General features: G+C 32.6%; 1 protein-coding gene across 4 annotated transcripts; it reads right to left on the bottom strand.

Annotated features, from left to right (window-relative positions):
- Positions 1 to 67106: 67106 nt before the first annotated feature.
- Positions 67107 to 510176, bottom strand: LOC118196992 (uncharacterized). Of its 4 annotated transcripts, XM_085825207.1 has the most exons (11): positions 509321 to 510176; positions 438771 to 438998; positions 250254 to 250421; positions 204018 to 204215; positions 171296 to 171564; positions 116575 to 116669; positions 114167 to 114428; positions 94782 to 94934; positions 91820 to 92005; positions 73744 to 73887; positions 67107 to 71365 (listed from the first exon to the last, which is right to left on the bottom strand). In XM_085825207.1, exons 2-11 carry the CDS (start codon positions 438890 to 438892, stop codon positions 71253 to 71255), a joined length of 1710 nt encoding a protein of 569 aa, XP_085681333.1. In that variant the 5' UTR covers positions 438893 to 438998; positions 509321 to 510176; the 3' UTR covers positions 67107 to 71252. The 4 variants fall into 4 exon arrangements, with proteins under 4 accessions (XP_085681333.1, XP_085681342.1, XP_035224352.1 ...); XM_085825216.1 differs by lacking the exon at positions 91820 to 92005 and having other exon boundaries at positions 509321 to 510175; XM_035368461.2 differs by lacking the exons at positions 438771 to 438998; positions 509321 to 510176 and adding an exon at positions 323417 to 323873 and having other exon boundaries at positions 250254 to 250419.
- Positions 510177 to 537671: the final 27495 nt, after the last annotated feature.

Here is a 537671-nt window from a genome sequence, read left to right as displayed (position 1 = left end):
GTATTCAAATTGACCTTTACGGTAAATGATTTAAAATAGACAAACTGCAATTGCAAGAAACTTCTTGTATATTACAAATTAGACTTTGTGAGAGAATGAAAGGTCAGATTTGTTTTCTTTCTGAAGTCTGCTTATATAAAGTGGTTTCATTTTCAATCACAAAATTCCCTTTTCGCATGCAGAGGTAAACATATAATTTGGGGATGAAATGTGAAATTGTATAAAAAGCAAGTATTGTTTTATTATTTTTTTGGTCTCTAAAATTTTTAATTTGAACTCTTTTTAATAATTTTTAAAGCACAAGTTTGAAGAAGTTTATGATACCTTTCTGCATCATAATCTAAAAAACTTTCGTACAAAACATCAACGAACGTTTAAATTTATAAAATTAATCACATATATTTAATCAAATGCCGAAGAATTCAATATTTGAAAATTAATGGCTAAGTTTTAAACGCAAAATGTTTACCAGAGATATGAAATAAAATTCTGTGCACGTGCAGAAAAATTAAATATATTTACTCTTTTCCACATATCTGCTTTAATGCTGGTACTAAAAATTCCTATAATTAAGAACTGCCAGCAAAGTTTCTTACACATTTAGTAAAAAAGATTCAACTGATTCATAATATCTTAATATTGTATTTTAAATTGTTCTCTCTAAATTGTAGAAGAACACTAGTGCTTCTGTAACAAAAATAATGAGATTACCATGAAAGCAACCTACACATTTACTCTCATGTTGTGAAAATATTTCTATGCAGTTTAATATACTGATGTCCCATTCAGACCTATACTTGCAGAATTCAGACATGTTAAAGATTTGCTAAGATCTCATTGATTCCAACAAATGCAACAAGAAATATTCTTTTTCCAAACAGAATTAAAATTTGTTTGGCCAAAGGTTGTCTCTCACGAATCGAACATATAGTCTTCTAGTATTTTTTTAACAGTCTTCTAGTATTTTTTTAAATCATAAAACTGAATTTTAATATTAACTGCGCAACATAGTTTCCTGAATAACCATCATATTTTTACTCAATGTTTTGAATGTTCCTAGGGAAAAAATAAAATATGAAAAAGGCCTCTAGCACACATCACATCCATCCCATTTTTAAAATACTATCCTATTTCTTAACTAAACTAGCCAGATTTTTACAAGCGTATTTATGTTTATAATCCCAACATCCGAAATCTGACATTCTATTTTCTAAAGAGATTAATAATGATTTTTTATCAAATATTAAACATCACCAAAAAAATTATATCCGTTGTCTTTGTGTTTTAATGTAGTAAATTCCACATTTCCTTCAATATCATCTGGGTGACCATAGGCGAAAAGAAGAGGGTAAAAGAAAACCGATTAGCTAAGACATAATAAAAACAATAAACGGGATACCATATCGCTGAATTCATGCTTACCACCTCCCATCTTGCCGCCAAACCGGTATAGTGGTTAGTGACTCTGACTACCATAGCGTTGGGCCCGGCTTCTTGTCCCGGATAAAGCATGGATGTTTGCAAATGTATAGTGTCTGTGCGGCATGTTAGCACTCAAAATATGCGGTGAACTGAGAGTCCTCTAGGCATGTTCGTGGTACGGGAAGACGCTTTGGAGACCTTCGGACCCGTTCACCTGGGGTGCTCTCCTTTAAAATAAAGTGCAGATATAAGTGAAGTCCTACTGTCACTTGTATGATGCCCAAGGGTCTTCCCAACGACAGGCGCAATGGGTTAGCTTTGATTTCAGACAAGCGAAATTAGTCACAACAGCAACAAAAAAGTGTTGATGTTCACAAGCTCTATTTGTAAAAGTGATGTCTAGAAGCATAAATACAAAAAAATGTGCTAAATTGATGAAGACTAAATTTACTTCGTAATAGTTGCAGAACATAACACAAAATGGTATCTGAAACCTTCCAATTATTTTAAGTCAACATGCTATGAAAGCCACCGGTACTTTGTATTTCTTTTCCTTCTTTTCAAAGATCTATTTCTCATACATGTTTGGAGGATTTATTTCTTCTATTTTAATTCGATTATTATTAATTTTCCCTTTCACCCCATGTTTTATGAAGTATTCCATTTTTTAATCCATTCTCAGTTCCAGTTTCGCCTGTTGGTATTTTTATAATTGCACTAAAGCGTCTGAGATCAAGAGATGCTTACGTATTATCCTGTCATCCGTGAAACTGCAACCAAGCAGCTTACTTTACAGCCAGATATAGTTAAGAGGGACATCACAACACACTCATAATATCTGTGTTTCCGATTAATGTAAAACTTATTGATTCTCGTTAAGCCACGTAGAACCACATTCATATCTGCACTCGGTTCATTTACGATGTTTTGAGAGAATTAACATCCACTGAATGGAAAAACGAAAATCTTAGAGACAACAGTAACAGACTGGAACAATTACCTGCCACATTTTTGAACACATAACGTTCTAAACAAAGCTTCCAGAAAATAGGAGGATGTAACAATATATTTGAAGTCATCGGAAACAAAAGGAGAAGAACAAAACAAACAAAAAGAGCAAGAGCGAAGCAGGGTCGAATACTTCGGCAGCAGTGGCTGTTTGGTGGATTGAGAGACTGTCGAATGTTTTATTGTAAGAAATACAGATAGATGTGCGGCTCAGAATTCCACATAAACAACTGGCGCAACTCTGGCAGGGTCGAAATCAAGTTTTATTGCTGGATGGTAGCCAGCATTCATGGTCGATAGGATACGTAAATACCCAATAAGCTTCTTAACGAACAATTGAATCACGCTGATAAATTTAAATAAATTATACAAACATTTTTCGAATCTTATCATATTTATATACCTTGATTACAGAAAAAATTTCAGTGAAAACCCGATTATATTTTTCTGTCAATGTATTCATTCTCATTCAATAACACTAATAGTCAAATAGCTAGAACGTTGAAAAACGCTAGTTACTTTCTTCGCGTTTTATTGTCGGCGGATGAATGCGTGAGGTTTTTGCGGTTTTCTTCAGTTTTTTGTCCATAGGTCCTCCATGAAGGCATGTTTCCTCATAAGCATATAATCCTAGTGTGTTTAGGTTTAATTTCATAATCAAAGTATATTCAAATTTATTCTCTGCTTTTCAAATATATTTCCCTCAAACAATCTTCTTCATTTACTATCTGTAGATTAAAACAATAATATTTAAGTAAAATTGATATATTTTCATAACGAAAATACTTCTCATTGTATATACATACCTATATAATCAAATGAAGAAAAAAGAAACCGACGAAAGGTGTTTTGATAAGAAATACTTAGCTTTCATGCTAGTCGCCAAAGAAACAGCTCAGGAACTCCCTCGGAATGGCAGTGTTCCAGTCAACGATGACTACCCCGTCATTTTGAACTCGCCGTGACAGGTCCGCGAATTTCGGAGGTAACACAGTAGTCCTAAAGTTCAACTACGCATATGATGGAGTAGAAGCTTATGTTCTTTGATGAGACTCTGTGAGGATGTTGCAAAGTAATTAGCCAGAGGTAGCAGGAAATCAAAGGTTTCCTTTGTGTTAATCTCGGAGAGTGCTTTGCCAAGAAATTCCTAGGACTTTGCGAAGAATTTGGCTGTCTGATAGGTAAAGACAGGTGATGAAGTTGCACATCATTTCTGAGACTTCTTCCTTAGCATTTCTTTGAAGATAAAAAACTCGAATGAGAAAAAATTCGCAACATTACAGAAAATTTTTACCACATTTATTAAATTTATGCAAGATGAAAAGAAAAGCGACTGGTTTACATTTAATTCATTCGCGTTATGCATTGATTATACTATTTTCGGTATTTATTTGTTTTAGCGGCCCCTAAACATGTTTCATTATTTTAGATTTCTGCCAAGAATTCAGCTATAATTTCGCCAAGCTATTGAAGCGCGAATGTAAAAATAAACAACACAATATACATCGAAGAGCCATTACATTATCACCACCTTCCATCTATTAAAAATGGGCTCGCCCAGGGACAAAACCACTGCACGTGCGTGGCTGATGTTGGGGTATATAATGCGGCTATGCATTTCAAATTTTCTTGTAGAATATGATGTGGATATTTCTTTTATTACCGAAACCTTTGCATCACCTGGCAGGGGTTTAAAATTGCAAATTATCGACAATATAAACGTGACCGACTCACTCATAGAGAAGAAGGTGCCGCCATCTATATTCGAAATTCTCTTCCGAATAGCCTTATCGAAAAAGATCGACATTACAACTGTGAACTAGTTACTGTTGCTGCTGTACTTCCCTACTATGGAAATATTTATTTCAATTCTTTATATAATCTGCTGAACAACTATCTGAAATCCTGTCGGAACTTCTTCCACAAGATAAACCTGTTATTTTAGTGGGAGATTTAAATTCCAAGCACAAAGACTGAGGCTGCAGAAGAACCAATAATAGCGGAAAAATTCTACATAACTTTATAATTAATTATCCAATTTCAATACAATGTACTTGTTGAATATGCTTATCGACCAAGCTGTCAACAAAAAGGAGGTATCTTGGATTTAATTCTCTCAACTACTAACATTCCTATGATCCTCGATGTAAAACACGAGCTTTCTTCGGATCATATTCCTATACTTGTTAATTTAGGAACTGCTAAACGTGCTCCAGAGTAATATAAAATCTCCACTGATTGGAGACTTGACTTTCCAATCACCTTCTTATCCTTTTGATATTGATGGTGTTCATATTAAAATGATTTTGACACTGCAGTCGAAAACCTTATAGTAACATCAAACCTGGAATCCTAAACTTGAAGAAAGAAATTAATAAATTTAATAGACAAATCAAAAAACACATCAAAGAATTACAATTTGAACATTGGGAAAATAACATTCTTAATCTTTTTGTCAATGATGATAACTTTTGAACTTATAGTAACAGAACGAAGAAAACGTACTCTTGTAATCGACCTCTCTATACAAATAACGAAGTAGCCTTTTTAATGATGTCAAAGTTTGTCTTTGCTAATCACTTAGAGAGTCAGTTTACTTCTAATGCTGAACCCAGAGATATTAACTTCACTTATGAAGTTTTTTATACAATCAGAGACTGGCTCAATGACCCCCCAGTTAAACATTTACCAAAATTCGCTACTCCAAATGAAGTAAAAGATATTTTTAAGAAATGTAAAGTCAGAAAAGCACCAGGACAGTATAATTAATGCATGTCTGACTCATTCTTATTTTCCGGATTTGGAGGAAATGTGCATAAATTAAATTAATACATAAATCTGGTAAAAATACAACTAAGCCGGATGGGTATCGCCCCATAAGCTTACTTATCGGACTTAAAATTTTTGAAAGAATTATTTATCGCAGTTTGCAACCTTATTTGTCTGTTTTACATAACGAACAGTTTTCTTTTCGAAGATCTTTGTCTACCACGAAACAATTAGTTAAGACGACCTGAATTTGCGGGTGCAGTCCTTCATAATAGAAAATATGTTGCCTTACTTATGCTGGACGTGGCCAAAGCCTTCGACCGCGTCTGGCATGAGAGGCTCATACAGTGTCTCAAAAAAGTGATGGGACACTTGTGCTTTACAAAAGTAAACTGTAATAAAATAAATTTAAAAAAACATGTAAAATTTTTTGTGGGTGTGTTTCATACTTAAATTTAGTAACAATTATTACATAACATACATTTTCTCAAAATATTAAAATATTAATTTAATAAAAATACAATTGTTTAGAACGGAGCAGAAAATGGCTCACTTAAGTGATGGGACACTACGTACTATGCAACAAAAATCGTCTGAAGTAAGCAATAAAAATATCTTTTGGGGTATTTATTTTTACTCAAAAGCAATTGCCAATAATTTATAAAATCGTCTGCAGTATTTCTCTCCAGTTTGTTTTTGAATTTTTGTGTTTTTTTAGCTCTGTGCAGCCATGAATGCTAAACGAAAAGAAACTTTACCTGGAATTCGAAATTTAGTTATTAATTTGCATATTGAACGTGGAAAATCTATTAGAGAAACTACTGAAACAGTTAACTTCAGTCATTCAACAGTTTTCAATATCATTAAATTATATAAAAAGAATCATATGATTCAGGATAAAAGAAGACCTGGCCGACCATCAAAGCTATCCAATGGAATAAAGCGAATTATCGTTCGAAATATTAAAAAAAAATACCAAGAATGAGTGCTCCTAAAGTTGCTGCTGATTTACAAGCATTATATGGAGTAATTGTTAATTCTGAGACTATTAGAAAAGTAATTCGATCTACTGGATATCACGGTAGAGCAGCCAGGAAAAATTCTTCGTAAGTGAAAAGAACAGAAAACTCAGACTGGCTTTCGTAAAATCCAACATAAATAAGAATTCTGATTACTGGAATGAAGTTATATTTGCTGATGAGAGTAAATTTAATATATTTGGTTCTGACGGTAGAATCTTGGTGTGGAGAAAACCCAGGGAAGAATTTCGCAAACAGAACTTGGTGCCAACAGTAAAACATGGTGGAGGAGGAGTTATGGTATGGGGGTGTATGTCGTCCGCTGGAGTTGGTAATCTTGTTTTTATTGACAATATAATGGATCAGTACAAGTATATTGACATTTTAAATCAAAATTTGAAATCTTCAGCACGAAAATTGAACCTTCATAACGATTTTAAATTCTACCAGGACAATGACCCCAAGCACAGTGATTTGAACGTTAGACTCTGGCTGCTGTATAACTGTCCTGAAATAATAAAATCACCCCCAAAATCTCCACAATTAAATCCCATAGAGAATATTTGGCAAGAATTGGAATCAAGAATTCGCAAACACACCATTTCTTCAAAACAACAATTAAAATCGGTGCTTCAAGAAGAATGGGGTAAAATCACTCCAGAAATCACAAAAAAATTAGTCGAATCCATCCCAAGACGATTAAATCATGTTTTAAAAGTAAAAGGAAATCCAACAAAATATTAAAACCTTTTAAAAAGTAAAATTTTTGGATAAATATTTGATGGAAAAGTAAGTGTCCCATCACTTAAATGAGCCATTTTCTGCTCCGTTCTAAACAATTGTATTTTTATTAAATTAATATTTTAATATTTTGAGAAAATGTATGTTATGTAATAATTGTTACTAAATTTAAGTATGAAAAACAGCCACAAAAACTTTTACATGTTTTTTTTAAATTTATTTTATTGCAGTTTCCTTTTGTAAAGCACAAGTGTCCCATCACATTTGTAAGACACTGTATATAAACATATTCGACTGAATATTGACCGAGAAATTATCATCCTATTCATGTGGTTCATCTCCAACAGGAAATTCATCCTAATCCAAGGAAAAGACTGTTCAGACATCAGACACATTAGAGCCGGGGTCTTCCAAGGATCTATCCTTGGTCCTATACTTTATTTGTTCTACTTCACCGATTTCCCCAAGAAAAATCTTGACCATCACCACTTCCTTGGGTGTTATACTGATGATGCGGTTCTCGCTTCTAGACCTACAAATATTAGCCATGCGATTAAAAACTTACAAGATCAAGCACCTCATATCGAGAGATTGTGCACCATATGAAGAATTGCTATTAATGCGACGAAATCTCAATTATTTATCATAGAAGGAAAAACTCCCGGACTAACCCTACTCATCAGCTCACCCTATTCAAAGAAACTGTACCTTTAGTCAAGACTGCCAAGTATTTGGGTATAACTTCTTATTCTAAATTAAAATGGAATGATCATATTAACAAGATTAGAAACAAAGCAAATAAGGTTATCAATAGTCTAATTTCCATTGTTGGAAAACATTCAAGTATGGATCTTAGTCTTGTTTACATCTCCATTATTAGACCAGTTCTAGTTTTATGCTTCACATGCATAGACCTCTGACACAAAAAATAATGTGAAATTACAGAAAATTCAAAATCGTTTCTTTCGCATTATCCCTAATACACATTACTATGTCAGAAATGTCACACTACATGAAGACCTCAGACTTGACACCATTGAAATTTATCTTAACAAGACAAACACAAAATTCTTCGATAAAGCACTTAAATGTCAATATTTAAATTCATTTAATCTCTTCAACTATAAAATACTTGAAGAGGACTATGATCTAAGACCATTTGCCGCATACCATAAAAAGACTGATCTTCCTATCACCTAGTCATTTTTCACATTTTCGTTCCATATTGTTTTTGCATTTGTTTTGTCTTTCATTGTACTTCTTTTGCATCATATTATTTTACACTATGAGGAGATTTTCTTACTTTAAACCACTGCCAGTTAATTTTACTACAGTTATTGATTTGCTTTTTCATACACTCCAACTCTTCCTTATTTGCGATGTCAGGTCATTTTATGATATTCTCGACCCCCTTTGCCTCTACTCACGGCTACTCCCTTCCAGGTCCTACTTATCATGTCTGAATTCATGTTATGTGCCTTTATGGCAATGTGTGTCATTGATCCGAATACGTCGCGCTGTGCGTGATATTGGCGGAATATTAAGGTTCAAATCTACTCCATTCTTTCCAAACATAACGCGATTAGCGACATCATGTCAAAAGCAGCTGATTTATCAGACTTCGATAAAGGTCAAATCCATATGGCTCGGCGACCGGGAACATCAATATCAGAAACGGCGCGTTTAGTAGGTTTTTCAGGTGCAGTTGATGTTGTGGAGCAATTCATAATGACAGCGATGAAGCTGTACACTCCGACGTTAATTCACCCCCCTCACCCCCGGTAACTGTGATTGGACTTGATCCAAAAAAACAAAGAGAAACATTCCTTTTTTGACTCACTTCTCGCGTTATGCAATGGGCAGTAAACAACGCTTGTAATCATCGCTATATTTTTTTTCATATACCTAATAAATATGTTATTTTATGTTTAACTAATACAATGATCGTGTCCCTTACCTCCACAGCTTGGATTACACTTTATTCAGGTAAGAACTTTAATTCTGTTTTATTCATCTGCTCGTCTCGATTTAGCGAAGTTGTAACAGTAAACAAAAATGAACCACGAATACCTTCAACAAAAGATTATGAGACCGAAAATATGTTTACTTCAACTAAATGCATAAAATATATCGAGATAAGACATTAAGAATAAAAAACAGAAAAGATACTTTACCATAAATTATCGCTGGATAATCCGAAAAGGAAAAGCCAAGCCTGTCTTCAAAAGCGAAACAAAACTGCATAGTCGCGTACTGCGCATTCGAAATACAGAAGTAGAAATGGTTACTAGCTGCGAAAATAAATATTTGATCATGAAACTAAACGATAACAACTATCAAGTATGGAAATACAAACTTGAAATGATCCTGAAAAAGGAAAATTTATGGGATTTAATAGCAGATGATACACCAAAAGAAGTAAACGTCGAATGGAGAAAACGAGATGAACAAGCACAAGCTACTATTCGTTTACTCGTAGAAGACAACCAAATCGTACACATAAGAAATAAGACGACAGCCAAAGAAATATGGAATGAATTAAAGAAAATACATGAAAGAAAGAATCTTTCCAGCAAACTTAACCTTCTGAGAAAGCTTTATACGTTAAAAGCAGAAAACGAATACAAACTCGAAGAACATGTCAACAAAATGCTCGAAATCGTAGACGAACTGCGAGGAATAGGTGAAGAAATAAAGGACAGTCACATTGCAGCGCTCTTACTAAGCGGCTTACCAAAAAGCTACGAAAATCTCATTACAGCTTTAGAAGCCCAGAGAAGAACGCCCAGAAGAAGAACTAACGCTGGAATACGTAAAAACGAAACTCATCGGCGAATGCCTGAGAAGAAAAGAAGGCACGCGAACAGAAGAAACGACTGCCTTCAAAACGAATTTTAGCACAAAATTCAAGCATTTAAATCAACGAAGATGCAATTATTGCAAAAAAATAGGACACTTAGAAAAAGAGTGCAGATTCTTAAATAACCACAAAGAAAAAGATAAAAACGAAAGTAACTCATTTTTCAAGAATGAAAAGCAAACAAATAAAGTAAATTATGGAAATAAACAGAAAACGAAAATTGCTGTAAACGAGGATACACATGAAGATGAAAACGAAAATAAGAATCATGAGAAGACTGGGAATTACACGTTCGAAGTTACCAGAGAAAGAAAATTTCAAAACTCAATCTGGTCAATCGACTCAGGTGCTACTTGTCATATGACCGATAACATAAACTTTTTCACCAAACTGGATAGAAGCAAAACTGAGCAGATAACAATTGCTAACGGCACGCAGATGAAGTCCGAAGGTATAGGAGAAGGATACTTATACTGTACAGACGACGTAGATAACGAAATAGAAGTGAGACTCGTAGATGTTCTGTACGTTCCTGACCTAGAAGGAGGATTGATATCCGTACGAAAAATTACAAAGAAAGGATTCACAGTTGAATTTGAAGAAGATATTTGCAGAATAAAGAAGAAAAACAAAACCATAGGAATTGCTAAAGCAGAAGGAAATTTATATACCGTAGTTGAATCGCAAAGAAGAAAAAGCCAAAATTGCAGCTGCAGAAAGAAGAGAAAATAGTATAGATCTTTGGCATAGAAGGCTAGGACATAGAAATTATGAAGCAATCAAGAGGCTAAAGAATGATGACCTGGTAACCGGAATAAGAATTGACGGAGAAGCCAAAAAGGAAAAAGAATGCGAATGCTGTATCAGAGGCAAAATGACTGAATTGCCGTATCCCAAGCTAAACAACTATAGAGAGAAATCAGTTCTATACTTGATACACTCAGATATCTGTGGGCCAATCGGTACAACATCACTAGGAGGAAAGAAATACTTCATAACATTCATCGACGTCATTCGAGATACACAACGATCTACCTGCTAGCTACAAAAGATGAAGCTATCTCCAAGTTAAAACAATTTGTAACCATGACGAAGAACAAATTTGGAAAGAAGCCAAAAGTCTTAAGAACAGACAATGGAGGAGAATATACAAGCAAAGAGATTGAAGACTATCTAAAGGAAGAGGGAATCGAACATCAAACCTCCGTAGCATACTCACCGCAACAGAACGGTAGAGCAGAAAGAAAAAATCGATACTTAATGGAAATGACAAGATGCCTGCTACTCGATTCAGGACTCAAAAGAGAATTTTGGGGTGAAGCCGTAATGACAGCCACCTATCTACAAAACAGGCTACCATCAAGATCAGTTAAAAAAACACCATATGAACTATGGAATAATAAGAAGCCGAACCTAAGCCATATCAGAGTTTTCGGCAGCACAGCTTATTGTCGAGTTCCAAAGCAGAAAAGAAGCAAACTAGACGAAAGAGCAGAAAAAGGAATTCTTGTTGGATATAGTGATCGTACTAAATATATATAGATATAGAATTTACATGCCACATGCAAACCACGTCGTGATCAGAAGAAGCGTAATATTCGATGAAAACAAAACAGAAGAAATGCCTTATCAATTAAATGATCAGCATGAGGAAATAGAATGGCCTTTTAAAGAAAATAAATTGACAGAACCACGTCCAAATGCTGTTACAGTGGAAGTAATTGAAACAGAAGAAAGTCCCCCGTTACCGAGAAGATCCCACAGAACGACTAAAGGAATCCCACCAAACAGATTCTCATACATGGCTAAGAATGAAGAAATCAAAGTTCCCAAAGACTGGGAAGAACTGCAAACTTTTCCTACCAAAGAAAAGGAACTGTGGTTAAAATCTACGAAAGAAGAAATGGAAGCACTGAAGAGGAACAAAACATGGGAACTAGTCGATCTTCCAAAAGGGAAGAAAGCAATTGGAAACAAATGGACATTTAAAACAAAATCCGACGTTTCAGGAAATGTTATCAGATATAAAGCTTAGTAGCTAAAGGATATTGCCAAAGCTTTGGGCACGACTACGACTAAACATTCGCACCAGTCGTAAAGTATACAACAATAAGGACTATTTTGGCAATAGCAGCTCAAAAGAAAATGCACGTAAATCACTTCGATGTAAAAACAGCTTTTTTATATGGAGATCTGAAAGAAGATATATATATGAAGCAACCAGAAGGCTACATCTCTGCTTCAGAAGCAAATAAAGTCTGTAAACTGAATAAAAGTATCTCCGGACTAAAACAGGCAGCCAGAAACTGGAATCACAAGATAGCTGAAATCCTGCGCGAGCAAGAATACGTTCAAGGAAAGGCTGATCCATGTTCCTTCACACTAATCGAGAAAAACGCAAGAACTTACATAATCGTTTACGTTGATGACATATTAGTCGCGAGCGACAAGTGTGAATCAATTCAAGAAGTTGAACGAATTCTCAAAGAATATTTCGACATTCGAAATCTTGGAGAAGTGTCTACATATCTAGGAATTGAAATCGAAAGAGAAAAAGACGGAAGCTTTAAACTTCATCAAGCTAACAAGATTAAGAGTATGATCGAAAAATTCGACGGAGAGTCACCAAAGAAACTAAGCTATACACCCATGACTACGAATTTTACGAAGAACTAAAACAACCAGGATGACGTTTTTCCCGATAATCGGAAGTATAGGAAAGCAGTGGGAGCACTTTTATATTTAGCAACAGTATCAAGACCTGACATAGCAAATTCTGTTGGAATACTTAGCAGAAAAGTAGAAAATCCATCAACATCGGACTGGAACGGTATCATTAAAATCATACGATATTTGAGAGCGACAATTAATTACAAATTACATCTAAAATCCAATGGTGCACCAGTCATCAAAGCTTACAGTGACGCTGATTGGGCAGGAGATACCTCTGACAGAAAATCCACATCCGGATATATATTTCAAATAGGAAACAGTACGGTATCATGGGGAAGCAAGAAACAAAATTGTGTCGCCCTATCTTCGACAGAAGCCGAATACATCGCTCTAGCCTTAATATTGCAGGAGCTACAATGGATTAGACAACTGATGGGATATTTAGGTTTCGCTCAACAGGAAGCTAACATCGTATTCGAGGACAATATATCATGCATAAATCTTTCCCGAAAAGAGAAAGGAAGCAGCTACACCAAACACATCGATGTGAAATATCACTACGTATGTAATCTACAAAATCAAGGGATTGTTAAATTAATACACTGTAACAGTAAAATGATGTATGCAGACATGTTCACGAAACCTTTGCCCAGACCACAGCTGGAATTTCTATTGAAAGGAATCGGGCTTACTTCGAACAGAACAGTTCATCGAGTGGGAGATTGTGGAGCAATTCATAATGACAGCGATGAAGCTGTACACTCCGACGTTAATTCACCCCCCTCACCCCCGCTAACTGTGATTGGACTTGATCCAAAAAAACAAGGAGAAACATTCTCTCCTTGTATGACTCACTTCTCGCGTTATGCAATGGACAGTAAACAACGCTTGTAATCATCGCTATATTTTTCTTCTTCATATACCTAATAAATATGTTATTTTGTGTTTCCTAATACAATGATCGTGTCCCTTACCTCCGCAGCTTGGATTACACTTTATTCAGGTAAGAACTTTAATTCTGTTTTATTCATCTGCTCGTCTCGATTTAGCGAAGTTGTAACAGTAAACAAAAATGAACCACGAATACCTTCAACAGATGTGAGCACATATAGAAAGTGACGTAGGCATGGTGAAACGACACGACAAGTCGCCGGCCTGCAGTGTGTCGTCGACGGCGCATTGATTCCAGAGGAGAAAGGAGATAACTACGCATTGATCGCCGTGACCGATGAGCTACAAAAGCCGAAGTCACCACCAGCTACAACAGTGGCGACCCAAACAGTGTTTCTCAATACATTGTGCAGAGTACACTACTGCGTATGGGCCTACGCACCCAGAGGCCGAAGCATGGCCCTGCAATGACAGCAAGTCATCGCCAGCTGCATCTGCAGTGAGCCAAGAAACATCTAATTGTACATTTGTACATTAGAAGAATGGAATCAATCGCTGTCGATGATACTCTGCTGGCCGGCGACTTGTTGTTTCACCATCCATAGACCACTTTCGATATGTGCTCACAACAACGGCATGGTCCAACAAATCAAGTTTCCTGGTCCATCACATCGAGGGGCGTGTGCTAATACGCCGATTTCCAAAAGAAACACTGGCTCCTGGATGCACAGTTGGATGTAGACATGCTAGTGGCGGGGGTATTATGGTGTGGGAAGAGCTTTCGTGGAATACATTAGGACCCATAATCCCCATACAACAATCCCTGATGTCTGTGCGCTATGTGAACATCATAGCAAACCAGGATCACCCATTCATGACAACGGTGTTTCCGGCGGGATATGATGTTTACCAACAGGTTAATGTACCATGTCATAAGAGTCGAATCGTCAGAGAGTGGTTCGAGGAACATTCCGGTGACTTAAAGTCATGTCTTGGCATCCGGATTCACCTGACATTAATCCAATAGAGCATTTGTGATCCCACCTGGAAAAATAAATTCGTGCTGCCACGCTACATTCTCGCAATGTGCGGGAATTGTAGGACCACTTGGTGAGCGCTTGGTACCAGATACCTCAGACTACCTATCAGCACCTTATGAAGTTAATGCCACGCAAGCCGGATTCTGGGAGTTTTGAGGGCTAAAGGTGGTCCTATGTTATTAACAGGGTGGTCATAATGTAATGGCTCTTCGGTGTATAATAATAAAAATAATACTCGCATGTCGTTTCCTAAGAATATTTTAAAGAAACCTTATCATTATCTTATTATTATTTTATCACATGTATTTGTTCCAGTCAGCAGAAGCAATTTCGCTCACGTTAAGCTGCTTGTTACACCATTTCATGGACGTCAGCTCCTCTCCCCAGGAATACACAAATCTAATAGCAATAACAAAGGATATTTTGGAATGGCTGAACCAATTACAAACACAGAGGCCTTCTTCTTTTTGCAATTTTTAACATTACACCTCCAAATGGGTTCGTCATTAAGTTTCATGTTGTGGGCATTTTCGCATACTCGTTTCTCAGGTAAAAGATCTTTTTCTTGAAAAAAATGACTTGGCTTCCTCCTCCTTACTTGGTAATTGAAGATTGTTAAGTCCCTATTCGCAAAAAAGCAATGAATATATTTTTAAATAAACAATGCGAAATCGAAAACCTTATCAAAAATGAATAATACACACGCGGCGAGAGCAATAATGCAACACGGTGATAATATACAATCACGTGACGAATATAAAAACATGCAGTCAGATTTTGGTGATTAAATCTCGGGGGCTGCTATAACAAAGAAGTACCATATTTTCTCAAGTAAAATAGCCCGTTCGTAAAAGATAACTTTAAGCTTTCCTTTTTAAATATTGTTCCTAGGTATGAAATACCAGTCGCAAATTTCTTAAAATTAGTTGGAGAATTTTATGTGAACTATTTCGATTCTGCTGATTAAAAAAGGTTCAATTAAAATATCCACTGAAATAAAAATTCTGTTTTTTCTGCTAAAATGTAAAGGACAACTAGCTCTAAGCTACTTTCGCTAGAAAGATATGCAAGGTGCGCCCATATATTAAACGGCCAAATTTAAAGACCATACGATCAAACAAGGAAGTGAAAAAATGAATGTATGTTTAGAAAGAATGACATCTTAACTCTTGTTAAAGCCAGTTTAAACTGTTTATTTTGTCGTTTGTATATCAAATCGCGGGAGTCATTTCCATTTACTGCGAAAACATTGCACAAAAAATGTTTTTCAAAATGGAACAACGTTATGACATTAAATTTTGTTTACAAATTTAGTAAATCTACTACCGAAATGTTAGAAATGATTCGAAGAGTAAAGAATCGTTATCCAAACTAAGTGTATGAAAGGTACAGCAGCTCTAAAAGGATCTGGTACTTTTTCATAAACCTTCTCGTTGTATACCCTGGAAACAGCCCTTTTATTAGGTAAACAGAGACATTTTTTTTTCTAAAATATTTCAGCATATTTTTTTTCCTACATGTATGTGTTGTCAACTAAATGTGCTGTAGGATAAAATATATCTTGTCGGCTAAATGTTCGTGTCCTTTAAATGACCTGTCGGTTATGGCGGGCACCAACCATTTCGGCTTTCGCCACTACTAAGGCCAGAAGTGCAGGCCATTTTATTGTGGAGGCACCCAATAGGCGGCCACCGTTACCTTCTGTGAGGGGATAGACAGGTGACGGAGGGCGGGGATGCCTGGCGTATAACATAGGTAAACAGGCATATGTCCCGCGTCCTCCACTATCTCGAAGAAACAACTCGCTGGAGCCCCGTGAGGCTGCACCGGAAGTTTACATGACCATACAGGGGCTAGATTTATTGTAGATTTTATATAGGATGTTGTTAATAACACAAAGTAACTTAAAAAGAATATATAGGATAGCATTAAAACACTAAAACACACATATAAGCTGAAACACATAGACATACAAAATTAAACGTAAAAGCATAAAAACACACTCGTAATTATGTAACATAAAGACATAAACACCCACACGAGAATACATAACAAGACACATAGAATACATACGGAAACACGTAGAGCACATAAATGAAAATATTGCACACAGAAGAAACATATGAGACATAGTAAGGTGTGCTTAAAGCAGAAGCGCTATGCGGAAATATGCTCAGTACCCATAATACATAATGTACATACTTTCATTATGGGCTTCTGTTGCATGATTTACATATTTCGTTGCATACACTACATTGGTGCATTGTACGGATATTATATATTTCGATTTGGGATAATTACAGTTATACAATTCTGGAAGGATTCATAGTTACATTATTAGAGACATACAATACATTGGATAAATACATTAGGAACATACATTACTTCATTAGAGACTTGCATTACATTATTTATATATATTACGATGCAGACACTACATTTGGTACATTGTACGAATTTATGCATTTCAATCTTGTGCAGTTACAGTTATACAATTCTGGAAGGATTCAGGGTTACATTAGAGACGTACGATACATTAGACGAATACTCTACATTAGGAGCATACATTACTTCATTAGAAATTTGCATTGAATTATTTACATACAGTGCATACTCTACATTTAGTACATTGTACGAATATCTTGGATAATTACAGTTATACAATTCTGGAAGTACTCAGGGTTACATTAGAGACATACGATACATTAGACGAATACTCTACATTAGGAACATACATTACTTAATTAGAGACTGCCATTACATTATTTACATATGCTACAGTGCATACACTAATTGTACGAATATTATGCATTTTGATCTTGAACAATTACAGTTATATAATTCTGGAAAGATTCATGGTTACATTAGAGACATACAGTACATTAAATAAATACACTACATTAGGAACATACATTACTTTATATGCACTTAGAGCCATTCACTATATATGGCATTTACATTTCGTTGGGAAGTTAGATATATACAATACGTTATGATACTAGATATTATACGCTATATGGACATACATATTATTTTACATAGGTCACTATTGCAGGCATTACTAGTTTATACTACGATAACACATCATTCCATTTGGTGCCCAGTGCTTTACACAGATAAACATGTCAGTAACATTATTTCTGCACGTTGCTGGCTATTGAAAACAGATGATTGCATGAGGCTCGAAATTGAATGTGGCGCTTACAGAATGTGTACATACTGCGAATACCTAATCGTTGAGTACATTGTCTGCAGTACCATGCTATTGTCTGGCAAATGTCTTGCCCTAGGGCGTTGACCCTAGGGCGTTGCTGTACAACTGCGCAGATACTCCTTATAGCTGGCGGGTGTTTGATTATGAAACGATAGTAAAGTGTTCTATCATTCGTTGGATGTGGTAAGTGGTGGTTTGTTGTTAGACCGCAGTCAAATAGGTAGTGCTCGGGAGAACCTAGCATGCCACAGACACAATTGTCAGATGTTGATATGCCATGACGCATAAAATAAGATGGAAATGGGCCATGATCCGTTATGTACTGTGTCAGTGAGGCTATTGTTATAAGACATTACGTGTCTACCTTTGGTAGGAAGTTATACGTCCTTCTCCCTGTGTCGCCACTATTCCATTCTTCTTGCCACTTTTCTTTACAGATATTACGCAGAGTTTTCTTGAGGTGTGAGACGCTGGTAGGGGCTCTTATAGTTTGAGCGTGGATGTTGTTGGCAGCCTCATTAACCAGTCGGTCTGCGACGTCATTCCCTTCGTTGTCGGAGTGTCCTTTCACCCATACCATGTTAAAGCGGGCTTGATGATTATTGCGTAAAAGTTGCTGTATATCTATGATGATGGGTGAAGTGTTGTGATGATCATTGAGTGCGTGTAGCACTGACATGCTGTCCGTGAAGAAAGTCGCATTGGTAAGGGAAAGGTTGAGGGCATGTCGTAGCGCATTCAATATTGCTAGTGCCTCTGCTTGGAAGATACTATTGCTGTTAGTGAGATGTCCTTTCCATTCCTTTACTAGTGTGCCATGTTCGTAGTGAGCAAACGCGCAGTCCACTCCCTGATCATGTTTTGATCCATCAGTGAACAGTTGTGTGATCGCAGAGGAAGTGTGTTGTCTGGAGTGCTATTGCTGATGTTGGATTTTGACATGGATCCCTCTACCTTTGATGGCAGGGTGGATGTGTTGCACACTGCCAGGGAGATCATAGTCTGTTGTTCTGAACGTAATTCCTGCATATGTGGCTTCTTGTCTGTGATGGATGATTCGTACATAAGTAGCCTCTGCCTCTGCCTTTATGTGTAATGGCAGCAGGCCTGCAAGTATCGTGGCGGCGCTGGACGCTGTTGTGCGATAACCTCCGCAGATGTTTAATGCAAACGGCCGTTGAATTGTGGTCAGTAGCTTGGTCTTTCGGCTGCTCATTGGTTGTGCCCATATGACTGCTGCGTAGAGAATTATTCTCTCTGCCACTGTCAGATATAATAGTTTCCTGATATGGGGGTTTTGTCCCCAATTTCTCCCTTGAAATTGCCTAGCTTTCCTTGCGATGGTCGATGTTTTTGCACGTATTTCTTGGAGGTGCGGTAACCAGGTCAGTCTTTGATCCCAAGTGACTCCTAGATATTTAATCGTCTTCGTTATTTTTAAGTTCTTGCCCAGTAGCTTTATACATGGACGTCTTGTGGGATTTGTGCCAGGACGTGGAATTACGATGGCTACGGACTTTTGCCGAGAGATGGTTAAGTTAAGTTTATTGCATAAGTCCTTGAATATCGAGCAGGTTTCTGTGGCATTCCGTTCCAGTTCATCTCTTGTGTGGCCAGACACCAGAAGGGCTACATCATCGGTGTATGCTATGATATGTGTGTGCAAGGGCCATTCATGTTGTAGTATGGAGTTAAAGGTGATTATCCAAAGCAACAGACCGGCGCAAGAGCCTTGTGGACACCCTCTTTCCTGCCGCTTGATAGTGAGGCCATTGTTGTTGGCTACTATGAGGCTACGTGCATGTAGATAGTCCGTGATGATGTTAAAGATGTTTTGAGGACATTGTGCCTCTCTAAGTGCTTGCTTAATAGCAGGCCACCAGATTGTGTCAAAGGCCCTTTGCAGGTCCAGGGATATGAATGCCGTGTGAAGATTTCTGCCTCTATTTTGTTCTATGCTATCTTTAAGATGACTCAGTTCGGAACCCGTATTGCCGTGGGCTGAGAAAGTTGGTCTGCTGGAGATGGAATTTAAGTCTGTTTACCAGTAATTTTTCATAAATTTTTCCCAGAGACGAAAGTAGGCAAATTGGCCGAAACGAACTTGGGTCATCTGAGGATCTCTGCTTCTTCAGGAACAGGACCACTTCTCCTTTTTTGAAAGCAGTTGGGAAGATCTGGTATTTTAAGAGCTTGCTGAAATATTTCTCGAAGAAGGTAGGGCGGGATGTGTAAGCCACCTTTATTATTGCATAGTCTCTAGACCGTCTGGTCCCGGAGCCTTTTTTATTGGGAGAAGGAAGATTTGCTGTATTTCAGCTGAGTCGAAGGGAATGTCCTCTGGTGTGTTAGGAATGGAATGGTTGTCCCGTATCTTCTGTTGTTCTGTTGAGTCATCATCCCGGTTATCTGCTGGGAAGACTGCATTAAGGATAGCAGATGCTATGGTTTCTGCAAGATTGGTGATGTCTGAGTTATTGGCTGATTGGGCATAAAGCTGGTCGGGCTTGTAAACTTTATTTGTAGCTAGTTTATGCAGGATTCCATAGACGTTGGTATTAGCTGTGCAAAATTTCCGCCAGCTATTGACTTGGAAAGAAGAGGGGCTCGTAGTATGCATTTTTTATAATGCTCTCTTTCTCTGCCGAATGTGGTCAGCAATGCCATTTTGGTGGCTTCGTCCATTACACCTCGGAGACGCCGTCGTAGGGCTCTGCACTTTTGCCGTAATTGGCGTAGTTCCTTAGTCCACCAGCATATGCCTTGTATGCGTTTAGCAGTGCGAGTCTTCAGGAGCTTGTCGCAAATACATCGCAATGTATTGAGGAGATGATCTGTATAAGTGTCTATTTCCTCTGGGCTATTTATTTGGTCTATTACTTCTTCTTCACTCTGTAGGGTATCCGAGAAAGCCTTTGTAAATGCACGCAGTTTATTGCCTGGGATCTTGTAGCGCTTAAGGATAGTGATGCTTGTGTCGGTATTAATTGCAAAGTGGATATATTTATGATCAGAGCAACTCTCGTCGTCTGTGACCATCCAATCTGTTATATTGTTGGCTATGTTACTTGTAGCTATTGTTAAATCAGGCCATCCTTTGTTGTATGAGTTGTCGAACGTCGGTGGGGCATTCTGAGTATTTATTAACTGTAGATTGGCTGTCATTATAAATTCTTCTAACGCTGTTCCTTTCGGTGAGGTATCTGAGTATCTCCTAATGACGTTGTGCGCATTTAGGTCTCCACTTATTACGTGAGGAATGGTAGTATGTTTTCTGTGTATTTCTGCTATACTATCTACTGCATTGCTGATGTCTTCTGGTGGAGGGCTGTGGACAGATGATAGGATAATCTGGGAGTTATCATAATTCAGAATAATTGCAACATGATCTCGTGCCTGCTTGATAATGAGTGGGGACCATTGTGGATTACAAGAAATGATCGCCGCTCTCGGGGGTAGTTCGTTAAGTTGCGCTTTCCGCTGGAAGATGTTCCATCAGAGTGGTAGGCAGGCTATTGCGCCGTTTCTACAGTAAGGCTCTTGGAGAAGGATGATATCTATCTCATGATCGGGGACATGCTGCACTAGTTGCGTATTAGCTGCTTCTGCCCGCTGGAGGTTAATTTGCGTGCACTTTATGGAGCCTGCTGAGGAATGAGTTAGAATCAGGTTGACTGGGTTGTCGATACTTGTCGGTAGGATCTCTTGTGAGATAGTGTTGCTATCTTCAGACGTATTAGGTAGTAACATAGCATTGGTAGGCTGCTGAGATGTTATAGCTTCAGTATTGTGTGTTGCAGCGTGTGTTGTAGGCGGCTCTCTGCGGGCATTCCGGGTGATATGCCGGATGTTCATAGTAGTAGGAGATGCCGTTGCGGTAGTTACAGTCCCCGCAATTGATACAGGTTGGTGACTCTGTTTGACAGACTTTGGTGTTGTGCGACCCAGCGCAGAACTGTTTCTTGCTGCGGCAGAGATCCTGGGAGTGCCGGAATTGCTGGCATCTATAACATCTACGGATTCCAAAGCACTCCGTGATAGTATGAGCCTGCCATGCTGTGAACAGACGTCTGATGTTGATGGCGATTCCAAAGCTCTCTGTGGTACACTCGAGGACCCATTTGACTCTGTTTGCTCGGCGCTCTTTAAGTCGGAACAGGGGTTTGTATACTCTTGCTGATAGACCTGCTGTTGCGCTGAGCTCTGCAATGAGCTGCTCTGGTTTAACATGTTCTGGAACATTATGGATGGCTATTCTCGGCTGCCTCTTTTGCCTAGGACGAACTTCGGCCTGGACCTCAGCTTTTTTGATGTGCTGCTGTAACTTGAGTACCTCCTCGTTTGTATTACAAAAGACTTCCAGTCCGCCTTTTGGAGCCGGTTTGATAGCGTTGACGACAACTGGGATCTCACTAAGTGGAAACTTTTCCTGTAACTGTGTTCTTAGATCACGTGGATGGATACTCCCTAAAGGGTTGATGATCAGACTGTATTTACTAAACTGTTTAAGCACTGCCGCAAAGGTTGGTGGCTGAGCACAATCGCTGATGGTGTTGTCGCTGACTTCAAGTGGCTATGCCTTTCCCCAGTGTTCCTGGGAGCCTGCGTAGTTGCTGTTACTGGCAGGCAGTCCGTGTTTGTGCTTGAAGTAACCACCTCAGGGTAAGGGGTGTTAGTGCCAGTGGTACAGCGCGGGATTACAGAAGTGTTCACGTCTTTGTTGACTACCTCTGTTCCACGTAATGCGATGTCCCGAAAGGTCTCTAGAGTGGCTATGAGGCGTGGTAATAGATTTTTATTACCTCGAACTGTTTTGGCTATTTGTACTCTCTCGTGGAAGACCGCTTTTATTTTTTCTCTATATGAGAAGTCGAAACTAAGTAATTTGGCAAATCTAGATCACTGCAGTGTGTGGAGGTACCCATTTCAGACATACTGCATTGAGTCTATTGTATGATATCACTAATGATAAAAAATATAAATTATTCCGCTATTCCGCAGAGTCACTAATTGCTATTGGAATCTTTAAAATTATGCACTAAGTCTCTAATTTCACTGTGTAGACTATCTCACTGAATGCTGTAGAAATCTCTGTATTATGGCAATTAGAGGCACTATATTGAGCACTAAATTGTGGCACTATAACAAGGAACTATCTTAAGGCACTGTAATCTCTATATTAAAGCACTGCTGTTGAAATCTTATATTAGGAAGCTGTTAAGATCTCTATATTAAGGCACTGAGTCTCTAATTCACTGAATACACTAAATCACAAAGACACTGCATAACTGTAGTTCACTTGAACAGTGCTTAAAATTGAGCCCGCAGGAAGAATTACAATGTAAAGTACACACAAATTATCACTTGCGCAGAACTTGAAACTGAGCACGTTTTGAGAGTTACAGTACACAACACAACAAATGTGCGATGGAAATAATTAATTATTAATACACAAAAGTTTCAGTAAGCACAATAAATAGCAGTACACATGATATTTTGTGAGTAAATACATATATTTAAGTGGTAAACACGCAAACCGAGAGGTAGTAGTTGTATGCCAGAGGCTCGAAGAATGTTAATAAGTCAAAAATAACAAAGAGAATAGATGAGTGATAAAAAAATGGGGGAGAATGTAAGGAATAGCTGAAATGTGAACAGAAGGAGAATTGCAGGTACAGAAAGAGTAGTAATAGGAGAGCCTGGACCTTAAAGAGGTTGCGGGGTTACAATAGGAAGAATGTGGAGGTGTTTCGACTAGAGGAAACTGTAAAAAACAAATTCTAAAAATACAAGTGTATAATTTCAAAAATTGTTCGCAAAAAAAAAAAAAAAAAGAAAAGAAAAAAGAAAAATGATTAAATAAAAAAAAAGGTGTGAGGAGGGGGTGGAGTAGAAAGAAAGAGGGGGCCAGGGAAAAAAAATGGTAAAGTGGCAAAAGGGGAAAATGAAAAGAGGGCGCTATCTAATGTAGTTAAGGAGAAAACTTAGAAATTAAAAGGGAATAACAGGATAACAAGGGGATGAAAAGAAGAGTTTGAGGCCGCTATGTTACATAGAAGCGAAGTTATCAGAGAAATAAAAAGAAGGGAAGTCAGTTAAAGGGGGAAAGAAGAGGGGAAAAGGCTTGAAGACAGCTTAACTAGAAAGTCATAGAGGAAACAAAATTAATGTTGGACTGAGACTTAGAAATTATACTACTCGTAACTTAAACCACAAAATACAGACATTTTAGTAGGAGAGAGAGAGAGGGGGGGGAAAGAAAAGTTAGAAAATGCAAACATAAAATTATTAAATTTATATCAATATTCAGTAATTTATACATATTTCAATCAGTAAATTTCATTAATCAATAAATTTACATCTATAGTGTCAGTAAAGTATAAAAAGATGGTAACATAAACATGAAATGGGCAAATAAATGACAAAGTTAAAGTTCGAAACATAAACAAAGCCGCGCGGTAAAAAGTTCCAACTAATGTCAACAGGTTCTGTGCCAAGCGCGCATGCGCTTTGTAGGTGGAGGGGAAAGGTCGTTGTTAATATGCTAACCCTGAGAGGCTTCTTGAGAAAACAACAACCTTGCAACCCCTGCGTCGAAAAATTCGACTTGGAAGAAGTTAGTAGGGGGGGGACGTGAGTTACGGATTATAAAAATAACGCAAAAGTTTGCATAGCAGATGAACTAATAAAGATAAATTCAAAGTAAGGGTACCGAAATAAAGAGTACAAGGAGACCTACCTTTTGCCGAGGATGAATGATGATGATATTCCAAATAGAAGCCAAGATATCCTAGAAGAAATCCGCAAAAATGACACTTTTTGGACTCTAATTGAAATAATTATAACTTTGCTTAAACACACACCACAAACACAATTCTTGCACCGTTAGAAAGCGGAATGCGCCAGCTTTCTCTAGATATCTATGTTGAGAACAGAAGGCAATTTGGTCGCGAGTAATCACTTAACAACGACGGAGCATAAAGCAGCACTTCATTTTCTTCTTCCGGGTCTTCATTCAAAAACAAAGGCTCATGCGTAGACAATGGATGAAAATTTAAAAATTTCAATAACTCCGGAATTATAAGACGTAGGAACACAAATCGAACATCAAAATTTGTAGCTCGTTGAGACCTTTACGATGTTACTAAACTTGTAGACACACGACAAATATTACCGCGGTTATAACTCGTTCAACGAGGAGCTCCTAAAACACTGCTGCAGCGTTGTCGTCAGCTCAGAACTTAAGCTTGAGGGGATAGACAATTTACATCCTTGCCTTCTCCGGGATTCGAACCCTGGCCGTTCGATATCACAGTCAGCTCTCCTAACCAGTATATCGTCTGAGCGGCCTGTTGATGAAATGTCTTGTCTGGTAAACGTTCTGTCGGCTAAATGCCTCTGTCTGTTTAATGTCTTGCCAGCTAAACGTCTCTTTGGATAAGTGTCCTGTCGGCTAAAAGTCTGTGTCGATTAAATGTCCTGTCGGCTAAATCTCCGTATTCACTCTGGCTAAATGGTTGTTGGTTAAGTGACACGACCCTTATGTAAGCCAAGTTATGCTTTATTTTGTTTATCTGATTATGACAACGCACATGAGGACTATCTGTTGTCTAAGGAAAGGAATGCTTTCGTGCAGGTTTTTTTTTTTTTTTTTTTTTTTTTTTGGGCGTTAGAAAAAGGTTTTAAGTTATTTGCTATTTCTCTGCTTTTCTGTTACATGTTGGGGAAAAAAAAAGATTAAAATTTAGGACTTACGTTCTACAAAGCTGTAAGCTGCGGAATATTAAAAAAATGTTGCGGAACTGGTGATGCTGAACTGGTACACTCAAACATTAAAACACTGTGGAGTTTGTGAAAATGAAGCAATGAAAGATATCGCGGAACAGCGCTACACATTTCGATTCGTATTCAAGTGAATTTATTTGTCGTCAAGCCTATAAAGGTGACAGTTTTACTGTTGTTCTGGTACCTAACCAACTTAGTAGAAGTCGTCAAATAATTAGAATGTGGCAAACTCTGGGAACCACGTTCACAAAAATCTTTCAAGCAGCATCCTTATTTTCGTATGTTTTGTTATATTCTAAGTTCGAACGGCAGACTTTTGAATCAACTTGAGATAGCATTCTGTGATTTTCACCAAAATATTAATTATAACTTTAACCAGTCAATGATATTTGATTTTATTATTAAGAGTTGAATTATGTGTTTAGATTGTAGAGGCATTAGGCATATTTTTGGAAGCAAGCAAAATAAAAAATTAGCATTCGTCTTCGCCGGGAATCGAACCACGGACCTCTGGAACACCGCCCCAGCGTGCGGAACCACTACACTACGAATGCCGCTAGAAAGACGGGAGAAATACCTTATAAGATTTCAGATTTGAGCGTTGGGTCTTAGCGCAATCACCTTGACGCAGTTTGGCGATCTTTTACAAAAGAAGAAGTCGATTCGGTGAATGTTCGAATTGCAATTTACAATAGATATGGATACCTAAAAACTGTGATCCGCAAGGCTGCCAGAGTTTCGCGACTTCTGAAACTGTCGATTTCTACTAAAGAGACCCCCTGTGGAGCGGTGCCAGGACACCTGGGTGCCCCAGATCAAATGTCTGAGTTGTTCTTAATTATGTAAACATAACAGGTCACAATAAAATCCGAAAAGGTGATAAAGAATTTTGAAGAATTTGAACTTATATAGGTTTGAAAATCATGTGCTTAATAGCTGTAAGTTGTGTATCTGGAAAACATTCGAGCTGGTGACTAATAAATAGTGTTTGACAAATAATTGCAATAAAAACAAGGCAAGAGTGCGGAACTTATGGTGACTTAATTAACTATGAGAGAATAATTTAAAATACTGGTAAATGAGAACAAAATGCAATGAAATAAATACATAAGAGAGAGCATTACTACCGAGAATATAATCATTACACAAATAGAGGTATATAATATTTATATAAATTTTTTTTAATAATTAAAATTTAATGAGTATTATGAAATAAACACTATTACTTAGTATTGTTCATGAAGATTTCTTCAAATAAGTTGAACAGAATAAACATTTTATCAATAGAGTTATCTGTAGCCTGAATTTCAGGCGTTATGGTAGAGATTTGTTGAAGAATGTTGGCAAAGAAGAACCCTCTAAACATATTATATATTTCTTTAACTAACTTGAATATATCTGAGAGAGCATTTTGTACCTAATTCTTTATATTTCCCCCGTTTTTTGCTTGGTTTCTTAATGTCAGTCTTAGGATTTTGTAGGCTATTCTTAACAGTATTTTCAACATGGGTGATGTTTGCATAAGAAATTCCAGGAATAACCTGGGTGGATTTCACATTATTAACTTCATTACTGTTATTGATATTATTCTTACCCAGTTTTGGAAACTTTGTACAACCCCTGCAGTTTGCTGTATGTCCTGTTTCCAGGCATTTACAGCACTTAAAAAAACAGCTAGTTTCTTAGCTGAACAAACAGAAGTTGTTGTGTGGGCCTGTGCATTTTACACAGCGCGCATTAAATTTACAGGAGTCTGAAAGTGTTAGAAGTTGTGCCACTGCACAACAACCCCCACTCACTTTATATTCAACTATCTTAACATAAAACAACATAAAGTATGTGATATCATAAATGTTTTCAACACCTTTAGCATTATCAAGCTGGATTTGAAAGAGAGGCATTGGAGCACGCGACCTGAGTTGGTGCATTTGTTCAACTTTTCTTACTTTGAATCCTAAATTGGCAAGCCTCGGATTACTACTTTGATAGGTTTGTCCATCTTTTTTTTTTTTTTTTAAAGATAATGTTTGACATTTTTTGCCTTTAGGTAATGGGTGATTCCTCTATGATCATCGCTGGATCTCTTTTAGGAAAAATTTTAAGAAAGTCGCTAGTGACTTTTCCTGCAAAATTCAATTTTGTAGCCTTACGTAGTTGTTTAAGGAAGTCAGAGTATTTACAAACTGGCTTGCCCGTGATAGGCTTAACCTTAGGTTCAATAACTTGGACAAAATCTGTCTGTGTGTCCATATGAGTTTCATTGCTATCACTAACATCATTAGGCAGATTATCAAACATATTCCTTACCGGAAATTCGATATTTGGTTTCACTAACTTGGAAGGGAGGGCCGAGCTTTTCGGCAACGTAAAGCCAATCGCATGAATCTGCTTAAGTGAAAGTTTGTGGGATATTTTGGAAGGCTGTCTAGGCTTTGCATTTTCAACTTAATCAACAGTCTCACTGTCATTAGGAGTATTAAAATTTGAGCTACTAGCAGTGGTGGGCAATGTATCATTTAAAACATTAGCATTAACAACAGTATTTTCAGTTACTCTTACACTAGAACTACTAGTTTCCATAACAGGCAATTTTTTACTACTAAACAGAGTAGGGTTATCAGCTAAAATATTTAAAGCATATAATTATGCATAGAGTTGGATTCAGTTTGAACAAGATCATCCTAGGATAAATTTTTGAAATCAGGATTTAAGTCCCCATAAGAAGCACACTTACCTTGAAATAACTATTACCTTGAAATACCTTGAAATAACTATAATAAGTTTTCTGCAACTCCACGTTTGAGTTGATATTCCACTAATTTGACTTGTTTGATTTTTTCCGAAGCTGCACTATTAATTTTTTCAGTCCACTCGTCAGACTGTTGAGTTTGCTCAACATATTTCGCAGCAGACATTGAACTCAAATGTATCCTTTAATAACACATTATTCCAATCTGTATCCAGAACACGATCTGGAATTTACACTATTTCGTCAGGCAGTTCCTCCACGAAGTGACGGGCTGCTGCTTTCATATCCAAATTTGATGGCGACGGAGAATTTTCACCCTGCATGGTAAATAACAAAAATAATACACAGACAGTAATTAGAAGCTCACTACATAAGAAGGTAACACCATCACAGTCGAAAGAAACATTCGAAGAAACACGATGTAGAAGGATATTCACATGAGCATGAGGCTCGCACGATGAGTCACACCAAAGCTAACAGGAGCGATGAAAAATAATATCGTACCAGCTCGAAGGCTCAGTAGCAAATCGAAATGAGATTTCTACCAAAATGATTGCGATAATACTGTAAGTACCGAATTTTGTTTATAAGTCTGACTTTGTTTCAAAAGTCTATTAGGTAATCAGTGTGCATAAATTCTTAGATAATCTAAGTGAAGGGCTAGTTTCTTGAACACAATTGTTATAATTCCGGTCTCTACTCTTATATGCGCCCTAATTTCATCAAATGTGGCGATATGTGTTCTGCGCTGGTTTTTGGCGCGATTGCATGTTGTATGGCAACCCTGTTGACGTTGAAAAATCTTTTGCTGGAGTGGCTTAATTGCTCGTTGGTTCATGTCATGCGTGTTTTGAAATGGCCTATGTTGCAATGATAGACGTGGTGGCAAGATTTCAGTCACGTATTTTAGATTGTGTGGAAAGTAAATTTAGTATTAAAAGGTACGATGCTGGAGTTGTTAACGAGTCTTTTGCTCACGGGTATGTTTATGAGAATTGAAGTGTATTTTTAGAATTTCTGTGAGACTTTTAAAACGGAGTCCGGAGCTGCTATGAGAACTCGGACGAAGAAGGGCGTTTCTGATAGTTCTTGTGTGGATTTGCATCAAATGGTTGCTGGTAAAGAATGTGGCTGTCAGCAGAGTTTAAGATTTGGATTGTGGTTTTGGTGTAGTAAGTTAACTTTGGAGGAAATTTTTATCATTAATTTCGAAATTTTGAATCTCAGAAAGACATGTGATATAGCGAAATTGAGGCCTTTTGTTCTGAGACGTTGTGTGACTGGCGAAATTTCATTCAGGAATGTATTATGGTAAGTGCATTTTATTTTACTGCTTTTATTTTGTAGAATGTTATGTTCATTGTTTTTTTACTATGAATTTTTGTTGTTATTGTTGTTTTTTGAATTGTTTGTAATTTAGTTTAGTTTATTTGGTTGATTTGTGCGCAATGCCTAGATTGTGCAATTCGTAGATGTTTTTTAAGTTTAAACAGAATGCTGTATACGTGGTATTCTTTGAAATTTATTGTTGTTATATTAATTTATTGAAGCGAGGTTTGCGTAGTTCGTAGATTCCTTCGCTGCCTAGAATGTGCAATTCGTAGATGTTTCTTGAAGTTAAAACATATCGCTGTGTACATGGATTCTTGTCAAATATTTTTGGTTAGAAACTTTACGTTTTTGCTATCTAAATTTTTTCTTTTTGTTTCGGGTTTTTAGCTTAAATTGATCTTTAAAACGTGGTTTTTGCATGTGCGAAAACCGCGTTTTTAGAAACATTTTAGGCTTAAAATTTGAAATGTAGACAAAAAATTTAGGTAGTAATATGGCGGCGTGGAGTTGTTTGGCGAGAAATTTGGCGACCTGAGGGCGCATATAAGAGTAGTTCCCTATTCCGTAATATACTTCATTCTTTTCCACACTAACGCACACCTTTTCAGATAATGGGACGATCTTTAAGATAACTGAATTTATTACTTAAAAAAGTGTAACAAATTTAGCTTCTTTCATTTATTGAAACTGTACGCAATTTTTCATCAATTTTTATTCTTTTCTATTTTAAACCATTATTACGCATTTTATTAATTATAAAAGTTGTGCCTTTAAATTCTTTGGTATTTACGGATTAATCCATCGACCGTGAAACTGTTGCCAAGCAAAGTGATTTGGTGGCAGTTATGGATGAGCGTGATGTCACAAGACACTCATAACGTCTGCGCTTTCGTTTCAATTAACTTCAAATGATTTTTGATAAGCCACTTTTTGTTTTTATGAAAAAGGCTATTATTCTGGCTATTACATTGACTATTATTCTGTAATTTGTTGAACAGTAAACAGTGGAATCCGTTTCAAAGTTTTGAGATCCTACCATCAAGACATAAGTGTGTATGAATGGCCATGATATGGTTAGCTGAATATGGCCCATAAAACAGTAACATATTGGAACAATTACTTACAGGAAGAGTGTACTCATAGCGCGTTCTAAACAGAGCTTTTGGTAAAATGGGATAGCCTTTCAAAATAGTAGAGACCGACAAAATCATTTTCACGAAGCAGAAACACAAATTGGGTTGAATACTGTTTGCTTATTAAATAAAGAGGCATCAATTCCATCAGAAGTTTTTTGAAACGACTGACGAAACTTTAGCCGGATAACCGTCAAATTTCGTAGTTTGATAGTAGCTTTCATAGTCGAAGATATAATAATAAGGTATCCAGTTTTTTTTTTCAGTTTCCATTATACATTTATTTATGAAATAAAGGCTAAAGAACGTTTATCTGATAAAAACAATAATTTTAATTTTACGAAGCTAAAATTTTTGTTTGCAGCAGTTTACTTTTTAATTTAGATTTCTTGGATTTTGCCGAAATTTACCTACATAGCTATCTCGTGAATGACTCAGCTTCCACTTGGTTTCTGTCAAAGGTCCGGAAAAACCTGTTCCTATTCTTTAACTCTCTTATTTCGACCAAACACTCCACCTTCTGCAGTATTCAACGTAATAGCAATGCTTTGATTGTTCAAAGCAATGCTGCTTGAGCTTCAAAGAAATTCTTGCCAACGATATTTTCTTGCTCATTTATGCTAGTTTTTATACTGAATTTCTCCATTTGTTTTCTACAAAGCTACTCAAAGTTATTTTTTCGGAAAGCTTAACGGTTAAAGTACCCTGTCAATCTCAGATTATTATGAGTGTCAAATAATGCTAATTTGCTTCTCAAATTCAACTACACATGGCTGTTAAATGGTGCAAACTGTGTATAAATGGTTAAAATTCTAATAGTATTGCAATTCTCATTCAAAATCATCCTATTTCTGAAGAAATATACCGGAACGTTTCCTTAACCATCTTTACTGATACACAGTATTAGTTGACAACAAATATAAATGGATATATTCTATCTTTTATATCCTTACTTAAATTTGGTTTAAAAGAAAGATTCCTTTAAATTTTAGAAAAATGAAAAACAGCCATCACAAGTCTTGTATTTCAGCTTATGCCTAAAATCAAAAAAGGATTTTTTCTATAAAGCTTCACATAAATTGTCACACTAGCTAATATTAATTTAAAATTTATTTTTTAAACCTGTGTTATTTTAAAAACCAAAAGAAACTATAAGTTTTTCAAGAAAAATCGTACTTCAAGAAGAGCTTTATAATATTTAGCGGTGAATCGTAAATTAAGTATGAATATATTTGTGGTTCTTCTGTTATTAGCCCGAAAGGGGCTCGCAACAGGATTTGGCGGGGTATCACTTAAATGTCTGAATCACTTTTCAAATTGTTGCCATCAAATATTCGCCTCGTATTATTTTTAAGGAAATTAAATAATTAAGTATACATGTATGCGTGTAAGTACTGTGTAAAAACAACGGAACCTAAGGCCATCAAATTTTGAATAACGTAGTTTTTCACCCGAATATGTGCAACAGGAAGCCCCAGTATTAAATTTCATATTTTGCAATACTTTAATTATTTTTTAACAAATTCAACAATTTGAAAGCCAGCAATGTCAAAACTGTACGGGTTAAAACTTTGTTAGGTTGATCTTTAGATTATGGTAACTTGGCGATTTTTTGGCGGAAATTTGGCGACCAACTCCTACAGCAACCCTCTATTTTTTTTTTTTTTTCGCCGCCATTTTGTCTTCACGAAGTAAAGACATATTTCTTTTCTTTTTATTTACCCAACACTTTTTTCAACAATCTGCTAGCCAAATTACACTTATGCTAGAAATTTTATGGAACAAAACTGCTTAATCATGACAAATATTAACTGCAAAATTGGGAAAAATTGCAGAATCGCAAACTTCTTGCCGCGTTTTTCAAAATCGCACATACACAGTAGCCATGTACACGTCGACTTATTTTTACTTAAAAGAAATCCCACAATTGCACAAAAATGGCATTGCGCACACTCTTGACTTTATCCATCTAAACTGCTATTTTCTCATAAATTACAAAAATTTGCACGAAAATGCAGAAAATTTTGTGAATCTTTAAACTCGGTAAAAAGCACATATATGAAATTACCTGATCGCGAAAAAGTATATACCCTATCCAAGGATGAACATTTCCACGTATAATACAAATAAAATATCCAAAAACTTTTACCTCTAAATTATCTATTATAAACGTCACCAACAAATTCATAACAAAACATTAAAAATGGTTACAAATACTTACTGTCAAATATTTAAATTATTTCCATGCACGTTTACATCACTCAAACGTATACCAAATTGATACAAACATATAATTCACAAAATAACTTTTATTTAAATTAAAATATAATTAAACCATGTACACGTCGACTTATTTTACTTAAAAAAACATCCCAGAATTGCACAAAAATGGCATTGCGCACACTCTTCACTATATCCATGTACACTGCTTTTTTCTCATAAATTAGAAAAATTTCACAAAAATGCATGAAAATTTTTTCAATATTTAAATTCGGTAAAAAGGACATATATGAAATTACCTGATCGCGAAAAAGTATATACCCTTTCCAAAGATGAACATTTGCACGTATAAAATAAATAAAATATCCAAAAACTTTTACCTCTAAATTATCTATTATAAACGTCACCAACGAATCTATAACAAAACATTAAAAATGCTTACAAATAATTAGTCTCAAATATTTAAATTATTTCCATGCACGTTTACTTCCACTGAAACGTATACCAAATTGCTACAAACATATAATTCACAAAATAACTATCATTTAATTAAAACATAATTAAAACATGTACACGTCGACTTATTTTTACTAAAAAAAAACCCAGAATTGCAAAAGAATTGCATTGCGCATACTCTTCACTATATCCATGTACACTGCTTTTTTTCTCATAAATTAGAAAAATTTCATGAAAATGCATGAAAATTTTGTGAATCTTTAAATTCGGTAAAAAGGACATATATGAAATTACCTGATCGCGAAAAAGTATATACCCTATCCAAGGATGAACATTTGCACGTTTAAAATAAATAAAATATCCAAAAACTTTTCCCTCTAAATTATCTATTATAAACCTCACCTGCCAATTTCTAACGCAAACATTAAAAATGGTTCCAAATACTTCAATTCTTTCCATGCACATTTACTTCTACTCAAATATATTCCAAAATACTACAAATACATAACTCTCAAAATCACGATCATTAAATTAAAATACAATTAAATTAAAAAACACTGCTTAAATATAAATAAGCACATACATTAAATTAATAAAAATTGTAAGGATCTTAAGTTTTACTAACGTTTATTTTATTTTAAATCTTTACTATCACTTCTTATTTTCTACTTCCGGCCAGAATTATAAGCGTTAAAGTATTTATGCAAAGTTTGTCTGGCGAACGCCAAGTATTTAAGTTGTGGCTTTTTGCCAAGCGAGAGAGAGGATGCAGTTAGTCGAAGCAGGCCGCTTACCTTAGAAGTTTACTCAGTTGCTGGTTGCCTTCCAGGCTACAGGTTTTAATCCTCTTGATAATTTTTTAACGTATTGTAGTGTTCACAGTTCTCTGTACTACATACGGCTTCCTGTTAATATAAGGCCAATCTTCCACGTTTATTATTTTAAAGTTAAATTAGAGTTTAGTTTTATTTTTATACTTTTACGTTTTGACCCCAAGTAGCGGGTCTGTGTATTTCCGAAGTACGGAAGTTATTGTAAATAGAGAAAAATAAAGGGTTTTGTATACCCTTCTTGTGTATCCTGTCTACTTCCCACAGTTTTGAACATAGCTTTAGTAAGCTCTCTGTTCCGAGTCAGGTCCTTGCATGTTCCCGAAGAAGGGAAGACGGAACATGGAACCTGATAGTGGCGCCCAACGAAGAAGAATAACCATGGCCGAGTTTCAAGAAGAACCTGTGCTGCCTGCAGAAGCGGCTCAGAATCCAGAAATGCCAGCTGCCGCCCTGGAAGGATTTGGTTACATCGTCCAGACCATGCGCGCTTCGATGAAACCAGAAGCAACATTTAATGGAAATTCACCGGTAACCAGTTTTTTGGAAAAATTGGATGACCACTTCATGCTCTACCCCGTGCACGAATTTCAAAAAGTTACCTTAGCTACCAGCGCTTTGAGGGGCCAAGCGCTTAACTGGTTCAAATGTATAGGCAGAAGTCTCTTGGGTCAAGCAGGAAGTCCCACCTATACTTACGAGAATTTCGAGACTGCCCTAGTAAAAGCCTTCCTGTTGTAAGGGATCGTACGAAATTAGAAACGGAACTTTTCAGTATATATCAACAAAGAATCGAAAACATCTCAAGCTTTATTTTAAGAAAAATTCACGTCTTCAAACTCTTGTATCGAAACCGTCCGGATCTTGAGATAATTCAAGTGATTTTGCCGAGGTTACTGCCCCAAGTGCAAGACTTTATTGAATTAAGAAATCCGACTACACTGGAAAAGTTATTTGAGCTAGCAATCCAGTTTGAAAGTAGAAGAACGGCGGACGTCGAAAGAAGACGCCAATATCAACAGCGAAACCAATTTGGTACGCCAAGACTACAGCAAACTCAAGCACACGGCTACGGAGAAAAAGCGAATCAGTGCGCAAGGAAACCCGAGCATTCAAAAACAGCCGGCGAACGTCGACAGTTCAATAGCAACCCAGGAAAAAAGTCTCAAGGCCAGTGGAAAAAGAAGGAAAGCACGGAAATGAAAAATAATTTAAACTAAAACGGATTTCTGCTGACGGGAGGGTGCGGAAATCCGAAGGCCAAGAAAACCCCTCTTCAAGTTAAATACAGTGATGGGGAAAAATTTGACTCTTTCAAAGATTGAAGTGTTGGTGAATAACATCCAAACCACCGCACTCCTGGATACAGGCGCGCAGTGTTCCTGTGTGGCAGAAGATTTTTTTAGGAAGTATTTTCGGAAATACCGCATATATAATTCAGATAATACGACAGTGTTAGCGGCGCAAGGAGAACTATGTAAGTGTATAGGTAAAGTACCGCTGTATGTCCGTGTCAAAGACGAACAAGTAAAGGTGATGTTTTTTATAGTAAAGAATCTGCAAGCACATATAATTTTAGGAATAGATTTTCCTTCACAGGCACAAGCAACGCTGGATTTTAATGAAGCGTCCCTTAAGCTGACAATGAAACCAGTTCGTGCAGAAAAGGCTGAACCGCCGATGTTAAATCTTGACCACCTGCCTAATGACGAGCAAGGAAGAATCCGACAAGTGGTAAGTGAATTTGCTTCGTTATTTAGTGATATTCCAGGATTTACTCAGGTTACTAACCATAGTATTGACACCGGAGATTCAATGCCAGTTCGCCACAAAGCATACCGGTATGATAAGAATAAGGAAAAAATTATAGAATGGCATATCACCGATATGCTACGTAAAAAGATCATAACGCCCATCTCAAGTAGTTATGCTAGCCCGGTGGTTTTATGTAAGAAAAATAATGACTATCCTTTGACACATCCAAAAAGGTGGAGATTCGCAATTGATTACCGTAAATTAAACTCCATAACTAAATATCCGGTATATCCGTTACCGATCATAGAAGAAATTTTAAGGAACATAAAATCAACCAAATTTTGACGACTTTAGACTTAACGACTGGTTATTTTCAAATAGGGGTTAGGCCTGAGGACGTGCCTAACACTGCTTTTATAACCAAGTCTGGCACTTATGCATTTTTGCGTATGCCGTTTGGCCTTTCAGGGGCGCCGGCAACATTTCAGCGATGTATGGACATTGTGTTAAGACCTGTTCTTGGAAAGTCCACATTTAACTATTTAGACGATATCATTATTAGTAGTGATAATCTCGACCAACATGTACAGGATTTAAGACAGGTGTTTTCTTTATTAAATGAGGCCGGTCTAAAAGTTAATGTCGAAAAGTGCAAATTTGCATCCCCTGAATTAAAATATTTAGGTTACAAAATATCTCAGAAAGGAATAGAGACAGACGAATCAAAATAATCGCTGTACAAAAGTATCCGACTCCAAACACGGCAAAGAAGCTCTCTTCTTTTCTAGGACTTTGTTCATATTATAGGTCCTTTATAAAAGATTTTGCAGTTATCGCTGAGCCATTGTTAAAATTAAAAAGGAAAAAGGCAAGATTCTCGTGGACGGCCGAAGCCAATAGTGCTTTCGAAAAATTAAAACAAGCATTAACGCAAGCCCCTGTGTTGAAATTTCCTGAAAAGGATGAGATTTTAGAAATTTCAGCGGATGCTTCGGATTATGCGGTAGGAGCGGTACTTTCGCAAAATCAGCAGCCCGTGGCATTTTTTAGCCGAACTTTAAATCAAACACAGAGAAACTATTCCGCGACCGAGAGAGAGGCACTTGCAGTTTTGTTAGCAGTGCAAAAGTTCCGAGTCTATTTTGGAAAGGCGCCAATAACAGTGTACTCTGATCATGCGGCAGTAACTAGATTGTACTCAGGGAAAAACTTATCCCCAAGGTTAATAAGATGGGCACTCAAGCTACAAGAATATAATCTGGTAATCAAGCATACCCCCCGGAAAGGAAAATATCGTAGCAGATGCCCTATCCAGAATTAAAATAGATGAAGAAGGTAATACCGTAAAGGTGGCAATGCTCACAGCATGTACAATAAATTCCCGAGAAACTGTAATAACCGAACTGGGTAAGGATCCTGAGTTTGGAAGCATTTATGAGTATTTAAAGGATCCTGAAAATTTTAGCCACCAAGATATTGTGGCGATAAGAAATAGGGCGGCCCATTACGAACTAATAGATGGTCTATTATTCTATACAAAAACTACGAATTCCAACAACGAATTTCGACCTGTTATCCCAGCTAGTCTTAGATTAAATATCCTGCAGGAGCTCCATGACAGCCCTTTAGCTTCTCATGCTGGTATTCGAAAAACTATCCAACGCGTACGCGAGGCAGTCTACTTTCCTGAACTGCAAAAGTTAACAAGGGCGTATGTCCAGTCCTTCCCAACATGTCAAGCAGTTAATTATATTAATTCCCGCCCGGCCGGGTTTCTAAATAGTATTAAATCCGAATTTCCAAATGAAATAATTGGCATCGATTTATTGGGCCCTTTCCCTAAAAGTCAGTTAAATAAAAGTCGCTATCTCCTTGTTATGGTTGATCATTTTAGTAAATGGACCGAAATTGTTCCCTTAAAACGAGCCTCCGCGAAATTAGTTACTGATTCTATTTTAAATAAATATATTTTAAAATACGGGGCGCCCCTAAAAGTTATATCGGATAATGTCCTCAATTTGTAAGTAATATATTTGAAGACATGTGCCAAAAACTGGGCATACGTCATTTAAAAATGGTCCCGTATCGGCCGCAATCAAATATAGCGGAACGGGTCAATAGAAATATAGTGAAAATTATCCGTAGTTATGTTAAAAATTTTCATAAAAGCTGAGATAACTATGTCAATGAATTTGCTTTTGCCCTTAGGACCGCAAAACATGATACAACGGGCAAAACTCCTGCTGAGTTATTTTTAGGCAGAAAGATTATAACCTCGTTAGATAAATTATTTTATGTGCAACAAAGAGCCCCAGAATTTAAAATGGGTGATATAGAAAAACTAATTAAGGAAGCAAAGAAGAATACTGAAGTAGCACAGAGAAAACAAAAATTACATTATGACTTGAAACGACGAGGAGTAACTTATAAAGTAGGGGAGGAAGTTTTAAAAATTAAGCATTCACTTTCTTCAGCACCAGAAGATAAAACTGCCAAATTTTTTCCACGATTTGAAGGACCATATGTTATAGAAAAAATAACTCACGCTGTAGTAGTGTTAAAAGCCAGGAATGGTGAAACCTGTTCCGCAAACATTGATCAAATCAAACCCTACTATGATCGTAATAAAATGAAAATTTTTAAAGATCTTTTGCAGGATCCGGCACGGCAGACACCGCAGGCACAAGCTCCAGAGGTGGAAAAACGACAAGTACAAGGGCAAGCCAATAAGAGGCAGGAGCAAGTGAAAAGAAAGTTTCCCCGCGGAAAAATTGAAGGTAGCAAGAAAAAGAAGCCGTTCCACCGTTCAGAAAAGAGAGCTCACGATCACCCCCAGAATGAAGAAGGGAGAAGGACGACGTATGCAAAGAGAACCAGGAGAAATAACGGCAATTATAACCCGGCTCTAAAACGGAAGATCTACTCATCCGACAGGACTCTCCGCAGCAAATGTCGTCGAACTGCGGAAGGGCCATCAGCGGCGGAGGAAAAGTTACAAGGAAAATTTGAACGGCCAGCAACGAGGTCCAAGCAGGAACACGAAAGAAGTTTCCCGGTTCCGCCAAGACCAGCTGCCATCAAACGACCAAGACCACAGGCAGAAGCGAAAAAGAAGGTATTCAAGGGTGACCGAACTGGAGAAAAAAGAAAGCATCTAGAGGAAGGCACTGAAGGGCGAGCCCGTACAAGAAGGAGGATAAATCAAACAGCAATCTGCACTACCTTTCAAGACTGGGCCCAGAAAAGAATGTCCGAATATCACAAAGATAAGTAAAATTTTATGTTACTTTGCAAACTTAAGTTAATCTTTCATTCTTACTGCAAGTGGCAGATTTCAAGAAGTTTTACCTCATGCGAGGTCTACCTTTATCGCCAAAACGGCGAGAAATGTGTTGTTACCGATTTTGGTATTATGTTTTTCAATTACTCGCGCGTAAAACTAAAGTTGATGTATAATAGCGTTGTGTAAAGACTTAAATATTGTAAAAAGTTATTGTATAAATATTATTTAAAACATTCTGGCAAGAAAGAAGTTTTAGTCTGAAAGAATTTTTGAAATGTATTATTTCAATGTAGAAAGAATTGGCACTTGCTTTGAAAAGAATAGAAGTTAACAATGTACTACTAATGTATGTTTTCAAATGTGTAAAATTAACGGCATGTTAATATGTTCTTATATACAATGTGAACTGTTATTTTAAATGTTAAGAAATACCGTGATATGGTAAAAGTGAAAGTAATGTTAAAATTTTTTTTTTTTATTCGTGTGACTGTAAAAAGACTAAATCATGGTGAATATGTGTTAAAGGTTGAATGATGTAGTTAGGCTCTCTGACGCTACACTTCACAGTTAGCCACTTTCAGAATAGTACCTCAGTGTTTAGAGTTGAAATAAGGGTGTGTTACGAGGTCTTGGTATGTTGAATTTTAACACGTTAGTGTTTTGATTTTAGGAGGAAGTGTTGAACACATAGACATAAACACATTCGTGTTTGGTGTTCTTTTACAACACATGTCAGAGAGCACGGGGAGAGATAACTAAAATAGTTATGAATGAAATAAGAATGTTAAGAGAAATATAATTATACATGTTACTTGCCATTTTATTGTGTAACATTTCATTAAACTAGTTTTCCTTCCAGATCTCTGGAAGGAACCAGATTTGAATAAAAGCTCCTCTTTAGATGCAGTACAGATGAAAAAAACTGTGTGTCCTGGGAGCTGCTATTGTAAAAACAAATTTCTTTCTTTTAAATTTCTAGTTTCTAGCGAAAAATGTTTGTAAAAGATTGGCCTCGCGTTAGATTCTAGAGCTAAAAGTTTTTAACAAGGTCGTTTTAGACCTCAGTTTCAAACTAATTAACTCTGGCGGGAAGTATGTAAGGATCTTAAGTTTTACTAACGTTTATTTTATTTTAAATCTTTACTATCACTTCTTATTTTCTACTTCCGGCCAGAATTATAAGCGTTAAAGTATTTATGCAAAGTTTGTCTGGCGAACGCCAAGTATTTAAGTTGTGGCTTTTTGCCAAGCGAGAGAGAGGAAGCAGTGAGTCGAAGCAGGCCGCTTACCTTAGAAGTTTACTCAGTTGCTGGTTGCCTTCCAGGCTAGAGGTTTTAATCCTCTTGATAATTTTTAAACGTATTGTAGTGTTCACAGTTCTCTGTACTACATACGGCTTCCTGTTAATATAAGGCCAATCTTCCACGTTTATTATTTTAAAGTTAAATTAGAGTTTAGTTTTATTTTTATACTTTTACGTTTTGACTCCAAGTAGCGGGTCTGTGTATTTCCGAAGTACGGAAGTTATTGTAAATAGAGGAAAATAAAGGGTTTTGTATACCCTTCTTGTGTATTCTGTCTACTTCCCACAGTTTTGAACATAGCTTTAGTAAGCTCTCTGTTCCGAGTCAGGTCCTTGCATGTTCCCGAAGAAGGTTAGACGGAACATTGAACCTGATAAAATTAGCTTACAATCCTAATTACTTTAAACTAAATCATTGCTAATAACAATTTTCCAATAATACCATATTAATTTATTTACTCCTTACATTTAGAACAATGCATAAAAATAATATCCTCAAATAATTAAAAAATACTAACTTACCTAATCTTCTACAGAATCTTGAGTGCATGGCGGATCACAAAATGTCCATTTTCACCAGATTTCTTGCACCGCCATTCAAACTTATCTGTAATATCCTTCCTTTCACACAATCTCATTTCATATCCACATGTTCGACATTCATACTTATCCTCAATTAAGCAATTCTTTTCAATTACACATAAACGCAATAAAAATTTCGGATTTACTTTAAATACGGCCATGGGATCCAAATATTAAACAACACTGTTTCACAGAACATAGAATGAAACGAATGCTGTACAGCAGATATTTTTACAAATTTAACCCCTTTTCCGATTAAAGAACAGTGATTCGTCCATTAATGTCACATGACATATCTCATGATCTCTCATTTCCCTCACACAAAATAATGCGTAATCGGAAGTGAGTACTTCTCACATTATTCCCAAAGTCCTAGGTAGTAACCTTTATCGCCTCCAAAATGTTGCCAAACTACCTGTTATCATATTCCAAAGATCAGCCCTTTGCTATCTCCTGTGCAAGAGTTCGTTTATCAGAAACTCTAAAGACATGCTATTTTAAAATATTTTAAGATTTTGTTGCTCAAAGGAATTTTATGTAGCCTAAGTGTGAAGACCGGGATATTTAATTAAAAAATTTAGAACGCAAAACGTTAATAGTAAAGAGATAAAAAAAATTCAAGCCATCTTACTAACAAAACTGTACATTTAATATGATAAACTGATAAAAATAGAAAAAATGTATGCGAAACACTTAGCGCTTCTTCGGGAATCCTAAATACATGCTGCTTTTACAATTGTGCTTCTAAATTGTATATTGCGTAAATACGAAGAAAATTATGCTTAATAATAAAGCTGGAACTACTCTTATACACGCCCTTCGTTGGCGACAAATTTCTCGCCAAACATTTTTCGCGAGAAACTCCACGGCGCCGTACTAGTATCTAAATTTTTTGTCTACATTTCGAACTTTAAGCCTAAAATGTCTGCAAAAAACCACGATTTACCACACAATTTACGCCAAAAATCCGAAAAAAAAAAAAAAAAAATAAATAAATTTAGATAGCAAAAACGTAAAGATTCTAACCAAAAATATTTGACAAGAATCCATGTAAACAGCGATCTGCTTTAACTTAAAAAAATCTGATGTGTGCACCACGCATGACTTCCTTGTACGGAATATTAAATTATACGCATTTTTTCTTGCGTTTCATTTAAACTTATTGGATGGAATTAAATCTACTTCGTCGATGGCGCATAAATGACAATAGAATAAATGCACTCTTTAAAATTCACTATATTTATTTACCATAGCGACACTGGCCCTAGGTTCACTTAACAGCGCTATATTTCAATCATTTTTTAACTATGTCTATGTCTTATCACTTAGTAAGAGGCAATCGACCATTAATGGCCTTTACCAATATATTATATTTGACTTTTAAATGCTTGAGGAATCGAGCAAGTTGGATCCAATAATATGGAAGTACTTGTGCATAGGCTGTGCTAGAACTCAGAGATTACTAGCGACGGAAGCTCCTGTGCAGCCGTCAGTAGAATAAGTAAACTTGAACAAATGAGGCGCTCGTGTGGCGCCGTCTATTAGTGGGTATGAAAAGCATTTTACTTGACTGGAGGTTTGGTTGCGCCATCCCTTGCAGGATGTATTGTAAGGCATTTTTAAAATTTCATAAAAATTATTCTTCTGATAAGCAATAATTGGAAAGTGGAATGCTGAAAAACACAATTTGCTGTACATTGAAACGTTTCACAAGCGTAAAAACAGTACATAAAAACTCTTTGGCAGGAATATAGTCCATAGCGCATTGTAATTTGATAAGTAAAGAAAATGAAGTAAAATCTTGGCTAAATAAGAAGAAAACGAAAATATATACATTACCAGCGACTATAAACCGACCGCACTATTCAGCGGGGCTACAAGAGGCCCCGCTGAATAGTGCGGGACCTCTTGTGCGTTGTTCAATTGGGAAATCCTAATTTCCTAGTTTTTTGATGATATTCTTAGGATGACTCACATTTCATAAAAAAGTTATGAGAAGCTTTTAGAAGTTCAGAATCCGTGAGTTTAATTTTTAAGTCATTGTGAAGAGTGCAGTTTCGTACGAACCAAGGCGCGTTTGTAATTATTCGGATGGCCTTGTTTTGAATTCTTTGTATTTTTTCGCGATAAGTTCTTGCAGTTGCAGCCCACGCTGGGAAAGCATACAGTAAAATCGGGCGGATAGCTTGTAGATAAATAACTCTTTTTGCAGCGAGACTAAGTTTAGAATTTCTCCTTATGAGTGCACAGATACTGCCTATTGCTTGGTTGGCTATTTTACAGATATGTTCGATATGGTTTTTGAAGGTTAGTTTTTGATTATTTTTTAACTCAGAATGCACAAAATTTATATCATCTTAAGAAATATCTAATCGTTCACACATGTTCTATTCAAATACTATAATAAATCTAAAACGATGTATAAAAGAAATTAAGCATAAAACAACAAAAAAGAAACAGTTTTTCACAAACGATTCAGTATTTCTCATTCAACTAATTCAGTTCTCACTTCGCGACAAGGCAAAACTACATAAAAACTCAAAATGTCTGCAGTGAAAATTATGAAGTAAATCTTAAACACTTATTTCCTCGAATAAATTCCAGAATGAATTAAGCATGATTTAATTCGCAATAATAAAACAAGGCGTTATCTTTGTTATTGCGAAGCTTACTTTCTCTAGATTGGCAACAAATCTACTATTATGTTGTTTCAAATGTAAACAAGCAATGGCCGACATGGCAAAAATTATTAGGCTTAGCGGCACTTAAACAAATTTTAAATTGTTGATAATTCTAAGCGTGCGTACTAAAATTTATCTTCTAATTTCCTTAATTTTGCAGCATAATGCGCAAAATTTTTGACCACATAGGTCTTTTTTCGTTTGTTCTTACTACTTAACTTTAAATTATACATTTATTTATATACTTTTGGTTCGGCCAATTGCAACTAAAATACGAGGTGCACATCTACATGTTATGGCAGTCCTATATACAAAATGTCAACGTTCTGAGGCTACTCGTTTTTGAGTTATGCGAGATACATACGTATGTACGCACAGACGCCACGAAAAATTCTCTTCAGAAATAATTTTAAATTAGTTTTACAATTTTTTGGGGGAAAGAGTCCTTTATTCTGTCCTTACGTACAGATGTCAAGCAAAAACATCGTTAAATTACATTTGATATTAGTGAAAATGGATATTTGCGTTGAAATATGATGCCTGAAACTTTTCGTGATTACAATACTTCCTTTTTACTTCGTACAAGGAAGTAAAAAGAGAAAACGCAGACTCTTCCCTACCCCCAAAACATTTCGAATGGGTTCAGGTTTTAGCGACCGCTCAAAAGAGCTCATTTAAAATTTAATATGGTTTTTGAGTAGAGAAATCGCTTGAGATAGCCCAGGTTGCTTAAAGAAACATTTTGCAGTATATTAGACGAAGATGCATGTAAACTCTCATCAGAATGTTATATATCTTCTGTATACTTAAAAAGTGTAAAAATTTATAAGAATGTTATGTGCCTTTTTGGGGTGACACATAACAATGACATAATTTTAAAAAATTAATGTTTTAAACTATTATTTAATTATTATGAATAAATACATTTATATTTATATCAATCATATTAAAAAAGTAAAAAAAATTCTTAAGAACTGCTTGTGTTGCTTTTAAATAGCTTAATTTTTTTCATCAGTTACAGGCAGATTAAATTGAAAGATAAATATCTTTCATTTTGTCGAATGGCTACAAACTCGAATAAAAAGTGAAACAACGCAACGAAAGGAGAGCAGCATTTAAAGCGAATCATCGCAAAATCCGGCTAACTGTTTAGCAATAAAATGTATGCAACCTTTTTTGTCATAATATTTTCCTGGAAGAAAGTGGGCGCAGCTAATATTCTAACAAAATTAACGTCAGTAGGACGACAACATGTGATTCTCCTGATAATTAAGAAATATAGCATGATAAACTCTAGTTACAAAGATCCAATTATATATACATATATATAATTATGTACATTTTATACTTATAAGATGATAATTTAGAAGATCTTGGTAATTCAGATATTTATCTATTTAATTTTTTCTTTTATGATTTACTTTCTAAAATAATACATACTATGTATATTAACTTTACAAAATATAACACACGTTTACTTTATAAAATATATATCATTAACTTTATAAAATAATATACATTAATTTTATAAAATAATATACATTAAATAACCTGTTCACATTTAAATTTCACTTTTAACTTATATTTCTCTAAAATTTTTATTTAATAAATTGCAGATGTCTAGCTTTATTACAAGGCACCGTACAAAACGATTCAAAAACTTTCAAGACACAAGCTAAAAAAAAAAAAATATGCTGCAACTTAAATGAATTTTCGCTTAACGCTGATTAACTGGCATAGACAACGCAAAGATTCAAAATGGTATTGACTGTCCCATTAAGAGTCTATACATGCTTTTTAGTTAATGACGTCGTGGGTCACCTGATGCGGAAATTAAGTCAACCTTTTTCGATCAATGTTATGCTTTTGGATGCGAATGTTGTTTACTATCCGCTTCTCCCCTACCGATTAACAGTTGTTGTCAACTTCCGTCATCAACTGTTATTACGCAGCGCATGTAATTTGTTTGACTTAGCAGACACGTGTTTTCCGTACAGTTAAATAAACATACTTCACTGAATTACGAAGCAAGTTTCTGTTTAGTATTAGAATAGGTAAACCAATTCGAGGTATTTTATTTTACATGAATAATGGAGCGCTCAGTGCTTAAGTGCAGTAAAATATTAATTACTTTAAATAGCTTTGACTCTTAATTAGCCTAATGTAGGAAAGGAAAACAACTTGTTTTTTTCGTCGAGGTTGTTCATAAAGACCCGTAACAGTGTACGTACTAGATGCTCAAAAGGCGTGCACCAAACTCCTAACCTTTTCCTTTCCTGTTAGGTTAGGTTGCCTGATTACATAAAAGCAATAAAGGACTGTCTGGCCTATGAGGATGGATGCCATCCTGAAGAACCTTTCTTAGGAAAACAGGCTCGTATTTGCGTTAAACGAATACGGAAATCCACAAAACTTCCATGAGCCAGCCCCTTCGTTGAGCTTTGAACTCCCGGCTAAGAAAGTGATCAAACTTAGCCACTCATTTTTTTCCTGTTCGAAAATATTTGTTACGGTTTACGGACTTTTGTGAAATACATGCTAAGTAAACTTTCGTTGGATATTTTTGCCTGCGTTTCAAAACTTAAAAAGTAAGGAGTTTGGCTAAATTTGAAGTAAAGAACTGCATAAATTTAGATGTTGAAACAATGTTACTAATTATCAAATGAAGAGTTATTTGCTCAAATATAATTAATCATTCATTAATGGTACGCACAGGATAAATAAAAAAAATATTGCAGAACTTGAATGTCTCTTGAATAGCTGGACGTAGATACATTATTTCAGTTTAAGAAAGGATATAAAGAGTGTAAGCTTTGTGACAGTAAAATTTTGCTCCCCCGACTTCTGTCAATAAAATAAATTAACTTTAAATTAAATTTTCGTACAGATACATTGTGAAGAGAGTTCCATTCAGTATTTTTCCATATTTTTTTAAAAAACGAAGGGGTAGTGCGTAAAATGTAAAACCAGCGTCAAATATAGTTGTTAAAATCAAATGACTCTCTATGTATTTCATACATACGAATATTACATTTGCACCAAAAGAACAGAAATTCAGTTTAGAAATCGCATAAAATTGAGTTGCATTTCTAATGCTTATTTTAATTTACCTTCTTTTTCTAAATCTTTCCTATATTTCTACTATTTCTCCTGCTCCACCAGAAAATGCAAGTTAAGGCAGTTTAAATAACGAAAACGAATAACAGTTTAGAAATAGGACGTTGGCACATTAGGCTTGGAGTGTGATGATTTTTCTGTCTTCATGCTGGAGTTCTAACTATCTATAACTCAGAAGACCCAAATTCTTAGTTTTTAATATTTTGATTTGTAAATACAAAACTACTGTTGTATTGTCAGGCCGAGGACTACGAAAGTTTAATTTTGGTGATTTAATTATCTTGATTTTTAGTTTCAATTTGAAGTACCATAAGAATTCTGTTGCTTTTACACATTTGTTAATAGCGATTTGTGTAATACTACGCCAAGTTAAAAAGGAAGGGGAAAAATATCTTCTGTACTTCGTACAAGGAAGTAAAAAATATCAGAGAATTGTGCAATCTATGCAGCATAGGAATCTGGGATGCACACCTCGCTAAAATAAACTAACATAATAACAATAAATTACAAACAATACCATGTGCACAGCGTTCTGTTTTTAACTTAAAAAAAAAAAAAAAATCAGCGAATTGCACAATCTGGGCATCGCGCACAAATCAACAAAATAAACTAAAATAAATTACAAACAATTAAAAAAACAGCAGAAATTCATAGCTATAAAACAATGAATATAACATTCTAAAAAATAAGAACAAAAATAAAATGCACCTACCATTATGAATGCTTCTTCAAATAGCAGAAATAACAATTTCAAACATCAGCAAAACTCAACAATTTCCACCACTTTATACCCACTTTAACCCTATCTTCTCAGAGACAGAGCATACAATGTCCAGCATACATTCCTCAGTAAAATCGGCATAAATACACTCTTGAACAAAAGACTCATTAACAACTCCAACATTGTACTTTTTAATACTAAATTTACCTTGCACACAATAAAAAATACGCAACTGAAATTTTGCCACCACGTCTTTCATTGCAACATAAGCCATTTCGAAACGCCCACCAAACCAACCACAAAATTCAACGTCAAAAGGGTTGCCATACAAACAACATCGCGCCCAAAACTATCGCAGAACACACAATCGCGCCCAAAACCAGCACAGAACACATATCGCCACATTTGGCGACGCCATACATCTGAGAGCGTATATAAGAGTAGTAACATAAAGCTAAAAAGTTAAAAAGAAATGGATGGAAAAACGAAATGAGTGCAACAACAGGCTGCTAGACTGCGAGCTCAACAAAAACATAGAAAAACCTTAACAAGCCCTTTTGAGCGACGGTTAAAATATGAGCCTTTTCAGAATTTTTTTCTTTTTCTTCCTCCCCCCTTTTTTTAAATGTATTATGAAGTAGATATGATGCCCTGTAATCTTTGCTGTTTTTAATAAAATGCAAAATTTAGTTTAAATAACAAAAGCAGCACTCTACAGAAAATTAGAAAAATAATGGAACTTTGGACACTGTGGTGTCTTATTAAGGATCTCATTTGAAAACAATAATTTTTTTGTTTACAAAATAGAATTTGTAGAACTCGAGCTGGATTTTGAATATTCGACCCGCATACTATGCTAAATTAATCACTAACTTTACCTTTGAAACTCGATTCATGTACAAAAGCGTTGTGTGTATTTTCTTTTGGGATGCACTTTATTTGCTGTCACTGCTGTCAAGGTTTTTAGTAAACTAATTCGACTTAGATTATCTAGTCTCGACCTGAGTAACTTAATCGTAGCTAGATTGGCACTTATCCTATTCTTTTCTCTCCTGATATATCTTTCGGCTCCTTTACAAATGTTGGCATCGCATTTGGAGGTATCCGTGCCTGTTTACTGGGGAAGGAAAACAGACAAATTTTAGACATCAACGTGTAGTTTGTTCAGCGTACTTACCTGGGAAACGAGTTCACAAACGGAATGTGTAGTCTATCTTTATGTCACTTTACGAAACTGTGAGGAGTCGTTGTAACATTTGAAAGCAATATTTTGTGAAAGCTTTACTTTTGTCAAAATATTTAACCAATCAACGTTGAATATCATAGGAGTTAAATAATGAAAGTGGAATATAAAAGTCAAAAAGATTCAGCCTGCTACAAATTATTGTAACAAAGAATCTGATTGACACATATTTACTCGTGATGCATCAAATTTAACTTTGAGTATACAAATCTAATCTGTATGAGATCTTTTTGTCACACCGGCGTATATTCCATCTGTAATTTCTTTCAGTTCACATGCATTGAAACGCATCTGACAGGATAATATGTGATATGAATAACGCAGATTTTGAGTTCTTTGATGTCGATTAGCAATAGCTGCACAAAAACAATATTTTAATATTTTCCATTGTAGGGTTTATATTTATTTTAACTAACATTTATTTTAAGTTTAAACTATCTTTCCTGTCAATCCTTACTTTCCCCTGGAACTGCCAATGCCAGAATATGTAAATTTGAGTAGAACGCGCAAGCATTCAAATTATCAGCGGAAGTAGTATGATTTAAATAGAAGGAAACAAGTTCGGTGAGAGAGTTATTCTTACTTCGCGAGCGCGGAGGTAGAAATCGAGAATTAAAGAACCCCGCGTTGCGGCCTATGTGCTTGGCGGGAAGTAGTTGCAATTGTTCCAGTGAGCTTCAAGTCTGCTGAATTAGCTGCGGTATTTGTAAAACGCGGTGAGTTAGTTATTTTAGAGAGCCTCGTAGTTAGAATATTGTCTTTACTTTCTTTTCAGGTTTTTATTTTTATTTGACTGCCTAGTTGGCACAGATGTAAGCGTCAAGAGGACGCAATTGTAATTTAGTACGTTGAATAAAAAGGGACTTAAACCCTTTATAAGACTCTGTGGTTTATACAAGCTTTCACAGTCACCTCTTGGTTGCGTGCTAGTTAGAGGCGCGCAACGTTATATTGGCGCCCGAACACTTATCGAACTGAAATGGCCGAAAACTGGATGGAAGCCGCTGGACAACACCAAGAAATGACAACGCAGTTAGAAGGATTTGGATACCTGGTCCAGACTTTGAGAGCATCAATCAAGCCAAACGTCTATTTCGACGGAAAAAATTCGGTGTCAGTATTTTTAGAAGGTATAGAAAACCACTTTCAGCTCTACCCTGTGCCTGAAAGACAAAAAGTTGCCATCGCCACATCAGCACTAAGAGGACAGGCCGCGCTATAGTGGAAAAATATAGGCAAATTTCTTCTAGGTGAATTTGGAAGCCCGACGTATACTTTTGAAAATTTCAAAAAATCGTTAGTAAAGGCCTTCCCCATAGTGAAAGATCGCGCACGGCTGGAAGCCGAACTATATAGTTTCTATCAACGGGATACAGCACAATTAACGGACTTTATTTTACGAAAAATCAAACTAACGGATATGTTGTATGGGAAAAAACCCCATGCGGAGATAATTGAAATAATATTACCAAGATTGTTACCCGCTGTTCAAGACTACTTTGAAATTAGAAACCCAACCACATTGCAGGAACTTTTCGAATTGGCGGTGAAGTTTCAAAATCGCAGAATCGCGGAAAGAGCGAGAGGGGAAACATATTCTCAAAGTACCAGAAGGAAGGAGGAAACAAGAAATGGAAATCGCTCATATGGGGGAAAGAACTATCAAGCTAACGCATCGAAACTCGAAGGTCAAGGCCCAAAAAGAAAATTTGAAAATAAGCATCCGCGTACCCAGAAGACACAGATTGAAAGGAAAGCTTTAAACGACTAGAGGGGCCTGTGAAAGGGAGGGTCCAGACCCCGGAAGTTTTAGAAAAACCCTCAAATAGACATCTAAATACAGTCATCGTAAAAAACTCACAGCTACCAATTATACAAGTCCTGGTTGGCGATGTACCAGTAGAAGCCCTCATCGATACAGGGGCAGAAGGAAATTTCATGAGTGAAAAGTTCTTCAAAAAGAATTTTTTTAGGATACGACTCTTTAAAACCAGAAATACGGAAATTATAGCGGCGCAAGGAAAAACATGTCACTGGATCGGGAAAGTATCATTAAACGTACAGAGGAAAATCGCAAGGTATTAATTTTTGTGGTGAAGGACCTCCAACACTCTCTTATTTTAGGTATGGACTTTTTAAGGGCCGCGAGGGCCAAATTGGATTTTCAGGATAGTTCCGTGGTGCTGGAGATGGACCAGAGGGTGGTGGAACCTGCGGAGACACCTGAATTGGACCTTAGCCATTTGAATGACCAGGAAAGTAAAGCAATACAGCAAGTGGTGAGTAATTTTTCTCATTTGTTTTCAGAAAAACCGGGAAACTGTCAGATCGTGACTCACAAGATTCAATTAAATGCCGAAAAACCTTGTAGGACTAAACCTTACCGCTATGACAAACAAAAAGACGTAATCATCGAAGAACATATTCAGGAGATGATAAAGAATAAAATAATAACGCCCATAAATAGTGAATACGCGAGTCCAGTCGTACTATGTAGGAAAAAGAACGAGTTTCCTCCTTCGGATAAAAGGGCTTGGAGGTTTGCTATCGATTATAGAAAACTAAATAGCATAACTAAATTCCCAGTTTACCCTTTGCCGGTTATAGACGAGATCATTAGACAGATCAAATCGACGAGATATATGTCTACTTTGGACTTAACGTCTGGCTACTATCAAATAGCTATGAGACCCGAAGATATACATAAAACCGCGTTTATAACAAAATCGGGCACTTATGCATTTTTACGCATGCCTTTTGGGTTGTGTGGGGCCCCATCAACATTCCAGAGAGCTATGGACATTGTTCTAAAGCCTGTCCTAGGAAAATCAACCTTAATTTATCTAGATGATATAATTATAACAAGTAATACGTTGGAACAACACATTAATGACCTCGAACATGTTTTTAAATTATTAAAAGAGGCCGGTCTTACAATTAACGCCTCAAAATGCAAGTTCGCAACTAAAGAACTTAAATATCTCGGTTATAAAATTTCGCAAAAGGGTATAGAAACGCAAGATTCAAAAATAAAAGCTATTAAGAATTTCCCACCGCCCAACACCGCCAAGAAACTTTCGTCTTTCCTTGGATTATGTTCTTACTATCGATCTTTCATAAAAGATTTCGCTAATATTGTTGAACCACTCTTAGTAATCAAAAGAAAAAAGAGTAAATTTACGTGGACAGCGGAAGCTAACACAGCTTTTGAAAGATTAAAAGAAGCGCTTATTAATGCCCCTGTTTTAAAATTCCCTGAGGGGGACGAAAACCTGGAAATTGCGGCAGATGCATCAGACTATGCGGTGGGTGCGGTTCTTATGCAAAATAACCATCCGCTGGCATTTTTTAGTAAAACATTGAATCAGACACAAAGGAATTATACAGCTACAGAAAGAGAAACATTAGCCGTATTAATGGCTGTACACAAATTTCGAGTTTATTTCGGCAAATCGCCAGTAACAGTCTTTTCGGATCATGCGGCTGTTGGTAGACTTTACTCGGGAAAAAACCTAACGCCCAGGTTAATAAGATGGGCTTTAAAACTCCAAGAATATAATATCACAATAAAATATAAACCGGTTAAGGAAAACAATGTAGCTGACGCACTTTCTCGTATAAAACTGGACGATGAAGGTAATGAACTTAAATGCGCTGTGTTGACTTCAAAAATTTTAGATTCTAGAGATACGGTTATTACTGAACTGAAAGCTGATCCTGAATTTGGAAATATCTATGCTTATTTGAAAGACCCTGAAAGCTTTGAGCACACAGATATCGATGCGATAAGAAATAGAGCAAAAAACTATGAAATAATAGATAATTTATTATTCTATACGAAAACAACGAACGAAAATCTTGAGTATAAGCCAGTCATCCCAGCCTCGCTTCGATTAAGCATTTTGAAGGAGTTGCACAAAAAAAAAAAAAAAAAAACAGCGGGCCACCTCGGGATCAGAAAGACTTTAAAAAGGGTACGCGAGGCGGTATATTTCCCGCAATTACACAAAATAGTAACGGCGTATGTCAGGTCCTGCAATCAATGTCAGTTAATAAATAATATTAATTACAGCCCGGCCGGGTACTTAAATAGCATTCGCGCTACATTTCCGAATGAAATTTTAGGCATAGATCTCCTTGGTCCCTTCCCCCAGAGCGAGTTAAATAAAAATCGTTTTCTTTTAGTAATAGTAGATTATTTTTCAAAATGGATAGAAATTGTTCCACTTAAACGCGCGTCAGCCAAAACAGTCGCAGATGCATTCTTACACAGATACATTTTAAAATACGGTGCACCGATAAAAGTCATTAGCAATAACGGAAAACAATTCATTAGTCAAATATTTGAAAACATATGCAATGGACTTGATATACGCCATATCAAAATGGTTCCGTATAGACCACAGTCTAACATAGCAGAAAGAGTTAATAAAAACATTGTAAAAATAATTCGCAGTTACGTTAGCACACATCACAAGCGCTGGGATGGCTACATAAATGAATTAGCTTATGCTTTAAGAACGGCACATCATGATACTACGGGAAAAACTCCAGCAGAATTATTTTTAGGCAGAAAGTTAATTACGCCTTTAGATAAATTATTCTTTGTGCAACAAAGAGAGCAGGAATTTAGACAAAAGGACGTGCAAAAACTAATTGATCAGGCGCTTAAAACTTCGGATACGACAAGAAATAGGCAGAAAATTTATTATGATAGAAAACGCCGTGAAGCAGATTTTAAAGTTGGGGATAAAGTATTGAAACGGAAATTTTCTTTATCAAGTGCCCCAGACAATTTTATGGCAAAGCTAGCTTTAAAGTTTGAAGGCCGCTATGTAATTCAGGAAATCAAAGGAGTAGTCTTATATCTTAAAAACGAGAGAGGGGAAATCATCTGTAAAGCAAGTCCCGACCAGGTGAAAAAATACTATAATCCCAATGATTTTGAAATCCTTAAAAGTTTCTTGCAGGACTCAAGTCTAAACGAAATAGAAGGGCCAGAGACTGCAACAACTATTCCACCACCCAAGAAACGGAGAACTGAAGAGAGACCTAGCACTTCTACAACCCGGACGTCGATATCAAAAAGAAAAAAGGATTTTCAAACTCCGGCGTTTAAGAAAAACAAAAATACAGATGAACCGGGTAAAGAAACCGTGGTAAAGACGAAAACACCACCTATAAAAGATGGCAGGAGAAATTACACATCAACTAGAACGCGCACACGGCCACAGAGTCAGGTGCCAGCAAGGCCGCCGTTCCGGAAACTGAAACGCCAACAGGAGGCAGAAAAATACGACGAACAGAAGAAATTCAAGAAGGACTCCAGACCGGAGGACGTCAAGACCAGCCGTCCCAGGCAGAAACGCAAAGGACAACAACCAGACGATTACTCCGTCAAGAGGCCAGCATGTAGAGGACGCAAAAGAAAGAACAACGGGGACGACAATCGGAGATCAATAAGGAGAAGATTGACATCCATGACACCTCTAACTTGGGATCAATTTTGTCAAAAACGGATGACGGAGTTTCAAGCATCGAAAACTCAAAGATAAGTTAAAACCTTCTATAAATTTTTCTTTCTGTTTTGTTCCGAAATGTTATGCATAAGTACGAAGTTCTATGTTTTGACGAAAGTCAATATGTCTCGGTTGAGACTTAGTTTTGTTTTACTTTATTTAGCTAAGGCAAAAGTATTATTTTCTTTAAGTGTAAAAGCTAAAAACAAGCATTTTCTGTTGGTCGAAAGACTAATTCTGTTATGTTAAAGCCAAAATTTGGCCGGAGATAAAAATAACTTCGTATTCTTGTACTAATAAGAATTTTAGTTCCAGTGCCGCCAGCTTGGCGAAGAATGAGTAAAGTAAAAATTTATTTTCTCTTATTCATTTTATGGTAAATTGTAAAAAGCATATGTATTAAACTTTTGTAAATGTATGTAAATACTTGCATGTTATGTAAAAGTAGAATTTAGTCTAGAAGCATAAAATTGTAGATGCTAAAAGTGAATGCTTAAAAGCAATGAAGTCAAAATTTAAGTATTAAACTGTAAAGTCATGCTTTAGAGCGAAAGCCTGCATGTTTAAAGATGAATGAGGGGGAAGCTAGAATGAATGTGTTTTGTAGGGTTCTCCACCTACATTTGAATTTTTAAGAATATTAAAGTAGCTCATTGAGTTGTAGAATGTCGAGTAAGGTGTGTCTATTTGGTTGTTGAATTCTAACAAATCATGGTGGTTAGGGGAAGTGTTGTAAGACTAAAACACGAATATTCCCGTTTGACACCACACATAGTGGAGAGCCAGGGTAAAGTTAAATTAATGCTTGAAAAATTGAATGAATGTGAAGTAAGCAATAACTAAGAAAAACGAAACGTTAAAAACAAAAATTTATTGTGTCAAGAAAGTGTAAATTATAATGTATGTAGAAAGATACTGATACTTATTCCTTCCAGATGCTGGAAGGAAAGACCAAGATTGATTGATGAAGTCCAGGAAAAGTTGCTGTAAGAAGAAAGCTTTGTAACGACTAACAGAATTTTAATTGTTACATAAGATTTTTTTGTGTAAACGAGGCTTTCGCCAGTTAGTTCAGAATTAGATAAACTTACAACAGGTCGTTTGTAGGACCTGCTTCCAAGTTTTCCAAATTCTGGCAGCGGCAAATGTAGGGTTTATATTTATTTTAACTAACATTTATTTTAAGTTTAAACTATCTTTCCTGTCAATCCTTACTTTCCCCTGGAACTGCCAATGCCAGAATATGTAAATTTGAGTAGAACGCGCAACATTCAAATTATCAGCGGAAGTAGTATGATTTAAATAGAAGGAAACAAGTTCGGTGAGAGAGTTATTCTTACTTCGCGAGCGCGGAGGTAGAAATCGAGAATTAAAGAACCCCGCGTTGCGGCCTATGTGCTTGGCGGGAAGTAGTTGCAATTGTTCCAGTGAGCTTCAAGTCTGCTGAATTAGCTGCGGTATTTGTAAAACGCGGTGAGTTAGTTATTTTAGAGAGCCTCGTAGTTAGAATATTGTCTTTACTTTCTTTTCAGGTTTTTATTTTTATTTGACTGCCTAGTTGGCACAGATGTAAGCGTCAAGAGGACGCAATTGTAATTTAGTACGTTGAATAAAAAGGGACTTAAAACCTTTATAAGACTCTGTTGTTTATACAAGCTTTCACAGTCACCTCTTGGTTGCGTGCTAGTTAGAGGCGCGCAACGTAATACCATTAAAAATAAAATTTGTATTTACGTGTTAACGGCACCATCTTGGCGCAATTTGTCTATTTTTTGCAAATGGAAATGTGAAAGTTACTTATCGCGTGGGGCTGGTGTTGGTTCCTTATCGGGTACAAGTTGGTGGTTTTTATGACTTTCTTAAAATATTCCCAAATTATCGATATTTGACGTAAGTCGGCAAGCATTATGAACAAATTTTGAAATAAGGATTGCGTGATATATCAAAAAAATAAAGCACTTACATTCATCTCCAATGCTTTCTGAAATTTTTTTTTGCGCTATTTTCTCCCCGAGTGCACAGCGATATGTTTTAACTTAAAAAAACAACATTAGAGAATTTTAGAGACTCGGTATCGTGCAAATCTCGGTATAATTGGCCCATCTACCAAAGGCATTTTTCGTTGTTCCCATTAGAGATTTTGCGGCAAAATTCTGTATTCCTGAAGTAATTCCATCTCAGGCTCATCCATTTCTGGCAAATTATACAAGTACATATTTTAAAATTAAATTTAAGGCATAAAATATCACGATTTGTGTTTAAAAGCTGTTGGAATACAACAGCAAGAAAGCATGCGAAAATTGTGATGTTGCTTGACTGAAGGATTGTTATGAGTATGGCTGCCCGAAGCATGGTTATGCAAATGGTTGCCAGAGTTTGTCACATCTTGAAAATTTGGCGACTTCTACTAAGGTGGGTGCGATGACACGTAAGTACTTAAAAATTTACAAGGTGTGAGGTTCGATGGATTTTGAGGCTGAGAGAGGAATGTATTGTCATTATATTATTTGCTCGTTTGGACTGGATGCAGGGTTAAAGAGAAGGGCTATGTCATTCCTTTGAGCGATCCCTCGCCGATGTAATCGTCTTAGGAGGAATTAACAGAAATAGTCTGAAGTTATTATGTTGCATCAGTTCTGACTTCGTTTGTTTAAAATTGTAGCTCCACTCAATTGCGAAGCGGTATTCTAGCAATGTGGACATCCCAAATTAATTTTTACATGAATTTGTTTTCTAGTGAAGCGGGTTGAACGTCAAACTGGCGGCTTTCGAAGTAATTTTATGTGTCCCGCGAATAGATTTCTCGTAGATTAATTAGCATTATTATAAGAGGAATTTTAAAGTAACGTTTAAGATTTTAATGCTTTGAAGTCCAGTTTTACGTTATATCCATTACCAAACAAGAACGTGAGTAACTCTTCGAGAAAAGTATTACATATTCTTATTCAAAGATTTGAAGATACAAATATGATTAACTTTTATTACTACTTGTGAAAAACTAAAAATCTTCAGTTACGAAATTTTGCAATAAGAATACTCGTTTTGTTGAGTACGTTTACATAAGAACCTTTTTTTTTCCGTAGTTGAAGATTAGTAAGGCTACGAAGAAAACCGGACTGGCTTAGTATCTACAATTTGTGATTATACTTTATAGTAATTTCTCTCCAAGCTTAGAAAAGATTATGCACTTCATCAAAATCGAAACGTACCCCGTACCTCCTTAAATTCTAACATGTTTTTCGCTTCTAAATTCTGCTATAGTGCCTCTCAAAAAGAAATCCCTTCTTAAATTCAAAACAAAACAAAACAAAATTATAATTAGTAAAAATAAAAATCTGAAAGTTTTCAGATTTTATACTACTCCCAAAGGGACGTTTTTTAACGTTTTGTGTGTTATCTTATTAAATATCATGTATATCATGTATATATTATAATCATTATTAAATATCATGAACGGGGGAAAATGTCTTCTTCCCCCGTTCAGTGTTGCCATTGCTCAGCTTGAAATCGTTGAGTTTGTTAATCAAAAATTTTTAATGTTTGACAAAATATAAAATAGGTAATAAAACAAATTTCAAATTAGGGTTTCCAGATGCCCATATTCGCAGGAGGATTACATTATATAAAATTTGAGATATCTAGGTACAGTTGTTTTTTCACAGTGCGAGAAACATACATACATTCATGTAAATTCTTCATTATTTAATTACTTTAAGTATAATGCAGGGCTCTAACATTTGGTGGCAACAATATGAAAAGTGAACCGACATTTATAGTGAACCTACACAAAGTGCCAAAATGAAATTTATAGCCCTTCTGGGAAAATTGCCCCTTCGGGCTAAAAAAAAAAGGCCATCCCTAAATTTTCTTTTCGATGCTTCTCTATTTTCTAAAATTTTTGTCGGGTCTAAGTTCCTTCGCCGACGAAGCCGCACCGATTACACCGGCTTCAGCGTCTACTCTGATGTCATATGCTAAGTATCTATTTCGAAAGGAAGCGATTAAATACAGTACTAACCTATTTTTTTCTCTCAGGAAAACTGAAAAGAAGAGCGGTGACTCAGCACCATCTCAATTGCAGATCAGTTTTAGACTTAAATGTAGAGCACAGACTTTATAGTTTTGGGAAAGGTTTAGCTTAATCCAAATTTCATAATTATAAATATTCTCTACCAAAATCAAAACTTTTGTTTTTGAATTATTGATGTGCTTTAAGTTATTTTTTAATTGAGGAAACTTCTTAAGCAAGGTTCCAATGTATTTGAATATTAGAAAAAATTATTTTTCTATTGGCCCTAATCTTTCCGTAGAACTAGCAAAGTTGAATTGATTGTTTACCACACTCAGTGTATTTGAAGCTTATCTGACATGCCATATTGATTCGTTATCTTCAGATGAAAATGTTTCTTATCTAATAAAAGCTGAGAATATACTCTGGTCGACAACTTCCCTTTCGTGGGAAGACTTAGATGAGGGTTTTCTTCTTGTCTTTCCAGCCGTTTATAGAACATCGCGAAGCTGTGCATGAGCTATTTGTCGCGCAATCACGCATGGAGCAGTGGAACGACAAAGAAATGTATATCTCGTTAGAAAGGAAGGTGTATGTCATCCACCTAGCTAAGGATAACATCAGAGATATCCTGATATTGAGTCCATCTGAAAATCTGTTCAAAAATGGTCATTAGAATATCTTTAGCAGCTGATATTTACATAAGGAAAAGACCAAATCATCCGTAGAGTTCATACTTACTTTTGCTAATTTTTATATTTTTAGAAATTATTCGAATTATTTCCTTTCTAGCTGGGTTTAAGTGTAATATTTTGTTCAGAATTGCTTGCTTGAATACTAATATTAGTTTTGTTAAATACCTGATAATTAGGCGTGTTATACTTTTTAAACTTTAACTCATCTTAACTCACTTAAGGTGCTGGACAAACACTCAAAATATATAATTATCATATATCATATGGTAGTGCAAATTAAATTTTAGGTTCGCGTTGTGAGGAAACCTAAGTAAAAGGAAAATCAACAACAACAAATTTAATCTATGTTTCTTAAAAGCCTCCCGGCTCAAAAAAAAATGGAGTGACAAGACAGACCAACCAAAAAATATACACAAGATAAATAAATGCAATAAAATTATAAGACAAACACATTTATTAATTTCTAGAATAATATTATATTACTAAGTATTGGATAACTGATCCGTCAATCCTACCACATATTTTACTATGAAAAGTAACATATAATGTCACACACAATTATAACATTACTCGCATAGATTTAATAATTTTTTTTATTTACATCTGAAAGATACAGCTGTCTTCCTTTTTCAACATAGTCACCATGCTTATTCAAGCACTTGCCATAGCTTTTTACCAACTTATCAATCCCTTCTGCATAAAACTCAGCCGCCTGCGACTTAAATTAACTTTTACAGTGGTTTGAAGTTTCTCATCGTCATCGAAGTGATGTGCCGCAAGCCACTTCTTCATTGTAGGGAATAGATGGTAAACAGAAGGAGTCAAGTCAGGGCTGCAGGGGGATGTTGAAACACGTCTCATTTGAACTGGCTCAAAAGATCTTGTATTCGCTCAGCACTTTGAGGGTGAGCATTATCGTGCAAGAACAGAACCCCAGATGTCAGCAGGCACGAAGTTTATTCTGGGTGGCTCTTTTAAGTTTTTTCAAAGTGTTACAGTACATTTCAAATTTGTTTATCGTACCACGTTCCATGAATTCGACAAGCAAGATTCCATTAGCATTTCAAAACACGGTAACCTTAAAATATATCGCTGACAAAGTTCGACGGGCTTTCCTCAGCCGGGTCCGAGAACCGGTATGATTCATGCCGTTAACTATTTTTTTTTTTTTTTGTTCTGATTTATACCCAAGTTTTGTCACCAGCCACTGTTCTATTGTTCTATTCAAAAACTCCTTCCTTTCCTATGGAACCGTAAAGAAAGGCTGCGCCCATTCAGTTGGTTTTGTGGATCTCCGTAAGAATTTTCGATACTCATCGAACACAGAACTTCTTCTAGCCTTATTTTCGAAGATTACCTACTACAAAACAGTCCGATAAATTTTCAGAAATTGTTATGACAGTTCCAAGATTGTGAATCGATTGATCTGACGGATTTTATCGATAATTTCTTTAATGGGATCACTACAGATGGCCTCCCACTTCTTGATTCCTCATGAATATTTGTTCTTTCCTCTTTCAAAAATCTCAGCCACTGACGCACTACACTTTCACTCATAAAGTATGACACACAATTCGCGAATGTCTGCTGCAATGGCTACCGCTGATACTTATTTTCCCAAAGAAATCGTATTACTCCTATTGCCTCGCATTTGGCAGGATTTTCAAGGACGGCGCACATTTTGTGACTTAGTAATCAGCACACGCGAGGCAGTATGACACTATCACTAGGATGGCAGGAAGCTTATTGAATCACAGATTGCTTGATGTAACAATGGTTGCGCTCCGTGTAATACTACTAGTGCTACGTCACAACGGAGTCTAGCTTCCGGATTGCCCTCGTAGTTTAATAGTAATGCAAATTTCTGAGTCCTTTTAGGCTGCCAATTGTTATATATTCAATCTTATGGATAAAAATCGTTTTATCCATAAGGTTTGGTTTACTTAAAATTTTTTATTGTCTGTTTGATGCCATGTTTTGAGTCTGAGTTTGTTTTATTACAGAAAAGGACTTGTGAGCTATCTATCTACCCCAAAGCAAAGATGCTTACTTGATGAATTTTCTAAGATCAACTGATTCGTATTACATTACACATTCGAAAAACCACTAAACATTTGATCCCAAGAAATTGATTTTGAGGTGCACAAAATTTGTAATATCATCTGAAGCTCTTTTAGAATTTTAATTGGAAAAATTTCGCCCTTTTTTAGAAATAAATTTTAATCCTAATTTAAAATTTTGCTTGCTTAAGTGCTATTTTTCTATCATCAAAGATAAAATAATACCATAAAAATTCAATAAAAGAACTCATTGGTTTATTTTTTATTGCAAAATACACTTTATACTTCACATGATATATTCTACTTCTTTAGCCTCCTGATAGTGACCGTCTGACAAATGAAAGTTATTTAAAACTAAAAGAAAGACACAAATATCTTCCGTCACTTTTGTTACGCTGACAGACCTGCTGTTGAAAACTCAATATCCTAGAAAAGAATAGGATTTTCTGACTGCATAGAGATATATGAGAAGAGTGTAGGGAATAATATCAGAAGAAATGTCTAAGAGTGGCGATATATGTGTACCTCTTTGTTTGGACGCTACTTATTTATTTCTGCTATCCCGCCGGACCGTTCTTGACGAATGAGTATCTTTGACTCTCCATTTTTCTTCCCACCACTGTCTTTGCCTTTCTTTCTTTGCTTTCCAGCTGAAGAAGACGGACTTTAATATTCTAAGGGGATTTTGACACATAAAATGGGATGAAGTCGAGACATTTCCACTTCAAATAATACAAGAGCTTATCATGTCATATAAAAAATACTATTACTTATTATTATAAAATCATACTATATTTCTAATCTTTGCAGATGCAAAGCATGTCCATAGATAAATTTTTTTGTTATTAATTTCCTCTTAGGAACGATTAAAATATTCTCTATGTTACTGTTTTTTTGTTTCATTTCTCTTTGAGGTTTTAAGGGACGTTTTGAAAGAAATGAGTTTTTCCTAAGTGCTTTCTTTAGAATATCATATGGATTCATTATAATTTCCTGCTGTTTAGAAAAGAAGGAAAGTAACTCGTTTCATATATTCTAGATGTTGAACATATTTTATTTTTACTGCAAAAAAGTATCGTTTCAGGTATTCTAGATGTTGAATACATTTTTTTACTAAAACGCGTAAATCGAACTCGAAAATATGTTAACCGTTTCACGCATCCTTGAAACCACATACGTTTTTCACTGAACCTATCGTGCTTAAAATATAAATTGGAATAAAATTCACAGATTACTGACAAATATTTACAGATTAAGATTTTGATGTGAAACCTGGTTAACAAGTGGCTAAATGTCGCCAGTTGCATTCGTATCTAATCAACATTTTAGCAAGCTGCAAAATTTTTTCCCATAAAATAAAGTAAATAATCAGAAGAAAGAATAAGCTGTGTATCTCCATTAATTAAAATAGAGCTAATACTTTATTTCAGAGGTAAACTGTTTGTATTTCGGAATCGAACGTCAATAGTGAATTAAGTGAAATCCTTAAAATACTTCTTCTGACACTGATAAGTAACTTCAGCTTTCCTATTCTTGCTTAGCTTCCAAAAATCAGTAAAATTGCCTTTTTTAATTTCTTACAATATTTTCTTCGATATCATTAGTATAAAAGGAAATTAGTCTAGAAACTTAATTTTGAATTTCCGCTGTAAAGCGGGTTTTTCACTTTACATTTGAGTCTCTTGCCATTCGGAAAAACGTAAGATATTATTCTTTCAAATTTAATTTGTCCGATATTGATTCAAAACTACTCTATTTAAAAGCAATAGATTAAAGTTATTTAAAGGAACATATTTTCTTTTACTTTTTAATCCGAGTGATTTAAGTAAAAGTGCATTTAATTCATGAAACATCTAACTAAAAGCATTAAATATTTTTAAGGAATTACATTTTATATTTTTTTCACTTTCATATTTTTTTCAAATATACAAAAGATATATAATGTCCCCATGTTAGTATAAATGCATATTAATCTAGTATTCTGCATAATATTTCGTTTTTCCACTTGAGCCACTTCTGTTAATAATCTCTACTGGTTAACTATATTAAACTTTAAAAGAACCTTTTTGGACTACCGTTAAAATCGGAACCCTTTCAGATTATTTTAGCTCTACTTTTATTAACAAAACAGTGTCGGCCAATTTTTGTGCATAAAGCGAGTCAGTTTAAAATGAGTGCTGCTCCAACGTCAGGCAACTATTTTGTTTATTTGGTATTTAGAAATACATACTAAAAATATTCATTATATTTGTTTTAATTATGTTCATATATATATATATATATATATATATGTTCTCCTTATGCAAAATATTTAATTGAAAATAGTCGAAAACACTTTTAGGCAACGGAAGAAAGAAACATTTAAATGATAACACAGAGTTTGATTCATTGTTAACTTAATGTAATCATTAACTCTTTCAAACTGGAAATATAACGTTTAAGCGACTGTGCAATAATAATTATTGTTAATGTTATTTTGATATTTTTCAATGCTAACAATGAAACGTACGTCGTTTGAACAGATATTTTAATTTCATTCAATAAATCTCAGCATGTAGTTTGATATTTTTCGGATAGGAGAAGTGGCATGAAAATCAAGGAAAACATTTGATGTGGACACCACATGACTTCCTAGTATTACCTGTTGAATTATAGACATTTTTTGCTGAAATTCATGTAAACTTATTTAACTCGAATTTCATTATGTGATATATTCCTCATTCAATGAAAATGAATTCAGTTCACACTTCATGACAAGGCAAAAATATAAACTCAAAACACCTTCAGTCAAAATTGTAACTCTACAACTGAATTAATGTCACTGAGGTACGTGATTAAATTATAAGTGTTTATAACAGAAATTTATGGAATTCAATGTGCTGCATGACAATACCAGGGAAACCACTGTTCTCAGTAAAGAAAAGCTGGACTACTTCGGATGGGAAGGTCAGAAGAATTCACTGTATAACTCCAGTTCGTTGCTGTGAACTTTTCCATCTTTGCAGCTGTAAAAATATTTCTCGGTGATCGTATATTCTAATCAAACAAAGAGGTCTGAGCAAATGTAGCTGAAATTTGTTTCCAGCAGCTTTGCCCTTTCATAATGGAAGTTGGAAATATCTACATGTCAGGATATGCATATTAAATAGAATGATTTGTAGTAACAAATGGTAGCGACTTCACTATATGCACTGCTACCCTTTATAACATGAAGAACAATATTCGGTTCAATATTCATTTGGAACGAATAACTTTTCTAATTGAATATAAACTTAAATTTTTTAAAGCTAAATTTTTAATGACAGCAAACGCACTGACAAGACTTAAGTTCTATTATAGTTTGAAATAGAAAGCAATATTGGTTTTTTTAATTCATTGCAAGTGGATTCGTTAAATTACTTTCAAGTACTTGACTTTTACAAATCTCTTAGAAAAATTAGATGGGATGAATATAAATGGGCCAAACAATTAAGCTCTAACAATAGTTGCCTGTAAAAAGTATTGTTCTATATTTTGTATAAACATGTTGTACAGTTTCTTTGGTTCAACAGATGATTTTAAGATTAAGAGTTCAGAATAATTTCATATGCATGTTATAACGATGTAGCTCATCGGATAATTATAGTTTCTTTATATGGCTTAGTAACGACCACAGAGAAATAACGCACAGTCATTATCACAAAATTAATGTCATTCTCAATACGTGGACTTCAAAATAACAGTCTTTAGTAATAATTGTATTGCATATAAATGCATTCATCTATTTATAAGCAACGGTATTCTTCACTATAATTCATATGTTATTGATTATTTTTAATAGTACAGTTTGTCACAAATAAGTTGTTTTTTCAGTAGTAATAATGAAATAGTTTGCAAAAATTATGAAAGTTTTAACTGAGAGTGACGTATTGTTTACTAGCTTGTCGAAGTGGGATATTTACTACACTAATGAAGTATGCAATCTAACACATTTGCAATCGGATTTTAGGGTTCATCGAACTGTAAAACACCAAAACAACTTTATCAGTCCTTAAAACTCAAAAACCTGAATAGTGCTGGAGGATTTTGAACTTAAAGGTTCTACGCACCATGCGGAGTAACACACACAAACCATGAGGAGTAACCATCACAGCACAAACACTTCGGCGTTATAACATAGAAGCATAGTGAAGATCTGCTAATAAAAGTGATGATTATTTTTTTGGCCGTGCTGCGGCACGTGCTTAGCGTATACAGCTGAATGACTCATTAAAACGGCCCTTTGGGGGCCATTCTTGCATTTATTTCATAAAATTGGAAAGAATTAAATTTAATGGAGTTAAAAATTGAATAAGTTTTTAAAATGGTAAATAATGGAATCATTTTCATTTGTGTATTCTCAATTATTTGTATTTAATTTCATATTTAAAAATAATGTTTTAGTGAACTCAGTGTGTGAATAGTGTTTTAGTCATCTAAGAACTAAGTAGTTAACTTTAAATAATGGTAAATCGCACCCCATACCAAAATCATACTTTATATCAAACTTCAGCTAGCAATTCCGAAGAGCAGCAGTTTTGCTTCACAGGAAATATAAAGAATTCTAATTTAATTTTGCTTGCAGCATTTGTTATAACAGTACAAAATAGTGAAGGACCTTTTTTTTGAATGCTAAAATTCAAGATTTTTCTGCTCAAGAATCTATTATATGGCATTTTATCTCACTTTAAGTCCACATTTTGGAGTACTGTGTGGAGGCTGGAATCAAGCCTGCGAGTCAAAATTTATTCCATTAAACTTGATAAGTTTGCAAGTCAGACAGCTTAACGTCTGAGGAACTTAACACTCTAATAATACAAAGCATGTCTAAATTCCAGGCTACCGACTCCTCTTTCTTCAGATCCACAAGACTTAAAATGTCTTACTCCAGGACATCTTTTTAGGTGTTCCTGTAACGTCGTTTCCTGAGAAAACTCCAACAAAATCGTTTTGCTTAAAAGTCAAGATGACATGCGATTCAGCAAGTTCGTAATCAGTTTTGGTTAAGATGGTAAAAAGAATATGTGAAACGAATGCAACTACGAGAAAGCGTACGTTGTGTGCAAAGAATATTCAAGTGAATGATTTGGTGTATTTCAAGGAAGATTCTCTTCCTCTTATGAAATGGAATCTTGGAAGTATCACAGAAGTTTTTACTGGAAAAGACGGAGTCGTGTGAGTTGTTGAAGTAAAAACATCAACTGGATTTTTTATGTCTAAATTCCATATGCTGCCCTCTTCCCAAGCAATCATCTTGAACTTGAGTATTTTATATATTCAAGTTCACTCAAGGGAGGGGGGATATATGTTAAGTTCCAAAATGTTTTTGTGCCTTATGGCGTTATGGCTCTTTACGCTAGATGTTTTTCTGCTAATGTGTTTTTAATTTTGTTTTTGTCACGACAAATATAAAAAACCAAACGACGAAGGATGTATTATTCCATAAAAATATCAACATGTAAAAAATTTTACTAGTGCATTAAAAAGTCTAAATTTTATTTATTTTATGCCTGTATTTATTTGTGTCAAAGTCAAGTGTTTTCATATAGCTATAATTAGTCTTTATTCAAAATAAGTCTCTTAATAATTCTACCATACATTTAGTTAACTTTCTAAAAACAATAATGACTTTTTCTGTGCGAAAGTTTATTTCTACTGAAGTATACAATTAATTTATATTTATCATTTATATATATTGCATAACATACGTCGAGGTTGATTTGTTATTTTAAAATAAAATTATCAAAAATCAAGCAAAGATGCACTATAGAAATGTTTGTTTCTGAATATTACTCAGTGCTTGTTTTAAATTAATTTGATGAAGAATTTTTATTATTTGGATTGCATTTGCAAATTTATGTAGATTTTAAAGTAAATGTATATTAATTTTGAACGAATGCATTTTAAATATAAAACCATGCAGTAACAACAAGAATTAGAAAAGAACAGACAACAATGAAAAGAGAACTAACATAAGCTCGTGATTTTCCGATTTATATAACTTATACAGCAGATAGAATACATATATACGGTATGATGACTATACCAGCAGAAGTACAAAATTGGTGACATGACATGCAAAAGACAAATTAAGATCTTCATCACGTTTATATACGAAAAAAGGGTTTTACAGAGAAACATACTCTGATCAAACAATACAAATTTTCAACATTTATAGTAAAACACATTCTCAAGCAAATAAAATGCAGTTTCTTCAGTTTTAAAGGCATTTAACTAAACATTCTTCTTTAAGTTGATGAAATTACACATTTTAAACAATATGTCATCATTACTACATAAATATAAACTAAAACATTAAATTTGTAGATTTTCAAAATTTAAGCATTCTTGGCTTATAATCAAAATATTAAAATACTCAATACAACATGGAAGAAAATTCAGTTTTTTTTTAGAACAAACATACGTTACAGTAGGAAGTTCGTGTTATCTCAAGTGTAATTAAATTTTCATATTTCGAACACATAACTCTTAGATTGATGAATTATCAATATTTGATAAGTAATAAAAATGTCTTCTGATAATTCAGTAAAATGTACTAAGTAATAAATGCATAAAAGCACCAAACAAATATATGTATTTGCAAACATATAAAAATACACATATAAATGTACAGCAAACAAATATTTTTTATCTTACATTTAATGAAACTTTCACAAATATTTGGATGTCTTTAAGCTTCTTTACTTATTTATGCTATAGCTTATCCCACAAAAATTCATTTTTGATTATTTAATCAAAACACTAAAGACTTTACATGTATAAAATGGGAAAACTGTAAAAAAATAACTCAATTTTATAACTAATTCTAAAAATTTTTATATAAATGTATTCATTGCATGTCATCCCACCAAACTCTAAGTACATTATTTTTTTCTTTTAAGAACATAAAAATTAACTAGTTCAATCGATTAATTGAGGAAAAACCCGTTATCGATTGGACCTGTTCATCACAACACATTTGTAAAAAGATCACTGACTACTTCTCCCTTCATTTGTAAATGGACACAAATAATGTTGAAGAAAAACAAAGACAATAATTGCTTAGTATCCACACTGCACAAATATACAAAGTTAACCCAAATTTGTACAATTCGACTCTACAAAATAAGGAACTATAATAGAAAATATCAAGTCTTAAACACTAATTCAAAGAGAATGATTATTGCTTTTAGAGAGAGAGAAAATAAGTTGAAAAAACTTCGTTTTTCATAATGCTTTTATCATAAAACGATGCGTTGGTCATAAAGAAATTAACATGTTATAATAGATAATTTTCTTTATGACTTGTTGGGAAAAAAACAATATAAAAATTATTTTAAATTTTATTAATATTTATAAGCTTTTTGATGCGAGGTATTTTTAAAGCAATTGTCGGGTGGAATAGTGAAATACATACCAAAGTTGGAATGAAAAGTTATCAAAAAAAAAGGAGCTTGAATTCCATTTTAAGTTTTACCAAGCAAAGAGACGATGAGATTAAATGCAGGTTGTAACAAAATTAGAGCTAATAGTACTTTTAAATGAAAAATAAGGCAAATTAACCTTAAAACTAAAATTTTCCTTTAAAACTTCTAAAATAAGACATTTTGTTTATGTACATAATAGTGCAGCACACTAAAAGGAAGCTTTAAAATCCTTAAATTTAAATTTTTTTATTTATTTAGATATACAAAAATGAAGTAAGTTTTTACAAAAAAATATTTTGCAGTTAATTTTCTTAAGTTTTACAATTTTTTTTATCCTGGAAAAGTGGAAGATTATATTCCTTTATTAAAATAACTATTTTATAAACAAAATCTCGTTACAAAAAGTGACGCCTATTTTTATAATTATAATATTTAAAGTTTAAAAGTTAAATTTTAAATTCTATTAGAGGAATAAATTTTGTGCTAGTAGACTTTTTAACCTATTTCCTTTCCTTTAAACGATAACTATCAATTTAAACATTTAAATAAGATTATATTTAAATAAGAAGATGAGGAGCAAACATAGAATGCCTTGAATCACATTTCTCATTTAATAATGTTTAATTGATCCTAAGAATGTATTTTATTCACATTATTTACATGATGATGATTCTTTATAATACAAATTGATTTTGATGAAACATTTTGCGGTTTTTTTTTACGTCTACCCAATTAATAATTTATAAAATAATTTTTAAACATGCATAGGTACACATTTAAGTATTGTAATTTTATCGCAAAGAAGATACTCAGTTTACATTTTAAGTATGTGCAATACACATACTTAAATTTGAAAAAAAAAAAAAGGAGTTTTTTCCATCCCCGATATTTTAGTGGATGAATTACTGTTTTTACGAATTCATAAATTCACATTTTTTTACGTTATTGACTTTATTTTTTAATGTTTAGTAAGACTTTACAAATATTAACTTTGAAAACATACCTAGTAGGTGTTGTAACTTGAAGTCCTTGACATAGGTATCAGATTTCAGAAATTTATTAGTTTCTTTAAATTAAGCGGTAAATATAAGTTAAGCGGTAAATATAAATATAAAGTTTAAAAAGTCATCCATCTTTATTTTTCTTACTGTCGTACTAAACACAAAGCATTAATTACACATTTATATTACAATGCTTCATTTCTTTAAGTACATAAGGCCTGAAGCAATATCTGCCTTATAATTTCTTAGTTTTAATTGGCAGTAATAAATTCTAAAATATTAAATTAATTCAGCCCATAACAATTATCTCAATACTCAAATTTTTACATAAAGTAAATATTTTATTTTACAAATTATGTGGATATTAAGCAACTACTTAAAATATATTTATGTATATTTATATATGTATATATACTGTGTTTACGTATATTGTACACACAAGCAAAGAGAAAAAGATGAAATGAAAACAAAATCTTTGGTCTCAAAATATTTAAAATCATGCACGAACAAAAAAGAATCAATCAGTTCATTTTCCTACTTTAGGCTTACCCTGTGTATCATAACATTTTACAATTTATGTTAAAAAAGTTATCGAAGTTTGAAGTTCCTTTGGTGTTACTTCAATAATCTTCTGATATCGGATTCATTTCCGAAAATGAAGTACTCTGTACATATTTAAGTAGGTTTCATTCAAAAGAAGTCCTTTTCTTTTGCTTCTTCTTCGTTCAAATTACTTTTCAGTAATATGTTCTTAACGGTGGATTATTCAAAATAGCATGCGCAGTACAATTCCAGTTACTGAATAAAAGTTATCGAAATAAAAATAGGAACAAAAAGTTTATTCACTTAAGAATAAGAAGATGTTTTTTTAGTTGTTCATAACAGTAGCTTCTATCTATATTAGAATATAGAAGACTTCACTGATTTTAATAGATATTCAGCTTGCGAAACTTGAACATTTTGATGACTACTGATAAATATAAATTATAATAGTTCAAAAAAAAAATACTTCAAACATTCAAACAAATATTTTATTTTTGATGAAAACATGTTAAAGGTCGTCTGTGTGGATGATGAATGATTTCCCTGTTCTTGTGAAGACTAAACAAGTCAACTTCTCAAATAAATTAAAAAGACTCCTTTCGGTGGGAAACGAGAAAATACAAGTAGAGTTTCTCTACTCAAAATCAATAGTTTTCATCCTTGAAGTTGCTAATCGAGAAATGAAAATAACACTTAATGCTTAAAGCCCATTTAAAATAAGTTACCATTTCGGAATGAAATCAATAAAAGTAAAGATTTCATTGAAATAAATACTAATGGAAAATACATCTACATGCAATTCTTCAATCATCTGAATCAGATCCATTGAATTTAAACAGCAAACTATTTCGACTCTGGATCGTCTGCATGGATCAACTTTTATCACACAAATTGTAATTCTACTGCGCATGCATGAACCATTTGTTGATACACCTGCGCATCGCACGGAAAGGCAAGCAATGGGAAAGACACATGTGTCTGTATGTTTCAAGCATCATGTATCGAGGTAGTATCCCAACCAGCAATGTATGCGTATTCTGAGAATAGTCGAGGAATTCTCATCTCGAAACTTCATGAAATGTCATAAAATCGGTACCCACGAACCGGTTCGCTGTCCGGCATGGCTGGCATCGAATGTTCTAAATAGTGATCACTAGCATCTCTCTGCCTTGAAGTTGTTGGGACTGATCGGAGAAGTTGCCGCTAGGCTAGGATTTGCTCCTGTCGTTGATCGAGCAGCACTTGGTGTATAGTAATAAGAAGGATCTAAAAATGAGAAAATAATGTTTGGACATATAATAAGCGCTCTACTTAAATTGCGTATACAAACAAAAAATGCTATAATACACGCACACACACACATATATAAATGTATATATATATATATATATACAGACACACACACGCCGCTTCATGAAAAATTCTAGGATTAGCTCTGAGGCGTGCCAACAACCGATGGCAAGAGTCAATAATGATGGAGCAATGTGATAAGAAACATTGCTATATTAACATTGAGAGTTCATATCGCAGTGTTTTTATTTATGGATTTTTGTTATTGCATCATAAAAATGATTCAAACATCTCACGTAAAATGTTACGTTAAACTGGATAAATCAGCCCCAGAAATGCTGAATACATTGAAGAAATGAGTCGTACATAATGTTTCAAGTGGAGCAAAGATGAAAAATGAAATTTAAAAGACGTTCCTTGAAGATAATAAGCGATCTGGAAGACTATCGACAACTATCGTTCCCCAAAATGTGCATTAACTTATGAAGGTGATAGTCGAAGGACGGTCAACAACTTAATATTATTGAAGTATCGAATGGGTCCGGAAAAAAAATTCTACCATCAAAATTCGACTTGCAGGTTGTCGCTAGAAAATTTGCCCCTATATTTCATGAACAAAGAGAACATCGGCTCTGTGCCACGATCTGCATCTGTAATCTATCCTTCATGTCTGGGATCATCATTATCAGTGACAATATCAAAAGGCTATGGAATGGCTTACGCAAAATAACTCCAAATCCACATTCCTACGGTGGCAGGATCACTAGTTCTTTGGTACGATAGGTGAATATTTGGAAGGAGATATTGATTAAATTTAGATAAATAATGTTCTTTTTTGTCAAACAGAGCTATTCTGAGAATCTTTCATACATTTTGTATGAGTGCACTACATAGTGACTAACCGAAGAAATGCTAAGATACAATTCAGTATGAGATACACAGATGTCATTGACGATACAAAAGCTATTATTAGGTTTGAAAATACCATATTTAAAAATTAAGGTTCATTAACACTTATATTCTGCGCCTCTACATGAAAATAAAAGGATACTTGTAAAATACTGATTTTCGAGAAAGCAAATTAGCCTATCACTGAAAACGTCAGAAATGGAAATGGAATTCTTATCGCTGTATTTGAGAACCTTAAATTTGATTAACGCGTATAGAGGGAAGAAGAAAGAGTGAAAAAATTATAGACCTAATTGATTAATTATTATAAGTGACTCTTGTGATAGCTCTCTGGTATTTACAACGAATCTGGCATTCATAATGAATCGTACCATTTAAGAGATACTAAGCAATTCTTGATCGCAGGAGGTAGGTAGTTAAAATAGAGGGATTGAAAAGAAGATGGGTATCTGAATATCTAAATCTTTAATATGATGCTTCTGGTAGCTGTCTAGCATTCACAACGAATCCTTACGTAGTTTAGGAGCTACTAAAAATCTTATTGAATAAAGATCTTCTATTGTTCCTCAAGCATCATTATGAGCTTCAGACAATTATAACAAGGCATTAACGATCACCAAAGTCCCTTCTTCAGACAAATGCATTTTCGATCAGATTAAGGTTCTAGGGAAAAAAAGCTTTTTAAACCTATACATTTTTTTTTTCAATTTAAAAAATCGTCAGTTATGAAATATGATCAGATTTGATGCTCTAATTCACAAAGTTGAAGGATAATGACAGCAAGATTTGGTCTTTGTTTAGTTTTGCGTTCTTTGAAAAATGTCAAAACTGTTCTTTTATTTGTAATCAAATTTCCCAAGTCTACAGATAATTGTTTTCTCTTAAACGTTTATCTTCTTGTCCAGAATAAAACGCAACGGGAATCAGCATTTAAGTTGATTTTAGACATTCTAGCAAAAATTTACATGACACTTAAATGAATTCCTATCCGCTCTTTTTAATTCACTAGTGAGGTTCCAGCTCCCTGTCAAATTCGTCACCTCAGTACAGATACAACGCAAGCACAAAGCGTAAGGTATCTAGTAGACAAAACTTTTCCATAAGATTCATTCTACAAACAATTTACTACTAAATCTTTTACAAAATACTAGAAAGGAAGCTGCCTTAGTGACACCATGTAATAAATTTAAGCTAGAAATCGTCCCTTCTATGAGTTTATAATCGATATCCTCTGCACAAAGGGAAACATTAAGCACTACTAGCATCTAAACAACAATCTTATTTGATTATTTGTGTATTCATCAATATATTTAGATTTTATTGTGATATTATCAGAGTACGGTAACTTTTATTTAGATATAGCGTCATAAAATTATTTATTTATCATACGCAGGAAGCAGATATTTTATTAAATATTTAGAGTTTTTAGGAAATTCTTTACTTACTTATGATTCCGCTTGATCCATAACCATATGCGCTATACGCAGCTGCTGGCGAGTACTGCGTATACGGAGACGTATAGGCTGCATACTCTGCGCCTGTTACGCCCCCTACTGAAGTTCCTGCTCCTACACCAGCCGCGCCCGTTACTGTAAATGAAAGTGAATGGAAAATTACTAAAAGCACAAAGCAGCATATAAATAATGAAATAACGTATTGCATTGAATGTTCATATTGAATGTTCAATAATGAATATGTGGGATTTACAAGAAGAATTTCTGCCTTTTGTTAACTGCTTTTAACTGGATGTAATGTAAAACTAAAACGTAATTTCAAATCAATCGGTAGAAAAATTCTTGTCGCCTATTTATTAAAAGATTATATAAAACATTTTAGGTGATTGAGCGGTTTGCAATTTAGTGAGATATGGGTGACGTAAGTATTTCAGTCACCAAAAAATTTGTTTCCTGTAATTTGTTTCCAAAACTTTGTTTCCTGTAAAAATTTGTTTATTAATAATGCAAGCTTAATTTTGATAATTGTGCTATATAATAATAATAATAAATGATTAAATTGTGTCATGCTTGAATAAATTATTAAGTTATACGTAAAAATGTATCTCAAGTGACACTCCGCAGATGGGTTTGAAATGAACAAGAAAGAATTGTTTCCAAAACTCTCTGTCTCTATGCTAGGATAGCAGCAACAACATTAACAACAACTTAAACGTGTTCAATTACTAACTTGGAAAAGATCACATAAAGTGCATAAGCTATTGTTCCAGGGGCAATAAGTCACACAAATGACGAAACAAACCTAGTCGCTGCAGATAAATTAGAAAATTCTGAAGAAGATAAAAACGGCTAAACCAAAGGACATGCTGAATTTGCGGGGTTGCAAGACATTGACGAGACGAAGACGCTATCAATGTGGGTATCAGCATCTCAAATTTTTAAAGCAGGAACTCTATAACCTTCATTTTGCTTCTAGTTTCTTCACCTCTTGAATGTAACAATCCCTCCTCTGAGTAGGTGGAACAGTAGCTGCTACTTGTTTCTTGCTTTTTTCTTCCTCCCTTGTTTTACTTTTGCAGTTTACTGCCAAATCTTGGCAAGTGTTTCACCTCTGAGTGACAAAGAAATCTTTAGAGATAAAGAAGAAAATTCCAAAGTGTACAGATTAGAAATTTAGAAGCTTTTACAAGTAAAACGCCCATCAGCAGAGTTTAAATGTTGAGATAATGTATTTTATTTTTGTTGGATAAGAAGCAATATTTTTTAAGATCTCTGCAATAAGAGTATTGCTCACGAAATTTAAGCCAACATTTTAATATTATACATTTTTGTCATAGCGGACTTCTACATATTTATCCAAAAGATGCGAATTTTATACAAAATTATATAAAAACGCACATTGTGAAAATTGCGGGTGTTGATTGTACTCAACATAATGAGAAAGATGTTCGTTAACCAAAATGAAAATAACAATGGAATAAGCAAATGGATTTATTGTTTAATAACTATCTTTCTTAAAACATTACATACATGTAAGAGTTTTATTTATCATTTTCTGTTGTCAATTTTAAAAGCTTGTATGATAAGTACAATTAATGAAAACGTATGTTATGTACCATAAAAATAAAAAATAGTTTGCAGCTTAGTATTTCAGACATAATTTTCAACTCCTTCTAACTCGTAAGATAACATAAATAATTCTTAGACAGCTGTTTCTTCAGCAGTTTATTAACATAATAAAAGGCTTTTAGAATTTTAAGATTATTATAAACATTAAACCATTATTTAATTTTATGAAACATTATTAAAGATGTTTTGTAATAATTATGCTTCCTGGGCTTGTTGTCTATAGAGGGTGAAGGGTGAAATATAATACATAGCAACTGATATGGTAAAATGTTTTCTATTTTTTAACATGAATTTTTGCTTTCAATACTATTTATAATATTAATAAAAGTCATCTGCATGTAAATTCAATTATATCGAATTGAAAAGATATCAACAAGAAAATTGTGTCAGACTATAATTCGTTCAGAAGATTAGATAATTTCAAACTATTTAAGAAAGATTATGAACAGTGGGAAATAACAGTTAATTGATTATCCAAAATATTTATCACTTCGTAAAGAACAGTTTTTAACACTGACGGCATCATAATAAAAAGAATACATTTTACTTTTCAGAAAATAATAGCGAATAATATTTAAAAGGAAAGAAATGATTGGTGGAGAAAGAACTTGGTAATTTTTTATCAATAGCGGTAATTTCAAGGCACGCTGGTACAATATCATTGTGGTTTTAAAGAAAATTAATGTTATTGTATAATGCATTTATGAGTTAATAATAGTAAACCTTGTTATCTATTTTCTGAAGCTAGCATCAGTTACTCAAAGAACTGAAAGACGAAAGTTTGCTTTCCACAATACTGAAACGGAATTGTTATTCATGTCAAAACAGATGAAGATGAAATAATTTTGTTTATGCAGTGAATTGACTATTTTTACATCATGATACTTTTCGCAACAAGACTGAGCACATACCTTTAACTTTCAAAACCAAAGCCACTTTTAGTCACATTATCTGAATATCAATCTGGAGTATCACGTGATCCAAATATACAGAATAAACGGAATATAGTTTACAATAGAAAATTAAAAACAGAAATAAAAATTTTCTCAGAATAAATATCTATTATATAACTATCCGAGATCAACGACAGAAAACAAAAAAGTAGAGCAAAGTTAAAAAAAGAATTCAACATTGCTTTCATTCGGTTGAATTATGTCATTAAAAAATTAAAGCTAAAACAGAAACAAAGCTTGTTCTATTCAGTATTAATTAAGAAAGAAATTTTTAGAATATTTCAAATAACTGAGAAAGTAATTCATCTTGAATGATGTTCTAACACTTTAAGCACATCAAAGAAAATCAAACTGAAAAAGATAAATATTGTCATATTAGCATTACACGGACAAGAAAGAATTTGGGCTTACAGTTTGATAGACTTGTTTTAAATGACATTTCTTAAAAGGCCTTTGAAGGTTTTGCTACCCGAAGGGTGTTTAAAGAAATATTGCAAATATTTATTTGTAAGCCTCTTATACTGATATTCAATAAACCGATGTTACGCAATCAAGGTACAATCGCTTTCCTGCAGAAAACACAAGTGTGTTGGAAAACTCGTTTCACAAGTGATATATTTCTTTTTAAAATTAGCCGTTTTTATTCTTTAAAATATTTCCATGAAATTTTAAATTAGTACAAATGTATAAACTCTAAACATTTTCTAATAACTTTTAGTGCTTGTATTATAATTTAAACATTCAACTAATTAAATTACTAATCATACCTAAATGGACACATGTTTTGCGGAAATGACTGAAAATTATTAAAAATAAAATATATTTTGTGAAATTACAATTTAAGTACATACAGTCAAAGAGAAGCATGTTAAAAATCAAAAAAATTTTCAAATATGCGAATATTTCATAGCAAATCAAAGTATGAAGCTACATTTTGGGTGCCTTATATACTAAATGGAAATAAACTAATTTAGACTCTTAGTAAATCTAATTACTCAATATTATAATACTACACACAGCATCGAAGAAAGCATCCTGTGTCAAGTTTTATAGAAGGTTTCATTTATGACGTAAAAAACGATGCTTTCTTGTTTTAATTATGATAAATTGCTTTACAACGTTATACATCAAGTTCTTTATCATTCATAGTACTATGTCACATAACGAAGAAATGACCACCAAGAAAATAATTTTCGCCTTAAGTGATATTATTAAAATATAATTGTGTATCTCAAGAATTATGGTAAAAAGTGATTATTATTTAAGAGCTGTATGTCACTAAAGATATATTCTAAGTTAAAATTGTTTTCCTAAAAAATTCAGAGCAAATTTCTGAATTATTTAGAGGTTGGTGTCAGCCGAATTAACTCCAAGGAATTGCGAATTTATGCTCTTGAATATTTAATTTTTACAGGTAAAGGAAAGAAAATAATATTTATATGAAATATTTTTAAAATGCTAAAAAACAGAAGGATTAAATTTCCATCACAGAAAAGCATAGTCTTGCAATTAAATTCACTTTTAAAGATTATAGTATACATATATTTAGAATTATATATGCTTGTAATATACTTTATATGTTTGTAATACTTCTGCTCTTCCAGTGCTTGAGACAAAAAAAGCAAGCTAATGAATTTAAATGTTAAATTTGTATCGAATTAACCATCAGAAGCAAGCACTTGACGACTACTAAGTAAAAAATTAACTCTTCAATTTGTTTTTCCTGTAGATGTTGAATGAAACCTTTTGAGATTTATTCATAACCATCGATTTTTTTCAAAATTAATTTATTCGTTTATAATTTTAAAGAACTCATACACCTACAAGAAGAGATTTAAAAAATACGATACAGTATTTTTCAAATTTCTTCTTGTGTCTTAAAATTCTATGGCAGTATTCAAGGATGCCCTCATTGCAGTCATACGAGTAAGAGGCAAGCATGCTTTCAACTACATTGTTTATATTATAAGGTATTTCTCCCGCTTTCTTAGCATGCCTTCGTACTGTAGTAATCAGCACGCTAGGCACGTATTCCAGAGGTCCGTGGTTCAATTTCCGGCGAGGGCGTTGCTCATTTTTCATCTCTCCTGTGTTAAAAAATAATCTAATGTCTCTACAACATTGTAAATTTGTTCAAAGGCCTTGTAAATTATCTTTAAAATTATCTTTATCTTTCCTGTATCTATGAATATAGTTTTATAATCTGTATAAGTTTTTTAAAAATATTTCGTCTTTATTTTCTTTAGTTATTTAAAATTTTTTGTAAATGTTATCTGCTTTACAGTAACGTTTAGTAACAGCTGCTAAAGTTTTCCAATATCATTCTACAGGTATAATATATGTTAATTGATTCGATTCACTGAGAATGTAAACTATTAAGCAATAGACTAAATTAACTCCTTTGACTGTTTGGAAACTTTTCATACTTGCGGTATAAGTTAACGAAAATAAAAACTGCGAGAAGGGTGAAAAAAAAATCGGGCACAAAAACTTCAAAGAATTATGTCTCGGAAACCAAAAGTGCTAACAATGCATAGATTTTTTCGGCTCAGAGGTTGTACGATATCACAGAAATGTAGGCGTTGGTGGGGTGGGAAGGGCGGTAGTGTTCTATCAGAAGGTATTTCATCTGTCAACCTGTTCACTGTCGTGTGTCCCGCGGGATAGAGAGGGTGGGACGCCGTGGGAAACAAATCGACATCATCCATGCTGGGACTTGGACGTGAGATCCCTCGTGGTAGTCTTTCCATCTTGGCGCCAACAGCGCCGTTGGCGGAGAAGAAATTGGTAGAGATTCGAAACGGATGAAGATTAGATTCATATTCACTTTGTCAGTTAATTTGAACTTTGAATGAAGTAAATGCGTATGTCATGAAGCCTCATGCCTTAAAATTACAAGGTAATAAATTAAGCAAAACGATAAAACCGCAAAAGGGGGATTGTTAGCACTAGCGGTGCTATTTGATCTCGAAACTCACTTTTCATCAACATTTGCGTCCGAATTACTTTTCAAACGTTATCCCGAACGTTAAAAAAATACGTTAAAAAAATACGTTTCAAACGTTAAAAAAATAAATAATGAGAAAGTTTCATGTACGTATATATGTATGGATATTTGCTTGTTTCCAGCATTGCGGGAGCCACGAATTTTTAATATACGTACACCTCTATCCGAAAATTGGAACATCGAAGCCCAAATTTAAAATTTCAATCTGCTTTTGATTTATTTCATATTTTGTATAAATTTAACATATTTTTATTTAATAAATACTACAGTTTGAATGCAAAATGTGGCAACATTGTTTAAAATAAAAAATTTCATCATGGATGTTAGAATAGATAGAGTAAGTCTTCACCGTACGTCCAGTGCAATGAAAATGAAGTCGTAAAACGTCACGGTATGACGTCACCATTTATCATGGCCGCTTTCATAAGCGGATTCTGTTTACATTCTAATCGCCGTTGTTTGCATGCTAGCTTTTCAATATTGAACGCTTACAAGAGCCCTGTTCTAATTTTAATATTTAACATAAATGATTTTCTACTTAGTATCTAGCTACATGAAAATGTATAAAGTGTAACTATAACACAAATGTATACGTGGTAAATCCTGGAAGATCACTGAAAGTTTCAATGGTATTTTGTGCAAGTTATATATGCCTAAAAATACTTTTCTGAGCCTTCGGGCTTTGATCTTTGCTTCACATTCAGTGTAATGTTATTTAACAATATGTTTCGCAGTCTTACCCGTACGCTATATAGCGGCCATGATAAGACTGATATCACGTGGTTAACATTTTATTAGCTTCAGTTTTGTGACGTTATGCTCAGTACATCTATTCTAACCTCTGATTGTTATCTCCAGCACACCAGACTGTTGCCATTCGGCAAAATGTAAGATATTTAGCTTTCAGTTTTAATCCACAAATTAGGCTAATTGAAAGCAATATTTTACCACTGCCTCAAAGAATACTTTTTATTTCTACGCACCAGCGTGTTGCGATTCAGTATAAAGTAAGATATTTAATCTTTCTGTTACTGAGTAGCAAACAAGTGAATAAAAAGCAAATAAATACAGTTCTTAAAACCATTTTTTCCACTTCTTAATTTGATTGATTTAAATAAAAATGCATTTAAATCATAACATGCCTAATTAGAAATCAGAAATACCTTTATGAAATGACACTAGCCTGACATAGCTAAAAAACTATAATACATCTAAAAAAAACAAAAAATATGTTTATAAAAACGTACCCAAAAGCAGAATGCTAACCTGCGATACTCAGCAATATCATAAAAAACTTTAACACATCGCCTGGTGTGACGTTAAAATCTGAATCCTTTTATAATTTTTTCCTATCTTTTTGCTTATTAATTTTCGTGATTATCATTAATTGCTATTATTTTTAAAACACATTTCAATTAAACTTCATATATATTGCAATTTAAGAAATAATAAGCAATATCATTCTATAAAGTAATTTTGCACACTATCTGCACCACAGATTGTTGCTATTTTTGGCAATATGCCAAGTTTTATAGAGCACAAGGTATAAAAATCGTTGATTTGAGAAAAATAACGTTTAAAAGTTTAACACTGGATCCCAATTATAATTTTCACTTATTCCTTTAACAAATCAAGAAATGCTTATATTTTTAGAAGAAAATTAAAATCTTGCTCTTTTGACATAATGCAGAAGTCACTAGAAAACTACACAGGAAATACGTTTAGATGAAAATAACAAAGAAAGTGCAGATTGGAGTTGAGTTATCTTACTAACGATATATAATATTTTAAAATCTGAAATAGATTTACTTCATCAAATGTAAAATCTTAAATTACATAATTAAGTGTGTGTGCATATCCTTCTGTAGATAAATAAACAGAAATATACCTGCAGATAAATAAGTAGAAACAGCAAGGAATATAAGAAAATAACATTTTAGTAAAGTCAGCAAGCACTTGAATGGATTGAAACTGCCTTTTTGATGAAAAGAAAAGATTTAAATTACTAGAGATACATAAAATTCCAAAGGAATAAGCACAAAAGTTAACTTTTTTCTTCCATCATTAAAATCAGTGATGTTGTACCGTTTTAAATAAATGAAAAAGATTTAAAGGTTTTTTTTTTTTTTTTTTTTAGATATATATATATGTGGTGTAATGAGTTTAAAATGCGTAGATGAACGCACTGAAACTTTAACAGCTTACGATGCTACGTAGATGACCGAGAATACCGTAGGGGGATGAAGGTGGGAAAGTGGAAAGCATGATGATGCAATTTAGCACAAAGTATCTTGAAAAATCACAGTCTTTATTTTTTTACGCCTATTAAATCATCCTTTTTCAGACAAGATGTTTCCTAATTATGTTTGAATACAGTAAGTTGTATTTTGAAGTACGAAATCGTTCTAAGCAAGTAAGTGGCAGCAGCATACATAAAAAGCATCTTACCGGCAGAGCCTTATGCGGAAAAAGGGATAGTTATAGTACTTTCAGAGGAGGAAGGTTAGGAGTGGGAAAGTTTCAGTTCAGAGTTTTGGTTTATAATTAATTTGATTGGACAAGATGTATCTGCATTAAAACGTTACGTAAGATTGAAAAATCTGGAACCTGTGAGAAGAGATGAATTTAGGGGCAGATTACCAAATTTAGAATGTTCATTTTGAGGTCGCCAATTATTTTTTTGAAACAGCTATCTTATTTTGTTATATCTTACACATATATACACACACACATATATATATATATATATATAAATTAAAAAAAAGTATATGCATATGTATACACATATATGTGCGTGTGAGGCAGAAAAAGAGAAAGAATGGGTAACATATCGCTTATTGACTAGACGTTAAAGCCTATCTCAGTTTATAATTTTTCATGATTATTGTATTTTTAAATTTATTTTTAACTCTACTTCTGTCTAATTAACTATCTAATCTATTTCTATCTTCTCGTGCTCCACATAGGAAAGTAATTTACGAATCAATTCTTTTTTAAAGGCAGAGGTAACTCTTAGAAGTGTGATTGAACATTACCTGGTCAAAGTTCGAATGTTTGAAGGCTTATGAATGATAACAAACGGGATTTGTTTCTTCTAAAAATGATATAGATCTTCAAATTCCAGTCCTATTTAAGTTTTAAAAAGCCTTCAGAAAATTTTTATTTCCCTAGTTAAGAAAAGAAACTGGGCATTTTAACTACAGTCATTTAGTGTCCCAAAAATCAAATGAATACGTTACATAATTTGTCTAAAATTTAATTAACTGCTTTGAAGATTAACAGGTAGAAGGAAATTCGAGTATTGCAAAAAATTAGTAGTGTTTATTCATCGGTCTCCGCATGGTGAATTTTAGTATCTTACAGACTTTAAATGTCTTTGCACAGAGCCAAACTGTTTCTCTTAATATACATTCCAGTACCGAGACGTTGTTTTCTGAAGCATAAAATATCTAATAGTGGCAAACTGGGTGAATGTTCTTTCCTGGTCGTTTTTCTCCAGTGATCCAGAAAAAGCCTTCAATGGAACTGTGTACTATTGTTACAGCTAAAAATCGTAACTTTTAATAATCATTCTAGATTTTAAATATATATCTAACGCCAATATGGCATTTAAAAAAACACATCTGATGTCAGAGAGATAAATCACTTTTGAGATGCTATATGTAATTGAATAAATTTTATTTTATTTATTTCAATAGTCCAAAGGGACGTTAGCTCAGAAGGGCTATTAGTCTGGGAACGGCATTTTGCGTCGAATCACTAAAGCGTTGAATCGCTTTTCAGATTGTTGCCATCAAATGCTATCGCTTTGTATTATATCTACGGTACTTAGATCCAACAAATTTTGAATATCATGGCCTTCGAACCGAATATGGTCAGTTGGAAGCCCGAATCTTGAATTTCGAATTTTCTTTATTATATATTTCATACTTTGTTGAATTTTAACGAATTTTTGATTAAAATACTCTACGATTCCAAAGAGTGGCAACATTCTATAGAAGAAAACATTTTTTATCTCAGGCAAGCTAGACTGTATATCGTAAATTCTAAAGATATGACGTTTTTAAATATTTTTAGGCCAAATGCTCTCGAAACGATTTTCGAAACGTGTATTTGTGTGTGTAAATGAAAGAAGCGCTCCTTTGGGCATAATATAAAATCTGAAAGCTTTCAGATTATTTATTTTTTTTTTATTTGCAACAGGAAAGACGTCATGTACCTTCGACTAACTGCCGTTCCTTCTAATAACATTATTGATTGCCTTAACTTAGTAGTTGGTAATGTGCATAGCCTTCTGAATAGAAAATAAGTTTATTTAAGTAATCTATATCATTCCTTTCATGTGATTTAGATAGTCCCTATTTTTAGGGAAGACGAATATTCTAATTTAAAACATTCATCGCTCTTGACTAATAAGGAATGAAGCTGAAAATTATACGAAAATTAAGAATTCTTAATTTCAGAACGAAGACAATGCGGATTACTTATTTTCCATTTTAATGGAAAATGAGTATATTGAGTATATGAGTATATGAGTCCTACAGTTCAAAACTGGAGACAGTTAATGTTGTATTTGTCTGATTTCATAAGGTATCAAGTGAGTGGCAGAAGATGAGAAACTCATCTTAGTTTCATATAAGTTATCATACTAACTTGAGCTGGTATAGCTGTCAAATCATCTAAATTACGGTTCCGGCCAACTGTTGGCGACATAATTGGCGATTTTGACGCCCTCATCAAATCGGAAGGCAACCCTATCCCCCCGTCTGCCCCGATGTCACATCGAAAGGAGAGACAATTCCTCTCCGACACTTAAAACCAAAAAGCAACTTTCTTGAGAAATGACTTCTGGAAAAGGATAGAAGAAAAAAAAAAGAAACTTCAGAAGGAAATGGGAGGGAAAGAAGAAAACGAAAAAGGAAGAGGAAAAAAGAAAGAAACGAAAGAAATGAACTTTTCCGCAGTGCATTCCTTTTCTTGATTTCTTTCCGGAAAAAGACGATTAAACAAAAAAAGGAAGAGGCCGAAAACAGTGTACAAGAGCGAGAACCAACAGTAAAAAAAAAGGTCTCATGCTTTCTTTTTGAAACAATGATTCTTTGTCGGAAGAACTTTCTTAAAAGAGATTTTTTTTACCCTTTTATTGCTGTTCAACTTATCTTATTGTTTGGATGTATGTTTGTTGAAGTTTGAAAACTAATTTCCAAGAATTTTTACTTTCGCTTGATGGACTTCTAGATCTTTTCTTCTTTTTTTTTTTTTTTTTTTTTCGTGCGCTCTCTGTCATGTATCCTACATTTGTCGCGAACTTTTTTTTATTATTTTGCTTCCTAATTTGCTTATTGCTGTTGTTCCAAGACCGGCTTTTTCTTCACGCTGTGGTAATTTTTGCATTTTTTAGTAGGGTATCCATTGTGTTCGCTTTTAGGAGCAAGCTGACATCGCGGAGACGAAACATTTGTTCGCTCGGTTATGAGAAAGATTTCCATTGGAAGACAAAGAAATCAAACGACGAATCACAGTTATATGTAAGCGCAAGCGCAGAAATGATATTCGTGTGTGGTCTGAATTGTTAAGAAAAGTTTTCGTCGAAGAGGAAAAAAATTAATGACTTAAAATATTTTTAAATTATTTTACATAATTTCAGTAGCATTGGATTTATAATTTAATGTCACAGTAATTTATGTTACAAAAATAAATAACTACCAGTGTAATGGCTATATGAGCAACTGAAATTTAAAATAATTTTTATACTGTAACAAAAGTAACGAATTAGGAATGAAGTCTAACATTTACTAATCCATATCGACCACACACACAACATTTTGTTTTCCTTCCCCAAAAAACTGTCGATTGAAAATTCATAAATTTGGGAATGATATGAAAGAGACAAACTTTCAAGGACCAATCAGCAGTCTGAAAAATTAAGTACTTTATGAGCCAGGAGGTTGGAAAACGTAGAAGTCTGTTACATCTTTTCGTAAACACACTGATTTACTTAACACTTTTAATGATTACCAAATATTTTTGCATTTTTAGATGAAAATTAGTAAAAGTATTTATATACTATTTAATTGAGGATATTCTTCCTGCAGTAAACTACCAAGAAAAATAGTGTTGTGGCATGATTCAAAATCTTAAACGTAGTTTGGTTTATTTGATTACGTCAAAGCACGCGAAGGCTATCAGTCTAAGAGGAGGAATGCCTTCGTGGAGTATTTCTAAGGGAAACTAGCTCAACACACGTTACACATGGGAAAAACCACGAAACCGCCCATGCAAGCCAGCCTGTTCATCGGGATTCGAGCCCCGGTCCGAACTATCAGTGCTTAGCAACTTAAACTCTCGGCCACTGGTTGGCGTTTAAAATCTGAAGAAATAGCCTTTCCTACCATTCACTTAATGTTTATCCCAGTTTTAAATTATTCTTATGTTGATTGATTTTGCAGCTGAAAGAAAAAGACATTTATTAGTACCATCGGCAAATACGTATGTGTATTTAAGTAGTATAAAATTACTTATTATTAGATGGCGTAGAAGGATATGTCACTGTTAAAAGTCTGTGTTGGAAAGGAAATTCAGAATTCAGATTCGGCAATTCTGAAAAGCTCGAGTAAAACTTGCTTTCCTTCTCTAAAGAGAGATTTGAAGTAATAGGAGAAATGAGGGACATGAGTGCTGTTATTAGTCTGCTACTTAAACTATAGAGTTACTTTTTAATTGGCAGTTTGCCACTTTGACTTATATCAAATTGAACAAGAACATATATTTGAAATTCAACAAATTTACTTGGATAACTTTAATTTATTAAACTTACAGAAAGAATTTACAACTGAATGGTTAGCGTTCTACAATAATTTGAAATATTTTGGCACCTTCCCTTAAAATTTACAATTGTCAAAAATCAAATCATCTCAAAAAATCTAATTTTAGCCTCAGCTAATCGCTATAAAGAAGGCATTTACAAATTTCCATTGGCAACGGAAATCGATAACGGCCTCCGGTAATTGCTAACGCTTTCGAAATAATATGGCATTTGTTTACATGTTCAGACAGCCGCGGCGGTTCTTCACTCCACAAGGCATGTGTAGCAGTTAACATGTGTTAATTTTCAAGCTCTCTCCTACTTATAATTTTAATATGCCTCCTTGTCTCCTCCTTGTCTGGGAGAATACACTTGACGTGAATCAAAAGGAAGACAGGACAATGTTTAAAATGATGCTTAACTCGTAGTTAAAAGATAATTACTATATTATTAACAGTGTTAGTATTCAAAACATGATAACTCAAAAATTCCTTAGTTTGAGACGCTTCTTTTGATTAGTTTCTATTTGAAATCTATAGCTAATTATTTTATATTTGGTCGGAGGGATGTATAAAAATGTAAATATATAAATTTTATTTTAATATAAAATAATAGTAAATTCAAACAAAGGTTTCAATGTTTTATTCCATAGCGATCAAAATGGGTCCCCTATGCAATAATACATCTCTCTGTAATAAAAAATCAGATTGACCTAGAAATTGAATGGCAGTCAAGGTGATATTTCCTTTTCCTTTTTCTAAAATGTAAGCTGAAAAAATGAAAAACCCCTTGTTTTACATTTTTAATTTATGTAAGTGTACATATCGGAATTCTGTATTTACACGTGATACTTTTTCTCTTATCCAAATGATACTGTCAGAAATTTCTGAATTTTGAGATTAAAAAAATGCTATTTTAAAATGACATGTAACAAAGAACTGTTGGTTTGGTTTAAAAGAAAATTCAACCCTTAAAAAGTATAATACGTAGTGTAGAACTTTTTCCTTTTTTATACATATATAAGTGAATGTGTATGCCTGGTGTTCCACTTGCATGATTATTTTCGACGATGAAAAGTTGTGAATTTATGTGTTTTTCTTTATAATAATTGTTAATCACTTCAACTCAAGTGTACTTGAAGGAAAGTTTTCATCTCGTAATATCGGTGTATAACAAATGTACTCACCGGTACAAAAATGTTAGGAAAAGCTTAAGTAAAAAAAGCCAACTTATAAAGAATTATCATATTCCTTCGTGCTTGTTCTCGATGTGTAAGTGGTTAGCATATCTAATTAAATTTAACGATCCTCCGGGGTTCGAGTTCTGAAGAGTGCAAAGCTGACTATTTACGTTTCCAGATTCTTAAAAAAAGTAATCATCTTTACATTTGCTGTCGAATTACAGTGTGAGGGATGGTAATTAGATTTAGACGATTGGGTCTCGTGCCTTTTCCAATCGCATTTTTAAGTACTTTTCTTAGTAGAAGGACTTTGCTTTCGGTAATGAATAATTTTAAACTTCATTTTCCTTCTTAAATATTGATAAACAATGTAAAAATAGCAAACAGGTACTTGTATATCATTGTTCTTTGGCTTATGCCTTTAATTAGGGTAACTGAATTCTCTTAAGAAAATCCACATAAAAGGAACGAACACCTCAAATCCCTAAAGGCGTAAATCCAAATCCACCTTTTCCTTCCCTTGTCGGTGGGATCATCTCTTCCCTGTAACTGCTTCCAGTATGGTCGGGAACTGATGGATGTTGACTGATCACCAAGAAGTCTCGCCAAGTTACGAATTCCGACTCAGCGGCCAAGAAATAAGACTACACTGAAGTCATGATGCACGCCTCATTACCTGGGCAATTACAGAGGCAAAGCCGATAAACAGTTACCAAATTTTACTACCTCACTTACGGCCTCAAAACTTTTATCAGCGTTCAATTTACGTCATGCATTTAAAGGAGGCAAGCTTTAAGATATTTCCCCTCCTTCACCCTGCAACAGCGAAGGAATCTTGATCAGGATCTTACTAGAATTGGTTTCTTAAATACCTCCTGGCTCGTTTTAATTTGTCAGCGTTTGAAAATGGCGACTCTTTCTGGATGGGTTACGAGCCATGAAACGATCTTGAATTCCGTTGGACAAGTGCTATGTTATAAGGAATCTTGCTTGTTGTTTCTATCTAAGTTTTAGTAATAACTTTTCACCTCGTGTTTAAATTTTAGTAATAACTTTTGATGATGGGAAGCAGCTTTTGGCCATAACTAAGACTTTAATATTCATTAACATTTCAAACTACTAAGTGTCTGAACGTGCTTTTACCCGTGAGAATTTAAGAATAGCCGTTAATAACTTCCGACTCTATCTTTTGGCAAGTAATTTCTTCGGGATATTCTCGTTATCCGTATATTACATTTTATTGCTAAACAAAGTGGCGTGATATTTTATGCAATATTGCCGCTCTTTAAAGGTGTTTCCTAAAGACAAAATATACACTCAAATTCTAATCATTAAATACTTCCAAAAGTGCATTTGTGTGGAATTATTGGAGAAAACGATTGACACACTTCTAGCATTCTAAGTGTCTTTATTCCCTGGAATACATTTCATGATTAAAAAAAATGTTTCGCATGGTCTCTGAAATAAATTCGAGAAGATCTGAGTAAAATATCCCTGTTTATTCAGAACTTTAAAAAACTTAGTAGTAGATTAAAACAATTTAAGAGTATTATACTTGGGAAATCATAATTTACTTCTCCATGAACAAGATTATGTAGAAAATATACAAAATACAATAATTCTACTTTTAAAGCAATAAAAAAAAGCTGCTTTAATTGGTGGATGAAGTCTGAATTTGATTTTTTTAAGTTTTATCCTGATCATAAATGCGTACATAACATTCATACATAATCATAAAAAGTTTGCCTTGAACCTTTTACGACCACTTAAGAAATAGCACAAAACTAGTTTTAATACTATATTCATAATGAATGCTTCTTTGAATTTTAATATTTTTGCTCGTTGGGAAGTACACAAATATAAAAAGACTCCGGAATTCTAAATTATTCCTTATTATTCAAGTTATAAGGTATTTCTCCCGCTTTCCTAGCGTGCCTTCGTAGTGTAGTGGTTCTGCACGCTGGGCTGGTATTCCAGAGGTTCGTGGTTCGATTCCCGGCGAAGGCGGTTGCTAAATTTTCATCTCTCCGGGTTTTCAATTAACCTAATGTCTCTACAGTGGCGACCGAACTATAAAGGGTGTTAGATGAGGATTCTCCACATGCAGGAATTGGCGATTGGGTCGCCTAAATATCCCAGTCGCTCTTTAAAAGGGGGAAATGTATAAGGTATTTTCCCCGCCTTCCTAGAGTGCTTTCGAAGTGTAGTGGTTCTGTACGCTGGGTTGGTATTCCTGAGGTCCGCGGTTCGATTCCCTGCGAAGACGTTGCTAATTTTTTATCTTTGTCTGCTTGCAAAAAATACCTAATGTCTACAAAGTATATGCATATGTTTACTCACATTCGTATATAAACTGTTGTATATAAACTGGATGAAATTTGTGCACAGTTGAAAGCAGCATGCATTTATTTTTGAAATGCTTTCAAATTTCACAGAAAAAAGAATGCATTTGTATTTTTTAAAAAATTCCTAGAGTGCTTTCGAAGTGTAGTGGTTCTGTACGCTGGGTTGGTATTCCTGAGGTCCGCGGTTCGATTCCCTGCGAAGACGTTGCTAATTTTTTATCTTTGTCTGCTTGCAAAAAATACCTAATGTCTACAAAGTATATGCATATGTTTACTCACATTCGTATATAAACTGTTGTATATAAACTGGATGAAATTTGTGCACAGTTGAAAGCAGCATGCATTTATTTTAGAAATGCTTTCAAATTTCACAGAAAAAAGAATGCATTTGTATTTTTAAAAAAATCCTTCAAACACGGAGGTATTTTTTTCTTTTCTGGAAGTACTCTTCTTTTTTTTTTTTTTTTTTCAAATATTAATCCTTAACAGGTGTATTTTCTTTTGTAAAACTTCATAAACAAATGCAGAGTATTAAAAGTACATACGCTTCTAACTTAAGTTTTATACTGCTAAATAAAAAAGAAAAACGTAAAATATTGGTAAGTTTTTTCAAAATTTAAAGCTATAAGGTATTTCTCCAGCCTTCTTAGCATGCCTTCGTGGTTTAGTGGTCAGCACGCCCGACGCGTATTCAAGAGGTCCGTGGTTCGAGTCCCGGCGAGGGCGTTGCTCATTTTTTATATCTCCTGCTTCGAAATAACCTAATGTCTCTACAAAGCTAATAACTAAGACCAACAGGAAATTAAAATTTTCAATTGTAATGGACAGAAAATATTGTATTCAGTCGCATATTAACACCCGCACCATATTTTCAGTAAACATGTTGCGGCCACGGACAAGTTTGCACATTCTTTGTGCCTATTTCAAGAGGTTTACATTTTTTGTAACTTTGCAGTAAGGACGAAGCAGCAGCCAGCATACCGGATAGGTCGAAAAGTAGCGGACAACTGTTATGTTCACAATGAAATTTTAATTCAGATGAGTTAGTTTTGATTCTCAATGCATTTTGATTGGATAATTAATATTGCTGCAAAATTATTATTGGCTGTTTGAATTTTAGTTGCATTTACATTATCAGAATTACATAAGAATCATATAACCTGAATTAGTCTCGAAATGACGCAGTGCAAATAGAGATTACTATTTTTAGAATACAGAGGGAAATTAATTTATGTTGCTAAGTTTAATTATAATTTATCTTTCACATATTTTTTAAATTTTCCTTACCCACTCTGTTACCCGGCTCAATGAGCTGAGTTTTTTTTATTCTTAGCTGTTGGTAAATTGTACCTTGTTGCGAAGTAAGAACTGAGGTGATTGAAGAGAAATAGATCTCTAATGAAGTTTAAGGAAATAATTTTAAGTGGAGCGTGGCAAAAATGTGTTTAATGTAATAGGCCGTATAAGGAAGACACGTGGTTTCCACATTGGATATTTTAATAGGTAATATGTAAAACGCGACTAATAGTGCTTGCGTTCAATTTTTGAAAAATTAAAAGCTTATCCCAATGGTTATGCCAGCGAATCTCTACCTGTTCTTAGTATTTTAAAAATCTTATAGGTTGGAAACAGTCCTTCGTTGGTAGTCTGTTGGTTACATAGAAAATATCTAAACAGTATCAACCACGTACAATGTAGAAAATTCAGAGATTACTCAGAGAAAAGAGCCATTAATGCATTCCTCTAGTTTCAGAGAAACTTCATCCTTTTGTCATCTTTAAGCAATATCTCGAAGCTACCACTTTTATTTTAAAAACGCTCTTTAAACAACGTTGATTGTTTTTGTATATAATTCAAAACTGCACATTTCTTTTGTGGACAACTTGTATATTGGTAATATTAAATCACACCCATAGTATTCTCACAAAGAAAAATCCCATTTAAATGTTTAACTAAGTTTTCCTTTGCTTTAAACTCAACAATTGCTTTAATAACTTATATTTCTATTTAAACAAGTGTGCTAAATGCGTATCCTTATCAAGTTTAGGTTCAATTTATGCCAGAAACAATTTTAGAGTGTTTCTGGAAGTCTGCAACCTTGGCTTTGTCCTTTCATTTAAATTGAATCATTTGAACCAGCTACATTACCTTGGAACTGTGAAGGTGAGAAGGTGGCTGCATATGGGTCCAAAGCAGAACTGGTGGCATGCAGGGGCTGAAGCAAGGTGAGGCATGACGACACAGGTGTGGAAGAGGGGGCTTCGGAGGTGGTCACCACGTGCTGGTGCTCATTCCTCGGTGTGGAGGAACGGCTGCACACCTCGCCACCCACTACTGTAAAGAACATGCGCGGAAAAGCTCACGTCACATACACATGCAACATGCGGCAATGGGTAGTGTTATGTTTTCAATATAAAAAAAAAAGTTCAGCAAGTACGGGGAATGCAAAGCAAGGCTGGATTATAGTACTCAAATGTGATAACATTAAAAATAAAATAAAATAAAATAAAATTTTATGCACTGAATTATTTGTAATATTGATATTAGTATACTTCGCTATTACTTTATCTGAATCAAAACTGTGGTTGTTTACTAAAAGTATTCGAGTAAAACTGAAATTTTTATTTGCTTCCACTTGTAATTATTCTTATTAATGAGAATACTATAATGTTAATTAAGATAATGCTATAGGGCCTGTATTATAAGGATTTTACCACTTTTGAGAGAAAGAAATCTAAATAGTGTAAGATTTATGCAGTTTAAAAGTAAGAAAGTGAATAGTTTTTGCTGCATGAATTTATTCAAAAGTAATTTAGGTAGGGGGCTTATGAGAAAGAAATGAAATTTTACTATTTACGCAATTGAAATTTATTTATTTAATTTTAAAACAAGTCAATTTTTAACAGCATAGCATATTTTTATAAGAGTTTCTATTTAGTATTATGTACTCAAATACTTCAGACGTACTACAGTACTACTTCAGACACTTTCTTATGATAAGTAAATTTTGGAGTAAGATTAAACAATTTGGGAGAAAGTTTGCACTCCCAAATTGTTTAATCTTACGATCTTATGGTTATGTTAAATCCTATGAAACTGAAAATTCAAATTCTTTTGCAACTCATGGCAGAATTAATTTTTGAAGCTATTTAGAAATGAAAATTATTTACAAAGAAATATTATCACTAATACAAATATATCGCAAATATTTATTTACTTTAAAGTAGATATTATTATTAACGTATGAATTTGGACTTCTCAACTTTCAGTAGTAAATAAAAGCTTACAAGATGAAACAAACTAAATCAACTTTAGAAATATATGTATTAGTTTTTTCCAGTTTTGTAACTTATTGAGTATTATAATTCAGCCTTTTAAAACATACAAAACATGCTACATGGTAAAGCCACTTTAAGATCAGTCCATCTTTTAAAGATACGGTTAACCTTTGTTGAGTTTCGTATGCGTATTTTCGTAATTTCTGAAATTTTAAAATCATGCGAATCATATTTTTTTATTCTCATATACTAAAAATATTTGACCATTAACTTGATATATTAACTTGAAAGCAATTTTTCTTCTAATGCTAAGATAAATACGTAATATATATACTGCCCAGACGGGAAAGTAGTTAGTAACTCCGACTGCCGTATCAAACGGCCCGGTTAGAATCCTGGAGAAACATGAATGTAATTTGTCCATCCTTTCATAGGAGGCACTGGTGGACCACCTATTAGATGCCTCTATAATAGAGATCACCGCTTCCGACTTTGGTAATGGCCAACGCCTATAAACTGCTAGAGCTTGCCATTGGAAAAAAAAATATATGTTGCATCAGTTTGCACTATTGCACGAGCATGGTAACTAAATTAGCATAAATATAACGGAAAAGAAATAAATTTTCTTTTATTCTAAAAATATTGAGACAGGTCTACGTTGAAAAGCAATATTAAATTTAAGGCTTTTTAATATTAATTAAAACTTTTACATTTATTGAAAATAAAGAAAAATGTAAAACTGTTAACCTCAAATATACTTTAGTTGAAAAAATATTTAAGTAAATGCTACACTAAAAATAAAAAATTAGAAAACTTGGACTAATACAGTTTTACTATTTAAATATCCCAAGTCTTCTGTTGGATGAGATATGAATCTTCTATTGGAAATAATGTAATTTTGTAACTTAAGTTCAGACCAGCAATAGATAACCAGCAATGCAACAAATTTAATTAACGAGATTTAATTTTTAGTTGTTTAATTTGTTTTTATGTCCCTGTTACTCTAAGCAAGTGTTAGCAAGATGGACTGAGATAATAACAAATAAAGCAAGGTAATACAACACAACAATATTAGCACTGTACTTATACAATCAGAGTAAGTTATACAATCAGAGTGTCTGAGAAATTTATATTAGTAATTACAAATCATGCACATGCAGTCATGCAAGTTACTCATGCACTGACACCAAGATAATAATTAATTATTAAAATAATGACAATATAGTTATTAGTTATTGGGAAGTGTCCTGTACTCAAAATGCATACTTAAAACCCTGATTTCAAGGACTTTTGTTACCTCTAAGAATGCATTGGTAAATCTGTTGGATTATTTATATCAGTACTGCAGTTTCGAGAATAAAGACAATTATTAACAGAAAGATACATTCAAGTATGTTTTTTCTGAAACGAATATAACTGATGACGCGTTGATGGGATAATTTATTTTTCTTTCGATCACAAGAATAACCCTTTTTTAATAATTCTTAATTTTTATTTCTAACCCTTTTTTAATAATTCTTAATTTTTATTTCATTAATTTACGAAATTTAAGAATTATTAAGATCTTTTACGTTTTGAGAGGAAAATATGGGCATGAATAGTACACGATAATTTATTTGATATTTAAAAAGTATTTCATGACTTATTAAGAGCATACAGATATCATCTGATAAACAACACATTAAAAATACCATCACCTCATTTCTCACATAATATATTTTACCACCACCATAAACAAAACCAGCACCAAACTAACACCGTAACCATGCCTTTATATCCCGAATATATTTTCGTCTTTATTTAAAACTTAAAGAAAAGTTTGGAAACTATACCTTGCTGATAATGATGAGATAATGCTGAAGGATCTAGTAAAGACCCTGTTACACCGAGCAATGATTTGTCTTGTAGGCTTAATCCGCCCAATCCTGAACTGCCTGATGACGTCACAAAATGGCCCACCAAAGATGGTGGCCTATTGCACTGATCTGCATAAAATGATGAAAACAGTGAGCCTCTTATAACGATTTAAATATCGGTTGGAGATACACACTATTCTATACAGAACTATTTACATCAATTACGATAATGTTAACTGAGAAGGGAGTTTTAATGATATACGTATAGAAAACTATTAATAATAAACGTTTTTCAAGTAAAAAAATATATATATATATTTGTCTCATAGTTTTATTTTTATGGGAATAGTGTAGAAAATAATTGTAGTAATGAGTTATGATTACTAAAAGCTGCCAAAAACTTCTTTTTCAAAGCAATTACTTACGAATAGATAAGATATGAAAGCAACTGCCAAGGCAATCATAAAAGGGCTCACTGAAAAGTGTAGGCAGTTAATTCAAAAATGGTAATTTTTGTTATAGATCGGTACTATGTGTAGATTAGACTTATAGTGTTTACTTTACAATAATTACAGTGACGAATAGCTAAACTAAAAGTGTCAACTTTACTCTAATAGAGTAGATTCTTATTGTAAAAAAAAATTGCATGTAAATTAAAACATTTATAAACAAATTTACAACACGTAAACAAAAAATGAAGCTATTTCAAGAATGTGTGTCAATATTTATGATATACGAGAAAAGAACTTCCAAGAAACAAATATAAATTTCATGAAAAATATTCAATAATTAATGAGTATGGAGAGTTGGCACTGCTATAAATCTGGTGAACATTCTTCACTCACTGCATTCAATTCAATAAAAGAATATAATGAAATCAATCGATAAATCATTAAAAGGTAACAGGAATCTGAAAATATGAATATTACATTGACAAAGAACGTAATATAGTAAAAACTGTCTTGGCTAAACCACATTATGCAAAATCAAATTTTTCAACCAGAACCTGAAATTCTGTTTTTTCCCCCCTGTTCGATGTTATGCAAATTGTATTTCTTTCTTTGTACCGAGGAGCGGCGCAGACGCAAATTTGTTAGGTTTTTAAAGCTCGCGGTTAGAGCTTCGAGGTTGCTGTGAATTACTGGAGTTTCAACTAAGCGGAGGTTCTTCTGAGTTTGTGTTGGTAAGCCGCCACTGAAGTCGGAGTTTGTGTGGTCTTCGCCGTTCCTCAACTAACTTACTACTATTTGAAAGTCAATAAAGAAGTTTCGGTCAAGTTAGGAGTCTGAGGGTTTTTGGGTTCTATACTGAAGTAACATCAAGTTAATTTACAGTCCACTATTTTTAACAACGGAACGTACATGTTTTGTGGTCCGTCGGCTACGGAGTCACAGTAAATTTGGTGAGTCAGTGTTTTTTTATCTTTCTTATTAGATAATGGAATTTACAACGCTTAAGACTAAAAAGCGTGTAGCTAAAGCTAAGTTAAGTAAACTGAAAGAGAAAATTACCGTGACTTACGATTCTGCTGATGTTGATCAGTTGGAACTTTTTAAATCTAGATTAAATGACTTAATGACTGAACTTTCGGATATTTTTAGTAACATATTTGTAGTGTGTGAAGAAAAAGATATTGATGTATTTATAGAAGAACAACAGGTCATACAAGATACTGTGGATGAGTTAATTTTAATGCTAACCAGAGTTAAGAATTAAGACACAATAACACGTCGAATAAATACTAATGTCTTTAACATTCTGAATCAGAGTCAAGAATGTTAAAGACATTAGTGTGGAAACTAAATCTTGTGAAATAGCGAGTATACGCTTACCTAAGCTAACTCTTCCTGTATTTAGTGGCAGTACTGAAGAATGGTTATTATTTTTTGATTTATTTAAAACGGCGATAGTGGATAATGACCGTTTATCAGGTGCACAAAAGCTACAATATTTAAAGGGTTCTTTAAAAGGAGATGCTTTGAGAATTGTTCAAGCTTTAACTATTTGTGACAGGAATTTCGAAATAGCGTGGCATTTATTGTGTCAAAGATTTTCACATAAGAGAGAATTACTTTCATCGTTATTAAAGAAAATCTTGTATTTATCAAATTTACAAGCTGAAATTCCTAGTCAGATATTAGCGTTAGTAGACACTGTAAGAGAGTGTGTATGTTCGTTTGAAAATCTAGGATTCAAAGTGGAGCAATTCGCGGATACTATTTTAATGTTAATAGTACAGTTTAAATTGGATTCTTCGACGAGAGGGTGGTGGGAAAGAACATTAAAGAGTGAGGAAATACCAACACTTAATAATCTGCTAGAGTTCTTGAAATCTCATGCCAGAACCTTGCAAGCAGGTAAAACGCAAGGTGTTAAAAAACAAGTTACAAAAGACAAATTAACTTCATTGGCTTCAGAGATTCGCGCGCAGTGTACGTATTGTAAAGCCGGTCATTCAGTTTTTAAATGTAATAAGTTTTTAAATCTGAATGTTCAGGAACGCGTTAATTTTGTCATGAGAAATAATGTTTGTTTTAATTGTTTGGTTTCAAACCATAAAGCTTTCGAGTGTAGAAGTACACATAAATGTAAAAAGTGCTTTAAAAATCATCACACACTACATTTCGAAAGAGTTCAAAATGAACCAAAGGCACGTAAAGGAATTATGAACAGTTCGAATGAATTATCAGTGACGGCTAAGCCATTTTTCCCTGAGCCAGAACCTCGCGCTCAATCGGCTGGGTCAGGGAAGAATATTGCAAGTTCTAGTCCAGTAATTAAATCTTGTGTTTCAGACTTTAATTTTCAGAGTGAAGTTTTATTATGTACGGCTGTTGTTAAAGTGTTAGATTCATCGGGTGAATACCAATTGTGTAGAGCCTTCCTGGACCCTGGCAGTCAAAAAAGCCTGATTTCAGAAGATTGTGTACAAAGGCTAGGGTTAGCAAGAAGAAATGCCAAAGTTTTTATTTCATGTTTAGGGTCTTTGGATACGAAAACTAATGGGATTACGGAAATAAACTTCGTTCCGCATTTTCCGGCGAAAGTGTCATTTAAAACACCAGTATTTATCATCAATAGAATTATTGGAACTTTGCCGCATTTTACATTGGATAAGAAGTACGTTGAGGAATATAATGATTTAATGTTAGCAGATCCAACATTTTACAAAAGTGTGCCTGTTGATATACTTTTAGGCGTAGATATTGCCTTACCTCTTTTAAAGGGAGAAATAATTAAATGCGAAGAAGGTAAACCGGTAGCTTCTCGTTCTGAACTGGGATGGATTATTTCAGGTAGTGTGAATAATTCAACAGAAATTAATCCTACTATATAATATACAAGTGGAAACTGATCAGATGCTGTCTGACTTTTGGAAATTGGATGCTGTACCTACGTTTGACATGCTTACTAAATCGGAGAGAGCATGTGAAGATTATTTCAAATCTACATATACGAGAGAGGAAAGTGGGGTATATACTGTGAAATTACCGTTTCACTCTCCGCCTTCTCAGGTTGGAGATTCCAGACAATTAGCTATGCGTAGATTCCAATCTTTAGAAAATTCACTTCTAAAAAGGCCTCAGATATATGAACAGTATAAGGATTTCATGAGGGAATACCTTGAGCTGAGACATATGGAGGGAGTGCTTGAGGGAGAGATTCTTATTGACTCTACGTATTACATGCCTCATCATGCCGTATTAAAGGAATCAAGTACTACGACTAAACTGAGAGTTGTTTTCGATGCTTCAGCTAAAACGACATTGAATGATATTTTGATGGTTGGGCCAAGAGTTCAGCAAGAGCTGTTTCCAATTCTTCTACGGTTTAGAACTCACAAAATTGCAGTATGTGCCGATATAGAGAAGATGTTCAGACAAATTCGTGTCCACCCAGAAGATATAAATTGGCAACGAATGCTTTGGAGGGATAGTCCTAGTGAGCACTTGAGTACATTTAGATTAGTCACAGTTACATATGGGACTGCCTGTGCGCCATATTTGTCTACTAGAGTAATGAAACAACTTGCATTAGATGAACAAGTGAGATTTCCTTTAGCATCAAAAATTGCCCTTCGTGATTTTTATGTTGATGATTTGATTTCAGGGGCACAAAGTGAAGAGGAAGCGAATGTTCTAGTTCAGCAGTTGAATGAAATGATGAAAAGGGGTGGATTTCGCTTAAGGAAGTGGATTTCAAACAGTTCAGCTATTTTAGAGAATATTCCCGAGTGCTTACGACAATCCAGTATTTCTCTTGAAATAAACAGTGATAAGAAAGTAAAAGTATTGGGAATTAATTGGAACAACTCTAGTGATACGTTTCATTTTTCGGTATGCATAAGTGATAGAGTTTACTAAGAGGACTATTTTATCAGAAGTAGCGAAAATTTTTGATCCAATGGGATGGTTAGCGCCAACAATAATATACGCGAAAATATTATCACAAGAATTATGGAACTTACAGCTGGGTTGGGATGAACTTGTTGATAAGAGAATAAGTAGGAAATGGAAGCGTTTCTATCTAGAATTGCCCTTACTTTCAAGCTTACAATTTCCGAGGTATGTCTTGAGTCCGAAGGCAGTAGTGATAGATATCCATGCTTTCTGCGACGCTTCAGAAAAGGCTTATTGTGCAGTCATCTATCTCCGTACAATCGACCTTGATTCGTCAGTCAAAGTCAGCCTTCTGACATCGAAAACCAGAGTAGCGCCCTTAAAAACCCAGTCTCTTCCGAGACTAGAGTTGTGTGCTGCGTTACTTTTAACCAACCTCTTACATGCAGTATTATCATGCATAGAACTGCCTATTAACAATATTTACGCATGGACCGACTCGCGGGTTACATTGGCATGGGTTTCGTCCGAACCTCGCCGTTGGCTACCTTTTGTGGCAAATCGAGTTGCAAAAATCCAGGAAACTGTTCCAAATATTCAATGGAATTATGTTGCTGGGAAAGAAAATCCTGCAGACTGTGGGACCAGAGGTTTTATTCCATCAGAATTCCTACAATGTGAGTTATGGATGAAGGGACCGCAGTGGTTAAACGAATCCGTAATTCATGTACAGCAAAATTCAAGTGTAGAATTAGAGGGTGAAGTTATGTTGAAGGAATTGAAAAAGTTTCAGTTCAAATGCTTCCAAATTTGAAGAGCCTAGTGTGTTTTCAAGATTTTCGTCATGGTTAAAGTTATGTCGGGTGTTAGCGTGGTGTTTGAGATTCAGAAATAATTGTAGTAAGTTACCTACAGAGCGTATAAAGGGTTATTTATCTACTGAAGAATTCTGTGAAGTTACTTCTATGATTGTTAGGATTGTGCAAAGAGCCGAATTTCCAGAAGAATTATTCTGTTTAGAGTCTGGTAAACCCTTGAAGACATCAAGTAAATTACTGTCTTTAAGTCCTTTCTTGGATTCCGCGGGAGTAATGCGTGTAGGCGGAAAGCTCAGAAACTCTGCAGTTTCAAATAATCAGAAACATCCTATGATTTTACCTAAGAATCACAATATTACGCGTTTAATTATTAAGCATTATCATGACACGTATCTTCACGCAGGTACGCAGCTACTCACTTCTGTCATACGACATAGATTTTGGATTGTGAATGCTAGAGATATTATAAGAAAGTGTATAAACCAATGTGTTATCTGCCGTAGAGTTAGAGCGCAAACTGCAACTCAGCTAATGGCAGATTTACCCGCTTCAAGAGTTACTCAAAGTAGAGCTTTTTCTCGTGTAGGGATTGATTTAGCAGGACCATTTAACGTTAAATATCGTCCTGGTAGAGGAGTCAAAATCTTTAAGTGTTACGTATGTCTATTTATTTGTTTTACTACAAGAGCAATACACTTAGAATTAGTTGGAGATCTTTCAACAAAATCATTCCTCGCGACACTTAAGCGGTTTACAGCTCATAGAGGCAAACCGTGTGAAATTCACAGTGATTGCGCAACGAATTTTATAGGAGCTAATAAAGAATTAAGGAAAGCCTTTTCTATTGTTCAACGTGATGAACAGCTACAGGGTTATATTTCTTCAGAAAATATTAAATGGTTGTTTAATCCTCCCTCTGCCCCTCATTTTGGAGGGCTTTGGGAAGCGGGTATCAAGTCTATGAAACATCACTTAAAAAGATGTTTAGGAACACTTATTTTAACATACGAGGAATTTTTGACATTAATAACCCAAATTGAATTCTGTCTTAATTCCAGGCCTTTGGTACCAGCTTCAAGTGATTGTAGCGACTTGGAGGCGAAAACACCAGGACACTTTTTAACCGGAGCGGCTTTAAGCGCTATTCCAGAATCTAACCAAATTCAAGAAACCATGAGCTGCAGTGACCGTTAGAGGAACGTGCAAAGGTTATTTCAACATTTCTGGAATCGTTGGAGCAGTGAGTATTTATCTAGATTGCAGCAGAGACCCAAGTGGTGCAAGGTACAACAAGACCTGAAGATTGGTGATATGGTTCTTATTAAGAACGAAAATCTACCTCCGCTACGTTGGAAATTAGGTAGAATTATTAAAGTGCATCCCGGTCTGGATGAGAAAGTTCGAGTGGTGAGTTTACGCACGGCTAATGGTGAAATAAAACGACCTATAGCAAAGCTATGCGCTTTGCCATTTAATTCTTGATTTAGAGACTTTAATTTTTTTTTCAGGTTTATGCAGTTCAGCAGTTTAAATTTATTGTTTGAACCCCATTGGGACTTCAAGGCTGGGGGTATGTTCGATGTTATGCAAATTGTATTTCTTTCTTTGTACCGAGGAGCGGCGCAGACGCAAATTTGTTAGGTTTTTAAAGCTCGCGGTTAGAGCTTCGAGGTTGCTGTGAATTACTGGAGTTTCAACTAAGCGGAGGTTCTTCTCAGTTTGTGTTGGTTAAGCCGCCACTGAAGTCGAAGTTTGTGTGCTCTTCGCCTAACTTACTATTTGAAAGTCAATAAAGAAGTTTCGGTCAACGTTAGGAGTCTGAGGTTTTTTGAGTTCTATACTGAAGTAACATCAAGTTAATTTACAGTCCACTATTTTTAAACAACGGAACGCACACCCCCATAAGATTTATAAACAGCATAATTCTTATTTCTTGAGTACATACTTTTTCAACTTAAAGTATTAAAATAAAAAATTCCCATGTCTTTTGCTTTCAGTTTTATTAGAGGATTCAAAATCCTTCATTAAACATTTTTCACTTTTCTATATTTAACTATTAAATAGAAATTCTTTACATCTTTTATCTTTTTAAATAAAATAGTTAATTACTTTCAGTAACTAGAAAATCTTTTTATCTTACATGCACTGAAACAAACTGCAAATGTAACATAAAAACATGAAATAACAATTACACACTTTTCTTATAAGGTTGATAATTCCTTAAAACTCGGTAACCTAAAAAACAGATTTAAAAATTAAAAGAATTTTATAAAGATGCTTGAAACTTTCCCTTAATATTTTCGGTAAATTCCGCTTTCGCAGTTAATTGCATTGAGAATGATGTATTCTATAAAATCTATTTAAGAATGCTTATCCTACTTTATAGGAGTGATTTTGAATCTTTTATTATATTTGCATTTTTAGAAGCGCTCACCCTAAAGAAAACGTTCTGAACTTAACAACTTATAATTTTTTGATAATTCTTAGAAATTAAACTGTACATTTTGGGATTGTACGTACCTGTATCTGAACTTTGAACTTACTATACGTTCCCTTTAACCGAAATCTCAGCCCAAAACTTCCTAGAGATCCCAAATACACAGAAAAGAGGGAGAAAATTTTGCTATTCACGCTTCAGAGGTTTTGAGTTATTGTAGTCAATGAAAAAGAAACAATAACTTCTAGAAGGAATAAAAATGGAAGGAAAACTTCGTTTGGTGGAGTTTTGTTGTTCAACTGCTTCTAGTTCCTGAATTTTTTCCCTTTCTTATTCTGAGTTTATGTTCGTTAAATGTGCTTGATGACAAATTGTGCTTCAGGTCTGAAAAGTAATTAGATTTTGTGTCTGAATTGTTTTCTTCTGAGTATTCTTTAAATGGGTTATCGATTGCTAATTAGGAAGAGAAAATGTCAAGGAAAAAAGTGGGGAGAAATGGAAGAACATGAAATGTTTTTATCCAATAAAAATAGAAACTAGTTGAAAACTCAAGGCACTTATTTAATAGCAAATATTTTTTAGTGAAGTACTTCTCTTTAATTTTTAATGTCTGAGTAATATATATAGCTGAAAAATTACTGTTAACTATGATTTTCAAATTTACATCAAAGTAAAATTTAGGCTACAGTCTTTAATCTAGCTTTGGCTGATAAGCTCTGACAATCTTCAGAAAACATTTGATGATTTGACAATTTCCATGATACCTGCGCTTTGAGTAATTAATGTATTGATTAATTACAATATTTTTATCTGCTTTTTCCTAGCATATAATATAGATTATTTTTTATTTGGAGGCTCATAGTTTTTCCTAAATAAAAACTATGCATTGTAAATTTAGTTGCTATTAATATGCTTTCTTATCCCTTTCATCTTTTGAGCTTGTTGTTGCCGGTTAATGCGATTTCTATTTTAGAGACAATAGACAAAGCATAAAAAATATCTTGAGATCAGCAAGGTAGTGGTTAAGAAGTGGTGATTCTTTTCATTTCACTTGAAATTAAACAAACAGCAAGTAAAGGGCACTGATTTTGGAATTTATATAAGATTATTAATTGATAAGCAAGATCTAACCCAAGTCATCACAAACGGTTTTCTTGCACCTCGTACCGAAGCCTCGCTCATTTTTTTAAAGTCACAAATTCATGAAAAACTATGAACTGGAAGGCGAAAGTAAGTGTATTATGATAAATAAATGAATAAATTAAAGAAAGCTGTTCTTTTTTTACTTGGAGCTCAATTACAATTCTTGTAAATCTAGCATTTATAAAGCTGCTTCAATCCTTCGTAGAATTCCTCATTTTAAACAGTGCTTAAAACTTTTGTTACCATTTTCTAAATTTTTCAATGTTGATGACTTTTGAGCCCCAAAGCCTTCACTTTGGGGAAGAGAAAATATCCTGAGGCGACAAATCTGGTGAATAAGGAGGATAGTTGAGAACTGTAAAATATTTTGCTAGAGACTGATTGTCGGGAATCGTATGACAGCGCATTTTCATGTACTAGAAACATATTACTCAGTTAAACTTTTTCGGATTAAATATGAAGAATTCACTTCAGTATGTCTGTTCAGCATGTCTTTATAAAGTATGGTATTAATAGTCTATTACACAGGAAAATGTTTCATGTGAATATCCCTTTTCCAGCAGGAAAAGATCACCAACATAATCATAAATATATATATCTGGTATCGAAATGTCTAATGAAACTAAGTGAACCTTCCACAACCCGAGCAGAAGATTTCTGTTTGTTCTCAGGATCATATCAAATTTTATCTCTACTCATATTTGTTTGGAAAATTTTTTTCAGTAAATGTCTGTTGCTATTCTTTGCTGAGCTTTCGAATTCAGGACGTCAGATGTTCACTGGATCAAAGCAAGTGATTAACCGTATAAGAAACTTCTGTCCTTAAGTAGACGACATTTTAGCAAAGTAAGATGAGATGTGATGGTAATAAAGGCTGTTAATTATATTTTGGCAAGTTTTTTGGAAATAAATTTTAAAAAAATGTTCTATATCTAGGTGTACTATCATTCGTAGATGTATGATTATTCATAGATTCGTGTATATTCTTACTATCATTCGTAGATGAAATAAAATTTCTTAAGGCATTTATACATTTTAAGTTGTTTTTCTCCTAAAGTTTGTTACTTTAAAAAATCTTTTTAATAGTTCTAAAATATTTTTTTGAAAACGAAAGAATTATTTGCTTCTGAGATTTCAAATTTCTCGGTTATTCTGCTCTTCTATAAAAAGAAGTGAATTCTTATCTATATAAAAGACTATTTTTTATAAGTAACAAATAGAATAAAATGGCCAACACATTACGATGTAGTAATCATACTGACATATACAGACGTGTCTAAAAATATTCGATTTCTTCTTCTTTCCGCCAGTTCGCATATTCGAACATTCGAAGAATATTTTGTTTGAACAAAACAAAAAAGAGAGAGAGAGGGGTAGGAAAAAGAAAGAAAAGAAACACTTTCTAAATAAAAAAAAATTAGAGCATTATATTTATTTAGAGTTTTAAGAAATGAAAATTTTGGCTAGTGTAAATATGCATAAATTTATATAATTTCAACCAAGTGTAAAATTTCCAAGAAAACCACTGTAGAATCTAAGAAATATTAGTATGGTCCTGATTGAAAGGGCATTTCTTGAACTCCTGGGAACATAAGCAATGTTTAAGGTATTTATATCTTTTCTTCGAAACAGGCCACAATGCAAAACTTAAGTTCAACAAATTGTTCCATTTCACACTGCATGCTCTGCTAGTCAAGTTGCACATTGATGGCGACAGTTTCTTTGAGACATGGAAGATGATAAAATTCCGTTTATGCATTGGCTTGATATATATATATTACATCTACTTCCATTTTCCCTCTAGATTTCAAAATGAGACAGAAACACATAAATTTATTTCGTAAATCCTATCACTTAAGTTTTCCTTATTCGTTGTAAGACATAAGTACTACATCTTCTACTCCTAATGAAAAGCGTTAGGTAAGTAATGTTATTTTCGCACAAGGCAACATTACTAAATGTATAGCTTAAAGTAAAGGTTCTGAAAAATGTTAAGCATAGAGAAGATTCGAATATTATTTTTTCCCCCGAATCCAAATCCTAAAAGACTTTCTGATCTAAAACCTTTTGAACTTTCTATAAGAGAATTTTAAGAAGGGAGGGGGAAAAAGTAAGAAAAAACTTTGACTTTTTATTTCAAGTTTTTTGAAAGAAAATTTTGAGTTCTGTGTTTATTAAAGAAACAGAAGTGTCCTTAGAAAATACTTATTAAACCGTAGGTGACATTTTTTTCTTGAATCGCTTGCGCAGGACACTGGCAATAAATATTTCCCTCAAATAATAAGCAAATCAAAGAGGTTTCCTTCGAAGTGTTTAGGAATAACGGAAAAAAGGCATATATTACATACCAAGACAAGAGCTTAAATATTTTATGTAATTTATAAAACATAAATAATATTTAATATTGAAATTCTTGATTTATTAATTAAATTTACGGAAACCTCCGTTTGAAAACAGTTTTCCCTAAATTTGATAATCTCTCACGTGATTAAAAACATATTTATTTTGCAAAAAATATTAGAAATTATTACAATAGTTCTTCTTAGCATTTTTTTTTTTTTCAAGAAATATACTTTATTCTCCTGTTTCTAAAAAATAATTTACTCCCTTTTAAATAAGAATGTCATGTTCTAAATACGAAACAAGCATAAAACTCTGGAAACATACACAAATCCAATTATTCCAAAAGTGGCTCTGGCCACCCTGCTATTCTAGATAACATAATCAGCAGCACACAAAAGCACACAAGTACAATAGCAACTACGGAACCAGTAACAATCACCAGAAAGCAACAGAGTATGAAGTCTTTATTCATTTATAACACCAGGTCCCGCGGAGTTAAGCGATCTGTAAGATTTGCTATCTTTATCGTAGAGTTTGCAACTCTCTCCCAACATCTGTCATCACGGAGGCCCCCCGTGGGCCTCCCCGAAGATGCTGAGGCAAGATTGAGTCGTCGGAGCGATTGATCCATTGACACGCTTCTTGTTCGAATTTGATGGTTGGTTACATCGCCTCCTGTTGGCTTTTGGGACCTTTCAGCAACTGAGCCCAGAGATGATTGCCAGATTTGGCGAAACCACGTGAATGAACGAGCACGTTATCTGAAAAAAGGGGTATATATTTCCGATGAACATTAGCTACAGTTCGAAGAAATCACATGTTGAAGAACTGCATGAGTTTTTCACCAGCTGAATCATCCTAAGTAATAATTTCGAATAATAATTTTGCACCCCCCCTGTGTCATTATGATAACTCTAAAGTACCGGTTATATGCTTGTAAGTATAAAAGGTACAGGTAAGTTACTTAACCTGGAATACAACACACACACACACACACACACACACAAAAAAAAAAAAAAAAAAAAATTTTTCGACTCTGCCGAATTCAACAGAAGCCTGAATCAAAGAATAATGCGCAATGATTTAATTTTTTTTAATTTCACCATAAAATGTTAAAAAATATAGGATTGCTTTTTTCAATATATTTATCTATTTATTTTCAGTGAGAAATAAAGGTACTATCGAATTGTTGCAGCAGTTTAGTCTTAAAACAATGTTTTCTACTAGTACTGTTTCTTTCCATTTCTGAAAATAAAGATCGACAAAGAAGCGACAAACTGCAATTATAAACAATACGTAATAAATTACAACCACATGCAATCAATTTTAGACAGAAAGATAATCTAAATCTTCCTGGAATCGAACACTATTTATTATAAAATAATCGCAGGAACATAGGGAACGTTACTAAAGAATTTAATAGAAAACTGAATAAAAGTTAAAGAAAAATCAAGCAATTTTACGTAACTTGAAAAAAAGTAGTTATATTACATTTTTTTACCCTAATTTTGGTCTGCCCTCCTCAAAAATATTACTTTTATTTTTAGAAGCAGACATATTATACTATATGTTATTTAAAGACTTAAAAAATGCATAGTAATTTTACTTAGTATATGACTTAGATCTTGTTGTTTTTGACAAGTGCTTCACATAATTACTATATTTATAAATTGTATTACTTTATATTATGTTAAGAAATGTTTAAATACATGTGTAAGCGTAGCAAGTGTTTTCTAAACTTAATAATGCCGTAATTAACTTAGGCATTTCTAATCGAAATCAAATGGGTTCATTCTTAAAAATTCTTAAGTAAAAGTAATTCAAACAACAAAACGTTTAAAGAAAATGAAGAATATTTTGAAATAAATGTTACAGTAAGACCAAAAACTATAAGTAGTGTAATAAAACTTAAGAATTAAAATATTTAATTCTTAGGTTCCTGACAGATACTGATATTTAATGCATAACAGAAACAACTGTAGATTTCTCAGATTTATGAAAGATATTTATGTAGCACAGTATTAAATTCTTTAAAAAATTATCTCACATTCATAAATCAATTGAGCTTTTGATTTTTAATTCAATATTCTAATTAGTTAGTACTATAACATCTTAATTAAAACTAAGAAAAATTTAAAATATTCCATTTTTTCTTACTTGAAATCTTATTTAGAAAAGATGAGAAAGAAATGTGTTTGGCATAAAAGCACTCAGCTGATCAGTATTTACATTTACACAGTGTTGAATGTTGCCATACTTTTTTATATTCTTTATACTATTTTATATTTAGGAAGGAAATTGATGAAGATATCCAGGCTTCCTTCGGATACCTTCACCTCAAAAAATTATTAATGTTTAGAGTTGTAAAAAAAGATTCAAAACTTTTAGTTAACTTTTTGCTCTTCTATCATGCCTATTTGAAAAGTACATGCGAACTATTAACACACCAAATACTAAATCGGCATTTGAAAACACTGGAAAATATCAAAATGTTTAACTTAATTATTCTTTGTTTTGAAGCTGAGGATGCAACGATTTGTTAAGCAATTTAAAACGGAAGTTTTAAGATATTTTTATTTTGGGAAACAGATAAGATGTTATTTTTACATATTTAAAACTATGAATTTTAAGATTCCAATAATACAATCAATAGGATATTAAAAGTCTAATTATTATGCCCTAATTTTATAATTTGAATTCTGCGAACTATTTAGATGTTAGTTTTAAGCTATTATAAGACAAATGAGCTTTAAGGCATAAGTTGCTTACTTTAGTTCTGATTTGTTATTAATACTAGTTAGCGGTAGTTTATTATTATTATTGTCTACTTTTTAATTTTTCCAGTATCATTCCCATGAAATTCATACTGTAGCGAATTTCGAACCTTATATAAGGAAAAAAGTGTATTTCCTTATTAAAGTTGCCCCCTAGATTGAACTGCTAATCAACAGACCTATGTCCCAAAAATTCTGTCTCGTGTTCTGATATTAGCATCATGTTAGTATTTTTGCTCTCGCCACATGTTCTTATATTACTATCATGTTACATTTTTGCTAAAGTTTTCGAATGCACATGAGTTTTTTTTTTCTTTTTTTTAACATTCCTTGCTTTTTTGTTAATATGGGATTAACAATCTTTATCAAATAAAGAGGTAATTGTTATATAATTTTTTTCAAGAAAGAGGTCGTTTATCTGACAAACGATTATGCAAAAATGGCCACAACATGAAACCATTTGGAAGAGCAGAGTTAAAAATTGTAAATGAAGGAGGGGCCACTGATATTTATATTCTTGGGAAGAGGAGTTGACGTCCATCGAATGGTTTGACAGCAGCGTAATGCTGCGGGGAAAATGCTGCGGTTGATTGGAACAATTACATGCGGGAAGTGCGCTTCCTACATTTGATGCAAAGATTCAGAAAGATTCCAATAAAATATCTGACATCTATGAAAGTGTGTTCGCCTGACGTAAGAACAACGTCAGCAGAGTACTTCTACAACAGCGGAATTTTGGAGGAATATGCCCCAGAAAGATGCTGACTGCTTTGTTGTTCAAATCGAACAGAGATGTAAGAACATATGAAGAAAATTATTCAACATGTACAATGCGAATCAACGATGTATTCAGACTGTTGAAAAGGATATTAAATGGAGCAGTCTGAAGAAGCTGATCAGTCACTTTACTGTGAACCATAAATACCGTTTTGTAGATCTAACAACAAGTATCCACAGTCAAAGTATGAAAACAAGCCGTCCAGTCGGTATAGTGGTCAGGGAAGCTGCTGACTGCGATGCCGAAGGGCCTGGGTTCGAATCCCGGAGAAGGCATGGTTGTAACTGTCCGTCCCTTCATAGGAAAGACGATAGTGGCCCACCTATTAGGTGCCTCCATAATAAAGAGACCACCACATCTGGCCTTGTATAGATTAATGGACTGGGTTACATTTGTAATTGCTCACAATCTGCCATTGGGAAAAAAGTATGAAAACAAAATGTTCTGTTTAACTAAAGAACAATAGAACACATAATAAAAAACAATAGGCACAACTCTGTATCACTTTGAATCATAATTTTCGGAATTTACGTGGAGAAAGTATACAGAGAAAGTGAAGTTTTTGATGAATTGTTGAAAGCAGTTAATGTGTTAAATTAAACGCATATACAGAAAGGGTGTTTAGTCCCCAGATGGTGCTATTATTTGATTCGTTTAATTTTACATTCCTGCTTTTCGGGCTTGGCAAAATCATAGCTATGATTTTAGTGTAATCTTTAGGTCGCAAAATAAAATTGGAACCGCTATAATAAGGAAGTACCGGAAAAAGTGGCGAAAACGTCCATTCAGCCATTTGTTCCTCGAAAGCCACGTCGAATTAATTATAATCAACGGATTTAACCATTTGGTCATGAACGTAAACTGACTACCTGAAAATATCGGGTATCTGAATGCCAGAGAAACAAATATATAGTCCCCTGTAATAAAAATAACAAAGGCCATCTCATTTATATTTTTTCAATTCTAATTTCTAATTCATAAGTTATTCTTATATCAATTTCATAAATAAGTAACATCTTGATCACAGCTAGTCTTGCAATACCTAAATAAGTATTACAAGACCAGCTGGGAAAAGTAATAGCATAATGTTAATTTAGATACATTTTATTAAAGCCTTAATTTCATAAAATTTACGAAATTTTAAAATAAACCGTTTTAGCGCTAACAATCGTTTCAGTACTTGAGAAATAAATTTGAAGAGAATTATACTGATATTTGCTCGATTAATTAACCGATTTATGCTCGATTCAAGCGAGTGTGAAACTCATGTATCTATTATTGCATATAACTTTCAGTTGGTACGGTTTATTTGATTACGGCAAAGCATGCGAGAGCTAGTATAACTTTCAGTTATTTTCAATTACTTTTTATCGGGTACACTCATAACATTTATTAGAGTACTATAACTACAGTATATAAATTATATCATTAACTTTGATTAACTTTCAAAGCTAAACTACGTGTAGAACAATATTTTCAAAAGCAGCATCGCCTTCGTAAAAGCATTTCTTATGAATTCATTACAAATATTTTTTATAAATGTTATAAAGCATAATAATTAAAATAATTTTTTTTTTCATAAAATTTCAGCCCACCAGCGGCAGAGCGGTAAGATCGCTGAACACTGGTAGTTCGGTCCGAGGTTCGAATCCCGCGAACGGGCTGGCTGCATGGGCGTTTTCGTGGTTTTCCCCATGTGTAACGTGTATACGAGCCAGTTTCCCTTAGAAAGTCCTCCACGAAGGCATCCCTCCTCTTAGGCAGATAGCCCTCGAGGCTTTGCCATACTCACACACACACATAAAATTTCAAGTTGCTATGTTGATCTTAAAATTTAAGTTATTTATAAAAAAATAAGCAAGTGTTTCTCTAGAGTAATATTGCTTATGAATTATTATTTTTTATTCTGAAAGACTGAGGTCTCACTTCGTTGTATGCAAGGAGATATGGTAAAACTGAAAGCAAAACTCGTATTAGAGCCAGATAGCGAATTCTTTCATCCGTTACTAATATTTTTCATGCATACTGCAAAAGAAGAGGGAGCCAAAAGTTCGCCAAACAAAGATATTCAGCCAACTAAGAAATTGAGGTTCCACACCATGACGAATGCGGAGCGAGAGCATGTTTTGGGATTTGCGTTCTAGACTGCGCGCAAATATCTGACTGTATCCACCCCCACACACTTTTCAAATTTATTTTTCAAATTTTTTTCTCAAAAAAAGTTTTAGAACTCAGATGTCTTTCTTTTACTCTCTTTTCAGGTACTACTCCCCGATACAGAGAAAAGAATTCCGTATTTCATTTTTGTAACTTTTTATCCCTAGTTGATGCTATAGTTTGCGCATTCTACCAACTCTGAAAACAAGTTGAAAATAAAACTCACTTCTTTGTTTTTGATTTTAAAAGTTCCTCTGCTTTATTACCTCTTTTTGTTAGAGGTATTCTATAAAAGACAAGGACTTCTAAAATTGTTTTAATGAAGTCAAATTTAACCATATATCTATCCATTTCAAAAATTATTTATGAACAAAGAAACGATTAAGTATACGTGGTGTTAGAAATATCTTAATTACAATAACTCTGCAGCACTTCATAAAATATCAATTATATATATATATTAAATTACTCCAGCTAGACGTAATAAAGCTAGATGTATTTAAATTGCATCGGCTAGACCAAAAGAACAGCTCATCCCTTGCCCCTTTCAGCTTAACATTAGTACCGTCAAAACAGACTCAAATAGCGGCATTGGTGACTTCATTCTTTACACTGTACTTTCGTTATTCTTTGCTATAAAGAGAACTCTCTTCATTCGGACTTGTGATCGAAATTAGAATTACTGGCAGGGTTTAAATAGGCTGATAAGCACCATCTGCAAGTGGACCAACTGCTCTGTTGGAGGAGTAAAGTAAAGCTAGACATATTATTAAAAAAAGTATTTGGATTGTTAATAAAAGACTTAAAACTAGCTGTCTTTTAGCCATATGATAATTTAAAACATAAATTAAAGATCTTACTTATATAGAACAGCAATTCTCTGTTTGTTTCTATGTTTATTGTATGTTTATTTGGCTTTTTGAAAGCTCATGCAAGGGTTATTTATCTAAAAGGACGGACGCCTTCGTAGAGGGTTTCCTAAGAGAAATGTACTAACATATGATAAAAATACTAAATAACTCTAAACGTTTAGCCTGTTCAAAATTCAGCCCATCAGGATCAAGATATTATTGTTCAATAGTATTCGTCAGGCACCTGGAGGACAGAAAGCTCTCGAAATTGGTTACTTGTAGGCCGCATAGAGGAAAAAAGTCTTAAGTCCTGAGCATTGATCGATCTTACATAATAAATGGTACTGTAGGATAACGTAACGTAAAGCTAAAACAAATATGAGAGACTCCGTGAACCTAATGTCAAAATATTTAAAGCCATTATTTGTCATATTTTGCATAATAATTCATTTGTTAAAATAATTATTTGAGTGAAACTTATTTTTAAAATAACTTGTTCCACAAGAGGAAAATATATTCATATATATTATATTATTTACTATTATAAATATTTGACAAGTTTAATTAGAATTTATACTTTCATGTAAAAACTCCATTTAGTATTAAAAATAATTAAATTGATAACTATTTAATGTCATGCTAGATACTGAATTTATAAACATTCAGTACAAATTAATTCAATATTAAAAGACTGCGAATGAGCCGTGAAGGCTCCCAAATAGGAACTTACCAAAGAGAATAATCTTGGCTAGGGAATTGTTGACTTCACACAATTCGTTTAAAAAGATTATACGGTTATTATGTTACATTTTTACTAAAAACGAGATACGTCAGTACTTCGTTCTTTAATTGCCAATTATTTTTGCTTACTTAATTTATTTGCGTTTATTTCATGTTCTGCACTTAAATTTTCTCTCGTATTTAAAACATTTTACACTAGCTGTGCACTCACTCTAGGGCATTCTCCACGCTTTCTTGTTACCTTTATCCTGCAATATCATTTATTATCTTTTTGAAACTGATCACATCATCGCAGACTTGCGAATACTTTCGAATTGATCGGACTAAGTTGGACTAAATTAAAAGGTATAAGTCAGTTGCCCATTCAAGAATGGGAAAGTGCTAAAGTTAACAGCAAAGCACTCGAAGTCTGTCAGTCAAAGAAGAAGAATCGTATGGGAAACTTTCTAAAATAAAAAAACATCCACATTAACTTGCATTACACGGTAAGAAAACCATGAAAGGTCTTTGCAGTAACCGCCGAAATTGAACCCAAGACTAACAATTCGCGAACACCCGGCCACTTATCCCCCCCCATAAAGATAAATGAGTCTTATCTGAAGTTACCATTTCTTAAGTGTTCTTTTAGTTAGGACCTTAATAAACAGTACATTGATATATTCATGTAAATTTGATCTATTATCATGCCACAGGTTCCCTTTCCGATGCGAATTAAAAAGCTTTCAATGCACTGTACCAAGTTTGAAAATAGCTGTAGTATTGAGTTAAATTTTACATATGAGTGTTGACTTAAATGCAACACATGAAAAGATTGGAACACTGGGAAGTAGAACACTGAGAAGGAATAAGAACACAGAAATCATTTTTCAATGTGAAGTAGTATTTCTTCTCATCTAATAAGCAAAATCTTCTTAAAAATTACCTGGAATTCAAAAACATTAAGTAACAAGATATACTACAGTGTTCCTTTGCAACTTACCTAAAGGTGGTGAGTAAACTGCCGAAGACTGCACTTGTGACGTCATTGCTGACATGGCGGCGTCATAATGCGAGATTTCGGGTTTTATGTGTTCGTTGGAAGATGTGGTTGTGGAGACCACCGGTGTGAAGGCCTGCTCCGGAGTCGTAGGAAATTGTTGTAGAGTATATGGTGCACCTCCTGCGACTGCTGCAGCCGTCAGTTCTGGTACCATAGCACCGGCTTTGAGTTCATCTTGTTTCGGCCACTTTGGCCACATTTGCTACAAAACGAACAATAAATAATATTATCTCGTATCATTAAAACTGAAACACAAAACTGCTTATAATGTACTAGCTGAAATTCGAAATGCATGTTATTTTGAATTTGAATGAAATACGAAATGCAAGAAACGAGTACCAACAAGGCAAAAATTTGGCAAAATAGGATTATATTTAGATACAAAGGAAAACATAAGAAACATAGGAGAAATTAGGAAACACAGGAGAATAATAATTGAACTAGACGACATAGGGGAAAAACAACTGTGTAGGATTTTTCTTTTCACAATGGTATTATTTAGAAAAATAGTGTCATGGAAAAGGAATGAAAATTGTCTTATAGGAATATGCAGTTTAGGAATTAAGATTTCTGAAAATAAAACTAGTTTAGGAATTAAAACTGGAAAAATTTTGTAACTACTTGAAAATAATCGAAAAAAAAACTGGCTTGTTATTTCACGATCTCATATTATTACTCTAATATACATATAATACATCTATGAAAATTTTCATTCCAGCTGCCAAAAGGCAATAAATATAATTACCAAAGTGAGTAAAAGGGAGATCGGACTTTTCGAATTTAACTGTTACTAATGTGTTTGATCAATGGAATTTTTTTTTAGAAGGATAGGCAGATGAAAACTGACTAGTAATGCTTAGTATGCTTACCGATTTAGTATAATGTAAATTTATTGTACAGAGAATTACTCAGTGACGCAATTGATTGATCAATTCACAATATCTAAGCTGCTAATCGTGTCATTTTCTGCATTGTTTTAACCTAATAATTCGAAGCACCATTCTAAGATCCTGATGGCATGAAACAATATGTTCAGTTAGACACCAGCTCACACCTGCCAGAGCATGGCAGACTGTGAGACCACTGCAAAAGGAGATGATCGTCATTTCTCGCGATTTTTATTGACTAGATATAATTATAGAGTAAGTTGCTGAATACTGACAATGAGATTATGAAACAATTGACTTCAAAAGTGTTGTATTAAAATCAATTCCTTATTATTATTTTTGTGTTTCATTTAGTGATGTCATCTTGTAGAAAGAGAAATATGTTTTTCAGCAATTTCTTCACCATCTAATTATATGATCCTCATCCTTGTAGAGCAAACTGGAGCATTCAACAATGATAGACAATGATGGTCTGTGATTGTTGTACTTACTCGAATATAAATTCTTCTTTTTTGCTATATTTTCTGCTCTAAAATTTTATGATTTAGTGATTATTTTTCATAGCTTCTAAACGTAAAATTATATCAACTATTCTACGTGATGAATTTTTTGGAGGGGGGAAGGACTGCAATAAGCTTAGTCTCTACACTGAGGTATCTGAAAGTGAAATCAGTATGGTAGTTGACAATAGTAAGGTAGTGAGAACCAATAGTACCAATAGTAAGGACCAATAGTATCCCAACAGAAATGAAAATAATAATCATACCGGAACAGAAACATCTCCAATGTGAAATTTAAAATGGGCCATGAAAAATTAATTTAAATTAACGTAAATTTTGGAAGAAATTCTATCGATTTAGAAAGCAATAAAACTTAAATCTCTCTTCTTCAGAGGCAATTTTGCTTCTGAAAAAGAGAGACCTATGGTGATCACACTTGAAATCAATAATGGTTTATTAAAATTCTACTCCAACCTAAGGCTGTCTTTTGGCTAACTTAAAATATGAAAAATATTTCATTTTTATAAGTTTTCACCTTTTAAAGAATTATCAAAATACACATAAATATTAACTGTTAATGATAATCTAAGCTTTGTAAAATATCCAAGTTGGAAATTATGCATAGCAGTACCATATACTTACAAGTACGAAGACCATGATTCATACCAATAAAGAATTTGTCCTAATTTTCATGTATACAGAATTGTAAATAAAATTGTAATGCATATTACTTGAGCCAATTCAGTTTTACGAAAATTATGAATTTCTAAAAGCTACATAAAATTAGCTCCAGTTATCCTTTAGAATCGATTATATTTGGTTTTTCAAAATGCTAGACTTAAATAAAGTATTAGATTTCTATTCCTTAAAATAATTTACTAAGAAGTAACTATTAGTTTGATGGTTGGATAAAATTTTCATATAAAGCCTTATGTTTTGAAATATAAGCATATATTTTTACCGTTGCATATATTTGGTCTCCATTATATTGCGTTCTTTGTCTTTTGGACTCATCGTCGTGGAGGTCTCCATTTATATCTCTTCCTTCGTTTCCAACTGTAAAGAGTAAAAATGACAATAATGAATAATTTATTGTAAATTAAAAAATACATTTAAACAAGCTTTCATAATTAAAAAATAAAAAACTCTTGTGCTTAGTGACTAAAGGTGTTAATTATTAACTTGTTATTCAATGAAAAAAATATTTTCAAGTTCCCTATTTTGTCAATGCGTTTATCAATAAATGAGACTGAAACTTCAAAAACTGGAAAAAATAATAAGTTATTTAAAGATAAAAAGAAATTAAGGCCTTAACGTATAACACCTAGCTATATTTGAATAAGCTAAATTCCTAACAGATTACGCTTTTTATAATTGGAGCGTAGCTCAAAAATTATTTCAATTTTTAAGAATGAAGGGAAAGTTTTTAAAAAGAAAACAAATTAAAAGTTTTGACTAAAAATATTTCTGAACTAAACTTGTATGTCAACGTTAGTGCTTACTGATGCCTAATTTATTGAATGCACAAAAAAAAAAAAAAAAAAAATAAATAAATAAATAAATAAATAAATAAAAATAAAAATAAAAATAAAAAATAAAAAATAAAAATAAATAAATAAATAAAAAGCAATTATAAAATTTTATTATATTCTACAGATTCACCGTAAGCTGAAATGAATAGAAAAGTTAAGTCTACTACCAAGCAACATTCCGTGGACAAAAGGTTGCGAAAAGGTTGCTAACCAACTAGAAAAACGTTCTATCCAACCATAAGATTAAGTATCAGGAAAAAAAATTCCCCAAATCTGGCCACCTAAAGATAAAGAATGACCAGAACGACAAAAGTCTGTAAAAAAGAGCTGAAGGGAGAGAGAAACGCAAGGATACGCGGATTACACATGAAAGCTATCAGAATTGCGGATCAAGATTTTCAAGGGATGGCAATTTTTCGCTTGTCGGAACCCTTCAGGAGTGGCAGCAGTTCTAACTGCTCCCAAAGCGTAAATCCTTCGGATTACGCTTGCTCCATGCATTACGTACTAACCGCACACTCTAACTGGTTTCCTTTTTTAGGCACGTTCTGGATTACTATTTTTCGGTTTTTCCAATAGTCCTTTAAGCATAGCTGTGAATCCACAAAAGGGGAAAATATATGTTATAAAAAATGCACATTAAACTAGAATATAAATAACTATATTCCAGTTTAATATGACTGCAATCGATAACAGAAATATGAATTTTATTTATATCCCTGTTATCGATTGAGTAGCTAGCATATATTTTTACCTAAAAATATATGCTAGTTAATCGAGTTATCGACTTCGGTGGCAATTTTTAATATCTGTATCTTTACACTCGTTATAAAGCATTTCTTAGATTAAGATACAAAATACGACTTGATTACTAATTATTAGGTAATCAGTTAATAAAAAATATCACATTGGTAATGTTTCTCCATTTTCCATACAATTGTCGGTAATTGTATGTAAGTATGTCATATAATTGTATGTTAATTCTCACGTAAGAGAAAACGTAAAAAAAAAAAGAAAAAAAAATTTTTGAGTTGGGAAAATTTTATGATAAACATATACTTTGAAATTTTTTATGTTTTAAATGAAAATAAAATATAGAATGCTAGGCGTCAACCAAGCGATTATTTTGCGACCGAGTGCGTAATATACGGGATTAGAAATGTTTTACCTTATCTGATGCGAGAAAGCATAAACAAATCGATAAAATTTATATTTAAAAAATGTTTTACTTTTCTTTAGCAAAAATTAATTCAATGAGAAATTATTTATTATCAAGTCAAAGAGGAAATTATACAATGCAGCTATACTTCTGATAACTTGATTTTTCTTGCAAAATGTTTCTAAAAATTTCATTTTTGTTATTTCAATTTTAAAAAATTCAAAAACCTAGAAGAATCCAAATTTAAAAATAATTTATAAACTCTTTTTAATTTAACCTTCACTCGACAAAGTGCATGGAATATGTTGAAAGAGTCTCCTGAGAACACTATTTCTCAAGGCCTTTGTTTGCGAAACAGTTATTCTTATTTTGCATCTTATTATTACATGCCTTTTAGGAAAAAGTAAAAAAAGACGGTATTTTTTAGGAAAATTTCTACCATAGTCTGTAATTAAAAAGCTGTTGAAAACATTTCACAATCTTAAACTAGGAATTTTCTATTAAGCAATAAGTTTTAGTATTCAAAGCGAAGATAATGAATAATTCTTTGGTCTTTCGTCAGTTTTTATTTATTTTTTCTAATGTAATAAGACATACATAGTGTTTTAACATTTCAAGGACATACAAAATTTTCAAATTCCTTTGAACGTAAGAAAATGTGAAAAGTTTATACAACGTTTAATGTTACAATATTAATGATCTGAGGGGGATGCAATTTGAAGAGTTTAAGTTTCAATCTAATTTTTTTAAACAAGAATTCTTCATAAAGGGCTCTTTAACATTAAAAATAAAGTTAGAAAACTGAAAAGTTATAAAAAATATTTTTAAAAAAGTAAAAAAACGAATGATTCTGTATCAGATGCGTAACTTATGGAGTTAAAAGCATCTTCTATTAATACCAATAAAGCTTCAAAGTTCAATACCAGTGTTCGTAAAATTATTAGGTCTACTGTTTTGTTGCTGTGACTTATTTTACTTATCTGACAGTAATATCAGAGCAAGCCCACGAAATTCATCATCGCAAAGAAATCATACAGGTGATAGTACGACTTCGCTCATTTCCGGCCCCAATTTTGATGGAGAGCACTCCGGCGGAGAAGGGTCCGAGGGTCTCCCCCCTTCTCCTACCATCAACCTCTCTAGAAGACCTTCGGCTTGCCGCATATTTAGAGTGTTCCCAAGCCGCACAGACACTATACATTTAGAAATATTCATGTCTTCTCCTGGACTCGAACCCGGGCATCGCTAACCACTCTCCTGCTTGGGCGGCACTATTAGGCGTATGTTAAGTGTGTTTAATTTTTAAAACTGCATGCATTATTTAAAAGGTAAAATAAAAATTTAAATTAATAAAAAGGTGTTTTTACTGATTTAAATTTTTTGTTAATGTGTAATAAACGATTAAATTTGTAAAATAAATTAAAGCATTCTACGTCAAAAGGTGATTATGAGAATGACCGAATGCCCTACACCAGACAACAAATGAAAGATTACAATTTTAAATCTTGTCTTTGCTCAGTAGCAATCCTTGTTAATTCTTTTCATTCCTTTCATTCGTCAATTTTGCCACAGTTAGGATTTTATATATTGCGTGAAAGCAGTACATCTGCATCGAAGTGAGAAAGATTACATAATCTTTGTTCATACAATTACCTAAAGTATTTGTTCAAAACCAATGTAATTAAATGACTAACTCAAAGTAATATGCCCCACTTGTCTGTGAATATGATAGTTGATATGTGTTGAAAGAATTTCAAAAGAAAGATATCCAAGTGCTCTAAATTATATTATTTAAATTGAAAATAAACTAAATGTATATATTTCAATTGGGAAGTTAACGTTCAGTGATAAATTATCTTAATAAACGTTTAAACGTTTTAAAATATTGGGCTGCGAGACTGCTTGGTTTTGATTATAGAAATATATTAAGAAGTAAGTATTATTACAAGAAAGCATATTAAAAAAAATGGCTGCTGTGTTTTTATTTATCTAATTTATTAATCTCGAACTTTCCGTATGCTTTTGTAGCTAGTAACAATAATGTAATGTTTATCTATGACTAAATTTATCTCATTTCTTCCTATCTGATTTCCTTCTGAATTATGCGCCCAGCAGCGGCTGAGCTGCTGAACACTGATAATTCGATCCGATGATCGAATTCCTTGTACGAGCTGGCTGCATGGGCGTTTTTGTAGTTTTTCCCCATGAATAACGCGTTTGCGAGCCAGTTTTCCTTATAAAGTCCTTCACGAAGGCATTTCTACCGTTAGCCAGATAGCCCTCGAATGCTTTGCCATAAGAAATTAAAAAAAACTAAATTCATTCTGAATACCATATCCATTTGGATATGGTTGGAATTTTATCCCGGATGACATTCGGCAAAAAAAAAAAAAAAAAAAAAAAAAAACCCAAAATCAAGTTTATTCAGAACTCCGATCCAGGTAATAAAAAAATAAAATAAAGGAAATATGATTACACCTGAAATATGGTTAACCCCTATGAAAGTTACATTCAGGCCACTATGGCACTATGTAGACGCTAATTAAAGCTGGTTTTTTTATAAAAACATATTTGGGGGTGAAAGAAATTAATTAGTTAATATCAAACAGGCGGTTTAGGGAAATGTTAGCAAAGTAACAAATTAATAAATTCTGGTGTCAGTGTTAAATGTTACATAATTAACACGTAGCTTGTAATATTATGTTAATCTTATTCTTTTCAATAATTATCCTTTTCAATAACCAGTGTTTTTTATCGTGCACCAGTGACCAGTTTTTTTATCGATTTACTTGCATTATGCAAGTAAAATCATTCTAAGCAGCTCCGAGATCTAAAAAGCAATTTTTTCGGGGCCTCTGTTTTTTAAGCTCTTTGAGCTCTCGAAAATAAGTGATAGGCACTTAACAAAAAACGCTTAATTTGATTGCCAATAAACTTTTTATTTATTTATTTATTTATTTATTGGTAAGGAATAATAAAATAACGATATAAGTAAGCGAGTTACGTTTATTTGCCACTATTTAACAAATATCTACCTAAAAAGGATCCTACCTTTTTTAAGTATGGCTAATATTTATCCTAAGATAGCCATTCAGAGCGTTTCGGATATTCTAATACGATGTGTATCGTTTCCTGCAAAATGGTTATAAGAGAGCTGTCTTTTTGTTGGTTCGAACTTAAATAGGGTTTTCCAAATGCGTCTTTAAGCAAACGACTTTAAAAAGTGCAAATAAATACAGGTTTCGAAAAAATGACTGCTTCTAAATGGTTGCTGAAAAAGTAAATCGCTTTTCTAACAGCATTAGAATGCATTTTCGGGCTATCTTACTTTATGGGTCTGGGTTTTTCCTGTTTAATGTTGCATAGCAAGGAGTTCTGGATATATCGCCAAAGAGGGCTTTTTCTGTAGGATGCGATTTGCACAGAAAAAGAATTTTTTTTTTTTTTTTTTTTTTTTCTTCTCTCTCTCTCTTTATCCGATCATTTATGTATTTATTTGCGTTTCACTTTTTCCACACTTAGTTTTGAATACATTGAAAATAAAATTCTTAAATTCAAGCAGCAATAGATATGAATATGCATTACGGTATGCTGATATCTTTTGCTGTTTGCTTGTTAATAAATACCACAAAGAAAATAGAGAAGTTTAAATACCTTATAATAACTACGATATTCTGACATGCTGTGAACGCAGTTTTGCAACAGATTATAATATAACTCAATCCAAATTTAATATACAATCAACTCCCATTTTACTGGACTCAGAATTACGATTAATTTGAGGTATGTTAAGAAATCATAGGAAAAAGGGAAAACTCAAATTATAATTAACATAAAATTACCATTAATAATTTACTTGTCTTTCTGAAGAGTCCAATTTCGATAAGAAGCTCATTTGGTTGCTTAAATGAAACCAGCATTCAGAATAAAAAAAAAAAAAAATAAAAAAAAAAAAACATAACGTAATTACAGTGTCATTAAAAATGAAGAAACCTTGTTATAAAGATATTAAAGTATATAATATTAAATTGTAAGGGAAAATTTCATATATTCAGATTTGCGTAAAAGTGCAGGTTAAAACTTCCTTTAGAGATCGATGATCATAGCTTGGCAAATGTCAGGCAAAGCTCAGTAAATTTGTAGCGTGGTTAATTCTGCCTTTGATAAATCGGGAGTTAACTGTACGTATATAAAAGTAATGTGTGCATAATTATTGAACAGAATTATCATAAAAATGAATGGATGAAATTAAAATTACAATCGCACCTTTCTATCCGCTGGTTTAATATCGACGATTTTATTGCTGCTTTTTTCTCTACATATATTTTCTTGGATGCTTTAGGTATTTTGGTATGTTCATACAGCCTAAGTTGCCCTTGTAGTAATTAAACATTTGTTACGAATTTTGTACATAAATAGATGATTTTAGTCCAATTATATGTGAAATTGTTGTATTTTTCTCCGTAATGTAACGTGAAAATAATTAACAGAGAAGCTAAGCAGGAAAAGTAAGAATATAGGGGCGAGTCCATTTAATATTGAGTAAATGGCTACCTCCGTAATTTGGCGAGAAATCAACAAAAGTAGCTAAATTTAGCGACCATTCGGCGACATTTTGTTCGGTTTCTATATTACCGTAACAGGTTTTGTAATTGAATAAATGTAATTGATCGTTCTATTAGCTGTAACCGTAATTCCACCCTCATATTGCCTTCCAGTAATTTCGAGAAGCAGAAAGTACTAGAAATATATCGACGGCCGGTTGAAAACTATAAAGCCGCACGGAGAACATCTGCTCTCAGTTGCTTAGTTACCGTTGTTGCGAGTTGTTAGTTCAACGTGAACTGAGATATCCGAGTTAACTTTAGATGCGCTTTGCATTGCGTTGTGTTTAACGTTCTTAGTAGTTTTATGCTTAACTACCAATTGTACTCTGTCATACTGTGAACTCCTGCTCGAGTATTTCTGCGGAAAATTCCATAAATTTGAAATGTTTATTTTGATAACATTAATTTTATTAATCTATCATTGAACTGTGTGTATTCAAGCTATTACGAATTTGTACGCACGCAACACATTGATGTACTCTTTCTTTTCTCATAACGTTTCTCTGAATATTTTGAGAAATTCTCAAAATAATGCATTTTAAAGAGGAATTTCATTCAAAGATAGTCCCTAGGTATCAAGTCTCTTGAGTAAAGGTAAGGATTAAGAAGAATGGAACAAGTTTCTTTGCAATAAACTGTGCTTGAAGACAAACTACTAGCATTGCTTATTTTTTTCGTTAAGATTTCCTAGATTTAAAATAAACAAGTACGCATCAATGAATGTAGCTGCAGTTGTGCATTCTCTGTCTACAAAATATTTTCTCCCCCTAAACTTGTTACTTAACCTTCAGGAGTTGAAAGATCTCAACACCTCTACATGTATAAAAAAAGCTTTCTACTTCATATATAAGATTGTCAAAACCTTTAGACGCATAAAATACGGTAACTACAAAAGGTGCTGAACCGGAAGAATCCCAAACCCAGAATCATCCTTTCATTCTCCTCTTCTCTCCCTCTTTTCATTCTCGCTTTTTCTTTTTCCACCCTCCCACCTCTTTCCTCTTCACTGCTTGTCGTCTCATTGTCAGTTTGCCAATTGTTGACAAAACTTCCTTTGTCGTGAAAACATTTTCTAGGTTTTCCAAATCTGCTTTTCCACCGAGGTTTTCTTTTCTGAGATGCTATCTCTCCTAAGCACGGGGTTAAAACAAAGGGGCTTTTTCAAACGCGTTTTTGCCCACGGTACGGTTGCGACACTGTCTTTTATTTCGTTCGATTTCTCCCCCCCTCTCTTCTCTTCTAGCTGCTGAAACTAGTAGGAAAAGTTGTGCAATATTTTACCTACCTAATTCTACTTGTCAAAGAAAACTCAAACTGTTTGTTGTCACTTTATTCGCATGCAAACACATAAAAAGAAAGTAACTCGAGGAGGAAAAAATGTAGAAACCGTAGCAACAATGGTTTTGGTCACAGCCTGTCAATTCCTGATTTTTCTAAATTAATGGTTTAAATCAAAGTTGTTACCAGCTCTCTTTTTTAAAAAGAAAATTAGTTTTTTTCCCCCTTCCATTGCCAACAACTTCCTACACACGTTGTTCTAAAATTAAAACAATGAAAATATTTCAAATTAATTCTTATATGAGTACATTACAGAAGATTTAAAGACACGTTTAAATTACTGCTTACATGCAGAGAGGGTTATAAGTATAGTTGACTAATCTATATCTATATAAATAAAAATGTCTGTGTGTTGAGCTTGTTCGCGATTATTAACTCAGTCACTACTATAGCTATCGTCACCAAACTTTAAACAATTCTTTCCTGGGTCCTGAGAAAGGTCGACATCCACTTAAAAAAAAAAAAAAAAAAAAAACTGATATATTAATTAAAAACTTTGAAAACGCTAATTGTCGCCCTCATTTTTCCTAGTGGCAACGGTTTCGGACGCTGGAGATAAAAATCTGCTTTATTTCGAGATGTGTTACCACTGCTCGCTTTCAAATCGTAGAGTTTGTTAAGAAAAAATTTCTTAGTTTGACAGCGAAATAGAAATAGCATTGCCAAACACTTAAATACATTATTCCCGATTCCAAAAATTCGTGGAAAGCCACTTCGACTATTTCCATCTTCGTACGACTTCGTACGAAGCCGAGCTATTTATTAAAAACTCTGAAAACGGTAATTTTCCCATGCATTTTTCCGTGTGGCAACAGTATCGCGCGTTGAAGATAAAAATGCTTTATTTCGAAAGATGTTGCTATTGCTCGCTTTCAAATCGTTAAGTTTGTTAATCAAAAATTTTAGAAAATCTACATATGTGGAAAGAAGAATGTCTGTTTGTGTGTTTGTTCGCGTTATTGATTTCTGATCGATTGTGATAAATTTTTTGCCCTATTTATTCGACTAAATTTGAATATAGGTGAAATATTGGATGGAACTTGAGCTTTTACGACCATTTGATCAGAAAGACGAAAATCATTAAAAATTGCGTGCCATTTTTGCTGATATAATGAGAGAGAATTAGTTTATTTTTCTATCGAAATTTTGTATGTGAGTTCCATACCGCATCAGACTGAAAAAATGTGTGACCATGAATCGTATTTTTTGCATCATTATTAGAGAAGCATTACAGCGGTATCGTTCTCTCTGTTGTTAGATACATTACTCTCAATCTAATTGAACTAGCATAGGGTACTTTCGCTAGTTTAAAATAAATGGCAGTGTCTGCCAAACATAATCTATATTAAAACTGAAATATATTTTATGCATTGTTAAAATATTATTATAGCAATAATAGCCTTCTCGAAAGACAGAGATGCATTGCTCCTTTAAAAAAGTAGAAAGTTGTAAATTATAATTATATTATATTAAAAAAATAATCAACCATATATAATCAAAACAAATCTTTATAATTTTAATATATCGTGTTACTTTGTTTTAAAAATATAGTGTAATAATAGTCTCAAAAAAGCCATCTGTTTAATGCTTAAAAAATCTCTGCTCGATCACAAGTCGTGATGCTAGGGAATCAACCAGAACTCAGCCAAATATAAATGTAGTTTGAAGTCCGGCTAAATTGTTGAAAAGTTAATGAATCATAACCTTCATTAAAGTGTGATTTTATTTAGCTGTATTAAATAATTTTACTTTTAAATGTTGAATATTGTTCAGTTTTATTTTGGAAATGGTGAAAAAGTTAAATATTTAGTTTTTGGGTACCATATCTATTTCTAAAATTTTCTGATGAGCAGCAAACGATGATTATGAATTTTTATCTTTTACTGCGTTTAACGATAATGTAAACGACAGTAGTAATAAAATAATTGAAACATTTTTTTACTATACTTAAGGAATTTAAATAAGTCGGCAGACCTTTGTTAGTCTCCAAAATTTGAACTTGCTCACAAAATCAGTGTGGTAATCAGAGTTTTTATACGCAGTCAAACCCGAATCTAATAAGTTACCTAGGACTGGCGATAAATGTTTAGTGATCGGGAGATGAAAATCACATTCACAGAGGTAATGAAGCTTAATATTAAGACTCACATCATCGCCAGGACCTTAATATGAAAAATAAATACCTATATTTTTCTCTAAAGTAAAGCGATAGTTCTTTTAAAAATATACGTAATGAGTAATTCAAGTAATGATTCTTAGAAAAGCAGTCTAATTTTATCAACTGAACTATGTAGAAATAAATTCTAACATTTTACCTCAGCCCAGGGAAACGAAAATTCGAATGACTTGTTGTTGACATTATCTCACTTATCTGACAGCAACATCAAAACACTTTTATGATTTTTTGGCAAGGTGCTCAGGATTGCGTCTTTTCTTGCAAAGGGATTCAAGCACCTTGTAAGGACATTTTAAGTTTTAAAATAACCAGTTTTATTCAGTTATTTACCTTTGCTATTTTCTCTCGTTTCCATTTCCTACCAGAATGATATTTCACTTTCGGTATAATAAAGAACGTAACAAAATAATATACTCAGAGGTTGAAGCATCATTTATTAAGCAATTTGCTGATAAATAAATACTCATCTATAAATCATAGATGGTTTTATAACTCATAAGGAAAGTGTATGAAACAAATGTAAAACTAAAACTGTAGTTAAGTCCCAAGATTTTCTAACTGAAAGAATTTAAGAGCTACTAGCTTAATTCATAATCACTACAAAGCGTGCACATTCAGGTGCATTACTCCCGGTATATCAAAATGAAACCGAAAGTTTGATTTCTTTTTGCCCTTGAAATGGTAACAAGGCTTCCATTATTATCATATATGCACGATTAGGACTTATTGTTCTGGTGTCTTGATTGTTGACATAATTCCAAGTTCCAAACTGGCAGGTTTTAGCTGGCGCTTCATCAAGTGCGTCTGGCGCATTCCAGACAGTTAGTTCAATAAAACAAATTCACTTGTTTAACAATACGTACAGGACTGAGGATTTGGCCGCATTAGATGCTGAGTTCATTATACTCGAAGCAACTTTTAAGCCTCTCTACTACATTCCTTAACTTTTGCATTCAAGCTCTTTAAAAAGAATATATATTAATTACTTTTATTTATATATTGCACTTTTATGCTAATGTTTTATTTAATAATTTAGGCTTTCTAGAAGCTTTAATGATTAATTCTCTTTATTTCATAATGAAACAATAACAATTTAGAACTTGTGAGATGAGTTTTTGCATTAGTTGCAGCTGATCCGGTCTTGATAACAGAACAGTACCTTAAATCTAAAGTTTTTTTTTTTTTTTAATTGTAAATATCACGTTTTAAAATCACCTTCTTTACGTTTACGCCACATAAAATCCGATTCAATGGCAAAATCACAAAATATTTTAAAACAGCATATGTTTAGAATTTCCGATAGACAGTCTTGTGAGCTGGAGTTAAAAATGTTTTATTCCGCCCAGTGTTGCGGCTGCTCGCTTTGAAATCGTTATGTTAATTAAAAACTAGTTAAAATTTTTAAGCTTTACAAATTATGAAATAGATAATAAAATAAATTCGAAATTCAAAGTTCCGAATTTCAACTGCCTATGTTCCAGTGGAGGATTTCATTATTCAAAATTGATGGCTCTAGGTATCGTTGCTTTTTCACAATGCGAGAAGCATGTATACATTCATGCAAATTCTTCATTATTTAATTTCTTTAAATGTAATATAGGACGATAATATTTGGCGGCAACAATCTCAAAAATGATACGCCATTGATAGTTATTCAAAGCAAAATGCCGTTTCGAGACTAAAATTCCCATTTATGTACAAAAATTGTATGTTTAATATTTAAAAAAGTATAATTTTGGCTACTTATAAAAAGTTAATTATAAAAAATGTAAGAGAAACATTAGCCTTAAGGTTTAGAAAAAAAGAAAATTTCAAAAAAGCTTTCGATGAATTGAAGACATTCCTCTTATGAGCTCTTTTTTGTACTGTAGTAGTCTGTTGAATTCTCGGCATGAGCACACTTAACTTTCCTTGATCAACCCCTCTCCGGAATAAAAGTACTGAGTCTGTATAGATATATCTAGACGGCTGTAAACTTGCAACTAATACGTATTAAATTTGCTAATAAAAAACTTGCTAATAAAAAATAAAAAAATAAAAAATAAATTTGCTAATATAAAACTAATACGTGTTAAATTTGCTAAAATTTTGGACTTTTAATGTAGGTCTCGAAAACCTACGGAATAGGTAATGTTCTCGAAAACCTACGAAAAGTAAGATCGAATAGTTCTGATAAATCTTACGATTATTAGCTATAACTTGAATGCTTGTATTTAACATTTTTGTAAACAACTGAACCTTTTTTTAAAGCCACAGGGTATTTCAAATTAACAAAAGTTAACACTTAAGTTTAAAAAAAATTAGGATAACTGCAAAAAAAGCTGAAGTAGTTTCAGTTTTCATGATGAGAAAACGTTCTGATTTCTTGCAATTTAATCATGATTTTCGTAGAATAAATATAGAAAAATTGAATTAAACAGTTTATGCTTTCGACAGTTATTAAAGTGATGTTAATAAGATTAATGAAAGTTAAACCATGGCATTCTTCTTCATATTTACGTATAACACCTCCATCGCAATGTAAACAGAAAGGTGAGAATTTAGTTTTTTTATAAGTTAACTACATATTCACTATTTAAACTTCAAACATGAAACAATGAAAATCATATCAGCATTTTTTCAGTATAAGACAAGCTTTGCCACAGTAACTCCGACCTACTCTAATTCCTCGTCGGTGCATAACCAATTATGACAGCTCTCAGCCGAGACGCTGCATCGTCCGGGCAGAGACTGAAGACATCTCCAATCTAAATTTGGCAGAGAAAGATTGTATCTTTTAAGAGCATAACAGATACCCACAACTCTCCCCGATGAGCCTTGGCTCACAGCCATAATCACGAATGCGGCTCCTCTTTTCTGGATGGACTCCTTCTTGTTAAGGAGACCTCTAGCACAAAGACCAGAATTGTGTGCTCGGCTGGCGAAGAACTGCATGGCAGTTGCAGAGCTACTCAGCTGACTCGAGATATTAGATGCGCAAAGAAACGCGCTTGATTGCTAGATTACTACGGTGTCGTTTCCTTATTCGAGTTTAGGCAGAATTTTCGCCTAGTGTTAATCGGCGAAGACTTTGGTTGCGGTTATTTAACGGTCGGAAGAAACAAGATTCGAGATGAATGCAGGCAAAAAATGTCGAGTTGGCATCAACTCAGTGCTGAGTTGGCCATCATCGTGTTTAAGAAAATCACGTGATGGGGTACCAACTGAGCATATCGAAAAGTGCTCAGTTCGTATCGGCATCACGTGATTTTTGAACATTGCTAAAATCGATCAGTTTTGTATGTAATCAGCAACTTTGCAAATTAAAGACTTTATGAGAAAGACGAAAACTATTTTCGTCCTATGAAATTGCTGATTATACTATAATGATTAAATTATAGGTCATCTTTTAGTATTAGTTTTTATGAATTTATCGTGAAACTTTTCAAAATAGAACTCAAAAAAAAAAAAAAAAAAAAAAAATGATTTTGAGAAATTCCCCAGAGTTTAAGTCGCACAAGTTTTACAACGTTTTCATTGTGAAAATCAAAGTGAGAGTGCGGAAATCTACTAGACAATATTGTACGCCTTAGACGAATTTTTCTGCTACAAAACGTGGCTTTCTGCTAAAACGGGACTTACGCGAGTAAACACGGTAGTTCATAAAGCTCATTCTTTCTCATCACTTTTAAGCGCTTAACATTATTAAGCATATCATTAATGCAATTGTGTTTCTCTAATTTGTAACTTTTCAGATATTACCACCCTGTCACGGTTTATTCACGAAAGCTTTGTAAACAAAATTTTGAGTAGTAATTGATCATTCAAATAGTTTGAGATTTTAAACCTAGAATTATATTAGACTTTTCCGATTTGCCAGTATGCATTAGTTTTCATTTGTAATTCCTCTTTCGTTTATTAAGATTTTGACTTTAAAATTTTAATTGTTTTTTTCATAGTAATTTTTAGCTGTTTTACTATTGCTTCGGTTCTATATAATTTGAAAAATATTAATTCAGCTTACTGCATTTAATTTGATGAACATCATACAATAAAATGTGAGTTCTTGTCATACTTTTCCTAAACATTAATATCTCAAAAGAATTCCCTTTGTACTTTTTTAAATTAACTATTTTTCTAAGTTTTAAACATTTTGCTGATGAAATATTTCACAATTCAGGCTAATAACCTAACGTTCTCATTTTTACTTCCTTGAACGAAGTAAAAAGGAAGTATTGTAATCGCGAAAAATTTCGGTTATCATATTTCAACGAGAATATCTATTTTGACCGCTATCCAATGCAATTTTGAAATTTAATGCCGTTTCTTGCGTGACGTCCGCAAGTATTATTTATTTGCGTGACATCCGCAAATAACTAAGTAATAAGTATTATTATTTAGTCTGTAGTAAGGACAGAATAAAGGACTCTTTTCCAAAAAAAAATTATAAAACTGATTTAAAATGAATTCTGAAGAGAATTTTTCGCGGAGTTTGTGCGTACGTACGAACGTATCTCGCATAACTCAAAAACGAGTAGCCTCAGGACGTTGAAATTTTGTATGTAGGACTGCTATAACATGTAGATGTGCACTTCGTATTTTGGTTTCAATCGGCCGAACCAAGAGTATATAAATATATATGTACATATATACCCAATCTGTTACTCGGCTCAGTGATCTCAGTTTCTTTATTCTTATATGTTTGTAAATTGTGCACTTTTTGCTTTAAAAATGATTGAATAATCTTCCGATTCAGGTTTTTATGCCTTTAATAAATCTGCATGCAATATTTGTGGAGTTATCAAAAGTTGTTTAAGTGCGGCTAAGCCTAATGAATTTAGCGATGTCGGACATGTTTGTTTACATTTTAAACTTGGCAAAATAGCGGATTTGTTGCCAATCTAGCGAAACTAAACTTCGCAGCAGAAAAGATAACACCTTCTTTTATTATTGCGAATTAAATCATACTTAATCCATTCTGGAATTTATTCGAGGAAATAAGAGTTTCAGATTTACTTCGTAATTTTTAATATAGATATTTTGAGTTTTTATTTAAATTTTTTGTATTTTTGCCTTGTCGGGCAGTGACAACTGAATTAATTGAATGAGAAATACTGAATCGTCTCTGAAAAACTATTTCTTTTTTGTTTTGTTTGCTTAATTTCTTTTATACATCGTTTTAGATTTATTATAGTATTTGAATAGAACATGTGGCAACGATTAGATAATTCTTCAAATGATATAAATTTATATGCATTCTGAGTTATAATGTCGACGAAGTACAATACTGTTAAGTGAACCTAGCGCCAGAGTGTCGCTATGGTAAACAAATATAGTGAATTTTAAAGTGCATTTATTCTATTGTGGTTTATGCGCTATCGACGATGTAGATTTAATTCAATCCAATAAGTTTAAATGAAATGCAAGAAAAAATGCGTATAACTTAATATTCCATGCAAGGAAGTCATGTGGTGCACACATCAGATTTTTTTTTAATCTTTTATTTTTTCTTAAATTTTGGCTTAATTAAAAATTGAATTACTTTTAATTTCGAACAGTTTTGAGAAAAATATTATTTCAGCTTATAGCTTAAAATTTGAACAATGTTTATCTACTGCCTAAGTTCTAAAATATTTTCATATACTGCTTAAATTTACACTGTAATTTCTGTTTAGGGTCACGTCGGAGCAGATTACAACTTGATGATCTATTAAAAACATTCATTTTTAAAAATTTATACTTTAATTTTTGCAATATTTATTTGTATTATAAAAACTTTTACTGGTCAGCATTAGTTTAAGTATTTTATTTGCTTTAATTCAACTCTTACTTTTGATTTATTTCATTTATAGTCATCGCAGAAACGTGGCCTCGTTGAAGAGTTTTCGGCTGCTCCTTAGGAAAAAAAAGAATTTTCAACTATTTGCTTTACTATATTATTTTATTATATTTTTCATTGTGTTATTTTATTGAATTGATTGGTTTTTGTTTATATTTGGATGTATGATATGTGTCCTTCCTATCAGACTGTTAAATACCAAACTTTGATTTAATAATTTAATTACATTATATCTTGATTATTTAATTAATTTCGCATTATATTGAGTGAATTTAATTATTTATAATTTTAATTTTATAATTTCTAAACTCATATAATATAGATATATGTATATATAAAGTAATAGAGAATATAAAAGAAATTATCTCCTAGGAAATTCCATTTGAACTTTAGAAAGCATGATGTGGTAATGCGCACTGATGTGGTAATAAATAAATAACTGGCAATTTAGAAAGCAAATGTGCACTATTGGGTTAATAACTAGTTGGAATTTCTAAATAAATACACTGGAATTGTCATTTCAAATGTAGAGAAAATTTCCCAGTTGTTTACTTCTTACCACAATAGATCACATTTGTTTTTTAAATTTCAATTCATATTTCCTAGGAAATAATTTCTTTTATATTCTCTATAACTTTATTAAATTAAATACCATCTTTGTAGCAATACAGTGGAATTTTACTTTTGAGTTCTATTAAATAAATTTTAAAATTCAATATTTATAAAATTTACTTTACTCTCTCTCTCTCTCTCTCTCTATATATATATATATATCATAGATTGGATTAAATTAAATATATTAATATATCGTAATGAATAGCCTAATACTTGCGAAATAGCTGAAAAGTAATAAAATAATGATTTATTTACTAATGGATTATTGAGTATATTATCTCCTTTGAGAAAGTGAGTAGAATTGTAGTTGAATGAAGTAACATTTAAAATTGAATCTTGAAAAAATATTTTAAAAAGAAACATCAAATATGAATCATGAAAAAATTTAAATTGAAAAGTATTAAAAATGAAAAATTAATCAACAAACCAAGTAATTATCGTCATTAATCGGAAATTGGTTGGCATTTCAAGAGGAACAAACCAACCCTGGATCGATTAACAATAATTAATAAATGTGAAGTTTTTCGTCTTTTACTCAAGTAAGTATTATGATACCAAACTGGTAAGTTGAGTTTAAGCCAATTAGTTAGCTTTTAGGCGAGGTGAATTAAAGTGAAGGTACTATATACCTATATAGAATTCATTATGACATAGAATAGAATTTATTATGGCAGTTCTGTTTAGCTTATAATTCTTTTATATCGTGAGATTACTTTCTCTCTCTCTATATATATAGTAGAGAGAGAGAGAGAGAGAGCATATATATACCTATCTATCTGTATCTATAGCTATATATATAATAAATACATTTATATAATAAAGTATGTTTTACTTGCTAACTCGCATTTGATTAATAATAGTTTGTGTTATCTTTTTAAAAAAGAAAAAAAAGTATTTATCTATAAATCTCTTTTTTTAAGCATTTTGCTTTTAAAGTCAACTAATTATTACATTTAAAAACGCAGTTTCGGGCCGAAAAATATAAGAACTCTAGAGAATGTTACCGCGTGAAAGCAAAGAACTCACAAAGTAACATTTCGGAAGAGATAACGCTTAGCGGGCGGTTTCCGTTGGAAGGGACTGAGATAAAAATCCTTAATTTCTCTTTAATGACTGAAAAAGAAGGCGTTCGCTTTTTGCTCTCCTTCGAGATTTATACATTTTACCTCATTAATAATGAAAGCTGAGACAGGTATGTTGATTCAGGACTTATTACGCAAACTGATACGCGTGATTCATGGAGCGCTTGTTTACGAGAAATAAAAGGAAAGGGGCGGAAGGCCATAATAAAAAAATTATTGCGTGTCAGCTAATTCATTTTTAGGTCAGGACACTGATATTTTTCAACTTGTATATAAAATGAAGAAGCCAGCAGAATAGATAACGTGATTGATAAGGTCCAGAAACAAACAATACAGTATTCAGTTTTAAACAGTTTCTGAGTAAGGTGTTTTAGAGAATTTATTTAAAAAGTTTTAAATAAAAAAAACTCTCATCAAATTGCATTCAAGGCGAAAAATGACGTCCCCAGTTCCCTACTTTCAAAAATGCAGAATTAGACTTAATCACCGAAACTGTAAAAGAGTTGATCTGTCTATGCATTAATGTTCATGAAAACCCCATTAACTGAAAGACAAAGTTCACTCTTTATAAAGCTGAGAGAGTATTAAAACCTTGTTTTAAAATCACTCGTAAGTATCACTCGTAATAAAAGTGAAAGACTATTTAATGAAAATGCGAATATTTACGCAGTACAAAAAAATGTGTGATGTATATAATATTGCTTATATATATATATATATTATATGTATATATATATATATACACGAGCAATATTTATATATATATAATATATATAAAAAATAAATAAATAAATATAAATGTTGTATGATTTTAAATTCACTTAGTTCGAAATCAAGTTATTCTAATACTTGCGCAATAGCTGCAAAGTAAAATAATAATAATTTATTGACTTAATAATTAAGATAGTAAGATAATGATAATTATAGTAAATAAATTATATATATATATAATGCTGAATGATCTTAAATTCACTTAGTTCGAAAACAAGTTTTTCTAATATTTACGCAATAGCTGCAAAGTAAGATAATCAATATTTCTTTAGTAAATAAATTATTATTATATTATCTCCTAATATAAATTAAACTTCCTGCATATGGGTTCCCTCTTTTTTGATACTTCTACTAAATATATATTAGGAGATAATATAATGAATATTTCTTTAGTAAATAAATTATTATTATATATATATATAAATAAAAAAGTAAATGTCGGAACAAAAATGAATAAAATGTTGTTTTTCTTTATAAAGGTCTAACATTTCTTCTCCAGGTAAAAAATTACCGAATTTAGTAAACGTAATTTAATGAAACTTCCCAAAACGGAATCTTTAACTGAAAATCCATATGAGAAAAAAGAGAAACTTTTCTGAAAAAGTACAGAACATTATATAAAACAAAACAGAATATCTTTTTTATTATTCTCCTTTGTTTAAGGCTTCAAACAGAAATATTGCATATATATACACATATATATAAGCAATATATATATACACCTCCCACACACACAAATGTACATAATATACAGGGGTCATAAAAAATCTTCCTCGATATATGAAACCCTCACCACCAATGTAGCTATTTTAATTTACAACCAATCGAAGAGGGATTTCAGATACTTTTATTACGGTATGAACTCAAGATTATGATGACTTAAAACAACAAAGCTCTCGCAGTTATGATTACAGCACAAAATTTTCAAATGGCAACACCAAATTTGTTCCTGAGCAAATTGCTCAGGGTATTGGAAAACCATAAATGGGTTTAGTACGATACAAATATGATACATTTTCCGGCATAAAATGTCTGCAGAGAAAAGAGTTGTAAAGGACAAATGACAATAGAGAAAGTATTTGCATTGATGCACTTCGCAGAATTCATAGGGATAAAGAGTGATGGATGAGTTCACCGCTATGATAGTTTCTGACCACAGAGGTGAACCAAACGGAATTATATAGCATCACAGCGGGGAAATCTCCAAAGTTACAATGTTCAATATTATGTACAATTATCAGTTACTATATTTCACTTTCTTGCCCAAAATTACTTCATAGAAATAATCGTACTGAGTAATTGAAACAATCTCTCAGATTTATATTTCTTGCTGAATGAAGATAAGCCTTACTATTCTATGATAAACTTACCATCAGTAGTTCGGAGATTATTTAGCTCGATAATTGCAGACTCCAAACTTTATCCTGGTTATCTGCTTTAAATTTTGATCATTTCAAACGCACTATTATTCACAGAGGGAGAGACAGTAGAAGCATTCACTGGACTGACGAAAATCCTGAAGATGTGGAAATAGCGCCTTTACGCGGAGCTTAAGTGACTGTGGGGCACATTCGCAAGCACATGCGTTCTCGGTCCGTACTTCTTGGAAGAGATTATTTCCACAATATGAAAACGAAAACGTGCTCCATCACAAGTGCTTGGTATACAGAAATGTTGCAGAAATATGTAATTCCAGAATTGTAGCAGCGAAATGTCGTTAATGACGTTGTATGGATATAAGGTGGTACTTCTCCACATGCCACCACATGTGTTCGGCAAGTGCTACAACAACACTTTGGAGACAGTCATCTCTTATAACTTAACCTTTTCGTGACCAACGTTATCTCCCGATCACACTTCAATAGATTTCTGGTTCTGGGTTTATCTGAAATCTAAGATGTATGCATTAAATTCAGGAGATTTGCCAGCATTGAAAGATGCCATACAACGTGAAGGTATACATATTCCTCCTGCTATGCAACGTTTGTCATTGTTGTCATTGTCATCTCCAGCACGCAATGCGTTATCGTCTGCAAAGGTGGGCAGGTTGACAGCGCTCTTTTCTGCAAATATTTTCGTTCAAAAAGTGTTGGTAGATTTCGTCATATGTATATCGTTCCAACGCCAGTTACGGTTTTTTAGTGCCCTGATCAAATTGCGCAGGAAAAAGCTTTCCAAGACTTGAAATTTTTTCCACTGTAACCGTAACAGTGAGAGTTCTAATGTTTTAAATCATCAAAATCTCGAGCACATACCTTCAAATAGCAATATGTGAAATTTCATTTCGATTGGTTGAGCGGACAAGCCTCTGGGTGTTCATCTATCTAGGAAGTTTTTTTATGACCACCCTATATATATATATATATATATATATTTACAGAAACTCCAATAACATGTTTACATAATTCAATCAATAAATTCTGTAAGTAAAAGGTAACAGATAAAAAGAAAAGACAAAAATCATAACATCTTCTGTATAATATACAAAACGTAAATATGCACAGTTACATGTATACTAATAAGAACTTATTTACTAGATACACTTCCAATGTGTGCATGTATGCACATGATATAAATTATGATGATAACTGAACAGAGCCCTATATGCAGGAAAATTGTAAGGACTAAAATATTTCTATATCACGATTTTAACGGAATCAGTTTCTAGGTTGGTAAGAGGTTTAGACTGAAACCACTCTGCTGTTAAAAAAGTTACCAAAGTTCTTTTTTTTAAATATATGATTCATGAATAATTGTCCTTTTATTGTTAAATGTATTATTCTTAAGACGCAGCATTTACAATTGAAATTTATTTTAGGCGATTCTGAGGTGATATACGAAACCTTGGCGTATTGAGAAGTATTATAATGTAACAAAACTCTAGAAAAGCAACTAAATTCATTTTAGAATAAAAAATATCTAACTGGCAACTGCTGCTTTAAAAGCCAAAAAAAGAAGAACGAAAAGCATAAATGTTGAAATACAAACTAATCAACACAAGTAGAGATTGCAGATTAGTACGGCTAACTTTCGACCTAATTAAAATGCAATTGATTCCATGATTTATTAGGTTACAGGTCACTTTAACGCAGCTGGCGTTTACGCATTCTTTCTTGCAAAAAAGGAGTACCGAATGAGGGCAACAGATAGCTTTCTTTCATAGCAGCACACAGCTTAATACGTAATTGAGATAAAAAAATTCTTGAATTTTAAATCATTCTATATAATCTAGAGTGAATAAAGAACTTATATTCATAGATTGAAACTGCATGGAATCGACAGTACAGAGGATGGATACTGAGTGATGTTGAATCGGCCTCGATACGAGATCGACTCTGGCATAACGACTGACAGTAATTATCAACATGCAGTCAAACCATAAAAATGATATTTCGATAATGACTGATGCGAGTTAGTAACGTGGGCAGGCATATTTTATCGCAAGAGTAGGATCGACATCGTTACACTATCGACTTAGGTTTAGGTCTGGCACTGCATACCATCCACATTAGCATAAAATCGACACGATGTATGATCGACAGTGGCATAGGATGGACACAAGCGTGAAAAATATATTATATAGAGTAGACTGCATTCATAATTAGCTGAATAATTCCATTATATAGAAAAATAGTGAAGAGTAAAAAAATATATAATTAAATTATTGTTGTTAGATTACTTTTACATAGGATCGACACCAGCATAGAACTGATAGTAGTTCGATGGTAAAATAGTATATTCGATGGCGAAATTTGAGTTACCGTGTCGATCATGTGATGGCAGAGAAATTCTCTATCTTTGGCAATATCAATCTTGTGCCACATTTCCTGTAAAAGCAAATATTTATCACCTTATATTACAGTAAAACCCAATTTATCTGACCTTGCTGGGGAGAAGTCGTTTTGAATAGCATTTTCTTACTGATAACCTATCAGAATTATTTTCGACAATTAAGGGTAGGTATTTATAAGATCTAAGATTAAGGGTAGATTAATTAGTATAACATCATTTAAGTCTCTGTTATTTAAAATAACGGCTAATCTTTTAATTGTTTTTAATCTCGAAACGCTTCTGAGCAACTTTAACCAACCAGCCTTGATACTCTTGAAAGCTTTTATAGAAATTTCATTTGCCGACAACACACCTGAGTGTATTGTATGTGTTAAAACGCTTGAGATTATATCCAGTACTTTGACGTAATAAAGTGTTGTCAAGTTCCTTTATAAATAAAGCCTCTTTGGGTGCAGGATTTTGTAAGATTTTCAGTGAAAGCATCGCAAGGCAAAACTTGCCGAAGAAACAGTGCAAAGAAAAGTATAGTGCACAAACTAATCGCGAGAGGAAAATAAAGGAAGTACAAAATTTCTCGATATTAAAATATCATCATACGCAATATTGTAATAAAAATATAACAAAAAATTTAACACAATAAAAATATCTCAACATTTACTAATGTAGCTGTATAAAACAGAGCAGAAATAATTATTTTGTATAGGATGTTAAAAAAAGAACTCAGAGAGTAGAATACATCGCAACAATAATTTTTGGTTGTAGAATGTACAGTCGAAAATCAAACGTAAAGGCATTAGACAGCTTGACATAAAGTCAAGAAGATGAAGCTGAAGCACAAAAAATGACGCAGATGATAGAAAAAGAATTTTACTCACGAATGCTTATAGTAAACTTGTTCAAAAGGATAACTGCCAGTACACAGTGTAAATGGAGAGATTGGTGGACATTTGCAAACGCATCAGACACATCGCGCATAGTTACAGTACAGAAGAGATTTTCATAAGTTTTAATGATAGTCTCAATAAACTGAGATGCCTTTACTAACAAAAGGCGAGATTCCGAAAATCTTGAGAACGTAGACATGAAGTAATTTGACCATCCAATGGCGCGGAAAAGTGAACATTGGACTAGCTCTTACATCCTGTCAAAAATGGACCATTGCTCCATCGTGCTGGAACAAATGTACTGCAGGATGACTGTTGGAATATCTCCAGCAATTCACGTTGCTTTAGATTATATTATCTGAAAACGGTAAAGCCCACGACGGCTGTCTCCCTAAGAAGGGGTTGCATTTGTTGTATGAAGAGTTTTCTATTCGAAACTGGCTCGTATGTATGTTGCACATGGGAAAAACGAAGAAAACCAACCATGCAGTCAGTCCCTTTAACCTGCGTTCAGGTTGAACTACAGGCATTCAGTGTGTTTGGGATCTCAAAAATTCCAATAAGAACTCTTGCAAGAAAATACGGCACTTTCCCTGCTGAAACCGGAAGGGCAAAACGGCTTTCTCGCCAACAGGTTTTCTGATGCATAGAATCAGAAGCTGAAGCTCTTACTCGTTTTTATACGAATTTGCCGCTTGCTGATATGCAAATGTACTGCAATACCTTTACGACTATGTATTCTATGATTAAAAAAATGCTTCGGTGTATGTTGAATTCCGTCTTAATGTTTGTCTCATTTTTTTCTAAAACCCTTTAGATCTAAGAAGCTAAAAATATGTCAAAAATGTATTTTTGCGGCTATTAAAGTATTTTATACCGACGTTTCGTGCTACAATATTTAAAAATTTTTGTTGCTGTTTAAGTTTCTTACTGCTGCATAAGGCGATATTTTTAAATTGCGAAATTTTGCCCTTGGTGTTTCTTTTCGGTATTGTTTTCCTTTAAATTTATATATTTCCAAAATATTTTACCAAATATTGTGGAAACCAATATTGTACCAACCACTTGATTTCTGGAGAGCAGTAGAAAAAGGTGAACTTGTATATATGTATATATTTCAAGAATTTCATATGGACTCTGTTTTCCAGAGATTCTTCAGAATTATAAGCAGTCAATACGTACATAGAAATAATGGATTTGCATAAAGGTATTTGAATACTCACTCAGTTTTGTTTACTACTCAGTTTTGTTTACTATCACTCTAATTTGCTTCTTTGTAGCTAAATTTCTGCTTGAAACGTTTACATTTTCAAAGTAAATTAGTTCAAACAAGCAGAATTCAATCCAATCGTTTCACAAATGAGGCATTACTGTACACAAAGCATTAAACTGGTCACAAATAGTCGATCATCGTAAGAATTCACCAGAAAGAAAGAAATAAATGAATAAAAGAAGGCAAATGACTAGTTGAAATGAAAATATATATCTTTTTCAGTTGTTATAATTTTCCGGCAAGGAGCATTGCTTCCCAAAAAAGAACGACAACCCCTACAAAGGCAAAATTTAGCTCATCTCTGCCATATCTTTTCATAATCTGAAGCATCCGTGACAGGACAAGCTTGAAAAGCAGATAAGAAAGTTCTCCCACACAGCTTCTTTGTTCAACTTAGTTTTTCGGTTTCAAAACAACGACTTCATTTAGGGATACTGAGGGTGTTCCAGGGGTGTTAAAAGTGAAAGACGATATGCAGGGATTAATTTCGAAAGCAATACTCGAAATATTTTAAGCTGCCACCTCAGTTTGCTCAAATTTTTATTTTTAGTCATCATAAAAAATGGAAAAGAATTAAGAAATTTTTATCCTTGCTTTTGTTGAAAGAGAGAAGTCCTGTGATTTATTTGAATTAAAATTTTTTAAAAAGAAAGAAAACAAGTTTTTTTTTCAACAACGGAGTCCAAACAAGAGTATATTTTTTAAAATTTCTATCATTTCCTTGCTTCATTTATAATTAGGGAAGAAATTACATGTTAAACCACTGTTGCAGTTTTGGATACGTTGCTGATTCTTATAAGATGAAAATATGAGCATGAAAATTGCATTGGGCGCATAAGAAAGGAAATGCAAGAAGGTTTGGTTTATGTGATTACAGCCTCAAGGGCTATATGTCTAAGGAGAATGATGCCTTCGTGGAGGATTTTCTAAGGGAAACTCTCTATATTATATGTGTCACACCTGGGGAAAACTACGAAAACCTCCGTGCAGCCTCGAATCTCGGACCGAACTACCAGCCTTCAGCGACTTTACCGCTCGGCCGCTGGTGGACCTAAATAGAAAGGAAAGGAATAAAGTTTAAAGCAAATAATTATAAATATCTCGGACGCCTTTTGGTCAGCGCGTGATGCACAAATATAAGTCAGGATAAAAATTAAGAAATACTTAACGCAGCAGTGTTTATCAATGAGAAAAAACCCAGCCTTCTTTACAAGGCAGTGATTCCATTGTTTCACAATTTATTCTGTACATTTATATAATAAATCTAATAACTTGAGTGACATATAAACAAAAATATTATTTTTGAAGGATATAAATTAATTATTTGAGAATAAATTAGATGAGAAAGAATCTTATGTATTGAAAAAGAGAAAACTGCTCTTTTTATTTGTTACTGTTGTTCAATAAAACATCATTTTTAATGCACTACAGCTTTCTAAAGGAAGATAATAAAATATTTTTGTTAATTCCATCATACGAAATAATTTTTCTTTTTCATTTTAAACAATTTGCCGTAAATTTGACTTTTAATGTGTATCTTCTATCAAGTTTATTACTTTTAATCACCGTCCAGTGCAAAAACTAATAAAAACTCTGATTCCATAAGAATTCGATGTTCAAAACTAATCTCATCATTACCCAGAAGACTGGAATATGATAAGACCTCTAGGATTGGCCACTAGGGGCTGCTGGGAATAAGGAAGTGGTCTGTGGAAGCAATAGGACACTCTTCTCCAACTTCTCTACCCTCGGTTTCCATAGTAACATGATGAAAGACGGAATCGAAAGCATGCGGACACACTAAGGGAATTAGAAGATGTTACGCAGAGCCAATATTGTGATGTTTTAAGTTACAAATGAAAATGACAGTTTCTTCTTTTTTTGTGGTATTTTTAATAAGGCTTTTTCGCATAACTTTGGAAATAGGACTTAATGCCTATATAACTTTTGTTAAAATATCAGTATATTTTGTCATTGAATATTATTTTATAATTTTTTATTGAATATATTAGAGTCATAGAGGTACCTACCATTATGAGATGAATAACTTTGAAGAGTTATATATTAATATAATTCAGCCTAGTTCCAAACTGATATAGTGTCATGAATACCACAATATATTTTAAGATCATTTTTAATGCTGCAGGTTTATTATTATATAAATAAAATATAAATTTAACACCAAGCCTGTAAGTTTTTTTAAATTATTAACAAGTTCATTCTTAAAGTTGGATTGTCTTCTTTTCTTTTCGACACTTTGCATGCACTTGTGGATGCAAAGTGCACAAGACCTGCTTTGCATAATAAGTCCACTCACTTACTTTTCATAATCTTGTGGACGAATTGCTTGCACATTTCGTCCACAAGATTATGCAAAGTAAGTTGGTTTGGTTTGGTTTATTTAATTATGGCAAAGTACACTAGGGTGCCTAAGGGGAGGGATGCCTTCATGGGGACTTTCTAAGGGAAACTGACTCGTATACACGCTACACATGGGGAAAACCACGAAAACGCCCATGCAGCTAGCCCGTTCGCGGGATTCGAACTTCGGACCGAACTACTTGCGTTCAGCGACTTTACCGCTCGGCCGCTGGGGGGGGGCTCTATGCAAAGTAAGTAATGAGAATATGGAAAGAGGTATTTCCGATATGTATAAAATATATTCTAGTATGTTGAGAGTGGTTAGAGGTAGATGAGTACCATCGAGAATTGAGTGAATTTGTGTATGTACCATGTCGACCGGACATTAAAGATTATGCGGTCCGAGGGGGTAGCTGACTGTCATTCTATTCTGGAGAAAATATCAGTACTTCTTGTTTCTAGGCTCTCATAATTCTGGAAAAATCAGCGCTATTATCTTACAGTAATTCAAGTAGATCTTCTTGTGCTTTGATACAGCCATTCGTAAAACTTCTATTCGTGTTACCTTTGGTTGATCAACTACAGACTGTAGTTGGTGGGTTTTTTTTTTTTTTTTTTTTTTTTTCCTTATTTTAACCATTTAGGTTAAATACATAGTTGATATCGTACCGACTATTGATTTTTTTTTTTTTTTTTTTTTTTTTTTTCAGAATCAGGAAACGTGAAAGCTACCCTCATAGGGTATCGAATCGCGGATCTTAAAATTGCTACCTGATTGTGCTAACCACTTAACTACTCACACTTCTGCAGTTGGCACGGGGGGAAGAGTGATTTCTCTAGTGATGTTAGTTGTTAGCACATCCGGGCAACTTAAAAAGTTATCACATTCACGTTTGATTTATTAAATTAAGGCAAAGCACTCGAGGGCTATCTGCCAAAGGGAAGAGATGCCTTCGTGGAGGATTTTCTAAGGGAAACTGGCTTGTATGCACGTTATACATTCGAAAAATACCCATGCATCAAAAACAAAATACCCACAAAAACGCCCATGCAGCTAGCCCGTTCGCCGGGGTTTGAACGCCCCGGAACGAACTACCAGTGTTCAGTTACTTTATCGCTCGTTCGTTGGTGGGTTCAGCATATTCACCTGTGTGATTCTTACACTCTCCCCTACTTCCAAGTCGAACAAATCCAGGTGTTAACGAATTATCACTAATCGTATTTTTAGCTACAGTGGCTAGCAAGAGGCTTATTTAAATTTTAAGAGCCTAAAAATTTGAAAAATCGGCTGTGTTCTCTCTGGCATCACTGATCTTCAAATCTAGAAATGCTAATCGCTTACACAATGAGAGCATGAAAGCAGGAATGTGAGAAATTCTTTAAACTATAGCGATGGAATAAATAATATGGTCTATTTTTTGAAAAGCAGCAGTACTGTAGCTAAGCAATTACCCGTAGAAAAGCCATAAAGAACATTTATGTAATATTCAATTGCTTTTATTTTATTTGTTTTTTAAACTTATAAATTATACAAGGTAAATAAATTAAAAGCAAGTCTAACTTTATTTTGCTTGGGAAAAAGTAACTGAATTAAAGGAAATTCCAGCTAACTAGAGATCGAATAGCTGGAGTTTTACTGCATTCTAAGTCAGCGGTTCTCAACCTTTCTAACGCGTACCATCTAAACAAAAATTGAAACCTTTAGTACCACCACTGCAAAGTATTACTACTACCAGCACTTTTGAATAAAGCTCAGATCGTATAAATTTATGAGAGTGTTAGAGAAAAAACTCAATCAGGATGTTGAGGTTTTAATTTTTGAATTTAATAGTTAAAAATATGTTGCTTCTTTGCGTACCACCTATTTTTCTCTTGCGTACCACCAGTGGTACCAAGTACCACCGGCTGAGAACCCCTGTTCTAAGTATTTAACTAGTAACGTCATTAGTAGTGAAAACTGCATATTTAACAAACTAAGATTTAATGGAATCAAACATAAAAATAAAATTAAATAATTACATTCCTATAAATGTTAAATACTAAAATCGTTGTTTCAGAAGCAATATACTAAATGCTATTTTATTTAATTCTGAGTAACTCAAAAAAAAAAAAAAAAAAAAAAAGTAATTTCTACTTTTAAAATGTTCTGAATGAGTTGTAAGATTTTCAATCTAAAAGTTAATTAGCAGAAACAATTCATGAAAAATGAATATGATTTTAGAGTAAAAAATGCAAACATGAACTTTATACTTGCCTTCCATCTTTCATATCCTGAATTAGCATAGGACTTTGCGTTAGCATATATTATCCCAATTTTAGATTGCTATAATGCAGTTTCTAATTCATTTGAATGAAATCTTTTTAAATTCTTCTGTTTTTCTCTTTTTTTCTTATAATTTTTCGCATTGTTTACTGATGTTAATAATCTTTCCTTTACAGTGAATTTACTAAAAATGTATCTCTCTAGTGCGATAAAAACAGAAATGGGCCGCTAAAGAATTCAGCAGTAGTTTCGTAGCAGTTTGTATTTTTTTGGTTTTCTGTACTCATCAAAGAAGCCGCAACTAACAGCGCAGAAGAATTACTATATTATCAAGACCATTTTTCACCATGATGAATTCTTCCTCAGACTTGACATATCGAATAAGCTAAGTCGAAGCTACTATTTTTACCAGCTACTGCTTTTTTAGACAAGAGAATCCTGTAAAAAAGAATCATACACAACCCACCGTTCCGAAACGTTTACGTCGGCACCATTTTAACAACTTACCATTTTGCATTGAGAATTTGAAGAAGGGTGAGGAAGGGGGGAAGAGACCAAGAATAGATCAGTTATCACCTTCAGCAGGCTGATGACGAAGCATGGAATTGGCGAGCATTTTTGGCGGAGCCCGCCATGTTAAGTGATATTTTGACAAGTGATGTTCTTTCATTGTCTTCCCCAGAGAGCGCCTGGAATGAGTTTTAGATTTCGTCAAGATGTCTTGGTATGCATCTTGGCATTATTCTTCTCCGCTTCTGAAGGAGGTTGCTGAATCTTAATAGCTTAGCAAACTTGATAGATCAAAATGTACTTTTCAAGTACCCCTCTTGAAGTGCCTGGAGTCTTATATTGATTTTAGACGAATAAAAGAGGTAATTGGCATTAATAAATTACACAAATGAACTGTTGAGTATATGTGTGAATGGATTAAAACACAATACAACTGCATAAAATAGGACGAAAAAATAAAGCAAATGGTAGAAATAATACGTCTTTCTTAATGCTTTACACACAGTTCATATAAATCAATCTAATGAAACAAATCTGGAGGAAAGAAAATTTATTTTGTGGAAAATTTTGGAACTGAAAATTGAATGCGATATAAACATTCCCTTTGCCCGAAATACTATTTACTTTCTTATCACCATCGACGCAATACCTGGTCCACTGCATAAAGATGCTCATCAAACTATTGAGTTCCGTCGATGGAATAAAAACTGCAGCTTAGCACTATATCTTCCGGGAGCTGATAATGTAAAATAAGGAATGCTGAAACAACAAGATTCAGAATAAGGAGAGTCCGGAACAGCATTAGGAATACTGCTTTTGAGACTAAGCGAAAAATACTGCGATAACAGCTTATCTTGAAAACAAATGAACTGCTGCTGTCTAGAAGCGGATACTGACTAGTAGAAAAATTTATACAGCCCCCCCCCAACCGATACAGTGATTAGCGTTGCTAACTGCGGTGCCGAAGGGCCCGGGTTCGAATCCCGTAAAATTGTTTGTAAAAGGGCAGTGTCGGTGCGGCATGGCGGCACTCTAGATATGCGGCGAATCGAAAGTCCTCTCATGTGGTTTGGTGGAAGGGGAGAGGGGTGGGAGACACTTGGACCCGTCCCCCCTGGGGTGCTCTCAATCAAAGTTGGGGGCGAAACTGAGCTAAATCGCACTGTCACCTGAATGGTGCTCAAGGCTGTTGCCAACGGCAGGCGTAATCTAGCGCTCCTCGTCACGAGAAATTTCGTGGGCTTGGCTGACAACGTCAGACAAGTGAGCATAAGCAACAACAACAAAATTCATATTGCACACAGTAACTTTTAGTACAGCATGTGCGCACTTGCAATGCATATTAAATGCTACGCAATTAAGTTCAAGTAAAAATATGCTGCATATGTTAAATTACAATAAGCTCTGCAAATATACAATACGTTACATAGTTCTGCTAATGCAATTACATATGTTAGGTTCTTTTTACTGTTATAGTACTTGTCGGGCATACATACAGTAAAGGCAGGATGTATATACAGATTAAATTAGATAAATTATTAAATATACAGATTATTAAATATTTTTAAATGTATAGTGTCTTTGCGGTATGGGGGCATTCTAATATACAGCGAGCTGAAAGTCCTCTCAAGAAGTGGCGGTAGGAAAAGAGGGATGGGAGACCCTTGGATTTATCCCCCCCTCCGCGGGACATTCACCATCAAAATTGAGGATGAAACTGAACGAAGTCGTACCGTCACTTGTACGGTGCTCCTGATTCTTGCCAACCTGAGATACAATCTTGCTATCCTTGCCACGATGAAGTTCGTGGGCTTGTTCTGATGTTACTGTCAGACAAATGAGATAATTCACAACAACAGAACACAAGTTACGTTCATCATGATATAAAATGAACTTCGTAAGTGTGCCGGGTATCTTTATATCTTAATCTCGGGACATCCTTGTCTTGGCGACAGACGGCGAATATGTAAAAAGTACTGGCACCTTTTATTTATTTTATGCAAGTTGGTTACCCCTGTCAGAATAGCTCATGCGTGCCCTTGCTCTACGTTTTTCTAACTGTGTAAGGTGTTCAAATAATCATTTTCTCTGCACATTTGGCTACAGTTAAAAAAACTTTCAGTTTGGTTTGGTTTAGTTGATTATGGCAAAGCACATTAAGGTTATCTGCCTAAGAAAAGGGATGCCCTCGTGAAGGACTTTCTAAGGGAAACTGGGTCGTATACACGTTAGACATATGGAAAACTTCGAAAACGCCCATGCATCCAACCTGTTCACCTGGAATCGAACCCAATTAAAAAGCTTCTGAGAAATATGTACAAAATCTAAGCTACTTTCAAATATTTTTGTCAAACTGTATTCGGAAAATTAATATGAAGATTTAAGAGTTTTAATTGTGTAAATCATTTATTTAATTATTATCTGGGGTATTTTTTTAATATAAAAGTATTAAAAAGAACTTTTTTAATTTACTTTTAATTAAAAGTAGCCTTCAAATTCTGTTTTAACAGAATATTTCGATATCAAATAATTTATTTTGATTTTTGTTGATATTCTTGTGTAAAGAATTCGAGAAATTGAAGGTTCAAAATGTTCGAGAACCTTTTAGGTCGAATTTGGGCTCGCATTCGAGAACATTTAGGATACGTCTCAGCTTTATTTTCTATATGCATTCCTTTTTAAATGAATTATTTAATGTTTAAAGGTATCTTTGGTAATGTTCAGAGGAATATGATTAATTCGAATGAAGTGTAATTTTTCTTATGGTGAGTACACTTTTTTATTATAATTTTATACTTCTTTCTATCTTCTGAACTAAAATACGATAAGTTCTTAATTAGTATCAACCGATTAATCAAGATTCCTAATAAAATTTCAGAGAATCATGTCTCCATGAAATATTTTCTTTTCTTTTTAGAAGAAATGTAATTAATTAATACGTTAATTCCTCAGTCTTAATTTGCCATTTGAATAAAATTCTGGAACAGAATTGAGGAATATGCTACTTCCATTTATGTAACTGACATGAATTATTTTCAGTGTGTGGTTATCTTGATTTCGCATACATTAAGGAAAGGGAAAAAACAAAAGTTCATGAGGCATACTCTTTCGCTCACTGTTTCAGCATGAGTATTCTCCCGCTAACCATGGACTTTGTCGATTAAATATCAATTTCCAATCATCGTATGTTTCCCGCATCTCTAATCCGGCACCGAATGCTGCTTGTAATTGCTAGGATTAAGGGTTGTTTGACAAGATCGTCTCATATTTTCCCGCCAAAGATCGCCAAATCAATAGTTTAGTTCAACACTTCGGCTATAATGGAATGTATGTAAATTTCTGTTAAAGACATCTGATATCCAGATTGGTTGTTTTAATCAAGGAAAACAAATTTAAGCTTCAAAGTATTTTAATTACTAGTGTACTGGCCAAAATATTTTTGGCTTGAATCACTGCTTTGTTTTATTTTATTTATGTATTATTATTGGCAATGTGTTATTTATTTTAATAAAAGCTAAAATTAATCCAAAAACGATCGAGAAAACTAGAGTGGTTGAATTGTTTTTATTTTATGTGCATTTCTTGCGCGAACCGAATTTCTTGCCACTTCTAATATTACTGCAATTATATTGCTTCAATATAAAATGTCCAGTCAGCTTTATTGATTACTTTAAAGTAATTTGTTTCCTTTTTTTTTTTTTTTTTTTTTTTTTTTTTTGTGAAGATATGTATGTTTTCCCATAAATTTCTCCGACACATTCAAAACACTAAAGTGTAATGAACTGTGTCAGAACGTTTTAAATCTACAAACCTAAAAGGCCGGCATATGCGAACGCGTGAAAATCTAGTTCGTAGTTTTTTTCACTTTCTTTCAGGTTTGAAAAGATTAAAAAATTAAATGAAATTAAAATAAAATAAAAAATTAAAATACCAGAATCGAGTATCTCTTGAAGGAAAAGCTCATCGAAAGGATATACGTTTAGAAAGCATTTTCTAAACTAGACTAAAAATACTCATAAAAAAAAATATTTTTAGAATGTACGATAGATAGTCCCTTGCGCTGGAGATAAAAATGGTTTTTTCCGTACAGTTTCGCCATTGGTCGCTTTGAAATCGTTGTATTTATTAATCAAAATTAGTTAAAGTTTTACAAAATATGACACAGACAATGAAACAAATTCGAAAATCCAATTTCGGACTTCCACGTGCTCATATTCGGGTAGAGGACTACGTTTTTCAAAATTTGATGGTTCTAGGTATCGCTGCTTTTTCACAATACGAGAAACATGCGTGAATTCGTGCAGATTCTTCATTATTATTTTTTAAATAGAATAAGAGCGATAATATTTGGCGGCAACAATTCGAAAAGGGATTCAACACAAAATGACCTTGCGAGACTAATAGCCGTTATGGCTAACTCCCTTTGAGCTAAAAACGTATGCCAACACTTAATACTTCATCAAGAATTCTAAACACAAGCTACTTATGAAATTTTCATAATTTTCCTGTTGAACTGTATATGGCATAAATGCGAAGAAAATGATGCGTAATAATAAAACTAAAAAGGCAAAAAGGCTTAACAGGAGTGAGTGCAACAACAGACTGGTAGACTGCGAACACAGCGAGAGAGTAGAAAAATCTTAACACATCGTTTTAGGCGACCCTTTAAATCTGAACCTTTCTGAAATGTTTTTTGGGAGGAGGGGGAGGATAGATATAAAAAAGACTGTGATAGAAGGTGAAAAATTATTTTGATTGTGTTGTAAATTTTGCAAATGACAACATGCTTTAATTAGTAACTGGAAATTATCGTTTTGTATTTTGAAACGGAAATTTCTCCTTCCATTAGATTGTTAATTATAAGTTTAAAAAAAAATAAAGTAAACTAAATATTTAAAATTTCCTAGAGTGATCATTTATATATAGCTACATTGAAAGAAATTCCTTGTTGTAGTGAAAATGAGTTTTGCATGCGTAATCAACAGAGATCATCCTTTTTCTTTGCAACTGAATCAATTTTACAAAATACTCAAAATAAATTTAACGCAAATGCATTTATCGAAATGCTCCAGAGTAATAAAGAAATATGCATCATTTTGTGTATTTTAGATAAATTAATATCGTTTCTTTTAAATCGGAAGACGAACTAACCGTAACCGTAACCAATGAACTGCGTTGCATTTACTTTCTCATCTGTTCGTCCTTTTCCTGTTTCACATGTCCTGAACAATTTCAAAGAAAATAATCATTTCGTAAAACCTCCCAGGAAGAGCAATGTCACAAACTTTTAAAAACTCCCATTAAAGTGGAAACACGCCTAGTGACACAATATCATAAACAATGAGATATTGATGCTAAGTTCCCTCCGAAAATAAGTTTCTAAAACACTGCATTAAGTAAAACTGTGCACGCTATAATGTCATCTCGATAATAAGTAAAGTAACGTTACATATATATATCCGTTACCCCTTGCGTAAATGTCAACATTACGCAGCGCTCATTGCGTATGCTATAATGGCTTTCAGCCTCAGTTCTTAGGCAAGCTTTCCATTAGGTAAGTGGTTCCAAACCTGGATCTTCTCTTTCTCTTTCACCACCCCCTCCTTTATTCCATCCAAGCATGCGGGTAGTAGATGGAATAAGTCATTCTATAATGTGACATCATCGTCAACATTTTAGTCCGAATGGATGGTCTTTTATTTACAAAAAGTCTATAAAAGTTTGATTGTTTTCAGTTTCCTCTTTTGCAATCTATTTTTATTTCCTCTCTTTCCGTCAAATCTAAGAAACAATCTTAAAAGAAATAAGTCGATTATCGTTTATCAAATATTAATTTAACGTTATCACTTTCACGGGATACTCTAAAATAATAAATGCACAAGACAAAATTGTTTTTAATACCTAGTTGAAGTTTTAAACAAACTTTATAATTTAAATAAAAATATGCTGAAAATTTTCTTTTCTTTTGGTGTTTTATTATTTTTTAACTTTAAAACATCAAGTGTTTCCAACTCCGGAGCCTTTCGTCATTTTAATTTTAGAATGTCTTAGACATTCTATTTTCTCCTTAACATTATTTTACCACTTAATTAATCATCCCTCGGTTTGGAAAACTGCCATTCTCTTTACTGTATTACATTTGAAATTACAACAGCTTACTGTTTACAGCACTAAACATTTAAAAATAAATAGGTGAAAATTTAAATACAGTTATATAAGTTCGTTAATGATGCATATCATTTTTAATACTGCATTTATTTAGCATAATTTATAACACATCTAATATTTTTTTTAATATTTATATCATCGAAACATAGTACGATTAAAAAAAAAGAATTTTTTAATGTTGCATTTTATGTATACCTATTATATACGGAATAGACAATTAAGCTGCATCTGCAATTAATGCAACAAATTGGTTGCATTTTGTAATGTAAGATTACGTTCCTCCATAATGGTCTGATGGGAAAGCAAAAACTAAGACGCTATTTGAGGTGTGCGCGAATGCTTATATCTTCGAAACTGCAAATGTTGCAATCAATATACATACAAAGTTAAATGGATAAAAGAGAACATTTGCAAACACACACACACACAAAATTAAATTAGACAAAGGTATACGCATAGTAACAACCAAAGAATAACCAAATTTGGGTGAAGTCGAAGCTCCGTGGGTACGCGCGACTGCGTGTGAGTGGCAAGGTCCTCTGGTAGATAGTCGTGCGTAGACATTGGGTTCAAGTGGAGTTTGGTGTATTTTATTTCATTCTGCCAAGCTAGTGTTGCGAGTTATAGAAATTTGATGAGTGTAACAGGAAACTACAGTTAAGAAGCGTAAGAGAACACAGGATTCAAAAACAGGCGATATTTGAATGGTTGACGTAATTGTTAATGAACAGTTAATATTTATTCTATCATCCATAAATATTCTTCCGACTGTTAATTCGGGAGATTTGAAAACGTTCTTCTTTAGTGCATTGATAAAATATTCTGAGAATACTTTATTGATCGATGAAGAGCTTACTATCCATCTACTAGGAATTACTACATTATAGGAATCTAATTATCCTAGAGAATTATTGAAAGAGAACAGATGAATGCCCTTGCTTAAAATAAGTTACTGAAGAGAGAAGATCTTTTTTTGTCTTCTGAAACATACTGAAGTTTTTTGGTTTAAAAGTAAGCTAAATAAAGCCAAATTAGGCCAAATATTAAGATTTGAGTTACATAACTAAATCAAATTAACAGCATTTATGATCATAACATTTTAGAAAAAGTTCTCTTTGTAAGTAACTATCATATAATGCAATCAAATATTAAAAATTAGATTATCTATGATTTTCTCAGTATCCTTTTCCGAAGGACCAAATCTAGTTTTCTTTGAAGACTGGAAACTGTATCAGGAGACAAACAATCACCATTTGGCAACAATCATTGCAAATAATATACCTCAAGAAAACAAGATACTTTTAATTACTTCAAATATTCAATTTGATAATTCTCTTTCCTATAAAAAAATGACCGACCTTTATAAAACAACTCTTTCTGTAAATAAAAAGCTTCACCTCTGATCACTTCTCAGCAAGGGCAGTCCTAATCTAACTATATCCAGGCACACTTATCAATTTGAAACAGCATTCAAAGTGTGCATCACGCCAGCCTCCCACAAACGCTTCATTTCACTGCTGGTGACGGGACTGAGTGGCAACAGCATCTGTCCCGGAGTCTTTTCTCAGGGGTCGCAGGGAGACGGTCCAGTGGGCCCGGACAATGGGATGCCTTGTGCCCCGTGTCGTCACCGGTCCCCGCAGAGAGTAGGGAAACATAAATTCTAGAATTTTGGAGGAGGACACAAAGAAATGCTTCAGTGAAACATGAGACATATTTGCCTAAATGTGTGAGAAGATGGCTAGTGAGAATTCAAGAAGTTTGATGGGAATTAAACGAAGTGAATTATGCTGATAGTATGTACACACATTTTTAGACTTTTGGGTCAAGGTAGTTGGAATTACCAAGCATCTAAACTAACCGTTAAAGAGGTACTGAGGATTCATTTGTGACAGAAAGAAAAAACAAACCCTATTATAATTTAATGAGCAACTTACCAGTATTCCCAATTAAGAATATTCATAGAAAATGCATTTTAATTCAACATTTTACAGCTTTTATTTAAGAACTTATTTGTTTGAATTGTATTTTAGAAGAATTGGTTTAAAATAATTTGTTAATGTCAAAATAGTAAGTCATTGTTCTTTATTTATTGCAGACACGCAGATGTTGTGATTGCTTTTTATTTTCTTTCAATTTTCTGAAGTGGAAATCACAGGGATTGAAAATAGCTAATAAATTCAAACTAAAAACGATTACTTGGCAACTGTTTAACGACTTTAAATACACGAAAGGCTAACATAAATTATTTCATTACTGAAAGTACAAGTGTGGGTTATAATGTCAATATTTCTGAATTGGAATATATCAGAAATATTAAGTAGAATTTCCGCTCTCACAATAATTATATTTAGGCTTTGATTACATGACAATTGAATAAAAAATTTAATTTAACCTTAACTGAGTATGGTGGATAAACGGTTAATAAATTAAGGAAATATAATACACAGCTTCCCACATTAAAATAATGCAATAAAAGTTAACAACGAAATAATTTTCTTTTATTTTTTTTCATAACTTCATCAAGATAACTAGAAACTGCAAGAAACATACATACATTCATGTAGATTCTTCATTATTTATTTTTTTAAATATAATGCAGGGTTCTAATATTTGGTGGCAACAATTTGAAACGTGAAACGCTGTTTATAGTGAATCAGCTCAAACTGCCAAAACGAAATTAATAACCCTTCCGAGCAAAATTGCTCCTTTGGGTTAAAAGTAAATAAAATTTTAGTAAATTAAGTTAGAATTAATTATAATGATAAATTTTCTGGTAGTGTTACGAATCAGATATATAGCAAATTGCCGGAGCTCATAGTCATTGGGGCTCGGGATAGAATTTCCCTCTTTCGTTCCAAAAAACTCGAAGTATCGAAGCCGGGCTTCGATGAGTTTGAGACTGAATTTAATTGAAATCTTGATTATAACGTTGAAAATATTGCCTAAAGTCCGCACGTAAATAAAGAGATTATAGAATAACATTCCTGGGCAGCAATATGTTGCATCGAAAGTTTCCTAGACGTTTAAGAAGCAGATTCCAGTAAAACTTCGCATTTGCAATTAACAGTGATCAAAAAGTTTAATTTTACCATCTTTAAAAAAAGGGGGGAGGGAGCCAAACAAGAGTTGAAAATTTTGAAAATATTTTTAGAAAACAGTTTTATAAAATTCGCATACATACGTATTGCATCCGCATTTAAGTAATGAAAGTATGCACGAGCGTGAAGAGCAGACTGCGATTTATAAATATAAATTTACACATCTACTTAACATTTTTTGTACTGTGTATTATTTAGCATACTTTGCATTCTACTCTATTCTGCTTCGTTTTTTGCCTCTTACGTTTGAAATGCATAAAAATGTTTTCTTTAATAAATTATGACCGTATATCATGATTACATGTATATTTATAAATTTTTCTTAGATTATGTAAATATTCGATTTTTTTTTTTTTTTTTTTTTTTTTTTGGTCGCGGAAATTTTTTGTTTTCGACAAAATATTTGGCTTTTTAATATTGGTTTAATCCTAATGTATCTCTTCCCTCATTCGCATATTAACGAATTCTCCATCTTTAACGAACGCTATATTTACTATATTTATTTCTAAACTTATTGTACTTATTAAGAATTCTCATTATATGTTTAATGATCTAGTACAAAATAACGGTAGAAATTTAAAATGAAATATTCTAAATACAAAATGAACAATAAAATTTACTAAACACCAACTACCTAAAATTTAAGATCATAGATTAGCGTATCTAGATTGTTTATTTTTAGTGTAAGTAATATTAGTTCACTGAAACAGTTCAGATCATGCAATATAGGGTCTTTTTGAAACATATTTTTTCAACTATATAAGTCAGTTATTGAATACGACAGTCTAATATGCAGTAAGGCACTCTGGAAAGTTTTTAGGAACATTTAAAGCTCCCGATTTTTCCAGAAGACCCCAAACCAGAAAAAATTGCAACTTCTGCAGTGACACATCAATCCGGAAAACTAAGTTCCGTAGCTGGGGGTTAGAAAAAGATACCCAGACGGACAAACATACAATCTTCCCCTTGCCACCCCTTTTTTCTCTCCGACATTCCTTATTTACCAAGGCGAGCTAGAAACACCCCCTAAGTCATCCACTCACGTAACTCTATTACGTCACGTGACGAGCCGCCGGGTAATGCGATTTCTGTGCTCATCTTGGCAGCCCTCCCCCTTCTCTCTGAGGTTGCAAGACTAGCAGGATGTTGGCGATGAGGAAAACATCGCCAAAATGCTCGCCCAAGAAGATTGCTATGCCAAAAAGATTAATCGGTTCGTTTACTATCTGACGACTGCGGTTTAATTAAAGACATAATGTATCGGAACGGAACTAAAATGAATATTTTAACATGCGAGAGTAAGTTTTTGTTTTTATTTGTATTTATCAGTACAGAGAAGCATCTACGCTTGCTTGAAGGAGAGCTCTGCTATCGTTTTGCAATTAATTCTTTCGCCTTTAAGAAAACGTTATTAAAACCTTGGCCTTCATTGGAAAAACGTAATGCAAATAACTAAAACATTTTCCCCGGCATATAGAAAAAATTGCATTCTAGAAAATATTCAAATTCTTGATCCTCCTAAATTAATTGATATTTTGAACTATCTGAAATTTTAAACTCCCACCAATATCAAATAAAAATTAATAAATTTCTTAGACTTTCCAATAAGGAAAACTAAAAATAAATTTACCTATAGGTATTTTTACATTTCAAAACTGTTCATTCGATTAATGAGATGTATTTCATACCCACAGCTTTTAAATAATTCGCTTTTTTTTTTTTTTTTTTTTCTATTTTTTTACTTGACATGAGAAGGATATTAATTTTGTTAATATTATTTTATTGCTCTTAATGTAACTAATAGTTTAACATTCGTAATTAGCGCAATGCTTTTAGACTCATAGAAAAAAATTACTTTCAAAAAATTTTTCTTGAACGTTATAAATAAAATTATAGATTACTTAAATATTCTAACATCATGAACGTCAAAATAGCAATAATAGTAAAAATTCAATTAAATAAGAAAGAAAAAATTTTCCTTTTAATCACTTATTCGTTTGATGAGCCTTGTTTCGGCAAATGTTGTTCTTAATTTATTCAATTCCCAGCTCGCCTTTTTATTTTTTTTCATTCTTTTTATATATTTTTTACTTATCTTGCAAAATGCATATAAAATATATGCTTAATATTTATTTAATAATGTTTTTAATGAGACACAGTCATAAAATATTATTAAAATTAATTATGTCTTGGATTTTATTCAATAACTCAATTGTTATAATTACTGCTCAAGTAGAAATAATTTTATAAATAATTACATCCAACAAAAATAATGAATTATATCTTATAAATAGACATTTTGAGATGTTTCATGATTGCTTTAAAATGTTTGGCATAAAAAGTGCGTAACTAAAATTAATTTAATAAAAGATAAGATAAATGAAATAATAAAAGATAAAAATAAATACTTTTTAATTATTGAATTTTGTGCTGTCACAGTACATATATAGTTACATTTTTCTGTAAGTAGGTACAAATGGAATAGAAAATGATTTAATAATGAAATTATAACTAGTTTGATGTGCAAATAGTAAACAAATTTATTTTCAGTGCAAAAATTGTAATGAATAAAAAATTTATTACCAAGAAAATTTGGAACCTTCATATTAAACATAATTTTGACTTATAATTCTTATGATTATTTTATTTACAGTTACATTATCAATATGGCAAAGAATTTCTTAGTTTCATAGCAATGTTATACAAAGATAAATATCTCACATATTAATGTAAATTATAAAAATACAAAATGTAAATAATTTACTAATAACATAAACACTGTCTTTTTCTTTATCATAAGTTATTCCGTTTAAAAACTAACCAAAAAATAACTGTTATATTCCGTGTAAAATCTAACTAATTTTAAGATTCTTAGCTATTAAAGTAGTCTAAAAACATCAGAAACCTCGGGGGAAAAACTGAAAGTTGTTATTCCGTTTTCTCTTATCTACGTTTAATTTGATGAAAAGCATTATCTGTAAATAGATAATACAATGTATCTTTCTAAAAAAAAAAAAGTCTACTGACCTCTACTCGCCTGAATTTACGACTAATCGCGGTATAAAAAAGGGTCAATCAGCGGGAAAGACAGAACTAATGGACAGAAAAAACAGTGGAGAAGCTATTTGGTGTTGTTCCAAATCTTCTTAATGACGTGTTAATGATGTCGAAAATAACAAAAGTTCTACCAGAAATTTTCACAAAGTGAAGTTACTTCTGAATGCTTAGAATTACAGTGGTCAGGATTAAATAGCTATTGTTCTTCGTCTTAAAAGTAGAAACGAGACGATTTGGAAAGCGAAGTCTGCGAATAAGAAACACTTCCGAGCGTGGAAGATAGCAGGCATTATGTTTAACGCGGTAGCTTCGTTACGCTGGCTTGAAATTAAAATGATTTTTCATGTTTAGGAACAAGCTTCATAATCGCCTGCACCTGAAAGAAATGTCTGTTATACGATTAAACAGATGGCTTGCTCTCTAATACAGCATAAATAACGAATGATCCCAAAGCTTTATGCGATGTAATCGTATTCCGTTGCCGTCCACTTTCTAGATAGGTAGAGTGATGGAACCATTTTTTTTTTTTTTTTTACTTCCTTGTACCAAGTAGAAAGGAAATATTGTAATCGCGAAAACTTTCAGGCATCATGTTTCAACGCAAATATCCATTTTCACCACTATCGAATGCAATTTAACGATGTTTTTGCTTGACATCCTTAAAATGGTTAAATAAAGGTCTCTTCCCCCTCCAAAAAAAAAAAAAAAAAAAAAAAAATGTAAGACTAATTTAAAATGAATTCTCAAGAGAATTTTTTTTGGAGTCTGTATCTCGCATAACTCAAAAACGAGTAGCCTCAGAACGTTGAAATTTTGTATATAGAACTACTATAACATGTAGATGTGCACCTCGTATTTTGGTTGCAATCGGCCGCACCAAATGTATATATATATATATACATATCCACTCTGTTACTCGGCTCAGTGATCTCAGTTTCTTTACTCTTCTTATATGTTTGTAAGTTGTTAAATGATTGAATTATGAATTATGTTGTTCTTAGCGTTTACTTCTCTTCTAGAGACTCTGCACTAGGTGCAAAAAGTACGTTCCATCTTACTGGATTCAACTCATCATTAAACACACCCTACTTATAATATTTTGGTAAAGGCCGCACTTGGCCGATTGCCTCTTAATTGTGTTACGACATGGACATAGTTAAAAAATGATCGAAATGTAGCGCTGTTAAGTGAGCCTAGGGCCAGAGTGTCGCTTTGGTAAACAAATATAGTGAATTTTAAAGAGTGCATTTATTCTATTGTGGTTTATGCGCTATCGACGAAGTAGATTTAATGGTAAACAAATATAGTGAATTGTAAAAAGTGCATTTATTCTATTGTGGTTTATGCACTCTCTACGAAGTAGATTTAATTCAATCCAATAAGTTTAAATGAAATACAAGAAATAATGCGTATAATTTAATAATCCGTACAAGGAAGTCATGTGGTGGACACATCATATTTTTTTTTAATCTGCGTAGTCAGTTATAACTGACTTCGTTCAATAGAATAATTCATGATTCTACAACACGGACACACTTTCAAAGCAATAAATTTTCTTTACAGCACTCAGCTTAAGCACACACGAATATTATCTGCTTTAAGAAGAATGCCTTTGTGGCAAATCTTTAAAAAAGAAAGTGATTCTCACTTAGGTTATATTTTAAAATATGAAATTTCGTATGACCGAGTTACTGCAATCTGGATCTCCGAGTAAAGAATATTTTGACGGGATGTTAACCATCACTTTATCTGCAATTAAAGCAGATAAAGTGATGGTTCGATTCATTCGATTATAATTTTGATTTAAACATATTCAGGGCTAATGATTTAAAACTTTAATAATTTAAAAGTACTTGTTTTTAATTTCTTTTAGCTTAATTCATTTACTTGTTAATTTATCGTCATTTTCTTACGTAATAAGTAGGATGTTTCGAAAATTTCATAATTGTAATAGGCCTACATAAGAAGAGATAATTTTTAAAATCATATACAAAAGAAATACCATATCTTTGTTCTAAAGAACAAAAAGTATTTTCTCTTTCTCCACACACTTGAATTACAAAATATATCTTTCAATGCATCACATGCTTGATGTAAATAATTTTCTGAAAAATATATTAATATTTCCTGATGATATGGATCTGAACACTAAAGCATTTTAAAATATACGCTAGCTACTACGTACGTAGGAAAACGAAGAACTTAGATTAAATGGATTTTGTGTGACACAAAGATTAGTTCCATGATTTTACACTATCAGTTATTATGAAACGGAAGTACTTCCATCCAAATGCTGTAAAACGTAGTCCTGTACATGAATATGAGCACCTGGAAGCCAAAAATTAGACTTTCGAATCTCTTTCATTGTCTGTGTCATATTTTGTAAAACTTTAACTAATGTTTGATTAACAGACTCAGCGAATTCAAAACGAGCAATGGCAACACTGGTAAAAAAAAAAAAAAAAAAATTGTGTCTCCAGTGCGTGAGATTGTCTATGGAAAATTATAAAGATATGCTGTTTTTAAATATTTTGTGATATTGCTGTTAAATTGAATTTTGTGTGGTTAAAGTGCAAAGAATATGATAAATAAAGGTAACACACAAAACATAAAAAAAATATTTGGGCGTAATATAAAATCTGAAAGCTTACAGATTTTTTTTTTTTTTTTTTTTTTTTTTTTTTTTTACAGATTTTAATTTTAAAATAAATACTTTGTTCTATTAGATAGTAACAATTGGTATTATACTAATAAAGAATTAAATGAAGCAAGCAGCTTCTGTTTAATTCGTATTCCGAACTCAGCAGGAAAATTATGGAGGAATAAGTTCATGTGATCAAAATATATTCCTAGTTAATTTCTAATATTGAATTAAATAGTAATTTATTTAACTATAATATGGAACTGAACAGTAATTTATTTAATTATTATTCCGAATTTAATATGGAAATTAAGTAGAAATAAATTCAAATCATATAAGCATATTATTTTTTAACATTAATGCAGAACTCGGAATTGCGTAAACTTCGCTGTGAAATTCGTTACTTAAATGATGACTTCGTTTGTAGCGAATGACTTCATTACGAAAGCGAATTTACGCGTTACAATCCTCCTCCCATGTTTTACTGGTTCTGGTTATCAATAGTTAATTTCTGGATTTTAATGTCGTAACGGAATTAGAAAAAGAGTGACACATTAATTCATTTAGCAGTCTATGAAAACTCAACTGCACTACCTCTTTATTTTGATTATCCTTACACCAAAAAGATAGCATCTCATATCTATGGATTGTTTTATTCAATACCGTGTTGGTGCAAAATAAGTTTCATGCCAAACTTTTATTCAATAGCTAAAGTATTTTTTGCTTACTCCATTCGAGCAATAAATCGCCAAAAAATAGCAACCTGGCATCTCGCACATCTCTCCGGTTGTATGCCATCCATTTGATCCGATGTAACATCCATGTGAGTGCATTGCCACAAACGCCATTTCACACAACAGGCCCTCTCTTTCAAAATCTACCAGCCTCGGTCTTTTTTCCCTTCCTTTAGCATCGCCAATTCTCTTCCTTTATTTATTTGTTTATTTTTTATTTCTCCTTTTCCTCTATTTCCCCCCCACACTTCCTTTCTTATTTCGGTTCTTTAAGAAGAATTTATATATGCAGAATTGCTCCGACGGTTTATATGCAGTGCATATTGAAGAAAAATATTTAAAATTAAAAGAAAATACTTGCTACTTTATTATTTATGATTTAAAATCGTATTTAAGCTAACAAACAGCTTTAATTGTTATTCTCATTACTATTATTCTTAAAAGTATTTCAAGAAAGAGAAAATAATTTATTCTTTTTCTAAATAAATATTTTATTTTATTTTCTAATAAATATCTGTTTCACAACATATTAATTGTACAAAAAAATTAGTTTCTTAGTAACTCATTATTGTTCTTAATAAATACCCAAAACCTTTGCTTTAAGAATTGAAGACGTTTGCAATCATCTAAACATTTTAATAAATAGAAAACGTGCAATTTGTTTGGTTTTGAACCCGAAATGAATTCAAATGAAAAAAACTCAATACTGGAGAGAAAATATACCGCGAAGACCTTATTATCTTCTGTGTCTATAAGGTTTATGCATAAAGTCCTAAGTTTTAAGGAATTTCCAAAATACCCCATTCCTTGTAATTTTTTTTTTTTTTTTTTTTTTTTTTTTCCTACCTTATAAAAGCGACGAAAGGATAAGGGAGCCCCAGACTAGCAATATCGTTGTTAGAGACAGTCTTCTTTCTTTTAGAGTAAGAATTGAGTGATAATTAAATCAATAGTAAGCTTTGAGGAATATTCTTTGGAGTTCAGAGTCGAGGGAAAATTTGTAACATATTTAATTGGCTCAAGACATTATTATATGCATATTATAAAAATAAATAACTCCTAATTTACTAAGAACAAGTTATGCTTATCCTTCACAGAGAACGTATAATTCACTTTTTAAATCATACCGAGTCATCTGACTTTTTTCATTTGATATCAAAATCTATTTTTAGCCTAAACAGAAACTGCCGAAACCAAATTCTCCCTCTGAATTCAAGGTCATATAGAATTTGAATTTTGTTAATAATTAATACAGGTTGCTTTAAATGTTTTGCTTTAATAAATATCTAAGAAAAATTAAGTAAGCAATTTTCATAATATTTTTATTTAACCATAAACCTTGTTTTAAAATTAAATTAATTTTTCGCTACAAACTCTGGGAATTCTCGAAAAACTCTGGGAATTTTTAACATCATGAATTTTTAGCTACAAACTCAGAGAATTATATACAAATTCTAGGAATTTTAGCTACAAGCTCTGGGAATGGACAATAAGTGAAAACGCATAGTCTCTTCGAATTATATTCTTATAGCCTTTATGAACTTTACCCACAGGTACTAAAAATTTAGGAATTTTTAGTACCTGTGTGTACCTGCTTTTTAGCATTATAAGCTGAGCTCACTAATATAAAGGATATATAGTGTTAAAATATTAAATTATTGATAACAGTGGTAAAATATTTAAATTATCGTGTATTATACACTCTATAGTTAACACTGTTACAGTAATGAGGACTACTTCAAGCTTGCCTCTACACTACAATTTACCAGATTCTTAAGTTAGGAGAAGAAGTAGATTGAAAGTTGGGGGAATGTAATTGGCTTCAACAGATTCTGGATCGTCCTAAAAGCTTAACTAGCGAGCAATGAAATCAGTCTCGAAATATTATCTGTCATTATCGCTCATCAAAACTGTAGACAAAGTGCCACACAGTAGGAACAGGAGCTTTCAGTTGAAGTACTACAGTTATGTGGTGCAAAAATCATGTTACCTTACTTATGAAACAAACTTACCCGTCCAAAATCATTGATACTAAACCTCTCTTTATGTAATCAAATATATATCTGAGATCACTGTTGCGTGTTTTTTATGAAATGAGACAATAATCTCAAGATGACTGATATGTTATAGACTGCACTCCTAGTGCCACTGATGCTAACAAGTAACCAAAGCAGAGTTCAAAGTCACTAGGCAATAGAGTTTACAGGTATGAATGCAAGGAAATGACAATTTGATATTTTAACAGATAAGTAGATTCAGCTTACAATGGAATTACTGATGTATTCGTAATTGACGGGAACAAAAAAATCCCTCAACAGCCTTCATCTTGTGTACAAACAGCCCTTACTTGATACACATGAAATTTGGCTAGAGAACTCACAATTGTTCGTGGTTGTACTGGTCTTTATAGGACAGAACTGATTCGCTATCAGGAGCAGACAAGAAATCCTGAGGCTTTTGTCAAAAATGTTTTACCGTCAAAGAGCCGAATGATTGATATGCTAATAAATGAGAATGCAGAACGCTTGGGCTAACTAAGCTGTTCAAGAATTTAAATCCAATTAAAAGTGGTTGGAATATTACGAAAACTCGAATTGTTGACTAAGAAATATTTCCACAGAATTTTACTGAGCTGGAATGCGCTCTGAAGTTAATTAGGATTAAAACAATTATTTGAAATTTTTATTTCTATCATAGATTATTTTTATTTTTTATTTTTATTTATTTATTTATTTATTTATTTATTTATTTATTTATTTTTTTGTATTTTAAGTGTTAAATACAAGTCCTAAAAACGTTAAATACACGTCTCCTAATAGCATCCTAAAATTCAGCTATACATAAATTTTAACAAATCATAATTTTTAAAACATTTACGCCTGCCAGCGGCCGAGCGGTAAAGTCGCTGAACACTGGTAGTTCGGTCCGAGGTTCGAATCCCGCGAACGGGCTGGCTGCATGGGCTTTTTCGTGGTTTCCCCATGTGTAACGTGTATAGAGCCAGTTTCCCTTAGAAAGTCCTCCACGAAGGCATCCCTCCCCTTAGGCAGATAGCCCTCGAGGCTTTGCCATAATCGCACACATACCTAAAACATTTACATTTATTTTCTTCTATTTCATTACATAGTTCCATACTTTCATTTTCTTCATAAGCATTCATAGGTCATATATCCAGTATCGTCATGTGTTGTATTATCACTTAATTTGAGTATTATTTATTTTATACACTTCATTCCTTGTTGACCGAAATTTAGATCAAAGCTAGCTTGTATGCAGTACCTTTGATTCAAGTCAAAAACTGAAACCTGCAGTGCTCACCACTTTTAAGCACTGCTTTTCAAAAAGTCGAAAATATAATCAATAGCATAACTGACACTGTTAGTGCAATTATGTGAAGTAGGGAGCAAAAACGTTCATTAAATTATAACATAAATATATGTTCTGTTTGAAGTTCACTTTCTTATCAGTCATACAATTAAAAAATACTAGATTTTTGCCTGATCTTTAAGCATAACATACAAATTTTTGTATAACCAAGCATGAACTTCCCTAAAATATTTATCGTTCTGCATTTGTTCCCACTCGTTTGGAAGCTTTTCATTCTGGTATCAGCTCGAAAGATACGTTAGTTCCGAATGGGATATTAGTCTCGAAACGGCATTTTGCGTATAATCACTAAAAACGGCTCATCGCTTTTCACATGTTGCAGCTCCGTATTATATTTAAAGAAATTAACTAATGAAGAATCTGCCTGAATGTATGTATGCTTCTCTCACTGTGAAAACACAATTACAACTAGAACCATCAAATTTTGAATAACATATATATGTTTTTCGCATTGTGAAAAAACAATGGTACCTCGAGCCATCAAATTTTGAATAATGTAGTCCACCACCCGAACATGGGCACCTGTAAGCCCGAGTTTTGAATTTCGAATTTGTTTTATTATTTATTTCATATTTTGTAAGACTTTAACAAATTCTCTATTAAAAAAACTCAGCGATTTCAAAGAAAGCAGTGGCAACACTATACGGAATAAAACACTTTTATCTCCAGTGCGCGAGACTTTCTATAGGAAATTCTAAAGATATGCTGTTTTTAAATATTTTGTGATTTTACTGTTGAATCGCATTTTATGTGGTGTAAGCGCCAAGGACAGGATTTCCAGTAAATAAATTAAACAGACAAAACGTTAAAAATAAAAATACATGAAAAATACTTTTCTAAAGGTATCTTAGTAAGAAAACTGAACATTGATATGATAAACTGAGAAAAGACTGAAAAAAGCAGAAAAAACATATGCCAACACTTAACGCTGCATCCGGAGTTCTAAAAGTATACAGCTACGCTGCTTTTAAAATTTTTGTAATTTTACTATTGAATGGTATACGTCATAAGTGAGAAGAAAATTATATTTAATAATAAAGCTGAAAAGAGAGGGGAAAATTGTGTTTATTTGGGTTGAGTGTAACAGCAGACTTGTACACTGCGAGTTTAGCGAGAGCTTATCCCAACAAACCCTTTTCGACGACTGTTAAAATCTAAAATCTTTCAGATTTTTCTATTATTACTATTTTTATTCTTTCGTTATTAATTGGAGACTAGCATATGTTTTCTAACAAATTTTGTGACAAGAAAGCTCTTTTAGAAAGCTCAACGTCTCCAGCTCACTAGTCTCATCGACACGCTTGCAAAAATGCACAGCGAAGAGAGAAAGAAGCACCAGTGGTATCTGCTAGACGAAAGATATACGTTTCTGACAGAAATACTAATTACTTCAGAGGATAGGAATACAATCCTCTGCACGTACAAGTGTCTTATATTCTTCGGCCCTTACAACAACAGTGAAAAAAAAAAAAACTCCTGCTTTCTCTCGAGGACTTTACCATCTCTTCAGAAGTCGCAAATTTAAAGTTCTTTCTTTGCACTGAAAGGAAAAGTGTATATCTCTTAAAAAAAAATAAAAAAAAAAATTACGACTCGAGCTGCTAGTACAAAAGGAATTGAGTGAAAATGAAGATTTTCTCGACGAAAATTACTTTCTTTTTATATGCAGTTCCTTCGCTCCCTCTATTTTCTTTCTCTTTTAGCCATTTTTGTTCTTTTTCCTCCCTTTTCTAAGCATGCTCGTTTCTCTTTCGAGTGTTGTTATATACTTTGGAGTCGTATTTTCTTCATAATTTGCCGTACGCGCTATTTTCTGAAGACCTGAGCTTTGTTTTGGTAATTGGGTTTTGTACAGATGCATAGAAGATGATGCATTCCTTGCTGGAAGAAGGGGATTTTTCATTTCTCTTTCTTCTTTTTTTTCATCCTCTCCACCCTTTTCAATGAGAATGTGAAGTGAATGTAAATAATTATTAGAAGAAGGGAGGGAAGGTGTACGTGTAAGGTGGCATTGAGTTGTTTCTTTTCTACTTTGTTATTTTATTTTTATTTGCTTTCTGCCGTTGAATATTATTTTGTAAGTATTGATCAGCACTAAGATATCTAAGACAGAAAGTTTTGCTGTAAATTTTACATGGGAAGCCTACTGAAATGCTCCCTTATCCTTACTTTAGTATCAATAAATAATTTTAATAACATTTCTTCTATAATACACTAATTCTATTTTATTTGGAAAGCAAGAGCAATAAGGATACAAGAATAAAAATGCTGAATTCAAAACAATCCTTCAAAGATTTATGGCAATAGGAAATGTCGATAAATTCATGCATGTGAATAACTGTCTGTATCTAAGATTTTCGTTATTGTAATGTAACACAATAGATGAAAGAAGTGAAAGCGTTGAAGTATATGAGGATGCAAATAAGAAACAAGTACTGAATGTATGTTCATAATCATAAAGTTTGTAACAAAGATAAGAAATCTGATATTACATTTCATAGTTTCATATTTCTTATTTCATAGTTTCATATTTCTCAGTTCCGACCTATTCTTTAATTGAGTGTTCGGTAAAACACTATGTTATTTTTTACCAAGACTTTAAGATTTTACCCTTAGAGCAATGAAGACAATATCACGAGATTTAAGGGTTTGGTTTGATTTAATTGATTATGACTAAAATTAGCTGCCTAAGGGGAGGGATACCTTCGTGGAGGCTTTCTAATGGAAACTGGCTCGTTTTATCACCAGTACTAGTAATAGTGTTTAGCGATTTTTCCCTATCGGCCACTCGAGATTTAAAGTGTTTAAAGAAATTGCGTTGCATTTTGTAACATACAATTTTAAAACTTTAGAGTGATTCTTAAAACTTAAAAATTGCGCTGCATTTTGTAATACACAATTTTTAAAGTTCTGGAGTAATTTGTAAACTTTAATTAACGATTGTTTTGATGAATTACGCAAAATAAACCGTAAAACGGAATGATTATTTGAATTTTACTAAAGAGCTGAAAGAAAGAAGTTTTCCTTTGAAGAAGATGTTTTCTTTTGAAGTATATTGAGGCAGTAGTTTCTATTTTAAGCCGGGTAACAACATGCTTAAAGAAACATCCATGAATGCATGACGTCATGACATGGATTTTAAATTATTATTATTATTATTATTATTATTACCATTATTATTATTAAGTAATATATTAACATTCATTTAACGCAAATCAAGATTGTGTTTGGTGATGATCTTGAAATTTGTCAAGGTATTCTCTTATAAATTATTAACATACGAATTATCTTCAGGATACAAAAGTCTGTTTATTTCGCTATTTGTATAACAGTAAATGGTAATTTCACATAATTGCTATGGTGAAAGAATAATCAAATTTTTTACGAAATTATCGGCTATCGTGATATAATGACGTCATGCATAAATCCATAAGGACGATACTGAACTATTCCTAGATTTCCGATTCCTTTTATTGTAGAATTGCTTGACAAATTTAATAATTTATGAACAGTTTAAAAACGCAATAATAAGTATGACCGCTATGATGAAAGGTTATTCGAATATGGCAAAAAAGACAAGAACTATATTCCTAAAGGGAGGGATGCCTTCGTGAGGATTTCCCAAGGGAAACTGGATCGTGTTCATGTTATACACGAGGAAAACTAATCAAGCAGCCATCTCGTTGGCTTAGATCGAACTCTGGTCGACCTACCAATATTCAACCCGCTTTGATGAAAGATAAGTTTTTCTTTCTTCTCATACTCAGACTAAGCGGAAGTACAGGCAGAATAGTAAATTAACATTCCTATGAGCGCTAAACATTTAGTACAGGTTTCAAAATTAAATACCTTAAATACTTTATCATAAATATACAATATGATTTTGTGTAGAGTTTCTCTGTGCTTTATGGCAAAGCGCAATAAAATTATCTGTTTAAGGGGAGGGATGTGTTCGGATTCTTAGCGAAACTGATTAATATTCAGACACTGACGGGAAATGAAATCGCAGCATTAAGAATAAATCAATTTAGAAGGATGAAATGTAGGCGCAGCATTTGTCTAAGTAGCATATTTATTTGATTAATGTTTCAAGGTAGCAGGTTAAAGTATATGAGAGAAGATCCATTCTAAGCATGAAATAATGGTACAATAATAACAGCTGTAGTTGCCACAGTGTTCAATGCAAACATGCAGACGGGCAGACATTGTGTCGTACGTTGCGTTATACATCATTTGGTGCGATGGAGTTCCATGCCTGTTGCCCTTGATTGGTCAAATCAGCATCTGTTCAGCTGTGGACGATGTTGGATTTGTCCAATCATAGCCCATATGTGTTCGATTGGAGAAAGATCGGTTCATCTTGGAGGCCAAGGCAAAATGTCGACACTCTGTAGAGTACATTGGGTGATAGCAGAGGTATGGGAACGAAAGTTACCCTACTGGAAAATGCACTCTGAACACTGATCAAGAATGGCAGCATAACCAGCGCAGTCACCAATTTGATGTACAAATTTGTCACCGTGTGTAGTATGACAACGAGAGTTCTCTAGCTATCCCAAATCATAAATCTTGATGTGCGTCCAATGAGTCTGCGCGGCAGACGGCTCCCAAATACTCCCCTGGCCTTCTTCTAACGAACACACAGCGACCACTGGCACCAGGACGGAAACTGCTATCATCTGAGAACACAATAGGTCTCCACTCACCCCTTCAGTGAACTGTAGACACAGCCGAAGTGGCAGATCGCGGTGATTTGGAGTTAGAGGTATGGCGGCTACAGCGCATCTGGCTCGAAACTGCCTCTCAAGTGATTAATTTGTTACAGTTCGCTGGTATGTTCTAAATGTCATAAGTGTTATGTGTTTCAGGTTATTCAATGTTGTTAGGTGTATTATGTCTCATATTGTTACGCCACCTCTTTTTTTTTTTTTTTTTAATTTTCTGTAACCACTGTAATCCTAAAACTTTCAAATGTCATACACATCACTCGTAATGTAGACTATGTCAACCGCCCTTGTATGGCCATGTAACTTTCTCATTAAGATCCAAATAAACTCCCGAGGTAGCCTCATGAGGCTCCAGGGAGTTGTTGCCACTAGATAGTGGAGGACGCGCGGCATATGCCTGTTTACCTATGTTAAACATCAGGCGGCCTCGTCCTCCGTCACCTGTCACCTGTCACTTGAGTGCCAACAAAAACTCGAATGTCTGCTGCAGATGGAGTGCGATGTGCCAAAGACATGTGGCGAATACTGCGGTCTTCCTTGTAAATGATGGCACATCGGCCAGCTCCGGCTTTCCTGAGACAGTACATACCCTTGACCACTGCTGCCAACATGCATGCATAATGAATACATCTCTGCCAAGTCTCTCTTCAGTAACGCGAGGCGGAAATCCACCTTTTTCTAGCCCTATTACAAGGCCTCGTTCAAATTCAGTAAGCTGCTGATACTGCCTTCTCTGTCTCCTAAAAGGCATTCTTGATTCAAATCTCGTTTAAAACATCCAATGCGGAAGATAAATAAAGCATACGAAGCTTACACTGCAAAACAAAAGTGATTTCCATATTCATAGTGGCGCTCCTGGTGCCGCACTTAAACATCTAGAGTGAAATTTGAATCTTTCAGATGTGAAAGCTCGTCTTCCAGGTTACGTTTATCTAGCACAACTCTTTTCCGTTGCTGGGATTTCACCTTCCACCAGTATATTAAGCATGAATTAAACCAAGAAAATATTTACAGTCAGTCTTTTTTCCGAAGTAAACTTAGACTGTACTACCAGTGTTCATAGGAGTTATCCATTGGGCCCACCAACAAATCAAAACCTTTCTGAATAACATAAAATTATTCTTTTTTAGAGTCTGAATGACATCAAAGTTTTTCTGAATAGCGTTTCAATATCCCTCCTCAAAGAGAAAAAGAAAAAAAAATGCTTTTAACAATAATTTAAAAAATAAAAAACAATTAAATAATTACTCGCAGACTAGTTAAACGAAAATAATCATAGGAAGAAGGAATGGAACTCTGAGTTATTCAACGTCTTGTATCAAATACTTTTTCTTTCATATGCCAGATATTTGCCCATTTTGACATGCTCTGATAAAATTATTTATCACTTCGCTATTTCATCACTAGAAGCAATTGCTTAGGAAACACCACAGAGAATAGACATGTAATTAATTCTTAAAAAGGGCAGAAAGGCATCATAGATGTTCATATCCAAGACGTCCCTGGCCATTTGAATCTGAGGCCACTGGCATGACAACCAGCTTTCATTAAAAGACCATATCGATCAGGGAAGCTCTTAAAATAAAGAAATGGAAGAAGCAACAGCTCATGTGCAGGATGAAAATGTGTGAAAGTTGCAACAGTGCGTCTGTGAGTATAATAACTTTTCAAGGTAACGTAACTTACCACCGTCGTCTCTTTTTCTTTTATGTGTCCCCGTGTGGTCTTGTGTGTGTTGCTGCTGCGAGCCGGTGCCGGAGGGATTAGGAATGCCTAGAATGCCGTTGATAGAGTAGGAAGGACGCTGAAGCTGAGGTTGGCCTTCGTGGGCAGGGGGCGCATGGGCTATGACGGAGGTGGCGTTTGAGGTGGGCTGCGGACTGTGGCCACCGTTCATGTGACCAGAAGAAGCACCCACTTGCTTCGCCTTCTCGGCTGCTTTGTTCCTGACAATCCTATAAAGAGAAATTTAATGTTACAAAAATTTTATAAATACTAAAGAGAAATTAAACTAGTATGATGTAATAAGGATAACAAATATTTCCAGAAAGTGTAATAAGCTGTTATCATTTAAACAGATGCGCAATGAATTGGGCCCTGGTCATTAATATGACATAAACAAAATGCAGTACTTAAAAATTGGTGCAGAATTATTTAATGTATGAAAGAAAATTTAAAAAATGAAATGCGTCTGGGCTTGTTTCAGAAATAAAGAAACACTTAAGCTATAGTTTATATATATATTATATTTTTATATCATATATATATATATATATATCATACATAATAATTTGTATATTTCATCATTCTGCTTGAAATTTTACAGATATTTTTAATTCCAAAAAATGGGTTTAATGCGCAAAGGAAATTATGGGAAACAAGTGCTACAAAACGTGCACAAATGTTTCGTGTTATCTATTATTTTTAATTAATTTATCTATTTCTTACTTTTAGTTGCTACTGTTAGTTACTGGCGTTATATTTAAATATGAAACATTTTCATAAACTGTTAAATGGTCTTAGTTAATTAACTTTGGTCTAGGTCTTATACCATAGTTATATTCTACATGCCGGACATAGGCACAATATGACTCAGGTATTATATATGTTTGCACATCTGTATCTATATAGGTACGAACATGTATCTACACATGTGTGATATAGATTTATGTTATAAGTTGTATATAGTTATATACAGTTGTATAGATTTATATTATAGATACAATAAATTTTAAAATTTATTGGAGATCTAAAAATTATTTAAAATTAATTAAAAATTTATTGGAGATTAAAATTTATTGGATTTCTCCGAGAAAGAGTCCAAATTCCGGGAAAAAGAGAATTTAAATATCAGTTATCCAAATTCCTTTTTTCTTGGTCAAGTAAATTAAACTTACTGTTAATTTATTCACGTTATATTAATTTTTCATTCATTTAACTTAACTTTTCGTTAAACCATAAAGTTATTCCAAACAACAAGTTGAACATTTAATAATATATATTATTTAGGCAGTTTTATTATTTTGCCATTTCTAGTTTGATTTAATTTCATTTCTCTTAAATAGAATTTATTTATTAGTCCATTGGGGCAATTTGCCAGGAAGGGCTATTAATTTCGTTTTGGCATTTTGCGTCGATTCACTATAAGCGTTGTTTCACTTTTCAAATTGTTGACACAAAAATTATCGAAATGTATTATATTTAAAGAAATTAAATAATGAAGAATCTGTATAAATGTATGTATGTTTCTCGCATTGTGATAAAGCAACGGTACCTAGAGCCGTCCAATTTTGAATAACGTAATCCTCCTGTAAATATGGGCATCTGGAAGTCCAAATTTGAAATTTGGAATTTGTTTTGTTATCGATTTCACATTTTGTACAACTTTAACGAATATTTGATTAACAAACTCAAGGATTTCAAAGCGAGCAATGATAACATTTTGCAGAAAAAGCATTTTTATCTCCAGCGCGCGAGACTGTGTATCGGAAATTCTAAAGATAGGCTCATTTTAAAAATATTTCGCGATATTGCTCTTGAACTGAATTTATATATATATATATATGTAAACGAGAATAAAAATCTTTAGTAATTTATAAAAGCCACTTTATTTTTTTATTTTTGCAATAAATAGCTTTTCACTCAGGGAAAAGCTTTACTGTAATTTTAAAAATTGAGCCTTGTTTATTTATTTATTTATTGCATTTTGTTTCACTCGTATAAGAAATAATTTTTTATTTAATTTTTGTTAAATGGAAATAAAAACAAAATAGTCTTGCCTTATAGTTTTAGGCAAATGATAATTAATATCCTCGTTTCATTTTAATTGTAGCATTAATATATTTTATCATTTAATCCAAAAATATGACGTCTTCCATAAAATTTATCAAAAATTCCTCCAAATTACAAATGCTATTTTGAAAAAATAATGAATTTTTACTCAAAATATGTAAAATAAAGTTAATGAGATGATGTTAATTTTGTTTTACATATTTTGTTTTACATATTTATACACCATAACAAATTTGTATTCTCTGTCTTGCTGAGACTAAAAATCAATAAAATTTACCTGACAAGAGAAATTATATTCAGAAAAAATCATAGGTTTTACAACAATGTCTTTTTAAAAATATTTTCATTTTTTTCTGGCAAGAGTCACAGAGGTGAATGTTCAATTCCATATCATTCTGTACAACGTTTTTGTATTCAGGTTAAAGTTGTTTCAACATTCTGTCACGTCCTTCTTGTCCAATAACCAAATGAGTTTCATGAATTACGTGAACTATCTCACCGTGCACAGTACAACGTAATAATGCACAGTACATACTTTCCAAAACCATCATATCATAGCGATTCAGCAACCAATAGTTCCGTGATTCCTTCTTAGTAGTCATTTTGGCTTTTTATTAACCTCTTTTAAGTAGTTTCGGTTATTCGAAAAGAATAGAAGATGTATTTCATGCTTTGCCGGTTTGTTATTCGGCATTTTGTAGAATGTGTAGACAATGTGTGAATGTTAATCATTTCTTACACTGCCGGTCGTTTTTTGGTATTCTATAGTATACCGTATTTCTACTTCCACTGATAACATTTATATTAACTTAGTAATCAACTTAGTAATTTATATTAACTTAGTAACGTAGTAATTTTTCTTCCTTTTTGTACTAATTTTTGTAACAATAAATTTGTTTAATATATGACACTTTCTAACTTAAATTATGTTTCTTTTACATTTAACTTACGTGATGATAGAAAGTAGAAGTCAAGGATACTTGTGGGGTAAAAGAAAAAAGTGCTTTCCCACGCACCCTTAAAACGGCTATAAAATGTGACGTCATCGAATGATCAGGAAGTGACATTCCCCTTCACTTAATGGACAAGTGGATAACAATGAGCAATGATGACATTATTCTGCACTCCACAAAACTCCCCCCCCCCCAAGTTCCCCATATTCTATATTAGTGACAATACTGGAAGTGCGCCTGAGGGGTTCAGTCTCCCGCTCACGGGGAATGCGTTTTCAATGGCTAATATTGTTCAAGGGTCAGATATATTCTTAAACTTTTTTTACATTGCAGCATTTAGTCGCATTTCCATACTACTACTTTAACGAACCTGATGCTTTCATAAACTGCAGATATTTGCAACAGCAGAACCAAAAATTTTTGAAAAAATGAATAAATGAAATATGTATTTACTAATTTTCATATTTCACATATTTGTGTATGTGGAGCATATTAGAACATAAAATTTTCATGAAATAATTAAAAATTAAGCCATTAAAATAAAATTCTGCATCCTTACTTCATTTATCAAAGCAATCTAGAGATAATTATTATTATAAAAATCCTCTTCTATATACATTTTATGCTTTCATCGACATGTATTAAAACTGATTTAAAATATGTCAGATGATATAATAATAACTACTAGAGTGATATTTAAATATAAATGGGTTCTAATGAAGCTGTTAACAATTAAACTGTAACTTAAAATTTAGGTATACTGGAAAGTTCTATTCGATAATATTATTTCAAATTTCAGTACTCATGTTCAAGTAAGACATATATCGCTGTCTCTCTTTATTATTGCATTTATGTCTTCTTCTACATTATCTCAAATCATTATTAACTGAGATGTGATCGTGTAAACAAAGCTACCGATAAATTCATTTACGGCACTGTATTTTGTACGAATGCCAACAAGAAAGAAATACTACAGAATAATGTTAAAATTAAAAAAGTTTTCTTTGGAAATGCAGTTTCCGTTAGAATATACGGAATATGATTCGAAAAATTTGAAGTAGGTGATTTCAACCTTAACTATAAGCCAAGCTCTAGACAGCCATTTTTAATTGATGATGATATTTTCAAGATCGTGTTAGAAAAAGATTCTTTTTTGGCAATATCTGAGATTGCGGAAAAGTTTAACTCAGCTCAACAAACTATTTCGGATTATATTCACAAACTAGGATTGGTTTATAAATATTCCAAATGTCTGCTTAGTGAGTTAATGGAGAAAAATTGCAGGATCGATATGCACATCTCTGCTTGCTACGAATTGCCTACGAAAATATCATTAGGAAAAGAGATACTGTGAGCCTGAACAATCTGCCATCTCTACCTCTAAATTAAGCATGAGCCTGAATAAGAGAATGGTGTATATACGACAAGCTTTTGAAACCTAACGGAAAGCTCAATGCGAAAGGATACGCTTAGCAAATGGGTGATTTAAACAAAACAGTCAAAGGATAGAGGCTGCAGGTATTCATTAGAAAGTTGCATCGTGATAATGACAAACCACAAGCTGCTTTCGTTACTCGCCAGAAAATCGTAAACCTAGGCTGAGAAATTCAGCCGCATCCACCATACTCCCCTGAAGTAGCATTCTTCGATATCCTTATTTCTGTCCTTGAAAAATTTTTTGAAGGGGAAATAATCAAAACTGATGCATTTGTCAGCCGAACGCTACTTGAGTTCTCCGCCTCTAAGGAAAAGATGTTTTTCAAAAATGTTATTTACACAACATTGGCCAATGAATTAGAAACCTTTGAGATTTTTATTTGAATGCGTGCTAGGGATGAATGAAATTTTTTTTATGACATGGATTACACGGGGGTTACAATCCTATTATAAGTAAGATGTAAGAGCGTTTTTCATGATGAATGAAGTAAAATGGGAAAAATGGCAGATCTTTCACCATTTGAAAAAGGGCTTATTGTTGGTGCTCGTTTAGCAAGGGCTTCGATTTCGAAGACAGCAAATCTCACTTGGTTCTCAAAAGCAACCATATCAAAGATTTTCAAAAGTTGGAATCAGAACTCAAAGTCCTTCTCTAGAAGACGTAACTGCGGTTCTATCACAGTTTTTCAGGAGATTGATCGGCGTATTGTAGAACAGGGACTCTACTGTGCTGTAACTGACAGAGATCGCCAGCCTAAGCTTTTCTCAGCAGATTTCAGCTCGAACCACGCTCAGAGAATTAAAGAGGATAAGGAATGCATTGTTGGGTGCCTGTGAGGAAAGCCGCTCATTTCTGCCCGACATGTAAGAATTCGTTTGCAATGGTGTCGGCAAAGAAGGCACTGGACATCTGAGAATTGGAAATGGGTAATGTGGTCGGATGAATGACGCTACACCTTATTTTGCACTGATGGAAGGAGTCGAATTTGTTGAGAACAACATGAATCCATCTTGCTCAACTCTCACTGTGGAAGGGTCTGACGGAAGTATCATGTATGGGGCACGTTTTGCTGGCATGGAAGTGTGTCTTGGTTTTTCTCGAGGGTAAACAAACAGCCATGAGAAAGAGCCATATAGTGACAGATCAAGTGCACCCTGCAATGTTGCATTTTTACCCTGATAGCGGTCAAAATTGGTTCGCTGAACATCAGTCTGACTTCCAACACCTTTTCTGGCCTCCGCGTAGTCCGGATCACGTGTGGAATGGAGTGGGAAGATGCATTCGAGAACACTCTCCTCTTCCATCTAATTTACAAGATCTGAAAAGCTGCATAGCCAATCCGTGCAAAAGGTGGTCCAATAAAATATTGAGCTTGGGTTTCTAATTCATTGGCCAGTGTGTGTACAAATTACCATCACGCTGGGAAGAGGTCATAGGTAACGATAGCAAGTATATTGTACAATAAATATTATCCAAGGCGTGAAAAATGGATTATTATTCTATCCTTCCACTTCCCGAAAGGATAGAATTTTCCGGTAGGGGTGTAGAAAGACTAGTTAAGAACTGATTTTTACCATTTTGTAAATTTCAAATTCGTTTATATCTGTTTCATAAGTTATCCTAAATACTGATAGTTAAACCTATGTTAAAAACGAAACTTTTAAAACAAAAGAAGGGCATTATAGCTCGACGGTGACTTCTGAGGAGATGTAAGGGGCATAAAGTTCCGAAGCACAGAGGACATCGAAAAGTAAGCGGCCCATAAGAACAAGCTTCGAAAATTTGAGTAGCAATGTAGTTTAAACAAAAAGTCAGATATTCAATTGTTTTTAATATTGTTATAAATTGATGCTAATTAGACTTAATATTGCAGCAGATGGTAATTAATTAATTTAATATTACAGCAAATGATACTCATTTAACTTAATATGGCCTTAACTTAAAACGTTATATTCACACATCTTGGTCCAAACTGAAGAAAGATTATTATTATTTATTTATTATTTTTATTACTTTAGGGAAGTAGAAGTTACAACATACTAATCTAAAATTTAGAAAATAGGATCACAAGTTCATACTTGCATTAAGTACACCTCAATATACCATGCTCTTCTAATATATGGGATACAGTACTAATCTCTGTGTGTGTTGTGTGAAGTTTATGATTATAAATGACTTTGAGAACTCTTGAAACATTACTCTCCGGTTTCCGTATAGCATGGTGAGTTTAATTATTAATTTAATTCCGTATAAATAGATGCCTAACATTTTTATGTAAAAGTGATATAATGTAGAAGTACCTGATTTTTCATTTTTCTAACGGAAATGAAGGCAATGAATATACTCGCAGGGAGCTCTAAGTAAGAGAAAACTGAACAAAGAGCCAAAAAAAAAAAAAAAAAAAAAGGTTAAGAAACTATGTCTTAGACTCAGCGGCATTCAGACTTTTGGAAAATTTTCTTGCTTATCTTCGACACTACAAATTTAATACAAGTTTAGAACAGCAAAATAATTGATAAGATACTTACGCTTCTGAAAATATAAGCAAGATATGCATGCTTCCAAAAAAACTTTAAGTGTTTAATATAAATCTTTATATTTTGTTGCTTAGCTGCCTTATCTATGTATAATTGTTAAGTATTTTTTAAGTTAGCATTCACAAAATATAATTTTTCAGCTGTGCCTTCTTTTTAAAGTATGAAAAGGAAAATGGCGTTGTTTACAAATAGTGACTAAATCTGATATAAATACGTCAAAGAAGAAAATTCTAGATTTGGAATATGCAGAAAAGAAGTACGTCAAACCAATTGCTAACACAAATTCCATTCTTAAGAAGTGAAAAATCTCGAGAAAAGGAAAGAAATAGACAGCATGAAAAATGAACACAAAATTTTACGGTGGATTCCTGGGAATTCTAACGTTAAATCAGATCAAAGTTCCTTTCCCTTCAGTTCCGCTACGCGTTTTCGTTATTTTTTCCTTTTCACTTGTTAAATTTTTGCTTCCTACTTTATTTTTTAGCAGTAAAATATACGCACTAAAGACTATATGTTTGCTTTAAATTTAAATATGGAGGAGAAATTACAAATTTATTTAGTTCATTTTAGTAACAAAACACTAAATGCATGCTCAGTATTTATTCATATTTTTAATTCTTTGTCCTTATATGCTGTAGTGTACTTGAGGGTAACAATCATAGAATAATTCTAGATTCCTGTATTTAGAGTAAGTCATAAACACAAAATTTTAGAATAATTTTTTTCAGTCGGATTTTCTTAAAACCCTAATATTTTTCACTGAAATCTCCGTCAAATATAGTGTTAAACATATTAATCGATTAATCATATGTAGACACTACTCAAAAAAAGCGGGGACAGTTTTATATCTTACGATCTACTCGGCCTATTGAAGAAATTCAACTTGCGTTGTCCATCTGTCGAAAGCACGACTCAGGATATCAGTATTAAATTTATATTAAACTTATACTAAATTACATTGTACTAACATAAGCATTTTGACACAAAAGGGACCTTTTTCTAAAAGAACAATGCCCTTTTTTTCCATATTTCAAATCTAGATCTCAAATTATGCTTATATTGCAAAGTTTTTAAAGCTCGCAGCAGTTTTTTTTAATTAGCAGCCAGTATTCCATTCTTGGCTCTTACGCCAATTCGATTCCACAGCAAAATCACAAAATATTTTAAAACAGCATATCTTTAGAATTTCCGATAGACAGTCTCGAGAACTAGAGACAAAAATGTTTTATTTCATGCAGAGTTACAACCGCAAACCTTTCAGTTCGTCAATCAAAAATTCATTAAAGTTTCACAAAATATGAAATATAAAATTCGAAATCGAAAATTCCGGCTTCCAGGTGCGCATGTTCTGGTGGAGAACTACGTTATTCAAAATTTGATAGCTCTCGGTACCGCCGTTTTTTCACAGTGCAAGAAGCATACAAACATTCATGCATATTCTTCATTATTTAATTTCTTTAAACATAATACAGGGCGATAATATTTGGTGATAACAATTTTAAAATGATTCGCCGTTTATAGTGATACGGCACAAAATGCCGTTTCTAGACTAACAGCCTTTTTGAGCTAACGTTCATTCGGGTTAATAATTAATCTTAAGAAATAATGTACGTCTTTAAATTTATACAGCATTTAGTTCGAATGATCAGTATTCGAACTGTTTCTTAGAAATTTAACTGACCTTAGATTAGTTACATTAGTTGTACTAATTAGTTGAATGTAGCTAATGATTTTGCAAAATAGTATTGTTTAGGGATGGCAAGTTATAACTTAATGTTAATTGAGAATTTAAAGTATCATGAGCTGTTAGAATTTTATGCTAAGAAATCGTGTGGTTTAGGAAAGGAATTGAGAACATTTGACTGAATGGTTAAGTTATCAAGCCACCTGGCTTTTGAAATGAATATTATAATATTATGAAGAAGAATGATTAATGTAATTTGAAAAATACAGAAAAATTATTAACGTAATTTTGGAAGCGATAAAACAACTAATTAAAGGAACATATAATTTAAGATGCATATATAGAAAGAAAAATTTATTAGTCCTAAAAGGGACGCTAGTCCCGAATGGAATATTCGTCTCGAAACGGCATTTTGCGTTGAATCACTATAAATTGTTTAGTTTCAAATTATTGCCACCAAATATTATCGCCCAGTACTATATTTAAAGAAATTAAATAATGAAGAATCTGCATGTTTCTCGCATTATGGAAGAAACGACGGTACTTACAGGCATCAGATTTTGAATAAGGCAGTACTCCACCCGACAGTGAGCACCTAGAAGCCCGAATTGTGAATTTTGAATTTGTTTTTATTATTTTGTGGGGTTTCTCACTCTTTTTGTCTAAGATGAACGTCGAGGAACCTAGTGAACTGTGTAGCGACTTATCGCTGAGTTCAAATAACTAAATATGTATGGTTAAGAAGGGTTAAACTACTCTTTATTTTAATCAAATAAGAATAACAACTGGCCCCTTTCTCGGGCTTTGACTCAGAATAAGAAATAAGAAACTAAACTATAACTAACTAAAGTAGTCTTAACCGAAGCTAAACACAAGTATTATCTCACGTAGTTGGCCCTTAATTTAAACTAGCCGGCGTATATCAAAAGGCACGTATTAATATGACCCAGCGTAACATCTTCAAGGGTGACTTAGCCCGAAGGCAAACACGCGTTACTAAGGATTCCTAGCACTCTTTAGCGAAGTAAGCTGAACCTTCCTTAAATACTTCTTCAGACTCAGTTGCATTCAACGCCGTTCTAAAAACTCATTCTGGTAGGGAGTTGTAAGTGGAAACAAGAATTGATAAGAAAGGAACTTCAAAATTAAAATTAAAATATAATTTACAATCTATTTCATGCTTTGTAAATCTTTAATGAATGTCTGATTAGCAAACACGCGAAACAAGCAGTGGCAAAACTATGTGGGGGAAAAACATTTTTATCACGAGCTCGTGAGACTGTCCATTGGAAATTCTACAGATATGCTGTTTTTAAATATTTGTGATTTCTGTTGAATCGAATTTTATGTGGCGTAATCGGCAAGAAGGTGTTATTTAATAAATTTAATAAGTAAACATAAAGTAATTTAATAAGTAAACATAACAAAACTTTAATAGTAAAAAGACAAAAAGTTTTGTTAAGTAAGGAAACTGAACACTGATATGATGAACTGAGAATAGGCGGAAAAAAACAGAAAAATATATGCCAACACTTAACGCTGCATCAGGAATTCAAACGTGTACTGCTATGCTATGTTTAAATTTTTTGTAATTGTGCTGTTGAATGTATATGGCGTGAGTGCAAAGAAAATTATACTTAATAATAAACCTAAAAAGACAAGAAAACAAAATGTGTTAGTAGGAGTGAGTGTAACAGCATACTGGTAGATTGTGAGCTCAGCGAGAGCGTAAAAATCCTTAACAAACCTTTTTGGGAGACCGTTAAAATCTGAAACCTTTCAGATTTTTTTTTTTTTTTTTTTACTTTTTTCACATTTTCTTCTGTATTAATCTAAAGGATTTACAGAAGATATTTTTAAAAAATTATGTCTTCCGCTGAAAAAATATTTTATATTATTCAGTATACGAAAATTAATTTATTAACTACAATTTTGCCTGCTTTCAGAATGCACTTTCGCAAGAATTAGTCTACAGGAACATCGATGCTCTGAAACGCAAGAATACGATGAGAAAGTCGTGGTCATCCATGAGTAAGTATAAGATGAGATAGTGTGCAAACTGGATGTGTAGCGTTTCGCATAAGGATCTTATCTTCAGCATATGTAACATAAACAGAGCATATGTAACAAAATTTTCAGTTTAAAACAGGACCAGGCCTAGAAGATGTACCAATCACTCAAGGACATTCTATAACATTAAAAAGTTTTATTATTTCATTTTAATTATGCCAATGAAAGGAATCATTTAACGATCTCCTTCTTACGATATTGATATGCTGTGTCTTACTGCGATTATTTAGCAATTTACCTTAATATATAGAAGCATACAAACGTGTAACTAATGCAAAGGAACGATGAGATTCATCATAAAATCGTGTTTTCTAAATCTGGCAGGGTAGTGCCTGGCAACTTGCGCTACCCTTCAGGTATCATCTCTGTCATTCTCTTTAGGTGGTGAAGCAGGAAAGCTGGCTCACTCAGAAAACAAATCGCATTCTTGGCCAGAAACATAATCAAAAGTAGATTTACCGCAAGTCATTTATTCCCTAAAGCACTTAATGGTATCCTTACTTGATGCTGACCCCACTCTCACTATTACCATAATAGGATTCTGTCATCATAGAATGACGTCACTCACATGACCATTAATAAAGCGGTATAGAATCATAAACGAGAGTATTTTTCATAGATATTTCTCTTACTTGAGGTGCCATACTGGCTGTTAGATGTGGGGTTTCGCCCTAGGTCGGAAGCTTTAATTGCGAGTGTAATAGTTGCAACCTACTGCGATGCTTTTTGTGCTTCGTCGTAAGCAGCATTTATGATTATTGCTTTGTTGTTCGGGAAACTACGAAAGCTGCTCTAAGAACTTGAGGAAAGTCGTTAATTCCAAAGTTATTTATTTACTTTTCTTATTGTAGAAGAAACCTGATTTCACTGTTTCAGTGCTCTGAAAGCTTGCGATGTTTTGATAGCGCTTAACTTGCATTTTGGCCATATTTTACTGTAAAATTTATTAGCCTTTTGAATTAAATATGAAACTTCAATATGTACAGATATTAGAGAATGTTTTAACAGAAAAAAGTGAAGCTCGGCTATACCCTCGCCGCGATTCGAACAACGGATCTTTCAATCGCTCGATAGATGGGCTACCTCTATACACCATGAGATCATGCATGAGGAAAGGATATAATTCCTGATATTCTCCGCCTTTAAGAAGCAACCGGGAAGAGGCAGGAGACCTAATTGTCCAAATCCTTCAGGAGGGGAAGAATTATGTTGCACTACATTATAATTCGGGCATTCCATTATAGTTCGAATTACAGATCTTTGAAATGTTAGCTGGGTGTACCACTTACACCATTTGAGTACACAAGAACAGTAATTCGTTATAAGTGTTTTCGAAAAAGATTTGTTACTGGATTCGGTATATTTCGTCTCGTGTTATTTTTCATGGCTTATTCAAAATTCATACATTTTCTCATAATTCGCCTTTCTTTCCATACCAGTTGCAATAAATTTGTCTCCTCATGTTTTAATTTGATGTCATTAAGAAAATGTTTGATTAGTGTAAAATTCTAAAACAGGAAATATTACGAAATCACATAATCAGAACGAAAGGATTTTATGCAAATATCGTAATGGTACGTCAGATGATATTTTCTTCTAAAAATATCCATCTGAAACCTCCTTCACTCTTATATGTGTATCTTAACATTTAAAATAATACATTAAATTATAACTTTTTCCTTAACTTTTGTTTAACATAAAAACAAGTTGCTTATTTTTGCATCGAATTGTAATATTTAGATAATTTAATTGTCGTTTTTGCAAACTAACTTCAATATAGTTTTATTAACAAACCATTCTTTATTTGCAATACATTTTCAAGTGCACAAAGTGGTATTATATGTCAGGCTATTTCATAGTCAGACTACTATGGTATATATCTTGATTATCTCGAATCTGATTTTTAACTTTTACCTGAGTACATGAAAAGTTTTGTGTAAGGATACATGCTTTACAATTTTACGTGCTTTACAATACTCATATTACACGAAGCTCTTAATTCAGTGAAAGACGAAATTCCATTTTCTTTTCAGATAATTTTTGTCATTGTATTCATGTATTTCAGCGAATTTCAGAGAAAGAATCTGAAGCATTATGACCACACTTAATGATAATCGAAGATGTTATTATACTTTCAAGTACCCGAGTAAAGTATACTCGGTTATAAGTTTTAAAATATTAAGTTTGCGTTTCAGTGACAATATTTTATACAGAATAAACCTTGGGATATTAATTCCAAAATTCGATTATATATGCAACATTCAGTTTAATATTCGTATGCTATTCTTATAATATTAAAACCCTTTGGCTCCGAAACAAATACTTCAGTATGTCTGTCGTAGAAACAGTTACATCAAAAGGACGGCTCAAGCGAAGATGCTCAATATCTAACTTTTATTGAAGAATTTGTAAATTGAAGTATAGCAAGCGACAAAAGCTATTTGCCTAAGGGATGCCGTTGAAGTAGATCTTTTTAAGGGAAACTTGCTTGTATTCACAATGCATATGGAGAAACCATGAAAACTCCCATCACACAGACAACGTATCTGAATTGGATCCGGATCAAACCACCAGTGTTCAGCAGTCTTACTCCTTCATCATTGGGGGATGATTTAAGACAGATGCTGCATAAGCTGTAAAATAGTAGAATGTATATATTCTTTATTTAACTGCAGCATTACTCGTTGTTTAATGTATTTCTTCTGTGAGGGACAAAATTTAAACACAAAAGCAATCACACAAATACGAATGCAGAAGAAGAGTAACATTCACGGCATCTGAAAATTGTTATGTATTTTAGGTTTTCTACTATTATGTATATATATATCAGTATATGTCCAAAAATATTCGAATTTTATGATTATTAAAGGAAATAAGTTAAGGCTGGATACTTTGGTGCCAAAATTTTATATAAGAAAAGCAGTAAATTCATTTAAAAAAGGAAAAGAAAAAAAAAAAAGGGAAGGCAAGATGTATCGAAAAATATATTCCCAGAATAAGACTATTCCTAATTGCATATCATAAAATTTAATATCTAAAAATATGAAATCTGAGTACTACTATTTCGATTCGCAAAGCAAAATAAATAGTTAGATATAATTTTAAATATAGAGACTGCATATAAAAATAGGTAAATATTATTATTATCTTGTGATGATATTCGAACATGAAAGTAATTGCTTATGATGACTTTTTACTTTGAAGTGTTAAGCTGTATCTTAGATAACAAATTCAGAGATAGATTTTGTTTTAAGATCCATTTTCTTCATGCATACTTATGTATATAACATGCATATTGCATTCATAATACGTATTTACGATATTATTTTTTATACGTAGAATATTTAGAACTACTTTTTCTGAAATAATTCCTTAAAAATCATGAAAATTCTTCTCATGAAGTTTCATGCATCTACGAAATTTCAATTACAGCTCGTAATGTATCAAAATGAACATTCAGGCATTCGTATTTAATACTTACAAACTCTATACAGATCTCTTATAGTTCAAATGGTCACGTCCATTTTATGGGCTTAGTTTTCAAGAAAATTACAAATATTTGTTTTATTCATTTTGTGATGTTTCAGATAATATATTGTATGTATGACAGAATATTTTTAGAAACTATAATAAACATTGAAAAGACAGATTCAACAGAACAATTTTTTACATTTTCGTTCATAGTAGTATTTATGTGGAGCAGATATTCAAACAAAACTATCGAGAGAAAAAATATCTTTAATATACAGGCTGCAACCATTGAAATTTATTTAAACTAACATCCAAACATGATTTAAAACGTAGTAGATACTAAAGTCTGTAATTTGCTTTAGATGATTAACAAACTTGACAACATAAGTTTCAGGGGATTCAATGCGGACAAGAATTAAACTATAAAACGTCCTTCAATGAGCTGATATTATCTTCCTTAACACTCTACGGAAAGTATCATATATACTCGAGGGACTAGTCCTAGCTCTAATAGCATCTGGCCTACGTAGGCGAATGTTGTGTAGATAGCTATCTACAAATAAGCCATGGAACCTACAGCTCTAAAATCCGACAAATTAACGGCACGCTGCAGGAGAATGGCTTGTAAAGGAGTGCGAAAATAAATTAGCGGCGGACAGACTGCCTTTTTGGTGCCGCGACGGTCTCAAAATTGGATTTAGATTTGAGGACCAACGGGACAGATGGAGATTGGATACGTGATAATAAAACAGCTCTGTGTGATGGCAGAGATTTCATTCTGTTACCTTAGTGAAGATCCAAACGTGTAGAAGAGTTAGAAGAATATTGATTCTGAACTATGGAACTGCATTTACCTTGCTATATTTCAAAAGTACATAATTATAGCTACAGTGAATATAATATTTATCAGCCATTAACATAATGAAAAGTTAATTAATAGCGAAAGAGTAATCATTACTTTACTAGGTGTAGGCGTTATACTCTAAATAGTTTTTAATGTTTGCACCTTTATCCACATACTGTGCAAATTTAAAACCTTTGTATGGAGGACAAAAAACTCTTCCTTCTTGGCCTAATCATTACTTCGCACTAATATTTCAGGGAAATGATAAAGAAAAATGAGTTATCTTGCTTAAATATTTTTATTTGCAGTCCAAGAAACCAGCTTCTTGGTTTGGACCTTCTTTTTAACTTCCTAATAAAAGTGTTTAAATAAGCTTAAAATGTTTTTATTTGCCCTTCTGTTCAAATATTAGCATATTTTTTTAAATATAATAGTTTGTTCTGAAATCCCTATTTATTTTTTTAATTAAGTACTTATTAGCCAAAAAGGGCGTTAGCCGAGAAGGGCTATTAATTTCGTTTTGGCATTTCGCGTTGATTCGCTATAAATGTCGATTTGCTTTTCTAATTGTTGCCACCAAATATTATCGCTCTTTGTTACATTTAAAGAAATTAAATAATGAAGTATCTGCATAAATGTATGTATGTATGTTTCTGGCATTGCGATAAAACAATGGCACCTAGAGACGTCACATTTTGAATAACATAATTTCCACCGAATATTAGCATCCGGAAGCCCTAATTTAGAATTTGGTTTATTATCTATTTCATATTCTGTAAAACTTTAACGAATTTTTGACTAACAAACTTGTAGAGACATTAGGTTATTTGAAGGGCGGACACATAAAAAATTAGCAACACCTTCGCCGAGAATCGATCCACGGACCTCTGGAATACGCGCCCAGCATGCAGACTGCCACACCACGAAGGCATGCCAAGAAGGCGGGAGAAATACCTTATATACTTCCCCTTTTAAAGGGCGACTAGGATTTTAAGGGACCCAATCGCCAAATCCTGGGTGTGAAGAATCATCACCCACCACCCTTTTTAGTTCGGGCGCCACTGTAGAGACATTAGGTATTTTTGGAAGCAGGCAAGATGAAAAATGAGCAAAGCCTTCGACGGGAATTGAACCACGGACCTCTGGAATACGCGCCTAGCATGCATACCACTACACTACGAAGGCAAGCTAAGAAGGCGGGAGAAATACCTTATAAACTCAAAAATTTCAAAGCGAGCAATGGCAACACTGTACAGGAAAAAAAAAATTATCTCCAGCTCGCGAGACTGTGTATCGGAAATTCTAAAGATATACTGCATTTTAAAATTATTTTGCAATATTGCTGTTGAATTGAATTTTATGTTTTAAATGCAAATAATATGATATTTAATAAATAAAGGTAACACACAAAACGTTAAAAATAGTCCCTTAGGGCATAATGTAAAATTTGAAAGCTTTCAGAATTTTTTATTTATTTGATTTTTTTACATGTATTATTTATTATTTATTCTAAAAAATTTATATGCAAAATGTACATCTGAAAATTAAGCTAATATTCCTCTCAGAACAAATCTATCTTGTGGCTGCCATTTACAGTTTTTGACCAAAATTATATACAGCCTAAATTTAGAATCAAGTAACATTTTTTAACAACTACTTGGGATTTTAAACTTAATAAAACTCTCTGTACTGCTTATAAGTTAAAAAACTTTACGAATAAGCTTATGGCCATTCCGGAAGGTACGATATAACATAGCCGCAATCGTCCAACGTCTAAAGCAACTAAATTCTTATGTTACAGTGCTGGCCATCCCAAACGCAACACGAAGAAGGACGAGAGACTTCAAAACCAAATTTATTCAGAGATTACACATAACATGATGTTAATCGATTTTAAAAACAGCCTTCTTTGAGCTGAGGAAGACAAGGAAATCAGTAATGAATGTTGCCTCCACGTTTATTAATAATCGTTCTACCCGGCTACAAGAAGGGAAAATCAATTCATATTTTAATGCCACTTTGAAAATAAATAAATGTAGATGAAATAACGATATTCAGCCGCCCAGACGATACAGTGGTTAGGGAAGCTTACTGCGGTACTGAAGGGCACGGTTCGAATCCCGGAGAAGACATGGATGATTGTAATTATATATTGTCTTTGCGGCATGGTGGTACTCCAAATATATGGCGAGCCGAAAGTCTTCTCGTGTGGTTTGGTGGTAGGAGACAGGTGTTTGGGGGCAGATTTAGTGGTAGGGAGGTGCTCTTCTTCAAAACTGGGTCGAAGTAAAGGTCCAACCTCCTTGAGGCTCTGACAAACATTCTTCCATGAAATAAATGGACAAGACAAAAGCAGCATTACGATAGTTAATGGATTTCGTCATTCATGTCTTTTTATCTATACTGACATAAAGGAACTTAGCACAATGTTATATGAATAACCCTAAATTATGATTCCCATTAATGTTAAAATAGCGCCATTGGTATCAAGCGCGAGCCAAAGATTTGCACTTTTATCATTTAAATGTGTTTCTAAAATGTTTTTCAACTTTTTAAGATAGCAAAAAAGAGAGATATTTATTCTTTGAGATAAGTTTGAAATAATTTTAGCGAAAAATCGAATCTTGATTATTTCACATACTTTTTTTTTTTTTTTTTAATTTTTACTTTCTTCTCCTTCCCCCTCGAAGCAAGGATTCGCATATTCTTGAGTGATGACGTTCATAGGATGATCAGAAATTTTGCTTCACAGAAAAAGAAAAAAAAATTCATTAATCGCTAAATTGTTGTGGTATTTGGTCTCAAGTGCAGTACCTCAAAAGTAATATGTATAAAATTGTGTGTTTTCTGATTCCCTTATCTTAAGTAAAGTTCCTTATAATCAACAACAAGCTTACTCAACACGCACACCAAAACTTACGACTTCATGTTGCTTATAAGCTTCGATCAAATTTAATGGTCAGTAATCGACTTGCTTTCATCGCCGTGGCCTATTTGGAGTGGTGTGTGAGGAGAGGTGATCGCCCCTTTATTTCTGTGCCTCTCCCCTCTTTTGACCGACACCTGATCGGTACTGAGGGGTGTTTGGGGAAATCTGCCGCGTCTGTTCTGCCGTAATAGAATTGAGGAAGGCCGTGTGAGTGAATAGATGCAGTTGCCTTTGCTACATACGTGTGTGTTAGTGTTGTAAAACTGGCTGGGTTTCCATAATCTATATTGAGCCAAATAGCGACTTGGCGCCTTTTTGAAGCTCTTCTGCACAGTTTTAAAGAAAAATTACATCTGAAATGAGGAAAGTTATAAATGCATTTCATTTCCTTGGAATTTTTATTGTTTAATGATATTCCGTAATGTATTAAGCTATTTATTCTGTATTAAGAATCTGTATTAAGCTATTTATTCATTATTTAGTTAATGCATGATTCTGTATCATGTGTGGTTTTGAATGTATGACTGAGAACATATCAACTAAATGGGGAAAATGAGCAGCTTTATTCCAGCTATTAAATTATGTAAAATGCGTTTAATTTGGCGATATTTCTTTAAAAAGTCAACGGATGAATACTTACAACAAACATAAATTGAAATTTGATTTGAAATGGCTTGAAATTTATAAAATCATATACTTTCAGATCTGTAGTACGTCCAACAATCTTTATTCTTTACGTTATTTACATGAAATAGAGAAGGAAAGTATTACTCTGTCTGCAGTCAAATGTATAAAAAATTTGAAAACATCTTACAGAAATTTAGTAAACCTGTTTATTTTATATTTCATGTTTCTTGGAATATTATTGTTTGTTACATTAGTACTAAATCATTAAATAATAGTTCGAGGGAAAAAATGCTTTTATCTTATGTACATCTTTCTCTCTCTCTCTTTATAATAATAATCAGCCATTTGTATTGGAATATAATACAATACTTTTGTTTTCAGTTATATCACTTAGCTTCTCAATATATTGGTAATTTCTGTTTATTTTTTTGAAGCTAAAACGTAAGAAAAATATTTCAGGTACATGGAAACAAATTAATTCGGCATTAGGATAGGCGTAATAAAAAGCGGTTTTGCCGCCAAATCTGATCGCCAAGCTGTTGTTGAATTCTATGTGCAGTGTAAAAGGGGGACAAGAAGGGATACAGGGGGTATAGAAGGGCATTTCCGAACAGCTTTGGAGAGTGTCGATCAATTATTTATCAAAGAGCCGCCCTGAAAACCCTCTGGCGGCTTCCGATGTCCATTTGGTTTGGTCAGTTCAGCCTTTTACCGTATTTGCGATATGAAGCTCTGTTTTCCTTTGATGTTTGTTTTCTTCCAATACACTATGCGTTGTGCGGAAAACCCTTATACAGGTGCAACGAAGTTCTGGTTATTTCTGATATTAGTTTCGAACAGGATGCGACAAGCCAATGAATAATGATTTGATATTTCTATCCCGAGAGATTAATATTTTCTTCCTAATTGCTATTTATTTCTCACTTCACGTTTTTCAAAACCTAATTCCTCATGTGTTGATTTATTTTTTTAATTTGTTGTTTATTCAAACTAGCAGCAATTTAAAATGTCTTTATTAAGTTATAATCCTTGAAAACGGAATTCCTTTAGTTTTTTTACGTGGAAGTTTAAAAGAATTATTTTATTTTTAAGGTAAATAATTCTACACACTATTTATCATTTCTTGTGCTTAATTACATAAACAAACTACAATTAAGGAGGATTCTGCTCTAGTATATAAAATATAACGCAGTTCTTAACACTTAGCTTGGACAATTTTAGAAAATTTTTAAAGTTTAGCATATTATTAAAACTTCTGTATATATATATCCTTTTTTTATATAAAACGGACGTAGCAGATATAATTAGAAAATCTTTTACATCTGTTTCTTCGAAGACAAATTTCTTAAAGTTTACCTTTTAAAATAACTAGCAATTAAATAATTGAAGTAATAGTTATCGATCTTAGTTTAACAACCTGCCTATTCTGTGTAAAAGATCAAACTGAAATAGCAACCCTTGATCTTAAGTTAAATGATCTAAGTAATCTGTAAAAAAAGATCAATGTTTTGAATTTAATTATAAAAATATCTCAGGACGCATTTAAAATATTTTATGGATAAGTATAAAGAAAAATGTAGACACTGGAGTTTTTCTCTTGGTATATGTCTGAAAATTTGATCGATAAGTGAAGGATATTAGCATTTTTTTGTTTTTAAATGTTAATTTTACAAACTTGGTGTTATCTTTATTGTTATTTAATCTCTTGACCTGTATGTCAAGTAAAAAGCGAAGATTTATTTATTTAGTTAGTTAGTTAGTTTGGGTATTTTAAGTAGGCAAGCATAATTTTTTGTTTTTAAATGCAGAGAAAATCTATCTAAAAATGTTTTAAATATAAGATGTATATCATGTTTTAGGTTAATTACCTATTCGGAAAATCTGCTTTTACTTAAACATTTAAATCTAAACAACAATTTTCATGCTTCGTTTTTGTAAATCTCTTACCATTACACCTGTTAATTGTAATCAACTTGGCTGAACTGAAGATTCTTAACAGTAACGCATAGCAAATTATTATTAGGTTTTTGATTAACAAAGGTATCATTCAGTTTTACATTTAATCGAGACTTCAAAATGAGTTCGGAAATATGTGCTGCTCTCAGTCTAGAATGCATGATTAGTGAAAGTCTTTTACAGAAAGCCAGGTGAGAGGTGAAAAATAAACACAAGTCAGAGAGTTTTCCTCCTGCGCAAGAGTGAGTCAGCATGCAACTGAAAAACATTTATTCCTCTTGAATTCAAAACATTTACGAGTACTGGAACAACTTCATCGGAATGGCAGATAGATACAAAAGAAAACCTTATTTAATTCTTTTCCTTGTATTCAATACATAAAATGCATTTAATAACTTTCTTTTTATATCTGAACGTCCCCCATATTCTTTTTTTCCGTTTGGTAATTACGTTAGAAATGGTTTAGGAGCATCTTCATCTGTTCATAAATAGTAATCTCTCTTATATAAAAGTTCTAAAATAAGAGTTTTTGTTACAGTTTATTATGTTCTAAATTCCATATAAGTTTACAGGCATTCAGTTATATCTACAGAAGAATAATCTCTGTTATGCATATTCAAGATGGCTGAATTTTTCATTTTTTAATTCCATGTTTTTGAATAATTTTTAATTTTGCGTAAAAATTTGCTTTATTAAACCAAGAGTTCAAAATTGTTATTATGATAATAATACAAATACAGAAATTTGAAACATCGTCAGAATTATTTAATTAAATGTAATGCAGTGATAAGAGGACAACAAATCTCTTTCTCAGAATCCGGCCCCAAGCATGTGGCTTGGGAAAAAACAGTGGTTGATTGGAATGCTGAATATCTTGCATCTTCGAAGGCTTAATGGACAAAGAGATTTTTTCCAAGGGTTTTCAACGACTTAAGTGTAGGCATTTTCAACCGTATTATAAGCTTACTCAGATTTTGACTGGTCATGGGAATTTTGGAATTTACTTACTTCGTTTGAATATTATTACTAGTGGACTCTACTGGCAGCTATTCTGTGGAAAATGCAGAAAATATTTTATTACATTTCAGGTTGTGTGCGAGTGCCAGAAGTATATTTAAAGTGAGTTTAGAACAGCTCTCTAATTGCTTGCCTCCTGTTTTCTACGATATTGTTAGGAGCTCCGAAGCCCTTGCAATCTTGCCCGCATTTATTTGTTGTTTGAATTATTATTTATATGATTCGAATTTAATCTTTTATTTGTCACTGTACTATTTTGCATATCGTCTATGCGTTATGTATTGTTATACTGTATTGTTGGTACATCCTTTCCCCCTTGTATTAGTATTATTTCAATTTTATTATTATTTTGCTAGTATTAAGTTAGCTTATTTTCTTTTATAGTAGTATTAACAAAATTTAATTGTGTATAGTATATTTTAGTATTTTTATCTAATAGTATTGGTGTTTTATATTTTGTCTTTGTCCTCTCCTGACCTAAATATTATGTTTTTATTTTTTAATTGTATTCCCCTTGTATTATGAGTTATTTACTTTCATGTGTAAGTCTCGTGGAATTTCGTGTGGCTTAAAGTAGGTTTACCTTTAACATTCTGTTCATAAAAAAAACAATATCTCTTACATAAGGTAGGATGATATAAGATCGGTAATTATCAAATCCGCATCTTCTTAAACACATCGTTCTCTCTCATAAGTAAACTAAGCTTTTTCATGTGAAATAAATCCTTTTTGATAGCTTGAGCCAAGAAATATTTGAAATCAGACGCACAACTATCAGAAATTCAGAATTCTTGATTTCTTTGCGCTACTTTTGAAACCACAATAGGGTATAGAAACATAGTGGATTCCTATTTCTTTATCTAAATGGCGTAGCATTTTCTTGAAAACAAAATACCCATCATTCGATTTCCGAAGAGACAAAAACACACTTCTCCATAAATTTTTTATTGAAGTGCATAAGACAAATGCTTCCGGTTAAAATATCCCTGCTTGTCACATATTTCATACCTATCTCTTTCATCCCTGAAGCCCTGTTCTATGTTTTCCGTTCAGGAATATCCCCCAGAAATTTCCTGTGCCACAGTTCTGATCTGCATTGATTTGGCGATACATACGGTACATGTCTTCTCCACCGAGGAATGACAAGACTCCTCCCCCGTGCAAAGCCCATAACCTAGCGGGGAAACTTCCCTCACTAGTGGGGCTATAAATATCAAGTAATGCGTTTTCACGATGTTTTTTCCTTTTTCCTTTGCATTTTCGTTTTGGTTTATACTAGTCGTGGTTTGGCGGGTACGTATGTGGGTGAGTGTGTATGTATACATGTGCGAGTTTTTATTATTATTTTTCGGAAAGGGGGAATTTGGCGAGAAAAATTCGTTCGCGTCCTTCCAACCAATCTTTATATTTATACTTTTATTTTTGATTCAGGAGGGTGAGCTTGATTTTAAATAAGACAGATATAGAGGGTGAAAGTGGTATAGGTCTAAATGGTTGTGATAGAAGCAATGACTAAGGCACTTTTGCATAGATTTAACTGACCTTTGCATTTTTTCACAGATTGTTAAATCTCTTTCTTGCATAAACATTTCTCTATATAAAATGCAAATTTTGTGTAACTTGAATATGTTCAAAAAGAAATATACGAAAATTAAACTTGTGATTATTTTTTTAGATAAAAAAAATTAATTTTTTTCATCATTCTTCCGTTTTACGTTTATTTTGACTGTTTTGTGCCTGTAAAATATTATGATGATTTGAGTACTCGTTTTTAATCAGTTCATTATATACCGAGGTAAACTATTCTAGCCTTGACACTCCCTGACTTTGTTTTTTGTTGTTCATTTATAAAAAAAAAGAGAGGTTTTTTGATATATTTATACATTTTATTACTCAGGAACATGTTTTAGAGACATTTTCTTTAACATATAACAGAGATTGCTTCACAATTTATTTTAAAAAGATTGTTAGATGATGCATTTGGATCATTCTTTCTTTTAAATTGAGAAGCACAGCATAATTAAATTTTATCTCTCTTTATATAGACCACCTCATGATTTTATTCCCCAAATAAGAAGACACCAGGATTTCCTTCAGGCAATTCTGTGCTTCTGTGCTTTGAAGCAAATAAAATTATTTCTTTATTTCTGATACAAATCAACAGTATTCTTTATAATGGAACTTATTTCCCAACTTAGCCAACCTGCTTTCTCCAGCAAACTTATTTATATCTAGAAAAGCTACAAGTTTGTTCACCAAATTAAACGCCTTTTTAGAAATACTTACAAAGTAAGCACTTAGTTGAAGATTTTTAGACAAAACATCTTAATTAGTATCTTTATAAGCAATTTTTTTATCATGTTGATAATTTTATAGCCAGAAAGTTACACATATGAGTTATATATGTTAAATATAATGCAAAAACAAGTTTTTACTGCATGGTGCATAGTAAACCTTTTTGAAGATAACTACTTATCTTCATTTTAAGTCTTCGACTTAACTGCAACTGCAAGACAATTTGCCGTAGGAAAGGAACAGAGAAATCTCTCACTGCAATCACTTCTGTAGTCGAGTTTTTTCCAAGGCAGCTAATGTTTCTGAATGTATAAATAAGTATCGATATAGAGTATTATTATCATTTTCCTAAAGCTGCTACCTACATAGAAGTTTTGTTTGTTGAATCAAATACGGCAAGTCTTGAAAGGAGAGTCGTTTTCATGGAGAGATCTCTAAGGGAATTATTATTATTATTTATTTCATACTTTATACAAATTTAACAAACTCGGAGATTTGAAAGCAAGAAGTAGTAGTACCGTCCAAAATAAAACATTTTTATCTCAAACGCAAGACTGCTGCCATTTGACAAAATCTACGATATTTATGTTTCAATTTTAATCCACAAATTCGGCTTTCTGAAACAATGTGTTGCTGTTCCCTCAAATAGAATACTTATTATCTCCACGCATCAGCGTGTTGCCATTTAGAAAAGATTAAGACATTCTACATTCAGACTTAATCTTTATGTTATTGAGTAGTAAATCGCAAGTGAATGAAAATAGTTCTTAAAAAACTATTTTCTCTGCATTTTAATGAATGGTTTAAACGAAAATGCATTTAAATCCTAAGATATCTAATTAGAAATATAAAATATTTTTATAAAATGATACTAGCTGAACTCACTGAAAGAATTAAATATTTTATTGTTTTTACTTCCTTGTACGAAGTAAGAAGGAAGTATTGTAATCGCGAAAAGCTTCAGGCAGCATATTTCAACGAAAATATCCATTTTGGCCTCTTTCGAATGCAATTTAACGATGTATTTCCGTGATATCTGTACGTAAAGACAGAATAAAACACTCTTTTCCTCCAAAAAAATTATAAAACTGCTTTAAAAGGAATTCTGAAGAGAATTTTTCGTGGCGTCTGTACGAACGTATGTACGTACGTACGTACGTATCTCGCATAACTCAAAAACGAGTCGCCTCAGAACGTTGAAATTTAGTATGTAGGACTGCTATAACATGTACATGTGCACCTCGTATTTTGGTTGCAATCGGCCGAACCAAAAATATATAAATATATATATATATCCACTCTGTTACTCGGCTCAGTGATCTCAGATTCTATATTCTTATATGTTTATAAATTGTGAATTTTTTGCTTTAAAAATGATTGAATTATGTTGTTCTTATCTTCCGGTTAAGGTTTTTGTGCCTTTAGTAAATCTGTATGCAATATGTTTAGAATTATCAACAATTTTAAAGTTGTTTAAGTGCCGCTAAGCCTAATACTTTTTGCCATGGTGGCCATTGCTTGTTTACATTTGAAACAGCAGAATAGTAGATTTGTTGTCAATCTAGAGAAAATAAGCTTCGCATGACAAAGAAAACGCCTTCTTTTATTATTACGAATTAAATCATGTTTAATCCATTCTGGAATGCATTCAAGGATGTAAGTGTTTGAGATTTACTTCGTAATTTTTAATGCAGATATTTTGAGTTTTTATGTATTTTTGCATTGTCGCGAAGTGAGAACTGAATTAACTGAACGAGAAATACTCAATCGTCTCTGAAAAACTGTTTCTTTTTTGTTTTGTTTGCTTAATTTCTTTTATACGTCGTTCTAGCTTTATTATAGTATGTGAATAGAACATGTAGCAACGATTAGATAATTATTTAAATGATATAACTTTTGTGCATTCTGAGTTATAATATGAACGAAATATAATACTGTTAAGTGAACCCAACGCCAGAGTGTCGCTATGGTAAACAAAGTGAATTTTAAAGAATGCATTTATTCTATTGTGGTCTATGCGCTGTCGGTGAAGTAGGTTTAATTCTATCCAATAAGTTTAAACGAAATGTAAGAAAAAATGCGTATAATTTAATATTCCATACAAGGAAGTCATGTGGTGTACACGTCAGATTTTTTATAATAACTATTTTAGGCGGATGGCCGTGCGAGCGGCTAGTTTTTAAAGAAACAATATAGCGAAGCAACTCCAAATATTTTATCAGAAACTCTAAAAACACGCACTTTTTAAATATTTTATTACCTTACTGGTGAATTTTATGTGACTTAAGTGCGAATACCATGAAATTAAAAAAAAATTCAACACACAGAACGTTAAGAAGTTAACGTTAGAAGACAAAAAAAAGATTTCTGAGATATCTTACTAAGAAAAAGTGAACACTGATATGATGAACTGAGAAAAATCTGCAAAAATTGAAAACTTTATGTCAATACTTAATACAACATCACGAATTCTCAAACTACGCTACTATGCTGCTTTTAAAATTTTTCTGCTTTTGCTGTTGAACTCTATGTAACGCAAGTGTGAAGACAGCAATGCTTAATAATAAATCTCAAAATACAAAGAAAATTGTGCTAGCAGATCCAACAGCAGATTGGTAAACTGCGATGCTCTGGAGCATCGCAGATACTCTAGTGTGATATTAAAATCTGAAGCCTTTCAGATTTTTATACCTATCTTTTCGTCTAAAATTTGATAAGATTTTATAAAGGGTATTCTGATAAGTGGATAAGTGGAATTTCAGAATTCTAAGGAGTTAAATCATCATACTACATAGAATAATTAAGTTAATTAAGTTGTAAATAAACTACACATGTAATAACTGTAGGTATAAATGCATAACTACCGTTAATTATTATAGCCAAATCTAGAGGATAGGTTTCAATTTAGACCTCAATCATTATACTATGCGTGAAAACAAATAAGTAACGGTATATCCCTAACTACCTTTCCTTGCCTTTGGCTTTGACCAGATCTAATGTGCGGTTATTTTAAGGAAATTTTGAAGAAAGGCTAAGAAGGCTAGCAGGAAGGCAGATTCGTTTTCTCGAGATTACGACAAAACGCAATAACGTTTTACCATTCTTTTTTTATTTCTTAAAATTTATCTTAATCAAGAGTATTATTTTCAAATCGATACACTAAATAGCGATTGCTTTAAAAAATTGCATTTGTTTCGATTTAAGACATTTAAGTACTCCCGTAAAGAAGTATCCTTATTCTACAATTAAAACACTTTAAAAAATTTGCTTTTCTAAGTTATAAAATAGAAAATATTTTTTCCAAAGAAGAGAAATTTTTTTACAAATAGCAGCTTTGCAAATAGTAGGTACTGCTTTCGCATGGAAAAGAAACAACTAATAAATAACGGAAGACTACATATTCCTGCATTTTCATAACTATTTCAAAAACCCTCAAGTCTTAGTCTCCTCCCTCCTCAAAAAAATATGATCCAACGAGTAGCAAAATAATCAGAATGTTTTAAATACTTCTTAGTCAATTACAAATAAAATGATAACCAATTATTTAAGTTGGGGTGAACATAATATTCGACAACTTTTACCTAGTTGTACGGCTGAATAGAGAATATATTGAAAAATTCTGTATGAAAATTATATAATTAGAGAAACCAATACATGGAGAGTACTTATAAAGAAAGAATTTATAATAGTATTTGTAATAAATTAATATTTGTAATAAAAAACTATCAATTTACTTTTGCGAAATAATATAAAAGTACCCAAAACGTCTGATAGCAAAAATTTTAATAAAATTTTCAATTTAATATAATATACATCAGAATTTGAGATTATTACTGATTCCCCACGCACACCTCCAAAAAACCATAACAACAATAACAAAAAATTTAATGTTAAAAAAATGCTAGATTTTGTTTTTCTTGTAATCAAAATAACGTTTAATACTTATATTTAAAGCAGATATTCTGTCCCTTTATCATCAGAGATTAAAATTCCCTCGTACCAGAGCTACGAGATACTATTGATTAATTTCTTGAAGAAACACAAACGTAAGAGTTATTAACTGTACATCTTAAATCATCTACATCATTTACTCCTTCAAAGTTCTCTGCTGTTTCATGAGTAGACTCTTGTGCCTGTCATGTTAATATGATAGCGTTATAAACCATGACTTAAAGCTTATATCAACTAAAGAAAACTGTGCAAGATAATAAGAGAAAAAGATCATTGCTAACTTTGAGAAAGGCCTTTATTTTGAGAATCAAGATGCAGTTTAATAGCCCAAGGAAAATATTTAAGAAATAGGCATTTTATTTGAAACATTAATTACAATGCAGATAATTTGTTTTAAACCTCTGCATGTTATTACTGAAATTGTTTTAACGTAACAGCATATTCTGAAAAGCTACGAAATTTTCCATGACCACACTAAGTTAGATGACAACAAGCTTTCGGTGGCACAGCAAATGCACCAGTGGTCAAAGGTTACCACTCCAATTACTGCATCTTGTTCAATTAAACCCAGACAAGCTTCAATTAAGCAAAATTTTAGTGGTAGATGTCATATACTAGTGTGCCTACATAATCTAACTTGCCTTACTTCTGGCATCACAAAAGCGTGGTGTTATGTCGTTATCATTAAGTTTACATCTTTCTGCTGCCCTGCAAAAGCAAGCGTTAATTCACAGAGCAAACCCAGGTATATATCACACAACCAATGACGTCTGCCTACCTTCATCCCCACACTTTCCCTTTCGAGATCTAAAATCATGTAAAACACCCTTCCAACTCCTACTCGAAAAGTGCCTCTCCCTTCCCTAGTACCCTCCACCCCTGAAAACTAGCGTCTCTGCACTTCATCCACCGCTATCACGATCACCCCGAAAGACAGGCCACATTCATCAAAAAGCGTCGGATTGCCAAGCTGAAATGCTGTCAGCCCCACGCTCCCTAATATTTATTAATTCGTCCGGGGCGCACCGCGGTCCTGCCGGGAGCCCTTGGCGTAATCGCTGTAGACGGAGGATTGTGTAACTGGCCTGTGTTAGTGGAAGGTAGCGTGGCTTATCTGGGATTATCCCACGTGTTTCCCGCGTGTCGTCGAGTCCGATTCTTGTTGTAGTGCTAAGTCCCCCTGTGGGAAGTTAATTCGCGTGAGGTTGTTTCGAATGAGAGAGGGAGTGCTTTTTGGAAGGCATGTTTTTAATGGATAAAATTTCGCCTTTTAAACTTCGGCGCAGGGAAGTATCAATAAGTGACGCGGGGTACGAAAGGTATTCATTTTGATTAGGGTTTAAATCCTAAAGATGAAAAACTTTTAATTAACGACCTCTTCCTTAAAATTAATAAATTAATACGATAGGAAATGAACTAGAGTAGATCATACCTAGAAGACCATGAATATAAAGAAGAATACACCTTTAAACTAATAAAAGTGTACCGTTTTACTATTATAAGCTAAACTTATAAATTAGTAAATTATGTCATCGGTGGTGACGTTAGTATTTTTAAGCATCGAATTAAAATTTTATCTAAATTTTTCAATAAAATAGGAAAATCTGTATGTTTTTACCATAATTTCGACAGTTTTTTTTAAATGCAATACATATCATAATCAGATAGGTTTATATTCTTAAATATGAAATATATACCTAGGCTAAATGTAAAATGCCTTATAAAAAGGGATTTCGTTTTGCATTTTTTGAAGAATTATGAAATTATTTGAAATTCAATGCAATTTGAGTTTTAATAGAGTCATTTTAAAATTTACATACTTATTAGACAAACCTAAAATCAATGAATAATTATACACAACAAAAATTAAAGAAGTTATTTATATTATTATATTAATTAAATCTAAGCAGATAAATGTATTATTTTGCTTTTTCTTCTAACTCTGATTTTAACATATAGACTACAGCAAAAACAAGGAGATTCCAGCTGATTCATCAATCATTTTAACGCGGAGTTGGCTCACAGATATAACCGGCGTAGATATTCAAATATCGGCAATTATAATACAAGACCTAGGACTACAAATCGTATCAGAGGTAGCAGCAACTTAGTAACATGGCCTCGAGAAGCAAAATACTCTCTGCCTTAGAATAAAAAAATAAAAAATAAATAAAAAAAAATAAAACTCAGCTTAAATACAAGCCAGCTAATTTTCATTCTGGCAAGTGAGTAGAAAGAAAGTGAGAGTAAAGATCCAAAGCATAAAATAACTGTTATAGTAACATAATAGAAGGTTAGAGCTTCTCATTAATCTCTTTCATTTTTACAGCATAAGCTAAAAGAATGGAAACAAATTCTTTCACATTGGAAAATAAAAGTACTATTAAACTTAATTTGCTTGTGTCGAGGAAAAAACTCTAATTTTCTGAATATGTTACAGCTTAGCTGCAATCATCAATCCTTGACTATAGTGAGATTAAAATTTTTACTCATAGTTATTAAAATTTCAACCACCCTTCCCACAGACATAGGTATTGGATTTTATGGCGTTTGTTTGATAAGTACCTTAAGATTACTGTAAATACAAAGAATAAACTTTCAACTATTGGTTTTTAACTGGTCTAAAAATGAAGAAACGATGATATATAAATTTACTTTTATACTAAAATATTTTTCTGTTTAAAAGACCTAGTTTTTGTATCTAAAAAAGCAACCTTTTTCTAAAATAGATAGGTAATATACATACAATATTTTAAGGCCGATTCAGAGTAAAAAGTTTCTAAATTATACATAATCAATTATAAGAAGTATTTTGGTGGCAAAAAAAGCAGTTTAATAAAAATCTTTTATGATATAAATTTAAATTCTTAACAACATTTGAGACCATCTAATTGATACAAATTTGAAAATTGCTCTTTAGGTTGTTCAACTTATTTACATCTGTAATTCAATAATATATTAACATGATAATGCATGATGCAAATTCATATAAAAATGGTTGAATTATTTTATTAAAATGTACCTATATCTGTAAATCATCTTGCGAAATATTAAATGACCCTTTAGTATAATTTTAAATCTAACTCACAAAAGTTGTAATATCACATTGTTACTTTTTTGTAAAACATGTTTTTGACAATTGCTAGAATTCACGAAAAGAATTTAGTGAACTAATTCTTTGGAAATCTTTATTCATTACTTCTGTTATTATACATATTACTTTATTGAGAAATTTTGTGAAATGAAAAAAGTCTTAATTTACCACCACAAAAAAGTTAAGACTTGAGAAAAGCATGTGGTTACCAAATATCGTACTTTTATCTGTACAGATTAAGCGACGTATGAAAAATATAAAAACATATGTAGCAATGTTAACGAATTTAGAAGAATATAGAGCAATCTTTGAGACAATTTATGGAACTTATTCGTTTTCCATTCTTCTCACATTACCAAAACACCGCAAATTAATAGAAATAAAAAATTAAAAAGTGTTGCTATTTGAAAACTTCAGATTAAGTCCACTATTTCATTTCAAAGAGTTTTCTATTAAAAGTTTAAAAAATTTAAAAACATATTTCACAACTTAGAAATTATAAAAATATTAAAATGAAACTGCAATATGATCTTTACATGCAGATTTCAGTTTAACAGTTGGTATAATTGTAAGCTGAGACCTATTAATTAAGAATTCATCTTCCAGAAATTAAAGATACAGAACATAAAATTTTATATTTAAATATAAAATAAAATAAATATAACATTTATATTTATTTTATATTATATTTTATCAAAGCTTTAAAATCAAGCAATAGAAAAAAAACTATACTGTAACATTATTTTATCATACATAACGCCACATAGGTACTTATTTAATAAAGGAAATTTTTAATTATTTAGGTAGTATCTGTATCGCTTGCCCACAGGGCCTTGCAATATATATTTTTCTTTGGAAGAAGTACTTTAATTTTTTTACCATGAAGCGAAAGCGGAGGGAAAATATAATAAATATCTCGAAGACGTAAAGTTTTCTTTCGAGGTGCTTAACAAATAAATATAACGTAGGATTTACAATATATATATACCGAAAATTGTTTCCTGAAATTTGATTATGGGTTCGCAAATATGAAAGATAAAGTTTCAGATTATTTTCTATTCATGCGATATGGTTAGATAAATGTAAATGAGGCAAACACAGACCATTGTTTTGTAAGATCAATTTAAATGCATTGTAAGTTTCGAACAAGTAATGCAAAATTGAAATTACAATTAACGGCTGAGATGATTATTTTGTCTCGAAGTGAATAATTAACTATTGCCATATTGTCTTGTTATTCGTTTCATAAATTGTGCATCTGTGAATATAAAAAAGCAAGAAGCAAATTCTACTATATGCGTCAGGGGTTCAAATTTATTGAGCTAGTTAAATGCGCATTTCATAGTTTTTTCCATTAATAAGATAAATATGAGTCCTTTATTTTTAGAAAATTCTCTGTGGTGGCATCCCTTCTACTAGGTATACTTTAACTCATAAAATTTTAATACTTTATCTTAGTTAATTAATCAATAACCCCTCATTTTTTGCTTGGTGTGATGATGCATTGTTGCATGTCAAATACAGTAAAGGCCTAAATGGACAGACTTCTTCGTTTCTTTGACAGAGAAGAGTTTCTTTGAAGATGAGGGAGAAAATATTACATTTCAACTAGACATTACATTTCATTATTCATTGAATAATAAGCAAAAATTTCTAAAACGGTCTCTTAAAAAATTTGCGTTATGAATCTCATGGATTTATCATAGGAATACCTGTTTACATATTTAATGAGAAAAAGGCTTAGTCTTACCTGTTGATGGAGCTGACGGACGGTATATTGTCCTGATCGCAGACGCCATCAGCGAGCAGCCGATCCCTAATCTCCCAGGCGAACATGGTCGGATTTTGTTTTTTGTAGTTGGCTATGGCATCCACCACCTTCGGCGTCGCCACCTTCGGTTTACTGCCCCCGATCACCCCCGGCTTGATTGAACCTGTCTCGTAGTACCTGTAAAAAAAGATAACATTTTAGTGAATCCTAGCTAAATAAATACATTAAATAAAGGAAAAATGTTATACTGCATAGCTGACTGTTTATTTATTTCATACATAGAACCGCTTTCTGCACAAAACGTCTCCAGTACACGTTTCGTGCCACCAGTACACCTCTCCAGTACAAATGACGGCATTCTTCATTTCATCTTTTTAACAAGTTATAGCCTATTTATTTTTCAACTTACAAAACTCTGGTATAGAGTTGTGCCTCCAGAGAAACGTTGGCACCAATTTGGACCCTCTTTTCTTCTACTAACAACCCCTCGAAAGAACCTTCGGTTCCCCGCGTATTTAGAGTGTGCCCATGCCGCACAGACACTATACATTTGCAAACGTCCATACGCACGGTACGGCAGTTAGCCTCGCTAATCACTATCCCGGTTGGGTGGCATATTTATACTCTAGGCTCCGACTATGACTTTACATCTTGTTTTTATTAATTAAATAATAATATTTAAAAGGATTTCTTTGCATAGAAGCCTATTATTAAATATTCTGTTTCGTTGACAATCATCAAAATTGACTCACTTGCGTGCCCTTTATAAAATGCATTATAAAATAGACACTTCGAAAGATATATTAAGTATGCTACTTGATTGGGAATGATTCGCCGTTTACAGGTATGGCACTGTTACCTTATTTCCCATCGACAGAAAGAACGTTCGTAAATATATTAAGTTAAATATTTTTATACATAAAAATACATACATATACCATTTATATGAAGCACAGAAGTCTCGCGACTCGTATTTGGGGGAAGTAGTTAAATTTGCCCAGCAAAACGCCTTGCAGTATGAAGTTTAAGTTTGGAGTTTAGGAGTAAAGAGTGAGTTTTTCTCGATATCTGTTTCAGAAAAAAAAGCATACGAATACGAAAACCCAGTTAAGAGATCATTATCAGGAAAACGCAGCAAGAGAGTGGGTGTTTTGCTTTCGAGATAACGAATCTACCGATCGTTTTTCAGCCACAAACAGTGGGTGTTTTGTTTTTCATTCACGAAGCTCATCTTGACACAAGCAGAGACTTCTTCCTTATAAAATATCTTGCAAAGGATTTTTTGGCAAAGTGCATATAGTTTGAGTTTAAGCGGGGGAAAAAATTCTGTCTGCCATATCAGCGAAGCATTTATTTACGTGCTGTAACAAATTTACTTTCATGCTGAGTTTATCTTGAATGAAAGTAAAGGTGACGAAAGCTGTTGATGAGATAAAATTAAAATAATGTGGCTTAACTTCTTTTATGTATACCTTTATTTTTTAAAAGTGCATTTAAAAATGAGGTCTGTCAAGGATATCGTGTCTATTATGAAAAGAATTAATTATCATTCTAACTTTTAGCTCTTTTCTCTTATGTTTATAAATTCAAAACAATTTAGAATATTCCTCAAAAATGTAAGCAAAATTGTAATTCCCTAATTCTTTAGAAACTATTTTTAAATTCTGTAAATTACTATAAAAACTGAAAATGCAAAAATTTAACAGATATTAAAGTATCCTACAAGTATTTCGTTTTCCTTCTTAGGTAGAAATGATAGTTACTGTTGCCAATTTATAAAGGGAAAAATTACTGCTGAATAAAATTTAAAATAATTTTATATTTAAAATTCTCGATGTTGCTTCTCTATTTTTAACATAAAATGATATTACTAAAAATACCAAAAATATCAATAAATTGAATAAGATAAAAAGAAATATATGTAAAAATATGTTAATCAAAACTCTCAATTTAAATTGTAGTAGTCCTCACAGCTTTATTAATTAACCAATCAAAATGGTATCGAAATCCAAACTAACTCCTTCTAAATTAAGATTTCGGCTGATCACATCGCATTTCACATCTGCTTCTCTTGCCAATAAGACGTTGCCGCGTTGTTTTCTTTTTACTGTAATGTTATATTAGTTTACAAAATGCTATGTTTTGAAAGAATGCCGACTAGTGTGCCAAGTTATTTGTAGCCGCAAATGTTTATTACGGTAAAAATGAACATTTGCCAAGTTTTTCTCATTAATGGATCTGGGTAAACAAGTTTTCTAATTTATTGCATGCACATATATACATACATATATACGTATTGTATATATAATTTATCATTAGAAAAGTTTTTTCATATATCATCTCAAGGAAAATAAATTTAATTAATGCGATGAATTATTGGAATAAATCTGAGTCAGTATTTTAAGTAACGTTTCTATGGTAATAAAATTTTCTAATTTAGATTTCTATTGTAATAAAAAATATTTTAATAAGCTATCTGTATAGCTTATCATTTTGCTAGAAATTTTTCAAGTTAAATATCATTTTAAACAAAAATTCCAAATATATGTGCACATAACATATACATATATACACAACAAAAACGGAAAAGGGTGTAAATAGTATTTTAAAACTTAAATCCAGCACAATTTCTACTAAGACTGTTATGCAACAATTAAGTAAAGTAAATTATAACCACAAACAATTTTTAAAACATTTAAATTATAAAATAAAACAAAACTGTAAATTAAAAATTGTATTATACTACGAAAAAATGTTGTTAACAGCCTTGGGCTAAGAGTAACATTTTGCTGTAAATATTTAAATCAAAATTATTTCAACAAGACCAAATTAAATACATAAGAAACTAGTTGATGTAGTTTTAATATCCATATCCTGCTGAAATCGTATCCGTATCTGTTAATATTCATTTCTTTTTTCTTGTTCTATTGTGTTTAATATCCATTTCATACTAGTCAGCTAATATATCAGCTAAATATAAAACCTTATCTAGTATCTACGTTTTATTCATCTTAATTTATCAGATGAAAAGATGTTTCGCTGATATCTTATCAATACAAATGTAAAATATTTTTGAATCAACCATTATAATCAATCCAAAGAAAATAAACACAGGTCTCAGGTATACCGTATTTTTTTCGGTTTTTCTCTTTTTGAGAAGTTTAAGTACATTGACCAATTAATTGTGTTTAATAAGTTTCCTCCCCCCCCCAGCATTAGAATTATTGGCTCTTTTCAAATGAAATTATTATGAAGTTTTAAAGTAATATGATATAAAATTCTTAATCAATATATAATATAAAGTTTCAGATCTCCATATTAAATAATAGTACTAATTTAAAACTTTAGAAGACCATGTTAGTAGCAATTTATCCCAAAAGAATTATTTAATTAAAATCAAACAACTGATAAACAAGCTGATAGGAAAATAATTTATCAGTATACTCAAGTATTTAGTTTTTGAAATTTTAGTTGATTATTTATAAACAAGTGTATTTTTCTCCATTTTTCAAGATAAATTATTTAACTTTCACAGTATAGAATATCAGAAAGAACTTAAGGTAAGTAGTATTAATTAAATTAAGCCGTAAACCTATGGTTAAAATAGTCATTTATTTGGCAGTTAAAGTTTGCTACAGTTTTGATAATTAAGACTTTTTCATATTAACTGGAATTATTTTGTAAAAATTTTAAGATATTAAATCATTATTCCGCTCCCATACTTTACGAATCATTCAATCCCATATTTTATATATGCTAATCCAAAGTAATAAAACTTTTATCCAAAGTTTAATGGTTTATAATTAGGACATTAGGTTGCAACTGAAAACGTTTTGTGTTTTTTCTCAAGCATGTTTTACAGTTATAAATCAGGTTTGTCTTTTCCTTTCTTTTTAATTCTTAGGGTCTACATTGAGTAACTTCACCAAATGAAATTTCAGATTCCTTTCTTTTACCCATTTATGCATTTAGGAATTATCATGCAACCGTAAATGGTATTTTCAACGAAAAACAAGCGAATTCATCCTCGCTAAATGAATACAAATATCATTTTGCAGAAAACTAAAATGAATTTTGTAATTTCTAAATCGGAATATTCATACAAAAGTTTTTTTCCAATTCAAAATTTCTTATGGAATTAAGGCCCACCAGCGGCCGAGCGGTAAAGTCGCTGAACACTGGTAGTTCGGTCCGAGGTTCGAATCCCGCGAACGGGCTGGCTGCATGGGCGTTTTCGTGGTTTTCCCCATGTGTAACGTGTATACGAGCCAGTTTCCCTTAGAAAGTCCTCCACGAAAGGCATTCCTCCCCTTAGGCAGATAGCCCTCGTGTGCTTTGCCATGATTAAATACACCTACACCTTATGGAATTAAGTTAGGAAATATAGATCTGAAATAATAAAAGTAATTAATTTGTTTTTTTTCCTGAGGCCTAAAATTCAGAATATGCATAAATATGAAGCAAATAGAAAATATTTTATACTTTTTTTTTCCTCAAATAGAACATTCCATTCATTTCCAAGGGAAGGACACGCCTATTATTTTTGTTGTTGTTTAAATGAATGCTCAGTAGTCTTTTACATTAAAAATCCTTATAGGACATTAAAAAGACTGGATAGGGGTTATTCTCAAAAAGACTGCTTTAACAGTACTTATAACCTTCCCTCCCCTATTTGCAACGATGCCTGTACCAAGGGAAACAACTGTGGACAAAAAATATGGATTTCCATCACCCGAGCTTCTCCCACCTTCTCCAAAAGCGGGAAACCTCGCCGTGTAACAAACGGTGAGTAGAAATTCTTCGCATGAAGCCGCCTTCGAGAATGTCCACCTTCATAAATGATTAGTTTAGGCAGTCCTCTCGAGCGTTGCCTCGGAGACCGTTACCATGGGCAACCGCATCACCAAGGAATTTGCCAAGTGTAGCAGGCATTCCGTGAAAACCGTTGCCGCTTCCCGAATTTTCTGAGGGAACCTTCAAGATGACGTTATTGGCCTCGTTTGTGGACGTGTTTAAACGGTGTGAATAAAGACAGCGACAGAAGAAAGGCGAGAAACACAAAGTTTGTTTCGTATTCTAAACCAGCTGGCAGACGCCTTGAAATCTCTCATAGCATAAATAATTAGCGAATAAGAAATGTTTAACGCGTTTAAAAGGAACGAATTATGAAGCCGACCGTCTGGATAAATATTAATAAGCGAAGTTTGAAGATTTTAAGAATAATTTATAATCGTTACGCACCCTCTTATACGCTTACGTGTGTACAGTGCATATCTCAGAGCAGAAATTTATTTCACTTGTTTCCAACACTGTGAAGCTGCTTGACATCACTCTGCCAACTTACGTGTCAACGAGCTCTTAAAATTTTATGAATGAATTGAACGACTTAGACAATATTTCGCATTTTCAGTTGAATAATATCTTACAGGTTCTTAAGAAAATTTTAATAAGAAAATGCAGCCAATGTTGTTTTTTACAAGTTAGATAAGCTTTCGATAGAATGTGTAAAAACATTCAATGGAAATAAATAATTTTTAAAAAAGAAAAAATGGAATGCTGGTTTGAAAAATGAACACTTAGTGAGAGGAATAACTTGATTTCAAATTAATCATTATCGAAAATCTTCCATTAAATTTTTATTTGTTAACAACTATATTCAAATATAGTTGTTTTCTTATAAATTTATAAAAATATCTAAACATATGAATATAAGTAAGGGAAAAAAAGTACTTTTATCAGAGAAAATTTTATGTCACTAATTTAAGGATTTGATTTATATGTCATATACTTATATAATTATATCTCCTTAGTAATTAAGGGCTTGGTTTATTTGAAATCAATTTATTTCTCCTACTAATTTTTGTTCACTTTTGAACCAGCATTCCATGTTTTTATTTTTTTTAATTACTTATTTCCACTGAATGTTTTTACACATTTTATTGAAAGCTTATCTAGTTCGTAAAAAACAACATTGGCTGCATTTTCTTATTACAATTTTCTTAAAAATCTGTAAGATATTATTCAAATGAAAATGCAAAGTATTGTCTAAGTTGTTCAATTCGTTCATAAACTCGTTGATGCGTAATTTGGCGGAACGACTTACACGCTTTTCTTAATTAGATTTTATCGACTTTTTTTACCACTTACTATCAATTTAACTGCAAATGAAGAATATTTTCTGCATTGTTAATAAATGCATCATTGCACTGAGTATAACATTTTATCACATTCTGTCGTTATCATTAACTAACATGTCTCGTAAATTCTCTAAAGCTTGCAGATTAAAATAAGGTTTTGTTGATTTATAATGATAAAACAAAGAAATTATTTTATGCACTTTTTTTAGAGCAGTTTCGAGGAGGAATATTAGTATTCAAAATGGATAAATTTAAAATTACTGAAATTATTAGTACTGAAGGTATTTTATCACAGTGTATTAATAATATAATCCTATTTCAAAAATTAGTTAGCATTTGTTAAATCATATACCAGTTCTTATATTTGAGATGAACATAGTATTTCTTTTTATAACTTTTTATAATTTCAAGAGATCTTCTTATATTTGGCAAGTTTATTATAAGTTTCAAGGATGCTCCTTTACGTAAGAATTTTTTTATCAAAATTCAGGTGTAAAAAAAAAATATATATTTTGAACCGTTTTTGATTAAATTATATCTCGCAAGAAGAGGCGTGGAATTTTTATGTATAAACATATTAAATCAAAACCGCGTGAAAAAGTCCTTTTAAAAAGAAAATTGAGTGAATTATTAAATTTTGAAATATCTAACTAGATCTTTAATATTTTTATTTTTCCCCTGAAAAGTAATAGAAAGTGCTAAAATAATTTCAGGTTTCAGAAAGTATTGTCAAATTTAAATTTACCGCATTACGAAATTGTTTTAGGTATTGCTTAGTATTATATTAGAACGAAAGGTATAAAAAGAAATACTATGTTTATCTCAAATATAAGAATTGGTATATGATTTAACAAATGTAAACTAATTTTTGAAATAGGATTATATTATTAATACACTGTGATAAAATACCTTCAGTACTTAAGACTTATATTATTAATAACACTGTATCTACTCGTAAATAAGACGCCTTCGAATATAAATTCCTTCTTATGATTTAGTACAAATTTTAAGAAAGGAAAATGTATGTGAATATTTATTTTTTGTTGCAGTAATTCTGAAAATCTTAGATTTTCTCCCATCTTTAAAATTTAGGTGTGGCTGGAGGACACCTATATGTTTTTATGCACATTTGTGAACGGAGGCCTAAATTGAAACCACTTATCAAAAATTGCTGTTATAATTTGCGGTAATTATACAATTATATATACGGCGATTAGTAATGCTGTTTATTTAGTATTTAACTAGTGTAATTACTCTATGTGAGGCCCAGTGGCTCAGTGGCTAGCGCATCGTGCAGCAGCACCACAGCTCCGGGGTTCGAACCTCGGGCTGGGTAAGGTCGACTCAGCCTTTCATCCCTTGATTCCATCCTTTGGGTCGATAAAATGAGTACCAAGTTCGCTTGGGGACTAAACACTGGGGGTCCTGCGACAAGCTGACCACTTGTTCAGGGCATATACTTACGCACCCCTGGGCCCACGGTCAAGAAAGCAGATTTCGGGGCAGTGCAGGTCTTGGCCCATTAGGGCTGTTTGCGCCACTGAATTTAGTTTAGTTTAATTATTCTATGTAGTATGATAAACCCCCTCCTCTCATTCTGCGATTTCATCTACAAAAATATCTATTTATACAAACCTAAGAAAATTTAGAATAAAAATATAAATTAAAAAAAAGATAGTGTTAGTTTCGAGTTAATACGAGTGCTAAAAATTATTTGTTAGAATCTAGAACCATAAGGACTGAATAAGTAAGTAATGAGATTTAATAATGCTAGACGTCGAAAAAACGAATGGCTATCCTTTCAACATCAGGACACAGAATTAAATTTTAGACCGAGCGTGATATTTTTAGCGAATTTAAAGAACTGGAATCAAAATGTGTCACAATTCTAATTAAAATTTCTACACATAAGTGTATATACGACTTGCCATCTACTTTAACTAGTGTTTTAGCATTAGCCAAACGTTAAACTAACTAATATTTTTCTTTATTGCCATAACATGCTGTTTTGTTGACTAACAGCATGTTATAACAAGAGAGAAAGTATTTTCTATATATATAAACGAAATCAAAATTTTTGGTTGTATTAGTTATTCAGTTTCGAAAATTTGTTCTATCGAACTCCTCTCTTTCTCTCGAAATATTCCAGCGCATAATGTTCTTCGAGGCTTACTTGTTGATTATTCTTATTAAAAAATGCACTATTAAATTGAATGTCAGTGAATTTTAACAGTACATCTAAATTGACAACCTAATGTAATTTAAATCTCTCACAGCAAATTAGAATATATCACAAAGTTTCTGCAACAATTAAGTCAATGAAATGTGAAACAATTTTTATTCCGTATTTCATAAAAATCTTCTAAGTCAGGTAAATAATTATCAGATGTAGTCTATGCAATGAAGCATGAGCAATAAACCTATGTGACAACAAACATTAAGGTAATACAGCAAAATTTAAGAAGGAGATGAATATTAATACTTTCTTCAAGTGAGAAAATTTTTTTAACTTTATTTTATTTCTGATTAACTATGAAATAAAGCAGATGATATAATTTTTTCATGCTGATAACAAAATTACACTTATAAAGGCATTAACTAACAGAAATCTGTTAATGATACATTTATTTTTCATCTGATAATATTACTCTACTTAAGAAACATATTAACTGATGAATGCTCGTACTAGATTGCTATTTGTGTTTTTCAGAGCATTTTGTTCTCTGAGACAAGCAAGTATTTTCATGTTAGAATTTTTAGAAAGGAAATTTTGATTTTGATAACATAAAACGAATAAATTTACTTTACAAGCCGCTCCATTCTACTGCAGTCATATATTACTGTATATTTAGCTTTTAAAATTATTAATTAAGATTTTAATATGTAAAAATGTGTTATTGAAAATACCATGAGCTTATTAAAAAGCATGGTAGTTATAAATGCTTTGAGCAGTATAATTTTGAGGAAAAATGTAAATATGTTCTCAGTTACTAATTTAAAAGAATTTATTATTCTAAACATCACAATAATACTTCTTTATTCATTTACAAGTATAAATATCAAGCTGTAAAAGAAACTAAAAATGTCTCTTCTGAAATGTTACAATACAAGACCTACTCAAAGATTAACTCAGTATTTGTAAACTTTTGTAAACTCCTTTCGTTCAATGAAGACACTAATTCAAGTGCAGTGTGTAAGTAAGATATAATAAATTAAAGCAGTTAGTATCAATGAATATTTTTAATTTAAAAAGTTTAATCTCTTTATTGGAGAATCTGAATGAACAAACGTCACTGGTTTAACGACAAACTAGAAAAAAAAATCTGAAATGTTTCAGATTTTAACGGGGTTGTTAAGGTTTTTTACGCTGTCACTAACACCGCAGTCACAAACATACCTGCTAACACATTTTTTTTCGTCTTTTTAGCTTTATTATTAAGCATCATTTTCTTCGCACTTATGCCATATTCAACATCAAAATTACAAAAAATTTAAAAGGAGCATATCGGAATACGTTTAAATTCCCGATGCATTAAGTGGTTGGCATACATTTTTCTTATTTGTTTTTTAGTCTTTTCTCAGTTTGTCATATCAATGTTCAATTTTCTTTCCAATATGGCTTTACAAAGATTTTCTTGTCTTCTTATTATTTACGTTTTTGTTTGTTTATTTATTAAATATCATATTCACTCCATAAAATTTGATTCAACAGCAACACGAAATATTTAAAAACAGCATATGTTTAAAATTTCTGATAGGCAGTCTTACGCGCTGGAGATAAAAATGTTTTATTCCGTACAATATTGTCACTGTTCACTTTGAAAGTTTTTTTATCTGAGTCTGTTAATAAAAAATTCGTTAAAAATTTACAAAATATGAAGTAAATAATAAAACAAATTCTAAATTTAATACGGGGTTCCAGGTGTCCATGTTCGGATGGAGGACTACGTTATTCAAAAATTGATGGCTCTAGGTACCGTTATTTTTTACAATGCGAGAAATATATATACATTAATTCAGATTCTTCGTTATTTAATTTCTTTAAATTTAGGATAGGTCGATAACATTTGGTGTCAACTATTTCAAAAGCGATGTAACGCCTTTAAGTGTTTCGACGCAAGATGCCGTTTCGATAGTAATATCCCGTTCACAACTAACGTCTCTTTTGGACTAAAGAAGAAAATTATAAAATTTGAATGTATCTAAGAAATCTTATCTAAGAAAGATCAATTTTATTTCGATGCCAAGAACTAATAAGAAGCTTCAAAATTTCTTACCAGAACAGGATATGTGAGTTTATTTGCTTTTCTACAACTCACGGTAAGAAATAGCAGTGATGTGCGTAAACATCCTCTCAATCTCTGCCTATTATTAAAAAAAAAAAAAAAAAAAAAAATATCTTCTCCCTGGCGAAACCAAAGTTTGGTACCAGAACTGAAGAGTTTGTGGATATGGCTGCAAAAGAACAAACATTCGGAAACAGTCGTACCACACTCCTCAAAGCGTGTGGAGAGAGACCCGTTAAAGAATAATCCTACTCTAGAAATCATTAAGCAGCTTTCGCGGTGATTGATTGTCCGGAGGCCTGGAGCGAAGATCCTAATTAAAAGTCGGTTGGCATGCCCCCTCATCCCCTTCCTCTTATCAGTCTTCTTCTTCTTCTTCCTCTTCTCGATGTTCGTGTCTCCGCCCTTTTGATAAAAGAGAGGAAAGGGGATGGGCATCGGGAGCTAGAGTTGAGGGGCGTGTTGGAAATTGCATTTGCATCCGAAACACTAACTTCGACTAAATAATTAACAATTCAGTCTAAATTTTACAAAATGGTCAAAGAAACGGAATGCTTCCATCTGTAGCTTTTCTTCTTCTAGAACAGTGATTTTCAAAGAAGGTTGGGATAAATTTAGAGTTCCGCAATAATGCTTGTTTGCTTGAAAGAAAACAGCCAAAAACTATTCAACACGTTTAACTTTATTTTTCTATGTATTGCTTTACATCAAAGAGTTCTAATTAAGTTACATACAGTAACTTTTTTCCTCACAGTTCAAATTCAGAAGATGCAGCAGCGAAAAGTCCTCATATTGCATTTCATGTGAATTAAATGAGTTCAGTACAATGCAATCCCCTCGATTTGTATACTCAGAATCAGTATTAATTTGAATCTTCTTAGGATTAATTTCAGGCAATAAAATAACTATTAATAGCAAAAATTTTAGATTCTCTTTCACCAAGGATAGAAATTAAGAGATCAGCTTTAAGTTCTCAGTAGAGTTTCATGATTAAGTATCTGGAAACTATTTAGATTTTGTTGCGGAAAGCTTGAAAAATAAACTACGCCTTTGCCAGAAATCAAACAATGGATTTTCCAGTTGCTAGATGGTTGTGTTAACTGTGACCCATAAAGAAGAAATAACATAATTCCATACAGATGCCGAGTGGACAAAGCCGCTTAATACTGGTAGTTTTCGGGTTCAAATTCCGGGTAACAAACTGCCTATATGAGCTTTTGCTTTTGCATTTTTTCCTGTGTGTAACGTGAATACAAGGCATTTTTCTATAGAAAACTTTTCCCGAAAGCATCCGTACCGTTAAGCAACTAAGCAGATAGTACTAATATGCTTTTTCCGTTGTCTAATAAATCCATATCCAAATCATTACTGGACGCACTAGCTAAGTTTTTCTTCAGAATGTTCAAAGGGTTTCTGCATTACCAATTTAATTAACTTTAGAGATTTGCTATGAGAAATGCAGTGTAAAACCCTATTCCATTTAATAACAGACTAATGATTAGGAGGAAAATTCAATACTTCGACAATTTTTAACTGAACTTTGAAGCAACACGAATAAAAAGTATACTAATTGATTAAAAAGATGTTAGCAATTTATTACCCTTTAAACCAGACGTATGTGTGAAAAGAGTTTCTTTATACTTATCTCGAGAAAAGTTATAAAATACCATTTCTGTCATACAAATTCAGATTTCATACAATAACCAAATTTTGGAAGTTCTCTGCGTAAAACATCAATAACTAAATAAATCACGATATTCTTATTACACAATTCTGAATAAGCATACCCATGTATAACGTGTATTCGAGCCAGTTTCCTTTAGAAAGTCCTCCTCGAAGACATCCCTTAGGCAGAGAACCCTAATGTGCTTGGCCATTATCAACTAAACCAAACATCAAAAAACAAACCGATCACTTCAAAATCTGTTTTGAATATTTAAACATCTCTATAATTTTGTGCATTTTCCTAACGCAAGTTTTAAAAGCCTAAATAAATGTTTCTAAATATTTTAAAATACATTTTTAAACTTAATGTATTAAAAACAAACATTCTAGCAAGGCTTCCAAAATCTTATCTTTGAAGGTTGCCGAAATTACACTAAAATTAAACTGAAAAGTACTAATCAAGGGAGTTTCAACCCCAAATATTTAAAATATAACAGTATTCAATCCGAATATTGAACTAGAATTTTCATGTTTTCAGCTTAAAAAGTAATATATCTAACATAACTAAGTTTATTAAAATTCATTACGTTAAAAACTTAGTGATTATTTATGAAAACAACCTAACCTTGGTATTTTCCCCCTCCTTTCTGTATGCCTTCGTGGTGTAACGCTAGCACACTCGGCGCGTATTTGAGAGGTCCAGGTCCGGCGAGGGCACTGCAGCTTTCTCACGTCTCCTGCTTCAAAATAACCTAATGACTCTACAGTGGCGCCCGAAGTAAAAAACGCTGGTGGACGATGGTTGATTCTTCACCACCAGGATTAGGAGTTTGGGTCCCCTAATCCCCAGTCGCAATTTAAAAGGGGGAGCATATAAGAAATTTTCTCCCTCCTTTCTGGATGCCTTCGTGTTGTAACGGTAACACAGTCGATGCGCATTCGAGGGGTCCAGTTTCGAGTCCCGGCGAAGGCACTGCAAATTTTTCACGTCTCCTGCTTCAAAATAACCTAATGAATCTACAACCCCAACTTAATTACTAAACCTTACTTAATCAAAGCTTTTAAATGCGTATAAGAACATTATTGATCCAATTAAAAAACATTCAAAAGAACAGATTAAGACAAATTGTAAATAATCATATAATTTTAAAGGACAGATACTAAAAACTTTGAAGTATGAATAACACTGCATTAAAGATCATTAAAGATCCTTTTAATAACGAATCTAATTTATTTTTGAAATAGAAGTGAAATTGACTAAAACACGAATTTTGAAAAATAGTTGCAGAAAATACTCATCATACATATTTTTTTCCGTAATTTTATGCAAATCCGACGTACTATATGTATTTATAATGCAATTTCCACCAATAAAATCCCTGTTTGAGAAAAATGTCAAAATTTCTTTTTCTGAGAGTTTTATTCAAATGCCGCAATCCGTAATCAAACCGAGTATTTAATGAAGTCAAACATACATGCATCATACACACTTTTGTTTACTATACACTAATGAATCATAAATCATTTTTATTATTATTTTCATTATATATTCCAGACTGACTTGAAACTTAGTGAACTTTTTAATGTTGAGTTTCAAAATATTGATAATTAATTAATATTCAAAGCTTGTCATGAAAAGTTAGATAAATATCATTTTGAATTCCAAAACATCTGCTTTCATAGAAGTAGACTATATTTTACTTTCAGATTATACTTCGAAAATTTGAAAGAATTTTTTTTTTTTTAAATGGTCAGGAAAACGTTGTAACTTATTAAGATCGAGCAGTATATTGAACTATTTTAAATATTAACATCCTGTAGTAATATTAGATTATTTTTTGAAAACAGAAGAGATTAAAAATGAGCAATGCCTTTGCCGGGATTTGAACCACGGATCTCTCGAATACGCGCCGAGCGCGCTGACCACTAAACTACGAAGGCATGCTAAAAAGGAGGGAGAAATGCCTTATACAATCCCGCTTTTAAAGAGCAATTGGGGATTGGGGGATCCAGACGCCAAATCCTGGTGGCGGAGAATCATCATCCACCACCTTTTTTGGTTCGGGCGCCACTGTAGAGATATTAGGTTATTTCGAAGCAAGAGAGATGAAAAATGAGCAATGCCTTCGCCGGGACTCGAACCTCGGACCTCTCGGATACACAAGAAAAGATTAACACAACACTTCCTAAATTCTAAAATTTTAATAATACATATTTATATTTATTCTTAAAATTATAAATGCGTAACAAAGAAATGTACCTCAAAGCAAAAAGACAGAATGTTATTTTTCTCTATTTTAACGTGTAAAATTAAGTACTGAGACATCATATAAGCATAAAAATAATAATATAATAAATAACGAAACGTTAATACTCTGAAATGGCAAAGTATTTTTCATTTCATTCAAGTTTTCGGCCATTCGAAATAGCAACAGTCTATATCTTCTTGGAAAACTCCGTTCTATGCAAATTCAATAATAATAATAATAATAATAATAATAATAATAATTTGAGGGAATTAAAAATTACCTATATCTCTGCGCTAAAATTAATTTTTTTGTTAAGTCAAAAAAGCTGCATATTAATGTAAAAGAAGCGTAAACAAACTATGAAAGCTGAATTCACAGTGGAAGATAAATTCAATTTAAATTCAGACATTTATATACTAATTTATGTATTCAGGTATCCAATAAGATTCTATGCACCTAGATGATGACCTACAAATAAAATTCAAATTCCTTTAAGTCACGCCCCAAACCATCTAACTCGGCACACGGCGGAAAGAGTCCATTATTTCTCAGGAGGGGTGGGAGCATCTTAACTTCCTTTATCAAACGTTTACGCACCATGGGGTACTGACTGAGATCTGAAGAATTTAGAATCTTTTCTTGGCAACGGTGTATGCATTATGTTCGATCAGCTGGAGGGGGGGAGTAGAAGTCAAGGGGCTCAGTAAAGTGTGCAATGTTAATCATTGGATCGGGAAAGGTATAAGATTTTATGGCCGATTGTTGCAAATCTCCGAGGTTTTATGCATAAATTTTTTAACGGAAATGTAATTTATGTAACTTGAAATTTAATCTTTGAATGAAGATCATTTTTCTTGGTATTATAACTATTTTTGATTGATTTTGCTTTCCGATAAAGAAATATCGTAATCTTACATGAATTTGAATCCAGTTACTTTATATGATTCTTGATTTCATCGATTAGAATTAAATTGCTTTTATGAAAACAGTCTTTCTGTGTACACATACTCACAACTTAATCAAAGATGACTGAATAATGAGAGATTAAAGTTCATAACGTTTTGGAAGAGCTAGCTTATATTTAATTTGCGAAAAAATTAACAGCTTCATAAGTCTTCGCCAAAGCATCGGATATGGAGATACGTATGGACGAAATTAGACTTGAAATAAAATACTACAGGCTGCATGTTGGAATGATAGAGTTTATTAAAAGAGACTTTCAATTTTCTATCTCCACAGTTAATAAAAATGATACAAATAGACTTGGTAGAAAAGATAAGAATTTAGGAAGTACATGGTGTCGAGCTTTAGGAGAGAGATTAACTTTGTTGGTTACACTTGTTGACACGCTGTATATGAGAAATGCTTTCTTTGGTCAAAACTTAAGTGCTTTTAATCTGCCTGAATTTGTACACTGTGAGATTTAAGTTTGTATATATGTTTTCTCAAGTGACTTAGGAAAGCAGTAAAAATTTACTCTTTGAGTTTAATTTACTCAATTGTGGTCTTTTATATTAGCTTAAAATTACATTTGTTCATACTTCAGGAAACGATTACAGTATTTTTAATATATAAATTTTAGAAACCAGCTAAAGATATATAAAATAATTTATTATTTGGAGATTTTATAAAATTTCTCGTTTTTGCAGGAAGACTGATGTTACGAGCAATCTAGGTTGGAAAACACAATTTGTTTGAGTTAGTATGCTATGCTGTCTCAAATACACGGGCACTTGCAATTTAATGCATTCATACAGAATGGCCATACCCATCAGCTATTTATACCTCTCATCACAGAGAACATCGGAATCGTTCATTTTATTATTTATACCCCTCTGTGCTGCTGCGTAATATTTTAATTAATTACTTTCATTTTATAATTGGTTCTACTTTTTCATATTTACTACTTTCCATTGTAATATTCAGCAATGAATTGCTACACATATACACGCATATAAGTCATGTAGAAAGTTATAAGTTAAAGAATAGTCGTCTACGTATAAGTCGTCACATGTAGAAAGTCAAAATGGATAATTTAATTGCACGCAGAAATGGATGATTCTTTAAGGAGATAATTTAATTAACTATTGGATGGATCAAAGCTCAAGTGGCGTAGTTTCATTTGAGAAATTAATTAAGCACTGTATACATATAAAAATAATAAACTTACAAGGCAACTTAAGTAATCAAATTCTACATTAAAAATTTTTGCTTGCAAATGATATGAGAGCAGAATAATTCTTAGTTTTTTTTTTCCTAGAGCTACGAATAAAGGGAGCCCATTTTACTATAATAAGAACTAATTATAAAAAAAATCCGTTGAACTGATTATGATAAGAAGTCGGAACTTATTTTAATTTTATTATTTTGTCTTACTCTCTCGATGTTGAGTAATGCAAAGAAACTTGCAAATCATCGGAAAAAAATATATAATTATTATTCTTTTACCACTAAACTCAACCGCATTTCAAACTTTCAAGAAAAGATAGATGTAAGACTACATTTCAGAACTGAATCAGAAGTTTTATATAAGAGAATTGAATTAATCAGCTGAATAAGAAAGGTGAACTCTTGCAATGGCAGAAGTAAGAGAATCATTGAATGCATAACATAAGCCCAATTTGGAACAACATTCTGTCAAAGCAGAAAAAGTTATCCTTACACTAACATTAACAATCAACATATGGCATAAAGTATTTTCTTCCATCTTTCGTGGTGTAACGGTAGCACACTCGGCTCATTTTCAAGAGGTCCAGGTTCAAGTCCCGGCGAGGGCATTGTTTATTTTTCAAGTCCCCAACTTCAAAAGACCATAATAAGTCTACAATTACTGTGTGAAATAGTTTTATAGTTTCTTGGGTTGGTAGAGACATTTCAGATTTAAGTAACAGGCTCTTCTGCATTCGAATATATTATTTTGAATACTATTAAATTTGTTACAGAGTCCATTTTCTGTGATAATATTCCTTAACAACTAAGAGCAACCACTTGTGGTTCAAGTGCCTTCAGACAACACTATTATGTCTGTTGGATTTCTTCTGAGAACCATTGCGAACTTTTCAACCACACTGTATGCCTGCTAGAGCCTCCCTACACTGCAGTGGTCAAAGATGCTGACTGCAGTTTTCTTAGGCCCAGTTTCGAATTTCGGAGAATTCATGGATGTTTGTAAATACAGAGTGTTTGTAAGGCATGGGAACACTTAAAATACTGACGAGCTGAAAATCTTCTCTAGGTATTTGTTGATAGAGAAAAAGGGATAAGACATGTTCAAATCCGTTCTCCTCAGTCAAAAATAGGGGGGGGGATTATAAAATTAGTCCGATGGGACTATAACTGTACAAATAATGGTGAAATTCTGGTGCCCTGACCACTTATTACTATTCTCTTCTGTCCTGTATACCTAAAAGAAAATTACACGCAAACTCAAAAAGAAAACTTTATTCATTTTACAGATAATGTGAATAAAAGACTTTCTATTGCAGTTAGAGATTTCCTGATTAGTATCATTACAATAAGCATAGAAGTATTCTACAGTAACAGATTCCAATTTGTCTCTCGTAAGATTCATAATATCAAACATCTGATGAGAAATGATGAAAATTTTTTTTTCTGGTTATTTACCACGATCTGAAGGTTATTAAGTTATTAGTGTGTAACACTGTAACATCACTCGAAGTGTCCAATGCATGTGACAAACAACTCTATACTTTTTCTATTAGGTTTATATTTTCTTTGCCGTAATTATTATAATGAATATTTTTGCAAGTGTAATTGCAAGGAATGAGCTTTTATTGTTACCTATAAGGTTATAAGGTATTTCTCCCGCTTTCCTAGCGTGCCTTCGTGGTGTAATGGTCTGCACGCTCAGCGCGTAATTGAGAGGTCCGCGGTTCGATTCCCGGCGAAGGCGTTGCATATTTTTCATCTTGCCTGCTTCCAAAAATACCTAATGTCTCTACAGGGACGCCGAACTAAAAGGCTGTTGGATAAAGATTTTCCTCACCCAGGATTTGTCGATTGGGTCCTCTAAAAAATGAAACCCAGTCGCGCTTTAAAAGGGGGAGTATATAAGGTATTTCTCCCGCCTTCCTAGCGTGCCTTCGTGGTGTATTGGTGAGTACACTGAGCCGGTATTTCAAAGGTTCGTGGTTCGATTTCCGGCGAAAGTGACTGCTAATTTTTCATCTTTCCTTCTTCCAAAAATAACCTAATGTCTCTACAAGGTCAATATAAATGTTTGGTGATGTCATTATTTTTTTCACTCTCAAAAAGCCCTGAATCAAGTTTAGCAATTTGTGCTCCGATACCTTTAATTATATATATATATATATATATATATATATATTTCAGTTTTAAATAAAAGGGTACGGTAAAGAAGCGATTCTGTTTGACTTCTTTAAATAAATTTTTTGAAAATAGATATAACTCCTCTCATGAACGAAGAGAAATATTACTTTACCAACAAAGGATCTTCGGATATTATAGAATATTATTGAATGTCAGGATATTATAAATTAATGACTTATATGATAACAAGAATAGATGCGCAAGCTATATAACATCTTAATGACACGCAATATTTATTTGTGGAACTCAGCAAATTAACTGAAAATACATGCAATAAAATCCCTCCAAAAATAACAAGCCGCACGCGAATACTATGATTCACCTTACCTGAGACACATCAAGAACAATAAAGCGCAATAAAAAAAGCGGCAAAAACGTGTCCACGTAATAACAATAATAACACTGCTACTGCCAATCAGAAGTCACTAAATCTGGCCCAAAACACTTTTCTAGATGATACCGCTGATCATCGCAGATAATATGTACGATAAAAGCGTGGTGGTGCTTGCGTATTGTAGGGGAAAGAGAGGGCGTTTTATGTGAATGATGATCATGGCCATCATTTTGTCTTTTAGGGTTGCTGTGTTTTATTTTCTTTGTTCTGTTTTGTCTTTTCGACAAAACGTGTATTTTCTCGCTTGCTCGGATCAGCATGATTAGAATACTAGATCCGAAGATGTAATTTTTGCTCTTATGAAGAGCTCTCAATATTAAAAACTGCGTATAATCAACATTACTATGGCTTAAATTTATTTTTCGTAAATATGCCACAATGTTTTATATAATATAATACGTATTTCAGTGTGAGGTGCACTAAAATTCCTTTCACAAATAAGCTTCAAATTTCTCTATCAAATACTTATCAAAAACTAAGGTAGATGTTAGCAATATACATATAAAAAATGCAATATACCATTTAATTTTTTAAATCCATTTTAATTATTTTTATTTTAGGAGATTAGATATATCAAATTCATGAATGAGAATGTGTGATTACCAGAAGACAAACACTGATAAACATCCTCTAAGGCCTCCCTTTCCTTAAGTAGATAATCTTTACTCGTATTGCATAAAATCCATTCAACAAAGAAGGTTACCCCAAAGATTTCAAGATAATTTTGTTCAATCTATGCAACACAAATGGGCTTTCACAACAGCACATCAGAGTTATGACATCTTACCATATTTTTTGCCTTGTTAATTCTTCTTTAACAAAATAATTCTTTATTACCTCCGTCTAAAATGGGAAGTTGTGGAAATAAATTCAGCACTTTGATTATCTGACCAACAATAGTTATTAAAATGTTCAATTGTTGCCAGATTTTGTTGGCTTTCGTTACAGCCACGTTACCATTTTTGAGCTTCAAATGCTAAGAATGGGTACAAATTTGTAGATATTCTCAAAATTAAAGACATGCATGAAAAATGCCGTAGCTTAAAGCTCACAGATATGATTATTTTAAGATAAAGCTTCAGATACCTACAGTTATTATGTATTAGATGCAGAGTTTAAAATTACTATATTTTGGAGATTCGAGATTTTTCATTTCATACCTTCCCATTTCTAGCAGTGTTATAGACTTTGACCTCCTTAGGTAACATAAAATTATACCAGAACTCTAAAAGAGAAGCAGCGAATTATCATTACGTCTTATAAACACTACAGAGACAGGGAAAGGGTGTAAAGGACAATTTATTTAACTAATGTTTAACAGTCAGCACCAACTTGGCTTACAGAAGCCAATAGTTTTGGCTTAAATCAAAGATAATGGATGAATGAAAGTAATGGAATTAAGTATAGCCTAATGGCTTCATATATAACTCGAGCGCAAGCTGGTTCTGACAAAAGTGGACATAAACACGCCTAATGGCCTAATTGCAAGAATAACTCAACACCGCATTAATACTAATAGAGAGACATCAAAGTTAGCAACGTGGCCTTCAAGCAGGCAGAACATGTTCTGAATTTTACCCTCTGAAACCTTCCTCTAAACGCTCCTTTGCCTCATTTGAATATCGTCCGAGCTAGAAATTTATATTCCGGCAGTAAATCAGAAACGAGGCTGATAGAAAAGGATATTGACATAAAATAACGGGTTAGGGACCTAAATGATACTTTACAATGCGCTGGAGACTTTTTAATATCCCATATATCCTTTCACCATGCGGATAGCATTTTACTTTACATACAAAAGCTTCAAATTCCCAGGTTCTTTAATATTTTTCCTGTACGATACATGACACTAAAATTGATTAAAACTGATTAAAAGCAAATAATACTAATAATCTTAATTGTTATGTACATGATATCGGAAATAAAATACCTGTTGCAACTAGTATTAATGAGGCACGAATGAGACAATCTTTGGATATGCTTTGGACAGAGATGTTACATTAATGAAACAATCCTTCGTAAAGGCAAATGAATGTGAGATAAGCAAGCCAAATCTGGAAGACCTACCTCTTATATAGGTAAGTTTCGTAACGGCGATCTAATACTGTTCAAAGACCACGCCTACGGGTCTGGGTGCACGTGCGGCTGGCCTGGACATCGTCTTCACGCCATTCCCGAATCACGGCACCCAAATTTAATTTCACCCTCATTAAACTAGAGAGATATAGGAAATTTGTTGAAGGGGTATATAAAAGAGAATCGACTTGCTAAGTGCGTTTTAAAATGAGAAACGTAGACTCTTCCGAAATTTCTCGTTAGGAAAATGGAAATGAATGTAAAGAATTATCGTTATGTTGTCGAATGTTATATTCGAATGTTGGGGGGTTCTAAGCATAAATTTTTATTTAGCATTGGCAATATAATGATGTTGTCAATGCTTTTCAACTTAGAGTTTGCTGTTGAAAAATATTTGATGTCAATTCTTTAGAATTTAAAATTACGTAACGAAAAAATATTGTCTAAAATGAAGCTCATTTATTGCTAAACTGGCATGCAAAATATCATTTTGAAGCCAAGCACATAATATAAGGGTCATAAATTAACTTTATTAATTACACTAATGATGCAAATATTTATGAAAATTATCACCAAAATATACAGTAACAATGTATTTATCCGAGCTAATTAGGGTAACTGGAAGTTTCAGATGACCCTTTATTTTTTGTAATTTAAGTCAGATTCGTTTTCGGCAAAATTAACGAAAAGTAATAATATCACTTTTTATATACATTTTAGAATGAAACAAGTCTAAAGTGGAAATTCAGAAGTTCATATATTTATTTATTTATTTAGACTATTAAATGCTGTAAAGGATATCTCTTCGAGCTATGTGCTGTTTTCAGTTGACAGATTTATATTCCTGGCAAAATAGAAAATATTACCTCTCTGAGAATATATTTATTTCAAGTCTAATACGCAAGTGATCCCGTGAAATGAATGCATATTTATGTTTTAAATAATTATACTTTACTTTATTAAATAAGTGTACAATTCTGTACGTGGAATCAAAATTTTAACAGCATCATTTAAATGCAAGATCTTTTTTGTTTTACATCTTAATTTTGAGAGAAATAACTTTTTAACTGACCAGACATATCTTAACGATTTAGCTTAAAATTGCTTTAGGCATTAAACTAAAATCTGTATACCTAGATATAATTGCATTTTTATTTTAATCATATAGTAATTTTTAACTTTTTAATTTTTTAAATACTTTTTTTAACTTTGTAGAATTTTAAAGATAAACTGTTCAAGGAAACTGTTCATTTGGAAATATTAGATAAACTGATTTTAATCTAATATTTCCAAATTTTAGTTTCCTGTATAATATATAGAGTTTTCAATTCGCGAAAGGGAACACACTTTGGGTGATGCTGATATGAAATTACTGAAAAGTCACGAATACATACTAGCCATTAGGAGACTAGTTCTTGAATAGCTAACTTTTTTTTTACCTGTTTAATAAGTGAACAAGTCACATGCCTTCAAGTTACAAATAAATGGTAGGCCCACCAGCATCCGAGGGGTAAATTCGCTGAACACTGGTAGTTCGGTCCGGGCTCGAATCCTAGTGAACGGACTGGCTGCATGAGCGCTTTCATGGTTTTCTCCATATGTAACGTACGTACGAACCAGGTCCCCTTAGAAAGCTCACCACAAAGGCATCCTTCCCCTTAGGCCCTTAAGATAGCCCTTAAGTACTTTGCCATAATTTACATAAACCAAACCAAAAAGGTATCACCGCAGTTTTTCTCCCTGCCATTTTGAAATGCTTATTTTTAAGATAAGATTTTATGTTTTATATCTTTAACTTCTAGGGGAATAATTCTTAAATAATAGACATATCATAACAGCTTAAGCTTAAATTGTGTGAGCTGCTAAACTGAAATCCGCATACGGAGATCAAATTCCAATTACATTTCAATCTTAGGATTTTTAGAAGTTTTAAAATTATATTTATTAACCTTTTGAAAAATTACTGGTAAACTTTTCATTGTGTTAGACTATTATCTGATGTCTTCGGATTACAGGTTTTTTAAACTTCCTGAAAAAATTAACACACGGCTTTAATTGTTTAAAAATGATAACTTTTTATGACAGAATTCAGATAAACGGCACATATTAACCCAAAAAGCGTTAGCCCAGAAGGGCTATTAATTTAGTTTTGGCATTTTGCGTTGAAAGCTTTAAATGTCGGTTCACTTTTCAAACTGTAGCCACCAAATATTAAAAAAAAAAAAAAAAAAAAAAAAAAAAAAAAAAAAAAAAAAACTAAACTCGGAGGCGCAAACAGCCCTAATGGGCTAATGGGCTTGCAGTGCCCCGAAATCTGCTTTCTTGACCGTGGGCCCCGGAGGGGGGGGGTAAGCATATGCCCTGAACAAATGGTCAGCTTGTCACAGGACCCCCAGTCCAAAGAATATGTCTTTCTTTGCCCAAGTTTAGTCCCCAAGCGAACTTGGTACTCATTTTATCGACACAAGGGATGGAAATCAAGGGATGAAAGGCTGAGTCGACCTTGCCGGGGTTCGAGCCCCGGACCTGTGGTGCTTCTGCGCAATGGGCTAGCCACTGCGCCACCGGGCGTACCAAATATTATAGCCTTATATTATATTTAAAAGAATCTTTTAAAAAGAAAAATATTTTAAAAAATCTGAAAGCTCTCAGATTTTACATTACGCCCAAAGAAGCTTTTCTTTAACTTTTTGTGTATTACCTTTATTTATTAAATATCATGTTCTTGCACTTAAACCATAAAACTCAATTCAACAACAATATCGTAAAATAATTTTAAAATGAGCAAAGCTTTAGAATTTCCGATACACAGCGCTGGAGATTAAAAAAAAATCTTTTTTCGTACAGTGTTGTCATTGCTCGCTTTGAAAGCGTTGAGTTTGTTAATAAAACATTCGTTATAGTGTTACAAAGTATGAAATAGATAATAAAACAAATATAATACAAAGCGATAGTATTTGGTGGCAACAGTTTGAAAAGTGATACGCCGTTTATAGTAAACGCAAAACGCCTTTTCGAGATTAACACCCCTTTTGGGCTAAAAAGTAATTTAAGGAAAAACGGAACAGATCCACAAATTTAAACTGCATGATCTTAGAAACAGTAAATATGAAAAGTCAGCATCAAACTTATTAATACATTGTTTTAAATATTGGTAATATTTGCTTAACTGGTAATGGAAAAACATACTAAGACTTTTCATTATATAAAATATTCGTGAATATTTAGAAAAAGAGAAAAAATAACTACAGTTCAATAATCAAGCTACTTCAGGTTTATTTGAGTAAAACTAAAATGGCTCTCATTTACTCATTTGAAGCACAAAGTCTCTTAATGAGCGGGGCAGGCTGGAAAGCCAGGCTGGTGTCCTGTAATCGCAGCCGCATCCTTCCTCTTAAATGGACTCGTTTTGTAGAGCGGTGCGGTCAAAGAGAATAAAGGGCCCGCCCATTGTGTCACGCAACTGGGCACTTAAAAGATGTTGCCCTACCCTCCGTTTTTATCACTTGCCAAAATTGTTGGGCGTGAGACAGAAACAGATCGGGAATATAAATGTGCAGTCGTATGAATCAGTGAATGGGAAAATTTTTCCGTTTCGTAATCATTTCGCAGTCGTTTAATATAAACTTGAAAAGCACAAATCCACAACATTCATGGTGACAAAGAATCATGCGCGTCTGTATTTGGCAAGAACCTTGAACGCCGTATAGGTGGTACTCCAACTTTAACTCAGTTCTGCCCCTAATTTTGACAGAGAGCACCCAGGGAAGACAGATCGAAGGGTCTCTCAAGCCTCCTCCTCTACCACCAACTTCTCGAGAGGACTTGAGGCTCGCTACATATTTAGAGTGCCCCAACACCGTTCAGATTCTATACATTTACGACGTTGCATTACATGCCTTATCCGGGATTCGAACCCGGGCCGTTCGGCACGGCAATCAGAGTCATTAACCATTATCCCGGTTGGACTACGCCATATCAGTATTGACTGTCTAATTATCTAGTATTCAAGCTTTTATCTTTTCCAAATTTTTTATATTCTTCTCCCTATTCCATTCCTAAATCTCAAATATACCCTCGATGTATAAGTTACTTTAATTCAGTTGTTATGAAAACCTGTGCGTTCTTCCTATACAAAAAAAAAAAATTGTAATAATCAATCTTTAAAACGTATGCTCATCCTAAAAACAAAATAAACACTGTTGAGTTAAAACTACATTAAAATCTACAAACAGAAATTAAGAAAACTTTTCGGAGGAGAATAATCGTCGCAAAAAATAATATACATATGAGAGCATTATATAGAACAGTAAAAAGAATTATTTAAAAAAATTGAGTTGCATTTCTCACAACTTTAAGGAGTTGGCCCTACAATGACTTCCAACATAGCCTTTTTTTGGGGGTCGGGGGGGTATGGGAGTCGACAAAGGAACATTTCATTAATGCCGAAAGGCACTTTTATTAAAAATTAACTAGTTAAGAAATTGATATGACAAATTAAATTTTTAGACATTCGGCCTAATTCTTACAATGTTATCAGAAGAGAAGTAAATGTAACACTTTTCAAAAACTACCCACTAAAATTAAAAACAGAATAACTAGAAGCACAGATTTGAATTCATTTACTTTTCAAAAATTATAATTCTATATGTATGTATATGTTATAAGATATTTTCTCCCTTCCTTTCTGCGTATCTTCGTGGTGTAACGGCAGCACAGTCGGGGCGTATTGGAGAGATGCAGGCTGCAGGCCGGAATCCCGGCGAGGACACTGCACATTTTTCAGGGCTCCTACTTAAAAAAAAAAAAAAAAAAAAAAAAAAAAAAAAAAAAAAATTCTACAATGGCGCCCGAACTAAAAGGGGATTGATGATGATTCTTCACCACCAAGATTTTGCTATTGGGTTCCCTAATCCCCTGCAGACCTTTAAAAGGGGGAGTATATAAGGTATTTTCTCCCTCTTTTCTGCATACTTTGGTGATGTAACGGTAGCTCGTATTCGAGAGGTCCAGGTTCGAGTCCTGGCGAGGGCACTGCTTATTTTTCACCTCTCCAGCTTCAAAAAATTCCTGATATCTTTACATTGTAAGAAAACTAAAAAATATGTAAAAGATACATAATGATTTAAATTAGCAAAAGCCCTTTACTAAATTCTCTCTAGAAAATTAAGAATGTGGAATTCAAAGCTACCATGAACTGATACTGGCGATTCAAGTGCATTGAAATTTTAGCAGCAGTTTTCTTTATTTTCAAGAAGTGGTTTCAAGGTCATCAATAAAATTAAATTTTTCAGAATGCTGAGTCAAAGTGCCAAGCGTTCAAGAGGTTAGAAAAGGAAAAGCTTTTGCAACATTCATGAGATTCCAAAATTTACATGTCCTATCCTAATTCTTCATCTATTTTTATCGTTGCATTAAATATTTTATTGTCTTAAGTTACATAACTGAGTTAATTAGGATTATGTAGACCTCAAAGATTAAAAGAAATTTATAATCTTTAGAAATACATGTATCACCAAAAATCTTTCACTCATAAAGTTCGGGAAAATGAAGCTGCGAAAGGAAATCTTGCCCGTAAATAATCTAAGCTTCTAATTCAAATTAATAAATTAAATTTTATATAAATGCATCATATAGACTCTTCTGTCGATAAGATCTTTGGTTTACAATTCATTATTTAAACGTAATTATTTTTCATAAGCAAACTGTGCGGGAGGTAGAGAAGTATTATTCCGTTATCTGTTTTCATTGTGGTTCTTCTTACTATTATTAAACGCATAAAATGCCTCAAACTTCAGTTATAGCAATCACAGTCTTTACGAAGAAGACTTTCCAGAAAGCAAAAAATAAATAAGTCAAGACAAATAAAACAAAAAATAAACAATGGAGGAGAGAGAGGTTTAAAGATAAACACTTTTGTGGAGCAACCAGGCAGATAATTTCTGCCACACAGTGAGGAACATTACCCACCAAATCCAAAACAATAGCTGAAGTCTGTGCTACTAGATTTCAAAACGGGGGGACAGCAGTAAGAACCACAGATTAAACAAGAGGTGGAGTAGGGATTACCGATTGCGGAGGGGTTGGTTGAATTCGTCCCCCCTCCACCAAATGTCTGGTCCATTAGGGGTGATCATCTGACTTTAAAATTGCGCAGTGGTCTATTGAGAGCCCATTCGATACGAAACGAGAGTATTCGCATTAGCCTGATGAATTAGATCGAGTGCGTTGGGGTGGACTGGGTCGTGCAAGACCCCCACGCCATTCCATCCCCTCTAGAACTCCCCCCCCCCCGCGATAGATGGTTTCGTTTCGATTTTTTCAAGATTTAAGAATTTTTTCTACTGCTTTGCTCTATAAATGGGAAAACTACAAATATTTTAATCCTGTTGTAGTCTATTTTCTAGATATGTGATTTAACTATATTTATTACCTACAGTGTTTTTCTAAGATAACACTATGTTTCACAAAATTACAATAATTTATATTTGAATACACATATCAATTTTTTGACAAAATTTTTTGCATACTGATGACTAAAAACGCCTTTATGTACTTCAGCATTAAAGTGCAACCCTCTTTATGAAAGTTGGCGGCTGTTCGACAAAACAGCGGCCGGGCTGTCCAAGCATTAATAACTGTCGAAATAATAATGACAAATTTTTGACTTGTATCTAGCAACTTTGATGAAAGCACCATAATGTAAATATGGTTTTCGTTTCCTGTTCTGCTAAATAAAGCAAAAGAAAATCCTACCACAATAGTATACGATATAAAGGTGATAGCACTTTTATGAAAGTTGCTACTACCAAAACAAAAAAAATTTAACCTTGGTAAAAATGTCATTACCTTTATACCAGGGTACTTTGTGTAATTTCTTGCTCTTAGCAAATATTACTCGACTCGTATAAAGATGCCGGATTCTCTGTGACGGAACGCGGTTATATATGACTTAAAAGACAGCAATTGTGTGATTATTTCCAAAACACTTACACTATCATATTTTAAATATGATGATAATCAAAATTTCATTATTAATTAATCAATTAGGGATTATTGATAATTTAATTATTAATTTCTTATTGAGAGTTTAAATATGCCATATTTTAAAATTTTTAATAATGATAGTAATTAAAAATCGCTTAAAAATAACTTAGTAAATGTAACATTTAATGTAGTAAATGTAACATTTAATGTAGTAAACGTAACTATGTGGTAATAGTAACATAGTAATTGTATAACTTAGTAAATATAACTATGTGATGCACAAGGAATTTAAATATTCTTAAATTTTAAATAAAAAAAAGTAACATTTGAAAAACATGTCTTTTGTTTTTTAGCACTAAATTCCAGAACCGCGCAATTAGAAGGTAGTTTTCAGGTAACATGGCCTTGTATTTGGAAACGTATTACATTGATTATCATTATAACTATTTAGTGCCCTACATGAGATTAGTATTCTTTCATAATCATTTTAGATAGTGACTAATATTATTTGCTCAGCTATCCATAATTATCTTGCCAGTTTATTATTATTATTTTGTTCATCATAAAGGATGAAATAAGAAAGATTTTCTGAACTGTATGGGCATTTTCCCGGATTCTATTTGTGATTCTTTTTGCGGGGTGGTCACTCGGACTTGGTGTAGGCTTTCCCACACCAGGGAATTGGAAACAACAAGAAAGATTTTTTTATAACGAAATTTAACTTTGACATTCAAAACATCTTTAGAGAAATCTTTCTAAAATTTTGGACCGTTATTTGACAGCATTATTTTACTTTACGTTACAACTCAAGCATCATTCATTTTTCTGTGCATGTACTATCATTACATGAAATGTAAAATTCTTAATTTATCTTTCCTTTGGCCACCTGCATTAGTCAGTTGTCAGAGTATCATAATTTAGCAAAACGCTAGATATTTAATTTATCTTTCAAATTCAAGCATTCAGTAATAATTTTAATAATATATCTTACTAACATAAATTCATACACATTCATATTTAATACACATTTGACTTTATTCTATATCTAACTGATTATTGTTAAGAATATTTGTAATGTCACTGTATCTCGTAAAAGAAAACTTTTCAAATGCCATTTACCTAGTAAAGAGTCGGTTGCGATATTTTTAAAAATTTTTGCTTTTTAATTTTTAATAGTATTTTGTTATTAGGCTCCGATCTAATTCAACACCACTACATCACTAAAGCAATGATAACTGTCATCTTCATTTTCCCCGAAACGGAATTCAAAATCATTTTCCGAGTCCAAAATAAATGTTCTGTAAGAATAAAAACAAATTTCGATGAAAATTTAAAAATACGAATATATAATTTTGTTATAAATATTGAAAGCAAAAGGAAATTCATACTGACAGCATATGTAATCAACTCAGAAACTACTAAATTTGGATCACAAAATTTAAATGTGTTTTATGGTTGCATCAAAAAATTTAATCGCAAACCAATTTTGCTAAGAATAGAGAAAATTATAGTTACTGTCACATCAGCTTTCATGCTGAAGATATTTAATTCATGAAGTTCAATAATACTTGCAGTCGAATTATATCAAAAATCTATAATAAATATAATATTATATTAAAAGTATTCATTATTATGAGAAAGTAAATATGATGCTACACGGATGCTACCATAAAGTAAGACTGCGAGGAATTTTAAACTTTTGCATATGCAAACGAAGAGGGGAAAACTTCAGAAGTCATATTATGTAGTTCAGAATTCTGAATCAACTGCTTATGCAGAATTAAGAAGTGCTGAAAAAATAATATTTTATTACGCTAAAGAAATAAACGAGATTCTCGCATGAAGATCATATTGTTCAAGTTTTTCTGATTTTAATTCATAACACATCTCATAAATAAACATATTAGACTGAATTACAAACAAAGTATAATTAATCAGGTAATCCGAAAAAGAATAAAAAATAAACTAAAACTAGTAAGCAAAATATATATACGTTACATTCAGAATTCTAAATGTGAATTCTGAATAAACTTTTCTAGTAAAGCCTGCCGGGAAAAAGCTATCAGACGATTGCAAACGCAACGGTCGTCTGGTCACATGATCATTATATTTTCAACAATTACTTTTTATCTATGAGCACTATAAAATAATTTAAGTAAAAAGAAAAAAGTTATCTGTAACATCCCAATCCTAAACCTGTCTACCCATCCAAAATAAATAAGTCCAATCTATATTGGAGATATTTTTCTCTCTCTCAAAATCGTAATATTTGCGTGAGTCACAAAAACAAGCAAACTAAATAATTATAATACGATACATTCGCTTAACCACAATTTATAAACGATGTTCAGAAAATATATTCCTTTCTGTAATGACGTCATCATTTCTCTAACAACACAAAATAAATGCAATTTTATTATACACAGAGGGGTTAGATATCCAAATGCGCACCAACTCCCAGTGATCGAATGTTGAAATGTGCGCAACTCATTTCAATAACAAAAGAATTTCCCCTTCCTTTGCTTGTATCCCTCAGAGACTAGCAACTATTTAAGGTGCCATTTATACACCACTAGGCCCCAAGAGGCACGAGCCCCAGCAATTGCTCTTACCGTCCGCCCGTTCTGACGACACGGAACCGGGCCTAATTTGTTCGCCTCCTGTTATTCTTTATCGTTAGCAGTAGAAATGTTGTGCGTAATATGTAAATGAAGACAACGGAAGTGGATTGGCAATGAGGCTGTACTTGATTCCTTCATTATATTCTAATTTAGATTCGTTCAAGTTATAACATGATCGTGGGTGTTTTTTCTCTCATTCGTCCCTTCTCACAATGAACCACCAACTTGTCTCTTTTAAAACATGTTACACAAACGAGTTCAGAAGTTAATTACGTTAATAAAACCTTATAAAACAGAGGAATAAAAAGATTTAACAGCTTTAATCACTATTTGTTATGAATTCGTTATATTGCACATGCTGTTAAGTTTTGCTACAAATAATACAAGCATACTAGTTTTTAGCCCAGAAGGGGTGTAATTCTCGAAATGGGATTTTGTTTCGGTTCACTATAAATGGCGAATCACATTTCAAGTTGTTGCCACCAAATTTATCAACCTGTATTGTTTTTAAAAAAATGAAATAATGACGAATTTTCTCTTACCTAATATGTATATTCTCCGCACGACGGTACCTAGAGTCATCCAGTTTTGAATAACGTAGTCCTCCACCTGAACAAGCGCACCTGGAAGCCCGAAGAATTTTGATTTTGTTTTATTATTTATTTCATATTTTGTAAAACTTAAATGAGTTTTTGATTAACTCACTCAACTATTTGAAAGCCAGCAGTGGCAATACTGTTCGAAATAAAAATTTTTTACTTCCAAACTGTTGCCCTTTGGAAAAACGTATGACATACATTTCTTAATTTCAATTAAAAAACTTGGCTCTTTAATTAAAAATTTGGCTCAAGCAATGTGTTGCCACGGCCGGAAATAAATACTTTTATCTTTCACGCCCCAACATGTTGCCATTCAGTAAAGCCTATGATACTGTCATATTTAATCTGGAAAGTTACTGAATAATAAACTAGGCGATTTAAAAGCAATCGCACAATTCTTCAGAACTTTGCAAGAAGCATAGTCGTTCATAATATTTTTTTATACTTTTTAATGTGATTGATTTAAATAAACATATATTAAACGCATGAGATGTCTAATTAGAAATAATTCGATATTTTTATGTAATTAAATTAACTGGACTCTTTAAAGTCAACTCAAAGTTTACTTTTAACTTTTTGTAGTTGTAACATTATCAACAATTTAAAAGTTTACGGGAAGGGTTAAGCCTAACGAATCGTCATTCGGTTACATCTGAAACTCTTAGTAGGACAGTGAATTAAATCAGTTGGTGCACCAACTACTGTTTTTTTTTTTTTTTTTTTTTTTTTTTTTTTTTTTTTTTTTTTGTCCAGCAGGACCAAAAGTTAACTTTCAATTTTGTGAACTGGAAAGGTCTGTCTTTCTACCCACTGGCCGAATTGCTTTTTTTTCCCGAAAAAACCCTAATTTCAATTGTATAAATTCTTTTAACTGTTTTTAACTGTGTTTGGTGTTTAAAGTTTTTCTTTATTTTGTAGTTTTTAATGTTATGTTTTCATGTGTTCTTACTTTGCCATGCAGTGAGAACTGAATTGCTTGAAAGAGAAATATATCTCTAATGAAGTTCAAGGAAATAAGTTTAAATGAATTGCAGCAAAAAATCATTTAATATGTGGTACAAGAAAATCATGTCATCAGATATTTTTTATTGAACCCGAGTCAGACTCGCGATATCAGGATGTATAGTGTATGAGTAATCTGCACGTTAAGTTTAAATGTTATTGTTAAAATAAAGTTGTTTTTAAGTTTGCTACTCACGAGATTTCAAGCAATTAGTGACGCTAACAATCAATACATCAAATAAAATGCTAGGTAGCGTACTGAAAATAGAAAAATAATTAAAATGAATAACTTAAATATTTTTATTATATTTATACTGATCATGTAAGATATAATTTACTTATTTATTTTAACGGTATGAAATTTTGGTATTAGTAATTTGTTCACTATTGTTTTACGTTATAAATAATTACTAAACATTTTAATTAATTCTTTTTAAGCTCTAGATTATGACAAATGGATACTCAAGTCTTTTTTTTTTTAATTTGCAAAGTAAATAATAGTTAACAATAATTACTCAAAGAAAATTATGGAAAATATTAGGAAATTTTTCGCTAATAATTAAGGTTGGAGAAATTTTGCAAAGTTTTCTATTCAAAAGTCGGTCTAAAATATTTTAAAATATTTTACTACTGTCTTAAATGAAAGGCTTAATTCTGTTCTTTGTTAAGGAATATGAGTTGATATAGACACTTTCTTTTTTTCCCTTCTAGTTCTGGTATTACGGCAAGCTAAAAAATAAAATAGAAAATTTCTGAATAAGTAAGGCTCACATTTGTGTTCTAGATTGCAAGAACCGTTCTTCCCCCCCCCCAAAAAAAAATTAAAAAATATTTGTTTGAATATATGTGGTAATAGTAGTTTGTTAGAAAATAAAAGGTTACCTGTTTATATAGTCTTACTTTGCGTTTTTTAATCACTATTTATTGATATGAATCACTATTTGTTGATATTAATCACTATTTGTGATATGAAGTTCTAATCTTAATTCTATCATTATTTCAAACTTTACTAATCCCTTACAAAAGTATGAGAATTCGATTTTAACAGAAATTGAATGTCACTGCTATTCACTCATAGTAAGAGTTAGTTAAAATACCTTTTAAATGGGAAATTAAAAAAATAAAAGTATAAATTAGATAAAATAAAACCTTCTTTTCATCAAGCATGTTAATAAATCCAATTAGAAAAATGCATTTTGTATAGTGGGATATAAAACTAGACTAAAATTTTAAGTGTAAAAGTGAACAAAACAGCAACATAGCAAAAATTATTAACTTATCTATGCAATTAATTAATTTATATTTTAAATTTCAAACAAAAATGAAAACTATTATAAAAATTACAGTAGGACTGAAAGCTTTGATCTCTGAATTTTGTTTTAGCCATCTGAGAAAATTTTTCTGATTTTGAAATTAATTTAGTATTTGTTATAAAATTAATACGACAATGCAAGTCTTTGTATATTTAATTTAAGCAACATCAGCTTGCATTTTTCTTTATTCCTAAAATAATTACAGCAATTCCAGATGCCGTTTTAGACCGTCATTAAATTTAAACATTGATCAATGATCTCTGATCTTTTATAAATTTTCTTCTGCAAGACTCGTTCGTTGTCTTCATCTTTTGATGGTCATCAACGTGCTCAGCTTGCACTCCAATTATGCGTCGTAATAAGTGCAAACGAACATAGCTCGCATTATAATTTTACAAAAGAATTGCTTAATCTCGCAACAGTCAAAGGGTTAATGAGATTCTTAATATTTTGAACCTAGAAAATTTCTTAGAACGAGATAGTTAACATTTTGAAGGTGCTTAGAACGAAATTTGAACCTGTTGTTTGATACTAGGCTATACCTTGCAAAGTATCTTTTGCGATATCAGTTTCAGACAAGGAAATTTGGCTTTGCCCGAACATGGCATAGTTTAAGACTTATAAAAGTGAAAATATGAAGAAAAAGTGGATTACCACGTCTGTAAATAATTTGTTCAATTGGCAAATTAATTGAAAAGAAGCGTAAGCAAGATAATGTATTCTTCTGGCTGTACTAAATTTTAAATCACTATGCAAAAAGGATAACCGAGTGGCTGAAAGAACAAAAACCTCACTTTTGTCACTGAAGAAAATAGCTCATCAGGCATTGTATGGTTCATGCTGTTGAAACTTTTCTACGTACACTGATATGTCGTGCATTTTACACGATTAAGGCGTTTAAGTACACTGTTATTTAATTAAGATACAATAACACGCCGAAGAAGTATTAATTTAGAAATCACAAAATGGCGCAAACCCCATGGAAAAAAAGAAAGCATAAAATAAGCTTGTTTTGGGCTCCTATAATTAATAATATAACTTCTAAATTAATACACTGTCCTTTATTTGGCACAGTTTTATTAAAGAATCATAAGTTAGAATAACTACGAAATCTTTATTTAACAAGTTAGAGATTTTGCTTAACTCAGAAAAATAATCAAAATTAACAGCCTTTTCAAACATTTAAATCCAAGTGATGAAAAAAGAACTTACAAGACACTCATTTATAAGTTTTAAATATTTTCAGGCTTACCTATTATAGGCAATAATATCAAGAGTATATTCCAAAAGAGAAAGTAACATTGCTGAAAACGATTGAAACACAAGTACAACGCAGTACAAAATCATTTTTAAGAGTTCTGCATTAAAACATAGGTAGAATCTTCTCCCGTCAATATATCGTTTGGCGTTCATTTGTTTTTAACGCTGCCGAGTTTCATTATACAAAAGTGACACTTATTTATTCTAATATACACGAATGACTGAAAAAACAAAAACAAAGATATTCTGTGAAGTAAAATTAAATAAAATCTGATTGAAATCCGATCCAAAAAATGATGCAGTCTTTCAGAAAGAACCTTTAATTCTGAGCAAATAATCGTCAGGTATTAAAATTGATGTGTGGATAAAGAAAATAGAAATCAATTACGAATAAATTAAACTTGCAAAAAATATGCTTTGAAATTGAATATGCGGCTGTATTTTAAAGATCATTAAAATATTATATTACAGTTATAAATATAATTAAGCTGCATTTTGAATTTAAATGTATAAATTAAATATGCGGAAAGTTACAGAAGTTTTTTAGCCTTTATAATTTTGCGAAGTTTTTGAAGCACAGTAATGTTTTTTGCACTATAATACTGCAGTCTTACATGTTTCTTAAAAAAATTGATGTTGTTTACTTTTTAAAAGAAATTTTAATGTTGTTTACTTTTGAAAAGAAATTTTACGTTGCTTACTTTTTAAAAAGTGTTTGCTTTAATTATGATTAATTCATTAAATCTACAAAAGTTTAATCAAAATTATACCTTTCATTTAATTGGTAAAGATCATTTAAAGAAGTTTCTGTTCTACTTTAGGTTAATTACATTACCGTCTTAAGTATCAGAAGATATCTGAGAATCCTTATCTTTTAAGGCAACTAGATTTAGATGATTTACTCCATCAAACGGATGATTTAAGAAAAGTTGTCTCACACAACACTAATTAATCTTACGCCTACGTCTGATACAAGAGATTACGCAGAAGTAAAAGAACTGTGTCTCTCTTATTAATCACGACATCTATTCTCGGACAAGTTTTTATGATGCTGTCCCCTTTGGGATGAATCAGTTCCCATTCAGATGATTAAGATAATGCATAATTTCTGTGTAAGAACTCATATAATAACACTATGTTTACATAGGTTTGGATTATATGATTAAAGAAATACGCAACTAGAATGTATTTCGTATCATGAAAATTATATCTTTCTTATGCTAGAAATGTCCTCCGGGAAGTTTTTCCTAAATTTTTATACCATTATGTTACTCTACGTTTAGCTGCCATTATGTCATCCACTCGCTTTGCAGGGGTTGCCACTGAGTGAAAGCTAAAATGTTTGTCTTCTATGCGTCTCGCTTATAATGATTCTTAGAGTTTCGCCATTCGGCAAAAAGTAAAGCATTTAATTTATTTTTAAATTTAATCAGTTTCTGCAATTGCTTAAAAAACTGGCCGATTTAAAAGCAAATAAATGCATTTTTATAAATTAAATCTTAATTTTATTTTTAGTAACATATGCAATTGATACAAATTAAAATTATTGTTTTCGTTATTGTTTCTAATCACCGAAGTAGTCTAGTCCGGTTAGACCAAAGCCATGAGTTCATATACCTCCAACAAGTCTAAAAAAATGTTAAGAAAAAAACCCTGTCCAAGGCAAAATCAAGACAAATAAAATATGATCAGCTGATGCCTCAACAGTTGTGCACTTGGTGTCTGTCTCAAAAACTTTCTGACCTTGTTCATGGGAGAGACTTCTCAAATAGCCACTTTCAAAATATGATATGCAAGTCTGCTGGTTTCTATGGTCCCAAAATGTAGGACATCACCCGGGTAATACCAGTCATGTAACTGGCGGGACATTCCAGAGATCCTTAAGTGATTTCTTACACTAGGAGAACGCATCACTATGAGTGCAAAGCACATCTGACTGTGGAGTCTGTAAAGCAGAAACCTTTGCCAGAGAATCCGCAATCTCATTGCCACTAATGCCCACATGGGAGGAAATTCATCGGGTGTGCACCTCGGAATTAACTGAAAATCTAGAGAGTAAGTTCAGGATAGATATGCCAGACTTGTCACCAACCTCTGTCTACACATTTAGATGTCGAACTGAGGATCGGATATCAGTTAGGAGCCATATATCTATAAAATCAGGTTCCACAATATTCTCAAGATAGGCCAGGCCTCTTTTAATAGCGATGAACTCACATTTGAACATAGAAGAAAATGTTTGAATTTCTATTTTTAAGTAGAGGTACGAATCCTGGTGAAGACACCACTACCAAAAATGGCCTTAATCCTACTCGGTGTGAAAGCGAATGCCACCAAGTCATATACAGGGCTAAAGCATGGCTTCCGAGAGTGACATTTAATCCGGTAAGGGAAGAGCAAAGTTATAATATTTTACAAATTAAAATATTGTAATGGAATTAACAAAATGTATTTCTAAAGCCATATTTTACAAACCCAATATCAACACTATTTTTTTTTTTTTTTTTTTTTTGTTGTTGTTGTTGTTTTGTTAATCTAAATGTTATATTCTCAAGCAAAAAATTTTTCCATACATTGAGGTACTGAGAACTAATAATACTGCATTCCATGTAAAATGGAAATAAAATCCTATTTGCTTAGGAAAATGCATTTTGCTTTGTTAGATTTCGATGCACATGAATAATCATGAATAATCCATAATCTCTGTCAGACATATATATACATCTCTGTGTGTCATAAAATTAAATCAGAAATTTAATTTGAAGTAGCTCTTAAAGCGCCCTATTTACTTTCCCTTTCTGTCCTGAACATAGTAACAGAATTATAATTAATCTCTCTCAAATGCAACATTTCAAAATAAACCCCATCATGTGATTCTTATATTATAACACTCATAATGCATGTACTTACATAACGAAAAATGTTTACACCTAATAATAATATTAAAATTTGCAAATCAATCGAATGAGCAATAGGACTAAAGTAAAACTATAACTACATCATTGTTAACCTAGCCTTCATATTATAATCTGAAGATTTCTTTTGTCGTTTACTGACCTATTAATATGTAATTCCTTCACTTCCTTTCCTTACTTTAAATATGCTATAAAATTGCGAAAAGTACAAATCTAAGCTCCTGTAACTGCTCTGTTATGAATGTTTTGTCTAGAATAAAAGAAGTATGCAATAGACGATAATTGAAAGTCTTTATACTACAGGTACATCCCATTCTACGTGATAAACATCAAAATCTTCGTTACATATGTGCAGGAAGTATAGGGAAAATATTTTATGATTCATATAGTCTTCCTACACTTAAATATCGTACTGCAAAAATTCTGTTCGATTTCATTCAAAATCTCTTAAAATTATCTTACAAAGAGCAGGAATCCCAGCAATCAAAGCATTGTTATATTATCCGCAGCTCAGTGAAAATCTCTTTGTGTAAATCAACAAAAGTTTTACCAATTATTCCCTCCGTTTAACAAAAGACAAGAGAACCTCCTATTACCGCTTAATTTAGCTTTTCCTACATTATTATCGAACCTGTAGCCGCATCGCCGCTTTTACTCTTCCGCCCAAAACAAAGAGCTCTTTTCAATGGGAATGAATGCTAATTTGGTGTCCGCGTGTATTAATGCGTCGTGCCTCCTGTGCTGGGCGGGGAGCAAATTGAATCTGTTTCGACGTGGAAGGGACGGATTTTGTTGCACGGGGAGATGTAGAAGATCTGCCAGAAATGGATCAAGCTGAGAGGGAAAGCCTTATGTTGTCTAGATTAACTATAGCATTATTATCTAGAAAAATAAAGAAATGTGCTTAAGCAAATTCATTGATGTATCAGCTAAGTTATTAATAACAAATATGAACTGTTTGGCTGATACAAGTTCAAGTATTTAATTCCTTTTCATTCAGATTTAAACATTTAATTAAGAAATCAACATTATTTTTAGGGATGCGATTAAGACCTTATTTTACATAAATTTTATTTATCCTCCTTCAACAGTGCAAGTTTAATCTTCTAAGATATATTTGTGAGGAAAATTTCCAAGAATTTAAATGTTAGAAACACTTTTAGCGACATCTTTCTAGAATTTTTGTATCGTTATGTTACATTATGTTACTTTAAGCTACGCTAAGCTCTATACATCATATACTCATCTTGATTAATTCCATCTGCGTGAAACATACATTTTTTAATTTATTTTCTACGCGGCCTCACGCAATTTTCAGTCAATTTTCAGAATGTTGCATTCGTCAAAACGTAACATTTCTGTTAAGCTTTCAGATTTAATCGATTTGTAATTTCTTGATAAACCGAGGGATATAAACATAGTGAATGCAACTTTTAAGAATTTAAATCTTTATTTTGCATTTTAACAGCATATTTAAATGATACAAGTTAAAATACGCATAATTTATTACACATCCAACTGATACTTTTGTAACCTCATATAAAACCGTATGAGGTATGTAATGTATGACCCAGTAATATGAAATTTGAATGATTTCGATTTATATAATTCCGATTTTATATTATTTCAATTTAAAATGAATTAAAAATAAAATAAAAAAAGAGAGAGAGAGGTCGAGAAGGAAAAGTCTCAGTTTAGATCATCTGTTTTAAACTAACATGATTCAAACGGTGCCTTTTTAAAAAAAACTTCTTACAAAAAATTATTTTTAAGAACTACTTCTTTTCAAGATACAAATTGTTAAAACGCACATTTAGAATAAAGGTAAATTTACGGTAAAACTGTTTCAACTAGTTTTGACATTAGAAATGCATCGAATGGCTTTTATTTATTAAAATTCCTACAGTAAAATCTGGATTAGTCTAGTTGCGTACTTGCACAAAAAATCTACCCTCCAAAACAGACAACAAAATCCAACAAAATCAAAGAAGTATTCCGAAATCGTTAACTTAAATTCTTGAGTTCATTTGGAAATATTAGAATAATTGGTCATGAATGGAAAAAGGAAATAGAAACAATTCAGTCATTATAAGGATATGCTTATGGTTGAGTTACACAAAACCTACTTCAATCATGATAAAGTGGTAACATTACAGACTATCTTCACATTAATTTACAGACTTCAGTTCTAATTGACAGACAGCCGACAGTTCTTTAATGTTATGATCGATATGCTATAAGGTTCTTTCTCCCTCCTTCCAACGTGCCTTCGTGGTGTAATTGGAAGCATACGCTATATGTATTCGAAATTTCCAGGGTTTGAGTCCAGGCGAGGGCAGTGCATATTTTTTTATGTCTCCTACTTCAAAAAGCATTGTGAGTCTACAAATGCCGCCCGAACTAAAAGCTGGCGGACAATAATTCCTCACTACGAAGATTAAGCAATTGGGTCCCCTAATCCACACTCGCCCTTTAAAAGGAGGATTATACAAGATATTTTCCTCTCCTTCCAGCATATCTTCGTCTTGTAACGGTAACACATTCGGTGCGTATTCGAGAGGTCCAGGCTCGAATTCACGCGAGGGCACTGCACATTTTTCAAATATCCTGTTTAAAATAATATAATGTCTCTACAACGTTAGTTTTGATTTCTCACTTAAATTTAGAAGTAAGTTAGAAGTATTTAAATGTGACCCACCTATTAGGGGCCTCCATAATTAAGCGACCACCGCTTCTGGCCTTAGTAGTGGCCAATGTCTGTGGAAGGTTTGGACCGGCCATTAGAAAAAACAATTGCTAACAGACGATTTCTCTCGTAAGCAGAGGAAGGTTTATCAATAAGAATTATACACCGCTTCAGTTTATCTTCTTTATTATTTTGCATTAATTTCTAAGATGAGGATTTGGCACCTGAAACCCTAGTACCCTAGTACTCCTTTCGATTGATTCAAGAGCCAGCTGGTATGTTATTATAACTATCCAGCAGCAGTGTATTTTTGATTTATATTTCATTAACATTATGTATCAATTCCTGCCAAAAACTGTACGCAGAGAAACCGATAGATGAAAGAGAAAGAAGTAAATTTTCAATAAAAATAAATTCGCATTAACTCCCATGATGCAGTGGATTTTATTTACTTTTACTTTGCTTATATTCCGAACGAGAAGAAACTTATTTACCTTTTACCTAGCACGTAAATTAGATGCGCCTTTAGTAAATTAAGAGAAAGAAAATGAAGAACAGATACCTATATTTTAAGCAATCTTGTCCTTGATGTCCAAAGTTTCTCCAGCATACCTAAGTAACCTTTGCCGTACCTCATTTACTATCTTTTAGTGTCTCAATTCGTCACATTTAATCCAAAAGAAGACGACAGATTAAAATAAACGTAAGCTTTTGCCTGAATATCCGCTTCATATCTATCTGCATAAAGTCGTAAATCACCGAAAAGACATGACATACCCAGGAAGTCACTTCATTAACGTCGCATGCCTGGGGAAACACGGAATAAACAAGGATATTACTTACAGAGAAAATTGCGTTTCTTGCCCGCCTCGCTCAAACTTTCAGAAGGGTATAAGTTTCGGGAACAAATAGGGAGGAATCAGCAAAATCTGTCTGATGGTAACCAGTGCCGTAGTTGGTGGTGAGGGAAGCTATCCGATTCGACTTGCCGCTTGTGTGGTCTCAGGGACATAAAGCGGATGGGAAGGTAACACAATGAGCGGTTAAAGAATCATTTAGTTTATTAACTTGCTTGAAACAGTTTTAATCATACTTAACTCAAACAAATCCCTCTTTGGGTGACGCACAGAGATAGCGTAATGTTTTGTTTTACAAAAAATAATACAATAATGTAGATTCTGTCTTCCAGTAATGTTGGATAAAAAATAATATTTCGGTCGATGGAAAAGATTGGTTATAATATGTTATAATATATTTTAGCATAATTTATAATACAAATATACCGAAATAAGTTACTCCAAAGTAGAAAGAAATTATATGCAATAGATGATACTATTGCGATAAGCTAGTAAGCTAGTTTGCTGAAAAGGAATGTTAAGCGATGACTCCTAAAGTGTGTGTTGCGAGTCACTTTCGGTGAGTTGCGTGAAGTTTTAAAGCTTTATTGTTTTGTTATAATGCTAATTATATTTACTTAAAATTATTAATTACTTTGTAATAATTATCCATATTAATTTTTTACCAGTTCATTACAACATTACTATTAGTCCATTTTTACATTGCTATTATTCTTACATGTAAGAACAACTATATACATATGAGTCCTATTAAGTCTCAGATAAACGCAGATAATTCGAGACTATACGAAGATCACGATGTAAAATTGCTTGGGAAATAATATAATGTCTCTACAACTGCCATTAAATAAGTGAATTAGATAAAAGCTGTTATTGTTCTATAAATTATTATGAAAAAATATTTTTATTTTTATAACAACAGGTTCTTTAGATTTGAACAGCAGATTTGAGCTCGGAAATTTGTATTTCCCTTTGCGTCTGTGCAGTCATTAAACGGAAGAGAAGTGCAACTGTATATAACCCACAACAGAAGTCAAAACTAGTATAGTTCTGGTTATCCGTATGTCATTCTGGATACCATCGTGGCTATTAGTTGTAACTACAGTACTCCCCATCTTGGAAGGTGTTTCGAGGGCCGGAATGGTGCAGTGGATTTAGCTGTCGAAGGCAGGTATGACAACAAGAATCCATTAAAGCGTGAGTTTCAAGTCCTGGTCAGCATCTACTATGTAATAAGGCATCGACACTGAACCGAGTGCCTCCGAACCCAATATAATGTCAAAGTGGATTTGATAGATGTGACAGAAATTATCATGATCAAGTCAACATTTGTTTATCACACGCTATTTCTTACATGTCATAGGCTGTTCATCTTTTCTGTTGCATGTGAGGAAAGACCCAATCAAAACCTTACATTATATCACTTAATCCAGTATTATCTTTGGAGTACGAAATTAACTACTCTCAGCCCCTAACAGAAGGTTATGGACCTGCTAAGTCCATTGTAGGTGCACACCTAAGAAGTAAGTGCAACATCTTTGTTGTGGTGATAAAACAAGATAAACGAGATTACCTATTTCCTTGGCTTTACAGAAATAGCGTGTAACAAATGAAAATGATGACCCTTAACACGCATATTGAGAAATTGAATAGAATTGACTTTGAAATACGTCGTTTCGAAAGAAAAATGATTTTAATTCAGAAAAAACTTTGGAAATGGGCTGTTGATGAAGCCAGAATCTTCTGAAGTTAACATAGCCAAACTACATAAAAGGATCCAAAAAGTTTAGGAAGTTTTAGCAATAGCGTGAAATTGTCTGAGGTAGCGCACTTAAAATTTGTATGAAGCATGGATGAAATTAGGCAAAATTCATCATCCGAAAGGGTCTAAGCCTTTATTTAGCTACTTATATCGAAAGAGATGAAAGCGAATGGTTTGATTTATGCGATTACGGCAAAGCCTCGAGGGCTATCTGCCTAAGGGAATGTATGCCTTCGAGAAAAACTTTCTAAGGAAAACTGGCTGGTATATACGTTACACAAGGAGAAAACCACGAAAACGTCCATGCAGCCAGCCCGTTCGCAGGATTCGAACCTCGAACCGAACGACCGGTTTTCAGCGACTTTACCGCTCAGCCGTTGGTGGGCGAAAGCGAATGAAGCAATGCAGAATTGATTAACTTCTTCCTTCGAAATTGTATATAAGATTGCAGAAATAGGACCTGTAATTCCAGAAGACTTCTTAATTATTTTTTAACGGGAGATAAAGAATAAAGCAAAATGAGCTGTAGGCTGTAAATATACAGGACGTAACTGATGTTTCAGATGCTGCTCACTGCAATGCAAGTATGCACAACAATAAATTGAAATTATAGAATGAGAAATATGGGCATATAAATGCAGCCGATTTAAAAGTATTGCATTTTAAAATGATGGTACATGGTCTAAAGATTCCAAAGTGCAATAATGAAATCTTATTTTTTTAAACTTGTATAAAATGTAAACAAGCGAGATTACCATTCCGAAAAGAAGCGCCCGCAATAAATCGTGATATTCTTGCGATATTCTTGATAAATCGTGATATTCGCAATAAATCGTGATATTCCAATATCTGTGGTCTAATAATAGTGTCATCTTCAGGCGCGCAAAATGTTTTATAGCATTCATCGATGACAAATCGCGAAAGTTACTGGGTACGCCATAAGAAAAATCTCAGTATCCTTTGAAAAAATTAAACAGTACAAATTACAGAATGAAAAACAGACGCAGAAGCAATTGAAAATACTCCGATGCTATAGCGCCAAAGAATTCACTAGCCATGAACTCAACAAGTTCTTAGAAGGTTGAGGACATTAAACTCCAGTTCTCAGCCAAGTATAGACTGCAACAGAATGGAGTTGCAGAACGCGCCAATCGTATCCTAGATGAAATGGCTGGTTGTCTGATGTTCAAGACAAAATTACTCCAAGGTTCGTGGGCAGAAATGGTATCAACAGTCGCTTTCATACATCACCGATGTCCTACTAAGCGTAAATCAAAAACGCCTAAAGAAATTGTGTCTAACAGAATGCCCACCGTAGAACATTCCAGAGTCATAGGAGATTAATCTTTTATTTATTTATTTATTTTTTCTTTTCTTCATATGTGCCTGGAAGAGTGTTGAAAAATTTGTATTTCCTCTTGCGTCTGCCCAGTGCTGAAAAGGAAAAGAACGGAATTGTATGTAATCTGCAATAAAAAGCAAAGCTGTGTATTGGAAGTGGACATTATCGTGGATGTTAGTTGTATCTGTGGTACTCGCTGAGGATTTCTAAAGGGAGAGGTGTTTCGAAAGAAGAAATGCTGACGTGGATTTGATTTGGTTTAGTTATTTAATTACGGCAAAACACACTAGGCCTATCAGCCTAAAGGGAGGGATATCTTCGTAGAGAACGTCTTAAGAGAAACTGGCTTGTATACATGTTACACATGGGTAAAACCACGAAAATGCCCATGCAACAGCCCATTCACCTGGAATCGAATGCAGGTTGGAACTAACAGTGTTGAGCGATTTTACCGCTCTCCGCTGGTAGGCCACTGACGTGGATTTAGCTGTAATTACTCTCGTATTGACGTAATTACTCTCAGCGTAATATAGTAAGTGCTGTGGACCTAATATAACTCCAAAGTAGACCCGACAGGTGTGATGCAGAAGTTATCATGATCAAATTACATCTGTTTATCCAACTCCTTTTTCATATGTCATAAGTTGACATAAGTCATAAGTTGTTCATCTATTGTGTAAAGTGTAAGCAAATACGTAATTAAAACCTTATGTTATATCACTTAATACAGTGTTCTTCGCCCGCAAAATTCTACTACGGAAAACAATCTGAACCTCCATCATAGGGAAGTTAATTTTACCAGTGATATCCCTTTAGGTTTATAAATAGAATGAAACAAGAAAATTGTGTAAATTTTAATGACTTTTTAAATTGATAAAAGAATGTAAAAAAATTTTTAATTAACCTTCATCAGAACTAATCTGATTTCTACTTGATATATTCAAATAAAATTTTATCAATATTCTAAAATTGGAAAATTAGTTTATTTTTTTTTTAGTTTTATTCAGAAATAGAAACTGCAAAATTTTAAGAAAACTAAATAGTTTTTTTTAAATATGGCCTGTATTTTCTTGACACTAATATTGCTGATGAAACTGTTTAAATATTGTCTTCAGAATTTAACGAAAGCAAAATTTATTTGAACTAAAATCATATGTGGATAAAGACTAATAAAAAATTGTTATAATGAAATCAATAATGAATATTTATAAATAAATCTACTCCTAACCGAGAATTTCAGAATCGAATCTGTTGAAAATTATTTGGAGTTCGAAGAAATCGTAATCCAGAAGTCCCATATGTATTCTTGGCTATTAGACAGAAAGGACATCGTAAGAAATTACATTTTATAGCTAAGCACCTTCTCATGAAAACATAACTTACCAAAATCCTGACATGATTTATTTTCCTTGAATTTAATAATATGCACAACTAATAATTTGTTGAAAGACATTCTATGATGTCCACCTTTATAATGCATGACTTTAAAGAGTTACAAATAAAGCTCAGGTAAATTACCTTAATTGGCTAAATCTCTAAGTAACGAAAATGAAGGGCATTTCAAGTGAAGCAAGTAAACAAACACTTGTTTTATTCTGAAAATGTTTTCAACACATTCACATCAATTTATTATTCTCTTACGATTCATAGACCGAAATCAGATATTGGATTATGGTAAGTAATAAACGGATGACATGAATATGAAGAAACATACCTTCCCAGTATCTTGGAGACGCAACCGTGGGAGACCCTCAGCTGCCTGCTGATGTCGCAGGGCCGGACCCCCTGGTGGGCCAGCTCCACTATCCTCTGGCGTACCACATCGGGCAGTGGCCGGCCGTTTACGAACACGCCGCCCAGTTGGTTCACGCCTCCATGGCCTGAAAATAAAAGTTTCAGGAATCAAATATCGTATATGAAAGATCATTTTATCCCGTAATTTTTCCTTTGTTTCCTGATGTCCAGACGAAGAACATTAGGCAACTCCAGGATTCCGGTTGAAGTTATGAATCACTTATGAATCACAATTAACTTTTTAAACAATTTTAACTACGAATTCATGGAATTTTAGTTAATATAGGTGAAGTTTACAGAGTAGAATGCTCCTTAAGTAAAACTGAATTTGCTACTAGAAATCTGAAATTTGTAGAAAATTACTGATTAATCAAAAAATTCATCAAAAAGTGAATGCAGTGATTCCTTTTCGTATTTAATAGCAACTTCTTTTCAACATTTGAATGTATGTCAGAACACAGAAATATTTTCCTAACCCCTAAATATATTTAACATTATGCCTGAGCAGCTGGGTAATTCACCTGCGGGGTTAAATCACTCAAATTTAAATTGAAACGCACTATATTCAGTATTGTTTATTCAAGCAAAAATTTACATAAAACATTTTGTGAGGCTATTTTTAACGGACGCAAGATATTTTTTATCATTACAATCATTGAAAGATACAAGACACACAGCCATGCCTTTTTTACATCCACTAATGAAGACAGAACATTTCGATCTTCCTAATCATTGCAAGGTACGAAACAGCGCCATCTTTTTCTCAAATCCGAAATACTTTGAGCGACTATATATTTTCACATTCACTGGTTAATTGTTATATTTAAGTACTCTTTATAATCTAAACCTACACAAGTATTTTGCCTAGATTTGATAAATATTTCCTTTTCCTTTTTGTGTCCATGATCATTAAAATGACTTTTAGCTCATTAAGGAAACAATAATATTTTAAAGAAGAAACGCATGAACTCTTTTGAATAGATAAAACTGGCCATGTAGCTCACATGATTAATTTTAAAGCAATCTGTTGCCTAAAAATGCGGGAATTTATTTTTAAAAATAAGTCGTAAGAACTTGCCATTCATCCATCACTAAGAAAACAGCTTAAATTGATTTTTTCATTCCTTCGTAATTTATTCTTGAAAGTTTAATATCCAGATTTTTAATTTGCAAAAAGTACTAATGCATTCGATGCAAAACGACGCTCATTCTGTTTCCAGAGAAAACAAAGAAGTACGTTTTTTTATATGTTTAAGAAGCTCATTTGGTTCAGCGAAGACGATTTTCAAATCTCATAGGTCCTTCAATCTTCCTTCTGGCAGTATGATGTTTGCAGATAGAACCTCATTCGTTTTAAATTTCTTGCAAATTTAACTCGTAAATCACAGCTTACCATCATTCATCTAATAATCGAAATTACGTAAGTAATAACAAGAGAATATAATAAATCACATTTCGTTGTTTTCAAAACACTCCATCCGTATAACTGAATCAGCAATTTTCAACTCTGTATTTTGTTTTGGGGGTTTGAGACTTGGAAGACTAAATAGCACTTTGTTCAAGCAATGTTCAACTTTTTAACCTAAAGGGGGATCAGCCCAAAGAGGCTATTATTCTCGGAACGCCATTTTGAATCGATTAACAATAAGTGTCCATTTCACTTTTCAAATTGTTGCCACCAAATATTATCGCCCTGTATTATATTTAAAGAAATTAAATAACGAAGAATCTTCGTAATTGTATGTATGTTTCTTGCATTATTAAAAAGCAACCAGTACCTAGAGCCATCAAATTTTGAATAACGTACCCGAATATGGGCACCTGGAAGTCCGAATTGGGAACTGCGAATTTATTTTATTGTCTATTTCATATTTTGTAAAATTTTAACAAATTTTCAATGAACAAACTCAACTATTTCAAAACGAGCAACGGCAATAGTATACGAAAAATAAATTATCTCCATCGCGCAAGACTATCTATCGGAAATTCTGAAGATATTCTGTTTTTAAACACTTTTAGCCCAAATACTATTAATTATAATAATATTATAATAATAATTAATATTAATATTAATATTATTATTATTATTATTAATAATTATATAAACGCTTGTGTAAATGAAGAAAATGCCCTTTAGAAGTAATATAAAATCTGAAAGCTTTTATTATTTATTTCTTTTTTCAAATGGCGGTCCTAAGGCATCCACAAACGTTGGCCGCTACTAAAGCTGGAAGCTGTGGTCGCATTAGAATGAAGGCACCTAATAGTTAGGCCGCCGTTGCCTCCTATGAGAAAACGGATTAACACATCCATGCCTCCTCCGGGATTTGAATCCGGGGCCTTCGGTACGGCAATCAGACTCACTAGCCACATTCTCATCTGTACGGAGCAAATTTTCAGTTGTTAAAGCAATGATCTGCTAAATCAAATTCAACTTCAACCTCCATGCGGAAGCTAGCATAACATCTTGAAATTTAGTTTTTTGACACCGTTTTCAAATGACTCCATTAAAAATGAGATCAAACAGTTTTTTCGTTAAAATATTGCGCTGCTGAACTTTAAACTTTTCGTATTCAAAATAATGACCCCCAAAATATGGTTCGCAAGAAAATTTTCGATGTGCGATGAAAGGTTTTGAAATGTTTTTGTTTTCTTGTATAATTTACCTATTTATTTAAAATATATAATTATTAACTATTTGCATTCTATTTGTTTCGTCTTTTTTCTTTCTCTCCTCCCCCCCCCCAGTGCAGTTCTGTACGTGAGGGTCGATGTAAATGACAACTCTGGTCACTGAGCTGCGAGAGTTAAGTTAATTGATTTATTTTCGAGTCAAATGCCTAATTTATGTAACATATATATGTGTAAATTAACATGCATATACTTAACAATCCCAATTTCAAGTTAGGATTTCTTTTTTCTCTAAAAAATTGCCAAATTGCGCCAAGAAATTTGTGCTGATACATAAGTATCAATACTTTTTGATACTTTATACAATCAGTTTGGTTCTTTGTTTACGTGTGGAGTTTTTATTTATTTATCGGTGTATGTGTATATGCTTGTTGGTTGCCTCCCAAACCAGACAGTGGTTAATAATTCAGACTGCCGTACCTAAGAGGGCCTGGATTGGATTCTCTGAGAAAGCATGGATGTTTGTAAACGTATAGTGTCTTCAATGCATAAGGCAGCAAGGGGGCATTTAAAATACACGTCGAGCCGAAAGTCCACTCGAGAGGTTGTTGGTAGGGCAAGAGATGTGGGAGATCATCCGGCTGCACCCTAGTGTGTTTTCGCTCGGAATTCCATCCGGGGTGGAAATTTAGCAGTTAACATGTCCCGGCGATACATAATGTGCCTACTGTGATGCACAGATGCCGATTTTGGCTCAAATTGTACTTGTATATAAATGTAAATTGTACTTGTAATTCTACTTGAACAAACATATGTTTGTTCTATCCTGTAGGAGACCTAAACGTACTGATACTGAAAATGACTATATTAATATTACTTTTATGGCATGTTTTTCATTTAAATGAAGTCTCTGGAAACAAGCATCTATTTTCCTAAATAAATAGTTTTCTTACGCTTTACTTTATTCAAATAAATTATAACTGAACTGAACAACATTTCAAATTTGAGATCCCATCTTTGAATCTTTGAATTTAATTATCCCATCTTTGAAGAACTAGTTAAATGATTTCAGTCCTTTAAATTATTGTTTAAGTTTTCTATTAATTTTCGAATTAAAGAAGTAACTAATTCTAAAAGATAACAGCAGTTTTTAAGTAAATTCTGATTTATTCTGTTATAAAGTTTGCACTAGAATTAAAAAATGAAATCTTTAAAGAGCTTGCATTATTATTATTATTATTATTATTATTATTATTATTATTATTATTATTATTATTATTATTATTATTATTATTATTATTATTTACTGAAAATAACTGATGAAAACACTACTAAAACTTAAATTATATCAACCCTTTTATACTTTTACATGCATTTTCTAAGAATCATAACATATTTTAGAATCTCAGTGTAAAGACCAGTACGCAATTTCTATAAATCTATACAGAAACAATTTAAAAGAGAAAAATTTTACTGTTTCATTTAGCGAAAACATTCAATATTATCACAGGCTCTGCAATATAGAACTTTCACACTAAAGTAAATTGTTAAACTGTAACTTCTTTCGCTCTCATAGCTGGAGACCATTAAGACTTAATAACTGTCGATAACATTCAGAAGATCAGAAGCACCCATTCCCAGCTCGTTTAAGAGGCTCAAGCTTCAATATCCTAAGGATCAGGGTGAAAACCATAAACGTCATTTAAGACTTCGTTTTCTGGAGGGATTTAAGGTTTTGACCTGATTCACTATTGCGACTAGCGGAGTTTACTATCGGCTGTTGTTCAGAATCGATTTCGGTATCGTGTTTTTTTTTTTTTTTTTTTTTTCCCAGCTATTTAAGACAATTTACGAGAATGTTAATTTTCGCATTTTGTTACTCGATAGAAAATAAGACGTTTTACACTTTCTTCTCTTTTGAAAGGCAAAAAAAAAAACGTTAATACATTTAAGCCTAAATATAGAATGACTTTCATAATTGGTTAAAAAGTGATACATCAAGCTGAGTAAATATCTTAAAAAAGAAAACCATTTGAAATTCCCATTGCTATACATTTTTGAATTTTTTAACGTTTTAATGCGCGAAAATCTTTACGAAATCCGATTTAATGAAATAAATTTAGAACGATGTAAAATTAGATTCAGTAGTACAAATTTAAAAAGAATCAGAATTACGCTTAGTACAGTAAATTTAACAGAATGTATTAAGTTTGCTATTAAGCATCTAATAAAAGAAATAATTTAGTTGATTTTTCTATGTCTAATTTGCAACTTCAATGGGGGAAAACCTTAAAACGTTTCCTAAATTTTATGGATTTGCAATTCCAAATACAGAGGTCACTCTGAAATTTTTGAGATATACGCAAGCGATAAGTGGCAAAATAAAATTAACGGCTAGATTTGAATATATGAACTATTTTAGCCTAGTAGACAACTTTTTATTAGCCAACTGCAAGTAGTTTAGCATAGAATAAATTTTGTGCAGAAGGAAAAAGGGAGTTGACGTGACAGCATCATAATGATTTTAATGTGCATTTTTAATGATTTTTAATGTGAGATTAAATCAAAAAGAATACGTTCAACGTCTATAATTAGCATTTAGAAACGAAGGTCAATCTCGAGCTACTGTATCAGATCGTTTACAGATTTTCACAGAGTTTTCAACTGTCTTAAGGAGGAAGAACACACAGGAATACAGGAAGGAAGGCCGTTGCCACCAGTAATCCCGGATAATGCAACATGCATATGCAACATCCATACGGAAATGAATATATATATGCACATGCATATACATACGGAAAATGTTAATCGATGATAATCGCTGCACCTACCAAATGATACAGAAGGAATTTAACATTGGATTCACCGTCACATATACAATTATTCTTGAAGAACTGCATATAAAAAACTAGTTTGCCGTTGAGTTCCCCATAATTTAACTGAGCGCTAAAAACAGGAACATCAGAATCAGAAAAGAAACCCTTTAATTACTTAAAAAGGGTGGCCACTTCATTATTTTTAAAATTGTAACTGGTGATGAAAACGTACATACCATTCCAACACGTCAAGAAAGTAAAGTATGGGACTTTGAAAATAATCCCATTGCCATAATGGTGAAAAGGCAACATTCCATGAAAAAAATAATGTATGCCGTTTTCTTCAGAAGTATAAGACTGGTCAAAGCCATCTGGCTGAAAGGACAGAAGACAGTCACAGCTAATTGGTACACCATTGAAGTGTCTTCCAGGAATACTTCAAGAAGTGAATGTTAAAGGACTCATGCTTCCCCTGACAATGCATCTACTCATTGAGCAAGATTGACAATTGAGTTTCTTGAACAAAAACACATCAGAGTGATAGAATATCCATCCTATTCATCTGATCTAGCAATGTGTGACTTGGATATTTTTTAATCTAAAAGCGAACTTAACGTGGAAGTCGTTTTCCTTCCAAAGATGAGATTGATGAGGCTATAAATGCTTTTTTTTCATCGATTACAAGGAATGAATGGCTCAAGGAAATTCGCCTATAGAAACGCATTGATGCTGAAGGAGACTACTTTGAACACTCCTAAAATTTCAGAAGTCTGACATTAAAAACCTATGTTTGTCTCAAAAATTTAAGAGTAACTCTCGTAGATATGCATAATAATACTTGTAGTAACAGCAAAAAAAAAATTGAACAGTCTGGACTTAAAACAGAATTCCAAGAATAGTCAGCACTTCAAGAGAGTAAAGTAGATTTCTTAGAATGCTGCAGTCTCTTTAGAGTTGCATAGGTTATTGATTACAATGCCCTTAGGGAAGGTAAAGGATGAAGATAAATAATTACGTCATTGTGTCAATATTATTTTCGAAATCTGTCCGAAGAGAAATTTTTTAAACTTGTCGCATGAGTAAATTTGGAAACAAGCCCGATGAGTAAGTTTGTGTAATGAATAACTCTAAGACAATACACCTTTTACTCAAAGGCAAAATAATTATGTAATATAAGTACAAGCTCAGAATGATAGAGCAAGTGGAGTTTTAGAGTCCGGCAAAGAAAGCGGACTGAATTACATGGATCAGTAACTAAATTATTTTGCTAGTTCGAAATGGTCAAATAAAGGGTATCCGGGCAAGGGTATTTGCCTGCACATAAATTGCGAAATTAAAGGACCCTAACTGCTAATCTAAATTTTCTCGTATCTCATAGCATAGTAAATATTTAGTTTGCTATATTATTTTTTACATAATGAAAATTTAGACTCAATAACTAACGTCTACTAATAATCCAAATTTTCATTTGGATTATTAGTAGACGTTAGTTATTAGTTAGTTGGATTATTAGTAGGATTATTAGTTGGATTATTAGTAGACGTTAGTTAAACAGAGTATAGTAATAATCCAAATTTTCATTTGGATTTTTAGTAAATTTTGATTCAATAACTAACCTCTACTAATAACTGTTTTTTTAATCTTTCTAAGCCAAAAGGGACGTTAGATTAGGATAGTAAAAATGTGCACAAAAACACGTAATGGAGAAAATGAAGTAAAGAGAGATGCTATTTATTAATTTATAATAGTTAACTAGGAGACAATATTTATTTATTATTAGAGAACATATAGTCATCTGAACTGTTATTTCCCTTTTTAGCACAAAAGGGACGTTAGTTCCAAACGGGATATTAGTCTCGAAATGGATTTTGTGTCGAAACACTTATTTGCGCTGTATCACTCTTCAAATTATTGCCACCAAATATTATCGCCCGATATTTATATTCAAAGAAATTAAATAATGAAGCATCTGCATGAATGTATGCATGTTTCTAGCATTGTGAAAAAATAACGGTACCTAGAGCCATCCAATTTTGAATAACGTAGTAGTCCTCCATCCTAAAATGAGCACCTGGAAGACCGAATTTAATTTCGATTTTGTTTTATTATCTATTTCATATATAGTATTACGAATTTTTGATTCTTTTTTTTTTTTTTTTTTTTTTTTTTTGAAAAGCAAAAAGGAACAATAGCAATTTTACAGTTTAACTAGAATTCTTGTTGGGAACGTATCAATAAAGTTCTATTTCCATTTTAGGGAGGAAAGGAATATTTATCCTCCCATACAAAAACAGTATATAATTTTTATCATTTCTTAATTTTCTGAAATATTTTTATTCAGAATCTTATAGCTAATTTAAGGAACATTTAGCGAAGCTTGGAACCGTCTCATTCTTGAATTTGATGTAGAACACCCCAGAAAAGTATCCAAAGCCTTCGACTATTTCTCCTCAAGATCAAATCCTCGAGAAACCTTCGGCTCGATGGTATTATTAGTTCCCCTATGCCCCCAAAACACTGTATATTTGCAAGCATCCGTGCCTTCTCTGGGATTCAAAAAAACCGAACCAACGATATCATAGCCGGCAACGCTTCAGTAATTACTTAGAAATTTTTATTACAAGAAGAAATAGACAATGCAATCCCTATCACAGAGAATTATGAAGATTAAAATGAAGTGTCAGAGGCCTACAAATCTTCATATTATGCAACTGAGTATTATCCGTTTAGAAGCATACGTGATAAAAAAAAAGTTCTATAGATCTGACATTAGCTGAGAAGAGAAAGTGTAGCAAATCTTACTTAAGAATATTCTTTTCGGTAAAATGATTACAAAAAAAAAATTCTTCATGAAGCATGTAATAAATAAAGATGCGATATTTAGCGGTTTCCTAAAATTGCTAAAGGGATATGGAGATTTTATCTTTGGACCAAACGCAGACAATATTTTTTGTTTTTCCTGATTCACACTACTAGTAAAAGTGATTTTGTTAAGATGGATAATGCATATTAATTCTTATACATTTTTGTCTGCTGATTGCAAAAGGAAATCACATTTTCTTTCACGCACAGCTCTTTTTTTTCGGGGGGGGGGGAGGAAATTAATTCATATGAAATTAACTTTCTTCATATTTGTTTGTCATTATTGCTATTTTGGTTCAACCTAGACGATGGAGAAATTTTAGAAGTAAGATTTGAAATTAGCAAACAAAAATTCTTGAGAATCATTTTTTCACTTCCATTCAGCAAGCAAAAAATAAAATTTTTGTGAAATGGTTACCTACTCGTCACAAAATTAATCCGTCACCCAGGGTATTCGAGTAGTCACATGACCTTGAGGCCACAATAACGATAAATATGAGGGAAGATAATTTCAGCCTCCCAGCCCGGATGGTAATTAGTGACTTTGACTACCGTACCGAAACACCCGGGCTCGAATGCTGGAGAAGGCAACGATATTTGCAAATGTATGATGGCTATGCGGCATGGCGGTACACTAAATATGCAGCGAATCGAAGATCCTCTCGAGAGGGCGGTGGTAGGAAAAGAAGTGAGGGAACCGTTTACCCAGAGTGCTCACTCTCAAAACTGAGGGAGGAATTGAGGTAAAGTCGGTCTGTCATCTATATGGTACTGAAGGCTCTTGCCAATGACAATGCGTCTGTCTGAAAAGATAATGGTAACAACAGCAATGTAATTTCATAATAAAACAGTTGTGGGAGAGAGGAATTCTGATTTCATTTTTGCAATTAACATAACAGGTAGTTAAATTCGGATACGAACTTTCTTATATTATTTCCTTGAGATAACCATAAAATTCAGGTCAACAGCAAAATCGCAAAATAATTTTAAAATGAGCATATCTTTATAATTTCCGATACACAGTCTCGCGCGCTGGAGATCAAAATGTTTTTTCCGTACAAAGTTGCCATTGCTCGCTTTGAAATCCTTGATTTTGTTTATCAGAAATTCGTTCGTCAAAAGTTTTACAGAATATGAAATCGATAATGATAGCTAAATTTCAAATTTGGGCTTCCAGATGCCCATATTATCAGGAGGATTACGTTATTCAAGATCTGATGGTTCTAGGTCCCATTGTTTTATCACAGTGCGAGAAACATACATACATTGATGCAGATTCTTCCTTATTTAATTTCATTAAATATAATACAGGGCGATAATATTTGGTAGCAACAATTTGGAAAGTGAATCAGCGCAAAATGCTAAAACGAAATAAATAGTCCTTCTAAGAAAATTGCCCCTTTGGACTAAAAAAATTGCTAGCTGGTATTCTTATACATAGATTCCGGTTTAACATTCCGAATATTTTTAAGTCCAATAGTACCAGTTGGCCTAATAGTTGTAAAGATTTATTAATTTTTATTTAACCATTTATTTTATGTTCAGTACCTTTACTGTCATTCTCGCTTTCCGTTTTCCTGCCAGAATGCTAATTTCAGTCCGCGCGTACTCAAGTGAGGTAGAAAGAGATAGCATTTAAAGGAAGGTTTTAAATTTTGTTGAAATAGAGCGTCTGCTGAAGGCGGCGTTACTAGTTGAGTCTCTTCGATAGCTGTCTGTGGCGTTGCGCTGCTCTTGCCTTTGGCTTGTCACGCCGGCGTTAGGTTTGAGCCATCTTGCATGTTAATCATTCTATGTAGCCTTTGGTTAACTTACGATTTAACTTAGTTTAAATTTGAATCCATAATTTGTGAGTTACGTCATAAATGCTGGCAAAAAAGTGCCTTCTCTAAAATTTTTATTTTTAATATAAAGGTATTTAACACCCTTCTTATGTTTGTCTGTCTTCGTACTGAACATAGCAATAAGTCTTAGCTTCAGCTTGAGTCTCAAGTTAGTTTATGCTACCTAAAGAAAGTGAGACTTTACATAGTTTAAAAATTTATCCTAGAAATTCAAGATGCTATACATAAAATCATATTTTTAAAACACTATTCGCAATAACAAAGCCATACATTAAAGAAAAGGAAGATTTGCTGGAATATTTTATTATTAATATTATTGATAATTTAGAATTTTCAATAAAGAAAAAAGTAATTATTCACGACATATGTTTGTTTTTTAGGAAACAAATGCATACGAGGCTTGTAACTGTTATTTTCTCTCAAATGAAGTGACAAAAATTGCTATTGTATAAGGACCCGAAATTCACTGTCTAAAACAATACATCTTATTTCAGATTTTTTAATAATAATAATTACAGAATTTTAAGTTAGCCAAGTGCAGCAAGTAAATGCTTAATTAATCTAGTTCTTACAAGCATAATTCATTAGCAAGTGGAATTCTTACAGTCAGGTTTTCTCCAATCAATAAACTAAAGACTTCATCAAGAGTCAGTGAAAAATAATGCTTTGGAACTCAGCTAATGAATAAATCACAACCCAAATTAACCGTAAACATAAGGGAACACTCTCATTACAGCAGTGGTTAACTTATTCAAATCAAAGATCTTAAAAACTGATTTATTTACCTTAGCTTGTTTTTTATGGTCAACAAATGCCTGCTTTTTTTCCTCCCTGCTTTTTTCAATTCTTAAGCATTCTTAGTACTAAAAAAAATGAAAGTCAAGAACTGGAAAACGCTTTAAGAGCGTATTAAAAAAATGTCCTGCATTGGCAGTCGTTTTATGAATCACACTGAAAGTTAGGGAATTACTGAATAAAATTTAAGCTAAACACACAGTCGCTTTGAGGCAATTACACTGCCCGTTTAATTTTTAATCAATTCATTAACTTATGCTTTTTATTTCCTTTTTTCCTCATCCTGAAACGGTTCAAACGATGCTCTTTTTTTTTTTTTTTTTTTTTTCTTTAATGCATAAATGGGAGAGAAAAACATTACGCATTTGTGATTTTTTTTATTTGCGTCATTCTGTTATCTGTTAAAGCAATGCTGCAGTTTACGAAAATGGTATTTCAATTTTTTAGTTATTACATCTATATGTTCTTTGCCTGAAAATTAATGATAATTAAAAACTGGAAGAAAATCAAATCATGACTCTTAAAAAAATAAACAAATGTATAAGGCTATAAAATATATTAAACAGAAATGGAAAGCTCTCATACAGGAAAAAATTTTAAAACATAAAGTAATTAAAAAATGTTAACCAAATGAAAGTGTTTCATGTTTGTGGTCGAAATAAATAAACTTTTTACTGCAGATATTTAGAAAGAAATTTGAAAAATATAACTATTCGTTAACTCAAACTATTTTCTTAACTTAGAATTTAAAGTTAATAAATTAAGGACTTTTTATTTTAGTTTTCACCACAGAAATCTGGAAAGTGGAGCTACATTATTGGTTTTAAAAATTACAGGGTACATAACTAAAACCTTATTTCAGAGTTTAAAGCAAAATATTAATTGAGAACAAATGAAAGTGCAAAAACAAATTATTACTGATCCTACATCGAATAACTTATAGTTCCTATCTCATATGAAGCAAGGTGGTTTCTGACTGTAATGTCTATGTGGAATAGGGTTACTTAAAATGAGTCAGTCGAAAAGGCGCTTAGAGGGATCGCTGGTACGAGCAATGGAATCTCACACTATAACATCAGGAATTCCACTGCCCGAAGAGTGCTCAATAAAATTAGAATATGGTCGGCAAAGTCATACAGTCAGCACTGATGCCCAAAATAAATTATTATCGACAAACGTGTCCCTATACTACTCATGTTTATTCTTGATCCACGTTTAAGCACGTGTATAATTTAGTATAAAACGCTACTATAAATTAGCGTTTTATGAGCAAAATTTACTTTCCTTTGACTTCGAATGAATCAGAGTTTCAACCTTCATTATTTTATTAAACCTTTCTAGGAAAACGCTGATTTTAAGGTTAAAGTTGTTTTAAAGAATTATTCTGAGAATCTTTTCAGAGGAATGCAGACATTAAGTTAAAATTACAGAAGATATAGGTTATGTTTAATTAAAATTAAAAAATCATTTAACAAAATAATGTAAATTTAACGTTGTTTCTGCTGCATGTCGTAAGTAAAAAAATGCTCATTTTAAAAATAAGAGTTCTTTAATAAGAAGCAAAAGAGTCTAAGCTTTTTTTAAAATACTGTTTTTGAGAGGAATATGAAGAAGAATACCAGACTGTGCCTTTTATCACCTCTTATTGGTCCTCTTATCGTGTCCCTTGTAAAGATTTTCCCCTCCTGACATTCAGCCTATTGCAGTGAAAACCATGAAAAACATCTTTTCTTTGCAAGATGCTGTTGCATCTGTATGAAGCCTTTTTGCTGTTAGATATTACCTAGTTTCTGTACCAAAATAAATTCGAGATATTTGTGTTCAGGTATGTTCTTCAAAACTGAAAGGCTTTAAAATAGGAAAATTTAGATAGCTTTTTATTGCCTTAAATTGTCGTTATGTATCATCCGTGTTACATAAAAATCATCATCTGTTTTATACAAGAATGGATTTTTTTAAAATAAATTCGCTACAGTTTTTCACTTTATAAAAAAAGGAAAATTAAAAAATAATTGCAGTTTAAACTTCGCATGAAGAAGATCATATTAAGTGATGAAATAGTGATTTTTAAATATATTAACTGAACGGATTATTCATAAATTTTTACAAATATGTTTTGTTCCAAGCAGCTCAAGTCAAGGCAAAATGACAAAGATACATAAGTTTTTTTTAATAGCTGCATTTGATTTTAGAGCTCTAGAAAAAGAATGAACTTTGCTTTTAAAAATTTATGAATTTGCATTAATGATCTTTAACACTATGTAACAAATATTTAAAAGCAAAACTGAAGTCTTTCGATCAGATGCCGAAATCATTCCGTAAGATTTAAACCGAAGACTTTGAATCAGATTGGATTATAATCACACGTTATAAATCGCAATCCTTTTTCAATCCCTCAATAAAATTAAGATCAAAGAGTAATTAAGAAATATTATGCAAAAAAGGAGGAAGACATTTTTATAGAATAAAGACTGCATTTGGACGAATATTAAACTAATGAATTATTATCGCTACTTGCAGTGGTTTATAAAAGAAAATAAGATTTTACAAAATCCTTATTTCAGCTTACGACTCCTGTAACACTTATTTTAAGTTATTATCCAGATCTTTTTAAGTTAAATTCTGTTCTATCTCTTCCGATTAAAATCAGCATTCGTTCCAAAAGTACAGTATAATTCACAATTAAGAAATAATTCGGTACATTCAATGGTTTGAAACACCCGATAATCCAGCATGGATGTATCGGATGGAAGTGCTATCAAGACTTGTAAAGATGTTTGATGACGACCTGTAAAGTGTTTCTTGGGAGGAACAGGGAAAAAGCAGCAAATAAGAAAAATTTATCATGCATTGTCGGATCTTCCAGCTGCTGTAATAGCACGTACAGAAGAATCTAATAGGCATGAGCATGTCTTTCGAAAGCAATTAAAAGCCATCTGCATTAAAATTTTGGGGCAGCTTATGTTGGCCGAATATCATGTAATAAAATCATGTTGAAAAAAACAAAAATATTGATAGTTTTATGAGTAAACATTATTAACTGCTGAAATCAATCAACAATATTCCTTCGAACAATTCTATAGTCACCTATTTTGAAGGAAAATTTTCTGAACAGAAAACGGAAAATTTACACATGTGTGTGAAATTATAAAGCAGTGAAGAAGTAGTGAAACTTTACATTTTTCTGGATGATGTTTTGAAAAGAAAGTGCACATTCGAACATTGAAGCATCTTCATGCAACATTAATACTGTAGCTTCCGAAACCTAAACTGATTATGAGCAATATAGTATGATGCACATTCTGCACTATATCTACCTTCTAGTGTAGTCTACTTTCCAGTAGGTAAAAATATTTGTAAATTTACTCTACACAGAATTTCACTAAACGTTTGGAGTTTACAAAAATTGTTTTTGCTAAATATCTCAATACGACCAACAATCTGGCATATCTATCAATTTGGTATTACCGAAACTTCGAACTTACAGGATTTTTGAACTTTTAATATATTTAGAATCAGATACTCGAAATTCTAATCTATACGCAAAATACTTGAGATAGAAAAAGAGGCTTTGCCACTTATTTCATGTAAAATGGAGTAATCCTAACTCGCATTAATGCACAAGCAGTGCTGATAGCGAATTACGATCAGAATACCTGGCCTGCAGAAGTTACGTATCAAAACCCGATAGAAAATGTAATTAAAAGTCCCATTATGTTTTTCAATGAAGTTTTGGTAAAAAATAAATGTTTTGTCTGCTTCGAACCCCATAGTAATGGCTTACATTCATATGATCGATGCTAAACAGAATCATCATCGACACAGGATCGGTGCAGGCGTATAATCGACAGTGTCATAGTGCGCTGAGACCGTCTGTTCTCAATCAACAGTCAATCAACAATCAGCATATTACACCGCACAGTTTTAGCATTCAAAAAATTGTAGCTGAATTTATTTATTACATTAACAAGGCTAATTCATCTATTAGCTTTATTTAGGTCCGACTTTCAACTGTAAGTATAACTATTTTCTGAAATTTGATTTTAAGAATACTTGATTGTTTCTAATTCCTTAATTAAGAAAAGAAAAAGCCGTTGATGCTTCGTCAAAAGCAAATATATATCTGAGCTAGAAACTGCACAATTAAGACGGAGTTTTAAAATTATAAAGTTTTTTGAACTTATCTTCTAGCGAGGTTTTTCTCTTCTGGCCTATTTATGAAGATTTTTTTATTTAATATAATGATGTCCAGGTCCATTTTAGTTTTCCTTAGCCTCTATTTACGCACACACACACATATATAATTTCTAATATGATTTTCAGATTGTAGTTTAAAACAAGAAAGTTCTGGTAATCTTGTATTTTTAGAGCACGAAGCGTACCATAAAAAAAATCGAAACTTATTTTTATAATGAGAAATATTTAATTGTAAATGCGTATGATTATATAAATTTTAATAACTTAATCGTTTATTATGGAGAAAGATAAGTAAACGTTTTTATTTATAGATATTTTAGATTAACTGATAGTCATGCTGGATATTACGAGTCATAGAATGGAAAAACTTCTCATTTTGACAGAACGCGATTTTGAGTACAAGACCTTTTTGCATAATAATATATGATTTAGAAATATTTTTGCATTATGAAAATAAATATAATCATGTTATTATATCTATATAACATGATCATATTTATTGAATCTTTATATGCAGTATATCTTCTTTATATATGTAAAGAAAAACAAGAAGAAAAACTTAAAAATTAGTGAATTTTAAAATTTAATTAATAGCATTAAAAGGTAAAATCCTGTACTGTTGCTGCAAAGCTAATATTTAATTTAATAAAATAATAGCGAGCATAAATCGTAATTATCTCCATAGAATCCTTCTATGGAATCGGTTACAGCCGAAAACATCGCGGCAAAAACATCGTGGACGAAAACGTCGCGGAGAAAACAACGCAAGGCGAAAACGTCGTGCTACAAAACATCGTTGGAGAAAACATCGCAAAGAGAAAACATCGCAGTCCTAAAACATCGTGGTACAAAACATCGTCGTCGAAAATAAAGCGATTCAAAAACTTCGCAATTTAAAAACGTCGTCGTCGAAAATATCGTGGTAAAAAATAAAGTATCTACAAATCATCGCATGACGATAACATCGCAGACATGCGTTAATAATTGTAAATGGATATCTCCATAATGATTTGTGAGTGCAAGATATAAAGAAGGATAATTTTTGTTTTCACATTTTTTTATTAACTAATAAATTTTTCTGAAAAAGTAAGAAGGAAACTTAAACATAGCAAATTAATGCAACTTATAGCAATTAATAGAATTTTAAACCGACATAGTTAACTAACAAAGGCCATTAATAAATCATTTTTTATAAAGTTTTTACTGGTAATTTTTCATGAAACGTATAAGCTATAAGTTGCATTTAATTTTCTATGCTTAAGTTTCCTTGTTACTTTTTCAGCAAAAATTTATTAGTTAATAAAAAATGTGAAAGTAAAAATTATCCTTCTTTACATTTTGCGCTCACAAATCATTATGGGAATATTCATTTACAGTTATTAAAGCATGTTTTGAAAAAGCATGTCTGCGATGTTATCGTCATGCGATGATTTGTAGATACTTTATTTTTTACCACGATATTTTCGACGACGATGTTTTTAAACTGCGAAGTTTTTGAAGCGCTTTATTTTCGACGACGATGTTTTTTACCACGATGTTTTAGGACTGCGATGTTTTCTCTTTGCGATGTTTTCTCCCACGATGTTTTGTAGCACGACGTTTTCGCTTTGCGTTGTTTTCTCCGCGATGTTTTCGTCCGCGATGTTTTTGCCGCGATGGTATCGGCGGACACCATGGAATCAGCTATAATTCTCTTGTTTTATTCTTTTAATTGGCGATTCCAGTGTATTTATTTACAAATTCCAATTAATAATGATGACAATAGCGCACATTTGCTTTGTAAATTCCAGTTCGCATTTCCTAGGAGGTAATTTTCGTTTATATTATCTACAACTTTATTAAATTATGTGTATATATACATATATAAAGACATATTATTGAATTACAGTAATTAATGCAATAAACTGCAAACGTTGAATAAACTTCCTATGCAAGTAAATGTTTTGAATTTTTATGAACTTATGTTGCATTACTTAAAACTTGCTATAACGTTCTGCTTCCGTCTTATTCTCTGTGATAAAAATAATAATTTCTTTAAGAGAATAACTAAGCAAAAAAATATTTACAAAAAGTTGTATCTGTTATCGCATGACGTTCAGCTTTTAAATAGTGTAATGTAAGTACAGACACTTAGTTTTTGTTATTCTTTGCAATATATGTGCTGTCAAAACGAATGTTTCTGTGAAAGTATATTTGTAAGTACAGCATAAGTAAACCTAGCAATCTTATTCAATACTATATGGACATATAAAAAGTTAAAATAACTCCACACAAATGATTTTAAACGATCACGTGTGTGCGTAACCAACAAATTCAAATATCCCACCCTGCACGCGTAGAAATATGCAGTCATGCATAACACTATTACCTTCTGGCATGTACCGCTTTCCGCATGCACACCGAATGCGATTACTCGTTCACCTTTAAACGCGCTTCTCCCTTCAAACCGTCTCCCACCCTTTCTCCTCTTCCTATACACTTCATTTTGGCTTCTAGCATGGTTACCATGCGTTACGCTGAGAGAAAACTCAAACATCCGTAAAGTCATTTGTAATAAAAAAAACACACACAGAAGAGAAATTTTTAGAGAAAAGCTCCTCTCCATTTGAGAAGCGACCGCTTCGTTTCGTCTCTTCGCCAGAAACGGCTGTGCCCTGCGGCACACACTGCTCGTCCGCGCCGCAGCGAAAGGAGTTGACCCGCCGTCGAATGAAAGCCGATGATTGCAGTCAGCGTTTACGCAATATGCTCCGGACTTTCTAATTTTAAACATATTAAGGACCTTTCAGCATAACAACCCTTCGTTATGTTAAAAGTCCTTAATGCATTTTAAGAATTAGAATTAATTTAAAATCAGAAGTTTCGCGAATCCATAATATATTTTCAAATTAGATATGATTATTAAAGAAGTGCAGTAAGAGACATCAAGATTTATACACAGCTGGTGTAAGTAAGGTTAGTTTATTCGAATATGGTAACGCACACGCGAGCTACCTGCCTAAGTTGTGGAGGACCTTTCTCAGGGAAAGTGACTCTTATTCAAGTTACACGTTGGGAAAACCAACCATGCAGCCAGTCCTTTCGTCTAGGTCTGAATCCAGGTAAAACTATCAGTATTCAGTGGTATTACTTACTCAACCCCAGGTGGGGCTTGGAATTTAGGAAATAGTAAATGATATTGAATCATAGCATAGAAAGAAAAGGTTGTGCTTAAAAAGGATGTGATTAAAAAATTAAAGTTTAAATATTATACCTAAATAAAAAATATTTTTAAAATAAATATCTATGCGTAAAAAAGAGCAATAAATTATTTTATGTAACTAAAAAATTTAAACGATATATTTAGAAACAATAATATTCTCAAAGCAAAAAAAAAAAAAAAATGTATAGTTAAGAATTAAGCAGTGAAATTAAGCTCACAAATGTGTGCATATAGTGATCAATTTTCTCCTTAAAGATAACAGTTAGACTTGATGTTCTTAAGGGTGCATTTAATTATTAACTCTAAAAACCTTGGAAACAGTTCCTTTCTGAATTTTATGAAATATAATGTAAGCTAAAAATATTTAGATTAAATTTAATTTAATGAAAACTTAATGTCATTAAACTTTTACTTAAAATAATAGCAACATTGAAGTTACAGTTTTAAAAATGGTTCGTGAATCTCTGTAAATTAAATCTGATTTTTAAGTTTATTCCTAAAATTAAAAGATTGAAAATTGTTTTCTACTTTGAAATTTAAATCTATTACAATTTTTGAGTAAATGATCCATAATAATAGATATTTTAAAATACAAAACTGGTACCAAAACAATACATTTCTTTCTTACTGTCGAAATTAAACTGTGAACAGTGGAGAGTGGAAGATTACTGAAATGGGAGACACACCTTGTTCGAATTTTTGGAAGCACCTTGTTTACTATTTCTGAAAAGGAATTATATATGCCCTTTGGAAATCAAGATCTTTCGTGTCTGCATCCTCCCCCCGTAGATCCACCTTTGACTGAGAAGTGTAAACATGCGTCTAAAATTTCGATGAGTTGTAAGTAATGAAACTTTAATAACTGAATTAAAAAATTACAATTAGTTCAAAAATTTTCAATTGTCACTCACTTTTGAATAAGAATTAAGTGCGATAAATATTCTTAAAATTACTGCAGCTGCATCAGGTATACGTTTTAAATATATTTATTCAAGCATTCGAACATTTAACAAACAGGTATTTTTAACAACAATATTAAAGTTAATATTTCTTTCTCTCCTTCCTCGTTAGTGCGAGTATATTGTGAACACTGATGACCAAATAATGAAGAAGACAGTAAAAATGATTTTATGAACATGAAGATAGGGTGTTTCTAACGCGTTACGAGAAGGTTTACTGTGTTTATGAGTGTTCATAATACCTTTTACTTCGACTCATATACCGTATATGTCGAAGAGCAATTTATTAAAAATTAACAAACATTTACTAGAAGAGATTACACATTCAGTATAGCTAGAGGTATCTCCTTTCAATGTTATAAGAAGGAAAAAAAGTATAATTTCATTAATATTTTTTCTTTTTTTTAATCAATTGGGCGTGCCCATATACCTGTCATAAGAAACCTTCTTTTCGCCCATTTCAATGCCAGAAGCGATGGGTGTGTCACATAAATTACAACTTCCTGAACCCTCAGTTTTATTAATTCATAAGTTCTCACCAACAATAAAACCGTCTTTGTTTATAGGATTAGGTTTAACTATGCCTTTTGTAATTTCATTTGATGAGTAATCCTAACCAATAGCGTAAGCAAATACCATTTACGCAGTTGAGATCGGCACTTCTTGAAGTCTTTCGTAACTGCGTCGTATCCATGGTTATTAAAAGGAACAAAAGGAAGATCTGAAAATAAAATACATGTTTGGAGAGGAGCAGTTTTATTTCGTAGATTTATATTTTATTTATAGTGCAATTCACTCTAGTCATTGATGACGATGTAATCGTAACTGTTGAGAATAAATAAAAAAAAATGAAGCTGAGGAATAAAATAAACGAAGAGTAATATGACAAAATTGAAATACTTTCAGCCACGAAAACATGCTTTTGAAATTAGAATTACTAGACCAAAGACCGAAAGTATGACACTGGATCATTCTCACATTATACATGGGGAAACTCATGGGAAGTCCCAAGTAGTCCTAGGATTTGAGAATGATTTTACGTTAGGCTCTTTGCAGGCCTTGCTGCTAAAAACAAATATGTGATGTGGACACTGCTTGACTTCCTAGTACAGCGTATTAAATTTTACACATTTTTTACTGCATTTCATTTAAATTTATTTCCCCGAATTTTATGATGATTATACAGCAAAAGAGGTAAATTTGTTTTTTTATTTTTTGTGCCTTTCATGGAGTTTTGTCACTGCTTCTGGTTATTTTGGTTTTCTTACGGTTAGTTCCGAATTGAGTATGAAATGGATTTTAAACGTATTATTTTCAGTTATTTTGCATATTAATATATTTACCTATATCTATATACAACACTTAAAAGACAGTAGACAAAGCTTTCTTAAAAGATTTATATAAAACAAGTTTAAAAACTAATAGAACTGCGCAATTGCTGCAGGTTCCAAAATAATGATTTCTTTTTTTTAAGAAAAGGTAAAACTTGGAGTTTAAATGCAAGTTTACAATTTCTTTCCTATACATACCTACAGAGAACTAATTAAATTAGGTAATTTTTTGTTCTTAAAAAGCCTACTACTTGCGCTAAAGCTGCCAAGTAAGAAAATAAGAAGTTACTTATTAGAGTAGTTTTAGGATTATCTCCCAGGAAAAGAAAGGAAATTAAGAAACATATAGAACTTTATATACATATATAAGTATATACACATATGCAATTATTAATAATTACTTTATATAGACAAACTGATCGTTTTCAAGTACTTTAAACATACTTTAAATAAACTGCTTTTCCAAAGTATGCATTTGATTTCTTCTGCTGGGTAAAGTGCTTGATTACCTCGTATGTGTCATAAAATCTTCAAAATATGATCAAATGTGTCCTTTGAAATTGCGGAATTTCTTTAATCTTTTCAATTAACACCGAATATATGCACTTAAAATGCAGATTATGATTATCGTTCTCTGCTTTTGTCTTTAATTCATCCTGCGGTATGTAAAGTAATGTAAAGTTTATGTTTAAAAACTATTGATAATACAGGTAAATAATAAAGTAATAATAATGATGTAATGCAATAAAATAATAAATAAGTACTAAAAGTAAGTTAACGTAAAATTTTTAAAGAGTTAAAAAGAATAAGTAATAAAGTAATGTAAACGTTCTCTTAGAAACTTAATATGTCATTTTTCTTATGTGAGTGAGTGAGTGAGTGTGTGATTATGGCAAAGCCTCGAGGGCTATCTGCCTAAGGGGAGGGATGCCTTCGTGGAGGACTTTCTAAGGGAAACTGGCTCGTATACACGTTACACATGGGGAAAACCACGAAAACGCCCATGCAGCCAGCCCGTTCGCGGGATTCGAACCTCGAATCGAACTACCAGTGTTCAGCGACTTTACCGCTCGGCCGCTGGTGGGCACCAATTTTCTTATGTAATGTAGGAAGAGTGTAAGATGAAACATGAATTCAAATTAAATTTCCTATAATTCTAAGATGAAAGATTAGTAATTTCATTAACGATGAAAGTCCTAGTTATGTGTAATCCACTATACAAAGAAACTTGCTTAAAATGTGTTCAATAGTAAGATGTTGACGCATAACTAATAAAATTCCAATATCAGTCGCTTTCACGTTATCAGTTGCAAATAAACAAAATAGGAATTTTAAATTAACGTACAGTTTTATTTAGTAAATAGTTGGCTTGTCAAATATAACGTTGTAAACGTATACGTTATGGATCTGAATTAAGACCACATTTTTGGTCTCGAAGAATAATGATTATCTATGTAATCACATACACCAAAAATTTTTTTTTCAGAATTTTTTGCCTTTTATACTTAAAATTTAGTATCTTATTAAAATCTATTTGAATTATTCAATTGTGAATTTTAAAAACTTATGACATCTGTTAATTTAAAATTAGAGAAATAATTAAAAAATAGCAAATATTAGAATTTTAAATTAATAAAAATGTTCTAAAGATTCATCATACGTTTTTAAAGAATTATATACCACATAATTACATGCAAAGAAAACTGTGAGCCATATTGATACTTTCAAGAAAGCTTGAAATAAGAATCAAATACTTTTAGCTTATATACCTATGTGTAGTTCGAATAAAGAAATTTCAAGCGAAAAGATAATAAAAACTAATAATTAATAATATAAAATTACAAATAAAAATTTAAAAATTATAATAATAGTTTACGTAAAGAAAGGTCTACTCGTTGTATAAAATAAACTATATACCATCATAAAATAGAGAACCTGGGTCAAGGTAGACAATGCTAAAAATATGAATTCACTGTGCATGGGGAGCGTTAAGTTCAAATTATCACGGTAGTCATTTTTCCACCACCGAATAAAGAAAAGTATAAAATGGTGGCAATGGAAATGAATGAATGAATCATTGCCAAGAGTCATTCAAAATGTGTCTTCGAAGCTGTAACAGTATAACATTACAGCAGATTAAGCCAATGTGCTTTCTAATAAAATTTTAGTACTTGTTCACAACGATATTAAAACATTTGACTATTAAACTGTGGAAGTGATTTAATTATAAATATAAAAAACAGTAAAATATGAGGGAAAAAATTTAAAAAAAAAAAAAAACTAAAGGCGTTCAGATTTTATATTACGCCCAAAGGGGCACTTATTTAACGTTTTTTGTGTTACTTTTATTTATTAAATTTCCCATTCTTCCATAAAATTCTTAAACAATAAAATTCAACTCAACAGCAGTATCACAAAATAATTAAAAAAGAGTATAGCTTTAGAATTTCCGACACATAGTCTTTCGCACTGGAGATAAAAATTGTTTTTTTCCCCACAGTGTTGCCATTGCTCGCTTTGAAATCGTTGAGTTCAAAGCGAGCTCAAAAACTCACAGATGCTTTACAATATGAAATAAATAATAAAACAAATTCTAAAGTCGGGCTTCCAGATGCCTATATTCGGGTGGAGATGTACGTTATTCAAAATTTGACAAAAAAAAGTACCGTTGTTTTATCACAGTGCGAGAAACAGGCACACATTTATGAAGATTCTTCATTATTTATTTTCTTTAAATATAATATAGGGCGATAATATTTGGTAGCAACAATTTGGAAAGTGATTCAGACTTTTAAAGTTTTCGACGCAAAACACCAAAACGAAATTAAAATTCCTTTTGGGATAACGTCTATTGGGCTAATAAAATAATAATTTATGCTGCTCAATTGCCTTCGCATAAACATCAGATTTTTATTTTATGGGCTAGCTGTTATCTTTAACATAAGAAAATTTAATAGGTTTTGACAAAACACAGGGTAAAAAATACCCTGATACTTACGAATCAAATCTGAGAAACCAATTAGTCCTATATCAGAAAACACTCTAGTGTAGGAATTACTGCGTCGATATTCAATTAGCTATACGTGCTACTGCATGCAAATTTGCTCACGCGCAGGCGCATTTGAAACAATCATCATGTTCGTGGGAAATGAAGACAATATCCTCAATCAGTGCGGGGCTGTGGGTTACTAAACTATAATGTCACGCTAAACCCGTGCTATAGGTTTTTTTTTATCTTCTCTTTCACATTTTTTGTTGCTTGACAGGGACGGCTAAAAGTGATCATTGTCACGCGAGCACGCAATGCTCGTGGATTATTGAAAATTCCGCGCCACTAAGCTGTGTATTAATAACATAGAATGTAATAACAAACGGAAACAAACTATCCACAGCCGTTGTTTGCCTTAGTAGAATTAAGCGCAGGTAGCAAGTGAAGTAGTAAGTAGCAAGTGAATTTGGAGCTCTAAGAACGCAGGTTGACAAACCATAGTGTAAAATAACTTAATCAATGCAAGTTAGATGAAATGTTCATGAAGACGTCATGGTGTATTTCGTAATCAGCCTCATGACATAGAGATTTTTATTTCGTTCAATCATCCATTGATTTCCACACCCGACTTAACATTAAAAATTTCTTAATTTATTGCTCCCTAATTTAACACTATGAGAGCAAAATGGAAGCGAAATTTTCTGTCATCTAAACACAATTAAAAAAATTGAAATTAGAATGCCTACTGTTTAACTTAGAATCGTTTCAGACTTTTAATTAAAATCAACATACGAAGATTGGATTTCACTTATTTTTTGCGACTACATATGACTTAAGATTATATATGGTTTTTTCAAGACTTATATACTTTTTAATTGTAAAATATTAATTTTTCTTTAAAACTCTAATGTTTCTTAAGTCTTCAAGATATTAATCTGATACATTCAGACTACAATTTTTTTTAACTCTCCATTTCATTTTATTGCCTGTTACATTTTCAAGATACAATAAAGTGATTTATTCTAGTAAAGGGAAGAATTTTAAAAACGAAAGAAATTGTGTCTTTTTAATAAATTAATGAAATCTGAAGACAAATAATTTTTTGTATCGATCATAACAATCGCTTCCATATCCAATTCAATTCAGTTTGCTCAGCCCATTAATAGCTTCACATTTTATAATCCTCAAAGTTTACTTCCGAGTTTCACTTAAATATAAAGTTAAAAATCATCATCAAATATAAAGTTATAAAATTTAGTAGCTATTGTTTCTTTGAATTCCAGGTCAGTCAGAGGTCAAAAGGTAAAATTACAAAGCACTGGTAGTTCGGATATGGTTCAAATACTAGCGAGCGGGCTGTCTGCACCTGAGGTTTCGTGACTTTCCGAATGTGTTGTTGTTGTGACTAATCTCGCTTGTCTGATATCAGAACAAGCCTACGAAATTCATTGTGGCAAGGAATGCAAGATTGCTCCTGTCGTTGGCAAGAGCCTTGAGCACAGTTCAGGTGACAGTACGACTTTATTCAGTTCCGCCCCCAATGCTCACGGAGAGCACCCCGGGGGACGGGAACAAGGATCACCCAACCTTCTTTCCCTACCATCAAATTCTCGAGTAGACTTCCAACTCACCGCATATTTTTAGTGTCTCCTTGCCGCGCAGACACTATAAATAGACTTTATAAACTTCTATGCCTTCTCCTGGATTCGAACCCATGCCCTTCGGTACGGCAGTCAGACAGCAGTCTTCGGTATTAGCCACAATCCCGGTTGGAGATGATTCTGAATGTGTAACATAAATAACAGCCAGGTATGATTTAAAATTCATCTACGAAGATATTTCTTCTCTTTGGCACATAGCCATTACGTGCTTTATTGCAACCGAAGCAATCAAGTTAAAAATCTTTCTTTAAATTCAAAATTCCTCAATTTTATTTCTGTGTATCCTTTTCTAAATTAATCAAATAATCAAATAATTAATCAATATATTTTATATTGTGATACCGAGAGTAAAATACTTCTTCTAACAATTTTTTACTGCAAAAGACGTTTCAAACTTGCAATAAATAAGTAAATATTTTGATTGAGCAACAACTAAATAGAATATGCAAAGAGTATATATACATAAACATTCCAACATTAAAAGTAAAACCGTACTCATATAAAGGAATGTATGAGAAGCTATATTACAAAGTCTATTTGCTAAACGCGTGGCAGAGATAAAAGTCAAACTGTAATCAAAGTATTCAGTGGATATTATATACAAAGCTTTCACGCATGGCGGTTTCAAATGATCGCTGTTACAAAAATAAAAAGCATCAAAAAAGTGTCCAATTTTCTGTCTGCTGCGGGCATGTTTCGGCGAAAAGGGACAGTTCCCATATTTATAATTTGCAACTTCATATTCATGAGTATCATTTCTAAGGATTTGTATTATAATTCTTGTAATTTTTGTTGCTGTTGGTTACGTGCCTGCGGGTTCGTAACGGACTGAATACGCACAAGTAGCTTGATACCGATGATAGCTTGACTAAATTTATTTTTCCAAAAGAAACACTTTACAGTTCTGGAATTTATCATTGAAGTACTCGTACATCTTTTCTCAATAAAAGACATCATCATCAGTAGTTACCACTTCAAAGTACTAATAGCGTTAAACACAACACAGTGCGAAGCTCATCTAAAGAGTGAAGCTTCCATAGTCTCTCAGTACCTCGAAGTGAGCTCTGAACAAAAAAACTGAGAACTGATACTCCCGGGCTTATACAGGTTTACTCTGACTGTCGGAAACCTCTAGTACCTACCATTTCTCGAAAGACCTGAAAGACATATACGGTTAAAGTTACATATAGGGGGCGGATACGATTACAGTTATACATAGTGATCAATTACAGTACCAATTGTACTTATACGGGTACTGAACCAAAATGTTGCCAAATGGTCGTCAAATTTGGCGGCAAAGATTAGTCGCCAAAACCATCGACAGTTTGGCGATATCTCAATTTGGGCTCTGTAATCGAATTTTTACAGTAAAGCATCCTTTTTTAGACTTTTCATATTATATTATACAAAAATGGTAACATTATTATTAGTCCAAAGGGATTTTGTCCCTGAAGGGCTACTGTTTTCGTTTTGCGATTTTGCGTTGAATCACTATAAATGTCCGTTTCACTTTTTAAACTGTTGCCACCAAATTTTAGAGTCCTGCATTATACTTAAAGAAATTAAATAATGAAAAATCTGCATAAATGTAAGTCTGTTTCACGCATTGTGATAAAACAACGGTGCATAGAGCCATCGAATTTTGAATGACGTAATTCTCCTACGAATATGGGCATGTGAAAGCCCAAATTTAAAATTTGGAATTTGTTTTTTTATCGATTTCATATTTTGTAAAGCTCTAACGAATTTTTGATTAACAAACTGAAGGATTTCAAAACGAGCAATGGCAACACTTTACGGGGGGGGGAGCTTTTTATCTTCAGCGCACGGAACTGTGTATCGGAAATTCTAAAGATATGGTCATTTAAAAATTATATGTTATGGTTTATAATTTTATAAAAAGCTCGCTATAGATACCTGTTCCAGCACCGCATGGTCTATTTAACATAGAGCCGTCAGTATAGAACCGCAACCACTCATTTTTTGGATAGCGAACCCCTACAGCGTCGATATTCAGCGGGTTGTGTTGTTCAATTAAAAATGGCATTCAACCGAAGTGCGCACATACACACAAATAATAATAATAATAATAATAAAGACAAGTTCAGCTTTTCAAAATGAAGTTCAATGGTAATAAATATAATTTTTAAAAAGACATTGAAAGAGCTAAATTACCACTGATACATTTTTTTTAAAGTTCTCGAAATTAAGTAATATTAAGTCACTTTAATAGACTCAAAGTTTAAAAAAAATTAGCAAAGAACAAGGGATTGTATAAATTAAACTTTGACATCGTACGTAAGCTCAGAGAAACCATTAGGAGTGCTTTGCAATTTATATTTAATAAATTTAATAACTGTAAATTTTTACGATTCTGAATTTGTTTGTCATAATTCATATGAAATCATTTTACTCTGTATGTAACTGTAATAGCTTTTAGTAGCCATTAAACCATTTATTTCTTACGCAAAATTTCAGCGATCAATAATTTTCTGTTCCTGAATGTTTCTAGCATCAAAAGCAATTATCTTAAATTACTGTTTACACTTTAATACTAATAATAAACTCCCACTCTGAGAGCATATCATCTCCATTAGTTGTTTCATAAGTTGTTTCCCTTTGTTAAGCTCTGAAGTTGAAAAATTCTCAGAGAATTATAGATTAGTTTTTTTATTACAGCAAGCTTTCGAGACCTATGTGTCTCAGAAGGTATGACATTTCGAGTAGTAATCAAAAGTAAGAACAATAAAAATTGAATCTTCCTTAATAAGAAGAATACGAGGACTAAATGCATATATTTCTTATTCAGCATTTACTTTTTCCCCTATTTCTGTTTTAATGATTTGAAAATGTAAAAGGCGTATTTTAAGTTAGTGTACATAGGAGGTATACCTAAATTAAAAAATATATTTCGCCGTAAATATGTGCACGTATGAAAAATTACTAGCCCAAAAGAGCGCTAGTCCAGTTGGGCTGTTTGTCTCGAAATGGAATTTCATCATTCTTTATATACGGCGTATCACTTTTCGAATTGTTGCCACCAAATATTAGAATTAGATTTAAAAAATAAATTAGATTAAACTAGAAGAAATTAATAATGAAGAATCCGTATAGAATGTATGGATGTTTCCAACCTAGCATGTGTACCTGGAAGGTCGAATTATGAATTTCGAATTTCATATTTCGTACTTTGCAAAACTTTAATGAATTTTTGACTATCAAATTTAACGATTTCAAAGCGAGCAGTGGCAACATTGTTACGTTGTAAAACATTTTTACTTCCGGGGCGCGAGACTCTCTATGAAAATTCTAAAAATATGCTTTTTAAATGTTTTGTGATTTTGTTGTTGAGTCGAATTTTATGTGGCGTAAAAGCCAAGAACGCGATATTTAACAAATAAAGTGAAAACACAAACATTAATAATAAAAAGACAGAAAAGACTTTTATAAAGCCATCTTAGTACAGAAACTAAACATTGATATGATGACATGAGAAAAGACTGGGAAAAAATATAAAAAAGTATGGCAACACTTAATACTGCATCGGGAATTATTAGCATATGCTGTTAAGTTACTTTTAAAGTTTTTGTAATTTTGCTGTTGAATTGTATATGGCGTAAGGGCAAGAAAATTATGGTTAATAATAAAGCTAAAAGACAAAACTACGGGTTAACAGGAGAAAATGCAAAAGCAGACTGATAGACTGCGAGCTTAAAGAGAGTGTAAAAAATCATAACAAAGCCTTCGGGCGACAGTTAAAATCTGAAGACTTTCAGATACTTTTCTTTTCTTTTTTTAATTTTTGAAAAAATAAAATTGTGGTTAGCCACTTTTGTCCAACGTGCCTTCGATCTAAAAATACGTCCTATTATTTTTTCATTTTTACTTTATTTTTTCATGTTATTTAGCCAAATAAATTTTTCATTATAGGAAAAGTTTCAAAAAAGTGTCATAACGGAAGACTGATATAAATATCATTTTTAGTGTTAAAGCTTTCTAAGAAAAAAATGCAACAATTTTCTACATTTGAGTGCAAAATTACCCTTAAATAACGAAGAATTTAACTTATTATAATTCAAACTAATTCAGTTTTAATCATTTTTTTAATTTTATGAAATAAAGACTTTCGAAGAGAAATTGGTTGGTATGCACGTTACACATGAGGAAAACCACAAAAACGCCCATACAGCCAGCCTGTTCACCTGGAATCGAATCCTGGTCGGAACTACCAGTGTTCAGCAATGTTACCGCTTGGCCGCTGGTGGACTAAACGCGTATGTACTTACAACAGTATGGACTAAACGCGTATGTACATTAGTATACATTGAAGGCTCAAAAGTAAGCTTGTTGTTTTTGGTAGCAATTCTGTAACTTTCAATTTTGAAAGGACTTAATTAGAGTACTGTAGACGTAATACATGCTTACTAAAAATAGTGCATGCTAAGTACAGCTATGTAGTTCAAATCTGCATTACTCAAGGACAAATTATGCATTACTGAATATACAAGTATTTCTCTCATAACATTTCCTACAACACGGTTTTGCTCTTGCACGATAAGAAAATCAGGGAAACCCTCGTATAGCCCTGCAACGATGGTTTCAATTTAGCACGTTAAAAAATATGCATAAAACTTCTTATAAAGTTTTATGTATGCATTTAGATAACACGGTTTCTATTTTAATCATTTACAAAATTACGTTGCGTACTATGCCATCGCGTATAGTAACAATAACAAACTATTTACTTATACGCACAAAAAGTAAAATAAATTCCAGAAATACCTGCATTCTGTCATATCCAAATTCTTCTGAAATTAAGTAGCGTCCATTGTTTATACAATATTTATCTTGTGCTGCAAGTGTCCATTTGGTAGATTGCATAAATTATGTAATTGTGATTTTGGAAGAAACTTTTGATAAAAAATTTTGGATATGTATAACTAATTTGCTTTAGAGTTTTTAAGAGTAATTATTGGAAATTATATTCACACCCAAACTATATCTGAAAGTAAGAAAACAACTTTTAAAACAAAATTTATTTCTTTGGAGACGAAAATGCGAATTTAGAATCTTTTGTTAAAAGGAAAAAAGGCATCTCACGTTGCATAAGTTTTAAATTTAAATGCGGCAACGTGGGGAAGGGGGGATATTTTGTTTTAAATGTTTTTGGAACGCATCCCATTACTATTGGGGTATAGTTTCGAAAAGCACGGTTTCACACAATACGTATTTTCTAGGGACTTATATCTAACGTGCTATAGGAGAAATACATGTATAAGCTTTAAACAGCTATAATTTTTAAGTTATTAATTGTAATTAGCATAATATATTATATGATAATTTTTAGTTATGATAAAATTTAGCTATTACAAAATAAAGATCTATAGATAGAAGAACAAACGTAATTTTTTTAGCAACCCCTTACGTTTAGAACAAAATCGCTGCTCGTGGCTGAAGCATAAATATGGGTTTGCAGCCTCGTATAGCGCGTGCAACCCCTCGACCTTCCAACCGAACTAAAAATTAGATGAAGGAAAAGGAGACGTTAAAAAAAATACCAATTGATCTTAGAATCACAGTGGCGTGACGTTAGGTTGGCGACTTAAACTGAGGATAATTGGCGCGTTTATAGCCTACACTCCATTCTGCTGCCCGTTTTGTTGTTTTCACCATTCTTCTTTTCCAACGGGTTTAGAAATTACTCTAGGTATTTAATACGGAAATACAACTAAAAGAGTAACTTCTTCCACAACACTATCGCTTATTAAAAATAGAAACTATGATGATTTGAACATTCATTCATTTAAAATCAACTAATGATGGATGTGTAACTGTGCATGTTAAATTATGGGAAGAGAAATGTTTTGTTTCGTTTAATATCAGCTCTTAAAATTTTCTTAAACGTTTTGCATATTCAAAAGAATTATGCACAAATTCGTAATAATTTTGAATAGGAACATTCCCAGATAAACAAGAGAATATGTTTTCCCAGAAACATATAAAGACATTTCCTTTTAAAATTGATGCGAAGCAATAGTATTTTCTTTTCCTGTTGTTATCATAGTTAAAAATGGCCCACCAGCGGTGGAACTGATGATACCGCTAAATATTAGTATTTGAATCCGAGTTCAAATCCCAGCCTGCATGCTGGCTAAGAGATCCTGCATGCATTATGCATCCCTCAAATACTCCACGAAGGTATCCTCGCCGTGGGCAGATAGAACTTATGTACTTGGTTAAATATTTTAAATCCAAATCCAGTCCTGTAAATTAGAGCTTTTAAAGAAAATTTCCATTTGCTTCTATTACTAATTATCATTCTTGATAGATAAGGTTTATCAGATACGTTCTTAACAGGAATGATCTGTTACTTTTGCATGAATGGAACAGCATCAGAAAAGTTAAATACTAAAAATATTAATCTGAAAACCTCTGATTATAACTTCATACCTCAATCGTTAAATATGTTTAAAAATTCGAAAATAGTTAAAAAATGATGCAAATTTTAAAAGCTATTATTTTAATCTGATTTTCATTTCCAAATTCCAGTTTGACACTTAAAATAATTTTTTTAAGTAAAAGACTTATAATATGTCTACTGGTCTAAAAATTAACCTTCATAAATGTATATAACATAAAATTATATATTTAAAACAGTTTTTTAAAATAGCAGTCGGAAACGACTAAGGGAGAAGAGAATTTGGCTTTCATGGTGAAATCACAACAATTTTTACTTTGCCATATCAAGAAATTAACGTTTTTTAAGGTGTCAAAACAAGCCTTTTGAACTTCTATGGTTTAATCCCTACAGTATCTGTAAAACAAAAACAAATATAATGAAATAGATTAGTAGATCGTATAGAATATGATTTTAAGGGTCATTATACACTATTCTGAATAATTTAAACGTAACTAACCCTACCATATATATTATTTCTGCGTAAAAAGGGAGCGAGAAAAAAAGCAATTATAAATGAAGGTAGCATAATGATAAAATATTAGTAAATATAACATTCTTAATTATTCAATATCAATTAATAATTATAAATTAATTATTGATCATATATAAATGTATTTAATGTAGATGAAAATAAAGAGAGCTTTAAAATGTTTCTTGGCATGTCAATTTTTTTTCTCCAAATCTAATTTTTGGGAACCGTTTCCTTAGAGAATTTTGAAGCATTCTAAAATTTTACGTTTTATGAGCAATTAAGTAGTACGAATTTGTATAAATAATAAAGAAAAATAAAGTAAATAAATAAAAAACAAAACAAAAAAATCTGGAGCTTTCAAATTTTATAAATCGTCTAACGGTTTTTTTTTTTTTTTTTTAATGTTTTGTGATTTACCTTTATTTATTAAATATCATGTTCTTTGCACTTAAACCATAAAATGCAATTCAATAGCAATATCACAAAATATTTTTAAAAAAATCTCCTTAGTATTTCCAAAACACAATCACGCACGCTGGAGATAAAAATGCTTATTTTCGGTCAGTGTTGCCATTGCTCGCTTTTAAATGGTTGAGTTTATAAGATATTTCTCCCGCCTTCCTAGCGTGCCTTCGTGGTGTAGTGGTTTGCACACTGGGCCGGTATTCCAGAGGTCCACGGTTCGATTCCCGGCAAAGGCGTTGTTAATTTTTCATCTCTCCGGCCTCCAAAAAAATCCTAATGTCTCTACAGTGGCGCCCAACTAAAAGGGTGTTGGATGATGATTCTCCTCCCCCAGTCGCCCTTTAAAAGGGGGAGTATATAAGGTATCTCTCCCGCCTGCCTTCCTAGCGTGCCTTCGTGGTGTAGTGGTCAGCACACTGAGCCGGTATTTAAGAGGTCGGAGGTTCGATTCCCGGCGAAGGCATTTACTAATTTTTCATCTTGCCTGCTTCCAAAAAATACCTAATGTCTCTACAAGTTTGTTAATAAAAAATTCGTTAAAGCTTTACAAAGTATTAAATAGATAATAAAACAAATTCCAATTCCAAATTTGGGCTTCTACTTGCCCATATGCGAGTGGAGGACTACGTTATTCAAAATTTGATGTCTCTAAATACTGTTGTTTTTTCTCAATGCGAGAAACATACATACATACAATCATGCAGATTCTTCATTATTTAATTTTTTTAGACATAATGGCAGGGCTCTAATATATGGTGGGAACAATTTGAAGAGTGAAACACCGTTTTATGGTGAACGACGCAAAATGCCAAAACGAAATTGATAGTCCTTCTGGACAAATTGCTCCTTTGGGATAAAAAGTATAGAAAAGAATACAAATGTGTAAAAAAGAAATCACTATTTATAATACCACTGTTGCACAATAAAATACGAATATTTTGACACCGTATTTAGAATCAAAACATCAAACATAAAATTTTGTTTTAAATATGCAACTTTGCTGTGTCAAATAAAACCTCGCAGTAAAAATATTTCCATTAAAAACTGGTATTTGGGTTTAATAATCCTGCTATTGAAGTTTAGTAAAATTCTTTTTTGAATAATTTACCGAGCAGTTTGTAAAACTTCTTAAACCATTACATAAAATGTGAACAAGAAAAAGGAAATTCTTTCCGTGTACAGCAGTAAGAAACAAAATTTCGCAAATGGTGCACGTAAGTCATGTTGAAAGTATATAATATTTATCGTGGTGTAGCTAGGGATTGTATCGTAATGATTTGAACTACTGTGTATTTTTATTTTCCATATTAGTTAGCTAACTGATTTTTATCCGTATTCTGAGTATCACGTCTTCCCGTAAGTAATATAGTTTATAAGATAGTATGCTTGTTAAAACACGTTCTGACACATTTAAACAAGCAATTTTCAAGGGTGCATAAATATCACTGAGCAAAACACTTCAGATGTATCATGCTTTATGAGTATTCAAAAGTCAATAGTGCAGCAAATGCTATAAAAATATGGAGGAATAGCATGGTGTAGGTGTTCTGAATATTCACTAGGGCGAAAGATGTTTCTGTATGTTACGACAAGGCACCTTAGCTTGAGAAATGAAAGCAACGTGGGAGTTCAGCCTTTCTTGACAGTAATGGGTCGACAGCTGCAACTAAAAGAAGCCCATACGCAACTGTTGAAGAGTTGGCAAAAGAGGTTATGTCATCATTATCAATTGTTCATAGTTCATTTGAAGGAACTAAGAATCGTGTCTAAACTTGCGGACGAGTTCCGCATGAACGTAACGAACGCAAAATCTCCTTTGGTTTTCATTCACGTTACCTATTTTTTTCTTTTTTGAATTAACTAGTAACTGGTGTTGAAAAGGGTGTCCGCCGATAACATCGCGGCAAAAACATCGCGGACGAAAACGTCGCGGAGAAAACAACGCAAGGCGAAAACGTCGTGCTACAAAACATCGTGGGAGAAAACATCGCAAAGAGAAAACATCGCAGTTCTAAAACATCGTGGCACAAAACATCGTCGACGAAAATAAAGCGGTTCAAAAACTTCGCAGTTTAAAAACATCGTCGTCGAAAATATCGTGGTAAAAAATAAAGTATCTACAAATCATCGCATGACGATAACATCGCAGACATGCTTTTCTCAAATTTTAATAATTATAAATGGATATTCCCATAATGATTTGGGAGGGCAAGATGTAAAGAAGGATAATTTTTACCTTCACATTTTTTTATTAACTAATAAATTTTTGCTGAAAAAGTAAGAAGGAAACTTAAGCATAGAAGATTAAATGCACTTATAGATTATACTTCTCATGAAACATTACCAGTAAAAACTTTATAAAAAATGATTTGCTAATGGTCTTTGTTAGTTAACTATGTCAGTTTAAAATTCTATTAAGTGCTATAAGTTGCATTAATTTTCTATGCTTAAGTTTCCTTCTTATTTTCTCAGAAAAAAAATTATTAGTTAATAAAAAATATGAAAGTAAAAATGCCATGCTAAAGCCTGAATAAAGCATGTCTGCAATGTTATCGTCATGCGATGATTTGTAGATACTTTATTTTGTACCACGATATTTTCGACGACGATGTTTTTAAACTGCGAAGCTTTTGAACCGCTTTATTTTCGACGACGATGATTTGTACCACGATGTTTTAGAACTGCGATGTCTTCTCTTTGCGATGTTTTCTCCCACGATGTTTTGTAGCACGACGTTTTCGCCTTGCGTTGTTTTCTCCGCGACGTTTTCGTCCGCGATGTTTTTGCCGCGATGTTTTCGGTTGTAACCGTTGAAAAGTGACTAGTATTTCCAAGCTTGTAAAATTTCATTGCTGGAAAAAGAATACGATTACTATGAGGAAGTAGAAACGGACCTTCAAGCTTTTTTATTCAATAAACCGATTAACGGCTTTAGAAGTTGCATAAAAAATCCTATTAGGGCATTCTCAGAAAGTTATTGTTTCAGATGGAAAATATACAGTTAATTAAATAATATTGCTTATTTTTTAATTCCTTCAAATCCTACTTTGAAAAACAAACTTATTTTGGGGACTACTTGATAGTAGCAAACTAAAACTGGATCTTTATAATCTGCTGCCAATGTTTGGTAGTGGTAGTGTACAAAGTTTATATTATGTATCATGATAATTGTTCCGAGAATAAACGATAATCGAATTTTCATTATATTAGAAAAAGATTTTTTTAAAATTTGATTTAAACTATATCTATAAACCAGTTAAATCAAATCTATAAAGCATATGATTTCAATTTATTGATCGGTATTTATTTCTTTCCCATTAAGTATAACCCTGTGGTTGCTATGTTAATACTAATGGCTTCTTTTTTTTTTTTTTTTTAAACTCTCGAAATGTTTTTTTAAAATCGAAACATCCTTTCCAAATCTATGACGATCTTTTGAATGTACTAATAGACTCAGAACAGTGAACACAAAATAAATTTTTAACTCTGAGAATAAGAAAAAATTACATGATGTCTAATGTTGGATGAAACGCAGCTTCTGCAGCACTATTTTTTGAATTTTTCTCCAGATATTTAGAAACAAAAAGAATATTGTCAGCAGGTATATTATCAAGATGTAAAATGCGTTTTCTCGTTGCAGTTTAGATGGTTTAGTCATTTAGGGTGATGCCTGTTATCACGACAGCTAAGGAAAACAGTCAACATTACATTGATTTCTGAGTGTTTATGTCGTATTTTAATCTTGTTTCACCTTTCTTGCTCCTTGATTTCAGTGTTGGACTAATTCTCTAACAAGTGTGTAAATCCATGTTTCATCATAAGTACTATATTTATGGAATTTACCAATAATATTATGAAGAACTCATCTCGAAAAATCATCTTCTGGATTGCTTGAATACAGTACACTTCCGAAAAAAATTCAGCAGTTTGGAACAGCTTGAGAAGAGAAAAATCTTAACTCTAATAATTATTAAATTATTTGACAGAATTTTAATGTTTAAGAACTTCCTTAACAATATTCCTAATTGTTAAACAACAATCCTAAGCAGTATACCTCTGACATAATCAACATAATGTTCATTAGTAGAAGAGGTTTGGCTTAGTGTGGTTTATTTAAATATGCCAAAGCACTAGAGAGCTACCTGCCTAAGTGGAGGAATGCCTTCGTGGTAGACTTTCTAAGCAAAACTGGCTCGTACACCAGGACTTAGAAGAGAAGGGCTAGCTCATAGAGCTTTTTCCCCTAAAGCAGAAAGTGAGAAGTGATGACGTAGTTATGATGACATTGAGCGCGGAGATGCAATCCACAGCTTGGAAATTAGCGTTTTTGAACCAGCTTTTAAAATGAGCTGTGTGTGAAAGATAGCTATAATTTGGAAGAGACAATGTTACTGCCTTATGCATTTTAGACTGAACCATTAAAAAATTTAATGATACTTACTCAATTTTAAAATAATAGATAAAATGTGCTACTCTTTTAACATAAAATTCCGTGTTTTTTTTTTTTTTTTTTTTTTTTTTTTTTTTTTTTTTTTTAGTTGCAGGTTTTTTTTTATCGAATGCACATTTATTTCTAATCATTTCTTTATCTGCATGCTAACTGAGATAATTTTTATACTGCTTCTAAGATAACCATAACAGTAGCTATTTAAATTTACTCAAAAAACAACTTTATATTGACATAGTTTTAAACATATATGACATATATGGCAACATTTCTGCTAACCTACGTTTGATTTTTTGCCTAAATGTAAATTTTACATTATTATAATTCTCTTCCGATTCAATATAATAATAGATATTCTTAAAATAATTTTGTAATTTATACTTATATCTATATTACAATTAAATAAATGTATGTAAGATTGTTACCTTAATTTTGACAAAATAGCTTTACTCACAGTACCTAAAACAGTTATTTAATTTTTCGAAAGTGTGAGTAAAGGAGGCAGGTCTTTTTATGCCAATTACTTTGATGTTTTATACTATTATATTTTATCTAGAATGATAATCTAGCACAAAATCTAATCAATAATTAGTTACAAAGGATACAATAAGAATAACTTTAACAAGTACTTAACAAAATTAGTTTGTTAAATACTTGTTATTCTTGTTGGTACTATTTTGGTACTATTCATAATACCGAAGATATTATCGATTAACTCATAGAAGTCAGATGCTTTTTGATTTCCTGTGAGGTGGGGTGTACCTTTTGCGGTACTTTTTGAAAATAATGTTTACTCTGGTGCGACTGTTTGTCTCTTGTTTCCCTTGATCATCAAATAATTCGGTTTTAGTTTGTGACACAATTTGATTTCTTCTCAATCTCTATTTAAAACCTCTTTAATAATGTCAACATTTAAAACATTTCCCTCTACTAAAACAAATCCTTTATTTAAAACGTGGTTTCTCAGTAATTTGAGGCAGAGCGCGAAATGAGACCTCTGATTAAAACAAACTGCACATTTTGAAAAGAACCGAGAACTTGGTCCAGTTTGGAGTCATAGCAGAGTTTTCAATCTATATGCATTTCGTCGAAACTGAGAACGCATAATTTTCTACAGAATTCAAATATTCGCCTCTTTCCTTCTTTAGAGTAAGAATATCATTTTGAATTCTTGGACTACACTAAAATTTAGCGCACCATTTCTTTAATTTGCTAATACTAGGCAAAGATATTCCAGTTTTTTCTTAATTTTGTTTCTTTCCAAAAACCATAGCTTTAAGATGACAGAGGTCTTATGACAATGCAACGTGAAATATCTTCACTAGTCCATCTGATTTTTTCCTTCTTTTTCAGCAATGCATTAATCTGCGTCTTTATAAAAATAGGCTTTAGACATTTTTCCAAATTCTTCGATTTGTGTTCCGCCCCCCCCCCGAATTTCGCTATTTGAGATTTTAATTTCTGATACCAATTTCTGTTTAGATGTCGTCCACCTTCTTTGTCGCTGAACAAACATTCTAAAATTTTTCTTTTCTCTATTTTTCAATACTTTAATACAAATTTCTAAGGATATTATTTTGTTCTTCAAATTATCAATGCAATCTTGTTTATCCTTAAACTTAGGGCATTCAGGAATATCTAGATTTTCATTTGTGAGTTTTATTTCAAAATCATTAAAATTTGATTTATTATTGTCATCATTAACATTTGATTTATTATTGTCATCATAATTTACTTTCGGCACAGCATTCCATTTCAACAGTTTCTTTTTGTGGCTATTCAAACAAGCGATTTTTCATACCATTTTCATAAACACTGCATAGAAAATGTTCGCTGCAGATTTTTCCGCTCTTCACATTAATAGAATCTTGTCTTTGACATTTGTGTATCCATTCTTTCGTCAAAAGCAAATTCTCATTTGGATTCTTTGGTCCCATGAAATAAAATATCTCATCCTTTCGTACTTCTGTAAGTGCTACGGCACGTTACTACAGCGCAAAAAGCCATATTACGTAGACGATACTTTACAATATAGAATTTAAAATAAAAACTTAGTAAAATTACATATATATATAAATTATTTTAAATATATACATTATTAGAAAACAGATATATATACGATTAAAATTAATTTGGGATATGTAACCTTTAGAAAATCGTCTCGCAGCTGAATGAACTACAGTTTTAAACGCGGGAAATCAGAACAAGTGGCATCACCGTGACGTCAGATTACTGCCTGTTAAGTCCCCCCATTAGGCTCGCGTCGACGAGGAGTCGAACAAAGAAATGAGCTAACCCTTTCTATTTATCCCTGCTCGTACACACATTACGCATTAGGAAAACCACGAAAACTCCAATGCAGCCAGCCCATAGTAGAAGCGAATGATCTAGTAAAGCGTGGTTTATCTTCCATGCATTCTTACCGTTCTATATTATCAAGAGTATTTGATGGAGAAAAAAATTATATTCGCAAATGAGTTTTGTAATATTTCGAACACTTTTATAGCAGATATGTCACTGCAAAAACGAAATACAATGCGTGATCTTTGCTGAATTACATTCTTCTTTTATTTATTTCTTTATTTTTTTGTGAAATTATCAAATGAAAGAACTCCTAAATTAATTAAAAACGAATTAATTTGCATTGCATACGTTAAAAGGAAATGAAATACAAATTATTGTCAGGTTCTAAGAACTTCGTAACAAGCTCAGAAAAAATTTTGCAATCAATTTCTTTCACGTGCATTTTAAATGAATCATTTCCAATACAATTTAGTCCACTAATAGCATTAATTCTAAGATCTGAATACATCGATGCAGTTTTTCGGTGAAATAAAACAATGGATAGAATCTGAAAAAAAAATTAAATGTATGATAGATGTGTAAGAATGTTTAAAAAATAATTTACTTGTTCATTTAGTCAAATGAATCAAGGTTGCAGTGAAGCATTGGTTATTTCACAGCTCATATAAATCCTGACCCTAATATCCCCAATTTTAGGGGATCCGGAAACATTTTTCTGCACAATCTTATGTTTTTCCCCTCATAAATGTAAGGAAAGTGAAGTATAAAAGGCCCAAAAGAAAGTTGAGCCCATTAGTAACGTAATCTTGAGAGATGGTTCCAGTCATGAAATTTGTTTTACTTTTCCCAATTTGAATTTAACCAATTTGAAATGATTATTGTCTACAGCATACTCTTAACTCAACCAACATTGCTCCAAAAGAAATCTATTCCGAATAACACTAAAGTAAGAATTTATTTTAATCGCATTTTAGTAGAGCAAACTGTATCTGGTTCTGATCCAAAATGCGTAGAAGAATGTACACAAAATTCAGATTTCGACCGAACTATCAACAATGTTCCTAAACTGTATGCTCCTTCAAAAATAAATCAAACATCTTCTACGCGTTTGCTTAGTATAACTAATAAATATTTCATCATCCGATATATTTCTTCCTAAGTCATTTTTTTTTTTTCCCACTGTGTATCTTCTTTTCGGGGTATCATTTCTTTCATTTTTATTTTTTTTCCCTCCTCCATATCTTTAAGATGTAGGATCGAGAGGAGAGGAAGGGAATGAGAGCTACAGAGCCTGATGAATGGCTCTTAATGGGAGGTCATGTGATCCACATTTTTAGAGTCTACTTTCGACTCGGCAAATGTATGTATTGGTGTTTTCTGTGTTGTGTCTTGGACACAGCCATCCGTCTTTGAACCATGATGGTTTCCATCAGCAATTGTAATCAAGCTCTGTTTGTTAGTTGAATTCATTTTATGTTTATTATTCGTTGCTCTGTTACAAAATATACTTGAAATTTATTGCTTAATTCGCGAGTGATTTTCGTTTTCACCAAAATTATCGTCAGCGTCTTAACTATCATTTATATGGTTTACGAAATTTTAGTTTTTCTTTTTGGGAAATGTTATTGACAAAATAAATGTCACATAATAACAGGATTTTTATTGCAATTTTGGGTCATGGAAAAAATAGATGAAACTTTTTAAATGTGATAAGCCATTAAATGCATATATTTACTACGTATAAATGACTAGGTATAACTATTTTAATTGAACCATCTGCATTCGAGAGGGGATTGAGAATGGTCACTCAGTCCACTGAGACAATTCGAGTAATGTCCGAGTGGCGATATTAGGAATTTTAGTTAATTAATAATAATACGCTAATTAATATTATATATAATAATTTAATTATAATGCGTTAATTCTCGTTAATGGACTTTAAATGTCTGACAGCAGGTAATTATATTCTTTAAAAATGATAAATAAATAAATAAAACAAAATCAGAATTCTAAATTTATTTTGTTGGTATTCATAGCTGAAATAATTGTTATTAATTTTATTTTAAAGTCCAATTAAAATATAAATAAGTTAACTCTTAATTTCGTCTCTTATTTATCACTCGAATAGCCATAGTAGACTGAATGTCGGGATTCGCCCTCTGCAAGCCCTATACACTATATATAAATGCGCAAAATGTGAAATATACAAAATGCTCGTTTAAAGTTTAAATCAACTTAACAACAGTGTTGTCCAAAATATTTTAAATTGAACTTATTAGAATTTAATATTTCGTAGGTTACTCTAAAAAAATTTAGTTACAAGAATTGAAAATTTTCATCAGATATTGCAAAATTAATTATTTCCACACATATATATGTATAGATATACTCTGAAAAAAATACCTTCGTATATGCATATATTCATATATATGCTTATATGCGAGATAAAAAATATGCAAATCAGCTTTGTAATTCAGTTTAGTAATAGGCATTTAATTTCTAAATTTTAATATGGCTATTTCCTCCCTATTCTAAAAACAGTAATAACTTTCCTGAACTTCGTCATTTCCAGATCAATCTATGTCACATGGCTTGCGTAATGCTTATGACATAGCTAATTCGAAAATTGAACTCAAAATTTTGAGAACTGAAAACTTTCTAACTCAAATAAAAACCATTTCTTGGTGAGCGCTCCATACTGGATAATTCAGACTTTAGCTTCTGCCCTTCTTCCTGTCATAATGCTATTTCGCTGTGCTCTCTTCCTATCGTAACAGAATAAAAAATGTAAATGATATTGAATAGGCACGATTAGAGCGTCAAATAAATTGTAGTCACAAATTTCAACTGAAATAAAAATGAATAGTTAATTTTACTCGGCTGCAAAGTTTCCTAGTCATTACTCAACGTTATAGCATTCTACGCAATCAGAATTCTTCCTCTTCAACAAGGATTTATGTTTTAAGCTATGTACGTGTTACGCCATTAACATTGTTACGTCTTTTTTTATTTTTATTACATAATATGTATATGTATATATCAGAATTAGAAAACATTTAAAAAAACATAATCTAATCATGCCCAGTAGTTTCGCGTATAAGGCTTCTGAAAAATTATCAGTAAAGACATAAAGTAAGAAATGCAGGACCAAATTTTCACAAAGACCAAAAATTGAAATTCATAAGTAATAAATTTGATAAACTCCTATAAATGTGAAAAAAAAATCTAATAAATGTTAAAACCAAACTACTTCAAACAAGTAATGCTTTAATTCAAAAAATCTATGAAATTTAAAGGCTAAAGAATGTAAAAGAAAAGGAATTCAATTAACTTCATTGCCACTTCATCAGGAGAAGGAACACTGAAATCAATTGAAATCGCTATTCCATAAAACATCCTTGCTTTTATGTATCCAGAATTAGCCGATGAACCATTCTAATGTATTTCAATTATAATAGTTCACCCGAAATTTCTGGCTCCTTCCCCAAAGCAAGGGAAAAACAAAGTAAATTCTAATAAAAATTTTACCCTTAAACAAAGAGAACTCTATCCAAAAAACTGAAAACGTAAGTGAAATAGATTATTACTTATGAATTTCAATTTTTGGTCTTTGTGAAAAATTGGTTCTAAATTTCTTACTTTATGCCTTTACTGCGTGCATATCAAAGTATAAATATAAAGAAGCTATTTTTTTAGAATATACATATATGTAGATATAATTAATTTTACAATACCTGATGAGAATTTTCAATTTTTATAACTAAATTTATATACATACATATATAAATGATAATTGACTCCTATGAAATGTGAAGTGAAATTTAAATGTTAAATGTGTACTATTGGGGAAATAAATTATTGGAATTGTAAATAATTAAACTGAAATTGTTAATTAAAATGCAAAGTTAAATAATAAAACAAGAGAGTTATTGCTGCTTCCGTAGAAAGATCCCGACTTATCAAGGAGAACTGGAACTTCATACAGCCACCAACAATTCATGAGAAGCAGGTTTCGCCATTTCGCATCTTTGAACAAAATCCCAATTTTAAAATTTCTATTCAATTTTATAAAATCCGAATTTAAATCTTAAAGAAGCACAGAGATGTGAAATAATTCCATTAAGCTCTGATAGATAATTAGTTACAATTAATTTCAAAAACGGATATAGTATTCATACAGAACTATACTTAAAAATAAGAACAAATGAAAAATATGCATGAAAAAAAATTTTTTTTTTTTAATCTGAAAACTTTCGGATATTATATTACGCTCAAAGGGACTTTTGCTAACGTTTTGGATGTTACCTTTTATCTATTAAAAATCACGTTCTTCGCACTTAAACCATAAAATTCAATCCAAAAGCAATATCGCAAAATATTTAAAAGAACGTATCTTTAGAATTTCCGATACACAGTCTCGCGCGATAAAGATAAAAATGTTTTTTGTTCCCCCCCCCCCGTACAGTGTTACCATTGCTCACTTTGAACTAGATAATAAAACAAATTCCAAATTTGGGCTTCCAGATGCCAATATTCGGGTGGAGACCTACGTTATTCAAAATCTGATGGTTCTGATGGTTCTTCGTTGTTTTATCGCAGTGTGAGAAACATATATACATTTTTGAAGATTCGCCATTATTCAATTTCTTTAAAGATAATACAGGGTGGTAATATTTGGGGGCAACAACTTGAAAAGTGATTCGCCGTTTATAGTGAATCTATGCAAAATGCCAAAACAAATTAATTAATAATTCTGAGCTAACGCTCCTTTGGGCAAATTAACATCTAAATTTCACTTCAGATTTCATAATAGATAATTTTCATTTATGTATTCTCTGCTAAATTAAATGTTATCTTTGCAGCAATATAGAGTAGGATTTCAGTTTCTCAAAGTTCATTTAAAATAAATTTTAAAATTCGTTAATTTTAAAGTTTTTCTTCATATTTTTCTTTACAATATATATATATGTGTGTGTGTGTGTGTGTGTATTATTTTACAGTTACCTATAAATATATATATATGTATACAGCGCGCCATGAAAAACTATGTAACACATAAAGTGAGTGCTAATTTAAATGAATGCAAAGTTAAAGAATATAACAAATGTCACATAACAACTGGGTTTTTTATTGCAATTTGTGGTCAAGAAAAACACATGAAACTTTGTAAACGTGATAAGTGATAAACACATCTATTTATCATGTATGCCTAATACATACATATATTTATCAATAAATATTTATAAATGAATCAAATCAATCAATATATATCAATAAATATTTATAATATTATCAATAAATATTTATAAATGTCTAAATAAATATTTATAAATGTCAACTAAAGAGTGTTGTCTAATTATTAAACAATTTTTTACAACGCTGAAATTTACAGCACTTTGAAATCAACTTTTATAGCAATTAAAATGTTGATAAATATATTTAATTGCTATAACATTTGTAGACAAAGTTTACAGAGCTTGTTCAATACAGTTAATTAAGTAGGCTAAATAATTATAACTGATATTTACTTATAGAGCAGATTTGTGAAAACAAATAGGATTGCTGGCAGATAGGGATAAGTAGAAACAGAAGTTGGTACAATGGTATATCATTACAACTTAAAAGCAAACTGAAAGAAGCAGTATTACACATGAATCGCAGTTAAGGAATATTATAATATTTGAAATAAATATGATTGAATTTCCGTATTTTATAAACGATAAAAAAATAAACGTTACGTAATCCTCAGCGCTTTCAAATAATTTCAGAACGTTCAGTTTTTGAATTTTATTACTCAACCTGTTTTATTTTTCATTACCTTACATACATATTTTTCACTGATATGCAATAATTCAGATATGACGTTCCAAAATTTCGTAATAAATCACAACTTCTCTCCATTGTATTATCGCATGTCGAAATACGAGTTTACAGTTCTCTTTTCAGAATCAAAAAAAGAGCTTGCAATTTTTAATGAGATTTTCCTTAAGTTCCAAAGAAAATGACTTTAAAATGCTTTTAAAATCTCTGAAACCACCCGACCAAAACGCAAGTGGAACAAACAAGAAAAGAGCAATAATCCTGGTTACACCGTCACAACCAGAAATATACATACCATCTTGCCATTTATTGCCAGCGCACACAACGTCTACGCACAAGACCGCAGTTATTTATTACATAAAGAGGGGCATTATGTATAACTCCCCTCACCCCCTTCATATTGTGCAATGAAAGCAAAAGTTCCGTTTCCCCGACGGACGTATAGATATGTAAGTAGTTCTGATAAAACTGCTGAATTTAATGGACCAATGCCCAATCCATCATGCTGTGTGTATATTCTGGTTAGGGGAAAGACGGCCGTATTTCACGTGCAGTTATTTATCATTTGCCTGTGCCCTACTGCCGTGGCTATTCAGGAAAATGTCGCCTAAGTGGTCGCATTATGAGGATTGATTCGAGACAGTTGCGCTGTCCAAAGGGTTGCATCAAGTCGAGGGGACAGCTGAGGTAAGCGTCATTCTCTTCACTGTGGCCTGGTTTCTTGAAGCAACAGAACGGTAATACATAGGAGAAATCAAGGCATAAGATGCTTTAAGATTGTTCCCTTCACTCTTTCGTAGTAGGTAACTTCGGCGCCACGCCAAAATGATAAATCTCTATTTTTTGGCTAAAGACATTTTTGCGTTGTTTTCCGAAGCTTATGCAACATCAAAAGAGAGAAATGCTTATTACTTGACATATATATAAAGGAATTATTGTGTCAAAACTTGATCTTTTCCTAAAAGTTTCCGTCTTTAATAGTTCTTTTTATGGAAATAACAATTTAAAGACTGTTTTCCGGCTGGTTTCGACAATACAGATTTATTAATAAATGGACAATAGGAAAAATTCTGTTTTCTAATGTGTATGTGACTAATCCTTTTATTCTTTATAATCAAAGAATAGCATTAAAATTTTTTTAATTTGGTGTGGGTTTCTGCAATTTATTTTATAACTAAATTAATTTCTGGATATATTCTGCTCCTTCATAGGGCAAACTCTTTCTATTACTTAAATTCAACCAAAGGTAACAGACCTCGTTCAAAAAGCCGATTTTGGCTGAAAATCTTTTTTTTTTTTTTTTTTTTTTTTTTAGTCCAAAGGGATTTGAATCCCGAAGGACTATTAGTTTCGTTTTGGCATTTTGCGTCGGACTCATAAATGTCGGTTCACTTTTCAAACTGTTGCCACAAAATGTTAGAGTCCTGCATTATATTTGAAGAAATTAAATAATGAAAAATCTGCATAAATGTATGTATATTCCTCGTATTGTGATAAAACAACGGTACATAGAGTCATCGAATTTTGAATAACGTAATCCTCCAACGAATATGAGCATGTGGAAGACCAAATTTGAAATTTGAAATTTGTTTTATGATCGATTTCCTATTTTTTAAAACTTTGACGAATTTTTGATTAACAAACTCAAGGATTTCAAAGCGAGCAATGGCAACGTTGTGCAGAAAAAACATTTTTATCTCCAGCGCGTGAGTCTCTGTATCGGAAATTCTAAAGATATGCTCGTTTTAAAACTATTTTGCGATATTGTTGTTGCACTGGATCTTATGGTTTAAGTGCGAGGAACATGATATTTAATAAAGAAAGGTAACACACAAAATGTTAAAAAAGGCCCCTTTGGACGTAATTTAAAATCTGAAACATTTCAGTTTTTTTTTTTTTTTTTTTTTTTTTTTCCACGTTTGTAAAGGCCACACACTTAGCTATCAAAAACAACTTTTCTTTTCTTGATATGTTTATTGAAAGTGGAGATATACCAGTTTTTCTGAGAGAGGGCATTCTCTGAGATATCTTTTCTCAGAGACATCTAAAAAGTTATTGTTTGCCACAGCGGAAGTGAAAGTTTAAATGGCGAATTAAAAATGCGATTTTCGTCCTTTTTTACATTATTTATTAATTAAATACTTTTAAACATTTTGATTAGTCTGGAGAACCTGGAAAAATATTTTTATTAAGCATTTTCTCATTTTAGTTTGGCAACATAAATAGTTGTGTCATGTAATGTTAATCTGAGAACTTTAAACGCGATTTTTCATAAGTTTTTTAATGATTTATGTTTACAGCACCCATGATAACTTTAAAAGTTTCTTATACAATCACTTGAAATGTTGCATACAGAGTTTATATATTATTACGCATGATGTAGTCTAAGAGTAAAAATATTAGCCGTACAGAATTTAAATTACGTAATTTTTTCTTCAAGAGTGGATACCTTTTTTAACATTTTTGTGTATTGACTAACATATTAACATTACTAGTAAATCAATACTTTCCAATTATTCTTAATTCACTATATGCTTATGGTTAATATACATAGAATAAAGTCAAAAACATGTTTTTTATCATTATTTTCTTGTTAGTGATGGTTGACATTTTTGTTTATTTCGATGTAAAACTTTCAGTTGTTTTGCTTAAATTTCGCAAAATAATGAGGTTTCCACACTTTTCTAGTGATTTTATTTAAATATGACTACAATGCAAAAGAAAATCTCACAAATTCAGATATATAATAAACATTTGGTAAAAAGCCCTTCGAACGATTTCGGTTCCTCTATTTAAAGAAATATTAAATGCATTACATTATACCTAATAGTGTCCGGCAATGGGAAAAAAATGTATCTAATAATTAAAGAACATGTTCCTTAACATTACCATGCTTTTCAATAATAGACCTCAAATTTACACAAGTATTATATAAAGCTGAAAACTAAATTTTATAATTCCCAAATGATGGTAAACGTATTTCAGATATGTCTATTACTGCTGAGCTGCAAGTAAAAGACAGTGACTTAAATCAACAGTCGTAATTTTTCTATACAATTTACAGTTGATAAAAGCGCTAAGGAAATATTAAATATACCAAACATAAATTTCCAGACTTCAAACATACGAGTCTTAAATTTGCTCACAAGTAATATATAGCGGTTATTACTTATGGTAAGTTAATTACTTACAGGAAAAAGCTTACGAATTATCAGTTTAGAAAATAAAGGTAATTTGAAAAATCTTTTTGAGAGAAATTAAGTTTAGGCTGCATATTCATTAAACAAGTGAATATCCATGCCTAACATTTGGACTAATGGAGATGGGACGCCTTCCTGATAACATCCCGTCATAAGGATTATTCTATTGACCCTTGTTCACCCCCTTCACAAAGGTGTTTTGACTAAAAGATGCTCGCAGCCTTATAAGGATTGGTGTTAACTTTGAAGAAAACAACTTTTATGCTGGGACACATTTAAAAAATATTTTCTTTTCCTTTTTTAATCAGAATAGCTAAACTCCGCTTACCCTACTTGCATAGCAGTGTCCTCGCATAAACGATACTAGTACTATTACAAAGCTTTCTTTCTTCCTCACCTTTATAAAGCTTACTTCTGGCCGCCCAACCGTGATAGCAGTTAGCGACGTTGACTGCTGTATCGAATGGCCCGGGTTCGAATTCCAGAGAAGACATGGAATTTTGCAAATGTATAGTGCCTGTGTGGCATGGGGCACTCTAAACATGCGGCGAGTCGAACGTCCTTCCGAGAGCTTGATGATAGAGAAAGAGGAGCGGGACACCCTCGGACCCCGTCCTTCCGGGGTGCTCTTTCTCAAAATCGGGGGTGGAACCGAGCTGAAGTCGAGCTGTCACCTATATGGTGCTCAAGACTCGTGCTAGCGACAGAAGCATTTGACTCCATGCCTTGATGAATGTCGTAGGCTTGTGCTGACATTTGTCAGACAAGCAAGATTGGTGACAACAACAAGAAGCTTACTTCTTTCTAAAGCTTACCTCTAAATAAATTTTGCTTAACTTCATAAAGCTTACCTTCGTTCGTAAACTAAAAACACAGACGAGTTTCTAATTTAAAGAAGTCATAAAGTTGGGAGTAGCTTTACAGCAGATCACTCTTGGGAAAGGTTCTATCTTCGTGAACAATAGCCGACGTGTATTAATGCCAGTTGCCTTTGTGAAAAAACACCATTATATCCTGAGATCCTGAGGAGATATCAGTATATTATTTGTCTGTGATACTACAAAAAATGAGTATCTAAGAAACGAATTTCTCTATACCTCATTAGCTCATGTAACTTAATTCAAGTTTTTTGTTCGTGTTCATAAGTACTGGGTTGAAAAATAAGAGGAAATATAAGATTATACTTAATGAATATAATGACAATTTAAACGTTTGCTGGTAATAAATCTGATTATATAGGTTTTTGTAAGCAGTTCAATGATATCTTACTAAAATAATCAACATATCGTTTTCAAAATGAGCATATTGAGTAGGATATCATTCAGTAATGGCTGATTGGATAATTTCGTTGTAAACTCAGAGTTTCTTCACGAATTACATTTCCAGGTATAATGGGCTAGTTCAATGGAACTTTTAAAAGATCTGTTGATCATGTCGCCCAATAGCAAATGTGCCATTAAGAATAATGAACTCCTGTTATCGATTCTGTCGTTGCTGAAATATTTAACAAGGTAATAATTAAAACGCACTTGCAAACCCTGCTTTATATTGCTGCTTCATGAAAAAGCCCAGATATTGCTTTCAAGATTTAATTCAACTCTTCTGAAACGTAATTCAGGTTTCAATGCACTTAGAAATATGCTATCTGTTCATAAAAGTTTTATTAATAGGAATTAACAAATGAGAAAACGAGGGTAAATTTCAAAAAAATTTAATTTAATCTCCAATTTTGATATGATTCCTTCCTCAATTCTACTGCTGATAGCAAGTAGAGGAGTTATAGAAATCCCAAATTACCCAAACAGCCTGATCAAAATATGCCAAAAATGCAATTGAAAAAAGGACTGTTCAACAAAATATACATGTGTATGAAAAGTCAAAGCATTCGTCCAAGAAAATTATTTGTTAGATATCCCTGATCGCTTCGCAACATTAATTCGATAAACAGTTCCTAATTCTAGCATATTTTTTTATTTTTTTAAGTAATGTAGAAAGTTATGTGTCATTAATTCTAAGATATATTATATTCTAAGCGGATGTGATAAAGCGTAGAAAAGTTACGCATGAAATCAGGGTAATTTCGAGTATATTTTGTTTCCTTAATTGCATTAATCAAATTCGCTTAGACAAAAGCAATAAATTTTGATTAAATGTATTACGTGCTTTCAAGTGATTTATTGATTACTTTCTTTGCCCCCCCCACAAAAAAAAAAAAAAGAAACAACCAGTAAAAGAAATTATATATAACACATTAAATTCAAGAAAGTATTTTTGTCTGCAAGTTTTCCTGCATAATGCATTATTTAGTTCTTGCTTACTGAGACAGAGTACTTGAATATTCCTCACCTGAAATGTATAAAACAGGTATGTAAAAGGAGATAAGAAATCTCAGGGTGGGAAGCTTTGTTTAATAACACACTTCTTGTTAATGATTTAAAACTGAAATCTATTCATCATTTTCCCTCAGTTAGTTGCATTTAATCGGTTTGGCTCGATTATTTGTGACATGGCAAAGGATACGAGGGTTATCTGTCTAAGCGGAGGGATGTCTTGAGGAGGATTTCATAGAGAAACTAGCTTGTATTCGTATTACGTATGGAAAAATCCACGAAAACCTATCCTGCCACCAGCATGTTCGTCTAGGTTCGAACTCGGGAGGAACTATCAGTAAAACTACCGGTAGTCAGTATCAGAACTAACAGAACGCTCGGTCACTTTTTATCAAAACCGAGATCTTTTTTGAAGATAATCAATTAAATCCATTTTCTTCAAAAACTTTTCGATGAATAGTGAAAAACAAAAACACTGAATAGCAATAAGAGTAATAATGGCATTACATAAAGCAATAAAAGTAAGTTATTATTATTACTATAATCATCATCATCAGAACTAACAGAACGCTTGGCCAATGGCAGAGCAACTGTACTTTATCAAAACCGAAATTTTTTTAAAGAAAACTCCATTTTCATAAAACTTGATAACCATTCATAACCATTTCCATAAACTTCAGAAATGTTTCGACGAATAATAAGAAAGAAAAACACCGAATAATAAGAATAATAATGGCATTACATAAAGAAATAAAAGTAAGTTATTATTATTATTATTATCATCATCATCATTATCAGAACTAACAGAACGCTCAGCCGCTGGCGGAACAATTGCATTTTATCAAAACCGAAATTTTCTTCAATAAAGTTTCGATGAATAATAAGTAACAAAAACACATATTAATAACAAGAATAGTAATGGCATTACATACAGAAATAAAAGTAAGTTATTATTATTATTGTTGTTGTCGTTATAATTATAGCTGTTCCTTATTCTCCGAATGTTTAGAAATTCGAAATTAGTAATTAAACATTAATTCGAATTAACATAGCGAAGTCACTGCTCTGGATGAAAAGTCACTTCGCAAAAATATCACCTAAATGTTATCACTCATAAATCTCAGCACACAAAAGTAAAATATTATCTATAACTTGTAATATTTAAAAAAAATTATGTCAAACTTTTAAACATGCGTATATCTTACTGTTCCATGCCTCCATTTTAAAATCCAATATTACACAATTTTTCCCATCAAATTCGCTCAGTATTTATTTCTTAAAATTTCTCATTTTTATCAAGGTAGTTTATGGCCATATCTTACACTCGCTTATTCTTATAAGTAGAATTAATTGCGTATTTATGATACCCTTCCACTGTTTAGGAGTTTAAATTAATGATCATGAATTTCTATTAATGAGGGGAATTCGTATCATGAATTAGTATCAAGTTTCTCAGACTAGAATTCTGTCTGTGAAGATCGAATTCAATGGGGAGAGAATAATGCAATAAAAGAAAGTAATTGAATTATGGCTTTAAAAAAATGAACGGAAAGAATGCAAATAAAGTTAAACAAATAAATTACAAACAATTTAAAGCTCTAAATAGCCAACTTATACCAAAAATTAAGTGCAATCAGTCTAAGACTTAATTGAATTCTCAGTCTGAGAGAAACGGAAATGTCTTTAGTTAAGTTTTTAAATCAAAATTCTGTTGTTTATTTCAGCTTTTAAGCTTTTTAATTTGAGTTTTTCGAGTTTTTTAATAAGTTCTAATATAAGTTTTTAAATCATTTTTTTAAAAAGAGTTTTCTTGAAATGTTGATAAATTTAACTAGAGCAAAGTTAAAAGTGAATGAACTGTTATGCGGTTCACTAAATACATAAATTAACAAGCAAGTGAACCTTCAGCCCAATAACATTGTAAATGCTATTGCTATTCGACAGAAGGGCTAGCAATTTGTAAAAAGAAAATTTACAGTTAGTCATTACGCCAGGCCTCTTCGATACTGGCTCATACATGACGAATTTCAAACAATCATTGTTGAAGTTGTTATCTTTTAAATGGAAACAACATTTCTTAAAAGAATTTATTGGTAAGATTTTAACGGAACTTCCATGTATCCAGATAATAATCCTTATGATTACTTCATACGGGCTTGTTTAAGAAAAGGTTCACAGCGATGCTTCAGATTGACTTGAATAACTGATGGGATAGAAGCGTTCATTTTGAACTTATCAAAAATGAATCATTAAATGGTAGCAAGAATCCGAGTCACTACCATTATACTTGCAGAAAATGAACATTTTGCCCTTAAAACATTACCTAACAGGCATAACAAACATCAGATTTTAAAGATGAAATTTAGCTCGATTCTATCTATCTGCTTTTGTGAATTTCACCGTTAGAAAATCGAAAATGGTGATAAAGATCAAGGATATTTAATTGATAACTAATGCTTCATGAAGATCAGTATTGCTTTGATTCCATAAAGGTCAATTTCTCACCATTAACTTCGGATAGTCATCAAAAACGTAGGTGTTCCTTCAACTTTTCCAACCCATAGAGGAAACAAAAGACCAGATTAGAAGCAGTTAAAAAAAAATAACTCACATCGTTCGAACAAGCAAGTTATCACCTTGGGTGTTTAGCGCCATCTTGCTAACCCAGACGGACAGAAAAACTACCACAGAGCTGACATCCACAAGAACAGATCGTTGTAGCTACTTACTTCTCGTATCACCGCATTCTAAAACATTAACTTTTTCCCCCAATCCGTGATTCTAGACCGCTATCACTCATAAGCTCATATGTACGAATGCATATATGTGTTAATGCATTTGGTGTGTGGAGTAGGACGTGCATGGTCAATGTTCCATTCGAATGGATGAGCAGTGGTCATTCAGGCATTGACCTTCCCAACCTCCCAAGGGTCCAAGAAGGACCACCCACATTCTCGGTTTTATACCGCTTTACGCAAAGGTAATTTTCCCACGCGTTTCACGGCCAGCAACTGCTCGTTAGTTTATTGATTACACAAGAGCCAGAGTATGCTCTCTTTTTCACTTTTATTTGCACTCTTTGACCGTTACACTCTTCAGTTCTGCGCAGGCAATGGAGCAAGAGTGCTGACTTCTCTTTTCGAAAGAATTTTTCTCGGCATTAAATTCGTTGTAAAATTTTACGACTGTTTATCGTCTCTTAATTTCGTTGATGGGAATTCTGTGAAAGGTTTTGCTTAATTCACAATAAAATTGTGGAAGCAATAAATACTTTACAAAGATTATGCGTCTGCGTATTCTGACATATAATGCCTTAATTTATTCATGTGCTACTAGAGTTTTAGAATAATGTATGTTACAAGATAAACAAGATAAAAGTATCACTTTTAGTCGAAGTAAAGTATGATATTGTTAAATTTTTAAAGAGCATTAAATAAAGTTATGAAAACATAAATAATTAAAGTCATATATATAATTAATATGCCTTATTTCTAATATTTTATTCAGAAATAATTAATAAGATCTAAAAAATTAATATCTTTTTCTTTCCAGTTTTTGCTCATTAGGTTTTTATTGACATCTGTGTACATTAGAGTATATCTAATAAATTAAATTTAAAAGTTTCGTTATTAGTCGGGCTCATTTCAAAAGCACTTTATAATCTTTGTTTTTAGTTTATTAAAGCATAAACAAAAGTAATTCAGATAATAAAACATTACGTAATTAAATTAAAATCTAAACTCAATCTTTTCCTTTTCTGTATTTAAAGATGCAGTTTAAGGACTTTTTTTTTTTTTTTTTAATTTATAAATATTTGCTTCCATTATGATTCGAAAGTAAGAAATTCTCGACTTTAAAATGAGTAAATCGTAACTAAAATGTCAAAAACACAGCCCAATTATTTAAATATTTGCTTCCATTATGATTCGAAAGTAAGAAATTCTCGACTTTAAAATGAGTAAATCGTAACTAAAATGTCAAAAACACAGCCCAATTATTTCTAATCTGAACTTCAACTGCATAAACCAGAAGTTTTCAAAAATAATCATTAATTACATGATAATAATTATAAACACATACATTATGCTAATTATAAATAATTATCCCAGTGTAAGGTTTTAGATACTTTCAGCATTAAGCCATTAAAAATTTTAATAATTTAATAACTTTTTAATAATAGTACATGATAATCTGAAAGTAGTCCATTTGATCATTAATATAAAATAATCATAGCATGATCATGTGACTATGTGGCAAGTTAGATTTTAAAATTAAGGCTAATTTAAAACAATTATCTTATTTAAGAAATTACTTACAGTCAATATTTTCTGACCAATAATTTCAGTTTTTGCACCACAGTCGTAAAGTATATCACTATTTAATGTTAATTTGATTTAGAACTTGAAATTTGTTATGAAGTTGATCTACTTTAGACTATTTAGAAAACTTTTGTCATCAGAGTCATTTGACATCTTAGTTATTTTATCGCAAATAATTGTTAAATTCGAAGCAATACATACCCATTTTAGCAAGTCTGTAGCGTACATCCAGCAAGTAATTATAATAAGCTAGAGGCAGAAGATCCATTTCAGAGTCTTTCACCAGTGAATCACACAATGTAAACAGGTCGAAGTTACGCTGTTATCAGCATTTGAACAACAGTATCTGGGAAGCAAAGATTTACTTAAATTGTAGGTAATTTATAGGTATAATCCATAGTCCTTTGGCTATATATTTCTGTTATTTGAGAAATTATTTTTTCAGTGCAACACTACTAGCTGAATTAATTTAATGTTACATCTTATCATAAGTCATGATTTTTGTTCTAAAACTTTAGAACAAATATGAAATGGAAAATTTCTAATGCAGTTCTAAATCATTTAGGAAACCGTTATGATAAAAGTTACTACACGCAGTCTGGCTAATTGTTTTAAAACAAAATTATGTTTTTCTTTTTTTTGTTTGTGTTATTCAATGCCTTCAAATTTTTCCACATACACAGTCTTTGGAAGGATTTTTCTTATTGTTCGACCATCAAATAATCAGCAAAGAAGCTGGACTATATGATAATTTTGCTTAAACAGTTTGAAGAACAGGATTAGATTTGAAGAAAAGCTGCTTTGTCCAGTTCTAGGCTTCATGTTACTTGGAAAATTATAATTTTTTTTGTTCTGAAAAATTTCATTTAAAATTGTTAAAAAGGGATCCTTATTCCTTACTAAGAAAAGCGAAATTTCTGTGATTGCAAAATTTCAAATGATAATTACTTTTGACAACATAATTAGCAATTAAGCGTTAGTAATTGTTTTAATACATAAGATGAATTTTGACAAAAAAAAGATTTTGTATTAATTCAAATCTAATGAACAGTAAATAATAACAAAGACAATATTTTAATGATGATAGTACGTTTTTTCTATTAGCATTTTATGATTCCATTAAAATAAAAATTATTAAAGTTAATGTTCGCTTTGAATACTTTTAGCCAAAAAGTTAGCATTTGAAAAACAAATCTATAAAATTTGATTAGAAGTGTTGTATTCCACCATTTTTAAGTATTCCATATAAATGATGAAAATAAAAATTATATTGTATCTTTTCCTAGCATCGCGTGTTCGTAACAGTTTCATTAAGATAAAGGGTAGCTACAAATTAATTGATATTTTCCTCACATTTTAAGCTAATAAGGAGATAATTAATAAAGATTAATTACACGTTTAACGCAATTAGTGAAGTATAGATTTTTCAAAAATTATGTTTCTGTTAATTTCGTATAAATTTTGATTAAGCTAATTTTTTATTTGATACAGATCTTCAGATCAAATTTAAGTGCTTCAAAATACTTTTTTCTTAGTATCATGAAGAAGTTGAAAAGTAACGATAAATTTATAATTTTTTCCACAAATCCTGTTAATTAGGTGATAATTTTGCATTGCAGAATGACTTGAATATTCATATTACTTTCACAAAATACTAAAAAAAAAAAAAAACCTTTTGAATGACTAATTATTTTGAACACTGAAATTAACTATTTCATAAAATATTTACGGCATTTAACACTGCATTTGATAAGTATTTTCAATATCAGGTCAAAAGACACAAAAAGAACGACTTAAATCATCTATTATTAATGTTCACTAAAGTGCCTACCAATAACATTCATCAATGTTTGTTACTATAAGAAACAAATTTATATGAATTTAGGAATTTTATCCGTGCAAAGTATTATAGAATTTTTCATAATCGTATATGAATTTTTGCATATTATAAAGGGCTAAGATGGTTATTATTAATGAAATAAATGCAGGGTGCCTTACAAATTTCAGCTATAAAAAATCATATTTCATTATGTAATAAGAAATTCGGCGCCTCCTTCAGGTTTTACCTCCATAAATTATTTCAATTAATTCGATGCAAGCAGTTTGTAAACTAAACTTTATAATTGGCTAAAATTTTGTATGTGATTTAGAGTATACTTCAAGTCAATGGTTATTTTTCATGTATATATATCAATTATCACCAGTCATTTAACAGTTTTGTTGCATTTTCACAGTCAAAAAGCAGTTTTCTTTTATTAGTTGACAACTCAATATAGAAGCATGAAATATCCTTCATACATTAAAGATGTCTAGAAAGCTGGTTGCGCTTTAGATTATCACTTTAGTTCTGAAGACATCGATTAATTTTCATCTAAATATTTGATTTTGACTTTTGATTCTCGCTAAGATTAACTAGTTTTCAAAAAATGCAAAAACCGAAAGCATCATCATTAAATTCTGATTTGCATTATTCTTTGAATGACAGGAACGAAACTGGTATGTTCTTTCAAACATCTGAAAATGGCTTTTGTATTTTAGGTTAACATTTGATTAAACTACATTTTACTTGATTAAATATCTGTATATATTTGCTCGATCAAATAATAGCGAGTGCCAAAATTCTTAAGACAGTTTTTTCATAGATAAGTATATTTTTTTTCCAAGCATATTTATAATGAAATAAGAAGAATAATTTTTCATACAATATCTTAACTCAGAAATAAATTCTTTATCGAGTGCAAATAACTGTTTTTCGAAGAATATATCGAATTTGGGGTTAAAACTTACATTTGCACCGTACTTCGAAATATCAGTGCCCACATATCAGGTTTAATAATATCATAACACATATCAGCTGAATAAGACTATGAGAGGAATTATCTGATAAGTAACGACTTTTTTCAGTCACTACGAAATCTCTTATTCCTGCTGCACACAAATGCCCAACTGAGTTATTAAGAAATTTATCCCGAATATTTTCTGCGGAATTCATGCATGCTATTAGAAATTATTGAAAGTTTCTGGAACTATAATTATCTATCTAACAGATAGACAGTCTCTTGTGTAGACTACAATTATAGTCTTCTACATAGGAATATGAAACTTGACAGTTTTTCTCAGCCAGAAATAACATTTAAATATATTGGAGATCAAGAAGCTCTGGACTATTACTCTGCAATAAAAAGGTATATGCTTCTTTGTATAACTCTCTCTTGCAAGACATAGAGAGATTTATTCGCCATAGGCTTTTATAAAATTCACAGTCTCTCTGGAAATAACAGTGTCCATATATGTTGGAAAGTGTGGAACTGGGTTCATCTGACGCACGTTCTCCGACTCAAGATTCGTTCCTTACAGACTTCCCGTCGGCATCTCTTTGTGCTCAGCTATGTCAATTTCGCCCTGGATGTGCCCATCGATCAAGAAGAAACCCACCGCCGGTCGAACTTGGACAGCGGGCTGTGACCTGTCACTGCTCGCCGACCGTGGCCGTGTGGGAAACGGCATCCAGGTCTCAGTTATCACCGTCGAAAAGCCGATCGAAAACCAGGCATATTATCTGTGGAGGATGCTTTCCCGACGGTGCTGTTGCTTGTCTGGACGCGAACCGCGCCGGTCAGAGTTCCGGCCCACCCCCCGGATAACCAGGTTAAGCAACCCAGGGACTTGTGGAACGGGCGTGTGTCGCAGAACACTCTCCTTTCCCTTCTCTTTTATATATAAACACTCTTCTGCTTGCCGAATGAAAACACGCCCTGGCAATAATTGAGTTAAGGTCCGAAGCGAGGCAAAAATGTGTTCGCTTGGAGAGAAAGAAGAGGAGAGACACCCACGTTTTTGTTTGTTGCTGCTGTTGTTGTTCCTTCTTTGGACCCCCCCCCCCTCTTGCGTTGTCGTTATTATTATTTTTTAGCTGCTTTTTCTCTTACCTTTTCTCACACAATCTCTTCCTCTCTTTTTTATCGCCATTTTCTGAGTGCATCTCATGGTACAGCGCAAGTTTTGAAAATGAAATGGGTGTAAGTCATGAGGCATCATGATATATTAGTTTTGATAAATTATTATAATCATATTTGTCTAATAAGGATGCGTTTCTTAGGTTAGCAATTTAATAAGGACTTCATGATATTAATTTATTGCTTACAGACATCTCTACCCATTAAAAATAAAATTTTTTGTATCAGACGGTAAGGCGCGAAGAGAATATTTTTTATTAAAGAATAACCGCATTGACCCAAATATAAGAAAGTCTCACAATCAAAATGATCCTAAATTTTTAAAGTCTTCTACAAGGGAAAAAGAAATGTTTACATTTATAGTTATCCTTATATACGTAAGTTTGGGTTATGTGAAAGGATTTTACCAATGAAATAAAATAAAGCAAAAGCAAAAATTATATAAATAAAATTAAAATAAATAAACATATCAGATGTAATAATTTAAACTAAATAAATTTATTTCCGTCTAATATAGCCTTTTTTAAAGCGTTTTAATTCATAAAATCTGTCATTAAAACGCTAACGATAAATATTAAATTTACTATAAAAAACAAGTTGCACGTGTATAATATAGCACAACAACTGTATAATACCATGTACGTATAATGTCAGATAGTGATATCGTAAGCGATATGATTAAAAAAAGATAAACAGAAATTGTGAAATTCCATTCCGTTAAATTGAGAAGTAGGAAAACTGTTTAAATTGAAGTTATTGCTGGTATTGAGTTAAAAGCACAGAATAAGAATATTCAAAAATAGCACCTTGTAATATTATTGGAAAAAAATCGATGTGCATGAATAGAAGCTTATTATAATTATTCGTATAGTGAAAGTAACAGTTAAAAAGCGAAATCTTCAAAAGTTAATAGCTTAATGACAACAAAAAAGGGGGGCTTACTGTGGTGATAATAATACTTTCGTTTCGTAAAGAATGAAGAGACAATAAAGTTCTTATGGATTATTAAATTTTAATTTGCAAGGGTGAATCTTTAAAGAAAAGATAATAATCAGATACGTTTCTGAATATCAGCTTCAAGTAAAAAGTAAAATGGTTTTAATCATAAATAAATTAAGAAAAAAGAAATAAATGCAGTGTTTTTTTTTCTTCATTTTTAACAGATAAACTATTTCTTTCTGATCAACCGTTATTTAATTATAGGTATCTTTCAAGACGTTTGTAGTAATGTAGATAAAAACACATGTAAAATTAGATTTATAGTTATAAATTATAACTACAAATAACTTGCAATTTATAACTAGGCGGAATAAAAAAAATAATAAACGACCAAAAAATAGCACCTGGTAGAGTTAAAATCCTAAAAGAATTTTAAATTGTCCTCTGATACATTTTATCGTACAGTATTAATATCGTCTGTATTGCACGTGCTAACTTTTCACCTCGGCACGCTCACGTGCTATTTAACAAAGCGATGTTCTTCTCTCTGTTCTCTTTCCTGTAACCGCATTCATATATATAAAACGCTATTTAATATTTTTGTGATACCATAACTATAATGAAAAGACTGAAATTAGTTTATGAGACAGGAAGGAACTCGTCATTAAACATCATTATTTACTACTCGAATAACAGCCACTCATAGTTTGTTGAAAAAAGAAAAAAAAAAATGTCTTTTTTTGAAATAAAGAAGCGAAAAAGAATTACAGTTGTTTAATGATGTAGTATCGGTGAAATAAATTAAAATTTGATACTCTTCCAAAATAGAATATATATATATACATATACATTTGGGGTGGGGCTTTTTACTTTTTCACTAATTAAATTATCTTTTAATATTTAAATGTGAGAGACAAATAGAAATAGAAAACAAAAGAAGAAAAACTATTTATACCTTTCAGCATTTTGCAGTTTTCTTTACTAACTTGTATAAAAGGAACTGCTTGTTTGGTTTGTGCGATTTCACGGGTTCTTTTCTTCTTATTATTATTATTTACGTGTTCCACCCTAAGGTATTACACGGATGGGAGCGATGCGTTCGTGGAGGACTTTCTAAGGTAAACTGGCCCGTATTAACACGTTACATATGTGAGAAACCACAAAAACGCCCATGCAGCCAGCCTGAACTACCAGTGTTCAGGGACTTTATAGCTCGGCCGCAGGTTCTTATTAAGGTAGCTTTTTAATGTTGCGGGTTTTTTAATGTAATCTCATATTTACTGTAGATAACCGATGAGTTTAGCAGTTATAGATATGTACCTAAATGAAGAAGCTCGAGTCACATTGAAGTGTTGTTAATATTATTAATCAAAAGATGCGACAAATTAGATCAAATCTTCACCATGAAAGCCTACAATTAAGAAAATGTACAGATCTGAAATTCTTTGATTCAATGATGCACATTTCATTTTTGATCCATTGAGAAAAAAATGCATCCAAACTCCATTTTGTTCCTTTCTCCTTAAAAAAATAATAACTGTTTTGAAACTTCGCGCAGTTTATTTTTAAAAGAGAAAAGCCTCTTACTCCTAGTGCTGAGTGTATGGATCAGAAGTTAAAAGTTAGGTAACATACTTTCGCATGCGAAGATTTTTATTTCAAGATATTTCACCTATAAACCTCACTAAACAATACTAATAAGCCACATAGCTTTTATTTTATCTTGATATTTATTGTTTAAGGTATTTTTACATTAGATGGCATGAAATTCATTTCTTTTTTATTTTTTGAACTAAACTGAAAAATAAATTATATTTTAATTATTTTTGTAACACTGATAAAAAAGTTTTTAATTAATTACAAAAAGAGAACTCTGGTACTCTGTAGGAACCGGAAAGGAATAATAATTACTTAAAAGATATGTCTGTGAAAGCAAAAGTGTTAAAGTTATAGAAATATAAAGTTGCCTTAAAGAAGAATTTCAAATCCTAATTTTACGATACAATCGGTAAAATTTTTATATATCAATCGTGGAGGATGAATATGACAAAGACTAAATGCGTAATAGAAACAATTTTCAAAAGAAAGAAAAAGAAAGAAAGATTAGCAAAGAAAAATTTATGATATATCGTATTTATATGCAAATTTTTTAAATATTATTTTTTATGATTCCTTACTACACTTATTAAACAAAAGAACTGCGTATGAGTGACAGGATGTAATAAAGTTCTTTAATTCACTCGGGTAAGGATGTGCATTCCACAACATTATCATTACTGATATTAAACTACTAGAATCTCTCTTAACTACCGAAATATGCGCAAAGAAATCCCAAATAATACTCAAAGAGAATTCATCTTTGAAGAGAATTCATCTTTGAAAGCATTGCAGCGATGTTAGAGAGATGCATAAAATTTTATTATTAATAAACTAAATTATTATAAATTTTCTTAAAAGCAAACGAGTTTTAATAATCGAAGAAAGGATGAATGTCTGCATTAGAAAAAACGCAGCATTACTATTCATAGCATGTTATACTACGAGAAACATGGAATTCATAATAGTTTTTAAACAAATACAGAACTGCTTTTGCAAGAATGGGATACTGTATAATCTAATTTTGTATAATATACTGTATAATCTAAGGGAGTCATTACATTATTCTGAAGCAGGAAACATGAAAAACGTGCAATGCTTTCGCCGAGACTCGAACACTGAACTCTCGAATATGCGCGGTGTATGCTACCGTTACATCACGATGGCATGCTGAAAGGAGAGATAAAATACTCTTTAACTGCACTTGAAATACTTTATAACTGCACAGAGATGAAAGTGTTGCCAAAAACATTAAACTAAATCCAAAGCTCTTCTGTGACACATTTTTATAGGACCGTACTGACTGGAAATTGGAAAATAACCGAAATAGTTATCAAAGCATAAATTGCCATGCGACTTAAAAGTTGAGCATTATACTATTTTTTTTTTTTTTTTTTTTTTTTTTTTTTTTAAATCAGGAGAGGATAACGAATTTAAAAAAAAAAAAAAAAAAGCCAAGTTTTCATGCTGGAAAGACATTTTCTGTCTTTAATCCGGTGAGTTTTTGACTGCTAGATTTGAAGTTAATTGCCTGTATGCTCAGAATTTTACTAGGAAAGTATAATTTAAGAAGGAAAAGGGAAGAACATATTCATTCCATTAAAAAAACATAAAATATTAACAACATAGGCCACTTCTCTCCGAATCCATCTGGCCTGCGTAACAAAAATAATAAACAGCCGATAAAAAAAGTTCAAAAAAAGTGTAAGAGAATAGAGGGTGGGAAAAGAATACATCTATGCAAATGAAATTTAATTTCTCGGGAATAGAAAAGAGTAGAGGAAGCGAAAAAAAATTTGGAAAGGGGGGGTCGTAAAACCAACACCTACCTTCTTTGTGTTTGTATGTCGACTTATACGTAAGTATAAATATAAGGAGAAGAGAGGAAGAAAGAAGAAAGAACGATGCTTTCATTCGCTGCACAATGAAAAGCATACTCAGGATATCCTATCTGCCGGAGGAAAGTGTATAATTTGATTTCAGTTTTTCCTTTCTTGCAAAGCTTATTCGTAAAGAAATCCAATACGAATAACGAATTTAGCACAGAAGAGATGTATGCTACTTTTATGAAAATACAGGCATTTTCTTGAAGAGTGATGTGCTTGCATAAAGTAGCATTTGAGAAGTAATTATCGACTGTTGATACACCGTAATTAACTTGCTTTAATTAGTTGTGTAAAGCTATTGTTCCGAATTAAGCAGCTCAAGGTTTGTCATTCGATTAAGATTTCACAAAAAGTGATGCATAAGGAACCACGTTAGAATGATAAGCACAATGACTAACAATCTGGGGTTTAGTTATCAGTGAGACAGTCTTTCGGAACTGTATATTTCGCTTAAAATATGTGCTTTTTATGAAACTGTAAAATATGGTTCAATTTTCAAAGATGATATAAAATAGCGCTCTTGATGAATCCTGCTGTTGTTGTCGTTTTGTCCATGAATTTCATAAAAGAATAACCTCGTTGAGGCTCTGGTCTCAAGGAGGTTGGATTCTATTGCCATCCCAATTTTGAGGAAGGGCACCATGGGGGGGGGCGAGGGTCTCCCACCACTCTCCCTTACCACCAGTCCCCACGAGAGGACTTTCGACTATCCATATATTTAGAGTGCCCCCATGCCACAAAGACACTATACATTTACCAACATCCATCCTTCTCCGGGATTCGAACCCAAGCAATTGGTAATCACAGTAGGCTCCCCTAACCACTATACTGTCCGGGAGGCATGATGAATCACACTAAAATCATATCCAGTTAATTTTGAATCTCATTGAAGTAATTCGGGACTAGTATATCAGCTTTTATTTATTTAGAAGCACTCTACATATCACATATATGTGGCGTACTTATAAATATTATATATATGTGGCTTACTTATAAATATTACATATATGTGACAGATACAGAACTCTCTAATCAGTACTTCCTGTTGCATCTATAGCTAGCAGATTATGTAAAACAATAAATAAAATTTGCATTTCTGATAATTTAAAATTAATTAAAATTAAATCATATTATAAGTGATTTATTAAGACGAATAAATCCAGTTAAAACTGTATATTTAAAATATTTATACATAGATGTATCTTTCTACAAACATCGCACTGGAAATAATTTTTACAATAATATAAAATAATAAATAAAAACGTAAGTCTTGCTGATTTCTATTAGAGTTTTTTTTACTTAAAAATAAAAAATAACATTTTTAACTTTTTTTATTGTTTATTTATTGTTGCAAGTCAATAACTGAGGCCATTTCGCAAAGAATTTCCTCGCTAGCGGAAATGTTTACTTACTGGTTCCTAACTTAAAAGGAAGGAATAATTTTTTACTTTAAACAGATTTATATAAAGAAAAAAAAAATTACTTTTAATTTTCTTCAGTATTTGTTTATGCATGAAACAGAGATAGAAAATGGATAATCAGCAACCAGAAGAGCTTTAAAATTGAAACAGTTTTTAAAAACAGATCAGTAGTCCATTTCGAGCAAAAATGATTTTCCATTTAAATATAATTTTTTTTTTTTTTTTTTTCCAAAACGTGAGTTTATAAAAAAACATTTAATGTTTCACATTATTTTAAATAACTGTTTTTCATTTTCAAATGAAAAACACATTCTTCACACAATTAAGATTGGAAAAATTAGAAGTGCCTAGAGATAGCAGGTTTCTCGAAGAACTGCAGTTGTAAAAGCAGCGAATGTAAATTAATGTTATTTTATAATTCAGGATGTCTTTTTATCTATGATAAACTGTTACAACATTATTGAACCCAAATTAAAATTTAATCTTTATAATAATGTAAAATTCAAAGGAATAACTGAAGCTCAAAAAGACAGTTTATGGCTATGATGTTGCAAGCAATTTCACTTTTATTTAGAAGTATTAAACTGCCTGAAATAAATAATTCCTTATCACATCTGCACTCATCTCCTCAGTCCGCATATAGATTTGCTGTTTCTAGATTAATATAAATTAAGTTCACAGTAAAAATTTATAATCATGAAAACCAGCAGACATACAGAAGCCAAAAGAATGTTAAATATGTTACTTAGCATCAATTCCCTTCAATTATGACCTTTCAACTCTTTCAATAGGTAGATTATAAGTAACATGTAATTATTAAACTGTATTATAGCGATATTCATGATAGACTATCTTACATTTAAAAGGTAGTACACTGTAATTAAGAATGATAATTTTGAAAGAAAACATACTTCAATTACTGTACTTAAAGTGGCAAAGTTTTACTAAAACAACTGTTCCTTTCTTATTCTATAACATAATGTTTTCAATGCATGATGTATTGCACACAAAAATACAGATGTAAATTTATTTATTTTTTATTTTTTTAATTTTTTATTTATTTGTTTACTTATTTGAGTTTAACAAAATATTTTTGATTTAGACTTATCCGTCCAAATGACATATTTATGTTAACATATCTTTTTAAAGAAAAACTTGTGAATATTTATATGTTTTCAGAATGTTTAATAACTCATAAAAATATTTATAATAATTATTATTTCTACAGAACTAATGTTTTGCGCTTAAAAATATACATTTATATCATTTGTGCATTTCTACTCAACTTTAATTTTTTAACAAAATCAAATTTGAAATAGTATGGTGTGGTGTGGTGGTGTATTTAATTATGGCAAAGCACACTAGGGCTATCTGCCTAAGAGGAGGGATGCCTTTCGTGGAGGACTTTCTAAGGGAAACTGGCTCGTATACACGTTACACATGGGGAAAACCACGAAAACGCCCATGCAGCCAGCCCGTTCGCGGGATTCGAACCTCGGACCGAACTACCAGTGTTCAGCGTCTTTACCGCTCGGCCGCTGGTGGGCTTGAAATAATAAAAGATCGAAAAAAAAAAAGAAAAAAAAAATTGAGAGAAAAATAAATTCGAGATATAAAAGAAATATGAGTATTTTTCAGCCTATTTTTATTCAGTGCAACTTGCTCATTATTCTGCTTTTCGGCAATTAACTTAAGACTCTTATTTTATTGTTTCCGCATATTACAACTTATTTTATTGTTTCCGCATATTACAACTTATTTTATTGTTTCCGCATATTACAACTTATTTAATTTTTCTCATTTTAATTCATTTAAGATTTTACATTTTTGTCTTTTGCATTCAACTCACTTCTCTTGCTTCGTCTAGTAATTAACTCTCTGTCGATAATCTATTATTTTCATACACGGCAATTCATTTAGATTACTTTTTATATTTGTACTTTGCGATTATCTATCTCACTAACAGCTCATCCTGCTCATCATTCCTCATTTTCTCTAGAAAAGCTGAAATGCTGAGGATAATGAGTGGGTTTTAACAACATTATTACTTATGAGTATTATTTACATTAATCACATAATATAATTTAATTCTCATCACAGTTTTGTTAATTTAAAGTGCCAATGAAACGAGTTTTGCACAACTTTGACGGGAAGTTTAATATAGCATTAGTTGCTAGTAAAGTAATGTGCATGCAATTGCTAGCTCTTCAAATAATATCTTAATGAATTGGAGTCTTATATCGCTGGTTTGTTGTAATAAATTTTTACAAATATATTTAGCTAGAATCCATGCATTTTTTTTAATCAAGCACATCCAAGCAAAGATTGTCAGTTAAGAGTATGCACCTAGAATATACTTTCTTTCTTTTTCTTTTTCTTATATTTTTTTTCTTCTCATTTTCACATTAATATTTTAGTTAATATATATTAAGTCTATGCTTTTTCTCATTTTCTATCTGAGGAAAGTTCTTATATTTTCGTCTCTTCTTCATAACAGCTCTGCAATATACTTTGTTCAACATAAACAAGCACCGAAAATATCTGTTACAGTTTACTGACACATTTCAGATTTATCATATGAGTTTGCATATTGGAAATTTTAAAATTATCGAGAATCAGTTTAACTAGAGTTTGAAATTTGAAAATTTGGGACACTGGATTTACTAAATCTCAGCGGTCTTCAAAAACATTCATGTTAGAAGAAATTACTAATTTGATAAAATTAATGAAATACTTTCAAGAAAACATATACATATTACATTTGCCGAGCATACGGGAAAATGGTTAGTGACTCTAACTGTTGTGCCGGAACGCCCGGGTTCGAATCCCAGAGAAGTCAAGAATGTAATTTGTCCGTCTCTTCATACGAGGCAATGATGGCCCACCTCTTAGTTGCCTCCATAATAAAAAGACTGCCACTTCTAGCATTAGTACTACCCAACGCCTTTAAACAGCTACAGCCCGCCATTGGAGGAGGGATATATATATTTATTACATTTAATTAAGAAGTTTTTTGTTTGATTTAACAATATCCTATGTATTTATTTCATTTTCGTTCTTTAAATACTCCCATCAGATTCCAGGCAATTGCAGATAGTCTCATAATTTTTCACTTCTGAGAGTCACGCAATGGGTTAATTAATATTTAGAAAAACGTATAAGTTTTAAACGTATAAGTTAACGTATAACTTTTAAATGTTTAAATTAAGAAACGTATAAGTTTGAGTAATACAGATTATCAGCATCAAGAGAAGACTAAATCCAGATTTTAAAATAGCAACATGCGAATTCGGCAACGAAGAACTATATTTCAATGATAGGTGATATCCTGAGGTTGAAGGAAGTCAATCAAAAAGCAAAACTGATTACAGTTTCTTTTACGTAATTTCTCTTAAGGAAAAAAAAATATTTTCTCAATATTACTAGTGATGGCTTTATGATTTTTGACCTAGTATAAAAGTTTTTAATTTTTATTACGCTCTTCATTTGCGGTATGTAAGAAAATATTTTATTCTATTTTCATATATAAGATTCACAGGTTATTAAAATCGAAGGTCTTGGTTATTAACATTCCTTCTTTGAAAAGTACGCCTATTTGCTCAGTGTTTCAGCCTTTGTTATTATATCATTGAACATCAACACATAACATTAAAATCAATTCTCAATTTTTTTTCATATAAAATGCAGTATTACATTGAACTGTAAAAGAACACAACTGTGAGTCGTTTCATGGCTATTTATTGAAGAAAGTTAGATTGTTAATTTTATAATAAATAGCAAGAAGTATACATTCATACTAAGTGCAAAAATTGTGTAAAAGTGTAAAATATAATTTTTGTCTTTTGTTTTGAAACGAAGCTGTAGGAGTGTAAGCCAGCGTAATGATGATATAACTTAATGCTTTTTGTAACTATTAAGATTTTGCGAATGACAACATAATTTAATGCCTTTTTGTAGCTATTAGGATTTGCCGAGTGGCAATGTCTAAAAAACGTTTTGATGTTACCAGTTAATGTTCAATCATTATTGCTTCCTAAGCTTAATTAAAAAAAAAAAAAAAAAAAAAAAACTATCTTATATTTTTATTTAAGAAAACCTTAATATGTATTAAGGATATATAAAAATGAATAAACCCTAAGCAAGCACTAAATATATTTTATTATAAAGCTAAACGTCAAATAATCACGCCGATAAGTAAAGAACTGCAATGGATTTCTGAATTAATTTTATGATTACAAGCATTTGGCGTCTGCTTCATGCAAGAAAAACATTAGCTAATAAATTTAATTTTTCTTTTCGTAACGTATTTTTATAAACGAACCATTTCTAGCATTTTAAATTATATTTTATATAATTTGTTCATGTAAGATAATCATTTACTGATTCCCACCATACAAATTATTAATAAAATCTTTAACAAATTTTTTGGGGGAAATACAACGAATCAGCATTTTCTGGTAGACTAGTAAATCAACTTTTTTTGTATAGTATATTATATATAATTTCCTGTGCAAGATATGCAGAGGAAAGTAAAGATTAATATTTTCCGCTCTCCTATTATTAAGTATATATATATATATTCAAAATATACAAAGGATCTTCAAAAAGCAAATTATATTTGCTATTATAATTTATTATTTATTATTATTTTTAATTATTATATTTATTTATTATTTTTAATTTATTTATAATTTATTTATTTATATTTAAGTTCAGTAAAATAAATAAACTGATTTAAAAATCGTCCTTCATCCAAATTGGAAAATATCGTAATAATTACATAAACGATTATGTAAACATTCTCTTGTTGCGTTTAGCATTATTATTCTTTTAATTAGAAACATCTTCGGCAACAAATAGATATTGCTGGAAAGATATTTATTTACAGATTCCTAAATTGATTACCACCTTTAAATATTAAATAATGTTTCGCATTGTTTAACTTTATTAACTCTTCATTGACGAAAACAATTACTTCTTCAGAGAGCGTATCATTAAACGCTTCGGATGCAGCTAATTAAGCAAATTAGGCTTAGTTGTATTTTTCAGTCTATTTATTTGAAGAGAGTTAGATTAGTAATATTAATTATTAAATAAGATAGCGAATTTGTCCTCTGAGTCGCAAGAAATGGAAATTTAAGGATTCTTAGTGAAAAATACATTTAAAATAAATATATTTGCATCGCTTTTAAAATTTAGTTTATGAAATGAGGAGAATATTTTAAGAATATTTAATATATTTATTGAAATGCGATATGAAAATGGAAAGATAGAAAAGTATTAGAAGAAAAAATATAAATGTGATTAGAGATAATTTTCTTAGCAAAAGTAATAATGTATAATATGTATGGCAGTTGCATAAAAGACATTAAAAATGATTTTATTAAAGATATTTATGTGTATAATAATTGCATTTTATAGCAAGAAAGAGTTTTTTAAAGATAATTCATCTTTGAGTTTCTTAATAAAGAACTAGTATCAAAAAAATTATGAAGAAATCCTTTTCGCTTGATTCTTAAATGAATCAACAAGATTGTTTCTTAAAATGTGAAACAGATATCATCATGTTATAACTGAGAAGCTTGAAATTCAATCGCGATCTAAACAAATAACATAATTGAACTACATAATTGAACTACATAAACATAAACTAAAGAATTAGTTGCGTATCCTTCCCTATCGGTGATACATGAATGAAACGAAGATTTAAGATCAGGATTACAGAGATTATATATTGATACTACAATACTTCCGCATTATTACTTTCGTATTATTCGTGATACTAAAATACCTTCGTTTTATTGTACTTTAATACATAATACATATATTTTTATAGTAGTATTAGTTACGTGTCTGATAATTTCAAAAATTGTAATTGAGAGAGTAATTGAGTTTTGTAAAAATTACAATTTTAAGCTGTATTTACTTTTGAAATAAAGAGTTTAATATAAAATTTCGGCTTTCCAACTATTTAAAGTTAAGAAGAGTTCGTATACAAACAGCTTTATTTTTTCTAATATAAAATGAAATGAAAGATTATTATCAGTAACATAGCAGATCTGGTTTGCGTTTTTAAATTTTAGTTAGGAATTGTAAACTTAATATTTTTTCTGTATTTTTCATATTTCCTCAGACCTGCTATATTATATATATAGCTACTTATTTTTCCAAGGCTTTTATAAAGTTACAAGTGACACAAATTGTAATACATTAGAACCATTCGCTTTTCTTTTAATTATTAAACTTAACAACTAAACTGATACTTCTACAACATCATAAATTGCTTCTTTAACTATTTAATTCTGAAATATTTTTACCTTCGCATGATGCTTGTTAAAAGATATTATAAGCTTTTATATAATATTATAAAACAAAAGTCATAACGTTACATTTATACAATTCTAAGAAGGAAGTTAGATTTGTACAAATAAACCAATCATTTTCGTAACTGAATTTAAAAAAGATATATATTTAAAATTTGAACTTGCAATACCAGATCAATCAATGCTATCAACTGTATACATTAATAGAATAAACAATATTGACAGATGTTTAGATAAGTGCAATGAAGTCATTAAAAGAGAAATTGTGTTCATTCAGGCAATCGAAGTAAATAACTGGTTGTATCTAAAAAATAGAGAACAGAGCCAAATCTAACGATTTTTTATACGCCAGACGGAAAATAATTAATTTATAGAACTTCACTGTTGTTTAGATAAGATGTTGGTATTAATCAGGAAAGTTTCTGAGGTGACGTCACATTTTTGACAAAACAATTTGTTTTCAAAGAACCAAGTTTTCAGGTTCCTGTAAATATGCGATTTAAAATGCAATCTGCAAAATAAATGTGTATCTTTAATGAAAATTAATCTTATTAAACAAAATTCTTTTTTAATAAACTGATTAGCATAGACTAATATTTTTTGAATTCTTTATTGTGCACTAAAAACACTAAGCTATAATTGTATAACTTTTGATTATTCTTAATAAGTGCTTTTTAGTTATTAAAATACGTTAAAAAATTTTTAAATTATTATTTTTTTTACCAGCTCGCTGAATTAATGTTAAAAACAGATGGTAGGTATAAGAAAAGTTTACTGTAAAAGTGTATTTAAGTGATCTTTCTTTTACAACTTTCACATTAATATTAAAGATTCTATTAAATTTTTATCTAATAATTTATGGCATCATCTGCGTTAAAGATATAAAAACACTAAATACTATAGACAACTTTATGACGTACTTCGTTTTAAGCCTCTTTTCATTTTTATTTAAAATTATTTTTAAAAAGCGATATTATCAATGATTTAAACTCCTGCATTTTTTATATGCTATGTTCAGTCAAAATACTGCCATACTTAATTTTAAATTATAAATATCATTGTTTTTACTTATCTTTGTAGTTATTTATATATTTATGCAAATATTAAATAAAAATTACTTTCATAATGATTTGATTAAAAGGGTTTTAAAGTGCTTAATTTTGTTATGGCATTTGTTTAATTTTAATTTTTATTCATCATTTCTTTTTTATTTTTATTAACTCTTCGATCTATTTAAAACAATTTGTCTCTTTGAGATATTTATAATTTTGTTTTATTGACTATTTTTTCTTTCTTTTATAAACTAGTTCTATTCTCCATGCCATGAAAACTAATAAATTAAGTGGCTATGTGGAGTTTTACTTCGTTGATAATGTCAACTTGCCTTAATATTGAATAGTTCTCATTAATAAATTAATTAGCAATTTTCATTTCGAATGCAAAATTTGTGAAATTAGACATTTAACGGAAAGTGTCGTGATTAAATCACGCAAATTTCTAATTATATGCATGAAAGAGTTTTTCTGAATTCTGCTTTTTTATTCTATTGAAAACGAATTTTAGTTTACCCACAGTCCCATTTTGTTTTAAGTCTAAACACGGAAATTACTGAAAGCATTGTCTCGAAAGCGAGCAGAAAGTAAAAGAAATGAAAATAATTCATACAGACTCAAGTAATAAATGAAATAAATTTTCCAACCCATGAAACAATCGAACTGGGTAAGTGGTAAAAACTCCCGGTCACGCTTAATGCTTCGCCGCTGATCCACATACACACACACACACACACGCTCAGCGCGCACACGCACGCTGCTTCTGAGCGCACACATGGCATGCAATATCATCTACTTACGCTTACATGAGTAATATTCCATCATGCTGGCATTGTAGCGGTAAGCCGTGCTAAGGTCCATCATGAAGTTCAGCTGCACGGCCGGCGCCAACACCTTGGTAAACAACACGTTGTTGCACTGTTGTAACAGCGAAAACCAAATAAAAATGTTGTGATTCGATGCTGGATAAGCAGTCAGTGTGCGCGGTGCACAATTTTATTACGCCTTTCACGGTGATTCTTCACGCGCGTATACGACCATTGGATTGTTTAGAAGATCTTCATTGAAATGTTTTATATGGGAAAATTATTTTAACAGAACTTTTCGTTACATCAAACACACCCCCTGTAAAGGAGTAAAAAGCAAACTGCAGCAGCGCCAGAACGTGTCTACGGCAGTGAATGATATTAATTCTTGTGTACGGTGTCTCGGTTTTCCACCGTGTGGCATAATTGAGCCTCCTTGGATAATCAGATTCGACCAATAGCCGCGCTTCCAGCCGAATGGAAGAGCGAAGTAAACCCGAACTTTTTTCCAGTAGATGGATCGCCGGGTTCCCGTATTTGGCGATAATATCAAACTAGCGAAACGATTTGGCGCGTTTAATTTTTTTATTTGTTTATTTCTTTTCCACGTTCGTATTTTATGGCCTTGGTGTTTTTCGGCTTGAGCGAGAGTTTTTTCGCGCTCGGGTGGTTTTTGGTGTTGAAGTCACGTGAGTCACGCTTCGTGATGCGTTATTGTTCGCCGGGCGAGAATGATGGAATATAGAATTTAATTCGCTTTATAGATGCAGCCAATATTTTGTTTTGCACAGGATTTTAAAGTCGCTGAGCAATGTGGAAGCAGAAACCGACAGCCAGTTTTAAGATCCATACGTAAATTTAATTCTCGCCAAGTATTAGAAAATTTATCCACAGGTCTTGTGTTGCCACTCCGACCCGAAAAAATTCAGTTTTTCCTTCAATAATGAAAGTCATAGTAAGTGTTGGATTAATTTAATTTTAAAAATTTGTTTGGTACGCATACTTTAGCAACAGCAACGTTGTTTCAGCATGGAACAAGACTAGTGATTTTAACATGTTGTTAGTCCCCCCCAGAGTAATAATAAATTAATATTGTAATAATAACAACTTATATCATATTAATTATTATATTATATAGTATTATGATTATGTAACAATAATAATTTATATTGAGAATTAAAATTCTCATAGTATGTCATATAAAAGAAATATCGGAGAATCAGGGCTTTGCTGTATGTAAAATAGGTAGATTCTTATATAAAGAGCCATGCAATAATTGGATAAAAAAAAGGTATTGTAATATTTATTATTTTTATTGTTATTATAAATCTCAAATTATCTGATATGATGTTTGCAATAAATGTCTCGGAAAATTTTCACATTCTTTTTTCATCAATTCTTCAAAATGTGATACCGTCATCAGTTAATAAAGGCAGAAGCTGTAAATTGACTTAAATTCCAATATAATGAGAAATTAAACTTTAGAAGAAACGTTATTATGTCCCTCGCGCCATTTCAAGGGCTTGAAAAACAGTCAATCTTGCTTAGAATGATATTTCATGGTGAGAATGATGAAACGAAATCAGAACCTGTCATCTTTAAATTGAAAGAAACACCACTAATCCTCACTTGAAAAGAAGAGTAATAGGGAAAGAAAGGGAAATTTGCTAATTATAAAATACTTCTAAGTACTGACTGCAAAGCCAAAAACTTTGCTTGTATTTTTATCACTTTTTTTTTTTTTTTTTTAAGTGCATTAAAAACATTTATCCATAGTAACTTTCAAAGCAAACAAACTGTACTTAATTAATCATTTATCTGCATACAAAATAGTAAATTTTTGTTTTTTGTTTGTAAAATTTTATTAAGTTGTTAGTAGTTTGTAAAAGTTTTTTTAGCCCAATGTGGCGTTAGCCCAGAAGGGCTATTAGTCTCGAAAGTGCAATTTGCGCCCAATTACTAAAAGCGTTGAAAAACTTTTAAATTGTTGCCGCTAAATATTATCGCCCTGTATTATATTTAAAGAAATTAAATAGTGAAGAATCTGCATTCAATATATGTATGTTTCTCGCATTGTGAATAAACAACGGTACCGAGAGCCATCAAGTTTTGAATACCGTAATCCACCACCCGAACACTAACATCTGGTAGCCCGAATTTTGAATTTCGAATTTGTTTTATTGTCTATTTCATATTTGGTAAAATCTGAAAGTTTTCAGATATTTTTATTATTGTTTTAATAATTTTTTCAAAAAAAATTAATGAATGGTTAAAAGAAAGGTACTGATATTCGTAACGTTCATTTATTTGCATCGGATATTTTAAAATCATTTAGAGTTTTAAAATGCTGCCTTTTAAAAATTTGAGAAAATTTAGTCCTAGACTGACATTTTGAAAGAACTTTATATGGGTCTTTTTTCTTCAAAAAGCAGAAAATAGACCTGTATCAGATTCTCTTGAAAGCTCACAGCGTTTCAATGAAATTAACATCAACTTAAGGTTGAAATTTTGTCTAATTCTCATGTTCAAGTTGACTTTCTTCTTTCACGTGGGTACTAAAATATTTTAATAAACACTTACTATTTAATTATGTTATCTGCAAAAGTAAACGACCTTGATGTGTTAGAAACCAACGCTTTTTAATGTAATTGTAAAATTGAAAAAAGAGACAATTTTAGCAGTAATAATTAACTACAGTTAATTCTAATAATTATGCAAGTATAAAAAAAATCCCGATACTTGAACTTCGGTAGGAGATTTGGTATTCCAACATTTAATATTTTTACAACTATTTATCAGGTAATGAGATAATGTCCAACGTGATCAAAAATTTAAATAAATAACTAAATAAAATATTTCAGTGATATTTTGTAACAAAGGACAGATCAAGCTCGAGAAAAATGTTGGGTAGTTGCTTAAATTCATATGAAAGAATTTTTAATGATAGTAATATATTTTGAAAGCAACCCTGAACGAATGGACTACAAACCTCATATCTTATACGAATTAAAAATCTTAATATCATAAGCTAATAGCTTTTCATTCCTTTTATTTTATTATTATTTTTTACTTATTTATTTAACTTAAAGTAATGTTAATCTACAACACAAATTTGAGAGGGGGAGAAAAAGCAAGACAGAATGAAAGAATTTTTTCCTCTCGGTCTATGTATTTTTAGGAAATAAGCAAAATTTAAATAAAAATTACGATGAAAGGCAAATGCAATACTAAAAGGCCTAAGAAAAATCTAAAATATCTTAAACATGTTGCTAATTCAACTAAAAGCAGCTAAGAAAACAAATCGTGGGCATTCAGAATTGGTAAATTTCTTGAGCAAAATGATATTTTCTTCTAAATAAATTAATATATATATATATTAAATAAATACAAGGAATAGGGGGCTGTCATTTATATAAATACAAGAATTGTAGTTTCATGCAGTTATTAAATGTAAGAAATGATAATTACAGTCTCTCCTCCCCTCCTTTTCTCGAATAAATAATAGCATCCAAAAGGAGTTTTCAAGGCTGTGTGATGCAAATCTGAAGCATTTTCTGAAAGGATGATCTTTTACAAGGAAAATCCTAAAGTGCCCCTCTCTTCCTTTACGATATTCAAATAAGTTATCCATTTGTATCGGATGGCCCAAAATAAACCGAACCGGATACGGAAGACCTCACTTGCTTTGAGTTCAGTTTACCTTGGGCCACCCAATATACAAATAAACAATATTAAAAATTGGGTTTTATTCGCATCATTGAGGGAAACATTCATAAGCTCCTTAAAAATTTTCTACGAAGTCTCCTAAAAAGATAACATTTTATTAATTATATTACTTCCCGTCTATAATGCGCTTCGCTGTATTCTTGCTTCGGATATTAAATGGATATTACCTAACGTAACACATAAATTTAGTGATCTGTAATGTGCGTACTAAAGTAAAAAATAAATAAATAAATAAAATCGGGTTTTCTTTAAATAAATTTTACCATCTGAAGAAACTGAAATTTAGATTTTCATTTAGTAATAGCCAAGCCAACGGTGCTCTTTGCCTGATGGGAGATATGCCTTCGTAGAGGACTTCCTAAGGGAAAATGGCTGGTATGAAAAATCCATGCAAGCAAACCAGTTCGTTTAAAATCGAACTTAGGTCGAAACTCTGTAGCAAGATCCGTTAATTAGTTTTTTGGTTAATTAACTGAAACCTAAGTGTAAGAGAACTGCCATCTTAAGCGGAGTTCCTCGCCAATGGTAGAATGAATACTGGGAGTTTGACCTGTGTTCGATTCTATGCTCATGTTTGATTTCGTGGCAGACAGCTCTCACGAGCTATTCCATATTCAAATAACCTAACCGAAAGGAAGCCTTTGTGGGGTACCTTAAGGGAAACTGGCTTGTTTTTTTTTTTTTTTTTTTTTTTTTTTTTGTCTCAGATGAAGAAAAGTACAAAAACGTTCATTCAACCAACAAGGACTTGAATATGGTTCAAATTACCAATATTCAGCTGTCAAATTCAATCAGTATCTAATAGGAATACCTAGGTACGTAATTAATAACTGTTATTACTTACAGTAATGTTACAAACGTTCATCATATTAATCACCTCGATATATATATAAAAAATAAAGCTATAAATTATGAAGTTCTTTTATTACTTTTAAATTACTTAATTTAAAGAGAAATAGTTATGAATTTTAAAGATAAATTGAATCTTATGAATTTTTGAAGCAGCGCCCTGAGTACAGACAACTTTTCAGGTATCAATCAATTCCCTTATAGTTACTGTGTAAACTTTTGGAAGGATTCCAATAAACACAAGGTCTAACATCAAAATGAGGCCCACCAGCAGTCGAGCGGTAAAGTTGTTGAATATTGGTAGTTCGGTCCGAGGCTCGAATTCTGCGAACGGGCTGGTTGCATTCCCTTAGAAAGTCCTCCATGAAAGCACCCCTCCCCTTCGGCAGATAGCCCTTGACGTTTTGCCGTAACCACATAAATCAACCAAATCAACTTACATCAAAATGGCTTCTTCAGACCACCAAAGTTGGGAGCTGTAAATACGCTGAAGCAGTGGCTTTAAACTCAGAGACTTTTACAGCATATTTAATTTTTCATATGGTTTATTACATAGCTGCCAACACGCTTTCATATTTATGTAACTTATATAATTTGTTAACTAAAATGAATAAAAATGATTTTCAAAATTTATTATTAAATAAATATAACTATATATTGTTAAACGGCAAACCTCTCATTCGGTAATCTCGAGTGATCTCATAATGGATTGCCATCCTCGTTATAATAATGTGTTTATTTCTGAAGATGAAATGGCCAGTTTTTCACATGTATAAATGTCTCCGATTATGTTTTTAGGGAAAAGTATCTCCTTATATTTGTACTTCCGTCATATCCGGGAAATTATTCTCATTGCTTTTTTCAAGCTCAATTATACACACATTTAGTTTCGAAAATTCTCTCTGCCGCTGATCTAAACGTATACAATGTAAACAAACAACCCACGTGCTTCCAGCGGGTTTCGGGAGCCGAGGATAAATTTGGCGATTTAGTTGGCGTCGAAGAAATTATTCCACCCGCCTCGGCAACCCCCGCGATCTCTGGTCTGGAGAGGCGGAGGTAAAGAGCGAGGAGAGCAAAAGACGTGACGCCATTTGCTGGAACGGCGAACGTTGACGTCACGAGAGTATTTCGGCCAATCAATGGTCCGCAGGACGCATGCCGGAAGTCGCGATATATTACATGCGAGAGCTTCTGAAAAAGCTGACTGAATGCGATACTGGCAAGTCTCATTCCGTTTCTATCTTAATTCTCGCAGGGAAAAATATGGACAGCCGGAGAAAAAACAGTTAACAAAACACTTAATTTAATGATACTTTGCCTAAAAATAATGCTTTTTTCTTATATGGCAAAGCAAATAATAAATTGACTTAATTCGAAAGCATTTTTTTTAATCAAACTCAGTGAAATTTCCCTTAATTTGCGCAATATATTGCTAACGCAACATCGTGCATTCCAGTTATGCATTAACAGAGACTTGTTCTCAGTATATCCCCGCACAAACCCATACACAAATTTAAAAAATAAATAAATAAATAAAATCCAGTTTTATATTATGCCTGAAGGGATTTTTTTTTTTTTTTTTGAAAAAAAAGATAATTTTTTTAAAAATATATGACGTCCGAAGGGAGGGTTTTTTTTCGCTTACACATACATACACGTTTCAAGAGCGTGTATTCTAAAAATATTTAAAAACAGCATATCTTTAAAATTTCTGATAGACAATATCGCGCGCTGGAAATAAAAATGGTTTATTCCGCACATTATTACAATTGCTGGCTTTGAAATTATTGAGCTTTTTAATCCAAAACCGTTAAATTTTACAAAATATGAAATACATTTAATAAAACAAATTCCAAATTCGGGCTTGCTTCCAGGTTCCCTTGTTCGGGTGGAAGACTACGTTATTCAAATTTTGAGGGCTTTAGGTATCGTTGTTTTTTTACAATGCGAGAGACATGCATACATTCATGCAGATTATTCATTATATAATTTCGTTAAACGTAAACCAGGGAGATAATATTTGGTAGCAACAACTGGAAAAGTGATATGACGTTTATAGTGATTCAATACAAAATGCCTTTTCGAGTCAGTGGTATGATCACCGCGGTCCCCCGACCTGACACCCCTGTATTTCTACCTATGGAGATACGTGAAGTCCATGATGTATGAGGCGACAGATACATCAGACATGGATCTTGTCGCCAGGATCTTGGAAGCGGCAGCATGTGTCTGTGACACACCTGCCCATTTTGAAAGTGTCCGTGAAAACATGCGTCGAAGCTGTGAAGTATGCATTGTGGCGAATTGAAGGAATTTTGGACATCCTCTGTAAATTAACCATGTTAATTACCGTATTTGACGGCATATAAGACGCACTTTTTTTCCTAAATTTGGTCTCAAAAAAGTTACCTGCGTCTTATACGTGAAGGTAATTGCATTCAATAATTGTTTATTTGGCTTTTACGAAACGTGAGAACTAAAAGAAACCACGCTATTGAAACTTTTTTTCCTTGTGTGTGGCTGTCTAAATAAGGGTGCGTCTTATATACCGTCAAATACGGTAATATAGGTCATATTTTTTTCGGACATCTTTTTTTTTTTTTTTTTTTTTTTTTTTTTTTAACTTAACTCTTGCGAACCCTGCCCTCTAGCGGTCGCAGTTCACATTTTCGAACACAAAATCCTATGTAAATCTTGTTTGTCATGGGGTAACAAACCAGCATATTACGTTTGAAGCTACCTTTAAGGGCACACTGTAGGTACCTGCTGGCATTACAGGAAAATTGTAATTCTTTTCTATAGCTGTTCAAAAAAATTACCTGTAAGCAAAATAATTAGAATGCATTGCAATGCTCCCCAATGTTTTCTTTTACTGTTTAATTTTGTAACGCAGAAGCAGTTTTCATGTGATAATGTTCAAGTCGGAAATGCAGAGAAAAATTTTTCTCTTCCTAAAATATATAATTAGCAAAGTTTTTTACTCTGTAAGGTAATTACTTAAATATTTCTGAAATAACTAAAATACACAAAACTTTCATCTGGAAGCCAGCTAATTTAAATCATTATACTAACTAAGCTATAACTTCAGAAGCTTATAGAATTTGATTTACCTTTAGTATTCTCACCATATTAATGTTTATTAATAATGTATTAATGAGGCTTATAAATAACTCACATATAAAGCATACAAATCCCAATAATCTTCTTTGCAAACGAATAACTGTGAAATCTCTGCTTGAAAACCATGGCTCAAGTTATAAGGTATTTCTCCCGCCTTCTTAGCATGCCTTCGTAGTGTAGTGGTCAGCACGCTGGGCGCGTTTTCCAGAGGTCCGCGATTCGATTCCCGGCGAGGGCGTTGTCATTTCACATCTCCTGCTCTCAAAATATTTAATGTTCTATAGTGGCGCCCGGACTAAAAGGGTGTTGAGTGATGATTCTCCACACCCAGGATTTGGCGACTGAGTCCTCTAAACCCCAGTCGCCCTTTAAAAGAGGAAGTATATAAGGCATTTTCCCCTGCCTTCTTAGCATGCATTCGTAGTGTAGTAGTCAGCACGCTGGGCGCGTATTTCAGAAGTCCGTGGTTCGATTCCCGGCAATGGAGTTGCTCATTTTTCATCTTGCCTGCTTTCAAAAAATACCTAATGTCTCTACAAAGTAAAATATATTCTGTTAATAATGTTATTGCCATGGGAAAGTATCAAAATGTTACTGTGGAGTATATATCAATTAAAAGTCTCAATTCGTCACATTGATAAGTTACATGCCTAAAGCTAAACATCTTATGCTCCTTAGATTGGCAACATAGTTCTGTATATAAATCATTACGTGCTGTAAAAATCAAAAAATCCGATGTTGACCCCACATGACTTCATTGTACGGTCTGTTAATTACGCACATTTTTTGCTGCATTTCATTCAAACTTATTTCCTCGAATTTCATTAGAGATCAATTTCTCATTCAATTAATTCAGTTCTCATTTCGAGGCAAGGTAGAAATACATAAAAACTCAAAATATCGTCATTAAAAATTGTAAAATACGGAAAAACATCAAACGCCAAATACAGTTAAAAGCAGTTAAAATAAAAATTAGAGTTTCTACGTAGAAACAAGCAATTGGACTTAATTACCGCGAATGGTCTTATGGCATAAAATTGAACTATCTGGTAAAAATTCTATATAATTGTATGCCAGTATTGAAAGAAACAATCAATATGATAAGAAATGGCTGCGAATTGTTTCGAAAATGAGGCGTGAAAGGTTAACAGCGAGGATATTCCGTTTGGCATCAGTTGTATCTTTACTGGCGATTTTATCGCCTGCGCGGGCAAAACGGAAAAGTGCCGAATTTGATTAGGTTCCCAGAACCGTTTTTCGTATTTCTGCCCCTTTTGGTCCATAAGTGAGTGGTCAAAGCGGTAAAAACACCGAACACTAAAAGTTCGACCCGGTTTCAAATCCTGCAGAACGGTCGGCTGTAAGAAAGTTTTCGTGGTTTTCCCTAGCCAGTTTTCCTTAAAAAACCCTCCACTATTTTTACATAGCCGCCGAATATAAATAGCCCCTTAGGTAGCCTTCGAAATAAGTTCTTATAACCAAAGTAATCCTAGAATCCTTTGTTTTCACTTTTTTAAAACATGTTATGTTAGGTTATTTGAATACCTTAAAACAAACAACGGCTTTTTGCCTTATGATAGTTAATTGCTTTCGTGGAAAACCTTTTTAGGTAATCTGCCCCATATTTACGAGGGAAATGTATAAAAATTTTAAAAATCTTTCGACAGGCCCTCTCGGTAAATGTGTTGATCTCGAAATTGGAATATTCAGGTTATTTGATAGTTCGTATAATTACAATAATATCAACCAGCGTTCTTCCGTAATGCAATAAAGCAAATTAAATGCATTCTGCCGTAATGCAATGAATTGAGAAATTATTTCTCAATTATATTAAATCATTAATTAATTAAAAAATATATTAAAGAGTACCGTTTGTAGAATTCCCTCAAATACTAAGGCAAGCAAAATATGATATTATTATTGAATTATTAAGTGATAGGATATGTTATTTCTATCATAATTGTTCAATCACAAGCAAAAACAAAATATTCGATTCATTGCTCTGGGTCAATATTTAGAGCTTTATCTACTCTGAATTGAAAGACGAGTATACGAAGTAAATGTGTGGGAAAGACGCCTCAGATACGAGAGTGACCCCTTCTCTGAAGTGTGAAATGCGGCCGGCAGAGGGCGACCAACCGAAACCGACGAAACGTTCAACCAGCCGTAACGAAGAAACTGATCAAACCGCAGAAATAATTTTATATGATGCTTAAGAAGATGGGGGGAGGGGGGAGAAAAACACGACTTAGAAAAAGTCTAAAAAAACGCAAATAAGAAGGTGGGGTGGAGGGCAGAATACCACCAAAGGTGTTAACGTTTCCCAGAACAAAGGAAACGGGGCAAAAAATTAGGCAAAAAATGGAAAGAAGACGCAAAACTGTGAGAGGGAGAAAAATTCACTTAGGTAGAAGAAAGTTGGCGTTAAAATTCTTGCTATTTGTCAATGTCGGACACAGTTTTGCATGAAGATCAAGGTAAAAGTGTAATTTACTTTTCCACGGAAATGATGCGCTCGAAAGAGTGATAAAAACATGAAAGTGTTTTTATAACAACCATGCTTCAAGTGATCTTAATTCGCTTAACGTATCTGAATTTAACAAACACGAATGTGAGAAGAGACACATTTTTTTTTTTTCTTTCTTTCTTTTTCTTTTTAATGGAATTACCATGCTGTTGGTTTGATTTGATTTGCACTAGCCATTTTTTGACATCTGAATTCTCTGCAGTCTGTCTTTCAGTGTTTTTTTTTTTTTTTTTTTTTTTTTTTTTTTTTTTTTTTTTAGAGTCACGTTTCGTTACGTTACGCTACGATACGCTAACACATTATTAATCATCCACCCGGTAGTGCAAATACTAATTTTGAAAACTATTGCGTTTTCGGATAAAAAGGGTCTTTAACAAAATGTTAGAACCGTTTATAGTCCAATATTTATTTTTACCCGTCCAAGTGTCAGAATAGCCTGTTAACCAGTTTTCAAATTTTTCGCGTCTTAATATTAGCTTGATATTTAGGATCGTCTTCGAACTAATTATCTAGTTTTTCGCATTTTAATCTTAGAATTTGACATTAGAATCATTTACAGCACGGATGTAAAGGATTCTTGCACCACTTTTCCGTGCGTCTTCACCACAGAATGAGTAGTCGAATACGCTGAATACTGGGAAGTCGATCCCAGGCGAATGTCATATTTAAATAACGTAACCTAACCTTCCCTCAAATGGCGTAAGTAAATTTTCACTTTTCCTAGCTTAATTGTTTTTTATATTCTCAGTTCTTTGCTTTTTAATCTTAACTTGTGTTAGAATTATCTATGAAACCTTAATTTGATTTAAAAGTTGTCCGTGGAAGCTTCATTTATGTTAGAATGGTTTAATTTAAATTGATAATCGTACTTTGTTGGTCCAAATCTTGTCTTCCAATATTTCGCATCAAGTTGTTATTCATTGCCTTACCTTGTGATATATTATCAGGAATTATTTATGAATGCTTTGCAGTTTAATATGACAACTCTGAGAATTACTGACATTTACTGGTGCATCATTTGTAAACAGACTTTCAGATTAACAATGCCTTGCTTACTGCATAACAGATTAAGTAGTTTAAAATTACTTCTTAATAATTATATAAATTATTAAAAAGGAATTTTACAGCAGTCTATGTGAATTATTATCAAATATACACTTATTAATTTTTTACATTTTTTATAAATATTAACAATAAGGTATTTATAATTTTTGTGCATATTGCTATATAACGTGTCTGATCGATTATTTCTGCAACTATTTACATCATTAATGCAAACAATAAAAAATATTATATATTGCGATTGTGAAAATAACCTTTCGCTTATTTTAATGAGAGATGTGTTTTATTAAATATATACCGATACAGGTATGTTTATGTATTTACTTGTCTTTCTTATACTGATTTGATATAACCAGTTATGCAGATTATTCTACAGACTAAACCTGGACCAATTTTTTTATACATATACTTTGTCATGCAATTGCAAAACATAGATATAATTGAATCGAAATTTGCCGCTTAATGTTAATTTGGATGGCTAAGAATATGCTTAAGGTATATCGAACCTTGTAAGAGGAAGATTAAAATAACACAAATCAGTGAAGATCATAGATTTGTTGAATGGAAAGCCACTTTCATAATCATATAATTTTACACTAAAGTAAAAAATACATATTAATGTAATAAGTATGATTAGTCGTTTAAAAAGAATTTCTTATTTGTAAAGTAGTTTTATTTAGGTTAAAAAAAAGATAAATTTAGGCATTGAGTAATTAATGTTTCTTTGTTTGGTTAAGATTAGATTACATTCGATGACTATCTTTCTAAGCAAAGAATGATTTCAGCGAGAATTTTCTAAAGCAAAATTGGCTCACATTCAAACTGAACATAGCAAAAAACCACAAAAATCATGCAATCAGCCCATTTGCCGGTATTTGAGCCTGAGTCGAACTACCAGTGTTTAGCGATTCTCTTTCTTGGCCACTGTTGAATTTTTATCTCTGTAATAAAGAGAAAATATGATTCCTTTAAATCTTTTTTTTTTTTTTTTTTTTTTTTTTTTAGAATAAGTAAATACTGCTAAAATATTGAAATATTGGATTAGTGTAACAATTAATTTTAAGTTAAAAATTGGGATACTTAATCAAATGTATATAATATTTTATAAAGAATGTGTTTGCGCTATTTAAAAAAATACTTATTTTACATATTTTTAGGTAATGTATTAGTGTTCATCTCTATTGTATGTAAATGCGTATTTTGTTATTTATTATATTGAGTGTGTTATTTAATAGCAACTAAAAAGTAATATGTCCACAGTGTAATCCGAATCAACATGAAAAAATCTTTACGAATGCATTACTTTTACTGCAAAGATAATTTTCTTTTCAGAAAACCTTGCTTGCCAGCAGCAGAGAGACAAAGTCGCTGAACATTGGTAGTTCGGTTCGAGGTCCGAATCTCGGCGAGCGGGCTGGCTGCAGGGGTATTTTCGTCCCTCGAATCGCCTCGAGCTCTCGAGTGCTTTGCCATAATCAAATAAATCAAGTTTCAGAGCACTTTATTCTTATTTAAGGTTACTGGAAACAGTTGATTTTACTGGGCTGATAATATAAAGTTATTTTACTTTTATTTATTAATTTATTAATTTTTGTTTTGTTATTATGTTGCTTATGTTTTCATTATGTTTTATTCTATATTTGTTTATTATATTTTTATTACGTGAATTTGAACCAAAATACACTAATAAATAAATGCGTTTAGAGACTAAAATTAAAGTTCATTTTTTCATTTACTTATGTGTTATTTGCTTATGTTTTCATTATGTTTTATTCTACATTTGTTTATATGTTTTTGTTATGCGAATTTAAACCAAAATACACTAATAAATAAATACGTTTAGAGACTAAAGTTTCATACTTCATTCAAGAAAATGTTACTGATAGTATTATCAATTTCAAAACTTCTAACTTTGCAGAAAAGTTATCGAAGTTAAAAATATTAAACAATATGTTTAAAAATCTCTTTTCTATTAAGAAAATAAATATTTTGCCAAAATCATTATTTTCATGAAAATAAATCTTTTTTTTACTTGTTTTCCGTCTTTTCAGCGTTATAGAGTTTCGTTTTATTGTTTTCAGTGCTTCTTGCGAGCATTTTCTCCGTTATTACTTTATTTCTTTTATGATTTACTTAAAATGCGAAAAGTGAACCGAAAAATAAAAAGTCTTTGGAAAGGTGTTAATTAATCAAAGTCTAAAACTCCAACTTTTTACAAAAAAGCTTTTTTTTTTTTTTTTTTTTTTTTTTTACGGCTGTTCTTTTGTTTTACTTGGCGTTTTATATGGTACAAAAATGAAGGTGTTTATATATAGATAAGCATAATTTAAATTTAGCTTTTTAAAAATTTAAGTAAAAGTAACTTTAAATAAACAATATAAGAATTTAATATCTGTCTATTAATTCGTTATCCATTAATAATTGTGAGCATTTTCGATACTACTAAGTGAAGCTTGAATTCATTTTCATAAATCATAACGATCAGTAATTAAATAACCATTAACGTTCAATTCAATAGCCATGAAATCTCCCTAAGTAACCACCAACAAGTCCTGATATTTTTATCTTTTATAGATACGGTCACATTAGGGGGTTGATATTTGATATTGGCTGCTGAATTTTATTTATATTTAGTAAAAGACAAACACTTTTAGAGTTAATTGTTAAGATAAGATGGTCTCTATAAAGGTCATATCACACTTTCAAAATACTTCGGAAGAACAACTCTTTTGAACAATTTTTCTTTGTCACATGATTATGAAACAGGCAATCACTGCAAATTGCCAAAGAAGAAAAAATCCTGCATCTTTCTTTTAATGTAAAGCAGGTGGAAAAAATTGCTTGAAACAATTGTTTATCTGAAATAAATGGATGTGTGATACCAGCCTAAGAGAATTCACTGTGCGAAGTAACAAAGAATGCGTGACTTTTCCTCTTGAAATGAGTTATTTTTGATTCACTTTTCATAACTAATTAATTATAAATTAAACTTTATTCAAAATTTTATAATTTTTTACATGAGAAATAAATAAAGCTATATATATATTTATTCCTCGATCCCCCCTTTCATTTACGTTAATACTGAAGATATATTAATACTGCATTATTGAAATACATTACTGAAAACTGTGAGCGAATTCTACACATTGAGAAAATAATTTAAGCTGTCGGATGAAATATAAAATCTTAAACAAACAATAAAGGAGATTGCAGGATTTCTTTCGTACTGTAATTGTGCATTTGATAATTTTTTTAGTAATTTCACATAAAGATATTTCACACAACTATAACCGTAACACAATTATTACGACTACGCTACTAGCTTGAGGAAAAGTGATTCACGTCTTTCCTTTTCTATTTGAGAAAATTCCAACTTTCTCGTTTCTGACCAATCAGTTTCAATATTTGGAAACTCTTTCATCAATTTTTTCAATTTAATTCCATTTGAAACGAATAAAATATAGCACAACTCGCTTATAATGAGCCCTTTTTAACGAAAATCGGGATTAACGAGGAAATGAGAAATATTTGGTTAGTACAATGTTAAGTCTATAGGAGCAAAAGCGAGCAAACCCCGTTTATAGCGAGCAATATTTTTGTGATTCATAAAATTTCAGTTGACTTCCACCTCTCCAGCTTAGCTAACCCTTTCTTGGAAAAATTCCTTTAACATTCCAAAGTCAATCGAAAATTAGCTATAAGTCATTAAATTCTTACCAACTTTTTATCATCTTTACCACTTTTACCAACTTCTTTTGTAAATACAGAAATTAAAAATAAATAAAATTAGTATTTATAACATAGTTAGTATGTATGAATTTTTATACTTTTTTCACGAACCCGTTTTTTACGAGCACTTTTTTATAACAAGTAATTATTTGCGCTCGTCATATAATCGAGTTCGACTGTATTCATCCTCGAAAACTCCGTTTTAATTTGAAACATTTAATTATCTAAAAGCATGCAGAAGAGATAATGGATTTAAGCAAAAAAATGGAATCCACAGAATTTTAATATCGTAGCTTGAAACTGCATACAATATTCAAAGTCTGCGTAACTTTACACCACCATCATGAAGTTAGCAATATAAGTCTCTTGGGCTTGATTTCCTGATGCGGATCGGGACTCGAATTTACTAGATTATAACAAAGCACACTACAGCTGTCTGCCTAAGGGAAGAGAAGCTTCGTGGAGATTTTCATGAAGAGTTTTATAAGAGAGTGAAATTATTATTTAGCCCATTCACCTGGATTTAAACTTGAATCGAACTATCCGTGTTCAGCAATCTTAGCCATTCTGCCAACAGTGGGAACTCTGCATACAGCAACAACATATGTTCCTGTACAGTTTTCCTGACCGAAACGCTATACATGAACACATGCTTTATCAGCTTTGACAAAGTGAGCACTGAGCAACTCAGTGCTTTAGAGGAGCTTGAGCAAAAGAAATTAATCAAGGAATAGCAGCGTGCAGTGGAAATTTAAAGTATAAAATACGCATTTCTATGAGCTGGGTAAAGAAAATTCGAGTAATTTTAAAGAAGGGGGAGGAGTGATACCGTTAAATGATATATATATATAAAGGTAATAAAGATAAAAAGGTTTTTAAAGTAACATAGGTACAGGTTGAAGCTAGGCCAGCATTTCTGGAGTACCATAGGTGACTGAGCTACTGCTGAACCTAGCTAAGTGTTAAATTTTGAGAGAGAACACCTAAGGGAACGGTCCGAGTGTCTCCCAGCCCTCTTTCCCTACCACCAACTTCTTGATAGTATCGGCTCGTCGTGTATTTTGAGTGCCCTTTTACCGCACAGACACTATACGCTTACAAATATCTATGCCCTCTCCGAGATTCGAGCCCAGGGCCATCACTATGGCATCACTAACCACTATATGAGCTGAGAGTCTTAAAATACCACAGTCGAAATGAGTTTTTGTTGAACGTATATTTCGCTGATGAAAATATCAAGTAGATATATAAATGTTTCTAGAGAAAATTGTTTGGTGAATGCTGTCATATAACAGAAAAGAGCCCAAACATTTTTATGTTGAATATATCATACATAAAAGCATTATACTTATAAATTGTCCTTATAGAAACACAGTTAATATTTAAAATGTATTTTTCACATTTCGGTATAAATATGACGAAACACTGACGTTCAGCTATAGAGATAGAACGTTTCCGTACATGCAAGAGCAGGACAATGTAGAAAATAAAAGGCGCCAATAATAAATCATCCCGGTAAAAACGATCGTGGGAAAGCGATTTCACTCAATTTGATCTTCTTCATTTTCTCAACTCCCATTTTCTCCTAAGAAAAGTTTCTTTTTCCAAGACCTCAAAAACAAATACGGTATATATGCAACATCAAAACAGAATAAAATGATAATAATTACAAGGAGTTTTAGGGAGGAAAATGGCGGGGGCAAAAAATCGCTTCACAAACAGTGGAATTCGTAGTCAAAATTCCGCAGCGAAAAGGGAATCACTCGAGCGTTAGATCAACGGACAGTTCTAGGTATCAAACTTTTATTCGGGTACAAAGGTGGAAAAACCGTTTACAAAAAACTATAGAGGAGAAAAAAAAGAATTCTATAAAAATTAGATAGCAGGTAAGAATATGGCAGTGAAAAAGAGGAGGGATGGAGAATGAAGTAGATAAAAATGGCGTATTATTCACTTGAGAGGTCGTGGTTACGAAAATTGCAACTCTGGACGTTTCCTGTCTAACAGAAGCTCTGCTACAAGCTGGTACTGTCACAGACAGGTCATTAAGAGTGTTAACTTATTTTTTCTTCATGTAAACTCCGCTTAAACATTGTTATTAGAATCATGTTTCTTTGACAGTGAGGTGGTTGTGTAATTGTTAACCACCACTATTTGGTGTAAAAGATATTTTTGAATTTAAATAATGAAGGATAAAGTAGTAAAATGAAAGTGTTTATTGCTTTTTATCGTTTAATTTTATGTCATGTTTGCAGTTAGAATCATTTTTTTAACTAAGTTCATGTGATTTTGCATCATTTCGCTGAATTTTTCTTGCCAGCAGCTATTATTCAAATTCATAAAAATTCTATGGCCAATATTTTATTTTCTTTCTTTAAATCTTAAAAATATGACCAACTTCCTTTAGATGGTTCGTAGTCTGTACCCAAGGATTACATTACAAATGTCTTCTGTTAATTGCAGTAACTGTAGGAATAGTAAAAATCTATTTCATCTGTAAAGTTTTCTTTTTCTTCTTCCTTCTTTTTTTTTTTTTTTTTTTTTTTTTTTTTTTGGACGTTATTGCTTGTTGAATTTTTCCTACCATTATTCTACTGAGCGGATGATTCTCCCGTAGCTTGGAAGTGCTGTTTTCTTCCTGTTGAAGTGTCCAATTAGTGAGTTAACGTTTTACTTATAAATACCTATATTTCACATATAGAATACGCTTTAGCACATGAACCGGGTTCTTAGCCTAATATCTGGATTTTAAGTATGGAATCACAGTGTAAGAAGCTATATTAATTTAGAACTCAAACAACAAAAATCAGCGTTTTATTTGCAAATTTTCACAGGACAAGTTTCGATGGTTTTTTGGAACCATCATCCTCAGCTGCCAAAATGGAAATGAACGAGATAAGATAAATCTTATCTCGTTCAATATTGCAAATATAACGCTGATTCAATAGCGCAAATATAACTCTGATTCTCGATCAATATTGCAAATATAACGAAAATTTGAAAATTTAAGGCTGAATTTTGTTGCTTGACTTCTAAATTAATATTTGTTCGGCGTGTTATTTCAACCTAAATTAAGCAGCTATAGTTTTTTATTATTCTTAGTTGTAAATTTCAAGCTGATAAATATTTTAGAAGTTACGGAATAAATAAATTAGTAGTTTTTATACATATGGTTATCAATTTGTGCTGTAATATTTTTAATTAAGAGGGAACGGTAAGCCGTTCAGAGGTCTAGTAAGATTTGTCAGTATAGATTAAGTGAAACTGGAGTATGACCTAGCTCATTTAAATATATAATAAATTTCATCAATTGCACCATAAAGTATAGCTTTAGACATAAATTCAACCAAGAAGTTAATAGAAGATGTTGACCAGCGGACGAGCGATCAAGTTTCTGAACACTGGTAGTTAGGTCCTAGGCTCCAGGCGGAACGGGCTGGTTGCATGTGTGTTTTAGCGGTTAGCCCACGTATAACGCGTACACGATCCAGTTTCCCTTATTATTATTATTATTTACGTGTTCTACCCTAAGGCACTACATGGAAGGGAAGGATGCCTTCGTGGAGGACTTTCTAAGGGAAACTGGCTCGCATTAACACCTTACATATGGGAAAAACCACCAAAACTCCATGCAGCCAGCCCGTTCGTGGAATTCAGTTTCCCTTAGAAAGTCCTTCACGAAGGCATCCCTCCACTTAGGCAGATAGCCTCCGAGCACTTTGTCAGAATTAACTGTATCACAATACAGTTAATAGAAGATATCATTTCACCTCTCCTGCTTCCAAAATACCTAATGTCTCTACAGTGGCGCCCAAACTAAAAAAATGGTGGATGATGATTCTCCACACCCAGGATTTGGCGATTGGGTCCCCTAAAATCCCCAGTCGCCCTTTAAAAGGGGGAGTATATAAAATATTTCTCCCGCCTTCTTAGCTTGCCTTTATAGTGTAGTGGTCTGCAGGCTGGGCGCCTATACCAGAAGTCCGTGGTTCAATTCCCGGCGAGGGCGTTGCTCATTTTTCATCACTCCTGCTTTAAAAATTACCTAATGTCTCTACAGTTTTACTTCGTATAAGGAAGTACAAATCAGGAAATTCTAATCCTGTTATCAATAAATTCATCACAATTTTTAATAGTTTAATAAAAAAAAACAGAGGTACGAACTGTCTTACGGGTCCAGGAAAAGTAAACAGTTCTTGCCAGGTTTCCCTCTGAAAAATTCTGTAACTGAAGATCTTTCTGTAACTAAAGCAGCAGCGGAAAATATTTTCATATAAACACAAAAAAAAAAAAAAAAAAAAAAAAAAAAAAAAAAAAAAAAAGTAAAACTTCACTGAAATTAGCTTCTCATTTATCCGCTCATTTGAGAGCAAATCACCCGATATAAATCACGCTCCAACTCCGCATTCAAGAATAAACACATCATTCAAGAAGTTGGTCAAAAGACCCATCAAACACAACAGCACACCGCAATGTGCAACCGCACGCCGGAGCACATAATAGACCTGTCTGAAGCATGCACTGAAAAGGTTGCTCACAAAGCAGCATAAAGACCGGTGTAAAGACATCAACAACGTACCTTCCATACTTGTAGCCTCTATTCAAGAAGTCCACTTGCAAATCATACATCAAGCCTAGTGCTTTTCAAGGAGTCAGCTCTTTACAGTCGCTAGATGGGATCTTTTTAGAAAGAGGTGGTATAATAAAAGAAAAAGAGGGGATAGATTTGTGTCAATGTATTCTCCAGACTGTAGCGACTTTCTTCCACAACAAGAATGAGGTCTATATGATGCTGTATATAGATCGGAATGAAGTGTAGTATGAATGGGAAAATTTAGTTCGGATCTTGAAAATGGGGAATTTCTGAGGGGATAGACATCCCTTTTATGGGAACATCGAAAGGATGTTTTAAAACAACTTTTTTTTCCCCTCAAAAAGAACAGGGATATTCTCTCTCTAGTTTTTTCTTAGCTGCTCATTATAAATGAGATGGAATTCGGATATTATCTAAAAATTAGTGTTTTCTGAGATGAGTAACATTGCAAATACTCACCTACAATGGTCTTTAATGGGTTTTTTAGTGGTTAATCAATTTTAATAGATTAACATGTGTGTGTGAAAAAGAGAGAGACTTCTCTCACTTGTCTGACAATAACATCAGAACAAGTCCACGTAATTCATTGTGGCAAGATTGCGCCTCTCGTTGGCAAGAGCCTCGAGCACCATGCAGGTGACAGTACAGTGTGCATGCAGGTGGGGAGGATGGGTCCGAGGGTCTCCCACCCCTCTTTCCTACCACAAACCTCTCGAGAGGACTTTTGGCTCACCGTATATCTAGAATGCCCCATGCCATACAGGCACTAAAACAGACTGGCATTTACAAACATCCATGCCTTCTCCGTTATTTGAGCCCGGAGCCTTCGGTACGGTAGTCAGTGTCACTAACGACTATCACGGTTGGGCGGCATAGATTTACGTAAGATTAAAATGCTATTTTGAATGACATAGTGTACCAAAATAGCTTTCTGAAAGAATGGCAATGAGAAATCCCTTTTGACTATGTCATGTAGTATTTTTCACAAACTGGAGCTAAGTATTAAGAAAGGATAATTTTGATTGCGAAGACGAGTTACGATGCATATGTTAAAAGTGTGAAAATCAGATGGAGGGTGGTTATTATTAAAGTGGTTTCGTAAAAGACAAATAATAATAAACAAATACATTTTAATTTGACAAATATCAAAGCAAATTATTAATTTATTTTAGAAATATCTGTCTCAAAAAGAGTACAATACAAACAAAATGGTCAATTCTCATTCTGCATGTTGTTAATTATTTTCTACTTATTAAGTGTATTAATATTCTATTCTAAGATCTTGAATGTAATATATAATTTTTGTATGAGGGGAAATATCTGGAACAATTCTACTTGTTCTCATTATTTCTGGCTTCTTTTGAAAATATAAAGTCCCAAAGGATATAGTAGGAAGGAAATCAATATCAAAATATAACTATATTAACAGCTGATTCAACGCGTAAAATGGCTTTATTCCTAATTGTAATGATCTTTTGAGATGGATTCCTTTTATCGAGTCTCTTCTCTTCCTGGATCGTTTATTGTGCTCATTCAGGTCTCTGTTAAGAAAACTCGGCCTTGAGAGCATATCAGCACGAGCTGAGTTCCTCTTCATAATCCCTTCGAGCGGTTTTAGCCTAGCAGATGATCAAAGATTTACATATTCTTTCATTTATGCTTAGTAAGTTGCAAAAACCCGTCTTCCCACAATTAAATTGAGCCTGTTAGGCTCCAGGTAAGAATTTTAATGTCTAAAACGGTGCTGTTCCCGCAGGCGTGACACAGTACAGTTGTCTATTTAGGCGCAAGAGCCAGTACTGTAATAATACTGTACTATAATAATCTACTGCATTACTGAGTCCTTCACGGTTTGGTTTCGAAATTTATTTCAATATATTTTATTTCAAACTATTTAATACATGATACGAATACTTCTATGAATACTAACTAAAATATGGGCACATCAGTTTAAATTAATGATGTAAAGAGTTACAGCATCTCCTCTGATGCCAAAGTCTATTCAACGCACTGCCTTTTAAATGTTAAGCAAAAGCGGTTATTATTACCAAAAATACCATTGAAATGTACCAATATGTTATTACCAAAAAAAAAAAAAAAATATTAGAGGCTAGCCTAGTCTCCCTAATCTTCTAATCATATGTTGCTGGTTTCTAGCCTAAGCGATAATACAGCGTATTCTTGAATTCTGAAAAACTTAACTGTACATTTGCAAAGCTCTGCGTTGAAAGAAAATCAAGTCTTTCTATATGGCATTCTCTGTGAAAACTGTATGGAAAGTATCATCAATATTTATCCATGTCGATCTTTCCAGTGAGGACCTTGAAGAATATCAAGGTCATGATCAATAAGTGTCCTTGAAAAATATTTATATATACACATATCCATCTATTTTTTCTTTAGTTGTGGAAATAGTAATTGCGTAAAACAGCTTCGCTATCGTGAGCCATTTTCATTGATAAACATTTTGCAAAGTAATTGACTGTTCCATATTCCTGTTTGATTCCAATGTCATGCAGAAGTACAAACAAAATTTCCTTGTTTATAAATCCAGTTGAGAGCAAAATCGAATTCGATTTCTCGTTTTCATAATGAAGGGTGAAAAAAATCTTCAAATGTGGACTAAAAAAATATTTTGACGGACAGTAGTAGAAAGTGTATCGTTCTGTTTTTCAGTTCTTGGAACTTTCTTTTTTCGACTAATAGCACGCTAGGTAACCGAAAACTTCGCGGGAGGTAAGGAAAGAAAAAATAAAGCTTCTTTTTGTCTTCTCCCTTCCATTCTGCGTGAAGTTGCTTCAATATTGCGAACTCGTAATTTCCTACCTGCGCAGCCGAGTTTCGATTCGGAGCTTCTATAGCCGATCACGCAGATTCTGTTTAGCAGCTTATAAACAACTTACATACACCCCCCCCCCCGCCGAGATAGTAATTATCAATGTACTGAAATTTTAAAGAAAGCTTTTTTTTTTTTTTTTTTTTTTTTTTTTTTTTTTTTTTTTTTTTCACACCCACTGTTATGTGTGTGGACTCACAAAAACTGAACTGTTAACACTGTCTAGCATTTTATGTTATACTAAGCTCGAAGAACGATAAAATACAGAGTAAAGTTCCAACTTGAACTCAACACAGCTTTCGGAAGAAATTTTGCATATTATTAACAACAAGAATGAAATAAAATTCCATTTTGTGTTAAGTCTGTGTAGGATTCCGGTTTGACCGAAGGAGTATTTCTGTTCAGTCCATTCTGACATGATGGACTAATTAAATCGGAAGATGTAAAAACCGGCTATGTGACAAAAGTCTAATTTTACAAGAGACACAAAAACTATCCCATTCCTAAAAAAGAGTGTTAGAACACGTTTGAAAAAAAAGCTTTTATATTTATTTTGTTGCTCCTGTAAAAATTTGACTTTTGGCACATAGCCCTTTTTTTGCAGTTTTCAGTTCATTTCATGTAGTATGTAAGATAAATATGCATTATCATAACATAATGGCCAGTTCACATAATCATGTAACAGTGATGAATGTCATGAAGATACGAGTATATTAGACTAATTCATATTTGGTCTAACTTAGCTTAATGATAACAATTATCGTTTAACACCATTTTATAGTTCACGTTCATGTAATATAACACTATTATATGTCTCAATATGAGGAAACTACGTGTAATTCGACGACGTATAAACTTCATCCTTCATTAATAGCTCATGAAAAACATAAACCTTAAACTAGACCATCATAGTCTAATCGAAATTGCTATAATCGTCCAGCTCATATTGGAATAATTCGTGTAATTAATTGTAATAGTGTGATGGACCAGTATATGTATCTGTAAAACATTATACATATACATATACAAGTGTGAGCGCATGTACGTGTATATATATATATATATATATATATATATATACGAGGGCTATCCAGAAAGTAGATTACGTTTTGGAATAAAAAAATAAACAAAGTATAGGAAACAAATTTTATTATATACAGATGAAAGCCACACTCAAATACTACTTTTCTACATAGTCACCATACAAATTAAGGCATTTATCGTAGCGATGTACGAGCTTGGAAATTCCTTCGTCGAAAAATTCGGCCGCCTGCGCCTTCAACCATTTCGTTACCTCTTCTTGCAGCTGTGCGTCGTCATCAAAACGCTGCATAGCCAGCCACTTCTTCATTGCTGGGAATAGGTGGAAGTCGCTCGGTGCCAGGTCGGGACTGTACGGCGGATGAGGAAACAACTCCCACTTAAAAGATTCAAGAACTTTACGAGTGACATTTGCCGTGTGGGGCCGGGCGTTGTCGTGAATCAACAAGATCTTAGAGCTCAACATTCCTCTGCGCTTGTTTTGAATTGCTCTTCTGAGTTTTTGGAGAGTTTGGCAATACCTTTGAGAGTTTATTGTAGTGCCTCTTTCCAGGAAGTCCACCAAAATTACACCTTTTCTGTCCCAAAAAACAGTCGCCATCATCTTCCTTGCCGACATTGTTTGCATGCATTTCTTGGGTTTTTGGGGAGAACTTGTGTGCCCCCACTGCATTGATTGCAATTTCGTTTCACAGTTCACATGTTTCACCCATGTTTCGTCACCAGTAACGATGCGATCGAGTAAAGAGTCACCATCCTTATGGTAAGCGTCCAAAAAGTTCAACGCTGCAGCCATTCGCTGATTTTTGTGGTCCTCTGTCAAGATTTTTGGAATCCATCTTGCACAAAACTTGTGGTAACCAAGCTTTTCGCTGATGATTTCGTGCAACAAACTTCGCGAAATTTGTGGAAAACTCAAAGAAAGTTCCATTATTGTGAAATTTCGATTTTCACGGACTTTAGCATCGACTTTTTCGAGAAGTTCGGCGGTCACTATGCTGGGTCTCCCACTTCGATCTTCGTTGTGAACATTGGTTCGGCCATTTTGAAATCTTATGACCCACTGACGCACTCCACCTTCAGTGATAATGTTGTCCCCATACACTTCACGAAGCTGCCGATAGATTTCTATCGGTTTACAGTTTTTTGCAGTCAGAAACCTTATTACTGAGCGCACCTCGCAGCTCGCGGGATTTTCAATTAACGCAGACATTTCAAACCGTCACAGTATCTGAACGGAGCACAGCACGAACCTCTCACTAGCACGGCTAGATGCAGACTGAGCTGCGCAACGCTCTGACCCCAAGATGGCCGCGCTAGCCCCGCCCCTAGCGGACACAGACGGAAACGTAATCTACTTCCTGGATGGCCCTCGTATATATGTATTGATTCATCATAATAGGATTATCAGAATCGCCTTATATTTCTGTATTACAACGTTTTTGTTTTTGAGTACGACAATATGGTTAATATGATATCGATGAATATCAGAGTTATACCACACGGATCTAATTTTCTATAACGAGACGTTTCCTCCTTTGAGCCATCGACCATGATTTCATGCGCTCTCTATGGCTTCTCAAAGCTATTGTTGAATCAGAATTGCCTCCTTTAGACATTCAAAACATTAAAGATAAAGATTTCTCCTTAATGATGTCATTACTTTAAATTATTAATATATTAAGAATCCGCGAACTCTTCAGTAGCCGAGTGAATAAGGCCATTGAAAACTTGTAATTTGTCCTAGGTTTCGTTCTTGGCTATTGAAAGGTATCTTGCATGATGGTCCATGGCTCTTCTCAAGTATGATGTGCATACTAATCATTCGCAATCCCCATTTTATAAAATATTTCTCCCACCTTCTAAGCATGCCTCCGTGGGCAACGGTCAGTACGCTCGGCGCGTATTCGAGATGTCCGAGGTTCCAGTCCCGGCGAAGTTTTTGCTCAATTTTCATGTCTTCTGTTTCTAAATAATTTAATGTCTCTACAGTGGCTCCCGAACTAAAAAGGTGGTGGATAATGATTCTCCACCACCAGAATTCGGCGACTGGGTCCCTTAGTCCCTAGTCGCCCTTTAAAAAATGGAGAATATAAGGTATTTCTCCCGCATTCTTAGCATGCCTTTGTGGTGCAATAGTCAGCACGTTCGGCGCGTATACGGGAGGCCCAAGGTTCGAGTCCCGGAGAGGGCATTGCTCATTTTACTTGTCGCATCTCCTGCTTCGAAATAAACTAAAGTCTCTACAGTTTATATAATAGCGAAATTAATGACGTTTTATCAGTGTATACAGATATAGGATAACTGATGCTACCCTATACTCATATTTCCAAATAAAATATTGTTAGTTTTATTGAGATTAAAACTCATCTTTTATTATTTCTAAATAATCTAAGCATTCGTCATTCCGTGGACGGTTTTATCATTCATATTTCATTGCTGCAACTTTAATTTTCAAAATATAAATAGGCACTACGACATAGCACTGATCGACAGACAGTCGAGAAATATTTAGTGGCGAGTGTGCATGGAAGTATAAAACGTATGTACGACCTTTGCTGGTGTGGAAAAGTAACGTCATGCTAGGCTGATAAAGCACCTCATTCAGGCGGAGTGCAGAAGGGAGGACGATTTTCCTCCCCCTTCCGTGGGCCGCATCCCCTTTCGGGAGGACTACGACGGAAGAAAGGGGGAGCGACAGCCTTTTGGACTACTTCATTCATTCAGTGGCGAAAAGACTCGACCTTAAAGTGGCTAGTGAATGAATGCTCTGGACAAAGCTCGATCACAACCCGTATACAAGGTCTATTGAAACCGTCAGTCGGCAACTCTTACATTCCCCCTCAGCTTTTTCCTCTTTTCTAGGGTTGCCTATGTTCAGAAGCCAGCTAACTGTCGCCAAAAGAAAAATCTATTTCTTGCCAGTGGGAAAAATATGTCGAATAGAAACCAAAGTACAAAAATTTAAATATACCAAGATTATTCAAAATTGTTAACCCGATTTCACACTTTATTTTTTAAATTTACAAATAGAGAAAAAAAATCAAAGCACAGAGTTTAGAGATCAGGTCTAAGTTTGAACAGAAGTTTGGGAAGAGAAGAGTATCGAAAAATTACAAAGTACGAGGGCGGCATATTTTTAATTCTTCTTTTAATTTTCCTTTTCTCTATTCCTGGCGGGAGGAAAAAAAAAATTACAGTCTAATAATTAATTGGGGCCTAGGCTCACTATATCCAAGACAATGGTCACAGACTTTAGGAAGCTGAATCATCTCATCTTTCTCCTTCATTTTGCTTCTCTGACATACTGCAGGATGTTGGGGGAAATCTGAAGAATGTTGGGTTTTAGAGCCTCGCACTGACATAATCAGGTCCTGCTTCAATCAATCAGTTCCAAACTAGTGACGAATTATCATCCACCACATTTTAGTTCGGAAGAAATTGCTTGCATTTATGTTACAGATAGGGAAAATAACTACAGAAACACCCACGCAGTCAGTCCACTCGCCGGGGTTTGATCGCTAGAGTATTTCATAGTCTTAACCGCTTGGCCACTGGCGGGCCGCATCTCAAGAATGAAACAGGTAGGCGACTTCTTGTTGCCTAAATTTAGGGTTGAAATTTAGGAAAAAAATATTCTCATACATAAATGAAATATTTGTAATGAAAACTTTGCTAAAATAAATAAAATGTGTACTATATGTGTAATGTCCATACATTGGCTTTATTTTATTCACATCTAAACGTTAGATGATAGAGCTTTATTTATTAATTAACTCTTCAACATTTGATTTAATTTTGTATAGAATTGAATTCTTTTTAGTGAATGTGAATATAAATGTAATTTGCTTATGTACTTGAAAACCAAGAAAATCACTATTCATTTTATACTGATATTTATTATTTTGAGGTGGATGGATTCTTAACTCGTAGTATATCAAAATATGTTTCCACATGGCTTTTCATTTCGAACAACGTATTAAACGCATTTTGAATGGTAAAAAAAAATAATTATTATATAAACAAATAAAATGAAACCCATGTTTATTTCAAATTTCATTCTTTTTCCTGTTTTATTTAAGAATGAAAACTAACTTAGATATGTATGACTGAATGTATATATTATTAATTTTAAAATTATAAAAGTCTTAAACTTCTGCAGCATATAATTAAAGAAATATCAACTTTGCCAAAGCTGCGATAAACCCCTTTACTGGCAACCATTCTAATTTTATTTTAACGCTCAGAGGAAGGCGACCGTTCCATTTAAATTACGGTAGCCATATCAATGGTACGAAAATGCGTTGACTTTTTGAGGGGGTCACATATAGAGCTGTTGTGATTCCTTCCTGTCAACGCAGAGTCAGTATTCAGGGGTCGGAACAGAAGTCCCCGACCATGGGGACGTTAGCCGCTGTCAATGAATACCTATAACTAGAAAGGTGTGAAAGAAGATTTGAGAGGGGAACAGAAGTTTAGTTTCTCATTTCAAAAATTTTAGTTTTTTAATTTTCAGAAATTCAATCATTTTGCATCGAAATGATACTCCTTTCCGCGTCTAATTATATTTATCATTATTATAACATATTTGGTAAAGTTTAATTTAAATTAGTATGCGTATATTAATAGATGAATAATAATAATAATGTTTCAGATTTTAAATTACGTCCAAAGAGGCGTTTTTTTTTTAACATTTTGTGTGTTACCTTTGTTTATTAAATATCATCTTCTTCGCACTTAAACAATAAAATTCAGTTCAACAATAATACCGCAAAATAATTTTAAATTGAGCGTATCTTTAGAATTTCCGATACATAGTCTCACGCGATGGAGATAAAAGTGTTTTTTCTCTTTACAATGTTGCCATTGCTCGCTTTGAAATCCTTGAGTTCGTTAATCAAAAATTCTTTAAATTTTTACAAAATATGATCTCGATAAAAAAACAAATTCCAAATTTCAAATTTTGACTTCCAGATGCCCATATTCGCAGCAGAATTACGTCATTCAAAACTGGATGGCTCTAGGTACCGTTGTTTTATCATAATGCGAGAAACATACATTTATGCAGATTCTTCATTATTTAATTTCTTCAAATATAATACAGGGCGATAATATTTTGTGGCAACAGTTTGAAAAGTGAAACAAAGATTTAAAGTGATTCGACGCAAAATCGCGAAGCGAAAACAATAATCCCTCAGGGACAAAGCTCCTTTGGACTAATAATAAGAATGAAACTGTCGCGTTTAAAAGGCGTCGTTTAAATTTAATCTTTTATTACTGCAATTAAAATAAGACTAATTTTTTAGGAGAAATTTTACAGTCAAGTTTTGTTTTAGCAGAATCCTGATGACAACTACACCATATATATATATACACAAGATAACATTCACAGACAGCTGCACAGATACACAAGATAACATTCACAGACAGACCTAGCTGAAGACAACAAGACACAAGTCATTTCTCGACAACTAATTCTAACGATGTATATTCTCATTCACATATCATTATGGGTGCGATATGTACCTCACAATTTTGTATGTCATAACACATCTTTAGAGAATGGCCGAGACAATGAGGCGAATGACCTGTGCTGGCAGAGTAAGGAGAAGTGGAAGAGTAAAGGGCACGAAAAATTACATGATTCTAAGTTCTCCATTGAATTTCTATAGCTATCGATGATATCATAAGAAGTGATGATAAATTTTTTCTGCTAAAATATTGCTTAAACTGTGTTTCCTTAATGCTCATATTCTTAAAGTATTTCCATTTTTATTACTTTTTAATTGAACTACATCTAATGAGCTATTAAGTAGGTTAATTTATTGCTCAAACGTTTTTGCGTTATTTCCTTGTCATACACATCTTGAAAAATGGAGTAAAAATCCCAACTGATGTCATCTTTTTTTTTTTTTTTTTTACTTATTTATTATGTGTGCAAATGGTATCCCAATTTACGCAACACAGGTTTGTAACGCGTACTTATTTTCAAAAGAGTACACATTTCTTTATTTACTTTTAATAACCGATTTGCAGAAATTTGCTTTTATCTTTAGATATATTGATGATATCATTGTTTTCAATTATTTTAATCTCATAGAGAACAAGCTGTATCTACCCTTCTTGTCTGAAACTAAACAAAACAAACTCAGGTCAGTTGACTGTACCTTGATCTTTGTATTATCAGTCACAAAGAAGTCAGACTTCATGACGAGATATTTCAACTTCACTGTAATTGCCGTTCATATGGGAAAGTATGGTTTGTGATTCTCACTGCCGAAACGCCCGGATTCGAATCCCTGAGAAGAGATGGATGTAAATTGTATCTCCCTCTCTAGAAGAAGACAGTGACCAACTTATTAGGTGACTCTATAACAAAGTGAATAATGCTTCCGGCATTAGTATTGGCAAACACTCATAATGGCTAGTGCCCGCCATTGGGAGGGGAGGATTACTGGAATTAAGCTTATTAATTGAAACACTGGCCTATCTAAAATTAATAGCAGGAAATACTATTTATAATGACTTAGTTCGTATTAAAAATGTTTGTGCAGAAGTTAAACAACAGGGAAAAGAATTTATTTTACTTTTACACTTTGGCAACTGATCAATTTCCACTAGCATTTACTAAAATCCATTTTATGAAAGTTGGAGTAGTCTATGATCTGTGATGTAGACTACTCCAGTTATGTTTAATCCCATTATGCAGCCCATTCTTAAACCTAGCAGAAGAAATTGAGGTGGGTGGGGGAGAGAAATTCATAGGAAATATATTAGTGTAAATTTTATAGCTTTTCAATAAATTAGTCTAATTAATTCTAAGATTGTTCTTTTGAATATGTATATTTGTGAATTTTCATACAGAACAATTAAAATTTACATTCACAATTACTTATTACATTGCTTTTCTGATGTACTATGATATAAAATGAGATTTTTTAGTTAGAATTGTGGCTTCCTTTTTAAAAAATCTTTTAACAAAAATAGTTATTACTCGTTTAATAAAATTTTGAATAGTAAACTTATGAACTAAATGATACATTTGGTTTAACTATGAAACTTGAAAAAAATTGTAAATATTTTATTTAAAGAAAAAGGTTTTAAATAGCTTATGAAATTTATTGCATTCTTTCACCTGTAGTGTTGTCGTTTATGCTGTTAACTCATCTCGCTGGCGAATGGAAGATCCATGGTTCAAAAAGCCTGGAAAATTTAGAAACTGATACACAAAAGTCTTCATACATAAGATATAAATTCAGGCTCTGACTCCCCGCCCCCAAAAAATTTCTGCTAACCAAAAAGATTTGCTTCCAAATGGTAATAAATCTTTAATTTTTGCTTTCTAAAAATAATTTCTATCTACTTATTATTTAAGTTATTATTTTTGCTTTTTTATTAAATTATAAATTCACCAAAAAGTTTCATAATATGAAAATTCTGTCTTTAGTTTCCATTATTCTGCATAGATTTATAGCTCTTATTATTTTGAATACGGATGAAAAGAAATAAGAATGAAACAGAATCGCATATTCTTCCATCTTTTAATGTATTGAAAAGCAAAAATAATTTTTAGTTAAAGTTTCTTTAAAAATTGGTATTTTTTTTCCTTGGTATCTTTTCTTATTACATTTAAAGAATATAGATATATTTTGTGTCCTTCGAAAGTATTGTGACAGTTCCATCACACATAAAAGCCAATTCCCGATATAAAAATAACAATAGTAAGAAATAATTATTTATTTTGACACTTTGATGAAATAATCTACAAAACCAATAATTTAAATGTTTTTCTGAATGATATCAGCAAAATATCCTTTTTTCCGCACTAGCGATGGCAATTTTAGAATGTTAGGGCACTCCCCCCCCCTTGTTATAGAATATTAGAATCTCTCGTTTCGTGATTTATATTTTAAAAAATCTCAAATATAAGTTTCTATTCGGCAAAGTATTTCAATTGCAGTCGAAAATGATGTCCATATCTGCTCGTTCGACCGCGTCACATCTTCATTTCGACATCGTTTTAATAACATTGCGACGCTTAAAATCCATCAAATGAACCTCACTTAGCATCTGGAGATCGAAATGTATCAAAACTTTCGGGGTTGCCATCATTGGCGTCTTCATCGCAGATGCTAGTTTCTGAAACTTTTTCTTTCTCTAAATTTTGACACTCCAGTAATAGAGTAGCTGAAGCCATGAAACAGAAGTTTTTCGTGGTTGAATGGATTCAGGCATTAAATTTTCGTGGTTTTTCCCCAATGAGTAATGCAAATGCGAGGTGATTTCCTCCAGAAAGTTTCCTCGAATGTTTAAAAATTAAAAAACCCAATTTAAAATATTTCGAAATGAAGTATTTAGCTTAAAGCAAACTTAAATACATATCTTTGCTTAAAAGCAAAAGCTGAAAGGAAAGTTGTAAAGAAAAAAAACTTCTGAGTGGTTTTCAAGCCAAACAACAAACCTTTAACGAAACAATTTCGTTTGAGGTTGTGAAGTTCCTTTCCCTGTGGGTTTGGATTCATATATTAGTAAAGAATGGACATTTATGTTTGCCGATCCTACGTGGCAAGTCAAATAAGTAATTATGAAAGCCCTCTCAAGAGGCCAGAGTTAGAACAAGATCAATGATATACCCTTATATAAAATCCTCGTATATATGTATCAGGAATGTTGGCAGACGTCTAACTCTCACCATCTCGTGGCACAGTTCTCCAGAATTATGTGTTCTCAAAATTATGGGTTGAAGAAGAAGTATAAACACATTTCTTCTCCAACTAATAAGTCTTGATGGATTTTCTGAATTCAGTAACTAAAGAAAGAATATCTGAGTCATTTATACTGGTGTAATGCAGAATGGTCTAAAAATCAGCAGTCTTTGAGTACTGAACGTATTCTTTATTTACATCGTTAACTAGTCCCTTTTCCAGTTTATGATGTTCAGCACTACCATAATAACATAAATATGAGCATGCACTTGGAGGAAAGAGGGAGGAAAGAAACCTTCTAAATTACTTGTTATCAACATTTTTAAAACCAACAAGGATTAAAATTTTAATCTTACTACAAATTTAGAAAGCAGTTTCTTAATATTATTATTAGTATTTAACATTTGATTCTCTTTTTTCAAATCTAGATGGTATGCTTTCTTTGACAATATTAGCGTCTTTTTTATATGTACCTATAAACTCTTTTGAAAAAAAAAAAAAAAAAAAAAAAGATATGCAGACAGAAAGAATTGAGCCACAACTACGAAACTCGGAACTAGTATAGTGTTCGAGTAGATAAACAAATGATCTGAAGCTGGGGTGAAAAAAGAGATTTATTTAAGAGCAGCAGTACAAAGAATGTGAAAATCAGTAAGTGGTAAAGCCATCCCTGGTAGCTAAACAAACCAATACTTTGTTGGGCATGGAGTCTATTAAGCTGTCAATTTCCCTCTGCGGTAGATTGTGCCACAAATAGAGCAACTGCTCAGCAAGATGGGATATACTTGTGCAAAGCTAAATTTGCCTGCCCAACATGTCCCGAACATATTCGATAGGCGACAGATCTAGAGACCTCGCAGGCCAGCCGAAGACATTATTGGGAAAGTAGTGCAGGATGAGGCTGAACGTTGCCTTGCTGAAAAATAGAACTTGGATTACTTGCAGTACGATCGGCTGTAAAATGCCGTCAAAGTACTTGCGAGCAGTCAGATCACCTCGCAGCATGACTAATGGTGAATGGCTGGTCCGAGCTGATCGCTCCTCGAACTGTTACGGCTGTGTGTTCTGGCGGCAAATGGTACACTAGACCGCTCACTTCTCTGTCTCCAAATATGTATTACGTATCCGGCGGTCATCAACATTGGGAGAAAACAGTTATTCGTCGCTGAAGATCACATTTCTCCAATCGAACCCAGACTAGCTTGAGCGAGAGCGGCACCATTCAAAACGATACTTCTTATTGTGGAGTGCCAATGACAAGCATCTTAATGGACGTGGAGATCTCAGCCCAGCTTCACCTAGTGTTCTGTGAATCGTATCCCTGGCTATCCTGGGATCCTACGGCGTTAATTGGATAGTAGCATAATTGTTGGTGCAGATGTGGCAGCTCTTTTAATTGGGCTATCATCTCGCTTATTGGGGACCCTGGGGCGTCCCTAGCTATTATTGCGACTGATTGGACCTTCGTTGAGCCACAGGTTCCCCTAACGGACAAAGACCATATCGCTTCGACCAATATGCCGGGCGATCCATGTGTTCGACCAACCGGCCTCTTGTAGCTTTATGATGTGACCCCTCTCAAAGTTTGACAACGTTCGTAACGCCGTCCAGTACGTCTTAAAGGCACCTTTCATCACAATGTGGTGTATCCAAGCCTTCAGAGCAGTTGTATATGTTCGTCTTAGGTGTCCTCTTACATTCTACCGGCTGCTCACCTCAGGCGTGTGTTGTATTGCTTCACAATGCTGATTGGTACTACAAGTTTCATCATTTATACAACCAATAAACGGGGCATGCAAATATAAACCACAGTTCAGTTTTTCTTGGTGGATATATATATATATATATATATATATATATATTTCTTGGTGGATATATATATATATTTGGCAACAGAGTGTATAAAGATATAACAAAATAAGATAGCTGTTTTAAAAAGAACTATAATTGGCGACTTTAAAATTCACATTCTAGATTTGATGCTCTCCCAATAAATTCATACGTTCTCGGATTCGAGATCTTTCTATGTTACATAACGTTTAAATGCAGATACCTCTTGTCCAATCAAATTAATTGTAAACGAAAACTTTCTCTAACTCGAACTGAAACTATTGATTCCCTCCATTTTTCCTCTGAGTTGCAGCGTTCTCTTTCGCTTACGCTTCCCTGATAGCAAGACGCTGAGGTTCCACACTGCATCTAATTTGCCTAAGATAACGTCGTATTTTAAAATGGAACTTATTGTATTCAGCTGTGTTATCAGATTAAGTCTCTCAAACTGGAATAGTTTATTCAAAGTTGTAATTTGCAATGAAGCTCTAATCCGTAGCGGTAATTTATGTCAGAGAAACAAAAGTTTTGATGTGGAATTAAAGATTTCTTTTTGAAGTAAGTTTTTATTTCTACTGTAGAAAGCAAATAAATAAATAAACAGTATAAAATAAATAATCTAAGAACACATTAGCCTTTTTAGGTCGTGTCATAACTATGTAATAGTAATACAGAAGGAGTCAGTAAAATTATTGAGAAATTCGTGAAGATATCGACTGTCAAAGAAGGATGATGATTCCTTGTACAAGGTAAAGAAAATGAATAAAATATGCATGCAGATGAAAACAGCCAATGATATATTATTCGTAGCTTTGCTCTGATGCTGACAGCATAAAGTTCTTCTCTATATGAACTAGAACTATTTTCAAAATCTGAATACAGTGCGGTATGCTTTATTAATAAATCCCAGAATTCATATCAGCATTTGCAATCCGATCGCCAAAGTAATAGCATTTCGCATTCAAGAACTTATTAGAAGAAGCCCACCCAAAAAAATCAAGAGTTCCCTTGGCGGCGTTTTCATTATCGCCAAAGTATCTAAAAATAAATTTAGAGCTACCAGAGAGCGAGAAGAGTAACCCTATTTTAAATAGACATTTTTCGCACTATTGGGAATCCGAAATTCAATTCCGACGAAGTCGTTACCTGGCTTGTGCATGGAAATATATTTTTCTAGAATGATGATGATTAAGTTTTTATATACATGTGCGTATGCATTCTTAACTTTTTTTCTGTTCTTTCGGCGCGCATTTCTTATACTCATCGTTTTAGGAAGCAAATAGAAGGCATGATTCTTCATCAGACGAAATATCGAGCCCCTTTTTGAGCTTGGAGGGGAACTCATTCAAGCACGAAAGCAACCTGAAAATAGGAGAATAATTTTAACGTTCTCAAAAATGGACATAGATAACATCAAGAGTTTTCGAAAAACTGAAGTAAAATATTTTACATTCTCTTCGTTCGGATTTTAATTTATATTAAAATACGATATTTGGTTACATTTTGAAAGAGCTTACTATATTTCTTCCTCGAACAACAATTAATGGAGGTTATATACGGAATTTTTTAATGTATGAAACCTATTAAATCAACTCAAAACCAATAACGGGGTAATACGATGGAATTGGTTTGGTTTGGTTTATTTAATTACGGCAAAGCCTCGAGGGCTATCTGCCTAAGGGGAGGAATGCCTTCGTGGAGGACTTGCTAAGAAGGGTTGGATTACTTAATTATGGCAAAGTGCAACAACAGGCTATCTGCTAAGAGTAGGGATGCCTTTTTGAAAGTCTTTCTAGAGAAATTGGCTTGTATTACACATGGGAGCAATTATGAAAGCGCCCATGAAGCTAGCTCGTTCGACGGGGATCAACACAGGTCAAAGTAGAGTGCTCAGTAGTCTTATCCTTTCGAGCACTGATGGGCCTTTATAAGAATGAAGAAATATGCAAGACGATTGGTGATCCCTGAGAGTTCTACAGCTTTAAATTTGGTAGATTCATTGAAATATACTCCGACAACTAGCAGCCTCGAACAGTTATAATTATGTTAAACTGTGCCTCGCTTAATCCTAATTGCACTTGAACTTTCAAAACCATGAGACAGAAAAGAGTTAGCTTCTTTATTCATTTAGCTTTATTCGTCTGTAGTAATTTTGTTTTCTCAGCAAGTTTTGAATTCAATTTTAAGGTATCCAAACTCGTTGAAAAGGCCAATTTTGGCAAAAAAAATGGCAATTTTCTTTTATTCGCTCATTGGATAGCTTGTGCATTTAGCTTTCCAAAACTGGTCTGTTTATGTTTCTACGTTAATTAGAAACCGAGATATTAAGGATTTCATAAAGATGCAGAAACCGGAAATTTTGCATTTAAATCACCGAAAGTGCTCATTCGAAGTGTTGGAAAGAACTAGAAATGGACATAAACAATTTTTTACCTTTGAAATGTATTGTAAAGACCTTTAAAGAGAGGGAATTAAAAGAATCTTATCTATAATCTGTGCAGCAACATGAAATTATTTCCAATAAAATGCAATATTTTTATTAATTACCTGTTGAAAGCGTACGTCCTCGCTAGCATGTGAGTTTGACTTGATTCGAAACATTGCATACTGCAATTAGATCTATCTTAGTCTTTGATTATTTTTAATAGCATTCGAGTTAAAAGTATAATAAAGGGTAATAAAAACATCGAAACCGTGTTTGTAAACGCAAATGCGCAATTTGTAAAGAACAAATTTATGAAACGAATTGCGAAGGAAAGCGAGAATGATGTTAATAAAGCAATTCCCATCGAGTGAACTAAAACTAAAATGTTTCTCATCGGCAGGAGATGTTTTTGAAAGTGATTTGTGACTTAAAAGGTTATTTAAGTAGTGTCACCAAATATGAACGCATAAGTGATATTCAGAAGCTCCGTTTCAGAGTTAGAAAACTGAAAGGAAAACAAAAATATCTTGATGGAAGTGTCAACGTCGCTCACTAATTAATGTCTTTATTGACAAACTTCATGAAGGAGTTTGAATAAAAAGTGCTGTAATTGCTCCATTTTTTGTCTAGTGCAAAGTTATCTATGCATGGTCAGTGCCAAGATGGGCTAGACATTTTTTGAAAATATCAGCGAGCTGCATCAGTTGGAAGTGTGTACACAAACAAATCCAAAGGACTGCCAAGAATGTAATTAATATTCTTCAGAGCGTATATATAAAACTATGTGAGCAGAAACTCTTATAAAACTGGTTATAGAGAAAGACACAAAATGCAAACAAAATTTTAATGACATTTTTTGGAAATTTATACCGATGAATGCCATTGTGGAATTACAAACTCTTAAATTGGGGGCATATATGTCTGTTATACACTTTAACAGAGAACTTTTAGGCTTACTAGATATTTTAGGTTTACTAGACTTTTAGGCTATCTGCCTAAGGGGAGGAATGCCTTCGTGGAGGACTTTCTAAGAAGGGTTGGATTACTTAATTATGGCAAAGTGCAACAACAGGCTATCTGCTAAGAGTAGGGATGCCTTTTTGAAAGGTGAATATGCAGTCAAGCGATTTAGTAAGCTCGACATGGAGCGAATAAGTAAATGAAAATATCACTCACTACCCAGAGTAAAAATTGCCACAAAAAAACAAATAGGCTGAATATAAACAGAGAAAGGTGAATAAAAGAAAGATATAACCTATAGATATGGGGATTTTTAGGTATCTGGATGAACTCAAAATCTATTTTTTCTAAAAACTTGCTTATTTGGTGCAAGATAAATCAAATTATTATTATTTTACTTTTATGAAACTTTGTAGGCTTAATCTATATATAGTTATCTAGGAAATGACATACCAGAATATATATTGTTAAATATTTTTGAAATTGTGGCCTGTTATTTAAATAATGACATGGTGAATTTATCGAAAATATCATAAAAAAATTTCAAAATTCTGAAATTTTTTTATATAACATATTCTTAAAATTCTACGTTATTCCCCAGATGAAAGCATGTAATTTATCATTATATGACTTTTTTTAATATAACTTTAATATTTTTTCATATAGAATGTTACAAATTGTTTACAAATTTGCTTAAAATTTCACATAAATTTAATATTGTTTGCAGGATAATAATAGTATATATTAAATTTTGATATTACATAATTAGTCTCTGTAGATAATAAATGAGAAAATGTGTTTATAGTATACTTATACTGCTTTTTGAAAAAAGGTGCTCCGAACGTGGATACCTTAAACACGTTCAAAAGATAATTTCTTGTTTGTTCATCTCAAGTTTAACATTATTGGCTTTTAACAAATAACATTTCTTACTTGCTGCATCTGACGTACGTATATTTTTTTTACATTCACAGTACATTTTTTTTTTATTATTCCAGAGTTGTTATAGTGCTGAAATATGAGTTCTAGAAATGATATGGATTGTAGATGTCAAGTTTCAACCTTTGTGTATACTAACAAAAATATTCATTTAGCAAACAAGCCTCCTTTATAAGCCAAATACATTTTTACTAATTTATAAAGTTTTTATGATTTTTAACGCTAGATTTACAAATAATATAGCTTTTCACTATTCTGTTTCATGAATCTTTGCCTGAGACATCACAAATAGTCTTCATGGGCTTTTTCATAACCCAAATAATACAGTTCAGTCTCATTCATGTGTAACGTGTGTAATCCTAGTGTGCTTTGCCATAATAAACTAAACCAAACTAAACCAAATCTCATTCCCTGAGCGATTGAGAAGCTTTTGGTACAGGAAGACAGTTTCATATCCTTCCTCTCTCTTTGCAATGAATATCTGGTTATTCCTAACGAACTGAGTAATATAGCATTTTATACTAAATTGGATGGTTTTTATTCCTGCCTGTTACAACAGGAAGTTTTTTTTTTTTTTTTTTTTTTTTTTACCATATCCTACGATCTTGTATCCAAAAGACTTCTTAGTCATTCAGACTTTTAGTTAAAACTTACAAAAATGCAAATGATTAGGAAACTGGCTGAAAACCAAGATATTCTAAAAATGAATAAATTGTTAAGCTTTAAATCTTAAAATTTAATAATTACTTCAGAGCTTATTTGGCCGCTCTGTCGTTATTTATTTCCCACCGGACTATACTCAGTTATTTATTAAATTTTTCTTAATATTAAGCAGACATTCTTCGAGGGTTAAGAATTGCTTAAAAATATTTCATACTTCAACAAAAATACTTCAATATTAAAAATACTTCAGACTGTAATGAAAACATTTTTGGAATGCCTTTTTTGAGAAGACGAGAGAGCATTTTCGAAGTAAGTAATAATCTTTTTTTAGCATTATTTTCCTGTTACTCAATATATACTAAAAGAAGCGAGTTTACCAAGACAATTTGGAGAAAATTATATTTAAAACTGAATTGGAAAACGTTGTTTTGGTAAAATGACAGGCATGTAACTCTCAAGCTAGTTTAACACGAAAAGACTTGTGCTGTAAAATGTTATTAGAAAAAAGAAAACACCGTAAATTAAACCATAACCACATATATTTTTCTTGTTTGTTTTTCCATAACCAGATATATTTTTCTTGTTTATATCCTACTTCAGGCTTTTCTAAGTGAGAGTGTTTTTAAAAGTGTCCCATTTGAGTTCCTCACTAGGGGTCACTAAGAACGCTCCCATTTTAGCCTTTCTATTCAAGGTCCACAATAAGCACGACAAACATGATTGTCAAGCATACATGAAATGATGTCACATGCTCTGCTCTTCAATGTTCAACTTCTGCTTAGTTATCATATTAATGTCATTGATGTTGACACCTTATACAGTAAAGACAATCTTTTTCCCTTTTGTGTGTGTGTGTGTGTGTGAAATAGTGGTAAGGAAAATGTTATAATTTCATCTAGCTTATTTCTTTGAAGTTTTCTCCCCCCCCCAAAGTCTCCCCACTAATTACACTGAAAAGAGAACAAAAAGCCGTTCGACGGTATAGTGGCTAGGGGAGTCTACTGCGTTACCGAAGGACCCGGGTTCAAATCTGAGAGAAGGCATGTATGTTTGTAAATGTATAGTATCTTTGCGGCATGGGACACTCTAAATAGATGACTAGCCGAAAGTACTCTCGAGAGGTTGATGGTAGAGGCAGAGGAGGGGGGAGACCCGGCTCTTCGGGCTGTTCTCCACCAAAATTGACGGCGCAACAGAGCGAAGTCGTATTGTCACCTGTGTGGTGTTCAAGGCTCTTGCCTATGACAGGCGTAATCTTATGCTCCTTGTGACGATGAATTGCGTGCGCTAGTTCTGATGTTACTGTCAGACAATTGAGATAAGTCACAACAACACAACACAACATCGAGAGAAAGGCAGAAATAGCCCGTTTTGATGTTCTTACATCAAACCCATGCCGAAGGAAAGAAAAGCTTAATGATTTTTGCTACCGCTTGCAAAAAGACTGCAATGGGAAAGAGTGAAATCGAGTCACAATGAATATATTTCGAGGTTTAATCAAATTTATAGTTTGAAGCAGGAATTTTTTTTTAAAAAAAAGTTATTAAACATAACGAATTTTAAAAAAGAGCGGGAGCCAGGGGGCCCGGAGAAAGAAAGGGAGAGGGGAAAGAAAAAGGAAAATTTAAAATATTTTTAGAAAACAGATATGATGACTTTTAATTTTGAAAAAAATGAGTAATTTTATTTTACAGTAGTCCTGACAAATTATTGTGAAATTTTATATATTGTAAAAGTGGTACTTGTTGTAACAATTGCCTTCTAATTTATTTTTTAAAGAACACAATTTTTAAATCTAATTTATCAACATTACAACGCTAAATACTCCCCATTTCATCCATTACAAGCCGGAAAATTTTCACGCGATTAGGTTTTGCAGCATTATACATCTTCAATATTTTTCTTCTGCACGAAATGACAATCTCTGCAGAAATAAAAGATCCCTAAAAAATTGTTCTCGACTAATTAATGCTAATTAATCAAGAGTGCCGTTTTGAAAATGCCAACCGAATTGGCTGATTTCTCACAACGCCGTTCCGCAGGAAGCCAGCAACCCTTGAAAAAAAAAACTGCATCTCTTGGGACACTACTTGCTATGACGTCACTGACTGAGGTTGAAAAAGAAATGAAGCACAGGCCGATTACGATTACGATGAAAAGAAGAAAGGAGGGCGGGTAAGTAGGGGGATGGGCAGCAACGGTTGGCAGCAGCCGATAGCTAAGGATCGGTGAATTCTGCAACGGCCGGAAAATACCGATAGGGGGCCTCTTGAGACTTTAAGGGGTGGAAGGGCTAAGTATGAGATATATATACACATACACATATACACACATATACAGTTAAGGCCAAAATGATGTGCTAGCATAAGATTTGGCAAATCTATGACCCTGTCATTGCAGTTCCATTATAGTTTTAAAGCCTATGTTCCCGCACAGCTTTAAGAACTATAACGGCTGTTATAAAACTCAGAAATGAAAAAGAGTTCTTAAAAAGAAACATATATCTCATGCTTCTGAGAATAATGACAATGGGCTGTTTATATTTCCTAGAAAGATGACTTAAAGTCATTTAAAGCCGTATACTGGGAATAATAATTTTGTTCGTAGAGATGTAATTGTTAAAATATATTTTTTTCGCTCACGAAAAAGTAAAAACAATATAAAAAGAAATTTATCATAACTGCCGATATCTGAATAACGATGGAAAAATCAGACTTCGAGAAAAGGCAATTACGTGTACCAAATTTGATAAGTTTTATTTTCTGACTTATGCAACTTTGGTAAACGCAGTTAATTGAATCTCGACAAAGCATTGTAAGGATATTTAATGAAAGGGAGGGATGCCTTCGTGGAGGACTTTTAAAAGGACACCAGCTCGTATTCACGTTAGTCACAGTACATAAATTCTATTAACTGCGCAAAGTTACCTTAGAAAACATTTATATTTTTTAAACGGAAAATTTCTTCTCATTTATCGAAACATTAATTTTACTCTTGAAAACTTTCTTTATTATTTTTAACAGCATTTTTTAAATTCTATAATAAATGGTTATTAATCATTCTGGTATTCTGGTTTTAAACGCTTTTTTCCCCTTTCAAAACCAGTAGCTGTAAAAGGATCTAAAAATGAATGTTTTCATTTACATAAGAGGCTTCTCAGATTTTCTCATTAGATATTTCTGCCAGATTTTCTCAGGTTATGGTTGACAGGAAAAATCAATAATGGAGTGCTTTCAGCGAGATAATACAGAGAGATGGATAGCTAGATAGATAGATATACACCTTTGGTAAAAAGGGGTGTGCACAACTAGATGTTATAGTAGTTACATATACAAAATTTCAAATGGCCCGCGCAGCGCTGATGGTGTAATAATTGGAAACTGAAACTTTTTAACTCCAACCTAAACTTTTTTCTTCATGTGCTTCCATCATGCATTACTACGCACTTCAGCTTCTCTCTCTGCTCTGCTTGGACGTAATTTCGCTATGCTACTTCCTAGACATAATAGTAAGAAATTTATATATATATATATAATATTGTATGATCTCCCCGTTAAAACATTTTTAACATTTTACTTTCAAATTACTTCAAAACATCTTTCAAAATATAACTTACTAGTATGGATTCACTCTTTTAAGATAATCCTACTATAGTTAAACTTAGTAGATAATTATATATATATATATAAACATTAACTGAGAATTTTTAAACCAGAAGAAATCCAGAAAGCAACAGAAATATATAAATATATAAAATCGGAAGAGGAATATAATTTAAAAAAAATCTGATGTGTACACCACATGACTTCCTTGTACTTAATATTAAATTATACGCATTTTTTCTTGCATTTCGTTTAAACTTATTGGATTGAATTAAATCTACTTCAACGAAAGCGCATAAACCACAATAGAATAAATGCATTCTTTAAAATTCACTCTATTTGTTTACCATAGCGACACTCTGGCGCTAGGTTCCCTTAAGAGTATTATATTTCGTTCATATTATAACTCAGAATGCACAAAATTTAGATCATTTAAAGAATTATCTAATCGTTGGCACATGTTCTATTCAAATACTACAATAAAGCTAGAACGAAGTATAAAAGAAATTAAGCAAACAAAACAAAAAAGAAACAGTTTTTCACAGACGATTGAGTATTTCTCATTCAATTAATTCAGTTCTCACTTCGCGACAAGGCAAAGATACATAAAAACTCAAAATATGTGCATTAAAAATTACGAAGTAAATTTTAAGCACTTGTTTCCTCGAAAAAATTCCAGAAAGGATTAGGCATGATTTAATTCGCAATAATAAATGAAGGCGTTAGCTTTGTTGTTACGAAGCTACGTTTCTCTAGATTGGCAATAAATCCACTACTCTGCTGTTTCAAATGTAAACAAGCAATGGTCGCCATCAAAAAAATTATTAGGCTTAGCGTCATTTAAACAACTTTGAAATTGTTGATAATTCTAAACATATTGCATACAGATTTACTAAAGGCATAAAAACCTTAACCGGAAGATAAGAACAACATAATTCAATCATTTTTAAAGCAAAAAATGTACAGTTTACAAACATATAAGAGTAAAGAAACTGAGATCACTGAGCCGGGTAACAGAGTGGACATATATATATATAAATCTATTTATATACGTTTGGTGCGGCCGATTGCAACCAAAATACGAGGTGCACATCTACATGTGATTGCAGTCCTATATACAAAATTTCAACGTTCTGAGGCTATTCGTTTTTGAGTTATGTGAGATACGTACGTACGTACATACGTTCGTACAGACGCCATGAAAATTTCTCTTCAGAATTCATTTTAAAGCAGCTTTATAATTTTTTTGGATGAAAGGAGTCTTTTATTCTGTGCTTACGTACAGATATCACGGAAAAACATCGTTAAATTGCATTCGAAAGCTGTCAAATATGAAAATATGCTGCCTGAAACTTTTCGCGATTACAATACTTCCTTTTTACTTCGTACAAGGAAGTAAAAAAACATTACCAAGTGGAGGTAGCTCAGATTCAATCTCTTCCCAGGAAAATGTTGTGATCCTGTAATATGTACACATACTGCCTACCCGGCTCGGCGAGCTCTGTGTTTTTATTCTTTTAACTTAATAAATTGTACATTTTTTGCTTTAATAGGGATTGAATTATGTTGTTCTTGTATTCCGGTTAAGGTTTTTATAACTTTAGTTATTCTAGATGCAATAGTTGAATTAGCAACAATTTTAGAGTGCAAGTTTCGCTAGATCTAATGTGACGGCTATTTGTTTACATTTAAAACTCTCAGTGGTATAGTGAATTAAGTCAGTTGGTGCACCAACTTCAGTGTCTTTTTGCCGAGTGGGGCCGGAAGTTTGAATTGGCCGAAATTTTTTGTACATTGAATTTTTTTTCTACCAGTTGGCTGAACTGGTAGAACAGTTGGCCGAAACTCTAATTTTAAATTCAAAATTGTTTTTTTAAACTCATTTTAACTGTATTTGGTACTTTAGGCTTTTCTGTATTTTACAATTTTGAACGAAGATGTTTTGAGTTTTTATGTATTTTTGCCTTGCCGCGAAGTGAGAAATGAGTTAATTGAATGGGAAATATCTCTCTAATGAAATTCAAGAATAAATTTAAATGAAATGCAGCAAAAAATGTGTTTAATTTAAGAGGCCATACAAGGAAGTCACGTGGCGTCCACGTCAGATTTTTATTCTTATATGTTGATAAATCGTGCATTTTTGCTTTAAAAGCGATTGAATTACGTTGTTCTTACATTCCGGTTAAGGTTTTTCATAACTTTGTTTAATTTGCTTCCAAAAGTTGTAGAATTATCAACAATTTCGCTAGGCCTAATGTGAGGACTATTTGTTTACATCTCAAATTCTTAGTAATATAGTGAATAAGTCTCAACTGGTGCACCAACTCCAGTGTCTTCTTGACAGTGGGTCAGAAAGTTAAGTTAAAATTTTGGCATTCCTGCACCATTTTCCAAATCCCTGCTTTGGCGTAAGACTAATTTTAATTGAAAAAAAAAGTTAACTTATAAAATATTTCTCCCGCCTTCTTGGCATGGCTTCGTGGTGTGATGGTCTGAACGCTGGGTGCGTATTCCAGAGGTCCACGGTTCGATTCCCGGCGAAGGCGTTTGCTCATTTTTCATCTCTCCTGTTTCCAAAAAATATCTAATGTCTCTACAAACTGCGTTTTAGATTTTAGGCTTTTCTATATTTACAATTTTTAATGAAGATATTTTGTGTTTTTACATATTTTTGCCTTGCCACGAAGTGAGAACGGAACTGATTGAATGATAAATATATCTGTAATGAAATTCGATTAAATAAGTTTAAATAAAGTACAATAAAAATGTGTGCAATTTAATAGACCGTACAAGGAAGTCATGTGGTACCTACGTCAGATTCCCCCCCCCCCCTATTACCAGTTAGGTTTCTGCATGATGCAAGAAACACATTCTAGTCCGAAATTTTTTAATCAAAAAATTCCATCGTAATTTATTGGTTAAGTAAATAAGAAACAACGCGCAAGCCAGTTTAAAGCGACAAAATCGAGGGTTTTATATTTATTAATAGCAAAATTTATTCTTTGAATTAATTAGAACAAAAGCTCAATAAACCTCTTAATAAATTAATGATGTATTAAGAAGAAATATTGCCATTTTACATCATGTAAAGAAAAGCAAAATTATAAATTATTGAATTAAAATTATAAAGTATTGAACTGTTTGTTTTTCTTATTTACTTTAATGTCAAATATAATTTTTACAATATACCAAAATGTTTCATTGGACTACGGAATTTACCATTGTAGTAGCCTTTGTTCTTTTAAATAGTATACTTTTAGTTATACTCTGCTGTAAGATATTAGCCCTGCATAGGCCCGCAAGTTTATTCTGCACATATTTGTAAAATGTACATTTAATTAAACACCTTTAAAGAAATCTCTTCGAAGAGTGTACTACTTTCAACTTACGGAATCCATGTCGTCACAAACTTGGTGCGCAAAGAGATCCAGTCAAGCAACTGTGTAGCTACGTCCTGAATAATAGCGTTTTTTTTTTTTTTTTTTTTTTCCCTTTATTCATTTTGTGCACAAGTCTCCGCATGAAGTTAATTTGTAATGAAATAATATGATAATAAAATTCATCTCTTACCATTTTGAAAATCTCATTTGAAATATAAGATTTTATGCTCCATGTCTTTAATTTTTTTTCGGGGGGGGAGACTAATTATTAAATTAATAATATTATCGTAATCAGTCGGCTTAAAATGTTTTAGGTATTAAATTAAAATCTGCATACCAAGATAAGCTTACAACTGCCTGACTAGATTGCATGTCAAGATCAGATTAGAATATGCATATGATGTTTTGAATTGAAATTTTGAAAAAAAAAAAAAATGCTGAAGTCTTTAAATATCTAAAAAAACAATTAAAAACTAAACATTTTAAAATCGTGAATTTTTAAAAATTGCAAGATTGCTATATTCAAAAGTATATGCTTTTTGCACCGTTTAATCTTAAAATTATTTTATGGATTTTTTTGACCTTCAGTGATTGAGGTGTTAGAAAATAATCTAAAACTTTCAAACTGCAACTTTTTAAGATATATATATAAATATATTATTATTATTGTTTAAAAATTTAAGAGAAATTTTTAACTACCCTAAAAAAGACAGTTTGACTAAACCCTTTGTGCATAACTTACAAGTGAGGTATTCGTTTCAGAGATAATTTCTGGTCGCTTTTTTAGATTTTAAACAAATGCCAGGATGACGATAACTCTCATTTACTCTCATCTAATTTTAAGATGACCTATGTATTTTCATTAAATTTTTACATTCTTTATTTACATGGTTATAAAACTGCTTTCTTTCTTTAGGGTGAAAAACAGATAAAAAACTTCTCATAACGGCAAAAATTTAGATTGTTCTAAATCGCAATTCAAACCCCCTTAAATGTAAATCTGCATTACTTCGAAAACTTCTCCCCCGTTTAGGACAATTCACAAAGGGCTTCTCTCTCTCTCTCATCAGCATCTTTGGATTCTGAATATGGGTTTGTAAACCCCCACTCCGCGCTAGAAATGTGTGTGTTTCTGAGATAACGGCTCAGATGAAGGCTCTAGTACCCACCGCCTACCCCTTTACGAAAGTCGTCTGCTAGCGTGCGTCAGGTGTAGTCGTTAACACACTTCGAACCCCTTTCTCATGTATAATATTCCCCTTCTTCTCCGCGGAAAACAGCCAATCATAGGCAGGTTGCGCTGTTCTTTAAAACCCAGAATAGTGGATAGATGCGTCTCGTTCTAGGGTTACCGGGATCTTCGGGATGAACGGGGATTTCTAGTGATATACTCTTGGCGAGTAAAATGACATCAATGTTTACATTTCTCAAGTCCTAATGACCCCAAAAAATGATAAACAGAGATGAAGATTAAGTTGGGTTACTTATTTACCTTCAAATGATAGTCTAAGCATTTCAGTTAATGACATATTTTTTAATTTACGTGGTAAATTTCATGTGTGTATTCGGTATTTTCAGAAATTTCAATGAAAATATTGAGTAGGTTATACTCTAAAATGAAATTATTAATTGTTTGCAGAAATAATTAGTTATATATATCAAAATTTTTCTCAAGAAGTATAGTTTTGTTTATGGGCCCTTAGGAGCTAATTTATGACAGTTATTTGTAAAACTTCCGTTTTCAGCATTTTATGTTATAGTCACATAAACAGTTAAGATAAAATCTTTAACGGTATGAGTAGATTGTTTCGAAAAGGGGAAGGCATTGTTTACAAGTCTGTTTCTCGAATCGGATTTAGTATACTGAATTTTAAATCTGAAAAAGTGTTTCGAAGCCCTTTCGGTCATTGTTCTAGCTATTATTATTTATCTGGCAATTTAACAGCTGTATAATATTTTGAAAAATACAATATCATAATCTATTATTAATTATTTGATTATAAGCAGATTTAAAAAAACTACTTCTTTGTTTTACTTATAATTCTTGGAAAACGGGATTTTTAAGCCCGAATAAGCCTCATTAGAATTGCAGAAGCGTTCTTCCACCTTAAACTTACAACTTCTTCCAACCAAACCTAAGCTTCATTAGAATTTACAGAAGTCTTCTTTCAGCTTGAAATTTAGGAATAAAGTGAATGCTATATTTCTGCTAGTCATAAAAAATAAACCCAGACTGTTCAGAAAACTTAACCGAATGAAACTTAAATTTATCATTAGCGTGAATAATAAACTTCAGTAAATAAATAAAAAAAAGTAAAGTATAATGAAACTAATATATAATGCTAGACTAATATGTATTACCATTAAAATTCATTTTAAAACTACTGGATAACAGATACCTTTATTTGCCTCAATATGATCTAATTTTACGCAACAGAAGTAATTATACCTGGACTAGTAATTTTAAGGGTTTTTAGCATCGTGAACAACGTACATTTATTGGATTCTCGTGCATATATTTGTTCTAAAAATATAGGGGAAGGAAAAAGAATGCTGGAAGAAAATAGTTTAAAAATGAAATAATAAAAAACAAATTCACATAATTATTGAAAATTGATTAGTGATTATTGAGTAAATTATGAATAATAATTAACACAAATATCTGCACTAAGGAAAACAAAAGTTCACAGAACTGGATACTGGATATTACTCAAGTAATATACTCATATTCACACAATTGGGCGTGGAATACTCATTAACAGAACTGGGTTCACATTCCCAGAACTGCATATTCGATAATCTCTCAGAAGTAGATACTAGCACTTACAGAATTGGATACTAGAAATACTAGTACTCATGAAAAACCGCATATATATACTCGGATAGTTAGGTACTCGATAATTGCATTGGAATCTCATGTTAGTTACGAAATTTTGTCACAATTCTATTAACTCTTCTTTGAACATCGCAAAAATCTGCTAAACACAAATGAAAAGTTTCTAAAATAAAATCACATTTCCATCTATAGTAAAGGCTTGTTAATAAGGATACGAAATAAAAAATAAAAAAAAAATTAACTGTAGAAATAATTATATTGGTGACAGCAGAAATAATCATCATAAAGACCATCAGACAGTGCAGACGGATTGTAATAATACATTTAACTTGAAAGGAAACTTAAAAAATCTTCAGCCATAGAAGTAATTAATCATTTCAATGAGGATTCAACATCTACTAGTTCACTTTCAACTTCATGTATACCACATAGTCTTTGATATTTGCTCTCTAAGTTATGTAATTTGAATAATTTATCTTCAAAGTTAATCTAAATTTTAAATTGCGAATTTTGTAATAAAACAGATTCAAGGATTCAATAATTCGTTCAAGCTTTTTCATTACAGCAAGAGGATAGAAACAAAAATATAACCCTGCTTGTAAGACCCCTAGAGGAGTACTGAAAAGGAATAATTCAGGAATGAGAGAGAAAAAAATCAAATATTTATACAGACAAAAATAAGAAGAATAGAATTTATGTATCCATGTCTGTCCCTGTATACATGTATGTATGTATATATATACACTAAGTGAAAAATTAAGAGGATCTGCAAATTATGTATATTTTTACAAAAGGTATTGAAGTAAATGTACTAATTGTGCCGCAGAAGAATTATGCAAATATTCAGAATCGAATACATAAACGTACACGTGTAGACCTATGGATCTGTGATTGTGCGGGGGATATAAGAGCTCCAGGGCTTTTCGAAGATATGCATTCTCGTACTCCTTCGCAACATTCGCCGTGTTTCTCATAATACTTGGCTAAATTTTATATAAAAATACAGGTAGCCACTAAGGTATTAATGACGAAATGAGATCTAGAATTGCCGATAGATTGGAGGCAGGCCAATCACAAGCGCATTGTGACTACAGATCTTAATGTATCCATATCGAGAAGAGCTCAGTGTCATCTACACTTTGTGGAAACAGTTTCAGGATACTGTATCCATATCGAGAAACGTGAACAAGATCACACAAGATCAACAACAACGAATGAGATTGTTATTTGGCCCTGTCAAAGGAAAACTCAAACTGCTACAGCTTCACAGCTCTCCCGTCAGTTATATGCTATAATGAAACCCAAGTTTTACAGTTTACATTTGCTCGAGAGCTTCAAGAAATCGGGCTGTACATCAGAAGCTCTTCTGTTTGCATCCTGCTTACTGCAGCATACAAGAGCGCGCTTTTAGCAGGGTGTAGACAACATCCGCATTGGACCAGATTTCAGTGAGCAACAGTATTTTTTTTATAGATAAGTCGATATTCGGCCTGGAGACTAATTCTTGACATACCCATATCTTGAGAGGCCTAGAGCATGATGTTATTCTTCTCTCATCAGGGAAAAGGATCATTACGGTAAGGGAGATGTAAAGGTTTGGGCAAGCATTATGCTAGACGGCCGCTGATTCCCTGCAAATGTTCGATAAAGGTAACAATCAGGGATGATTGTTATGAGGTATATAGAAAAGATAGTCGAGCCCTATATTCGACATTTAATAGGTGCAGTTAGACATGGTTCCTTGTTAATGGACGACAAAGCTCATTCACATAGAGCTCAGATGTCGACGATTACCTGGAAAATAAGGTTATTCCCCATATTGATTTTACCAGCCAAATCTCCTCTCGTAAACATTATGGAGCATTCAAAATCAAAAAATGGTTCATTTGGTTCAATTGCAGTTAGCAACTGAAGAAGGTAGTTCAAAAACTATCGAAACTAGTACTGAAAAAATTTTTTAAACATTTACGCTGATTCTTAATGTTAAACTTTGTTTTTTATTGTTATTCAGCGTGATATTTAAACTAAATTATACAGCATGTCTGGGGCGCTCTTGCGAGGTCCCAGACAACCAGACTTGGTCTAGACTTCGAAAAAAAGACTTCCCATCTTGACAATCCCCTCCAAGAACCATTCGGGAGTTAAAAACTGCCTTGCTGCTGGAGTGGGATCGACTGCCACAGGGACTTCTCAACTGCTGCAGGTGTGGTATGCTGTTACGCTGCGTGACCTGCCCGGCTGTGAGAGGTGACCATATCTCATATTGGATACATATTCAGTTCGATATCACAGCGTGGATTTTGGACATCCCTGTACTATGAGCATTACTGATAATAATGCGCACATTAAATGATTTTTGAATTTTACATCTCTTTCTCTGTTATAAATGCACATTCCTACCAAACTTCATTAAGATCTGTCCATTGTTTTTTTAGAAATTCGATATGATGTTCAAATTTTGCGCATGAGTGTGTTTATATAAATGAAAAGCACATTATGCACATTTGTAATTATGCATGTAACATATTTTTGAGTAAGCACAGACATTTATACATATGTGTGCAACATACATTTGAACACACGTATATAATAAAGCATGCATGATTAAAAAAAGTCTTAAAAGCATTTGAATCATTTTTATGTTAAAATTAAACTTTTGGGCACACATAATTGCGTCATGACATTTTAATGGAATCAAACCTGAATTTTGGTCTCTATGTGCTTCATTTCAGTAGTATTCTATAAGAAGAGAATTATTGTTCATTTAAAGAATCAGTGTTCACTTTTTAACCGTGGTCTTTCGAAAACGCGTTATTTACCTGTACTTTATGTGTTGCTTTATGCCTGCTGAGTATTTATTGACCGCTACTATATGTCGTTTAGCATCACAATAGTATAGCATTGCATAATATAGCATCTCAAGGAAATGCATATTAAAATGCTCGCCAGGAATAGCACTACATCGCCTTTTGCGGCCACCCTTCCCTAAAGCCCGAAAATCACCTATCAGGATTCATGAGGAAAGTCGGGGTGTTGGCGAGGGTTTTAATATTAGAAGGGATCTAGTCCACTTAAACTTGACTCCCCTCTCCACCTCCTTGTACCCGGGTATTATTTCGCGCTTCGCTTGCCCCATGATGTATTGCCCTATCACGTGGAAGGCGAGGCATCGTCATAACCGTCACATGACCAGGTAGGAAACGAGAGAGGAGGGTGCAAGCAGTGCTTCTGAGAGCAAAGGGGGGAAAGAATTGCTCTCGGTGTTCCCAGCATCATCATGAATACCCTCCCTCCCCCCGTGGAGGATCTTAAGGAAGAGAAAAGGGGAGGGCGAACGGCTAATGATATCGACTATTAAGTGTCGCCACTGGGAGTCACTATGGAATGGATTTAAAGCGGTGGCCTATAGTCAGAGACAGGAGCCTATTCAATTGGTATTTATTGCAGAGGGTATGGTGAAAATTTTTTCAGTGTTTCGGTTACATGTATGGCGATATGCAAAAGCATAACTTCCCCAGAAGAAGTCTTCTACTCATACACTGAAATGCATTACACTGAGCGGGTATCCAAAACTGCTAGGTCAAGTTCTTTTCACTTGGCCATTGTATTCAAAGTCCATTAAAATAGATGAAATCATTTTTATCTGTATAACAATTTTAATCAACTATGGGGGAATTTTAGTCCTTTTTGACTTCAGATCTAATTTGTTAACTGTTATAGACTCCTTCGACGTTTATTCATAGACCGAATCATGAATTCCTCTAACTCAAAAATCAAATATTAAACTAAAATTCTTCATTTACCTCCTGCTATTACTTTAGATTGATATATTACGAGAATCTGTAATACAACGAGCCTTGAAGCTCAGAGAACAAAATCAGGCGTGCAGTATAATTTAATTAAACTAACTATAATGGACAGAAACTTTAAAATTCAAGTAACTTAAGTCAAAGATCTAGTTCTAAAGTTCAAAGATCTAAAGTTCTCACCAATTCCAATTCTCTCCTCCCACCAGAAGTTTAAATTTGACTTAATTGGAGATTGTATGAGCTATTACACCCTTCAAATCGGAACAGACGCTAGAATACACAGTATCATAAAGAGAACCAACCTGGATGGGTGATCTTAACTTTCATTCTGACAGAATTTTCTTAAATGTCTGAATATTTTCCAAATCTTAAACATGATTGAGTTGAAATGGGAATATAGGAGAAGAAAAATTTAAATGAATTACTTTTAAGATTAAACTAAAATTTTATAGCTAAATGTTTAGATGTTGGTTGGTTGGTAAGTTTGTGACGCATAACCTCAAAGGTTATCATACGCGAAACATATGGTCCGATAACTTGTTTAATAGACGATTTAAATTCAAAAATCAAATAAAATAATGCGGGGATGAGCAAAATAGATGAGAAAAATAGATTAATGTTACGAGAAATCAAAATTATAAAGCCGGGTAACATAGTTCACTGATGAATAATGTGCGATGGAAAAAAAAAAAAAAAAAAAACCGCATGAATATGGAAGAGGAATCTCGAAACTTAAACAGGTAAATTTGACACATGATAAACTTTTTAAATATACTTTAACCAACCTTCGAAAAACAATTTCAGAGAAATAATAAAACCAGTATCTTTCAAATACAGGAATATATTAAAATTAAAATCTTTTCCAATTAGATGATTAAGATTACCTCAGAACTGTTAAAATATGTCTCACGAAGTGAATTAAAATAGAATTACAATAAGGGCGCTCTACTACAATGTGAGGCACCGAAAGAACAGTATTACGCTTACAACAAACAGGCGAGTTAAAGGGACTTGCGCTCGGAACGAGCTCTAAACGAGTAACTCTAAGCGACTTAAACTCTAAAAGAGTTAATGAGACTTACGCTGTCCTGTTTCTAATAACCTCCAAATATTCCTATCTAAGTTTAATATTTCTGAACTTGTTATAGAGATGATTGCTCCAGAGCTGCTACCATGTACACAAGATCTTACGCTTGATGACAATGTTGGTATCTCTGAAAAGGATGAATCGAATGCACATTTCAACAGCGGGTTTTGTTGTGATGTCTTTGCCAGCTCATTACCTCTTATACCTACATGAGAGGGAACCCAGCAGTAAAGAATCTCATAGCCATAGTGTTTCAAGTTCAATTTCAGAAGTTCAACAATTGTAGGATTCTAGATGTCGGAAAAGGTTTCTCAGGCTTCAGTGCACTCAATGAGTCTGTATAAATAATAATCTTCCTCCGGCACAGCTTAGCTATGCAGGAAAGTGTAGGTACAGAGCAGTCAATTCAGAAGTCAAAACTGAGCAAACATTATGCAAACGGTTGCCCTTCATATGTTTACCAATCAGAAATGATGCTCCAACATGGTTAGTTTCAACAAGGAAATGCTAAATGTCCAGAAGATGTAAATTAGTACGCAAACTGCGAAAAACTTCAATACGTTTTAAGTATCGAGAGGACTAAACCTCTGGCCTTAAAGGCGGACAGCAGCTGATTGAAAACTTCGTGTGGAATGCAGTGGCAAGGCGGCTCACTTTCTATCTAACTCTGTTCATACAGAAAAGCCACAACTTAAATTCTTAAGCAAGTATAAATTTTCATAAACAAATTAACGCGTTTAATGCTGGCTGGACGTAGAAAATAAGAAAGGATAGTTTTAAAACAAAATAAACGTTAGTAAGTTTAAAGTCCTTACAAGTGCATTTGCTATTTTAAATTCAAATTGTGCCTTCATGTCATACCTGTATGGCGACCTTTAATTGGGTTTCGAGAAGTGATAAAAAACAGTAAGGAATGAAATATTAGTTCTAAGCAAAAAGACCTAATTTTAACATATGTCGTAACGTTTTCATATACTAAAGCATCTGCAATAATTAAATAATTTTAGTTTTGTTCACCGCTGTTATTAACAGTATAGTAAATATAATAGTATTGTAATGGTCTAGCTAAATTTGTGGTCCTTGCAAGCTAGAATACTTAAGACCTGTGTAGCAAATAAACTGCAGAGTTCCTAATCAGTAAAAATTCCAAAGAAATTAAATTTACCCTTTATATCAACTTAAGTATAATTCACAGATGGCCCCCTTCTCGGACTTACAGTAAGCCTCCATTTGAGCTTATCTGGCAAAATCTGACCGTGGTTTAGTACTTTGACAGATATGTACTTGATCTGAATAAAATTTATCATTTTTTAAAAGATGTCTATGGATGCTTATAAATGCTGTTCAGATATTTATGGAAGATGAGAAAGAAAATTCTAAGAGAAAGGGGAAACATTTGAATTTTAAAAGTAATTTTTTTTTTATCTTCCTATTCATTTTCTCTTCAAAAATCACAGCTTGTGAAGAATTTGGTTTCGGAAACAAATGATCTCTAAACTACTTGGTCAGCCGTAAGTTTAGCTGGTGAAAGTTAAAGACACCAAGTTCTTGAAAGGCTGCTTTTCAATCCCCAACATTTCATTTCTACTTATACCTAGAATACAAAATTGTTCTTTCAAACTTATTTAGAATAAACTTTTTTCCACAACAATTCATAAATAGATTGACTCTCTCACGCAAAATTCCAGACATGTCAGCAATGAAGTTTCTCCTTTACATTAATTTCATGACCGAGATTTATTAAAGGAGTTTTGCAAATTCAGCAAAAGCCAGTAATTGTTGTAAAGCTGAAGAAAGTTTCCTGAAATCCTTTAAATGAAATCAAGTGCTAGTCTTTAAACAGATGTTAAAAACCTGAAAACTTTAAAAGTAAAGTTGAATTTCCCCTCCCCCTTTAAACCACTTGCCGATATGATATAATAGAGACTCGAGTATTTGAACTGAGTAGGTCTGCAAAGCGATTCTTTATTACACTTCATTTTTATTTACGTCTTCCACTTAATTTAATTAAAAAATAAATTTAAATTTTAAACACTATTCTGTTTAAAATTTAAATTTATTTTTTATTTTTAAATGGCTAACAATAGTTAAGAAATTGTGAAGTTACTAATTCTAATTCCTTCGAAGAAGTTTGTCAAAGAAAGTTCCATATATTCTACCTAATTAAAACATCCTTTCGATTAGAATGCAAGTCGATTTTTCAAATTAGTAGATATAGTTCTTGGAAAGCTTTAATAATTCTATTTTATAGCATTTTTGGGATGTATATAAGGGCAGTCTTGCTTGCCTATATTCAACAAGCAAAAATAATCATGAATTAAAATATATTACCTGTCGCAGCTGCAAAATTGAAAATGAACAGAACTCACCTCCTGGAAGAAAATACAAAAATCAAACTGAGGAATGATCATTATAAATATATTCAAAAACATAAATAGTATCAATAAATTAACTATTATTATCTAGTTTTTGAAAGTGTTCTGTCAAGAATGGAATTGAAAGCGAATGTCTTTTACTTCATCTAATCATATTTTATTGCACCTTTGCATGGTTACGGAAAAAAAAAAAAAAAAAAAAAAAAAAGAGAGATGAAATTTGGTTAGCTGTACAAAGTACATAAGTGCCATTCGCCAATGGAAAAAAATGCTTTCGCGGAGGAATTTCTGAAAGAAACTCTAGAAACTTTTTTTATTGAACTTATATGGAAGAAAATCACAAAAACGCCAGCTTATTTTCGAGATTTGAACCAAGGTCGCAGTCGAACTACTAGTGTTTCTAGTGGTCTTAGTAATTTAGCCATTAATAGGAGGGGAAAAAGAAGAGAAGCTTATGTGGTGTTAAATTTTTAAATTATTTTTTTAGTTTCTAAATTTTATTTTTCTAATTAATCCCGAGATTAAGATTTTCAGATGAATTTTATAATTAATTAATTTTTATTTGATTAATCTTGCAATTAATAATCTCGTAAGATTAATTAATTACAAGATAATTAATTTACCCTTTATAGCTAATATAAAATTTATTACTTTATTTTTAAAGAAGCACAGTCTTATCAATTTTACTGTAATACTGTCTCGTAAGTTATAATTTTTAGCAATGTTCTTTCATTCATCGTGTTTTCTTCATTTTCATTTATCGCTGACCAGAACTGCAGCAGAATATTGTGAACAGAATCAAACCATTCTTTTTTACAAAATAAATCTTAACTGAAATTAAACTTACATTTGTTACAATACTAATTCTTATTATTCTGTTTATTGATGTCTTCCGTTTTATTACCAGTATTTTACAATGCTTATTTTCTTTAAAAAAATAATGTCGTTTTGTACCCTTTATTATCACTTTACCCAATAACAAAGTCTCAGGTGGTTTTAATTTCTTTATATATTTCAATGTGATTTAATGAAAATTAATGTAAATTAAAGTATCACCTGCATCATAACAAAAGCTAAACACTTTATACTGCGTTTGCATGTAGTGTGTAAATATTAAATAGTGTAACAGTTATATAAATTGGCAGTTAATTCGATACTGGAAACATAACGTCTGCAACTCCTTTAATCCCTTTGCAAATGTCAGAGACAGAAAAAGTCTTGGAACCTAAGTGTAAAAAACTAACAGTATAGGCCTAAGTGTAAAAGTTTGTAATTCATTGATTAGTTAATAAACAAAGTGAATAATCACTGAACACAGATCATATGAAAAATAAAATGTTAAATTCAGTAAAATTAGATTAATTAAAATATAAATCTCTCCCTCTCTATAACTACTTCCCTTTTTACTTCTTTGTACAAAGTAAAGGAAGTATTGTAATCGTGAAAAATTTCAGGTATCGTATTTTAACTAAATTATCCATTTTGACTTCTCTCGAATGCAATTTAACGATACTTTTGCATAGCATCTCTACATACGGACAGAATAAAGTGTATATACCCACCGATTTAACCGGCTCAAAATCCTTATCCGGTCGTTATTTTCTCAATCCTTGGTCGTAGTCATTTACTTTCAATTGCAGAAGTGCTTTAAGGGACGAAAACATTTATGTCTTGGCAATGTCAAATGAAAAACCATAATAATAATAATTTTTGGTAAATAATGAAATCTAGCTACATATATAATAACAGTTTATATGTGTAGTTAATCTGACAACAAATGTCTGATAATATTTAATATCAGTTTATTGTTGTAAATAGTTAACAATATTTAATATCAGTTTATTGTTGTAAATAGTTAACAATATTTAATATCAGTTTATTGTTGTAAATAGTTAACAATATTTAATATCAGTTTATTGTTGTAAATAGTTAACAATATTTAATATCAGTTTATTGTTGTAAATAGTTAACAGTGTTTAATATTAGTTTATTGTTGCAGCCAAAAATTACGTATAATTTAATAGGCGGTATAAGGAAGTCATGTTGTGTCCATATCAGATTGTTTCTTTTTCTCCCAAAGGTCTGAATTCTAAAAGCATATTTAAACCAATTTTCCTACGAAAAAAATTACTAATTATTATTATTATCCCAACTGCAAATTTATTATTATCTTTTAAACAATTAATTCGTGGTAATAACTGACTGCATAATTCATAAATGAAAAAAATCATATTGAAATGCTGGGATATCATTCACAAAACCACAGAAAAATGAAGGGGGTGGGATTTAAACGTCCCCTTTTGCGAAGCAAGACGGCGCCGTAATTCCTCCCCCTGACACAAAGTCTAAGTGTCTTCATGACATACCACCGTCGTCCGTCCGTCCGGTCGGTACGGAAAGGTCACGAGCACGCTCCCAGCTTCCCCCTTTCTCTTCCGATGTTCTGTGAAAGCTTCCCTATTCGGTACTTCCTTTTGATCTTTTGCCGACAAACATTGAGACATCTTATATTTAGTGCAACAGTGGTTGCATTTGGCCTTTTATTTGAAGGTATAATCCTCAGTTCAAAATTAATTGCTAATTACAAGTATTATTGAATATACGTTCTACAGCACACTCATTTTTACTATGCATAATTATAACAAATAATAAAAATATACTTTCACTCACATCCCTACTACTGATTTTAAGATTACGTAAGCGGCAATGCTGGTAGATTTACCTTAATATTATTAATTTTGATTGTTTAACTATGAGCATTTTGAACTAGAAATATTTTTAGGCTTAAAATAATAGTTCCTCTATTTCCAATATTGTCTGAGTAGAACTGATTTAAAATAATTTGCTTAAATAAATGAATCAATACATAAAAATAAATTCTTAAAAAAGAAAAGAAATTACTATTTATTACGAACTGATGTTTTACGTACTTACGATTTAAAAAAAAATAATGAGGGAACTGTAGAAATTAAATATAATTAAATTTAAAAATATTTCCTGGTAGTTATTTAAAGGCATTCTAGGAATTAAATTCATGAATGTGCAGTTCTAGTAAATTTATTAGTGAAACAACATGTGTGAGTTAATGTTAATAGTTCCAAATGGTAAAAACATAGCAAGCAATAATAAATAAATAAATAAATAGAACAAAAATAATCTGAATGTTTCCCGATTTTATATTATACACAAAGGGGCTTTTTTTTTAACGTTTTGTGTGCTATCTTTATCTATTATTTATTTATCATGTTCTTCGCGCTTAAACCGCATAAAATTCAATTCAACATCAATACCACAAAATATTTAAAAACAGCATATCCTTAGAATTTCCAATAGACAGGCTTGTGCCGGAGATAAAGTTGTTTTTTCCGTACAGTCTTGCCATTGAGCGCTTTGAAATCGTTGAGTTTGTTAACCGGATATTCGTTAAAGTTTTACAAAATATGAACTAGATAATTAATAAAACAAATTCGAGCTTCCAGGTGCTCATGTTCGGGTGGAGGATTACATTATTCAAAATCTGATGGCTCTACGTACCGTGGTTTTTTTCACAATGCGAGAAACACACACATTCATGTAGATTCTTCAGTATTTTAAACAATTAATTCGTGGTAATAACTGACTGCATAATTCATAAATGAAAAAAATCATATTGAAATGCTGGGATATCATTCACAAAACCACAGAAAAATGAAGGGGGTGGGATTTGAACGTCCCCTTTTGCGAAGCAAGACGGCGCCGTAATTCCTCCCCCTGACACAAAGTCCAAGTGTCTTCATAACATACCACCGTCGTCCGTCATGTAGATTCTTCATGTAGATTCTTCAGTATTTAATTTCTTTAAATATAATACAGGGCGATAACATTTGGTGGCAACAATCTGAAAAGTGATTCAGCCGTTTATAGGGATTCAAAGCAAAATATAGTTCCCAGGTTAACAGCCTTTCGGAGCTAACGCTCCTTTGCGCTAAAAACTGCAGTGGAAGATATTTTCCCAATGAAGTTATATTCTGCCTTCATTTCTACAGTGATAGAATAGAAATGCGAAGAGTTATTAAATTTTTAAATATATCTAATTCTGTGTGGGAATAAAATGAATCGAAAAATTATTCGTAATGAGATGTTTTCTCTAATTACTTTTGCCTTAGATACACATTGATTGTAGCATATTTTTTTAATCACAAAGACGAAATTTTTAATAAAGACATATTCTTTCGCTAACTGCAATTTTCTATAATTTTAAATACTTTATTAAAATTACGCAAACTTATTTATAATATGTAAATATGAAATTACGCATTTGCTGTTTCTAGTAATTTCTAAAGTTGAACTCCTTGAACAATTTTTATAAAAATTACTTACAAAAGTAGATTAAAATATTAGAGAGATACGTCCATTTCGAATTGTTAACAGAGCAATTTGTGAAACATCTTACATTTTTTTTTTCAATTTTAAAGTGCTGTATTTTAAATAATAAATGGGCCTCACTCTTAAATAACTTTAAGATGTCACATCTCTGTTATGATTTTGACGTTCAGAACGGTAAATTCCCTGAACAGTGGTAGTTCGACCAGGATTCAAGTCCCGGCAAACGGGCTGGACTGCATGAGAATAGTTTTCGTGGTTTCTCTCATATGTAATAGCAATGCCCTCCATATCCTTCACGAAGGTATATATTATCAGATAAAAAGTTCGTATCTTTTGTAACAGTCTAAGTAAACTAAATAAAGGAGCCGGTACTTTCATGGCTGCTATTGTTTCGTCTTTGCTTCGATTCCTAACCGCCTATAAGCTAACTTGATAAAGTTTTTAAAATGATGATTTGCTTAATTATGTCATGTAAATGTAAAATAGTTTTTTTTTTTTTTTTTAATTCATCCTCAAAGTCACGTACTTAATCTTTTTAATTTGATCGTAATCAAATGAAGTAATAGCTTAAGCTATTTAGATTAATATAAAAATAACATAAATAAAAGTAATTTCTAGTTTATTTATTTATTTATTTTTTTCTAGATTAGTCCTGACTTGCGCATATAACTTTTAACATGTATATTATGAGAACTGCTCTCTTAGTTTAACTGCTACGAGAACTGGTGGCATTCAAAATGTGTTCTATAATATTCATCAACTCAAGTCTAAATTTTGGGCATTTTTAATGAATAAAAGGATTTAAAAAGCTTAAATGATTGCTTAATAACTATACAGTTATCAATACTTGATTTAAAATATTAATATCTGTTTTATCTTTTGTACTTAAATTTTCCCTTGAGTAGTATCTTTTCCAATTATTGGCACTTTCTCGTAGTTATGTTTAAAATATTTATTTCCTTTATTTTTCTGAAGATTAGAAATTCGCAGATGCTAATTTTAGTACTTTCTTAAAAGTAATTCATACTTTCTTAAAAGTTTTGTACTTGCTTTACTCCATGCGTAACGCGAAATGGAGGCTATTCTTAGAAAGCCGAATATTTAAATTGAGCTTCTCGTGCTAAGATTAATAATTTCATTGTTACATATTATAATTACATCATAATCAAAAATTCAGTGGCATTATTCTGCAGTTTCTCAATTCTAATAGAACAGGTTGGCTTGATAGTAAGTCTAAATAACAATATAAGCACAATTTTAATTTATGTTCATTTTAATGAAATTAAACAAAAATTTTACTTTGAATTTCTGTGGAACAGAATTTACTTATTCCTTTGGTAAAAAAAGAATTACTGTATTTTATATATAAAAAGGATTAAGTAGATTATTATATAGTATTTGCAATAGGTTATTATATTGTATCTGCATGAAAAGTATCTATAGAATAAGGATTAGTATTTGTTGAAATAATGAAAACATATCCTTTTATTTGAGGGGGAAGCAATATGTAAATCACTGCTATTCAGTTAACAACTAATAACCACTTTTTTAAATATTTACGTAAATTTTGCCGACATACACAAATAAATTCTAATATTTATATGAATTGAAAAATACAGGTACATGCTGTGAGTTGTTCTGTTTCTTCAAATCATATATTTTAGACGCTAGTCAAGAACCTTAGCAGGAATGTGAGAACAAATTGAAATTGCTCCTGAAATCCAATGTGATAAAATGAGCGCAATAATAGTGTATGTGAATTTTCAAAAAGTATATTATTTCATATTTATTGTACGTTAAACTAGCTCCATACTCATCTTCAGTACATTATTTTCAAACCGCTATCATACTCTTACAAAAATCTGGAATCAAGATACTCGAAAGCGACTTTATTTGACTTAAAGAGATTTATTTTAAAACATTATGAAATAATCTCTCAGTATAGGCATATGTAATTCCTTAACTCTCTTATAATTCAAAATTATATACATTTAAGATCCTTTTATAAAACTGCTGAAGAACTTTGTATGTAACTTGTTACTGTTCGCCTGTGTATCATGCTTAGAGTACCATCATGCTAAATTAAATGTGATGTATTTGTTATGTGAAAACAGTATAGCGGTTATATTGCCGAGGGGAAAATGGTAAAAAAAAATACGAAATATTTACGCACTAGAGTTCAGTACACATTTATGGCAGTAACAGCTATGCTAAGGATACGGAAAACAACGAGATTCGAAAAAATTTAAAATATACCATGAACGTGTGAGTGACACATTGAATATCATAGCACTACTCAGTTTATCAATGTAGTATGTAAATCTGATGAAATTCTTTGTTTTCTTAAGCACGGATCACATTAAATTATAAATGCAGATCACAAATATATTAAAAATTAAAAAAAAAATACCATTAGGAATATCAGTATTTCCGAATCAGATGCTCTGAAAAGTTGACTATTTAAAAAGCTTTTTCTTTGGGGGGGGGGGTTAATTGACGGAAGTATAGAAAACTCATAATATAGTCAGAGAGTGGATCAAGTTTATTCTCATATATTTAAAAAGAAGAGATTAAAAAACACGAAATTCAATATTAACAAAATTTCATTAATTATTAAGATTTTAAAGAAGAATTCATTATTATTTCCCTGGGATACTTATTTGCAGTTTCGGATTTCTTCCTTCATGAAACTTTAAATAAATTTAATCCATAGCCGAAAACATTTAATTCAGATTATTTAAATTTCTAGTTTCCTGCACCGAAGTCTGTAGACATGTATTCGAATTTCGACAAAAGAAATATTATTGACGTACCTGGTACGGAACGCCCTCTGGCGACGCTTCCAAGAATTACATAAAAACCTCATTTCTCAAACAGGTTTATAAAGAGAGCGGGAAAGTAATTAAAAAAAAAAAAAAAAAAAAAAAAAAAAACTCCTCGCGTTTTCAAATCACCAACTGCTTTCGCGTGTACAGCACACAAGGAGGTTCGCCAGCGTCAGGGAATGGACACGAAAGCTACCTCTCTGCCGATGCGAGAGCCAAAAGGGCCCAGAAATTTTTACTCGACCTTTTATATATAAAGGGCCGGGCAGAGAGAGACGGGGAAGCACTCAACGGAAGAGCTGTTTTCACTATGCCGAGAGGGATACGGCAGCCCCACCGCATGACTGCTTCGCTGGACTGGGGAGAGACGGGAATTTTACCTTTCTCTAAAGAACAGAAGAGAGAAGAGATAGAGAGAAAGCGAAAGGCACACAGCTCGCGCCCGTGTTCCTTTTAATGGTTGAAATTTATCAAGGGTCGGCCAACCAACCCTTGGTTAAGCACGCGTGAACACTCCTGGGGTATAAAATGGGCAAAATGTATGGGCCCCTTTTGGGCTATCGAGATAATGCGCATGCTCGACCAAAGCAGAAAAGTGGCAGCGGTGAGGAGAAAGTAAAAGAAAAAAATGCTTCTCTACACGAATTACTCCCGACTGTTTTAAATGCATAAAAAAACATACTTATAAAATTTTTCAGAGATTTTTCTTTACTAATTTCTTGTTCGCTATCAGCATCTGGCAGCGAAATAAAAATTAGGAATATTTCTTCTTCTAACACAGAGTTGAATTAAGGTTTGGAAGTAATTTAATTGGGAATTAAATAGTTAGGAAATCCCGTTCTAATATAAGATTTATTTATTAGTAGACCACAAAAATCAAAATAATAGATTTAGTCGAAATTTAGAATACAGGTAGGTAGTGTGTTGAATCAGAAGACTAATTTATCAAATGCCCCCAGTCTTAGCTTTGCCTCCAAAGGAAGTCCGAGAAACTGTACAATAATAATTATTTTAAACTTTGATTAATTTTAATAAACCGATAGAGAAACAAATCGGATAATTGCGGCACCTGCATCTCATTTACCATGGAACGAGGCTTTTGAGTTACTGCCGGAGAATTAGGATTACGTTTATTTGAATCATGGCAAAACATGTGAGGACTCTCTGCCTGGAGAAAGAGGTACCATCGGGAAAGACTTTTGAAAGGAAACTGGCTCGTATTTATTTTACACGTGGAGAAAACCGTGAAAACTCCATTGTAACCAACTCATTTGCTGGAATTTGAATTCAAGTCGACGTATCTCTATTCAGCGATCTTACCTTTCTTCTCCCGTACGTCTACAACCGAAGAAAATTACTTAAAGGGATGTTCCTATACATCGGATAGGAGAAGATTCTTGTTTTTGAATAATAGAAAGAAACAGAAAGGAAATAGTATTTGTTGGCTAAGCATTTGTTGATCTTGTTTCTACTACAGAATTTATGAGTTTATGTGTATTACATAACAGTTCATTTGATGCAAACTTTATTCGATATTTTGTATTCAATTTCACCTTCTAAGTACTAAGAGAAATAAAGAAACTAAAATTACCAGAAGAATCTCAGGAATAAGATAACAGAAAAATATTTAAAACTGTAAGATTAAGTATTTACTAAAATCTTAAGATCTTAGTCAAGCAAATAAAATTTAGCTATTTAAATAATTGCATTTCAGAGTTATAGCTGCGCTGCTCAAAAATCACTGGAGAGCTCAAGAGCTAATGGCATAATAATCCCTCAGCATTTCTAAACAACAAGTATATAAGCAACTGTGAAAAAAAAAAAAAAAAAAAAAAAAATTTCAAAAATAATTGTTTATTAATATAAGATGATATTATGTATTATGGAAAATCATATGGAATAATAAGTAATATAAATAAGGGAAACATAATTATTTAATAGAAAGAAATAATATTATTTCTTTCGGTTTATTTTTTAAATATATATACATTTTTCATACAATTAGTACATATTAAAAAAATCTGATGTGTACACCACATGACTTCTTTGTACGGAATATTAAATTATACGCATTTTTTCTTGCATTTCATTTAAACTTATTGGATTGAATTAAATCTACTTCGCCGACAGCGCATAAACCACAATAGAGTAAATGCATTTTTTAAAATCCACTCTAGTATTTGTTTACTATAGCGACACTCTGGCGCTAGGTTCACTTAACAGTATTATATTTCGTTCATATTATAACTCAGAATGCTCAAAATTTAGATCATTTAAAGAATTATCTAATCGTTGGCACATGTTCTATTCAAATACTACAATAAAGCTAGATTGATGTATAAAAGAAATTAAGTAAACAAAACAAAAAAGAAACAGTTTTTCACACAAGATTCAGTATTTTTCATTCAATTAATTCAGTTCTCACTTCGCGACAAGGCAAAAATACATAAAAACTCAAAATATGTGCATTAAAAATTACGAAGTAAATCTTAAACACTTGTTTCCTCGAAAAAATCCCAGAAAGGATTAAGCATGATTTAATTCTTAATAATAAAAGAAGGCGTTTTATTTGTTATTGCGAAGCTTATTTTCTATAGATTGACAACAAACCTACTATTCTGCTGTTTCAAATGTAAACAAGCAATGGCCAACATGGCAAAAAGTATTAAGCTTAACGGCACTTAAACAACTTTCAAATTGTTGATAACTGTAATAATATTGCATGCAGATTTACTAAAGGCATAAAAACTGAACCAGAAGATAAGAACAACATAATTCAATCATTTTTATCAACATAATTCAAGCAAAAAATTCACAATTTATAAACATATAAGATTATAGAACCTGAGATCACTGAGCCGAGTAACAGAGTGGATATATATATATACATATATTTATATATTTTTGGTCCGGCCGATTGCAACTAAAATACGAGGTGCACATCTACATGTTATAGCAGTCCTATATACAAAATTTCAACGTTCTGAGGCTACTCGTTTTTGAGTTATGCGAGATACGTACGTACGAACGTACGCACAGACGCCACGAAACATTCTCTTCAGAATTTATTTTAAATTAGTTTTATAATATTTTTTGGGGAAAAGAGTCCTTTATTCTGTCTTTACATACAGATGTCACGCAAAAACATCGTTAAATTGCATTCGTTAGCGGTCAAAATGGATATTTTCGTTGAAATATGATGCCTGAAATTTTTCGCGATTACAATACTTCCTTTTTACTTCGTACAAGGAAGTAAAAAGAGAAAACGCAGACTCTTCCCTACCCCCAAAACATTTCGAATGGGTTCAGGTTTTAGCGACCGCTCAAAAGAGCTCATTTAAAATTTAATATGGTTTTTGAGTAGAGAAATCGCTTGAGATAGCCCAGGTTGCTTAAAGAAACATTTTGCAGTATATTAGACGAAGATGCATGTAAACTCTCATCAGAATGTTATATATCTTCTGTATACTTAAAAAGTGTAAAAATTTATAAGAATGTTATGTGCCTTTTTGGGGTGACACATAACAATGACATAATTTTAAAAAATTAATGTTTTAAACTATTATTTAATTATTATGAATAAATACATTTATATTTATATCAATCATATTAAAAAAGTAAAAAAAATTCTTAAGAACTGCTTGTGTTGCTTTTAAATAGCTTAATTTTTTTCATCAGTTACAGGCAGATTAAATTGAAAGATAAATATCTTTCATTTTGTCGAATGGCTACAAACTCGAATAAAAAGTGAAACAACGCAACGAAAGGAGAGCAGCATTTAAAGCGAATCATCGCAAAATCCGGCTAACTGTTTAGCAATAAAATGTATGCAACCTTTTTTGTCATAATATTTTCCTGGAAGAAAGTGGGCGCAGCTAATATTCTAACAAAATTAACGTCAGTAGGACGACAACATGTGATTCTCCTGATAATTAAGAAATATAGCATGATAAACTCTAGTTACAAAGATCCAATTATATATACATATATATAATTATGTACATTTTATACTTATAAGATGATAATTTAGAAGATCTTGGTAATTCAGATATTTATCTATTTAATTTTTTCTTTTATGATTTACTTTCTAAAATAATACATACTATGTATATTAACTTTACAAAATATAACACACGTTTACTTTATAAAATATATATCATTAACTTTATAAAATAATATACATTAATTTTATAAAATAATATACATTAAATAACCTGTTCACATTTAAATTTCACTTTTAACTTATATTTCTCTAAAATTTTTATTTAATAAATTGCAGATGTCTAGCTTTATTACAAGGCACCGTACAAAACGATTCAAAAACTTTCAAGACACAAGCTAAAAAAAAAAAATATGCTGCAACTTAAATGAATTTTCGCTTAACGCTGATTAACTGGCATAGACAACGCAAAGATTCAAAATGGTATTGACTGTCCCATTAAGAGTCTATACATGCTTTTTAGTTAATGACGTCGTGGGTCACCTGATGCGGAAATTAAGTCAACCTTTTTCGATCAATGTTATGCTTTTGGATGCGAATGTTGTTTACTATCCGCTTCTCCCCTACCGATTAACAGTTGTTGTCAACTTCCGTCATCAACTGTTATTACGCAGCGCATGTAATTTGTTTGACTTAGCAGACACGTGTTTTCCGTACAGTTAAATAAACATACTTCACTGAATTACGAAGCAAGTTTCTGTTTAGTATTAGAATAGGTAAACCAATTCGAGGTATTTTATTTTACATGAATAATGGAGCGCTCAGTGCTTAAGTGCAGTAAAATATTAATTACTTTAAATAGCTTTGACTCTTAATTAGCCTAATGTAGGAAAGGAAAACAACTTGTTTTTTTCGTCGAGGTTGTTCATAAAGACCCGTAACAGTGTACGTACTAGATGCTCAAAAGGCGTGCACCAAACTCCTAACCTTTTCCTTTCCTGTTAGGTTAGGTTGCCTGATTACATAAAAGCAATAAAGGACTGTCTGGCCTATGAGGATGGATGCCATCCTGAAGAACCTTTCTTAGGAAAACAGGCTCGTATTTGCGTTAAACGAATACGGAAATCCACAAAACTTCCATGAGCCAGCCCCTTCGTTGAGCTTTGAACTCCCGGCTAAGAAAGTGATCAAACTTAGCCACTCATTTTTTTCCTGTTCGAAAATATTTGTTACGGTTTACGGACTTTTGTGAAATACATGCTAAGTAAACTTTCGTTGGATATTTTTGCCTGCGTTTCAAAACTTAAAAAGTAAGGAGTTTGGCTAAATTTGAAGTAAAGAACTGCATAAATTTAGATGTTGAAACAATGTTACTAATTATCAAATGAAGAGTTATTTGCTCAAATATAATTAATCATTCATTAATGGTACGCACAGGATAAATAAAAAAAATATTGCAGAACTTGAATGTCTCTTGAATAGCTGGACGTAGATACATTATTTCAGTTTAAGAAAGGATATAAAGAGTGTAAGCTTTGTGACAGTAAAATTTTGCTCCCCCGACTTCTGTCAATAAAATAAATTTACTTTAAATTAAATTTTCGTACAGATACATTGTGAAGAGAGTTCCATTCAGTATTTTTCCATATTTTTTTAAAAAACGAAGGGGTAGTGCGTAAAATGTAAAACCAGCGTCAAATATAGTTGTTAAAATCAAATGACTCTCTATGTATTTCATACATACGAATATTACATTTGCACCAAAGAACAGAAATTCAGTTTAGAAATCGCATAAAATTGAGTTGCATTTCTAATGCTTATTTTAATTTACCTTCTTTTTCTAAATCTTTCCTATATTTCTACTATTTCTCCTGCTCCACCAGAAAATGCAAGTTAAGGCAGTTTAAATAACGAAAACGAATAACAGTTTAGAAATAGGACGTTGGCACATTAGGCTTGGAGTGTGATGATTTTTCTGTCTTCATGCTGGAGTTCTAACTATCTATAACTCAGAAGACCCAAATTCTTAGTTTTTAATATTTTGATTTGTAAATACAAAACTACTGTTGTATTGTCAGGCCGAGGACTACGAAAGTTTAATTTTGGTGATTTAATTATCTTGATTTTTAGTTTCAATTTGAAGTACCATAAGAATTCTGTTGCTTTTACACATTTGTTAATAGCGGTTTGTGTAATACTACGCCAAGTTAAAAAGGAAGGGGAAAAATATCTTCTGTAAGTCTATTAAGATTACTCAGGGGTTATTTAAGTGACATTAGAGTGTAAATTATACATCAAATACGGAAGTTTGAATTTCAGCATTTCAAAGTGATTTAAAACCAGTGCTTTTACAATAGTATTTTCTAATGCGACACGTATCTTTTAGAAATTAGGATTGAAAAATTCAACCCCTTTAGCTATTTTATACCTTTATCCATCACAGGCTTTTCAAATTGTAACGTTGTTGTTTCTTATTCTTCAGATATGAGAAAATATTGATCACGTCCATAAATTTACCCACCTGTCATTGCCCAGAGTCTTTAGCATCTTAGAGGTGACGGTTCAACATGTGCACATCTCGTCTCGATTTTGAAAGAGAAGAGAGGATTTTCTCCCGCTGGGGAGAGAGGATAAAACAAAGGGACAGATCAATTTTTTTTTTTTTTTTTTTCCCCTTTCATTAAATTCTCAAGGAGACTCGTAGTTATAAAATATTTTTAGTGCCATCATACCATCAACACACTTAGTTTATTTCGACGTACAACGCGCACCCTTTTCGTTAATAAGAAACCTGAAAGATACATGCGCGATGCTGTTATCTTTTGAAGTCGTTCATTCGAAGATTTTTCACTGGCTTTCCAACAATGTTATAAAGAACTGACAAGCGATAAGGGGGACAATATGTGTGTGAAGGAAATACTTAAGGGAGTAAATCATTTGACAAGATGGGGGGCTGTATTCAATGCAGTTGTGCCCAAGAATGTTATTCTAGAGTTTCGAGTAAGAGGAAAATAATTTGGGATACGAATGTACTTCCGACCCGAACGAATTCGCGAAATAGGAATCACACGTTTTCTTTTCCTAAAGCCAGTCGTGATTTTGAAGTGAGCATCGAAGGCTTTAGTAAGTCGCATTTGCTTTAGATGAGATATAGTTGATCTAGTGTTTCTTTTAGTAAAAAATATGGTTCCTGGCAAACGAAACAAACATAGTGCTGGTTTCAAATGCAAAGTCATTCAATTTGCGAAAGAAAATGGAAATCATGCTCCAGCAAGGATGTTTGCTATCGGCGAAAGCTCCATACGTGGAAGAAAAAGGAAATCATAGTAATTAATATGCCAAAGAATGAATGTGCTTTGCGGAAAGGAGTAACGAAATGGCTTATCCTAGAAGAAAGTGTTGCGAATTGGATCCTAAAAAAGTCGTCAGAATCGCCAGTAAGACGATTTAGGTACATGTAGAAATCAAATTTTTGTACGCTCATTTTTTTCCTTATCTATTATTTTTATATCTGGCGTATGACGCGCACCCGCAAATTTCGATCTCATTTTTTTTTCCTCACTGGTGGCATTATACTCCGGAATATAAGGTGCATTAATAAGCATTAATGCTTTTTTTCTAGATTTCGAACTCGGGCATGGACTCAGTGCTATAGCTTCTTTAGTATCATGACGACAAGATAAGATAATTACGACGTAATTTAACTGAATTTCAGAATGGGTCAAATAAGATGATCCATAATTGTCACTACAAGTTAATGTTATCACCAGAAGTTAGTGTTATAAAAATCATGGAAGGAACACAAAAGCAAAGATGCATATAGCAAAGATGTTATTATTCCTTACTGTACGACTGTTGCGCAGCTTAATTTGTATACAATAACGCGGAGAAAAATATAAAATTTCGTATGCATTACTAGAATGGGAGGGAAAGGAAAAGAGAGATCAACTGCCAGAGATCTCTGACAGAGAGAGGCAAAATGTCATCTTTTAATTAATTTGATACAGGATTATCATAAATATTCTACCTTCGAGAAAAGTGTAATACATGCGAAGTATAATGAAAGAAGATATAATATTATTACAGTTGTCTGCAACCTTTTTCCTCACAGCGCGCTTTCTATTCTTAGAATTATTATTATTCACAGCGACCACTTTCTATTCGAGGCATCTGCTTTATATTTATTTTATTTCCTTAGCCCTTATTAGTTTCTGCTTATTTTATCGGCCTGGTTACGAAACTTCGTACCATACGAATGTGCAGAGGCACACTCAGTGAGAACCACAACACTAAGGAAAGGAAATATATACAGTTGATACCTTAAAGCTTATTATCCAAGACCAGAAGAAAAATCACATAGTATTTGATATGATGTAAATACATATATATATATGTACTATGTCCGAATAAACGGAATAAAATAATGGCAGTAGCAGTAAATGGAACAAAAAAGAGTAATTTTCCCTGAAATAGCCTCGTTCCCGGCGGTAGTAGACTATATATGCGAGCACGCCACTTCGCTATTAAGACGCCTTCGAACAGCAGGTTATTCGCCGCCCTCTGTTCACAGCAGGCATGCTCATCTCTTCGATTTTATGGACAAACGGAGCATAAGTCAACTAAGACTAAAGCTAACAAACAACAAAGACGAAAAGAGAGGGAGAGTTAAGTCGACAAGCAACAGAGAATTCCAGCAACGACTGAAGCCAAACAAAATACAGTTTACGTCTGAGAGCTTCTTTAATTATTGAAAATTTACTGAATAAATGTATAAAAACACTTTATCAAAAAGAAATATATGAAAGGATTCAGATTTTAACGATGGCATAAAAGAATTTGTTAAGGTTTTTTCCGCTCTCGCTGAGTCTACTAGTCTGCTTTTGAACTCACTCCTGTAAACCCATTTCTTTTTGTTTTTTTAGCTTTATTATTAAGTGTTATTTTTTTTGCCGTTACGCCATATGCAATTCGACAACAAAATTATAAAAAAATTAATAGCAGAATATGTTTGGAACTTCCGATGGCATATCTCGTAAGTGCACATCTGTACTGCCACCGAAGAAGTGGCTTCTAGAATGGACCAATGTGCGTCCAGTAATATTTCTGCCATTTCATACGACCTTTGTCGAGCTTTAAGCAATAAAAATGTTTTGCCGCTCAATTTCCTGTTCAAAGTAATTAAAGCATCTTGTGTTTCTTGTGAAAATTTTCAGTGCGAAGTTAGATCAAATAGGAGCTTAGTTACATATGTAAATAGTGGAAGTTTTAGCACGTTTTATTACAGTCTATATGGAAAGCAATGTTCTATCATAATAGCCAATACACAGTTTTATTCAAAGTGAACTTTCCTATTTTTAGCTCCTATATATTTAATGTGTTAAATTTCACATCAATAACTGTTCAGTCTTAAATGTATTGTCTGCACAAGAAATGCTCTTCAAACATAATGCATTTATCTTATTCACAATGAATATATTTAATTTATTAATATATAACTTTTAATGTTAACCACAAGTATGATCCGATCATTCACAATATATATTTTAATTCTCACACTTTCAGAATCAAAGGAATGCAAGCACAGAAATAAAAAAAATTTAGATTCATTGTAACACTTCCAGGTATTCTTAGCTCAGTAAAAAAAAAAAAAAAAAAAAAAAAAAAAAAATTACATACCTGAATTCTCTTAACAGGTATTAGTAAATGCAGAATATTCGAGGCTAGTCGTAGCTCGAGTCATTTTCTCGATATAAAGAGGGATCATTAATCCGAACACCCTTGTGTGTGAAAAGTTTTGCGATAATAAAATGTTGACGATTAAATAAACTTATAAAATGAAAGCACTACGTGATTTTCTACTGAAATGATAGCATACATTTCAAACTGCGAAACAAATGCAAAATATAAGGTAAACGATAATGTGAGCTCATAATGCATTATTTCAACGATTTAGCGTCTCAAGAGTAATAAGAAGCTCATATATATTTTAAAAAAAGAAACAGAAAGAAGGAAAACATTTCTAAAATTTAAAAAAAAAAAAAAAAAAAAAAAGTTTCTGTATTAGCTAGATAAGGTATGGCCTACTAGCTACATAACGTAACGTTGAACACATTTTCTAGAATCTAAATAAACTTCGGTATTGAACTTGACACCTAGAAAAACTCCTTCTTTGCAAAAGATCAAACTCATCTGGAATTACAGGCAGTCAATTTAAATAAAATTCATTGTAATTTGCATATGTATTTATTCAATTACACGAAAAACCAGATTTAGATTTAGGAAAAAGTGTTTTGGAAACTATATAATGAACTCTCAAGAAAATGATATATAAAATAAATGTGTCAAATTAGTAGCTGAAAAACAGAAGAGGCTAAAGAAAGTGCAAGAGGAAAATCTTCCTCTCCCCTCATTATTTTAGGATTACTCTGTGAATAGTCTTTCAGAAACCTCGAAAAAGCTACTACTAGCGCCATCTTGTACTAACGAAATGAAATAAAACCAGTTGGGACAACTGAACCTCGGAAAAACGTGCTAGCACGGAAAAGTAACAAAATGACAATTTATCATTCTAAAATCCTAAATATTTAAATAGTTCTTCTTTTTATAAATTGATATATTAAGTGTTAGTGTCTTGGTTAATAACGAAAGCAATATTGAATTTTGACAATTTAATTTTAGTGTATTTGCATTTCAAAATAGGCTTGAAGAGATTTAAGATAGTCTTACCGGACTAAGTTTCAGACATTATACTACAATATTTATTTTTAATGAAGTATTTAAAAAAGTTTAAGGAAACATTTTTTTTTTTTTTTTTTTTTTTTTTTTTTAGTTATGGCTAAAAGATTTGGTAAACTGAAAAATTTTTATGCAAATACATGGGGCAAACTGTGTTTCACTGTATTTTCAATGAATAAATTAACTTTTAACAGCTCTTCAGCCTTTAAAAAAGTAATGGCTAATTTATTTAATAACTCTTTTAGCAACATTTAAATGCAATGCAAAAGAGAGTAAATATCATTGAAATGCAATATATATTAGTAACTGCATAATGACAGTTATTATAAAACTGTCTAACCATACAGAAGCATGCAGTTTTTAGATGATACACATATGTAAAAAATTATGCAAAAGTTTTATTACTTTTAGTGAATTTAAAATCAGGGCTTAATTTCTAAAAGTAGAAGTGCCGGAGCCCTATGAAAGACCATCACGAAAGAGGAACAAGAGTAAATAAATAAACAAAATGACTATTAAAATCATTAATAATTTAAAAATTAAATAGTTAATGAGTATCAAATTAATTAAGAATGATACTTGATATTAATAATTAATATTTACTAATTATGATTTAACTTGTAATTATTGTTTAATTAATTCACAATTTATTAATAACTTATTATTCATTAAAATAATTAAAGATTAAAATAATTAAATAATAAAAATTAAATAAAATGCAAAGAGATAAATTAAAATTTAATAATCGAATTTTTATACAATTTTATTGCTAAAAAAAAATTTCTAGATCAAATTTCGGAAGCACTTCCGCAGAGAACTCGGTAAATGTACACATTGCCAACTTTGGCGATAATAGTTCAAACCTGGTAACCTAGCTAATTCATCCTATTCGCGTATTGTCGTTGTTCGCATTTGGAGATTTATATTATTTTCCTCTTATTTATTATTATTTTTCTGAATTTTTTAAGAACGAATAGATAGAAATATTTTCGCATAATTAAAGAAGTTTTCGTCGAAAGATGCCGGTTCTCGGGTCGTCAGTTCGGGATCTAAGGAAGAAATTATGGCGGGAGGGGTGAATGCTAATTTGTAACATGGCTGTTCACGTTATGTTCTTAATTATTAACAGCTGTAAGCACGCAGAACCATGAGGTTTCCAATCCCTATAATAATTTTAAAATGTATAAAGTTCTAGTTTTATTAAAAATGCTACTGAAGAAAATTTGATTACTGTTGAAGGTTATTTGTATTGTGAAATATATTATGAAAAGGATAGGTATTTGTTTCACCGTAAAATGCTTTAAGCTGCATGCAAGTAACTTGAAAAAAAAAAATACTGAAAACTATGTAAAATGGATGTATTAAAGGTCATGCATTCATTAATTTATTACATGGGCATGGCTCTTACCGAAATACATCAATCAACAGGCAAAGTACTTAATAATGAAAAAAGACACTTGTAATAGAAATATTAGTATTCTATATGAATTAGAGAAAATACATACAATAAGTATATTGTAAACGCAAGTATAAGAATACTAATTGTTATTTTTTAAATGAATTTTTACTTCCCGTTATGTTTAATACATTGTTTTCTGTGCTAACTTGAATTTAATACAAATTTATTTTCGTATATCACGTTTAACCTGTTAGTTTTACATCTACATACTTATTATCAGTGAATTTTTGCTACCATTGTCTGCTAACTTGAATTTACATCACTAAAAACCACGTTTACAAAATATCACGCTTACGGCTCGGCTCATCCTGGATGAGCCGCGAGCTTGGCCAGTAAAAATGCAACGGCGCCAACGGGTTCTTTCCCGAAGCGCCAACGGGCTCTCTGCGGATGAAAACCCCAAATTTCTATTAAAATAATTGTTCCGTTACATAAAAAAGTGCGGAGCCTTCTTATTTAGGGCTCGGGTGCACTCCGGCTAGAATAAGAATAGATCCCAAAAACTAAGAAGTACCGGAGCCGGGCTCCAGTGGGCTCCGGCGCAATTTAAGCTCTGTTTAAAATAATTATTAAAACAAAACAGAAGAAATTTTAAATCTTCTCGAGACATAATGCTATTTTTAATTATTTAAAATATATTGAAAAGTAACATATATAATGTTTTATCTCGTAACAGGAATGAACGAGGAGAAATTATTCAAAAAGTTTGAAAAAGAGACGAATTGCTGTACAAAATTCCTTTACAGCGAAGAAATTTAAACTTGTTGCTGGTGGCGCCATCTATGAGTGACAAACTGAACAAAAAATGCTGCCACACAAGGTCACCTTTGAAAAAGACTGCTTAGCAGGAAATTGAGTGAAACGAAAATGTGAAGGTTGCTACTCGTGTTGTGACTCAGAACTTGATCTTTTTCTAGACTAAACAAAACGGTGTCATTAAGTAGAGATAGGCGTGGGAAATATATTTTTTTGCCTATATAATATGTGTTTTTTTTTTTTATCCAGAAAGCTCTTCGTGGAATGCATGCTTAACCGTCATGCATATTCAGAGTAGATGTTTACAGAACAATTTTGTTTTCGCTTTTCTTTTCATTTATTTTCTCATGCTAAGTTATGCGAACAATTCATTCTTCTTATCAGCTAAGAAGTCTATTTATTCATTTATTTATTTTCGCTTTATCAGCATGACAAAATAAGTGTTTTTAACGTTAATGAAAGCAAACAAAAAGTGAGAAACTATCAGATCTTCAGTTCTTCCTACAGTTTCCGCTTTTAACTCCAGTGGAGGGAATAATTTAATCTTACCGCATAAGTGATATTCCGGCAGAAAAAATTATAGAGTTTTATCTTAAATAATCAGAGCAGAGGAAGTTATTAAAAAGGTTAAGTGATCTGCATAGTTGCCACTGTTACGAAATATGAATTTACGAATATGAATTTTAAAAAAGAAATATTACATAAAATCTCTTACGAAAGAAATTTCTTATTTAGAAATCTTTCTTTATTTAGAAATAGGTTCTCTTACGAAAACCTATTTCTAAATTAGAGCATTCATCTTCGCTGAACATTTGGACTGTTTAGAAATCGCAATGTTGAGAGGGACCAATTTGTGCAATGAGTAAAATGCTGCTAGTCGCTGCAAATTTCTGAATGAATTTAAAAACTTTGTTAACTAATAATTTGTTATAAGTGTTTATGAATAACGGGTTACTAATAAATTAAACTAGAGTTACTAATAATTTGTTACTCTGGTGCTAAATAAAATATCAAAAGTTTTTAAGTTTATAAAATAATATTCAAGTGGAAATTAAGAATTTATGTATTCTGAACTTGGTTATGGTCTTAGCCTACAAGGTTCTGGCTTAGGGTCTCGGGTTTTAGTGACCCTAAAATTATCCTATAATGACTTTGTTATGAAAAGAAAATTCCGAAGTTATAAAATATTCGAATTTATTATTTATTTAGGTTTTACTCATTTTGTAGAGTCAGTTGGTTATTTTGAAGCGGGAGTTGGGAAAAGTGTGCAATACCCTCGCCTGAACTCGAACCTGCACCTCTCAAATACGTGCCAAATGTGTTACCGTTACACCACGAAAGTATACTTGAAGGAGGAAGAATCTGAACATAGAAATAATTTCGGGAGGACTGTTAAGCTTTTTAAAACAGAAACATGAAAAATCAACGATGCCATGGCAAAGGATTTGAACCTCGAACCTACCAATAGGGGTTGGAAATACAATTCAAAGATGATACACGTTAAAGAAAGAGAAAATTCCTTATATTCTGCTACATTTAAAGAGAGACTATGGAGCATACTAAACGCTAAGGCCAAATAATGACAAATTATCGTCCACTGCATTTTAGTTCAAGCGAAAGTTGTAGAATCATTAAGTTTGTTTGTTTAAATTCGAAGTCGCTGAAATCCAGACTTTTCGATGATTCCAGACTTTCGACCATCACCGAAGGCAGGTGGTACGAAAAGAGAAAATTTCATATACCAAAAAAAAAAACGTTTCGGTACTTACGTATTTAACGCAACCGCAGTTGCAGATTTGGCGGTATTTAAATGCCTCCAATCTTTGCGACAAATCATAAATTAAAACATTTATTTAAAAATCAAAGTAGTCAATCGGGTTTCGGTGGAAAATGGGCCGATATAGAGTTTGACATAAAACTCTCTCTAGAAATTAGAAAATTTGAAGGTGATGCATGATTCATATTATCGTATTCTTTACTGCAATGGTTGTTTCCATTAATTTTAAATTATGTGATCTGTTATAAAATAATTTTTTACTAAGAACAGTAAACCATTTCCAGGCATTATTATAAAATAATTAGCATAAATTTTGTGTGAATTTAAAATAATCCTTTGTATGAACCATTCGTCCGTTTTATTATAAATAATCATTTGTATGAATTTTGAGCTACAGTTTTTTTTCAATGCAGTTTTAAATTTTCGAATTCCCTTCCCATTTGTTTCAATTATCAATTCCTGAAATCCGAAAGCACTCTTACTAAATATGCATGATAAGAAATGACTGATTCATTAATGGATAAGCTAATAAAATAGCCAGCTGATTGGTTAAATATATTTTCTTCATTTCATTTTTTAAAAATATGTAACAACATAAAATAAAGTTATTATGAATAACTGTTTTATGCTCACTTGTTTATGCTTGTTGTTGTTTATGCCCACCTATCTGATGTAATCGACACGGCAGTCAGCGACTCTAACCAATGTACCGGTTGGATGGCATTATGAGATTGGTCAGGATTTAAACAAACCTTTCGTTGATTATTTTGTGAAGTTGCAAAATATTTCATTTTTAATTTTAATCGGAAACCACTGAATGTTGGAGTTAGGAATCATCGGAAAATAAAACATTGAAATAATTTTTATTTAAAAGATGCATACAAGCTGAATTAATTCAAGACTTGTCTGAGATATTTGCCGTTTAAAACAGAAGAGAACACGCCTTCAAGTAAATTCATTTCATTAACTGAAGAAGCTTTATGAAATTAAGTCATTAATTGAGAAAGATTGTGAAAGTGAAAAGCTTCAAGAAAATCCAATTCAACAATTGAAGAAAGTTTTTAAATAATTTTTTAAAATTTAATTCCTCTTTAAATGACTTTAATTCTAATCCAGTCCTTCCTAACGCTTTTAAAATTCTGTTAACTTAATGTTTCAATTTTGTTTTTATTTTTGCCGATAGATGACGTTACCTTCTCGTTCGCTTTACTGTCCTAGGGCATAAATACGATCGTTGCGCCCTCTGCTTTCCAGTCTTGCAGCTTTCTTTGCTCCTGATGAAGAGGGACCTATACCTTTTTGTCCTCGAAATCCATTGAGATTTTGATTCCAAAAACAAACTTGATGTTTGGCTAGTTTTATAAACTTGGTTATTGTTGGTCCCATGCTACTACGTTAGAAAACTGATCTATAGTCCTTCTTTTGAAGTGTATCAAGTTTTAATCTAATTGCTTTGAAACTTAGTTAAATATTTTCTGAAGTGTGAAAAACTTTTTCCTTAACGTTTCATAGTTTGGTGCACTTTTAGCAAGATCAAAAAGATCCCACGATTAATTATGGAATGTTTTCGAGAGTATATCTATAAAATTATAGATACCAGACTTAATTTTACGGTAATTTCTCATGCATCATTTTAATATAAATTATAAATGAGAGCAAAAGTTCTTAAAATTTCCAAGTTTGAAAATCCTTCGTATATGATTGCAATTTGTCGGACTCATTAACTTCTATTGCATTTTTATTATATTTTCATGATGACATTTAATAACAAATCAGATTTTATGGGCCCCTACTTATTAACTTCTGGAAACCCAGAGATTTGCTGACTACAATTCAAGAATTTCTGCATTCAGGGTCAGAAAAATTAACAGATTATTAACAGTCCGGGCTTAACCCATAAAGCCCGGACTAAAGTCCCAGCTTTTAAGGACCCTAAAATGATTCTAAAATAAATCTCGTGGTTTTTTTCTCTCACGAAAACCACGAAAATATGCTTGAAGGTCTCTGAAAGAGCACTGCGCGGAGGGTTTCAGTTTGTCATTACCGAGCCGTGTTAGGAAGGAGACTGAATACTGGGGACCCCTGAGTCTAAGGCATGGAGGTAATAACAACCTACCTCCATGGTTTAAGGGCATCATCTTTTCTTAATTGGGTCTTAGCTGTAAGGAAAGTGAGCACAGCGGATTGCCTGAAAGGTCGTTCTGCCTATAACGGCCCAGACTATCTTAATCGGATATAACACCTGTATTAGAGAATTCTCAGTTGTTTAGTTAAGGCAAAAATTTTAACCACTTGCGTCAATGCCTTATCAGACTGACTGTTCCACATGTTCCATATGCCTGACTCTTAGGATAGACGCCTTCTTCATGAAGCATATTCTTCTGTAACATGATTAAAAATGGCATACTAGAGAAGTTATTCTTTGATAAAAGCAGCCTTTCATTGCTGAAGCCACAACTTTTGATGCGTGCTAAATGTGAGAGAATATATCGATGTAATTTGAGATACAAACATTTCTTTGAAAGGAAGTACGGTAGATGCATTCGAGATGAAAAGGCCAAAGTCTCTCAAACGGGAAGCGGATTCTTTCAATGTTGTTTGCATGAAATTTATCTCTTCCATTATTTGTAATCTAAAACTTATCGTAGCATTTCTAATGACCATTTTTTAAATGCAAAAGCTCGAGCGACTCTTGATTTGAAAACGTCCAGTTCAGTTACCACAGCTTTGCAAAACATACACAGAGTATTTAAAAAGGATCAAACAGAACTGACAGTAAATTCTTTCCAAATCAATAAATAAAATCAAATAAAGTAGCTATCAAACTATGACAATTTTAAATGTGAAAAAATTTTCAGTGTATGAGTGAGAAATAATTTTATGCTGGACAAGTAAGTTAAAAGTGTTCGCGAGAGAGGGTATTTAAGCAGAAGGATTACTCATAACATTTTTAAAAATATTTGAGGACAATACGCAACTATTCTTAAAACAAATGCGCAACTGAATTTGTAATTGATACCTATTGCATCAGACCAGGTGTTTATTAAACGAGTACTGATTTCAAACATTTGTAGAAATATTTAAATATTTGAAATCTCATTTATTTAGCATTCCATTAATTTAAGATAGTTCAGTTTTCATGACAGCCCTATAATCGATAGATTTTTTTGCTTAAAGTAGACAGTTTCTTGTCATCAAAGAAAGTATTTACATCATATATTTCTAACAATTTTTGGAGAGAGTAATTTGAATATTCAGCTTAATAAAAAGAAAGTCTTCATTAGCTTGAGAAACCGCTTTCTAATTTGAAAATTTTCTGTATACAGTATATGCAAAAATTTATTCTTCGTGTGTTTTTTATTGAAAGTATTACGTGATCAAAATTGTCATAGCTTCAAAATTTACCTTATTTGATATTTGTCTCAGTTTAGAACCATATTTCTACGACCCGCAATGTGAATGATATTTAACCGTGCAATCGTTTTTAAATACCCTGCGTTTTTGCTTTTAACATATCATTTATTTTTGTTACATATGTACTACGCCATAAATCCTCTTTATACTACAGCAGATGCTTCATTATCGGAACTGAGATGAAAGACAGGTAACAATAATCATCGATTTCAAGTTTTAAAAAAGATTTAGATATACTACTCCTATATGTGTATGTATTTCAATTACGGTACTTATTCGGAACATTATATTATATTGTTACGAAATATCCAGGCGCGGTGAGATAGCTTTCCCGCAAAGCAGTTTTAGGGTTGCCATAAAATGGCAAAGGAAGGCAGGGTTTCCACATTAGGAGAGAAATCGCCCATTTTGCGTCAAAACTGGCGATATGCCATGGACGGATAGAGAACCTTCTGGAACGAATTCTTACCGGTTTAGCCCAGAATGTTCTCGAACACAAGCCGAAAGCTATATAAACCCTGCTGGTCCGCAGTCAGTGTGTGTGTGCCTCGTCTAGCGAGCTGATAGTCACTGAGCGAGTATCTCGAAGTCTAGCGCCGAGTTGGTCGTCGAGTGCATCGAAGAGTCTTTTAGTGTCGTCGAGAGAGCGTGTTGAGCTTCGCGAATGACTGAACCAAAGAGTCGGGAGCCGTGCTCTGTGTGTCGACGAGTGCATCGCGAGTTGTAGCGTGGAGAGTCTCGAGAGTACGTGGAGTTCCGAGAACGACCAAGCAGAGTCGGGATGTGTATTCTGGTGCTTTGCAATGAAGCTGTCTCCACCGTGATAGCTTGATAACCTGAAAGTTGTGTCGCTGTTCGTGTCAGCGTGTTTATAACAGTTCGACGACTGTAAACGAGATTTTTGAGTTGTCCTGATTAATACCTGCCAATAAAGTGTGTTTCGATACTTCATCAAGTAGTGTCGTCATTATTCACTCCAAATCCATACGAACCCCGTACGAACGTGAAGGAAAAGAAAATAACGTATGAACTGGGGTCAGAAAAAGAAAAACGCAACAATATATTACAGTTTTATATTCAAACATTATGAGAAGAAATTTACATTTAGCATTACGAATTTTATCTCTACATTAACATGTAATTACAGTGTAAAACGCTACTATTCTTTTTTCCGGATTATAATCTCCAGTAAACGCCCTTGTCATGTGCTGATTTATTTTGAACAGTTAACAATTACTAATATTCTTTTAATTGGAATCTAAAAAAAATCTTAGTCATTTACTTCGAGCTACCGAGATAGAAGGAAACTGAGAGGTTAAGGAATGTAAATTATAATAAGAAAATTTTAGGTTACAGAGTAGCACCTTGAAAGATTCACTACTAATATTTCAAACAGGTAAAAGATATTTCGAAATTTAAATTACATAAAAATAATAAACTTAAAAAAAAAGTGTTATCTAATCTTCATAAGTTTATGCAAATTTAGCGTCTAAATCATTTTAAGCTAAACAGTTAAGCTTCAAGCTTTTTTTTTACTATTAGCCTACTAGTTTAAGAATTAATCTCTAATGTAGAAACGGAAGTCATATATTTAAAATGGATTTAATTAGAATACCAGTGCCAGACGAAACAAAACGCCTTTCTTTGAAATGAATTCATCCTAAATTATCTTCACGTTTCTTCTGCGTTTATTAAAAGAAAAAAAAAAAAAAATCAGTACGTAGCTATGCATTTTTGTCACTGGAACTCTTGCGCCTGAGGCTTGCATAATTATTTTCCTAGAAGTTTTTAAACTGTTATGATTGATAAGATAATGTAATCCGCTAATTGACAACAATGAACACCTCAAGAAGGTTTCCTCCAAAGTGTTTAGAAATCTAGTTATCCGGAATACAGCCTTTCTATAATATGAGAACGAAGATAGAGAGTTTTCACTATAACACCATCATAATATAGTTTTCCAATCAGGCTTGAAACGTCAAGAAGATCGGATAAAGCATATGTCTAGATTGCAGGAAGAAACAAAATAGGGGATAATGAATACAGGAACAAGAAACTTCGTCATATCGAGCGATAGAAGAAAATAAATAAGATATTATCTCATCAAATAATTTATCATTTGTAATAAGAAATTATAATAATAAATAAAAAGTGGAAAGATTTCAGATTTTAACTGTCATCCAAAAGGGTTTGATCAGATTTTTCCGCTTTCGCTGAGCTCGCGGTCTACCAGCCTGCTGTTACACTCCCTTCTGCTAACCCCCCCTTTTTTTAAAAATCTTTTTAGCTTTATTAAAGCATCATTTTTTTCGCACTTACGCCATATGTGACAACAGCAAAATTACAAAAATTTTAAAAGCAGCATAGTATACGTTTAGAATTTCCGGTGCAGCTCTTATGTTGGCATACATTTTTCTGTTTTATCAATCTTTTCTCAGTTCATCATATCAATGTTGAATTTTTTTACTAAGATATCCGTTCTTGGCTCTTACGCCACGTAAATTTCGATTCAACAGCAAAATCACAAAATATTCAACAGCATGTCTTGAGAATTTCCGATAGACAATCTCGCTTGCTGGAGATATTGCCGCTTCCCCCCCCCCGTACAGTCTTGCCACTGTTCGCTTTGGAAAAAAATATTAATCAAAAGTTTCTTAAGGTTTTGCAAAATATGAAATAGGTAATAAACCAAAATTGAAATTCAAAATTCGAGCTTCCAGGTTCCCGAATTTTGTTATGCAAAATCATTCGTTTGTTATTTAAAATGTTATTCAAAATTTGAAGGCTCTAAGACTCGTTTCTTCACACTTTCTTTTCACTAGGCTGATGGCTCGTTTCTTTAGAATGCGAGAAACATGCATACGTTCATGCAGATGCTTCATTATTTAATTTTTAAATATAATACAGGGCAATAAATATTTAGTGGCAACAATTTGAAAAGTGATAAGCCGTTTATAGTGATTCGACGCAAAAATTCCGTTTTGAGACTAATACCTCATTCGAGGCGAACGTCCATTTCGGGTTTAAAATGTAATAAATAAATAATTATGTAAATAATAATCAGAAAATTAACTGTTAAATAACTTAAACTTACCTTCAGTTAAGTGATTTATAAAGTATGACTTCAAAATTAATTAAAAAAAATCTGAAAGCTTTCAGATTTTATATTATGCCCAAAAGTTATTAACGTTATGTGCGTAACTTTTTTTTTTTTTTTTTTATTAAAAATCATGTCCTTTCCTCTTAAACCATAAAATTCAATATCACAAAATATTTAAAAGAGCATATCTTTAGAATTTTAGATACACGGTCTCCCGCGCTGGAGATAAAATTGTTCTTTTTCGTAGTGTTGTCATTGTCGCCTTGAATCAAAAATTCATTGAAGTGCTACAAAATATGAAATCGAAAATAAAACAAATTTCAAATTCCAAATTTGGGCTTCCAGATGCACATATTCGATTGGAGACGTACGTTATTCAAAATTGGATGGCTCTAGGTACCGTTGTTTTATCACAATACGAGAAACATACACACCTTTATGCATATTCTTCATTACTTAATTTATTTAAATATATTACAGGGCTCTAATATTTGACGGTAACAATTTGAAAAGTGATTCGCCGTTTATAGTAAATCAACGCAAAATGCCTAAAGGAAAGCCCTTCTGGGCAAATTGCCGTTTTATGGTAATAATAATAATAATAATAATAATAAGCAATATAACTCATCATATAATATATTTTATTCTGGCGCTTCTCTAGGATCATCGATTATTCTGAATAATCAGTTATTTGATCTTTGTTTGGGGGGCAATAATTGTCGGAAACAAATCGGGTAACGAATCCTGATGATTGGGACTTTACAATATCAGCGGTATGAAACGAACTCAAGGATTACGGCTTCCTGCTCGTGGGCCCTATGGGAGCAGACGCAAAGTGCGTGCGAACATGGTTTTGCCGTATTTTTTATTTGTGTTTTCACATGTAATTGTCGCCATCACGTGACGGGACACTGTTGCACGCGAGAGTCGTATCTGTTTCTGCCATTCAACAGTTTTGCAAGCTTTATGTTTTACCCCTATCCTCCCTACCTTTCCTGTTTCTGTTCTCGACTCTTCTGTCCTAGTTGGCTTTTGATCATATCCACCGCCCCCACAAGAATAAGCGGTAAATTTTCTACCCCATTACAAGTTCCTTATGATCTTTCGGCATTTTGAGTAAATATCAAATGTGAAAACTATAGGGAAGTGGTAAAATTTTAATTAATATGATAATTGAATACGATTTGAAGTCAAAATTAAATAGTTTACTTGTTAAGGGGAAAAAAAAAAAAAAAAACATTTTTTTCTCGATCTTTCAACGAAGACATGGTATTTATTATCTTATAAAACTGTTCAGATCTGAATAACCTTTAAAGAAGCTATGGAGTTTTAACGCTTACTTCGGAGTAATTTACCGTTTGGCAGCATTTGAAGCAGACAGTAAAACTAAAATTTTTAAATTATTCTTTATATATAGGATATCTACAAAGTTTCAGAAATAAATGCCGATAGCTGATTGGTTATTGAAAAGAAACAATTCCTAATTTTTTTTTTTTTTTTTTTTTTTTTTTTTTTCCAAAAGAAAGGAAAATATCGTACATCTTTCTTTGAGTAGTAAAAAGCAGGTAGAAAAATTGTCTGAAACAGTTGTTCGTCTAAAATAAATGGATGTGTGATACCAACCTTACTGGTGTAAAAGGTATACAGGTCGCATGACAACGAGAACTAATTGGCATCAGCACTTTATTTCGAGTTCGAGTAACAGGATAATTGCAGAGCATGTTAGGGTTACTTGCTTAAGAGAGGAAATGCCTTCCTGAGGAACTTTCTAAAGGAATCTGGGTCACGTTTATGTCACGCACAGAGTAAAACACACGCAAACTCATATGCAACCATCTGTTCTCCGGGATTCGTTGTTTCGTTTCCTTTTCATCAAATGATAATTTGATATGTAGCAAGAAATAATAAGTGCTTATCAGTTATTCGAAGAGCTATATCTATTTAGAAAAAACTATCCGTTTTTAAAAAATTGTTTGTGTTTTATTTTGCAAAGTAGAGCTGGAATAACTAAAACAACAGCATATTAAACATATTTTTGGAAGCTCTAAAGTTTTGAACACTTGGATTAAGAGAAGTTAATGAAAGAGAAGCACTGGCTTATTCTATGAATCTTTGCAGCAATTCGTAAACAAGGATATCGCTAGTTATTCAGATTTGAATTATTAGAAATATACACAAAACAACGAATGTCATCAATCATAACGATCTCTAATAATTAAAGCACACAGAAATATTCTGCATTGAAAAATGTTTGATGACAGAAAAATGAGTATTTAGCGCACATAAAATAGTATTGTTGTGAAAATTCCGAGGGAAGGGGAATTGATTATGGCAAAGTACAGGAAAGTTATCTACCTTAGGGATGCCTTCGTGGAGAAGACTTTCCAAGAAAAATTGAATCGTATGCACGTTACACTTACGGAAATGCATGAAAATTCTTATGCGATTAATCCTTTCCCCAAAATCTGAACCTGAGTTGAACTACCTGTGTTCAATGGTCTTAATCACTTGTCTGCTAGTGGACCTTTCAAGGGAAGGAATAATTTTCCTCGGTGTAGAAGCACAGAACAGCAAACTTCCAACATCTATTTATTCCCAAAAGGCCAATTTATTTCCAAAGTGGAATAAAATTTTTTTATTCATTTAGTAATAATATTAACAATAAAAATGATTCTTTTAGTGTAATTTTTTTTCTGTTTGTTAATCAAAAATATATTAAAATTTTACAAAATATGAAATATAAAATTCGAAATTCAGAATTCGGTCTTCGAGGTAGGGTAGAGGGTAGAGGACTACGTTATTCAAAATTTGATGGCTCTAGGTTTATCACATTGCGAAAAACATTCATGCAGATTCTTCATATTTAACTTCTTTAAAAGTAATACAGGGCAATAATATTTGATGGATACAATTTGAAAAGTGGTACGCCGTTTATAGTGGTTCAACGCAAAATCCTTTTTCGAGACTAATAATGCCTTTAACATCACCTCCGTTGACTTTTCAAAAATTCAAGTAATCCTCATGTTAACAAAATCGGTTTTTATGTGTCAAATAATGTGTTCAGTGCATCTGTGTCTAAAACGTGGATGAAGAGAAGATGAAGCTTAAGTTATATTGTGAAATACTTAACTAATCTCGAAATGAAATTTTCTTCAGTTTCGTTATCCTATTTTGGAGTGAAGAGAGAGAATTGAGAACGAGAAAAATTTAGAATATTTTTGCTCTTGCTCTATACCAATGCATTTTCAAACGTACAAATCAGGATTAAGGGTAGTAATAATAAAGTCTTTACATTAATATTATTAATTAAAGGTCAAATTATGAAAAATAATTTCAAGGATTCGCTGCAGCAATTAGTTTTAAATGTTTAAAATACACTGCCAATAATTATTCATGCATTTAAACTACCGTGCTGCCCTCTACATTTCAAGAAGTAAAATTATTTCTTAATAATTAGTGAAATGAAAGACTGATTAATATCTTTTCTTTAGAAGTGTAATTTATTTTAATCATAAAAGAAATTTTCAATGTAGGAATTTGCCTGAAAATACAAGCTCAATTTTAGGAGCTCATAAATTAATTCTGCTTTCATAACCTTTTTTGTTATTTAATGATTTATTTTTCCAATACATTATCTTTAATTAAATAAAAACATTATAAAATATTGCACATGAAGAACGTTAATAAGCACTAAATAACCATAATTTTTTTTAGAATTTCATCTTTATATAAAGACGATATGCTAAATGTTGTTTGCAGAAAGCATAACATCTGAATATAAATTGATTTATAATTACGTTTCAACTGTAATTTTCTATAATTGTCTAAAACTAATACTCAATTGCAAAAAAAAAAAAAAAAAAAAAAGAGAGAAAAAAAAGGGGGTAAGGAGAAAAAGAAAATTTCGTAGCATGATTCAAACAAGAGAGCTACTTGGTGATTTTTCTATTGTACTTTTTCTTCCTACTTTACAAATACCAAATACAGCATTCTGGTGGTACCAACGCACCTACCCCAGAAAACAGAAATTTTTGTTTCAAAAATTTCTGATTCATATTTTTGCTTTCTTCCATTTTAAAGCACCAAAATAGATTTAATTTTTTCCCCATCTTAATCAGTTGCAATTTTGAATAAAAAAAGTTATTACTTCAAGTTTTCGAGACAGCATTTTTTAACTTATAACTGAGACTATTGGTAAATGTTGAATAATTTATATGAATAAATAAATTACGTTTCCAAAATATTTCTAAGCTTTTTGTACAATTCTACCAATTTTTCTTTGCAATTTAATTGTTTAATTTTTTGAGAATCATACATCCAAAAGTTTTTGATTTTTAGTCCAAAGGGACTTTATCCCTGAAGGACTATTGTTTTCGTTTTGCGATTTTGCGTTGGTTCACTATAAATGTCCGTTTCACTTTTCAAACTGTTGCCACCAAATGTTAGAGCCCTGAATTATATTTGAAGAAATTAAATAATGAAAAATCTGCATAAATATATATATATTTCTCGCATTGTGATAAAACAAGGGTACATAGAGTCATCGAATTTTGAATGACGTAATCCTCCTGCGAATATGGGCATGTGGAAGCCCAAATTTGAAATTTGGAATTTGTTTTATTATTATATTTTTTATATTATATTTTGTAACGAATTTTTGATTAACAAACTCAAGGATTTCAAAGCGTGCAATTGCAACGTTGTACAGAAAAAACATTTTTATCTCCAACGCGCCAGACTCTGTATCGGAAATTCTAAAGATATGCTCAATTTAAAACTATTTTGCGATATTGCTCTTGAACTGAATTTTATGGTTTAAGTCCAAAGAACGTGATATTTACTAAGTAAAGCTAACAGACAAAATGTTAAAAAAATAAAAAAAATAAAAAAATAATAATAATTAAAAAAAAAAAAAAATCTGAAATTTTTCAGATTTTAAATTACGTCCAAAGGGGCGTTTTTTTAACGTTTTGAGTGTTACCTTTATTTATTAAATATCATGTTCTTTGCACTTAAACCATAAAATTCAGTTCAAGAGCAATATCGCAAAATAATGTTAAATTAAGCATATCTTTAGAATTTCCGATATACACAGTCTCGCGAGCTGGAGATAAAAGTATTTTTTTTTATATATAACGTTGCCATTTCTCGCTTTTAAAGCATTGAGTTTGTAAATCAAAAATTCGTTAAAGTTTTACAAAATATAAAATCTATAATAAAACAAATTCCAAATTTGGGATTTCAGATGCCCATATTCACAGTAGGATTTCGTCATTCAAATTTCGATGGCTCTCTGTACCATTGTTTTATCACAATGCGAGAAATAGACAATCATTTATGCAGATTTTTCATTATTTAATTTCTTCAAATATAATGCAGGACTCTAACATTTTGTGGCAACAGTTTGAAAAGTGAACCGACGTTTATGAGTCCGACGCAAAATGCCAAAACGAAAGCAATAGTCCTTCGGGACTGAAATCCCTTTGGACTAAAAATAAAAAAATAAAAATTAATAAATTAAAAAAAAAAAAACACCCCTTTGGACGTAATTTTATATCTGAAATCTTTTAGAATTTAAAAAAATTTTTTTTATTTATTTATTTACTTTTGTGCTTGTGTATGCTTTACTGTCAAAGTACGAACGACACATAGGGGAAGCTCGGTCTCTGTAAGCTTATCTTTCAAAAAATGAAATTTATTTAAAACGGCTTAAGGGGGCTCATACACCTTAAACTCCTTATGATCTTCGAATATGTGACTGTTACAAGAATTGGGATATTTTATTTATTTTAAAAGCAATTACTTCCAATTTTTACAGCTCACTACACAATATAGCTGCTTTGGGAACTAGTGACCAGAAAGTTTGTGTTGCCGCAAATATCTTTATAATTTAATCCGCTTTGTGACAAAATGTTTCGTCATGTTTCCACCTTGCGCACATGATATTTTAAAAATGGCTAATGATACACACTTGAAATTTGAAGCAATTCATTATATGGGCGCTATTTTCTAACTGAACCTAAAATGTGATGAATATTTAAATATTAAAACATTTTATGCATGAAAACATTACAGATTTTTAAAAAATACATTTTATAAACTAAACTCCAAATAAAATAAAAATTTAATTAAATTCTTGGGATTTTTGGTTCAGAGTAGTTTCTAAATGTTATAAAAGCTATATATTAAATATGGAACTAAATTATGCAACAGAATGTTTTAAACTGTGCGCGCAAGCTGGGAACATGAGGACAAATTTTGCCACAAAGCGGATTAAATTATAAAAATATTTGTGGCAACACAAACTTTCTGCTTACTATTTCAAAAAGCAGCTATATTATGTAGTCAACTGTAAAAAGTTGGAAGTAATTGCTTTTAAAATAAGTAAGTTATCCCAATTCTTGCAACAGTCACATATTCCAAGATCTTGTGGGTTTTAAGGTGTATGAGTCCCCTTAAAGTCTTATATTGTACAGAGGAATGAAATATATTATTCGACACTCATGAATAGACTCAAATTGGTGTTTCAAGTCAAATACTTATCCCTTGACAAGTTCTATTTGAAATATTAAACAGGGGAGATTAATATTTTGATTTTACCATTTTTTATTTTACATTGCTTCTTATATTAATTTTTTATTGCTCCTATTATTGTTATTTTAATTTTAACTTTAAAGATTACACTATTGTTGTAACAAGTTTCAACTTCCCGTACAAAAAAGATTTACTTCCCATTTTTTGGCAACTTTAAAATATACAAATTAACAGTAATCAAAGTGGGCATTGACATCCGCTTAAAGAAAGTAATTATACATTAAGCTTTTGATATTTTTCACTGAATTGAAAGAGACTGATGCTTAAGCCCAAATATGGGAATGATAATATAAGAATTGCCAAAACTACATCTTTTTTAATGAATAGGGACTATATAAATGGTGCCTAAGTTACAAAGAAATAACTAAAAAATTTAGAGATCGTTTGAACATTCCTTGTCGGTACATAGTTGGGTAGATGTTACTTAAGAGGCATAATAAACGCAGTGAAAAAACGACGGTACCTAGAACCATCAAATTTTGAGTAACGTAATCCTCCACCCGAACATGAGCAACTGGACGCCAGAATTTTGAATTTGTTTTATTACCTATTTAATCTTTTTTAAAACTTGAATGATGCTATGATTAACAAACTCAACGATTTCAAAGCGAGCAATGACAACACTGTGTGGAAAAAAACATTTTTATCTCCAGTGTGCGAGACTGCGTATAGGAAATTCTAAAGGTATGCTGTTTTTAAATATTTTGTGATATTGCTGTTGAATTTAATTTTATGCGGTTTAAGTGTAAAAAACATGATATTAAATAAATAAAGATAACACAAAAACCGTTAATAAAAACGCCTCTTTGAACGTAATAAAAAATTTGAAAGCTTTCAGATTTTATTTCTTTATTTATTAATATATGCAAGGTGTACTACGTTCTTTAAAATTTCTCATCAAATAACTATAATGCGATAAAACTACTGACAAAATTTTAATCCACCTAAAATATCTCGTCAAAGAAAGTCAATGCGATAAAACTACTTAAATAATTTGAATCTAGGCTTGTTCTTTCCTTCTTTCTTTTTTCCCCCCTTTCTCTCTCTCTTTTTGGGCGGGGGGGGCGACGTTTCTTATCATTATCGAATATAATCTTGTACAAGTTAATGCATATCTCGAAATTTAACTAAACAGTAGATAATAATAGCACATCTGACAAATCATTTACGGAATGTTCTTTATAATACACTTAGGCGATTGAATACAATTAGTAATTAGCTTCTTTGTAACAGATTTATAATGAACTTAGCTGTATATTTGCATTAGTCGTGTTTATGGATTCAAAAGATTAATTTGATTACTTAATATCAGTAAGGGAATACTGACAATTTACATTTTATTCTGAGAGTTAATGGTGTGTTATATGAATATTTTCTGTTTCGTTTCGAGTTTTGCATTGTTTGTGTTACGAAAAATTTTGATTGTTAGTAGGAATAGCAGAGCGTAAGAAGTTCTCTGAAAAACCAGTTTTTGAGCAACACATAAAAAAGAATTTCAAACATTCAAGAATTGCAGTCTGTTGTACCTCACTATTGGTTACCTCTAATGACGTCGCGACATTCCTGACCCCGCCTGCTGGAGAAAGAATGTCTTCGACGACGAATCCAAACATAATCTGAATCATCGAGGAGGAGGAGTTACAAAATGATTGATGTTCCTGATAACGAAGAGCAGGTCTGACCGCTCAAGAAATTTTATGATGGAGGAAATCTGGACATTTAAGAATTTACGATTATTCTCCTGCTCGCTTCAAAAGGTGATAAATTTTATTTGAAGAGTATTTGATGGAAATGAGGTACATAAAGGTAGACTGACTATTGCGAAATCAAAGAAAAAGTGAGCTTTCCAATTCAACACAAATTTTACAGAAATTGGAACTCGGGAACTGGTGAAACAGGAGGCACTTTTTTGGGCCCGTCGTTTAACTTTTCCGAATGATTGACACTTTCATTGTTCTACAGGACTGGCCAATTTGCAAAACGGAGAGGAAGATGTTTTATTGCACTTGTAACCGCCATAGCCAGGTTCAGACAATATAATTTCAACAGTTATGACTTACCACGTAATGTAACGAAATGTCAAGACAGACAAGTATCTAAAACAACAAACTAGCAGTATAATGAAAGGATCGAATAACGGAAGGCTTTCTATTCCTTTTCAATTTCTAGTGCATCATTTAATTCTTAAACAATTGATTTTTGCTGCTATTGGCATAAGAAGAATACAACAGTTTATATCCAAGTTCCAAGAGCAACTTTAGGTTTAACACCAGAGCAAATTTTTGCGCTAGCAGTTACTAGTACCAAGAATTAGTTGGTTTGAAATTAAAGATTTGGAATTTTCTGCTTAAAACTAGGTGCGTAAAACGGCAAAGCCAAACGACAGGGGGAGGGGAAAAGAGGAGTTTTGCTTTATGGTTATTTCATCAAAAATGAACACTACGGGAGGATCTGAGCAATTATTTAATAATAATAAAAATAGCTTAATTATTCAAGTCGTAGCTATGCACTTATTTTAAACAATATATTCTTAATTTTTCTAGTAACTGGTCTTTGTATTTATAGCAATCATTGCATTCTAAAATACATGAATGAAACTCTTAAATATTTATAAAGGTACAAGGTACATTAAATTGTACAATTCTAACTCATCATACAACTGTGTAAGGAAACTGGTAGTGAGCATTATTGCCAAAACTGTATGTCTCAAAGTCTTTAAAACACTTAATTTTCTCGCTAAGAAATAATGCATAAAAATAATCTTGTTTCCGAAATGCGTGAATCTTCTGAAAACTCTCCAATTGAAAGCTAAATGAAGAAATTCAAAAACTTTAAAAATTAAGTCAGCCTTTTGCTGATTCTACGTATGAATTAAAAGGCACATATATGGGTGACTTTTGTATTGATGTAGAATTTTTAGTCATAGGTTACGGAAGTTTTTAAAAGACTTAAAATTTATTTACTGGAAAATAATAATGAATGAATAATTTATTAATTACGAATGGTAGCTTTCTTCAACTTGTACGCCTACTAATACCTCAGTGAATGAAACTTTAAAATACTAGCTCTTCTTCGCTTCAAATTGAGAAATTTCGCAGTAGCGTTTTAGATAATATTTTTCTAAATAAATATTTATTTTCAACGACCGATATTTAGTTTTATGAGTTGGCAGCAGTAGTTAACTTTTTTATTAAAGAAGATAAACGAAATATTTTTATAATTTCATCACATTTTTTATTTATATTTATATCTATATATGTATTTCTTTTTTCTTTTTCTCTCTCTTTTGCACTTTTTAATTCTAAATTCTTTTTTTTTTAAAAAAACTGGAATTTGAAGTACTGTAAAGACCCTTATTTTCGCGAAATTGAATATATTGGTGATTTCGCGAATTTTATATAAACAGAACCGAAAAATTTCAAAAGTACCTAAGTAAAGTTGAGAAAGTTTAAAAAAAAAAAAGTATTTCGCAAGGCTTAAATTTTCGCGATTACGACGGGCTCGCGAAAATCGAGAAAATTAAAGCCTCGCGAAAATAAGGGCCTTTACAGTATTCTGTTCTGTGAGAGAACATATGGAACGAAGTTAAAAATTGCTGAAGTTCTTTTGTGATAATTATTGAAGAGACGGTGCCGATATCATAATTATTTATTTATTTCTCTCGGAGCGCGTGGTTTCGAACGTTTCTGCTTTGTCGTTTAAAGACTCGATTTTTCTTTTCTGATGATGAACGGGGATTCATTGATTAGTTCCTTCCGTTAAAGCGGTACGTCTGCCATCTGTGAAGTGTGATGCTGCAGAATAACAAAAAGAAAAGAAAAAAAAAAGGGGGGGAAGAACCAGAAATCCCTTCGTATTCCTTTCACCTTCTTTTCGTGTGTTGTTATAACTGTAATTGTAACCGAAATCCAGCAGAAGCTGCTATTTGGTTTTTAAGTTATAGATAGGGACTATCCGCCAATTTAAAGCGAAGGAAAAAAATTACAATGAATTTTTAAATATAGGAATGAAAAACTTGTTTTTATGGTAAAAAGACCATATTATATTAAACCTAAATTTGACAAGTTCTTAATATATTTAAAAATTAAATGAATAAATTAAAATAAATTAAAAATCAAATGTGCAAAGTTCTTGTAGATTCTCTTTTTTTTTTTTTTTTTTTTTTTTTTTTTCATTGCAGTTTTTTTTTTTTTTTTTTTTTCCTAAACAGCGCACTAATGATTCTCGGTTTCAGATTCATAAAATTACGGCCACCATTAGGGCTCTCTGTTTGTAGGAAGGAATGCCTTGGGGGATATTTCCCAAATAAAGCTGGTTGATATTCAAGTTATGTTTGAAGAAAGGGGAAGAAATTCAAAATGCCCAAGTAGTCTGCTTGTCTACTGGGAGTAGACCCTGGTTCAAACTACCGAGTTTAACAGTTTCATCCGCTTGGGTGTTTGTGAACTCCAAATAATTGTTCACTAATCATATAGTATGCAATCTACCGCCTTTAATTCGCTATTTAATTTTTAGATGGTAACATTGAAACTAGTTGTTGTTTTAATCCCTTCTTTTTTTCGTCATTTTATTGCATGTTCGAATTTAAAAACAGCGTTTTAGTGACGCCATCTAAAAAATAACTCAATAATTAAGAGCGGTAGATCGCATACTACAAAATTACTGATTATTGTAATGATGTATAATGTAATGTTAGAAATTAATTTTATTATATCGTTGATATAAGTTGTATAAGTTGGTCAAGCATATTATAAATTATATAAAGTAGTTATATAATTAAAAATAAAATAAAAAGTTTTATAAGAAGTATATGTACCCAGAACAGTCAACTAGCCAATCCGTGTGGAGGATTAATGATGTAATAGCTTAACCATGACATGGGAAAAGAAAAAGACTTAAACGATATAGGCTTTTAAAGTCAAAAATACTATCATTTATTACTTTCTTAATAAAACCATAATACAAATAATGTATATTAAAATTTTATAAAATTAACATTACCACTGTATTTGTAAAATAATGTGCAAATATTTGTACTTAAAACATAATGGGTAAATTTGGCAAATACGGCAAAGAACTTGATGAAGAAGTTTGGATGTTACACCAATGTTTCGTAGTATGTAGGCGCTTACCAAATATCGCCTGATATCTTATGACTAGATGAGCGTTGTGTAATCGTTGTGAAATTAAAATATTTTATATCTGCCTATTACTAAGAATTCCGAAAGTCCAAATAACACATTACATCATATTAGAGATGAATGATGCTTACCAGCGTAAGTAGACGTAATAATAATGAAGCTCTTTATAAGAAAACGAAACGCTGCACAGGACCTAATTGGTTTACCGATTCTGCGCCTCTTCAAGAAATGGTATTGCCTTATTTTAAAAAAGCTGATGCTATAAATGCTATCCGCTCTTTGATCATTTCCATCAAGCAGGCAGCAAGTTAAAAGCTTCATATGTGACAGCTGTCTGTCTTATGGTCCACTGTTACTACTGATCACAGTTACTACTTATCAGCGCACCAGGTAGTCCACGAAATTTCAGATTTTATGAAGAACTCATTAGTAGTCCACGATAACTACGAGTATAATCGTAACGATATCTGTACGATTAACTATTATCTGCATTAGATTCACAATCGAAGCTTCAAATTCGTTATGAGTATGAATTTGTCCTCATAGATATAGCTCTAGCCTTGTGTAGTTTGTTGAACACTGCAAGAAGTTTGCAGATTATATGCCATTCATACGAATTCTCAAACTTAACAATCCTCATCGGGCGCTCGAGCAAAAGAGCGATAAAGTAGCTGAACACTGGCAAATCGGCCCAGGATTCGAATCCCAACGAACGGGTTCGCTGCATGGGCGTTGTGTAACTTGTATACGAGCCAGTTTCCCTTAGAAATTCTTCCCCGAAGGCATCCTTCTCCTTGAGCTGATAGCCTTTAAGTGCCTTACCATAATCAAATAAACCAAACCAAACCAATCAGATCTTCATGGAACTGCAGAAGGAATTCCAGTTCAGGTCATTAAACTATAAATTATAAAAGTTTGGAAGAAAAATAACAAAAAGACAAGACCTCATTGTGATACCTTACTGCCCTATGAAGATAAACCATAAAAATTTCAAGATGTATTTTGAGTGCGTAAATAGACAATAAATATTATTAATTTTAAAAAGTCATTAATTAATTTATTTAAAATTGACTAATTTATTTAAAACTTCTGTTTGTAACACATCATTTTATTAATCATGAGAAAATCTATGAAACTGCCATCTGTAAGGTGCTGAAGGCTGTTGCCACCGACGGGCATAAAACTAGCGCTTCTTGTCACGAGGTATTTCGTGGGCTTTTGCCGATGTTACGGTCAGACAAGTGAGCATAAGTAACAACAACAACAGCAAATCTATTAAATAATCACAACAGCAGTATTCCAAATTTTTAGCGCTACCAGTATGTGGTTTTATTACAAGATCAAAGCCATTAACAGTGCAGTATGCCAGCTTTCAAAATCAACTCATCCCATTTCGGATATTCTAAATAGCACACACTAAAAATGTATGTATATTTTTGTTTCCTTCATGAAATCCGACCTATAAATAACATATTTCAGTATGTTTCTTTACCTGGCCAATTACTGCAGGTACGGGAAACATCATGGCGATCATTTCTGCGGTTCCCTTCATGTAGGGGGGGCTGTAAAATTCCCTTCCCTAACACCCCCGTCTGCTGATGATTGTTCGTGCAGAAGGCACACGTCTCTTGTATGAATGAACGAATCAAACGAGTTAAGGCCATTCATAGACGTTAGGGCGATCCCGCGGTGTTGTGGAGAGCAATTTAATACAACTCCCCCCCCCACTTCTATTCTTGAATGGGTTGACACGCGTTTCGTTTATGATAGGGTTGACCTTCGCCCCATCCTATTCAGGACTGTAGATCAGGACAAGATAAGCAGATTGTCTCATTGTGTTCACTTGTCTGACAGGGTCTTCGTTGTATTAAGTGTTAAAATATAGTATCTTTAGTACTTCTGAGATGGCATCAATGCGTTTTGTTTGTTTGTTTTTATTTTTTACTTTGTTTTTGTTTTGCTTTAGTAACGTAGTCTGAGGTTTGTTTGTCTGTTCCCATTCATACTGTTGAAGATATATTTCTGAATCAAGGAAAGGCGTTGGTAGTTTGAATAAAATTCGTATTTAATTTTTCTCATTAAAAAAATGGTTCTGCTTTTAATATTAGAACGTAAATAAATAAATAAAAACTTTTGAATATATAATAATAAAAGAATACTTTACTGCATTCATCTTTTCGAAGATTGTGTTTTATGTATAAAAGTTAGCTTATTAAATATTAATTCAAGCAATGAAGAATTTTCTTCGATAACTAAGCATTGCTTTCTAAAAACTGTATTCGAAATACTTTATTAAAAAAATTATAACGTTTGTAGAAAGAGCATATTTTTATATTATAGACGTAATTTTATCAATATGTATTTTTTTCTTTAATGTGCAGTACTTAGGAATTTTATGTGACGTAAGCGCCAAGAACGTGATATTTGATAAATAAAGTAGTAAAAGCGTCTTAATAAGAAAACTAGACTTTGATGAAAATAATAATACGAAAATATAGTCCTGAGGAAAGGCAGAAAGTAACAGAAATATATATGGCAACACTTAAGGCTGCATCAGGAATTCTAAATACTGCTATGCTGCTTTTAAAATTTCTGTAATTTTGCTTTTGAACTGTATATAGGGTAAGGGCGAAGAAAATGGTGCATATAGGAAAGCTAAATGACGAAAAAAAAAAAAAAAAAAAAAGTGAGTATAACAGCAGACTGGTAGACTGCGAGCTCAGTGAGAGCATAAAAAACCTTAACTCTTTTGAATGACCGTTAAATCTGAAACCTTTCAAATTTTATTATTTTTTCAGATTTTTATTAAAAAAAGGGGGATTAGAGAAGTACATTCGGTACTTTTCCGTTTCGCCGGCGCAAATCTCGCCAAGCAGACTTTATTGGCGACAAAATACAGTATGCACATAAAAAAAATAATAATAAATGTTAAGTCTAAAAATTTTTATTTTGAATCATAAATATTTTAATATCGTTTAAAATTTTGTAAAAATCCAATAAATAAAGACAATAAATTTGTAAAAAGACATTAATTTAAGAATTTACTATGCTTTCATGGTTCAACATCCTGATTCGCCGGTTCATATCACGTGACCCCAAGTGATCTCATCTCATGTAAACTACGTTACAAAAATCTAATTCTCTCAGTAATTATTTACATTAATTTCAAGTTAAATCTTAATTTGGAATAAAATTTTAAATGCATGAATTATTTCAATTCGTACGAATAGCTTACTCAGAAATTATGTAAAACCGCAGTGCTTTACTTCGCTAGTGCTTTACTTCGCAGTGCTTTACTTCGCTAGTTAAGGATTAAATTCATCAATTCTAATGACAATGCACTAGCCAAAGAATCTCTAAGGATTCTTTGGCTAGTGCATTGTCATTAGAATTGATGAATTTAATCCTTAACTTTGCCTTTTCTACATTTTCGGCTTCGGGTAAGCGTTGTGGCTACATCCTAATTGACTTAACGCGAATGGCATAAAATTGAACTATCTGGTAAACATTCTATGTAATTGTAAGACAGTATTGAAAGAAAGTTGCGACTTGTTTTGAAAATGAGGCGTAAAAGTTTACCATCGAGGATATTCCGTTTGGCATCAGTTGTACCATTATTAGCGACTTTATCGCCTGTGCCGGCAAAACGGAAGAGTACCGTACATTCTTCATTACTATGAAATAAAAATAAAAAAGAGCTATTTAAAAATAAATTTATAAACATTATGCAAATTATTAATAATTTTCATTATAATAACAATAAAGTATGTATAAACAACACAGCATTAATCCTTCTCACGGCTTCATAATTTGAAATTTCTGAGCGTGATGTCCATTTTCTGGTGACGCGCCCTTTAATTTATCATAAGATCGAATTATTTAATTGTAGCAAGCAAGCTAAAACTATTTCCTAGGCAGAAAGGATACATTCGTGGGAGTCTTTCCAATAGAAACTGGCTCCTATTTATATTACTGGTAGGGAAAATCCCGAAAACTCAAGAAGCTAACTCATTCAAGGATGTTTGACCCAAAGCGAACTACCAGTATTCAACGGTCTTGTTCACTAAGTCAGTGGTGGCTCGATAACATTAATTTATCTTTCAAATTAAAATAGTCCATTACATACCAGACTAAAAAATTGCGCGAATTAAAATACGTACATATTAATACTTTTTAGTTTATTTTATTAATCTGTTATTTGTGTTTACAAAACAGAGTAGTGTATTCCTTATCAATGTAAAAAAAAAAAAAAAAAAATCTGAAGGCTTTCAGATTTTACATTACTTCCAAAGGGACTTTTTTTTAACGTTTTGTGTGTTACCTTTATTTATTAAATTAGCGGAAGTACTCGATGGCAGTTAAGTTAGATTGAGAGTAATGAACTTAACAACAGAGAGAACGATAATGCTGTAATCCTTCTCTAATAACGATACAAAAGATACGATTCATAGTCATACGTTTTTCAGTCTGATGTGATATGGAAACCACATAAAAAATTTCTATAGAAAAATAAACTAATTCTCTTTCATTATATCAGCAACAATAGCACGCAGTTTGTAATGATTTTCGTCTTTCTAATCAAATGATCGTAAAAGCTCAAATTCCGTCCAACAATTTGCCTTATATTGAATTTTAGTCTATTAAATGTACCAAAAAATTGATTATAATTAATCAGAAATCAATAAAGCGAACAAACAAACAAACACATTTTCCTTATATGTATAGAGAGAGAGAAAAAGATTTTGTAAAATTAACAAACTCTACGATTTGAAAGCGAGCAGCAGCAAGACTTTTTTTCGAAATAAAGCATTTTTATCTCCAACGCGCGAGACTGTTGCCACTCGGAAAAATGAGGGCGAAAAAATAATGCTATTTTTTTAATCATCGTAAAACTTAGAAATTTTTTATTAACAAACTTTAGAATTTGAAAGCGAGCAGTGGCAACAACTTTCGAAATAATGCAGATTTTTATCTCCAGCTTGCGAGACTGATGCAATTCAGAAAAAGAGGGCGAAAATTACAGTTTTTCCGAGTGTATAATTAATATCTTTGATTTTAGCTACTTTTTTTTTTTTTTTTTTTTTTTTTTTGAAAAAGTGGACGTCGACCTTTTTCAGGACCCCGAAAAGAATCGTAGAAAGTTTGGCGACGATAGCTACAGTAGTGGTGAGTTATTATAGAACAAGCACGCAGACTTTCTTCTTTATATAAATAGATATCATTTTATTCGCACTTGAAAAAAATTCACTTCAACAGCACTATCACAACATAATTTTAAAATGAGCATATCTTTAGAATTTCCGATACAGAGTCTCGTGCGCTGGAGATAATTTTTTTTTTTTTTTTCCCAGATGCCCATATTCGGTTGAAGATTACTTTATTCAAAATTTGATGGATCTAGGTACCGTTGTTTTATCACAATGCAAGAAACCTACATACCTTTATGCAGATTCTTCATTATTTAATTTCTTTAATTATAACACAGAGCGATAATATTTGGTGGCAGCAATTTGAAAAGTGATATGCCGTTTATAGTGATTTAAAGCAAAATGCCAAAACGAAATTAATAGCCCTTCTAGTCTAACACTCTTTGGGGTTTAAAAAAAAAAAAAAAAAAAAAAAAAAGGAAAAAAAGAAAAAAGAAAGAAAATAAAAATAAACAACCGTTTGGAAAGACCGACGCCATATATTATATTCTTCAATTACAGAATATAATTGTTTTCTTATATATTGTTCGTTTGGTTGGTGGGGTAATAGGAAAGCGCTCGAGAGCTACCTGTCTTACGGAAGAGATACCTTCGTGGAGGACTTTTTAAGGGAAACTGGCTGGTATACACATTACAGACGGAGAAAACCATGAAAACGCCCGTGCAGCCAGCTCTTTCGCTGGGATTCGAACCTCCTACCGAACTACCAGTATTCAGCGACTTTACTAGTTGTCCGCTGGTAGGCCGTTTTCTTATATAAATATAATGTATAATTATAAAAATATTGCTTGCGATAGTTTTTTAATGCCATGTAACTAATAATAATAAAATTTTATAACATTATACAATACGCAGACCGCAACGACTTCATATTTCTTTTTAACATGATGCGCTCGTCTATAATATTTACATCCCTTATGATAGTATTAAATTACAGTACAACAACGTAACAGGAAGAGCTATCATTTCCAATTCCAGTATCACTTATTCGCATCCGGAATCAAAAACCACAGCAGAGTAATTTCCAACGACTCTGGTAACGTAGAGAGTTTCATGTTGGGTAAAACGGGAGATATTGAAGGGAGATGGGGACAGGGACTGACATATGGCAATCGGAGGTATCTCTATCGGGGGGTCAAAAGTCACAAGGGGGCTGGAGGGCGGAAATGAGGCCGACAGTTGGTCGAAATAAGCTCTTAGATGCTGTACGTGCTGCCAGCTACCTTGTACCTAATGCATATAAGAACTTTGGTTTGCTCTTTTTTTTTTTTTTTTCTTTCTATCTAAGTAATTTTTGGATCTGTTGAGTAATAACTTCCTTCAAAAATATATTTGATGATGGTATGCTGATTTAGAATGTAGACAGTATCACTTTCCGTTCATTAAACTTATGGAAATTTTATCCTTTGCTTTGGGTCATTGATAATTAGCTTAGCTCCGTTGAAGATGCGGTATTCAGGTAGTAGACATTTAAACAAGGTTATTTAAATATGATAATGATGTAAATTGGAATAATTGTTTCTATGTATTTAGTTTTGAAAAGGAAAGCGTATGGTTCTAAGATACGTATTTCAAAAGATGCATTTTCAGTTATTGTTAAAATAAAGCAAAGAATTATTTCGAAAAGAATATGGAATTTAGTCACAGATACTACATTAATGAGAAATTTCTTGTAAGTAAAGAAATATTTCTGATATTAGATCATTAAAATAAGTGTGTTAGTGCATTTTTTAAAATTTTCTGAAGAATATTAGTATAAATAAGTCTAAGCGTATAATAGTATATATATATAATTATTGCAATTAAATTAATTATTATAATTATTAAATTATTGTATTTGAAACTTTTTGTATGAATGCGAAAGGACTTAAATGCAGTTTCAATTTCTTTATATATATATATATATATATATATATATATATATATATATATATATGCAAAATTTTTTATTGCATTTAAAAATAATTTAGTCAAGTGCTAAAGTAGTTCCAATTAAATCGTAATTATGTAAATAAATTTGCTATTTCCAAACACCAAGGTGGAAAAGAACTGGTGATGACATTAAAATACATGAAATATCTAACTGAAGATAAAAATAAAACTAATATATTTTCATAAAAATAATTAAATCTGAATCCCCCAAAAATTAAACTTATTTTAAAGATTTTGGAAACTTGTAAAACCTTAAACCAAAACTGATGAAAAAACTAGAAAATTGTAAAGAATTAAAAATGTTTCGAGCTCGTACTTCGTCAAGCCAGAGGCCAAACGTTACTGAATGAAATGTTCTAATTGTAATTATGATTAAAATGACAGACTGCAAGTAGGCCTTAGAATTACAGATTTTTCCCATTTACTAATTTCCCTAAGGTATTCATGTTCCCAAAATACTAATTTAAATAGATATAAGTAGGTAAAGAATCGAATTCAGTTACTGTAACCTCCGTACAAAGTGTATTTGAACGCTTTATTTCATTATTTTAATTGCATGGTATCAAAAAATTTCCCCCTTAGGGGTATAAAAAATTAATAATTCAAAAATACTAAATATGAATATGTGCATATATATAGGCCCCCCCCCAGCGGCCGAACGGTAAAGTCGCTGAACACTGGTAGTTCGGTCCGAGGTTCGAATCCCGCGAACGGGCTGGCTGCATGGGCGTTTTCGTGGTTTTCCCCATGTGTAACGTGTATACGAGCTAGTTTCCCTTAGAAAGTCCTCCACGAAGGCATCCCTCCCCTTAGGCAGATAGCCCTCGAGGCTTTCTGCCTAATTATAGCCCTCGAGGCTTTGCCATAATCACACACACACACACACACACATATATATACTAAATGTAAATGTAAATATATAAAATACACACACATCACTATATTTATTTATAAATTTTGCTGGGGATTAGACTGAATATACTTATATTTAAAAATGCTTTAAAAATTATATTGTGCTTGTATTTAATCACAACCTAAATTCACATTTATCACAAAAGAAATTTTTAAGACCCTCGTGTTCATTTCTATAAGGGGGTTTATTATACAGATATAAATAATCTAACTTCTGGAAAATTATGTATATAATTATTAATAATTTATTTATATTGTTACGAATTTTGTATATATATATATATATATAAGTAGTGTGTAACGGGGGGTTCAGGGACAGGAGGCGGTGCGCGGTGCAAGTTCGCAGGCGGAGTACGCGGTGCAAGCTCGCAGGCGGAGTACGCGGTGCAAATTCAGAGGCGGTGCAAGCGGAGGCCCAACAGATAAGTAGGAATGTTTCGGGATTCTTGATTTAGTGGATAAGATGACGTCACACTTTGATAAGAGATTATCTTTCATTGATTTTCCGGAGGTTCTTTGTTAATCCATGTTTAGACTTTATATTTTCCTTTGTATTCCAGCTATTTTACTAAGTATGTGATCGTTATTTTCTAGGTACCCTTAACGACGATTATTTTCGAATTTAATGATTAATTCAGAAGGCCTTAATTTTAGATGTAAATTTTTTTAAGACTTCCCTATATACTCAGAATTTTACCTTATTTCCTAAATCTTCTGTTCATAATACCAGATTTACTTTCCGTAATCTTAATTACATTACTCATTTTTAGTATTAAATTTATTCTACCCAGAATTCCTTTTAATCAATACTTTTAACTTATCTGTTATAGTTTACAAGTGTAATTATTAAAACACGCGTTTTTTATGTGTTATTTTATTCAATGTTAGATGCAATTTGTAACTTTTTTTGCTCTTTTTAAAGTTAGCTATCTTCAACATACTCTGTATTATAACTTATTTCATGCATTTTGATCATATAGATGACCTTTACTTTATTTTAGATGTTACATTTTTAGCTTGTCTTATACATTTTAACCTTCATAATTTCAAATATACTTTTAATTTTAGTTTAATTCCTATATTTTCTGACCATATAGATTAACTTTATTTCATTTTAGATGTAATTTTTAACTTGTTTCTTACATTTTAAACCTTCGTAATTTTTAAAGTACTCTAAATTTCGAAATTGCTTATTACATTTTCCTACCATATACCTGACTTATTTAATTTCTAGATGTAAATTTTAACTCCTTTTTCTATTTTTATCATTTTTTAGTTTCCAACATACTAAGAATTTAAACTAATTTGTTATATTTTCACATGACTTTCATTTAATTTGTAACGAAGTTCACACGTTTTAACCATCCTAATTTCAAACAGGCTCTTAATTTTATCTTAATTCCTCTATTTTCTTACCATGTATAAGAGCTTCATTTAATTTTAACTTGTTTACATTTTATACCTTCGTAAATTTTACAGTACTCTAATTTTGAACTTGTTTATTACATTTTCCTACCATACGCATGAACTTTAGTTAATTTTAGATGTAATTTTTATACTTTTCTGGCACTGGTTTTCTTTCTATTTTCCAACATACTCTAAATTTTAACTCTGTTTTATAATTTTTGATTGTAATTACGCTTTTGATTTTTACTATTTCAGCTAAGTTAACATGCTTAAATTTCTTAAACATAGAGATAGATTTCAATTAAGCATTTTATTTTACAAACTTTAACTGTTCTTCATATCCCATTCGTTGAATAGCCCCTACTTAGTCCATATTTTATACTACTATTTTAATTTAGCAATTCTACAATTTATCATTCTGTAGTACGTTTACCATTACTTATCCTACTATTTTATTTCATTATTAACTTCATTCGCATTTTCAAACTTTAACATTTCCTACGTATTCTGGTATTTCCTTTTAATTCTTAATACCCTTTATATCTGAATATATGTTTTTGAACTCTTCAATGTTACCAGTGTTCAGTTTTCAATCTTGATTCTCATTAAGTTAGTTTGACAGATTCCGAATTTTTAGAATAAAATCTCGACTTTCATCCATAATTTTAGAACCATATTCTTTCATGTACTCATACAAAATTCTTATTATTTTGAACGCTAAGTACCTTTTAATTCAGTATTTTGTACTAACTGAATGCATTCTACGTCACTTTAAATGTCTCGACTATGCAAATTTTCACTTTATTACCTTTTTCCTACACTAAGTACGGATATTTCTGCCTTCATGAACGGCTTTCATGTGAAATTGATGAAATTTGACGTTACATGTATAAAAGAAATTTCTAAGATAAACATTTCCACTATCGACTAAGAGATGAATGACCATCGATTTTACCCATATGTTAAATTTCATCTCTTGGAAGTTTGTTTTATTGATAGGCATTTATTTCTAACACATAATGTTAACATATTTTTTTTTTTTTAATTTAGTCCAGTTCCAACTTAATTCACTAGACAATTTCATACATACTCTATTTTTTAATATCTTAGACTAAAATATTCTTTTCGCAAATGTCAGTTTGCATTAATTTATTTACCAATTAATTTTCTTATGAACGAAATCTTGTGAAGTATTTTACACAACATATATCATTGCCAATATACCTATACTTACAGAAGGAACCAAAGAGAGAAAGAGTAAGAGACATTTTACCCAAATCTCCACTATAATTTCGAATATTTTAACCTTCTTCATCACAAATACAGAAATTTCTTCGTATAATACTCATCATAGTAGTTAAATATTCCTTACTAATACACATTTAATAAGGAATAACTCATTTTCAATAAAAAATTACAACCAAATAAGTGTTATGTTTTCTTATAATTGTAAGTGTTATGTTTTGCATTATAGGAAATTTCTATGCATTTTTGAGAACTGTAATTTGCTAAATATTACTTTTTCTGAGAGAAAAACTCCAAAGACCATCTAAATCATTTTACTTTCCCTGCAGTATTTCCAACGTATAGAATAACTATCTTAGAACTATTTTCTTAGTATTAACAACTAAATATGAAATAAGCATTTTTCACTGTAGAATATTTAAGGTTTTACCCAAATGAGGATATAACCTTTACCGAATTCAAGTTATTTACCCAGAATTCCCAACAAATGTTTAGAAAATGTGTGGTAGAAGGCAATTTATTTACCTAAAAATGAGTCTTAACAGAGTCTTGTCGGCTCCAGATTTACTATCAGTGGGAAAACCTGAAGTTCACTTTATCTACCCTTGTCAGTATACACAGAAACGTCATGAATCATTCTGTAGTACAATTATCACTTTACATACATTTACCACTAAATAATTTTAATTAACTTTCAGTTAGGTTTTTTTTTTTTTTTTTTTTTTTTTTTTTTTTTAAAGCATATTTATGCGACATATTATTAAATTACTCCCAAGCGTTGTTGAGGAAAATGCAATTAAATATCCACATACACATTAAGAAAATCCTACTCATTAGGAACAGTAAAACTTTACCAATACTTAAATGAAATGTAAAATCTTGTAATGCATTAATATAAAACCTGAGTAACAAATCATTTACTGTAAGCAGTATACGGTTAAAAAAGAGTTTTCTTATAACTTATACAACTTTTAAAAAGTAAGAGTAAGGTAATGAACCAACGCCTTTAGAAATTTCCTTTATTTTCTAAATCTACCCTTTTGTAGTGACGAGAAAATTCAGTGACACTCCTATTTTATTTTTATATAAGCATGCGCATTTCTCCTAACAGACGAAAATCCGAAGATCTCAGTTTTCCAAAGATTTAGCTTTAGACTTAATTTTCATTGGAAAAGGAAAATAATTTTACTTAAAAAACAGGATATCTTCTACTCAAAGAACTTGAAACAATCACGATCACATTCTATATGTAACACTCAGTGATTTAGTTTCAAACCAAATTTTGATATTGTTTAATCATAAACCAGTAATTTTGTAACTATAATTGAACAACTGTAATTGATCTTTGTATTTAACTGTAACCGTATCCGGCCCTCATATGGAACTGCAACCAAATATGCTTTACAGTAATTTTAAGAAAGGAAAAGTATTAGAAATTTCTTGGCTGCCTGGAAAAATAACTATAGACCGAGAGTGTATCACATCAGTTCTCAGCTTTTATTCAGCGTTAGATCACCTTGCGAGCTTCGTTTTTTAATATGCATTTTGCATTGCTTTCTGTTAAGCGTTTTCAATAGATAAAAGTGATAAATACTGATTGTGCTCTGTCATACTGAGATGAGCCGTACAATTTAACTGTAGAGTGTTTTCTTTAGTTAAGATAATTTTTAAGCTATCTTCAGTTCTGTGGGCATTCAATCCATTATCCCTTATGCAAGTACATTATAAGGTACAGAATAATTTGCAGATCTTCTAAATTTAGGACTTTTGTGAATGTAGGCAGTGATTAGTGCCTATTAATTACCGTCTAAGATTATGTGAATATTCTGCTGATTTTATCATTTATTTTTTCATTTTCATCACCTTTCATAAAAGTATTAAAATGCAGTGTAGGTAGCAATTAACATATGTTAAACAATTTTTTCATTAATGTAAAATTAATGAATTAATAAATATTAATATATGAGCATAAATAAGACAAAACACTCGTACCTGAAGTGGCATTATATATGGAATCGGAGAACCATCAAAACAATCTTGGTATTTCCCTGTTCAGTGCTGACTTTTGTTAGCAAAACTATGTATTATGAATATCTGTGTGATAATTCTGCTTGAATGAAATTATGAGTTGAATGATCGGCATTCTTGATAATTAATTGTGCTAGATTTTGCTCTGAAAAAAATAAAGTTAAATAGAAAGCTGGTATTTGCTTCTTGCAAGAATGCAACATACCATACAACATTCCAAGAATACCACATGGTTGAACTTTTCTGTTTTTTCTTCCTTCTTGCGTATTTATTATTTTTTTACTTGCTCACTTATTTACCTTAGTTTCTTTCTCAAATCATTCCCAGTATTTGTAAGCAACATTATTTCTAAATTTAACTTCATTTATTTCTGTTCTGTTTCCTGTTTTACAGATAATTCTATCGACTAAATTCATAAAACTGTTCATTTACACATTTGAAAATAACATTTAATTGCCGAGTGGTTAAGGCTGCTGAACGCTGCTATTTCGTCTCAGGATCGAACCCCGGCGAACCGGCTAACTGGCTATCCAGTTTTCCTTAGTAAATTCTAAACGAAGATACTCCACCTCTTAGGCAGAAAACCCTTGTGTACTTCGCAACATCCAAATAATCTAAATTAATTTATATTAATTACTATTTGCTTGAGATAGCTTTTTTAAAAAAAATATTGCTTGTTTGTTGTTTATAATTTGTGAATAAACTTCTGAAGCATTTTGCCTTGTGACCTATATATAGAATGTTATATATATGCAAGGACTCCTCTAGAATTCCATTCACCTTCACTTAAAAAGGAGATTAATTACAAACCTGCAAAAGGTGAATGAAACTAAATCCAAAAACAATGACTTTCATTACTTACGTAGGCACAATTTCAACACTCAATATGTCTATATTAATTGGGCAATATGTGTATCATCAGCGCCTTTAAACGAGTATTTGTATTTACAATAGTTTTGCTTGTATTATAAGCACATCCTTCTCACGAATGTGGATGTCGTGATAGAGCTCTAACAGCTAAGGGAATAAAATGTTTAGTTTATTTACAAAGAAAGCCTCGGAATATTTGGTGCGTGAACATAATGTTATATTTGACTAATGAGTAATGGGCAGCTGGGTAGCACGCCAGGAAAATTCATCTTGCTGCAATGTTAAATTAACATCACTGTGCAGCAAAGATGCCTTCCTTTTTATTGCCTATTCTACAGAGGACATTATCGCTAACCTTTCACCGTCATAAATAAAGTAACATTTATATTTAGCGAAGAGCAATAAAGCAAAGCTCAGTCTTTTGTTTTAGTGCAATGATGAATTAAATAAAATATTTTTTAATAGATTAAAAAAAGTGGTGATTTTTTTTTAAAGTAATTAAATAAAATATTTCATTACTTTAAAAAAAATCACCACTTTTTTTAATCATGTTTCAAAATATTATTCTCTTCTATTTTTCTACATATTTCAACTCTAGTTTTATTATTAGATTGCGCTTTTCCATAATTTTTGCTTACAGTATTATTTATTATCTATTCGCTCATGTGACAATTTCTTGTTCTAGATTTCGTTGTAAACTGCTAACATACGCAGCGGTGTACTGATTTTATAAAGTTGCCTAATTACAAATTTCTAATTCCAGGGTACTAAAGCTGCAGATCATCAACATACAAAATATGAAGATTTAAATAACACATGAAGCCTCTATATCTCTGCACAGAGTTGCTAGCCTACCAGTGATCAAAAGTTAAGGAGATACTATTGATGAGAATTTTCAGTTTTTATTAATTCTCTTGAAATGGAAGAACTAGTCAGTAAAGAGAAGTACAATGGTGCAGAACGGTTAATAATTCACTCGCGGCTATTAACCGGACTTAAGATTAAGCACTTGTTTCCAAGAAGGTTGATTAATTTTTGAATTAATTTTTTCTTTTACTACTTTCATAATGTTTAGTAAAGAAGCTGCATGTGAATAAATGGCTTGAATTATGCTAACCCTAATAACAGTGGTAAATAAGTACTTCAGTGAAGAGCATTTGGTTGATGATGAAAGAGTATAAATTTATATTTTGTTACAAAAACGATCTTAAAAGATGACAGGAAACGTAAGTAGGTAAATTTACTTTAAATTTAGAAACGTAATACTCAAGGGATCACTGAGATAAAATAATTCAACTTTTTACTTTTTGGATGCATTCATGTTCATATAATATAGATCCAGCATAAGCTTATTTATTAAGCAGCAGTAGAAAATAAACTGTGTACTTCTCCTTGGAGTCTAGTACGGGACTTCAATGTGTTTCATCGGTATGCTAGCCGTAACAAGACAAAAGTAAGTACACGAGGGTAATGTCTTTAATTTCTTACAATGTGGTAGGTTACACGGTCACGTATAACTATGAAAAATTTTTACAGGGCAAGTTTCAAGGATAAGATTAATTCCATACTCAGGTATTAATACGTAATTGTTAATAGTCATTCTAACTATGGATAGTAATTGAGAAAAACAATTTTAATTTAGCTAACGTTTTAATTAAATTAAAATTTTAAGTTTATAATTTCCTTTCTTCATTAAAATTCATTTAACTACCACTCTTTTTAAGCCTATTTTTCTTTTCCTGATAAGGTCTGAAGTTTTTGCAAAAAAGAATTTTGTTCGTTTGAAAATATATTTTATGATATATTTCGATTAAACCAAATCAGTGGGATATACTTTGAATCCCATCCAACAGTTATAATACGCGCATTAGATTATATTCTTTGTTTTATTTCTGTTATATTCTACTTGATTTTTGGATATATGATCATGTTTTAAAATTAAACAATATTCAATTTTTAGTATGATTTTCCTTGTCCTCCAAGATTTTAACGTCAGATACTTTCAGACTCACCCCGCGATCGAAAAGTTGCTGAATACTGATAGTTCGGCTTGCAGTTCAAATTCCTGCGAACATGCTGGCTGCATGAGTGTTCTCCATGTGTAACGTGTATACGAGCTATTTTCTCTTAGAATGTGCCTCCATGAAGGCATCCCTTTCCTTAGACAGATAGCCCTCGAATGCTTTGTCATAATTAAATAAACCAAACTGATGATTCTTCCCCCATATACACATTTTCACAGGATTTTTTTACATTTTAAATATATTAAAAGATTTGTAAATAAAATATATTAAAAAATTTCGGGAGTATTTGAAATCTTCAGGCGAGAGTGAATTGACTGGAATATGTTTACATTGAGGGGGAAAATAGTTTTAATCAATAGTCAAACTCTATGGTCAGTTAAATCAGAGAATCAATGGAATAGTTATTACGTTTTCAAATATTGGCAATTTCTTATATTAGCAGCTTGAAATCAGAACGTAGAGTTTCATCAGCTTTTGAAAGTTAATTCATATCGTTCAAGCGCATTTGAAATTCGTTTTTAAGATAGCCACCTCAAATCTTGTCTCACCAGGGTCTAATTATTGTATCCATTTGTTCGAGGCACAGTGTCTTGTCAGGGCCACATATGTATGTTGTTGAAAACTCAGTCGAAGATTTTAAAGCTTTATAGTTTTGTCAGATATTTCCGCTAAAAAAGCAATTTTCGATTAATGTGAACACAAGTCTTTAATATGTGTTGGTGGTCAGTACCGTGGTTAGTGGTGCAGAGTGAAATAATGCTGGGTATGGGTTTATAATCCTGAAGAAAGCATGTATGTTTTAAAATATAATACTTAATTTTTGTATATAGTGTTATTGCGGATTGTGAACGCCTAAAATACTGGCCATCTGAAAGTCCCGTCAGAAGATTATTAATAAGAGAGGAGGTCTAAAGGACCCTAGGATCTGCCCCTCTACAATGTGTTCTGCAAAGATAGGAGCTACCCATCCTTCTTGGCTATAAAAAAATTCATGCCCCTGATCTAGATTATGTTCAAAAGAATCCGAAAATCTCATCAGAAGTTTATTAATAAGACAGGAGGGCTAGAAGACCCTTGGAGCAGGTCCTCTGCAAGGTGTTCCGCTATGACAGGCGCTACCCCTTCTTTCTTGACCATATAAAATTCATGAGCCTTATCTGGATTATGTTCAAATCAAGAGGATTAGCAACAGCGGTATTTAATAAACAGTCTCACAATTATAAAATAGATATACGAACTGAAAACAACTTCAGTGTCCTTCAATAGTGTACGGCATCACGAACTAGAAGTCACAATGCATAGCTTGGAAACTCTGTTAAAACATACTGCATTACCTGCTGGCTGTAATAAACTGATTAAGATATATATACTTGATGTATCACGCGATTAATGACACGATTTTCGTGTAGCACTTTACTAAGAATTAGAGAGATAAAATCATTAATCGGTTCTCCGCCAATGATAGCCCGTCACGGAGCTTGGATAATTATTGACGCGAGAAAGGAGATTGAAAGAACCAAAGCTTTGCGCTTGCGCAATAGAATTCTAAACCTCATTTTTAATCTTAAATTTATCAGTCACGTGTCGAAGAAAACGAGTTCCTGGCAAAATAATTATTGCGTTAAAACAGAAGAAATAAAGAAAAGTATGTCTTTTAATTATAAAGTCAAATGCAAACGTATTTCAAGACATTCAGAAATCTGTTCTGTTCACCACTCCAATAAGGGGAATATCGCGACAAAATGAGTCACACCAGTGTTGCATACAAATATGGCAATACATTACTTTATATTTTTTATGAGATTCATTCATGGATTAATATACCTTAATAATCTGCAATGGTTAGTACTGTGCTGAATGTGAGCATACTTCACAAATATTACTTACGCCATTTTGTTTGTTTATCCTAAGCAATAGGATATAATAACTATTATACTGCTGTACCTTTTCTCCATAGAAATTACGCTATCTTAGTATTGTATGAGTATAATAATTTAGGAGCATTTTAAGGTATGTAAGAGCACACAAATAGGCTATGTGCAAAGCCTATCATGATATGCTTATCACTATATTGTCATATTTCTTGTTTCAGAAATATTTGTTTTTTATTTACGTTTCGATTTGAGGAACTGTTAATTGTTTTAACCCTCTGAGCGGCGCGGGTTTTTGGATCTGTCATAAAGATTTGTATTTAAGCAATATTTATTAGCTAAATTTGTACAATTACTTATTTTAGTCTTAGTTTTAATAAACTTACGTTCATTAAGATAACGCTTTATTAAAGAAGTTAAAAAGGCAAAATATCTTATAAATAATATCTTATAAATATTTATAAGCTAATATACAGCAAGCTAGAAAAAAATCGCATTACCGGCTAAAGACGGTCATGCCGCTCAGAGAGTTAAAAATTAACATCTGTTGTATATCTATGTGCTGCTTCGGAAACATTTTGGTCTATTGAAGGTAATGTTTTAAATCAGTGCTCATTTTCGTACTTTTGTTTTTTTTCTAAGAATTCTAAAATTATGACATTGATTTGCATAACAATAAAAAGAATTTTTTTTCTCTCTTTTAAGAGGAAGCTCTTACGGATATCTCAGTACTTCAAAGTCGCTCTGAAATATCAACAACTACCGAAAAACTGTGGCTGTCTCCGGACTTATATAGTTTATCTCCAGCTGCCGAGAAACCTCTTTTATTTTCTGCTTCTCGAAATCACTGGAAGGCATATGATACGATTACAACTAACATAGGAATCAAATACAGTTATTCAATTACAATATTCATCGCAGTTACACAGGAACCGTTCCAAATTGTCTCCAAATGGTCGCCAAGTATGGCGACTTCTCGCTATTTTTGGCGATAAAAATTAGTAGCGGAAACCATTGCCAGCTTGGCGATACTTCGCCAAATTAGCGAGATAGCCGTTTGCCCAACATTAAATAGACTTGTCCCTGTATTCTTATTTTTCCGGCAGAGCGTCATTTCTTCCATGATTTTCGTGTTACATTATACAGAAAAATACAATTTCACGTATAATTTCACTAAAGTCACCCATCTATATACAAAATTCGTAACATTAGAACTGCAAATGCCCTTGTGAATATTTTTATATGGAAAGGGCGAGGTTTATGCCATTCCTGTTGCAGACATTTCGATCTTAAAGAGCAAAATTGCAACGACAACTATTCATTGAAAATTGTGTCCATATGGTTATGAATAAACTTAATGAGTTTTTGTTTACCGTAAAATAAACTGCATACCTATATCATTTATGCTAAAGGTTTTATGGTAATTTAAATCAGATTTTGCCTTTTTTGAACACTTTCTACACTAATTTTGCTACCTTAAATATGTTGCTAATTATTAAAAGGGCTCTTGTTGAAACGAAATCGAATTTTTAAAATACAATCGAAGGGCACTTTTCTTTTAATCCAGATTTATAGATAATTTTTAATTCAGAAATTCTTAGTAAAATAAATAAGAGAATATTTTTCATTATATAAATAATCATTGGAAAACTTACGTTTCTTTTTGGATTCTTGGTCCATGTTTGTTTGATGATGCCCTAGATGACCCAAGTCCATCATAGCCATATGGCTGCCAGCCATAGACAAGGCGCCATACATATCATCCTGCATCATCATGCTTCGAGGTTCAAGCCGCAAAGCGGATGACAAAAATGTCTCTTAGCGCCCAACTGACAGTTCAAAGCACACTCACTTACTTTAAACGCAAGTCCAGTTAAGAATTCTGTAAAGAGAAAGAAAAATAATCGTAAAATTTTGAAGATTTATAGTATTATTAAACTAAAATTAACGTTTCCAGCAAAAACACTATCAAATAAACAACAACAACAAAAAAAAAAACTGTTTTAATTTTTTTATAGTGTTAAATAAAATGAAAATTATATTGCGGCGACCACCTTCTTAAGACTACCTTCTTCTTAAGCTTTAAAAATTACCAATATTTCTGACACCATGAATAAAAAATGGTTAAACATCGATAGCTGAATGAATGTGAAAGAAAATCACCTTTCTAAGAAGAGCGTCTTTAGACGGCCTTTCGTCCAGAAAAAAAAAAGACAAAACACATCTCGAATCGTGAATAGTCATCTTTGAGATGGTACACTGTTTATTTTTCATTTGTGTTCAACTAAAAACTCGTCAAACTAAAAATGGTTCTAATAACGGAAAATTTCAGTAAAGAGATGAAAAATTAAAATAATAGAAGGAAAACTTAAAAATTTTAACACTTTACAATATGAAATATTATTTTTATATATTGTATTAGATTTTTAACAGCTATTATTTGATATATGGATCACAGACCGAACTACCAGTGTTCAGTGATTTTACCGCTCCACCACTGGTGGGCCAGAAATACCATTGAGAAAATCAGACTGTGCTGCTGTCCGATGTGGAAACGAAGCCTTCAAATTATCTATCGGATTGTTGTGCAGATTATTAATTACAAGCTCACATGGGAGAAATATCGTTATTCCGTATAATGTAATACCGTTTAAGGTATTTTCTACTGAATTGCCGCATGCCATCGTAGTGTAACTGGAAATACGCTCGACACCTATTCGAGTGGTCCGAGTTCGAATCCTGGTGAAGGTATTGCGGATTTCTTCAGTTTCCAGACATCGAAAAATTTTGTAAGACTCTACAAGTGGAGCCCGAATTAAAAGGTGGTGTAAGATAATTCGTCATTATCAGGATTTGGTAACTGGGTTCCCCAATCCCCAGTTACCCTTTAAAAGAGAGAATGTATAAAATATTTTTGCTCTCCTTTTTGCATTCGTTTTTGTGGTATAACTGAAAACAGATCGACGTGTATTCGGTAAGTCCGGAGCTCCGATCCCGGCGAGGGAATTGCACATTTTTTACATTTCAACATCGATTTAACGTAATGACTCTACAGTTGTGATACTGTGAATCAAACAAAGAAAAGAAAAGGATTGATATTATCTCAAATTCAGGCATTTAAACAATCAGATGAAAACCTATTGGATTGATAATAACTGTATTCTTTCAATGACATACTTTTTCAAATTAAGCATTAAAATGGCATTAATTTATAATTAAAGCCTAGTATTTTCGTATCAGCACATACTGATTATCACATACAGCAATGGGGGGGGGAGAGATTTGGATTGCACAGCCCACTAGCTATACATTACCAATAATTTCAATAAATCTTATCAGCTTCAAACACTAGTCTGATGCTAAAAATTACAGTATAATAATAATAATAAAAATAAGTAACAATACAAATATAAATTACAAACGGCTAATGGCTTAAGTGCCAAAAGCCAGTTAATCAGTGTAAGTTATAGTAATTATTAAATCTAGATAGATACAACCGGATGCGAGATACAAACGGGATTGAATTTTTGTATCATTATGTTATTTGTATTATAGTAAAGCACTCATGGACTCTCTGTCTAAGCGAACGGATGGCCTTCATGGATAATGTTTTAAGCGAAATTGGTTCATATTCCCATAAAACATCAGTAAAACTACTCTCGACGGCCACCTTTTTTAAAATGACCATCTCTGAATGTGGTTAGTATTTCTGAGAAAATTTTGAGATCACCGAGTGAGGATGAACACTGGTAGTTTGGACCTTTCCAGACGAACAGGCTGGCTGCATGGGCGTTTTTGTAGTTTTCCACAAGTATAATGTGTATATGAGCCAGTTTGCCTTAGAAAGTCCTCCACGAAGGTATCCCTGCTTTTAGGCAGATAGTCCTAGTGTGCTTTGCTATAATCTTCCAGAATATGATAAAATAATTAAATGTGAACATAACTAGGTCATCTTTTAAAAGACAGCCACTTCTACAACGTCTGTTACAGTGATGCTCGTATTACGGATATTTCACTCTTGATAGAACAGTGAGCACAAGAGTTTCATTCTTGCCCTAGTTTGTTGTACAATTTCTGAACTCTTTTGAAATATCTTTCAAAATCTATGGGCACTTCTGATTAATAACTGTTGTTGTTTTTGTTATGCGAAAGCTTCGCGTGAGCTCTGTAAAAAAGAAAGTATTATTCTTTTCACTCTATGACAATTTTGAGTTTCCTACAAGCAGAAAAATGTGTCCTGGCAAAATAGAAAGTTTTGCAATTTTACCTGCATACACACACAAAAACTTTTTCCCGGTCGCGACAGTGTTTGGAGCGGTCTCTATACCTTAAATACATTCCATAGACAATTAAATTAGGGTATGTGATACTCTGAACTTAACGGTCAAGCCTAGAAGATTTTATCTGACAGAAGCATTGCTAGAAGGTATTTCATTTGTCTTCCAGATTGTTTTTGTGATCAGGATAATTAAAAAAATATGAATTTAATAAAATTTTGGTAGCTCTGAACTCTGGACTTAGTACCTCGAAATTGCGTTTTGCTTTATTTACTAGAAAATTACTCGTTTATGGGTATATTGCCAGTGGTCTTTCAATTGCAAATTAACATTTTCCTTTTTTTTTCTGATGAAAAACATTTTTCGTGGGTTCAGTTAGAATAGGAATAAAAAAGAAGTGATTGCAATATTTATTGCTATTATTATGAAATACCTCCAAGAGGAACTCTGGGCCCACCAGCGGCCCAGCGGTAAAGTCGCTGAACACTGGTAGTTCCGTCCGAGGTTCGAATCCCGCGAACGGGCTGGCTGCATGGGCGTTTTTGTGGTTTTCCCCATGTGTAACGTGTATAACGTGTATACGAGCCAGTTTACCTTAGAAAGTCCTCCACGAAGGCATCCCTCCCCTTAGGCAGATAACCCTCGAGGCTTTGCCATAATCACACACACACACCAAGAGGAACTCTAATATATTTATGGCTTTCCGTTTGTGAATTGTATGCCATGGTGAAATAGAAAGTATTGCCGCCTGAAGGAAAAATTTTTGCAAATCTTATGTGCAAGCTATCTATTGACAAAAACGTACATCTGCATATTGAACAACTCGATCTTTTCTTCATTAAATAATTGCGCAACTTTCTAGGCGATTTTAATTTACAGGGAAATAATGTCAAAAGAAGCTATTTTCCCCATTATTATTTGGCTTCGTTTAAGCGCTCATTTTAAATACAATATTTTCCTTTTTTTTTTTAAAAGATTAATTCTTAAACTGATAATGTCAGCTGCTTAATTTTTTGGAATGATAACTGAAATCTGCATTGATCAGATTACAACTGCTTTTCAATTGCATAATATTTAACCCAAAGGGCGTTGATCCAAAAGGGCTATTAATTTCATTTTGGCATTTTGCGTTGAAAACTTTAAATCCAGGCTCACTTTCCAACTGTTGTCACCAAATATTACAGCCTTTTATTATATTTAAAGAAATGAAATAATGAAGAATTTGCATAAATGTATGTATATTTCTCGCATTGTGATACAAGGACGATACCTAGAGCCATCAAATTTTGAATACCGTACGTTTCCCTCCGAATATGGGCATCTGGAACCCCAAATTTGGAATTTGGAATTAGTTTTATTATCTATTTCTAACTTTAACGAATTCTTGATTAACAAACTCAAGAATTTCAAAGCGAACAATGACAACGTTATACAGAAAAAACATTTTTATCTCCAGCGCTCGAGACTCTGTATTGGAAATTCTAAAGATGTGCTCATTTTAAAATTATTTTGCGACGCTGCTTTTGAACGGAATTTTATGGTTTAAGTGCGAAGAACATGATATTAAATAGATAAAAGTAATCCACAAAAATGTTAAAAAAAAAAAAAAAAAAAAAAAAAAAAAAAAAAAAAAAAAAAGTCCCTTTGGGCGTAATGTAAAATCTGAAAGCTTTCAGTTTTCTTTAAATTTTATTTTAAACATATTTTGCATGTTTTTAAATTTTTAGTTTTATTGTCAGAAGCCTTTTAGGTGTAACAGCGTTATAAGGTATTTCTCCCACCTTCTTGGCGTGCCTTCGTGGTGTAGTGGCTCTGCACGCTGGGTCGATATTCCAGAGGTCCATGGTTCGATTCCCGGCGAAGGCGTTTGCTGATTTTTCAATCCCTCTCGTTTCCAAAATACCTAATATCTTTGCAGCGTAATGCGGAGTTTTCAAACAGAAATTTAAATATATATATATATATTTCTGAGCTGTTGTGGGCACTTTTATAAGCTTTTCAGTATTACGTAATCATGTTGAAGTCCTCGGCTTACAGGCGACTTACTTATATTCCTGAAACTTACAATTCTTTTTTCGTATCTTCACCTTCGGCCTTTTGTGACTCCAGCACGGTTAAAGAAAGTTCGAGTTTGTTAGTCAACATGAAAACTTATCGGTAAAAAGTTGAAAGTACAAGAATATTTGCAGTCAAAGTTTTAACAAAAAATACACCAAACATATCTGCGTTACGTCATGTAACAGTAATTGCTTGCTTGATCCGATTCTTCCATAACTAAAGATTTCCGAAACTAGCTCGCCGAATATGTTGTAAAAACACCATTTTAAAAAGTAGGTCCAATTACGTAAAAAAGAAACGCACTCAAATCTTTGACACGCACACCTTCTTTCTTAGCAACGTTCTCCTTTTGCAAAAGACTTTAAAGGGGGGAGAGGGAATAAAAGAGAACACCCCCATCAAGTCCAATGAAAACTGTCGCATGCAGAAAAAGAGACTACATTTCTTTTCTTCTTCTTCTTATTCCATTAAACCATTTCCGGTATAGCTCCAATCTCGAAACGGGGGAAAAACAAAAATCAGAAAATAAAAAAAAAGAAGGAAATAATGAAAAAAATAAAATAAAACCCGACAAAAATATCAATTTTTATTTATTTATTTTATTTTACTTTATTTCTTTTCCTTTCTCAAGGAAAAGTGCTGGCATATTTGTTCTGCTCCGTTGACCCCTAATTCCAAGTCTCATCCGAGGCTGCGATCCGAAGGCCACAACGCCGATAACTATCTATCCCAATTGCCATACAGTACGACTTAGGATCTAATCACCTTTGTGTTACAGCTTGCATTTGCAAGGTCAAAGCTTTTGCACTCAAATGCTTTCTTGCTACATATCATGAACTTGAATGACAAACGCAATAAACATTATAAAGAGGTTGGACAAGAGGGGGACGTACGAACTGGGGACTACGACGCATGCGAGCATTTTAAGATTAAGAGAAAAACTTAGACACAAACGAATAAGATATCGCTTTTGAATCTTATCTAACGCGGTTTAGTGTAACACATACTAATTTTTTCATGAATGCTACATTGCCTATTGTCAAAACAAAATGGATCACACTTACATATATATCTAGCATATAGAAAACAAGAAAAATTCCTATTTGTTCGTCATCTAACCAGGCAATTACCAGTTGACTGATCGGTTTAGATTCATGGGAAGTGCTTAGAATAAACACACCATAGAATAGAATTGACGCATACGACACTATCGTATGCGTCGATTCAATAGCATACTGCACTATCGTATGCAACAATTTAAATATCCGCATGCGTCGAATAAAATCTGATATTTAAATATCGACACTACCGCAAGATTGGCAAAGGCATATGATAAAAAAAAAATGTTAGTGCTATAAAAATGGGTAACAGGGTAAATGCACGTTATCCCCTTATAAGGTATATTCTTCCTCCTTTCAGCATGTACATCTTTCTGCATCCTTCGTGGTGTAGCGGTAGCACACTCGGCGGGTATTCGAGAGGTTCACGTTCGAGTCCCGTGAGGGCACTGCTCATTTTTCACATCTCCTGCTTGAAAAATAGCCTAATGACTGTGCAGTAGGGCCTTAACTAAAAAAAAGGTGGTGGATGATAATGCTTCACCACGATTTGGTGACTGGGTCTTTATAAAAGGGTCCCCTTAAAAAGGGTCGCCTTTTAAAGGTCGACCTTTAAAAAGGTATATAAGATATTTTTTTCCCTCCTTTCTGCATGCCTTCGTGGTGTAACGGTTAGCACACTCGGCGCATATTAGAGAGGTCCAAGGTTCGAGTCCCGGAGATGTCATTGAAGATTTCTTCGGTTTCCTTTCTTCAAGAAAAACCCTAATGACGTTACACCCTTCGCAGAGTTATCCTGCATACGATCGGCAGCAGCAAACGGATCAAGACGAAACAGATTCAAAACTGCGTCGGATCGATGAGGATCAACATGGTAAAAGTTCGACACCGCACAGAACTGACACGGCATGGAATCGACATGGTGCAAGATTGATAACAATATGCAATCGACATTCCATAATGTAGAGAAGGATTTTATCTAAAACCTGCGCATAATCAAGAAGGAAGGAATGGGATTAAATTATTATTCTCTTAGGGAATCTGCATATGATCAACCGTGGTATGCAGATTCGACACTGGCATGGGATCAAAATCAAGTTTTGAGTTGCTGCATACATCCTGTGGTGGCAGAGAGGTTGTCGATCCCTTCCCCGCATTTCTGTCAGCTCGACTCAAATTTTGCAGATAAACATGTTAAGGATTGATTAGACAATCAAGATATCCAAATTTCAGCCGTTGAAGAAAGTCTAAAAATAATAAATAGTATTTAAATATCGATGCATATTTAGTAAGCCCGTAAGTAAGAGCTTGCTGATAAAATCAAGTGATACAGTGCTCTATGGATGGAAACAGAAAATATTCAACAATTAAATTGTCACCGAATAGGAATTAAAGAAATCAGCAAAAATTTTAAGGCCATTACAAATTCGTCGGCCCTTGCTAAGCTGCGTTTTTAATTTATTAGCATTAGATGATTTTAGTAAAATCACATACAGCCTATTAGGGAGTTATACAGTGCAGAACTTGCTCTTATTCATGTTGCGTAAGGAGAAAACCATAAAAATGTCAGCGTAGTCAACCTATTCGACGAATTCCAAATGCAGTTGGAACTGTTAGCTTCCAATGAAATTTTCCACTAAACCCCTGAGGAGCTTTAAGTTTGTGATTACGTCTGAAAGCAGCAGCATCTAGAGTACTTTGGAAGACTATTGTTATTAGAATTATTTAGTTCTAATGTTATGGCATCCGAAATATACATAGTATGATATCTTATGAAATCCGAAATATACGTATATATATATATAGTATGATATGTTACGGCATCCGAAAACATCATATTACATTTCCATGTCCATGCGAAAATTCGATAGAGAATACAGCTCTGCAATTTGAGTAAGGAAAAAATTCATACCGCAATTTCTACCAATTTAAGAAGCATATTTTCGCCTTTGCCTGTATAAGAATAGTTAAAAATTGAGCTTATCTAAGAATCGATGTTTTTTAAAATTGCAAATTTTTATGAATTAATAATTATTCTGAAGAAATAAATTTTCCAGATTCTTACTCAAAATACGAAGATTATTGTTATTAATAAAATTAAGCCAATTATTAAAAAATTACTTGCTAGATGAATTTTTAGAGTTTTATTTCATTCGTATTATTTCTTAGTATTCATCTTTTCTTTCCTGTTGGAGGTAGTGCAATTAGGAAGTGCCTGTTAAAATCGATAATGTTTTAGAATCGAAGAACTGCGACATTTGATCACTACCTTACCTGATTGTTGATGTCACTTCTTCTTATTTGAAGACAACACACTAGTTAGCTCTTCGGAAAGAGTTAACGTTAAATAACGTAACATAACTAGTACTATAAGGTATTTCTCCTGCCTTCTTAGCATGCCTTCGTGGTGTAGCGGTTCTAATCTAAAAAAATTGGTGGATGATGATTCTGCACCACCAGGATTTGGCAACTGGGTCCCCTAAAACCCTAGTCGTCCTTTAAAAGGGGGAGTATATAAGGTATTTCTCCCGCCTTCTTGGCATGTTTTCGTGGTGTAGTGGTCAGCGTACTCCTCGCGTATTCGAGAGGTCCGTGGTTCGAGTCCCGGCGAAGGAACTGCTTATTTTTCACATCTCCTGCTTTGTCTCTACAGTACTAAAAAAAAAAAAAAAACTCATTTTCTAAATAAAATTCCTTTAAACAGTTTTCATTTTATGTTATTATATCACCAATCGGTGCGGTGGAAAGGGGACTGAGTTTATTGGTTACAGACGAAAACATCACGAACGAAATCGTCACGGAGAAAACAATACAAGGTGAAAAAAATCGTCGTTCAAAACATCGTAGGAGATAAAAAAAAAAAAGCAAGTAGAAAGCATCACAGTTCTAAAATATCGTAGTATAAAACATCGTTGTCGAAAAACAAAGCAATTGAAAAACTTCCCATTTTACAAGAATCGAAAATATCGTGGTAAAAAATAAAGCACCTACAAACCATTGCATGACGATAACATAGCAGACATGCATTCTTCAGGGTTTAAAAGCTGTAACTGCAAATTCACGCAATGATTTATGAGCGCAAAAAGGATTGAGGAATATTTTTACTTTTATATTGTGAGTTAATTAATAAATTTTTGCTGAAAATTTAAGAAAACTTATGCATTCAAAAACTAAAAATGAATAGAAAATTAATGCTATTTATAACAGTTAGGAGAATTTTACAATTTGAAAATTAATTAAACATTTTTAATAGAGGTAACCGCATGCAATTGCTCATCGTCCTTTTTCTAATCATTTTTAGAGTATATTTTTCATGAAAAATCCCACTAAAACTTTATACAAGATATTAATTAATTAATGATCTTTATAAGTTAACTATTTAAGTTTAAAATTCTGTTAAATGTTATACCTTGAATTATTTTCCCATTCATTTTCAGTTTCTGAATTCTTAAATTTCCTTATCGTTCTTTTTCTTCAAAAATTTATCAGTTAATTAAAAAATATGAAACATGAAAGTAAAAATATGCCTCATTCCTTTTTGCTCTCACAAATCATTATGCGAATATGAGAATTTTTAGATTAAAAACTAATCTGAGATGTTACTGCCATGCGATGACATGTAGGTACTTTATTTCTTACCACGATATTTTCGACGTTTAGGTTTTTAAATTGCGGAGTTTTTGAACCGCTTTATTTTCGATCACGATTGTATATCACGATGTTTTAGAACTCAGATGTTTGCTCCTTTCTTTCCTTGCTTCTTGCTAATCGGATTCTATAAGATTCAAACGATCTGCAACTAAAAATGCAACTTTTCATTTCGGGGAGGGAAAAAAAGTAAAATCTGAAAGGTTTCAGATTTTAACGGGTGCTCAAAAGGGTTTGTTAAAGTTTTTTTAAGCTCTTGCTGAGCTCGCAGCCTATCAGTCAGCTGTTGTGTTCAGTCCTAGTACTCCCTTTCTTTTTTTCATTTTAGCTTTATTATTAAGTATAATTTTCTTCGCATTATAAAGTTCAACAGCAAAATTGCAAAAATTTTAAAAGCAGCACAATGGCATATGTTTAGAGTTCCCGATGGAGTGTTAAGAGTCGGTGTACAATTTTTTTTTTTTTTTTTAAAGCTCATAAGTGTTCAGTTTTCTTACTAAGAAAGATTGCTTCTTTTTTTTTTTTTTTTTTTTTTTTGTGTGTGTGTGTGTGTCTTTTTATTGTCAACAATTTGTATGTTAACTTTATTCCTTAACTATCAACTTCTTCCTACTTAAGTCACATAAAATTCAATTCAGCGGTAAAATGATGATGTGCTTAAAAAGATACATGTTTAGAATTTCTGACAGACAGTGTCGCGCGCTGGAGATTATTTATTTATTTATTTATTATTTTTTTTTTTTTCTTTCGTACAGTGTTGAAACTGCTCGCTTTAAAATGGTTGAGTTTTTTAATCAAAAATTCCTTAAAATTTTACAAAATATGAGATAAATTATAAAATAAATTCGAAATTCAAAATTCCAGCTTCCAGATGCAGATATTCGGGTGGAGGACTTCGTTATTCAAAAGTTGATGGTTTTAAGTCCCGCCGTTTTTTCACAAGGTGAGAAACATACATACATTCATGCAAATTCTTCATTATTTAATTTCTGTAAATATTATACAGGGCAATATTATTTGGTGGCAACAATTTGAAAAGTGATACAGCCGTTTATAGTGATTCAACGCAAATGCCGTTTCGAGATTAATAGCCCTTTTGGGCTAATGCCCCTTTAAACTTTAAAAAACTTATAAATTATTTACTCATTTATTGAAAAAAATCATGTAAGTGCATTCGAGCGAAGAACCAGTCATAAACAAAGCAAAATGGAACAATCATTCCTTCAAGACAGGTTAAAAAATATTTATGGATTTTTATGAATGGGGTCACGTGATTATGTCTCTAGCTATATTTACTAATACTGTGACAGTTGTACATTCTTGTAGAGAAAAGCTTGAAGAAATACTTGATGTTGAACGCTTACTGTAATTTTTCTTACTCATTCTTATTTGAAGCCTCAGGCAAAAATCAAAAAAGCGGAAAACCGACAATTCTTTGGAAAGATTTGTTCATAAAATATGCATAAAACGCGAAGGAATTTAATAATGGATAAATTTTTACCGGAGAATCAACCAAGCACTATTTCACTTTTTTTTTTTTTTTTTTCCCGCACATAAAATTGCTAGGAAAGGGAAAAACAAGTTCTTCTGCAAAGGAATATAAATATTACTAATTGCAGATCATAAAATCGGGGAGGTATAAAAGAATTATTTTCAGCAAACAGTTCTTAGATTTTTTTTCCGGCAGTTTCGCAATTCAGTACGAGTATTATTTCCTTCCCCTCCCCCCCAAAAAAAACTGACTGTTTTATGAGGCTTATTTTATTACAACAGTAACTCAAAAGATTGTTTTCACTTTTTAGTCTTAAACTGGGTAATCGGATTAAAAATAGTTTATGAATTTCTAGTGGTAACAATGAAACCACACAAACAGAGACTATTGCTATGTGTTTCTGCTCTCATACGGGATAGTACTTAGCGATGTTGACTGCTGTGCCGAAGGGCTCGTGTTAGAATCCTGAAGAAGGTAGGGATACTTGTAAGCGTAGAGTGCTTGTGGGGCAAGGGAGAAGGTTCTCAAAATATAACGGTGAGCCGGAATCCTATGGAGAGCATGGAGGTAGGAAGTTAGATGGAGTGGCCCTAAATCGATTTTCCCATACCTTGCTTTGAAGCACTGGCGATCCCTTCTTTGGTGACCAAAACATTGGGTAATTTACCATTGAGTTCAATGGGTTTTGACACGATCGGATGCAAATAGTTTGTAATTACGTCGTAAATAATCATATAAATGTATATATTTTCTTTTTCTATAATACTTCAGAGTCCTAAGTATATGGAAAGAAGACATTTTTAAACAACATTTCATTCTGAACGGAATTAAATGCTATACTTTTCACAGAACAGTTTGCTCAGAATGGTTTAATTTGAAATATTTTCAAAAGTTTTCGTTAATTACATTAGAAAAATATTTAAGGTAATTCGATTTGATTCGGTTAAGGATTACAAAAATTAAGATCAAAGTTTATTGTATTATTAAAATTATGCATTATTTTTCTATTTATAGAGCTTCTTCCTAAAATACTTTCTCAAATATGACATGATTTTTTAGCTTCTAGGGCATCTTTTAAATCGAAAACTATAAGTCAATTTATAATTAATGCTCTATTCGGTCCATTTCAAATTAGAGCACCTTTTAATTTAATAGCGAAATACTTTAAATAGTACTTAACTTTCTATGAATATTTCTGAAAGGGAATAAAATAAGGATTTTTTTTTAAATATTATTTAAAACTTGTAACTGACTAATTATAAAAGGTAAAGGGAATAATTCTTTTAATTATACTTATTAGATTTTTTACCCTTAATTTCAATATTACATATTCCAAAACTCTTCTTTATGACTTTCCTAAGTACGCATCTCATGGAAATTGCTTTACAATACCTTTTAACAGATTGCTTTCCAGTACGAACAATTCTTGCTTAAATAGTTTTATAACGTATTTGTCAACAGTTTATGTTTACTATTCAATGTTAAGGTTATTATATTTTTAGATAATATTTATAATTATTATAAACTTAGATACATTTAATAATTTGATTTCTTCGCAGTAACTTTCACAGTTATTTATGAAAGAATAAATCCTTCATTTCAAATACAGTTATAAATAATTTAATAAATATTTACGTATTTTGTTAAAGGAAGATACATGCTTTTTGGAAGCATATGCATGTATACCCATACATATTTCATATTTTTCATTTCCGGCATGTGGAAATCTTTAATTTCTGCGCATTCACTATATTTTTCGAGTAAAGTAATCTATACACTAATTTTAAAAAGTACATGTTACAATAATATGTGGATGTGAAAAAAAAATTATTAAAAACATTTTGGCGTTTGGAACATAAAATAAAAGTAGCGAATACTGTATTAAGGGTATCGAAAAATGTATACAATTTTAAAGGTACGGTGAGGTATTTTTCATTCTTTAAGCATAACATTTTTGCTAAAATCTGTATTTTTGTAGTTCAACAGCTTAGAATTTTATAAAACAAATTCATAATCAAAATCGCTGTTGTTAGTTATCGAAAAATAACCAAGATGTGATTTTTGAGTAAATGTCGCTAAACTATACAAATTGCTATTATCCATCATACTAGAAATGATTCTTTTATGCGGAAGTGTCCCGTTTTTCAATTTGTATGGAACTGTCGTGTGCCGAAATACTATCAGAGCGCTGTCAAGCGAGCCTCTGAATGTAAACAAAAAACACCCCATCTGGTGACCGAAGCTTCGGAGCAGTGCTTCACTTCTAATGCCGGTTTGGCCACTCCTTCCTTTCTTACCTCTATGCTGGAGAGGTAGTGGTAGGAAAAGAGGGGTGAGAGATTGAGAGACCCTCGGACTACCCAGCTCGGCAGGCGTAATGCAGACCGCACATTTAGTTGATCAACGTTAAACGAATTTCGCATACTGCGCATGCTCAGAAGAAAATTTGGCGCTATTTTTAAAGGAAGGTAAATACGGTATATGGTTGTTATAGTGTTATTTGGGCGTAAACAGTTCGTGGTTTTAAAACTTGTTAGGTTGTAGGTTGCTTTATTACTTGGAGTGTAAATAACGATAGTAAACTACGCAAATTTTCGTTTAAGAAGGACTGCAAAACAGGCAACATTACAAGATATATTAGCTGAATGCTTACTAATTATACCTCTGAGGAATACAAACAATTGAATATTTACCATACGTCCTATTCCTATATACTTTAACAAATTAAGGAATAAATCCAGTTTAAATTACTGAATTAAAGTCAAAGAAATTATTGTAAATAACTGATGTTAAATATAATGTTTATGAACAAAACAGATCAAAATGAAATGAAACAGAAGCAAATGCAATAAGCACAAACAAATTTCCATAGAATTGCAATTGTAAACAGCTGATAAGACCTACATGACGAACAGGCTTGTGTAGGATTGCTTATGCTTGTCGCCAGTATTTCCTTCCACGCCAACGGTACACCACTGAGCGTGCGCAGTAAGCGAAATTCGTTAACATTGATCAACTGAATGTGCGGTTTGCCATTCCAAGTTGGGGCGGAAGCTTAACAACTATCTAGGCTCAGCAATACCTCATTCATTTATGGTATTATTACAGTGGTCCTGATAGGTGTTTGTGTCAAAAAATAGCTGTTAACTCAAACAGTAAATATGAATTATCATAGCATAAAAAACACAAACTACAGGCTACATTTTAGCGATTTCAAAATTATCATTATCACAAATTTATGACCTGTACTTTATAAACTTAAATGAACTTAACTCGGCTAAAAATCATTAATATTATTACTGTATGATATCTGTTGTATCGTAACTTTGATAAAATTGATGAAAACTTCACTTATATTTATTTTTTATGTTAAGAAAAAAAAGTGTTCGAACGCACTTTATTTCAAGAGAATTGAATTCATACTTTTTTCCTCTGAAGATAAGTAAGTGCTTCTTTGCTTTTAATGAGCTGTTTGATAACGCAATCAATATACTTATATTCGATAGTATAGGGCAGATTACCTTCTTTGAAATAGAGTGAGAAGAAATGAAGCATAGCGCCAGGTCTGTTTTTCTAATCTCATAAAAAATCTATTTTCGGAATACAGCATTGTTTTTTTATTACTAGGAAATATGAAGAGCGGAATAAGTTTTCATCTCAATGATAGGTTTTTGATGGGAATACAGACATTTTTAAATTGTATAAAAATAAAACATGTACCTAAAGCATTACCTTGATTTTCTTCTTATTATTCTCAGTACTAAAGTTCTTGTTACAATTACTTACTTATTTGAAGCATCGATAACAAACAATAACGCAGCTGGTACTCAAATCATTGTTCTATGTGAGCGATGATTAATATTCAAGATAAAATGAATAAAATATCTGCAAAGCACAGTTAAGTTTTCCTAATGTGCTGTTGCTGGATACTGACTTATAAGTAAGTATAGCTTCTTAAAAAGTCAATTCATTTACTAATGCATTTCTCTCACAATTTCGTTGCATGGTACTTTTGGAAAGATACTTGAGATGCAGCATATTCTGGCATACAAAAACCGCAGCAGCGTACAGCTTCCCCTAGAGATTAACAATGATTAAATTTGGGCATATCCAGCGTGTAATTAGACCATTAGACCTTCAGTATGCAGCATCTATAATATTTGGTATAACAAAAAATTATTCAAGGACGAAAAAGAACTTATATATATATATATATAACTGGAAGCACATTCGACCCTTATTTGAGATGTCCCGGGTTCGGGTTTCTGCGAGGGCACTGAACATACTTCAGGTCTGCTTAAAAAACTTAATGACTCTATGGTGGCACATGAACTAAAAAGGTATGTTAAGCCACATCCTCGTGGTGACGATAATTCGTCACCACCAGGATTTGGCGGTTGGGTCCCCTAATACTCAGTTGCTCTTTAAAACATCGAGTACTTAAGATATTTTCTCGATCCTTTCCGCATGCTTTCGTGATGTAATTGGAAGCATATTAGACGCGTATTCCATAGGTCCAGGGTTCGAGTCCCGGCCAGGGTGCTGCACATTTTCACATCTCCTTCTTTAAAAAAAAAAAAAAAAAAAAAAAAAAAAAAAAAAAAACTATTGGTTGTACAATATATATATTTTAGGGTATTGTTGAAATTAAAAAGGTGTCTTAAAACAGGTTAGTATCAGAACAGACCAGAATCCAAAACTGCGGGGAAAAGCAGATTTTAAGAAAATCTCCGCAATGAGGCAAGATGGTTCAAGTTGCACGCGCGTGCTCTTTTGAATCCAGTCAGAGTGTCAAAGATTTTAAGGGTGTTTTTAAGGCATCCATCCCCTTAAGCAGATAGCCCTCGAGTGCTTTGCCATAACTAAATAAACAAAACCAACGGAGAGAAAACCTAAAACTCAGAATGGTTTTCTTCAGGCAGTCTTTTCCGTCAGAGATCAGCTAGTCCTTAGATGGAAGGCTAAAACTTTTGTGTAACCATAATGTTCAGCTTATATAACAAAAATATGTGGTCAGAATTAATCTGTTACACGAAATCCTCAAAAAAGAAACAAATGATCACATTTTAAAATCTATGTCTTTGGAAACCATTAATGCTTTATAATCAGAGAGTGAATGGCTACATGTGTTTAAGGATTGCTCTGTGTTAGCTGACAGTATTAATGCAGGCACTGGCATCTTTTGTAAGCTTTTTTCATTTTACAGGAAAAAATTATTGTAGGAAGGAATAGGACTGCTTTTGATGCTGAAAGCAAGGCCATACACATAGGACGTAGGGCCTCATTCCAACTCCAATGTCAACTTAACAGGCATGAAAAAATGCTGTAATTACTTACATTACAATTCCTTACCCTGCCCACCAGCGGCAGAGCTGTAAAATCCACTGAACACTTATAGTTCGGTCCAGAGTTCGAGTCCTAGCAACTGACTAGCCGCATGGGCCTCCATGTGTAAGGGGCGTACAGGCCAGTTTCCCTTAAAAAGGACCTCTACGAGCCATGTCTACCTTTCCGTGTAGTGCCTGATGGCAGAATACGTAATGAAATAAAAAAATTCCTTAGATTCTCCCCCTACTTAAAGTACCACTGAAGAGAGATATGAGACCTAACCAAATTCCAATGGAGACGAGTTATCGTCTACTACGTTTATATTGAGCGCCATGGTAAAGACTGTTAAATTTTTTTGGAGCATGTAACTTGAAAAATCAACTATGACCTAGCGGAGGTTCAAACCACGGATCTTCCATTTGCCAGGTACATGTGCTAATCACTTAGATCATTACAGCATGCAAAAGGAAGTGCCGAAACGTTTTAAAAACGTACCAAAAAACGGCTTAATAATATGATTTTTATCTAGTGCGTTACAGCTAGAAATCATTATCTGTAAACAAATATAAAATTGTTTGTGAATAAACGGCAGTTTTGAAGAAACTGTTTCAGCAATTTCTAAATAGCAAAACAATTGGTTTTACAGCAAATAAATAACATAATTACCTTATGATTATATGTTATAGATTGCTACTAGATTTTGTAACGTCTATACGTTGATATGCTACTTCAATAAATATCAAGCTGGGAATGCCTCAGTTTTTAAGTCTGAAAAATAAAAAGTCTGAAGGTCGACCGAAATGGAAAATTTTCTTTTTTCTTTTCTGAACATCTAACTACAACTTATAACCTTTTACCATGCCCATTATTATCCTCCCTAATACGTAAAATATAAAAATCTTTTGAATAAAAGAAGCGAGAAATTCTGGTTTAGTAGATTATTATATTTATTCTAATTTTTTTGCAAGTCATGTTTGTTTTGAATTGTAGCATATGTATAGTTATCTCATCGTTTTCATACGATGAAGATATACAATGGATATATTTACATATTCTGTAAACACTTCATAATATGTATAAAAATAGAAATACGCTTTTTAATTTGATGGAACACTGCCTCATAGTATACGTCTGTATCATTGCTCTTTTCTCTTTTGAGGTAACTTACTAAGAAAATAGCATGATTGATATTAGTTCATCTTTTTCTTATTATCATTGTTACCAACAGCAGAAATGATTCTAATATCTGTAACTAAAGCTATCAAGAGAACCATTATGCATAGGGAAGCCCACAAACAATGTATCTTTTCACACTTCAGTAACCGATGATAAATGTCCTAACAGTTGAGTCATCCATGTAATAAACAAGAGCTGAGAGGTTTACCAAAGTTTGTAATATGCCCGGGAAAAGCGAAATGCTATGGTTATTTATATTTCAACGTTTTAAAAATTCTTTTAAATAAGAAGATTTTACTCGAATTCGCTTATAGCGAATAAAAAAGAGTTTATGCAATAAATTTATTACTTATGAAAATAAAAATGTTGCGAAGAATTGTTTTTTCAAGTTTCGAAACGATGTGCAATAAATTAAATAATTTATTTTTTATTTGTATTTATCAAACAATTTAAAGCGTAACAAATAAGCACACGAAAAATCAGATTTATCAAAAAAGAAAATTAAAGAAGTATATTGCACAGTAAGTAAATGAAAGTAGTTTTTGGAAAGACGAATATAAGAATGATAAAATAATTCCACTGGCAATTATTTGTGCATTTTAATGGAAATAACGAACAGTGACGTAAATATTAATTGACAACTGGTTTATGTTTACGATTACAGTAATGAACTGTTATTAACTTTATTCTATATATCGCGTTACAAGGTACTCTTATTTATGGCCGAAGTTAATAATGCGCCAATTAACCATTGTTGAAATCTTTTTACACGAGTTTACGTGTTTACACGAGTTGATCTTAGATCTTTATCACTTTTGCTGTTAGTGCCTAAAAGCACTAGTTTTGTATATTTTGGTAATAATCGACGAGATTTCAGCCTGAACAACGTCCAAACACTTACAAGATCCCATACCACAAACATACAAAACAAGATCCCATACACAAACACATGTTTAAAATTCAACTTCAGTTTATTCGCTCTTTCCTGGGGAACTAAAGTTAGAATGTATAACTAAAATAAGGTAGATTTCTTCTCTACAATAATATAAACAATCAGACGATTCTCCCTAGAGTATTACCGAACAAATTTCTCTTAAAAATGGCCCTTGATTGCTGGTTTCCGGCAGATGAAAAACTGCTACTATTTTTCACGATCAGCACAACGGCATTTATTCTCCTAAATTCAAACTGCACTTAATCGGTTTTGAGCTCTCTTCCGCGGACTCTTAATTTGTATAACATTTAAATCTGAACGAATAGTTGTGGCATGAATCAAAGGAAAGACAGGACAGCGTTTAAATTAAACGCAAATGCTAAGACTTAAATTAATTGTCACAATCAGAAACCATTCAAAATGGAGTTTTGTTAATATCCCGCAAAGAAAAAGTTTAATTTTTATGACATATGTAAAGGCCCGATGATAAATGAAAGCACCTGAGAAATAAACGAAAATAATTTTATAAAACATTACGTCGGCATTAAATAAATAAATACTCATGCAAGCATTCGTAAAGTGACTTTATATCCTTGATTGCTAAGTAAACAGAAATGTACAAATATATGACAGTTTGCCTCCCTAACATTAAAAAAATAATAATATTAATAATAATAACAAAATCTGAAAGCTTTCAGAGTGGATTTTTTCCCCCTTTACACATATATACACATTTCGAGAGCTTTTGGGTTAGCGCCCCTTTGGACTAAAAATATTTAAAAACAACATACCTTTAGAATTTCCGATAGACGGTCTCGCGTGCTGAAGATAAAAATATTTTACTCCGTACAGTGTGTTCGCTTTGAAATCATTGAGTTTCTTAATAAAAGATTCGTGTTAAAATTTAAAAAATATGAAATAGATAATAAAACAAATTCGCAGTTTAAGATTCGGTCTTCCAGGTGCCCATGTACTGGTGGGGGACTACGTTATTCAAAATTTGAAGACTCTAGGTATCGATATTTTTCCATAATGCAAGAAACATAAATGCAGTTAGGCAGATTCTTCATTATTTAATTTCTTTAAATGTCATACAGGGAGATAATACTCGTATTTAGTGACAACAATTTGAAAAGTGATACAGCCGTTTATAGTGATTCGATGCAAAATACCGTTTCGAGATTAAAAGCCCTTCTGGGCTAACGCCCCTTTGGACCTAAAAAAATTTTAATTATTTACTTATTTGTTGAAAACCTATTCTAATCCAAGTCTAAATTAGTTTTGATGCATGTCGTTACATGAAATTTTAGCTGTATATTAAATGTAAAATTGACAAATTTTGCTGTCAGACAAAGTAAAAGCTACTATTTGATTCCAGATTTCACGACACTGAAGATCTGAAAGGTGGCAGGCAAACAATGAGATAACGTATAAAGAGGTTAAGTTCCCACACGAAAATAATAACGAAAAATAAAACATTTAGCAATCAGAGCACTGTCTGGGGTAATCTCATGGTAGCATTTAGCCCCCTTGTTCAAATACGGATTTCCTTTCATTTACAAACGTTACAGCTCCAAATTCTTTTTTTTTTTTTTTTTTTTTTTTCAACTTTCTTTCTTGCTTTATTTTAACTCTGTTTCTTTTCATTTTCGATTTCTACCTTCCTTCATCGTAGTTCTGGCGTTACAGGGTCGAAGGGTTGCAATTCAGCAATTCAGTTGGCGAAGTATAAAACCGCCAAACCTTGTTACATACTGAGTTATTTCCGATGGACTATTTTGTGCAATATTTATACATAATTTCTAACTTGAAATTATCATGCTATTTTTTTGCCATTATGGCGGAAGATAAATAAATAAATAAAACAGCGATACCAGAAATCGCTAAATTGTTACCAAGTACATTTGGATCTTTAAAGTATCTTTGGATCTTTAAAATATCTTTCGATCTATGAATCTTTTTATAAAATGCAAAGAATCAAAGTTTAATTCTAAAAAAATATTTGGCACTTTTTAATAATATTTTACTACTTCTTAGTGACAACAGAATTGTTAAACCACTGCCATTAGAATATCTGCTTCTCTGTAATTATTTTACTGTATTTATAAATATCAGTATGATGATGGAACGCGAAATGATCGAATTATTTAAGACTTCATTCCATCTGAATAATTAAAATTTCAGAAATCTTTTTCCCCCCTGTAAGACAAATGTTTGGGTTCTATTAGTCATAAATATGTCACATTTGGCCAATTACATAATATTCAAAGTTTGATTATTATTTAAAATTTTTTAATCATATTTATTTTTAATTGACATTTTTAACTATTTTTTTTTTATTTTATACTAACTATTATTTTAGTATTTATGTACGTTTGGTAACATAACATGTATATTGCACTTAGGTATATAATTCAATTATTTCATAGAATGCCTAGTTATTTCATGAAATGATTGATAAACTCAGTAAAAATGTGCAACAAATTAATAATTCGACAGTTTAAATCGTTATTTCATAAAATAGCTAGTTATCTCCAAACTAAACTAACGATAGACAGTTAAAATAAACAATTTAATTGAATGATACATGTTACTTATACCAAGAAGCATTAAAATCACTAGTTACATCACGGATTACTAACATGGGCTTGAAATTGCATAGAACATTATTTTTAAAACAAATATATTTCTTACTGATACACTGTATTTTAAGTGAGCAATTTTTTAATCACTGGTCTGCTCCTAAACTCTGTAATAATCAACCAGAGCGATTTTTCTGTATCTAGCAGTTCTTTTCATCTTAATTAGTTTCTGTTCACAGACGTTGAACTATGATTCAGAATACGGCAGTTTTATGCTGTCATTTCTTGTTCGCAGTTAAAATAATTCTTCTTTGGTTATTTTCATAATAACAGTTAAAATAGATCTAGCGTCGCCTCTTCTTGTGTCATTTTCTGATACTGGGATACAGACCATAAGCCACACAGAGATACCAGAATAGATTTATTCAACATTAATTTCATCTCTTTGGCTTCACTTTGTAAATATTCTTGATCATTTTCATTGAACATTGATTCATTAAAACACAATTTATGAATTTCTACACAATCGTATCTTCCGAAACACAGTCTTCTAAACATGGTATATCAATAGCCTCCTTATATCAGTATATTCTTGTGAACAAACTGTACGTACTTTACAAAATAGCATCATTTAACAGCGTTTTTTCAACCAGTACCTTATTATCATGTTCTCATCTAACAAACGGGAGGAATTATATCGCTTAATTTACACTTTTACGGGATGCTGATTATCAGTTCTATGAAATAACCATTAAAGTGAGAAATTTTAAATTACTGCATACATGATCTGTTAATTGATAAAATAATTAGATATTCTATGAAATAAAATAACGGATTTAACATTTTAATGGTAACGTGTATACACACACACACACATATATATATATTCGCTTTTAATTATTCCTTTTTAATAAGTTCATTTAAAATATGCTAATGAGTAAATTCATTTCAATAGAAGTATAACTACTTTTTCAAAGGAGATAAAAACAAACAGATATTTTTATAATACACGCACTGCAAATTCTAAAATAAGTGATTTTATATCGAATTACTGAAGAATTCGCCGATAAAAGACTTGTCAGAACAGAAATGGGAAAAGGAGGAGAACTAATGATGCAAAAATCTACCAAACCTTATTATTATTCTTTACAGAATTAATATATTGCATTATTATACGACAAAAATCCTCAAATAAAACCTCCTACCAGAGTTCTGCCTGAAAGATGTCTAAAATGATTGAATATATCTCGGAAAATACTTTTTGCACACACTTCTAATTCGCTCCATCGCACAGAGAATATTTCAACGTGTCTCTTATGCTTAGCCTACTAGTGTACTTGCAAGTGTCAACTGGCACCGGTTTGTACTCATACATCAGCTTCTGTCTGTCTACGAGAAGAACAGCTCCCGCCACAGTGTCTGGCGGGTGGTGGTCGCTATAGCAACAGAGCTAGTATATTTCAAATAGGGGCGAGCCAAGGGTTGCTTTATTGTTATTTTGTTTTTGGTGACTGTTGGCTGAGGGGAAAAGAGTTATCATTCGTTTTCAAGACATCCCTACGGAAAATGGGTCAAGGCTCGTTTCTATGGCAACAGAGAGCTGTAGACTAACTGGCGAGAGGTTTTCTTATTATAGACAGACTGTAAAGACCCTGGGTTTAGCAAGAATTATTATGCCTGGAAATTCTTGCTTGTTACAACCAAATTAAAATCTCATACTGCTGTTAGAAAACAATACGAGAAATACCTTCTAACATGGAAAACACGAAACATTGCGAGATTTTCAACATACCCCAGGGATAGTCAATCTAGTCCTTACAGCCCACTGGGCAATTAATCTTTAGTGGTGGGTGCTTAGAGGCCTTTTTCCATCTAATGATGAAAGCCAAGTCTCCAGCGTGCAGGTCTCTCTCTTCTGTTTCTATATATATATAAGATTTGCCACTTCTCTTAGGTGTTGTTCTGCTACTATAGCGCGTATAATGGAATTAACACATCTTAACACAGCTGAAGCTAGGAGACACTTTCCCGAGAACCAAATTTCTCCTTTTCTTCTATTGAAGTGTTCCTAGACGGAACAGTTTCGCTGGAATCGATGTCCTGGCTAACAACTCGGACCATAAATTTTCTGTCTCTTATAAATATAAGCAAAATATAAATAAAGGGATAAATTTAAATATTTTTACTAAACCTCCACTCAAAAAGTTATTTTGCATGTTATCTAAGTTGAATTACTGCCAAACCGGCAGGCGGTAAGAAAATTTTATTACCTGCAAAGTGGGCGGTACGTATAAAAAAGTTGACCACCCCTGACATAGCCAATCTCCAAAACTTTTCCTAAAAATTTGCATAAAAGTATCCAAGTTGAAGCGCATCGTGCACATTCATATTTTCAGATACACCCATTCTTGCTTATTGTGTTGTTAGACTACTTAATTTTTTTACATGCCTCCCGACCGGTATAGTGGCTAGCGTCGCTGACACCCGTGCCGGAGGGCCCGGGTTTGAATCCCGGAGTAGGCATGAATGTTTGTAAATGTATAGTGCCAGTGCAACCTGGCGGCACTCTAAATATTCGGGGAGCTGAAAGTCCTCTTGTGTGGTTTGGTGGAAGGGGAAAAGGATGGAAGACCCTCGGACCCGTCTTCCCGAGGTGCTCTCTATCAAAATTGGGGAGGAACTGAACTAAATCGCACTGTCACCTGTAAGGTGCTCGAGGTTATTGCCAATGATAGGCGTATCTTGTGCTTCTTTCCACGAGGAATTTCTTGGGCTTGCTCTGATGTTACTATCAGACAAGTAAGCATAAGTAACAATAACATTTCATAACATTCTTTTCAAACTAATTCTGCAGAAGAAGGGGAGATTAGACTGTTTATAACTAGCATCTTAAAGCATGCGGATATTAAATGTATTTCAGTTGTATCAAGGAAAATTCTCAGCTATCTAATACTCTAGAAGCAAATCTACTGTTAGCAAGTCTTAACATGCAAACTTAACATAAGGTTTAAGGTTAAGTCACCTTGAATCGCATGTTATGTCATCGTGCTTAGAAGGTCGCCTCAACCAGTATCTGGGATGTAAAAAAATGTACGGTAAAAATTTCGATACGAAGACATAATATTCACTTTTATTTGCAATAATATTCTTTAACATGTTACTGGAAACGAAAGCAAAATCATGTCAATATTTCCCCATAACCTATATGTTTAGACTTGAAAAAGTGAAAGAAAGAAAAAGATAAAGAAAAGGGAAAGATGATTTTTCTGTTTATAAGTTTCGCATAATGAGACAAGTTAATGTGATCTTGGTCTCTGGTTATGTTGGTGTAATGAACCGTGAAATAACCTGCAAAAACTTTCAAGTTTTTTTAAAAATGAAGTTCCGCCTCTGGTTGTGTAAGCTGTTGCAAAAACGATTGTCAATTTTTATTGGGATAGAAAATTACACAGTTTAGCCGCATTGTTAAAGAAGCTAATAACCTGTAAGTGGTTTTATATTAATATTTTTAAAAAAGTGTTCAATCTATATTGGCTTTTTTCAAAAATATTATTTTTGATTCTAAAATAAAATATAAAATATATTTGTTAAGAACAGAGAAGACATTTTCCCCCAGTTTACTCGTATGTGTGTTATTTTAATCATCTTTCATGTTGTTTGCATTAGAAACCTATTGAAATAGATATTTAAAGCCGTTACTGCTGATGGAATGGGAGATAAGTTCATGCTAGAGTATACTTTGTGTACCTGAATTTATACGTATGTTAATAAAGTTTTTCCTTATATACACTACTCCTATACTACTATATACACTTTCAGAAAATTATGCAACGACTCTCTTCCTACGGCGTAGATCTCTGTCAAGTGTAAATCCACATACAGTTTAAACTTAGTGAACTTTTACATGCTGTAATTATGGACAAAATGGATCCGCTCGTGAACTGAACTTTATAAACTGCAATAAACCAATATATCTGAAATAACCCATGGACACCTACCTCTTTAGCATTATTATAACAATTCATTTAACATTGTGTTGCCAGTACTAATTATAATTATCTCATTATGTTTATTTGTTTATTAATTATGTTTATCTCCTGTTTTTGTTGCACCAAATCAGATGTTCAATTTATCTTGTGAATCTCAAATTGTGTTCCTACTATTTTGTAATCTACTTATGCCCTACACCATTATTTTTAATAAATACTGGATGCGGGGCGTACTGTGGAATTGCACGATGTACCATAATAGGCAAACTTTAGACCTTTTGAAAAGCTTCAGTTTATGCAAATTCTTATAAAACTTGCAATTACCCCCCCCTTTTTTTTTTTCTCAAAGAGTTAGTATGGGAAGGCATTACCAGTTGACCTATGGTACATCGCTGGTGTCCCCCATACTTTTACCTTTACCTTATATACACTACTCGGAATTTATAGCTATGCCAAACTGGCGTTTTTTGATTACTTGCTAATAATTCTGCAATTAACTTTAAAGACTGCGAATAATTAATGTAATATAAAGTCTAGTGTTATATTTCATTTGAAATTCATTAAGATCTTCAGGTAAATGTATTAAAATATTTTGCATTTTAAATAAAATACCCATACCAAGCCTTTATAATTAAAATTAAAATTAATTAATTAAAACGAGCATGAAGTTTGCATTCATTTTTCAGTTAACTTAAACATCAGTTTAGAAGTACTTTTGCAATTTCATGCTACATTCCATATTTTCAGATTTTTACTTGAATATTAGTTTTTAATTTTGTTTATCAAAATGCGACTTCTTTAAAAAATATTATTTTTAATTATCCTGATTGAACAAAACTTGAGTCTGATATTTAATAAGGGAGAAAAATAAGATATATATTTCAATTACAGGTAAGTATTTGGAAACAATAAAGCAAAATTCCCTAGGGCTAATTAGACATGAGGAAAATCACATAGAGTCGCCTTTTCGCTGGACGCGAATATGAGTCAGTTTCTCTTATAAAGTCCTCGACGAAGGTATCTTTCCCCTCAGAAAGATAGCTCTTGTGTGCTTGTCTGTAATTAGATAATCTAATTACAGACTAATCTAAACTTTACGTTCCCTGTTATTCGAACGTAGACTGAATTACAAGTGTTTAGAAGCCTTACCCACTTGTTCCCCAGTGGGCAAAATGAAACACCTAAATCTCTACTGAAAACTATCGCAGCATGTATTCAATCAATATAGTGTTATAAGTATGCATTTAGGTTTTCAACACACCGGATTACTTGCAGTTATTAAGCTTGAATTCATCTAGGGACATAAAACTAGGTAAGGCTACCAGTGTTCAAATATTTTACTCGCTTGGTCCGCTTCCCTTTTTCAGCCCAAGGGCGTTAGCCCAGACGGGCTATTAATTTCGTTTTGGCATTTTGCGTTGGTTCACGATAAATGTCGGTTAACTTTTCTAACTATTGCCACCAAATATTACAGATTTGTGTTACATTTAAAGAAATCAAATAATGAAGAATCTGCGTAAAAGTATGTATATTTTTCGCTTTGTGGATAAAACAACGATACCTAGAGCCATCAAATTTTGAATAACGTACGTTTCGACCCGAATACGGGCATCTGGAAGCCAAATTTGAAATTTGGAATTTGTTTTATTATCTATCTCGTATTATGTAAAACTTAACGAATTTTTGATTAACAGGTTTAACGATTTCAAAGCCAGCAATGGCAACACTGTGCGGGAAGAAAAAAAAAAACATTTTTATATTCAGAGCGCGAGACTGTATCGGAAATTCTAAAGATACGCTCATTTTAAAATTATTTTGCGATATTGTTGTTGAACTGAATTTTATGGTTTGAGTGCGAAGAATATGATGTTTTACAAGTAAAGGTAGCACACAAAACGTTAAAAGAACGCCCCTTTGGGCGTAATGCAAAATATAAAAGCTTTCAAATTTTATATAACAGTTTCTCTATTATTTATTTATTTATTTATATTTTAACGTAGGATTACTTTCCTCTATAGTAGTCTGATGGGGAAGCAAAAAGGAAAGCTATTTTGAGCTGTGTGCGAATGCTTGTATCTTCGAAACTATAAATATTACAATTAATCTGAATACATCATTCAGTAGACGAAAGAGCGCATTAGAAAATGAAAAAGAAAAATAATAATAATCGATAAAGCGTAAACGCATCAAAACTAGAAAAATTTATTAATTTTATAAAACAAAATAGCAAAAACCCAGTTTCGTACTCATGCGCAACCACCGTGTGCGCACGAACAGTCGGTCGCCTGGTAACAGTCGTGCGTTTTAGACAGTCAGTGCGTTCGGGTGGTGTTTGCTGTATTTTATTTTTGCCAAGCTAGTAGTGATGCGATTTATAGAAATTTAAAGAGTGTAGCAGGTTGTGTGCCAACAGAATTTACTATTAAGCAGCGTAAGAAAATGCAGGATTCAGAAGCAGGCGATATTTGTATGCTTGATATAAGTGTTAATGCACAGTTAAGATTTATCGAGCATCTGTGTATATTCATCCAACTATTAACTCAGGAAATTTGAAGATGTTATTGTTTAGCGTACTGATGAAATATTCTAGAATTAATTTTATTGATCGATGAAGAGTTTACTGTAGATAGAGATGTCTATATCATTATGATGGGAGATTTCAATACAGACATCAAACGAAATGAAAAGAAATTTGATTTTTATCAAACATATTTTAAACTGAGTATGGTGCCAAGTAACTACACAAGTGTACTTGACAATTTATTTATAGATTTAACATTTACTACGAATATAAACTCAGATATCTTAAATTATGTATCTTATTTTTCAAATCATCGACCAATTTTACATAGGGTAATTGTTAATGAATAAATATGTGTATAAAATATGTATACAATAAAATAAAATATGTGTGCGTATAAAATCTTTTATTTTGCTTTATTATTCTATAATATCCTCAAATTTGCGTTAGCAATCCTACTCATTAAACACCAGTGACTCTTTAAATTAAAAGAGAGAGCGTACCGTCAATTTTTCTCCAATTTAATTGAATAAAAATACGTTTGCTTGGATTCTGAAGCTAGTGAACAGTAAAGAAACATGCTCATTTGCAAAAGCAAAGGCATGAACAATAAATTTAAAAGATCTCTATTGTAATTCAATGGTTTCTGACTCAATATTTGTAATCAACTTTATAATAAATATATATTTTTAACATACATTCGCACATGCCGTATTATAAATAAGCCAATAACATCTGTTTTTTGATAAATAAATATAGGTGCCCACATCTACGCAGTAGTTCTTAATGTACTTTTGTCTTTCTTTCATTAAGCCAATAAGGTAAGAAATAAATGCACAATTATTTTGAATCTGCATGCGAAAAATTTCTAACTCTTCCAGACCTAACTTCTCTAATCAACCAAATAATATAGGGCCATTTATATTTTCTAGAAATATCTTTATAATTTTGAAATATTCTGAAGTATACTGGGTAATTTATCCCGAGTTCAAATTCTAGTGAATGGGCTAGCTGCATGGGTGATTACGCCGTTTTACCTCTTATATTAAAGTGGATATGAGACAGTTTTTCTTAGAAAGTGTCCTACGAAGGTATTCTTCCTCTTAGACAGGTAGCCCTAGCATGCTTTCCCGTAATCAAATAATCAAACAAACTAAATCAACCTCTCTATGTGTCCCACTTGAGTGTCACTTTATCATGGCAAATGAGAATAGCAGCTTTGGCAATAAGGCTGGGAAGGAGATCCTAGACTTAAAAGCGGAGAATGCAGACTCTAGAAACTGTCTTTCACAAATTCTTAACAAGAGCTCTCCAGAAGGGAACGTGGTTACAGATTCTGACTGCTGTACCAAAGGGCTCGGTTAAAATCCCGGAGAAGGCATGGGTATAATTTGCCCATCCTTTCATAGTAGGCAATGCTGGCCCACCTATTAGGTGCCTCGATAATAAAGGGATCACCGCTTCCGGCTACATATATAATTGGCTAGAACCCGTCATTAGGAGAAAACAAATTCTTAAAAGGAAAAGTCATATGTGAAATTAAATACCAAGGCTAGTAGACATCGCAGTATCACATTATCTTCTCGATCTGTACATCTTATCCTCCTTTGCAGCAAATTTTGACTAAGATTCTATTGCAAATAGCCCCGATAAAGTAATGGTCAGAATAACGTGGTAATGAATCAGATAACAATTCTCACTGGAAGAGGTAAAAATCACCCTGTGCACCAGTCAGCTTTTTACTGTGTCAAAATAAATATTTCTAGGAAGACGATAATGTCTGCTACATCAACAAAGATAGGCAAATTAAGTGGGTAAAATACACTGATTGAAAATGAATTCCCAAAACCAAGAAGATATTGTACTAGATAATTTGAGAGACCTATTCGTGCGTCTGCAAGATAGCGTTTATTCAGATTTCGCACTAGATGAATAAGTAAGGCGCTGGTAGTCCCACTAGAAACATGCAAGTCGCATTTAATTTAATTAACGGATTTAATCTTCGTGTGCTTTATTTAGCTTTCGGATTAAGCGTTGTGAGTGAGATTTGAGTTAAGCGTGCCTTTAAGAAGACGAAGAAGGCAGTGTCAGCAGTTTACTGAGTTTGAGCGAAGTCTTGCATTAGGGTTACGAGAAGGTGCATTTTTTTCCCAATGTTGCAGGAAGACTTGTTATGGATGTATCCACTGTGCATGTGTGTTGGCAGCAGTAATTAAGGAAATTTATAATCTCAAAAATCCTGGGGTCCGGCCGCACACGTGTCACCACTCAAGAGGAAGATAGCAGTATTCACCGTATCGTGCTGCATCTGCAGTAGACAGTCGAGGTTTTATTGCCACTAACGTTACACAGAAACAGTAACAAATCGATTTCTTGAGCCAGATGCCTTGTAGTTGCAGTCTACTAACTCGAGATCATCATCATATATAATTTCAGAGGTGTTAAGCAAGAGCTCATTGGAAGTCAGAGTAGAGATCTGTTGTGTTCTCAGATAAGAACCGTTTCTGTCTTGGTTGATGCCAGTGATGTCCATATATTGGTTAGAAGGAAGCCAGGTGAGCTTTTGGAACCAAGCTCTCTGCGGCGTAGACACACTGGGCCTACACCCGGAGTTATGATCTGGGAAGAACTTCCTGCAATAGAAGAAGCTCTCTCGTAGCTAACTCACACACATTGACAGCAAAATTTTACATAAGATTGCTGACTACACCATTTGTACTGCCATTCTTCAGCAAAATTCCAGGAGACATTTTCCAATAGGTCACCATTCTTCGTTCTCACAACAGTGCTATAACTCAACGCCCTCTGCAGAGTATCGACATGTTGCGTTGGTCTGCGAAATCCTCAGATCTTTCTCCCATCAAACACGTATAGTACATGATTGGCCGACAAATTCACTGTCATCCACAAACAGCATGGACCATTGCTCACCAAAGGCAATATATATGAAACTCCATCCCACAAAATGGCATACTGCTCTCTACGCCATAATAATGCATTAATTTACGGTGGTTATTAATGTACTGCCCTTTTGCCTATCAACGGCTATTCTCACTCATACTTTAACCTATGATCTTGAAATATTACTTAAATAAATATGTTACCTAAAGTACTGCATTGACTAGATTTCATTGTCTCTGATTTCTCCTTGGAGTTGAGATTCCAATTTCCACCAATAATGTAAAAAACATTCTGCCCTATTGTAGCATAGTAAAATTTAATGCCGGTTCAGCGATTTATTTGGTATAATAAATAAAGATATTTCACATAATTTATTAACAAAATCTAACATACAAAGAGACTACATAGAATACAAAACCCAACATAAAAGCCAGCATAAGCAGAAATTCAGTGATGAATACATGGCTTGTAAAGCCTAGATATAACGTATCAACTGTGTGATTTTACTTTCTAGAGTCAGAAGGATAACAAACAGAATGAAATGTGTGCATGTGAGTGAAAGAGATAGAGAGAGAGAAGTGATACGTTAAGGCCTTTATTAGAAACAAAGCCCGACTTGCGAAGTAGGAAATATTTGTATCATACAAGTTTTTATTTTGAAGAATGCTGCAAAACATCTTGCAAGCCTGCCTTGAAAATCTAAGCCCCTTTTAAAAATTTAAGCTGTAATGTTTTTCGACCATCATACGAAATAAATAACTGTTGCATGTTACAGTCGCTCCTAGCTTTATTTTTATATAAGAAAGCTTTCAGATTTCTTTTATTACTGTGCACTGTTTAACACTTTCGTAAAAGTGAAGTGAACCTTTGGAAAGCGGAGGAAACGCCTACGTCTAGTTTTCGCCACTTGCTTTTAGTCATCTGATGTCAAAGAAACGATCCTAGCGCGTTCAAACACAACACAGATTTGCATGACCATTTTAACAACATCTGATTATAGATTGTGTGCGCCACAAAATGGGATCTCTAGATCAAACGACAGTCAGACCTCAGTCACTAAAATTATTTTACATTTTGCTTATCTCGGTAACATCACCCGCTAGTGAGTTTTGCACAAGAGAGTCTATGTTAAGCAACTCACGTGACGGCAACAGAAGATTACTCCATCCTGTCATAACTTGCCTAAATTTGATACTATTCCCCAAGTTCTCGAAAAAGGAGGGGAAGAAGTTCATCCATTTGTTTTGGGGAGTTTGGTGGTATCGATATTACACATCTGCGATCGACACGCACGTGGACAGACAGGTGGAGGCTGAATTATTCCGGTTGACTGGGTTATCCGGCTTCGGAACCAGTGATGCTTGTAAATGTGTCTCCCTTCTACGCAAATCTTGATTTAAATTTTGCAAATTTTTCATGTTTTCACATTCAAAATTATCATCACATTTTCACGATGATTTAATGGAGAAAATTTTGGTTAATAGTTTCTTGTAAACACTTCTGTTAGTGACATCAAAAGACAGTATTCAGTTGTTTCAACACTGTTGGATATACAGCATTTTTGGCTACTAAACTGCTGTCATCTAATATTATAACTAATAATAATATGATATTACGATGCAGGATAATAATTCTTCAAACATCCAAATATCGTAAATAAATATCTGCAAGGCAACATTATGTGATTTTGATACACAATGCATCGAATCGTCTATTTTGTTAATTGGCTTTTGTTTACATAGCCTCATAACTGTTTCTTATGTTTACACTGTTGTAAACATTTAATTTCTTTTCCGCTGGGGAGAATTTCGATTCCAGTGTGACGCAGCTGACCTATTATGAGACCTTATTATTTTATGTTGTCTGCGAATTTGACTTAATTTTTATCTAATTATAGTACTGTGAATCAAATGAAGTTCTGATGAATCCGAAAATCCTCCTCTTGTCTAGCTCACGCTTTTCTAGATTTTAGGATTAAAATAAGTTGATTCATCATTAAATATTTTTAATTAAAGTTATTTATTAAAATATTAAAAATTAAAATTAAAAAAAAAAAAAAAAAAAGAAAAGAAAAGAAAATCTGAAAGGTTTCAGATTTTAAATTGCGTCCAAAGGGGCGTTTTTTTAGCATTTTGTGCGTTACCTTTATTTATTAAATGTTACGTTCTTCGCACTTAAAGCATAAAATTCAGTTGAAGAGTAATATCGCAAAATAATTTTAAATTGAGCACATCTTTAGAATTTCCGATACACAGTCTCACGCGCTGGTTATTCGCTCAAAAATGTCTCACGCGCTTAAAAATGTTTATTCTGTATATCGTTGCCCTTGCTCGCTTTGAAATCCTTGAGTTTGTTAATCAAAAATTCGTTAAAGTTTTACAAAATATTAAATCGATAATAAAACAAATTCCAAATTTCAAGTTTGGGCTTCCACATGCCCATATTCGCAGTAAGATTACGTCATTTTAAACTGGGTGGCTTTAGGTACCGTTGTTTTATCACCATGCGAGAAACATACATACATTTATGCAGATTTTTCATTATTTAAGTTCTTCAAATATAATGCATTACGATAATATTTGGTTGCAACGGTTTGAAAAGTGAAACGGACATTCAGAGTGAGTCGACGCAAAATCGCAAAACGAAAACTATAGTCCCTCAGGGACAAAGCCACTTTGAACTGATAAATAAATAAATAAAATAATATCTCTTCTTCCAGCCGTTGAATGAGGAGCTACTTTGCGTGTGAGCTTACAACTCAGGACGCTTGTTCAGTCAGTGGAGAGCACTTCGAGGAACAGTAAAGGAAATGTGCGAAACTCGGTATAGACATAAAAGTGTTAGAAGAGGTGATACACGTAATTTAACAAAATACATTCTGTTTGTCTTAGGAACTTGTACAGTCGTTCAGAAAGGAAACAAAAAGAGCAATTTCAAGGGAATTAGATTAAGTTTAATCAAGACCCAAGATTTGTTTACTTCATAATCTATAATAACCTTTAATACAAGTGAATTATTATATTACTCTCATTATTCATAGCAGCATATGCAAATAGGTGTTATAAATTATAGTAAAATATGCAAAAAGTCTCTATGCTGTTGGTATCAGCATACCCTAAAGCGGCATTTTAAGACCATATCAGATGCCATTGCTAGATTCTGTGCTGGTTAATTATGCGTTAATAGATGCATCCCCATAGAACGACATAAAGGGCTACAGGCAATCTCGAGTCAAAAGAGATGAGCCCAAAGACATTCCAATGAAAGATGGCATCTACCTTTTTTCTAGGATAGACTGGCAGGTTGTTGTCCACCACTAGTTATTTGAAATCCTTCTTATAGGAATCGGTTACAATTACTCAGAGCAACTAATTTCAATACAATAATAATGTCCTTAGTTTTATGGGAATGAGCAGAATATGACATAGAAGCAAAAAGAGAGTCATATGACTACAGGATATTTATAGACTTATTCAATATAGAAGAGGCCCGGTGGCACAGTGGCTAGCGCATCGTGCAGCAGCACCACAGGTCCGGGGTTCGAACCCCGGGCTGGGCAAGGCCGACTCAGCCTTTCATCCCTTGACTTCCATCACTTGGGTCGATAAAATGAATACCAAGCTAGCTTGGGGACTAAACACTGGGAGTCCTGCGACAAGCTGACCACTTGTTCAGGGCATATGCTCACGCACCCTGGGGACCACGGTCAAGAAAGCAGATTTCGGGCACTGCAGGCTTTACCCCACTGGGGCCATATTATTCTGATAGGTATAACCTTAGGTCGGACGCCCTTACAGCGGTGATCGGTGATCGGCCCACTAAAGCTGTTACGCCACTGAGTTTTTTTAGTATTCAATATAGGATTCCTATAAATATACGATTTGAAAGAAATAGAAAAGACTCAATTTTAAACGTCATAAAAACTGATATGCCAGTACTTACAGAATATTTTATTTTATGCCTACTTTTATCAACCTTTTTAGATTATATCCACTTAAAATTTGTCTTTTGACCTTGGGTTTCTTAAGATTATTTCCTCGTAAATAAACATTGGTTGTACAGTGCAATTTAATCTTCACACCATTTTTTAAGTAGATATCCCTAATTCACCAAGACAGCGATAACTCGCCACATTTGGTAACCTCTCAACGTGAGAAAAGTGCGAATCCAATCCCTTTATTAACTGTAATTGCTTGTTTGTAAGCGAAGGTTGCGACCCTACTCGTCTGTTTGCTTTAAGTTGTCGACATCCCAATTCTATTAACTACTCTCTCCACACAACCCCGAACACTCTCCCTACGCCTCATCAATCCATTTAAAGTCGTCTTTCACGCAAGATTACAGGAAATGGAACACGCAGAGCGAGAGCGGTTTTTGTGGTTGTTAGGAAAGGTTGTTGATACTGCTGAAGAAATTATGCAAAACGAAACGGGATGCGGCAGAGATGTTATACTCCATTTGACTGAATAAGCTGGCATTGGCGATCGCGCTGATGGAAGCTTCTAGTACAGTGGAATCTCCTTTTACTGAGTTGATGGAACAGGAGCAAATTCGCAATTTTGAAATTTTATTTATTCGTAAAATAAAAAATGTTACATTTGAGCGAAATATTTGCAAGTTTCATACGCAAGCGATCCGATCCGACGAAATAAATGCAAAGTAGCGTTTAAACGATCAAGTCATTTTTTTAAATACAAAATCTCTATACAGAGTTTATTTGCGATGAAATAATGCGATATCAATGTTTCTTTCTCTGTTATTATTTGACTTTATCAATTAAGTAGCTCATTTGAAATATAAAATTTTATGCTCTATTATATCTGTAATGTCTGAGAGTCTATTTCTTAAATTAGTTGCTTATCATAACTGTTTTGTTTAAAATTGCTTCAGGAGTTAAACTGAGATATGTATAGCAAGATCATACTATAATTTATTTTTAAATTATTTTTCTTTTTTTATTTATCAATTTTTCGATGCCTTGAACTGGATATTCTTTTAAATGCTATAGATAACAGCTTCCTTTCACAAACAGTTGCGTCGTGTCGCTCTTTGACAAGCAGAGATTTTATGTGCACAACTGGCGTGTACAATGTACTGCCTTCGATTCCTTAATAATAATCCTAATAATAATTGAAATGTTTCAGATTTTAACAGTCGCCCAAAAGTGTTTGTTAAGGTTTTTTGCGCTCTGGCTGACCTCGTAGATGTACTGTTACCCTCATCCTTACTCCATTTTTTAGGGAGGGGGCGTCTTTTTAGCTTTGTGTAAGGCGAATTTACAAACATTTTAATAACAGTCCCCGAGGTAGCATTAAGTGTTGTCATACAATTTCTCCGTTTTGCAGTCTGTTCTCAGTTTATCATATCAGTGTTCGGTTTTCTTACTAAGATGTAAATACAAAACTTCTTTTTGTCTTTTTATTATGAAAGTTTAATGTATATACTTTATTTATTAAATATCACGTTTTGGCGATAATTCGATTCAACGGAAAATTACAAGATATTTAAAAATAGCATATCTTTAAAATTTCCGATTGATAGTCTCGCAAGCTGGAGATAAAAATGTTTTATTCCGCACAGTGTCGCCACTACTCGTTTTGAAATCATTGAGTTTGTTAACTTAAAATTCATTAAAGTTTTACAAAATATGAAAGAGATAATAAAACCAATTTCAAAATAAATTTCGGGCTTCCAGTTGCCCATGCTAGGGTGGAGGATTACGTTATTCAATATTTGATGATTCTAGGTACTGTTGTTTTTCACAATGCGAGAAACATTCATATATTCAAATAGATTTTTCATAATTTGATTTCTTAAAATATAATACAGGGCGATAATATTTAGTGGCAACAACAGGAAAAGTGATGCCTCCTTTATAGTGATTCAACACAAAATGCCGTTTGGAGACTAATATCCCATTGGGGACTAACGTCCCTTTTGGGCTAATAATGTTTCTTCAGCTATCGAAATAAAATTTAATAACACCGGGCGTAAAAGGATGGTGAAATTTTCTACTGATAAACTAAACTTTTCCTATTCCTAAATTCCTGATGTTCATGTAACACATATGATTTGTGTCACAGTTATGTTTTCCCCAATACAGTTTTCAATTACATACAGGCTTTGAGGTTTTAACAGTGCTATTATCACCGTAATCGATTCATAAATATGTTGCCTTCCCTGCGGCAGCTGGAAGGAAGAATGAAAAATAAGATAGCAGAAAATCCAAGCAGTAAAAAGGTTACATAAAAACCACCATTAAATTTCAAGTCTATGGAATTTTATCCATATGAAAAGAAATTTAATCTAAAAACTTCATATCACAGTCTAGCACCCCAAAAAACGTTACCACAAATAATTAAAAAAAATTAAAATAAAACATTATAAAAAAATTCTATGCCAATTATGTAATAATTGTCAGTAACTTGGAAGGTTTGAATTCGTTCACTATTAGAACTGTGACCAAACCTAGACGTTAAGCGATTTATCGCTAAGTCTAAAAGCAAGTGTAACAGAAACTTGACAAGGGCGTAAGAAGACCCTTTATTTAGAACTCAGTAAGATGAATAGAAGGCTCTCCTGTGCTTATTAGTCTGTAAACATTTACTGCGAAAAACTTACAGTAGAATTTCAAATATGAGCTCAGTTTAAGTAATTAATAGCCAAAGGCTACGTAGAGTAATTTATCGAGAAGTTGGCTCGTACCTCTCAGTGTGAATTTTACTATCGGCAACTACAATGCAACAAAGATAGGAACTCTTTATCTTAGAATGGCAAACCTTATAACATGGCTTTCAAGAGGCAGAACACGCTGTGTGTTAACAATCTCAAACCCTCACAATTTGCATTTTGTTGGGAAAACGGAAAAAGAGAAGCGACAGTAAAGACTTAAAACATAAAATAACTGGTTATTTAATTTAATAGACCTAACAGACTTCGGCGCTAGAAGTATCTGATATTAATTATAAAAAAAATCATCAAATTTTTACAAAAGTCGTCAATCTGACTAATATCCATTGGAGACTAACGTCCCTTTTGGGCTAATAATGTTTCTTCAGCTATCGAAATAAATTTAATAACACCGGGCGTAAAAGGATTATTCACCTGTATCAATTACATAGATTGTTTAAAAAAAGGTTAATGATAATACAAATTATTGAGACGTGCATTTATTTCCTTAAATTTCTTAGTTTGTTAATCAGTAACCGATTGATTAAATTCAAAAAATAAATTAAAGATTCTAAACTTTGTTGAATGACAGCACTCTGAGAATTGACAATGAACGAGGGCAAGTGGAAAATAAATTAAGTTTAGAGTAATGGCAACGCTTGCAAAAGCCCTTGGGTGATAAATATACTGCTGCTAATTTCTTTTTGCTCTTCGCTGATCAATTTTCGAGTCGTGAGCGTGCCTATTTAGTTTAAGTTAATAAGCACAAGTTTTTACATGTTGCCTGTAAACAGTAAATTTTCTTCTAGATATTAATAAAATTATTACTTTAAAATTTGCATCATTATAGTTCATAAGGACCTACCTTATACAATACTTTGTCGCATAACTCGTGTATAACGTATTTCACTTTATTTAAAGGTACTACAATATAATAGCGTGAAGATGGTATTTAATGCAGTTTATTGTATATAAAAAGTACTGAAACTTCGCCCCGTGTTTTAGAATAGCCCGGCTAACTATACCAGGCTCAGAATTTGAAATAAGAGGATATTTCTGGCATTTCAATAAAAAACTTATGCTAACATAGGAATTTATGTAACCTTAATCGTGTACATTAATTCAACTGCGATCAAATTTTGTAACTTTTCGGCTCGAAAATTGTATTAAACGAGTTTTAGCATCTCATTTGAAAAAACCTTCTCGCGATTGAAATAGATTTATTATATTAAAGCAAGCCGCCCAGAAAGTATAGTGGTTAGAGGAGCCTTCTGTGGTACCGAAGAACGCGGGTTCGAATCCCGAAGAAGGCATGGATGTTCATATAGTGTCTGTGCGGCATGGGGGCACTCTAAATACGCGGCGAGTCAAATGTCCTCTCCAGAGGTTGGTGGTAGGGGAACAAGGGTGGGAGACCTGGAGGTCGGGCCTTCGTGGAATTGTTGCTAATGGAAATTAGCTAGAAAACACCACAAGTACTCCTATGCAGCCGCCTTATTCGCCGAGATTAGGACCCATATCGAACTACCAATGCTCAGCGGTTTTATCTGCTAGCTGCTGAGCAGCAGAAAACAGTCTCAGAATTCATGATTGAAGAATGCAATCTGGGCGGGGGATATTTTTGGCAGACTGAATAATAATCATGTGCAAACTGAAGGATAGATATGCTCATATCTTGTGAAAGCGTAGTTACTTTGCTTTGAAACAAAAATGGAGCACACAACAGGTCATGTGATTTTGTTTGCATTGATACTTACGGTTGCACGAAATCTAAATATACTTTCACATCCGTTTAAAAATGTAAGCAATCAACAGCGCTTTTGTTGGTTTTTTGAAATTAATACAAGGTTATCTATGAATAATATCCAAAGAAACAAAAGTTATGTCTTGTAACTGGTTTTGCCTCATAAATTTACCGAGGCATAAGCTGGTTCTTACAGACAGCAAAGAATCTAGGAAGCGATTGCTGAAAAAGAAATAAAAATACATATCTGGAAGAGACGTTTAAAGCTGCTGAACTTAAAAGAAAACAGAAAAGACATACAAATCCATTGTGCTGAGAGGCTATGGTAGAATTTAAGAAAACATTAAGAGTATGTAAAGAAAGAAAATATCCTTCTGGCATTGAACTAGAATATGAAGAATGAGACTGCAGATTTTGTTCTGATTTAAATTTGAAGACTTTTAGCTGACGTATTTTTACACAGCACATACCCTAAAGCTATCATAAAATATCTTCACTATCTTATATCGATTAACATGCTTGTAAATAAAATACATTTCTTTAGATTTTATAATAATTTTTGGATGAAAACTTAAATGTTTAATGATGAAAGGAATATTACATATTATAATTGAAATATCAGCTTCATCAGAATATTTTCGAGCACAATAAAATAGTTAATTTTTTAACATGTATAATATTTAAATATTTTAAGGATATTTACAGGGTATTTTCCCCTCCTTTCCGCTAATCTTCGTGGCGTAACTGAAAGCACGCTCGACGCGTATTCGGTAGATCCGAAGTTCAGATCCCGGCGAGGCATTGCACATAATTCATCGATGCACACTTTCCTGCATCGATATAGCCTAATGACGCTACATGCTATTATTTTTCAAACGTTAAAATTTTTAATTCTTTAACACTTCATTTTATATAAAATACGTGAATTAAAATATAAACTTTTTACCATATTCAAATACAATTTGTAATCTGCAAGTGAGTAGATGAAAGCTGTGTCGAAAGAAAGTCAACTAATCTTACTGATAGAGATTAACATATATATATATATAACTGCTTAGTATTATAATCAAACTTTACTTTGTTTAAACCTATTAGTATAAGTAAATTTATTGCTTTGTTTTCATGATTTTACTCCAATGTATTCGCAGGTTGATATTAAGTCATAATTGCAACACGTTATAATGGCCTAATGTAGGATGCATAGCATAAATTACCTGAAAAGGGTAGTAAGACACTTTCTCTCATTTGTTTAATAACGTCGTTGCTGAATATTTCCAGAAATTCGAGCTTTCATCAGATAAAAAAGTAAACCTCGTTGCGGGAATGCCTAAACTTTGTTTTAGCAAAACGTTATGTTAGATGTGTTTATAATTTCAGTTTATCTGAAGATGACCAGCAATTTGGAGTTAATTCAACTTTAGGATTTTTTGATTTGATCATTATGTGCAAGCTTTAGGAATTCAAAAGAAATCTTTAATTTTAATTCTGGATATTTATCATTTTCTGCGCTAGGAATATTCTCCAGACAAAATTAAGGCAGGTAGATTAGGTTTGTTATTTTCTATCTATAGAAAAATGCATAATGAAGAGGAAAAAAATGTGAATCCTAAACTTAGTAACTTCCTCGAAAAGAAATACGTGCTATAAAGCAAGTAAGTCTCCGTACTGTTTTGCACTTTACTAGTTGTTCGAATCGCATCGGAAGAAAATGAAATAGCGGATGTGTGCATTGCTGCATTCTCAATATTACTGCGTGCGTACAGATTTATAAAAGATTGAATGCACAAGTGCGATAAGAGGTTAATAAAATTTATTCTTGTCAAAAGAAATATATCAGAGCTTTGGAATTTTCCTCAGAGATATTCGTACAAGTGTTTACAATATGACGCAGTATAATCAGTAATTATACTTCAAACTACTAAAAATGTTAAACACAACGCAATGCAAAGAGCATCTAAAGAGAAAGATGACTCGGATATCTAAATTCACGCGGAACTAAACAACTCGCAGCAACAAAAACTAAGCAACTAACTAAACAAATGAGAGCAGATGCTCTCTCTTCGGCCTTAAATAGTTTTCAACCGGCCGCGAGATATTTCTAGCACTTTCTGCTTCTGGAAATTACTGAAAAGGAATAAGAGTGTGGGATTACGGTTGCAGCTAACATAGCGGTCAATTGCATTCATCCAATGTCAATACAAGTAACGGAGATACCCATTTACTCAAAGTTAAATGCAAATGCCTCTATATTCTTACTTTTCCAGCATAGCTTTCTTTTAAAATTTGTCTCGCGCTACATTACACCGAAAAATACAACATTTTTTAATTATAATTCCACTAAAATGACCTATCTAAATACAAAATTTGTAACAGTATTTAACAATGAAATTCAATGCCTCAAACAATTTTTAGATTAAGAATTCTTAAGCTTTCCTTACTTTTGAATATATATGTTCACACATTTTGTTTTTCGCTTTCAATGCAATATGCAATAAATTAGATTACACGTCCGAAATTTTATAATTTATACCATGTACGATGAACAAAGTAACTCATTTCAAAAGTAATTTTACACGTCATTCTTCATAACATCTTCCTACAAGTGTAATTTTATATTATTAGTCTAAAAATAAAATATATTTTCTGATACCTTATGGTATGTCGACTGAAAAATTTTCAAGTCTAGATCTTGCTTATTTTATCATCTGCATTAAAACAGCAATGATAAAAGTTTAGGAACATACGGGCTACAAACCCTACGTGTGTTTACTCAAAAGGTAGCTGTCAACGTAATGTATATTTTTATATGATATTTTTTAATTGAAATTTTCCTTTTGAGCTTTAAATTTTTAACGATAAAGATAATTTAGCTTTTATTTTCAGTGCGTAATAGTAGGTAATTTTTATTTATTTAACAATAAAATATATTACAGTGTAAAATATAACGCTTTAATCTTAGGTTTTTCTGAATGTAAATTTTATATTCGGCTTGTAATGAGTTTATCGGAATATAATCCCATCATAAAAAGAAGATCGTGCGTGAAATATATTTCTTTGGTTATCACGTAGTATTTCCTTAGAATAAACGGAAAATGCTTCTTCATAAAGGGAATTTTTGAAAGGAGATTATAGAATTTACTTTAAAAAAAATTAAATTCTAATCCAAGAGGAAGGAGTATAACTTAGTTAGCAAATGTATTCCCACATTTTATGTCAGGAAAATCTATAAGCCTAGTGATATCATAAATTTAAGGAAATATGAACTTAAACAGCAATTGAATAAACATAAAAATTTCATTTTTTAAATTTATTGCTAGTTATAGTGAATTTGACGTTGAAATGCATTATGTGTGAGTTAACCATTTTTTTCCTTTTATTAGCCCAAAGAATCGTTAGCCCAGAAGGGCTATTAATCTCAAAACAGCATTTGGTTGCGTTTTAATATAAACGGCGAATTACTTTTTAAATTATTGCCACCAAATATTATCTCCCAGCATTATGCTTCAAGAAATTAAATAATGAAGAATCTGCATGAATGTTGTATGTTTCTCGCACTGTGAAAAAACAACGGTACCTAGAGACATCAAATTTTGAATAATGTAGTCCTTCACCCAAATATTGAAATCTGGAAGCCCAAATTTGGAATTTGTTTATTATCTATTTCCTAATTTGCAAAATTTTAACGAACGTTTGAATAACAAATTTGAACGATTTCAAAGTGAGCAATGGCAACACTGTACGGGGTGGAAAAAATTATCTTCAGCGCGAGAGACTGTGTACCGGAAATTCTAGATATGCTCTTTTAAAGTTACTTTGTGATATTGCTGTTGAACTGAATTTTATGATTTAAGTGCGAAGAACATGATATTTGATAAATAAATGTAACACGCAAAACGTTAGAAAAGCGGTCCCTCTGACCGTAATGTAAAATCTGAAAGCTTTCAGATTTTTCTGTGAATCAAATCTTTTTTTTTTCTTTCTTTCTTTTTTTTTCTTTTTTTGCCCTCAGCTAAGTAAGTTTAACTTGCAACGAAAAATAAATTTACAGTTCATTAACAATTTATATTTCCAGAAAGAGAAATGTGCATTTCTGAAACCATAGCTTTATTTATTTATTATTATTATCATTATTTTTTTTTCTATTGATCGGAATAGCGCATTTATATATGCAGCACCAAAATCGTTTGGAAAGAAATTCCTGAATTTGATATTTATAACAATTTGTATGTTGTTTAAAGTATAAATTGTTATAAATATATGTTTAACAATAAAATGTTATATATTGTTATAAGTAATTTTAAAACAATTTAGATATTATTATAAATAAAATAAGGATATAGTTTACTTTCTGTCACCTAGTTTTGACACTTTTGTTCAATCAGATTTTCTACGTGTTGGCATTTACGTGTTTTGATTGTATAATATAAATTTGAGGAAAAAATCTCGTGAAAAGTTTTAACATGCAGAGTCATTAGGTATTTTGATGCTGGAGACATGAAAAATGGACAGTGCCTTCTTTGGGACTCGAACATGTATCTTTCGAATACGCGCCTAGTGTGCTACCGTTACACCCCGAAGGCATGTTGGAAGAAGGGAGAAAATAAATTATATTCTTTCTCTTTTAAAAGGTGACTGGGCATTAGGGGGACCCAGTAGCCAAATCCTGGTGCTAACGAAATTATCGTCCACCCCTTTCTAGCTCGGGCGCTACTTGTAGGATCATTAGGTTATTATGAAGCTGGAGACGTGAAAATATGCAATGCCTTCACCAGGACTCGAATTTGGACCTCTCGAATATGCGCCGAGTCTATTACGGTTACACCATGAAGGCATGCTGGAAATTAGAAAGAAAATACCTTACAAGTAGATTAGATAGAAAATCGATATTGCTGACTTCTTATAACACAAATGATTTATTAGCCCGAATGGAGTTAGCCCATTAGAGCTATTAGTCTTAAAATGGGATTTTGAGTTGAATCATTATAAAAGTCTGAATCACTTTTCAAATTGTTGCCACCATATGTTATCGCCCTATATTATATTTATAGAAATTAAATAATGAAGAATCTACATGAAAGTATGTATGTTTCTCGCATTGTGAAAAGACAACGGTAGCTAGAGTAATCAAATTCTTAATAACGTAGCCCTCCACCCGAATGGGAGTCCCTGGAAACACGAATTTGAAATTTAGAATTTGCTTTATCATCTATTTCGCATTTTTAAACTTTAACGAATTTTTGATTAAGAACCTCTATAATTTCAAAACGAGCAGTGACAACACGCTGCACCGAATAAAATATTTTTATCCCCAGGGCGTGATAGTGTGTATTGGAATTTCTAAAGATACGCTGTTTTTAAATATTTTCAGCCCAAAGTGGCGTTAAACCAAGGGCTCTCGAAACGTGTACGTGTCTGTAAATGGGAAAAAAAAAAAAAAAAAAAAAAAAAAAAAAAAAAAAAAAAAACGCCGCATTAGGCGTTATATAAAATCTGGAAACTTTCAGAATTTTTTTTTTTATTTATTTATTTTCTGAGTTTATAAAATATTTTAAATCAATTTAATCTGCTGCAAATTATACGATCTGAGAAAAAGGCATTTCAATTCAACTCAATCAGCAGACATTCGTTTAAAGGAAAGAGGTTATAAAATTCATATTCTTTCATATTCCCAATTTGATCTTTGATGTTTGCTTATTTGAATAAGGTTTGATGTATACAAGGGTTGCTACTCCGAAGTGAGGTATGTTTTCGTACAAGGCTGTCTCACAGGAACTGCTTCGTTTTTGTTTATAATCCCCGGAGTGGTCTAGCGCAATAGTTCACTAGTCTTTATATATATATTTGGTATGCTGCCTAATCGCGACAAGGGGTGTCAATGGCCAGAACAGGTGAAGTATTTCGGGAACCTTAGCTTCTGGTAGGGCCACACTCGGCGTGAAAGGCGTTTAATTAAACTCCTAGCTAGACTTTGGTAAAAAGTCACACTTCTGACTCGGGTACGCTAACCTTTACGGCCCATAAAAGCTGAAACACTATTTTTATCATTATCTTCATGAACTGCTTTTTATGCATGTTATATGTGTGGTAAACCACATTGCAGCTGTCCTTTCCCCAAGATTTGATTCTGCGTTTATCAATGTTCAGCGGCGTTACTGCTCGGCCACAAGTGGATACATGATGAAATGGATACATAATACATTTTTGTGAATTAAATAAAAAAACATTTTATTTAATTCATAAAAATATTAAGACTTCATCGGCCCTCTAGTATTCGGGTAGTAAGATCGTTGAACACTAGTAGTTGGACCACTAAACGAAGTGATTGATTAAGAATTTTCATGATTTCCTCATATATGACGCAAAAATGATCCATTTTTTTCCTAAAGTTCTCCAAGAAGGCATCTCTCTCCTCAGGCAGATAACTTTCCCATGCTTTGCAGTAATCCAATAATCCTAAGTCCTTACGACCTCATTTAAAATATGGCTCAGATCTAATTCTAAACGCTCAAAGTAGTCAGCTTAAAATCATCGAAACAAATTTGTCTAAGCATGCAAAAGGCGGGAAGGGGAAGTAGTATCAAAAATCGATGAGTCATTGCTAGCTATGTGCTTCTTTAATAAAGCTTTCAGTTTATCACTGCGCGTTTTAAACAATGAAGCAAGGTAATATTTCTTTAGTATTTTAAAGCTTCTGTGTAGTAGTAAGATTTTTGATAAAATAACTGCTTTTTGGAAGCAGCAATTACATTCATCTATATACTATTTATTTCCATTCAACGATTTCATTATTATTTATAAATATCAGCAGTGCATTTATTTATAGTCCTGAAATCCTTATCATATGCACAAAAATAAAGCTCGAAAATGTAACCATGGCTTAAATGATATGAAAATCGACCAGTTAGGAATGGAAGTGAAGCTACAATAATACTTCTGATGCATCAATGCATAAGTACTATGGCTGAAACTTCCTTTTTAATTCCTGCTGGTCTTGCTGAAAACTCATTTCTAATTCACGCTCGTCTTGCTGAAAGCTCATTTCTAATTCCTGCTAGTCTTGCTGAAAACTCATTTTTAATTCATGCCACATGAGTCTCAGAAATGGCTTTCTACGAAAAATTTGAGGGATCGTATCTCCTCTAGTGCACTATGAGATTGTGTATTATAGAATAATTTATTAACATTTTAGTACAATATGATAATTTTTTTAATTAGTTTAAACTAAGTAAAAAATGAGTACAGATTTAAATGACTAATATATACTCATTTAAAACTCTATATAAAACCAATATACAGTTTTAAATGAGAATCGATAAAACTTCCTCTTTGTATTAATTTTTTGTATAGGTAGATATGTGTTATGCTAAATCTTTACATTTACATTAGAATCACTTCAGATCACTTTACTTAACTGTAACTTCGTTACAATCGAACCCATTCTATATGTATTTCAAAACTCAGGAATTAGCAGAATTTTTTTAAGCGTAAATTATATTTCACGCAACAAAGTTTACAGAAATGATGTAATCTGGTGCAATCGAGAAAGGTTGAACATTGTTTTCCAAGAAAATATTTTTGGGTTTAATAATAAATAAATAAAAAGAATTATAAACTAGACGATTGGATATAAAGATACAAATGAATTTCATATATGCTTTCCATTCGTGTTGAAATGCTCATCTATGCTCATCTATGCTCACGTGCTCATCTATGCCTCTTAATTGCCTCCAATGACGAAAACCAAACCGAAGATGACTAAAACGTGGCTTTGCTCGAGGGCGTTTCCAGCGTTGTAAAGCAGTGACCTGTGGAACGAAAGAGGATTTACCTTGTGTCTGAACTATTCCAATTTCAATAACAACCTTTAAGATACACACGTAAGAAAGTATAAAAGCATAGATTTTAACCGAAGCAGCCGTCTCTCCGTACAGGAGGTGACAATCTTAACTTCGGACTGGCATTCAGAATGTTATGGGTGATATAAAGACAGATTTTCACCCTGTCAACGCCTCTCCTGGTCTTGGGCTTCTCTACACGTGTTTCTCTACACTTGTGACGTCTTGCAGTCACCCCCTCTTCTCACTACTGATGCCTCCTTTCAATTGTCATTGCCAACTCAGGACTCTATTTATCCCTGTTGCCAACTACCGTCATGCGCCCGTCGGGCCAAAGTGTCAAGAGCCGGAAACATTGCGTCAAAACAGCAATATCCCGGCAATATTGATGATGATGATGATGATGATATAAAGGCAAATGAAATTGCGTTTTCTTCATTTTATTTACAATATTTAGCTCATTAGCTCGACTGATAAATGAAAGCTGTCAAAATAGTCTGATTTTTCCCACTTTCAGTACCAGCCTTTCAGACTCACACGTATAAGAACGTATGAAAGCAGAGATTTAAACCGAAGCAGCCGTCTTTCCGTACAGAAGGTGACGATTTTAATGTCGCACTAGTATTCAGAATGTTCCCTGTGAACTAAAAGCAAATGCAATTGCGCTTTCTTCGTTTTATTTACAATATTTAATTTATTATTTCTACTGATAAATGAAAGCTGTCAAAATTCTTTATACCACAATTTTCATCGCAAGTACTGAAGGTGGAATCATGAACCGGTAAAAGACCTTTTTGGTCGTATCAGTTTTACATATGAAACGAAATATATTACTTAGGCCTGTAAATACAAAGCGAAAATTTGAGAATTTTCACTCGAAGACTGAAATTTTCTATTTGAAATTAAAAGATTCAGGAGCAAAAACATAGGTCCAATCCTGGAAGTGAACAACAGCATAATCAAAAGCACTCTTGAACAAGGAATACATAAATAATTTTAAAACAAATTAGAATAAAATTTTAAGTTAGTGATTCCCAAAACTCCCCTCAACGCAAAGGAAGAACGTTCAAATGTTCGAACTGAAAGCTTTTTTTTTAACAAAGTCATAAAGTTTCGTTCTCTCTGAAAATATAAAATATACGAAACGTGTGAAGACTTTTCGTGAGTTATCACTATGTTTTGTAAGATGCCGCAGAGACTGAGAAAGGGTGTAAAGTATCTTTTATTCAACTCAAAGTTAACAGACGGTACCACTTGTGTTCACAAATATAGCCAGCAATTATGGCTTAAATCAAGGATATAGAATTTGACTCAACTAAGTAATAGTAAGTAAGCCTAACAGTTAAATAATGCAAGTTGGCTCTGATCTAAAGTTCGGCGTGACAAGCTTAATGGCGAGAATAACGCAACGCTGCAAAGTACTACTTTCAGGAGAATCGAAATGAGCAACGTGGCCGTCAGCAGGTAGAACATGCGCTAATTCTACCCTATGAAACTTTCCTTTAAATACTCTCTTCTTTTCTACCTCATTTGAATATCGTGCCAGATAGAAATTTAAGTTCTGGTAGGACGATGGAAATGAGGAGGATGGGAACGTTCACTCGCATAAAATAAAAGGTTAAAAACTAAATGATACTAATAACTAAATGATTACAAAGTATACAAATTTTTCGTAACATGTGTAAGAAGCAGAATACTCATATATCGTCTGCGAGTCGTTTTTTAACCGAAGTATTTTATATAAATTTAATTTGTATTTTAAAATTATTGTTCAGTTTTACGGATCATTACTGGATTTTCGAAAGGGTATACTAATGCCGCAAAGGTGTTTCGAACCGATGTTAAATAACTAGCTATTAAAGAAGATTTAGACAAGTCTATTCTTTGTTAAAATGTATTTGATCCGTGCATTTCTTAAGAATAACATATTAAAAAAATCTTTAGTAATGCGCTTTTTTATGTTCTCTTGTTTTATATCGCAACATTTTTATTATAATAAAGGTAATAAAACTTAGAAAGAATGTTCTGTGTTTCGACTTCAGGAAGTGGGTATTTTACGGATTATGAAGAGGTAAGCTACACGACCTAGAGTCAAAGCTATAATCGTTGTTTTTATTTTCTCAGTAAATGTATAAAGTCCACGATAAAATTCTTTCGAATTTCGGCATACTCGAAATAAAATGAAAGAAATTTTTACAAATTAAAGTAAAATGGTTTGACTGAATGAAATATGTTATCTCAGTGCGAGAAATAAATTTACGTTAAAAAAATTGAACGTAATTGATTAACAAACACATTCCATAAATTATTTTCCCGCTTACAATAAGGCATAACTGCAAATACGTGGGCCAGATGGGACTACAATCTATGCTGATAATTGATTATCGTTTGTATTATCCAAATTACATTTTATTGTAATAGCATGATAGAGAATTTTAGCTTTTAGTATTTAAGAAGTTTATCGTAATTTATTTCAGCAAAAATCATACTGTTTTAAAAATGTAAAATTAAAAAAGAAAACAAGAAAACGAATCCCTTTATTTTTAAAATTAAACAATAAATTATTTTTTATTTTACTTAAGATTACAATTAATTTTTATTTCTTCTGAAATAAAATAAAGAAGAATTCGTTTTTGTGTCTAATAAAAAGTACTTGACTGCATTCAAGCTTCCTATTCTTAGAGAAAGGTTTGGTTTGGTTTATTTAATTACGGCAAAGCACACTAGGGCTATCTGCCTAAGGGAAGGGATGCCTTCGTGGAGGACTTTCTAAGGGAAATTGGCTCGTATCCACGTTACACATGGGGAAAACTACGAAAACGTCCATGCAGCCATGTCCGTTCGCGGGATTCGAACTTCGGACCGAACTACAAGTGTTCAGCGACTTTACCGCTCGACCGCTGGTGGGCCTAGGTATGGAATGAAATTTAACCCGATACCATTCAAAACTCATTAAAAATGCAGTATATCTAACAATCTAGATGGAACGGAAGATAATTATTTATTTGGATAAAAAGAATTTGATGATATGCCCGAAGATATAACATAAGACAAATCTGACTAAATTTTAATGTTACCAGACAATGAAATTTTTTCAGTTCATAAAGCATGTCATTTCTTATAAACAGGATTTAGGTACGTGTAGAAATATAATTTTTGTATGCTCATCTTTTCCATATTTTTAAACGTGTACTTTTTACTTTCGGCGAATAACTCGCACCCGTAATTTTCGACCTTATATTTTGTGTTAAAAGTGCGAGTTATACGTCGGAATATGCGATAGCTCAAAATGAGATAGAAATAATATTTAAAATTATTAAGCTGTTGGATTATTCCTGTATGACAAAGGATTTAATAACGATTCAGTGCTTTTGCAATTCGGATTTTAGGGTTTTACCCTCAGCTGAGCCTCAGAGGAAACTAGAGGAAAAGAATTATACTAAAACTGGAACCTTAAAAAAGATCAGTAGCAAAAATTAATTAATACAAATCAATGTCTGGTATAAGAAAACGAGTATCAATGTTTTGGTAAAAAAAAAAAAAAGGGGTGTGGGAACTAGCTTCAGAGAAAAGGATTCGATTATTTTAGTCTACATTTGTATATTTATTTTTATAAATAAAAGGATATACTGTCAGCGCTTTGAACTTATATGTATTTCTCCATTGGCAGATCATAGACCCATTACTTATTTACATTTTTACTGGTATGTATAAAATTACAGGCGAAAGATTTATCATAAAAAATTACGACTTTTAAATTTCAATTTATTCCAATACTTTTCAGAAGATTAATTTATAAGAATTCTTATCATTAAATTTCATTTGATAAGAATTCTTATCATAACTTGCATAAAATAATACAACAAGCTCACGAGGAAAAAAGAATTATGCTAAAATTTAATCCTTAAGAAAGATATTATGCGAAAACAGATTAATACAAATCAAATGATTGTTTTGGTATAATAAAAAATAGGATGAAGGGTCATAAAATCCCGCTTTTTATTTATAGGAGAGAATGAATGGCAAATGGAAGCAGAGCTGGGAATGGTGGTCAAAAGATACTTCTGTCTTGGGCTGAGTTAGAAAAGCTGGCACAGGATATCACAATGGCAAGGCAAAATTTCGGCTATAGTAAAGAATGTTAAAAATTGGGCTACAGTAAAGAATGGGCTAAAGTAAAGAATATGCTGAAAGGAAGACTAACCAATGAAAACTGGCCAGTAATTAATGCTGCACCCTAGGGAAAACACAGGAACCTTATTGACCATTAAGAAGACAAGTGGTGTCGAAGAATCATTGCCTTAAACAATTTAAATTTTAAATTAATTAAAAAAATGTGTATACATTCTGAAGGCTTTCAGGTTTTATATTGCGTTCAAAGGGGCACTTTTTTTTTTTTAAATTTACAAACATATACATGCTTCGAGAGCATTTGGGCAAACGAGACTTTGGGCTAAAAATATTTAAAAACAGCATATCTTTGGAATTTCCGATACACAGTCTCGCTGGAGATAAAAGTGTTTATTCTGTACTGTGTTGCCATTGTTTGCTTTGAGATCGTTGAGCTTGTTAATCAAAGTTCGTTAAATTTTATAAAATATAAAATAGAAAATAAAACAAATTCCAGATTCCAAATTCGGGCTTCCAAATGCTCTATAGGACTACGTTATTCAAAATTTGATGCTTCTGGGTATCGTGGCTTTTTTACATTGCGAGAAACATACATACATTCATACAGATTCTTCATTACTTAATTTCTTAAAATATAATATAAGGGCGATAATATTTTATAGCAACAATTTGAAAAGTGATACAGCCGTTTATAGTGATTAGACGCAAAATGCGTTTCGAGACTAACAGCCCTTCTGGGCTAACGCCCCTTTACAAGTTAACTAAAACAATGCAGCAACACATTGAACAAGACTTGGCAAAGCATGTTGAATATCCGACACGGAAGTATGTATGCCTAAATGTCCTTTTTGGATCGTAAACAACTGTTTAAAAGCAACAAAATTCTACAAATAATAGAAATTTAAAATACAGATCAAGAACATATCTAAATCCAGTTGCAAAATATACAAGAGCTCATAAGTATGAAAAATGTTTAAAGCAAAGATTTTCTAAACTTTTATCCAGGTTTACCTTATTTAATATTCTTTTTTTCCTAGGCATTTTTATCTTATAATAAGCATCATATATTTTCCTTTTTTCGCAGTACAATTAGCTAACACTTTTATCACATAAATTTTTTTTTCAGGAATTCTATGAATCACTGCTTTGATATTTAATAATAAGAGCCCATTGCGACAATTAAAAAAACTGACACAAATATTGCAAAAACATATGTCAGCAGATAAAGCGTGAGAATTGGGCTTTTTACTCATCTGGGATTAACCTCAATGAGCCGTATTTTTATTAGTTTAAGGACTTGCTTCATACAATTACCTACTTTATATCTACCAATTCTGCTTCCGTCTTTCATGAGGCTGTATGTCGAAAAGTTCAGTTTTCTAAAATTTATAGTTTTCACATGTTGATGCAATGTATGGGAAATGTGTAAATATGTATTTCAATTTGTTTTTATCTACACTTATTGTTGTTACTCAGGCGTTATTCTTAATTCCAATACTTTTTGAAACGGAACATAGTAATCTTTATCATTTTTCTATTTTGATAGAAAAATCAAGTAAAAAGTAAGAAATTTCAAGATTTCTAAGAAATGAAACTAAAAATCTTAGATTAAAGATAAGGTCAAAGAGGAAAGACTTAGAGATCAAAGTTGTAAATTAAGCTTTATAAATTACATAAATTTATTTTACATGATTATTATTAGTTTTAAAACATAATTATTAGTTATAAAATTTTTATTATTAGTAAGGTTGTAAAGACATTAGGTTAGTTGGAAGTAGGAAAGATGAAAAATAACCATCGCCCTCGCCGGAAATCGAACCATGGACCTCTGGAATACGAGCCCAGCAAGCTGACCACTACATTACGAAGGCATTCTAAGAAGGCGGCAGAAATACCTTATATACTTCCCCTTTTAAAGGGAGACTGGGGTGTTTAGGGGACCCAATCGCCAAATCCTGGGTGTGGAGAATCATCATCCACCACTCTTTTAGTTTGGGCGCCACTGTAGAGTCATTAGATTTTTTTGGAAGCAAGAGAATATGAAAAATGAGCAACGCCCTCGCCGGGAATCGAACTACAGACCTCTGGAATACGCGCCCGCGTGCTGACCACTGCACTACGAAGGCATGTTAAGAAGGCGGCGGGAGAAATACCTTATAAGGTCTATTATAGATTATATAATTTTCCAGATGTTTCCAAACTTAGATTAAAGAGCTGAATTTTGAATTCTTCTGGTATGGATGCATGATATCTTTTGCTGATGTTGAAGGCCTGCCAGAGTCAGAAAGGTCATGCTGAACATCAAATTGCTCTGATAGGCTTCTTTAATATGCGAAATTCATAACAGAGATGAATTCACGAGTGATGGAGTTGATAAAATTTTTAATATTTGTAGTTCGATTCGGGTTCTTATCCCAACGAACTAGTTGACTGCGAAGCCATTTTTGTGGTTTTCCCCTTGTGTAGTATGCACAAGAGTCAGTTACCCTCAGAAACCCTTTCACAAATCAGCCTTCCCTTCGGCATCAGAAAGCCTTCTTATGCTTTGACATAATAAACCAAAACAAGCCTAGCGAAAATGGTTACTATGTTTATTTTCAGTTTCGGTAAGGGGAAAAAAATGAGAACAAGAATGAAAAAAGGGGGAGATGCAAGTTTTAAGCCATGTTACATCTCAATATCTTAGGAAAATTTTAAAAAAATCAGTCCTCATTTTTTGATAATACTCAGTTTACATTTTCCCAACGATTCTTGTATACTGCATGCTATTCTTGCATGCATGAAACTCGTTTCGACTGCCATGTCCTCTTAAATCATTTTTTCCCCAGCTGAATAAAATTGATGAGTCAGAAATAATTATCGAATTTGTGATCAAGCAAAAGTACTTTTTAAAAAAAAATCTTAAATTAAGTTGCAAGTGTAGATTAAGTTGCAAGTGTAGATTAAGTTGCAAGTGTAGATTAATTTGCAAGTGTAGATAATAATCGAATGGCATGATAATAACAATAGATAATAATCTAGTGGCGTATTTAACAAAGTTCTAAAATAAGTTTAAATGCCACATCTAAATTTCTACATTTATGATTCAGCAGTATTTCTATCTAAATCAGCAGTGAATCTAGTTTAGAGGAAAATTTTTAGACTACCAAAACAAATGAATCTAATTTAGAATTTATTTAACATCTCATTTGCAGCATTCAAGCTGCATCAAACAAATCAAAAACAAGTTCAAGGTTCACACTGCTGCCCTTAAGCGTTCTCTAATATCTCACTAATTTTCGCGTTGCCATTCAAAGACAGAGAAAAGTGTCTAATAAACTGGAACAGCATGTTTCCGTGTATTTGATAATAACAACATACGTCTCCCATGGGCAACAGAAGTTAAAGAATCTGTCATTTGAACTATGACTCCCAATAAATGCAAAAGTTTTATCTTGTATATGTATATTCTTAAAAGCTTTCGCGTAAAAAAAATAAATAAAAATTAAAAAAAAAAAAAAAAATCTGAAAGCTTCCGATTTTATATTACTCCTAAAGGGGTGTTTTTTCTTTCTTTCTTTTTTTTTTTTTTTTTTTTTAACGTTTTGCGTGATTCTTTTATTTATTAAATATCATGTTCTACGCACTTAAACCATAAAATTCAATTCAGCAGCAGTATCACAAAATATTTAAAAGAGCATATCTTTAGAATTTTCGATACACAGTCTCGCGCGCTGGAGATATTTTTTTTTTTTTTTTTCGTACAGTGTTAAGAATTTTCAAAATTCAAAACTTGATTGCTCTAGGTACCATTGTTTTATCCCAATGCGAGAAACATACATACATTTATGCAGATTCTTAATTATTTAATTTCTTTAAATAAGATACAGGGCTCCAATATTTGGTGGCAAGAATTTAAAAAAGTGATTCACCGTTTATAGTGAATCGACGCAAAATGTCAAAACGAAGCTGATAGCCCTTCTTGCAAGTTGCCCCTTTAGACTACAAATAACACTTAGGATGACATCCAGGGAGCGTCCAGGATCTTCGACGCCCTAGTAAAAATAAAAATTATGGTTTAGTAATCACTGCGTATCGTTGCACTGCAAGTAGATAAATTATAAGAAATTTTTCGTTTATAATAAAATGAAATAACGGATTTTTTATTTAACAAGGGAATCTGTGTTTTAAATTTATCAAATAATATTCTACGTTTCTGTATTGATAAATCCATACGGCTAATACACAATTGATTAGTAACTGACTCTTCACAAGCAAAAAATCTGACTACGCGGGGTATTGAAGGCAGGCGTCACGCTCTGCGAGTTGCGGATGAGTCAGCGACATGCTCGCCCTAAACAAGCAAGCTTCGGATTTGCTTCGAAACATTTCCCGGTAAAAAGGATTTTAATCTTGATATACAATTTTCGCACGTTACTCTTCTTTCAGCATTAAGTATTTACTGAGATTTTAAATGACAGGCAATAAAAAATGGAAAAATGTGGATTACTTAACATATTATGTACGTAGGCCATCCAGGAAGTAGATTACGTTTCCGTCTGTGTCCGCTAGGGGCGGGGCTAGCGCGGCCATCTTGGGGTCAGAGCGTTGCGCAGCTCAGTCTGCATCTAGCCGTGCTAGTGAGAGGTTCGTGCTGTGCTCCGTTCAGATACTGTGACGGTTTGAAATGTCTGCGTTAATTGAAAATCCCGCGAGCTGCGAGGTGCGCTCAGTAATAAGGTTTCTGACTGCAAAAAACTGTAAACCGATAGAAATCTATCGGCAGCTTCGTGAAGTGTATGGGGACAACATTATCACTGAAGGTGGAGTGCGTCAGTGGGTCATAAGATTTCAAAATGGCCGAACCAATGTTCACGACGAAGATCGAAGTGGGAGACCCAGCATAGTGACCGCCGAACTTCTCGAAAAAGTCGATGCTAAAGTCCGTGAAAATCGAAATTTCACAATAACGGAACTTTCTTTGAGTTTTCCACAAATTTCGCGAAGTTTGTTGCACGAAATCATCAGCGAAAAGCTTGGTTACCACAAGTTTTGTGCAAGATGGATTCCAGCTGCAAGAAGAGGTAACGAAGTGGTTGAAGGCGCAGGCGGCCGAATTTTTCGACGAAGGAATTTCCAAGCTCGTACATCGCTACGATAAATGCCTTAATTTGTATGGTGACTATGTAGAAAAGTAGTATTTGAGTGTGGCTTTCATCTGTATATAATAAAATTTGTTTCCTATACTTTGTTTATTTTTTTATTCCAAAACGTAATCTACTTTCTGGATAGCCCTCGTATATAAGGCCTGAAATGTAATTTTCAAAAAAGGACAAAAACACTTGAATTTCCTATACTTACGTCATTACAATGCTCTAGAACAGATATGTCTAATTGTATGACCGGCAAAGTTAATAAAATGACTCACAGCAGCTGAATAGGCATTTAAAGAAGCACTGCATTAAAGCAGGCAAGGCCATGCCAAACTGCGTTTCGCCAGCCCCCTTAAATGCAGAGCGCTTGAAAACAAGTAGTAACAGTACTTTTGAAGTTGCTATTGTTATATTTCATGCTTTACGACGAACACGTCTCAAGATATTCCTTATGTGTTATTTGTCAGAGTAATAACACGAAAACAAATACTTACATTTCGGTTATACATACTGTCCAATGATGAGAATTTTAGAGTTTATTATATAATATAGTAAACTTATGTAATATTGCAATAGTATACTAAGTAGTATTATAATAGCATACTTATATAATAATACTATCTTTATATAATAGTACAGTTATATAACACCTTTAGTAGCTATCGAGACAGCAGGTACAGAGTATCAGGCATCAGTTATACAGAGTGCCTAAAGGCAACACGTTGCTTTAAGCTTAAGGATAAGTATCAAATTTTATTGACGGATATTATGAATATGTATCATGCACTGGGATAAGCAAAACCAGGCTGATGATAAATTTCATGACATATGAATTGATTAAATGACATTTAATGCATAAGCTGAGGTTAATTGCTTGTGAACAATCTTTCTTTTTTCCTTTTCTTTCTTCCTCCTCCTTCTTCTTCTTCTTCTCATCATTTTTTTTTTTTTTTTTTTTTTTTTTTTTAAAGCAAAAAAACTTAGTAAGTCGATAGTTTCTTTTGAAAGTGCTTCGTATTTCGATTCAAACCTTCTCAGCAAATGTCTCGACTCCACATGTTATTGTTTTTTACAAAGAAGTGTATCTATCAAGAGCAATGAAAAATTGCTAATTCTCTTTTTCAATTTGCAAACTTATTTCTCTCCCAACTCCAAATCTGAAAGGTTTCAGATTTTAAACTACATCTAAATGGGCTTTCTATTAACATTTTATGTGTTACCTTTATTTATTAAATATCATGTTCTTCGCACTTAAACCATAAAATTCAATTCAACAGCAAAATCCCAAAATAATTTTAAAATGATCATGTCTTTAGAATTTCCGATAAACAGTCTCTCGCGCTGCAGATATTTTTTTTCCCTTTACAGTGTTGCCATTGCTCGCTTTGCAATCGTTGAGCTTCTTATTAAAAAACTCATAAATGCTTTTCAAAATATGAAACAGTTAATAAAACAAATTCCAAATTCGGGCTTCCAGATGCCCATATTCGGGTGGAGATGTACGTTATTCAAAATTTGATGGCTCTAGGTACGTTGTTTTATCACAATGCTAGAAACATACATACATTTATGCAGATTCTTCATTACTTAATTTCTTTAAATATAATACAGGGTTCTAATATTTGTTGGCAACAATTTAAAAAGTGATTCGCCGCTTATAGCAAATCATCGCAAAATGCCAAAACGGAAGTAATAGCCCTTCTGGTCAAATTGCCCCTTTGGACTAAAAATGGTTGGTTCTTCTATTTGAAAAGATATATCAGAACGCAGTAGATAAATTCAAAATTTATGAATCGAAGAGACATTCTTTTTCGAACAAGTAAGAGCGTCAAGAATTAGTTATTTATGCATAAATAACCATATTAATTAAAATAAACAAAAGGTTTGTTAATTCGTGAGTAGAAAAGTTTCAAGGATGTATCCTTGAAGTGGTAATTACCTTTTCTCCCCCCCCCACGCAAAAGTCTGTTTTACTTCGTTCAAAGCAATATAACAGAGTCGTAGCTAGGGTTTTCAGCGCCCAGGGACAACTGAAGATTTCGCGCCCCCTACTGCTTGCCAAGGATGAAAAACATTAAATTCTAAAATGTCGTAACATCAGTTTGGCGCCCCTTGGATTCTGCGCCCGGGAACAGATGCCCCCTTGCCCCCCCTCTAGCTACGCTCCTGCAATATAAGTATCTAATTACGGCTTTTGCAATTTCTAAACTCTAGCATATGTTTAAACTCTGCATATTTCTAAACTCTGCATATTTCTAAACTCTAGCAACGACTTGATGTTTGGCAGAGCCTTTGAAATCTTTTGCTTCGCGAATTACATACCTATAGTTGTAATTCATCACAGCCTGTATACGCATAAATGCTCTTAGATAGTCTTAATAATAATAAGCAATAATGAGCTAATACCAACGTTATAATGAATTAATAAATAATGTAATAAAAGTATATAATTATTATATATTTAATAGTAATTTAAAAAGAAATATATATATATATATAAAGCTATGTAACAAAACAATACTGCTGTTCTAGAGCAGCATTTTGAATCTCGATTATCTACAGCTCTAGTGTTCCACAAGATGTTTTAATTAGAAAGAAAATTAAATCTACAAAGGCTTATAATAGAATATTTAAAATTATTGAAGAATTTTTCAAGTGAAGAATATTTACGTCTATTTAAATATAAATATTAAAAAATTGAAATATTTAGTTTTAAAATGTTTAACAATTTATTTAAATCTCTTTTTTTCAGTCTGTTACTAAATGAAACTTACATGGTTTCGCTTTATGAAACAGAAAATAGCCTAATTTATCGTTTACTAAATAAGGATTAACTATTAACGTGTTTCGTTGTAGATGGGCTAGTAAAAACACCATATTTAATATTAAATAAATGGACTCTTAACAACACTACTCCTGTACTTTAAGGAGTAAAAGAGTAGTAAAAGTTAGAGGTAGTAAACATTTTACAATTTAAAGGAAAAATATATTATTAGTCATAAACCAAACTAAACTCTTACATATAATTCAGAGAATTATTACTAACCCAGTTTTCTCGTTCTAATGAAGGAAGAAGATTATAAAAAAAAGAGTCAAAAGAAACAAAAACCTTGAAGTTCTCTTAATATTTACCAGCTTCGTAGTGCTTCATTAGCTGATAAATTGATGTATTGATTATCATTATATCATCGGTAATAATTTAAAAACACGTATCTGCGACTTTTGTTTTGAGAATTCAAAACTTATGAATTCAAAATTAAAATACCTTCGGTAAGAAAAATGTCGAATTATTAATTTTACATATAAACACTCTGTCACAAAGCTGTCACTGCCAAAACGAAATCACTTTGCCAAAAAAATAAATAAATAAATAAATAAATAAATAAATTGAGATTAATAATCTGTCAGTCAATTGAGATAAATAATTGGGAAACAAAACCAGTTAGATACAAACAATAAAACGCAGATTCACTCTTTTAGCTTAGTGAAAAGATTGCTAAACATTTTTAGCTAATTTTTAAAATCTAAGAATTTGCTGTGAAGCCAAAGTTTCAGTAGCACTCAATGCATAGGGAAAGCAGTAACAAAAATGTAAGCATTAAAATAAATGGGGAGGTAATGAGCGAGAAGTAATTGCTTTCGAAAATAATTGAGCAGAGAATGGTAGAGAATAGCTAGTGTCATAACCAAAGCGATATTAAGATCATAACGATGCGAAACACAGAAACGTTTACCACTCCATCCTAGTTACGGATCAATTTAACATTTCTCCTCTTGAACTATTTGATTTTATCAAATTTCCTAGTATGGCATTTATCAATACATCTGGTTATTAAAAAAAAACAATGCTCTAATTTTAAAATCACAAACATCTGGTCTATTGGGAGTTATGAAGCAGATTTTAAACAAAATGCCAAGAGCTAAATCATTTCCTTTTCTACTCCATTGTTTCCTTCTACCACCTTCCCAAAATATTTCAAAACGAGATTAAATGTATATAAAAAAATGAAAGAGTTCAGATTTTAACAATGGCCCGAAAGAATTTATTCAGGTTTTTTATGCTGTTGCTGAGCTCGTAATCTACCAGTCTGCTGTAGCATTCACCTTTGCTAGCTTTATTATTAAGCACCATTTTCTTAAATTACGCCATGCACAATTCAGCAGCAAAATTACAAAAGTTTTAAAAGTGGCATATGTTTAGAATTCCAGATGCAGTGTTAAGTGCTGGCATATGTTTCTCTCTTATGTTCAGTCTTTTCTCAGTTTATCATATCAATGTTCAAGTTTTCTTAGTAAGATGGCTTGCAAAACTTTTTTTTTCCTTCTGTTTATTATCAACGTCTTGTGTGTTAACTTTATTTATTAAATATCATGTTCTTCATAGTTACACCCTCATAAAATTCAATTCAATCGCAAAATCACAAAATATTTAAAAGCAGCTTATTTTTAGAATATCCGACATACAGTTTCACGCTCTGGAGATAAAAGTATATTCCAAACAGTGTTGCCACTGCTCGCTTTTAAATGGTTGACTTTGTTAATCATAAATTCATTAAAGTTTTACAAAATATGAAATACAAAACTCGAAATTTAAAATTCGGACTTCTAGGTGTACATATTCGGGTGAAAGGCAACGTTATTCAAAATTTAATGGATCTAAGTACTGTCGTTTTTTCAAATTGCGAGGAAGGTATACATACATGCAGATTCTTCATTATTTAATTTCTTTAAAGATAATAAAGACCGATAGTATTTATTGACAGCAATTTGGAAAGTGATTAACCGCTTATAGTGGACAACGCAAAATAGCCCTTTAGAGACTAACAACCCATTCGGGCTAACCCACTTTTGGCTAAAAATTGAAGCGAAGTTATTAAAAACACCCATTCCAATTTAAAACGTACTTGCAAATGATTTAAGCCAGAAGTCAGATTACACTTATTACGTATAACTGAAGACAATTCGAAAGCCGCAGTTTTTTCGAGTCCACGAGGCCATATCATTCCTCCACATTCTTAGTTTTTTTTTTTTTTTTTTTTTTTTTTTTTTAAGCTAATGGATTTTATGGAAATTGTTAGAAAATTCGATGTTTTTCTATAATACTGAGTACTTGACCAAGACCTTTTGTACCAAGGCGGTAATTAAGCTTTCAGGTTTCCAATATCTTCTAACTCTCTGCCTGTCTTTCTTCAGAGAAAACCGCAAGCCAATAGTACAAATAGCAATACCTTTATTTTAAGATGCAGGCTATTAAATAGTGTTATATAACTATATTATTTTAAAGCAAAGAAAAGCAAATACAACAATGTCATAGCTACTACACATAGTGTATATAGCATAATGAACATATTATCTCAGTTTCTCCGAGCGTCTTCAGCAAAACTATAGCCACACACACACACACCAGGTACCACGACGCACAATCTGAAAAGCTCTGATTTCGGTAATTGTAATGATCATTTCTTTTCAAATACTATTTATCTATAGTCGTACTCAGACCCAATTTTTAACATGTATTGATTAACAAAAAATGACCCAAACTTCATAAATTAGTCAATTTTTTTTTTTTTTTTTTTTTTTTTCAACTGGATTGCAAACGGCAATTTCATTGAATTAGATAAAGATGGTTGCAGAAAAGTTTGAAATTATTTGAAACAGAAGAATTCACTTTAGGTTAAAATCAAAAGGAGCACTCTCATAAAATAATAAGTGAACCAAAAAGCTACTTTATTTTTTTGGGGAAAAAGGATGGATATACGAAAATTAGCAATCATGTAACTCGATATAAGTTATTTCCTCTTCTAAAAAATTCTAATAACTATAAATTTTGCTTCTTTGTTCAGTAAAGTTAGGTAGACGAGCAGGAAACGCTAGAAGCTTCGATTCATATTTACGTATCAAAATTCAAGTTAAGTTAATTTCAAGATTTCAGTATTGCACGTTTTTTCACCAGTCATTAGCCTAAAACGAAAGGACCGAATGGGATATTAGCATCGAAACAGCATTTTGCGTTGAATCACTACACAAGATGCATCACTTGTTGCCACCAAATATTATATTATATATTGTTGCCACCAAATATTATCACCCTGTGTTATGATTAAAGAAATTAAATAATGGAGAATCTGCATGAATGTATGTATGTTTCTCGCATTGTGAATAAGCGACGGTACCTACAGCCATCAAATTTTGAATAACGTAATCCTCCACCCCGAATATGGGCACTTGGAAGCCTGAATCTCGGAATTTTTAAATTAACTGTTTCATATTTTGTATAAAACTTTATGAAATTTTTGACTAGCAAATCAACGATTTCAAAGCGAGCAATGGCAACACTACAAAAAAGAAATCATTTTTATCTCCGAGCGAGACGGTCTATCGGAAATTCTAAAGATATGCTGTTTTTAAATATTTGGGGATTCTCCCGCTGAATCGAATTTTATGTGGTGTAAGCGCCAAGAATGTGATATTTAATAAATAAAGTAAACGCACAAACTTTAATTATAAAAAGACAAGAAATGTTTTGTAAAATCATCTTAGTAAGAAAACAGAACTTTGATACGATGAGTCGAGAAAAGACTGCAAAAAACAGAAAAATGTATATCAACACTTGTTCGGGAATTCTAAAACTGTACTGCTATGCTGCTTTTAAATTTTTTGTAGTTTTGCTGTTGAATTGTATATGGCTAAGTGGGAAGAAAATGATGTTTAATAATAAAGCTAAAATACAAAAGAAAAAAAAAGTTGTTAGTATTAGTCAGTGGTATAACAGAAGGCTTGTAGACTGTGAAGTCAGTGAGAGCATAAAAAACATTAACAAACACTGTAGACCGACCTCCAAAATCTGAAACCTTTCAGAATTTTTTTGACATTATTGTATACATATTCATTAATTAATCAAATGTTTTCCATTTGAGGCTACCTTCTTCAAGTTAAATAAGTAAAAATTTGTGAAGCAAAAATGTATTTAGATAATGACTTAATAGAGATAAATTATGACTACACCAAACTGTTTCATAAATACTGATAACATGTTTTCTAAAAAATTACAACTAAAAACGTTCGGAAAAAAATAATTTAACAAACGTTTATTTCTATTTGTAAGCTATGCTTTTGCATTTCCATACTTCCAGAACACTTAGGTAGTATTTGCAATCATTTTAAAGGATAACGGTCTTGTAAACTGATTTTCTTTCGGATGATAAAACATCCGATTTTTTTGAAAATTTTTTCTTATTTTTTTAATTTCACCATTACTTAAAACAAATGTATATTTTTAATTATTCATTTTTTACCCCAAAAGAGGGGTTAACTCAAATTTTCTATTAGTCTCGAAAGGGGTGAGCTGAATCACTTATACAAGTATCACTCTTCAAATTGTTGCTACCACATACTATCACTCCGTATTATTTTTAAAGAAATCAAATAATGAAGAATCTGTATGAATTTATGTTGCTCACGCTGTGAAAAAACGAGGGTATATAGCGCTATCAAATTTTGAATAAAGTAGGCATCCACGCGAATATGCGCACCTAGAACTCCGAACTTCACATTTCATAGTTTGTAAAAATGTTAATGAATTTTTTATTGGCAGCCTTAAAGATTTGAAAGCGAGCAGTGGCAACACTGTACGGAATAAAACACTTGCATCTCCAACACTCGAAACTGTCTATCGAAAATTTTAAAGATATGTAGTTTATAAATGTCTGATGACTTTGCTGTAGAACTGAATTTTATGTGCCGTAAGTGTGAAAATCGTGATATTTAATAAATAAAGTTAATACACAAAACGTCAATAAATAGAAGGAAAAAAAAAAGTTTTGCGAGACATTTTACTAAGAAAACTGAACATTTATATAAAGAACTGAGAATGAATGAATAATTTATATGAAGAACTGAGAAAAGAGTGAAAAAAAAATAGAAAAATGTATATCAACACTTAACACTTGTTCGGGAATTCTAAACATGTGCCGGGTATGCTGCTTTTAAAAATTTGCAATTTAGTTGTTGTATTGTATATGGCGTAAGTGCGAAGCAAATGTTGCTGAGCTGAGAGATAGCGTAAAAAAACTTTAACAAACCCTTTTGGGTGACCGTTAAATTCTGAATCCTTTCAGACTTTTCTTTTTAATTTTATGGCTTTTAATTTTTATTTGATATAGCTAGCGAAATATTTTTCCTGCATTTTCATGTGAGATTTTAATTTCTACCCTTCAACGAAATAATTCTAAATTAGTTACAAATTTTAGTTTTAAATCAACAGAAATTTAATGATTATTTATTATTAAAAAAAGTTTGTTATCATTACTTGATTAACTTTTTAAATTTGCATAAATAATGAAATCTGTAACAAAAGGTTTAATTTTAGAGCAGGAAATGAACGTTCAGCGTATTCTTCTTAAGTTGCTTTTAAGACTTACGCAAGCATTCTGCATTAAATTACATAGTCTTTTATGCTTATCTTCAGTAGGATATCTAAAATAAATAATCATTAAGTGAAATAGCAATCATTATTCTCCCCTTTAAGTTATTATAAAAATTATAAAATTACTTTTTATGTTATAATCAAATTTCTTTTTAAGATAAGAGGTGCTAAACACGTATTTAGTTTTGTGAAACAGCACAGATGATTTTATTTTTCTGAGATTTTATATGCAATCAACTACAGGACATCAACATACAAAATATTTGCAATGATCCAAACAATGTACTGTGTAGCTATATTTTTGTTTAGGGCAATTGTAAGAAAATAAAGTTAAACGGAAATTTAATTTTATAATTAGAATTTAACCTGTTTTTTTTTTTTTTTATTTCTAATGTAATTGATTTGGATTTAATTAAAATAAAATTTGCTTGCTTAAATTTTAGCACAGCTAAACTGAACATATCTGTGGCACTTAAAGAGGAATCCACAGCGTAATGAAATGCTTTAAATGTGAAACATTTTGAAATTCTATCGCATTCAAATTTTTCTGGAACATCCTCATGGATCACCCCCTCTCATTCGCTGCTTTTTATGTTCTAAAGGATGTTCTGCTATTTGTGATATTCTCCAGAACCTCATTCGAAAATAAAATGATTTTTTCAGAATCTCCGATATCTTATTCCTAGAGCCTTGGATCAAATTGGGGGAAAATGTTACTTAATTTCTTTCAATTTAAAATTGTTTTATCTTCTTTTCTTTTAGATTAGTGAGAAAACCCTGTTGAACTTACGGAAAATTTTATTCTTTCATTCACTTTACGTGATAGGAGGTGTTTCGTTTAAATCAATAAAGACGATCGAAACTAAAATGCATTAAGCCTAAATAATGGTTGAAACTGAAAAGTTGCAATAAGGGAATTGAATCAAATATTATTTTGTCTTATTTTAAACGTCTTAACTGCAATGCCAGATTTCTCTTGCATTCTGTCTAGTCTTTTTAAGCTGCTCTTTTTAGATATTAGTTCAATTAGATGATATTTGTATCTTTTACTCCTATAATGATTAAAATAAACAAAATTTTTAAAAATTACGTATCATGTAACATCATGTTATATCATGTAATCATAAATAATGTTAACATATGAATAAAAAACACTTAAGATCCTATGCAACGGAAATACACATTCCTCAATGTAAAATGGGAATCTTGGTAAACAGTTGCGAGCGAAAATACTTAAAAAGAACCCAATTACTTAAGGTCACTTGAATTATCACAAGCTTAAAATTTTATTTATTTGATTAAAATTTATTTGAACTTTGAGTTCTATAATGCTAGTCCGTAATCAAAATGAATAGTGGAATATATTCGCTGAATATTAGCTTAAAGATAACGTAACACTTCGTTGTATTATTTTCAAGATAAGCAGCAGGTATAAAACTACTAAGCCCTATGAATTTCTTCCAGATTTGTATTACATCAATGAAAGAAGCATTCTGCTTGAACTTTTTTTAACGCTGTTTATTTTCTCTGCATGTATTTTTAGAAAATGTTTCATAATCGACATTCCTATTTTGACAGGAGTTTTACACTTTTTTTTTTTTTTTTTTTTTTTTCGAGCTTTAAATAACGAACGAATGCAGAATATTATCACTATAGTGACGACTTGGACTAAATTGCAATAGAAGCCCAATCAGAAACTCGAATAAAGCTATTCTAGAACTCTCTTTGAGACAGTAATTGACGTCAGTGTTACATTAATGAAAAGTTAGAAAAATCTTCATTACAATGTTGAAATAATAATTTTACCTGCATTTTATGTTTCTAATCAATTAGCTGGAAGCTCTTAAATGTAATAATTACTGTTTACTAAATAGATTCGGTTTAATTATCCTGGGTTTCGATACACAATTCAAAAGTATTGATACATGCTCGAAATAGAATTCTAAAAAGATTAAAGAAATTAAAATTAACAAAGTAAAATTTGTTTAATTCTTGAAGTCGTATCTTATGTTAAACATAAAAATAATTTTTATACATATTAAATAATAATTCCATGTTATTTTAAGAAGGGTTTTAGTGAAATAATGTTATTCCTTTTAAGATTTCCTAGTTAGGTCTTATGGGCATACATGTGTATTTTAAAAGTCCAGAGGCATTAATAGAGCGGTAAAGTCGCTGAACACTGGTAGTTCGGTCCGAGGTTCGAATCCCGCGAACGGGCTGGCTGCATGGGCGTTTTCGTGGTTTTCCCCATGTGTAACGTGTATACGAGCCAGTTTCCATTAGAAAGTCCTCCACGAAGGCATCATTCCTTTTAGGCAGATAGCCCTAGTGTGCTTTGCCATAATTAAATACACCAAACACCAGAGGCATTAACAATATTGATAAACATGTTTGAATTCCCACTGAAAAGTGTTATTTTATTTATTATTATTAGTTACGCATTTAAATAACGTAATATTTCTGAGATATAAGTGTATACAAATACATTTATTTAAGCTGCAAATGTTTTTTTTTTTTTTTTTTTTTAAATCAATCCATAATAAGTACTTCTACATAGCTGTTTTCTATGCTTTAAAAAAAAAAAAAAAAAAACTACTCTGACTTTTTAGTCCAAAGGGATTTGAATCCCGAAGGACTATTAGTTTCGTTTTGGCATTTTGCGTCGGACGGATAAATGTCGGTTCACTTTTCAAACTGTTGCCATAAAATGTTAGAGTCCTGCATTATATTTGAAGAAATTAAATAATGAAAAATCTGCATAAATGTATGTATATTTCTCGTATTGTGATAAAACAACGGTACATAGAGTCATCGAATTTTGAATAACGTAATCCTCCAACGAATATGAGCATGTGGAAGACCAAATTTGAAATTTGAAATTTGTTTTATGATCGATTTCCTATTTTTTAAAACTTTGACGAATTTTTGATTAACAAACTCAAGGATTTCAAAGCGAGCAATGGCAACGTTGTGCAGAAAAAACATTTTTATCTCCAGCGCGTGAGTCTCTGTATCGGAAATTCTAAAGATATGCTCGTTTTAAAACTATTTTGCGATATTGCTGTTGCACTGGATCTTATGGTTTAAGTGCGAGGAACATGATATTTAATAAAGAAAGGTAACACACAAAATGTTAAAAAACGCCCCTTTGGACGTAATTTAAAATCTGAAACATTTCAGATTTTTTTTTTTTTTTTTTTTTTTTTTTTTTTTTTTTTTTCCTTCAGTGTACTAGTTTGTTTGCTATATTTCTATTTATATCTTACTCACATTCCTAGTATCCTTCAAAACAGCTTTTAAGAGTAATGAGAAGTTTTCCAAAACTTTTACCTCATTAGCGTCTTTTAACAAAAGCATAAGAATAGTTAATTAGCTGAAGGCCAAATTTTAGCAAGACGCACTCAACTCACGGCCTAGATTAAAATCCATTCTTGAGCCAAATTTTACTAAAATTATTTCTATTGTTTTAATATTTAATTCTCAATAGTTCTTTCTACTCAGCAATTATCGTGCTTTTCAAAATATCTCATGGCATGTACTTGATATTTCATTTCTTAAAGCAATCATATACTAGCAGTATTGCTAGTTATTTATTCAATATAATATAGTGCTAATAAATCATTTAAAAAATTTCACATGAAAGCAGGATTTTATTTGGCATGCTTCGTAATACGGATTTATAATCTTGACATCACCTGAGATTTAAATCTCAGGTGACATATGCCATGTTAGAATCATTAGAAGTTGTGTGAATTTTGCATGATGGAATCCACAGCGTATATTGACGAAATAATTTAGAAAGGCTAAAATTAAGAAGAAAGATTAGAAGATTAGAAGAGGCAAGAAAGTCCGCTTAACCGAACTGCGAACCGGCATAGTCTACAATGACGGAGAAAAATAGTATTGAAAAATCATCTACAACACTTTCCTAAACGTCTTCCAACCCCCTTATTCATCATTTAGAGCAGAGTTTCTTAAACTGCGACCTGCAGCAGAGGGTCGCCGAAAATTTTACCAGTTTTGATATTTCCTTAACTTATTATTATAATTGTACAACTGCCAAATATTTTTACACGATATATCCGAATATAGATAAAGATAAGGCAATACGGACAAAGAAAAAACGAAAACGTTTCGACGCATTCTTTTCATAATACAAACGTTCATTTTACTTGTTTTGTACATGGCGATGTCATTTCGTATGTTATTTATTTAAAATTTTCACATTGTTCTATGTCTTAAAATTTGAAATTAAAGTTAATGACCTAAAACTGCAAGCATATTACAGTACAAGTGAAAAAAATTGCCAGTCTCACTCACGCGTGCGTTGGATTTGCGCAATGCTTATGGGGGTTTTCGTAAATTAGGGGTCCTGGGGTCGCGAAAAAAATCTCGGTGATGAAAAAAACTTCGCGACTGAATAAAGTTTAAGAAGCCCTCATTTAGAGGTAAGTGCCTTCTTTAAAACTTAAATAATTCATATAATAAAGACCATATATAAAAAGAGATTTAACTGTGCGTTGTCATATGCAAAAATCTCTGTTTGGGATTTCAAATATCTGTCTTCGTTGATGGATTGTGTTAATTATTATTATTATTATTACTAAAAGTGTTTATTAAAAGTTAATAAACTAACCAAAACAAAAGCGTCGCTGATTTTAACAAATTATTGTGAAAATTTGCAATATATCCTAATTAAAATATTGCTGCTCTATGAGGAAGTTCATGAGTGGCGTAAAACTGGTGAAAAATCTTAAGAGGATTCCGAAAGCTATAAAATTGTGGTTATTCATGAGATGCTGCATTTTTTCTTTCCCCCCCCTTTTTAATCCAAAAGGGCGTTAGCTTGAATATGCTATTTGTCTCGAAACGGATTTTGCATCATCCACAATAAACGGAGAGTCACGTTTCAAATTCTTGCCACCAAATAATATTACTCTATACTATTTTTAAAGAAATTAAATAATGAAGAATTTGCATGAATGTATGTATATTTCTCGTACTGTGAAAAAACGACTATACCTATAGATATCAAATTTTAAAAAAACGTAGTCCTCCACCCGAACGTGCGCACCTGCAAGTCCAAATTCTGAATTTCGAGTTTTATATTCCGTATTTTGTAAAACTTTAATGAATATTTGTTTAACAAACGCATTAATTTGAAAGCGAACCACTGTATCACTGTGCGGAACAAAAATTCTTTATTTCCAGCGCGCCAGACTGTATATAGGAAATTCTAAATATTTTGTGATTTTGCTGCTGAATTGAATTTCATGTGCCGCCGAGAACGTGATAACCCACAAAACGTTAATAATAAAAAGACCAAAAAAAATTTTTTTTTTTTCAAACCATTTTGCTGCGAAACTGAACATTCATATGATGAACCGAGAAAAAACTGGGGTAAAAGAAAAAAAAAAAAAAAAAAAAAAAAAAAAATGTATGCCAACAGATAACACTGCATCGGGAATTCTAAACATATGCTTCTTTGAAATGTTTTTGTAATTGTCGTGTTGCAGTGTGTATGATGTTAAGTGCGAAAAAATGATGTTTAATAATAAAACTAAAAAGACAAAAAGAAACGGGTTAGCAGGAGGGAGTGCAACAGCGAACTGGTAGAATACGAGCTCAGCGAAAGCGTAGAAATACCTTAACAAATCCTTTTTTTGGGCGGTCGTTAAAATCTGAACACTTTCAGATTTTTATTTAATTTTTCGCTTAAACCTTTTTTTTTTTTTTTTTTTAATTGCAATATCTTTCATTTTCATCAGGCACTTTTTCCGCTTCAACTTGGAGACTTAATTCCATTACTTAAAGGTTGCAGGAGTAATGAAAACGAACCTTTCCCCCCCCCCCCCGCCGCTCAGTTTCGTATGCACATTTACATCCTTCATCTGATTTCAACAAAAATTAAAATATAAAATTTAAATTTTTGAATTTAAATTTCATATGCATTTAAAAATAGTATTATTGTCGAAAATGATCCCACATAAAATTAAACTTAAAAAAAAAAAAAAAAAAAAAAAAAAAAAAAAGAGAGAGAGAGAGAGCGGGTGTCTGTGTGAGAGAGAGAAGATAGAAGGAAACTTTCTGTGTGTTATCCCACCAGTCTTTCCTAAAAAAAGTAGAAATGGCACTTCAAATAAGTTTGAACATACTTGGAAAATTTTAAAAATAAACTTAAGATTTGCATTTCATTAATCACGGAAACGTCGTGTTGATTGAAAAAAGATTTGAGATCCTTAAATAAGATGAGCTAAAGGCTAGAAATAATATTTAAAAATAAATAAATAAAAGAACTCACTGTTTTGTGCACCACAAGGTGAGAGGGCGTATCCTTCATTTTCCTAGGAATCCACGGATCGCAGGTCACTACACGTGGGTAAGCACAACAATAGCATAACACCTGCTGACCAGTGGTCACACTTTGCTTCACTCTTGATAATCCAACTTCACACTTGTTGAATGTTAATGGAATCACTCGCCTATTCTGTTATTGTAGCAACACGTGTTTTTAATACATTTTCTATACACAAATAAAGTACCACAAAAAAGTGTTAATACTTTTTTCCACTCCACACTCCAACAAACATGTAGAACTGTTTAGTTTTAAAGGGCTATTACGCTTACGATAACAAAGTTCCAAATTGTACACAGTTCTTTGAATTTTTTTTAAAGGTAAACTTCTTAGAATGTTATAGCATATACGTTTTTTATTGGCATTTTTAAAAATTTCTCTGAAGACTGATTAGCAAGTAATCCAAGTACATACTTCGCTTAAAGATATTTTTTCTTTTTGTTTTCTTAGTTGTATTTTGCACGAATTTTCACACCGGAGTATAAATATTCAGTTGTTTCAGCCAGAAAAATATATTTAGAACTCTTCAGATTAAAAAGTTGGATAAACAAAATCACAGGTTTGTTTTGGGTTTGATTTTTCTCCCCCTTTCCCCTCTCCTTGCGATCTCGAAAAATCACTCAACAGTTGAGGGAGTGGTTGGGGCACTGTCAATAAAAGGTCAATCCTTGGATGAGCGCTGTTCTTCGGAGTGTGACGTCACAAACGACGTCACGCTTGGTAGTCCAAGATGGCTGTCGTCATGCAAGCTTGGGGCTGGATACGCGTCTGAGTACCGACGGAGGTATCCACACTACTACGTAGCTATAGTGGTGGAAAAAGTCCTACCTGAGGTCCCGCTCTAGGGTTGCTCCCATCTCGAGATCGCCAAGAAAATTTTCAGGTATGGCAGCTGAGAGCTATAGACGTCGCCAAAAATTGGCGCTTTCCGTGGAAGTTAATAAATATTTTGTTTGCGTCGCACCGAGGTACAGCCAGCCAAGCGTGCAAATGCGCACTAGTTTTTTAAATGTTTGTTTTTCTTCGCTGCCTGATATTATTTGAGCATGTCTTCTAATACTTTGTACTCTAGGTTTTATGCCATTATATGTGTTTCTGATACTTTCTCGAAGTTTTCTAAATGCAGGTATAACGAAGCCTTATTTATAACTATCTTTTTATTGGATCACAAGCAATATCTATGAAATAAATAGTAATGCGATTGAAAATGGAAAGAACTATCCTCATGCCGATATACCCTATCTGAATTTCGGAGATTCGTATTTATAAAATTGTTCTTGCACAGGGCAAACAAAGGTCAACGTATCTATAACTCAATAATGTATCATTAATATTATGCAATATAAACACGTGCCATTTGGTTTACCATTCCATCAATGTTATGAAATATAAATATGAGCTATTTAATACATTATTCCATTATGTTAAGAAACATAAACCTAAGCAGTTTGGTGTACCATTCCAGAATTATCACGACATATTAATACGTGAGCTATTTCTCACATTGCCACATTAATATTTTGAAATATAAACATAGCTTATGAAAAGTAAACTTGTGCTATCTGGTTTAACAACAGCTTATATTTTCCAAGTTATCAACAACATTTTTCGAAAATTCAAATTCATCATCCATAGAGAAACATGCATACAAATTAATGCTTTAAGAGTTTTCACCATTGATAATTATAGCTCTCAGTTTTGTAAATCATATTTCATTAACATTAACGAGAAGCTTTTAAATGAATTTTGAACTAAAACTTGAAGAACACGTAATACACGCAAACAAGCATAGCAGAATAGATTTTTTTTTTTTTTTTTTTTTTTCAAAACATGTTCATGGTGTGCTTAGGTAAACCTGATACTGGATTTAGTAAATTTAATTTACTGCCAGTGCTAATAAACATCGCATCAGTGTTAAATTTCATTCTTGCTGAGCTTGGGAAAAGATTTTATACGTCAAATTTCAGATTGAAGAGATGATAGAAGAAATGATTTCTTATTTGCTCGTGCGATATAATTATTACGTCAGAAATTAAATAATTACAACTATTGCATACAAGTAGTTTTTGCATCAGGTTATATTCAGTATTTTGGGTTCGAAGAAGTATTTGTTACTTGTATATGCTGAACTTGAGAAAAGAAAATTATATTCAAAATAGTAATGACTATCCGTCTAAAAAAATACATCCGGTATCTTGGATTAAAGATATGCTCTTCATAAGCACAGAACGATTATTAATCGATATCGAGCTCGAAAATGCTCTAAAAAAATTTTTAAAAATTTTTAAAAATTAGTAAATAAATAGTAATTTTTAAAATTAAAACAGTTTCTGAGAATAATTTATTTTTGAAATTTTCTGAACATGTCTGTTAAATATTTATCACAGAAAATTATTTTTATTAATAAAGAAAGTGTATATTGTTTTTAATCGGTCGTACCCTGGGGTGCATCGTGGGAAACTTTCTCGGTGATGAGATGGCTAACCGACTAAAGGATTTCGGCTGTTCTCAATGAATGCATTAAGTTGAAATCAACAATATTTTTTTTCCGAGTAAAACTTCTTAGGAACATAATAACGAACACAGAGATCGCAATCCCCTTGGAAGATAAAAAAAGAGTTGAATAATTAAATTCATATCTTATCTATTACAATTATGTTAAATACCCTACGCGTCATTATCGATGCTGAAATGTGAAAAATGGGCGGTGCTCTCACGGACAGACGAATTCTGGACCTACCGAATACGTGTTATGCATATAACATAATAGCATGTTCCCAGTTAGATCACGAAGTCATGCAGAGAGGAGAGAAAAAATACCTTATACACCCTTTTAGAGGGCGACTGGGAATGAGGGGAACTATTGCCAAATCCTGGTGACACGAATTATTGTGCACCATCCTTTAGTTCGGGCGCCATCTGTAGAGTCATTAGGTTATTTTGAAGCAGAACTGCATGCAAAATGCCCTTACCGGGACTCTAGCCCTGGATCTCTCAAATAAGCGTCATGTATGCTACTGTTACGCCACAAAAGCATACTTGAAAGAGGGGAAAAATACTTTATTTACTTACTTGTACATTATTATCTTATTATACGCCGGGATTTGAACTCAGAACCTCCCAAAATAGCGTGGTGCATGCTTCTTGTTACACCACGGAGACATGTGGTAAGGAAGAAGAATATACCTTGCAGCGTAAAAATTCCGACGCTGAATTTTATAATTATTTTTAATACAAGCATTCGATTATTATTATTATTTAATATTATCATAACTGCAGACAATGTATGCTGAAAGGAAACAATATATTTAATAATAATATAACGCTTAAGATTTAACAGACAATACAACGCTTCAGATTTCAAGCCAGCATATATATATCCAACAAAGGAAAGCAAAGGCTACACTTATTATGCCTAAACACTTTCCCAAGTTTATTTATTTCTTAAAAATTCCATGTCAAGGGCTTCGAGCCAGTCGGGGTTATTATTCATAGTAAAGCTTAAACTAACCAATGTCCAAGATAAACTTTGATTTTTCCAGGTGTCAAAATCTGAGTTGTAACAAAGGACAAACTGCGCTTTGTTTAGTGGTGAATCTACTTTCAATGTGTTTCCCACCTGTGGAAGAATTTATGAGGAAAAGCATATAATCCTGACTATTATATATTTATCCTGACTATTACATAGTATATCGGAACTATGGAGGGCAATCAATAATAGTTTGAACCACAATCGTTTCTGGCAATACTGATTGTTCTTGACAGTAACATCACTCCTAAAGATATTTAAAAGGACGTGACTTTCAAACTCTGTACTCTTAGAGGTGCCAAGCATATGGATAAAAGTGTACCAATTCCCACTGCAAAACTGGCGACAGAGTGATTCGGGAGGCGTAAAAGTGAGCTTGAATATGCTCTACAGCATGTGCAAGTCCCTAATCTCAACATGACTGAGTCTATCTGGGAAAATGTAGACAAAAGAATAAAAAAAAAACCTTTTCCTTCTCTGCCATCAAGAAGTGAACTAGCCATTGTTTTGCAAAAAGAAAGGCAAATAATTTCGTGATGGATGTTACAAGACTTGCAAGATCTGCAATAGTGACATTTAGAAAAGGATCTAGACCGTAATTAATATAAAAGTCCTCCACATGTAAATTTCAGTTTCGTTACTTAACACTAGTAAATGATCGAAATTCATTTATAAAGTGTGAGCCGTAAACAAGTAAAGAATAAAAAAAATTCTAGTTAGTTAATTAAAAATTGTGTTAATAATTTTTAACTACCCTATTAAAACTTAATAATTTTTAGATTAATCATTTTTATGTGCCTTTAGTCTTCTTTAGTTAAGCACGGATATCATAAGATGAAATGCTTTAATTAATATTAGGAAAACTCATAAACGATAATAACGTACATCTGTGATTAAGATGGTTTTTATCTAAATATATCTGATTGCATATAATGTAATACATTTTTGATTGTTTTCGTAATCTGGTTGTAGCGATTACAAAGATAACTAAGAAACAAAATTTATAATTAATAGGAAATCAATAATACAATCATCATTTGGTATTTACGTTAATATAGTAACTTTCATATGCTTTTGAATTTAGTAACTGTTTTCCTAATACCACATTTAATAATTATAATTTTATTGCGATACTAGTATCTGGTAGCTCCGTCTGCCAACTTTCACGTAACTTACACCTTTTTTTCTAAAACAATTTATATTCTAACAGCCATTAATTTTTTTTTTTTTTTTAAAGTTTTATGTATTTGCTTGAATAGTTTTGGCCGATTTATTTTCAGTACCAGTTTTGATTAATTTAGTTTAAGAATTAGACCCTTTTAACTGTAACAGAACTGAAAAAACTGGAAAATAAGAGCATCAATAAAATATTATTGCACATCTACTTTGTTATACGTTTAAAAAACTGACATACATTCGTTTCTTTCATTTTCTCTGCAATATTTTTATTTTGTAAAGATTCAGTGAGCCAAAAAAAGCGAGCACTAAAAACATGTGGCACGCTGGAAAAGTTAGATAAGTTACTCTGCGGCAATAACACCTTCAACTACCAAGACAGGTGATTTGTTCCAACTTCTTTTGACGTCACAGCTCGCGAGTGCGGTGAGTGGCAGTGAGGTGAATCTGTAAGGCGGGGCTCTCTCCGGTTCGTCCCCTGTTTTTTAATCCTTTGAAATGATCCGTTCTTTCCCAACGATTGGTTAAACTTGAAATAAGAAGAGTTCACTTTTCAAGAACTCAAAGGGATGCATGCATCAAAAGTTCATCTAGAATTAATAATCAAGAACTGAAATTGTTTGCGCACGGATCTGGTGAAGAACGATTAGTTTCAGATTGGAATTCTTATCTTGGTTAATGCAGCAGTAGCAGTATTGCACAAATTCATAAATGTGTTAAAATAACACGCCGACTAAAAATTAGGTGCAAAGACAATAAAAACTAGCGTAATAAATTTGCAGGACTGACGCCTGAGGCTAGAACTTTCAAAGTTAGCCCAGCACATTTTTTAGTTATTATAATGCTGATTCTTGTTACCTCAGCGCGACCCTTAAAAAGGGCATTTGAAAAGAGTTTCGTTTGGTTTAAATATAAAGAAATACACACGCTAAATTTTCAAACTATATGATTTCACTATAGACTACTTCAGTATATAACTAAGAAACAACCTCTTTTAAAAAAATCTTCTAGCAGGAAACATAAAAGCAGAAAATACGTTCATTTGTAGAGAAGTGCCCCAGTAGACCTGACCGAATGCCGTCATTGTGTTTCCATAGTTTCCCACTTAGGTATTATAAATACGAATCAATTTCCTTTAGAAAGTCCTCCACGAAGTCTTTCCACCAGTGAGAATATAGCTTTTAATTGCTCTGCTGTAATTAATTATCCGATCAAAGTTGCTCATTATTTTTATTTTTTTACAATTATTTTAATTAAATATTTATACACAAAGCCAGTTTCCAATAAATATTTATTTTCGTTGATAAATGAGAAAAATTCGAGCAAAAATGCTACTACTTGTATGAAACTGACTTTTTTCTTAAATTTCATGAAAACATATTTCTGGCAAAGTGGCTTATTAAGGAATTTTACATTTCATTAACTAATTGCAGTTATTTTCAATTTTAGTTAAGTTAAAGACGGTGGCTTATTAGTACTATTAAAATTTGTGCGCATCTGTCTTTTTTTTTTTTTTTTTTTTTCAACATTATCTTTTTCGGAAGTTAAATTTTGAAAAAGATAACCCCGGACTCCAAAAAATCGCGGAAAGCCATTTTGGCCATTCTCATTCATCTTCTTATGACTTTGGCTGCGTTTTTATCTAGTCGGAAATAAAAAAAATAATCCATCTGACATATTTTTGTTATAGATCTCATAAATGTTAAAAAAATAATAATAACCAAATATCTGAAAGCTTTCAGATATTATATTACACCCAAAGGACGTGTTTCTTTAAAGTTTTGTATGTTACCTTTATTTATTAAGTACCATGTTCTTCCTTAAACCATATAAAATTCAGTTCAACAGTAATATCCCAAAATATTTAAAAACAGCATATCTTTACAATTTCCGACAGACAGTTTGAAATCATTGAGTTTGTTAATCAAAAATTCGTTAAAGTATTCCAAATTCGGGCTCCCAGGTGCTGATGTTCGGGTGAAGGACTACGTTATTTAAAATTTGATGGCTCTAAGTACGTTGTTTTTTCACAATGCGAGAAACATACATATATTCAAGATTCTTCATTATTTAGTTTATTTAACTGTAATATAGGGCTCTAATACTTGGTGGCAAAAATTTGAAAAGTGATTCATTGCTTTTAGTGATTCAACGCAAAATGCCGTTTTAAGAGTAATTGTCTTTCTGGGCTAAGTTCCTTTGTGCTAAAACGTTGATTGAAAGGTTGTGAGGAACTAAACCAAAAGTCTTAAGATTTGAAATGTATTCCCAATTCAAGGGAAACATTTCTGGAAGAAAAAAAACCTTTATCACAGAGTAATAGAAGATTACCATCTGTTTACTTGACTGTATGACTTGGATCTTATAACCGAAGAATTTTTTCCTTGGGAAATTTTATTAGCCTTACCAGCACCAATGTACCTCGCAACCAATGCTTGTTCAGGCTACGACTCGCAATGAATTTATGGCCGGTATGAAAAATCAAATGCAAATTTGGTTTATATTGGCAGATACGGTTTTGCCAATATTTCTATACTTATCATTTATTAGCCCAAAGAGCGTTAACCCAGAAGGGCCATTAATTTCCTTTTGGCATTTTGCGTCGATTCACTTTTCAAACTGTTGCCACCAAATATTACAGCCCTGTATTATATTTAAAGAAATTAAATAATGAAGAATCTACATATATGTACACATGTTTCTCGCATTGTGATAAAACAACGGTACCTAGAGCCACCCAGTTTTGAATAACGTAATCCTCCAGCGAATACAGGCATCTGGAAATCTCAATTTGGAATTTAGAATTTGTTTTATTATCTATTTCATATTTTATCAGGCATTAAAGAATTTTTGATTAAGAAACTGAGCGATTTCAAAGCGAGGAATGGCAACACTGTACGGAAAGAAAGAAAGAAACATTTTTATCTCCAGCGTTGCTAGACTGTGTATCGGAAATTCTAAAGATAGACTCAGTTTGAAATGATTTTGGTTTAAGTTTGGTTATTTTGGTTAAGTTTTTTATGGTTTAAGTGCGAAGAACAGGATATTTAATAAATCAAAGTAACACACAAAACGTTAAAAAACTCCCCTTTCGGGGTAATGTAAAATATGAAAAAGCTTTCAGATTTATTATTATTATTATTATTAGTAGTAGTAGTAGTATCATCATCATCATTTATTAAAACAAACGATTGTGACTTTACTTGGAGTCGACGATAGAAGAATTCTTCTACCTACCGACCAGTGGTTACTGCATAATTTTTGCTAGAAAAGGATCGCAAGTATAAAAAGTGTACAACAGTTCCAAACTTTTTCAATTTTCGTTTCGAACCATGGGAAAAAGAAAGAAGTATTGAATATCACATATTTAGGGAATAGTGGACGTTGACTAAAGCGTTACTGTATCTAATAATAAAGTAATATAATTATTTGCAATGAAACTATGTTTTGTATTGCTGTATTAAAGGAATGCAATATCTAGAGTGCTTATGAAATACAAATTTGCAGAATTATCTTAAGTTCTCGGCGCCTATTTATACTAAAAGAAAAAGTGGGCTCTTTCAGATGTAACTTAACATCACATTAATCATTGTTTTAAAAAACACAGATATAAGAAAGAAGGTGCAACATGATCTGTCTTTCACAAAGCATACAAGTTTAAAAAATGACCTTAACCTTTAATGGGGATGCTGCTCAGGCCGAAAGTGCAAAGAATCGCCAACCTCTTTGCCATGCCACACAGTTGCTGGCCACAGTTTCAGTAGCAGCTCAAAAAACCGATATAGTCCTAAGTAGGTACCCAAATACATAAGTAAACAATTTAACGAAAGCCTTTCTTTTTTTATTATTCATTCCTAGCTATGATATTCTCTTACTGCTAATCATAAGCCTTGTTTGCACTGCCCCAATGTCTATTGTATGCCACTGTCGATCCTACTATGTAAACTATGCCACTGTCGATCCTACGTGTATTATCTATACTACTTAGTTAGTAGTATGTATACTACTTAGTGTCGATCCTATTAGCGGTACCGAATCTACGCATTTCTAAGTTTTGGTCTTATTACTGTGCCAGTCATATTCCATGTAGATGGTATGCCGACATCAATCCTACGCAGCGCTGATCGATGCAGCGAAACTTAGACACAGAAAAAGATAAGCATGACACATCTTTCTCAACATTATACCATTACCAAAATTTTGTTTATTATACTGTCGATCTTGTGCCGTTAATTAATATCTGTCAAATGCCAGAGCCTATTTTATGTTGTATTGATGTTTCGTAGTGTCGATTCTACCCGCCTAGCCGATTCTGCATAGTGTTGATCTTAAGAATGTAAGGTCATTTAATCGATGGTGAATTGACAAAATTTTGTGTTATTTAAGCAGCGGAAGAAATAAAAATAGCTGAAGATTTACTTGAAAAGAGATGACCCTTTCTACGAAAGGTTTTGAAAATTATATTTTATTCCAAAGTGAAAAATTTCCTCTTGCAGTAAATTAGTCGACGGATATTTTTTTATACATCATTGTTGTTAACAGCTATACGAAGAGTAGATTAAAAAGTCTGAATTAAGCGAAGTACCTTGCTGGTATATGCAGCATTAAGAAACCGATTCAGATATTTTTAAGGAACTGGATTAAATCATAGCGCATTGTAATTTACAGTGAGAAAAATTAAAATGAGTGACAGCTGATGAGAAAAAATACATGTGATAAAAAATTGGCTTAGTTGGTAAAGGCATTAAGATACTTCGAAATTCAAGTAACTGTATATCTATCCAGTTCTAAGATGACTTCATCATGTTTCTTTGAATTCGGGGAATTAATTCTGTAACTTGCTTAGGATTGGCTCTATTATTTTCATGGATATAACTTCTAGAGTCATTAGGATTTTTATTAAGAGGAGACACAAAATGTGAGCAATATGCTGCCCGGGTCTCGAACCTGAACCTCTCGAATACTCTCCGAGTGTGCTAACGTTACGCAACAAAGGCATGATGGAAGTAGGCAGAAAATACTTTATATACTCTCTCTTTCAAAGAACGACTGCAGGGGACATAATCACTAAATTCTGGTGGTGACGAATTCTTGTCCACCATATTTTAGTTCGGGCTTCACTGTACAGTCATTAAGAACTTTTTTTTAATGCGGGATACGTGAAAAATGAGCAATACCTTCGCCAGGACACCAATCTGGAGCTCTCGAATACGCTCCGAATGTTCTATCGTTGCACCACAAAAGTATCAGGTTTAGGATTGCCATAAAATGGCAAGGGAAGGCAGGGTTGCCACATTTGACAAGAAATCGCCCATTTGGCGACAAAATTGGCGATATGTCATGGACGGATGAGAACCTTCTGGAAATGACTGACTATCAGTTCAGTAAGAACTGAAACCGGTAAGAACTGATAGTCAATGACTGACTATCAGTTCTTACCGGTTTAGCTCGGAATGTTCTCGAACACAAGCCGAAAGCTATACAAACCCTGCTGGTTCGCAGTCAGTTAGTGTGTGCCTGTTAGCGAACTGATAGTCAGTCATTGAGCGAGTGTCTCGAAGTCTAGCGCCGAGTTTGTCGTCGAGTGCATCGAAGAGTCTCTTAGTGTATCGCGGATAGTGCATCGTCGAGAGAGTGTGTCAAGCTCCGGGAACGACTCAACCGACGACTTGGGAGCTGTGCTCTGCGTGCCGTCGAGTGCATCGCGAGTTGTAGCGTGGGGAGTCTCGAGAGTACGGGGAGTTCCGAGAACGACCGAGCAGAGTCGGAAGCTGTACTCTGGTGCTTTGCAGTGAAGCTATCTTCACTGTTATTGCCTGACAGTGTGAAGGCTGTGTTGCTAATTGTTCCAGCGTGTTTATAGTAGATCTTCGATGACTGTAAAACGTGACTTTGGAGTTGTCCTGATTAATATTGGCTAAATAAAGTGTGTTTCGATACTTCATCAAGTATAGTTGTTATTTACTCCAAATCTACGAACCCCGTACGAACGTGAAGGAAGAAAATAACGTAACAACTGGTGTCAGGAAAAAAAAAAAGTAACAATATCGTAAATCCTCCCCTTTGAAAGGGCAACTGGGGACTAGGAGACCAAACCCTGGTGGTGACGAATTATCGTCCACCATTTTTTAGTTCGGGCGTCACTGTAGAGTCATTAGGTTATTTTGAAGTAGGAGACATGAAAATGAGCGATGCCCCGCCGGGGCTCGAATCTGGACCTCTCGAATACGCGCCGAGTGTACTACCATTACACCATGAAGGTGTGCTGGAAGGAAGGAGAAATACCTTATTAATTAAGCGCTGTATTGACTTTAATCTTAGGTTGAAAGTATAATCTTAGGATGTATCTAGGATGCAAGTGTGATCTTAGGTATAATCTTAGGATGCTTTTACTTGTTTACTTGTTAGGATGCAAGGGGAGGGAGATACTTCTGATGAATTTACGGAATTTATAGAACACGAATTTATGTAATACTAGATACTAGTAAATAGGCACATTTTTTTTTTTTTTTTTAACTTGTGTTTTTGTTTTCTTATTTCATCATTTTCAGTGCCGCAAATGCTGATGTAATTTGAGATTTAAAGGAATTTTAAAGATCATATTTTGCCGATTTTCGTATATATGCAATAGACACGAAGTTATTTGAAAATCTTTTTGATTTCGACATAGCCAAATCAAAGGTATTACCGACTTTACAGATGAAATTAATCCACAAGTAATTCTGCGGTGTCCTGGAAGCTAAATAGAATAATGATAATTTGTTCAAATTTTTATCAATATTTGCCTAAGGGTATATGACTTAGAATTCACTATGATCCAGTTAATGTACACTGCTCAAAAAAAAAAAAAAAAAAAAAAAAAAAAAAAAAAAAAAAAAAATAGGACAGTGCTATATCTCCCGTTCTACTGGGCCGATTGACAAAATTCAAACTACGTTTTTCATGTCTCGAAAGCGCGACTTAGGATATATATTAGATTTTATATATAGCACTATTCTAACATAGGTATTTTGACACAAAATCGGACTTTTTCTGAAATAACATACCAATTTTTTTTACATATTTCGATTCTACGACTCAAATTATGCCAGAATACCAAGTTTTGTAAAAATCGTACGAATAGTTTTTAAAATATTAGCTCTCAAAATTTTAGCTCCTCAATGTTAATTGAATTTGGCAAATATTTATTAATATCTCTTTTTTTATTAAACCTTTTTGATTTTTTCTCTCACATTTGGAAATTTTGGTTCATTCCAAATAAAATTTACCCATTTCTTGCGTTTTATTTTTTAAATTTCTATTTTTAAATAATTTCTATAGATTTTTCGAAAAAAATTTTGAATTATAACCTATAAAAATTTTACCATCATCTTAAAGTAGGTGTATTTTTAAGCATATCTGCAAAAAATTTGACTTTTTTATTCAAAATTTTCTAAGATATACACGAATTTACATAATTTCGCGTTTTGAAATTTGGCACGTTTTTTTTGAGCGATAATAACGCCAAATGTGGTCTATGGATTTTTGTTACACTGAATTGCCACAGCTATTTTTAACCTTAAACTTCAAGTAAAATATTACGGAGAATTAATTATATGACATTTTTTTCCTCAGTGATGCGTAATAAGTATTTATTAATACTATATGAAAGGCTATTTTTTTTTAATTATAGATGATATTATTCAAATTTTTAACTATTTTTTTTTTTAATTTCTCTCGTATCTTTTCTTTTTTTAAAAAAATTTAAGAGTAAGTTTTTGAAAGAGTAAATTTTTACCTTCGGCGTTTTATCGTCTGCTACTTTACTTCGTTTAAATCGAATTGTCTAAAACTGAGAATTTTCGTTTGATATTTATTTGAATTTTATGACATTAACTGCATAATTTATTTCTAAACAAACTGTTGCTTTTGAAGTGGCTGAAAGAGCGGCTGATACTATCATCCATATTTTTAAAGCACAACATATTTTTATAGAAACATAATATTTAGAATAATCATTTTTTATAAAAGTCAAATTATGATATAAACATACAACCCTCTAGAGACTGAATTAATGGAAGTTCAATGGTTATGTAGAAATGATCTGCAGCTACTTAATGGCTGGATAAGTCAGCAGATTCTGTGGACAAGTAAGAATAATTATATAAACAAAACCAACATTCTGGATTCAATAAACAACGAGGATACGATGTTTACTAAATGAATTTAAGAAGATTTAAAACATAAAAAATCAACTCATTTTTTTCCTAAAATGTATTTTTGTGCGTAGCGTATTTTCATTATATCCTTAAAATTCTAATTTAGAATGTAATTGTCAAGAACTGAATCCTAATCATCAGTAATATAATAAGTAATTATTACGGTTATTAATAAATCCTTCTTATAAAGTAATTGAAAATATTTCAAGAAACTTTCTGTCTGAATGCAAACATTTTTCTATGCAAATATTTTTAATTTTATATTAATCAAGATTGCACACCATATTACTTATTTCCACTTCAATTCTTACCGTCAATTCTAGTAGAATTTACAAATCAATTATATTTAATTAAGGATTGGATTGGATTATTTAATTATGGCAAAGCACACGAGGGCTATCTGCCTAAAGGGAGGGATGCCTTCGTGGAGGACTTTCTAAGGGAAACTGGCTCGTATACACGTTACACATGGGGAAAACCACGAAACCGCCCATGCGGCCAGCCCGTTCGCGGGATTCGAAACTCGAACTGAACTACCAGTGTTCAGCGTCTTTACCGCTCGGCCGTTGGTGGGCTATTTAATTAAGGAATGACCATCTAAGTTAAGAAACAGCGTACCGTAACAACATTTCAATTATTGGTTCCGTATCTTTCATGTTACTCCCAATTGGCTAGCTACATGATTTTTAATGAGTATTCGGATTTTACTAGTAACTTCACTTGGAAATAGCGCTTAAACTAGGTTAGTTGGTTATTTGGACATAGAAAGAACATGGGAGCTATTTGATTAAGATGCTTTCATAGAGAATCTTTGTAAAGAGAACCTAAAAAACTACGAAAACCAACCATGCAGCCTGGGTTAGACTGAGCAGCAAACAATTAGTATTTAACAATCTTTTCTTTTTCAAATGCTAGGCAACTGATGAGGCTCCAATTAAATCTCCAATTAAATATTTTATTTGTAAATATTTAAAATATTGTTGTATTCTTTGACACAAAAAGCAGAATTTAAGTTTTGTTAACTCGTTAGTAAACTACCAAGCCGTAGTGCAAATGAATATTCAATTTCTTTGGCAATAATTGTATTCACTTAATATTCTTGGAATATGAGCTAAAGAAGGAACGTTCTCGGAAGATTAAAGAAGTGTTTAAATCCAGTGATATTAGGTTTGTCTTACAAGCTCAGGATCAAAACGATTCTGCAATTGCCCGAGTAGTTGACTTGTAAATGGATGTGAATTAAGCAGATGACTTTTAATTTTACGTTATTCAGCCAGAAAACGTATTCCAAATGTTTTGTATTGCATGACAATGCATCTTTTCATTATTCAATAACCAGTCGGAGAAACGCTTGTGTTCGGAAAATAAGTATGTATATTCAATCGTCCTGCATGTTCTTCAAATTTGTCTTCTTGTGATTTTTTTTTCTTTCTCAAAAACTAAAGTTGCCTCTCAAAGGAAAGTTTTTTGACATTGAAGAGACAAAATTAATATGAGATCTACATTTAGAGGCATGTCAAAAACAGATCTCTACAAACCTTCTCTTCCATTACATGCTGTGCAGTCAGACAAAAAGTTACATCAGCGTAAATTCTATAATCTATTTTTATTACACTCTGATTACTTTATTAACATACAGTGAATATATACTAAATCTTTTACTTTAGCTTAAGTAATTCGGAATTTTTGACGGAATTGTTGTCGGAACTAGGACTTAGAAGATAAGTCAAATTAAATATTTCGATAACCCAGTAAATTCAAGTTCGAAACTTCAATATTTTATTTTCGGAGGGAGGGGAAATGTTTTCAGTTTTGGTCCATTATACTAAGTATATTTGCTTCGATTTTTTATTTTTCCATAAAAGCGAAAATTTTACGCATGGTAGACATATAACGCATAGCTTCAAATTAAAATTTAATAATATACAGAGTGGTTATAATTAAAGTTCCACATTGAAACGGTCATAAAAGGAAAACTACCGGATCAAGTGTTATCAAACTTGGAAATCGTGTAAAGGAGGTCATGGGAATTTATTTTCCGCGAAAAAAAGGAAATTCGAAACCTCACCACCAGGGAAGGGAATGGCGCTGTATGCAATATTGTTAAACGAAATATGGGTCGGAATCTAACTTAACCTTTTGTTAAACGGGTTTAATATGTTGTATACCCTTAAGAAACTTTGAAGTAGGCAAATTACCATTTAAAGACGTTAACTTCGATAAATGTCGAGTGCGCCATCCCTGTAAGTAAGAATTTCGTCCGTGAAAACCACGAATTAGCGATTAGAAAATGTGAAATCGCAAATCACTCTCACAAGTGCGTACAATCTGGAAATCGTTTTCTTACAGATCGCTAATTTGTAATTTTTTAAGCCTGAATTCGGTACTAAAACATGAAGATACTGATTCAAAACGCTTTTAATCGATTTGGGCCAAAGAAATCTCTCATGTTATCTATCTAATTCCATTGCATTCTCCTACTGCATTCGATTGCATAACAGTCATTTCACACCGTTTACTGTTGAATGACAGCTAGTTTTATAACTGAACCATTTTTTTTTTTAAGAGCAGTCGACAGCTGGACCACTGCGATTGCAGCTCACTTAGAGCCAATATTAAAATGTTTCGTGATACATGAACTGCAGTAACGTGGCATTTTAGATACTACGATTTTTATGCAGGGCTGGGCACCACCTCAAGAGCGTCGCATAGTTACTTAGGCAACATTTCACGAATGAACGTCTTATAGACCAACACTTCCCCTCTTCCCACCAGACCTCAACCTCTGTGACTTTTGTCTATGAGGTTATCTCAAAAGCACTGTTTATGGTGATAATCTAAACAATTTGGCAGAAATGAAAAATGTGATACACTGATAACATTCCTCCTGATATGCTATGTGTAACGTGTATACGAGCCATTTTCCCTTAAAAAGTCCTCCACGAAGGCATCCCTCCCTTAAGGCAGATAGCCCTCGAGTGCTTTGCCGTAATCTAATAAACCAAACCAAAACCAAACCTGATATGCTAAGAGCTGCTGTTGAGAAGGCAGTAACATGATTTAACTTGCTTTCGGAAAATGCTTGTCGCTACATTGAACATGCTTTGTAACACGGTTCGGAAAATATTAAACACATTTCAAACAGATGTTTTCGTGTCTTATTTCATTTAACAATATTGTATACAGCGCCATTTTTCCCCTGGTGGTGAGTTTTTGAACTCTTTTTTTTTTTTTTTTTTGCGGAAAATAAGTTCTCATAACCTCCTTTACACGATTCCCAAGTTTGATAACATTTGGTACGGTAGTTTTTCTTTTATGACCATTTCAAATTGGAACTTTAATTATAACCACCATGTAAATTAAACTTTAAAAATTTTACAGTTTGGTTTAAGTCCCAACTTTAAAAAATATATATATAAATATAAAATTTTATATTAATCCTCTTAGAAAACATGTTTTAAGAAGCTAACTTTTCTCTCGCGTTATAGATTGTATAAAAAAACATGATCTTCAATATCATTTAGATTGTTTCAGCCAATATAAGAATCGGGTTACTCTGTGGTACAGAATAAACCCTGCTAGACTGTTTTATTTCTTTGTCATTTAGAAAAAATCTTTTAATTAAAATATTTATCCTTTGGACTTCGCTTTAAACTTTATTTATAGCTAAAATGACTAGAAAATGAAAAGCTGTCTTTAGCTGAAACGCAATTCATATAATTTATATTTTAAAAAATTGACAAGAATGCAAAATGTATGGAAGTCTAGCAGTCGAAAAATCTTAATTTTCTTGTTTGAGCACTGAAAATAACTGTAGAAGGAAAGAAGAAAATTAGGGAGAAAAGTAAGCAAAAATTTGCAGGGAAATTTGGCTGTCAGACGTACCAAAATGTTCAAAAAGTTGGACGCTTTCGAATATACTTTCAGGATACTTCAAAGAATTTAGGTGTTCAAAGAGAAAACACTTGGACGAGTACACCAGCAAATACCATCAATTGAGCTTGTGTTAACAGAAAAGACAAAACGATATCATTGCAGATTAAAGTGAAGAGCGACTGGTTTTAAACTATATGGTTCTGTAAATTACGTTATAAAACATCATATCGTATCATAAATGGTGAATCCCGTGATTTCCTCAGTCGAATTATTTGAAGATTCAGGAGTTTATCCAGTGATGTATGTGGATGTCACTTAAAGATGTTTTTTTTCCCTTCCTGATGAAACAGCGGCCGAGCGGTAAAGTCGCTGAACACTGGTAGTTCGGTCCGAGGTTCGAATCCCGCGAACGGGCTGGCCGCATGGGCGTTTTCGTGGTTTTCCCCATGTGTAACGTGCATGCGAGCCAGTTTCCCTTAGAAAGTCCTCCAGGGAGGCATCCCTCCCCTTAGGCAGATAGCCGTAGTGTGCTTTGTCATAATAAAATAAACCAAAACCTTTTGATGAAACCAGTCTTTCCTTTCATCTCATAGCTTCAAAATGTTTAGCCTCTAAAGACTGATAAAGGCTCTGACGAAATACTTCGTGAAGAACTTTCTAAGGGAAACCAGCTGTCATACGCGGTACACATGAGAAAATCCACGAAAACGCCCATGCAACCAGCCCGTTTACCGGGGTTCGAACCCCGGAGTGAACTACCAGTGTTCAGCAACTTTACCGCTCGGCGTTTGTGGGCCTTTATGAAATGGAAGGCGATAACTTTATTTAAAATGATTGTCAGAAATACCAAAATGTTTCGAAAAGTTGGATACTTTTCAATATACTTTCAGAATGCTTAAAGAAACAGAGAAGAAATATAAATTTTTTCGTAAAATTTAGTATCCGTATTTTTTTTAATTTAAAACTCTTCAATCTTATATTTGATTCTTGCGATTTCAAAAATAAAATATTTGACTAAAATATGAATAACATTTTAAGAAACCAAATGTAGGATAAAATTGTGTAAAGCAATGGGCACAATGATAAAACTGTTTAAAGCAGTGTATGCAAGTCATCCTATGTTAAAATATCGGTTATACGTCTGCTCACCAGCGGCCGAGCGGTAAAGTCGCTGAACACTGGTAGTTTGGTCCGAGGTTCGAATCCCGCGAACGGGCTGGCTGCATGGGTGTTTTCGTGGTTTTCCCCATGTGTAACGTGTATACGAGCCAGTTTCCCTTAGAAAGTCCTCCACGAAAAGCATCCCTTCCCCTAGGCAGATAGCCCTAGTGTGCTTAATACACACATTGCCGTAATTAAATACACACACTGTTATACACCTCTCTTATTTATATATATATATATATATTTTTTCTGAACGGAACATTGAAAGGCGTGTAAAACTGTGCTTTACTGTATTTTCTCTTTTAATATAGTATGCAGTTTTCAAACGCATCGTAGTCTGGGTTACAAATATTTCTTCCGAAAAAAACGCAGTTCAAATAAATAAAATCAAATTCTGGAAAATTGATATTAATAAATATATTTAAAATGCTCAGTTCGAAGGAATGAATAGAAAATTTTAAAACAATTATCTGAAGAGACAATGCAACACAAACAATTAAAATAAAAGTATAAAAATTTAAAAATGACCTAAAATAATAGCTATGACAAAAAATATATATAAAGAAAACTATTTGAAAAAAATATAAACGCTGCACCTTTATTTACGCAGTTCGAATAGGTAAATAGAAATTTTTAAAACAGTTATTCGAAAAAAAAAAAAATAAATAAAATAAAAACGTGCAATTTAAACAATTAAAATGAAATTCGAAAAAGAAAAAATTACTTAAAATAATAAGTTATAATTAAAAATATAATATAAAGAATATTATTTGGAAAAAAGGAACGATGGTGACTTTTTTTCCTAAGGAAACTAGGTTGCCATATATTAAGAAGTTCGCCAAGTGAAGTATTCTTGGCGCAAACTGACAAAATAAGTGCCAACATAAATTTGTGAATTTCTCCGTAAATTTCGCTCCAAATTTTACAAAATTTCATATTTAGGCGTAATTTGAGTCGTAGAATCGAAATATGTAAAAAAATTGGTATGTTATTTCAGAAAAAGTCCGATTTTGTGTCAAAATACCTATGTTAGAATAGTGCTATATATAAATCTAATATATATCCTAAGTCGCGCTTTCGAGACATGAAGAACGCAATTTGAATTTTGTCAATCGGCCCAGTAGATCGGGAGATATAGGACTGTCCCATTTTTTTTTTGAGCAGTGTACCTTGCAAATACATATATTTCTACAGTGTGTAACAGTAAGAAAAATTGAAGAGAACATCCAGTAACGATAACACAAAAATAATTTTAGCAATAAATTACTAATTTGTAATTTAAAATTAAGCAAAAAAGTAACCTTAGTTTTGATTAGTTAGTTAGATTTTGAATAAAACTCTGATGATTTCGAGTGAGATCAAATGCAGAGTCTTCTCCTTCAGAAACAAACACACACACACCGAAAAAAAAAAAAAAAAAAAAAGTTTAGATTATGAAGATTTTTAAGATTATGTTTCATAAAACATAGTAAAACATAGATGCTTATACGCTGTTGACCATTAAACTTAGTTCACAAGGAAGGAATGCAAATAGCAGAAACTTGTTTTTCTTACACATCCAGTATAATGGGAAGAAGACATAATTATATTTGTATGTGATTTAGGGTACATAGCTTTCAGTATTCAACACACAGAGCTACAATCTCTGGCACAAACAATGGCTGGAATTCCGCTGGGCATCCGTTGACTTGAGCTTGAATGACAGATATGGGTAATTCATTCAATGTGGCTTCAAATCTCTGCCAGAATTCATGAATCGTTGTGGCTGGAGAGTGATGGCGTGCCATTCTCTCGGTAATCCATGAGCAGAAGTTCTTGGTGAGCGGAATATCTAGAGAACATACAGACCAAGGCAGCATTTGAACATTCTCTGTATCGAAGAAGATCAGGTCAGCATGCGCAACATGCGGTAGTGCATTATCTTGTTGAAAGGAGGTGTCAGACAAGCCTTAACATAACAGAAATGCAATGTCGGCTGTCCAAAATACCGATTATGTGAATAAGACTAACCGGTATGTATAACCGATGACATTCCATACCAACACACCAGGCATTGGGCCCGTATGACGATTAGGAATGTAAGCTGACAACATTCTTCATTCTCCATATTTGGACTTAACCATTATGATGTTGTATGCAGAACAGTAATTCGATTGAAGAAATGATGCGATTCCTATGTCCATTGTCGTCGTTCGTTGCGCTCTGTAGGCACGCCTGTTTCTGCTGCAGCGTAACAATGGTGATAGCCTTGATAGTCCGTGGCGCTGCAGACGTCACAGAACTGTCGGCACAGACACTTGCTCTCCTACACATGGGCTAGGTTCCTGACTCAGGGTACGTGACATGGCTGTACTATCTCGTAAGGCTGAGAGAGCAGCATATCTGTCTTTTCGGGCGGTAGTGGTGCGGGGCTGCTGAGACCCTGGTGTTTCGACACGATAAACAGCAATCTTGGAAGCCACCGTCTTGCCGCAGTCTCTGCTGGTAGAAGTTTCTTCTTCTTGAAGGAGGCATTACATGACTTTTACACAGACAACCAACTTTCAAATGCGATTTCCAAATGATAGATACACTGTGCACTCTTCCTATTTAGATATAATGTAGGTGATGTTAATTCATATGTGCTTTGTGCGCATGAGATAGAATGATAATCCATTTGTATAACTCCACATGTAGAACCTTCATGCGAATTTGCTATTTGTTGCATGGCTATTTCACAGCATAGTAAATTAAATTGCCAGAAGTGCAATTTTTAAATCTGAAATTAAAATTTATGCACGCTTATGGAATTAAAAAAAATAATATGTGGAATCTCTTACGATTTGCGCAGGGAAATGGGCCACCATTAACAGTCAGACCTTTTCTTATGAGACATGCAAAATCAATGCCTCACATCATTACGCTGACATCGATCCTCGTCCGAGTTCAAATTGCTTACTAAAATCAACTTCAAAAATAAATGGCTATAAGCCTGAATCGAAACCGCGCATTAACCACATATCACGTGCTCAAGTTGTATCTCTAGTTGCAATAGAGAGCATAATTTGATTTACTTAATTTCCTTCATGCAGAAAATAAAATTATGCAGGGGTCCGGATTTGGCGTTCAGACCATAGTTTGCTGACCTCTGCACTAATATTTATTATTTCGTTCATAGGCGTAAAGAACTGAACAGAAAGGGACTCCGAGCATTTGAGAGCATTTTGTTTGTAATAAGCATATCTACTATAGATGGGTTTAATAATTTTTTGCAATCGATGACGTATGATTTTTTGTATTCTACTCCACGTTATATAGCATCTCAAATGGCTCGATAATCTGGTAATTTAGATGACCATGGTATGGCTGTAACCTCATATAAATGCTCTTGTAAGAAAAATTTGGTATTTGTAGAGTTATGTTAGCGATCAGAATAGATCGAAATTATCAAAATTAATTTTTTAAAAAAGTAGCATATAGCATTTATCTGTCAAAGGCTCTTTTAACGAAAAACTGCCTACCAAAGATGATGTAATGTAATGTAATATACGAGTGTGCTGCAAGACCAAAGATGATGTATAAAATATATTTGAATTAAGTTGCATATAGCAGAAGATGTATGCAAGGTATGAAGAAGCAAAACGACTGTCAAATCACTTTAAAACGATCGCCCTCATTTCCAATGATATATTACCATTATTTATTTATGTCATCAGAAATACTGGCCAGTTTCGAAAATGGCCCTGTATATGAAGTGATCACAATGAGAGGTTTCGTTGCGGTATCTTGGCATAAAATGTAAAATTATATATACGTGTGGATCCTTTGTATTAATTATACAAATCTATATTTTCATAAGTAACGAAACTTAAATAGTGTAGCTTATAAATAATTGTGAATTAAATATTTTCTTTGGTGTCAAGATATTCCGAAGGAATTCAGTAAAATATTTAAATCAGAATAATGCTTGCAATTTTCCCAAAACCAGCCTCGTAGCAAACCGGTATTGTATAAATTTGGATTAAATTAGGTTATTTAGTTTAGGTAAAATGTCACGCTGTTCCGTTTGATACCATTTTTGCAAAAGCACCGGAGAATAAATTCTCAAGAGGATGTTAGGCTAAACAGATTTTAAAGTCTCTTATTTGGCAAAGATACCAAGTAAGGCTTGGTTATAAGGCAAATGCCAAATAAGGCTCTTAGGCTCACCAGGACGTGAACCTATATCCTTAAAACCTCTCTATAACTTCTCTAATTATATAACTTCTATAATATCTCTAACTATATAACTTCTATAATCTCTATAACTTCTCATAACTTTGTTCTTCTCTCAAGAAAACAAAAGAAGGGAATGTTGGAGGCCTCTGAAAGAATGCAACGTTTAGGTCCTCGGAATGTTCATCGGGATCTAACTATATACCTTACCTGGATTCAAGCCCGAGATTATGAGTGTGACGCTCCCAGCCATGGGTATGCTAGTTCGACACATTTTACCCCAAAATTTCTCTCTCCATTGAGAGATATCAATACTACCATTCAGGGTTCTTCTCTTCCTTCTCGGATATCCCTTCGCCCTAATGACTTCAACTCTATTAAGGGGTCATCACTAAGCCTCAGCTTGGTCTTCGTTCTGTAGTTTGCTCTGAGTTTACAACACTGGGCTAAGAATACGACAGAATGCGAAAGCATCTCTTTTACGTTGTCTAAATTATTTCTCACAACATTTTTTTCTTTCTCAGACCACTCCTCTGTTTAAATGAAAATTCCTGTAATTAATACTTGAATTTTTGTTATCAAATACTTCGATTTACAGTTGTTAATCAGACCTTTTTCCCTTGTGCCCTGCCTAAATTTGTGCAAGGCTATGTTGTGGATATGAATACGAGATACCAGGAGGAAATGAAACTTCAAAACTAAGAGATTCAATTTGTATTTTTCAACAATTTCTTTATGTAGCGTAAAATGATTAGTATTTTTATTCAGTTCATTAAAAGATAAACACAAATGAAAGAATAATTTCGTAAACTCTCTGAAATTAGTTTATTATCCAAAAAATAAAATTAACAATTAAATGATTTATTCTTAAAATCGTCTGTTTTGACGGCAAGCATATTTCGTAAATGCACATCTGTATAGCTACCGAGGGAGTGTCTTCTAGAATGGATCAATGGGCTTCCAGTAATATTTCTGTCATTTCAAATGACCTTTGCTACGCTTTTAGGAAGATGGTTGAAAATGTTTTGCCATGCAGTTTACTGTACAAAATAATCAAAGCATTGAGGATTTCTTGTGAAAGTTTTCAGTGCTAAGTTGGATCAAATATAAGCATAATTATATATGTAAATAATAGAAGTCAGCAATTTTTATCGCAGTCTACATAAAAAAGATATTCTGTAATAATATTTAATATACATTTTTATTCAGTGAATTTTCCTAATTTGGAATCCTACACATTTAGTGTGTTAAATTTTTACATTAATAACTGTTCACTCTTAAATGTATTGCCTGCCCGAAAAATGCTCTTCAAAGAGAATGAATTTATCTTATTCACAGCGAATATTTTTTTTTTATTCCTATGTAACTTTTAATGTTAATAATCAGATCATTCACAATATATATTTTGAATTTTACACTTAATCTTTTGAAATTTACAATTACATCAAAGGAATGCAAGATTCACATTGAGATAAGAAAATCCTAGATTCATTGTAACACTTCCAGTTATTCTTAGCTCAATAAAAAATTGTACACTTCAATTATCTTAATCCTGAAGTGTTAGTAAACGCATAATATTCGAGGCTAATTGTACTAATTGTATCTTGAATCATTTTTCCGATATAAAAAGCGATAATATGCCACGAACATTAATCCGAATATCAGAGCGTGATAAGTTCTACGAAAGTGAAATGTTGAAGATTAAATAAACTTATGAAATGAAAGCAAAACGAGATTTTCTACTGAAATGGTAGCAGCATTTATACGCCATACATACATACATACATACATACATATATATATAACTGCGAAAAAATGTAAAATAAAACGTAAACAACAACATGCGCTCATACCCACAGTTTCAAAGATTCAACGTCACAAGAAGCTCATTTGTCCATTTTTGAAACCCCTTGCTTAGTGGCGATACTGATGTGCACTTGTGAACTATACCAACGGCTGTTCACTTCTGCTAAAGTTTATAAATAGCAGAAAAGTTCACAAAACTCATTCTTTGACCGATTTTTTAAATTACCTGTCGAAGGGTTGTGACAGAGTCACTAAGTCGTCTTTCAACTCAGATTTCAAGAGAGGTAATCAAAACAAAATTAAACGAAACAAATCGAAAAGAGAACTAGAGAATATGTTGTGTGCTTTAATGTTTTTATGATGCTTCGTTTAGGTACAGTTTAAACACTCTGCTCCATAGGCGTTATATTATATTTCATCAATGTTGTATGCAAAATTACTGGCATGAAAATCGGCTTTTAGCTTTTATTGCTTTAGAAAAGGAAATGGTACCATGATGTGACATGAGGTGTAATTTATAGCGCTTTTAAATAACATAAAGTTTTTATTAATTATTTAATTTTTTATTTACAGGAGAAAGCTCAAAAGATAAAAGATAAAGACAAAAGATAAATATATTTTACCAAAATATAAGCACTTTCGTCTAATGGTATTTAGCTGTGTTGAAGAAACAAACAAATAAATAAAATAGCATGTATTATTTAATATATGTAACACCTTTAACCAATTTAACTATCTGTTCTTATTTTTTAAATATGTGCATTATAGTTGTAAAAAAAGAAGCAGAGAATTTTAGCGCTGATGACGAAAAAATTAGGAGCTGAAACTTTTAACTCAAACCAAACTTTTCTCTTCGTGTGCATTCATATCGGCCAACTACGCACTTCGGCTTCGCTCTCTACCCTGCTAGCATGTAATTTCCTTGTGCTCGCTTTCTGTTGTAAAAGTATCAAAAATGTAAATGTTCTGTGAATAGGCACGACTAGAGTGCCAGGTGAATTGTGGACACAAACGTCAACTGGAAAATAAAAATGGAATTAAAACTGCCTCGACTGCCAATTTTCTTAGATATTACGAACTCAACATATTAGCATACTACGCAATCGGAATGCTTCATCTTCAATATGGATCTAAGTACGTATCAACACTGCTCGGTCTTTTCCTTACGATTATTACATATATATATATATATATATATATATTTCAAATTAGTTCTGTTTGCTAGAACATGAATTCGTACAATATGGAATATTTTAAGAATATTAAGTCTGTGTTTGCAAATTCGATCTGCATCTTATTCTTGACCTAATGGTTTTATAAATACAAAGTAACGATTTTATAACACAACTTTAAGTTTGTTTTTAAGTAAATAAATGCTGCCTGAATAGAAATATGCATTTATGAAAAGAGGGGAAGATGTAGTTCTCTTATATATTTATCCAAAAAATCTTATTAAAAACGTGTTGTTAAGCTGTGCCATTTGATAGCACTGCTTATCACTCACTTCACTTATAAACCACTTATCACTCACTTCTAATAATCTGATCCCAGTTGTATCTTCCAGTTGCCAACTGTTATCTGAGAACACGAAATGGTATGACAAGCAAGACAAGAAGCTGTTTTAGTCTCGTCATCTATTACGACCCATCACTGTGAGGCAGATTTCATTTTCATGATAAAAGACAATAGTCTACGACAATCCGTAGCGAGCTCTTGAAGTTCATGAATTATTAAAGCAACAGATTACACGCAAAAAGACAAAAAAACAGAAAGGCTTGTTGTGTTTTAACTCGATCCGCAATGCCCTAGGGCTTGGCCAATTATGTACACTCCACACACACACGCTCGCCTTCCTCAATTTCGTCCAGCGCTTGCGTAAAAAGCCCCTAGGGTGCGTTTTACGGTTGAGGCATTAAATTAATGACTGACTCGTGGCAACACCTGTTGACAGATCACGTGAGTTCTTGCCCCCACGGGAAGGACCGCAATATGTTGTAGACAGGACAAGCCACGCGCTTTGGGACGCAGAAAAATTTCACCATTTCAGTTGGGATAGGATCAAGTCTGAAAACAGATGGTGGGATGGACGGAGAGGAATAAATTTTTATTTAGTTGTAAGTGGTGATTATTAAATACGGGGTAGTTAACGGTAGCTGTTTTATTGTAAAGCAATTTAAAGCTCTGTTTAATAAAGATATCGTGAAATTTATTGCTTGACGAAATGTTAAAACTTTTCTCTTACGCATTTAAATAGAGGAAAACATTGCAGAAATGTATATTGCAAACGCAATTCTAAGATACATTTAATAATTGAGAACATAATTATTTTATCATTTTTCGTAACATTTTTCGCATTATTTTGTTCCTGTACATTTTGGAATGGGGTTCTTAAACAAAGATCTATGATTTGAAACAATTTTTAGCCCAAAGGAGCGTTAGCCCCGAAGGACTATTAGTCTCAGAACGGCATTTTGCATCGAATCGTTTAAATGCGATTCATCACTTTTCAAACTGTTGCCACCAAATATTACTGCCCTGTATTAGATTTAAAGAAATTTAATAATAAAGCATCTGCATGAATACATGCTTGTGTCTAGCAATGTGGGGGAAGAAACCCGGTACCTAGAGCCATCAAATTTTCAATAACATAGTTCTCCGCCGGAGCATGGGCACCTGGCAGACCGAATTTGAAATTTGGAATTTGTTTTATTGTCTATTTCTGAAATCGGCCTCATGTTCTATGACAATTTTTCATCTTTTTGATGCCTACTATCATCCCTCTAAATTTGTCGGTAGAATTGAAATCGGTTGTAGTATATCAGACAAGGTTTGCGACCCCATGTTCTAAGGAAATTTTTCATCCTCTTGATGCCTACTATCACTCTTCTAAATAATTTCTTTATTAAAAACAGACGAATTCAAAATTTAAAAATTAGCAAGCAAGTAAATAAGTATTTAGAGTTTAGAATATGTTAGAATCATACATTCTTCCGAGCATAAGCCTAAATTAATAGGCTTTCGATATAAAAATCTGTATGGTTTCAATAAAATCGCGAAAAATTCTCCTGAAATCCAGAAATAGTTACGGAATACACGCGTCGATGATGTTGCAATCTTACAACCCTATTCGTAGTGACTGTCATATTCATTTTACCTTCACCTAATAAATGTTGTAGATAATAAAGTGTAGAAGTAGGCTAAATAATAAAGTGTATAGGTGTATAGTAGTGTGCGGTTACGAGCGTTGAAAAATGAGAAGTTTTCCTGGGTTCGATTCCCGGCTCGATATGGGGTGGCTACACGTATAATTTTCTGACCGCTCAATATAAATTGCTAAGCATTGTATTAGCCTGTTTCCGTAAAATAAAATCTTTCAGTTAATTACATTCCAATAATGAAAGTAGCGTTCATATATTTTTGCTTAATTAGTTACTGGAACCTAAGTCTAGATAATTTATCAGAATTAAACAGCGCACAATGACTTCTCGCGTAATAGGCAGTATATAAGGTGTTGGTTCTTGCCTCCACGGGAAGGACCGCAATATGTTGTAGACAGGGCAAGCCACGCGCTTTGGGACGCAGAAAAATTTCACCATTTCAGTTGGGATGGGATCAAGAAGTTTAAGAAGGTGTTGGTACTTGCCGGCGTATAAGACGCACGTTTTTTCTTTGAAAATAGGTCTGGAAAACGGAGTGCGTCTTATACGTCGATACATCGGTTGTGAATGGGTCAAAGCTTCATGGGATGCTGTGAAAAGAGAGACAGTGGTTAAATTATTTAAGAAGTGGGGCATTAGTAATGCACTGGATGGTACAGAGGACAGTTTGTTGAATGAGGATTCGGATGCTGAATTTAGAAGAGGTTTCAAGTCATCTTTCAAGTCACTCTTCATTTAGCTCTGGAGATGAGTGTCTGGGTTTTGACGAAGTAGATCAAAAAGTGTTCTTTTACAGATAGATTGGGTATATGCAGAAAGTATTGCTTTGTATTTGTATTATTAGTCCAAAGGGACTTGAGTCCCGAAGGACTATTACTTTCGTTTTGGCATTTTGCGTCGGACGGATAAATGTCGGTTCACTTTTCAAACTGTTGCCATAAAATGTTAGAGTCCTGCATTATATTTGAAGAAATTAAATAATGAAAAATCTGCATAAATGTATGTATATTTCTCGTATTGTGATAAAACAACGGTACATAGAGTCATCGAATTTTGAATAACGTAATCCTCCAACGAATATGAGCATGTGGAAAAAACAAATTTCAAATTTGAAATTTGAAATTTGTTTTATGATCGATTTCCTATTTTTTAAAACTTTGACGAATTTTTGATTAACAAACTCAAGGATTTCAAAG

The sequence above is a fragment of the Stegodyphus dumicola genome, chromosome 1 (assembly GCF_044657685.1).
Source record: "Stegodyphus dumicola isolate Sdum_Otavi_A_Nest chromosome 1, ASM4465768v1".
NCBI classification, from domain to species: Eukaryota; Metazoa; Arthropoda; class Arachnida; order Araneae; family Eresidae; genus Stegodyphus; species Stegodyphus dumicola.
The sequence above is the reverse complement of the archived record's forward strand: the minus strand, read 5'-3'. Positions and strand labels throughout refer to the sequence as shown.

Bases quoted from the DNA above. Each gene is read 5' to 3' on its own strand.
- LOC118196992 (XM_085825207.1), bottom strand. From the start codon at position 438,892: ATGATGATGCAGGATGATATGTATGGCGCCTTGTCTATGGCTGGCAGC. The intron at 171,565-204,017 runs GTAAGACTAAGC...TTCTCTTTATAG, and splicing joins TCCGTCAGCTCCATCAACAG to GATTGTCAGGAACAAAGCAG. The intron at 116,670-171,295 runs GTAAGTTACGTT...TACTCTTTACAG, and splicing joins AAGAAAAAGAGACGACGGTG to TTGGAAACGAAGGAAGAGAT.